Below are 576,716 nucleotides of genomic sequence, written 5' to 3'. Positions count from 1 at the left end.
TAGTTTCAGAGTCCATTCTCAGTTTTGCTGAAGACAGGCTTGAGAGCTTACCTTAACCTCTGTGTTAACCTTCTTTGACCAGGGAATGATAATGATTTCCAGCAGCTGAGTTGTTAGGACCCTCAGAAATAATGAGTGCTGCAGATCCAACTGGAGGAGGGCTTCAATCAGTGTTAAACAGTCCTTATATCCAGTTCGGTTTTGGAATTTAAATGGACCATTGATAAAAACAGACCTAGCTAAATCAATAGACAGTGAAGCATATTAAAAAAAGAAGACATTGTCAGTTGTTTTATGTTCAAGATAGTGTGCTAGTCAATTCAGTTGCTTTTCATTTAGGTTAAAAAGTTGGTTAAGAAAAAAACAAAGACAATGCCTGTCTATGTATATTTTATTCAGGAACTAGAGACTGTTCTAACGTGTGGTGTGTGTGTGTGTGTGGTGCGTGCCTGTGTAGTTTACTGAAGGAAATCATAGCACTGAGATACAGTAAGCAAAAACCATTCCAACTCTAGGTTAAGTGAGTAAACAAATAACCCTGGGCTGGAGGAGCACATCGACTTAGGTGTTTTTCCTCTAGGAATTATCTGAGCGCCACAGGTAGAGCCTTTACATTCATCCCTCTGTGATCTGAAGTGACTTTGATGTCCATATCCTGTTCTTTGAGAGGAACATCCATGTTAGGCTGAAGGGACAGAAAAATCTTTTGTTCGATATAAAAATGTAACGGGAATGTTCAGTTCATAGCACAATCTTTTATGCTTTTCTAAAGTAACTTATTTTATATTTTGAGATTATAATTACATCATCTCTCCCTCCCCTTTCCTCCCTCCACATCCTCCCATGTGCCTCTCCACCTTGCTTTCTTTTAAGGTCATGACCTTTTCCCTTATGTTGTTGTTGTTGTGCGTGTGCGTGTGTGTGTGTGTGTGTGTGTGTGTGTGTAGTCCTAAGTACATGAGTACAGTCTGTTCAGTCTGTATAGTATTATTTGTGTTTGTACTCATGGGAGTTACATAATCAGTAGGTTCTTCCCTGGGGGAGACTCTTTCTTCTGCTCTCAGCATCCCTTAGTTACCTGTGGTTCTTCATCTAGGGTTGAGGCTTCATGAGTTTCCCCTGACCACGTTGACGTGTTTATTGATGTTGTCTTTGCTCAGCTAGTGTTTAGGTCACTGTAGTGGTGAGATATCCAATGTTTAGCTTCCAGCATTTCTAGGGGAAGCAATCTCATAGCAAACCCCTGTCCCTCAGGCTCTTACAATCTGCCTACCCCTATCTGCTGTGATCCTTGAGTGAAGGAGTTGTGTTGTAGATGTATTGGTTGGGGTTGGGCTTCACAACTCTGACTTTCATTGGTTGTGTGTGTGTGTGTGTGTGTGTGTGTGTATGTGTGTGTGTGATGGTCTGTGTTTGTGCGCTAAGATCAGTTTCCTTGCTGAAGGTGGAGGACCACACTTGCCCAGTTAGACTCCGAGGAGGGTGTACTGTGAACCTTTTATGTTTACTAAACTTCACCTACCTTCTATGTATACCATCAGTTGTGAGTAAAGACCTAAGCCTCAACAAATGGATTGTTAGTTATTCATTATTTCTTAAGGATAATTTTGCCCAGAAAGCTGTTGATTGACAGCTAGCCCCCTCCTCCTGAAGTATGCTATTTCACTGCTAGTGGCCTTCAATGTTTTTTTTTTTTTTTTTGGTTTTTCCAGACAGGGTTTCTCTGTGTAGCCCTGGCTGTCCTGGAACTCACTCTGTAGACCAGGCTGTCCTGGAACTCAAATCCGCCTGCCTCTGCCTCCCAAGTGCTGGGATTAAAGGTGCGCGCCGCCACCACCACCCGGTGCCTTCAATGTTTTACATGAGGAATCAGCTTTTAACCGTACTGAGGCTCTCTGCTATATAATATGTCTCCTTGCTTGCTTTCAAAAATTCCCTTCTTGTTTTTGACATTGGGCATTTTGATTGCAGTGTATTTAGGCAAGGGTCTCACTGGATTTGTACCAACGGCGACTTACTGAACTTGCCATTTATGTAGAGTAAAGTAGGCCATCAATTTTCTCATTTTTTTCTCCAAGCATCTTGTCTGTCTCTCCCTCTGGTTCTGCTATAATGCATATGTGGGTATGCCCAGGAGAGCCCCACAGGCCTCTGAGTGCTAATTTTGCTTTGTTTTTCTTTCTCTATTAAAGAAAAAGCCTTTTATTGCATTTTTGCCTCCAGAATGTTTGGTTTTCCATCGTAGCATCGATCTCTTTCTCAATATTCTCTCTTTGATGAGACAACATCTCATTTTTTTTTCTCTAGTTTTTTCCATATAAGCTCCTAGTTCTTTGGACATATTTAATCCAGGAAATCATGAGTTCAAGGCTAGTCTGGGTTACATAGTAAGACATCTTTTCAAAATGTTAGCAAAATAGTTGATTGCACCTTTGTTTGTGAGGCTGGTGGGAGAGGTCATTGGCTAACACTTGCTGCTAAGACTGACACACTGAGGGTGATCCCAGAACCTTCGTGGTCGAAGGAAAAAACTGAGCTTTGAAATTATTCTCTGACCTCATGTACACTGTAAGCACACACGCACACACACACACACACACACACACACACACGTGTGTGTGTGTGTGTGCTTGTAATTATAAAAAGAAAAGAACAAAAATTATTTTGTCTAGTACGTCCAATCACTGCACTCCCGTAAGAACCAGTCCTACTGAGCATGCTCCTCCTGTGTGAGTCGAACCTAATTTCTTTTCTTGTCGATAGCTGTCTGTTGAAACCTGGACTTTCGGGATTATGCATGTCACCGCAGGTATCAGAGCCGGCTCATTTCTCCGCGTGTGGTTGCTATAGGCTTGTTTAGTGACTTTCTAAACTAGATCTATATAGGGTATTGAGTAGTTTTTCCCTTTGTTTTTGTTCTTGTCACTGCCTGCTACTGCTTGGGGCTGACCTCCCAGTTTCTGTCAAGGGACTTTGTGTGCATCATGAAGCCAGCTCTCTCCATTCACCCAACTAAGATTTTGTCTTGAAGTTTACCTACCTCCTGCTTCCTCAGATCTTCCCTTATTCCTTCCCTCTTCCCACCCTCCCTCCCTCCCTCCCTCCCTCCCTCCCTCCCTCCCTCCCTCCCTCCCTTCCTTTGAGATAGGGCCTTACTGTGTATCTCTGGCAGTCCTGGAACTCACTGATGATTCTTCTGGCTTTAAACTCACAGAGACCCACCTGACTCTGCCTCCTGAGTGCTGTGATTAGAAGTGTGTGCCCACTCTGCCCAGTTCTCTGCTCCATCTCTTGAAAGTACTGCCATGTGCATATGAATATTTAAAAAGCATCTCTGATTATCTTCAGCAAAAAGTTCTGGAGCAGGACCATTTTACCAAGCCAGGGCTCTGTAAGACCACGGAAGAATAAACCCTGTGAGATGAGATGCACAGGGCACCACCATGTGAATTGAATAGTCACAGTTTTCTGGGAATGGGGAATTTGGGAGGCTTTAAACCTGCTCTTCCCCTCCAGTGGTTGTTATGCTGCTGTTTTTATTTGAAAGGGGCTGTTGGTTTTCATGGTTACTGCACAGCTGGAGCGAGGGGCTTGGGAATAAGCCCACTTACTGTGACATAACGGTATCTGAAATAAGCTGTTTTCCCTCAAATAAATAAATATATCTTGATTGTTACAGGTTTCTGGCTCATCCCCAGAGTGGATAGTATCTGTGTCGGTTTTTGTTTTTGTTTTTTTTTTTTTTTTTTATTAATTTATTCATTCACTTTACATCCTGATCTCAGCCCCTCCCTCCTCTTCTCCTAGTCCCACCCTCCTATGTCCTCTTCCCTCCTCTTATTACCCCTTCCCCTTTTCCTCAGAGAAAGGGAGTCCCCACCACTCTCCCTGCCCCCCAACCTTCTCTGGTACATTAAGTCTCATCAGGACTAGGCTTATCCTCTCCCTCTGATGCCAGACAAGGTAGCCTAGCTAGGGGGAAGGCAGTCCAAAGGCAGGCAACAGAGTCTGTGTCAGAGACAGCCTCTGCTCCAATTGCTAGAGGACCCACATGAAGACCAAGCTGCACATCTGCTACATATGTGTTGGGTACAGACTATGCACACTCTTTGGTTGGTGGTTCAGTCTCTAGGAGCCTCTATGGGTCCAGGTTAGTTGGGTCTGTAGGTCTTCTTGTGGGGTCCTTGACCCCTCTGGCTCCCTCAGTCCTTCCCCTGACTCTTCCACAAGACTCCCTGAGCTCTGCCTGATGTTTGGCTGTGGGTCTCTGCATCTGTTCCCATCAGCTCATAAATGAAGCCTCTCTGATGACAGTTGTGCTCTGTCCACTGTGTCAGTTATTCAGGGAGCAGACATTCGGATGTCCTTACTCTACAGTGCCTGGTGGTATCCCAGCATGCCTTGTAAGGTCATGTCTGTGTATGCCAGCAGCTCACTCATTTTCGTGAATGGAATTCCACTGTGTGGACACACAGCTTGTCTATCCACTCCCCATCTGACGGCAAGATTGTTACCGGTTTTTCAGTCTTAGGAATAATGGGAGTCTTATGTCCATGCTTCCGCTTTCCCTGAGTAAGCACTTTGGAGTTGAATGGACAAGGCAGATAAAAATTTTCACGTTTAACTCTTTTAGAGACTGTTATTTCTGGAAATGGCCAGGCTGGTTTCTTCCTCCACCCAGTTCTATGAGTATTCATCTTTCTATATCTTTCCCATCTGCTTCTTTCTTATTGTAGTTACAGGAGTGGCCACAAGTCAGATCTGCTCATTCTTCATTAGTGTGAAGGTAACAACACTGAAAAAATGTTTCTAAAACTTGCATTTTATATTACCTGCTGGGTGTCTAGTAGTTAGGAGTAACATCAGGGGTTGTAAAGTAGGTTTGGTAATTTAACCGGCCATACTTGGTTCCCAGGTGGCCTTGTTGGAGGAGGTGTGTCACTAGAGTTTTCAAAAGACCACCCCTGTTGCCCTTCTCAGTTAAGCTGCCTCCTCATGGTGGTTGTGTCTCAAGGTCTGAACTCTCAGCTACTGTTCCAGGGCCGTGCTCCCTGCTGTGATGGTCATGCACTCAAACCCTCAAACTATAAGCTCCAAATAAACACTTTATTTTATAAATTGCCTTGGTCATAGTGTCTTATTACAGTAACAGGAAAGTAATTCAGAAGAAAAAACAAACCATGCAAACTGTAAAGACTGGCACCAGCAATCACATCATTATTTATCTTTTGCCCTGTCATTTGTTCTGGAAATACTTATTTTTTTGGTGCACATAATACGCACTGGTTAGTTTCAGATTGCTGTGAATTAACTAATGTAATGCTATACATTAGTTAAATTATTTTTCCATATTGGTATTGAACCCAGGGCCTCATGTATGCCAGGCCAGCACTGTGAAGGTTTGTATATGCTTGGCCCAGGGGCTGGCCTATTAGGAGGTGTGGCCTTGTTGGAGTAGGTGTGTCACTGTTGGTGTGACCTTAGCTTTAATACCCTACTCCTAGCTGCCTGGAAGCCAGTCTTCTCCTAGTGGCCTTCAGATGAAGATATAGAACTTTCAGCTCCTCCTGTACCATGTCTGCCTGGACGCTCCCATGCTCCTGTCTTGATGATAATGGACTGAATCTCTGAACCTGTAAGCCAGTCTCAGGTAAATGATATCCTTACAAGAGTTGCCTTGGCTATGGTGTCTGTTCACAGCAGGAAAACCCTAACTAAGACAAGCACTATACCACTGTGTTAGACATTTAGCCTCTTTTTAAATTTTTAAAATTGATTTGTATTTATTTGTATGTATGTCCAGCTTTGTGTATGGGTTTATGTGCACTGTGTATTGTGCAGATGCTTGTGGAGGTAGAAAATGACATTGGATGCCCTGAAACGTTCCCAGCTGTTCTCTGTGTGCTGGGAATAGAACCTGATCCTGTGCAGGAAGAGTAAGTGATCTTAACCGTTGAGCCATGTCTCCCTTCCTCTTTGTGAAAATCTAAGATAAGATCTCAAGTAAACTGCCTAGGATGGCCTTGAAATTGCGATTTTTTTTTTTCTGTCTTAGTTGCCTAAATAACTAGTATTATGTGCCACTAGGTTGGGTTGGCTACAATTAATTTTTATCTTTATGGAAGTTATATCTTAGCCAAGAGACATATATAATAATTGGAAAAAGGTAAATGGAATATAATACGTGAGTTAAAGACAAGTCCTACGCAAAATATTTAAGCAGAGGAGGGGGTTAGGGGATGGTCGTGCTGGAGGTGGGGGGAGGAGCCTGCACTTGAAAAAGCATGCTCAAAAGGTAACTTTGCACAAAGGAGATGAAGAAAGATATCTGATGGAGGGACTGAGACATCGGGCTTAGGAGCAGTGCTGGGGTGAGAGCAAAGTGCCAGGCAGACCCAGCCATATGGCTGACAGGGACAAACTTCCTCTTCAGAGAAGACAGCAAGGAGAACTTGGAGTGAACAACTTTGAGTGGTTCTGCTGGGCACAGAACAGAGAAGTGTGAGGCGTGAGTGTTAGCAAGTTTCTTTCAAGAATGTGGATATCTGTTTCACAGTGGAAATATGGACAAGCCGTCCTGATGTGATCAGGCTCTCCAGCTGAGGGCATTAGTGGCCAAGATGGTGGCGGTGCATTGAATGGGCAATCAGAACAGTTTGCAGCCATAGTAGTGAATGTGTACATTGTACGCCAGGGTCTGTGGTCAGCATATTCACATTCAAGCCCTCAGCAAACCCTCACCGAGGCATGATCTTCACTATCTACATAGATGGTGAAACAGGAACCAGACAGGTCAGATAACTTGCCAAGATCGAATGCTGCAGCCAGGGCTGGGTTGAATACATTTGATCCCAGACCTCTGCTCATATAAGCACATAATACCAAGTCTCATGAAATTAAAGAACATATGGAAAAGGCCTCAACAGGTTTACCACTAAATAGAACTGGTTAAACTGTCCATTATAGACGAGCTAAGTGGACTCGGAATGCTTAAAAGTCACACAGCCTATGACACAGAAGCGGCTCATTATTTTGAAAAGTATTCTCAAGTGCATAGTGTGTTTGTGTGTGTGTGTGTGTGTGTGTGTGTGTGTGTGTGTCTGTGTGTTAGGATACACAGATCAAAGAACAGTGTCCTAACAAGTGCTTTAGATGATTCCTGGAGGATGTTACCAAGTCGCCTTCATGGCCAACCGGACCTTGTGGGCATAGTTCCAGGTGGGACCTTGAGATGGACAAGTTTACTTACTCAGTGGCTCAGGGTGTCTCTAACCCTTAAACGAGGAAGAAAGAGGATGTGGCTGTGGGAACAGAAGGTAAAAGCATAGGCCCACAGGTCAAGAACTGCAGACATTGGAAGATGTCAGAGACAGGCTCTCCTGTGCAGCTTTCAGTAGGAACTTGGCTCTCAGAACTCCTGAATTTAAGCCCAGAAAAAATTCATGGTGGATTTCCGTTCTCTAAAGTGAACATTACATTGGCAGCTGCTTGTTATATACAACTGTAATAAGAAACTAATACAGAGACATGAACACTGACCTATAAGCTGTGGCTAATGGATAGAAAACTCTTCAGTAAGCTCTGCCCTTCACTCGCAAGCATCTCCTTAGATCCCATAGATAGTCTTGTACTGTGTGGTTTACTTACTTCTCTTGTTACTGTGTCCAAGTAACCAAGAGGAATTTACTTGGGGAGGAAAGCATATTCTGGCTTACAGTTCTAAGGGGACATAGTCCATCACAACTGGGAAGAGTACACACTGGGAATACACAGTGGCAGGAACAGGAGGCCGGTTGGTTACATTGTATCAACACTGGAAGCACAGTGACAGGAGCAGGAGGCCAGCTGGGCACATTGTATCCACACAGGAAGCTGAGTGTGAAAACGAAGTGGGGCTGGGTTATAAAACCCCTGGGCCTGCCCTCTCCTACTTCCTTCAGTGAGAATTCACCTCCTGAAGCTTGCTCTGCCTCCTAAACAGTGCCACCAACTGGGGGAATCCAGTTTTAAAATACATGAGCCTGTGAGGGACATATACATTCAAACCCACTCCATGTTAAGGCCAGGATTAAGGACTGAAGCTAAGCTCAATTAGCACGAACTGCTGAGACTAAGTTCGCAAAAGGCAAGACCATGCAATATAAAATATCAGTATGTTTTAGAGATTATTGAGCTTGCTAATTAATAAGGGGATCCACAAGACATTGAGTCCATTTCAAAGTCCATTCCAGAAACTGCATGGTTGGACAGCTCAGGATAAATATGTTAGATAAGATTGCTGACTGTGACACAAACCACATTCACATACAGCACAGCCACTAACAGTTTGGTGGTCATGTTTTCCTCTTGTAGTCTTTTTTTCTGTTGGAAAATCTATATATTTACACATAATATATCTATATATCATATCTATATATCTCTTTCGCAAATCTGCAATTTTTACTCAATAGCAGACATTTAAAATCACTCCATGGGCCCCTAACACTTCTGAAAAGGGAGGAAAAGGTTAGGAAGTTCACGTTTTGCTTAGTGTCTGAATTTTCAAGACCACCCCCCCCTTTTAAGGCCAAGTTTCAGGTAGCCCAGGCTGTTCTTATATAGCTAAAGATATCTTTGAACTCTCAATTCTTCACCTCCTGAAGGTTGAGATTACAAGTGTGCGTCGTAATGCCTGTTTTACGAGGTGCTTGGGATAGAACCAGGGTCTTCATTCATGCTAATCGAGCCAGATGCTAAGAGCTACATCCTCAGCCCTTGAGTACCTGTTCTCAATATTGATCACTCACCCTGGTGACTTTCAGACCACCATGCTGTTGAGAACACAGAGAAGCAATCAGAGTCTTGTGCTGGTACAAGACAAACATCCCTACGAGCTCCCCCGACAGTCTAGAAACTGGGCAATAATTACAGGGGAGACCCTGAGCAAGCAGAATTTTAGATGAGACTGTTAGTACTGCCATTGGTGTCCTCTGTAGAAGCAGGACTGGGAAATAACTTAAAGATGTAATTTATAGTCTAAAAGAACCAGGAAGCTGAAGACTTAAGTAGAAAGAATGTCAGTGACAAGTGGATTAACTTCGCAGAGAGTCCCTGAACATCTGTCATGTTTTACAAATTATCCCGTCTATGTAACTTTTGGTAGGATAGCAGGATGGTAGCTACCATCTAGCTCAAGAAAGGATTAATGGAAAAACGTTTTCTTTGTAAAGCGTATCCAGGTAAACTTTTCTAAAAATTCATTAAGAGATAAGTAAGAGAGGAGCAGTAAATCCAGGAAATATCTCCTAATAATTTGTAAAATAATTCATTTAGGGCAGGTGAGTCATAGATCAGTATGCACACTCTCCGGTATAATTCTAAAAAAAAAAAAAAATTATCCCTGGAATACTTCGTCTTTAGGTAAAACGTGTCTGCTCTTGCATTAGCCCCCAGATACTGCAAAAGTTTAGAAAAGTCAGAGTGAAATTGTGTAAGATATACAGCTACTATTAATGAGAAATTTGTGGTTTTGAGTATATATTTTGTCTATATATTTAGTGATTATGTATTTATGGTTTAACTATATGTTTATTGTGTTCTTTACAGAACTCCAACCTGAGGGAGGGTCTGTGATCTAATCACAAGATGCGTGCGGTGCGGTTGTGTCAAATCCTCACGGAGACCAGAACGAGTCGGCAGTTCTGAACTGCGTCATTAGGTGGAGCTGCTATGCTTTGGAAACGCAAAGACAACGCCTACTGCAAGGGGGTGAAAGTGGAAGCCGCCTTGCAGCCAGTGCCTGTGACACAGAACTGTAGCATAGAGATGTGAGAACACAAACAGGACCAGGTATTAAGTGATCCTGAGCGGGGCAAGAAAACACTAAATCACAAAGTTAGAAAACCCAGACGGTCAGAATGATAGTATATTGACTTATTTTTTCCATACAGCTTTTTAGAAAGGCAGGGCGGATGTCACCCCAGAGCTAGAAGCCAGACTACTTGCCTCAGCCCTCTTGCTCTTATGCCTCGGCTTTATTTTGGTTGTTCCGATTCCCCACAGCTTTGTTTTGAGTTTCTGGGTTTTGTGGAACCTCATGCATATACTTCCACGAGTTCTATAATCATCCGCTTAATGGTGCTGTCTTACCACGGGGCTGCGGCTGCTTTCCTAAGCAGGCAAGAACCATGGTACCATTCATTCGAAGAAAGATCCAGGTCTAGCCTCTTGGGGTTTTAAGTTTTAAAATCCAAATGATTGTTGAGGAAGGTGAAAGCAAACAAACAAACAAAACCTCAGGTTTATTTATCAATATTCAGAGGCAGGATCAGAAGGGGATGAGCCTCTCCTAACTACAAAACAGGATTACATGCCTAGCAACAATAGCTTTTAATTGGATCGTGAATTCTTTTAGAAAAGGCTGTCTCCCCAGCTCTTTAAACAAGGCAGATGACAGAGTTAGGTGGAAAAGTATATATTACCATTAATATCTCTGAGCAAAACACATTTCAGAAAAAGCTGGACAATATCTGAAGAAGGCTTAAAACACTTTCGCTTTTATTTTTTCTCCTTTAATGTACCAAAGTAATATATTAAATACATCTTCCTCTAATGAGGCTTAAACGGTCTCTTTCAAGAATTGCTTATAAGTGACAAGTGGGTTTTAGATAGGAGGATTTTTTTTTTCTCATGCAATGTTACAGTTTATTATTAATGACATTTAAAACCATCTTAAACAGAGAGCGCTTGTAACAAGTTTATCCTTCCGATGGCAGCAGAGGGTGTAGTGGCTAAATTTACCAGCTTTAATGTAAGATTGAGAGTCAGCACTGTTTCTGTGGTGCTTAACCTATGGTGCTTAGTGTTTCTACCTGTGAGGGAAAGGTGGTGTCTTCCTCTGTAGGAGATGAACTACGGACCTCAGCACAGTTTTGAGCATATGGTATACGACCATGCAGTGTTACTGGCTCAGTGATCATTAGACGTTACTGACAGGGCGCACCATGAGAAGTCATCATGCCTTCCGAAGAGATCTAGTTCCTGCTTCACTCTGTGCATAGCTGTACACAAAAACCATGTTACTTGCTCTGGGGGGAAATGGCCCAGTGTTTAAAGTGCTTTTTGTGTAACCATGTTGCCCTGAGTTCACATCTCCAGTACCGCATAAGTGATGGGTGGGCATGAGAGTCCCCACGGCCCACCTGAAATCCCAGCCCCTGGGAGATGGATGTGGGGATCCCCAGGGCAAGATGGCTGGCTAGGCTGGCTAAACTGTCAAACTGTGGGTTCAAGTGAGAAAGTCCGCCCCAGTTTGTAAGGAGGGTAGTGATTGAGGAAGAGGCCGGCGTCGGCTTCTGACTTCTACACGTAGCTGCACACCCGCGAACATAGGCATGCCTTGCAAAAAGGGGCAAGGGAGGGGCATCCTGAAGACTTATTCTGAGAACAACTCTTAGGGCCGTGGCCTTTACAAGTGTTTAGTACACAGGATTAAATCTGGGCCGAGCTGGGAAAGAATGGCTAACTGATTTGCTCTTTTCTTGAACCATTTGGAGGAGGTCATTGGGTTTCCAGTTTGCTGCTTGTATTCGCTGTGAGGGATGCAGACTCCAGCTTGGCTCTTTGAGCCCAGAATGTAGATGAGAAACTCAGGGGCTCATTGAAGTCTCACTTCAGGGGTCCCCTGTTCAGCTACCACGGCCTCCTCTGATAGAGTAGGCTGCAGGGTGAGAAGAAACTTTGGAAATGACTGAACTCAGACATCAGCTGCTTCAGGAGATAGCCACCTCCACCTCCACCTGCCTTTTCACATTCATCTCGCTAGGATCTTAAGATCCTCTGCCCCACTTTCGTCTCGGGTCTCAGAGATGGTTGCTTCCTTTCTTCAGGCGTGCATTACTCCATCACTTTGACTTTTGCATCTAAATTTCACCTACCCACAGTTGAAGGTTAAGATTCATTATGCAAAGTCAAGCAAAACTCATGCTGACACCGATGTAAATCAGCCTTGTTTACCGCCATTTACATAAACACATGCATTAGCTGTGCAAAGTGCTGATCTCCCTGTAGTGGTCCTGATGATATTTGTGGGCTAATTTACTTCCCAGAAGTTTCTCTTAGCTTGATGACTGTTGGGGGAATGGCAGATTTTCGATGATGCCTTCATTCGACGCAGCGCAGAACCGAGTGAGGGCAGACAGTGGGCCAGAGGACAAGCGTGGCTGGAGGTCAGACCATTTCCTGTGGTTTACTAAGTAGCTGGATCGCCGCTGCCGCCTTCCATTCTTTCTCTTCTCCCAGTCAAGTTCTCATCTACTCCATGCTGCTTCCAATCTCACTGTGTAGCCCTGGCTGGCCTTGAACTACTGTGCTCCTGCCTCCGCCTCCCAGATGCCGAGATTATACAGGTATAAACAACCATGCTTTGGAGTGCAGGAATTATAGGCATAAGCCACCATGCCTGGCTATAACTATCTTAATCTTGGCTAAATTATTCAGCTTTTCCAAGTCTTCAGATCCTTCAAATGGAAGTGACATTATCTATACAGCAAGATTTCTTTCTACTCTTTCTTTTTCCCTCCTGCCTAAGGGATACACCTCTACTCACATAGCTTCTTTAGTCTCATGGACTCTTCAGAGATAAAAGCTGGTTTAAGGAGAATGAGTTGTAGCTGGTACAGGGCAGGGGTTGGTATTCTCTTGGAGGTTAGCCTCACCGAGCTTTGTCAACAGCCACTGGCTGTTGAATTATACTGGTTTTTTTTTTTTGCCATTATGTCAGAGATTTACAGATAAAGTAGAGGTACTGAGACACCTCTCTTCCCTCAGTTACTGCCAGAAAGTGCCATTTTGTTTTCTGATCTCTGCGGGGTGAATCCTATGCTGGCTACATCAGTTGGCCTTATGTGACTGACTTTCTATCCTTTTTGAAAGGAACTGAGATTATAATAATGCCATTTGAATTGTGAGCATAAGCAACCCACGGTGCTTTGTATGTAGACCTACTGTGTTCTCACTGGATTTCCTTTCTTCTTTGCGTCTGTGATGTAATGCACATTGGGAAGACAAAGCAAACATAAAATTGAACACATGCACCAGAGCCTCTTCTGGAATTCCCAGGTCGAGTAGCTATTTCTACTCAAACATGGCAGAGGTCTCCAGTGAAGGGTGGAGCCTTGCTTGGCAAGGGTACCTGCCGTGTATGCAGAGAGTGTTTGGATTGGCAGACTCACTGGAGCTGGCCCAGAGAGTTAAGTGAGGGACAGGATAGAGGAAGACATGGGAGTGCGTGCGTTTGACATCTCAAGGAGGGTGAAGACTGCTGAACATGGGCATAGAGTCATCAGACTGTAATGGGGGTGGGGGTGTAAAGTATCTGGGTATGTAGCCCAGGCTAGCTTCAAGCCATCCTGCTACCTTAGCCTCCCGAGTACTGGGATGCATGAACGCATACCAGCTTTTGAGATTGTAATTTAAAGGTGATCGGGCAGTGATGACAAGTTCCTGTGTGGCATTGGAAACCTAGGAACCAGAGGGACTTTATTATAGATAAAAGAGCAGTCATTTATCGAGAATGAGCTGGAAGTCATTGTCACCACAGCTGACACAGAAAACTGTGTCATGATGTGGTTGTACAGTATTTGCCTACAGTTATTAAATCTGGACCCGAAAACTTTCATCCCAAGACCAAAAGTAAAGGTAACAAACAAGCTTTCCTAAGTAAAGATGGATGTGGGGGAGGGGGACAGAGCTGTGGGGGAGGGGAACAGAGCTGTGGGGGAGGGGGAGAGAGCTGTGGGGAAGGGGGAGAGAGCTGTGGGGGAGGGGGAGAGAGCTGTGGGGGAGGGGGAGAGAGCTGTGGGGGAGGGGGACAGAGCTGTGGGGGAGGGGGACAGAGCTGTGGGGGGAGGGGGACAGAGCTGCGGGGGAGGGGGACAGAGCTGCGGGGGAGGGGGACAGAGCTGTGGGGGAGAAATGTGTGGACAGAATGTGTCCTTCATTGCTAAGAATAGGTGTTCACATAGGTGCTTTGGATGTTAGAACAAACACAAGCAAGTTACTGATGACCAGTGAGTCATGGCCGTGTTTGGGGTGGAGTGTGGGGCCACCTGTGTTCAGTAAGCATTCTTCCACAGCCAGCCCACAGCTCACAGCAGATTTACTGTTAAGAATTTATACACTAATAGGCAGTTTTGTAATCATCTAATCTATATACTGATTGTATATCAGATGATGAAATGCATTTTCTCTGTACTGTAGACTGTTCACTATTTAAAGTAAAACAAATCTTGAAAAACATCTTTTTTTTTTTTAAAGATAAATATGGTCTGGAGATAACATTATGGTGTTTGTGGGAAAATTGGGGTGACTGGAGATAGTAAGTGAGACGATCCGAACTCAAAAGAACAAAGAGCAAGTTCTCTCATTTGTGTATGTTAAATTTTATATAAAGCACACACACACATACACAACATACATACACAGACAGACACACAGAGACACAACATACACACAAACACACACAGACAGACACAGACACACACATACACAACATACATACACAGACAGACACACAGAGACACAACATACACACAAACACACACAGACAGACACAGACACACAACATACACACAGACACACACAGATGCACAGAAAGACACACACAGAGACACAACATACACACAAACACACACAGACAGACACAGACACATGCACAGAAAGACATATACATACAAACACACACACAGAAAGACACATACAGACACACACACAGACACACATACAGATATATGACATATACACAAACACACATACAGACACATGGCATACACACAGAAACACATATACAGGCACACATAGACACATGGCATACACACAAACACACATAGACGCACACATATAACATACACACAGACACATAACACACACAGTAAATACACATACACAACATACAAGTAGAAAAGAGGGTGTTAAGGAATGGAGGAGGACTAACACGAAGGACAAGGGGAAGGGAGAGAGAAGAGGGTATAGGGAGATGAAAGCATGTGACACAGTTCAATGAAAACATCTTGGTAAAACCCATCATACTCATGCCCATTGCATATGTGCCCATCACATACATGTTTGTCACATACATGCCAGTCACATACATGTTCATCACATACATGTCCATGACATACATGTTAGTCACATACATGTCCATCACATACATGCCCATCACATACATGCCCATCACATACATGCCTATCATATACATGCCTATCATATCACATACATGCCGATCACATACATGCCATTGCATATATGTATAATGAATATATGGGAAGACTCTATTTTTACTTCATCTGTTATTATCTGGGTAGATACAAAAGAGTCACTGGGTTCTACTTTTTTTTAAAAAAGCATTTTGTACTCAAAATAATTTACTCATAGTATAATTTGATGCGGTTGGGTTTCAATGTTGGCTTTCCCTTCCCATCCCATTTTGTTTCCCTGTAAAAATTGATGTTTGGCTTTTGCTTCCTCTGACTGTCCTCATCAAGGTCTTTCTCTCTGGTTCATAAGGCAGTGTGATGAGGATATATTTTAGAGGTAAGAATCAAACATAAGAGTATGAATATGCCCTCCCGAAAAGATGCACTAGTTTTCCAAGCTGACAAAGTCTCCCTCTACAGTTTCCTCTCAGACAAATGTTTTATGAACACAGGCTTTGCCTTTAGGGATTTATAGCACCCTGTTTATGAACTTCTCTTCTTCAGAAGTCACCTCTCTCAGACTCTGTCCATCATAGTGACCTTTATACTCCTTCCCCAACTTGACACTCAGAAGAGTTACCTCATTGCTAACTCTGTATTTTCAGCCTTTTAAGGTGCCAGACAGAGATTAACATGGCTTTCCTTTGAGGTCTTTTTTGATATAGTAGAAAGACACTTGATGATTATGTCCCCACACAGTGGGAGATAAGCATTGAGCACTGGTTTGGTTTGCTTTACCTTGCTATTCTTTGCCAGCGACACACATGTATTGGTTAGCTTTACATACCATTGTTGAGCTCAACTGGTGGTAAGGCCACCACTGAGAGAAACTCACCAAAGAGTTGCTCCTGAGGTTCCTGTGGCCTTACTTCATACCAGTTGGCAAATCTTATGGTTTCTTTAGGATTGAACTACAGCTGCTGGTTCACGCCTGGTGTCCGCCTGCTGAAAGGACTGGGATGTAGCTGCCGAGTCATATTTGGTGTTTGCTACAGGACTGAACTGCCGAGAAAGAAGATTGAGTTCACCTGCACAGAACTGTTGCTGAACAGGTCTGCTTCCCATATCCTAGTAACTTCTCTCTTCCACCACCTCTGCTGGATGGTGGGCTAGAGGAGGGCTTCAACCCTTATTACAAGTAGGTTGCAAAAAATTTATGTCTATAGATCTTAAAAGAGGACACCTCCTCCTTGAATCTCAATCTGCCCTCTGTCATTTCTTCTTATGCTCACCCTCCAGGTCTAAGGAGCGCTACTGTGCTGTGCTGTCTCCATTCTGATTCAATCTCTATGGACCTGTCTTCATTTGCCTCTTGGACCTGATGTTGGGTCATTGTCTGCCTCTTCCTTGAAGCAACTGCCTTAGACCTTGGGTCTTCTCCTTAGGACATCTGGCCCTGAAAAACCTCGAACGGGCAGTTGCTGGGGGTGAGATGGCCATCTGGCCGAGGGAAGATGGATGATGAGAAAGGCCGGAAGATGTGTCTTGGTGCCGGATTTCTATGCAAGAAAGTTGATTTGACTCACACTGTGAGTCATGAACATAAAAGCAAACTTTCTTAAGATGTTCTTGCTCATGTAACGTAACATTGAGTAGATTTTAACTCACTCAACAGATTATTATTATCATTATGCTTTGGGGAGCTTGACTTAGAATGGCTGGTTAGATAATAAAGGCGCAGTGTCTTCTTGCTCTAACACACAAGACTCCTTGCTGCTCAAAGCTATACTAGGAAGAAATGGGGGAATCTGTGAAAAACACACACAGCATTGGCATAGCCAAGAGGTGACACTCGTGCTGTATCTGAAGGGCTGTATCACCCTGCTCTGCCTCCTACAAAGGCTTGCTGCAGTGAAGGCAATTGTTCAATTATACATACACTTCATGGGCTTTAAAGCAACCATACACTATTACCTGGGATGCATTTCTAATGCATTTACTCTAAGCATAGTATTTATAGTCAGACTCTGTCTGAGAAGGAAGGGGTTGACTGACTCTCACTTGGGTAGCAGTATTGAAGGCATAGTATAAATACTTATTCCCTATAAGAATACACCCAGGAGCAGAATCAGTCTGTGTCTTCAAGTGCTCAATGAGGGGAGAGAGGCTGAGCTGTGAATAGAAAGAAACCTTGTCTATGGTCACTCACCTGCTCACCACTTTTAATTCATTTACACATTTGCATATCAACTGTGTGCTGTTTTCCAGACCCAGGATGAGGCTCGGTAGACAGAAAAGCCAGTTTCTCTTCTTGAGAAGCTCACAGACTGAAGGATACTAACATCCAACACACAGTAGAGGAACAGGGAAAGAGAAAGCATGACAGCTGAGCTCCCAGTGGGCAGACCACAGGATAGTAAGAGAAGAGCTTGTTCAGGGATGCCTGCAAGAACCAGGTATTCCTCCAAGCTGTGGGTTCTCACTGCATCTTCACACGATCCCTAGGATGTAGTACCATTGTTTGTTTCTTTTATAATCAAGGAAACCAAGATACCTGTGACTTAGTGGTTTGCAGTCTTGGGAATGCAAATTCAAGTGGCCTGGCTGCAGAGTCTGTGTATCTGTGATCATCCTCTGCTGTCCCGAGAGGTAGAAAGAGGAATCCGCAGAGTGAGATTCCATGTGATATCGCAGAAGACAGGCCGAGGGCGACACAGTGGGGATCTGACCATGGGGAGGAGTGGGGGACAGGACTGAGAAGGTGCAGCAATGACAGCAGTGACTGATTTGATGAGAATACCTGGAGTCCCTAAAAACATTTCCTCCCCTTGTTCTCCTCTTCTCTGTCAGCTGTGCAAGAAGATGAAGTCGGGATCCTGGCACAGGTGCCTCTGGGGCTCTTTTGGGAGGACTGTCTCTGCCTCATACTTTTCCCAGACAGGTCCACACTTCATCGAATCCCTTATGTTTGTGCACACTCACATCGTCCTTGTGTCTGTACCCAGTGCAAGACAGTTTAAGAACTTTCTCATATCTGGCTAACTGCTACTCTGTTTCCCACCTCCAGATACACAGTCTGCTCCTCTAAGTTGGGGAAAGAACACATGGGGTTCTTGTGAGCAAAGAAAACCAGGGGTGACACTGGTATCTCTTTGGCTCTCTGGAAGCTTCTGGGTTTATAAATTCCTTTGAGTAAATATCCTTTGAGGAAATTCCGTGAGTAAACACGGGTGAAATAAATAGATGTGTCTTGAAGCCTGAGCATTCCAGGTTTTAATCTCAACCCTAAGACCTTAAAGGGAACTCATTAGTGTGTGTGTGTGTGTGTGTGTGTGTGTGTGTATTCTTGGTTACTGTATGTAGACAAGTGGTGTATAGATTCTGCACAGGGAGTAGATCTATAAGAAACATTAGAATAAAAGGTGGACGGTCCAGGGTTGTTTTGTTTATTATTACCCTGCTTGCTTAGCTAGGTAGCAGACAGAGTAGATGTTTCAAACGCACTCATGAATATCCGGATGCAGACGAGGAATTGCATGGGCAGGGGAGCAGCAGCCATGCTTGCCTAGGAGGATTTATGTGGATCAGATGGGAGACAGTGTAAGAGCAGATAACACAGCAGGAGAAAAGCTGGCTGTGGAAGTGCAGCCCTGTAATCCTGGCACTTGGGAGGTGAATGGAGGAGGATCAGGAGTTCAAGGCTAGCCTCCCCTTTAGAGGTTAACACCCGCTTACACTACATGAATCCCAGTCTCAAAAGGAACTCACCTATTAACCAGCCAATCAATCAAACAAAAGGTATTGCAATTTAATGTCTCAGTAGATCAGAAGCCATGGTAGATATTTGGTAATTTGCTGTATTTAGTCAAGAAAGTAAGAGTGGAATGATTTCATTACTAAGTTGATTTTTCATAGTTTTGGGATTCAAAGTTAGACCCACAACACTCAGGGAGATTTCCTAACAAATTTTAAAGATACCTGAAAAGTGGGTTCCTAAGTCTGCCCTTCTGCTGTAATTAGGCTCACATATTTGTAGGGTTTTCTTCCCGTGTGTGCCTGTCTCACGATTGTTTCCTACTTTGTAAATATGGGTGTTTTGAAGTTATATGGAAAGACAGATTCAGGGTCTTTAGGTTTGTTCGCTGACGGAGTAACAGAGATAGTGTGGTTTAGAAATTGTGGGAATGAGCTAGAACACGCAATTACAAGAACCTGAGATGTTGGCAGAATGAGCTGGCCAAAGTTTTCCTTTTCCTTTCTGAGTTTTAACTTTTTCTTTGATGAGAATGTTCTGCTTCTTATTTAGTATCCATCCCCATTTCAAAGAAATCTCCAGTAATGTGTCTGAATTCGCTTATCATATTTTATGCCAAAATATTATTTGATGCATTTTCAAAGATATTGACTATTCTTCAAGTAAAAGCATTGCCCCGTTTATGTTTTCCCACCATAGGAGCCAGTAAGTACCTGTTTTTCTCCTCTTTAAACTAGCTGACACTCATGGATTCTCAGGTGTCAGTGACTGTTGCAAAATTAAGCTTAGTAGATTGAAAGCAGATCGATTATAGATGTAAGGAGATATAGATTATAGATGTGAAGACCAGTTCCAAGGTTCCTTCAAAATGAAGCATCGGTGGTGGGAGATGATTATTTTGGCAGAGAGAGTCCTTAAAATAACACTTGGAGCTGCAAACCGAAGACCGTCAACAGGATAATCCATACACGGGCTCATTTCCTCCTTGCTGGTTATTAGCCAGGAATACAGTTCAGCATATGGCTTCTTATGCTGCTAGCTGGGAGAGAGCAGAATGTGATCCAGAGATGAATGAGTGTTTTCTCATCCAGTGCTCAGCCCACCTACCTTTCCAGGAACTGGGGGTTGGCCTGTCATTCTGCTGTGAGTCTAAGGTACCTATAGGGTGGGGACAGACTGCACCCATGGGGCATCATCATTGCAGGTGTGACATAAGCTTGAAACAAGCTTCAGTCTTTATCGTGTATGTTCTAGGGCATGTAAGGGGCAATGTGGTTCTGGTTGACATGGTTTTGGGGACATAGAAGTGCTCTGTTTTTTTTTTTTTTTCTGTTTTGTTCACTAAAAATTCTGGGCATTGGGTATGAGACAGAAGGAGACCCAGTAACGTAGATGGAGACAGACAGCTAGGACCTTCAGGACCTGGGGACCACCAAGGTGTCAGGGAATTCTATATGGTCCTTCCAGCAGATATGAAGGGCTCATTCTGCTCTGGGAGTAAACTGAGACTGAGTGGGCAGCCTCTGCTTCTATTTGGACATCTCAGTAGCAAGGGGACATCTTCTTTTGATGCTCATTTTTATGTGTCATCTTTGAGCTCTATATCTTTTGACTGACCTCTGTTGATGTGTTCAGATGACTTTTTATCTTGTGGCGAAAAACTGTGAGCTCATCTGTGACACCATTCCTTCCCCACCCCCCCCAGGAGAGGTCGATCTTATTATCATCTTTGAGTTAGAGTCTAGCCCTTTGTGTTTAGTTTAACATCTGGGCATGGAGGTGCTTAATACATGCAAGTTGGATTCTCTTGAGAGCCGTTGAGATTATAAAAGGTGCTCCAGCACTGGGGGTTAACTTGGGAGACAGGTCTCACAGAGATACTGCCAGACACTTGCAAGTGCTCTATTAGTAGGGTTGAAACCTGCCTTAGGGTGGAAGGGGAAGATGTGACAGACAGTATAGTCCCAGTGTCTCCAAGGCCCAGAAACTTTGTTCCCTAGTTACCTGTTGGGCCTTGGAGGTAACTCCATTTAACCTGTTATTTTCAGTCACGTGGGACAGGTAGAGGGCATGATTAACAAGTCTCTACCTCCAGAGATTTAAATATTAATGAATTATCAAAAGGCCAGGGGCGTAGCTAATTAAGTTATTCCCTCCCCTTTCTCTCTTCCCTATAAGACTGGTCTCCCCTGGCCTTTGGGGGGGGGGGGGAAGCGCACAACGCCTGCATCCATTCACCATGTCATGAACAATAAAAGCTTTGGAAAACCGGACTCCACGTGTCCATGGTCTCTCCGCCTGATTCCCAGCTTTGGAACCCTGGAACCTTGCTGATGCAGCCGCCGGCCCGCCCACCGACAGCTGCATGAATGTGGGATCTTCCGCTGGGGCGCAGGAAGCCCTGGTGCCGGACCGCCCTGAGACTCTGTCGCCGGACTCCCTCCCTTCCCCCCGCCGGCGAGATTTCTGCCCCACAGTTACCTACAGAGGTCAGGGAATGACTCTGAGATCAAGCTAGCGAGGAGATGGTGGATGAATCAGATAGAACATTGACTAATTTATATCAAAAAAAAGCACTAAAGGATGGCTATCAACCCTGCTGGGGGAGGACTGTGGAGAGCCATGTTTTAAAGGAGGACTCTACTGTCGCTGAGTACTCAGGGAGAGACTCACCTCACCTAAAGTCTCCAGTTTCGATGTAGAGAAGTTTCTACTCTGAGGACCAGAACATACTATTAATATTCAATCAAGTTCTTCTCTGTGGAAAAAAGAATGTGACTGGGGCTAGAGTTTGACTCAAATTTCATCCCTGAGCTCCTGGACAAATAGTGTCACTGTCATATGTTTTCAGTTTTTTCCCCTTCTACCTGTGAAGTGGAACTCTAATCAAGCTGCTGCAAGATTCTGTGAACAAAGGATACATGACAGCATCCAGCACGGTGGCTGCTACCTAAATCAGCCCCACCCTTCATCTCCCAATGCCGAACTATTCTTTATGCTCAATATAGGGAACTGTAAGTGTTCTTAAATAATAAGCCACATCTTGTGATGACGATGCATGATCTCTTAGGGCGGGCAGTTCCTTCTACAGACAACTGGGCTTATTGATCACAAACTCTTCTTTATAAATCCCATCAGGGAAAGTAGTTTCTCACTTCAAGTTCACCTTTCAGGAAGACTCACTGTTGATCACATGACCTGCTTACAGATATGCATATTTGAAATAGGTAATGAATGATAATGTGTTTTATACCAACTTGTCTTTATTGCAATGAATATATATACATATATATGTGTGTATACACACACACACACACACACACACACACACACACACATATATATATATATATATATATATATATATATGTATGTATATATATATATATATATATATATATATATATAAAGCAAAAGCAGAAAAGCCCTGCCTGGAGGATGATTCATAGTCTAAACAGAGATGTGTTCTCTTTCAGCTTACTCCTATGGCTTTTATTAAGATGCTTTTTTTTTCTTTTTGGCATGAGGTCAGCTCACTCTTTTCCTCAGGTATTTATCTCCATGGCTTGTCTCTTGTACAGCTTCTTTTTGCAAAAGCCCAGAGATAAGATAGATGACTCTCTGAGGTACAAGTAACCACCCCCAGGGGAAACCAGGACATCTAATAAATTAAGTGACTATGGTAGCTGAGTGCCTACAATCTATTAACTAACTTGTATCCAACAGCACCTGCAAGGGGACAGGCTGTTCATTGTAGTGAGGGATAGGGTTCAACTTTGCTCACTCAGTTTGAATCCTGGAAAGAACATTGGCTTTGCATAGACTTGTGCTGGAATCTTGGCTTTGACATTTACAGCTCTGATGCTTTGGAAACTACTTATTTTCAGAAACTCAGTTTCCTTGTGAAAATATTTAAAGTGGTTGATTTGTTGACTCTTACCATGTGTGGTGGTTAATTTTAACTATGAGCTCTAGAATTACCTGGGCAACAAGCCTCTGGGCATTGGTCACTTGAAGCAGGAAGACTAACCCACTGTTGGTGGCACCATTCCCTGGGCTAGGATTCTGGAGAGAGTGAGCTGAATTCAAGTATTTATCATTCTCTGCTTCCTAACTTCAGATACAATGTAACCAACTCCCTCAAATTCCTGCCTCCATGGCTTCCCTTCTATGATGGACTGTATCCTTGAACTGTGAGCTGAAACAAACCCCTTCTTCCTTAAGTTTCACTTATCAGGATATTTCATCAGAGCAACAGGAAGAGTTGCTAAGAGACTAAGTATTGCTAAGAGACTACATGCAAGAACTGTATAAGCTATATAATTTACATGCATATCACACCAAGTGCCCATAAATTCCACATAGGATTGTGATGGATATAGTTTATATCTTTTAGTTGAGGAATCCAAAACCTGGAAAGGTTAACTATCTGGTTCAATGTCTCCCTGCTAGTAGATTTTAGAAGCACAATGGAATTGGGTCCTACTGGCTTTTAAAACTCAATTTCCCTAAGACTTCACTGATGGCTCAGTGGTTAAGGGGATTTGCTGCCCTCTAGAGGACTTAAGTTCAGCTCCTGGCTCACGGCCTCCTGTAACTTCAGCTTTAATGGATTTGATGTCTCCTGATGTTGACCTCTGGGATTTACATACACAGGTACACATACATACAAGCATGCACACTTACACCCTAACAAGTTTGTACATTACACACACACACACACACACACATGCACACACACACAGACCCATCGACACACATACCATGCACAGACACAAAATATATAATACATTTGCAGATCATAAAATTTTACCACATCGATTTTCCAAATTATCTTCTCCCCTTTTATTCGTAAAAAAAAAAAAAAAAAAAAGAGAGCCTAGGGGCTTCAAGTATCACAGGCAAAGCACATTATGTAGTGAGAACCACAGTCTGTTCCGATGATTCCAGAGCCAGGTTTGTTTGCATTTTTGTCCACACTTTATCTTTATCCTTTCTAAAGAGAGTGTCTAGCTCCACAGTGAGTCTGAGTTTGAGGAGGACTGTGTGGAGCCCTGTCTGAGGCAGCATCCTCAATGACAGCAGCTAAGAAATCAGCCCAGCTTCAGAGATTATTGAACAGGAAATGAAACTCTCCAGCCGAGAAATGAGCTCACTCATCTCCAGGAACAAATGCTCCAGACAAACATTTGAGAGGCAGCAAAAACTCGGGAGTCACATGGAGAATCTTGTTAGAAAGATTGATTTTGGCTTTCTCCTGTTTTATTCTTTACAGTCAAATAATCTCTTCATTCATATCTATATATGGTAAAATCTTGACCCAGCTATCCATCTTGTAAACCCTGAATGGGTTCCAGAAGTCGTTCTGGGAGTCACATAGAGCCCTGGTCTCAAATTCATGTTGTTGTCCCTTTAGCCACCACATTCTCCCAGTATTTGGAGGGGATGCTGAGCTGAAATATCCGGAGCCTACCAGTTTTCATCGGGAGTTTTACTTGAGGATGTTACCTCCCTTTTTGGTCTTCAAGTCTTCTGACATCTTCCTGTGCCTCTTCATTCAGAACTCCCCAGGCTACTCCCCATGGTCCCTTTGGGTCCCCAGGGTCTCCTGCCCCGCTTAGTTTTTATTTATGGCTTCAAGTGAAGCTTCCAGCTCTCCTCTGTCCTGAGTCACTCCCAAATGAAAGATTCCTTCTTTCTTTCTCTTAGAGAAAACCACTGACAGAGCACAAAGATGCATAACCTAACAAAGTTTGACATTTGCTCTTCTATCTACAAGGGCCAGGACCCCATCCGCCCCACTCTCTGCTCTCAATCTTTAGAGTCTATCCAGCTTTGTTTATGTGGAAACATGAAATTGCGTATTTTTAACTCTCCTTTCCCTGGAAATCTGGCTGTTTCATATGATGAGAACTTTATTCGTATTTTATGAATCTAACCCTCTTTGATGTTCGGTCCACCTGCTCCAATTCCTACCTCTTTTTTTGTTATTGAGTGACAGACTTTTCCTGGGGAGACCTGAACAAAGGTCTACTCACCCCAGATTGGGAACCAATGATAGGCCAAAGAAATTGTACCATCAAAGCTCAATATGGTGAACCAATCAGTTTTATTGGGATTACATACAGGAATATGGATGCTGGGAGGGGGGTGTACTTACAGGAGTAGAAATGACTCCAAGATACCTAGCTGTACCACCAAACCTTAACTCATTGGGGGTGACAGGTCACAAAAGCTGTAGAGTGGTAACTCCCTGCACAGCCTGCAGGCAGCTCAGAAAGTTGGAGCGTGTTCCTTCCAGGCGTCTCAGCTTGTCTGTACTTCCAGGCAGCTCAGACTTCATTCCTTCTAGGCTCCTCTCTGCTTCTTTCAGGATGCTTGGCTGGGTTCTTAGAGTGACTGTCGGTAGTGTTTTCTGTTTATAGACTCTTGGGGATGGAGGAGTCTCATGAATCCAGTCAGGTTCAGAGACTTCCTGTAGTTTGTTTGTTTGTTTGTTTTGAATTGTTTACTTCTTGTCTACAGGAGCATTCCATCCCTGCAGCATTTCATCTTCCCCACAAATACCGCACTTTAAGATGTTTCTCTCTAAGAAGGAAGGCTTTGATCTGGGAGGAAACTGTGACACAACACCACCTTTCTTCATCCTTTTCATTTCTGTTTCCTTTCTCTCTCTCTCTCTCTTTCTTTCTTTCTTTCTTTCTTTCTTTCTTTCTTTCTTTCTTTCTTTCTTTCTTTCTTCTTCTTCTTCTTCTTCTTCTTCTTCTTCTTCTTCTTCTTCTTCTTCTTCTTCTTCTCCTTCTCCTTCTCCTTCTCCTTCTCCTTCTCCTTCTCCTTCTCCTTCTCCTTCTCCTTCTCCTTCTCCTTCTCCTTCTCCTTCTCCTTCTCCTTCTCCTTCTCCTTCTCCTTCTCCTTCTCCTTCTCCTCCTCCTCCTCCTCCTCCTCCTCCTCCTCCTCCTCCTCCTCCTCCTCCTTCTTCTTTTTTTGAGACAGGGTTTCTTTGTATAGTCCTGGCAGTCCTGGAACTCACTCTGTAGACCAGGCTAGCCTCGAACTCAGAAATCTGCTTGCCTCCCAAGTGCTGGGATTAAAGGCATGCGCCATCACTGCCCAGCTTCATTCCTGTTTCTTAAAGAGGAAGCTTGCACATGTTGAATTGGAAGGCTGTATAAGGCGAGGTCGAGACATAGAGAACGGTAGTCATGTTAGTCAGCACTTAGTCTGTTGTGTCAAAACACCACAAGGATCCATTAAGAGGAGAAGAAAGAGTTTATCTTGTGCCAGTCCCAGGGCCTCAGTGCATGGGCTGCTGACTCTTGTTTCTGGGCTATGTAGAGGCAGGGTATCATTGCAGGAACCCCTGATGGAGCTACACTATACACATCATGACGTTGGGGGTGAGGAATGCTTAGAAAAGGAAGAGGGTGGGAGGGGGGTAGAACACCCGGGGCTGGTTTCAAAGTATACCCTTCAAAGCTGTGTCCACAGTGTTCTCCAGCTAGGGCCACCTCACCTAGAGTTTTCACTGCTTCCCAAGGGTACCATCAGTTGGGGACCAAGCTTGCAAACCATGTGAGCTCTTGGAGAAATTTAAGTTCTAAACCACAGCAATGGTATCCCTACAAAAGCTGCCTTGTAAAGATGTTTTCCAGTATCTGGATAAAGCAAGCAAGCGGTTTTGGCAAGTCCCGTGAACATCAGTCAGATTGACCCAATGCTGAACCAGTACAAGATCTTCATTAAAGCTCTGGGAGATTAAGTGACTGCAGGTCAAGTGTCTAACTGTTGTGCGTCGGCTGGAATAGCAAATGACTGATCCCCATCATTCTTTTATTCAATATTTTGGAAAGCGAAAGAAATTGCTAATTATTGATTTCCCCTGAAATTTTACTGATCAACGGAAAGCTGAGCTCTGTCCAGGGCTGACTCATTTGCTGTCATCCATTTTTACAAGCGGATGAACTACATCCTGATGCTTCAAACAGAAAACAATGGCCTTAAGTGAGAGAGTGTTGGGAGTCACACCTGTTTGTACAGATCCAGGGGAAATGGAGGTCCCATCTGTTCTCTGGGAGTCACACGGTTAGAGGTGCCCCATGGTCTGTAGAGAACAAGAAAGTAAAAATAAAAAAAACCGGAGACATGCTCAGAGGTCAAGGGTGTGCACTGCTCTTGCAGAGGATTCAGATTCAGTTCCCAGTACCTACATCAGGTGGCTCGAAAACACCTGTAGCTCCTGCCTCAGAGCATCCAAAGTCTCCCTCTGGCTACTGCGGACACTTCACTCATGTATGCACACCTACCCTCCCCTTCTACCCATAGACATGTAATTACAAAAAAAGGTCCAACTCAGCCATCAGTGAAAGTGCCCTGACATTCTGAGAGCTAACTTGTTGAAATTAAAACCTAAGTCTCAGAATATTTCACTGTTACAAGAACGATAGTGTAAGCCGGGCATGACAGTTCACGCCTGTAATCCCAGCATTCAGAAGGCAGAGTCAGGAGGGTTTCTTTGAATTCAAGCTTACCCTGGGCTGGGCAAGTAACTCTGAGACCGGCCTGGGCCAAGATTGAGATTCTGTGTCCCGAACCAAAACAGACTAAATGACAAGCAGACATGATTTAGGAAAAATTTTTAGAGATATGAGCCCTGAATTTAGTTAATCTTCTATATAATGGGATACATACATATTTAAAAGACAGCACCATTTACCTGTCTTTTATTCCAAAACTGGGGAAAAATAAATGAAGGAAGAGAGGCTGGTCCAGGCTTGTTGCCACAGGCCTGTGGCATCCAGGAGACTAAGACTGTGAACTGAAGGTTACTCTGGGCAACTAGAGAGGAAGAAAGAAAGGAAGAGGAAGAAGAAAAGGAAATAAATTTCACGAAGCTCTCGGGACAGCATCCTGAAACTTGGTACACCGTAGTCCTTTATGCATGAATTTTAGAGCACTTGAATTTGCAGTGTAGTTGACTGCTTTGATGATTACAGTGGTTTTATTTAGGAAAAGCAACCAACATAAACAGGCTTCCTTTCTGCTCATTTCCTGCACGAACACTATTAACCTCCAGTGATGCCTCTGTTAATCACTTCCCAGAATTTCTTCCTCAGCCACTCCCCCAACTCCTTCTGAAGGATTTCCTGCCACACTGTGTGCAGCCTTGGGGAGATGGCAGCAGAGGTGCTCTTCTCCTTGGCTGAAGCTGAAGTGCCCTGGTCTTTTCTAATCTCAGCCAGCTAGAGTAGAGTTAGCACTTAGTGCTCACTCAGCTGCAAGGTAGCAGCTCACAGATGCAAGAAACCCTTGCAATGGACCACTGCTAGAAAATACACAGCTCTTACATCAAAGGACGTAAGAGACAGTTTATTTTGGAGCCAAATCTGAGTGACCATGGCCTGGTCATTACCTAATTTTCCATGTTCTAACATAGTAACAGTTTCATGAATGCTTTCATAGTAACAGCAAAGAAAACCATAAATTCTTAAAACACACTGAGAGAAACATGGGGTAGGTGGGCTACAGCAAAGCCAGGGGATCTCTACAGTAGGCCTCAGAGTCTGTCTGATGAGATGACATTGCTAGCTTTAGTGCTGGTGGGAGTCAGGGCTCTGTTTGTACATTACAAAAGGGTTTTACTTGGTAGTCACAAGGGCATTAGAACAAATGCAGAGGTGTCAAGAAATGGCTATTTAGGGGCTGAGATAGCATATAATTGGGCTCTGAGTCTATTCAAAGTCTTTGCCATTCTCAGAAGTCAGATAGCCTTGTAGGATGTTTAAGATAAGTGCAAAACCCTCTAACACTGGAAACCTCAGTTAACCGTTCTCACGCTAGTCTGTGCGTCATGCTGGACGGTTTATTTGTTACTCGGGAATGTCATTTCCTTAGAAGGCTGTGGGTTTCCTTATCCTCATATATTCTATGAGCTCTCAGTACTCTGATAATAAATGCTTTATGCACAAGTTAGTCTGAGTCAATTTCTGTTGTTTATCTAATTAAATTAATTATTAAATGTTATCATTTTGAGACCGGGTATCACGTAGCCCAGGCTGGTCTGGTTCTTACTGTAACCTGGAATGGCCTTCAATTCTTGTTCCTCCTGCCTTAACTTCCCAAGGGCAGGAATTCTAGGCACACATGCCTCTCCCCCCAGCTTTCCTGCTTTGGTTCAAGGACTGCTGTCTGCCTGTGAAACTGCAACAGAAGATCCTGACACCCTGGTACCCAGGGCTTGATGGAGAAATGAGAGAAGATGTGGACTGTTCTGCACAAAGGCTGGACTCAAGTCTTACATCTGTCATATAATAAATGTGGTCTCAGTGTTTTTAAATCTGATTTCAAATTATATATTTTTATTAATTTACATATTTATTTAGTGTGCTTGTATATGTGCAGGTCAGAGGACAGCCTGCAGGAACTGGATCTCTCTGTCCACAATCTGCTTCTGGGGATGAAACTCAGGTTGTCAGGATTGGGATTCACGCTCTGAACCATCTTGCCAACTCTGATTTTTCTCGGCATCCTTTAAAGCTTTATTTCAGAAATTATATTTGGGTGGCTAATAACTCTTTTTAGCCAAGTCATTAGAAACTCAGAACAGACTGTGCATCAGGGAGAGTGTTGGGGTGTGAAGTGCTGCCACCAGGCCTCCTGTCAAACCAGACCTGGCCTGCTGACCACCTCTTCAGCTCTCCTGGGCATCAACGTAACAGATTCCCACACATCTTCTCTGTGACAGCATCTATTCCAGGCAATAACAACACCCAGAAAGGAAGGGTAGAGCCTCTTCTTCCCAAAGGTGAAAGAAAGCCCACAGGAGATGGCAACACCATACCTGGACATGTGATTCCCTGCAACTGGTACAAACTGGTCAGGCAGCACAGTCTTTGGAGTAGCCTGGAGGGAAGCATTATTTATTGCTCTTAAGGAAGTTAAAAAGTCCCTGAGCTTCCAGCTCCATGACTAGATGCTGATTAAGTGGATGACAGACATGGACGTCCTGGGCACTAGGGCACCTGACACACAGCGTGCATGGTCCTGTTAACAGAGATGCTGTAGTACTTAAAATGTTTATGATCTACCAATTGACATTTATGGCAGAACCTGTAGGAGCTTGGGGTTTCCGGGGTGTTGACAGCCTCAATAGCACCTGGAGCCCGACTCCATGGTCTGAGGGAGGCACAGACCCGGAATAAGAACCCAGTGGTCAAAGTTCTCTCATGCTTCTTCCTTCTCTGTCATCACCCTTCTCTTCTCTTGGCTGTAGACGCTGTGCTCAATTCCTTAGGGAAGGTGCATGTCCCTTGTAGAACGTGGGCTGCTGAGCCTCGGGAACGAGATCGGTTTCTTCCCTGGAGTTGTTGCTATCGGGCCCCTAGGAGGAAGAGATGTGTTCACACACATGCTTGCTGTCAGGAAAGATTGTTTTCATGCTGAGAATTCAATCAAACCGGATTCTACTGCAACAGCACCAGCAAACCAACAAACAGGCTGTGGGTTAGTAGTGATTGCAATACATGAGGTGGAGAAGGCAGGGGAGGCCCAGAAAAGGAAGGAAGGAAGGGAGGGAGGGAGGGAGGGAGGGAGGGAGGGAGGGAGGGAGTTAGGAAGGGAGGAAGGAAGAAGCCTCATAGGAATACGGGAACTAGCACCTTCAGTTTTCTATCTGCTTTTCTTCTTCATTTTTCCATTTACTTTCACTGGGGTCATTCTATTTACCCTCTAGGAATTGGCAGGCGAGTGCCAGGCACAGAATCCTAAGCACGGTTGAGAGTTTGATTTGAGAAGGAGAATGTTGGCTTTCTAGAGAGGACCCTATATCTTACCGGAGCTGGGCCTGACTTAAGTGTCAGTCTACACTGAGGGTCCCTCAGTGTCTCAGTTATCTTGTTGATGTGAAAATGTACCTAGCAGTCCTGTTCATTGAGTACAGATGCTATGATAGTTGATATTTATGACCTACCAATGTAATGACTGCGTGAAAACATAAATTGAAAAATGAAGTATTTCACAGTTGCTGTGGGACATCGGGGCCCACGGGGACTTCTCTAGCACAGTGTCTCCCAGGTTAGAATTCCATTAGATTTGGTTTCTCTTATTTACTCACCTGTTTTAGTTTTTATGCTTAACTTTTTTTGTCAGAGCAAGTAGAAAAATATTCATTGACAAGATATAATGCCACCAGATATGTTTTAGCTTTTGCTTACATGCTGTTTGTTTTGTTGTGGGGATTAGTAAATTATAGCCCACCAGTCAAATCCAAGTCACCACCCATTTTTTTTATATATGTTTTAAATGGTTGAAAAAAATGCAATAAAAAATTATTTCTGATACCTGAAAATAACATAAACATCAAGCTCTAGTGTATTTAAAGTTTTATTGAAGTGCTGTGCTTTGTTTACTCAGGGATCATAGAGTTGCTTTGAGGCTCCAGAGGCAGAGTTCATGACATGTCCAGGGCCTCTTGATGTCTGGCATTTCTACACTAAGTCAGACCTGAGGTGGGATCTAATAAGATGTGTTACAACTGACGGTGAATTCTGAGTGAGGAGCAAAATATCCTGAGGGCTGTAGAATTTATTTTTTTTCATTTTCTATTACATTTTAAAATATTTTAAATATTTTCATAGATTTACATATATTAAATATTTTTATTAATACATTTTATATTTGTTCGATTCTTCTTTTTACAGTCCAGCTGTTATCCCCCTCCAGGTCCGCCCTCTGATTGTTCCTTATCCCATTCCTCCTCTCTGGTCTCCACTCCCCCATCCCCACCCCACCAGACCTTCCTACTCGCTGGGGCCTCAAGTCTCTTGAGAGTTAGGTGGGTCTTTTCTCACTGAAGCATAGATTATATTTTGATCATATTTGTTACCCTCTTCCCAAGTCCTCCCAGATCCTCTCTACCCCCACCCCCCAATTTCATGTTCTTTCTCACAATTTCTCAAAACCAAACCCTTAGTCAAAAACCCCAAACCATGAAATCAAAATAAAAAAGCCCAAAAGACAAAAAAATGAAATCATAACAATGAAAAAAAAAAAACTACACACACATAGAAAAGCATGGAGTCCATTTTTTGTTGGCCAACTATGTATGAGCATGCCATCCGCCCTGGAGTGTGGCTGCGATACCCAGTATAACTTCATGGTAGAAAACTGATTTTCCCAGCAGATATTAACCGAAAATAGATTTTTGGTTAGGAGTGGGACTTTTTGTCTCCTTGCCTTTCTCCGTGCTGGAATTTTGTGTGGTTTAAACTTCTGCAGGTCCTGTGCATGCTGCCACAGTCTATGTGGGTTCATATGTGCACGAGTCCTGTTGTGTCTGAAAGACACTGCTTCCTAGAGTCTTCCATCACCTCTGGCTCCTACAATCTTTCCACATCTTCTTTTACATAGATCCCTAACTCTTGAGAGGAGAGATTTGACAAAGACATTGCATTTATGGCTAAATGCTCCAAGGTCTCTGGATATTGCAGAGTTGTAAGTCTCTGTGCTAGTTCCCATCTCCTGCAAGAAGAAGCTTCTCTGATGAGAGCTGAGACAGGCACTGATCTATGGGTATAGCAAAATGTCATTAGGAGTAAGTTTATTTATTTTTTTTCCTTAGCAGAATAATAGTAAGAGCTTTCCCCTAGGCCCACGACCTGTCTGTCCTCAGGTCCCATTTGGCCACTTTGGCAGTGTGAGGTATGGGATTCATCTCATGGAATGAACCTTAACTCCAAACAAACAAACAATGGTTGGTTCCTCCCATTTGCACCACAACTGGACTAGTGTATCTTGCAGGCAGGTTGCTGTTGTAGGTCATAGCTGGGTTTATAGCTGGGTTTAGAGATTGGTGATTACCATTCTCTTCCAGGAGTATGTGCAGCTCCTTTCCTAGCTGTGAACACTAACAAGTATGGGTGAAATCCTAGTTGGGCAGCATCCTGGTTTCTTAGTGTTGGATGACTTAGGTAAGTGGTGAACTCAGCAACAGAGCCTTACCGTTAGCTGGTGAATTTATAGTTTGTGAGACATGAATTATATGAAGCCTCTGCTCACTTTATTATTTTATCATCATTAAGCAAGCTCACTTCAGGAAACTATCTGAATCCATCACATGTTACTGCATCAGGAGTATAACTGTACCTGTTGCTAATTTCGTAATGTGGTTTGAAAGAAGACTGGAGAAGTTCACAGAAGGTGGACCTGATCCTGAGCAGGGAAACAAACAAATAGGAACAGAGGGTGTTACAAGTATATAGGAACCAAGAGTGTCTTCTTCAAAGCAACAGAACTAAACACTGTCCATTTTACTTTAAAATTCCTTGAGTAATTGACCATGCTCTCTGGCTGCCTGTGGTGGGAGAGACCCAACAAGCATCTTTGGAACTGAAGAGCTAAGATCATGATTGGAGGCTTAGCTAATGGTTTGTGTTAATATTGGTTTTCCTGAGTCTAGCAAACTATAATAGTTTGGAGGGTATCAATGTTTTTAAGAAAAAGAATCTGAAGTGGTTAGTATGGATGATCAACTTACAGGATCTAGAATCGGAAGAAAAACACCTGGGCTTGTTCTCAATGGAGTTTCTAGGCTACATTGATTGAAATGGGAAGACCCACCCTGGCTGTGTACAGCACTATCCTGCGCTACGGAATCTGAGGCTTAATATAAAGGAGAAAGCAAAGTGAATACCTGCATTCATCTCTGTGCTTCCTGACAGTGCATGCAGCGTGTGGAGCTGACCATCTAACACACGACTTCTCTGCCATGATGAATTATGCCCTCAAACCATAAACCAGAAAAAAAATCCATCTTCCTTAAGCAGTTTTTGTCAGGGAGCTTGCCATCAAAATGAGAAAAGCAAGCACTACATATACCTAAGTTGAATGACAGGGGCAGGGGTGAGGGAGGCAAGAAATTAGAAGTAAAGTGATGGGGACAGGTGGGTTGTTACAATTGTTCTCTAAGTTTGCTTGTTTTGTAAATACAAATACAAGTTTGCTTGTTTTGTAAATACAAATGAAAATAGAGCACTCTCTACAGTAATTTTGTTTCCATGAGTTATTCTAAGGAAGCCATTATTGAGTTACAGAAAGGTGTTTGTGAAGGTGTGTGTTCTTACTCTTGTTTGTAGTAGGGTGACACAGGATGATCTGAACTTCTAGCAGTAGGGGATTAGCATCAGTGATGGACTTGTAAAAATTACTTTAAAGAATGTTTTTATAGGACAGGGAAATATTTATCATATTTTTTTTCTGAGAACAAAACAGTTGGCAAAACCACATGGTTTTGTTTGGCAAGGTGGTGCAGCAGGTGCTTGCCGTCCAGTCTGATAACCTGAGTTCCATTCCTAGGACACACACAGTAGGAGGAGAAAACTGACTCTTGAAAGTTGTCCTCTGCCTGTGCTTCCACCAAAGGCCAAGAGGAGATGACCATGGTCGGTGTTGCAGCCTGAAGCCATGTTGATGCTCATGGGATGTGCTGCCACGAGGGGCCATACTGATCGAAGTGGTCTGTACTGTTATCTAAGGCCATGGTAATGTCCTACCTGTAATGCCTCTGAGGGCAATGTCTGAGTCCAAGATCTTATTGGCCATGTCTGCATTGATGTTCATGGCCTGTGTTGCCACTGAAGGCTGGGCAGATGTTCATGGTCTGTGCTGTGGCTTGAAGCCATGTTGATATTTGTAATCCAAGCTGCATCAGAGGGCCTTGTCTGGGTCTGTGGCCCACTGCAAATAGGAGCCTTGTTTATGGTCTGTGCTGTTGCCAGAAACCATGTGCAAACCCATGATCCATGTTCCCATAGACTATAAAGAGCAAATAAGCTATTTCACAGTGATATGGATGACTGTCACAGTTGAGAAAGAGGGACATGGAAGACTTCTTTGACAACCCTTAACTCTACTGCCTACTCAATATTAACAGCCTAGACAGGAAGCAATCTGAGAGAACTCTTAAAACCCGTGATAGGATGCTGAAGTGTAGCTCTCCATATTGGTGGCTCCCAGCAGGGAGGTAGGAGGGGAAGAACTCAGTTCTGTTTAAGGAGCAGGCCACTGAAAGTTTGACCAAACTCTAGTAAGTAAGTTGGACATTTTTTTTTTTTTTTTTTTTTTTGTGGTGGGAGTGGAGAAGTCAAAGGGCAGTGTGGGTGGGGATGGAAGGACTGGGAGGCAAATAGGATAGGTGTGTGGATGTGAAGTTCCCAAAGGATCAATAAAAATAATATGCTGGATACAAAAAGCTGTCCTCTTACTTCCACATGTGCACTTAGGTGTGTATGTATGCACACAATTAGATTAAATAAAAGCGTATTTGAATTAAAAAGGTGTGAGTTGGGTTGGGGAGTAGTCAATGGTTAAGAGCACTGGATGTTTCTTGAGAGCTTTTGGTGCAGCTTCTAGGAATTTAGCATTTGTCACTGGGCTTGAACAAGGAAGTAGGCGCAGGTAAGAATATTAGAAACAGTGACCACGGGGCTTTGTTTACTGCTTAGTTACTACCTTGTGTGATCTCTTTGCTTACTACTTTACTTAATTATTACTCTGTGTGTTCCTTTTGCTTACTACTTTACTTAATTACTATCTTGTGTGATCTCCTTGTTTTATAATTTTGCTTGATTACTTTGTCTTTGATCTAAGAACTGACCATGTTTTTTGGATGTACCTAGAATGACATAAAAGCAGACTGGGAAAGAATAAAGCTGCTTCAGCCTCAGTACTGGCTGGAGTCATGTTATAATTTTGTCTAATTGTTTTTCTTCTTTTTCAATCCTCACTCCCTCCCTTGAGACCCTGTTGACTGACTGAGCTGGCTTGGTCAGATGCTCTTGTAGAATACCCATGTTTGGTTTCTAGCACCCACATGCTAGCTCACAACTGTCTGTGTTGTTGCAGAGGCTCTGATGCCCTCATCTAGCTTCCATGGACATCAGGCATATACATCACACACACACACACACACACACACACACACACACACACACACACACACACACACAAGCAAACTCTTATATGCCAAGGACCAGCCTCAGCTTGGTTGGGGGTCCTGAAGAAGGGGTGTTTGGGAGTCAATTCTGGGTTCAAGCTGAAAGTCTTGTGTTCTACTTGAGACAGCTCTCCAGAGATCTCCAGACAGCTCAGCTCTTGTAGACCAAAGTTCCCTCTTTCATTTGCATATCAATTCAGTTGTCTACCCCAGGTTCTTTTTTGATTATTCCATGAATCTATATTTTATGACCTTAGCCCCTTGATTCTTAGAAAAGACAGCAAGTAGCTGTAATGAATTCAGAGATGTAATAAATTCAGAGATCCATCTTCCTTTGTAAGCACAGACAATAAAGCTAGCTGGTTAGGATCTGGCTCTGAGATTAAGATTCTTAACCTTTCTGGCCCTAAAGTAGCCTGAACTCAGGAGTTTACCTGCCTTTGTAAGCACAAACAATAAACTTAGCTGGGTGGGATCTTGCCCCATAATTGCCACTTCCTAAATCTCTTTATCTCCTTCCTTGATATCTTTCTGACAAACTGGTTCATAGTATAGCTGCCTCCGTTCTTTTAGGTCCATAAAGACCCTCGTACAATTCATATTGCATTCTTATATTTTGCATAATTGAGAAGTTATACATTCTTGAACTCATGTTTTTAGAGTTCTTTCCCACAGTCCTAAGAGTGGTCCTGAAGGTCATAGCACTTACCACTTTGTTGAGATACACCCTCACCTCCCAGAGTCATGCTGCTTCTAATTATCATGGAGTCGTTAACCTTGACAAAGAGAGCATTCCTGATAACTTTGTTGGGAAGAACATTTCCTGAAGGAGGAACATATAGTAAATAATGTATATTATTATACAAACATGCCCCATGCCCACAGCAACTGTCAACACTTGTGGAGACCCATACCCTCCTGTCTCTGCTCCAGGGGCAGGAACTGTGTCATGCTGTCTCTTCCATAGAGGCTATGCAGGACTTAGCATTCATACCCATTAAATCAAATAAATACATCTTTAAAAGAAACTTAAAAAAACTCACTTGGCATATAGTTATACATATATACATATACAAATACACATATAGTTATATTTCTAAAATACCAGTGTATGTAATCACACATATTCACAAACACTTAAAATATAAGAAAAGTGCACAGTGAAATGTTATTTTTTTTCTGAGGTTGAGATTTTTAGGGGGAAGTAGGTTTCTATGCCTATTGTACTTTGGATGCTGAAGATATTAATAGTGACTGAACTCTGTTAACTGTGATTGACATTTTTTTCTATGTCATACCCAACATCTTTCAATTGTAAAGACTTTGATTTCTTTGTTGCTTGGGAATGTTATTGTTTGTTGTCAAACCTCCTCAGGTTTTAAGGAAGCTTTGGGCTGTTTACTCGCTTTGCTCACATGGTGTTTTCTGGAGGCCTCTGCTGCTCTTTGAGACTCAGGGAAGTGAATGTTGACACTAAGCTTTAGGATATGAAGGCATGTCAGTAGCTAGCCACCTGATGCTCATCTGCTTGGGGCCTTAGCACTCAGCAGGGAGAATGAGACAAGAGAGGCCCTACTTGCTACAGGAACATTGCCCAGAGTATGAATGATTCCTGGTGTTTGATCAGCCGGTTCCAGGTGGAGCGCCGTGGAATGCTGTCTTCTGGGCAGAACATGGCTGTGGTACCCTTGAGCTCTCAGCAGCTCTTATGACCTGCAGAGGAAGAGGCTCTGTCAACATCACATCATAGAACAGGGAGGGGCTTTTGAGGCCCTTAGCAGCTAATGGTTGCTGAGGAGGAACAAACATTTTTTTTTTTCCCCAGTGATGTCTCCCTTCACTGGTAAAATGATCATGCTCTTGTCAATACCTCCACACCCATGTTACTGTAAGAAAACCTAATGAAACTCATTGTGGCACACACACACACACACACACATACACACACACACACACACACAGACACACACACACACACACACACAGAGACAGACAGACACAGAGACAGACAGACAGACAGACACACACACAGACACACACACAGACACACACAGACACACACAGACACACACACACACAGAGACAGACACACACAGAGACACACACAAAGACACACACATAGACACACACACACACACACACACAGACAGACAGACACAGAGACAGACAGACAGACACACACACAGACACACACACAGACACACACAGACACACACAGACACACACACAGACACACACACACACAGAGAGACAGACACACACAGAGACATACACAGACACACACACAGACACACACACACACACACACACACACACACACACACACACACGAGAAACAAGCAGAAATAGGCCTTACTTAGAAGAGGAAGGGAATCATCAGGGGAGCTAGACAAAGGCTAACAGAGTGAATGTGATTGAAATACATTATATAGATGCATGAAAATATCATGATGAAACCCATTATTACACATAATTAATATATGCTAATAAAAACCTTTAAAAGGGGCTGCTAAGAGACCTTTCTGAAATCTGAGGTTTATGAAGACTCTGCCTGCAGCTTTCATGCCTCAAGCAGAAAATCTGGAAAAATAATTACCCAGCCCAGATTACATGTGGTGTTGGTGGTATTAGGTGAGAGGAAGGAATCAGGAACTCCTGCCACTGTATCAGCCTTAGGTCTTCCATTAGGAAAAGGGAGTATCAAACAGCACAGACTTCACATCCCTTGTTGTTTCATCTGCACAGGTCGCAGGGAAAGTGAACTGTCATCTCTAAGAGGAGACTGTTATTCCCTGCCTGGATCTTCAGGGGGAAGTGTTTCTGCTAATTTCTTTTGGAGGAAGCACCAGGCTCGCAAATAAAAGACCAGAATTTCAAGCTACTGACTGATGCACTTACAGAAGTCTGGAAGTGTGGCTCAGTTGACTATCCCTCCATGCCCCATTCTAGCTGCCCTTCATGTATGGCCTGCAGGCCATGCTCTCTGTGTCTATGGTGACTGAACATGAGGATGACTACATGTGTGAGCAGGCCTTCTCACTGAGCATCATTCTGAGTACTGGCTCAAGTTTTTCTCTGACAGAAATCACTCTCTGCATTGTTCCTACTTTCTATTGGGTCATCTTCAAAACGGATGATTGAAATCTCAGACTGGGAAAGAGAGGCCACTTAAGTGTTGCTAAAGGAGGGTTAGGAGATACCTTGGTTGGTAAAGTGCTTATTTTACAAGTATGTGGACCTGAACCCATGCAAGAAACCCAGGTGTAGTAGAATGTGCTTGCAATGCTACCCCTGGGGAGGCAGAGCCAGAAGGATCCTGGGGTTTGCTGAAAGGTACCAGACTAAGCTACTGGTGAGTCTGTGGTGGTTTGAATATGCTTGGCCCAGGGAATGGCACTATTAAGAGGTGTGGCCTTGTTGGAGGAAGTGTGGGGGAGGGCAATGATACCCTCCTCTTAACCATGTGAGGAAGCCACATGGTAGGCGCAGGGTGGGGGAGCCAATCTTCTCCTAGCAGCCTTCAGATGAAGATGTAGAACTCTCAGCTCTTCCTGTACCATGCCTGCCTGGATGCTATAGTGCTCCATCTTGATGATAATGGACTGAACCTCTGAACTTGTAGGCCAGCTCCAATTAAATGCTGTCCTTATAAGAGTTCCTTGGTTATTGTGTTTGTTCGCAGCTGTAAAGCCCTAATGAAGACAGAGTTCCAGGTCCCAGTAAAAGAACCTGTCTCAAGAAAAGATGGAAAGCATCTGGGAAAGTGACACAAGAAGTTGACCTCTGGTCTCCACAAGGGCATGCAAACCCACCCCTATTGTCACCCCTCCACATGCCATATTGACTGAATGAATAAGACCTTCTTTGATTAATATTGAACACAAAACATCTGTGTACATTTAACTCCAGTCCCAATAACTAAACAGTACTAGATATAGTCTTGTATCTTTTTAATTATTGTGGTAATATATACACAACACAATTTATCTCCTCTCTCCCCCATTTTTAAGTGCTCAGGATCTAGCTACCTTTTAGCCATTTGTAGAAGCACAGTTCTCTAATAGTAAGGCCATTTTCCTGTTATGAAGCCATCACTACCACCATCTCTGCAGATTTTCATCCTTCTTGGCGCTATGTACCAATCAAACAGTAGCTTCCCACTCCTTATGACTGGCTTGCTTCATGTACTGCAAAGCCCTTGAGGTTACTCCATACTCCAGCAAGCTGTGGAGTTCCATCCCTTCTTAAGGTTGAACAGTATTTTCTGGTTCATTTGCTTATTTGTGCATCTGTGTATGGACTTTGGGGTTGCTTCTATACTGGCTGTTGTGAGGACTGTTGTTGTGAACAGTTGAGTGAGTCTGCTCAGGAACCTCTTTCTGTTCTTTCAGGCAGGAACCCAGAAATGAGATTGGTGAGTCATTTGGTAATTTGATGTTTTTTTCTGGGGAACTGCCATATTGTTTTCCACAATGGACACCCACTTTTCTTCCCACATTTTCATTTGCATATTGGTCTCAGTGCCTACACATCCTCATTAACATTTGCCATAAATGTGCATTTTTGTTTCGAGGGATGACAGCTATCTTAATAGATATGAAGTAGCACTTTAATGTTAAAGTCTCTTAAGGAGTGGTATGTTAAAATACTCATGCTTCTGAGAGGAGTAAATTCCTGATCTGGTGCTCATGAACTCATATAAGGAATAGGAGTGGGGATCAAGAGTGGGGTGATGGGTTGGGGAACGGAGGGCAAATATCTAAGAAGCCAATGAGCAATTGGGACCGGTGGGTTTGTGCAACTCTGGATGCTTCTTAGACTGCCCAGGTGTAATGCACTCCCTTGTGCATGAGTAGGAGGGATCACATTTTGAATGGAGTTCTGAATGGTTGTCCTGCTAGAGATGCTAGCCAGGCCAGTCAAGGGGTAGTGAGAGAGCTAGGGAGGGGCCAAAGTGAGTCATGTACTTGATACAGAAGCATGAGGATATGAGATGGGACCCCTAGCATCCATATAGAAGCCAGGTGTGGCAGTGGATGTCTATAACCCCACTTGGGGTTGCAATGGGAGTTGCTAGGGCTGACGAATCCTTAGGGCTTGATGCCTATCCTGTCTAGTCTAATTGGTAAGCTCTGAGCTCAGTGAGAGATCCTGACTTAAGAAATAATGTAGACTGCGAAGGGGCCTCTGCATGTGCACAGTTGGGTACTTGAACACACATGCACACATGTTCATATACACATACACAATTTTTAAAAGTGTTGTTGCAAAAAGAGACAGAGTGGGGCAGTCCTGGTCCCAAGACTCTGTCATGGTTTCCTGCAGGCAAGGTCATGCAAGGCAGTGTGAGCAGGCTGGAGAATGGTCGTCAGTGATCAGTGAGCCCTGGGCTTGTCTCTAGTTGTCTTGGATTTGGATCTAGGGGAATGTTTTCTCCTCAAGACTGCTAGACAGACAAGGGTGGTTTGGAAGTTGGGGTGGGCTTGCTGATAGGCACATGAACATTGGCATTTTTTCCCCTCTACTTTATTAGGTTCTTATATCTCTACCTCCCTTCTAACCTTTACTCCACCCTAATCCCTTTCAACCTCCCATCACTAAATAGGAGAGAAAGAAGATTAGCAGGGAAAGAGGGCATAGACCTCTTTAGACTACTTCCTGCTGATTAGGAACTTTGAATTTTTGGGGGCCAGTCCAACCTTTGTTAGGATATCTCCAACAACTTTTTATCAAACCAAAATATCAGTAACCAGGAGCAGCAGATGGAGCAATAGCCACCACAGACCCTCTCAGAGCTCTTCCGTTTATACCCTCTCTAGAGTCTCCCTGAATTAAACTACCTGCAGCTGGTCACAATCACACCCCTTCTAGTGCAGGGGGCAAATCATAACCACCTGCTGTGAAGCAGTCTGGAATTAAAACAAAAACATATTCATATAACATAACTGAGTTTTTTAAGAAACCAAAATTCTCACTATATACAAAAGACAATCACACAGGAGTGTTTTCTGGCTCTAGAAATTATCTGTGCCTGGGAGGCACAGTCTTTCTCTGTCTTCTAGGCCCAAAGACATCCAAGCATCAAGCCATACAGAAAACAACTAATACAGTCTTACATATATTTTTAAACGTAATTCAGCCTGAAAACTCTGAAGTGTTTTTACTGTTTTGTCATCACTAAAGGAGGTGGGAACCTTTAGTGACAAACTTGTATATCGCTCACTGTCACTGTTTTTCACTAAAAATTTCTGGAGAAAACCACGCATGCCAGGTACACCCGTAGATGTCAGAAAACAACTTGCAAGAGCTGGCCTCTCCTCCTATGTGAGTGCCCAGGTATTAGACTTGTGTCGTCAGGCTCTTCAGCAAGTTCCTATCCCTGTGGTACCATCTGACAAGCACCTAATTTTTAATTTCAATGTAGATGCATTTAGGAGTATTTTCTATTAATGTCTGTGTTTTTCTGTGTCTAATTTAACAAATTACTTTCCATTGGGATATTTAAATGATTTGTGTATTCCCCCTCCGTACCGCCCCCCCCCCCCATTTTGGTTTTACTTAAGACACGGCACAGTTTTAGCGAAACTGTACCTTTATGTGGGATTGTATTCTATACATCTTCAGATAGAGAAGCAGAATTTCTAGTTCCATTTGGGAATGATTTGTCATTATTTTGTTATTTTTAAGCTTCTTTTTTTGAGACATGGTCTGGCCTGGAACTTGCTATGGAGAGCAGGCTGGCCTTGAACTCAGAGCGGTTAACTTGATTTAGCAATTACTCTCTGTGATATTTACCCAACATGAATCAAAATTTCTCTCCAGAAAAGTCTGTACCATAACGTTCATAAGTTCATAACTATAGGACAAATGGATAAACAACCTATAGTGATCTAAACTGTGGAATATCACCAAGCAGTGAAAAGAAGATCTCAAATCATGAGAAGACATGAGGGCAGGTTATATACGAATTACAAGTGAAAAGCAAATAGGAAAGGCTGCAGTGTGACCTCAACTACATGACCTTTCGGAGGTGGCAGCTGACAGGAACAGTAAGGGAAATGGTGGCTGTCGGTGTTAAAGTAGGAGAGTGGAGCAGAGGACTGGAGATTCAGGACCGTGACGCTCATCTGTGCAGTGCTGTAATGATGGACTCACATCACTGTGCTTGAGACACATATGGTGCACATCAGTAGTTAGCTCCAGTGTCGCCTTTGAGTCATAACCGTATATCCTCACAGATTGGTCAGTTGTAACCGATGTGACCCTCTGGTGTGGGATGTGCATGTGTGGGATGAGGGGGATGAGAATTTTTGATGCTTTCCATTCAGTTTTTCTGTGAACTCCAAACCTCTGAAAATAGTATATTAAAGATCTATAATTATGTGAGCTATTTGATCCTTTACTTCACTCATGTGATAATTACTGAAGCTGGTATTTTTATTCAAAGGCGCTTTTTGTGCACTGTCACGTAATTACCTCAGGACTCTGTTTCCTTAAAGAATATTTATTAGTTCCCCTCAGAGAACAATCATAAAATTAGCTTGTTTATTTCTTTGCTCCAATCCCACAATCACCTATTTCATAGTTATTAATATTACTATTCATGGCTTTGTCTAGTACTTTTATGCATGTTTATACTTTAATTACCTTATTAGCTTTAAGCCATATTTTAAAACTCCCAGCTATTTTGGATTAAACATTCAATGAATTTAATTCCAAGCTTCCTCCTCTTTTATTTCTGTTACCTTTTAAATTGAACTTCCCCCTCCCCCCCACCTCTGCGGGGAAGCTTAGCATATGTACCGCAGGCTCTTACCCTAATCTGCTTACGTTGCTGTCCTATGCTTAAACAGCAGCAGACAGAGTTTTTTAAATAGCTGCTAATTCTGTAATTTAGCTGTCTGAGATCAATCCTGTATTGATATTCTGAGAAGAATGCTAGGTGTCCAGAAGCCATTCTTTTTGAATTGCAACACTCTCAGAAGGTCAGGGAGCAAAGGGAACTTAGAAGGCTTCAGAAACGTATGGACTAGCTGGCTCTGGAAGTACAGGGCATCATTACAAGACCCCCAGGACCCTCATCAGGTTCTAGAAACACTAATAGTTGCCTTGGCAGAAACTCTCTGGCAGAATTGCCTGCAAAGTGAGCAGGGAACTCCAGAGATACAGATTTTTCTAGAGTCATCCCTGTATTGGCAGAGGCTTCTCAATGATTCTGCTGCCTTTGAGTCACCCATTCTCCTGCATATAACCCTAATAAACTCACTAGTCCATTAGATTGGACTTAGAATCATTTATTTGGTCTGTCATTAGGGACGTCTCTAGGTTGAAAGCATGCTTGTTTATATCTCCCCAGAAAAAACTTACACAACAACAGGGAATGGTGTTCTGGATCTCTGGTGTATTTATTATTCTTTGTCATTTTCAGAATCTGATAAATGAAAGCTGGTGGCCACAGGGACCGATCTAGTGATTGACATAAGCATGTCTCTTGCTTTATCTGACCAGCACACGAGTCACACACATGAGCTGCCATGTCCCTGTTAGAAACATTTGTATACACACTGGCAAGTCAGGGATACAGGGGTTCCCTTCTATTTGCCATTGCCTCCACCCCCAGGCAGGATGTGTGTGTTATCCTTTGCCATGAACTGAGGCTGTTCTCTCTTCTCCTTTGTTACTGCTGTGTGACTATTCCCCTAAACCAGAGGCTTTCAGCAGCTTGCACACACAATTTGTAGTCTGTGGGTTGTATCTGCTTCCTTCTTTCACTGAAAAGACTAGTTTGCAAAATGGCTTTGGTTCTCTTTATTGCTTTTTATTTCCTTCTGGTTTCAGGAAGAGAAAGGGAGCATACTGTCTTCCGAGGCTTGGCAAACACCGAGAGGCTCATTCTTTATTGTCCCTATACTATAGAACTGCATTTCTGTAAGTGTGAAATCTAACATTATTAACGAAGTGATATGTGTCTGTTTTGTTTCTTGCATATTAGTAGGATTACTTGAGGAATTATTTTATGAAGCACAACCTGCTTTTTCATAAAAGGCTTGAAAGCCACATGCTTGAGGGATTGTTGGGCCTCCTGTCTGGCCATTCTTTGCACCTCAAGAGGAAACGTACTACCTTTAGGTAAGATCAAGAGTAATGTGTGGGTAGGTATATTATAGAAAGGAAAAGCCAAAGGTGAAGGGACAGTGGGTCATGAGGTTTACACTCTGAGTGGGTGGATTGCTATCCACTTCTGTCTTTACCTGTCCAAGTCAGTGTCATACTGCAGCATTGAAGTTTCTGTCCACACTCCTCTCCATTTGCTACTACTCAGAAAACTCAGGAGAGAGAATTATGCTTAGGATCATAGCATTATCATGAAGATTCAGGCCAGGAACAGTCTAGAAAAGAGACATGGAGCCCCAAACCTGGGAGAGTCCCCAGCTGCCCATCTCTTTTGTGTCTTCCTTGGGGTTCAGAGGGAACTTCAGCCCCCTAGCATGTCAGTGTGTCCCTCACCTATGAAGCTGCCCTCAGCCATAACGTCCAAGGATTTTACCAGGGTTTTTATTGATCAAATAAACCAATGGCTGTTGGCTTGACTCTTTCTTTCCTGGAGGTCAGACAACAAAAAACCCCAAAGCTAGTTATATTCCTGGACTTCCTGATCACCAACCCTCATCTTGAAGTTGTGTGGCAGAAACCAAACATCTCTAGTAGCATAACAAGGATCCTCTAAGGGTTATTGAGCTCTGTGCTTTCAACTGGGGACAAATTCCAGATACATTTTTACTTTATCACAGAGCTTTTGGGGTTTGCTGTTTGGAGTATTGTTAGAACACCCAGAGCTTTTGGGCCCCAAGGAAAGAAAGTTTTGAGCAGGGCAGGGAAACACATGTTACCTACCACCTGCTCAAGACATCTTCACCATGGTCTTGTCTTGCAGGCCACACGTTAGCCAAGCTCCACTCTCTATCCAAGGAAAGAGAAACTTTTGTCACTTAGCTTAAGTCATATGTGGCCATCTCCCCTACCTCTCTTAAACTGTATGCTGACTATGTATGTATGTATGTATGTATGTATGTATGTATGTCAAATTGATGTAAGCTAAAGTTATCTGGGAAGAGGGAACCTCAAACTGAGAAAATACCTCCAACAGATTGGCTCGGAGGCCAGCTTATAGGGACATTTTCTTGATCAATGAGTGATGTAAGAGGGCCCAGTTCACTGTGGGTGATGCCACTCCTGGGTGGTAGTTCTGGGTTGTATAAAAAGTAAACTGAACAAGCCAGTAGGTACTTTCCTCTATGTTCTTTGTTTCAGTTCCTGCCTGGGCTTCTTTTTCTGATGGACTGTGATCAGGACACATAAGTTCAATAAACAATTTCCTTCCTAACCTGCTTTTGTCATGGTGTTTAACCCACTAATAGAAAGCATGCTAGGGAAAATAGCATAGGTCACCTATTAACTAAGCCTGTATCCTCACCATACAACACAGGATCTCCTTTTCCTTGGGACCCTTAAGAGAAGATACTTCATTTTGTGGGGACTGAAGCTGTGACTTCAGCACTAAAAAAGCTGGTGCCTGAAGGACAATTCAGCTTAGTACCTTTCTCTCATCTCTTTTTACTCCAGAAAATAAAATTGAACAATTCTGATTTGGGGGGGTCTCCTCTCATCGGCTTCTTGATGACATGTGGGATCTGGGCTTGCTTCTGATTGGAGGAGTCACTGGCCTTCTGTGCATTCCTTAGATGGCCAAGTGGTGAAAGTTCATGGGAAGAAGCCTGTGGGAGGAGGCTTATTTTCACCTGTCTTTTCTATAGATCTGGCAAACACAGTTTTTAATTCCTCGGGTAGTTCTTCTTTGCTCATGGTATGGGAGAGCAGAGAATGGATCCTCATGTGAATTTGTACTTCATTTGTGCCCACTGGGGTCAGGGGGCTGCCATAGGACTTGGGCTATGTGCACACGAGAGGCCAGTTTTCTCCTTCTTTCTGGTTGTTGCATCCTTCCCAATGGCTTCATTTCACACAGATTGCTCCATCTGTCTCCATTTCCACCGTATATAATTTTCCCATCCCAGTACTTGCCTTTGTCAGATTGCGCTTCTCCTCCATGCTTCTTCCCGAGATCTTTGAAAATTTCAAATAAGAGCACACGCATTTATGTGGAGTGAATAATGCATGGGCCTGCTCTTTTCAATGCATGAAACTGCACTCGGTTAAAAAAAAAAAAGCTCATGAATCTGTGTGGCAAAAACAGTGGAGAGAAGGTCATCGCTGTGGTTAAAGATAATTAGCAATTGATTAGCACCCAAGAAACTAAATGAAAAGACACATTTCTCCCCAGGTGGCTTGATTTGATAAAAGCAAGTATTCTTATTTAAGGGTAGTCATGGATTTTGGGTATGTGATAAAGAGAAATCTTCATGTTAATATGAGCATGATTCACAACAAACATTTATTTGGGAAAGAGACAGAAGTCATTTTTCAGTGCTCAGTGCCGTGTTTTTAGTTAAGGAGTGTCTACCACCAGCAATCCAAGTCTTGCAAACATCTTCTGGCAAGTGTTTGTAGGGCTGGCACTGTAACCCCAATTATGCCTACTGTTCCCCCCGGCTATCCTGTGTTGGAAAGGGGGAGGTTTCGCGTCCTTTCCTCTCCCAGATGGATTTATCGAGACTCAGCTCTGAGTGGAAATCGTGCTGCTTAGTGTTGACAGGACCACTGATGGCTGAGACAAAGGGGCACCCTCCTGAGGCTGCAGGAGTAGACGTGGAGGGCCTATGCTGATCCCATCTGGTTTTGCAGGACCTGGACTCACATGGATCTGAACATTAAAGAAGTGGATGCCAATAATGCAATTATTGATTCAAAAAAGTTTAGGGATTGTGTCAGTACTGACAATGGATAGCTTTAATTTTCCTGTCCCTTCACCCTCGGCAATACAGCAGAAGACTATTTATATAGCATCTGCCATGCCTCAGGGATGATAAGTGAGTTAGAGGTGATTTAAGCATATGGAAATATTTATGTAGAATAGATGCAAATAGTAATCCTGTAATTCATTTGTTTGAGATGGTGTTAATTTGAGTCAGATAATGTGAAACACAATTCTGCATGTGTCTGAGGGGATTTTGAGAAGACATCAGTTTTAGTTGGTGGACTGGGTTAACATTTTCTGTCACTCATGTGTTTGGGCCTCTTCCAATCCACTAAGGGCTCAAATACAATAAGAAGAGGGAGGAAAAATTCCCACCCACTGCTTGAGCTGAGATGTCTACTCTCCCTGTACATAGGCATCAGCGAACCCAGTTTTTAGCCTTGAGATTTGGAGTCACACATAAACTTGCCCTCCCTGGTTCGGTGGCCTTTGGGTTTGTATTACACTGCGATATCTGCTCTCTTGGCCTCTAGCTGGGACTTGACTCTTTCCTAGCCCAGGCTCAATCATAACATTCGCCAGTCTCTCAGAGCAGGTCTCTTTCTGACCACTCTTTGTCATGTGGTTTTGTTTCTCAGGAGAACCCTGACTGATTCGAGAACAATCGTCACATTTTATTTTGTGTTTTAATTTGCAATAGTTTGGATGAAGGAGCTCGGGGTGTCAAAGCAGCCAGTCCCTTTAGGCTCTAAGCAAAGAATGCAGGGAGCAGGGCCCAGTGTCAGCATCCAACCCAAGCAGGAACAGGGTGGGAAAATATCCCTCCCCTCCTGCTTGAGGTCAGAAGCCCCTTGAATTATAGTCATAAAAGGATCAATGGTAATTTCTTATTGAGGGTGTCTATGATTCTCAGCATGTAGACCAAGTTACATATTCCCCAGAGTCCTATGTCCCTGTGGTGTGGGACCTCCCCCAACCCTTGGGAATCTCCAAGAGCCCCAGTGCATGTGAGCTCCTAACATTAATAACAACCTGTCATCTGAACAAAGAAGTTCTGCCGTTGCACCTCTTTCACCTTTAAATCTTTCCCCAATTTATCTAACACTAAATACATTGTGGACATTCTGAGAGCACCAAGTCATTGTTAAAGTGTAGAGTGGGTTAAAAGAAACTTAGTTAATGACATGGTTCCTGTCTTAACTCATGAGAAATGAGAGAGACATCTGTAGCATGCTTACATACACATATTAGGAAAGTGGTGAAGACTGCATTTTGTAAGGCCAGTGGGAGATCAGGGCTTCCTGGAGTCCCACTGATACTTTATGTACCCACGGCTGATGCTGGACATCCATTCCTTGATTGAAATTGGTTTCCACAGCATGTAGCTCTGATACTCATGGTGCAGGGACAGGAGAGACTGAGCCCACATATTGAGGTCGTCTTGCCACAGTGACAAACTAAAGGAAAGCCAGGATGGGTGATATGGTCCGGTGAGTTCAGAGGCCACTCTTCCTGCATTACAAGGCCTCCTCCCTCCCTGGGGGCAACCCTTTACTTGTTTTCCTTTCCAAATAAATAAAGCAAGTCTGAGCATGGGAAAGTGATCATACCAAGCTTGGTGGGAAAACACAGCCCTGTTAGAACAATTGATTTTTTCTGTGTCTTGTACAAAGTTAAGATTTTGTCCCTAAGAGATATCTGTATTCTGCTTGCTTTTGTCTTTGAATTCACTCTGTTGTCTTAGACTAAGAAGTTAGCAGTGAGCTTCTGTCGCCGTCTCATGAATTCCAAACACCCTGGGAAACATCTAGTAGATTTGAATCAAAGCGAACGAAACAGTTCATTAGAAGATGTCACAAAATGCTAGTTCTAAGTGCTGCTCAGCTGTGTCCTTTTCTCCTTTTAGATTTTTTTTCCTTTTAAGCAGGACAATGGCTTTCAACTTACGGTGAGTTTCGGCAAAACACTGTGGGCATGATGGCTGATTTCAGCATGGAGAAGTGGCAGAGTGGGAAGCTTTGGTGAGAACAGAGAGGTGACAACACTGAGCACAGGCACGTGACACACTCACCTGCCACCAAGTCCTAGTACAGTACGTATCAACAATACACATTTGACACAATGCTGTTAAACAAGCTAACAAACGCAGGCCCATACCATCACAATATCAGCACGTGTCCTGTGGGCTCTTCTCTCCTCTGCTTCTCTGGGGTTGACCAGATAGACGTTTCATAATCTGGTCCTGGGAATGGCCTTCCTGCCATCAGATCTTTGGGATGTTAAGAACTGCTGTCTTTTTCTTCTGTGGGAGAATCCAGGGAAGTTTCTGAAGATTTTCTGTCAAAGTCATTCTGGTTGTCTATTTTTCTGTCACATCGCACCTCAAAAACTTACCGGCTTAATGATTTTATCATGAGCACAGGCTGTCTTGGTAATTCTTGTTCTCCAGATAGATGGTCTGTCATTCCTTCTATATGTGGTGGGAGAACAGGTTTGAAAGCCCCATGTGCCTTTCTTTTCATACCTGCTGCCTTGGTGCTGATAGAGGGGAGGCCGGTACCAGCTAGGACAGAAGGAAGAGCTTTTACCATGTCTTTCAAGCATCTTGTCCTCCAGTGAGTAGAGGACAAAACCATCATTTAAAAGTCTGAAGGATAATAATTTTGCTTTGTTCTACTAGTCAAATGGCTAGGGAACTCAGCTATATCGCAGGGCAGACAACGTCAAACCTGCCATTGGATGGAAGGGGTATTAAATAAATTGCTCTCTTCTCTTCTCTTCTCTTCTCTTCTCTTCTCTTCTCTTCTCTTCTCCCTTCCTTTCCTTTCCTTTTCTCCTTTTCTTCCACTGTCACCACCACTGCCTCCACTACCACCACCACCTCCTCATCCTTCTTCCCTTTTTCTTCTTTTTTTCCCTTATTCTTCGTTTTAGTGTGGTACTTGGAACAGAACTTAGAGCCTTGGGCATCAAGCTTGGGTATTGAGCTATAGTTCCAGACCTGTTTTTACTTAGTCAAAGAGAATATCAAATTGAAAGTATGATACAATAGTTAAAAGGTAAAATCAATCTAAGTATTCACACATAGGTAGTGGATAGACAAATCAGGGTGTGTCCATAAAAAGGAATATTATTCAACCTTCAAAGGAGGTGAATTCTGGCAAATATTATGATTTGGGTGAAACTTGAGGGCTATATGCAAATTGAAACAAGCTAATCTCAAGAAGACAGACATGTAGAATTCTAGTTATATGAGGTATCTGGTATGTTCAAATTTCTAGAGATAAGGTAGGGTTGGATTTGTTGGGGTCTGAGGGATGGGGCATGGGGAGTCAGTATTTAATGGGTACAGATTTTGACTTTTGCCAAATGAAAAAATTTCTGAGATAGATGATGAATACGGTTATGCAACCAGAATGTTCTAGTTGCCTTTGTGCTATGCTCCCAAATGTGGTTAAGATGGTATAATTCACATAGTATATAATTTTCAATAGAACAGAATAATTGATATTGTATTAAGACAAAGAAAAGCTAATGGCTTTTTTGAACTTTATCAGTCATCTGGATTTCCAAGAGTTTTTCTGGACTTTTAAAAGGCCTCACCTCCTTTTTCTTCCATAGGGGTTTGGTACCCAACTGCCTCCTTTTCTTTTTTTTCTGGGGTTTGGTACTCAACCAAGTCACAGGAATAAGTAGAAGTTTTTAGCATCAGGCAGGGAAATGATTGGGAGACTCACATTTAAAAATTAAAGCCATCCCAGACTTTCTCGTCCTCAGGAAAATTTGTTCCTGAATTATTAATTCTGTTCTGCTCCCTTATTAAAATAAAGATAACAGAGTGAAATTGAGGTGCTTCAACTCACCTGTCAGCATCTTTCAACAGAATCAACAAGTTTTAGCTCTCTAAACTCACCTCCGGTTTCTATGCAGAGTTTTAAAATTTGCCTTTGCTTTGTAACTTGTTTTGCAGTGGATTGTGTGGGTTCAGGAAGCATTGTGAGAGTGTCTTGAACTGAGGACAATTCCTTGTCCTCCTCCTCCTCTTCTTCTTCTTTTTTGTTATTTAGAAACATCCATATAACCTCACATTCTTCAAAAACATGTTCATTGATAATTTTATTAAAAACTGAAGTAGAGCACATACTCATGAAAAATACACACTATAAAATAAAGTTTGCTGTACTAAAAATAAATCTTTTTGGGATTGCAGAGGCTCCTCCAGTCCTCTCATCCCCCCCACCCTGGGATGGGCTCTCTCTAGGGCTTGTAACACCATGCTTTTTTAGCCTTTTCTAAGTAGAAACATGGGAGCTATTCACTGTTGGCTTCTTGGACTCAACTGTGCTTGAACGATTAGCCCATGTGCTGCCTGGATGTGTACTCTTGCTTTTCTTTTCATGGAAATACACTGTGGTTTCTTCCCCTCTTCTGCTGCTGTGCATTCGTTGTTTCTGGTTTTTGATGAAGATCAACAGTGTTGCTTATGAATGTTTCCACAGAAATGTCTGACATGGACACACTTGTCCTCTCAGTTCCTCTCACTCCGTTCTTCCAAGGGAGGTGAATTCCTGCCACAGGGTAGATACATGATGGTGCTGATGTTCATATAGACACCAAACATCCCCGCCCCAAACCAGCTGTTTGTAAACTATAACCAAACCCCTGGACTCAGAGTTGGCAGTATTTTCTTACCATAAACCCTGGTGAGTGGGTAGGGGGTGACATTATGCTGTTTCTTTGCTATTTATAGAAGTGTTTTTGTGGCATGCCTGTTCAACTGCCATATCCAAAGATGAGGCTGCCTGCTTTCTTCTTGGTGGTTCACGGATATTTTAAACATAGATCTTCTGAATGGAAACACTTTATTGGATTGCAAATATGTGGCTATTTAACTTTATTCTCTTAAAAAGATTTATTTGTATGGTTTTTAATCACGTGTATGTGCCTGTGATTCCTATGACAACGAGAGGCATCTCATTACATTATTTAAGACTGGGTTTAATATATGATGCGCATAAAGCCACTAAGGCTTACCATAAGAGCAAAGTGACTTTTATTTTTAAAAAACATTTATTATTATTATAAGTTAATTACAGATCCAAAGTATTATTGTGTATTGTGTTTAATTTAGGTACCAACTTCAAGGGGAATTTGGATGCTATTAACCTTTAATTGAGAAGGAGACTCTGAATAAAGCGGTTGTCCACTAGAATGTGGGTGAGAGTCATCTAAGTCAAGGGCTCAAACAGAACAAGCTGTGTCTCTGAGCAGGAGGGTGCCCCTCCATGGCCAGTCTGTGGGCTTGTCTGCACCATTGAGAGAGGTCTCTAGGCTGGCAGTCCACACTGCAGTAGTCACTCGCCTGTTTCCACAGAGTGGTTGCCAACTCCAGTGGTATACCCTTTTTCAACTCTGTGTGACCTGTCACTCTGGAGTACCGTCATTTATGTACTGTCACAAACTGAAGTTAGGGCACAGTGTTCATGGTTGGAGCCCTGGGGCTCTTTGAGAACTGAGTTTCCAGTCATTGTGCTCTTTTCTGGAGATGTAGCATTTAAAACCTGAACTGGCCATCTTCTTAGGCCTTCCAGGCAACTTAGAGTCTCTGGAGCTCAGAAAGGGGCTTCTGAAAGCTGGGCTGGCTTGTCACAGCACACAAATCAGCTGGGAGCTGAGCCAGGGCATAGACTCTGGAACCATAGTGAGGGACACAGAAGAAAGGAAACAGCAGTAAGAACATGAGAAGAAGAAGGCAAGCACTGGAGGAGAAGCCGAGAGTTACATTGGATGCAGCAACAGGGTAAGGGAGTTCCCAGCGATGTCCCGAGTGAGCCACGTGTGGAGCCCAGTCAGTGTGCTGAGAGCTACATTAAGGCCGTCTTACGTGACCCTCCAACATTCCCTGTTCCGAATGTTGATGAGGCGTCTCAGCCTACTATGTCTGTTTTTGTCTGATAGTCTTTACTCACTATAGAGGAAAGAATCCAGGGGGAAAGGTGGTTGTTTCTGAGATATAATCTTATCCAAACAGTCATAAGCTGAGGGGAGAGACTGAGGAGGAGACTTTCAGAGTCCCTTATGCTCCTCCTTGGTATTTAATTACGTGCAAGCCTGCCCTTTAGAGTCCATAGGAGCCCCAGGGAAAATGTTATGTCAGGTAATGAATTTTTATTACTTGTACTTGAGCACCGTGTTGAGTCTACTTATTACCAGATTCACACGGCCTTTTCCCAATCTATTGACCTCAGGGCTGGAGGAAGGACCCTCACATGGTACATATTTTAACAGATTCAGATCTGTAATGAACACCAGGATTTTGGAGGGTCTAATTCAGCCATGGAATATAGATTTGTTTATGCAGGATCCGGTGAAATTTTCTGTATTGTATGCATTCCATTTCCTGAAAGTTAAGGTCCTTGTCAGGGGAGGATGTTAGTCAGGCATTCTTTGAATAAATTCTCCCCCTCCCGCTTTCTTGCATAAGTAACCCAGTGTTTGATTAAGATGATGATAACTGTCTAATTAAATTATTTAAGACTGAATGTATGATGTGCATTAAGACACAGGAAAGGTACATTTCTTTTTTGGTTATATGACAGGTGATACTCAATATATATATCTTTAATTGAATGAGCCAATAAAATCAAGAAAATTATTTTTTTTAAAATAAAATGTTTCATTTAAACTCTGCACCCATCCCCACCCCCTATGTGTTTTAAGCCCTGGCAGAATGACCTCTGCATTAGTTTCTTTTATGTAATTAAGAAAGACAACTTTATTTGGGATTGTAGTTACAGAGGGATATGTATCTATCTTGGTCGGGAGGCATGGCAACAGAGCAAGAAAGCAAAATGGCCTGAGTAGGAAGCTGAATATCTGATCCAGAAGCATGGAGCATAGAGGCTGAAGTAGAGATAGGATGAGGTTACCTAATCTTGAAACCTGCTCACCATTATGTACTTCCTGCAGCAAGTTCATACCTCCCAAACCACTCCAAACAGTACCACCAGTTTGCAATTAAGTGTTCAATACCTGAGACTATCAGGGACTTTTCATTCAGACCACCAGACCTGCTTTTTGGATGTCAAGTCCCTTGTGTCTGCATTCTACCACTGTGGGTAGTCCATTTGCAGTTTTTCCGTTGCATGACATTGACATTTTTTTCACCCAAAAGAAAGTTATTCAGCTATTATTATATCTATCAAAATGCACAGGTAACAACCAACTAAACAACCAACCAAGCATCCAGCTACTCAGCCAACAAACCTTTCTATTATGAATATAACAAAATGTCAGTGTTACATAAAATCCCATGTAAAGGCACTCAGACTCATTACTATGAAAGTCCTTTTCCTCTGAGCCCACATCTCTGGCAGATATAGCCAACTGCCCTTTATTGTATGTTCTGTTTTTCTGCATTACTTCAGTAGGGTACCAAAGGGCAGCCAGATCTGCAGAGTAAGCTATCAACTTTCAGATGCTTCTGCAGTCTCCTCAGGTCCAAGCAAGAAACAGAAAGAGAAGGGTATTGAGGACAACAGGGAAATTGTGTACAACAGCATGCAAGTTGACTACCAGAGATAGTCTTCCTTTTGTCTCTTAGTGATTCTTCCTGATTGTGTGAGAAAATATGCTGGAGTAAAGCATGGCATACTTGAAGGTAGACATGGGACGAAGAGGCAGAGGGCGAAGGAACTGACTGGGGGTGAGCTGCCCAGAAGCCACAAAGTCTGTACAGAGGTATTAATGAAATGACAATCTAAGCTTGGAGTTTGCAGAAGTTACTACATACAGATCCAGGCAAGGAAATCTAGAAAGCATATGTGATAGATATTATCAATCAGGGTTTTCTATACCTAGTGTGTGTGTTTGTGTGTGTATGTTACATATATATGTATATATAATGTATACATATGCAGAGAGGGAGAGAGAATGTATGTATGTACATATAAAGAGACAGAAGGGAGAAGATGGATACAAGATAGATGATCAATCGATAGATAGATGATGGATGATAGATAAATAGATAGATAGATAGATCTATTGATAGATACTCTGTGGTTCAGATACATGACTACATGTAGATGCTGAGCTGGAGACTGGGACCTGACCCTTCACTTGCAGTTAAGGTTTAAGATTGTCCATTGGAGCATTCCTTCTTGCCTGAGAAGGCCTTGTTGTTTTGTGTATTCAGTTTTCTGATGGAATACAGACAACTTACATTGTTAAAGGCACTCTGCTTTATCCAAAGCCCATCAGTTTAACTGTTCAGAAAACACTCTTTTTTTCCAACATTTTTTTAAATTTATTTTTTATTGGATATTTTATTTATATTTCAGATGCCATCCCCTTTCCCCATTTCCCTTCCCTAGAAAACCCCTATCCTATGCCCCCTTTTCCTTTTTGCTTTTATACAATTTTTAAAAAAAATGTTAATCAAAGGCTTTATAAGTTTGGTAATGCTCAATCAGAAGTGTAACCCAATACCCAACCTAGATATATCAACTATCTTTGACTGGTGGAGACACATGAACATCTGCCTCCATGTCCCCCCCTCTCTTTCTCTCTCTCATCACCTAGCTTTTCTTCTCCTTCTTCTCCTCCTCTCCTTACTCCTTTTTTTCCTCTCAGTACTCCTCCCATCTTAGCTCCTCCTACATATCACCCTTCCTGTTACAATAAAACTTTTCTCTCAAAATACAATTAGAGCATAATTATACCAATTTGTACCAGTGAGGTACAAGATAGTCCTAATACCCAGTCCATCATTTTGTTGACTAACCAGAACCTCTGTCATCTCTCCTAACTAAAACACTTAGTTCTGAACCTGGCTTTTTTTCTTGGCTTTAGAATGAATGTCAACAATAAAAGACCTTCTGGGGGAATCACCATCCCTGACCTCAAACTGTACTACAGAGCAGTAGTGATAAAAACTGCATGGTATTGGTACAAAGACAGGCAGGAAGATCAATGGAATAGAATTGAAGACCCAGAAATGAACCCACACACTTATGGTCACTTGATCTTTGACAAAGGAGCTAAAAGCATCCAGTGGAAAAAGGTCAGCATTTTCAACAAATGGTGCTGGTTCAACTGGAGGTCAGCATGTAGAAGAATGCAAATCAATCCATTCTTATCCCCTTGTGCAATGCTCAAGTCCAAGTGGATAAAGGACCTTCACATAAAACCAGTTACACTAAAACTAATAGAAGAAAAGGTGGGGAAGACCCTTGAATACCTAGGCACAGGGAAAAAGTTCCTGAACAGAACACCAATGGCTTATGCTCTAAGATCAAGAATTGACAAATGGGACCTGATCAAATTGCAAAGCTTCTGTAAGGCAAAGGACGCTGTCAATAAGACAATAACGGCAACCAACAGATTGGGAAAAGATCATTACCAATCCTACATCTGATAGAGGGCTAATATCCAATATATACAAAGAACTCAAGAAATTAGACGCCAAACAACAAAATAACCCCATTAAAAATAGGATACAGAGCTAAACAAAGAATTCTCAACTGAGAAAACTCGAATGGCCGAGAAGCACCTTAAGAAATGCTCAGCATCCTTAGTCATCAGGGAAATGCAAATCAAAACAACCCTGAGATACCACCTTACAATAGTCAGAATGGCTAAGATCAAAAACTCAGGTGATAGTAGATGCTGGTGAGGATGTGGAGAAAGAGGAACACTCTTCCATTGTTGGTGGGGTTGCAAGCTGGTACAACCACTCTGGAAATCAGTCTGGCAGTTCCTCAGAAAATTAGACATAGCACTACCTGAGGACACAGCTATACCACTCCTGGGCATATACCCAGAAAATGCTCCAACATATAACAAGGACAAATGCTCCACTATGTTCATAGCAGCCTTATTTATAATAGCCAGACACTGGAAAGAACCCAGATGTTCTTCAACAGAGGAATGGATACAAAAAATGTGGTACTTTTACACAATGGAATATTACTCAGCTATTAAAATAATGAATTCAAAAAATTCTTAGGTAAATGGATGGAACTAGAAAATATCATCCCGAGTGAGATAACCCAATCACAAAAGAACACACATGGTATTTACTCACTGATAAGCGGATATTAGCCCAAAAGTTTGAAACAACAAAGATTCAACTAACAGACCACATGAAGCTCATGAAGAAAGAAGAACAAGTATAGATGCCTAGGTCTTACTTAGAAGGAGTAACAAAATACCCAAGGGAGCAAATATGGAGACAAAGTGTGTGACAGAAACTGAAGGAGAGGTTGTCTGGAGACCATTCCACCTGAGTATTCATCCCATGTGCAGTCACCAAAAATAGATGCTGATATGGATGACAGGAAGTGCATGCTGACAGCAGCCTGATACGGCTGTCTCCTTAGAGGTCCCCCAGAGTCTGACATATTCAGAGGCAGAGACTCACAGCTAACCATTGATCTGATCAAGGGTTCCCAATGGAGAAGTTAGAGAGAAGACTGAAGGAGCTGAAAGGGTTGGTGGCCCCATGAGGAGAGCAACAATATCAACCAACCAGAGCACCCCCCCCCCACCGGGTCTAAACCAGACAACACTCTTACAGAGTCATCCAGGATAATCTTTGTTTGGTTATTTGGGTACTGCAGTCAAGCCAAGTTGACTCACATAAAAAGAATCACCATATAGGACCAGGCAGGTCGGATACTGTGGAAGATGGAGCCCTCTTTCCGCAGCTGGGCTTCCTTTCAGGCTACATTCTGATCAGAAGCCCCACGTGACTGTGGCTCTGACTGTGTTAGAAATGCACAGAGGGAGAAGCAGGAGGGAGCACACCACTCTCCATGCCCCTGGGGATATGGTGTCCCCAGCATGTTGGTCACAGGAAACTCAGGATGAGGGCATATTGATTTTCCATGGCCTCTTGTGGTTTAAACAGGAAATGTCTCTCCAGAAAATCTTCACATTCAGGTGGTGGCAATGTTTTAGAAGGTTCTGAGAGCTTTAAGAAGTGGAACCCAGATAGAGTTTGTCAGTGGGGGTGAGGGGATTCTATGGTGCATCTTGTCCCTGGTACTTTCCTCTTTCTCTACTTCCTGTCTACCACAGAGTGCACAGCTGTCCCCCACCACATATTTTTTTTAATGTTCTGCTCACATGCGTGGGGCCAAGTGACCGATCCAGTGTGGATTGTGAGACGAAATAAACATTGTCTCTCCTTAAGTGTTCTGTTGGGTATTTTGGTCACAGCCATGTAAAATAACTAATTTGCTCCCTTTGTTGAAGTAGAACACCTGGGAGGAAGATTCTTCGATTCTTTGTGGTGTTTCTGTGGTATAAAACATTAGGAAAACAAGAAACACTGAGAAAGATAGAAAAGCTATTATCCCCATTGAGAATGGAATTCTATTCCTTGGGAGGGTTTAATTCAGTCATAACCTCAACCTAGGCAAAGTCTTGGGCTGTAGCTGCATCCTGGATTACAGCCTTGCCTGTCCCCCCTGCTGTAAAAGGGATCTCTCTCTCTCTCTCTCTCTCTCTCTCTCTCTCTCTCTCTCTCTCTCTCTCTTTCACCTCAGGAGAGAACAAGGAATGCAGGCCCCACTTGTCCTGGGCTTCTCAGATTGATCCAGACTCACAGCTGCTGGCCTACATCAAAGCAAGCCTGTTACAGGGAAGCTGAGGAGGATCAGAAGCTGGCACTTAGCATCTTTCTTTTATTTTAGCATGATTACTCTTCTTTCTGCCCCTGGAGATGGGCTCATTTCAGCATCCTCAGAGGCTGGCTTCTGAAAAAAAAAATCACTCACATTTGCCCAGGACAGAAGCAAATGGAAATGAACACCCCAGCTCTGACACAGACCCAGACACATTTTTATGACCATTCAATTTTCTGACTATACCAGAATCATTATGAGGAACTATAGAAGAAAGAAGATAACAGAAAACAATCTAGCATTCAATCAATTCAGAACATCTGTCAGGACCAGATACTTCAGTTGAACTGACTACTAGGATATAAGCATCTCCCTCCCCCAACCTCAGAAGGATCTATATATGCAGATGTCTACATGGCATTCTCTCTGATTCTCTTCCTCATATATATTTCATATATAAAAATTCTGTTAACAGAATGTCTGTGTGTACACATGATTTATATTCAAAACTGGAGAACATTTATTTTTGTATAGCTCTAGACATTGATTTTCTGCTTAAAATGATTTGAGAATATTTTCCCATGTCATTACTAGAGAGCTACACCACTCATTTAATTCTTTTAAAAATTACTATTAGTTTTCAAATTAAAAATAAATTTAATTTTTTACTTATATTTGTCTATTTTGTATGTACACACACACACACACACACACACACACATACACACACACGTTTTGATGATATATACCCAGCTCTCCTTTCCCACTTCCCTTGGATCTTCCTGATAGCTTCTCATTTTGTTTTTCTTTTTAAAACTCACTGGATCCAATTAGCACTGTCTGAGCATGGGCACTCCATCAGCAGCCATGTCCCCCAGCACACATTGATCACCAATAGTTCCTCAGCTAGGGTACAGTCTCACCACTCATTTAAATCTTATTGTTACATATGCAGGTTGATGTTGTTTTTGCTGTTATAAAGATTGCCAGGGCCATTCTGGCATATGCACTGTGCTATTTGGTAGGGCAAGTTCTTGGAACATTGATAGATTAGAGCACAGATCATGGATCTTGTCACAGTTTTGTACATGATTACCCCATAGCTTTTGCAGAAGTATCCATGAGGGAAGGAACTTTCTTAACACATGGCATTCTTAATTTCACACTCCAGTATTGGATGTTATATATATATATATATATATATATATATATATATATATATATATCAGCATATGGTGGTGCATAACTTTAATCCCAGTACTGGGGAAGCAGAGACAAGGGTATATCTGAGTTCAAAGTAGCCTGGTTCAGCCTGGTCTACAGAGCAAGTTCTGGGACAGCTAGGAATACACAGAGAAACCCTATCTTGGAAAAAACAAACAAAAAATCACATATAGAACAGGCAAAGAGTAGTGGAACATTGTAGGCTGAAGTGGGAATATCTGGTTTCTTTGGTGACTCAGTTGTGTCATATTTTTCTAGAAACTGTCTTATGAGAGGATGCTTTTGCTGAAGCAGACACATGATGTATTTTTGGAAGCAGCCTAGAAAAAGGGCATGTGATGGCTTGCTAGCGTGAATGCTTGAGAGAACATGTGATGTTTGGAAAGGATATAAGTATAACACAGTAGACAGTGGACGATTCTGTATAGTATTGGTTTGCCTTGCCATTCTTTGCTAGTCATTGCTGGGCTTTGCTGACGCTGGTCTTTGCTGACCACACTTTTTGTTATTGGGACAAATATCTAGAATATAGTTAGGGATTATGCTGGTTTAGAAAAATGCGGGTCATAAGTTCTTCACGGTCCATGACTGTTTCCTGTGTCCTGAACTACTCACCACTCAACCCCAACTGCTCTTGGGGGTTGGAGATGAGGTGGCCCAGAGTCAACAACATGGACTCTGGGGAGCAGGTGAGAAACACCACAGCAAGCTCCCTGAATACTGCTGCAAGCTCCTTTAATACCCTCCACCCATGCCACATTGGTCCCAAGAAAGCATCTCTTTTAAACAGCAGTTCCTGATTGGCTGGCATTGTCTGCACCAGCAATCCTTGCTCTCTCAGGCAGTTCTCAATTAGGTCTTCCTGCAGGAGATGCTTTTGCAGCTGCGTGAGCCCCCAGTGTTTAGATAGAGGCGAGCCCACTGTTTCTGCTGCACATGACTTTAGTAGCCTTGGCTAGTTGACTGGATTTCTGGCACCAGTCATGATTTCCCTCTTGTTTAGAGGGTCTTATGTCTAATTAGAAGGTTATTACTGTTGATGTATATGTGTCAGTACTGTACCCTTAGGTGACATGCTGTTCATTGATGCAATTCATAGGTGTCATAGCTGGGTAAGACTGTTGGTTGTTCAATGTTTAGTTTGGAAGCTTGCATAGAGACGTCTGGTACCACACAGCTAGTACTCAGGGAAGAGGCTTTCAGGCCACTTCCACTTGGGGGCCTTTGGACTCCAGGTCTGAAGTGCATAGTGCCTTCAGCAATAGACTTCCCTTAGGCAGCAACCGATGGCAACAGCAATCGCCTATTATGTTTGGGAGTCTTTTGAATAACTCTGGCCAACAACTCAAAAGAGGGCTTGTCAAGCTTGGTGTTGGATGTTGTGTTAGGTGGTCTTTGTCTCTTGGAGGGAGTGTTGTCAGCCCAGATGGGAAACTCACAACTGAACTATATATGTATAGATGCCAAGTCATATGTATTCTAGGCATTTTAGGGATGATTATGATTCCTTCTGACCTTTTCAGACATCCTACTGTTATCTTAGACTCCTCCCCTTTTCTTCCGTATTTACCGTCCTCTCCTCCATAATTAGAGTCCCCCCTTTACTCACAAATTTCCCCATCAGATCACTTACACCTTGTTATTCTTATTTCTATTGTTCCCCTGCCACACACACCCCTACCTCTTTCTACTTTTCTTGTTTTTGAAGTGACCCCATTATTTGGATGTTGAGTCCCATTTCATCCCTGGTTTGGGCCTTGAGGACAAACCTGAGCCTGGCCCGAGTTTTGAGACCTGTCTTAGTCATTTCTGTCCCAGAGTGACTCAACAGGCCCCTTTTATCCCTGCCTCTGTTCAGCTGTTGCTGATGTAGAGCTTTGCCATTGGCCCTGTCAGTCACCCCATACCCTCCGTCACCCTTCCCAACCCCCATGTCATCTCACCCTTCCAAAACCCCTCCTCCCTATGCTCCAAGTTTATATAAACAAGATGTTTTTACATTAAAGTTGAGTTCCTGCTAGACAAGACTCCTGGCTGGGTGTTTCTTTGGGCCATCGACACTTACCATCCTGCTCATCTCTGGAGAGATCTGGCTGGACCGGGACCTCTCTCTCCCCTTGCCTGGACCTGCTGGCTGCAAGGAGCTGGCATTTGTACCTGAAGATTTAGAGCTGGGAGCTTTTTAGAAGAAAAAAAGTGTCTAAGAAATATCTAAGAAAAAAAGTTCATTGTCTATAGCAATTAGAGGAATAGAAATCAATACAACTCTTGAAATTTTTATCTTATTCCAGTCAGGGTGGCAAAGATAATGATCACCTGACAACAGATGCTGGAGGGATCTGCTTCCGCTACAACTGGTCCAGCCATTGTAGAAGTCAGCATGGAGAATTCTCAACAAGCTAAAAATAAGTCTACCATATGGCCTAGGTATACCAATCCTTGGCATGTGCCCACAGGACTGCATCCTACTCCACAGATACTTGCTAGACCATGTTCAGTTCTACTTTATTCACCATATGTAGGAACCCAAATGTCCTACAACTGAGGAATGGGTCATGAAAATGATACCTGTACATGATGGAATACTATTCACTGTAAAGGAAAATTAAGTCATAGACTTTGCAGGTAAGTAGATGGAACTAGTAAAGATCATAGTTTATTACGTAACCCAGATGCACAAAGACACATGTCCCAGGTTTTCTCAGCACCACCCCCTTCTTTAATGGCTAGCTCAAATTCTCCTTTCTTCTTACATTTGTCCTTTTCACCCTCAGCAAAGATACAAGCTCATGTATTTCCTTAGCATGGGCTTTCTAACCAGCACCGATGCTCCTCTTGATGACTTTAAACCCTTATGCTCATCTCTCAGTTGACTGTTACCTACGTCTACCTGGACTATGGTTATTCACATTCACAGCCCTCCTCTCTGATGAAATATAGACTTCTTTACAGCTGAGGCCCAGGACCTATCCATCTTTGTCTCTTTTGCATTACCAAGCGCAGAAGCATGCGCCCCACTGGTATTTGATACTTTTATTCTTTTCAACAGAAAAAAAAAAGCACAAGTGGGAGATGGCCATGATGAATGTTTTATATGGGTACACACCAGCCACTAATGAGTTGACAAAAGAAACAGAGCACTGTCCTCGGTCCAAATGTGTTTGAATCCTTCCCAGCGAGGCCTGGGGAGAAGCCAGAAATGCATCAATTGCAGATTGCATCCAAGGATTCGTCACGCCTAATGATGTTTCATATAATTTGATCGCCCAAGGCACACTTTCCTGACCAGTACACATCTCTTCTATATTCACCGTCTTTTTCACAGTTCTGTTCTCACAACCTGGAATAAATAGAAAGACAGAATCGTGGGCTGAGAAATCAATCATGATGCTCTTGAGCGTAGACATGAAACAGCAGCAAGGGACATGGAAGACGGTGAAAATTTATAATTACAATAGTTTGTTTTGCTGTCAATAAAATATTGTTAGTCTAACTTGTTTCAAAATACTAAAAATGTTTTGTACATATAAAAGCCTTCATTTTTTGGGGCTCAATATTATAGTATTCCTATTCTGCAGCCTTTATTCACTATGGCATTTTATTATTTTATTTTATTTACCTAGGCACAGGAAATCTGTTGTTTGTAAACCCTAAAGTGATTGATTATCTACACAAAAGTATTTTTTAAGTAATAGCACTTAAAAAAATCACAATATAAATTGGAATCTGTGTCCCCTGCTTGCAGTTCATGGGTTGAGATTTTATCCCAAGGTGATAAAATTAGAGGAGGATACCTTGGTGGGAGGATCAGGTCATGAAGACGGAACCTTGTAGTTGACATTAGTCTCCTTAAGAAAAGAAACAAAGGGCTCATGTTGCTCTCTTCTACAAAGTGACAATTTGTGGGTGTGTACATCCTCACAGAAAATGGAGTCAGCCAACAACTTGCTCTCATGAGAACTAGTCTCCTGTTCTGTGAGAAGTGGCATTTCATGCTTGAACCTTCTGGTCTGGGGCATTCTGTTGTGATGATCACATGCATGTCACCAGGACACACATACTTGTCAGTGTCAATGTGATGTGTCCCCTTTTCTTTTTCTTTTTTTCTTTTTTTTTTGGTTTTTCGAGACAGGGTTTCTCTGTGTAGCCCTGGCTGTCCTGGAACTCACTCTGTAGACCAGGCTGGCCTTGAACTCAGAAATCCGCCTGCCTCTGCCTCCCAAGTGCTGGGATTAAAGGCGTACGCCACCACCGCCCGGCTCCCTTTTTTTGTATGGTCATTATTTTGTGAAATCTCATCTTCTCTCTCTCTCTCTCTCTCTCTCTCTCTCTCTCTCTCTCTCTCTCCTCTCTGTGTAAGTGTGTAAGTGTGTGTGTGCTTGTAGATGGACATCTCAGTTTTAGGTGTCTATATTGTTGCTTTTCTTTTTGGAGGTGATGGTGGTGGTTTACATATTTTAAAGTTGAAATATCAAACTGGATTATATAGTCTATTCTTGTTCAATGAATGGCTATCATTCCCTTTACCCAATAACAAATATTTCTACCACCAGGACAGACATATTAATAGATATTTCCCACCTGGGAGTTACAAGAAATGACTACGAATCAATCTGAGGGAGTTCAGCAACACAGGAACAGCCCCATTGTCAGTTTCAGAGATATAACTACAAACTTTACATACAGGCAAGGAATACATATGGAGATGAAGCAACAGTGTTTGTACATATTGCCACCCCCCAACCTTACCAGCATTGTGGTTTAATCTTCCTTTAAAGAACTCTCAAGACAATGTCTCTCCTCTTTGCCATCTGGGGTAGCCTTCCAAGAGCAGAATAAGAAAAGAAAAGAAAAGAAAAGAAAAGAAAAGAAAAGAAAAGAAAAGAAAAAAAAGAAATACAAGAACCATACTTAACATGCGCAGTGTCTCCAGAAACAATTGACTTTGTTACTGTGAGACTTACCAAAAGCAGAAGGGATTTAATATCTCCAAATCAATTTGTACCCTGCCCCTAGAGGCATTGTAGGTGTGACTACTATGTCACTTGTATGTCAGTAGGTGGCAGAGAGAAGAGAGCTTGCGTTCTGCCCCATGTTCTGATCTGTGAACATCTGAATGATAAGTAGCCTAACAGTCCCTGAAACACGTGAGCCTGAGATGACCACCAGTCTGGCATGAGGTATCTGGGACTGGAAGGTAGCCTGAGACAACCACCAGTCATGTTGATAAAGGCTTCCAGGACTGAGAGCAAGATAGAAACTAGAAGAACCCTGCAAGGGACCATGGGACTCTAGCAAAAGTGAGCCCAAGACAGGCAACTCTTGTAAGGGGCCACTTGAGTGGGCTGGGTAAGAAGCTTATACCCCTTTGCTCTCCTGACCAAGCCAGCTCAGTCAGTCAACCGGGTTTCAAGGGAGGGAGTGAGGATTGAAAAGACAAAGATAATTAGACAAGATTATAACATGACTCCAGCCAGTACTGAGGCTGAAGCAGCTTTTTTTTTTTCTCCAGCCTGCTTTTATATCATTCTAGGTACATCAAAAACAAAAACAAAACACAAAACACAAAAAACCCCCCAAAACCAAAACCAAAACCAAACAAACAAACAAAAAAAAAACTCCACAAAAAACAAACAAACAAAAAAACCCCCAAACCAAACCAAAACAAAAAACAAATAAACAAACACACAAAAACGAAACTGTGGCCAGTTCTTAGATCAAAGACAAAGAAATCCAGTGAAGTAGTAAACAAAAAGATCACATGAGATAGTAATCAAGCAAAGTAGCATTCCAAGAGATCACACAAGATAATAATCAAGCATAGTAAACAAAGAGATCACATAAGGTAGTAATTAAGCAAAGCAGTAAACAAAGCCCCATGGTCACTGTTTCTAATATTCTTACGAGAGCCTACTTTGTTGTCCTAGCCCAGTGACAAATGTCAAATTCTTAAAAGCAGCACCAAAAGCTCTCAACAGTCTCCCAAATGCTGCAGCTGGTGAGAGACAGGACCAGTTCTCCTGCTCTCACCCAGGGCCAGGACTCCAGCCTGCCACAGGTGGTGAGGAACAAAGGAGAGAGAAGGGTATTTCACCCTTGTCCATGCCACCACACCAGAGACACGTGGTAGGGTCAGCTACCAAGGGTCAAGCAAGAGGGTGCCATGGACTGCAGACATGGAGCTAGCCTGAGATGACCACCAGTCCAGTGCTACGAAGCCCAAGGGGAACAGACCATGCCCAAGCTGAATCCTGCCTGGTGCCATAATGCACTAGTGGGGGCATAGCACTCCTGAGACCACTCCTGAGATGACTCCAGACACTCCAAGATGCTACTCTAGATGCCACTGAGAGAAGCAAGTAAGTAGTAGAGAAATGATGAGAAAAAGATACAGAGGAATGCGGGCACAACGAATAGAGGCAGAACTGGAGACTGCTAGTTGGTGATAACTCCTGGCATCATGGTGAAGTCCTGGCCTGTGCTGCCATCTGCGGGGGGCAGGGGTTGGGGGTACTATCTGGGTTTGTGGCCCTGTAGCACAGGGGTCTGTTACCACCAAAGGCCAGGGGGACATCTCTGGTCTGGGCTAGTGCCTGGAGTCATATTGATGGCTGAGGGCTATGCAGAACTAGTCTCACCCCTTACCTGAGAGTTCCAAGAGAGCAGGCTGTAGGGGTAGGAATTCAGGAGAGCTTACTCTGCCTGCCCCTAGGTAGCTGCAGTATTCAGGAGAGCAGGCCCCTCACACTGTGGGAGTTGTGGGTGAGCCTAGGATACGAGCACGAGAGAGCTGACCCACTTGTCTCTGCTGTGGTAGCATGGATGAGGTTGAAATACTCTTCTCTCCACTTCATCCTTTACCATCACTGGCAGGCTGGAGACCTGGCCCTGAAGTTATGAGAGCAGAAGAGCTGACCCTGTCTCTCACCAACTGCAGTACTTGGGAGAGCAGGCCATGCACCTCACCTGGGCAGCATAGTAGAGCTGACTCTGATGGGATGGCATGAGTACAAGTCAGCTGGGGCCTGAGGGTGAGAGCCAGCCCTGAGGGTGTAAGCATGTGAGAGCTGGCCCTGCAACTCATCTGTCATGTAGTGACATGGACAGGAAGAAATGGCCTCCCACACTCTCACCCCTTGCCTTAGGTAGGTGAGTTGGCCCTGGGGTCATGCTAATGGGAGATCTGGCCATGTCCCAGTTCTGCAATACTCAGGAGAGCGGGCCCTGTACCTTCCCTGGGCAGCAGGGTAGAGGTGGCCCTGGTTGCCTGAGTTGCTGGTGAGCTGGTCCCAAGGGCACGAAAGCAGGAGAGATGGCAGGCTGAGCAGCTCAGATACCTCTCAGGCCCAGATCAAGGGTTTTAAATTGGCCCACACCAACATCTACCCCATCAATGAAATGCTGGAGTGCATTCAGGGGTTGGTCCTACAGATCCAAAAACTACAGGATCTCCATAACACAGGGCAACAACAGGACATCTGAGAAGAGTCCCAGTGTGTTTTCTGTATTGATAGAGTAGCAGAAGCCAGAGGCCACGTACCAGACCAATGAGTCACTACAATGAACATTTGCAAGCCAAGAAGTGTGGACAAAATGGTATACTGTGGGACACCCTGTGACACACTGCGGCGTCCATGAAGAACTTTTTTCTCTGTGGGGGAGGGAGGAGGTTGTAAGGGTAAAGGGTGGGTATGAGGGGAGAGAGAGACGAGTGAGATTGGGGTGCACAATGTGAAATTCACAAAGAACCAGAACCAATCAAAAGTTTAAAAAAATTAATTTGTAATGTTAAATTCAATACAGTTCATTTAACTTAAGCAACTCAAATGCGTAAATTGGAAGCGGGACCTGCACAGAAGCACAGGCATGCAACAGTTATTTTTAGATCATAAGAGGTTAGTGTTCAGCTCTTTGTATTTTCTTTAACCTTGAGAAATATATCACAGTAAAGAATGCTTTTTTCTTCTTTGATGAAGTATGGAGCAAAACTATCTAAAATAATTTCACATGTACTCTTTACAAATGGAAAGTAACTGGAAAATATTGTCTTCTTAACCTTTTGCTCAACTCTGGGCTTCAGTTAGATTGGTGTCTAGTGTGGTGTAGCTCTCCACACACACTGAGTGACAACTGAAAGGCCGGGACTTCTGGTTTCTTTCAGAGCTGGGTTTGTAGCCCTTAGGCATCATGTGCAGTACAGATCTTCCCAACCCCCCGCCCCCTGCTGGAATGGCTTCTGTGGCTGTGAGAGAGGCCACTACTTCATCCTGAAGAACCTTCAATGGGGAGTTACATTCTCTCTGCCTCACTGTTTTGTGCATGGAAAAAAGTAGGTGCTGAGGCTGAGGCTGAGGATGGAGACACTGGTGAAGGGGCCAAGGGTATCTGCCTTTCTTGGAACAAACTCAATGTGTTGATCTGCAAGCACTGCCTGGAATAATGGCTGGACATAAGCTAATACTCTAAGAGCTGAGTGGTGAGGACCTGGCTTAGGGTCCCATCAATCATACAGAAATGAGAACGTTTATTCACTTCTTTGAGCCTCAGCGTCTTCCACAGCACGTGCAGTGTAGCACTTGCAGTGTTGACTTGTGCTGACTGTTAGGTGATCTTGTATGTGTAAACTCCTGACAATAACCCCAAACACTGGAGATTTCCACACCCATCAGTGAGGACTTTCTTGAGTTTGCTCTCTGTTGGTCACTCCAAGTTCCACAGCTCCGGCCTCCCCTGTAAAGCAAATATGGCATATGCTAAATTGGACCTTTGCCTTCATTGATAGCAATTTTAAGCAGGGAAGTTTAAGACGAGAAATGACAAGAGTTCTATAGGTTAAATAAAAGCTCTGATGGTCTACAGCTTCATTTTACTACAGAGGCATTGAAGCTCAAAGAAGAGAAGAAACGGTCTCAGGTTCATGGGATTGGTTGGATCCCAACCCAAGTTCTCACTACTCAGCTCTGGGCTCTTAATGAGAACACTCATTCCTGTGTTCACTTGTGTCCAGCCATTATTCTAGTTGATCTTTGTAGATAAACGCCATTGAGGGGTTTCCAGCATCCTAGGAAGTTGGGTACCATTATCATCCTCATCCTGTTTCTCATACTCCTCATTTTGGTCACCACCACTACCACCACCACCAATCAGCACTACCTCTGCCACTACCACCATCACCACCAACCACCTCCATCATTCACATCACTGCCGACTACCCCCTTTTCAAAAATAAGATGACCACGAAAAGGAAATTTAAATAATCACTCAAGGTCCCTTGGGACTAAATGGTTGAAGTGGAAAGGCTCCCAGACCCGCACATGATTCACGGTGCACAATTACTGCTCAGTACGTGGGCACATTGTTAGTGCATGCTGGTTTGTATGTGTCCTGCTAGAGATCCCAGTGGTCTCGTTTAGTCCAGGCTGTGTAGCAGAGCATCATAGAGACTGCATGGCTCAAACAGGGGACTATTTCTTTGACAGTTCTCGATGCTGGAGGTCAGGATCAGAAATCAGGGCAGCCCATGGTCAAATCTGGTGAGCAACCTACCTGGTTGTCTTCCCATAGTGTCTTCATGTGGAAAAGGAAGGGAGAAGGAAGAAGAAAGGAGGGAAAAGCTCTATTTCTAAAAGTAAATACTCCTTAGAAGAAGCATTTTGCACTGACCTGCTGGAGGGGGTGCTTATGACAATAGGATTTCATACCCTCTCCCTTTCCTAATCTTGCTGAAACTATAAGCCATGCCTTCTGAGGCAGTCTGTGTGTGTTGTGTGTATATGTGTGTGCTATGTGCATTTGTATGTGCTTTGTGTGTGTTGTGTGTGTGTGTTCATGATGTTTATGTGCTATGGTGTATATGGGTATATGAGTTTGTGAGTGCATGTGAATATTTGTGTATGCATTTGTATGTCCAAGAAAAGCTGAGCAAGCTGCATTCTGTGTGGCTTCTTGAGGATGCTTCTTTGTTGTATTATATAGCTCTTCTCCAAGGCCGGGAGGCTGGAGGGAAATATGTGCATCATTGTCCATATCTACGCTCTAACAGGGACCTGCTCTTCCTCATCAAGGAGGTCCTGGATGCCTACGTGCTTCTGTATAATCTCTTTGCCAGGGCACAAAGGACCCCATAGGTAATGTTTCATTTTCCTCCAATCAACCCCTAGAAGGATACATTCTTATTTTCTACAATGGCAATAAACATTTTTGAAAAAATCTGATAGGGAAAAGAAAAATTAATGCCATCTGGAATCCCCACAGTGTCTGGCCCACTCTGCTATTTTTCATAGACCCGAGCAGTAATCTGACAGGACCTAAGTTCCTAATGGATATTTGCAGGTCTCCCTGGTGTTTGCGATCCTTCAGTTTCTATAGGAAGAGGCTCAGTATGTCACCCCTCCCGTGACCTCCACTGAAGTGGACCTGTCTGTCATTTTCTGTGCTCCTTCTGCCTGTGGCCTGACCTGGTTCTCCACAATGCCTCAGGACTTGAGCAGATCCACAGCTTGTCAGTCTGGGCAGTGCTGACCCAGAGGCGGGTTTTAAATGGAGTCAAGCAGCTCAGTCTGGCCACTGAGTCATCTTGCCTGGGGACTGTCTGTCACATTTGTGTAAAGGTGAGATGGTGACCTGGTGACTATGACAGTAAAAATTGAATATGAAAGGAGTGACTTTAGAATAAGCAGTTTGTGGGGACCACAGCTTGGTGACATGTTCATTACTCATTAGGTATCTGTATTTATTTTCTGTCTGTATAGATGTGGCCAGTCTCAATTATTTTATAACAATGAATCCCAATGTTTATTTTCTTAGTCCATGTCTATTGGCCAGATGGTTTTGGTTGGCACTAGTGGGTCTGGTTATGTTAGAGTGCATGGCACACTAACAAATGAAGTGAAGGGTTCTTCAGTGTGGTGAGAAGTGGTTGTGTATCTCAGGGGTGAGCTGCCGCTGACAAATGGGGTGCCGAGAGGCGCCAGAGCAAAGTGTTTCCTTATAGTGAACGTGTAATCTAATTTCCCATTAGTCTCATGCTTCTGGTGTTCTCTCAAGTCCCTCTGTGTGAAACCCTGCTAGGAACTTGTGTCAAATATGGTGCTAGCACAGGAAGCCAGAACAACGAGCGATAACAACATACAATGGCAAGGGCTAAATGGGGCCCAGCTGCTTTCATTATCTTTGCATGTACTCAGTTTGCCAATTGTTTTTTGTTTTTTTTTTGTTTTTTTTTTTTTTTCCCGGGGATCCTTCCAGCAGGGCTTTGCAGGGCTTTGGTAATACACAGATCATGCCAATCTGGCAACCAAATCTCTGTGAACACACTTTTGGAAGACATGATGAGAATCATCACAAAGTATTATAGATAGCTATGGGAAGAGGACGTGTCCATGTCAGAGATTGGAGAGTGGCCACTGTGGGTGCGCGTGCGCACGAGTGCTTGTGCATGCATGCATACACACAACTTGTCTGTATGTGTCTGTGTGTATGCTGTGTGTGCATGCTGTATGTGTACTATGTGTATATATGTGTTATATCTGTATAGGTGTATGTGTGTGTTGTGTATATGTGTTACATGTTTGTCATTTATATGTGTGCTGTGTGTTATGTCTTTGTGTGTTGTGTGTGTTATGTATGTGTGTGGTGTGTGTACATGTCTGTTATATCTGTATAGGTATATACATATTCTATATGTATATGTATGTGATGCATACTTGTTGTATATTTATGTGCCACATGCTATGTCTATGTGCATTGTGTGTATGTGTGTGTTATGTGCATTTGTATGTGCTTTGTTTATATATGTGTGCATGTGTGTGCAAGGTGTTTATGAGTTATATGTACATAGATGTATGAGTTTGTGAGTGCATGTTTGTATGCATTTGTATATATATGCATGCGCATATGTTGTCATGAACACAAATAACGTGTGTTAACACTGATGTGTTATCAGAATTGATGGTGTTATGATTTTATATGACATATTCTCCCCAAAGGCTCATATACTAAAGGTTTGATGTCTAGCTATTGATGCTGTTTTGGAAGCTCTTGGAAGCCTTAATGACACAGGATCAAGCTCCTCTTAGGCCACCAGGGCAAGGCCATGGTGGATTATGAGCTTGTCATGTAGAACATGTGACAATCCCTGGACAGACTAGTGATTCTCCTATTGTGTGAGAGAATACACATTGGGCATGTGGACTCTTTACTGCCTCAACCTGTGATATGTTAAACAATTATTAATCCCAATAAATAAAGATACCTCCCAGTCTCTACCCAATTCCTGTTTTAAGACCCGCCCCCAAGTCCATGGGATGGGACAGGATAGGGCAGTTTTCACCCCTTGGAGCCCATCCCACAGCCAAATTTATTTTTTTTTTAAATTTTGGTTAATAAACCTTATTTTTTCTGTTTGCTCCCTGTCCACATTTCCTTGTTACTGTGCATTTGAGACAACAAACTCAGAAACTACTGGCTCATAGTGGTTTTGGTTTCCGGGGCTCTGCACACTCAGAGAACCCTCCAGTTGGAAGTGGGGCCTGGTCAAAGGCCATAGGTTGCTGAGGCTGGGTCCTGGGAGGGTATTCCCCATCTCTGCTTTGTGTCCACCATGACTGGAGTGGCCTATACCACATGCTTCTTCTTCTGTTGTGTTTTGCCTCTCCAAGGGCCCAGAATAAACAGAGGCGAGAAGTATGGGCAGAAGCCTCCGAGACCGTGGACCAAAACCAGCAGTTCCTCCCCCCCCCCATATTATTATGCTCTGATGTTTGTCACAGCAATGGAACAGCATGATGACACACTTGGACACCATGACTGTATTTTCTGAATCCCGATATCAGAATGCACGAATTTCATCTGAATGAAACTGGCCCTGTAGTCACGAGTCCTGGGAAATGGCTATTATCTGTCTGAGTCTCATGCCTTTTCCCTCTTGTTTATACCACCTGTGGAGGTGGAGAATCACAGCGTAGAAATGTAAGGAATGTTCCAGTTTGTGTTTGCCAGTGCTGGCTCCTTATATAGTACACATCCTGTATGCAGCAGAAAGAACAGGCTCCTGTGCGAGCAAACTGCTTACCCCAGGGACATATGGGCTCCCAAGAATGTACAAGTGCAATGGTCAATATTTTATATCTCACTGTAATTAATTTCCTATCAGCTTCCCAGTATAAATGGAATTATATTACTCCAGTCCCTTTTCCACCTTGCTGGGTTCATGATGTATGAGTATGTGGTTGTGGATGATAAGCACACCCATGTACACATGCAGACACCAGAGGAGGATGTCGGATGTCCTGTCCTATCATTTTCAACTTTATTCCCTTGAGACAGCATCTTTCACTCACCTGGAACTAGGCTGGTGGCTAGAAAGCCCCTGTACCCTCTTGTCTCCACCCTATAGCCCTGGGCTACAGATTGTGTGTGTGTGTGTGTGTGTGTATGTGTGTGTATGTATATGTGTATGTGTGTATGTATATGTGTATGTGTGTATGTATGTGTGTTTATGTGTGTGTATGTGTCTGTATGTGTGTATATGTATGTATGTGTGTATGTGTGTGTATGTGTGTGTGTAAATGTGTGTGTGTGTCTGTATGTATATGTGTGTGTATGTATGTGTGTGTATGTATATGTCTGTATGTATGTGTGTATGTGTGTGTTCATGCTCAGGTTTTTGTGGGCCCTTATGCATCAAGTGCTCTCACACAGTGAGTTCTTTCCACAACCCTAAAATTATATTACTTTTAGTGTATAAATCACCTTGACTTAGTCTCATTTGCTGGCCTAGGATCGTAATGGCCAGAGTCCTCAGGGCTGTCAACGATGTAGCAGGTTGGCTCAGCTTCTGCTCCCTGAGGATGTTTTGCTAACCTTTACAGACAGATGTCTAGGCCTTGTTTATTTTGCATATGTTTTTAGAGAATGTCTTATCCTAATGAGATTATAGCACTGGTTCACCACATCAGACTGATCCCTGGTGGGGATTGACCACGTGGGTCAATGGCCCTTCTTGGATTTGGGTGCTTGATGAAATAACCTGTCTTGTTTTGGTTTCTCCTTCCTCATTTTGTAAACACATCCAGGTTTAGCCCAAACAAAGGCCCTCGTGAATGTCCACTCAGGCTCCTGTATTCCTGGAAAACTGTTGTGCTTACCTGCCAGTCTCCACTCATATTCCTTTATGAGATGTGGTACTTTGTGGATCATTACTGTTTCCAGTTTAGCAGAAGGGAAGTCTCAGCTCAGAAATGCCTCATGACTTAGTGGAGGTCCAACAACTAACACAAAGCAAGTAGCCTTTCACCTCTGGGGTTCTGACTGTAAACTGGCATTCTTGTGGCTTGAGGTTGACCTCTGAGCCAGGCTGGGCAGCATTTGGAACTACACAGGCCTCCTGGAACTTGGCAGTCACATCAAACAGATGTTACCTCTTTTGTTATTTTAGTAGTTCAGCCCCTGACATGGGAAGTGGCAGGTGGTGTTTAAAATAATAAACAGTACCCAACATGGAAACAAATCTGCCTTCACAATATATATAGTGGTAAAGATGTTATGCAAGCATGCAAGGACAGTGCAGTCGGGTAAACTTAATATTATCAAAATAAGAGCCCAATTGTCATCATATACCTGACCCCTAATGTCGTTCTCTGATGCTGGCTATCAGGAACTCTCCTATTCTGCTGGTGCTGTGTTCTGAGAGAGGAGGATGGGTTGGGTGGAGGATGCATTCCTGTGTGATTTCCACACAAATGTGTCCTCATTGTAAGAACAGTGATTCCCCACTCCATTTGGGAAACCTCTGCTGAAATCCCATGTGTCTCTTTCAACTTCGTCGATTGTCTTTACACAGGGCATGTATAATACACTGATATTTATCTGTGCAAATATTGAAAAAGACAAAAAAAAAGCCAACAGGCATTTTAGGAAAGGTATAAAGCAATTTCTGTTATAGGACCTACTAGATAAAGAACAGATTCCAACTGGAGAGAAAAAGGCAAGTTGAGCTGTTATCTGAGCTCCCAAATTAGGTGAAAAAAAAAATGTGTTTTCATGTGAACTGGGCTAGAAAATACGTATGGTCCTGTTTCCTTCCCAGAGCAGTTATAGCAGCATCATATGCTCTGTTGTACATGGAGGCACACTGATAATTAAGATTCAAGCTCATCTTAATTTTCTTTGCTTTCACTTCCTTTATATTTTTTTTGAAATAAGTCACCAGTTTTTTGTCTTTGATGTATGAAAGGAAGAAAATTAAGTTCTTTCAGCATTAAGTGACACAAAGACAATATACATGTAGTGAGATAGTCAGGTCTTTCTCAATTACATGCTGCAAGTAATTAGGTGGTCACATGAACAGGAAAAGAATATAATCAACTGGGAGTCATTTGTGTTGCATAATGTAGATCCACAGAAAGACTGAGGGAGTAGCAGACTTGGATACTTCTGATACTGTGACATACTGAGAATCTGTGCCACAGGCATTCTATAGTGGATAATAATGCCTGAGCAATGATTAGCTTTCACTGTCAACCTGGCAACCTAGAATTACCTGGGAAGTCTCAGTGAGAACTGTGGGCATGTCTATGGGAGACTGTCTTAAGTCAATTGGCATGGGATGGCCCAGCCAACTGTGGGTGGTACCATTCCCTAGGCAGGGGGTTCCTGAATTGTATGATCTGACTAGTAAGTGAGCAAGCGAGTGAACACACGCATGCATTCATTTCTCTCTATTCTTGATTATGGATGTCATGTGACCAGCTGTTTGAACTTCCAGTGTTGACTTTCCCACAGTGATGAAGAGTAACCTGAAATTGTAAGAATAAATACAGCTCTTTCTCCCCTAGTTGTGTTTTTTTTTTTTTTTTTTTTTTGTTACAGCAGCAGGAATGAAAGTAGGCCTGCTGGCTTGCTGCTTTGCTTTGGTTGACTGACACTGTGCTATGTAAACAGGTATATGTATTCATGCCATTACTAAGCAGGGGGCTTCAGGAAGATCAGAGCATGAGGCCTTGCACAAGCATGTAAAACAAACAGATATGGCATAGATAAAACACACTGCGCAGCGTATCAGGGGCAGGTGAGGAAAGATAAGTAAATTGGCTGATGATGGGCAGCAACTGGTTGTCAGGGCAGCGACTCGTGTGTGTACCTCCTCCTTGTATGCACAACGTGGCACTGATTTCTGCTTCTCTGGGGCTCATTCAAGCATCCAGCAAGTGAGGTACCAGTGAGCTGGAACATCTTCCTTCAGCAGATATCTAAGCAAATTGTTCCTGGCTGCCACTGTCAGTGGATTGTCTAACTTGGTAAACAGCTCAGATGCCTGTAGGACCTGTTATTTTTATACCCTGTTTTGATTTAGGCCTAGGTGAATTACCATATTGGGTATAGACAAACCCCTAAAAAGTGTAGCTTTCCATGTGTCTGCCTCATAGGGAGGTAGTTCATCGGATGGTGTAGCTGACTCTGTCCAGACACTGCAGGCTTCTCCCTAAAGGGTAGATGGAATAGAAGCCACTTCCTGCTCCTAAGCAAGAAACTTGTACTGCCATGAGGAACTATATTAAGGGACACCATCAAGTTGCTTAGCTATAAAAATCACCCTATTCATTCTAGTCATTCTTTTTAAGTTATGATTGTGTGTGTGTTTGTGTGTAAAGTATATATATATATATATATATATATATATATATACTATATGTATATATATTTACAAACATATTGAAAATTTTATATTGAGAAATTTATTCATCTATATAATTTATTTTGATCAAACCCAGTCCCAGTCTCTCCACTCCACCTCCTCTTGGATCTTTGCCATCTGATCTCCCAATTTAAGAGCACTTTTATCTAATTAGAGTTTGCCTGATGCTGCTGGTATATGCAGAAGTTTAAGGACACTCACTGGAACATGGACAGCCTCTTAGGAGTCACATCCCTGAAGAAAACTCTCTTGACCCCAGGAGCCATCCAAAGCCAATAGCTCTTCAGCCAGGAGTAAGTGTTGAGAGCTCCTTCCCCGTCCATGTTGGGATTTGAGCTGGCTTGACTTTGTTCAGGTTTTGAGCATGAAGCCACAGCTGGTATGATCTTATGTGTGCAATGGTCCTGTTATGTCCAGGCAACACTGTGTGGTACCAATCTCAGCTGAATCCTTGCATGGCTCTATGGATTCATCTAATTGGATGCCAAGGGAATGAAGAAACAAGACAGACACAGAAGAGCTGGCATGGGATAGATTGGGATCTCTGATGGAGAAGGCCCAGCATCCAGAAGCTCAGTGTGTTTATTATATATGGAGGTGGCCTGTTGCACACAGTTGAACAAGGAGGCAGGCTCATTACATACAGATAAACAAGGAGGAGGGTTTAGCTAATCATGGAAGGATGCTACAGAGGATACTTTCTGCACACACTGTCAACATGCACACTTACACCAGAGGAGTCTTGGTCATCCTTCTGAGCCTTACCTGGGGAAGGCTTTGCCATTTCCACGATGATGAAACTTTGGTCCTTTACATGGCTGTGGCCATATCAGCAAAACACAGCCACACAGGACTATGTTTACAGTAAATGTGCAAAGCAAAGGCATCCCTGGCTCTTCCTAGTCCTTTGAAAACCCTAACTCTTACAGTCTTCCCACCTTCTCTCCACTGCTGAACCCTGAACCACCAGGGGTCAGGTATGACAAACTGTCTTCAAGTGTTCAACTAGACATGCCTTCTAGATGGAATTATGTGTTGTTATTTTACATGTATGAATCTTAGGGCCACTGCAAAGTGACAATGGTTAGGGAAGATGATATGAAACCCCTGGTTAAAACTGGGAGTGGAAATCAGATTGATATTGAATTTAATTTTTTTTTGTTTTAAAAGCTCATTTGCTTATTATTTAAGAAATACTTCTCTCTCTCTCTCTCTCTCTCTCTCTCTCTCTCTCTCTCTCTCTCTGGGTTTATGTGTGTATTAGCAGGTATACAGCATGACATACAAGGGCAAATTCTGAGAATCAGATTTTTCCTTCTACCATGTGAGTCCCAAGAATTAAACTCAAGTTATCAAGCTTGGTGACAAGCATCATTGCCCACTGGTCCATTTCACTGGCTCTTTTTATTTTTATTTTAGATGTCTTGTTTCTAATGGCATATAAAGGACTTGCTTTCACCAGGCAGATTAGTACCTAAAATGACGGTGAATGTATAAGTCCAGATTTCTTATGTGCCCCAGCCCTTCCTTCAGCTTTAAATTACAGAATGGAAGTCTGGCTTACTATTCTTACCTGCTTTCCGGTGGCTTTCATTTCTCTGCGATACAGTGGTTAGGAGATGGTCTGGTCACTATTTTTCTGAGTCCCAAACATCAAAAGATAGAAACAAGCTTTTCCATGATTGGATACTTACACATTTTCAGGCTGCGACTTGAAAAACATTAACAGTAAAATATACTTTTACTCATGTTTAAATTCGTTGATGCTGTTCATTATTTTTGTGCCATTTATCATGCCAAATTAAAGAAAATATATTTTAGGAGACCCAGGATTATTCCACTGCCAGTCTTACTTTAACTTAAAGGAAAAATAAAACAAAATACCAAACCAACAAAATCATCGCACAGTGTCTCCAGAATGATACTTGTGCAAGTTTCTCAAACACGGTTTTAAAAATATTTTTGGAGGTCCAGTTATGTACATAAGAAGAATATTAGTCACTGAGAGGTAGTGACTATGCTGGAATATAGTTTATTCAGTGAATACATGGTCAGAGGTGACAGATACCACACAACTTAAATAGAAAAGATATATCTCTACTTGTGAAATTAAAACTGGGACATGTGGTATTGGTGATGAGTCTCAGGTGCAGCTAGATCCAGGAACTCCAACATATCCTTGGCCCCAAGGCTCTCGCTGGTTTTGTCTTGGCTGTTTCTTTCATGTAGTCTCATTCCATATTGCTCTCTTATGATGGGAAAGAAGACTCCGATGCTGAGAGTCACATATTTGCTTGGAAAGACAGAGAAAACTGGGTCCCTCTCCCAGAGTACACAAAGCAAATCACAAAATGTTCTTCTTCCCTCTGCTGAAGTTGTGCATTCATTCCTGACAAGGGGATAAAGTATCATGGGGCTTGCTTATATCCTGTGCCCATCACGCTAGATGTGTTTGAACATAAACATGAAGACAGGCTTGGATTTGGAGGGGTACTTTTATCAATGGAATCACTGATGGTCAAATCATCACCACACCCACTATGGAAAGTCATTCCATAGGTGGCAATAAATTTGTGTCTCTTGGGGAGACAGCTTAAGTGTAGGACTTGTAGACATTTGATGGTTTAACATCAATGGGCTTATTTATTTCCAGTTCTAGCTATTTTCTTGAAAACACAGTGGGCATGGATTGAGTGTGCAACATCCCATATAGGCTCATGTGGGTGTACACTTGGTCCCTAGCTAGTGACAATATTTTATAAGGTTATGAAACTTTTAAGAGGTGGAACCTTTCAGGAAAAAGTGGATTACTGGGAGGAGGGCCTTGATGCTTTATAGCTTGGTACAACTCAACTACTGCCTGTCATTTTTCTGTTTCCTGACAATGTCCACTCCAGAATCTACTCCATCAAGGAGCAGATGGAAGATGTGGAGGAGCTGGCCCTGCAGAACCAGAGGTCATTACTAAGTAGGACCCGTCCTAGGGCCACTGGTCAGTTCCCAACATGGAACCATTGTGGTTGCAGTCCCTATTGCTTCCCCAATGGGAGATGGGTAGTGTAAGGAAGTGGTGCTAACTGAAAACTACAAGCAAAAAGCAGAGCCCGGTAAGCATTGAGGCAGCCAACATGGAGTGCAGGGAGGTACACAGCAGTCTGGAACTTGCATGGAACCTTCTCCTGGTTGCTCTATCTAGCTGCATGCATGATCACCATGACTCTGGGCCACAGCAGGATATCCTAGACAAATCTCAACAATGGTTCAGTATTTATGGTTTGTCAGAAACAGAAACTTTGAAGTAGACCAATGACTCATTGCAATGAATATTTGCATGTAAAGCTGTTTTGGGCAAAACATATAGTGTTTGACACACTGCAGTTTCCAATGCTACTACAAAGGACAAAGATGTGATGGAGAGGTGGAAGAGATGGAGGAATGGAGTGAAATATTTGTGCTGTGCTGGAGGTGTAACTAGAGACATGACAATGGTGACGGATGTGAATGAAGGCTGTGGTTGGTGGAGGTACATGATGTTGCCCAGTAGGGTCAGCAGAGTGGTGTGCAGCAGCCTGGAGCTTGCAAAGACTCAGCCTATAAACAAGATGCCCAGCCACATGATCGTCCTGGCTCTGAGCAATGACAAAATGACAAATTCATTTTCTGGATTGGTCCTTCTCAGATGTCCTCCATGGTCAGTACTTTTTCTGGAGGCCATATTGGTATCTGTGGTCTGTGCTGCTTCCCCAGATCAAGATAAAGCCTGAGGTCCATGTGGCTATCTGTGGTTCATGCTTCCATCAGGGACTATATCTGGGTGCATGGTTATGACGTGGCTGGGGGATGTGTTGACGTTTGTGGCCCATGTTACTACCTATGGGTGTGGGGATGTCAGTGGTTTGTGTTGCCACCAGGGGCCATGTCGATGTTAGTGATGTTTTTGTAGTCTGTGCTGCCACCTGAGGCCAGGTTGATGTCCATGGACTACGCTGCTACTGAAGGTTATAATGTTGTCTGTGGTCCTAGTTATCCCAGAGGCTATGTTGATGTGTATAGCCTGTGCTACCGCTGAAGGCTATGATAATGTCCATGGCCCATGTTTTGGGAGAGGGACAAGTTGACATTCATGGTATGTACTACTACCGAAGACTATGTGGAGTTCCTTGGCACATGGTGATGCTGGAGACCATGTGAATGTTCATGATGAGTCCTGTTGCCAGAAACCATGTAGAAGCCCGTGATCTCTGCTCCCACTGATGAAAAGGGCAAGAAGGCTACTTTTGCAGTAGCATCAATGACTGTAGACATGCAGCTGAGAAAGAGGGACACAGAAGGTATCTGTGACAACCCTTACTTCCAACCTAATCCCATCCCTAAAGTAACAGTCTAAAAAGGAACCCTGTTACCAGACACTGAGGCTGTGGAATTTCACTAAAGTAACCTTGTCAAGAGTGTTACTTCAACTGGAGTCTCAAGGACAGACAAGTAAGTCAAAGGTCAGGTTTAGGCACAAAATTCTCAGAGGAGCTTGACTTAAGATTGATCAAGGAGAGACCTTGGCATCAGAGCAAGTTGCTACAGAGCAAGGCCACCCACTGATGTGGCTAATTTCTACACAGTGAACATTTCTGTAGGTCTCCTTCATTGTTTATTTCTGTTGGTATCTGCTTTTAAGCTCCCGCTTTCTTGGGAACTGTGCTGTGGTGGGGCAGATGAAGGCCAGAGAGGACTCTTTGCTTTATCATTCATTTCTTACGCCACTTAGACTAGGAAGAGCTGCTGTTGCTGGTGAAGGTCTGGTTCTGTCTGAGCTGCAGCTATGATTCCTCTGCTAGGAAAGAACACACAGGAGCTTGCAACCTCTTTCAAGTTACTTACAAAGAAAAGGACCAACCCCTTAGTAGTCATGTGTTAAATTTCCCATGGGGACTGTCAAGGCTCAGGAGCTGCTCTTAGGACTAGCACTTTGATATTCTTTCTTTGCTCTGCTATCATGTGCATGTGTAAGAATCTACCACCAAATATTCACTTTGAATGTAGATTCATTTTTGCACAATTCGTCTTTTCTTTGTATTTAAATCATGTGGGTCTATGTCCCCTCTCTCAGTATTGATTTTTTGTTCTATGTGTCTATTGAGATGCTTTGCTTGCAGCGTGTATGAGGTGGTCTCCACCCAGCTTTCTCTCTCTCCTGCTTGTGGCTATACGTTGTAGGCATTGCTTTGTCTATGGAAGTATAAACTCAGAATGTGAGATAAGTGTAGCATAAATAGGAGAATCAGCTCATGTTATGGAACGGTAGGGGAAATTGCCGTGTATGGTTAGGAGAAGAGGAGTGCAGCTGGATCCTGTGCCCTTGGATGTAAGGGAGCAGACACGTAAAGCCAGCCTTCCTCTGTTACCCTGATTTCCAGGTACCTCTTCTCCACATGGTTTCTGAGGAGACCACATCACTGTGAATTTATGTCAGACTGATATTAACTGCTGCAAAAAGAAAATGCACCTCTTCTTGATAATGCCAGAAAGGTTTCAGAGATGTCTTCTGTTTCAGGCTATGCCCTGTGCTCCTCTGAGGACCTGGGATATTCTTAGTGGCCAAATTGGGGTCACTGTGGAGTCATAAAATGGTTTACTGTCTGGGCCTTGAATGTAGTGCTAGTGGAGGGAAGGTAAAGTAGATTTTAAAATAACCATCAGATTCCTGGAGTCTTCATTTAAACTTTGTAGCCCTGCCCCCTGAATCTTCACAGAAGTCATCCTTCAAAGATAGAGTGTAATTCAGTGTTTTACTTGATGATAGGTATTTAAGACAAACTATTTTGTAGAAAATGTATTTGATGATTGGCATTTAAGATAACCTTTCATGGTAAAATTTCTGTTAGTTTTATTTATTTATTTATTTATTTATTTTTGTTTTTTTGTTTGTTTGTTTTTTTTTTTGTTGTTTTTTTGTTTTTTTGAGACAGGGTTTCTCTGTGTAGCCCTGGCTGTCCTGGAAGTCACTCTGTAGACCAGGCTGGCCTCGAACTCAGAAATCCGCCTGCCTCTGCCTCCCAAGTGCTGGGATTAAAGGCGTGCGTCACCACCGCCCGGCAGGTTTTTTTTTTTTTTTTTTTTTTTTAAATTCTGGGCATTTTTGGTGTGCAAAGATTGTAACTATTTTCTAGGCTAGATGGTGACAGACTGAATTAGTGAACTATCAGTATGTGATAGTCCAACTCGCCAATGGTTTATTTTCTGTCCTGCTAAGCCTGCCACACCTGGAAAAAAATGGTAGTGCTTTTCATCTTTGAGAAGATTGACAAGGTGTGTAGTACCAGGACCTTTTAAGTCTTGCACTGTGTGATGGCTTGGTGATCTGAGGGCTGAAGAGAGAGAGAGAGAGAGAGAGAGAGAGAGAGAGAGAGAGAGAGAGAGAGAGAGAGAGAATAGGTGTTGGAGGTTCAGGTTATAAAGGAATACAAACATTGTCCCTGCCCAGAAGGAAATTACCTTCTGTTCCAGAAATCCAAGTGAGACTGACACTTAGAACAGACTCCAGAGCTGGAACAAACTTGTGTCTCAGGCTTGTGTCCTTGTGATCATGTGAATGACAGAAATGTCACTAAACCCAACAGTCTGCATCCAGAAGAAGTGATGGCTTGGAGACCCCCTTGTGTCTATACTTCCTTGAGTCTATATGGAAGCTGTGACTCCTCGTCCTCTTCCTGTGGTCCCCAGAATATCATCTTTGTAGTTATCCTGTGAGTCTGATACTTGGTAAGACAAAAAGACACTCTGTCACTTTGCATGCGGCTGTTGAGTTTTCCAAGCTGTCACATTCTCCTGTCAACTCAACTTCCTGCTCTGAGTGGTTGTTGGCTTCTCAGTGGTAGGCCCCTTTTCCTTTCTGTGGCATGTCTCCATGTTACCTCTTTGCTCCCAGGCTTCCTGACTGTTAGAAAAACTTCTTACTCTATTCCCTGAGTTGTGCTATAGGGAAATGCCCGGAGCTGATGTTATAAGTAAAGGTTTAACCAACTGAAGCGCACAGGGTACAGGCTGTCAGGAAAGAATATAATTATCAAAGCAAACATGTGCACACAGGTCGAGCCTCAAGTCATCCTGTGGCATTTGGTCCTTTCTCTGAGAACATTAGCAGAAATCCTTTCTAGAAATTTCTCTGTGGTGCACATCGATAGCAGTAGAGGCAGGATGTCATCACCAGTTAACATTAGTCTGCGCATATTGATTGGTGGGTTGTAACAAAATTAATTAGTTGCTGAGGCATAGGCTTGTCAAATCATGTTAAATGATTTTATCTCCAATACAGAGAGCTAAATGTATTCATTGGATTTGAGATGCAATCCCATAATTAGTAATATTAAATTAAGGCTTTATGTCAAAGCAGGGGTTGCTATATCTCTTTTGAAGTACTTCTTTTTTCCCCCAAGAGAATGTCTGGAAACAAATATAGCTTTGGTGCATATGCATTTATGTCTCCATGTCAGAGATTTCTAAAAGTCAACTGATTAGAAAAGAAATCAAGAGACAGTGTAATTGTGTCCTTGAGTTTGTTTCTGAGGGGTTCAAGCCATTAGACGGGAAGTCCAAAAGTGGTCTGGAAGTGCAGTGTCTCTCTTCAGAGGATGAAGGCCTCTCAGTTTCATCCATTGGAGATAATACCATCCATGTGAACTCTGTGAAAGAGGTCCAGGAGTGAGGAAAAGCCACACAGCCAGGTCAGGACTGAAGCTCCCAGTCTCTGGTGGTGTGGGGTCTCAGGCAAGCTGGCAGCACAGCCTTGGAGTCCATAATTGTAGCGCACATGTGTGTGCATGTGTATATCTCTGTGTTTATCTCCTCTCTCTCTCTCTCTCTCTCTCTCTCTCTCTCTCTCTCTCTCTGTGTGTGTGTAAATGTGTGTGTGTGTGTGTGTGTGTGTGTGTATTGGAAGAAAACCTTAGATGTAATTTTTCAAAAGCAATCACCTTGGGGAATTTATTTTGAGAGGTCAGAGAAACAGGGTTTTTTACTGGTCTGGGTTTAGTCAAATAGGCAGGCTGAGTGGCCAGGAAGTCTCAACACACACACACACACACACACACACACACACACACACACACACGTCTGCATGCACACAATACATACAGATGCACATATACACAGACTATATAGTAATGATGGTGATGATGATGATGTACACACATGAACATGTAGGAGGTCCCACAGCATGCCATCACTGAACTGGACACACAGCATACCCAGCAGTGTGACGCAGTTCAACTCCAGAGGTTAAAGACCTATGGGAGTGAACAGTCTACAACCCAGGCACAAGAGATCTGAAGGTGAGAATCTCCTGTATCTGAGAGCAAGGGAATATGATGACTGAGTATCATCAGTGTCATCGTAATCATCATCACCACGACCATCATCGTCATCATCATCATCGTCATCATCATCGTCATCATCCTCATCATCATTCCTATATTTCTTTGAGGACAGGGAGTAGTAGCAGGTGTGAATGGATGAGTAGTGAAGATGTTGAGACGTTGACAATGGTTTGGGGGAAAGGTCATGCCCTTCTAGAAGGACTGTGGCCAGGCTAATGATTCTTAAGTCCAAGAATAATTGTGTGAGTTCTCTCCTTTCCCTTCTCATAGGTTCTAGACTCCGAGACTCAGAAATGCTGCTGCCTGGGATGGAAACCCTAATCATCCCTTGCTCAGGGGACAAAGCTAGAGTACTGACGCATGAGGTCAGAGGTTACCATTGGATGGTCAATGAGCCCAAGTGCTCAAGAGATGTTACATGGCTCCCTTTTCCACACCTCTGAATTTTATTCTTTCACAGATGATCTTCACTCACAGGTACCACACGGCTCTCCCAGAGGAGAGACTGTTTCTGTCCCAGTGTCACTGGAATCTCAGGTTTACTGCCATTTATCAGCTTTTTTCAAACTGGAAGCAGCTAGCAGGGGCGTTGCAGTCAAACCACGTTCATCCACAGCAAGGGAGAGGAGAGTCAGGGATGGGATGGTTAACATACCCCATTTGTCTTAGCCAAGGGATGCTCAGATACTGTTGCTAGGATACCTGTGAGGGTGATTCTTATACCTAGGAAGGTAGCACCCAAAGAGCTTGAGTTGGGATAGTCATCTTCTGTTGCAATGTGGAAGATGGTCGAGTGTGCTCTGACTGAACTGGTGGAGTCAGAAGTCACCTTCCCTCACTCTCAGAAATAGAAGAGTCTCACTTTTGGATCTCTAGCCTCTGAGATGTAGACTGTTGATTCCCATAGATCTTAAGCTTTTGGACTCAAACTGTGTCATACTGCTGGGTGTGCAGTGTGTCTAGCTATGATGACAACGCTGTGGGACCTCCTAACCTCTACTATCTCATGAGCCGAGTCTCATATGATGTCGTGTGTGTTTGCATGTAGACAAAGGATTCTGTTTCTCTGGAGAGCCCTGACCAATAGAGGGTTTTTTTTCCCAGAAAGTGATACAAGGACATAAAGGAGCATAAGTGTCACCACTACCTGAAAACTGTAGGCATGCGTGTGGAAACATAGCCACAGAAATGATTACAAATACATACTACAGGAAGGCGGAGGGAGAAAGCACGATATTTCTAAGTTATCACTGATTAATTCTAATTGCCTAGATACAAAAAGGGAAGACAAATAGGGCAGGCAGGGTGATCTTTAAGTACTTGAACTAGAAATCCATCTCATGTGAGTTAGCAGAATCACCAAGAACAGTAGCGTTGTGGAGGCACTTTGAGAGAAAGGGGAGTGTAATTGCTAACACAGAATGAAGAGTTTTCATTCTGGTTAAACAGCAAGCACTGCTGTTTGGATGTTATGACTGCAACCTTAGCAACTGGCATCCATGAGCTCCCTGCCCTGCCCCCTGTATCAATGGCAACCTCTTTGTTTGAAATGGTAACACACTTGGCCCTGGATACCTCTAATAATGAAGCATGAACTGGTGGCTACAGATGCTACAATTTTCAGTAGGTTGCTATCCTTGCATGGAAATCTGAAGACTTCATTCGAGACACATTTTTGGATCCCCGCAGGAAGGTGGCTAAGACTGCAGATGCCCTGATTTTACGTTGGCTCCCACTCCAGCTCCTTCCTGCTCCTTTCTTCTCCACACCGCCCAGAGCGCAGTTTTTCTCCAACATCAATCCAATCACCGTTTCCCTGCTTCAAATCACCTGATGGCTCAGAGTAAAGTCTGGAATCCTAAGTGGGAGGAGTTAGCAGCTTTCTTTTCTTGGCTCTGGTTTCCCCTACTCCTACCTTTATTGCAGGCACAAGGTTGCCTTCTGCATCCCTGCCAGTTCACCCACATATGCCTTTGAGCTTTGTTGGTGCTGTTCCTCTACCCTATATGTCCCTTCCCCATCGTTTGTATCTTCACCAGCCCTGGTTGGGTTGGGGACCCTGGTTCTCTTAAAGCCGTCTAGTACCTCATCAGAATCCATTTGTGTCACTTTGTGCTCCTGAAGGGCTGGTTTACCTCCTACGCAACTGTGAGCTCTTTCTACCGACTTTTAAGAGATGATGTATTTATGATTATTTTATGAGTATGAATGTTTGCCTGCATGTAGGCCATGCGTATGCCTGCTGCCTGAAGTGAATTGGACAGGATGTCAGATTCCCTTGAAGCTAGATTTAGAGATGGTTCTGAGCTGCCATGTATATGCTGGGAGTTCAACCCTGGCTTTCTGAAGAGCATCCCGTGCTCTGAAGCTGCTGAGCCACCTTTCCCATCTCTGCACTGACAATCATGTCTCAGTTGCTGGCACAATACCAGGCATCTACTGGCCACTCAATGCATTCACAGGACTCACGAACTCAAGGAAAACCAACAACGCAAAACCCGAGTTCTATGCATGCCAAGCAGTTGGTCAGAGATAATTTGAAACACAGAAGTTGTTACTGTAGAAGCATGGACATGAAAGGGTAGTTCTAGAGCCTGGGGTTTATCTGTTGGAACCACTTTTACCTAAGAAAGGACAGTATTACTGGATTCCACCATCTTTAGGACATGTGATTTTTTATAGGTTGCAAACTGAGGAGAGAACTCTGAATTAAACACCTGTCAAAAGGCCTGAAGCCTGTGCCTATGATCCCAGCCTTGGGAATCTGAGTCAAGATGATTGTCCTGTGTTTCTGGGCAGCCTGGGTTACATGGCAAGACCCTGTCTTAAAACAAAGGAAAAGCCACCAACCAGATTCAGAATGCCATCCCATTGTTTCTGCCCAGGCTCCTCTTCTGTGAGACTCTAACTGTGTGATTCTTTTCACACATTTACACAGTAGCCGAGTTGCTCAATGCTTGAACCCTTTAGAAGGTAAACAAAGGTGTGAACTGAAAGGGAGTTACGGAATCTTCCAGAAGCACTGCGGTTACCAAGTAATCTCTTTAAGTTCCGACTGTGTGCTGCCCTGATGATATCATTCTGCACACATATGATGCAGGGCTCCTCTGTGGCCTGTGATGGCTTCTGTCTGTTACTGAGGTTGCTGGGCTGTCTGGGCTGAAAGCATTGCATTCCTTGCTAGAAGCTCAGGCGTGACCTGCTGCTTTCTGCTTTCTAAAAACAGATTGTTAGCCTGTTATTTGCCCTTAGGTGTAGTGAGGGATGGGGCGAAGTTTAGAACTTCATGGGAAGGGCATGGAGCACCCAAGAGTATGGACTGTGATGGTTTTTAGGGGAGAGATTCCTAGAAAAAAATGAACCACCAAGGCATTTTTAACTCTCGAGTCTCTGGGAAGTCAAGGCTTGCACATTTTTCCCTTCAATGGAACTACTGGGAGATTACAACTAGAGGTGGGAACTTTTTTTTTTTTTTTTTTTTTTTTTTTTTTTTTTTTTTTTTTTTTTAGAACCAGCTGATATGATCTTGGATGAGATTTTCTCTGAAAACATTAAACACAAAGTACTTCAGAAGGTTGGTACCATCTCTCAGTTTTCCAGAGAACTCTAGTAAGAACTTCTAGGTTTAAGCTTGGAGTATTTAGAATAATTTGATATCATCTGGACAGTGTGTGGGCATGAATTGGTTTGCACTGGTAAGGTTGTATGAATTCAAAGCAAAGTCACTGTGAAAGCTAAAGGAAGGGACAGTCACCTGTCTTTGCAGATGATAGTGTCATGATAATAGACATTTTGGAGTGTCAGGTGGACATTTAGTCTGGTCAGTGGCTTTGGTGGTGGAGGAAGATTTTCATACTGACTGCTCTTACGCCATTACCATTTCAACACACAGAGTGAGCAAACAAGATGGCCATAATTCTTGCATTTCTCTCAAGCAAATAACTCTGCTGCTATATGTCCTTTAGATAGATGTAATAAGGTCATCAGAGGGTGCTGGTCACCCTGTTAAGGGCCACTGCACATTCTGTGCCTTTGGTTAAGTGCTTTACCTGTCTCTTCAGCTTCAAGCCTTAGGGACAGTCTCTGGCTATGGCTTGTCAACATTGTTAGATGAATTAAGATATGCAAACTTTTAAAGTAGCTCTCGGCCCATAGTAAGCACTAAATGTTTGAAATAATTATTCCAGGACTCTGAAGTTCAGCTACTCCTTCACATGTCAACCAGTGACTAGGAAAGGACAGTAAAAGCCAGCCTTGTTTTTCTCCCATATAGACAGGAAAGAGTTGGAGTCACTCTGTAGGCTCACAGGAGATGGTGCATGCTGTAGCAGAGCTGGTGTGGGCAGAAAGACTCTCAGTTGCTGTGTGTTGTGTGATATGGCTTCTGGATGGAAACATTCCTTCTGAGAGGGAGGTCAGAGGCTTGTACAACTTAAAGGACCAACAAGGCTCTTCTCTAAGCTCTGGGGAGGGAGGACTTTTCAGTGGAGCTGCCTGTGGAGTTGTGCAGAGAACTCCAGGGGTGGAGATTTTGTGAGTTGTCACTCATGCTGGGGGTGGGCTCTTGAGTGTTGTAGCTTCTGGAAAGTTTTTCATGTTCCTGCAGGGAATCCCTTCACACATACTGCTGCACGTGATTCCCATAAACTCTCATCCATCAAACTAGATCTAGATGGAATTGGTCTGTTATCAATGTTCTGTCTGGCGTGAGTAGATATGTTGTATTGTACAAAGTTATACAACAGTGTGAAAAATAATTCCATATGGACTCAGTAACGGAGAACAGAAAACTTACCTGTGCCAAACTACCCCTTAATTGATATATTTTATTTTAAATGATAGCTCTGCCTAATTACAAGGGAAATGGACATCTACGGTAGATACGTTGGGGAACACAGAAAAGCATATTAAAATGCCAAATCATACATGTTAATCTCAAATCTGAGCTATGGCTTTTCAGTAAACAGATGTGTTTCATACATTCAAATGTATGTGTGCCTTTTCCTGTCCATCTATATTATGCCTACGTGGGAAGGGCTCAAGTCCTGGTGTTCCATTCTTCATGACTTCTTATTTCTCACAAGGGTGTAACAAAATGGCTAAAGAGGAAATCTGTTTCACCCTGCCCCAAATATGGTCACTTTATGTAGAACCTGAACTTAGAGGATGTGGGATGGGGGCTGGTAACTGATCCAAGGCTTAAAGGGAACCTCTCCTTTTGAAAGGCACAACCGCTCTACTATATTCACACTGGTCTGGACATCCTGGACTGAGCCTTCTGCATAGATACAGAAAACACCAGAGACAAGACACACCCAGTTAAAAGTCTGTGGTGATACAGAGTGAGTCAGCTAGCCAAGCCCAGAGCAAGGAAAGCAAGTGAGCTCACCATTCAGGCCACTGGCTGGCATATTAATAAAACCTTGAGGGTCTAGATGAACACCCCACCAACTGCTACTCTTTTTTCATAATGAGAGAAAAATTCTTGGGACACTTCACTCCTTGTTGTAGAAGGAAGTAGAAAGGAGGCTTCTTTTTCAGCAAGCCTGCTTGTCACATTATGGATGTTCTAATATATAATATGATTTGTTCTTGACAGTCTTGCCTAGTTCACAGAGCAGCTTGGGAGAGGACTGGACTCGGAGTTCTCGGTAAGAAGCCTCACAATTGCTATGCCCCAGGGTGGACCATCGATAGAGTGAGGCTACATAGCTTATGGCATTTACTTGTCTTTTTTAGACAGTGAGAAGAAAAAACCCTGTATTTTACCGCATTGATGTTCTAGAACCTTCTAAAATCATAGAAACTTAACTTATACCCTGAATATTATGAGGTGCTCTGTAGAGTCAGTGGCCTTTGAACTGAAGAGCTATAGAGAGCATCACTAGGGTGACTTGAGAAGATATAAAAAAAACACAAAAAGATGAATTGTGGGGCATCACTACTGTAATATCAACATTGAAAACCATCTGTGCTCAGAATAGAACATAAATGCTTTAAAAATTCCCTACAATGATAGTTCTATTCACGCCACTGCTCCTCAAGGGGGTAAATGCCTTCATTAGTTTCTGAAGAGAAAAATGTCCCTCCTGGGTATTACCTTGCTATGAGACCTACTTCTCTTCCTGGTAATTGAAGAAGTCACAGCATGTTCCAAAAAGATGAAAGCTTGTGTAGGAAGAAATTATGTTTTATTCTCTCTCTCTCTCTCTCTCTCTCTCTCTCTCTCTCTCTCTCTGTGTGTGTGTGTGTGTGTAGGTAATATTGAGGTATTCCATGCAGATTTCTTTACTAGGGAACAGAACCTTTACTATCTCATAAACTTTTAATCTTTAATTTTTAGTAATTAAATTTATTCCTGGACAATTTCACACATGTGTATAATGCATTCTGATAGCTTTCAACTCCATCTCAGTCTTGTCACCCACCAACTCTCCCTGTAAGACACTTACCTCCATTTATGTCTATTTATTTTGTTTTATGACCTACTGAACCTAGCCAGAACTGTCTGTGTGTCCACAAGTTTGGATGTTTCCATGAAACCTGACGGGTTCAGCAGTCGGTGTACGACTGAAGACATAGACTCCCCTTATCTAGAATCTGTCAATAGCCTACAATTCACCAGGGAAGAGGCCCCATGAGCCCCTCCATGATCCATGACTGACCGTTGACATGGCCAGTCTTGTGCATACATGTGCAGGTAACTGCTGTACTGTGAGTTCCTAATATAAATGGCTATGCCTTGTCCAGATGGCATTTCACAATCTTCCTCCATATCTTCAACTCTTGTGTTCTTTCCGATGTTTCCTGAGCCTTAGAAGGGACATATGTAGATATTGTTTAGGGCTGAGCATTCAGTCACCATTTATCCTAGGCATGTTGAACAGCTGTGACTCTCTGTATTCACTGTTGTTTACTGTGAAGAGATACTTCTAACTTCGATGAGAGCAGCAATTGGCTGTGGACCTAAACATAGTTAGAAAGCATCCGACACCATGTTAAGTTAGCTAAACAAGAGTCGGTCCCTTCTAGGACCTATGACTTTCCCACTGTGAGCTTTGGTTCTGGTTCACAGTCATGGATTTCCTCTTGTAGAAAGGACCTCACATCCAATCAGAGAGCACTTGGTTCCTCCCCCAGCAATCATGCTATTGACAAACATGCTTAAGTAGCCTCTTGGATGGAGTTTAGAGGAACCCTTGATTTGGGGTGCTTGTTGGTCAGATGTTTTATTAATTTTAGTGTACAGTATTTAATATTTCTGGGTCTATGAGAATCAATGCAGATAAGTATTAATAACTTGTAATAACTTGTAATAAGTTGGAGTTTCTTAGACAATGTACTGGTTACAGAGGCTGAGGGCCAGCTTTTATATGGATAAAATTATACAACTCAGTCCTTCCTTAAGTGAGTTTGGTTGGTGCTTATATTACGGCACCTGGAGAGGAACTGGAATAGTAGATATTTCCAGTCAAAGCATCCACATTTACTAAACATCACATACAAAGACTTTTCTCTCATCTGGTTCTTGGTATGGTGACAGTCTGTTCAGAATGACTTCAGGCTAAGTTATACATGGTGGCTCTGGCCCAAGTGATCTGTAGCAAGGATGTTATAGAAGCTTACATTGAGAAGTCTTTGAGAAGAGCCAAGGCCAACACCCAGTCTAGCTAGAATGCTGCTGCAACCCAGTAGGTAGTTTGTCGTGCTTACAGGGATGCAGTAGCTTCTTACTATTTGGTTACTGTCCACAGATAATGCACTTAACCTGGTACAGGTGAGATTAACCCTGGTAAAACCAGTATTTAACAAAATGTTTTATGGGTGCCTTGGCTCATTATTTTTTTCTGTTCTCTGTACTACAGGGAACATTAGCTTTCTGACTAGGTCATTTTGCAAAGGTTTGTTTTTTTTTTTTTTTTTTTTTTTTTTTTGTGATAGGACCAGAGCTTTATTGATTGTCTCTGGTGACACCAGCTATTGCACTCTCCATTTGGAAATTAAGCTGCCTGTGGGTTTATATCCACTTCATAGAATTCTAGGATGAGGAAGAAACTCTGCCTAATGGGAAGAACTCGGTGCAAGGAGCTACTTCTATAAGCAGGTCACTTGGAAAGCTGCTTATTGATCGGATGGTTAGTTACGGTCACATAAAACCTGTCTGTGGTAAGCATTCTCTCTTTCTGTCATTTGAGCACCTGCAGGAAGAAGAATATTTGGTATGTTGAAAGAAATGTGTACGTTATCTTCAAGGGAACAAGAGGAAAATAGTGAAAACAGTATTGATTATGCCCCATAACTTTCCCACACTCTCAGAGAATGTTTCACAGGTCATTAACTGAGTTAGCTTCTGGTGATTGATGGGGGGAATCATCTAGGTCAGAGGTGGAAGTTTCATTTTCTAGATCAAAGGTCAACTTTACTAGGTGGTAAAAGGAAATATGATTAACCTGTTGTTTCATAAAGAAAATAACATATGCCAAAATTGAAACATTTCTGACTCCTGCTTTGGTGTGATTGGTGAGAGCAGGCTGACCCCTTCCTCAGCTTCTTTTACAAAATGATTTCATTCTCAGGTGTAATATATATATGCTTCAAAATGATAGCTATTCATATATGCCCTTAGACAAATACACATCAGTAAACCTTTGCAGTCACACATATCTCATGAAAAGAGAACTCTGTGATATTGGTAATTTCAGAAACTCAGGGTTGTACCTATAAAAGTGATTTCTTGGGATAAAATTTCCAGAGGGTGCAAAACTGGGCGTGTGTTCTAAGCTAAAGGCAGCTTCCCCCACCCCCTTTAAAAGGTAATTTCAACCTTACTGTGGTAGTTCACTACTGCAATCTCAGCACTTAGAAATTGGAGGCAGGAGGATTAGTGTGAGTTGTATGCCAGCATGGACTGTAGACTGAGATGTTGTTGCAATGCTCTACCCTAACCAACAGTTCCTTTTTAAAAGTCAGCACTAAGTGTAATTCTTTCTGCTTCTTTGTATAATACATAGAGCAATAAGAGTGTAAGTGTCTCTTTTTCTTAGCAAAATTCCCAGGGGATATTTAGCAAAATTTCCCCAAATTTGATTTCCTGAATCCCTTAACTTCCAATGAAGCTTTCCATTCCTTGACATTCTTCTTCACTTCTGGGCTGGGAACACCATCTTTCTGTTATTCAGGCTGAAAATCTCCACAGCCACTCCCTTCTTTTCCCTCCACACCTACATCTAGCCTCTCACCCTACTTCCCTTAACCACCACCCATCTAAAACAGCCGGGAGTCCCCATGCTTTTATTCCCACAGGGTGGCACTGGTCTTCTGCTGAGCACCTTCTGCCCATGTCTGCCCCACTTGAAGTCCAGGCCAGATTCTGCTCACGGGTTGTAATGTTTTCCAGTGACTCAGTGAAAACTAGAGTCCTTACTGTGTAAGAAAGGGCAAGTACCTTGCAAGCTCAATCTTCCCCAAAGTCTCTGACTCTGTCTCCTCCTTTTCCCTTCTTGGATCATTTTCTTGTACCGCAGTGTCTCTGTTGTTCTGTAAAGAACCCAGATGGCTTTCTACCCCAGGACCTTTGTTGCCTGGTCCTTCTTTGATATCCACCCACTGTCATCCTCTTCAGATTGCTGCTCAAAGGCTACCCTCTATAGAGATCTTCTATGACCATTTTGCCTCTCCCTCTCCATCTTTCTTCTCCACACAATCTATTCTAGGACATGGTCTCTTGCTTGTCTCTCTTACTTTAAACTGTAAACCTTGTAAGGGCTGCAGACTTATCTGTTTTGTCCACTCCTGTAGATCAGGGCCTGAAATAAGTAGGTGCTCCATCACCCCTATTACTGTTACACCTATCAATGTCTCTAGAATTCAGGGGAACCCTGGGACAGTTGCATAGGAAGTGGACATTTCAGGTTCCAGAGATAAGCTTGGGTGGTGGAGGAGGAGAGTGTTAAGAGCATCCACCAAACTTGATTGTACCAGTCACAGCTCTCTGCTTCCTTGGATTCAACACAAAGTTTTCTCAACACTAAGCCTCAACATTTTGTCCACTTTAGGTATTCAGATAGTGGAGGAGGATAGAGTCCTAGCCAATAATTCAAAACTTCTTTATGACAATGCACATGTGTCTGCCTACCCACATTTGCCATGGGCTTACTCTCACCCCGATCTAGAACCTGATGGGATAGCTCTTTTATCTCTATTAACACTTTGGTGACAACCTAGTTTTTAGCTGCAGCATCTGGATGTTTTGTGATGTCTGAATGATTTGTCTCTCATTTATTTTTGAAGCAATGAAGATGCTTGCTAATGACAGCTTCACTATGTGCCCATCTTTCAATATCAAAGACCATTAAGTGACTATTGAACTCTGAGCTGATATCAGAGGTTCAGGACACATGGCTGGCTTCTCACTTAGAGTCTCTTTCTTGAAACCTGGAAATATCATTTATAATTTAAATCAAATACTAAAATGCTGTAGTAGTTTCAATCTCAGACAAAGGAAAACAAAATATTAAAAGAGCGAACACACCTGCATAAGAAGAGAATATGAAGAACACAGAGAGACAAGCTAAAGGATGCCATATACAAGAGTTCATTACCCCAGGGCCCATCTCTGTTGTCTCTGAAGATGCTCATGTGATTAAGAAAAGATTTGGGAAGATTTGAAAGAGGTTTCATGGGAAAGAAAAACACAATTTGCCAGATGCTCAATGAGAATTTTTTTTCTTGTCATAAACCCTTGTAATTAAACTTGCAATTTACTCGTATTTTATCTCTTTAATTTTTTGATGTGTTAGACGATATAGGTAATTATCTGTGAGTAGTCAATCAAAATTCTGGATTATGCTTTCAGGGAAAAGTGGCAAATGAAAACGTTGTCACAGAGTTTCAAAATACTGCACAGTGCTCCTTAGTGACAGCCCGAGCCTTTGCAAACATGTATCTTATACCAGGAACAAAAGTAAATCTTTTCCTTGAATCAAAGATTGTGGTTGATCTGGAGGGATAGGTCAATATACATATAACAAGCCCCTTTAGTGTTGCTCGTATGTTTGTATGTTTAGAACTGACTGGTTGAGATTGAGTAACCTATCATGGACAATGTCCAGGATCAGTAACCTATCCTGGACAAGACTGAGTCTCTTCTTTTCAACAACCATTAATTCTTCATCACAGAAGAGGTCTTGGGAGATCCCCTAGATCATGTTGCCAAAATTATTTGGTAGCATCATCACACAGGCAGCTGTATTTTTGAGGTTTCCTTGTCATAATATACTAGACACAGTAGATCCTCTGGCTTTCCTTAAATGTGAAGGTTGTGTGTAAATGCATCAATTGTGGCTGGACAACTCATGGCTAGTTGTTCTCTGCATTTTGAACAGCTGTTTTTGGAGTAGAGTTAAGAATGCTCAGGGATTGTGAATGTGTGTCCTTGTATCAGTGCCAGGGTCAAGGGGCTTGGGATGGGTCCTAACTGGTTCTAAAAGGTGCTCTGATGGAACCCACTTTACAGGCTCTTGAATTTCTTTTTAAAACATTCTTGCACTTATAAAATAAAAGGTGTAGGATTCCTACAGACACTGACTACAATGAAATACCTTACTGGAAATAATACTTGGTCATGTTTAGAAGTTGTATTTATGAACATAATAAGGAAGAACATAATGTATAAATATAAACATTTAATGAAAATATGAAAGAATATTTTGCAAATATAATTATAGTTCATGAAGTGCCATTTAATGAAAGTGGTTGTAAAAATTTAGAAATGAATTTTCATATGCTTCTGGATTAACACAGTAAATAATGAGGTGCAGAAGTCCAGCTCAAAGCTGATTTTCAGGTAGAGATTAGGGAGCAGGATGTGTGGCAACCACACAGGAGCTCTAGACAGCTGGGTGTTCTCGAAGTGTGAACAGTGGGTGCAGCTCCAGTGCTTGCCCTCTGACTTTGTTTACCTTGGAAGGGTTGCTAGATTTCAAACAGCATGGCGATCTGATGAAGGTAGCTTATCCATATCTAGACTCACTGGTTCTGCCCCGAACTGAGATCCACTGGAGTCTGTGGTTTGGAGCTGGCTGAGAGCAGCAGGAAGGGATGATGGGTCCCACTGATGGGTATAGATGTCCCCTTGCCTGTTTGTGCAGAATAATCATGAGCTTCAGAGTTAGAGCAGGAAAGCCAAGGACTCTGGTCCTTCACTGCATTTGTTTCTCCTTGTCCTGCCTCTACTTGCTCCTCGACTAGAGAGGAGAGCTTGAGCTCCAGCTAGAGCAAGCCAGTTGATGAGCATTTGTGTTCCTCACTCATATTTTTGCAGGAAGCAATATCCTTCCATTCTCATGGCTGCAGTGCATTTTCTCAGAAATTCAGGGGGTGGATGAGACAGGCATGACAGTTCATGCAAACTTTAGAATTCTATGAGCTCTTTTTTTGTATCTTAAATCAAAGGTAGTCATCAATCCTTGTCTTCATGCATAAATAGGTGGAATGAAATAGGATGAACCATGTGTCATGTGTTTTTGGTTGTGTTCTATTTATCATTATTTAAGAGACCAGCCATAACCAACAATACACAATGCCATCATTTTTAACTGACAAACACATTAAGTGAGGGGCCTGGGAGATGGCTTAGCTGGGAAGAGCACTTCCCTCACAAGTCATATGACATCAGTTAAATCTGTGGAACTCATGTAAAAAGCTGAATGTGGTAGCACATTCTGTAATCATAGCATCCCTAATGTCATATGGGAGACACAGACAGTAGAATCATCTGGAAGCTCATAGGCTGGCTAACTTGAAGTATTCTGTGCAGGATCAGAACCAAGAGAATCTGTACTTCTAAACAAGGTGGAAGGCAAAAGCTAATTCCCAAAAGGTACACACACACACACACACACACACACACACACACACACACACACACTTAATGTCCACTCTAGCCCCTTCTCTCTCTTCCCCTTCTCTCTATCCACTTCCTTCTCATTTCTCTATCTCCCCTCTCCTGTCTCTCTCATGAATACACAAAAACACAATGTTTAAATTGCATGGTACCCAGGAATTGCTCTTCTTCATGGCATTGTTCCTCTGGAAGAAATCCCACATCTCTAGTGTTGTATGGTTCCTCTTAAGGTCTATTTCTAGTTTTCATGCAACCATTACCTTTGGAAGTCAATATTCCTTAACAGCTTCTAATGTGTTTTCCATCTACAGTTAAATGGTTTTGTGTTAATTCACATCTGTGTTGAATCGTGGATCTTCTGTGTATCCAGTCTAAATTTGCAACCCTTAATTGTGTTGAACAATCTGATCAAGGTCATCATTACTTTATGTAGCAGAATCTTAGTTTTAGTGTGAGGAGTGAGGAAAAAAGCAGTACCTAAGATTTCAATCAGAACAGAAGCATTCGTGCTGGAAGCGCTATGCACACAGAGGAAGAAGCACACAGAATACTTGGTTCTCTCAGTGAGCCTGCGATCTTCTGGTTAGGAGGACATAGAGCCTGTCATTTTCAAGCAATTATGGTTCTGTCATTATTGAAACACAGATGTGCTAAGCATGCGGGAACATTCTGCATATGCACAGAATAGCAAATTTCATTGTTACATTCTACAGAGACGTTCAAAGAAGCATGGTGGAAATAGATTCTTGTTTCCCTGCAGGTCTAGGATGGAGAACTCCAGAGCTTGGCTGAGGGTCTGTGGCAGGAACTACTTGGAAGTGGAAACTGATAGATTTTCAGGGACAATGCACTTGCTGAGAGTTTGTCTTTTCTGCCTTGCTTGAAGCCACCTCTCTCTCTTCTCTTGAGGGATCCAGCATCCTCCAGCGCCCTCTTGGTTTCCATGTTTAAAGGTCAGGAGATAGATCTGTGCTGTCTGAGCTGAGCTGGTGGAATTTTGCTCTTAGGATCCAAAGATTTTCAGCAAGACCTGAAATGAAGTGGGCATGGCATAATGCTAAGACTCAGAATGGGCTGTCAGTCATCTTTAGATGTGAGAAGCAAGCGCATGTGATTGCATGTTCTATGTTTCATATTATATCACTTTCCCTTATCCTTTATCCCTCCAAGCCATCCCCATCCCTATACCCATCCTTGCTTACTTTCAAATTTATGTTCTCTTTTGGTTGATGATTACATGCATATATGTGTTATGTATACACACACACACACATACACACACACACACACACACACACACACACACACACACACACACAAACACACACTTCTAAATATAACCTGCTCAGTCTGCATAATGTTACTGCATGCGTGTGTTTTCAGGGATGACCACATTTGCTGTATGATAACCAGTTGGTGTACTCTTTCCTGGAGAAGGCATAACCCCACCCCAACCGCCAGAGTATGTATTATTAAGAAAAATTCAGTGTTCTCACTTTTTCCTCACACTGATATTTTTCTCTACTATGATTTTCCGCAGGAAATAGAAACATTGGAATACTTGTGAAATTGAAAGCAATGTTAATTTTTTAAAATTGGATATTTTATTTATTTACATTTCCAGTGTTATCCCCTTTCCCAGTTCCCCTCCAGAAATCCCGTATCCCATCTCCCTCCCCCTGCTTCTGTGAGGTTGCTCTCCCAACACCCACTCACTCACTCCTGCCTCCCCACTCTGGTATTACCCTACACTGGGTCATCAAGCCTTCCCAGGACATCCCAAGGATGTATCCTCCCATTGATGCCTGACAAAACCAAATCTATGTCATTATTTTGTAAAGTATTGAATAATTGAAAAAAAATGTCTGAATGTAGTTTGGAAAACATTTGTTTTCTTATAGATTTAGTGTTGTACATTTTTATTTGAGGTCTATTCTGGTTTTCATGTGATTTACCTTCAAATAGGGTTGACCATTCATGCACACATATGCATTGTTTTGACTCTACATGTATGTATCAAGCTGGTTGTTTTGTGAAGCCTGATATTCATACCCAAGTGTGGTTTAAGGTACCAAAAAGGAAACACACAGGCTTCAGTGTGGGTCTGAAGAAAGGATAACCCCAGGCCTTATGCTGATAAAGGTCGCATTCCTTGTATCCTTTTCACTCAGCCATCAAAGATGTCATCAACACATGGGAACTCCTTTCCTCAGCCCAGCCAGCTCTTCAACTGGGTTCTGAGGGTGACACTTTGCTTTGAAGTGGACCCAGTGCCTTGTACTGTGTTGACCTATTTGGACACAGACTTCTTGAGAGATACAACTGAAGTTTTTGTCTACCTTCAGTAGGAGAGAAGGACTTGACCTGGGTAATTGACTACTCAGAGATTCTCCTGTTGTCAGAGTTCACCTATCCATCATCCATCCACTCATTCATAATCTATCCATGATTCATCCATGATCCATCCATCCACCTATCCACCCACCCATCCATGATCATCTAGCCATCTATCATCAATCCATCCATCATCTATGCCTATTTTTTACAGCTAGTATAACAAAAGGCAACTAGCAAGGGAACTATCAACAGACCTATGTTATCTAACAGTTCTGAAGGATGAAAGTCTAAGGTCATAGTATCCTTAGGGCTGGCTCATTATTAGGACTCTGAGGGAGAATCTGCCCTAGGACTTCCCTGGCCTTTGGTAGCATGTTGTCCATTTTACTTCTTCCTCTTCCTCCTCTTCCTCCTCTTCCTCCTCTTTCTCCTCCTCCTCTTCCTCCTCTTCCTCCTCCTCCTCCTCTTCCTCTTCTTCCTCTTCTTCTTTTTCCTCTTCATCATCATCATCTCTCTCTCTCTCTCTCTCTGCACATATGCATGAGTGTGGATATATATATATATATGAAATATATATATATATGTATATATATATATATATATACATATATATATATATTTCAGTCTATTACTAAACTGGAAACTTTATAGTTTGACTGGACTGGCTGGCCAGCAAGTCCCAGGATTTCCCCTGTTTGCACCTCCTCAGTGCGAACAGTGACATTTGCATGCTACAGAGTCCAGATGTTTATTAATATGGGTTCTAGAGAGTCAAACTCAGGTCCTCATGTTTGTGCTGCAAGTATTTTACTGACTGAGCTATCTCCTTCATCTCTTCCTTTGTGTCTCTGTCTTTACATGGTCAGTTTCTTATAAAGATATTGTTAATAGATAGACACTCTGCCTCCTCCCTTTTCTGTTAACACCGAATACACAAGTAAAACAACAGGACCTGAAGCCCACTCTACTCCAGCATGATCTCATCGAGCCTGTTTCCTCATAACGTTACATCCTGGGGGTTGGAGGAGGGTTGGTCAGGGCTTTTTGAATGATTAATAATGCAATCCATCCACATAGTTTTGTACTTTGGAGGAGCTTTCTGCATCATCAGTGGGAAGGGGACACATGAAAAACACACCTTCTACCGGGAGCCAGGCCTGTTTACTGCTTCTTCCCATAAGAGTCCTTGGATTTTCAAAATGAAAAATCAAGGACAGCCACTGAAAACCCCAGCCTAGGAAGGAAGGGAGGCCAGAGGTGCCCAGCTGTACATTGAGTGGCTGAAATAACATTGTTCCTTTCTCTCTCTCTTTCTCTGTCTCTCTCTCTGTCTCTCTCTCTCTTTTCTTATTTATGCATATGATTCAATGCATATGGTTCAAAAGCAAAATAAACACAAATCAGTTCTATAGTCACGCCAAGGCCACTGGAGTGTGTTTTCTTCCTTGGCTTATGCTTGTGAGTTGTTCGAGCCACAATCCTCTCTCTCTTTCAAATGCACTGTGAGTCGCTACCTTGTGGGAGGACTTTTGGTTTTGCTGTTATGTTTGTGCAATGTATTCATTACCTTGGTCCACAAGCCATGTCTATTGATTGCCTAACACATGAAATATCAGTTATGAATTTTCCTTTTGAACCAAACTCTATTGAGTCACTATGCTACCTTTGGAAGAAAAAAAAACAATTTGAAAATCAAGCATAAAATATATTAAGCAATGCTACTTTGCATCCCCTTCATGGTGGCAGGTGATGTAGGCAGCCTGTATCAACCCAAGTGATCACAGACAGAACCCAGGTTCAAATCTATATATTTCAACATCCTCACATTTTTTTTTTCTCTAAAAGGAGATAGGATTACAGATTGGGGAATGTTCTGTGCTTACAATTAAGTGAATTACTTGCTGGCTCATCTTTAACTTTAATTACTTTCTCTTCCTCAACTTTGCAATTAGCTGATGTTGCTACAAATTTTTGTCACACACTTAATCTTTATATAGCGTTTTTGGCCAGAGTGCAGTCTGTAAGCTACTCTGATGTATGTAAGCCTCTGATCCAGAGGTGAGACTGCCGAGGCTTGGTCTCTAGAGAGTCTCTCTCTCTCTCTCTCTCTCTCTCTCTCTCTCTCTCTCTCTCTCTCTCTCTCTCTCTCTCTCGTTGCCCACTTTGCACATCAACAGCAAGCTCTGTGTCCATTGCTCCCCTAGCAAGCTCTGTGTCCATTGCTCCCCTCTCTTGTATCAAGCTGGTACATGGTGCTGGCAGAAATGCACATTCTTCTCCCGAGCCCTCTATGTTGTTTCTCTTCTATGTAAGATTGAGTTTGCACCAGGAACCCTTGGACATTAGGTTTTATACTCCTTTGCATATTCTACCCAGTCATCAGTTAGTGTGATGGAGAAAGAAAACAGGACTCAGTTGGAAGAGCCAGGGCTTTATTCCTGTGCTGCCTTTCCCCAACCTTTGCTTTCCATTATGTCTAATGCTGGTCATTACTCTGCCATGCTCACCAGTCATCACTGGGAGGAGGGAGGAAATTCATACATTTAAGGAAGATACATGATAAGCCAGGGGTCTGTGTTAGCCAGACCTGAACCAAGCTTTGTATTTACTGTATTACTTAATTCTCACACTTGTCTTATACGGTGGACATTGTTCTAATTCTACTTCATTCGTGAGACAAATGGGCGAGTTTATGAATTAATCCCAGACATGTATACAGCTGTTTTACTACCACACTGGGTTTTAGGGCCATTATTTCTTAATTTTCTGGTAATGTTGATGGGCTCTTTTTTGGCTTTTAATTCTTTTTTTTGTTTGTTTGTTTGTTTTTTTTTGTTTGTTTTGTTTTTTGAGACAGGGTTTCTCTGTGTAGCCCTGGCTGTCCTGGAACTCACTCTGAAGACCAAGCTGGCCTCGAACTCAGAAATCCGCCTGTCTCTGCCTCCCAAGTGCTGGGATTAAAGACATGCACCACCACTGCCCGGCTTGGCTTTTAATTCACTGATTAAACTCATTTTCCTGTCTTCTTGTTTGAGGGGCTACAGGAGACCCTGTGTCACATCATGCCTTCTGACATTGCTCAGGTAGGTGGCCCTTCTTGAGCATCTAATCACTGCAGGCCTGAGAAATGGATTTCCTCAAGGAGGAGACTCAGAGCCGCTTTCTGTAAAGAAGAACAAACCAGGGCTTCTTGACTTTGGTTCAGTGCCCTGTGCCCTGCTTCCTGAGGTTGTCATTGCTCCTTGACAGGCTGCCATGAACGAACATGTGGAGCCCTGGAGCCCCCAGAACTTACTGCTCTTTGCCCTTTGCCCTGAGAACATGCAGACAGTGATGCATGAGAACCACCCCTGGTGAACACAGTCCAGCCTTCTGGGAAAAAGGAGAGAAAAAAAAAACTTCCAAACAGGGGAAAAGGCTCCTCTCTTTCTCTCTGGGGTTTGAATATGAGGTCCTATCTTTCCATCTTATTTTGTGGGGTGGGAACATTTTGGGTTATAAGTGTACCAACCCTGTGAACCCATGAAAATGCGAATATCTGCTTGTCTTCATCTACTTATGCTTCTATGGTGAAACTATGCTGCTAGGACGGATCATTTCTAAGCAGCAAATGCTCTTGGTTGCATTCTGGAGGGTGAGTAGTCCAAGTCAAAGCGCCAACAAAAGTCTTGTCTGCTGAGAGCCTTCCTGGTGCATCCTCATGTGGAGGACAGAGCCAGGCAGCTGCAGGGGGCATCTTTTAGAATAACATTAATCCCAGGGATCACTAAGCCCCACAACTCTTCTTACCTTGTATGTGGCATCTCCATGGGGCATGACTCTGAGTGATGGATGCATCAAACTATATTCATGTCTGAAAGAGCTGTAGGCTATGAGTCGTGCCTGGGTTGGATAAAGAGCTGGTTCCTGGTGATGGAATAGCTGGGCTCAGACAAGATAGGATGGGAGTCAGAGCATGTCCCAGCATTGTCCCAGCATTGATTGATTAGGGTTATAGCATCTTTTTCTTAAACATCATTGGCTTTGTGAGATAGATATTTAAGATAGTCTTCTTAACTACATAGAAATAAAAACCTTCTGTGCACATGAACAGATGCAAGAATTTGAATGCAAGCTCAGGTAGCCAAAGTTGTAATCCTTGTGTTGTGACTGGTGGCTACTGAGGGCTCCTCCACACTGGGAAATAACTTGTTTCAGATTTTAAATCATCAATTCAAAAGCATCCACCCATCTTTTATCTTTGCAAAGTCCCCACAATTGTTTCCCACCGTGGTGGCACTAAATGAGGCTTACTGAGAAGAGAACAAGTCATGAGGATTTGGTGATCTTTGGGATTAATTTTTTTTTCCTAAAAGATGTTTCCTGGAGCTGCCTGGCTCTGTCTTTTCCCTCAGGAGGATTCACCAGGAAAGGGTTATGCCTATAAGAGTCTTCTTACCTTAGATCTGCTCTGCTCAAGAAAATCACCGAATGTTTCAGCAGGCATCCAACAAGGTTTTGTCCATATCCACATCGTCTTGAATATCATACAAGGGGAAACTAGCATCTATTGGGAACGGATGATACATTAGGTATATGAGCAACATCTGTAGCTCTTCCCTTTAGATTTCACAACTATTTTGGAGATAATGCTAATCTACCTGCTTCAAGGATGGAGCAACTGTGGCCAAGAAGAGTGACTAATTCATCCAATGTAAAGCAGCTGGTGAGATGTTCTGCTGGTCCATGGCAGGAGAGGGAGCCAGGGTCAAGTGGAAGACCCTCAGTGGTGGTTAGGTACTAGTAGTTGCAGTGGGGTGGATGGCTGTGGGATGTTGTTTGAGCAACAAAGGTTTCTTTTTCTCCCATCTCTGCCTTGTGTTCATCTTCCATTGATACATTAGGACTTACCTTCTGGCAAGAAGCAGGTCTTAGCACAGTGGGCCTCTTCACCTCTAGTTTTTTCCCTCTTGGTCAGTTCCTGGGAACCTCAGCTGACTCCAGGCCAGTCTATTCTTGCAGACCCATCACCAGAAGCATTGTCATGCCACTGATGATGACCTGCCATTCTGAGCATATTAGCCTTCATAGAGGAACCTGGATGAAGCCAGAAGATGTTCCAGAACACTGCTTGGCTCCTGGTGGGACCTTCCTTCCGGTCTCATGGAATCCTTTTTGCTATGTTTCCACATAGCAGAGTGACGTCCAGCCCCTCTTCAAGGAGGCCAATCCCATCAGAGGAAGTCAACCTCCAGACCTCAGTCAACCTAATCACCTTTCTAAGAATCCATCTTCAAAGACCATCATCTTGGTGTAGGGTTTGGATTGGATACTCAGATTAGGATCAGGATACCCTCTTTTTTTGCATATCCCAAACACTGTCATCTTAATAGGCTTCCCTCTGACTGTGAATGAAGACAAGGTCCAAGTCTGTGAAAGAGCTGCAGATCCCTGACTGTAAGTGGAAGGGTGACAATAAAGTCACATATTTGTGTTCGAGTCAGTAAAGAGAGAGAGCACTTGCGTTGAATGTCAGCTCTATTCAGTTTGATTACGCAACCATAAATAGTTTCAGTGAAACATTCCCAGTGACCCCTTGCCAAGGAAATGGCTTTTTAAGCTCGTGAACCACATATCTACATGACACTTTTCCTCTTCCCTCTCTTCATTTCCATGTAAAATATTCCGGATGACATTAAGTGTTCCCTGAAATCAGCATGGGGGGGGGGGAAGCACGAGCGAATAGATGTATCTGCATATTCGAAAGTTGTTTGCCAAGTAATAACACACACGAGTGAGTAAATCACGTGGAAGAAGAAAAGGTTACATCCCAATTTTATGAACTGTGGCTGCAAAAGAGAAAAATCAATATTGCAAAACACGGCTGGATTCTGAAGGTGTCAGAGTGGAGGTTCCAGCTAAAGGTTTTTGGCAGCACCCCAGGATCCACTTGTCCATATGTAGATCTGCTCGTTCTCTTTTTCCTTTAGTTTTTTGGGGACATAAAATTTCCAGATTTGTTTTTCTAGCTCAGGGCATGATGGGGAGGTTGAGGCCTATCCTGCAGACTGGTGGCCAGTGATATCTGGGGCAGGATTCAAATGACCAACCTCAATGTCTCAATAGGAGTCAAAGTCCTTTCTCTTTCACATCAAAGTATGGAGCGAGGCAGTGTAAGGAAGACCGGCTTCAGGAAGTGTGGCTCCTAGCTCATATGTGCTGTGACCTGAATGTGTTGGTCACACCTGCTCCAGTGTGGCAACTGAGCCACAGCTGTCCACACCTAAGCCACAGCTAAGGGTGAGGAGAGGGCATAAGAGGTAAAGGACATGCAGTAGGCTCTCCACTTCAAGGCCACTGAACTGGTAAGAAATATCTCTCAAATATCATTCAGTTTATTTTGTGTTGGCAGTTTACTTCTGGACATGGGGTCTGCCCTTGAATGTGGTTTATACACCTAGCAAGACTACATTGGAGAAAACTGTTTTTCCTTTGCTAGCCATTGTCAATTGGAGATAGCTTCTTTGTTTGGGGATGGGAGCTCATATGCTCTTCCCTTTTTCAACACTAGGATGTCATCTGGCTTGGACCTGTGTGGGTCCCATGTATGATGTCATAGTCTGTGAGTTTATGTGTATATCAGTCCTGCTGAGTCTAGAAGACTCTGGTTCCCTGGTATCAGTAATGCCCCTGACTCTTACAGTCTTCCCACTTCCTCTTCCACAGAGTTTCCCGAGACCTGAGGGTAGGGGTTTGATGACATCCCATTAAGATGGAGAGGATGCTTAGAGCAAGCTGGGTAGGTAGACTGTCATATGTTTGTAAGCTCCAGATTCAAGTGATACCATCATACAAACATGTATACATACAAAAATCAACCCAGTGACATCAAGGGAAGTAAGGATATGCACCTTCTGTAAATGGGAATCTCAGAAAACTTTAAAATATTAGAAGCTTTATTCTCAAAGAAGATAGCAGAAAGAAAATTTAAGTTTGATTGTTTTTCCTATAGGAATATGTGAATGTTTCTGTCAGGATCTGCTGACAGGTAGGAGAGTGATGGTGGTCGTGGGAGTAGTGTTGTTCATGGTGGAACTTTACTTTTCAGTTCTTCCGTCCTTGGATTCTATGTGAAAACACATTGCACATGGACAGGGGCTGCAGGGGCTGCAGGGGCTGCAGGGGCTAAAGGGGAACATATAATTTGAGTTGAGTCCCCTCTCTAATACATCCTCAATCCTTGTGTTTTTCTTTAATTGAAAGTAGATCCTCTCCTTATGTAATGTATCCTTATTATAATTTCCCCTCCCTTCTCATTCCTCCCAGTTTCTCCCCATCGCCCTTTTCTCCCAGTCCCATCCCATTTCTGTCTCTCATTATAAAGAATGGGTTTCTAAGAGATAGCCGAACATGACAAAATAAAACATAATAAGATGAAGTAAAAGCTATAATATAAAAGTTGGACACAGAAACCCAACAGGAGGAAAAAAGTCCTAAGAGCAGGCACAGGAGTCAGAGTCCCACTTGTTCTTACAGTCAGGAGTCCCATAAAAATACTAAACTAATGGCTATAGTATTTATGCAGAGGACCTGGTGCAGACCCATGTAGGCCCCATGCTTCTTGCTGCTTCAGTCTCTGTGAGCTCATATGTACCTTGTTTAGTGACAGCTCATGCTGGAGAAAGTGAAGAACAAGGGGACAACTCCTCCATTGTGGTGGGAGTACGCATTTGTACAGTCACTATGGAAATTAATGTGATGGTTTCTTGGAAATTTGGAGATTGCTCTCCCTCAAGATCCCGCTGTACCACTCTTGAGTATATACCCAACGGTGCTCCTTCCTATCACAAGGACACTTGGTCAAATATGTTCATTGTGGTTTTATTAATAATAGCCATAAACCGGAAACAATTTAGATGTCCCTCAATAGAAGAATGGATTTTTACACAATGGAGTATTACTCAGTTATTAAAAAACGACATCATGAAATTTGCAGACAAATAGATGAAATTAGAAAAATCAACTGGGGTTAGATAACCCAGACCCAGAAAGACATACATATTCACTTATAAGTAGATATTAGCTATTAAGTAAATGATAAACAAACTACAATCCATACACTCAGAGAGTTAGGTAAAGAGAAGGGCTCGAGGTGGATGCAGAGATCTTCCTAGGAGGAGGAAATAGAATAGATTTTATGGGAAGACTGGGGACAAATGAGGATGGGAGTAGAAAGTAGGTGGGGGGACATGTGGGGGTAAAGTGTGGGGAGAGATGGCTGCAATTAGGGGACTTTTGGAAGGTGGGGTGAAAACACAGTGGAAACTTCCTAGAATGAATGAAGGTGATCCTAATGAGAACTCATAGGAATGGGGGACACAGAGTCTCAACTTGGCCATCTCTTGTAGCCAGGTGAGGCTCCCAGTGGTGGGACTGGGTTTGCATTCAATCGAGTTGTTGGCCAAGGGGGTTCCATGGAAATCCCCAAACAGTGGGGCCCCATTGCTATGGACTACACCCACCTGACTCATTAAATATGGAGGAGTCTAGCTGGTGCCCACATGCAGCCCTTACTCCTATCTTTTAGTCTCTTTGGTACAGGAAGTTATCTTGCAGGCTACTGGAAGAAAGGCACGGACACAAATCCAGCCACAAAACCTACAATCTGTCCTGCCTGAATGATATACTATGGCATTGGAAGTAGCCAACAAATGTATGATTTGACTTGAGGCCAACTCCACAGGAAGGAATCCATACCTAACATAACGTGGGTAACCAAGAGCCAGAGCCTAGGTAGCTCAGAGACCTAGGGCAAAACCAAACACAAATGGTCTTAAAAAAATAAATAAAGTGATTCCTCATGATATTCTGCTATATCAGTGCCTAGTCACCTCACAGAGCCTTCTTCCAGCAGTAGTTGAAAACAGATGTGCAGACCCACAGTCAGAGGAAGGAAGGGAGGGAAGGAGAGAGAGAGAGAGAGAGAGAGAGAGAGAGAGAGAGAGAGAGAGAGAGAGAGAGAGAGAGAGAGAGAAGAGAGAGAGAGAATGAATAAATTGGATGTCTCCTGAGACCCAGAGGGGATGGAGGACACCAGGAGAACCAGGCTCTCTGACGATCCTAAGCAGGCTCAATCCTTGTTCTTCAACTCCACCAACTGTCCTTTATTGAAGTTTCATATAAAACACTGAACTTCAAATTCACTTTCTGAAAATGCTGTAATTTCACAGCCTTCTATTTAGCATGGCTTTTAAAAAATTATTATGACTCATTCCTGTTGTTTACATCTCAAATGATATTCCACTTCCCAGTTACTCCTCCATAATCTCCCAATCCCACCTGCCCTCTCCCTCGTCCACTTTGCCTCTATGAGGGTGCTCCCCCAACCCGCCCACCTACTCCTGCCTCACCACTTCAGCATCCCCCTACGCTGGGGTATCAAACCTCCACAGGACCAAGGGCCTTCCCTCCCATTGATGTCAGACAAGGCCATCCTCTGCTACATATATATTTGGAGCCATGGCTCACTCCCTGTACACTCCTTGGTTGGTGGTCCAGTTCCTGGAAACACTGGGTGATCTGGCCAGCCAGTATTGTTCTTTCTATGGGATTACAATCCCCTTCAGCTCCTTCAATCCTTCCCCTAGCTTTTTCAATGGGGTACCTGGGCTCAGTCTAATGGTTGGCTGTGAGTATCTACATTCGTATTGGTCAAATGCTGGTAAAAACCTCCCAGGTTCCTGTCAGCAAGCACCTCTTGGCAACAGCAGCAGTGTTGAGGTTTGGTGTCTGCAGACAGGATGGATCCCCAGATGGCGTGGTCCCAGAATGGCCTTTCCTTCAGTTTCTGCTCCAATTTGTCCATGTCTTTCCTTTGGACAGGAACATTTCTGGGTTAAAAACTTAGAGATGTGTGGGTGGCCCCATTCCTTGACTGGAGGCTGATAGCACATCTGTTTAAAGCTGTATTCTCAGAAGTCATAGGGAAACTCTTTCCCCCTTATGTAATACACAGTACCTTCTCAGCCTCCCATCGATAGCCCCGACTGTTCCTCCATACTCTCTTACCATTAATGCTCCTGGTGAGTATAATGGGCAAACTTTAAAAGAACCCTCAGCAGTCACAGGCTTCTACAGTTTATGAAGTTCTTGAAGCAATACTCATGGACAGTTTCTTTCTGACAGCCTCACAAAGGACAAGTGCATCACATTCTCAAAGGCCTTTCTGCTCTTAACATTCATTTCAGTAACAACAAAACCTTTTGCTTCTATGGTGGGGTGTTGTCCCCCAAAGTTGAAATTTTTCTCTGTTTTTTTTTTTTTTTGATCAGTGGCATCACAGTAATAAGTGATTGACTACAAAATTAGACTTTTTGTTTTAAAAGAGATATTCCTGCATAAATGTGTGTCAGAAGAGAAGTTTTCTTTAGAAACAGAGGGAAATAAATTCAAACTATATCTTATGCATAACTGGGATGGGATCAGTATAGTCACATCACTTAATTCTTTCACCATGCTGATACCTGGTACTGATTCTTATTAGTGTGGATTATTAATATATCCCATTAATATAAGAAGTCTAATTTCTTTAGGTGATTAAACCATTATAAAAAGTTAAAATGTAATATTGCCTCCATTTATCAAGTGTAGTATTTGATTCATATTAGATAGTCAATAATTATAGGCAGAATCAAGTGCTGTTCATCTGTGAAGCATGTCAGAGAAACAGTTGCCAGTAGAAGCCCCAAGAGTGTGCTGGGTTTTGTCTTTTATGAGACTCTTTAAAAAAAATCACATAGGTGAAGCTGGAGATATGGCTCAGCAGTTCAGTGCAGTGTTCCAGAGGACTTGGATTGAATTACCAGCACCCACATGGCTGATACAGCCATTTGTATGTTCAGTCCCAGGGAACACATGGTGCACACTCATACATGTCAGCAAAATACCAAGACTCACAGCATTGGGGACATGAAACCTGAAGAGGCCACCTCCTATAGCTACATAGGGACCCCAGAGGAGCCATAGGGACACCAACTCATCCACAAAACTTCTAACTCAAAATTTATCCTATCTACAAGAAATTCAGGGATGGGGGATGGAGCAGAGACTGAAGGAATGGCTAACCATCCTGACTAGAGACCCATCCCATGGGCATGCACCAATCTCTGACACTATTAATGATATCCTGTTATGTTTGCAGACCGGAGCATGTTGTCCTCTGAGAGGCTCCACCAAGCAGCTTAATCAGACAGATGTAGACACCCACAGCCAAACAGTGAATGGATCTTGGAGACTCTTATTGGAAAAATAGGAGGAAGGATTGTGGGTCCTGAAGTGGGTAGGAACTCCACTGGAAGACCAACAGAGTCAATTAATCAGTCAGAGACTGACTCACCAACTAAAGAACGTACATGGGGTAGACCTAGGCCTCTCTGCACACTTGGAGCAGATGTGGAACTTGATTTTCATGCGGGTCCAGAACAACTGGAGTGTGGGGGGCTATCCCACAAGCTGTTGCCTGTCTGTTAGTTAGGGTTTCCATGGCTGTGAAGAGACACCATGACAAAAGCAACTCTTTTAAAGGAAAGCATTTAATTGGAGATGAGTTACAGGTTCTGTGGTTCAGTTTAGTATTTAGTATCATCATGGTGGGAAGCATAGCAGCATCCAAACAGGAATGGCACTGGAGAAGTTGAGAGTTCTACATCTTCATCTAAAGGAAGCCAAGAGCTGACTGTTTCCTGGCAGCTAGGAGGAGGGTCTCAAAGCCCACCCCCACAGTGATACGCTTCCTATAACAAGGCCACACCTCCTAATACTTCCATTCCCTGGGCCAGGCATAGTCAAACCACCACAGCAGCCTGTCTGGCCTCAGTGGGAGAGGCTGTGCCTAGCCTTGCAGAGACCTGATGTGCCAGGGTGGGGGATAATTAGGGGGTGCTCCATCCTATCAGAGGAGAATGGGAGGGGGAGGGGGAAAAAGGATTGTGGTAGGGGGTGACCGAGAGTGGGGCCGTTAGTGGGATGTAAAGTAAATAAGTAAAATCAAAAAGCCGCATAACCACATGACCACACTCCTCATCTTTGAAATGGTAATTTGATATCAGTTTTGAAGAGAAAGGGAAAGGAGGGAAAATGGGTCTCACTGATACAAGATGGCTGACTTCTCTAAGGTCTCTAGGGTCTGCTGTACAACATGTGTCTTCAATAGACAGTGTATTGTACCTTTAAAAATGTCTTTACCTTATAGCTCTCCAGCTAGGAATTTTATCACAATAAATGAAAAAAAAATAGCATTAAATTGAGTCACGTAACTGCTTGCAAATTACAAACCCTTAAGCTAGGCTGCATATTAGAATCGACTCATAGTTCCTACGCTGTAAATGGAAAAACAGGTTAATAGGAAAGGTTGGACAAGAAATCTTACATTTTTATTGGAATCATCACAAATGGGCCTTGATGACATTTTTGCTTCTTATTTTATAGCATTTTTCCCCAGCTTCTTTAGACTTCAAGTGATTAATAGGAACAGGGGTAAGTATTAATATCTTAAGCACAGATGTGCTCAGCTAACATTCTATGTTATCACCCGAGTGGGCATCTAGGGACCTTTCGGTTCAGTGTTTCTTTTCCTTTGGAATGGATCAGCTGCATCTTTTAGTTTATTTATGTGTCAACGCCTTGGATGCACAACGCCTTGGCTGTATAAAATCTTAAATAGCACCTAACTGTGACTTGGAAAATGAAACAGGTCCTATGTGACCTCTAGAAATATAGGCACTAAAACGTGGGCATTAAACCACCATTGTAGTAATGTCTAAACATTTGGCTATAGAGAGGTAGGGCCTTAAACTCACCAGATATAAAGGTTTTCACATAAACGTGTCTACCTGAGTTGTGTGGGTGTTTTTGTTTAGTTGCTCACTGGGTGGCCCAGTCTGGTTGTGATGGTGTGAAGTGAGTCAGCTTGCCCATGCAGTCTGGTTTGGGAGCCACTAAGGATGTTGATTATGTGTTGGATATGAAGCTATTTCTGAGTGAAATACCAGAATACATTTGCATTTTATCTTCTGGAGATTTGCTCTCTTTGGTCATGTTCTTGACAGTCATTACAAAGTAGTTAATAGCAGGTGGAGAGGTGGCTTAGGGCTTAAGAGTGCTTGCTGCTCTTCCAGAGGACCTGAGTTTGGTTCCTGGCCCTCACTTCCAGTGACTCATAGTCATTTGTAACACCAGTTCCAGGGGATCTGATGCCCTCTTCTGGCTCCTGTGGGTACTACACAGATGGTACACATACACATAAAACCATCTTCAGTAGAAATTAGTTATTATCAAAGTACTATCCGTTACCAAAAGTTAAGATCTCACATTGACAAGGGTGTTTCATGATGGAAATAATTTTGAAGCAGTAGTATCACGCTCAAAACTAACTTTCATTAATTTTATGTGTTGGGCATTTATGAAAGCTAAGTTTGATTTGCTTGATTATATAATCTAGAGAGAGAGCTAAATCTTATTAAACCACAATGAACCATTTTACAATGTTTTTTAAATTACATTTCAGTTAACTCAGAAATTTAAGTACATCTGTGCCATTTTATTAGAAATTTTTTCTCTCTCAGGGTGAGCTTGCTTGTGTTTAATTTTAAATGTATTTAGTTATAGCTTTGGGGTATGAATAATTAGGAGTGAGTGTACCAGGGTTCATTAGTCCTGCTAAAAGAAGTTGTGCAACACATTAAGAATGTACAGAAAACCTGCTTCCAACTTTCTACAGTGTAATTAACAAGAGTACACAATGCCGTAGTCTTACAGCCGTGCCATGCGATTTATCCTATGGTCACAAATAGCTCATAAAGTATAAATCTTATTGATCATATTTATATTTAAAACCAAGACACGCAGAACGCACCCATAGGAGCCTGTGTGTTGCAGGTGACACTGTGTCCTTGATAAAATGGGGAAACATACTTTCCAAGCTGTCTTTGTGAGAGAAAATCAAGGTGGAATGAAATAAAGCAGGTTCTCAAGTCTGATTAAGTGACCTTTCATGCCCAGGCTACATGTTCACCAAGGCTTGCTCTAATCCTGAGCGAGTAGTTTGGTTTCTCCTGGCCTCAGTTTCCCTACCTGTGATATAGAGTTCCATCTCTGAGGACCCTTCTGTCTTCTATGTGATATTTATTTCCAATCTTTCCTCTTCTTTTTCTTTTTTTTCTTTCTTGGATTTTTCAGAACTGGATTTCTCTCTGTAGTTCTGACAGTCGTGGACTTGTTCTGTAAACCAGAACTCAGAGATCTGCTGTCTTTGTCTCCTAAGAGTTTGGATCAAAGTTGTGCACAACTATTCCAGGCTTCTTTCTTGTTTTCTAAGGGATATGTTTAGAGACCAAAAAAAATAATGTTTACTTAAATATGTCAAACGCAGACAATACAGGAAATAAGAAAAGCTATTGAACACTCCATGCATACATTCAAGCTTACACGTGTTAGCACTGTGTCATATTGCCTACAACTCTTTAGAGAAATGAGATGTGCTGTGTACAATTGAACAACCCCATTCTCCAGCCTCAACCTGGTGACAGTTTTGGTTTGACCTGGCCTGTGCTGTTTCTCTCCAGGCATTCTGTTCTGCATGCTCAAGCTGTGTCCAGCCCTTTCTGCTTCAGGTCTCAGTTCCCAGAGTTCTGCCTGGCCAGCAATCCTTCTACCCCAGCTTTGCCCTGATCTTGTGGACCACAGTGTGTTCTCTCACCTGCACTCAGGGTGACCTTCCCAGGTCCCCACTTGCCTATGATTGATTCCCCTCCCCTCTCCTTCCCTAGTTAAATTCTCAAAGTACTATCACCTGCTATATCATCTGTGTGGCCCTCTGTGGATTATACTGTTCATCTTCCATAAGTCAAAAGGAAACCTCCACAGAACCTTCACATGGCTGTGGCTGTAGATTCCTAATGTCTAGGGAATGTCCCCACTCTGGCAGGGAGGACTTGACAGTTTCAGATGGACTTTTTAAATCAAAATTTAAATATCTATCTATCTATCTATCTATCTATCTATCTATCTATCTATCTATCTATCCATCCATCCATCCATCCATCCATCCATCCATCCATCCATCTATCCATCTATCTATCTATCTATCTATCTATCTATCTATCTATCTATCTATCTATCTATCTATCTATCTATCTTGGTGTGTGTGTGTTTATGTGCATGCAGTGGTGTATGGGGGAAAGAGAGAAGATAACCAATGGGAGTTGGTCCTTTCCTCCAGTGTGTGGATCCCAGGGGTTGAATGCAAGTCTTGAGCCTTGGGAGCAAGAGTCTTTACCTCCTAAGCCACTTGAACAGCTGTGGACACAATCTCCCCCTTCCCTCTCTCTTGTGGGAGCTTAATGTTTATTGTACCTAGGTAACTTTCTCTAAGGGAAACAGCAGTCACAAAGATTCAAACAAAAGAAACGACAATAAAACTGAGAAGGAAACCTTGACTAATTGTTTGGAACAAAAGTGGCATAAAACACAGGCTTCAAACTTTAAGAGGCTGAGAGATTCGGACATCACACAACATGTAAAGGCTATACACCATCAAAGCCCACTATTACCTGGTAGTGCTTTTTGTATAATTTATGGTTCCTATTATGATAATGGTTTTGCAGTGCAATTCTGATAAATGAGCTGTATCTTGGTTACTTTTCTCACTATGGTGACAAAATGCCAGACACAAGCAACTTAGGGGAGGGAGGTTTATTTCTGCTCATGGTTCAGGTGGGTGCAGTCATCCCCAGAGGGAAGGCATGGTGGAGGGCTCCATGGCTGTTGGAGCTAACCTCTGTACACCATACCTGGCAGACAGCAAGTCCCCTTGTCCGGGTCAGGTTGGAAGCAGGGCTGGGCTGTATCCCTCCTCCATAGCCAGGCACCACAACCTTCCCCAACAATGCTGTCTACTGGGAACCCAGTGTGGAGGACATCTATCTAAGCCATAGCAGAGAGGTGTATTTTTCCTACCACAGTTGATCAAATTTGTATATTGTAATCATTAGTTCATGTTTCTTTTTGCTTCATGATTTGAAATCATGTAATGAAAAGTTTTCTGTTTGTTTTTAAAGATTTGTGTGTGTGTGTGTGTGTGTTCATGCCACATGTGCAGAGGTGCCCACTGTGGCCCGACTAGAGTGTCAGATTTCCCTGTTCACTTTGGCATGTCTGTTGTTCTTACTCAATTCATGTTTGGGCAATTGTGTTTATGAGACTTTACAGGTATAGCTTCAGACAATCCCAGGAGACACAATCTCACAGAAAACTCCCTGATCCTCTCTGGTTCTTAGAATCCTTTTAACCTCTCTTCTGCAATGTCCCCTGAGCCTTAGGTGTAGTATGTTTTGTAGATGTGTTCTTTGAGACTGGTGGGACTCAACTCCAGAACTTTGCATTTTGATTGTGATTTTTTTTGTAATGGCCTCTCTCTTTTGCAAAGAGAAGTTTCCTTGTTAAGGAGCGAAGACTACCATTATTGGTGGTGCCCTAGAATATACACTGAAATGTACTTCCTCTATTCCTAATGTCTCAATGTTTTCCTCATGGAGCAATGTTGGATTTTATTAAGATTTTTTTCCTTTTCTTGCAACTGTTGAGATTATCATCTGATTTTTGTCATCAAGTCCATATGTGATGGACTACATGTATGGACTTATGTGTGCAAAACCACACCTGCATCTCTGGAATGAAGCCAACTTGATCACAATCTTTTTGATGTAATTTGGTCATAAATTTGGTTTACAAATATTTTAGTGAAAAAATTAAGTGTCTATGTTCCTCAGAGGACCTGATCTGTAATTTTCTTTGTGTGAGTGTGTGTGTCTGTGTGTTTATCTGGTTTGAGTATCAGGATAGTGGCTTCATAAGAAGAATTTGGAAGCCCTCTTTTACCCCCCTCCCCTTTTGTAGTTGAGAGACTTAAATTATATTGCTTTCTTCTCACCCACACACTTCTCGGTTCCTATGTGCATACATGCATGGCATGCATATGACGGTGAGAGGAATATTTGTAGGAATCAGTTCTCTCCATCTGCCAAGTGGTTCAGGGATGGAGCTCAGGCTGTCAGGCTCAATGGCAAGTACTTTTCCCTGCTAAGCCATCTTGCTGGCCCTCAGCTAAGAGACATTTTACTGCTAATAGCTGCCTCAACCTCATTTCTGGCTATAGCTCTGTTTAGATGGCTTATTTAATGCTTACTATGTCATGCATCTACAAATGCATGTGTTTTCTTGGATTTTCCTTTTTAGTGGAATACAAGTTTTTAAAGTATATCCTTATGGTTTTTGGATGTCATTAAAACATATTGTTATAGATAATGGGTATTTTGTCATTGGTTCACTGGGGCCATCCACGATAAGGGACAGGTGCTTGTTCACAGCACCTATTGAAAGGCTCTGAGAACTAGGACTCTAACCCAGGTAAGGCCTCTGTGGTGGTTTGAATAAGAATTGGTTTATATGTTTTAATGATTAGTCATCAGGGACTAGTACTACTTGAGTAGGATTAGGAGGTGTGGCCTTGTTGGAGTGGGTGTGACCTCTTTGAAAGAAATATGTCACAGGGAGTAGGCTTTGAGGTTTCAAAAGTGAGTCATAATCAAACAAAGCTGAAAGAAGTTGGAGATCTGAAGAGTGCTTTGACATCAGACATGGAGATGCAGTTTGGAGTATATACAGCTGGTTTTTATTCTTGCTTTGGTCCAATATGTCATTCCTTTGCTCCTTTTCCTCCCATTTGGAATAGTAATATAAATTCCGTGCCATTGTATGTTGGAAGTATGTGTTCTGGTTTTTTTGTGCATATAATTTTTCATTCGATAATTTATTTATTTACATTTCAGATGTTATCCTCTTCCCCCATTCCCTCCCCCTCTCCATCAATCCCCTATCTCATCCCTCCTCCTCCTTTTTTGCCTTTAAACTGTTTAAATTACATGCAAGTATTAAGGTCAGTTCTAGGTTGAGGAACTAGCAGTACAATAGATGCAAATTGTCAAGGAACAAGCAAGACAATAAACCCAGATAGTCAAAGAACGGGCACAACAGTAAACAGAGTCCCATGATCACTCCTGTGATAACAATTTCTAAGGGCTTATCAGGATGACCAAGATATCTGAGCCTACATCCCTATCTTAGCCCAAAGTCATTTTCATGCTTGAAGCCTACTTTTTTGTTCTAGCTTAAGGTTTAGATTTCTGCCTATAATTACTTCTTTGTTCTAGTCTAAGATTTAGGTTCCTGCCTGAAATTTCTTCTTTGTTCTGGCCTAGGATTTAGAATTCTACCTGAAATTACTTTTTTGTTCCAGCCTAATGTCAGATTCCTTCCAAGCAGCCTATTTCTTTGTCCTTGGCCATTGTCAAATTCCTTCCAGGCAGCTTCAAAAGCTCTCCACATCTCCCCCTTTTTTATTGCATAAACCAGACTGAGCCTGTCTTAGGTCATTCTGATAAGAAAGCCTTCCTTACCCTTTGTTGAATGTGCATTATCATAAGCAATGCACTTCTGTCTTAGGTTGGTAAGGTTCTGTGCAGAATCTTACCCATCCTTGGCTTGCCAGCCTATTAAATTAATAACTCTGGCTGGGGGTCCATTTTCAGTTTCAAGTCATGTGCTTTGGCTGCCAGGCTGTTGGTGTAGTTAGAGACAAGCTTTAACACAATGGTCAGGAATAAAAGTATTCCCAGGACAAGAAGGACTAGCATGATCAAGCTATATATGCCATTCCTGAGGTTTGACCAAAATGAAAATACTGACCTCAGGCCATGGATAATTTTATCGGCATTATCTGCAGCATCAAAGCTCAACAGAGCAGCATAATCTCTTTAAATTTTTTAAATTCATAACCTCACTATGCAAAGTTAAAACACCCAGAGAGTTATTAGGATTATGCCAAATACCCTACAGATGTCTTTGAACTTTTTTCTAATTATAATGAGAATCATTGTAAATTTTTGAAGTACCATTACTCCAAAGATATTTGTCATGACACTTGAGATGGTTCCTGATTATTGAACCCTGAACCTCCTTCAGATAATTTGAATAGGATATAGAGCATCAATTCGTTGTTCCAGACACCTATATAAATCTGTATACTTAATACATTAGTAACCTTTTTTTTTTTTTGCTAGGTGATTAACAAAAATAGCTGTTTTAACTCCTTGCATCAAAGCTATCGCAGAAGCAGTGGTGCTAGCAATTAATGAAATTAAAGCTGTTATACCAGCAATAATCAAGCCCACTACCTCTTGCTTCTGCTTAAAGCCTAACACTTCTTCCAGCACTTTGAAGCTTTGATTTTACCATGGTTAAAAGATTGCTTTGAGCCTCAGAAGAGATGTTGAACTTTGGACTTTTAAATAGTGTTGAGACTCCAACTTTTGGAGTTAAATTGAATAATTTTTGCATTATGGTAGGGATATAAACCTATGGGGGGCCACAGTGGACTATGGTGCATTGAATAAGAATGGCCCTCATTGGCTCATTTATTTGAATGCTTGTTGATTAAAAAGTGGTGCTACTTTAAAAGGAGCAAGGTGTGATGTTGGAAGAAATGTGTCATGGTGTTGGCTCTTGAGGTTTCAAAAGTACAGTCCAGGTCCTGTGGCTTTCTCTTTTCCTGCTGTCTGTGAATCCTGATACAGAACTCTCAACTGCTTCTTCAGCACCGTATTTGCCTGCATGTTGCTGTGCTCTCCACCGTGATCATAATGAACCTTAGTCAATTTCAGAGGCTTATCTCTCAAACTGTAGGCAAGTTCCAATTTAATTTTTTCCTTTACAAGAGTTGTCATGGTCATATTATCTCTTCACAGCAATAGAATACTAAGTTAGCCTTCATTGTTACCTGTGAGGATGAGTAGATTCTATTTACTGGCTCTAAACATCTGACTGGTTAAGATTAATAAGTCAATGACTAGTTGGTGGCTAAATTTTTAGCCTATATTTTCTTTCTTCTCTGCCTAGCACAGTTCATAGGAGAGTTACTCCATCATCTGTATTACTGGGAACCTGGGGCGGGGGGGATATCCTACTCAGGCTCTTTGATGACTCCCATGCAGACCCTCCAGAGGAAATCCATAAGGGAAAAGGAAGGGGTGCATCTGTGTCCTATTCTATCTGAGTCACATGAGCAGGTGACTGAAACTTGTCTTTTCTTTCCCATCTTATATTTATATAGAGTGTACTGATTTTTTTTTTGCCAAAGAAATAGATTGAATAGAAACTTTACAAATTAATTGTTACAGTTTTACAAAGGTAACTAGGAAAATTGCAGCACCCTTTTATAAAAACACTGTGCATGGAAGTCTATCATAGGTAAACAGGTAATGAAAGGAGCTGGACAGTTTCACGGGTACCCAGGGTTAGTATCTAGAGTGATCCATATGTTGTTTGTATTACTTAGAGATTTCAGAGATGAGCGACTAACCTGAGAAATTAGATTCTTGAGAAAGACCAAGATGCTTATTAAATCTTTCCTTAGTCACTCTTGATTACAACCATCCATTTATCCCTATGGAATAAATTGCTACTGGGAAAGCTGTAATTCAACCACGACACAGCTAGCCTTAATTTCAGATGATTAGAGAAACCACCATCATTGTCAAATATGCAAAAAGGGTATCTGCATTTAATTAATGAGTTAGGAATGGAGATTGGAATTGCAAGAAGATGTAAACTATTCCATAAAGTGACACATTACCCAATAGAGGTAACAGCCACATTAAATAATGACAGGTATTTGTTTAGTGTTTACTGTGTGGCCGACACTGTTGGGGATAACATGGACACAGGCCAAATAATGGATATTCTATTCTGTAGCAGGTTTTCATATGTAGGCATGAGACAGAAATGTTTATAAAACGTATCACATCTGAGATGTGGGGAAAGAAAGATTAAGAGCAAGAATGAGAGAGAGAGAGAGAGAGAGAGAGAGAGAGAGAGAGAGAGAGAGAGAATGATACATGAAGGGAGTCCTGTGTATGGATGACTGTGTTTGTACCTTGAGTATTGAGTACAGTCACCCAGTGTCCAGTGAGTATTGTCTGGGTATTGGAACAGTGTCATGGAAGATGGTATGATAGGAGAAGGGAGGTCAGTTGATGAGAGTCTTTGAAGGCAAAATCCTTGGGTTTTGTTTTAGGTGGAATATACAGTTGTAGATAAGATTTGAACAGAGCAGTAATATGAAGGGTTGGGAACACCGATGCTTTCTATATCCAGACTGTGAATTTAGAAACAAGGTAACAGAGTGTTTGGCTGTGATTGAGACAGGAACAAGTGATCTCTGAGCTAAAAGGGAGACCGACTACCAAACCCATCAGGAGGGGAAGCCCCAGGACCAATCAGGACCCTGAGTGAGATTAATGAAGTGACTGGACTCACACCCAGTTAACTGTCCAGAAGACATGCCATTAGTAGACAGTGACATGATGTAGTAATATGGCCTTGGTAGGTATAATTCCCACCCAAGTGCTCCAGGAAGGCTCCTGTCCTCTATAGACTCCCTTTGGCCAGTGTGGAGACTGTTGATACCAGAACCCTGAGATACTCTGACTCAAAGCCACTGAGAAATCTGAACCTGCATGAACCCCATTATGATTCTCTTTCTCTGGATCTCCGAATAACATGCAATTTCTCTTTGAGAAGGCCACTGTTCATCTAATGGCATCCTTAGCTAATCTGTACCAACATCCAGAAGAAGGTATATGCTTTTTAGCAAAATCCATTTAATATCTCAATGGGAATAGTGCCAGATTTATGTCATCAGAGCAAATATGCCTACTCCCGGAGAGAGTTTGTTATGAGTTTTTCCAGTCTGGGGAAATGAATTAGTCCCAGTGGTAAAATTTTTCTAAAACATTTAGATATTTCAGAAAAGAAAATGAACTGTAGCTTTCCCGTACAGTAACAAACCAGAGTGGAGACACTCATTTCTACCTGCCCCTCATGCAGAACCCAAGCTTCTATCTCCTTGTTAAGGAACTAAAAATGTCCAACACATGGGCACCTATCAAGCCAGATGTGGCTGAGATGGAGAGAAAGGAGGGATTTTGGAACAGATGGGTTTCATCTTTTGTGGGGTGTTCAACCTGCAGTCAGAGCTGTCAGACAAGGAAGCGAGGGTAGAATAATATGGAACAAAACAATGTTTTCTAACTCTGTGTCTTTCTGAGTTCATCAGCACTGAGTGTTAAGCACCTGTTTCTGATTACCATGGTCTGAGAGCAAAATGAGTGTGGGTGGGGATCAACCAGAGGAGTCCCTTCACAGCCCCAAGTCGTGCAGGTCTGACTAGAACAGCTTCCACAGAGATCAGCCACAAAACAGCATGCATTTGTCTTAGGAGAAATAGATGCTTTTGACTTTCCAAATTATTTAATTCACTAAATTCCAACAAAAACTCCAGTTCTTTCTTCTTTAAGCCTGTGCTCTCAACAGACCCTCTCTTTATGAACCTAAAGAAATACTGGTTAGATTTTCAATTTTTGAGTGGTTTTGTTCACATGTACAGATGAGTTGCAAGAAGAGTATGAGATCTCCCTACCCTTTACCCCTAGGAGAGTGGTGGAAATGGTATCTTCTGCCCTGAAAGTATATAGACCATCCTAACAACAAGAGTATCCTTCTAAAAAACCCAAGCAAGTCTATCAAAGCTGGGAAACTGATACAGATTACACTGTCATGTAATCCAAAATTCCAATTTTAATTTCATCCACTGTCTTCAAATTTCCCTCCTGTGTTACTGCTCCACCCAGCCCAGACATCTTCTTATGATCGAGACTAGAATCTGTGTTGCACACACCTGGAAGCCGCTATGTTTTTCTGTCTGTACTGCTTCTTCATGTTTTCTCTTGTGATAGAGGGAACATTAGTGCTTCTCTCATGGGAACTTCAGTAGGATCTGGGCCTGTTTTATATAAGAGAGTTTACTTCAGAGGGCACCATTAAAATGTTAGCACATCACACACAACACACATGCTATCTGAATGTTAGCAGTTTTTATAAAGTTGGCTTTTACTATAGGATGGGAGATGGGATTACCTTTTATGATTTTTATCCTCTAAAAAGCAAAACAACACCATCTTTCATGAGGGTGTCAGGATCCTAATGCAGGGTTCTGATACTACAAGTGTGGTCTGAAGATCATAACTGTCATCGCAACCACTACCACCCCACCCCCGTTATCATTGTCATCGTCGTCATCATCATCGTCATCATCATCATCGTTGTCATCACCATCGCCATCATCTGAGAGCTTGTTGAGAATGTAGATTCTCAGGGCTTGAGAGATGGTTTGCTGGTTACGGACATGTGTTGCTCTTGCAGAGGATACAAGTTCTATTTCTAGCATCTGTGTCAGGTGACTCTTAACTGTCTGTAACTCCAGCTCCAGAGGGATCTGATCCTTCTGATCTCTGGGGGCATCCGCACTCATATGCATGTATTGAGATATAGACATATATAAATAATACAAAAAAACCCCAAATGACTATGAACTTTCAGATTCTTCCCAGTCCTGCTAGACCAAATCTCCAGAGGGGTTCAATGATCTGTTTCACAGCCTCTGCATGATCAGCGTGCCCAGGTTCTACCTAGACACACAGCCACTGGGTACGGACACTTCACCAGACATGATTCATGCTCACCCTTGCTTTGTCCCTTGGCTGAAACCCTTCTAACCTGGCCAGCATTTCCCCCACTGTGCTATAAATACAGTGCTTCTCTTACTCCCACTTAGGATGTTTGAATTTCTAGGGAGAAAGATCATAAACACTGTCTTGAGAGCAATTTCCCCCAGTGTGCCTGATAGGATTATTAACTGATCTAATAAATTTCGAAACATTTCAAAACCTATTAGATGCTTTTCCCGATCTTCAAAACATATTAGAGCACTAACTAGAACTCTCATATACAGGGGTAGTTTATCCATTCTCAACAGGAAGAATATGTTGCATATAGCCTTACCCAAACTTATTTGAATTCAAAGTTGTAGTCTAGAAGGAAGGACCTTGGTTCTTGGGATATATTTTCAGAAACACTAGCCTGGAGTACAGGACAAGAATGAGTTATGTTTGAAAGGGTTCTTAAATTTCATGTTCAAGATGCTCGGTTCTCAGGAGAGGCCATTATGGGATGATCAAATGCAGACTCCATTCAACAAAGCCTATAAAACTGAAATAAAGACATCCACCAAAGGACGATTTTGCTCCTCTTCCATTTTACCCAAGATAAATTTTAGCAGAATATAATAGTTTTTGATCAATGCAGATAGCATTTTATGTCACCCCTCAAAAATCTTTTAAATCACATCACACACCTCAATACGTATATAATATAAAGATAGATATGAATTCAAGTCTTCTCTTTAAAAAAAGTGGCCACGTCTATAACAGAGGAAGAGCCGGGAGCCAGACAGTGTATGATCCTGCGTCTGCTACTTCAGAGCTATGTGACTGGTCAAGGGTTCAATTAATTGTTCAGCATGACATCTTTGATGAATAATCAAAGAGCCCCTTTGGTGCCGTTCTCGTGGTATGTGTGCACTTTCCTGTGTGCGCATGTGTAGAGGCCCATGATTGACTGTGTGTCATCCTCAACCATGTTCCTTAAGTTTTTTGAGGCAGGATCCATCACTGCATCTGGAGCTGTCTTTATGGCTGGAGTGACCAATCAGGGAGCTCTGGGATGCAGTATTACTTGAAGTGGTACTTCTATGTGTCTACCTTTGGCAGTGCAGTTACAAATACATTCTGTGACACCCATCTTTTAGGTGGGTGCTATGGATCCAACCCCAGTACTCACACTTATGAACCAAAGGCATCATTCAAAGAACCATCCCCTCATCTCTGCTTTTGGGTTTTCTTTGCAAAACAACAGCAGTGATAACACGTACTCAAAAGTGTTGTTTTGAATTGAATGTTTGTAATAAAATTGCAATTTAGAGATTCTGGATTCTTCTTCTTCTTTTTTTCCTGCAGACAACTTTCTTAGTTGAGGTGCTGAGTCACATAGTGGGAGCAATTGGAATTCAGAATGTTGCCTCTGATTATTTCCCCTAATATGCTCATGCTGAGATTTTATTCTTCTAAGATGACTCATCCACCACAAACAGAGAATGTAGTTCTGTTGCTTTCCTTAGAAAACCACTGGAGTGAATACAGGCATTTAATGTCAATTTCCCAAGTAAAGAGAGGTACCATTGTTACATAGACTCTGATTCTGCATAACTCTGTTTTGAAAAAGATATCATGGCCACTATGGCTTGATACAACCATAAGCAACGCGCCCCCCCCCATACACTTGGCATAAAACAAAAATGGAGGTCACTTGGTGTTCCATAGATTTAATTCCAGTCAAGGTAAAATTTCAATTATTAAACCTGTAAGGGACAGCATGTTCTGGCAGACAAGGGGAAAATTGATGGGCCTATGAAAGGAAATGAGACAAGGGCTTCTCCTCTAGGCTTATTGAACTTTATGGAGCCACATATAAAAGCCCACTGAAAAGGCTGAAGGCTTTCTAGCCACCATGCTGTTTATTTTAGTCATTCCATACCTCCCCTTTCTCATTGTTCCCAGTTTCAAGTATTGTTTTGTCACTTTAAGTGCTTCTGCAACTCTCAGCTACATCTTCTAGTGTGTCGTGTCACGTTGCTGAGATCCTGTCATATCTATATACTTTCCTGACTTCCTCCATCAGGTTAGCAAACAAGTGCTGGTCTGTTACTTACTATCTGTTAGTTACTTCACTCCAAACCAATGAATAAAACAGCTGCAGATTCCTGGGAGTGGCTTTCTGAAGGGGAGACAGATAATAAACAATGGTCATAATCCAAAGAGAATTGCATAGAATGACCCAGGCAAAGAGCCTGGGGTTTAGTTCTTGGAGTAACTCCTTTGAGGCATTTGAGATTGGGTAAGGGTAGAAGGGAGTGGGTGAAGCTTAGAGTACAGTGTACAAGAATATTGATAGTGCTAGGGTTCTAGAACTCTGATAAAAGAATTTGAGGTAAAAAAGTCTTTTTAAGCTTATCTAGAAGAGACATGGATGATGGCTACTATGAATAAATGTATCATGATGAGATGAGGAAAACCATCCCCTCCAATTATTATTATTAAATTATTAAATTATTCCACCATGTAAACACATGGTGGCAGTGCGGGGAACCCCTGTTCAAGTGATGGAACAGATGGTCCTGTTGTGTAATAAAGACAGTGATCTAGGTAAGAGCTGATGGCTAGTGGACCAGGGGTGATGGGGAGGGGGAGAAGCAAGGTTCTGGATGTTTGATAGAGAGCCAGTAAGCTTGCTGCTAGAATGGATGGGAAAGCTGGGGAGATAGACGTCTCGGAGGAGTTACCCCAAGAACTAAAACTACAGCTTCCATCTTGTTCAGGATGACTGGAAGATCACTGAGAGAGTTTTTGATATGAGGTCTCTAGTAGACAGTCAGAAATCTTCAGGAAGCAGCTGGATACAGGAATCAGGAACCTGAGCAAGGTCTCTAGGCTGGGATGCCAATGTGGATATAATACGTGAATAAATGATTCTTAAAGGGCTGAGAGTAGATGATCACATTGATGGGCAAGTGCAGACAGAACAACATCCAATGGAAGTAAAAAAAAAAAAATAGCATGAACGCTGAAGAATGAAGCTTGGAGAAAAGTTGTAGAGTGGCGACTTGAGAGTCTCCTACAGAGAGAACGTTTGATGGGACCAGGTATGTATTGTGTGGGTGAGCTCTACACTAGAATTAGCCAGATTTAATTGGTCTGATCTTTCCCTTTTTAGTATAAATATAACTAGACCATGCCCTGGAATGCGTGTGTTAAATGAGGATAATACGCTAAGTTTTTCATTTGTAAAGCACAGCAACTTTATGGCAATTTTATTGCACACGGAGCCCCATATCGTCATCTATACACCAAAATCATTGCTCAGCTGCACTCACAAATTTGTTTACCTCATGGTACCCAACAAGTTATATTCTCTAATGAGAGTCATTACCCAAGTAATGTTATTGAAGACTAGCTGATTTAGCTGGAAGATTCACCAAAAAAAAATCATGTGTAAATTATTCCACTTATTGGATCAGTAATTTATTCTAAATAAATTGGCTCCACCGCCATCTGTTTTAGCTGTTGGTATAGAGAAACCTGTTCACTCCTATCCCCACAAACTTATGTTCACATCACAAATATAGAGCTATGAAAATTAGATGTGTGCTTCTTAGTGATGTGTCATCCTGTGCAGATACCTCAGTTCCTCCTACTTCTTGTCCCAGAAGTAGATTGCAGAACAGAAGATGATGGGCTGGGGAGATGAAGGCTCCAAAGAGGTTCCAAACAAGATGACTGAGCCAGCTCAAAAATCATCGAAAGGCAGCTCCACTGGGGAATCAGGGAGTAAGACTCCATTAACCATGGTGACAGAGTTATAAGCACATAGCACAGTAAGACCAGGGATATCGACATTGGAGTGCTTTCATTTCTGAAGCCCATGGAATAATGTGATGGATCAGAACATGCTGTTCAGACAGGAGGTGTGTCATAGTTGAGATACTTAGGACTAAGCACCATTTGTAAAATATGCACCAAGCAGTGTCCTTCCTGCCCAACACAGGGAAGACAGTGGCAGGTGTAGCTGCTTTGTCTCCTCTTCTGACTGTGTCAACTGGTTTATAACCACCAGTGGGGTCTTTGGGTCACATACTCCCTGAGGACATGCATGGGTGCCTTTCTCCCCCCAAAAACTTGTGTTTCTTGATTTCTACAAGCTCTCACCTGAGCCTGAACTTTGACACTGTTATGCCCCACTGTTTCCCTCTAGGATCCACACTGATGAGTTAGGCCACAGTTCACTACATTTATGTCCTACCACATTTGAGTGACATAGAACAGAGAATCTGGGTGGTGGGACAAAGTCAACAAGCAACCTAACTTCAGGTGTTTCCACTGGATTCTGGGTGTAGCTGGATGAGGGAACCGAAGGTACCAGCAGGTATCACTCAGGCCACCCTTCAGCTTCTGTTGTACACGACATACAATGTTTCCTCCCAGAGGATGTTTGGGTGATGATATAAGTGTCAGGATACACTCTGAACCAGTTATTACCTGTTAGGATCTATTGCTTACTGCAGTCTAGAGCTTGTACTGTCTCATTGCCTGAGATGAGATACATTTCAAAGTACGTTCCTGAACAGTGTCTCTAGAACGTCTGCTCAGATATGTACTGGAGCTGATGTTCTGGTGTCAAAATGTCAAGATAGACAAATGTAAGAAGGGACAACTGTGAAACTCTTTTTTTGTGTATATGGCATGGTCATTGAGCCTGTCATCAGTAGGGGAGGGGGCTCAGGAGGCCCTGTGTGTAGCTGAGGAGCCATTGGCAGCTAATATTACTGGGGAGGTTGGTATCACCTTCAGTGGTGTTGCCACTGGCAAGTTGCCCTTGCTTCAGTTAATAACTACATACTCAGCCGCATGCAAGCAACCCTAATGAAACCATGTAGGTCACCAAAGACACCAAAATAGGAAGGGACAGGGGAGCAAAAGGGAGCCTGAGAGATTAATGACAATGACTATTATCAAAACATATTATATACATGAGGGGAATTGTCAAGGAATAAACACAAGTCCTTTAGAATAATATCCTCACAGAAATATACAGAAAAATGTTTGAATAGAATCAGGGTACTGTGACCCAGTCAAACTGACCCATAGCATTAGCCATCCCGTGCTCAGGTAAATTCATAGAAAATAATAAGTAGATTATACTTTACCAAGAGCTGGAGGGGAGGGAGAGGTGGGTCCCATAGTTTTTATGTGATGCTACAATTTCAAACAAATAAAGAGATAAATAAGAAAAATAGCAGACCCCCCACATTTATACACATCTCATCCAGAACAAAACCTCAGGAATATTTGTGACAATGAAGGAGGAGCTGCACTGCCTGTATCTCTGCAGTGCCCAGACTGACAGCCTAATTCACCTGGTAATAATCCCCTTGTCAGCCTTCAGCTTCCTGCATACAGCCATTGTCCCGAGAGCATTGACCAATATTCCTGCCGTCTGCAAGACATCAATGAAGCTGTGGACTCCTCCTCTGAAATTGTGCTGCCTTCGATGTAGAGTGAGGGAGAGAACCAGAATCAGATTTGATGACCCATTGTCCATTTGCTGTCTAGAGAACCAACATGCTGACTGTCACACTGAAATCACAGAAACACCCCCATCCTACAAATCCAGACAGATGATACAGGGGAACATAACAGGGATGCCTAGTTAGCTACAACCTCTATTCTTCCTTGTCTTGTACTGTTTATAGATAGAGTCAGGCCATTGGATTCACTGGATTTGTTCACCAGGAGAGCCTGGTTAAATGGTGATTTAGGCTCTTTTTTCCTATGGGGCCATGTATTTTTCCCACTGCTCCTTCATTGGGGCAGAAAGCCTATATTCTTTCCTTAGAGACAGAGAAATCTCAGCCAGACTCATTCTTTCCTCTCAAAGCAGGGCCCAGGAATAGTGCCTGGGAGTCAGTAAGGTAATAGAGACCTTTAACATAGATGTTGCTCTAACTTCTTGATCCCTGGGGTAGAGAGAGGTTCAGAAAGAAGTTTTGGCCACAGTATTGTGACTTGCTGCCTGTGGCAGTGGAGGTGGGTGCAGGGCTTTGTTTGAAAGATGGGCTCAATTTCTGCAGCTCACTGGTCTCTTCCTTGAGAACATCTTATGGTAATAGTTATATCATAGTGGCTGGATTTCCTTGGGAGAGAATGGCTTGTATTCTGACTGTTTTTGTTTTCTCTCTCTTACTTTAGAGACCGTGAGAGCTTTTAGGCTTTCATTTCTTTGTATTGTAGGCATCTTTTGGCCTTGTGTCATAATAGTCTTTTTCTCAGGGTCCCTTGTGAATAGCAGAGGGTGTGATATTTGCAAGGGTGGTCAGCTGAGGCAAAAGACTATTCTAATTTCTGTTTTCATAGCTATTCGTTTTTCCAGCATACTTCATGAGATTTTATTTACCAAGGGTAAAGCTTCTGCATAAATCCTGAGTTGTCATTAGAACTGAAATTCAAAGTAGAATTGTTTCAGGGCATCATTTTGTCCTCACAGAATAATCTGTGTTATCTTGGAGTGTGGGGCCCACTGGTGAGTGGAACCAGATTCTTGGTCTGACAAAATAATGGTATTTACTATAGTGTCACCCTTGTTAGAAAAACATCCTCATTCCATATGGCAGAAGATGTCAAAGGGTGACCAAACCACAAAGGTGACAACTGAATGAGCAAGCAGCCATCTTGCTTCTACTTCCTTGGTACCAAGAGTAGACAGTGGAACTCAGTCATCAGAGTGACTCAGCAGACTACTCATTACAGTGGGCAGTTTACATGTCAACACACTGTGCAGGATCTCTGACCATCTGGTGGCAGGCTAGGCTTACCAGGTATTCCTAGTGGGTTGTGCTACGGTGTAGGAATCCTCAGCCAATGTTACAATACCTTTTATAGAAGCAGAAATTCATTTATTTGGCTGCACTGGTGATGGGTAGTTGTGAATGCTCACCCTGTGGTTGTCTCGGCATGCCTACAGGGCAAACGAAGAGAAAAATCTCAAGGTCAGAGCTATCTCAGTGTACGATGAAGTTTGTCCAGGGGATCAAGGCCCAGAGTGAACTACCCCATGTAGGATAAAGTTTTTGCAAACCAATACAACTCCACTAGGCATGAATGAATGAGTCAGGTGAACTCATTCATGGGGATATGGGGAAAAAGTAGAATGTTAGACACCCCAAAAGCAAACTTGGTAGAAATTCATCACAGTCCTTTTCTATCTCTACAACTTTGTATCTTCCACTTAAACCATCCATTAGCTCTTCTCATCCTCAGGGGCTAACTGTCTCACTTCCTGGCTCTCACAACATGACCACATTACAGTCTCCTCTTCTTCTAGGAAGAATAATGGATGTCTCTTATACAGTCTCATCCCCACCTCCATGAACCAGTACAAATATTCATCCCCATGAAAACAGAAAGGGTGTGGGCTGGAGAGATGTCTCAGTGATTAAGATCACTTATTACTTTTCCAGAGGACCAGGATTCCATCCCTAGAACCCATACAGTGGCTCAGAACCACTTGTAACTTCAGACTCAGGAGATCTAGTGTCCTCTTCTGGCCCCCATAGGGACTGCACATTCTTGCAAAGGCATATTATATGTCTAGCAAAACACCTATACACATAAAATTAAAAGAAAAAATCAGAAAGAGTATTATAAATAGCAAAGGACTTTTGCCTGGTATAAAAGTATTTTTGATGAAAGCTGACTACAAAAAATTCGGGCAACAAATTTATTTCTGTGCTTTGGATCAGTTGGATGGGTGGTCCAGGGACAGTAGTCTCCCTGCCTTTGGCTCTCCTCTTAACATCAGGTGCAACAGACAGACATGATTGCTACTCAGCTTCAAATTTGGCATGGTGTGGACATCTCTGGGTGAATAAGGGGCCAATAAATTAAGCCACTCATGTATCATGCCATGAATTTGGACTGGTATCTAGGTCCCTGTGCCTTTATGAAAAGTAATGCCCACCTCAGTGTATTGTTTATGGATTGGGGTTGAAGTGCTCTGTTCTTCCTCTCAGACTGTGGTCCTATTTACAGCAGTTCCTCCACACTTCATCCTTCCTCCCAAGGAAGACCCAGAAACTCAGACTTGCTTTGACCTCTCTAACTTAGAGGAGGGCAGAGCTGACCTCCTCTGTCATGTCTACTCTTTCTCACTGACACACCAAAACAACCTGTCTCTACTGACCAGTCTTCTGTTCTTTCCCTCAGCTCTGGGAACAGACAGGTGTGGCAGTGTTGAGCTGTTGGAGGATCAGACAACTTCGGTGAGTGATGGCATTGCTGTTTGTTGTTTGTGATTATAGGTGCTATAGGACAGGAAGAACAGCACAGTGTATTGTCCTATACATGCTGTTCTGTTTTATACATTCTCAGCATAGGGCCATCCACCTTCTGTAATCTGATTATCAGAAGCAGAAATGCTTATATTAACCTATCTTGAAGATGGGTTAATACAGACGTTGACAGCATGCCAGCAGCGACATTTCTTGCTTAACCTCTGTCTAAGCCTCTTTCACCCCCTTTGAATATTTGAGAACTCTCTATGTAAGTACAATGTATTTGGATCATCTCCACTCCTCCCTCTACTTGCTCTAAATCCTCCTGTACCCTGTCTCTCACTCATAACTTTCTCTTCTGTAAGTATTGTTGTACATATGCACACCACGCATACCACACACACACTCAATGCTCATTTGTTATCTTTCCTCTGGTTAATTTTAAAAACATCATCAATGACGTGTAGAATTGTGACGAAGATCAAATTTAAATATATTCATTGGTATATAAAATGGAATGTGCAAAAATACAGCCTCAAATATGTAAATATGTCTAGGAACATAATAGTAGTCAGGTGAGGATAGAATTGTGTACTTTGTATTCATTGATAGTTTCATACATAGATACAGTTGCTTTGTTGTTTTCCCCCATTCTATTACTGCTCTAGGAGAACTGGACATTTATAAGGTTGTGGTACAAACTGCAGCCTTTGATTCTGTTTATAAAGGAGGGAATCTTTCTCTACTTCAACCATTGTACACGTGCATCTAGGATTAAAGAAAAATTAAAATTAGAAAGTAAGCTTAAAGGAAGGCTGTAGGAAATGGATGGGGGAGGAGGTATGAGGAATCGGAGAGGCAAAACTTGTGTTGCAGGCTAGTCCGACAAGCCATTGGATGATGGACAGCACAAAGTCCCCAGGACACCCTGGGTCCACCTTAGAGGTAGATCAGAGGCTGACATAATGACACCTGTTTTATAGGTTTCTCCTGTATATAAAATTCAATGCCAGTACTATGAAATCTTATAAATCACGATTTTATGACTACAGCCCGTCCTGGTTAGCCTTTAACTCTCCCACAACCTAGAATTATCTGGGAAGAGAGCCTCAGCTGAGGGATTGTTCAGATCATTTTGTCCTGTGGGCATCTCTGTGAAGCCTTGTCTTGCTTGGTAATTTGTGTAGAAGGGCGCTGCTCACTGTGGGTGGTACCATTCCTGAGGCAGGTCACTTGGAACTGTGTGAGAAAGCTAGCTGAGCATAAGCCTGCAAGCCAGCAAGGAAGCAGCATCCACCATGTTTCCCGACAGACTTCTTGGTGTGAGGTGAGTTCCTTGGTCAGAGGTGATGCTGGGTGGAGCATCGAGCTATCCTGCCTTCAGGTGCCTTCCTCCAGTCCTTGCCTTGATGTTTTTTATGACAGACTGAGACCTGGAATTTTAAGCCAAATAAACCCTTTCTACCCCAAAGTTGGTTTTGGTCAGGATATTTTCTTTATTATCACAGTGAGATAAGTGAAGCTATGTTGCAGCCCGTACTGCCCGTTCCGGTCCGAGGGTCAGGGTCTATCGAGAGAGAGAGTGGGGATAAAGGGGAAGAGACTCGAAGAATGGAGACAAGACAGAGATTCTGATCAAGTCTCGTTTATTGAAGGGAATTCTGAGCTATTTATAGGCTTTTGCCACGTGCCTTGTAGGCGCGTGGATACCACGTGCCTTGCAGGTGTTGATATGACGTAAGCCTTACAGGCATCTATAGCGTGGACAGCACGTGCACCGCAATGCCTTGCAGGCGTGGATAGCACGTGCGCCTTATAAGCATGTATGGTGTAGATAGCACTTGGACAGCACGTGAACTGCATGCCTTGCAGGCGTGACTACCATGTGCACCTTGCAGCTGGGGGCAGTAAACAGCAACACAAAATATGTGGGATATCAGAGTGTGCTTCCGCTGTTGTAGGCTATTGAAAACCAAATCTTTCGTCAGGGTATATGGTTCCAGATGGCTGCAAAGTTGATCTAGCAGCTTTCTGCTAAAGTCGGCTCCCAACAAAGCTAGATATGGCCAATCCCGTCAAAAACCCTTATTTTGAAAATGTCAACAGAACCTAAAACAATTGGCACAGTAGCACTAGCACTGCATGTGAATTTTGAGTTGGCTGATGGATGGTTTCACCTGTGGGGAATCCCATGTGGCTGCCAACTGCAGCAGCAACAAATCACAGTTTATAGGAATTCGAAGTCACAGAGAGATCCACACAAGGACTGGTGACCTCAGCTCAATTCATTTTCTCTGAGCCCACATTAACACAACTCACATGACCTCTGATGGTCTTCTTGTCTGGCCAATGTTTGCCCTTTTACCTATTTGTTTTGTTATGCTTACCCATTATGGTAAATATTTTATATATCATTAAAATTTATTTTATATTTCTGGGTGTTTGATCTGCATGTATGTCTGTATATCACATGTATACCCGGTGTCCATGGATGCCAAAGAGAGTGTCATATTCCTTGGTAGTAGAGTCACAGGTGGTTGTGAGCTATCATGTGGATGCTGGGAGTAGACCCTGGATACTCTCAAAGAGCATCCAGTGCTTTTAGCTGCTGAGCCATATCTCCATCCCCTACAATATATTTTTAAGTAAAGCATTTGCTTATTTTCACCACTATAGAGGGTGAAGGTTTACTTTTATTTTATCTGCTGCCTCTCACAAACACTACATTCTACACACTCAACCCGCATAAGTTTCCTGTTGTTCAGTCTTCCCAAGATGGCATTATACTTTCAATTAGATCATCATCCAGTGTCTAGGTGACTGAAACCACATACTATGCTTTCGTTGCTTTTATTTTGATTAATCTAGTCTTAGTTATATTTTTATATTGTTCATTTGGTTGGTTTTCTGTATGCCTTTTCTTTTTTTATTGGATATTTTATTTATTTACATTTCAGATGTCATCCCCTTTCCCCATTTCCCCTCCTTAGAATCCCCTATCTCATCCTCCTCCTCCTTTTTGCTTTTATACCATTTTAATTACATGCATGTATTAAGGTCAGTTCTAGGTTGAGGGTCTAGCAATACAACAGATGCAAACAGTCAAGGAACAAGCAATACAATAATACAAATAGTCAAAGAACAAGCAAGGCATTAAACCCAATTACATGAACACTCCTGTGATCACTGTTCTAAGGTGTATGCCTTTTCTTAACTCAACTCTAAACACTTTTAATTTTTCTTTCCTTTCTGTGCAGGTTTGCAAGTATATATTTTTGTGTGCATAGTACACAGATGTACGAATGTATCTGAAGGTCAGAAATTAATGTTGGTGCTTATTCCTCAAGACCTATATTTTTTGTGTAATTTTTAATTAAAATACTTGTGGTATGTGTATGGTATGTGTTCACATATGTGTATGTAGATGCATATGTGTGTGTGCATGTGTGTTTATTCCACGTTTGAAATGTTCTATCCAGTTAGAGTTCCTTTCTATGAGTCCTCGGTGCACTGCATATGGCTGAATGTTTTCAGCAGTCTTCAGAGTTGTGGCCCTACTGTGTGCTGGCTGTATTTACTTAACCTCTTCACTGATTGCATGTGTCCACATGTCAGCTCCACATATCAAACTCCAGCACAGATGTAACACCCATCTGGAAATAGTACAGTCAGGAGCTTGGTCCACCTGGAACTCCCACAGCTGTGGCCAATATTTCTTCATTTTCTGAGCTCTCAGTTCACCAAGTCTGTAACCAGAGGAGCTTCTTGCCATGATGCAAGCTCTTGCTAATACAACAAACAGGAAAATATCCTGAAAACTGTCTCTCCCAGGACCCTAGATTACTAAATTGGATGAGACATGGCAATTTCGTGGTTGTTAGATTTTCATTTACCTCTATTGACTTTTTTCTCAGCTTTCCCAGTTGTCAGGGCCTTCGTGGGGCTAATTAAGTCAGCCATGGTTAGAGCTGTTCATCATGGCTTGGCACTTTTAACATGAGATGCACGGATGTTACATTTTTAGAGATGTCAGTGATTAAACTTGTAAGTCTGTTTGGGGTAGGATGATTGGCCCCGGGCCTAACACATGAGACTGTACTCCACAGAACCACTCTGTTTTGGGAACATTTTCTGTTTTCTGGGGAATCATGATCATGCAATGAGTTTTGAATGCTCTGTCTGACACACTGCCATCTATTTATACAAAGTTATGCCCTGTGAAACTTGCCCACACACTATATTGAAATTCATGGAACTCTTGTTTTCTACCATGAGAAAGTCAAATGTGGTTCTGGCTTTGCCTGGAAACTGTCGGTTCCGAGTGTTCACATCTTGAGTGTGTTGGGTTGTAGCACACATTCAGTGAGTAATCAATCATCCATTTTATAATTGTTCACTTAATCTAATTTTGTCAGGATTGATTCTACCTCATTGATGCGGTTGCTTGAACCATCTCCCACTTTAGACAATTCAGATTTTATTAGTGTCCAATCTTATTGCATCTTTCTGTTTTATTTAATTAAGAGAACTGAATTTAAATGATTTGGAGATGAAAAAAAATCACCCTAAAATGAATTCTATTTCAGAACCCCTCATAGTCTAAGACATCACTCTGTGTCGAATGAACCAGTGAGGGTGCAGAGCGCCATGGTAGAGCCTTGCTCATTGCCATCCTGCCTTGTATAGTGTTACCTCTCACGGTCTTTGCCTCATTCCTTGTTGTTTTCTTGGCATCTCTATCTTTATTTCTAAGGGTTTATTTTATTTTGAGCCTTTGTGTTCTGCTTCAAGTCCTTACTTCAGGATCACCATAAGGTGCCCTAAGCTATCTGCCTAAGAGTCTCCACAGCCCATAAAAACCTGACTTTGGTAGGTATTAGCTATGTCACCTGAGTGCTTCTGAGCACTTCTGGCCTTGAGTAATAAATAATATGAGTCACTTCTTTCATATGTGCAAGCTGAGTTATTGAATGAGCAAATAATCCAGGTATCACTTATTTGACATGTGAACACCAGGTGCTTGTGTGCATGCCTGAGCACACAGATTCCGTATTTTAAAGTGCTTTCTGGGAAAATGCATAGAAGAACACTCTTTTCTCCCACCTAAGATCAGTAGAATTAAACCACACAAGAGGTGTTTATCTTATGAGAGTATGGCATTAAAAAAAAAAAAAAAACCTGGGTAAGTGAGATCACCATATATTCACTGATTTCATGTTCACACCAAAATGGAGTTAAACTCGAGGCTACAGATGAAGAAAATTCAAGTTGACAGTAACTAAGATTATTGTGCTGTCCCCAATGCCATGATGGAAATGAGCTTTGTATCAAGGCAGGAGCATGATTGTCCTGTTACTTACATACAACCTTTACTCAAAAGACCTCAGTCCATTTTAGTCTCAGTGTGATGGGTACCAAAACCCAGAGAAAAGAGCTTGCTTTATTTCAGGAGGTGTCTTGTCTGATGTGACATTCTCTACCAGTGAAGGGTGCCATGGTGAGTTTATGTAATGATTTAATGTTATGCAATAATATGTGGTAGTTTGTACCGCACCATATATTTCATATGCAACAATATTGCACACAGTAGGACTGTGTCTATTACATGATTCTAATCTACATTATCTTTGACATTTAAGTAGTATCAATGTGTGAATGGTTAGGGGACTATTGGGTAAATCCCACTCTGATTTTTATATAATTTGTCTCAATAGATGCTTCCAGCACCTGGTGTGCTGAAGACCTGGCTCACGTACTTGAACTGCTCAAATGCATGACATTCCGGCACACAAGAGATTTTCACTATCAGGTGAAAATTGGCAATAAGTAGAGGTTTGGTAGACAATGCTTCAAATGACTCCACACACTATTTATAGCAAACAAATTAACAGGAAGCTGATTGGTTAGAAGTAGATCTCATGACTTTTCCCCCCATGTACTCAATCGACAGATGGGAGGCCTATGGTTTCTATGTTGCAACTCTCTGCTGGGGGCAAAGTCATACATCTATGTTAAAGTGTCTCCATCAAGGAGTTCCCAGGAAAGACCGTCACACGTGGTGGTCAGCCTCATGATCACCCTGTTGCTTTGACCTGCGGTCTTTCTGGTGTGGCTATTTGGGATGACAGCTGGATGTCAGCTTCCCTGGTTCTCTGTCCCAGATGTTTATCCTCCATCCTCCCTGACACCCTGACCTTCTTCACACTGATACAGTCAGACTGGGGTCACTCTTAGAACCTACTTTCTTCCAGTGAAGGTACGAACTCTATAGCAGGCTGTTCTGGATCTGCAGCCCTGGCAACAGGAACTGAGAAAATTCTAGTGCTCACAAAATATATTCTGGCTTAGCACATCTATTTCTCCTTAAAAAAAAAAAAAAGAAGACTTTTACTTAGTTATTAGATTATTACCGGAACATCCTCTTATGTGAGCCCTTGTCCCTTGCAAGAAGGAGTTTGTTTACCTTTGGAATTGGTGATGGCTTAGCCACAGCTGTTCCCAAGTAGGGAGCCTCCTGATTGCATGTGAGCAAGGAGTGTCTTATCGGAAAGCTTTTCTCAGTTCATGCAGAGAGGACAGCAATGGAAACTGCAAAGCCGAGGATTTCTTCCTTTGTTTCTCGCCCTCTGTCTTCAGCCTTGATGCCAAGGTACCTGGAGGCCAGAGAGAAGAAACAAGTCTATGCACATGACACCCTGTAGGAGGGAGCACAACATGAATTTGTTCAACTGAAGAGCTATTTCTGTTGGGTATTCCAGTTACATAACAGGATACATTTCAAGTGAAAAAGAACAAACAAGTCTTCACCTCCAGGTCAGGGTGACCTCAGAAACAGCAATCTTATGGGTTGTCATCTCCTCCTATTTCAGAGGATGAGAGTGTAATTAGTACATTTTGTATGACTATGAGATGGGGCCGAGGCTTGCATTTGAGCTCCAGGGAGCAACTGGGTTTTCAGGCATTAATAGACTGAAACTTCAGTCCTGATAGGGGCTTCAAGACTTGACAGCAGAGGATGGGTATGAACCCTTTATGTCCTCTGGCTCCTTGTTTGGATGGAAGGTGATAGGCTGACGTGAAGGGAACCTCACTGCTGGCCATTCTCTGCCTCAGGGATGAGGTGTTTCTTTGCTACTCAGAATAAGAGCGACCTACTGAAAAGCCTGCCTTACCTCAGTTTACTGGGGAATAGCATTTGGAATTCCAGTGTTCTGGCCTTAGGCATCCTATATGATGCTGTAGATAGGTTGGGTCCACATGATCATGATGGGAAGTGAAGTGAACAGAGAGCTGTTTCCTGCCATTGTGCTGTGCCTTTCCTCCTAGCAGCACATGTAAGATACAGCACCTCCTGCTTCCTGCCCTCTGGTTCTAAATCTTGGATAGTTACTACTTGATAGTTTTGAGATTTCATATAACATAGCTTGATCGCAACCACCGCAGCTCCTACTTGTAACTACCACCATCTTTACCACATCCCCTGACCCCCGACTTTGTGTTTTTTAAAAATATAGTCCATGGACTCAAATTTGTATTGTGTACATATTCCTGACTGTGATGCTGCTCACTGGAGCATGGTCAGCTTACCAAGAGCCTACCCTTAAAATGGACCGGCCTTCCCCCAGAAGCTATCAATTGCCTGTAACTCCTCAGTTAATCTGGGAAGTCTTGAACCCCTCCATATTCCATGATAGAATCTTGATTATCTTGTAGGTCTTCTGATAGCAACTGCAGTTGTGAGTGTAGTGGTCTTGATACATCCAGAAGACAGTCCTGCCACATACCTGGATCTTTTGTGATGGTTCCTGAGCCTCTGAGAGGGTGAGCACAATACAGATGTTTTATCTACAGCTGAGCACTTCACTGACAATTAATAAATTTCACTCACACCTGATAATTACCATTTTTGCCCAGCACATTATGTGTCCCAAGACACTAGTAACTTAATGAAGGCTGCCATTCACAGAAGCCTTCCATGTATCCCTTACAAACTAATACAATTCTAGTTGGTACTTCAGATAGGCACAGTAACTTCAGAGATTGGTGAGTCATGGAGGACATCAGATGTAGGGTTCTGGAGGCTCCATGATGGAAGTTATGGTTGCCAGGCTTTCTACTCTTAGGTTAAAGAATCTAGTTCCCAAGGTTGGTTATGTTAATAATTCTTCCCTCTACCCTGCCAGTCAAAAACTTCTCTCTATGGCTATTCTGTTCTTCTCTTTCAAATAATACCAACAGGACATATTATGGGGAAGTATAAGAGATAATTTTCTATGTCCAGACTCTTAGAAGAATAAGTGTACTGGAGGAGACAGAGAAGGAGGAGGAAAAGGAAGAGGAGGGAGGGAAAGAGGGAGGGAAGAGAAGAGAAGAGAAGAGGAAGAGGAAGAGGGAGCGAGATATATAGGGAGGGAGAACAGGAGAGAAGGGAGATATCCTATGTGATTAAACATAAAGGCAGACAAGTCATAGGATTTAGTACTTTCTCAGGATTTCTTGAGAAATGGCTAAAACTCAAGGAAATGATGATGATGATGATGATGATGATGATGATGATGATGATGATTTTAAAAAGGGAGTTACAGAATCTATGTGTGGCCAGGAGGTGTCCTGAATGTTAAATTCCCACATGACTATGAGATGCCTGATGTCTTCTGTGGCAATGTCCTACATAGGCAATAGGCAAGATCTTATGGTTAGTGGTGGAACAGAAAATATAGTGGCACAATGGTATGTATTGTGGGATCTAATTATGTCACTGCCATTGACAGAAGGAGTCTTTGTGGTTTGTTGTTGATAAATTTATGCAGAACCCTTGGGTGGGGCTAGAAGACTTCAGAAATCAGGTTTTTGAAAGAGAACCGGAGGCTACTTAAACAGATGGGAAGTGGAGAAAGCTTTCTAGGCAGTAAAAAGATATGTATAAAGACCTAACTGTAGACTTATAGACTCAGTGGACTGATGCTCAGGATTGTCTTCAGGTGGAGAATTTATGGGCTAGTTGTAAAAAGTAATGGAGGATTGCTATTCCCAAGCAAGCCCATTTGTCAGTCACTTTTCTGGGTATGAAGGGGTAGGTACCCAGTTAATGCCAAACAGATGAGTGTGTGTGTGTGTGTGTGTGTGTGTGTGTGTGTGTGTGTGTAAAATAAACAGAAGGAGAAATGGATGAGTGGAGTGATGGAGGACTGAAGAATACATGAACTGATGTAAAAGTTGAACCCCATAAAGAATGTTTCAATCTGGCTCTTTTTGAATTTTTGGCATTTCTACAGGATATTTCTACAGCTCCATGCTGCAGATGAAGAGAAACAGTTTAACCCCATAAGCCTAAAACCTTCTACGAAGGGAGTCTTTTACTTCTTCATAACCCAACCTGTTTGGAGCTGCAGCTAGTGACAGACTTTCACACTCTTGTTATTAATTCCTTCAGGCATCTAGTTGTTAGCCTTACTGAATATTTCAGCAGATTGGGAGCAGTGGATGATGAGGCTTCTCAAGAGTCACCATCTCATTTTAATGAGACTCAGGGACTTTCTGTCAGACTAGAGGTAGATTGCTTCTTTGGATATCTGCTGTTGCTGTGCCCACAGAGGATCTGTGGTAGCATCCTCTGGGGCAACACTTGTGGTTTCATGTTCTTCTTGCCTCTTCATTCAGTTTGTCACCATTGCAGCATAATGTCCCATTTATGAGCCAATTTCACTCAGCTTGGATGGCCCAGCTCCTCAGGGATGGTGGCCACAGCCTATATCTCCACTGGAGTCTGGCAGATGTCCAAAGTGAATGGACGGGATTGGACACCATTTGCAAGAATCCAAGAAGAGAGACAGATTGAATCATGGTGAACACAGACAGCACTCTGCTCTTTCATGATTCAGTATGCATGTCTTTTCTACGACTGATTCTGTGGGTATGATTTGAATGCCAGCTTTTTCAAATGCTGCCTATTCTTTATAGATCAGGCGTGAAATAAAAAGTCACATAGCTATTATAATTAATTTTGCTGACCAGATCCTATTTCATTACTTAAAGGAATCCAGGGGGAGGAACAAAGATTGCGCACACATGTGGACACACACACACACACACACACACATACACACACACACACACACACACACACAGAGAGAGAGAGAGAGAGAGAGAGAGAGAGAGAGAGAGAGAGAGAGAGAGAGAGAGGCTGAAAAAACATGTAGTATTCCTGGTGGTGAGCATTAAAATGACTGAAACACTTAATGCTTAATGACATGCTCTTTGCCATGAGTGATTCTCACTATGTTTTGTGTCTTCAGCTCTGGTTTATCTATTGAACATCAGGACTGGTTGAAGATATCTTCAGCCTTAGAATCTACAGAACTGTGAATGAAGATTTCTGCTCCATTAAGTTCAGGTTATTCCAGGCACACTAATGCTGTCTGAAAACCTCTTCTGAAGGTTTTTTATTATATGCAGATTTAAAAGCATGTTAACCTAACACTGGTTTACCTTAAGTAATGCATCATCAAGACATCCAAAGATGACTTCAAGGTTCATTTTCTAAACAGCATAGCCATTCTTTGCCCTCAGAGGGAAGCAAGGGATGTTCTCTGGAGTTAATAGAAACTACAGAGTTTCTATTAACTATTAATGATAAAAAGTTTATATTAAGGGGACCAGTGCCATAATTTGACTACACTTTTATTGAAAACAACAGCAACAACAGCAACAGCAACAGCAACAGCAACAACAACAACAACAACAACAACAACAACAACAGTATATTACATACCCATGGCTGTGATAAAATCCTGACTAAAGCAACTCAAGGGAAGAAGTGGCTCACAGTTCAAGGGTTCACAGTCCATTCTTGGATCACAATTCAAGAGTGCGGTCCATTCTTGCTCAAACTTCAAGGGTTTAGTCTATTCTTGGGTCACACAGTTCAAGGATGCAGTTCATTCATCATAATGGGGCTTGCTTTGTTACTTGAAATTTTAGTAATAGGATGATGTCTTCCTAGAATATCCAGTTAGGATCCTTAGTGTCCTTTGTGAGTGTCTGTCTTTGGCTTATAACCATAAATATTGATACTGATGTAAGATAAGAATATTGAAACTCATGCAGAGCTTTGTAAAAACCCTATCACCAAGAAGTAGCATGTCATCTCAGTCCAATAGCAGTGAGGATGAAGGAATCTCTAATAAGGACACCAGTATGAAAATAGCAGGATTATTTAGGACAAGGTGAAGGTCTGTTCAATTGTTACCCCAGTACTGAAAAATCTTCTCAGCTCTTGGGGTAAGTGTTCTAAAGTTAAGTATGCCTTTCCCAGAGTAGCATCTGCAAGAATGAATCAGAGACCAGGAGAAAATGAGAGTATTTGGAGAGTCAAGGTGGGGAAAGCAGAGGGGATGAAACTGGGTTCCTTGAGGCTTTGCCCACTTGGACTTTTGTTAAAGTTGACATGAGCTTTGGCATGACTTCTACCCTCCCACTCAGTTCCTTCTTTTCCTGACAACCCTGTCTCCTACTTGTGTGTGTGTGTGTGTGTGTGTGTGTGTGTGTGTGTGCGCGCGCGCGCGTGCGTTCATCCCAATGCCTTTAATTAAGGGTGCCTGAATGAGCATACGTAGAGATGATTGACTTGAGATGGGTAACATACCAGTGGCTATGACAGAGGAAAAGAATCTCCTTTCCTAAGCAAACATTAGCTGCCTGTAGCTCCTCAGAAAGGCTTGGAGCCTCATGAGCCCATCTTTATATTAAATACAGCACTCGGCTTCAAAGCTACCAAAAGCTGCAGCAGCTCCCCAGCTCCCTAGAGAAAGCCCATTTACCACAATCTGACTGATGTATTCTCTTCCTTCAAGAGCCTTACAGAAGCTGGCCAGACAGAACTCCCATCAGCCCCTTTGTCTATGGGTCCTCACCTGGCATGCCACTTCTTCTTTGTTGCTACAAAATTCTGCATATTTTTCAAATTTTATTTTTTCTGAAAAAAAAACTTTATGATTGTCATTTGTATTGATCAGCCTCTTATGAACCTTGATAATTAAACAGCTACCCTCTGCCTTTTGACAGTCACATGCTGGTTGGCAGGTTTCCCCTTTTGATGAGGTTATGTCAGAAGGCTTTCCTTCTGTTCTAGCCCTGAGTCCACATTCTATGACTTGAATTATTTAGGGCATGTTGGTTGAATCAGTGATTGTTAGAAAGAGAGGGTCAGAAAATGTGCTAGCTAGTTGTTTTCATTCTCATGTTGCTCTCCCTCTGTTTCTATCCTTCTCCCTCTCTTCCTGACTATTTCTCTGTGTATGTGGATTGTGGATACCAGAGGTAAGTGCTGGATGTCTTCCTCCATTTATGTTTATGTTTCTATTTTCACTTCCACACTCCTGCTGCTGCTCCTCCTCCTCCTTCTCTTTCTCCTCCTTCCTCATCCTCCTCCTTCTTCTTCGTCCTCCTCTTCCTTCTCCTTCCTCCTCCTCCCTCCTTCTCCTTCCTCCTCCTCCTTCTCCTTCCTCCTTCTCCTCCTCCTTCCTCTTCCTCCTCCTTCCTCTTCCTCCTCCTTCCTCTTCCTCTTCTTTCTCCTCCTCTTCTTCCTCTTCTTCCTCCTCCCCTTCCTCCTCCTTCCTCTTCCTCTTCTTTCTCCTCCTCTTCTTCCTCTTCTTCCTCCTCCCCTTCCTCCTCCTTCCTCTTCCTCTTCTTTCTCCTTCTCCTTCCTCCTCCTTCCTTCTCCTCCTCCTCCTTCCTCTTCCTCCTCCTTCCTCTTCCTCCTCTTTCCTCTTCCTCCTCCTTCCTCTTCCTCCTCCTTCCTCTTCCTCCTCCTTCCTCTTCCTCTTCTTTCTCCTCCTTTTCTTCCTCCTCCCCTTCCTCTTCCTCCTCCTTCCTCTTCCTCTTCTTTCTCCTCCTTTTCTTCCTCCTCCCCTTCCTCTTCCTCCTCCTTCCTCTTCCTTTTCTTTCTCCTCCTTTTTCCTCCTCCTCCTCTTCCTCCTCCTCTTCCTCCTTCTCCTTCTCCTCCTCCTCCTCCTTTTTCTCCTCCTTCTATTTTGACAGTTTCTCTCATTGAACTCATAGGTTACAGATTAGCTAAACTAGTTGTCTAATCCGCTCCAGAGATCCTGACTCTGCTTGGAATTTTGTACAGAGACTGGGATTTGAACTCAGGTCCTAATGCTTGCACAGTAAGAGCTCTTACTCACTGAGTCATCTAGCCATCTTACCCAGTTCCAGAGCTTTCAATCAGTAAATAAACAAAATTTTAAATTTCTTTTGTCTCCACAACCTAGAAAAACTACCAGTGTTGGTCTCTGTCTTCTTTTCTGTTTCTCTTTCTTGAGAAACTTGTGCCCTTCGTATATAGTTACTATACATCCAGCAAGCTAGATTACAAGAGGCTCAAGAACAGAGCTGGTTGAGACAGTGGCTTTTCACCTACTATGTGTAGTAGTGTGGATTAAAGTGGAGCACAGAAAAACCGTGGAGGACACATGCTATCTGTCACTCTTATTTTCTAACATTAACTTTTTTCTAGCAAAGTGATTGGTATTCATAAATATTCAGTGGCTGACCAGAGAGATACAGTGTTGTCTAAACAAACTTCTCTTGAACTAAGAATGAGATCAGAAGTTGATTTGGGCTCTCTACTATCTCAAGTGTTAAAAGATGCAGGCATCACCCAAAGAATTCTTATTTTCCTCCCCTCTTTTTTTTCCTGGCTCTAAAGGAAACATCTTGGGGCAAAATTTAGTCAGAAGAAGTTAAAATCTTAATAAAAATAAAAACCCCAGGCAGGCATAAACTATTTAAAAGATCCTTTTACTAGCAAGCTGTCTGAACTCCATCTCTGCCCTCCTGCTGCATGCACTGATGGAGGACACATTCTCATGTAATAGCAGTGCTTGAGGCGTGCCCTGCATCGCAGGAACTGTGTGAGAAGTTTTCCTGGATTTGGTATTATGTAGAATGCACAGATTTGGGGATATCTCTGAGGTTAAACTGAGGCAGAAAGAATTCGTCTGTGTGTGAGCTGTACAGTCATGGGCTGGGTTTCTGTGAACATGAGCAGAACAGTCATGGGCTGAGTTGCTAGACAATAAGAGGGAAAAGTGAGAAACCAGGTGTTTTATCCAGTGTTTTATTGCTATAAAGAGACAACCTTTAATTGGGGACTGGCTTACAGTTTTAGAGCTTAGTCTACTACCATCATAGCATCGAGCATGGCAGCAGACAAGTCTGGTATTAAAGAAGTAGCAGAGAGAGAGAGGGGAGGCTGGCATGGGCTTTTGAAACCCCAAAGCACACTCCTATTCCACACTTCCTTCAACAAAGCCACATCTTCTAATCTTTTTATATAGTACCACTCCATGGTGATGGGTGACTAAACATTCAAATGCATGGGATTTGGGGGGCCATTCTTAGTCAAGCCACCATACCAGGTGAGGATGAGCATTCTTCTTCTGCTTCATAATCCAGATGTGAGCAGGCAGCCATATGTTCAGGTTGCCATGCCTGCCACCGCCTCAGACTGTACTGTTTCTAATGGTAAATCGAAGAATTCATCCCTCCCCTTGGGTGATTTCCTGTCAGGCATTTCATCAAAGCTTGAGGACAACTGCTAAAGCACCCAATAGATCAATTTCTAGGATCTATATAGAATTCCAGAATACAAAATTCCTAAGCAAATCATGAATCAACAAATGGCCTAATGAATTGAATAGATATTCTCAGAGAATATGAACTTTTCAACTCTGGGAGATGAAAATTACCTCTTGGGCACTGCCATGTTTTTTTGACACATAGAGGAATATTGGGTTCTACCAGTAGGAACTGAAAGGATAAACTCATTAAACTCTTCTTGTGATTGGTGAGGTTTCCTGTCATTAAATATTAAATATTAGAGATTAAATATGGGGTAGGAGGGCAGATGTCAAATTTGTACAATTTTAAAATGTTAAAATTAAAAACAATCTAGCTTTCCAGAAAGAATGAAATTCCCCAAGGAATATTTCCCAATAGATTTCCCATTAAATATTTGAGAAGATTGTACAACATCCTTTTGTAAACACAAATAGAAATTACACTTGGGGCTGGGGACATAGATCACTTGGTATAAGTGCTGGCCAAGCCTGCATAAGACCATGCATTAGGTCTCTAGCACTATGTACACCTTGTATGGTGGTGTATACCAGTAATATCAGCATTTGAGAAATAAAAACAGGAGGATCAGAAATTCAAGATCATCCTTGGTTACATAGTGAACTCGGGGCTAGACACATTTGCCCATCCTGTGTCAGTATTTCACTGTTCCTGAGCCAATACTGGAAGCCAGCTTATAACTGTGGCATGCATGGAAGATGGAATTCTAGTCAGCTATAAAGAGGAATGCAGTGTCATCTGCAGTAAATATGGATGGGATTGATTATCATTGTCAAGGTTTAAATGAAAATGGTCCCCATGGGCTCATAGAAAGTGACACTATTAGGAAGTGTAGCCTTGTAGGAAGTACATCATTAGGAACAGGCTCTGAGGTTTCAGAGCTCAGGCCAGGCCCAGTGTCACTCTCTCTGCGTGCTGCTCCCGGATCCAGATGTAGAACTTTCAGCTACCTCTCCAGCAACAAGTCTGATTCATGCCACATGCTCCCTGCCAAGATGATAATGGGCTAAAGCTCTGAATGATAAGCCAGCCCTAATGAAATATTTTCCTTTATAAGAGTTGCCATGGTCATGGTGTCTCTTCACAGTAATAAAACCCCAACTTAGACAATTATGTTAAGCAGTACAAGACAGTCTCAAAGAGACAAATATTACACACACGTTTTCTCTCAGATGGAATGAAGATTTAGGTCATATATATATTGAAACAACTATGAGAGAAGAAAACCATCAAGGAAAGGGAGAAGATAAGAGAGAAATGGCATGTGTGTAATATGAAAGCAGAAGGGGCCATTTGGGAAAACAGTAGGGACCAGCAATGGGGGATGAGGGATGATGTAGAGAGAAGATGGGCAGATGGTATGTGGGGAGGAGATGGGGCCATGTGGGAGAGAGGATGGGAGATAGTATGTGGGGAGGTGATTACATGGGACAAAAGATGGTATAGGGAGGAGATGAGGTGGTATCAGAGAGAGGATGGGAGATGATATGTGGGAAAGGGAAGAGGGATGGTGCATGAGGGAGGGGTGATGGATGGTATGAAAGACAGGATGGGAGATGGTGTGGGGGAGGGGATGGGGGATGGTATATGGTGAGAGGGTAGGGATGATGTGGAAGAGGGAATGGGGAATAACATATGGGGACTTGATGGGACATAGTATATATAGGTAATAGATGATATTGTTGGTGGGAATGGGAAATTATATTGGGCATGAATAAAGAACAAAGTACAATGGTAGATGTGTATGAATATGCCAGTGTCAAGATGAAGTCCATTACTCTATGTACCTACTAGATATCTTAGAATTTCTATTGCTGGGATAAAACATCATGACCAAAAGCAACCTGAGGGTGAAAGGGTTTATTTCATCTTTCAACTCTCAATCACACTATCACTGAGGAAAGTCAGGCAGGAACTCAAAGTGGGAACCTGGAACTAGAACCTGAAGTGGAAGCCATGGAGGAACACTTCTTACTGGCATGCTCTGCTTGCTTTCTCATACACCTCAGACCCACTTGGCCATGGGTGGCACCATGCACAAGGAACTGGACCTCTGCATAGCAGTCACTAAGACATGCTTGTCAACAGGTCACATCTTACAAGGGCACTTTCTCAATTATTCCTCTACTTAGATAACTCTTGCTTGTATCACATTGGCAAAAATATCCAATGAGAACATTAAAGAAACTAACGCAATTAGATACTACCAATAAAAATGAATAATAACCAAATAAATAGCAGATCTGTTTAAATACACCAGTGCAGTGCACAGCACTGAGGTTACTGTGCCAGGCATACTCATTTTTGTTTTCTTGGTGTTGGGACATTTAAGCTCCCCCAACCCACCATCTTGAAGCTTCTATTCCTTATCATCCTGTAATCTTTCTGGAATAAGAAAGTAGAGGTGACACTTCCCATCTGACTGCTGGGCATGTTTCCTGTCTCTGCATCACCTCACCCTTATCTTGATGTTGGGCTTGTGATCAGAGCCAGACCCTCTGGGTTCTGTCACCAGCCATCTAAGCTTGTGGCCCTATAGCATCTGTAGGAACTGTGGAAGAGCAACACTCTTCCATAGTTTTTCTTTCATATTTCTTATCACAGTGAGAGCATAGTAACAGCTGTTCATCATTAATAACAGTATGATACATAATTGTGAGATCCGGAGAGACTTTTATGTGTGAAACCAGGATACAGTTTGTCCTCACCTCTGCAGAGGCTAAGACAATTATGAGATAGTGTGATAATGTATGCATTGGGGCTGCACAGTATTTCTTGTGGCAGAAGCATGGTGGGAACAAGTGTTTCTATCTTGCATAACAGGCCATTCATCACTATATCTCTGAATTTTTAAAAATGGTATAGTTGGGGCCACTGCATTTCACTTAAGAGTGCTGTTCTCTGAGGAGAAAAGGCAAGCGCCTACCTGAATTTATTCCTTACATTTAGTGACAGCTCACTTAGCATGTCTACAGGTCAGAGAGTAAATTCAAAGAACAGAGAGATGCACAGAGAGATGTGTCCCTTTGTCTGTGCGGACTGTGGCTGGAACCCACTTCTCCTTCAGAGAGTCATTACCCAGCCCGTGAAGTGCTTTGGAATATTGTAATTGAGGTAATAAAACCCACGTCCCATGCAGGAAAGGGAGGTAGACTGTGTAACTCCCATGGTGATGGCTCCAGACAACCTTTCTGAAGTTACATTTGTGAAGACAGACCTCAAGACACCTTCAGAGACTGCACTTATGTTTCTCTTGGAGCCTTAAGTAATACACACAGATCAATACCCCTGAAGTCTAATGGATGCTTGGGGAGCAGACCGCAGTATCCAAGGGTGAGTCCTTAACAGTAAGGTCATGGAAGAATTCTTGGCTCATCCTCCAGTGACTCTTCCTATAGTCTCCAGTCAACAAGGTTGGAGACATCTGTGTTTCTCCATGGTTGCAATTGAAGTTGATGACTGGCCATGTCATACATCAGTAGTGGTCATCACTCATTATTCAAGTGCATAGTGTGACCATAATTTTGTCATATGCACATGCTCAGTTGAAGCTCCATTTAAGGCTGTTTCTTGAACATTTAACATTAAGACGATCCCATCATATCAATAAAGGACAGTTTTTCTTTATAAAGGCTACACTGGTGGACAAACTGTTGAGATTTTTTGCTGAAATTACATGAGAATTACTTTGCTGCAAAGCCCGACTAAACTCTGTTAGACAGGTTTATTATTTTTCTCTATTGATATTGTGGCTCAGCAGCTAATGACAAAGCCCCTCTGTAGGTCAGGACACTCCTCTAATGCCCCCTTGGCTATACTAGTGACAGCTGACCAGCAGCACCATAGCTCTTAGCCTTTCCACACTGTTAGAATACAGGTGCTGGACTCCAGGGTATCTGATTTTTACATATGTTGAATGTAGCCGAACTCTCTTCTTTGGACGCAGTCAATCACCCTTACATTTATGATGCTTTCTGTCTCCAAAGGCCCCTTCTGCAATTTCCAGTAGTCAACATTGTTTCTGAGAGATGGCCAAACAATCCTTAATTACATTAATTGTGTCCTGTTGTGACATATTGACCACTCCACTCTCTGTTCAGGGCAGTTTTCTGGGCCTTCTCATTCTTTCTTTCTTGTGATTTTGTGAATGCTTCTCCTGGAATCCTGCACTGAGTTTCTTTTCTCCTCTATTACTTTTCCTTCTCATCTTCAAAAAGGGATTTATTTATTTATTTATTTATTTATTTATTTATTTATTTAATATGTGTGTGAGAGTGATTGTAAATGAATATATATGCAATGTATGCATATAGAAGCTGAGAAGAGCATGTTGCATCCTCTGGAACTGTCGTTACAGATGGTTGTGAGCCACCAAGCATGTGCTGGGTCCTGAACCCATGTCATCTGCAAGAGAAGTAAGTGCTCATAACTGCTGAGCCATCTCTTCAGCTCTGATATTCATGTGTTTTTAATTTCACTTTGTGACAGCAAGATTTATTAGCACAGGCTAGGATGTGAGTTAATAAAATTTAACACCGTAAGTGCTTGAACTGGCTGAATGTTTTGTTTTTCCATTTGTGCTGAAGTCCATTCCAGTTAGATGTGCTTATGTGAATGTCCCTAGCTGTGTCTTGGGGATTCAAGATATTCTATCTTTCAATATTGTCCTTTGCAACACAGGCTCAGCACATGGTGACTTGGAGAGGGTTTCAGGTTAAGTCTAGAAATCATACATATGTCTTTCATCTGCAATCTGTTAGGATGAACTATGACCCCAATGTAACCACACTGGAGGCCTGTACAGCCTATCTAAATACCCAACACCATCTGTATTAATAAGAATTCTATAGCAAGGACCCCAGATAGGCAACATATGAAGAGACAGTTTATATTTTGTCATGGCAGGAAGGGTCCGGATCATGATTTGGCCCTGCTGTTCTTGGGTCTGTGGTATGTCAGCTTGAGGAAAATCCATTTATTTTCACTGTGAAACATGGATAGCAGGAATAAAATACCAAAGTCTCTCATTTCTCTCAGGAAGACATTCCCATGGATAACACCTCCCAGTGGGGGCCTCAGTTCTTAAAGTTTTCACCAAGTCTTTAACAGATAGGCCTTTGTAGGCATTTAAGATCTAAATGACAGCAACGCCCAAGTAGCCAATTTCAACAAAACACTGTTAAAAATATATCTTAGTTACTTTCTATTGCTGTGACAAAACACCACGACTAAAGCAACTTTAAAAAGAAAGCATTTAGTGTGGAGTTTACAGTTCCCAAGGGTTAGAGTTCATGACCATTTTGGTGGAGAGCATGACAAAAGGCAAGCATAACCCTGGAGCAGTAGCTGAGAACTTACATTCTGATCCAGAGGCACAAAGCAAAGATGGACTTTGAAAGCCCATTCCCAGTGACACACTTCTTCAGACAAAGAGTCCATCCCAAAGAATTCCAAAAACTGAAGATCAAGTATTCAGACACATGAACTTATGTGGGCCATTCTCAATTAAACCAACACAAAGTGTATGTATTCAGGAATGAGGCATTTGTGGTTGAGACAAGTGGATGAGATGAGAGGCAAAGAAGAAGGAATAGTAATGACAGCAGTAACATAGGCCAGCGTGTTTTCCTCATTGAAGGTGCTATACTGATATGATTTATATGCCTTGGCTCTGAGAAGCCTCAAAATAACTCTATGAAGGTTATGGTTATTCTATTTACAAACAGAACAGCAGAGACTCAGAGATGGACAGGGGAAATCATTCAGATAAATGACAGGTGCTGTTTTCATGACTACAATCTAGAGCTCATTCTCTTAGCCATCATTTGAATCCCTGGTATGTAAAAATGACAACCCCACTTCATTTCTGTTTATCGGTACCGCAAACCGTAACATGGGTATTTACAAATATAGGAATGAAGGAATGAATTCGGAGATGTCTTGTTCCTTGTGCCTACTCCACAGTTCCAAATATAACAAGGTACCTAGCCAATGAATAAGAATTAGTGCTGGAGTTTGACAACATGACCTCCAATGCTAGAACATCCTCCAGGACCCTTAGGTTTCTAGGTCTGTTGTCGCTCTAAGTCTTCTTCACCATCCGGAGGTCATTGCTTCTTTCAAACACAAGATGTGCCCGATGATCAATACTAATGGGGTGTAAAAGGCATCACTGGAAAAGAATGACTGGCCATGATTCAACTCTAGCTAGACTGTTCTGATGACTGCTGCTTTGAGGTAGTATTGTGCTGTGCTCTATCCAGTCCTGGTGATTTTTTGTTTGTTTGTTTGCTTGTTTCAGGACAAGTTTCTCTGTATAACTGCTCTGGCTGCCCTGCAACTCATTTTGTAGATGAAGCTATCCTGGATCTCACAAAAATCTGCCTACCTCTGCCTTCCAAGTGCTGGGATTAAAGGTGTGTGCCAGCACACCTGGCTTTAGTCCCAATGATTTTTAATGCAAAGAGCTCTCAAGTTTTACATTTCATCAAATAGTTCATCAAGTTCCCTCTTACTTCACACCATTCTGTATCTTTAGATATATCACAAGATAGGGCAAAAATTTCTTAGCAGTCTTGAACATAAAATATGCCATAGCTTGAGAGCAATTTACTTTGAAGGCCTGGCTTTATTCATGTGGAGAAGAAAAAAAGGAACTAGGACAAAACCATAAAGAAACATATTCTGAAAGGCCACATGGCATTGGGATATTCAAATTACTTTTTTATGTTGCCTAAGAAACTAGGTAACTTCAAACAACCAATTCAAAGACGAAACCTCTAAATTGAATTCTTACTATTTAGTTCAATTTTTTTCTATCAGTGACAATGAGCTAATCTGAAATCAATAAATCTACAGTTTATATAACAAGATTTTTCTTTATTCTTTTAACCCAAGAGCAGCATTGTTACAGTGGAGGACTGAACAGTGTCCGCCTCAAACTCATTGTTGGGTGACCTTGTACAGCTTTAAGTCTGTAAAGGACAGGCGTGGGATGGTAACTACCTAGTTGGGCTGTGAAATAAAGCAAACTGGATTTGAAAAGAACAAGGACCCATTCCTGACACAATGGAAAAGCTACATGGTGTTTTAAATAGAGATTTTATATCAATGATATACAGAATACCTTTACATGTAATTCATATTTATATTTCACATGGAAGATATTTTTCTTTTGTGATTAACCTGGTATAATTAGTTACTTGTCTTATCCCAGAAGGAAGGGTTACTGTGGATCACAGATTTTTTTTTGTGGAGGGGAAGGTATAGTAGCAGGTTGTATCTTGTTACATTGTATCCACAATCAGGCTACAGAGTCATGCTCACTTGTATCCAGAGAACTTTCTTCTCTTCATGTTGTCAAGTAGTCAGGGTGGTTCTTCACACCTCACTGAGCCTAGTCTAGAAGCTCCCACATATACTCAGAAATTATCTTCAAGGTGACTCTAGATCCTGTCAAGTTGACAGTTAATATAAAACACCATACTTGGTCAGATTAGAAGCAGAATTGCCAGTTAGTGACTATTACCCATATAGTTACTGGGAATAAAAAAAACCCAGAAAACAAAAAAAGTAAGTCTATTCTTTCTTTTGCTAAGCATAAGCACAGATAAAATAGACTAAATCATTACAACTTAATAATGATATATCACCCATCTTGTTCTCTTATGTAGCAAGCTCACATTAAAGTGCATAAGTGTGTGTAACAACCGTGTTTGAAAGGGACATGGGCTACAAGAGGTTGTGGAAATGTTCTTGGTTAGGAGAAGATGCTGTGAATCATGTTAGCTCTGGCACAGAGGGTGGGTGGGCCTGGCACAGGTTTAGCCAAGACACTGTTCCTCTAGTTGTCTTGACAGTGTTATTTTTCTGAGCTCCTCTTGGAAGCATGTTTTCCCTCTCATAACTATCAAGACTTACCTCATGTCCTCCTATCTTAAAGTCAAGTGATTGTTCTTATTTCCAACCTGGGCTTCTGATTGATTGTTTCAGCCTGTTGGTGAGAGAGACCTGGTGCCTGGTCTCTGACTTCTGACCCCCATGGGACCAGAGATCTCATGTGCAGTACAGTTGGACAAAGGCGAGATGGTGTCAGAACTTTTCTTGGAAAAGGCAGCATCAATGACCAAGGATGGCAGAAAAGGCATGGAACAGCCCTGTGGTAGAATGGGGGAGGGGGAAGACAACAGGGTATAAGGTTGAGTAGAAACTTAGCGAGGGAGTACTGTTCTGACAGATTGGAAGGAGAGCATGCAGGTTCTGTCTGTAGGTGGCGCTAAAGATAGAACCCAGAGTCAGTGGCACACATTCATTCAGCAGAGAGGCCTTAGGGGGCTGAGCACCAAATGGGGAAGGGCGAAGGGGTACATCATCTCACATTCTTCTGGTCACACTCCTGATGGTGGAAAGCAGGTGGTGGCAGTACTAGACAGGTCTTCCTAGCTTTCTGTGTGAACAGGAAGGTAGCTCTCTCCTGAGGCTTCAGAGTTCAGAGCTCCCTAATAGATACTCTCCAGAATGTAGGGTATATCCCTTCACACCCATGCTCTATTACCTGATTTCAGTCCTGTAATCAATATAAACCAAATGGCAACATCCTTCCTGGAGTGGATAATTCCATGCATTGTCCTTGAATTTTGTGGCATTGTAGCAGGAAGGGAAGAAGCAGAGGGTCTTTACACTCTGTTCAGACCTGTGCTCTCAAATGCACAGAGTTCAGGAAGATAATGGTGGCTCCCCTTTTCGTAGCTGTGACAGGAGCCTGTCAAGTGTTGTTTCATGATGCCATGTAATAAAGCAACTTGGAAAGTCTTAAGCTCCTTTCCATGTATACGTGGTGTGGTGTGCTGGCTGCTATTATATACACGAGAGATCTGGAGCAAATGTCTTTCTTACGTCCAAGAGAGTTGTCAAATTCTCTCAGTTATCTCAGCCATTGGCATGAGTGGACTATTCTCATACCCACTGTCAAACGCCACCTTCGAATAATTGTCACAGACTGGGAATCCCAAGAGAGAGTGTAATTAACTTTCATTTTTAGTATTATGAAAATAAAAAGCTGACAGTTGAATAAATGTCCTTCATATATCTTTGCTCTATCTCCGTATGTTCACAATCTCCAAGCACTTATATAATAGGTAGGGGTTATATATAATATGTGTATAGTCATTTTAATTTATTTTTAAGTTAAGAATCAAGGGTCCAGATGTTGAGTCCAGGCAAACCTCCAGTTTCCTTTTGGATGATGATCTTTAGGAAATATCTTGGGTCAAGCAGGAAACTGAACACTGAGTGGCTGCAGATGACATAATACAACACACATGTGAGAAACATAGCAGAAGGGGGTGCTACAGGGGTAAGAACATGAGAAACAGGTCTGAGACTAGAGTATAATCCAACCTTAGACCCAGTTTCTGAGAATGACATTGGAGACCAGTTTCTCCTATCATTGATTTTCTGCTGGCTTCAAGAATTGTTGTCTAGCTTGAGGTCATAAAGCTAGGCTGGAGGTCTAACTTTCTCTACAATAAAGTGCTGGATATTTCTGGCAAAGTTACCATAATCCAGTATGCAGTGTATCTCTCCTAGGGTTTCCTTTTATTTAACACACTTACTGTGTAACTTGTGTCCACAGAGGGTGTAAGAGGCTTGGGGTTGAGGAATCAAGAATGTTTTCCTTATATCCTTTTTCCCCTTTATTTTTATCCTTTTATGTGTGTGTCTGTGTTACTTGCATGTATCATGCAGTGCCTGTGGGGGCCAGAAGAAGGCATCAGATCTCCCTGGAAGCAGAGTTACACTTATGAGCTATCATGTGGATGCTGGGAATTGAATCTGGGTCCTTTGGAAGAACAATCTACACACACACACACACACACACACACACACCACTTATTTTTAAAATTGTCATTTAGATTTTATTATGTATTTTAAATCCATCGTTTTTAGTTAAGTAGAATTACATTATAGCCTTTCTTCATTTTCCTCACAGGCACCCTTTGTATATCTCCTACTCTCAAATTGGTGGCCTCTTTTACTATTATGGTGTATGTCAACACACACACACACACACACACACACACACACACACAGACCTGTTGAGTTCATTTTTGTTATTTGTGTATATGAACCCTTTCATCCTCTTACAAGTGGTGACAGAGATTGACCTTATGCTGTAATGAAGGCAGGAGCAGAGGGCAAGTAGGGGCAGTTGGGTGGTTCCAATAGTGATGAGACTTCAGGTGAGCCAGGCAGGGAACATAGGACATAGGTCCTTGCACTACAAAATACATACCCAACTGTCCTGTGGTGGCTTGTCATCTCCTCCACCATTCTGACATCAGTTTGTATGAGATCCCCTTAGTTTGCTATGCAGATGTGTGCCTCAAACAGGTGAAAAGGCAAAAATGTAGAAAGTATACGTCTTCTTTGTCTTTATCTATGGTTAAAGTTGTTTCCTGTCTGGTGTGAGAAGACCCAGGAAAGTTTGGTAGATGATGGAGGTCTACTGAGTCATCTGGAGTGGGGCCTGTCTGAGTCACCCAGTCCAGAAGGGGGGGACTTCATTAACCAGATGCAAATACAACAACCATGATTTCTCTAGAGAAGATAAATTGATATTCATTTGAATGTTACCCACACGAGACCTCTAGAAAGACAAAGATTGAGTTGAGGTTGCTGGCTCCTTGTGGCCTCTGTAGCATCTTTGATTTCCCTGAAGCATTTATGTCAGTTGTTTGCCCAGGTGTGGGCAACCAATGCCATGATTTGCTCATAGGCAAAGGAGAATAATGAATGCACCGAGCAGTCCTCCCGAGAGGAGTTCTCAGAACCTTTATTAATGTGGTTGGAGAGACTTTTCAGATCTTTAATCAAGCCTATTAATTTTTCCAAGCCTTTGGTTAAGAAATATTGAATTAAAGATAATGTATCCTTAAACGTTCTTATGAACTAAATGTTCTTGGCTGTTTCAGATGTGTCAGATGCTGTTGGTAATTACAGAGGCTTCTACTGAGGAGCTCTTCTATGTTCCTTTTTCATCCCTTTGTTAATGGTTTGTAATTTCTTATTGTAGAGTAGTAGAGAAGAGAAACGTATTCTACATCTAATTTAAGAGTTAAAATATATGACTCTAGCTAAACTGACTGGTATCTGCCCACCCTATAGCCATGTGTGAATGGAGGAGTGAAAATCCCCACATTGATAATCCAAGCAAATTTCAGAGTGATCATGTCAATAAATGATGCTTCCTGAATGGATGAGAGCAAATGAAGGGACACATGGCCCTGGGGACCAGTGGAGATAGTTTGAGACCATCAGAGACACACAGGTTGCTGCATGAGGAGCAGACAGGTAGTCAGGGAAGAGGCCATGTGGATCTTTCAGCCAGTGTTGAGAGTCAGGACAACTCTTACCCTGAGGCTTCCCGACTTCCTTCGGACCTTCTCATTTGGGTCAACAAAATTTCATTATCATTCAGCCAATTAGAGAAGTGTTCTCCATTTTTCACAGTGGAAAATTCCTCCCCGAGATAGAAGTTTCCATCCTGTTATTTTCAGGTGCAGATCTTTTGGGAGTTCATGACTTCCTGCAATACTATAGCATCAGGCTCCTCAAAGTTACCCAAATGTATGAGGTGATCCATTCCCACAAGACTTTGATGTGCAGGAGTCATACTATGTTTTAAGACCCAGTGTCTTCTGACTGGGAGTGCTGGCACATTTTGCAACAAACACTTTATTTGGACAAACAGAATCAGGGGGTCGGGAGTGTTATTCATTCCCTTGTAGACACATATTGCTTTTCTTATCTTTCCAGCATAATTTAACACTTCATCAAGCTATGGCTACCAGACACACCAGAACACCCTTTCCTCCTTCTGGTGAAGGTTAGCTTCCATCAGAGTGTCATGCACGATGGTATTGGAAGTGCCCAGTATCCCCAAACTCCTGGCCTGAGTTGCATCAGTTAGCAAGGACATTCTCAGCTTCACAAATTTTGGTGAGTTTTGTGCATGAGTTTCATCACTCTGAGCAAGTGTTCTGTCTTCCAATTATATATCGTTATTACTGTGCATTGGATGCTCGAGGCTGACTTATATCTTCCTGTGATTTGACTAGAACTGGATTCATCTTGCCTCCAGACTCAGATTCGTCTCATTCCTCTTTCTCTTCTGTAATCTCTCCTCACTGCCGTCTCTGCCTCTGAGCCGAGATGGTCTCTCCTCTTTGCTACATGTTAACAGATGTAGCAGTGTGGTAGAGCAAATGTTATGGAGAGTCCAACAGTAACCAAGAGAATAGACTTGCTTTTTCTATGGTCAGAAGCAAGCTATTGGGAAGTGGCCAGGCTAGTGCGTTGACTCGCTGCCTTAAAGTGGGACGTTAATCTACCTCTCCCAGCCTCTTCAACGTATTTATAGAAAAGATATGACCAAATTCTTTCTTCATGGGATTGTTGTAAAAGCAGCGAGGCACCTGTTTCCTGTATAGGGTCTGGAATAGAACAAGGTCTCAGAAAGGATAACTCACATGATAACTGACCAAATATTGCAATCTCCATCCTCCAGCTTAAGTTATATGTTTTATAGTGTAGCTTACTGTTTGAAAGTTTAGGGATGGACTGATGAAATGGCTTGGCAGGTAAAGACACCCACTGCTAAGCCTAATGACCTGAGTTTGGTCCTGGAACCCGTGCAGTGGGAGGAAAGATCTGAGTTTACCTGTAAACTGTCCTCTGACCCATGTGTGGAACTGTGTGTTTGCAACTGCCCCTTGCCAGCAAATAAATAAACATAAGAAAGTTTAAGTGAATGTAGGATAGCCAGCCTTAATTATACAAAGAAAACCATCCCTAAGTAACTGTTGCCAATAATGTCCCTTCTAGCGATCTAGAGTCTAGATGCTTCATCTGGGTAACAGTGTTTCTAGGTGTCAGATCAAAATTTTGTCTACCCCCACCTCCAGGATTCATCCTCAGCATCCAAACCCTCCAACTGCTAGACACAGACTGCTCTCTCATCTGCTGACTGTCTACTTCTTTTTTTCTGTGCCTTATCTTGATGTAGTCTTAAACTACATTCACTGAGGTAGTCTTAAACTCATCCTTAAGGCCAACTAAAAGAGGGCTTTACTGGAGAATGAGATATTTGCTGAGTATAATGTCCTTTGACATTTACTATGCATGAAAACGCCTTTCTTTTGCTGGGGCATTTGGTGTCACCTCTTTTCTCTTGCAGCAGTAATGCAGATCAGACTTCAGGGGAGGACATGAAGGCATAAGAGGTGGGCGTATCTAGAAGTAAGTGTGAAAGTGCTCAGCATCCTGCTGAGACCCAGAGTGCTCTTTCTACACAACAGGGAGAGCAAATTCTTCAGTATTCTCTTTGTACTTTTGATTCAGTTTTCCTAACATTCAGAAATGCTCAGGGATAGAGAAACTGGTGGCAAACGAGTCCTGTGTCCCTGTAGATACTGTACCTTTAAACCCCTCAAAAAATTCTAGAGAATGTGTGCTGGCAATATTCCAAGGAACATCAAACCCTTGACTGTTCTGCTGGGGGATAGATGCTTCTAGAATACCTCATTGGGATCTTGGCAGGAGATGCATGGACACAAGTCTGAACATACTCTGATCACTTCAGTAAGGAGGAGATGTTAGAGAATTGGCAGTAACCTTTATAAATGAGATCATTTCTAAATTTCAAATTAATATGAGGTCACCGTTTATTTATTTTTTAATCAGAGTGCAGGGTATAAATAGCCACTCTCTGGTGCTAGTTTTACTCACCAAGAATAATTTAATTGTTCGTTTGAGAGATGCTCATTTCTCCAGTACATGAAAGCCCCCTGCTAACCTCCTCCCTTACACCCAGCCTCTGATGTGATGGTACAGTGTGGGAAAGAGTGAGTCTGAGAAGCAGAAGGTGGCAGCTCAGAGTTAGGAAACACAGCTCCTTGGAGCTCTCCATGGTCCTGATCCCGAGGGTACGCCTGCCAAAGGTAACGTTTTCTGTTGTTATCGTGCAAGTAGGCAGAAAGGCTCTAATCAGAAGCAACATGCACATGTCGTGTGGCTAATTCAGATTTGTCTTGGTGGTTTTATAAGAGGCCTTTCCTGTGCTCTGATGCTGGGATTTGTATCATGCTGGCCAAAGGATTGGGCAATGGAGGCTGACATTGGGCATTGAGAAAAGAGGCTTATTGTAAGCAAGCCAGGGTTGGCACTTTGAGATAAATGAGGATATTTTGTGGGGTGGGGCCTTTGGCAGAGTAAGTTCATGCTTGCATCAAGGACTTGAAAGTTGTACACTGTGGTTCAAGATCTGTTGTGTGAATTTCATGTCAGAAGATGTAAAGTCCCCAGGTTAGAGTCAGTCTGACCTCTGATTCCTTAGATCCAGTACAATTCTGGATTTGTGATAGGCAATGGTTTTTTTTTTTTTTTTTTGAACAAATTTTTAGAGATAGGGTCTTACTTTGTAGCCCAAGATGGCCCAAACTATTGATCCTTCTGTCTCTGCCACCCGAGGGCTGGAAATCACAAGAGTGTACTAACATATTCTGCATGCAGTCAGTAATTAAAATATATTGTTATAGTATAATACAATTAATAAACTTGACCATTATGACCATTTCTCAATGCATGGATCAATAGCAGTGAGTTGGCCTGCTGTCAGCATGGCCACCAGAATCAAGATCTGCCCCATTTTCTTAGATGATCTCATTAAACATCAACATCATGAGAATTCTCTCCATGTGCTCTTGGCAATCCACTGTTCTACGTTCTGTCTTTATGAGTTTTTCTGTTCTCATCCTTCTTGGGGCCCTTCTTGAACTGGCTTTATTTAGCTAAATAGTTTCAAAGGCTACTTGTGCAGGGGTACACATCAAAACCTTTCTCATTTTGGAGGTCAGACACTATTGCTTTTATACATGAACCACATTTTGCTTTATAACTCCTCTCAGTGGGCACCTTGGGTACTTCCACTCCTTTGCTCTGTTGTGCACTTATCTGAATGTTAACCTACACTCTTTTAGAGAATCATAGGACATATGATTGAAATGACATTTGGAGCAAGAATGACATAGAGAGAAAGATACTTGATCTGGGGCTGGCGATAGAGTTTGATCTGACCCTGGGTACTGGTGCAGAGGTACCTGCATGCAGTGGCTCTGCCTCCCTGTACTTCCTGATTTCCCACTTTCCACCTGTCCCTCCTTTGTCTGGTGTTGCACTGCCTCGAACATCTTTCTGTTTGTATTCTGTAATCCTTCCAAGCCCACAGCAGCTCATGTATTCCCAATGGTAGATGTTTCTGCACACAGCATCCTCTGTGTACCTGGATTGTGTTCTACTGACCTGTCATGCCAGCTCAGTGCAAGACTTTCATCCCCTGACCCTGTGGCTGGGTCTGCCTGTGTGAGAAATAAGTCTGGTGAATGAATTTTAGTGTGATCTCAGTTAGCAGTCTGAGGATGAGCCAGGAAGACAGGAGGAGAAAGCAGAGCCTCAAGGTCTGTTGCAGAAAACAGTAGGGGTTTGGGGAAGCCAGCACTTAAGAAAGTTTGTATAGCTAAGCAAGCCAGAGAGGTCTTGACTGAGGGACTTAGAAACATGACTGCTGTGTATTGATTGTGTGTTTTAATGCAGAGAGGAGGCTTATGGATGGAAAAAAAAAAAAACCAACTGCCAGTGAGGACTGACTGTAAAAGAGTATGTTGGGAATGCAATTTATAGTTTAGTTCCTGGACTCCTTTGTCTTTTCTTCTGTTGGGGTCCTACTGCTCTTCAGCCTCTTCCAAGAAAGCTTACCCCTCTTTAATGCTCCACTTTTCCTTCTACCATTGAGTTGCTGTTAATTGCTTGATTCTACTCAGAAGTTAAGGACATATACTTTCTAGTACTGATATTCATAGTTACAGCCGTCTTGACAGCTGTAACACACCATGTATCACACATAGACTAGGTCATGGCTAGAGTGTGGTATCTTATTGTGTGACTCATGCCCCCCCCCCATTTCAAGCACCAAGGACGTTGTCTGATATATATTGCAGGGTATCTGCCTATTGTCTGTCTGTCTATCTATCTATCTATCTATCTATCTATCTATCTATCTATCTCAGTATATCTATTATATATATATCACCTATGTATTAATCCACCAATTATGTATCTATCATCTATATGTTTAACATCTATTAATTTGTCAATTATATATATATCTACCTATAATGTATCTATTTAACATATATTAATCTATCTATATATCTAACATCTATTGACCTATTAATTATGTAACATCTACGTATTAACCTATAAATTATTTATCTATCATTTATATAGTAAATATCTATTAATCTATCAATTACCTATCATCTGTCTTCATTACCATCATCATTATTATCATCTTTCTACCTTCTGTGACTTTTAAAATATCTGTGTGATCCTTAACAGAATACAATATAAGAACAAACAAAACCTCCACATTTTTTAGGCTGATGTTAGTACCTTATATTCCAAACTTCCTCCTGATCATATGATTTCTTAGAACTAGGGTTCTCAACCTGTGGGTAATGACCCCCTTAGAGTCAAACAACCCTTTCACAGGGATCATATATCAGATATCCTACATATCAAATATTTAGATTATGGCTCATAACAGTAGCTATTACAGTTATGAAGTAGCTACAAAATAATTTTATGGTTGGGGGTCATCACAACATGAGAAACTAGCATAAAATCATTGGAAGTTTGAGACTCACTGCCTTAGAACTTGATAAATCTGTGGACCAGGAACAGAGAACTCCAGCAGCCAAATGACCTGGACCAGCAGGTTGTTCTCCAGCAACAAGATCCAGAGAGAGAGAGAGAGAGAGAGAGAGAGAGAGAGAGAGAGAGAGAGAGAGAGAACCAGAAGATCAGAGGGTAAGGAGAATAAAACAGAGAAGAAGGTTTGGGATCAGCAGATCTTGAACAAGCTATGTTTTATGCCATGAAAGCTTCTTAAGAAGTGTAGCACCTTATATACTGTTTTCTAGTGAGAAATGGGACAGAGTCTGCCACATCTATCATACAATAGGACAGAGTCAACAGGAGGCTAATCGAGAATGTTGCACAAAGGAAACAGGCTATCTCAAGAGCATTCAGACTGAGCAGATAGTGTCTTTGCAACTTCAGTTTCTTCAGGGGAAGAAGCCAAATTCCTAGGAACCAAAGCTTTAGCTCTTCTAGTCTCAGAATGGCTTTCCCATGTCTGTTGGCAAGGACATAAAACTAGTATTCTCTTTGTCTTTTCATCAGGAACTCTGAGTGAGTGTTGTGTTTGTCCTCCTCTCAGGACTAAAAGCTAAAAGCAGAACCAAAATGCTGTGTGGATACATAGCCCAAATTCAGAAAGCAGGGGTTTGGGGGCTCTGTACTGAAGACAGAAGTCCTTGGAAAGACTGGAGAAAGCAGGGGTGTATCTGTAGAGAAACCCAGCAGTAAGTATTTCCAATTCAACTGAATGTATTCTTTGCTCAAGCTGGAGGGTGCCTGAGAATGAAGGTGTCTTGAAATGCTCTGGAGAGTCTCAGTTGCTCTCAGTCATATCAGTGCTCTTACCTGGGAAGATCTCTCTCACCCTCCCTCCTTCTCCTACCCTCTTCTTCCTCCCACACCTCCACCATCTCTCCTTCCTATATTCTTCCCCCTCTTTCCCCCTTATATCTCTACATCTATGTCCTCCCTGAACTCACCTTGGAGAGAACATAGAAGAATCCCTTTATCACTATCTCATCTCCATCCTCCTCAACATGTTTCAGAGAGATGCAGCTTCTGTGTGGCTAATTTGTGCATCTCCTTAGGAGGGACCTAACCATCTCATTCTGTCTTCAAAACAAAGCCTTGAACAAATGTGAATTCCACAGTAGGGCTCAGGAAGCTCTTCCAGGGTTAGTGAGTTATCCTAGTCCCTCAGCAGTTGAGCTGAGAGTCAAGTGTACAACACCCCATGTGCTAAGTTTTTAGTACTTCTGATGGCCGCAAGGCACCTGATCATGGCCTGTCAAAGGCTATGCATTGTCATGGAAGTGGCTGAATTGGCTCAGCTTTCTAGTTCCTCGGACAGTCTGAGTGCTCAGTGCTAAGTGCCAACTTCTGTCTTCTCTGGGCTGGGTGAATGAGCTGTTCTTACAGTAGGGAAAAAGGAGCTACTGGTAATACCAGCTTCCTCTGTGGGGGCTAGCCCTTCCCCTGTTCACCTTCTGACTTGTGTCCATTCATTCCTGCCTAGGAGATCATAGGAACTGCTAATCAGGTCTTGGCTTTTCTGATGCATTAGGCTTCTCTCATCTTAACTAGAGTTACTCAATAATTATATAGTTTATTTACTTTCAATTGCAATGCAGGCTCCTCTCCCCTTTCCATCCCACCCACGTGGATTACCCCAGTTAATAAGAATTGACTGCAATTTCTTCAGTATTTAATGATTTATTTTCCATGCTATAGTCCTTTCTTCCCACAGTGCATCCCTCCCTTCTAAACTTTTCTCTTCAGTTGAGTGTGAAGTTGTTTACAAGGATGTTTCATTTTGAATGCTGCTTCTTTGTGGTACAGGTAATACAGATGGTTGGAGGAGATATTAGAGCCTTTGAAGTTACGTGGGTTGCTGTGGTTCCTTCTAGAAGATGTCCCAGGTCAGGACCATCATGATTGTGCACCTAGATTTATTCAAGTTAATGTATGTTCTCACCATTAAAAATTTAAGGAGTTGACAAGAGCAGCCAACTAACTAACTAACTAACTAACTAACCAAACTAACGAACTAACGAACTAACGAACTAACTAACTAACTAACTAACTAACTAATTAACTAACTAACTAACAAGATTAATCCTAAAAATTAATCCTAATGTACATATCTTCATATACCAACCAACCAACCAACTAACTAAACTAACTAACTAACTAATTAACTAACTAACAAGATTAATCCTAAAGATTAATCCTAATGTACATATCTTCCAGTTTGGAGACAGGACAGCTTTTCGCTGCCTAGAAGATTCAGAAGGAAGATGATGTCACCTTACCATCACTCACAGCTTTACTCATGATGCTGTCTAGGCCAGGTCACCTCTGCAAAGGTGTCAGCAGTGTGCATGCAGTTTATGAGTAGTATGAAGTAGTAAGAAGTCCAGCTGTGTACCTCATCCCCAGTTCAGCCCTGGCCTTGTTGGAGATATTTCTTCTCTGACTCCCTAGAATGTGGCTCTTTCACCAGAGAACACCAGAGACAGTCTTATAGACACTGTGCTTATCCATTACTCTAGTGGACTAATTTATATAAGTAACTGTGGTTCTCTCCTTGAGCATGTGAGAGTTGACTGTTACAGCATTAACAGGTGATATACTTCCTGTCCCCAGCAATGAGCTATGCATAATCTTAGGATTACTTCTAATCTTGGCTTTATGATTTATTTTTCATCTCTAGATTTTCTTGCTTGTTCACTTTGAGCTTGGGTTTGTCTTGCTTACTCTTAGTAAGTCATTTTAGTTGTACTCAGTACAAGTAGCACTGTCAATGAACACACTACATTTTCACTGGAAGCAGAACATAGGGACTTCATTGCTTTTACACTTGTGGGCAAGACTATCTAACCTGAAGCTCATATACTCAAATTCCAGTACCTGTACATGTGGGTATTTTTTTGTGTGTGTGGAGGCCAGAGGTCAACCTCAGGTATTGTTTCTTAGGAGACATCCACCATGCCTGTACTGACACAGGCTCTCTCATTGGTCCAAGAGCTGGACAAGCTGGTTTGCCAGCAAGTCCCAGGAATCTCCCTGTGTCTGTCTTTCCAGTGCTGGAATTATAAGTGCATGCATCTATGCCCATTTCTTCATATGGGTGATGGGGTACACCTTAGATTCTCATGCATAACTTTACTGACTCTCCAGCCCTGTACTTCATTTTGTACACATTATTTGCATATTCTTTTTCTTTAAAGTGACCTATTCTTCAAATTTTATAAGCTTCTGGATTCCCCCCAAATCAGTATCTGACCCTAGTCTACTGACAGGAAGACTTTCAATAATATCAGGAATCATGGAACTTGTGGAAACAGAGGAGCAATGCCTGGTACCTGGTCAGGCAATTAATTCTGTCTTCATAGATTGTTGCTGAGGCTTGCTTGGCTCCCCAGATCCATAGTCATCTTAGTCTCTAGATGTTGAAATTGGACAGTGAGCTAGTGAATATGTAGCTTCAAACCTTCATGTGACAGGAAGATCATGTGACATCTGACTGGTACCATAAGAACTCACTTATTATCCCCCAAATGTGCACACATACACACAGACTTTTAGAGTCAGATTTGAAAGAATTTGTTGAATATTTAATGTTATACCATACTAGGTCCTTTTACGTTTTAACATCTGATGGTTCTACGTGTCCATCTATGCAAATGTAACCAAAATAATTCATGCTCAATAGTCTAGCATCCTCACTTAGTGTTCGTGGACTTTGCAGAGGAAGGGGGAAGCAGGAGCAGTATTTGTAAACACATCTTTTGTCTGTTTTCATTTGAAGAATGTGGCCCAAGGCAGAAACCTGATATGTTTTTAAATTGCGTGTCATGAAATGGAAAAGAGTTATGGATGATGGTTATCTATGGCTCCCTCTCTTTAAAGGAATTTGTAACCTTAAAACCTTTTTGTTTTCAATTTTGTTCAAATCAAAATTGAGCCTGGGACAGGAACAAGGTCTTGTTCCCCCAACTTCTTCTTTCCATATTGATGCACATATTACACTATTTTTATTAACTTTTTGAATTAATTTTCCCTTCCTTCTAGAAACAGTAGCAACACACACAAACACCACATTGTAAATCTATGTCAGTCAGTTTAATGACCAGGGCTTATTAAACAAACGAGGGGCTGCCTCTGTATTTATACTATCAAGCCTGTGGGTGGAGCCAAATATTGTCCAGAAGTCAGAGCAAGTTCAGATGTGGTAGCCATTTTCTTGTCACCATAATACAGAAAAAAAAAGAAAAAAAAAAAGAGCTTCCCTATAGTGGGCTATGTTGGCACTCTTCGGAGTGCAGGGTATTTAGTGTGTTTGTATCTTGAAGGAAAGGGGCCCTTCCCTACTGCTAACCCCTGCGTAGGTGATGTGACCACAGATTTGTACACCTAGGCTTTGACTTCATGGAAGCCATGTTTTCTAATTACCATGATTACTATTCTGTTCTTGGATTCGGTTTGGCTGAGAAGTACTTTCACTCCCTGCTCTCGTTTCCCTCCTTTTCTTATCTTTGTTTCTTGGTTTAGCTCTTTATTATTTGAGACACTCTTAGTGGGACTCAGTAGCTCCCTAATGGACTCGCTGGCTCTAATCTGATTCCCTTTGGGTTTATCACCTGAACAGTCCTGGCTCCCATGGGTGGCCATTAGATTGGCTTCGGTCACAACGATGTATTTCCCCAGCAGCAGACAGCAGAGTGGGCCTCTCTATATACAGCATGCTGCCTTATGTCTTTAAACATCAGTGTTGAACTTCCTCCCCTATCTAGGGCTCCTGCCATGTAGATGTCTCCTGAGAATTCACTAAGGCAGCTTAGAGGTTCCTTCTTCTTAGACACCTTCAGTTAGCTTCTCAAACCAGTGCACCATTAGAGCCACATCGCGTGTGTTCTCTTGATGAGCCATCTACAATTTAACTGCTGGTTTGTTTTTTCATCTTCATTCTGGTAATAGCCTTATTGAGATATAATTCATAGGCCAACAGTTTACTCACTTAAAGAATACAATTCAATAGCTTTTAGCATATCTGCAGAGTTATACAACCATCAAAATGGTCATTCTAGAACAATTTCATCACCCACAGTCCCAAACTGGAAACCAACCAAATGTCCATTAGCTGAAGAATGAATAAATAAAGAGCAGTATATCCACACAGCTGATCGTGATTTGGTCATAAAAGGGAAATAAGTATTAATATGTTCTACAGTGGAGCAGAATCTCAAAGTCACTCTGCTACTTGAATGAAAGAAGATAGTACACATATTATTCTATATTATTGATTTTTATGTCTTCTTAGGATTGTGTAAATATAAACGCCAGGGATAGATTTAATGCCTTTTGTAGCTCAAGATAGTGTTCAGTGTATAGTAGGAATTTAGTTAATATTTGTTGAAAAAAATAAAACAACTACATCCTAGAGATCTAACCATAGACAATGGAAGTAAATACTTGTACTGAAATATCATGCTGCATCCTACGAATATGGAGACTTACATATTAATAAAAAATTTAGTAAATATGAGGGATGATGTTGTTTGCTCAATTGTACCTTTCTTTTTGTAGTTATACTCATGTTCATTATCTGTTTATACCAAGTGCCTAGTGTGTTTAACTTATGGTCCTTGTGATGGTTGTATATGCTTGGCCCAGGGAGTGGCACTACTTGGAGGTGTGACCTTGTTGGAGAAGGTGTGTCCTTGTTGGAGTGGGTGTGTCCCTGTGGGTCTGGGCTTTAAGATCTTACTTCTAGCTGCCTGGAAGCCAGTATTCTACTAGCAGCCTTTGGATAAAGATGTAGAACTCTCAGCTTCTCCATACCTGGATGCTGCTATGGTCCTGTCTTGATGATAATGGACTGAACCTCTGAACCCGTAAGCCAGTTCCAATTAAATGTTGCCCTTATAAGAGTTGGTCCTGATATCTGTTCACAGTAGTAAAACCCTAACTAACAGAGTCCCTAAGACAAAAGGAAAGAACCAGGTAGTTATCATCCTCTACAGTCCCTTCCTATCCAGGTAGGTCATTAATAATAAGGGAGGTCATTAAAAATCCCCACACCCAATATGGCCACATCACCCTGAATGTGCCCAATTTCTTTCAAACTCCAAAGATAAGCAGGGTCAAGCCTAGTTAGTACTCAGGCGGGAGAAGTCCACATACCCCCTAGTTTAATTCAACTGTGCCTTGCTAGGCATGAGACATAGTTACCATATGAAACACACTAGCAGTAACTGCACCCACATAGCCAAGCATACAAAATCAGATCACAGAAACCATGCTTGTTGTCAAAGCCCAGGGAAGCATTTTTCTGTGGTTTATATCACTTACTAAAGAGAGTGAAAGCAAGTCTAGTCTCAGTGCTGGGGAGCCATGTTCACATGAGGAGAAAACATATTTTCTGGGAGAAGAAATGGTACAAAGAAGGCTGCTGGGATGTTGCAAAGTGAGAATTCATTTCCTGTTTCTACTGTGTGCCCTGACATGACATCCAATGGTGCCTACTGTTCTCTCTTTAGACAGCCTTGATGGCTGCTGCCAAGGTATATCCAAACACACCTTAGCAGATTCATGGGTCATACCCATTTCTGAGGCCAGAAGAAGACTATCAAATGAATTAACCACTAAGGAAAATACAGGGATTTTACAAGTTATGCCGTTCTTCACAGAAACATGAACACATGAGGGGCTATGTTTCAGTTCACACAGAGAGAAAACATCACGTGTTAGTCATAGCCACTTGTGAGGGATTTTAAATTTCTTTTTTCTGATTTCCAAGTGACCACTTAATTAACCACTTATTTTTGTTAGTGGGTGAACCACTGAAGTCTTACCAGGTGAGCTAACCGTTTTTGGGGAGAACAAAGAAAAGCCACCGTCACCAACATCAGGGAGCAGGGTGGGGAACAGTCCATGATGGAGCTAAGTTACATTAGGCTGGAGGAAGCATCCATGAGTTGAAGGGAAGACTCTTGTCTTAGTTTCCATTCTAGTTTCTGTAAACACTCTGAAAACAACATAGGAGCTAAGGGTTGATTATGGGTCACAGTTTTATATTATGGTCCACCATAGTGAGGTCATCACATTCATAACCAGGGACAGAGAGCGATGACATGCTCACACTCAGATCACCTTCTCCTCTTTGGTACAATCCAGGATCCCCCAAGCCCAGATAGTGGTGCTCACTTTTAGGTTGGGTCTTTCTACATCAACCGAAGCAACCAAAACAATCCTCTACAGACATGCCCATAGGCCAACCTGATCAAGACAATCCTTCATTGAAACTCTCTTCTTAGGTATTTCTAGATTGTGTTGAGTTGGCAGTTCAAACTCATCAACACAACTGCAGAGGAGATGGCAGCTGCATACATAGGTTGAGTGTTTCCAGGTGGAGCTAGGAGTGAGAACTTCATGGCATCTGGCTCTAAGACAGTGAGCCATGCTTACAAGATTCAAGCCCAGGAGTGAGGGGGTCTCCAAAGCTGGAACTCAGAAAGCTAATATAATGTGTACAGGTGTCCTGTTATGTCCCCTCATAAGCCAGATTGACGTTATGACCACTCTCTCCATCCTGTATTTAGGTGAAGGAAAAGGAAAGTGCTGGATTCTAGGGAGACTTAGAAGATTCATAAAAGATTCTGCATAGCTGCAAGCAGTTGGTGCCCCAGCATAAGAGGGCTGCAGCCTGGAACAGAGGGAGGGAGTGAGTGGGAAGAGCATGGTGATTCTGGGAAATGGGAAGGTCTTTGGTGTTATCCTGTTCAGCGATGTCTCCTCTCATAGGAAGTCATAAAGCCAAGATGGATATCTATAGCAATGTCTAAATCCCCAAAGGATTCAACCACAATGATACAAACCTATGATCTCCAAAGAGGCAGGGGATGTGGACCAGGTTATCGTCAGTACTCCCACTCTTCCACTGTAGGGTAGCATATCTACATGCTTCTGAAACAAACAAACAAACAAACACCAGTGGATGCCTATTCATAATCATATCTCAGGGTCCTAGGTATTAACAAAATATGGATGAGCAAAGTAGAGAAAAAAAAAAGAAACCTGGAAATGAATAATGTTAAACTCCAACCAAAGAAATAAAAATAAGGTATGATAAGGTATGGAAGTAGCAAAGCAAATTCCAACAGATGCCTCTAAGGAGGCAGTATTTAAAGACATAGTTGAAGCCCATTTTACATGTGGCCTTTTAATAGCGTTCAGATGTCTTCAAACGTTGTATATGAAGATGACAGCTACATCTCAGTGGGAAATGTGTGTTTTCAGTGGAGATCAGCTCTCTGTTTGGCATCTTGCTTCATCTTTCGGCGGTAATATGTACAGGCAGCTGACCTTGGTCTTTAGAGGCCAGGCTTTTTCACTGAGAAGAAATGACCATGTTTCAGAAGCTGGTTTCTTTTGGTTAGGTAGTGACTACCCAAACCACTCACTATATGATGAAATACGAGGCACTAAAAAACGATTCTTAGGAGCATCCATTATAGCTGTGACAGCCATTTGTGGGCCAGGACGAGAGGCATGCCTGAATCCCAGCACGGGGCAAATGTTTTCAGCGGAGTCTCTGTGGGAATTTCACGGAGTAAGATGCATGATTAAAGTGTCCTTTACAGGAGATTGTGGAGACATCAACAATAATGATACAAGGAGCTTGAGCCAAGGCAAAGGAAGCAACTAGAAGGCCCTGAAGTCTCCTGAATAAAGAAAAATCTATCAGTTTTTTCTATCAGTTAAAGTCTAAACTCTCACCCAGCACCTGCTGAGAAGGTTCTGGAAAGACTCGAAAGTATTAGCATCTCAAAAGAGGGCTGAGGAAGACGGAGGAGACCACAGACATGTAGACAGTTTCCCCCCTCTCATTTGCTAATTATTTTGTATGATCACAGATGACACTAATCATGTTTAGCTCTAGGCCAAAGTAAACAACCTGCAGGCCTGAGGAATAGAAGCACGGGATTTTCATAAATGGCTAACTGTCAACATTTTTGCATTAATCAGTAGTACTAAGTACATACTATATTGCTGGGCAGGGCATTTGAGTATTCTTTAAAATGAATAAGATGCTGGAGTTAGGTTCTAACATAATCGGATCCTTCTTAGCTGGGGAACTGTGAAAACTCTGCAGTAATCCATACTATTAGCAGTTTCTTATGTACCCAGTATTGAATCTAGTATTGTGATGTGGGTATGTGTATGCATATATGTGCACCTGCATGCCTGTGTGCGCATGCATGCCTCTTTGTGGGTGTACCTGCACATTTGTGTGTATGCATGTCTCTTTGTGAGTATGTGTATGTGTGTGCATGCATTTTTTTTAATTTGAATACTCTTTGTCATCTACGGCCATACCACCCTGAACATGCCCGATCTCGTCTGAATATTCTTTGTCTTAGTTGCAAGTAAGCACCTCAGCTCAAATATTAAAATAGAATTACCACATTTCTCAGTGAGAATGGGCAGGGGCTCCTGTGCTTTGCAACAGGGATTGTGAGCATATGTGGCCTTTTTTTATTCAAAGAACGTTAAAAACCAACAAAGTATATGTAGCCCCAGTATAAAAGTATAAGAAAGAAATATGAGAACAGACAGAATTCCGATGCAGGAAGCAGGTGCAGGCACAGGTGGGAGTGTTACCAGTGTTAGCCTTTATTTTGAATAGTAGATTTATAGTCCACCGATATATTATTTACACTAAAATTAGAGACATGCATAATGAATGCATGCTTACATATATGTATATATATATACATATAATACACACATATGAGGGCCAAGCACATAGCAATGGTAAGGTGTGATTATCCAGAGATTATGACTGTCAGAATAAATACAGCAAAGTCCAAAAGAGAAAAGAAATCCCAGGTCCCCAGGTGTTTGAGGTTTCAAGATTCTTAGCCTCCAGCTTGCTGGGAAGCCCGACTCATGTCAGCTCCTCTCCATGTGCCCACTACTCTCCGAGTTCCTATGTTTGCAGTAAGAACCTTTTCTAGAGACCATATGCAAGTACCAGAATAGCCAACAGAGCACCTGCATATGTGTGATTCATTTATTAGCAAAATCATTTTTAAATGTTAAAAATTATTTTCTAGGATTAGAGAGATAGCTCAGCGGTTAAAAGTAAGTACTACTCTTGCAGAGAAATGGGTTCAGTTTCTAGCACCCACACTGTGTGGTTCACAACCACCTGTAATTCCAGAGGGAATCTGTTCGTGCATGTTTGCACACACGCGCGCGCGCGCGCGCACGCACACACACACACACACACACAAAATTTAAAAAATATGTTTTAAAAAGTCCTTTCCCCTAGAGACGGCATTTCAGAATAGAGATGGCCTAATGGTGAGCCCATATTGTATTTAAGACAGCCACAGAGAGAAACAGTCATAAAACAGCTAAAGAATAAAAGCATTTTTTTTTTTTAAATCTCAGTGTCATTCTTTCCTGGAGTTTAATATTAAAATCACCATTTTCCTGATGTAATAACTGATTCCCACCCCCAGCTCTTTGGGGGAGAAGAAAAGCAGATAGAAATGGTAGGGAAGCCATTTTCTGTTGTTCTAATGGTTATTTCTGGCACATAAATGCTTTCAAGGACAGTTCTCTGCAGAGCTTTACCTCCTGGCTGTTGTCCGGACTTTCAGGTGAACTTAGTCCAAGCAGCTGTACTAACTTGTCGCACTGCCATTAGTTTAACATCTGAAGTTGTAAGATCTGCGGTGGGGTGGGGTGGGGGGGGCATCTTTGCCAGGACATTTCAGGGCCATCTTTACCTTTCCCTGCAGGTGGGAGGGTCTCACCTGAGTTCTCCAGTTAATGAGGCCGGGCTGTGTGCCCTGCATTAGAATGTCTTCCATCTCCCTCTGCACTCTCCTCACACAGTCTGCTGGGTCTGCCTCCACGATCTGCTCTCTGATCATCTGGTTTCTGGTTTCATTTTCTCCACAGTGACTTTTAGGAAGCCTTCCAATTTTGATCCACAGTGTCGTGGTGTTTGTAACAAGTGACGCTAGGGTTTGCTATTTCCTCTATGAGAGCCTCTTCACAGGATTTTGAAGATAGTGACCATGTTGTATATGATTTGTTTCAGTAGAAAGGAACATTTGCAGTATCTGCTCTTTGTGATGCTACTTTCAGGTCTCAGGTATCCAAGAGGGGCTACAGTGCTGCACTCAACGTAATTATGGTTTTCTGAGAATCACTCTCTGTTTCTCTGCCTCTCTCCATCTCCCCCCCTCTCTCTAGCTCTCTGTCTCTATTTCTCTGTCTCTGCCTCTCTATGTCTGCTTCTGTCTCTGTCTCTCTGTCTGTCTGTCTGTCTGTCTCTCTCTCTCTCTCTCTCTCTCTGTGTGTGTGTATAGGCCAGTAGTTGGCTAAAGCTCACTGGGTGGCCAAACTGCCTGGCCAGTGAGCCCCATGGCTTCTTCTGTCTCTCCCACTCCCAGTTTTGGATTACAAGTGTGACCTACAACCCCTGGCGTTTTATGTGGGTGGTGGGGATCCAAGCTCAGGTCCTTATGCATGTGCAACCCACACTTTACTGATTGAGCCATCCCTCCAGATCCATGGAAGTCAGGCTTCAAAATGCCTTGATGGAGGACTTGTGACAAGGTGGGACAAAATGACAAAATTCACTACTGTGTGGGTCATTTGCATGTTGTCACACTCACTGCGAGTTCATATGTGTAACTCTATAGTTGTGTCGAGAAAACACTTTTGATGGAGTGGTCTAACATTTCTGGCTCTCACTCCTTTTTCTCTTCTGCAAAGATCCTTTGAGCCTTGGGGAGAGCCATGTGATAGGCACATCCCATTCCCCGCCAAGCATTTTCAGTATCCTTGTGTGTAGACCAGTTGGAGGTCTCTGTGTGAATCACCAACAAGCTTCTCTGTTGAAGGTTGTGACATGCAGCCACTGATCACCAACAAGCTATCACGTGCTGCCTTATTTTATCTCAGGAATTTTAAAATAGTATGTAAGGATGTTGAAACACTACCCCAGATATTTTGATGAGAAATTGAATTTAATATTTACTATAATTGATTTTGTGCAAATAATCCTCTCATTTGTGATGTAGTCTTTTATTTGGCCTTAACCTACATGGGTGCCACTTACAGTTAGATTTACTGCAGGTGTTTGAAGTCAGAAAAAGATGGAGTCACACATGATGGGAGTTTATTTTTTCCCATAGAAAGTCTTAAAAGATGACAGGAGTCAGGGTAGGGAGTACTGGGGGCAGGGAGTGGGAGGGTAGCTTTCCCCAGGGTTGACAAAACTGACCTCTCTGGAAGGAGCATGGAGACAGAGCAGACCTTCTCCCCAGAGGCTTTTCCCTGAAGCCACACAGTGCCCCCTTGTTCCTGTCTCTTGGCCAGAACTTGGTTACCCTTGGGATGAGAGATCGATGGGAAGATGTTGCTGTAAATTTGCATAGTTGCATATATTTAAACTTGTACTTCCATCTATAAGGAAGAAAAGGGGAATTTTATTGGGTCAAGCTTTGCACTATCTTTAAATTAAATTCAAGGAAAGCTGAATATCCCCACCCTTTGAAAATGTGCAAATGGACCTACTGCCTGCCTGCCTTCCCTTCCTTGAGCCATCCTTCTTCCCTCCCTCCTTCCCTTCATTTTTCCTTCCTTCCTTCCTTCCTTCCTTCCTTCCTTCCTTCCTTCCTTCCTTCCTTCCTTCCCAAATGAACAATGATATAAAAGGACAGGACTCCTGGAAAGCCAGCTTTGTTATTACCACAGTATAAACCCATCTTTATTCTCCTGTGGAGTCTGGTCCTGTGAAGACAGGGAGGCTGAGCTTTTCTTTTGAGCAGCTGGTAATTTGTTATGTCAAGATGTACAAACTTTTTTCTTTCTCATTGAACCAAGTACTGGATTCCTTATCAATTCTACTGTGAGTCACAGGTAACTTTTTACATATATGTTGGTTTCTGAAAACTTTGACCATATGGTAATTGGATCTGCTTGTCTCTTTGAGTCTTATTTTTCTTGTTTAGAAGCAGTTTTGGATATGCTGGGTTTCTGTGACTCGTCCTTCACACGGCTCATTTCTACACTCATTTCATCCACTTGGTTTTCTTCTTGTTTTCTTCCTTTGGCTATTTTGGGTGTAATTTTCAAAAGTATTAGTTATACACTTTTCCAAATAATGGTTTTCAGATTTTCTAATAAGTTTTTTCCCCCTTAATTTACTTTGTCAGCTCTGACAGCTTGAAAACAATATTTTAAGTTATCAGCTATTTCAGTTTGTAGTTTGAAATAACCTCTGGTTTTCATAAAGACAACAGGATTATGCAAAGAGTTACTTCTGAGCCTCCTGAAAGGAAGCCAGAACACCGTGGGATGTCTTCCCTGTAAGCACAGGCATTTTCCTGTACAACACTAAGGCTCCATCAATATCAGAAAGCTACAGTGAAATACTAGAGTCTGACCTTCAGGCACCAAACATTCAGATTGTTTCAACAGTGACAATGATGACAGTTACGGTCTATAACCAAGATCCATTCTTGCCTGCTTGTTACGTTTGGTTGCTTTATGTCTATCTACACTTGACTTTCACCTGCAAATCTTCCTGTATCTTTTCTTACAGTCGACTCCTGTATGTTACCGTTGATTATCTTCTAGAACACTCCTCAGTTTGCATTTGTTTGACAGATTCCAGTTATGCAATTTGGGCAAGAATATCACCAAAGTGACAGTGTGTCCTTTACATGTGCTGCCCCACAATAGCAGGTTGCAGTTTGTCCTGTGTCTAAGGTTAATCTTGAGCACTTGTGAAGAGATGCTTCCTGTATCTGTACTGTAGAGTTGATACTAACAGGAGGCTGGGGTTTGCTAGACTCCCAAACTGCATTTCTTTTCAGCTTTCATTCACAAGCTTTGTCACCACTTGCTGTCTCTAGACGGACTGTTACAATGATTTATGGATTGCTTTCCACAGATGGAGGGAGACCACTGTCCTTGCCCCATTTATGCACGGCAGCAGATACCCATAGAAAAATGTATTATACAATTATTGTATAATCGTGAGGCTCGGCTGGTTGGGCCTTCACTTTAGTTTCTGTTTCCTCATTCCATGGCCTCATTGTTACTCTGAGTGTCTCCTCACAATTTTGGACAAGATGTCTCTGTTGTTCTTATTTAGAAATTATTACCCATAGGAGACAGCCAGTCAGGAAATAATAGCTGACTGTCAGAAAAATACCCCAATATGGTAAAAACAATTAGTACTGGAAACGTGTGTGTGTGTGTGTGTGTGTGTGTGTGTGTGTGTGTGTGTTTTATCTTATATCTGAATAAGCACTTATATGGCTACAGATTTCCTTTCTTATTTATTGACTTCAGACTTGACTTATTTATTTATTTATTTATTTATTTATTTATTTATTTATTCATTTCAGATAGGTCTCATTCTAATTCAGTATGGCAGTAGGGTCTGGAGCTCCAAGTAATCTTCCAGCCCCACTGACCCAAGAGTTGGAATTGCATGCATATGCCACCCAGGCTTTACATATCTCTATTTAGTAGTGGCTACCCTGTGAGTAAAGCATGGTCACCTCTATTTCTCAGCCAAGTGACAAAGACCCCGGAGAGTGGTCCAGCTACGACCAAATCTCAGTATTCCCAACTCCAAAGCTAGTGCCTTTCCATGGCTCTACCTTGCCAAAGTGTAAATTTGAGAGACTTTGGGGCCATGGCCATGTTCTCATGCTCCAGGACCCAAGGGCAGATAGGGTCAGCAGGACCAAGAAGGGTCACTGAGTTTCTCCAGAATCACCAAGGGCAGCAGTTTGGCCAGGGACTGGCCACGTCCTGAAGTTGTCGCTAGGGGGCGCAGGTAGGTCGCTGCTGAGAGTCTGGAGGCCACAGAGATGCCCTGGAGCTGCCCTTCTATATGACTGCAGCATCCTGCCTGCTGCAACAACAGCCTTGCAGAGGGACACAGCACCAGAGAGCTGCCAAGGCAATAGCACACTAGGTCCCATCTACTGTGCAGAGGCATCTTAGTGAAGGGAGAGGCTAGCTGGCTTTTTCAAGCCTGTTTGTGGCAAGTGGACAAGTCTTCATTGTTTGAGCTTCTCAAAGTATTCACAGAGTGACCCTGAACCTAAGAAGACTAGAACGGAGAAACAGAAAGCACAAAGCAGAGGGCTTTCCCTCTTTTGAAAGCCCACAACCACTGAGGGCATGAAGGTCATGTGACAAAACCTGGCCCAGAAGTGTGGGCTCTCAAAAATGTTCACACCAGCTCTCACTGATGGAACACACACAGCTGGGTGTTTCAGATACTTTAATTTTCAGAGGAGTAGTAGGGACCAGATAAGGAAACTGAAGGTCAGAATCCTGTCAGAGGTCCTGTCTGAGGGATGGAGTAGGAGTCTGCTAGGACCTTCAAATGCTGAGTCACACTTGTGGGGACTGACAGGCAGCAGCAGTCCTCTGGAGATACAGAGGGGAAACTGAAGTCTGCAGAGGGAGTGTTTCAGCATCTCTCATGTGTGACTGCTGAGTCTAGAGGACCGACTGAGTCAGTACAGGCTGTAGTGCTGGCCTCCAGCTTCTGCTCATATTCCACTCTCCTCTGTCTTCTTTGAAGAACAATCTTGGAGGCTGGATGAGGTGTCTGGCCATCAGCGCCTTCTGGCAGGTTGTTCAAATGGGACTCATTGACAGAGTATGTAAAAAGATGTCTCTAAAAATGAAACTAGGGAGCCAGCTCACGAGGCTGAGGCTTTACCCTTAGATATTGATGGTTGATGGCTCCTGGGAAGGATTGTCAGTTTTGTCTTGGGATATACCCATGCTTGAATGGCTGGACCTTACAGGCATTGGCATGGCAGTAGCACTAACTGGACTCTGAGTTATAAGAAAAAGGAAACATGAAGGTGGGGGGGGGGCGCTTAGGTGACTGGGAGGAGATGGATGCAGGAGTGGGATTATATAGAGTCAAGATATATTGTATATGTGTGTGAAACTGACAAGAATAAATACAAATATTATTTAAAATGAAGCTCTGGTGAAGTAGAACAAAAGTCAGAAAGAAGCGTCTGCTAGAGACTGTGAGAAGTGCTGGCCTGGACTCTGCTTGAAGGGAGGCTATTTAAGTGTAGGTACTAACGGATACCTTTTTTAACCCTGATGATCAGACTCTTGTAGTAGCGCCGTTGTGGAGGCCTGATCTTCTAACAGTTATGTGTAAGGTGATGGCCATGCTGGTTGAGCATAGATGAGATTGTTGATGCAGCCCATTTTACTGGAATCATCAGGAAGGGTCAGTACACCCTCAGCCCAGTTCTGTAAGGCCTCTTCACAAATGGAAGATATTCTGTCTAGTCTAAAGAATAAGGGATAGCCTGGCTCTGTACCATGTGTCCCTCAAAGAAAAGGAGGATTACAGACTCCAGGGAGGCCTGGGGAGTGCCCAGTGAGGTGATTACTGCAGGAGCAGACAAATGGTACCTCTATTGTCACCGGATCCCAGCTTCCTCATCACATAGTGTGACTTCTGTGGCTCCTGGGTGTTGGGAAAATGGTGGAGTCCCATGTCTGCCCAGCCACGAGGCTAGGGCCACTTGGGGAGGTAAGACACTGGAGTTTGACTGCACTCATCTCATGATGGCACCGGGCAGGCGTTGGGCTATGGAAAGCTGTGAGACACCACTCTGGGGTTGGGGGAGGGGGGAAATCTGAGGTCCCAGGGACAGCCGGAGCTGGTTGGGGGATCCCCGGGGCCAAAAGGTAGCCAGGGACCAGCTGGTTCTCAGGTCTTGGGTCTCTAGGTGCCACTAGAAGCCAAGGAAGAGCTGAAAACAAAGTGGGGGCCCATGGGTTGGATTGGCCCATGGCCAAAGGGGGAGAAAGGGAGAGAAGCTCGTACTGTGCCCCTCCCGCTGGGATAGTCCTTGGCTTGGTCGTGGCTTACTTGGCTTGGGTTGGTGATCGCTGAGGCTGGGAATGCAGAGAGGTCTTCTGGGGGAGATTAGCTCTGTATGCAAAGGTTTTCTTCATTGTTCCTCATGGTGGATCCTGATGAAAAGAAACAGTCCATGGTCTTAAGATGTTTATTGTCATGGTAGAGAGTAGATGAAAAACTGTACCCTCATTTCTCAGAGTGGGCCTGAGGGTAAATACCTTTTGCAAGGAGGAGGGTCTGGGTAGAAGAAGTTAATTGGCTAAGCCCTTCTGGCCTTTAGGTACCTCATTAATATGGAGATCTGTCTTGGGGCTCCTAGACCTGTAGTCATGCTCTCTACCCATAGACAGGCTAGTAGGGGCATTGCCCTTATGTGACTGAAAGATACAAATCTATGGAGGGCTGTGGCCTCGTGTTAGGAGCCTAGAGTCTGGGGTGTGGCGAAATGCCTGCAGTCCCAGGATCACCTGGGTCCCATTTGGGGCCCCTCAAAATCACCTGGGGTCTCTGGGGGTTTCTAGCCTGTGCTTGACCAGAAACGAGGCTGCCTTTCAAGGTCCAACACTGGGGACCAGTCTGTCATAACAGCAGAACTTCCACTTGCATTATGACAATGGGAGAAGACTAATTTAACAGGGAATTTAAAGTAATAATTTAAAGGAAGTGGACCTTCGTTATTGTTCTCACTATGGAAACCTAGCTCTCATCTTCACTGACTCCTGGTGGCCCCTTTGACATGACTGCCAGCCTGGCCCACTGGCTCCCCAGTTCACCACTGCCTGGGCACCATTACCTCATGGTCTTCTGAAGCACAGGTTGGAATACACTGTAGGGTGAATTCAGTTCCTTTGTCAGCTAATTAACTCTTAAAATAGACCCACCAGCTTTCATTCTGAGGAAAGTAATTACTCGTTGGGGTAGTACAACTATTTCTAATTCTGTGTCTTATTATTTTAGCTTACTGTGGAAAAAATTGCATCAAGAGCAAGACAGATTCACAAGAGGGAGGCAGAGCCACCATTATACCATTCCAGGCTAGGAGGCCATAGAGAACAGGGACCCCTGGAGGGGAGTACCAAAAAAAAAAAAAAAAAAAAAAAAAAAAAAAAAAAAAAAAAGCCTAAAGAGGCTGTAGTGAGTAGTGATGTATTTATAAAAAGATAGAGAGATAAGGAGAATATGTTCTGTGGGTGTGTGGAGAGGTATGGGGGAAGAGGATGTCTCAGCAGGCCCATGCAGAGGCATCTCTTCCCCCTGAGGGACCAGTCACAAACTGATATAGTATAGAATAGAGTTTATTCAGGGCATGGGGAGGGGAGCCAGGAGGGTAGTAGAGGCAGAGAGAGGCAGAGAGAGGCAGAGAGAGGCAGAGAGGCGAGGCGGCAAGGCGAGGTGGCAAGGAGAGGGGCGAGGGGCGAGAGGCGAGAGGCGAGAGGAGAGGCGAGGTGAAGTAGAGAAGAGGCTGGCCATGACCACATGGAAAGCGGGGGGTGGGGGAGGGAAGGGGGAGGTACAAGGGGACAGAGAGAAGCTAGAGGCAAGAGATCAAGAAAGAGAGGAGGGGGCAAGCAGCCCCTTTTATAGTGGGCCAGGCCTACCTGGCTATTGCCAGGTAACTGTGGAGGTGGAGTTTAGACAGAATACTGACAAGTAGATCCTCCTGGAAGGGAGCACCACACAGGCCCAAGGAGTTCATAGTGAGCAGGACCCTTGGAGAAGGAGCTTTTTACTTGCCAAGAACAATTCTGGCTTCCAAAAGAAACTACATATCCATAGCCTGTGTCTGAGTTTAAACCAATAGCTCAGATGTACCAGCTAGTAACAGCTGGAGACCACTGTCCACCCCCTGCAGTTTAAGCCTGTCTTCTTGAAGCAAAGTCAAGAGCCCTTAAAAAGAGTTTTACAGCTCAGGAGTGGAAGGTACAGGGTGGTTAAGTGGACGAAGCTCCAGGATAGTTTCTTTTCTTGGCCTGGCTGATTGTGCATGGCTATGTTTTATATTCTTGTCCTCCATGGCTTACCTCATTGTGGTCTCAGGATTACAGAATTCAGAGATGAATTCAGGAAGAGGTAGGAGCTGAACTGCAGTTTGATATAGATTTATTTATATATCCTGCATATATATTCTATATGCACACCCTCACATACTTGATATACATAGATAGATATACTCTCCATATATATATATATATATATATATATATATATATATATGTGTGTGTGTGTGTGTGTGTGTGTATGTATATATATATCACATACCCACATTTATATATACTAACTCCACATATATGTTACTCATAGACACATGTATATGATGTATACAGATATATGATATATATTATGGATACTCACACATACATGATATGTATCTACACATACAATACATATAAACATAAATAATATATGCATATAAATATGACAATATATGTTTATATTGGCATCATCTATCAGTCCTCTATCATCTATCTCTGTATTTATCATCTATCTGTCATCTATCTGTCATCTATCTGTCATCTATCTATCTATCTATCTATCTCTGTCTGACTCTATCTATCTATCTATCTATCTATCTATCTATCTATCTCTGTCTGACTCTATCTATCTATCTATCTCTGTCTGACTCTATCTATCTATCTATCTATCTATCTATCTATCTATCTATCTATCATTAATCTATTATCTCTGTTTCTATCTCTCTACCTACCTATCTACCTACCTACCTACCTACCTACCAGCCCATTATCTGTCTTCTATCACCTATCTATGTACCTATTTGTCATATATCTACACATCACCCATCATCATCATCTCTCTATCACTTACAGCTTAAGGTAATTCCACCACATAAATGTATTTAACCTCATTTTAAGTGACTCAGATTTGAATTTCTTAAAGGCACATGTTTAACTGCTTGAGGTGAGATCAACAGGATATTTTGGTGATCAGTGGATGTGACTTTCTTTGAACCACTGGCTTCTATTATGAGAGCTCATTTTGATGCCTCTTATGACACATGAATTTAGACAACACTATTGTCAAAGGAGCATGTATTACACATTTTCTGCTGTGAATGAGCTTACACATGTTATTTTATTAAGTTTGTGACAAAGGTGGCATTGGAACTATTTGTAATTGCTGTGCATTGAGCGGGGAAATCAATGCATGGGTGGTAGGTAAGTGAACATAATTGATGAGCAGAATGGTCAGCCTGAGCTCAAGTTTGTAAAGTTCTCTCGTAAGGCCTGTATTACATAGACCATCCTGATCTAATGACTTCACAGAAAACACTAGCAGCTGTCAGGCTAAGGCAGATGATGGCCACTGAGAAGGGTCTTTTGTGTACTAGTATGATGGATACATACTAGGTGTGACCCTGTCACCATTGGGGAAACTGTGTGTAATGCAATCTATACCATTCATTTTCTCGCAGGCCTCAGATCAAGATGTTTAAAGAATATAACTCACAAATAATCCAAATATTTTTTTTTTTAAAAAAACAACCTTGAGAAAGTTAACACCCAAGAAAAAATGAGGGATAAAATGTTTTTAGAAGGAAGCTTCTGAAACACTTGCAGAGGAGAAGAGAATGATCCAGAGGCAGTCAGTCATATTCTGCGCTGCCTTAGACCATGCCGTAGAGGGTTTCCTTCAAATCTATACATGTGCAGAAAGGAGGTCTCACCAGCTGGAGAACACTCTTAACCTATAAGAGCATGAACAAAGGAAGTCAGATGAGAAAGGGATTTGACTCTAGCATAGACCCCAGAAAGCATCCTGCTGGGGGGCTCTTTCTGCTGCCACCACCCCATTCTGGTTTGCCTCAGGGAGAGCATGTCTTCACTGGAAGCCAAAAGAGGCGCCTTCTGTCAAAGGGCACCTCCAGTCTGGCAGAGGGGAAAGTTTCTTTCCAACACAATGGCATTGTCTGACTATTGCTATTTATAATTTTGGAAATGATTTATAGCTTCACTCATCTGAGAATCAAAAGTGGAATTCAATTAAATCAAAGACATTTGAATCTAATAAAACTCATTACTTCCTTTACGAAGCTACTGAACTGCATTCTTAGAGAATCCATTGTGCGGTGGGCACACATGCCTGTATCAGGACCCCAGTCTTCTCCCTTACACACATTATTGTACCAAGCCTTACTGTTTTGTGCATTCTATACATTGTTTCAATGTGTATGTGTGTGTGTGTGTTACTGTGAAGAATGCACATGTGCCTATACATGTGGAAAGCTAATGCTGGTGTCAGGTGTCTTCCTTGATAGCTTTCCACCTTTTTTTTTTTTTTTTTTTTTTTTTTTCCAGGCAGGGTCTTATCTGTTGGCTAGACTGTCTGGCCAATGAGATGAGAGCAAGTATCCACCCCTCCCTTATTCTCCACCCTCCTTTTCCCAATGCTGGCATTTTAGACATATCCCTGCATGCTTGGCTACCATGGATGCTGGGATTTGAACTCCAGTCTTTGTGTTTGAGGAGGAGGAATCTTACAGTTGAGCTGCCTCTGCAGTTCATCCTTCTGAGACTGCTACTCTCTAGCTCTTCCTCATCTTTTGGCCCACCATTTGCCCTCTAAGTCTGCATCCTAGTCCTTTCCCACCAAGGCATCTACATAAGTCACCTCCTTCATCAAGGGCATGTGTCGTGTTTTATAAAAAAAAGGAAAAAGGAGCCAGGGATATGTTTCATAGAGGCGCAGTATGGTGAGGGAAAAGGGGGTGCCTCTGTGGGTTCATGCTGAGGCATCTCTTCCCCCTGAGGGAGCAGCCAGCCACAGGAGAAGTATAGTACAGAACAGAGTTCATTTAGGGCACGGGGAGGGGAGTTGAGGAGGTAGGAGAGAGAGAGAAAGATAGAGAGACAGAGAGACAGAGACAGACAGACACACACACACACACAGAGCAAGAGAGAGAGAGAGAGAGAGAGAGAGAGAGAGAGAGAGAGAGAGAGAGAGAGAGAGAAGAAGAAGAGGAGTAGAGGCCCGGTTATGAGCACATGGAGAAAGGGACTGGAGGGGAATGGGGAGAAAAGGGACTGAGGAGGAAGAAGGTAAGAGAGCAAGAGCACAAAGGAGCAAGAGAGTGAGGAGGGGGGCAAACAGCTCCTTTTATAGTGAATCAGGTATACCTGGCTGTTGCCAGGTAACTGTGGGGCAGAGCCTAGACGAAATGCCAACATCATCAGAGTGTTGAACCACTGAATACAAACTTTAGATCTAGGCAGCAGGTGCTCCTCACTATCTGTCAGTAAAATCTGACCCGTAATATAATTCCACTCAAGGTAGTCATCTCAAAGGCTGTGGCTGAGGGAGCAGAGAAAAGATGAAGGCAGCAGCATTCCATCCAAGAGGCCTCCGGAGCCCTGCCTGCCTTCAGCTGCTGGTGCCACTGGGATCTCAGGAGTGTGGAGTAACTGCTGCTGGCCGCTTTGTGCTCTATGGGAATTTTAATGGCAAAGGAGCACCGTCCCTGGGAAGATTGGACTCTGGTTGATAGAAGCCCTGCCTGGCTACTCGGCTGGCCAGGCACTCATTCACTGCACATTATTGTGTTAAGGGAAGTCCATTTGGGACCAGCCAGTCTTGTTTTAAAGCTATTCTTGATGTGAGGCCAAACAGTTTCATTGAACAAGCTTTTATCCTAACAAAGATATACTGGTTCTGGGTCTCTTGACTCTTTCAAAGGAACAATGACGTCACCCTGGGGCTCTGCTGTTTTAGCAAACCCAGCACTTCTAATAGAGATTTCCCCTCGCAGCGCCTTCTGTCAGACACCTGATTTGCATTTTAGAGCAATCTTCCCTTTGATTACCAGCCTGGGCTGAGAGGCAGAAGAGAGGCCTAAAGAATGTGTGAGTCACCCGTCCCAGTGTGATGTGTTAATGAAGCTGGATGCCTCCCCTCCCCGCTTCCTGTCCTGTCTGACTGAACCCATGGCTGCAGGATTGAGATTTATGGTTCAGGAAAGCTGTCCCTAAGCACTGCGCAAAATGCTGAGACCAAACCTTTTCACTGAACCGCCTGTTGCTGCTCCTGTTTCGGTGGCATCCATGGGCACGAAGCAAATCCCTGAAGGAGGAGCACACTTGGTTCCAGATTCCAATTTGTAGAAAGACTGTTGAAGTGTAAAACAAGGCACACCAGTAACTGACCCACAGAGGAACCCTAAAACTCAACGAAATACAGGAAAACGTTACTGTTATTTCCAGAAGGCTGTTTCTGGAGCGTGAGATAATATCTGCAGAAATAGAGAACAGTAATGCCTTGTAATTAGGTGGCTTCACCAGCCTATTCTAATTGACAGGAGATACCTGGTATCAGCCTCCGAATAACCTCACCATCTCTTCTTAGTTTGCATGTGTTGGGTTCCTAAAGCTATTGTTTAAGTGGCCCAAGAAGGCCACCCACACCCGTGAGTAATTTCAACATCATGGTTAGGGACCTGTACTATTTGAAGGTATCACAACAGAATACTCAAAGCTGTGGCTTGTCATGGGAACTCAGGATTGAAATTCTTTGTGCAGTATTGGTGTTTTTTAGAAGGAAGTCTTTTGTTACCCCTGGAACAGTGCCCCCTGGGTACGGTAGTCAGTGAGAGGTGCAGCTTTTGTAGGTTAAGATTTGGGCCTTGTTGGGGATTCTGCTCCAAGTACCCTAATATCTGGTGTTGGTCTTTGGGCTGGGTTAGGGCATCCTTGAGTGTTTGTTATCTCTGTTTTTGTGTCCCTTTTCCTTTCTTTTCACCTGGTGCAGTCTTTTCTAGCCAGAAGATGGGGAAGGATTGTGGGAAGGGGTGATTGGGAGGGGGCCCGTGAGAGGGATGTAAAGTGAATAAGTTAAAAAAGAAAATAAAATCAATTAAATTAAAAATTTTCCGCATCATGTGAAGGATTCTTAAAAGAGAATCATCTCCAGAGCTTGGTAAGGTCTCAGGATGGCTCACAAAGCTGTGAATGTTTAGAAGGAAAGGAAGATGACTTGGGAGAGAGGTAGAGATGGGAGCTGAGGGCTGAGCTTTGGCTGGATACGTACTTCGTTGGACGAAGGATGCCCGTTGGCAACTTTCTATCTTTACCTCTTTCCCTTTCTCCTCAGGAGCATCTACTTTTGTGTGCCTTAAGGCTTGGCTATGTAAAATCACAAAATGCTTATGCTTGGAATCTGCCTTTTTACATTTGACGACCCGAACCTGCTTTCCAGTGGGTGGGAGCTTTGTGTGCCAGGGGATACCGAGTGAGAAGATTTGGCATAAATATTTGCTCTTTTTCATATTTTCAACACCCCAAATGAAGTTCAAAGTTCCCCTTATCAGTTCATACTGATATCCGATTGCACAGTGATATTTCAGCCTGCTTGGGAAGTACATTCAATTAGCAAAATATACACACAGAAGTGCCTATAATTCTAGACAGCAGTAGTATCGCCTTTTAGTATGGAGAACCCTGGAAGCCTCAGCCTTATTTTCTCATAGTGAAATCCACTTTGGCACTGAGGTCCTAGGGCCTCCTGAGAAAAAACTGCATGTCTCCCAAAATTACTGGCTAATTCTGCTGGATCACAGGATATGTAGGTGGCAAACACGTGAGATTTGCTCTAATGGCCAAAACAACCAACCACCCCCCCTCCCCAAACAAACCCTCAAAAAATAAAAAACGAACAAACAAACCCATATAATAAAGGATTACGAAAGAAACTAATTCACTCCTTCCTTGCTGTGTTCATTTTGTGTTGAATGCTGTTCAAATTTTCTTGTATGTAGAAGTCCTAAGATGGAGCCCCGCCTCCCTCCCCCATCTTTGCTTGTCTTGTTCTCCTTGGAGATCACCATGGCTCTACACACCAGGCACGTGAGAGCAGTTGGCAAAGAGCACAGTCCCGGGGGCTACGCTGCTAGAGGGAATGGTTTGCCCGTATGAAGACAGAATACCAAGAGCCATTGTCGTTGCTCCTCATATGCATCCACATCCAAGAAAATAAGAGTGGTTAGCACGTGAGAGCCACTGGACCTCGGAGAAGTGTTTTTGGGATTTGATAAGAAACACTAAGGAAGCTGGAGGGAAGTGATAGCCTCCCAGGAAGTCCTCAGAGCTTGGCTCCGTGAAAGGAAGGAGGGTTGACTATGGCCGGAAGTGGGGCTGTGCTAACAGGAAGCCTACTAGACATGCAGCGCTAGCAGAGGGTGAAGAAAATTTGCAAGATAAAGAATCCGACACAGGAGACAGCGGCTGCTCATGCTCATCTCTCCCCATGCATGCTTCAAACACAGCGTTCCTCTGATCTCATCCGAAGTTGTTGGGAGCTCAGAGTGAGCCTGTCCCTCCTGGTTCCTTCTCTATCTAGGCATCCATGGAGTACAAAGCACTGATGGACAGCCTCTCCCCATGGCCTCAGAAGTCTCCTGTCACTTAGTGCAAGGTGTGGGGTGTGCAATGTTATTCTGGCTCCCCAGCCTGTGGGCCGGAGGACTGACACTCACACATCTGTTCAGTCATTAGAGGCATTGCTTTAGCTTCTACCTAAGGGATAATGGATCTGCTGCCTTTACTCTTTTCCTTCACTTCATTTGCATGTAGGGTTTCTCCCTTCCGTACAAACACAGACTCCATCTAGTTTCTACTTTTTAGAGAGGCATTTTATCTGGTTTCCTGCTAGTGGTGCTGCATCTGCTTCCTTACTTTCTGTTATTCTTTCAAATAGCATCTTTCATGTACCCACTTGCTCAGCAGTGTCCTGGGAACCAGGAGGAAGATAGGAAGAGACGAAAGTCTCTGAAAGCCTGAAAGTTTTTTTTTTTTTCTGTATTCCTTCTGTCTATTTCCCAGGTTATGGTCTACTATAGTTTGTCTCTTTCCACAAAACTTCCCTGGTTTATACTGTTTCCTTCTACCCCCTCCCTGGAATTTCTATTAGCTTAATTTTTTTTTTTTATTTTTGGTTTGTTAAAGACAGAATTTCACTATGTAGCCCTGACTGACCTGGAATTCTCTTTGTAGAGCAGGCTGAACTTGAACTCACAGAGATCCATCTGCTTTGGCCTCCCAAATGCTGGAATTAAAGACACGTGTCACTGTATCTGAGTACTGACTTTAATTTCTTTGTAAAATATTATTTATTATGCAATATTAAACATATACACACTGATGCTTCTAGAAATGCACATGTATATGGATATATATTATATGTGTGTGTATTAAATTATCATAAAATTAGAATTACTACTTACTTAGAATTAGTAATTACTTGTAATTACTGCTGAGTTAAGGCATAGGAGAGTGCCAACATTCAGATACTCCCCAGGAAGAGTTGCTTCCTGGAGCTTACGAAAGGATCAGGTGTTCAAAATTTCTTGCTATGAAATGATGAGGATTGGCACTTGTGTGACAAGAGAGTGTGGTCCTGGGCATACCTGTCCCAGCACTGAGGTAGGCAGAGATGGGAGGATCATTTGGCAGAGGTAGCATACTAGATCGAAAAGACAAAGAACAAACAACATAATGTGAGTTCCAGGCTCAGGAAGAGACTCTGCCTCAAAAGAACAAGGTCTTCTGGCCACCACCTACACATGCGTGTTCACAAAACACACACACACAGACACACATGGACACACAGGGACACACACACACACACACACACACACACACACACACACACACAAAAGTACATATAAAGTCCCTCTCCCGATTGGTTGTAACATCTAATGTCTTCTCCCAGAAAGAATCTGATCATTACTACATCACTACGAGAAACATTAAACACTTTTTTTTTATTATTTACAGCTTATTCTGTTTCTATTCTTAAACAGTTTACATAGGTTCTTCTTAAGTGAGAAGAGAAGAGGTAAGTTTGAGTTTGTACGATCCCAGCCCTTTCCTCTAAAGTCTTGCTGTTCCTATCTTTTAGTTGACCTCCCAGTGTTTCTGATTTTGTAAGCTTGGGGTGAAGCATGAGAATTTTAGTTCTAGCGAGTTCCGAGGTCATCTTGGCGTTATTAAGGGCACCACAGTTTGAGCACTGGTTTTGTGGTATGGTATTTTATTATGGGTACATGTGTAATTTAATACCTCAGTCCACAAAAATGTTTTTTCTTCTTCGTTTTGACTGCCATGCAGAACAAAAACTTGAACCTTGTTCCATCTGCCTCTTGTTTCCTATTTTACCTGTAATCTTGTAGGTGAATTTTGCTGGGTTACAATTCTAGAGTGAGCAGTGTTAGTGTGCCTGGACATCTTGGCAGTGTCATTCCTAGATTCCTAGGTTGGTTTTTTTTTTTTTTTTTTTTTTTTTTTTTTTTTTTTTTTTTTTTTTTTTTCTGATTTCTGTTACTGATCTCTTCTGCTTTAATATTTCTCTTCTCACTTTCACTAACAGCATGTTCACTCCTGATATATTCTTCATATATCACTTAAAATTTATTTATTTTTTTCTTCCAGTCCATTCTATAGTAAGTGACATGATTCATGGTGTTATTTCAAAGGACACCCTCTAAAGGCACCTTACAGTCTTCCCTTGTTCTTGTCCCTACACAGCTGGTAACCACGTTCCATAGTTTCTGTTAATATTTCTATGGTGTTGGGGAACTATTTTATTCCAGATGGTGCTGAGCACTTTGTAGGTTACTGATCTGCCTTCTAAATAACTTCTGAACTCAACTTTATTAACCTTCCTGTCCAAGACTTCTTCCAAGCTGTTACCACTCAATTTTCTGGGTCAGAGTGTCACGTGCACACATGTCTCTCATCTCCAGTAGTGCAGGCTTATTTCTATATGACCTCACTGATTACATGATCCTTCATTAAAGCCTTTCAGTGTTTCCCTTTGCTACCAGAGAACAAAGCTTATCCTCACACAGATAAGCTTTGTCCCCTGTGTCTCCTTTTGCTACCTATGTGAATGTCACTGGTGTGGTCAGGTGGGCATATCAACCATAATATAGCCTACTTCCCAAATGCTGGCCTTCATTTTCCCTGGAATGACCTGACTTCTGAGTTTCTATTTCCTTATCAGAGTATAGTTATCTTTAAATCTTGATCCCTGTTGTGTTAGATTACACCCTGAATCAGAAAAAAAAAAACCCTGCCCCTCCTCTGCTTCTGTGGGAGAGCAGGGCACACTTCTCACCCCCTGGAGTGTTTTATGTGATCATGTAACTAGCTTCTACAAGTGGAATGGGGGTGGCAGTGTCTCAGCATGAGTTTGCAACCAGGGCTTTGGAGGTCTGTCTGTTTCCACTCACCACTCTACAGGAGGAGAATCAACCAATGGTCTAGCATGGGGACAGCCTGTACTTGCTGTTTCCAGAGGAATGAAGACATGTGCCTTTAGTGTAGAACAGGCTTAGCCATACCCAGCTGAGTTGAGCAAACCCACCCACCCATGCCGGGTGAGTTTTGTGTCACTGTGATATTTGATGTCTAATGATCTACCTTTATCCTGCCCTTGTCCACCCATAACACTCCTGTGCTCGTATCTATATAACACCAATTATATGGTATTGTATTTTCATTATTGTATTATTGATCTCTTTCCCTCTAAATTCCTTGGGGGTAGATAATATATTGTGTTTATGTTTCTATGTCAAGGCTTATAATTGCTTCGCATGTAATAGGTGTTTAAAATGTGTATCGAAAGGAAAAAAGCGGACAACTTCCATTTCTAGCAGTGCTGACAATTAGATAACTTGAGTGACTTTCCTGATTAAAAAGAAAAATCACTAAAATGTCTAGATTCAAAATGGGGGACCATTCTAGCCAGGGAGTAAAGCCTTGGGAACTAGAAATAAGGACAAGATTGAGAACCCAGGTGTCATCGCATCAACAAAAATGCCAGATTTCTTTGGGAACCATAGTCATGTGGACAGAACCAAGCCTTTCTTTTCTTCTTCTCTTTTTTAATGCTTAAAAATATTGACAATTTCATAATGTGTGTACTGAATTTTGTTCATGATTCATGTCTCCTCCTCTTCTTTTTCCAACCTGAAGCCTCTTCCTAACAAAGCTCACCCTACTTAACAGCCTTTCTTCCTCCTCTTCTTCCTCCTCTTCCTCTTCATCCTCCTCCTCCTCCTCCTCCTCTTCTTTTTCTTCTTCTTCTTGACTTTAATTATGGTTGTTTGTGTGAGAATGAGTAAGTCCTTAGATACTGGAACCTGGGCAGTCAGAACTGTTTAGGGAATAAATCTGTGGTGCATGGTGTATATAGCTCTCCCTAGCTGAGGTGCAGTATAAAGCCATATTGCTTACCCCTGCCTTGTCTTTATCTCTAGGGTTGCGCCATAGACTAGGGCAGCAGCTGAACTCAGAGATGCTCTGGTCCTGAATTTCTTCTCTCTCAGGTTCTTAGACTCTGCTGCATGTTTACTTTGTGGGAAGGAATCAAGCCCTACTGCTACTACAAGACATTATTGAGTTGGAGGCATGGGATTAATGAGAACATAGAATGTATTTCAGTCATTGGCTGTGTTCTTGCTTCTCTGTAAGGTCTCAGTACATTCTTGCTCCTAAACTCCATAATCATTTCTCCCTGCTTTTAGCCTTCCATGATGACTTCAAGCCCCAGTTCCAGAAGCAAAGGTAGCACCCTCACATGCAGACCCACAGATCTGTAAGATGCCATCCCTGTAACCAATCTGCCCTTGCACATTGCTCCCGTGGCTCTGTTTATTTCTTCACACACTACATGGGTAAGAAAGACATTTTTTTTTTTTGCCCCTGCTTCAGCCACTTGTGGTTTAGACTTAGATTTCTTCATGGTTACTTGATGATTGTGGGTCTGACTCATTGCAGCAAAACAGATGCAACCTTGACTGTGAAGTGGCTGGAGGTGGTAGGATATTCTAGTCGCTCTTAGTCATCATGTGCCTTATACAATAAAAACTTAGTAAGCACTCGGTGAGATTTTGTTAAACAGAGTTTTGCATATTTACAGGTAAATATATTTATCACAGTATGTTACATATTAAATGTGTATATTCATATAGTAAATAATAGTATAATATATAATGTACACATATATTTATCATATTAAATTTAAGACTGATACATTAAAATCTATACATATTCACTTAATAATGAGCCCATTATTCAATAATCAAAAAATATATTTTGTAAAAGTATAAACAATGAGAATAATATATCACAAAGATGGCTTGTTTTATAGGCCTTTGCTATATAGTTTCCTTTTCTTTCTGTAAATCTCTTTCAGTACCTCTCTTAACATATATCAACTGGATTTTGTATCTGGTTCTTCATTCTTCTTTTTACTCTTTATTCACATGACCTAGGAATGTCCCACCGCCACCTTCCTCGGGAAATAAATCATATAAGCATTATAGCGTCATCATGAGAATAGTTTCCAAATTCCAGACTACTTGCCAACTGCTAGAGATGCCCAGGGCTTTCCTTTTACAAATTATGCTGAGGTCACTGGGGGTTGGCTTGGGGCTGATGTGGTGAGCTGTGGGTCTTGTCAGAGTTTCAGTAGAGAAGATGGAGTACATCTGTAGCAGTTTGCAGAGCTACCTAACCACTCTGGTGCATCAGGATCAAGAGGAGGGAGTTGAGAACAAGAAACAGGTTGGTTGGTGTAGCTGCCTCTTTGACAGAGACTGATTTGATTTTATTTGTGCTTGCTGGTGTCTGTGGAGTAGATTATGCCTCTCTTTCTAGGGACAAAAGTGGAACAAGAGATCAGGCAATTTAGAAGAATCATGGGCTATAAGGGTCTCTAGAAAATAAGGGATCCAGGTAAGTGAGAGATGGGATTATCCCAGTTAGAGTCAGAGAGCTCAACACCCAAGCACTTCTTGTTTTGTAAGATGAGTAGAACTTCCTCCTGTGAGTCTTGACACATTGATGCAGTGGAGGCTTCGCCTTTCCTTTTGTGCACTCACACATTCCAAGTGCCCCATCCCTCCCACAAAATTGCAGAGCAAATTTAGAAAATTGTCTGGTTAGATGATTTTGGTCAGGTCCTGCTGGCCACATTCTGAATGTCTGCAAGGCACTGCACTGCCTAGGCCATTTTCCTGCTCTGAAAACCCTCCCTGACTTCTTGGAGCCCACCCTTGGGTTTCAGGCAGGGGGTGGGTGGTTTCCTTCTGTAAAGCATGATGAGCTGTCCTCCTTCTGATGGCCCAAGAGCTGTATTCCTTCAGGATGTTTCTTTTTTCTGCCTGAGATCAGGAGACAGCCACTCCAATCAAGGGGTGCCTTTAGATCAGATCATCAGTGAGATTGCTCCGGAATGATTTCCCTGACAGGAAGTTGAAACCCGAGTTTGGCAGCTACCAAAAGAAAATGTCTGAAGGCAAGCTGAGACACTGTCACAGTGTCATTTCCAGAGTGTCACTATCTTGCCGTATCACATCCATAGTCTAAGAAAAGACTTAAAATTATTTTCGCTGTAAAGAAAAGTGTTTTGTCATATACCAAAATGCTCCTGTGATCCCCAGGTTTATGTTTCCTAGAGAAGAGGAGAGGAGAGGGGAGAGGGGAGAGGGGAGAGAGGAGGAGGAGGGAGAGAGAGAGAGAGAGAGAGAGAGAGAGAGAGAGAGAGAGAGAGAGAGAGAGAGAGAGAGAAAACAAAGAATATATGCCACAGGTCTTCTATTAACATAAGAGAGCTTTGTACTCACATAAAGTCTACCTACAGGTATCTTTCTGTGTATCATGACTAATAAGTTGTACATAACTGTTTCACTGTATTGTTTAGGAAATACTGATGAAGGTAAATAGTTCCCATGCTCATCTCAACCCTAATATATATATATTTCGATTCTAGGCTAGCCTCAAACTCACTGTGTAACCAAGGATGACCCTGAACTTCTGATCTTCCTATTTCTATCTCCTGAGTGCTTTACTAGGCCAGTGTGTGCCACCATGCCTAGTTCATGCTGTGCTGGAGAATCGAACCCAGGACCTTGTGTATGATGAGTTTTCAATCCAGCCACAACCATAGCCCCATCTCTTTTTCATTTCTTTCTTTCTTTTTTTTAAATTTTAATTATAGGATGGAACAAGTGTGTATGGAGAGCTGTCTTTATTCCTATATTTTCCTGTTCCAAGAAGCCATACATTCCAAATGGAAGCTGGCAAGATTAGTCACCTTCCAAAGGTTCATTGTTAGTTCATTAGGTACACATTTGTTGGGATCTTTTTATTGGGGAGAAGATGAAAACAGTAGTTGGGATCTATTTTTTTTCTCCATGAATTTGTATGCCTTTCTAACCTGTATGAGTTTGAAGGCAATCATGTGGCCATGAGTATTTGGGGTATGAAATACACGTATTCCCATGTGTACTTACATGTTATGATAGTTGCTCCATGATTCAGTTAATACCAGGAGGGAAAACTGTTCTCTCTGGACTCCAAAACTGCCTGTGAACAAAATTCTATCTCTTCTGATGCATCTTTTAGGATTTCAAATCTTTGCAACCCTTCTAGGTGGTGAATTGTGTTTCAAGAAAGGCATCAAACATGATCATTTACTTCTCAAATCTCCTTCAGAGTTATTTATTTATTGAGTGATATCTCTGACTCGTTATTTAAAAAGTCCAAGGATGAGTCTGAAGACATGTGTAAGGAGAAAATATAACATTATTTAATTTATATGATTTAGGTAATTTGTCCAGTTTCGGCAATGACATAAATTACAGAAGCGGGCTTGGGTCTTCAGAGACCCTTTCTATTTCTTGTCAAAACATTTTCTAGAATTTTTTTGAATATCAAGGATAATTTGGACTTTATTTCAGGATATTTTTCTCAACCACATGTATTCGTATTCTTCATTTTTAGTACCTAGACCATAAAATAGTCTTTCACATTTTAGAAAGTTATAGTATCAAGTTTTCCTCAATTGAAATGAAAATTAAATATACATTAACTAGTAATTCTAGTAGAATTTATTATATATTACTAATTAAAAATATTTTTATTCTTTGATAATCATATGCCATGTATCTTGATCATATTCACTCCCGATCCCTGACCTCTAACATCTCCCAAAATTTACCCCACTTTCCTACTCCCCAACCTAGAGTCGTTTGAGTTTATTCATGAGATAACTCATCCAGTCCAGTTTGTGCTGTCCATATACCTCTGGCCCTTGGGACATCCACTGGATTGTGGTCAATATCCATGGGTCACACCCTTAAAAACTGACTCCCCTTCTCCAGAAGCTGTCAACTGTCAACAGCCTCTCAGCTCTTGGTTAGGGGTGCGTCTTGTGAGCTCCTTCTCTACCCATGCTATCATGTTGACTGCCTCACTCTTCCGCAGGTGTTAAGTAGCACATACAGCTGTTGTGAGGGCAGTGACCCTGTTATGTCAAGAAGACAGTGTTTTACTTGGAGTCAGCTGACGTTTTACTCTAAAATCTTTCTGCTCTCCTTTTCATCATGGTTCCCCAAGCTCATATGGGAAGAAAACCTTTTGTCCTCCCCCTCCCCCTTTTTTGCCTGAGCAATCCACTGATACTCATTCTAGCCAGTTGTGAGGTTTTACATTCACTGACAAAAGAAACTCCTCTGATGAGTAAAATACACTAATTTATAGATAGAGAGTTATGAACTTAAAAGGCAGTTTGATACTATGCCCATTTAGCAGAATTTTAGGATGTTCTCCTCTGGGTCCTATAGGTTGTTCATCCATAGGTTCTTGGCTAGATTTCCCTTACTGAGCATGTATTCCCTTTTGTGGATCCATGCTTAAATGCAATCAGAAAGTGATTGGTTACCCTTATAACATTTATGGCATTATTGTACACATGGGCATATTTTGCCATGTTAACCATTGTAATTCACAGGATTCACATCTGGGTCAGACTGGTGGTGACTTTTCTTCCCCAGAAATTGTATTAGCAGGGAGGAAGCTCTTGTTAGTACCAACTTGATTTCTCTATGTCCTGTGACAAATGTAGATGGTGTCTTCACAATAACACCTTTCCATTAAGTTCTAGACTGTAACCAAGAGCAATGGCAGTAGCCTGTGCTGTTTGATGGTCCGTAGGACATCTCTAGCCAATAACATGAGGAGATATAGTTCACATCTGCCATTGGACTTACTATTTGGAAACTTATGTGTGGCTTCCAGGATGAGCACAATCTCCTGTATAGAGTAACCATAAACACTTTTCTTTGAACACATATGCGCACACACACACACACACACACACACACACACACTGTTTATAAAATAGTAGGTTTCCATATGGCCTTTTCAAACATCTTTAGTGTTAATTATGCTTTCTTCACCTTACATCCTCTTCTTCACTGCCCTCCCATTTCTTTCCATACTCAAACTCTCTGCCCATCATTTTCCTTTTCCTTTCATGTTACATGTGTTGTAACATATCCCCCCCCCAACTTAAGAGCTTTCTTTTTTCCTCTACACTCACCATGGATCTCTTTCTAGTTTCCTGTATTCTGAAAAAAATTAACACACATACATGAGTATCACTACTATCTTGGGATATTAATGTTCAGTCTTCCCAGTGACCTTATGATAGTAATCATCAAGTGCATGTAACTTCTTAGGTTTGACATAAGCAAGTATTTTCCATTGTATTCCTAATCTTCACAAACATTACGGTGCCTACATACAGTCCTAAAATAGATTAAAATCAGCCCATTATTTTGAATATTTACTTTCTCCAGAACTGCACGGTTATAAAAATCATATGACTATAAATATATTGGTGTTAGCAAAATTTCAGCATTTACTATTTTAGAGGAACAACTACATCAAAGGATTTATGCAGCTCAAGGATTATCTACATCGCTTCCAAAAGGCTACCAGCAGTCTAGACTTCATGTCAGCGTACATGTTCCCCACATCCCGCACTGGTAGAAAGCAGAATAGCTTTCTGTGCTTTTGTTGCCCCTTTATTTTGGAAGAACCTGATCCTGCTTGGCAATTTCATGCCTGGTAAACTTTCTTGGGTTCTATTCACACTTAGAGCTGGGGTTCAGGGCAGGTAGCCATGGGACACTCTGGTCTCAATGGACAAACGAATGACAAAGTTTATTGTTGTCTCATAAACTGTCCCATCCATTTACTGTTGGACTGATGCTTTTGATCAATATTAACCTGATGTTTAAGTGTAAGACTGTACACACACACACATACACGCACGCACACACACACACACACACATATACACACACACATATTTATACACACATACACATACACACACATATATATAATATACATATATATAGTCACACATATACACACACACATATTTATACACACATACACATACACACACATATATATAATATACATATATATAGTCACACATATACACACACACATATATATACACACACACACACACACATATATATATATACACACATACACACGTATACACACATATATACACACACATACACATACATATAATGTTTTAAGGGTGTTTAGAGGAGTAGTGGTACTAAAGGAAATCTTTTTATTAGCAGGACCATGGGCTGTATCTACAGCAATACAAGCCTTCAGTGAGAAAGCTTGAACATGAAGTAGATAAAGAGACATAATCTCCCTTTTGCAAACCTGTCATATCAATCTTTGGTGTTTCAAAACGTTGCTTGGACAGATGCAGTTTTGTAATTAGAAAGGTTTTACAATTTCAGATTTTTAATTTTACTTGCATAGAACTGCATGGATAAAAGGGATTATCAACTATCTGTACACAGATCACTCAGAATTTCAATGGTTTCAACCTTCAGGAAACTCTGAGAAATGACTGCTTCCCACCATCTCCGTAGCCTGCATCAACATTCTCCTTAGTAGCTTAAGGGGAAAAATGGTTTATGTGGCTTACGCTTTCATGTAACAGTCCATCATTCAGGGAAGTCAAAGTCGATGTTCAAGCAGGAACTTGAAGCAGAAAACATCATGAGAAACACTGCTTTCTGGCTCACTCATAGGCTCAGAGCTTAGCTGGCTTTCTTATATATCCCAAGATTACCTGCCTAGGGAATGCTGCTCACAGTGGACTAGGCCCTCCGACACCAATTGATTACTGGGAAAATCCACATAAGACAGTGGACATATCCACAGACCAAACTTATCTGGCCAATATCTAACTTGTGACTGTCTTCTTGGGCTGTGTTAATTTGACAATGCAAGCTAATTATGAAGGGTGTCTACTCAAATCAGAGTCTTGGTTTTCCTCTCCCTGTGCCTTCCGCTAGACTTGCAGGTGGTCTATGGAGACCTCTAAGACTCCATGTAAACCAATAATTACCTAGGTTATTGTCATACCACATCTAACCTGTCAACATCCCTAGACAATTTGTTGAGCCTTGTAAGAACCCAGGCAGCCATGGCCACAGACCAGGCCTGTCATGTCAGGTGGGCTCACCTTCTCTTGTGTTTCCTACCTCTTTCACAATAGAGTGTGCATACTTCCAAGGATGACATGAGCATCAAAAGTTACTTAAAAATTTAAAATCCCTTTTGAGATTAAAATATAATTTACATAAATTTTCCTCTTTTAAAATGCACATTGTTAGGTTTGTGTGTGTGTGTGTGTGTGTGTGTGTGTGTGTGTGAATGTGTGTGTGTGTATGTTTTCAGGGCTGACTATTTGGCGTTGGAAAACCAGTTGGGGAGCTCTTGCTGGAGAAGACTGTTTTTCCAGTCTCAGCATTCCTTAGCTGCCTGTAGTTTTTCAAGTGGGACTGAAGCCTTGTGAGATTTCCCTGTCCATATTAATGAGTCTGTTGGTGTCAAATTGTTAAACTCACATGTAGGCAGTCATGTTGGTGAGACTTTATGAGTGGAATTCCTGACATCTCTAGGAGATACAATCTCTCAGCAAACTCCCCTTTCCTCTGGCTCTTACAATCTTCCTGCCCTCTCTTCGGAAATGATGCCTAATTCTTAGGTGTAGGAGTTCTGTTCTAGATGTACTCATTGGGACAGGGCTCCACAAGTCAACATTTTTTGATTCTGATTATCTCTTACCATAATTTGGGAAAATAAAGGCACAAACAGTACAGCCCTTGCCTGCTGTCTCCATGACATTTACAGAGCCTAACAGAGGCTGAATGGGCAGCCTTTGGTTGTATTTCAGCATATTTTCTCATCTTACCTTCTCCCTTTCCCTTTTCCTGTTCATCCTTCTCTCTTTCTTGGGACAGTTTCATTGGTGGTTAACACCGCACTCACTTTTCTTCTTCTCTTATTCCTCCTTCCCTTCTCTTCCCAGGTCCCTTTCTTCTTTCAAGTTTTTGTTCTAAGGCAAAGCTAAGAGTGTTCATGGAAATTCTAGTTCCTCTACTCAATTAGTTGCTTGAAAAAATGCCAGCATGCAATTGCTGAGAACAGCCCATTGTAAGTTTAAGTTTTTCAATGCCTCTTTTTAATGATGGTTCTTAAATGCCTTTACCCCCCTTTTAGCCCACCACTTACCAGAGGTAGTGGAAAAGAAAGGGTGTGAGGGGGAGGGGGAAGAGGACCTGTTTAGGAATGGTTCTTTGGAGCAAATCCCATCTGAGTTGTCAGGAAATCAGCAGTTCGATTCACAGGTCAGCCGTGGCAGCTGAGATCCACTCACAAATACTTCAGAGATACACCAGCAGTTTAGTTCAGTAGAGTTTGGATAGGAAACATGAACCAGTGGCAGTGGCACTACCTAGCAGAGATAGCCAGGCCTCAGTCTTGGCATGAGTTAGCAAGAGGGACTAGGGTCAACAGGAATGCCAGGAAAAGTTCTCAGCTGTGCTTCTCTCAGTGAAGCATAGATAAGCCAAGAGGCAAGACCAACAAGCATTTAGTTATGCAAGCAATCCAGGCTCAAGCCTCCTGCACCATTTGTTCAGTCCTGTTTAAATTCCATCCAAATATCACATGTCCTCCATGGATCTTGCCTTGACCTGTGTCTTGCTTCAGCCCATGAGTTTGTCTCAGCTGAAATCACTCGGCCAATTAGCCTGAGTTTGAGAGAGCCACAAGAAGCCACAGCACACCACCAGAAGTTTTCTGGTGTGTTTTTTCTCTCTATGGAGTCCTGACAAATGGAGCTCAACTACACAATGTAAGGTGGACCAATACAAGCATGTTGTATCCTTCATTATGTGTCTTTTCATGTGCTTACTCTAGCAGAACATCCTTTCACCTGTGTTTGCTTTAGTGAAACAGTCCTTCATGTGTTTTCCCCAGCAAAACACTATCCTACACAACTGACTTTCCAAAGAACCCTTAAGTTTCCACTTTAGACCATCAACCTTGAAGTCTCACAGTAGCCTGAGAGTATGGATCTCACTGCTGCCAGGACTAAGCGGAAAGTGACATTGACTCTGCTCCTCTTTAATCACAGGTCCTTGCGAGAGCAAATGCCCGGGTGTGCACTTGTGGAGGCCTGTTTTTGATGTCTGGTATTTTTTCTGAATCTTTCTCACTTCATTTACTGAGGCCGACTCTTTCATGAACCAGGGACTCCTGGTTTGGCTAGTCTTGGTACCCAGCTTGCCAGTGCGATCCACCTCTTGTCTCTGCCTTTTGAATGCTGTCATTTACAGAGGGCTGTCATACCTGTTTGGCTTTTAAGTAGGTTCTGGGGAATCTGAATTCTCATCCTCATACTTGCACATCAAGCAACTGATCCACTGAGGCATATCACCAGCCTTTCAGGATTTATTTTGGAAAACTATTATCTGTAGATTATTCAACTCCTACCTTCCAAAGAGCTGCCCATTCATCAAGTTTATTTGTAGTAACTAACTGCTTATACAAATTTGAAGTTCCTCCTACCTTCTGGACATGAAGAAGGCTATGCACTAATTTTCTTGAGATGGTCAGTGGAATATTCTAGATGTTCTAAGCAAGTCAGCATTTCTCATCCTGTCAGCATCAATTTTCTACCCTAGTCATTGCTTCTAGAAATTGTATCATTGTTCAGTTTTTAAATTTTTTTCTTATTAAAATAAGTAACCTAAGTTTTTTCTTTTTTTTCTTTCTTTTTCCTTTTTTTATTATCAAATCATAATTTTTACTTTTTTTTTCCCCATGAGACGTGGGAGGAGACAAACGGGACTGAGCGGGATTCGAACTCGTGGGTAGAGAGAGAGCAGAGGGCTCCCGCGCCCTCTGCAGGTGGCCGCCTTACACGCTGCGCCACCGCTGGTTCACTTATAATTTTTACTTTTTAATACAAGGGTTATAAACAGAAAAATGCAGGATGTGGGGAAGGGGATGACACAGGAGCATAGGTGTTCAGGGGGAGTACGATATCTTTCAGAACAGGGTATCAACTGGGTACAGGTTCAGGGGACAGGTCACTATGACTCTGCCTATGATTCACTTGTCCTTATCTAAGTTGGTACTATCTGCCAAGGCTGCCTATTTACAAGGTCTATGACTACTCAGCCTGGTAAAGTTCCACAAAAGCTGCCTGTTTACAGTAGCTTGTTTCAGTGTTTTTCCACAGAGACCCAAGACTTTGTGTTAGCAGGCATGTATGTCAGGCCTATGGCTGATTTTAGGCTTATGGCTGATTTTAGGCCTTCAGTGCATTGTTCAGTTTTTAACTTCTGTGTATAGAATGTCTGCTCCTCACAATATAAATTCATTTGATGGCAGAGAAAATTAGTGTATTAAGAAGAATTAAGGTTGGACTGTTCCTCCAAGCCTATAAGCACATTTGTGTCATCTATATCCTCTGGAAACCCTGGCCTTCCTATGTGAGTTTACACTCCTTTAGAAGCTGACCATCTAAGACTCAGTATTATACTAGGCCTTAAGTTAATCCCTTTGGGAGAATTAATTCTCTGAGAAAGCTGAAAAAAAAAAAAAAGAAGACTAAAGGAACAGTGAGATTATTTCTCTGTTTATCTTGAGTGGAAACAAGTCTCTGGGGAGCAGGTAATTTTTCTGTATACCTTCTATTTTTTGTTGTTTGCCATCTTGTGTGCTTTAACTCTGTGATGTTAAATATTTATCATTTAATACAAGAAAGTAATAATAGAAATGGTCTCGCTTTCCCAACCCATGTTCCCTCTCCAGGGTAATTACTTTTGATGAGTGCTGGAGGGTACATCTGCCCAGGGAGAGCTATGCTGGCTGCAGAGAGAATTACTAAGATGGCTCGTGCTTTTCTGCTTGTGTCCCCAGAGCCCTTGTGGAAATAGTATATTGTAAGCAAAGACAAAATGAAATTTTAAATCACAAATCCTTTCATTAGGAGATAAGTCTGCATAGAGGGATGAGGAACGATGGAATGTCTTACACCCTTTATTGGCACACAATAAAGTGCTTGCTCCTTCAGCCAGCTAAATTTATCCACACAAGCCATGGTCTTTCTAGTAAGGCAAAGCACAGGACCTAACTCTTCATGTAAGTCATCACCAAAACTGAAACATAGGACAAGCATGCATGGGATTCATGGGTGGTGGGCAAATCCTGGGGTGATGGATTGGCTCCTCTCCACATATAAATCATGCATTTTTATTGGGGATGTAGCACAGGTGGAAAAGATGCTTAGCATATGTTATGCCCTGTATTTGACCTTAGCAACACATTAACCAAACAAGGTAGCACATGCCTGTAACTACAGTATATGGCAGAGACAGAAGCAATAAGACTAGAAGTGGAAGAATCTCAACTACATCATGAGTTCAGGGCCAGCCTGTGCTACATGAGACCTTCTTTGAAGTAAAAGCAAAGAAACAAAGAAACAAATAAATAAATGAAATACAAAATGATGGATGTTCTTTGACATGACTGTGTCTCCTAAAGCCATGTATTAGAGACTTAAATCCCACATTCTTTTTAATGGGATCTTGCCAAAGATCAGGGTAATTCCACATCAGTGAGTTTAAAATGAGCCAGGGATGCAGTGGTTTTTAATGACTTTCTAGGTGACGTGGATTCTGTTCCTCTGAGAGCAAGAAACAAAGCTTTGCTACTCTCAGTCTCTAGGCTTTGGCATATGGCCTGTGCCCACATGATTTTTTGTTATTTAACATTAATACTGGATATCTTTATCTGTGATCTTATTACTGGGAAACATGATGTGTAGTTGAACCTTTTACACTGAGACAGACAAAACACACAGGTTGTGTTTAACACTTGCTCTGTATTTACCTCTCAAGGTTGACTCCTGTATTTCATCATCTCTTACTAACAGCAACAACATTTCCAGAGTGATTACATACTATTTGCTGAGCTCTCTTATAAGTACAACACACATGTTATGTTATTTCATGTACAGAATAGTTCAAAAGGGGAGCATGCTACTTAAAGTAAGGTGGAAATAAACTTGAAAGCACACATGACATAAACAATCAGAGATTTATTCTTTGCACATGGGAGCCTCTTAGTTCTGATGTACGAGTGGCTTTTTTTTTTTTTCCGAAGAAGTAACTCAGGGATCTGGGTTCCTGCCATCTTCAAGCAGATTCAAAGTTATGATACTTGTCTCTATGGTGTGGGTGGCAGATGAGCATGGGGATCAAGTGAGTGACACCACTGCTCCTGCTCATTTTCCTTTGACCATTCTTGAGCACATGACCATGCTTAGCCAATAAGGGGGTTAGAAAATGTGTCTTAGTTACAGAAAGTTAGTTGTAGAAATTATTAAAATGTAGGCCTGGGCTTCTTCCCCACCTTTGGTTATTGAGTTTCCTGATAAACACACACAGCCTTTATATTTTTAATAAGCCTTAAGCAGCACAATAGCTGGGCAGCTGCCTATCCTCCATGCTGTTAGAATCTACTTTCCAATCAATAACCTTCAGTTATTACACATTATTTATTATGATCTACCTGGGCTGCTCTTAACTTCAATTGGGCAGCCCTCAGGGACATGCTCTCTTGACTTTTAACCCATGGTGGCTTCTCCTTTATCCTCTCCCATAGGCCATCCTTCCCCATAGGCTATGAAACTTAAACCCCACCTCTTTCTCTTCTGCCCAGCTATTGGCTGTCAGCATCTTTGTTCATTAATCAGAATTAACTTGGGTGAAGGGTCACAGGGACTATGTGAAGACTCCAGGTCTTGGGGAACACTTATTATTACAATAGACAGTAAAAGACAGACTCTCAACAGTTACATTCCCAGATAAGGGAAATTGCTAGGTATATGATGCGTGAGTGACTAGCCCAGGTATTTGTTTTCTTTTCCCATTGCTATTGAGGACTCACTAATAATTCTTTTATGCTCCAAGGCATGAGTAAAACTCAATAACAATGGTCTTTTGTGGGAAAATGACTGGACACATGTTGAGTGACCTAGCTGTCAATCTGCTTATCCTTCTTACAAGGTGGAAGGGGAATGGAAGAACAGCTCTACAGTTTGCTGTTTCCAGGTCAGGACTATAGCTCAGTTTAGTGGGTAGAGGGCACACAGAGCAGGGTTTATGGCTGGAGAAAATGGCAAAGTTTGGGGAGATTTGTCTTTTGGAAGCTGCAGAGGGGCTGATAGGATGGGCTGAGGTGGGATATAATGGATTACTATACCACATCCATACCACATCTTTGTGGTCCTTATTACCTCTCTGTTTAAACCTTCCACTCGAGCCCTCCTTGGCCTTGGGGAACTTTGCTTCCTAACCACACCTGTTTGGCTTGGGTAAGACTCAACATTTGTTACTCCCCAGCTTCCTCCATGTTCTGCCATCTCACCGGCACACACTGTCTGCCCTGCAGCACGTGGCCCCACTCCATTTTCCTGAATGCAACCCATGCTGTGTCATCTTTGAACCTTTGTTTCAAGTGCCCAGGCCTACAAACCACCTTGACCCCTTCATTCTGAGACAACCGGTACATTTATCACCTAAAACCAGTCTATCCATGGCTCCAAACAGTGGATGTTATTTAACTTGATCCAGGCTTTGATGCCAGTAAAGCTTTCTGTCATTGGTGATGGTGTGGGAGCCTAGTGTCTTTCCTCCCACGTGTGCCTCATTGAATTAACCCTTATCATAACCCATCTTATAGCTCACCATGCTTTCCTTCTTTCTCTTCAATCTGTTGAATCAGACATCCCATGTGCACTACATATTAGGAAAGAAGAGTATGTATAGGTGGGAATACTAGTATTCAATGCATAAATTAACAAGAAAATAGATATAAAATTAAGACTAGTGAATAGGGATGGTTTCTTCCCTTTTCTCAATCTCTCATGACAATTTGCTTCCCACTGCTGTGATGCACACAAGCCCAGTGATTCAGAAATCACAGTTTGATGATAGCAGAGTCACAATATGGAAAACACCCGAGTCTCTGAGTGTCCTGAATGAGAGGCATCCAACAAGGGTTGAGTTTTGACCCAACTTGTGCTTTAGCTATTCTATTTTCAAGGGTGACGGGGTGGAGCTTGTTTGTTGTAGCTTTTAATTTAAGCAGAAAATGAGTCAATGTATGTAGTGTTCAGAGAAGAGCCTAGAAAATAGTATTTGATCACCTCAGCTAGGGAATGCTTGGAATTATTACTAAAAGATGTAAGGCTTCTTAGTTAGGAGTGTTGGGTATAGTTGATTAGAACAAATATTAAAGATGGCATCAATGGATCTATTTGTATGTTACAGATATTTGAGTTTCTCAACAATATTCATAGCCTCTTTTAGTCAATTCTGAATAATTAAGCAATAGAAATTTGTAAATATTAACTAATAAGTTATGCCAATCTCTTTCACCCTTTGGACAATAGGATACTCAGTATAACCGTAGGCATACACCCTGGAATCAAGTGACCTTGCTTCCAATTGTTACACCTCCTACTTGTGGCATAAGCCGTAAGTCACTGTGCAGTTATCATCTCTTTCCCCTCCTGTTGTCTCTGCAGGGGATGATGATAGCAGCTGCTTCATCAGCCAGGTGAGAATAAATCGGATGAATTGCACAACAATGCCTGCTGCACAGCGAGACACTGCAGTCATTTGTACCCTTGTGACTCCTCCCCCATGTGACTCTTTGTTCCCCCTCACTCTGTTCTTTCCTCTGCATATCTCCTTAATCCTTCTCTCTCATGTTGGTCTTCTTTTCTTATACCTCCACCACTTTCCTCTTTGGAACTTTTGTGAGCAAGTTGTAACAGGGCCTCCTCATTGCTGCACCATGTCTTGCTGTGGAGACAGATTTGAGACAGTTAAGGACTTCAGTCCACTAGTTCAATCTTAAAAATTGATACTCAAGTCTTGACATGTAGTGAAGGCTTTGGTTTTTCACAGCACCACAGGTGTGAAAGTTTAAACAGCGTCCTATGAAACATTAGCAAAGATCACAGTGATGCTGCAGCTTCTTGTCCCCAGACACCAACTTTGTTTCCAAGAGATTTGTAGGCACAATTCCCATTCCATTTGAATTTTTTGGAGTGCAATGTGCCCCGTGACCTTGGAGACACACCCCATCGCCATTTCATTTAGTGATGAGGCTCTTTGAACAGGAGTGGGCATGCATCTGTAGGAGTCCGGAAAGAAAGGATTGCCCTCATGGAGAGCTTTATCTGGTAGCATGATTACTTTCTTGTCCTAGCAGATACACAAGGTAAGGTGACAATGGACTAACTCACACCCTGTGGGCTGGGAAGTGTCTTCCAAGTGTCCAGACACCAAGCAGCTCCAAGAGTCTTTCTGACAAATATTTTCCAGACCTGGTAATGTACCGCACACTTCTCAGTCATTCATATTTCACTTCACTTTCATGTGTCACCATTAAATTCGTAACAAGTAGCAGACTTATTGTATCTATGAATTGTAATGATTGGAAATGTGTTTCCTCTAAAGCCGGCATCTTGAAACTGTAAGGCCAATGTGAAGGGATTAAAATGTTGGCTTTCAGGGGCATTGAGCTCCTGAGGACTCCTTCCCATGTGTGGAGATGGGCCCTTATAAACAAGGGATCTTTTAGCATCTACCCCTTTCTTTGGCCTCTTCTTCTACCCCTTGGTGACTCTGCATTCTTTCCATTTAAAGGATGCAGCAAGAAGGCTCCATCTTAGAAATGAGAAAGACTCTGACCCTGGTAGTGCCTTGATGGTGAACTGGCATCAAAAACTGTGGAAGATGCAGTTCTGTTCTTGACCCACACACATCTAGTAGTTTTAAAACAGCAGCGCACAGACTGAGGTATACATATTGTACTTTTAGGAAGTGGGAGGGACATGCTTCAGCTCCCCAAAGTTGGCCCTGTAATCTTTGAGTATCCATGACATGTCATTTACATACTTCCACTGTCCTACTCCAGCCCCTCATTTTTGTGAGGTTGTGTATCAGGGATGAACAGCTTTCTTTTGTTCCTCAGGGTTCACCATGGTGCCAGGATCAGACAGGGGCATGGTATCTGTCAGTGATGGACATATAGAAAGGCTTGTCTTCCCACTGGGGCTCAGAAAATCTGCGTTCACAAAATCCTCGAGAGTGATGGAAATGAAGTATTAGAAAAAGAAAATGTTTGATGACAGGAATTCACAAACTGAAATGGATGGCGTGACTCTAAATGGCATTAGTTGTGGCCAGGCATTAATTGTCTTTTATTCTTTTGTACTTTTTTATGTTTTTATGTTTTTTTTTTTGAGGTTGTGAGAGCTAAGAAGAACAAAGGAGCACTTTAAAAAATTACAGTGTTGGTTTTATGTTATGCAAGTAAATCATCAACGCTTAAAATACTGAATTATTTTAGTTAAATAATTGGCAACTATATCACATAAACCCATACAGCATAACTAGAATGAGTGATTCCGTAATTATTGTTGGATTGAGACATTCTTTAATTATTAAGTCAAGTGAATTCATTCTCCGAGCTCAGTCATTTACTTTTTTTGATTACTGAAGTGGAAAAATAATTATTTTATTTCCCTGTCCTGATTTGGTTCATTTTTTTTTAAAGGCTGAAAGTAGTGAGTCATGAATGAGAATAAATATTTAAAATATCTTACTTAAGTTATAACTTAAAGGGTTTAAAATTGGGAAAAATCTGACTCATATCTGGTATCTTCCATGTGATGAACTCAGAATCCCAAGAACTGGGCAGCAGTACCCCATTTGGTGAATGCACTCATGCATTTTGCTGACACTGCACATTCCCAGTGTTCAGGAAGCATAGGTTCTCAAGCAACACATAAAAGTCCTTTAAAAAATATTTTTTGATTTATTCTTTGAGGATTTCATATATTTTGATCATATCAGCTCCCCATTTCCCAATAACTCCTACCAGAACCTCCGCATTTCATTCCCAACTTCATGATCTTTTCCCCCTAACCCACTGAATCTGCTTAGTGCTGCCATGAGGTACTTGCATGTCAGGCTGTCTGTTGGAACATGAGCAACCTACCAGAAACTCCATCCCTGATAAAGTGACTCTCCCTTCCCAGTTCCCCATGGCCAGAAACTTCTCAGCAAAGGTTGGAGTTTCATAAGTCACACAGCCCCAACACTGGGGTTTCTCATTTGACTGGTCAGATCTTGTATAGACTTTGACCATACAACCATAGCTGTTGAGGAGAGCTTTGGTAGACTGGCTCAGATCCCCTAGCTGCTGCTTTACTTGTCCTGGGCCCCTTCCTAAAGTTGTGTTCAATACTGAGATGCTACTTACAGAGCATGGTCAAGTATGACATCTGGCACCTGACACTTCCAAACTTGGATCCTATGAGCACCACAGTATGCACTCCCCCATCCATTCCTCTTTAGTGGTAGGTGGAGACTCTGAAGACCCATAGGAGTGGACACCTCTGAGTAGGAGAGACATAGCTCTCAGAAACTGGATCGAACACCTCTGCTGATCTTCATGTGGCAAGAAAGATATAGATATAAGGCTACCTTTGTAACATTTGTTTCTAGTCATGATCTATTTTCCCTGAGGCAGCAGATAATTCCAGTTTTTCTTTTTTTTTAACCTATCTTTTCAAATAATTTTGCATATATGTTAGTTTACATATATGCCTTTTTAAATTTTGTATACTAGTAGCACAGTTCATAAACATTTGGAGTTTCCATTTGCAACATATTTTGACAGATGTTCTAGGGAAGTCACTCCAGCCTGCCTGGTACACGTGGATTCCAGTTTCACTATAGTCCATGAAAATAGACTCAGATAGTGATTCTCTACTGGTTATGATATTTCAAAAGAAAATTCTAGCCCATATGTTAGGAGCCAACTATTTCTGCACTTAAATTTCTAGAAATTAAAGTAGGTATACTTATTTAGTATTGCTATATAACCATCCATCACAAAACTTGATGGCCACAAGTAAACATGTTTATCCTTCATGATCCACACTGAAATCTCCAGATTAGCTAAGCATTTTCTAAAGACTTGGAGAAAGGTCATAAATCAGCTGTTGACTTGGTCTGGCTAGTTCAAGAGGGTCTCAGTCTTGTATCTGCTGGTTGGACAACCTCAGGGTGGAAAAAATTTAAGTAACCAGGTAGTTGTACTGTCCCCTGCCAGTGAGCTACTCTGGGCTTGTTCGTGAAGAAAATGCACATCCTCACTCTGGGTTATCACCGGGCATTGTACTTGCAAAGATAGTGTAAGGGTTAACATTATCAATTTGATAGGATCTAGACTCTCCTGGAGGCATATGTGGACTTATCTGTGAGGGAGTTTTTCAATTGGGTTAATTAAGATGGGGACACTCACACTCACTGTATGTGGCACTATTCCATGGGAGACATAATTGGACTAAAAAGAAGAAGCCTTTATCTGTCAATGTTTCCTGACTGCATGCAATGTGACTGACCACTTCATGGTCTCCATGAACTGTGCCCACAAACTATGTGCCACAACAAACCTTCCATTCCTAATTTGCCTTTGCCAGGTGTTTTGTGACAGCAACAAGACAAGTGACTAATACACTTAGTCACAGGACCCATCTAGACTCAAGGGGAAGTGAGGTACTGTTCGACTTTAACAGCAACCTGTATAGTGATTGTCTTGAGTTCATGGAGTGTCTCTCTTCAGTTCACAGTCACAGGGAATTCTGGGGCATCCTAGGCCATCTTTTCAAGGTACTTCAGAGTCTAAATCACTCATCTTGAGACCCCACCCCACTGATTTATGTTACTGTTAGTGTTTGTTTTCTGGGGCTCTTTTTTGTGGCAGTTATGGTAACAGAGAGTGCTAGCAAATTTTTTGAGTTTTTGCTAATTTGGTAAGGACATACTCCTGGTTTAATTTTAATTATTTGTTCCTATTATTTTGAGTGGCACTGCTGTTGTTTCCTTTTCTGTGAATGATATATCCGAGCACTTTTATCTCAGAGATAAAATTCATGCAGAATGAAGTATGGACTGAAAGGGGACCACGAAAGGAGGGGAAAAGTAAGGGCACAGAGCACATGGGGAGGAGGAAGGGGCCTGACCTATGTCTGCCAGTTAAACAGGTCTGGATTTCAAAAAGCAGAGAGAAAACATAGAGTCTTGATGTTGGAAGAATGGCACAATTTGAGCTGTGCTGTGTTCTACAAAATACACACTGGGGTCATAAGGGTAGATGATGGCCACAGAGGTCTGGATGTGGAAGCCGCAGGCCTGCAGTGAGTCTTGTGAGGTTTGTACCAGGCAAGGGCAAGTGCAGAGTGGCCATTAACTCAGAGTACAGGTTGAGTGTAGTATACAGCTGACTAGGGGAGGGCGAGCAGCTTTTGTGCATCCTGGTACATTTTGTGTGCTTCTGCGCCTCTGCAGGGACATTTCCAGCAGCCTGCTTAATGTCTGAGCATGCATCTCAGGATCAAGGTCAGGCCTGGAAATAGAACTTTGAGAGTCATCTATATAAAGGTGATAAAGTCACGGATAGTGTTCAGTGAATCAAGGACCCAGGACAGAGACTCGAGAAAGACGTATTTTTAAGTGATAGATATATAGCAAGGAAACAATAAAAGGGCTGGGAAATAGCAGTCATGACTGCCAAGGTTCTTGGCAGCTGTAAAATCCAGCGACTCGCTAGACACATGAATCCATCAGTCTATTCCATGTGCAGCTTTTGCCATGGAGTGCTCTCTTCTGAAGCAAGCCATCTCTTGTCTCCCAGTTCTCTTACTGGTCTAGCTGGGGTTCTTTATTCGAGCAGTCAGCTCCAGAGGCATATGTTTTGTGTCAGCAATTTGTCCCACTTGTATTTTGTGTGATAGGGAAACAGCTCCAGGCAGCAAATTGCAGCAAAGTGCAGTACTGTGGCTCCCAGGCTGATTGTCCTCCAGCCCCATATTGAGACTGAATTGTCTTTGGATTTGCTGATAAATTTGGCTCTTGGGGAACTCTGTCAAAATGGTCTGTAAACTGAGTACACTATAACCTGCTAGTCGGAATTCCACAATTCAGGATCTATGGATACTTTGTTAGTCTGATTTCCAGTGCTGAGTGAGCCAAGCCATTCTCCCTGTTCTCCTGAAATTCCTTGTCTTAATGTAATTCCTTGGTCTTATTTTTATTAATTATTTTAATTAACATCAATAGAGACTAAATTAATTTGGAAGGCACAAACTGCTATCTGGCAATAAATAATTCGTATTCACAAATATATTTTGATTTGGGGACTGGTTCCAAAGTATTATGTATTGACTTACCATGGGAATTGCTTGGTTACTTTAAAAATATTCACAGATGACAATTGGATTAAATCAAACCTCCACTTAAAGTCCACTTAAAACTAAATGCTGATTAAGATGTTGGGGAGAAGATAAAGAGTTACAAGCATTTCTCCTTTTCTGAAAACCTTTGTTTTAAAAGTGGATTTATACCTATTTTTCATGTATAATGATGTGATGTTTTGAAATGTATAGTACATGGTGGAATGGTTAAATCTAGCTAATTAATATACACAGTACCTCAAAAGCTATTCTGTTGTGAGGATATATAAACTTAGCTTTCTCAGCAGTTTTCAGGAGTATAATTCACTGCTAACTGCAGTTATGATGGTTACCACAAACCTCTTGAATATATTCTTCCCATTTAACTGAAAATTAAAAATTAATTTCTCTCTCTGTCTCTGCCTCTCTGTTTCTCTCTGTCTCTGTCCCTCTTTGTCTGTCTGTCTGTCTGTCTGTCTGTCTGTCTGTCTTCTGTCTCTCTCTCTCTCTCTCTCTCTCTCTCTCTCTCTCTCTCTGTATGTGTGTGCGTGTTTGTATAGACATGCATGTGCCATGGTTCATGTATAGAAGCCAGAGGACAGCCTTAGAATCTGTCTTTCATTTCCATTTGTTGAGACAGGATCCCCTTTCTGCTGCTTGTTGCTGTGTTAGTCAGGTTAGGTGACTTATAAGCTTCTGGGAATTCTCCCATTTCTGTATCCTGTCACATTATAGGAATTCCGGTATTATAGGCATGGGATACTTTGCCCAGCTTTATTCAGATTATGGTGATTTGAACTCATGTCGTTCCATGTATGTAGTAAGCACTTTGTCCACTGAGACATCTCTTTAGCTTTTATTTAAAAACTGTATACACTTTATTCAATTCTCCCTTATGCTGTTTAAGTATAAATGTTAACTTGCAACAAACCTGAGCCACCCAAGGAAAAGTGTCTTAGTGGAGGAATTATCTGGATCAAGTTGGCTTGTGGGCTTCTCTGTGGAAGACTGTCTTTATTGTTAATTGATCCACCCCACTGTGGGCATTACTATCCCCTAGGTGGGACCTTAAATCCATAAAAATGAAGAAAATAGCTGAGTGAGCCTGCAACATGGATGTGTTTGTTCTTCTCTGCTCTTGACTATGGATATTGTGGGTTGGTGTTCCAGTTCTTGAATCAATTTTCCCACAGTGATGGGCTGAAACCCAAAACTGTACGTCAATAAGCTTTTCCTCTTCTATGTTGATTTTTGTCAGGACATGTTATCACGGCAACAAGAAATGGAAGTTGAATATCCTCATGAGTATTTCTGACTTAAAAACTAAATTGTAATTTAAATTTCTTCATATGAGCAAAGATACTTTAAATATAAGATTGAACAGGTGTGGGAAAAGCTGTGAGTTCTTACATCAGAGGGTTCTGAATCCTCCACCTCCGGTAGGAGAGCTGAAGAGAGGCAATGTGAATTGAGGACCATGTGAATTGCTCAAGGCTACACCATAGCTTTCCAAATTCTAAGTCAGGGTTGGATTCAGCTGAGGTCTTTGTATGAGGCGTAGGAGGATTGCCATCTAACTGGGCAGTAGTATAAATTCTCCAGTGTCAACTGAGTGTCTACTGCATCAGAATCCTTAGCAGAGAGACCCTATAAGGTGTGTTTCAACCAGAACCAGAAAGTTCTGATACAAACATGATTTGTCCCTTACTGTTGATCTGGATCCTGCTGTCTTTCTCCTCTGGCAATGACCATACACTGTATTCTTCAGGCCTTATCACATTATAGATTATACAGATGCATTCTCAGATGACATTCATATTAGCTGATCAATCAATTCCAATGATTCCAATCAACGTGTCTCTTTAAACTGTCCTCCAGGTTTTTTTTTTCTCAGAGCACAATGATGGGTCATTTCCCCTGAACTATGAACTGATGATATTTAAACACACATGAGCCATGGTTCTCTCTGAGTGAGATTGGAATGCTATGGTCAGCCCAAAATTCATGGCTTTTGCTGAAGGCCAGTTTTGAGTTTCTGTAGAAGAGAACATCTAGGTGTCTTACCTCCCTGAAGTCCTAAACAGCTGCCCACTTATGCATTTATGATCCATATTTCAGGAGCACAGCTGCTAAGTGTCTTCATAAATATATTGAGAAGAATAAATCTTGACAGTGTAACTCTTTATGCATACTTATTGTAGTGTGTTACCAATAAAATAATAGAATATATGGTTGGGGTACTTAAAAATCCTCCTGGTTAACGTGAAAAAAATCACCTAAGCCAGTATCATAATTTTCATGTTTTAGGATCAGAATATTTAATATGTAAGTTGCTCTTCTTAATCCAAAAACCATAGTTCCATGGACCAATTTCTCAGAACTTGTCTCTAAGCTGATGTTGGATTTGCTGATTTTGAGAAGTCACTCACTGGACTGCATTTTTCTCACTTGTGTTGGAGATTTCTCTCTTTGTTGATTCACTGAGCTCATCTGTGTCAGTCACTGAAGGGATCAAGTTCTGAGGCTTGGATGGACACACGTAACACTAACACTGGTACAGTGCTTGGGGAGATCAATCAGTAAATCCTGTCTGGTGGCCCCCAGCTTCTCTTTCCACAGTGATCCACGGCAAACTGTGTTCTGAAAACCCTAACTAGAACTCAGTGCAAACAAATGTCTCCTAGGCTATGAGTCAACTTTCCTTGAAATATTTGGTTATGATTATTCATAGTTCTTAGTTATTTCTATTCATCTTTGCCTGGATCCAGCTGTTCAAATTTTATAGTATGACTTTCTCAGGGCTGGGAGTTATGAACTATAACAACTCTCAACAGCCTATAAACAAGAGGGTCTGTCTTCTACCTTGGCAACTGAAGAAACAAATCAACCGATTAGTGCTTTTTCCCTGAAATCTAGGGAAATAAGAGTTCAATCTTGCTTGGAATTGTCTACTGTTTTGATAATTGCTGCCAGATTCCATATTAGAGTGTAACAGTTTAGGGTTTCTGTAGAAAACCTTTCTTGCTTGTCCTAAACATTAATTTTATAAACCATAGGCTCCAGCTTCCTTGAGGGTGGGACATCACTAGGTGTCTGCACTGGGTTTTGCAGTGATCCAATTTTGTAGTACATTTAACCTCACACTGCTCAGATGACAAGCGATAGTACACAAACATACCTACTGGCAGGCTTACCTCTAATTTGCACATGGCTGCCACATGTAGCCGTTTATAAGGTCTAAATTAGATGCTGAACCAAAAGATGTGCTTGTGTATAGTTCATATCTACAGTAGATGCAAGAAGATAACCACAGCAACCGGGGGAAGAAGCTGGGCTGCCACGATGATCAGTAATTGCTCTTGGCTTGGTTGTTGCCCTGCAGCTGGGTGGGTGAAGGGACTTTCCTCAGTCCAGACAGAAACAGAGTGAGGGCTGTTCACCTCCTGCCTTGAAAAACCTCAGGCTCTTTTAGGATTTACAGGTTGGAACTTGTTTTAGATAATTTCATCTTAACAGATATGAAGCATCCACTATATGCCTGGTGCTGTTCAAAGTCCTATGGGGAAGGGAATGAAATGGCCACATGTCCTGCCTTGGTATCTCTCAGCAAGGGACTAGAAAGAAAGTTCTTATAACACAAAGGTGGTGAAAGGTCATTTGGTTAGAAGCATTTAAAGGGGGCAAAATAGTATAGTGCTTTCAATTCCAGAATCATAGACAATATTTCAATTTTTGAATTTTCCAGTTGTTATTAGTAAGAACTTGAATAATTCCTTCAACACATCATCTCCGTCTGGCTTTTAAAATGGTTCCATGGGCTCATTTACTCATAATCCAAACACTTAGGGCACTAAGATAGGAATATTGCAAGTTCAGAGTGTGGACTGGATAGCAAAATCCTATCTCATAAAACATAACGAGAAGCAACCAAACCAAACCAACCAACCAAACACTTGCCAGAAGGTTATTATACAGAAAAACTAGTATTGCAAATGTAAAAATCCTTCTATAATGCTTAACTTATAGACACAGAATGTGGGAAATATGAACCCTGGGGGGATTGGCATGAGTCCCAAAGGTCTCTGAGTCTTTTCTTCTTGAAGGATGGATGAGGAAGTGATAAAACTGTATCACACAAGGAACCACATGAACTTCATGAAGCACCTAAAGTGTGGTGTGGCTGGACCCCGGATGCGACAGGTTAGAATACCCCAAAGAACCTTGAATCCCCTCAAAGCTAAAGAGCCAGAGCTTTGCAGTCTGATATGTGGGGTGGGGGGCATAATGGAAAAGAGGTAGGGAAAAATGAGGGAAATAATTGATGTGGAGAAAGGGATGAGGCTGTACAGTTACAGAACCTACCCCTTGGTGCAGTAGACCTCGGTGGGAAGACTCTGATACAAGAGTCTGTGTTCAGATCCCACATTAAGTGCATGTTATGGCATCCATGGGGTGCTGGCTCCTGAGTCATGGCATTTTCATGCTGGATGTACCACCCACCTGGCTGTAGTCAGAGATCGTCACACATTATGTTGTATTCAAGATGATGGGTGAGCCAGTGAGTCAACAGTATATCCACAAGTAGAGAAGAGGACGCAATAAGACTGCCACTCCAACAAACACTGTGCCACTACTGGTCACTCTGCTCATCTAAAATCAGCTGAGCATCATGATGTAAAAGGGGAAAGTCATATTGTTGATGAAAGGAAAGCGAATGACTGGAACTCATGCCGCACAGTTTCAGATAGGAAATGTTTCTGTTTAGTCCTGTACAGAAGCACAGAGAAGACATGATGTGCCTGTGAGCACAGGGGGCTGGTGGGCTGGGAGCCTAGGGTTTGGGTCTCCTGATTTCTCCTTCAAGCTTCTTATTACTATAGGACCTCTCACTGGTAGAAACTCGACATACACATGGATAGGAATGTGTACTGTGTGTGCATTTGGTAACTTGTGTTCATTTTATGTTCAATTCTATGGGTGCCAGCAGAATGGTTTTTCCATGTAGCATGTGAGATATATTAGTCCAAGATCTATATCACAGGGTTGAGTTTTACAGTTGAACACCTTGTAATATTTATGGTGCTGGGGAAATTGTGACATTTTTATTGCTCAGAGGTAATGTTCTATGTAGATTGAAGACTTTTTGACTTTGTAATATGTAATGCTAGGAAGTAACCCTATCTGAACAGTGATGGGTTTGAGTAGGAGCTGAGAATGAGTGAGACTTTATTTTATTTTATTATTTTTTTTTGGAAATAACTTTTCAGCAGAGTGACTTTTTATTTACTATGAAATTATGTTACCCTTACCTTAAGGGCCATAAAACACGAGCCAGCCTAAGGGCTATGCAAATTTATCCTGGGAACATAGAATAGTAAAGACAGTGATTTCAGGAGGTCACATCAATGTAAAAAGTGGAGAGGAAACTTGCCTGAACTAATTACCATGCTCTTGCTTTTAAGATCAGGGAGGCGTAGTCTCTTTTCCTCTTTCTTTCTCACATGCTTTAAGGTTTCCTTGATTGAAAGAAACTTCACAAGGCAAGCTCAACAGGAAAGCAGCACTCCTAGGTAGAACAGTAAATTTTGATGTCATAGCCACTGGGGGTGCCTGTGAGAATTTACCCAAGTAAGAGGACTGGTTCCTGAGACTTCCACCTCTGCTGCTAACACTACAATGGGCATTGAATTTTACCTCATTAGAGATCCATGTTGTTGTTTTGAATGACTTAAAAGTACATATTTTGATATAACATGATATAGTATTGAATGGTAGTATGATAACTTAGAAGGGCAGCAATAACAGAATACAGACATTTAGTGCATAACAAGCAAACACTTGGTAGAAAACCTATTCCTTTTGGCAGTGACAATCAGCCCATGTGTGGATTCTTCTCCCCAGAGGTGTGGCATCCACAACTTAACAGAGCATTTTCGCGTTGGACATATGTGATAATGTCTGTCTGTCACTTACCAGATTGTGCAATTTAAGACGTTTGAAAATGCCACCCCTTTTCAGACTAGATAACAGTATGCTACAATCAGGGAAGGCTGGTGTTTCTACTGCAAGGAAAATAGAGAGTTATCGAGTATCTGTATGCCAGAAATTCCTGCTGACTTTGAAGATAAACCATATATCATCTTGGGGTTTGTAGGTGAGCAGGTGTGATTGGCTGAGAAGTGGTCCCTGTGACATGCAGGGGCTCATTCCTAGGGACCTGTGTGTTACCTGTGCATTATATGGGAAAAAAAAACCTTTGTAGATACAGAGTTAGGGTCTTGTAACGGCCTACTATTCGGAAGTGACTAGACAGCCCTCTAAACGTGACCACATGCAGTACTCTAGGTGGGAGATGGGGAGCTTCTAGAACAGAACAGAACAGAACAGAACAGAACAGAACAGAACAGAACAGGACATGCTACAGTAGAAACAGAAGTTGGGGTTAAGGGACCAGGAGCCAAGGGGTGCAATTCTGTAGGTTTGGAAGTTGGCAGGGTGAGGAACAGACCTCTCTTGGAGCCTGTCAAGTGGGCAAAGTTCTTCTTCCAACACTGCCCACCTTGGGTAAGTAACTGATACTGAGAACCTTTGAATGACCAAACTTATTCGAGATTTCACAGAGATTTAAAATACTTTCCTGGAGACTTTTGCATTAAGATTTACTGACATGTGAAGCTGGAGAGACAGAGTATCTTCCCAAGTATGTTACTTACTTTTCTGTTGCTATGATAAATACCATGACCAAAAATAACTTGAGTAGGGAGGAGGTTTTATTTTCTCTCATTTTCCAGAAGGGTAGATGTCTGTTATGGTGGGGAAGGCAGGAAGCTGAGAGACCACATCTCAACTCTACTCAGAAAACAAGCAAGAACAGGAAGTGGGACAAGGCTATACTCCTGAAGCCCGCCTTCAGTGATATACTTACTTTAGAGAGGCTGCCCATCCAAAGATTGCATAACCCCAAACAGCACCTCCAACTGGAGACCAACTGTTCAAATCTTGAACCTGTGAGAACACTTCTCACTTAAACCACTACTCATCGGTATGAGATGCCATGGGCTTCTTCCAAGGATATGAGACAGTGAGAGTCTTCTTGGGGTATGATGAAGTGATCATCTTCCATGGCTATGAGACACTTGACATCTTCCAGTGACATGAGACTCCATGTGTGTGTCCCAACAGTATGAGACAGGAAATGTTTCCGAGTGGCACTCTGGATCCCATCCAATGAGTCCTTTGGCTATGGAGCCAGCAGCTGGAGTTCATAGTCTCATAGAGTCCATAGCAGACTGCTAGGGAAGTGCACATAGAGGAAGCAGGCACCTCAGTCAGTTATGGCTCCTGAGGAATACAGCTGCATCTAGATTGGCTGTGGTATTAAGGATCAGATGCTAGAGTCGGGCTTTGAAAGATAAACAGAAGAACCGTAGAGGATGGAGTAGTTTTTGATAAATGTTTTCTCAGGCTTGGTTCCCCTGCCCTTTTGCCATGTTCTCATCTGGCATGCCTACTCAGCACAGCAGCCTCAGTTTCCCTTTGAACCATGTATAAGGATGAGTCAGCAGGTAGACCTGGCCCTTCCACCAGGCAGCAAGCATCCTGGGAAGAAATCCACTAGCACCTAGGAGAGCTCCTGGCTGGCAATAGATGGTTATGCCTACTTGCAGCTTGAATATGTGGATAATGAAAAATCGGTATTTTTATTTTTCTCTTCTCTGCGAATATACATATAATATCAGATACTTATACACAGATACAGTGCGATCATCAACAACAACAGTCCCTTAGAAGACGCACCTCCATGGCATCCCAGAAGCTGTCGGTGGGTGAAGGTTGCAGGCCTTCCTCTTCCTTTTGAATAGCTAAGCATTTGAAAAGTGTCAGAGCCAGCAAAAGCCTTCAGCGGGAATTTTCTACCCCACTTGATAGAAATATTTCCTCCACAGACATATAAGATGTTCTTTAAACCCCCCTTTAATGTGAACTTACTCCCCCCATTTTTGATATGTAACTTCCGTGTTGAACTGGTTCTGCTGGGCTCCCACAGGCAGACTCCATACCTGTCCCTCTTTCACCGATACCCCATCCCCTTTATAAGGGCCCTCCCTTGCTCTTTGCCTAAACTGACTTTTAGCTGCAGGGTTTCTGTGACTCCCCTCCCTCCCTGGAATGTTCTCTGTGTCTCAGGAACTCAAAGTGCACCTGTACCCAGCTCACCTGCCTCACCTGATTACCTCCAGTTTTCCTGTCTGCCAAGCACAGCTAAAGCATCTGTCAGAGATGAAAGACTGAGATGCATCAAACCGCCAGCATGGTAGCAGGGCCGGTTCCTCTTACCCTCTTCTCTATGGGGCTGAGCACAGTGTGGTGCTGAATAAATGGGGTTTGATCATCTGGTTTCAAGTGAGAGACTCTTATGGAGTTTGTGGAGTAGGAAGCCAGAGAGACTGTCACCATTCACTTTAAGGGAAAAATTTTTATTTTCTCTCTTTCATATCCAGTCCAGGATATGGAGGGTCATTTTGTCCTTTTTTTTTTTTTCTTTAGGAGAGAAGTGTTTTAGAAAAGGCATGGACGACTGATTATAGTCATATGAAATGGACTGGCAGAATTCTGTTCTAAGTAAGCACGGCAATTTTAAAGGCTCTTAGAAGCAGAGGGTCAACTAGCCAGTTAACTAACCATATGCACTTTGTGCAAATCAGGCCCCCACTGGGGACACCGGGAAGGAAAGGGGACACTGAGGTCTAAGCAGGTGAAGCTTGAGAGGCTGTTTTGGTGGCTTTACCATCTGCACTGTCTACACCTCTGAGTTTCCTCTGTCATGCTGCATGTCACATGCATACGTGCACGTGCACACATAGACACGGACACAGACACACACACACAGATACACACATACATATACACAGACACACACAGAGATACACAATACACACATACACACAGCACACACACATACACACACACACACACACACACACACACACACACACACACACACACACACACATTCTTACACCAGGAAGATTTTTACAGCATTCACCTTGTCAGTGCAGGTGCAGGAATACATTATAACCACCAGATGGCACTGCATGAACCATGGTGGAAGTCTGGAGCCTCAGCTCCTGCCAGTAGCTGTCACTGTGGACTATGGTGGAAGTCTGGATCCTTAGCACCTGCCAGTCTATATCATTGTGCCACTTTCCAGATGACCTTTAATGAAAACAGAACTGCCAAAGTAGCCTGGCAGCAAATTTTATTAGTAACAGAAAATCCGTCATGAGGCTCACTATAGAATTGCACCGATTAGTTTCTCTTATCTGAGCCGGTCACAGAAAAAGAGCCAAAAAAAGGACTCAAAAGTCTCCCACTCTATAGGACTTCTGTGGATTGATGGGGAAGGGTCATTTGAAATGGCCTCTAGTCTTGCTGTGCAGAAACACATTGGTAAGGGTGGTTATTTCAGTCCGAGAGATTTTCTTCCACTAAAACCAGAGAGCCATGCAGATTACGTGCTCTGTCCCAGAGCACAGGTGTCCCTGGGTCAGGGTCAGGGTCACCTAAGAAGGTCTGTGCACATCTGGCTTGATGGTATCAGCTCCTGCAGCTGACATATTTAAGGAGCCTTACAGATGCATCCTTGTGCCAGTGGGTCTTCAACAGAGCAAATCTGCAGCAAAATGACCTGTAGTGTGGTGTTGGTATACACCCGTGGACTCACCCGTGGACTCCAGGTCTAGATTTCCCATGTGTGGTGAAGCCCGAACATGTCAAAAACCTCCATTTCACTGAAATGGCTTCAGAACTAATGTCTGTTCCTCTCTGGACAGATGTACTAAGAAAAGGCACGGATGACTGATTATAATCATACGGGATGGGTTGGCAGAATTCTGTCCTAAGTAAGCATGGTAATTCTAAAGGTTCTTTGGAGCAGAGAGTCAACTAGCCAGTTAACTAACGGTATTCCCATATTCACTTTGTACAAATCAGGCCCCCACTGGGGACATGGGGAAAGAAAAATAACTTCTTAGAGTTATTAACACTTCCAGTGTAAGAATGAACTGATATTGGAGTTTTTTGACTGGGCACTACTGAGTCAGCCTTTGGCCTTATGAGTCAGAAGAGTTATTGAGGCAATTCTGGATAGGCTCTGGGCCTGGGCTGATGTCACAGGAAGGACATATGGGTGGGGCCTACTGGTACCAGAGCTGTGATGTGTCTATTGCCACTGGACCCTGCAAGGCCTCTGCCCTCATTTTCCCCTCGGCCAGTCCTCTGTCATCTTGTTCCTTCAGCCACTCATCCATTTAGAATCAGAGTCCTGTGGGAGAGCATCCTACTGTTTGAGGAAAGGCCATTCTTCTGATGTCTAGTCAGAAAAAGCCTTGACTGTATTACATGCAGGAGGCCAGGAGCTTCCACAGGGGCACGTGACCAAAGCTGGAGAAGTACTTGAGGGGTGGTCAACTCAAAGCCTTGGGCATCCTCACAGGCTGAGGTGATGAGGTATGCATCTAGGACCACTATGAGGCAGGGCCAGAGAAGGTGAACTTGAGGTGTATGTAAAGTGCGAATGCTGGCTAAAGATGGCTGGGGTGATGATGTGTTTGCTCTGAGCTATAGTGTTATAGACTGTTTCAAGTGTCTGGCCCTGTTCCTTGTGATTACAATGTGTATGCTTATACAGTGCTCACAGAAACCTTGGCTTTAAATGGGCATGATGCTTTGGAAGGTGTATCTGAGTGCGGTGGCTGGGCTCCCCCAGGGTGCGTACTCTTGTAGCTATTCTCCCTCCTGCTGGGCTGTGTGCCCAGACCTGCTCCTAGCACACCTGTCCTTCTTCCAGGCTCAGATGTTTGACCTACCACCCAGCATCTTTCACAGGATTCCTGGCATGGTCACCTTTGAGAGCTCCAAGGTGCTGTCTGGCAATGGGCACTTCCACGTGGAGCTTGGGTACTCTCCCACCTAATAAATCAGAGTCACTGAGCCCAGCTTAATGTCCAGAACTTTTACAAACTCCTCCAAGTGTTTGCTGAGCTGAGAACTCTGGTGGAGATGCCTCACGGATGACTGTGTTTGATATGAAGCAACCCAGTGCCTCTCAGACTCCCCTTGCCATGCTGGACACAGTTTCTACCTGTGAGTCTGGAGTAGGGCTGCTTCCTGTATGAGTGCCAGCCTGACAGGTCTCAGCCATCCGCATCCAAACTCAGCTGGCTCAGCCTGTGTTGTTCTCTTAGGAGACCTGTGTCATACCTAACTTAATTTTACTGCTTAATCCCATCCTTCCCCTTAACTCCAATCACCCTTCACTCTATAAGCACCAAAGTTGGGTGAGATGCACACATCTTCATCCCAAGCTGCTCAGAGAAGCCCTTGTCCATCAGCAGCCTGAAGCATTTATTTATGCTTCACTTCTCAGCAATCGAACTGTAGGATTTTTGAGGCTGGAAACAGTGGTTTATAACCCATGCTGGACTTTTTCTTTTTTACACCCCTGTGCTTAGCTCAATATATACTCAATGGTTTTTAAATCATTTATGGTTATGGTCTGCATTGAAACTCAAGGCACCTCTCAACAGAAGTATACCGCTCATAAGACACTTAAAGGAACATGACACTTCTTTTGTGATTGTTTTTGTTAACAAGGCACAGGTGTTGAACAAATAATAAAAACAATAACAACAAAAATCAAATGATGGTGTATAGACAGTTGTGTCCAGGGGAGATGCGGAGAATGTTCCATTGCTGTCTGTAGAAACCATAGTGACAGTTTAGTGAGTTCTTCTATGGGTTTGGAGCTGTGTGTTATGTAGAATGTGTGTAAGATTCTCTCAGAACTTCCTCAACTGTAGATGAAAACAAGAGGTAAGCGATGATAGCAACCAATCATGGAGAATTTTTGGCAGAATTAATTACCAGGTTGCCCTCAATTCTTCCTTGTCTCCTGTGTGTACATGTGGGAATTTGAATCAATTTCTCTGGGTAAAAGTAGGTGAGAACCAAGATCCTAAGGTGTGGAACAGGTTGGAGATGACGGTATGGAAAGACAGACAAGAGGGGGTGAATTTGCACACGGCAACCTCAATTCTGCCGAGAGAGCTGGTTCTGTGAACATGGGTGATTATTTTAAAGCCAGTCCCTGTGATTGGCTGCTGTCCACCTTTCCCTCTTCAAGGGATGTGGATGGGGCAGGCACTGTCTTTTCCATCTGAGTGGCCTCCCATGTCATGCTTATCCATAAATGTGCCCCTTGAAGAAGGTAGATTGATTCTCACCTGGACCTCTGTGAGGCTACATCCCCAGAAAGCTATGAGAAGCTGTCTGGAAACATACATTTCCAAACTCCAGAGAGGGAAGTGAGTGATGGGAACCAAGAGGCTCGCCACCAGCTCATCTCATCTCTTTTGTCTCATCTCACAGGGATGCTGCTGGAACGGGAGGAGATAATGGCTCATTTCTGTGCTCCAGTCCAGATAATAACTCCCACTTCTTAATGACTTCCTTCTGGCCACTGAGGGCTCAAATGCAATATGATTTTGTTAGTGGGTGGATGGTGTTTCAGTTAGATGTGAAATGGTTTTATCCAATCTGAGCATAGCTGGCAGGGCTTTGCCTGCAACCAAACGCAGAGGTGCGTGGGATGTATTCCAAAATTGTAGGTAGTATTAGAACATAGGCCTATGATGGCCACAGGCACCAGAGACCTCATCTTCCTGTTTCTGTAATTGATTAATATGTCTTGATTCTTGGATGCAGGCTTCATCTCAGAGGCTTATGGTCAGGAAAACATGGTCTTGACCCCAAAAACTGGTACTGGGAAGAACCTTGGCCTCAGAGGCTGATGATGGGCTTGGTCTTGTCCTTACCTCCAGAGATTTGGATTCATGTCTGGATCTCTTTCTCTCTGGCTGCATGACCTTTACCAAGTCTCTTAACTTCTCAGGAAATTGGCCATTTCTTTGGCAAATCAGTTACACAAGAGTCAAGTACCTTTGTACTCCAAAATCTTCGGCTTTCTCCTTTGCCAACAACACATCTAATAGTTGAAAGGATCAAAACATAAGATCGGGAGGAAAATTGGAAGTCCGAATGTCAGAGCCCAGATGGCAGAGTTCAGAGGGAACAGGATCACGGCAGATGAACTACTCTGTGGGTGAATTTTAGCTTCAGCTGTTCCCTAACTGAGTCTACAACTGAGTCCTTGGAGGGAAAATGTTCCTCACTCTGACAGATAACAGCAGAGAGAGAGAGAGAGAGAGAGAGAGAGAGAGAGAGAGAGAGAGAGAGAGAGAGAGAGAACATAAGCAAGCTGGAGTTAGCCCCCTTCGGTCAGCCTTCAGAATGCAAAGACTTTGTCACTTGCTAGAGAGTTTGGTTTGTTCTGTCCCTTGTCTCTGTCTTCAGACTGTTCCAGAGATGACAAAAAAAAAAAATACAAAAAACCCCTCAGCTGTTATATAAACTATATAGAGTTACCTGAAATAAGGAGAAATGGGAATGAATTTGGTCTATTTACATACTTGTGGTGGATAATGTGTTTGCCACACCCACTCACGTAGACATTAACCTATTCTGAAGATAGAAAGCAGTTCAACCAAGTTCACACAATAATTATCCAAAGTTATCTGCCCGGAGTTATGAGAAGTTAGTTAAATGTGCTCTCGAGTCTGTCTGTATTTTTAATGATCATTTCATTTCCCTCATTAAGCTTTTAGATTGCTCACTTGAAACCCCCGAAAAAAGATAAAATTCATCTTGTCTTTATGTGGTTTTGATGTCCTCATGAAAGGTCTGAAAGTCACAGCAATGGTTCCAGAATGTTCCAGTTGGCAGCAGGCTTGGGTCATCTTCCCAGTACAGGAGTGACTCCTATACACTTAACAGTGTGCCTGTTTGCTCACACTCCCTTTCTGAGCTCCCTCCTGAGGAAATTAGGGGAGAGGAATAAAGCTACAAAGCCCCACTTTGCTGAGACAGAAGAGAGAGATATTGCACAGCAGTGGACTGTCTTCCCAAGTTCATGCATGAAGCCTCAGATGTGACTGTTCTGCCCCTCAGAGACTTTAATGAGGGTTGAAGAGTCTGGGGAAATGCCCCAGTCACTACAGTACTTGCTACACAAGGGTTAGGACCTGAGACAGATCTCCAGCACTTAAGTAGAAAGCCATGTGTGTCAGCATATGCTTGTAATCCTAGGGCTAAGGAGGTAAGGATGGACAGCCCTGTGTTCACTGACCATCCAGCCTACCCTAGTTAGCAAGCTCCAGGCCCCGGTGAGACATTACATCAAAAACCAATTGTATAGCTCTGGAGGAACAATATCTAAGATTGACCCCTGGCATCCACATGCATGCCCACACGTTCACCCAAGTACACTGATTATATACACACATATGATTAGGGTCAAATTAGATCATACAGTAACCAGTCTGATTTGTTTCCTTATTAGAAGAGAAAGCCATTCATATGAGGGAGGATAGGTCATCTGCAACCTAAAGAGAGAGCCCAGGAGAATTGAGGCTGGCCACTTGGTGTCCATGAACCTCGCAGCCTCCTCCTGGGAGAGGCAGTTCTACCTAATCTATTCAGTCTTCAGCATGTCTTCATGAAATGGTGACAGCCTGTAGGAGGAACAGTGGTGGCTACCTCTATGCAAATGCCGGGAGGCTGTGCAGCCACAAAGGCATCTCTTGCAGGAGGACCTAATTGAAGACTGCTTGAGACCAAGGATTGCTGACACAGACAATGCTAGCCAATCAGGAACTGCTGTTTAGAAGAGAGGTTTTCTCTGGACCAGTGGGGCATGGGCAGAGGGTATTAAAGGAGCTTGCAGCAGCGTTTAGATGAGCTTGTTGTGGGCATTTTTCCCCTGCTCCCAGAGTCTGTGTCATTGATTCTGTGCCACCTCATCTCCAACCACCAGGTCAGGGCAGGAAGTAGTCCAGGACACAGGCAGCAACAGCTCAACACCAATTGCAGGATATGGCTCTGTATAAACAGGGAACCAACACAGTCTCCTGAAATGGCTCCGAGATCCATTTCTACCTTCAGTAGAGGGCATATTTGCTTTTGTAGGTGAATGACAGATTCCTCACTGTATACAGAACAAAATCAGAATTACTCAATGTGGATCTCAAACACTTGCTAGTAGGAGCTGCAATCGGCCAACCACACAGATGATCCTGTTTAGCACTGGCTAGACATGGAGCATCAGGCCACCAGGACCTTCTGCATGGCTTTTGTGTTCCTGTCCCTGTCAGGCCTTCTCATCAGCCAAAATTGGGCTGAAGGAAGCCTTTTCGCGTTTGCACATCTCCAGTTGGTATCTGTGTGCATCTTCTGTTCTCAGTAGCCCACCTTCAGTTTCTGAAAGGCTTGATTTTCTGTTGTGGAACAGCATAGTCTGGGGGGGAGGCAGTACTCAAAGGAGAGTGCTGGCTAAGAAAATCTCATCTTTTTTTTCCCCCTGCAATTTATACTTAAAGCTAGCTTTATCTGTTGTATGGCAAAAGTGACTTATTTGTGCCCTTTGGCCTTATTTATGTGGTAAAGTCACGGGCCTCAGAACACATCTCATCTTTCATTGTGCATAGAGGCTTGTGGTCAGCTGATAGTGGATGGCCAGTTACTAACATCACTGGAAGAGACAGAGGGGCTCCTCACTGAGAGTTTACTTTGAGGATTTCTGGGACAGAATGGGGAAATAAAAGAAAATAGACAAGGAGGGCTGAGAACTGACCATGTGCTGACTGGTTTTTGTGTCAATTTGTCGCAAGCTAGAGTCATCGGAGAGAAAGGAGCCTCAGCTGGGGATCTCATGGGGCCACCATGAGATCCAGCTATAAGGAATGTTCTCAATTAGTGATCATTGAAGGCGGGCTCAGACCATTGTGGGTGATGTCATCCCTGGACTGGTGGTCCTGGGTTCTGTAAGAAAGCAATGAGCAAGCCATGTGAATCAAGACAGTAAGCAGCATCCCTTCATGGCTTCTGCATTAGCTCCTCTCTCCAGGATTCTGTCCTGTCTGAGTTTGTATGTTGCCTTCCTTCAATAATAAACAGCAAAATGGAAGTGTAAGCCAACTAAACCCTTTCCTCCTCAACTTGATTTTTTTTGCCATGGTGTTTTTGTTGCAACAATAGAAGCCTTGACTACAACAGACCACCAGTAAATAAAGATGCCTTACAAGGAGGAAACTCTACTCGTTCTGGTATCTAGAGCAAGGAATGTCTTCCTCTATTACAGAGAAGAAGAGGTGTGTGTGTGTGTGTGTGTGTGTGTGTGTGTGTGTGTGTGTGTGTGTAGGCAGTGCCGAATGATGTCCTGTGCTTAACATGTGTGTGGCCTTGTTCCAGAACCCTTACTTTGAGACATTATAAAGCAACAATGGGCACTTGAGTATCACAGCCATCTGGCCTGCTCTAACGGGACAAGCCTGTGGTGGGTATCATAGGTGTCAGGGTCTAGGTATCTCTGAGAAAGCCCTGCATCCTGACTGTGGGCTAGTTATCAACACTCTGTGAATCTTGATCCCCAGTGGAGAGGTTTGGTGGTGTTCTATCATTTCCTAGTTTTGTGGCTTTAGAGAGTAGTCTCTTATGTCAACTAGCGCATTAAAGAAACTTCAGAGAAGACACAAACATATGTCAGTGTCATACTAAGGCAAGAAAGAGTTTTTTCATTGTGTATTAGTTTAACCAAGAGGAAGCCACAGTTTGAATTCTGTACTTTGCTTACTGTGTCTTCAGTAGCTGTGGTTACCAGTCTGATCTATCTGTCCTCACTACCTGTGTTTTGTCTGTCTACTTTGCATCTGTGCTGGTGTAATCTGCCCCCTAACAAAAGACTTTGCTCTGTATTTACTGAATATTACAGAAAGCATGGAATGGGAAAAGAAAAAAGGGAATTTATACAGAAATTGTTAAAGGAATTTTGTAATAGGAGACTTTTTTTCTGACCACATTGATCCATATTAGCACACAGAACCCCTCACAAATGTTATCAAACCATATCCACATGTTTCCGACATTTATGGGATATTTGTTGTTCAAAGTAGCTTTTAGCCTGTTGACTGCCTTTAGCAATGATTACTACTATCACACACACACACACACACACACACACACACACACACACACGCACACACACTGGGTCTGGATTGGAGACATGGAGGAACATATAATTTAAGATTACAATTTATATTTTAAGCTGATTAGAAGGAAAATCTAAGGCATAGTAAGCTTGGTTTCATTGTTCTGCTGAAGGCCAGTTAAACTTAAGCACACAGTGGGACAGCAGGCCAAGCACAGAGTTTTAAGTAGTCTCAAGTCATATTATTACCTTGGTTGCAAGGTTCAGCAAAAGTTCAATGTCTGTGGTGTTAAAAATTATTTTCACAGCGAACCGGTGGTAGAGCAGTGGCTAAGGTGGCAGCCTGCAGAAGGCGCGGGCCCTCTGCGCTCTCTCTCTCTCTCTCTCTCTCTCTCTCTCTCTCTCTCTCTCTCTCTGCCTGTTAGAATCCTGCTCTGTCCCGTTTGTCTCTGCCCGAGTCTCATGGGAAAAAAAATTATTTTCACACAAAGGTATTACCACTGATATATTTGTGACTCAGTTGCTAGGCAAAGTTGGGGTGGCACCAGCCACCATCCAGCTTAGCTTCAATATCCCCTACAAGTGATGCATATTAGTTTTTAGACATAGCCAGGAGCACAGGACAGATGCAGCTCTGTCCACATCCTGATGTTCTGGTAGCACCCTACCAGGTCTACACAGCAGTCAGTGATGATGCTGTCGGAAAGTCAGCCGAAGCTTATTCCATGCTGGCAGTCCCCCAGCATACAAGTGGCACTCCATGTGTCACCTGGATTTCTCTCTTGACTGTCTTCATTCCACACTGAAGAAGCTGAGGGCAAGAGGTTGAGCTGCCTGACAGTGCTGTGCTGCCAGGGAAATGTGGCCTGACTCAACCTACCTCAGTTTCCTGCTGTATAACAGGAAATGGAGATTCTAATTAATTTTTTAGTGCCCTCCCCCACAGCTGATGATTTAGATAACTGATTCTAGGTTAATCTCCTGATTGCATTTTGTTGTTGTTGCTGTTCTAAATTCTTTCCTCTTCTTCTCCCCCTCCCCCTCTTCTTTTCTTGAGACAAAGACTCACTTCATAACCCTTGTTGTCTTGGGGCTTGCTATGTAGACCAGGCTGGCCTCAAACTAAGCAGAGATATGCCTGACTCTGCCTCCCAAGTGCTGGGATTAAAGGTATAACCATTATTCCCAGCCTAAACATTTCTCTTGTCAGTAAGAGTAGACCAGAATGTTTCCATAAACACAGATATGGGGTTTGAATGCTCCAGCAGATATGGGATTTGATGTGTATTTAGATGTGTATTATGCACATTAATTACCTATCATTGTCTATCTACATACATGCACACACTAGCCATCTATCTATACTATTCTATTGCTTACATCTATTATCTCTATCACCTATTTACCTAACATCTGTCTATATAGTTATGTATCCATCTAATCTATCACTATTACCTTCCTATTTATCTTCCCACTATCTAGCATCTGTCTGTCTATGTAACCACCATCGATCTAACTTTAGGAAGAAGTGTTGTCAGTTTCCTCAAGTATACAGATTTGATACAGAGATGGAGGGGAAGTTAACGTAAGTTCTAAAATGGTCCCTGAATGTATGAGTCGGTTCATCCCTTCTGTGAGGGCAGCAAGAGCTCAGGGAAGAGAAGGTAGAGCCCATAGTCCACACCGCTGTGTTCTGTTCTTGTCTGAAGTGTAGCTCTAGAGCTCAGGAGGGGAGCTCACCAGTTCTGGCTGGTGAACATTCACCATGATGCTTTCCAGGTTCTTACAAAGTGAGAAATAGGGAACCATATGTCCTGATACCCCAGAAAAACCTTGGCAGAGGGGACTCCATGAGGTGTCCACCTCGAGGCTCAAAGATGTGACACAAGGCTCATGAATAGCAGCTGCTAGCCATGTGGACAATTGGAATGGAACCCAGGAGGGAACGCTGTGCACATAGAATTCACTTTATACTCGATATTTCATGTGCAGCCGAAGTACATAAAGTTCCAAACATTCCGTTTACATTATTTAAAAGTCTCCAAAATCAACCAAAATACAAGCAAACTCTGCTACACGTATGCACATGGGTATACATTCACATACTATCACAGAAGAAAACATCACAGGAAAAAGAAGACTGAACTGTGTTTTTCTTCATATTTTAACATTCAACACAGTAATAAAAATTGTTTAAAATTTTGAATAAAAAACAAAATGTAGGCGTAAACAACGCTTAAACAAACAAACAAACAAAACCAAAAACAAAAAAGAAATGAAGGCAGCTTTAATTCACTGCCAGTGGCACCTTCTTAACTAGCATTTAAATCCAATTAGCAACCAGGAAGGAGAAAAAAAAATTTGATCATGGGAACTTGTTCAAAAGGAAAAACTGTCTGATGGAGGAAGCGGATGGCTCATGGCCCAGGTACTTTCCGGAGGCTGCACATGTCCAACACCACAAAGCAGCTGCTACCCTCGGAAATGAATATCAGATGGGTGCAGAAGACACCTAACTTACAGAGAACCAGTGTGCAGTAGTGCTGGAGTCTAGAAGCAGTGTTCTGGAACATTCCTAGTCTAGTGGAACAAAAGTGCTTACTCTGCACACTGTAGAGACTGCAACCTGAGATCCAGTGTGTTGAGCTGTGAAGGCATCCCTACTGCCCCTGTGATGACAGGGGCCTCCTTTGCTCTGAAATACACAGAGATGTCTGTCAAGGAAAGGGCTGTAAAGCCTGGAAGTTGAGATTTGTTCAGCTTAACTCTGGAGGGCAGGTCCGCTCAGTTAAATGGGCTCTTCATCCTAAATTCTCTCCCCACCTTTCTCTCCTATCAGCTCTCTCTCCCTCCCCTGTCCCTGTCTCTGTCTCTGTCTCTGTCTCTGTCTCTCTCTCTCTTTCTCTCTCGCACACTTGCTCGCTCTCTCCCTCCCTGTCTCTGTCTCTCTGTCTCTCTGTCTCTCTCTGTCTCTGTCTCTGTCTCTCTCTCTCTCTCTCTCTCTCTCTCTCTCTCTCTCTCACACACACACACACACACACACACATTAAGGCCTACTCAGCTACGTTAACTCACAATTAAAATGAGCTGTGGGTCTTAGCTGTTTAATAAACCCACTGCCATGAGCCAGTGGTTTACGGCAGGAAGTGATTTTATTCCACGGATGTGTATAGAGTCCCTAACAATACAGCTGGGACATTAACTCAGATTTAAAAAAAATAATTGAATAGGGTCGCAACGCTTGATAAAGAGGAGAGATAAGCAACTCACAGAAGTTGAATCATAAAAAATTAGAGGCGAAGGCTGGGAATAAAGGTTGCCATACCAACCCCTGAACCCACCTTTCCCCCTCAACCCCTGCCACAGTGACAGTCAAGGTCAGAATGGGTCCCTGGTCTTACTTGGCACTTCTGGAATTGAAGAAGTCAGGTGTGTAGAAATTGTCTCCCAGAGAGCTGCTGGGGTCCTTAAGCTGTAGCTCTGTCTTTAATCTTCTCTTCCTTTCAGCCTCTTGTCATCCTCATTCCCACACTACCTGCCATCCTGCCTCATCTTTTGAGGGAGTTTTATTCTTTTGCTCTTAAATGCAATTGAGTTTTCCACTGTATCATGACTTGGGAGTCTGAGAGCAACACATGCATTTTAAAATGACAGATATCAAACTGAAACCCAAAGAGGTGTAGATCTCTTCAGAAGGTTCTCTGGGGACAAGTTCAGAAGCAGGAGGGAAGGCCAGAAGAATCTTCTCCCAGGTCAGAAGAATCTTCCTGCTGGAAAGAAATGAGAATTTAATCTTTTCCCCTCGCTCTTGAAGTCACAAGAGATGTGTGTGTGTGTGTGTGTGTGTGTGTGTGTGTGTGTTTGTGTGTGTGTATTTGGGGGGTGTTATAGCTCACTTCAGTCTCAGATCCTGAAGAGCTATTATTTGTCATCAGCAACAGCTTGACTTGGGCCAGCACCTTACGAGGTTAAAATTGATGGGGACTTTGGGCAGGAGAGTATAATTACTCTGTTCCCAATTAGCTCTGCTGCTGGAAAGAGGCATGGGGATACAGTGTTTATAGGAAAATAAGGAGCCTTGATTTCTTCATCTGGCCATGTCTTTAATTCTCCTGCCAGGATGCTGGGGAAAGCACAGGGATGCAGTTGCCAGTTAGCCTTGGATACACACGAGGATGCTGAAATCCCTCCCTTCCTTTCATCCTCCTGACAAACTTCAAGAGTTCTCATTTCTTATACATGTCATGTGGGAAGCTGACAAGTTATGTTCCCATCAGCCATATAGTTGTAGTCATATTGTCTTGAAGAAGCCTGTAGCCCAGCTTGCCATGGGCACACGCTCTTCAGCTGCCCAGATGAAGAAGGGAACAAAGCCATTGTAACTAGAGTATGACCGGCAGTAGAAACACAGCAAGATGATCTAAGAGCAAGAATCAGAGAAAGACAAGTGACTGTTTCCTTTTTATCAGTTTTCTATGTGGAGAGTTCAGTCTTCATCGCAGAAATAAGGATGCCTGGATGACTTCCCATGAATCATTTTAACCTGCCTCATCTATGGTTCCCATAATAGGATGTTCTGGAACTGCATGATTCTCGGGGCCAGGGACTCTTGCTTATCTTTAGTCAGTGTGGAGGTTTTAAAATACCAAAGCGTATTTTTGTTTGAAAATGTATACCCTGATTTACAAAGTAAAAATAAACCTAAGAAGTAAGGCAGGGGTTAGTGGTCTGGGTCAGTGGGAAAGGTACTTGCTATATAATCTATGGAAATGTGGAAGAAGAAGACAGACATCACGGAGCTGACCTTCACACATGTGCCAGAGCACATGAACATACAATCTTAAAAAAGAAAAATAGATCTACAAACCATATGGCCCAATTATTACCACTCCTGGATATTCACCCCAAAGACTCCAAGCCAACATATAACATATTACCACACTATTTTTAATTCTTATTGTATAGAACAAACCTAGATATTCATAAATAGAGGAAATAACATGTGATTCGTATGCTAATGTAATTTTCTAAGCCACAAAGAGAAAGAAGTTATGGCCCCTGTAGAAAACAGAAACAACTGAAGACTGTCATAGTAAGTGAGCAGTCAAGTCTCAGAAAGACCATATCATGTATTTTCTCTCATACATGGTTCCTAGATTTTATATAGATATGAAAATACATAAGAATCCCTGTATGCACCCATGAAGAAAAATCTATAGATTATTATGTCCTCAAATATGCAGATTATATTAATGACTGCACCATCTCTGGTCTTCCAGTTATAAGAAGCCTGATGTCTGACACTGAGTCAGTAGGTCTTGGGGTCCTAACCATTCTTCAAAGGTACAGTGAGGCCTGGTGAAGATTGTCTATACATCATATATCATTTACCCAGAGGTTCACTTTGAGAGTTTCTCTTTTACTTTATTATTTCTTTAAAGAGTGAAACTTATTGTGTGCCTCAGCATAAAGGACTAGGCAAGGATTCTTTTACTTCCAGCAGTGTCTATTTGTCTTTATTCTCTGTTGACTACATGTGTTCTCAGGTGAATAACGCTTTTACCCGAGTATTTTAATTATAGAAATCTCACCAAACTGAGAGTACTTAGTACTTTCAAGGCTGTTCTGATTTTCAAATCTCATGAGGACTATTTTCTGACTGCTCCCTGGTGCTTCTTGACCCAAGAACTCTAAACAGCTCATCTCTCTTCCAACTTTCCATGATGATGAGACACTTTCCAGCAGCATCTTCCCAGGATAGCACAATTGGCCTTTACCACAGAGGAGCAACCTTGTCAAGGCTTACAGATCTGTGGTTCTGTAATTGTGGGGAAACTGAAGCCTAAGGAGCTTGCAGAAGATAGGGAGCTGACACTGTGCTTATAAATCTGATGCCATCATGAGAGGAAGCAGCGTGGCTCTCCACCATTGTGAGGGCTGAGATTGCTCTGGACCTCACCACTGGTTACTGTTGGGATGAGCCACAGGTTTTATTCCAAGTTCATAACTTACTCAAGATACATCTGATTTACTGCTGAAGACAGCTCTCTGAGGGCAATTCAAATGCGATCACATCTTCTCTCAGCTATTTGGGATCTCCTAAGTGTTGCTGGTGGGGTTAGTGCTTGAACATTGCTGCAATTGGGTGCTTGCTTTTACCAAGGATTATTATACATCACCGGTAATAATAAAATTGTCTCTTTTCAGAATACAACCAGACATACACAGTGGCACCCAAGAGAGTCTTAATGAATTCACGTAAGAGATGGTTGAGGGTGGAGTTACAGGAAAATCAAGGAGTCAATTTGATTACAACCATAGAAAGTAATCTCTGGATGCATCTTTGAGGGATGGTATTGATGAGTTTAATTGAGAAAGGGAGATCCACCCTAACTGTGGGCAGCAGGGTTCCGTAACTGTGGTCCTCTACTGAAGGAGGAGAAATAAAGTTGAATACCAGCATCAAGTTCATTAAGTTGCTTTTCCAGTTATTCTGTTATATCTGTAGGACAAGGCGCCAACACACCTTCCATCCCTGGACACTCCACAACTTATTTTCATTCACAGCCAAGCCCTTGGATATAAGATCGAGTTTGATTATCTTTCAAATGTTTTATGTGACAGTTATTCTGAACTTGACCCAGAAGGGATGTATGTGACAGGCTCACATTCACTATAATTACACTTGAAGTTTCCATTGGACTGGAATTAGAAGGGAAGTGAGAGAGATATTGAAGCGTTTTGCACGAACACACGGCCCAGCAATGAAAAGCAGATTCTCCTGTTGCTGTCCGTGGCAAATATGGGAAACTTGTCAAATTGTCTGTGGCGATGTCAAATACAATGTGATATGATCCACTTCTCCGTGATTTTCATAAACTTTGTTTTTGTTCTTTAAGGATAAGTTATTATTCTGTGGCCCAGACAGACTCTAAAATTACTCTGTAACCTGGGTGGCCTCACTTTGAGGTGATCCTCATGTCTCTGCCTCTTGAGTGATGATTACGGGTGTGAGCCACCAGATGAGGCTTACTTTGATTTACTTTGTTTTTCTTTTCTTTTTTCTTTTTATTCTTTTTCTTTCATTTACTTTAATCTCATCTATATTCTCTACTTCTTTATGTATAACTTTCCACACTCAAGGAAGCATGAATTCCATTAAAAAAAGTTATTCTAGATCTAATGCATCTGAGTTAGTAGATAAGATACACAGTGACATATTTATATAAATGCTGTAAAGTGAAACATTTCTCGAGTTGATGACTATGCTTTGCTGTGTAGACTGTCACAAAAGGTAATTTCTTTCCTACTATAGATTACAGAGAGTAAGCAGCCAGGGCTTGCTTTAATTAACTGAAATCCATACGTGGCATTAGCTGGGATAACATGGCTACAGTAACAGTAATTACAATTAGGCATTTACTCTTCTGTGTGAGACAACAGTATAGGTATGTTCATTTATTGTGTGTGTGTGTGTGTGTGTGTGTGTGTGTGTGTGTGTGTGTGTGTGTTTTAAGACATGGCTTCTGTGTGAAGCCCTGGCTGTTCTGAGACTTAATTTATAGACCAGAGTAACCTTAAATTCAGGGATCTGTGTAGCTCTGTCTCCCGAGTGCTGGTATTAAAGACATATGCCACCACACCTGGCCTAGGAATGCGTCTTTATTTATCTGTTTAAAAGCACCTGGAGAAGCCTAGTACCTATGACATTGTTGTAGATGCTGGTAGATGATGAGGACAGCAAGGCTGCAAGGCATAGTCATAGAGATGGCCAGGAGGAGTGTGGGACCAGCCCTCCTGCAGTCTTGGACTTACCTCTTTGAGTAACAGTCTAGAAACAAGAGAGAATTGTGGACTGACAGGTAGGTGGTAGTTTCAGGAGATGCGTGCGCGTGTGCATGTGCGTGTGTATCCTCATGTGTGGCAATGGAAGTTGGCCAGTCTGCAGGAATCAAGTGCAGATTAGGAGAGTCTCCATCAAAAGAACGTTACAGTAGACAAATGTTCCAGTGGAGAGTTGGACCCAGGCATTTGGGCAACTGAGCAACTGAGCATTGGTACACAGAAGAAGCAGCGCTTAGGGATAATGGTGTGGGTGTAATACTGGATTCAGTAATTGTGGGTCTCTCCTCTGTTTTGGTGGAACTGTATTCTGTTCCCTTTATGTCTGAAATGCGTAGCTTTGGGCTAGCCTTTGCCAATGAAATTGAATTTTCTTTAAGAGGAAAAGTGTGTGTGTAAACATTCTCTCCATCCCCATCTTTCTCTTTCTTTAAAGTTAGAAACTGATGGAGTTTCAAAAGGCAAGTTATTCTTCAGCTTGTGTCTAGCTAATGAGGATGAAGTAAGTTTGGAATTATCTGTTAATGATCACACCTTGACCCATCCTGACTGGCACACAGGCCACTGTCCTCTGCAAGGGAAACTTCAGCCCAAGGAGGGGCTGCCAGAGGTTTTTATGTCTGATGCTGTAGCTTGTGTTCCAGTGTGAGGGAAGAGCTGGGATCAAAGGTTCTCAATTCTGATGCAGCCACTTCAGGGTCCCATCAATGCTTCAACCATCTGGAACTCACAGAAACCAAGAGTCAGGATGTCAGTCAGTCAGTCTTTCTGACAAGAAAGTGGGACCTGTTTTGTGAGATGATTTAAGAACTCTTTGCCTAAGAGTGTTTTGTCTAATTTCTCAAGTTTTGGGTTGGGAAGTTTGCTAGATTTCTCTATCTCTGAAGGAAGAGAGATGTTGCCTTATGATACAGTGAAGAGTGGACTAAACCCTGCTCATCAGGCTGGGTCCAGTGTCACTTTATGGGGGCCACCAGGGCTCAGTCAATCTCCTGTGGCTGTGGCTCTGTCAATGCCTGGGATCAGTTGAAAGTCATCCTGGCAGGCCATGTATTCAGATGGCTTAGATTGCAAGAATGCGTTTCAGGCTTTCTGATGCTTAGGTTCTTGTTCCTGCTGTCAAGCAATGGGACTAGTCAGTCTCATTGGCTACAGTGGAGGGTCTGTCTCAGGCTCTTCTAAGATGAACATATAAGATTTACTTATAGGAACATTAAAGTGTGTGTGTGTGTGTGTGTGTGTGTGTGTGTGTGTGTGACCTTCTCAACTGGGTTTCTATTACCTGGAGTTATGTGTGAGTGGCAGCCAATGGGTACCTGGAACAATTTACACTCAAGACTCTGTGATCACCCCTTTGTTACATTGTATAATCATTACTCTGACATGAAGGCCACGGAGAAACACAGGAAGACGGTGAAAAGCAGAGGTATTTTACCTTGAAGGTACCTGGCTTTTGCCTGTTGGCAGATATAGGAAGAAAAGAAGAGACCCATGTCTGTAGCAGTTCTCTCATTTGTATGACCAACAGAGTGGACATGTCACAGCTAAAAACATGTGGGGCTGTTAGCTCGAGTGTGGGTCCTGTTGGGCAGAGTTGTGGTTCCTGCAGCTCCGCAGAACAGAAGCGCAGGAATTTGACTGAGTTCACTCCACCCAGGGCTCCGCTCAGGTGAGAAGACAGAGAGCAGGGCTTCTCAGAGAGGGTCTTCAGGCTGACAGCTGACCTGGAGGCTGGTGGTCTCTGTCTTTGGGCCCCCAGATGCTGCTGAGAGCCGGAAGAACAGAGGCTAGGGGCATATGGGCAGGCCCACCCGCAGCAGAGAGGAACAAGGGGGATGGAAGCCCCAACAACATCCAGTGGGTAGAGACTCTTTGTTACAGGCACTCACTTGGCTGGATCAAGGCTGGCTTGCTTGAGTTGGCATGGCTCCGCCATGGGAAATGTAGAGAGGTCTTCTGGTGGGAGATTAAGCAGCTGCTCAGTAGTCAAAGGCCTTCTCCATTGTTCCCCACCATGGTGCCCCCAAAACACAAGGAAGTCCATGGTTTTAAAGGGTTTATTGTCATGGTAGAAGGTGGATGAATCTGGCTGTACCCCCATCCCTAAACTCAGGGCAGACCTGAGTTAAATAGGGAGGGAGGATGGAGGAGGGTCTGGGAAGGAATGCTCAATTGGCTATGTCCTCTGGCCTTTAAGTATCTCATAAGTATGTAGATCTCTTAGTAGTCACACCCTCTACCTATGCTAGGTGACACAAACCTCTCTTTGGGAGGGACTGTAGGAGCATTGCCCTACGTGACTGAAAGGCTCAGATCAATGGAGGTCTTTGGCTGAGTGTCAGGAGCCTGGAGTCTGGGAGTGTTCCATCCCTTGCAGGGTCTCTGGTCATCTTTAGCCAGTGCTCCACCAGACCAAGCTATGTTTTTCATGGTCCCACAGAAACAGATGGGTCAGAGTTGAGGAACTTTGCACCCCATCTCTGGAGACCAAAGTAGATACTCTTCTCCTTGTGTTCTTTTTGGCATCGAGCTTTTCACTGAGTACTCAGGAAAGGTTGACCCTTGAATGTTGGTTGAGTGGTTTACTGTAAACACATGAGTGGATGCTTGAATAAGTGATGTTGTGTGGCCATATGCTGCTGACTCAGGAAAGAGGAATCTTAGCCCTTGATGAAGGTCTAGGCTGGAGAGAGCATCCAGGTTCACATGGAGACAAATGGCAGGAGCTGACAAGAGCTCAGACACTGGAAGCAGGGTGTGCACAGATGTGCATCCTGGCTCCAAAAAGGGGAGGCCCGCCTTTTTAGTTGAATGTGCTGGCTGCTATTTGCTGTGGCTGATGAAGGTACTTGATCGTTTGATTTTTAAAACATCACTTAGTTTTTGATTCGTTGCCTGATCACCCTCTGAGGCAGAAACTTGAAATTGTAAATACAGATTCAACCCTTGATTTTTACCGAGTTTTCAGGCAAGGAGAATAATGAACACTTAAGGCATATAACTATGATTGCCTGGAATTGAAGTGGCTGTTTATTTTTTAAGTCTCCCATCACTTCATCAGGCAGTTTTTCCTTCCCTTTAATGCCTGTTTCTCTCCCGTAGAGAGTCTGAGGGAATAATGCACCTCAGTGGGTCACAGGGATGCTGCTTCTCTCTCCCATTCAAAGCTTTGGCTGTTCATATTTGAAAATCAGTTCAGATGGATATTGCAATTTGCTAGGATCAATGTAATTAGAGAAAAGTTTTTTGATGTACCAGGAAGAAGACAATGCAAAGATTATTGGGCATAACTGAAATGTTGGTGCGTGAGGCACCCCTTGTCAGGTGGGCTAGGTAATTTTTGTCAGAGACTGGGGTGAAGCCAGAGTGAGACCTGGACTTTGGCAAGGGAAACTGTACTGTGTATCTCATCCCTTTAAAGTGAATAGATACTAGAGGCTAGAGAAATTTCAATGTGATGTGATGTGGTGTGTGTACATGTGTGTATGTGCTTGTGTATGTGCAGTCAGAGGAGAAGTCCTGGCGAACCATATACATGACAGTGATTAAAGATAATTATAATATTCCTTGTTATTTGAGAAGGCTAAAAGAAAAGATTTTATTTTCCTTATGATGACATGGTAAATATTCGACAGGTGGGTGTGTCTATCTTGATTTAAGTAGCATACACAGCACAAAGGAATAGAAACACCAAAGAGTACCCAACAATTATCTACAAAAGTCCACCAACAACTCTGTTCTTCCAAACTCCTACACATCCCTGCAGAGTGAGGCTCCAGGGACTCTGCGTCAGGAGCCATGTCTCTTCTGCTGTGTGATCCACACTGAACACATTGGCATCTAGTCTTCCCATCATTAATGTCCACTCCAGTGGTTAATGCTGGGTGTAAAACTCCTTAGCCTGTAAAGGGTTGGTTCTCTTAGTGGCTGGACTCTTCTAGAAGATCATTGAGTACACTTTGTAGATTAGCTGATTCTTATCTCTGGCTACAGCTTGGACTGGAGCCCAAGGTGTGTAGTTTATTGGAAACTTTGGTTTCTTCTCATTGAAACAAATTGTACATTCAAGATATACTATTCTTATAGTATCTAGCTATAGAGCCTGCATCTGGTAAGGGCTAAGAATTTAGGCTTTAGGCATTGATGGTTGATGGAGCCTCTTGTTCATGAAGCCTCCCCATCAGCAACAAGGGCTAAAAATGTACAATCAGTGGACACCACTGCCATGCAGAGGTGACATTAGTGACCTCCCCAAGACTCCACAGAGTTCACAGGGCCAATCAGGGTTGTTAAGGGACAAGGCATCTAAAGAAGAAACAACAGTTAGAGATAGAGTCTAATGACAGAGGGTTTTCTTTTTAGATTGATTTTATTGTATGTGTACTGTATATATTGTCAGTTAAACATAGACCATTTCAAGGGTATGATGGACTTTGAGTACATCCATTCTCATCCTGTCTCTGTTTAGCCCCGCTTTCTCTTTCTCCTCCTGGTAGCCTCCTTCCTTCTCCTCATCTCCATTCTTTTTCACGACCTGTATACACACAGCAATGGTTCTGTGTATCTGTCTATAAAATTCTACAGGGCCCCTAAATGAAAGAAGCCCTGTAGTGTTTGACTTTTCGTATCTGACTTATTTCTCTAAGTATAATGATCTCTAGTTGCATCCACTTTCCAGAAAATGACATAATTTTATTCTTTTTGGGGGGGATGAAGATTTCCTTTATATGGAAGCTCATCAATTGATGGACAGCAAGGTTGATTCCATAAATTGGTGTCTGTGAGTACTGCTACAGCATACATAGGTGTGTAGGGAGCTGTGGTGTGCTGCTTTAGAGTGCTTCAGGTACATGTTCAGATGTGATATAGCTGAGAGAGGAAGAAGGAGGAGGAGGAGGAAGAAGGGGAGAAGATATGGAGGTGGGGGTGAGGGGGAGAGAACATGCACAGGATTTTAGTCCCATGCCAGGGGAGTCACATGCTAGGCAAAGTTGAGTGACTGTAACTGTGAATTGACTTTGTCTTGCAGGAGTCAAGGAGGGAACATGCTGCCTCATTATTATGTGTCTTCTCTATCTCTCTGGTCTTCTTGATATGATATATCATTAAACTGTGGAATCTACAAACCAGATACTGGATTTTGTAGAACCCTTTAAGTTTGCTGACACTGGGACATCAACCCAATCTACAGGGTTCTATGAGTGCAGCCTGAACTGCCCAAGCCCATGGTGACACAATAAGAGAGGTTGCTCAACAGTCTCCCCAGTGGTACCCAACACAGTGTGAAGATTATTGTAAGAGCTTAACAATTCTGCCCACATGAACACATGAATGGTGAGAGAGGAAGAGCAGCAGCTCTGACCTAAGCTTCTTCACACTTTAAAGGTATCAGATTGTCTTTGGTACCTCAGATTTAGCAGATGTTGTCATCTCTATTGAGTCTTTCAGACCTCAGAGGGAGTCTGATTGCCTGGGTACCTTGGAAGCCTGTACTCCTTCAGAGGACAGCACAGCTATAGAGAGCCACTCGATCTGGATCTGCTTCTTTCAGGTAGTCACATGACTTGACTGATAGAGGGAGATGTTGACTCTGGGCATCTGTCCATGTGCTAAGCTCTGCATGGACATGGCTTCACAGGGCCCATTTCATAGCTTCACCTTAATTCTGTTCCTCCTTTCATTGTCCTCTTCCTCTCTCAGTAATCTCCAGGCTCTCAGTAATCTCCAGGCATGCCACTGGGCTCATAGTCACAGAAGGCCATCCCACAGTGCCATGTGGCCAACTAGGGGTAGGTAGATGACTTTCTTTATCCTCATCTCAGACTTTATGCACAACATCCACCAAATTGCTCTCAGTTGAGTGAGCTCAAGGAACAAGAAAGGGTACTTAATGTTGTAGCAGTGAGCCCTTACAAGAATGCATTATCAATTAAGTGTGACTGATGTGCCATTACTTATAAATATAATATAGAAAATCCAACTGAAGCAGGTTGTAGAGAAGTGCCAATGCCTACAAACAACAGGGTGCCTTCCTCTAGTGCATCTGGGATTGCATGTAGTAAGACTCTCCTGTGATTGTTTACTGAGGTATGGTATCTCCTCATACTTTTCTTGGTATAATTTCCCTCCCAGAACCCAAAGCTGCTATTAACTGCTATAAGAACTGGATGGGTTATATTGCTTTCGGCTTGGTGACACTGGGTTCTCAGCTTAGCATTATTCTATGTTCAAGCACAACAAAATGAATAGATGAGGGTGTGGGCTTTCAGTGTAACCTAATCTGTTTTTCCAATGGCAGGGATAAGATCGGTTGTGTCTCCTTCTACACTTTGTTCTATTTCTAAACAGAGCCCCTGCCTCTTGCCCTCTTGCCATGCTCTATGATTCTCTGCTCAAACTGTGCCCAAGGGACCATGGGGGCCAGGTGATATGTATCCTTCAAAGGAATCCGTGTCCTGTTCTGGCCGTGGGGACACCAGAGAGTAGTAATGGATGGTGCTTCCATAAGGGAACATCAAGCTTGTCGCAGTGATCACAGAGGGCCATTTACTTACCTCAGAGGTCTTTGCTAAGCCTTTCCTTCCTACCCTGGTGGGAAGAGGGAGAAAGCGGTCCTCAAGGCCACTGTAATACCTGTTGCTCCACCGATTTGAGTGACAGTGAGCTCACATTCCAAAACAGATATAAAACAAAGGAGGAAAAGGTGACAGAGGAATCCAAAGGAGAGAAATGTAAAGAGAGGAAAATGTGGGAGGAGAAGAGGAAACGCTTAGTAAAGAGAAAGGGGGAAGGCAGAAGAGGGGAGGGGAGGGGAGGGGAGGCAGGGGAAGGGAGAGGAAGGGAGGGGAAGGGAGGGGAGCAAGCTGAAGGATGAGATGCCTGGTGGTTTTAGTGCTGGCTTCCATGAGCCTCTTTGTGACTCAGAAAAAGGCCTCCTCCTTGAGAGCTGCATGCCAGGTTTGCCCATGGCTCTCCATTGTCATCACCCTGACGTGCGTTAGGAAATGACATTTCATTTAGTCTGGGGATTCTCAGCTTCAGCACCTTAGCTTTTGGTTCATATCAGTCTGTGATGAGGGTTATCCTGTGTGGATGTCTCGCTGCAGCATCTAATATCTAATGTCTAGCCTCTAATGTCTGGGTGTCAGTATGTGCTGGCTAGTTTTATGCCAACTTGATATAAGCTAAAGTCATTTGAGGGCAGGGAATCTCAATTAAGAAAATGTCTCCATGAGATCAGGCTGCATGCAAAACCATAGGGCATTTTCTTAATTAGTAATTGATGACAGAGGACCCAGGCCATTGTGGGTGGTGCCATCCCTGGGCTGGTGGTCCTGGGTTCTATGAGAAAGCCACAGAAATAAGTAAGCAGCATCCCTCCATGGTCTTTGTATCAGCTCCCGCCTTCATGTTTCTGGCCCTGTTGAACAGCATATGGAAGTGAAAGGTAAATAAGCCATTTCTCCCCTAGTTGGTCATGGTATTTTGTTGCAGCAATAGTTACTTTAGCTGAGACACTGATATCACCTTTTGTTATGTGATAGTCAAGACTGTGCTGAGACATTGGCACATGTCCTTCTTGGAGCAGCCAAGCATCTGTGAGAACCATTGGGTAGATGTATGTATGTATGTATGTATGTATGTATGTATGTATGTATGTATTTATGTATGTATGGGCAAGGTTGCCAGTTTGGACGATTGTGGGGGAGTTAACACAGTCTTCTACCCAGCTCTCCTTGCTCTCTTGGTAAGGAATGGGTATAGCTGTACAGCTGATCCTACAAGCACCCTGAACAATCCCTCTTACTCCTGTGCTCTGGCTGAGTTTCTCGCTGACTTTTCTCAGTTGCCTCCAAATCCTCATAATGGGTGTGCCCTTTGTGCCTTGTCTGGTTTGTTTACTTTTATTTGTAAGCAAATAGGTGCCCTGTCTTCTTATCCTGGCACGTTTGTGGAGCATCAAAGGCTTCCAAGTTTTCACTGTCTGTGTGAGAAGGAACAGTTGCGCTCTCCCCTTTGAAACATTAATAGTATGAAATTGGCCCTGAAGGCATCTTGCCTGTCCACCCCCATAGTCTCTTCTTACAAGGGCTTTCCTTCTTCCCTCTGAACTCTGGGTTTTGGATAAAACGCATCCTAGATATCACCCAACACATCAGCTTTCTTACAGGTGTCTGGTGGCACTGTTCCCTTTATCAGGACCATTTGATCCATGGTCCTGATAAATGATAAATGATAAATGATAAATGATAAATGACAAATGATAAAGCTGAGACATAGACTAGCCATTCTCACCCCTTGAAAAGAATAAAATTAGAGCACACAAGAAAAGGAAACCACAAAGAGGATTCTTGCCAATTAATAGAAAATCATATTTATTTTTGTATGATTTTTCTCTAATCAGGGCTGATATTCTATAAACTCAAAAAAGGTGTCATTAACAACATGACATCAAAATGAAAGAGTTTTGTGAGCCATAGTGATTTTTTTAATTGTTGTATATTATAGAACAGATTGATGAAGCTCACTGTCCCTTGTAAGATCTGTAGGGAGGCTTCCTGGTGAAAAGTCCAAGTTCCTATGAGTGCACATGCTCTTCTTTCTACTATATGGACCGAGGACACTATGCCCATGATTACAGGTTGGGTGGTGGCTCTGTAAAGCAGGTTGAAGATCTCGTCAATCATGAACTTAGAGTTACAGAGAATTTTCCCAGTGGAGCAAAATTGCCAACACAGAGGACTGTGGATGTGAACAGGTTGTGGTCAGAAATCCGCTGAGCACATGTCTGGAAGCTGCAAGCCACATCTTCCTGCTCACCCGAATACCTTCTTTGTTTGTTCGGCTGTAGCAGCGGGATGTTGCTGGGGAGGATGCCTTGTGCTGAGCCTTCACTTGTGCTTCACAAAGTCACTGTCATCTGCAGCCACATCAGTTTCCTCTCTAGACCAGTCTGACCCTTCTTACATCCCAGAGTTGGAACCTGTCTCATTCCTTGCTCTCTGTGTGGCATGGTGTGTGTATTCTTAACTCTTTCCTCTAGAGTCACTCTTTCTACAGAGGGCATTGTGAACTGGCTTCTTGGGGTTTCATCTGTTCTCTGGTCCTCCTGCCTTTACTTTCTTCGTAGACTTTTGCAATCAGGAAGTGGCCTTGCTTCAAGTTTGCATGCTGTTGCACACCCTCCCCTAGAAAGTGAAACCCACACGTTAGGGATGGGTTGTGGGTACCTGGAACACAGTAGGTTCTCAATGTCATTCTAAGTGATTTCTTCCTCTCTCTACCCTGACAATATATTAGTCTATAAATATATTTAGATTTTAGTCTCTTATCAGCATTCTTTGGGTTGAAAACTCATTTTAGATGGAGAATATTAATTTTTACTTCTCTCTGGAAAAAATATCAGGTGGTTTTTCAAATAGTACAGTTTGAAAACTTTGAAAGTTTTGTAAGATGGTTGTATTATATTCTTTAAAACATATTTTATGACTTTCAATTTGCGGTCTGAAGTTAAAAAGACAATCCATTTATTAAAAACTCAATTTTCACATAATTAATATTGGTTTTTTAAAAATATTTTTCACTGTTTATTATAATGTATTACACTTTGTATGAATTTTTTTCTCAATCTGTGTAAGTTCAGATTCCATGTTCACATGGAAGTTCTGTTTACAGTGTCTCTCAAATATGTTGAAATCTTTTGAGAAACATTTAGTTAATTTAATATGTGTGTGTGTGTTTGCCTGAGTATGTCTGTGTAGCACATGTGTGCAGGAGCCTGGTGAGTTCAGAGGAGAGGTCAGATCCCCTGAAACTGGAGTTTCAGGTGATTGTAAGCTACCATTTGGATGCTAGGAATTGATTCTCCATGGAAGAGCAGTAAGTTCTGTTAAATACTCAGTCATCTTTCTAGCCCCTCATATGGTGACAGCTCCACTCCTGATGTGACTTAACAGCAGACCTTTATGAAGATACTCGTGACCCTACCATAACCATCATGAGAGGCAGGGCCTTTAAGATAACATTGATTTAGGAGGAACTATGTCCCCAAGTTCCTATGCCATTGTCCCAGGAGTGACATTTTGGGAGTGGGTTTGTTATGAAGGTGAGTCTGTCTGTCTATCTGTCTGTGTGTCTGTCATCTGTGTGTCTATCTCCATCTCTCTTTTCTTCCCCCCTCATTACTTCTCTTTTCCTCTCCTTTCCTACCCTGCTACCCTCTTCCCCCCTTCCCTCCTCCCCTCCTCCCTCTTCTCCTCTGCTTTTACTCTGGATTACATATAAGAAGGCTTTTGTCCAGTATCAACCTATTGTTCTTGGATTTTTCTACCTCCAGAACTACAGCAGATAAATCTGTTCCTGTTAAGTTACTGAGTTTATGGATTCTATGATGGTAGCAGCCATATGAAAGCCAAGGAAAGAGGCCTCACAGGATCTCAACTATTAGCATCCAGAACTATGAAAAGATAAGTGTTAGTCACATATGCTGCCTAGTCTGTGGTATTTTCTTAGTGCTACCCAAACAGATCAACACAGCAATGCAAATGCCATTTTTGAACTTCAGGGTTTGGCTTATTATTTTCTCAACGTTACTTTTCTTTATTTTAATGAAAGAACTTTGAACAATCCATCTACCTTAATCTGAAGGCAATCTATAAAAAGATTAACCATTGAATGTAAACCATAAGAGCTAATTGGACAAGATACATTGTATATAGTCAACAAAAATTAACTTGATTCAGACAGCAAATGTGTAACTTTCAGGAATGTAACAATTAAGAAGTTGACAGCAGACTTTCATGAAAACTGTAATTAATGCGGTACCCAGAGCTCCTGACATGTGTACAAGAAATCATTCCATTGCTTTTCCCAATGAAATGAAATTCAATTTAATTGACAGCATCTGATGGGGTCAACGTTGTCAAATTGTCTCCTCGATGTTAAGACGTTTTGATGGCATAGTCTTCTGTGGTTGAGTGTTCCCTGGGAAGTTTCATCTACAAGTTTCATCCATCTTTACTGTTGCAAATAGGAGGATGAAATAATTTGATGAGCAACTTCTGAGGCCCAAGAAGCAGCCACATCCAGCTATAGGAAGAGATTTCTCTAGCTTTAGCTATGCTGGGCTCAGGGGTGGTAAGGCCAGCAGGATATGAGCGAGCAAGTTGGGCAGTGCTGTCTACAAGGGCAAGATGGCTGGTCACCCACAAGTGCTGCATAAGGAACCATATGTGTGACACTCATCTCTAGTTTGCGACCTTCAGACATTTAAAAGAAGTTCTCACTTGTATTGTGTTAAACAGTTACATTATTTTTATTTTATTTTCAGGACATTCTGTGGCAGCAGAAAGAAATAAATTGGAGGGGAAACAGGGAAATTGAGACCAGGGAGTTCACACCCTCTCTAGGTTCCCGTTGTGAGTGACTCCTTCAGCTGGCACTTCCTCCATATTGTTTTTTTGGGTTCTAGTGACTTCTTCTTTCCCTTTCCTGGGATTGTGTGTGGGAAGAAGACATTCAGTGCCTGTCCACCCTGTAGACAAACGAAAGCTTCTCTCTGATAAAGAATGTAGAATTTTCCATTTGTCTCCTGCTGATCTGAAGTCTGATGTTAAGATGAAGAGCCTGGAGGAAGTAGCTGTCTGTGTGAAGATGTTCATAGTGATATCATGTGCTCTGGCCACTGCCTGTCTGCATTACAAAATTCTGTTTGGACCTTGATGGGAACAAACCCTGTCCATCAAATGGTGACCTTGAGCCTCATGGGAGTTGCCCTGGATGTTTCGGAGTGTCAATGTCATTTGGAGGTTGGGTGGGGGGTGGGGGTCTTTCTTTCTAGAGAGACTCATGGCTACTCTTAGTTGTAACTTGTCACAGCTGGGGAGAGGAATCCTCAGGTGAGAAATTGAGTCTTTTACATTGGCTGGAAACCATGTCTATGGCATATTGTCTTCATTATTAATGGAAGTAGGAGGGCCCAGCCCACTAGAGGTGGTTTCATCTCTTAGGTAGGTATGCCTGGACTATATACAGAAGGTAACTGGATTTGAGCTTAGGGTCAAGCCAGCAAGCAGTGTTCCTCCATGGTCTCTTCTTCAGTTTCTACCTCCAGGTTCCTGCTTCTGCCACAACATCCTTCAAAATGTGGTCCATGACCTGAAAGTGTAAGATGAAATAAACCCTGTTTTCCATCATGTTGCCATTGGGTCAGGATGTTTCTCACAAAGGCAAACCAAGAGAGTGGGAAGATGATGGAAGAGGAGACCACTGAGCCTGACTTTGAGATACTGTTGTTGGGAATGAGTGATGTCTCAGGAGGCTTTGAAAAATAAACTTTTCTTCTGTTTTTAAAACTCATTTCTTAGAGCAGGGTGGAGAATGCTTAAGTATCATTTGTTGTTGTTGTTTAGATATTTGAAACTGGTGCTATCAAACTCTGAAAACTGGAAAACCATCCTACTTGCACCGTCTGGACACATAGAGGGGCCTTTTTCTCATCTATTGACATTTTGCAGCTGTGCACTACTCTGATGTAGAATGGAAAAGGAATTCTCAGCCATGGTTTAATGGTGATTTAAAGTTTCATGCTAAATTTTCTGGTAGTGTTCAGAAAATATATTACTGACCTTTAGAGCATTTTAAGGGGGAAAACCATATCATTTTATTTTCTCTTTTATCTTTTAACCTTGAAGTTTCTTCTCTCTATATTTAAAGCCAAACCACCTCTGTTGCTTTTCTAAATATGAGGAATAAAGGAGTTTAGCCTGGAAGACTCGGGGAAGACTTTGAGATAATTGCAGATCTATCTAAGTAGCTGCTCTAAGGGACAGAAAATTAAATCAGGTGTTGTTATTTTTCTATGTTATTCTTCTATGAATCCTAATCTATCTGTTTGTCTGTCTGACTGCCATATCTATCTATCTATCCATCATCTATCTATCTATCTATCTATCTATCTATCTATCTATCTATTGTCTATCTGTCTTGATGTGGGGAGACCAGTAGCAAGTACTGGTGCAGGCAGAGAGGACAACCCCAGTTATTGTTTCTCACTCACTTTGTATTTTAAGGCAGAGTCCTTCTTTGGTCTGGAACTTACCAAGTAGATAGACCCACTGGCCAGTGAGCCCAGGGATCTTCCGGTCTTTATCTCATCAGTACAAGAATTACAAGCATGTGGCAGTGCACCTGGGTTTTTTAGGTCATATCTAGGGTGTGGAAGTCAGAGTGTTATGTTTGCAAACCCAGCACTTTATCGATTGCTTTATTGCTCCAGCCCTTTGGTCTACCATGTTAAGTTCCACTGAGGGATGAGGGGAAGCAGACAGGAAGCTGGCTCCCACCTAGGCTCTGCTGTACTACTCTGAAGCTTTCCAGCATCCGGTCACTCAGCACAGGAGAACTGTCTGTGCTGCAGTCATTTTTTGAGATGCCAGGCTGCCTTACTATTATTTTATGACTTTGTAGCATGAAAACACTTTCAAATAATGGCGCAAAGAGACATGTGTGCATTGTGCTTATGATGCAGGCTATTTTGTCCGTCCTTCCAACTTCAACTGAACACTTACCCCAGAATTCTGCACTGGAATAGGAAGAGCCCATGTGCAGCTCGCAGGGGTCTGCCAGCCTATGCCGTGAGCAGGTTGAACAGAATGAGCATGATCCCGGATGGCTGCCTGCCTCTAACTGGCTCAGAATGGGAAATGGAACTTGGTTCTGTCGGTAATCTGGCTGTTGTAGGCAGGGCTGTGACCTCCTGGGATGGCAACATGCCAGTGTCATTTTCACTCCCCAGGCTCTTGTCACCATGGTATCTGTGACCGCTGCAGGTGAGCATGAGGCAAGCTGTATTCCCAACAGAAGAGGGACAACTTCAAAGGGTCGCTGCTGGCTCATCTTGGCAAGGAGGATGCACGGGATGTTACTTCCTAATCACATCTGTCTGCGAGGGGAGATTTATCCCTAGACCAGCACATCTTCATCTATTTTTCGGCTTTGTCTCTTCTTATCTTTACAGCAATCAGCACCATTGCTTATCTTTACCTCTTAAAAGTAGAGTTTCTGTCATTTTTACTTGTACTGTCCGACACCCTCCCCAATACATTGTATTTTTAGACCTTCCTTGGAGATAGTTTGTAAGATTGTTTTGTTGTCTTCATAAACACAGGCATTCCCTTGAAAGATGGGGGTAATGTTTGCATTAGTGTTTTATGTTTTTTATAGTAGTTAGCAAACTATGAGGATAGCTTCGTTTGTTTTGGGATATCCAAGAGTCTGACCATCTTAAGTACCAGTGGCCTGGCCCTTTAGTAAGTGGATTCACTGACTCCTCATGTTTCTTGATGCCTGAATTTTCTGATCTTGCCTTCCTTACCTCCTCCTCCTCCTCCTCCTCCTCCTCCTCCTCCTCTCTCTTCTCTCTTCTCTTCTTCTTCTTCTTCTTCTTCTTCTTCTTCTTCTTCTTCTTCTTCTTCTTCTTCTTCTTCTTCTTCTTCTTCTTCTTCTTCTTCTTCTTCTTCTTTCCTTCTCCTTCTTTCCTTCTCCTTCTTTCCTTCTCCTTCTCCTCCTCCTCCTCTTCCTCCTCCTCCTCTCTCCTTCTCCTCCTTCTTTTCTTCTCCTTCTCCTTCCTTTCCTCCTCCTCCTCCTCTTCTCCTCCTCCTTCTTTTCTTCTCCTTCTCCTTCCTTTCCTCCTCCTCCTCCTCTTCTCCTCCTCCTCTTCTTCTTCTTCTTCTTCTTCTTCTTCTTCTTCTTCTTCTTCTTCTTCTTCTTCTTCTTCTTCTTCTTCTTCTTCCTCTTCCTCTTCCTCTTCCTCTTCCTCTTCCTCTTCCTCTTCCTCTTCCTCTTCCTCTTCTTCTTCTTCTTCTTCTTCTTCTTCTTCTTCTTCTTCGAGATGTTGCTTTCAAAATACTTGTGCTGGCTCCCATCTTCTCTGTTGGAATGCAGACTGAATCCTAGGTCTTGGAGGCTGTGCATGACTCTTCCCTGAGCTGGGTCTTTGCTGACATGTACTTGTGCTTGACTCCAAAGTTTGGTCTGTAAGAGGCTTCTGGTTCTGAAGCCCCATGCCAAGAGCCTCCAAACCATCTCTGCAATCCTTTGCTCTACCTGAAGATGTCTTTCTCTAGTGATGTTTCCAGGGACAGATGGGCCATTTCAAAGTTTCGAGTTGCTTCTCTACATTAATTCCCAACAATGTGGCCTTCTATAAGATTCATGGATACTTATTTATTTTTAAGTTTCAAAAAGCTATATATTATACCTTGGACCTTTCTTCCTCTCAGCTCTGTCCTCTCTACTCCTCCACTTAGTCCTCTCTCCCTCGAAAGTTTCATTTCCCCTTTCATATCACATATGCACATATAATTTTATATATCTATAACACCTAGGAACCATATATGAAATGAAACTTCACATTTGCCTGTCTGAGACTGGCTTAATCCACTTAATGTAGAGGTCCCATATAGCATCCTTTTACCTGCAAACTACATTTTGGGTGTGTCTTCTTTGAGACAAGTTATTAGTAGACATAAAAATCATATGCAAACAAAATACAGATTCCAGCAGGAAAGGCAGAAATCCAAGAAGAAATCAGAAGGCAAGATTGTGTTGCCCTAAGATTAATACGTTGCTGACCTCAGCATGTCACGCAGCCACTGGCCAGAGAATATGATTTCATCTTTTTAGCTCACACACAGACACTTGGGAAGGGATTTGTTTTAAAGCTTGGGCAGCAACATAAAATTGCTGTCATTTTAAGCAACACCATTGATTTTCCATCTGAGATCTCATTCAGGTACTGAAAGTATTGCTATGTTCACCTGCTGATGACTGAAGAAGTATTTCTTATATGCAGAACCCTGTCTGCAATTACAGAGGGGAAGGAAGAGGTGTGATGCTTTCTTTCTTTCTAACCTCTGGCTTGAACATTAGAGTACAGTCCCTAAAGCAGGGGATGATGACCACAGTATGCACTGGCATGGCTCTTCAATGGTACCAGTATGCATGTTGTAAGCACTATGGATGCAAATTCTGTGGTGTCCATAGTACAATATCATGCATGGCAGCAAAAAGCAGAACATGCCATTCTTTAGATGGCACAGTGTACACACACACAGACACACACACACACACACACACACACACACACAGACACACAGACACACACACACACACACACACACACACACACACACACACACGTACATATGTGAGCCTGCTATAAACCGTAGTTAACGGAGTCTGGGCAAGCAAAACAATGTTTTTGCATATTCTCTTTGCATTAATTGGAAATTTATCACTAGACACAAGACAGATGAGTTTCTTTTTAATACCTAGTTTGTGTAATCACTGGCCTGCAGACATCTTCCCCCAGATATCAAACCTAGATCCCTTCAACTTATAAACACCATCTTGGGAAAAGCACCTCTGTCCATGTGATGGCATCAGAGGGTCTTGAGATGGGGCTGGATAATTCAAGCGAGCTCTAAATGGCATTAGGAATGACTTGAGAGAGAGGCAGCAAGAGAAGTCTCAACACATGCGTACACACACACACACACACACACACACACACACACACACATGCTGGAGCATGATGGTGTGAGATGGAGTGCAGAGATGGTGGTACTGCTGACTTGGAGGCTGGAGAGACTGGACTTGTGGTCATTAGATTTGGGAAGTGGTGAGAGATTCATTTTGCCTTGAGCCTCCAGGGTAAGCATAGCACTTTGCATTCTTGACTTCTCCCTTCTGTGACCTTGACCTTAGCCCAGTGATGTTGACTTTATATCTCTATCCCTCAGTAATATTCACATAAGAAACTGCACCTCTGCCATTTTGAGTGACTACATTCCTGGCAGTTTGTTACAGCAAATATAGAGAAGTTAATACAAGCATCCATTATACTGCCTTCTTCTGCCTTTGAGGCCTTAAACATGCCTAAGATGGGAGATTTGAGGCCCTAGTTTCTCCTTTGTTGCTAATGGTTATCTTTTATATCCTTCCAATGATCTATTTCTCATAAGAGAGCTGAGATCCAGACAACTTAGAGATCTTGCCGTAATTCTTTTTATAGCCAGATTCTTTTCTTCCCTCCCCTGCCTTCTTCCTGTATCACCTCGCCTTAGAGAAGAAAGAAAATTTGTTCTTATTGTTCTCTAGAATATAATGTTAAGCATTATTGCTTGAACTGTCATATTCTTACTTTATAGAAAAGACATTGTCATGGTGCACTAGTTCCATCCTCCAACTTCAGTTCTGTTCAGGACTGCCTGGTCTACAGAGACCCTGGAAAACAACCACTGGGATTAAGTTACCATGTGGGGTTGCCTTGATCCTCCTTCATAAAGACCCAGAATGATGGTGCCTTTGGAGTTGTTGGGAGTGTCCTACAGAGAGAAATACTCTCAAGGGCTCAGGAGGCACCGACCTATTTCACAGCTTAAAAAGCAGCTTTGTTTCAAAATAGAAAATCTTGCTTTCTTATAAAAAGAAGAGGCTGGGGTGACCCAGTGGTGGAATGCTTGCCTATCAAGTGCAGACCTTAGCTTCTACCTCTAGAACTGCAAAAATGAAAATAAAAATATAATGTGCCGTGCACAGAGATCAAATATAGTGAAGAAGCCACATCTTTACTTAGAATAGAAGACAGCAGTAATATCCGAGCCAGCCTTCCGAGTCTTTTGGGTTCTTATTGATTCTTCTGCATTGTCCTGTGTGATTGCTCAGGAGAGGCAGTAAAACTAGCCCATGTTCTTAACAACATGGAGTCATTTTGTTTTTATGGCACTGTAGCCCACAATAAAAGAGAAATGACAACAATTTTGAACACAGTAGGTAGATGTGGAGGACTCTAGGTGGAAAGGGCCACTCCTGGATATTGACAACCAGGAAACACCTATGGCGGGACTCATGTGCTATATGAGAACTGAACTTAGGGTTGGTTCTATGTGAACTTCCTTTGACTAAGGCACTCCAAAGGACATGATTAAAATCTTCCTGTGTTAGATGATTTTGGTTCATTCCACATGATTACTGAGGTCCTTTTGTGGATGGGACAAATACTTCAGTTACTATGGAAATGGTTTCCATTTTAATAATGGCTTCATATTAGCTCATGGATAATTTAAAACCTCCTGTTAAGAACATTTAAAAAAAGCATCAAAAGTGATAACATATGCTTTTATTACAGGAGTACCACCAGAGTAGAAGGCCTATAGCTAGGTAGTTCTCCTTATTCTGTCCTATGCCTAAAAGTAACTTACTATATACTGTCTGAGGATATATAATTTCCCAACCATACTTCACTGCTATAACTAAGTGTAACTATATTGAGTCATTACAGTTTGAATGAAAAATGTCTCTCCCATGGCCCAGGTGTCAAAGGTGTCCAGCTGGTGGTGCTGTTTGAAATTAGAAGAAACTTGGAGATATTGGAGTCAGCAGGGTTGGGACCTTAGAGGACATGACATACCTATTCCTAAACCCCTTCCTTCGCTCTGTGTCCACTCTGTCTTGAACTGAATAAAGATTTGCCTCCATGTCTTACTCCCAGTTTTCTGCTGTTCTGCCCCAAAACATGTGGCCAACTGGCTGAAATCTGGAGTCAAAACAGATCCTTCCATTAATAAGATGGATAAACACATTAATGAAATGATTTAGTTCTATTTCGGGTAGGGTGTTATGATGATAGTTTTGGTTTCCATTTTATCTTTATGAGTTTGTTTTGAATTTATGGAAATGGTCGAGTTTATAAGGATTAAAAAATTAGACATTCATGTTTGAATACCTTTAAATAGACAGACCACTCTACCTTTCTGAGTATTTGTCAGTTTGAATCATTTAATTAATGCCTAACTAGTAAAAGCCTGTGACTGACTTTGCTACATGGGCCATACGTTGAACTTCGATTGCCCATCTTGAAGTCCAGGTTATTTTATATTCTACTACTTCTCATTTTTCTTCACTATATATTATCTTCATCAAATCCCTTATATATATGCAAAACACACAGCACATTACTTATACAACAATGGAAAGCTTTAAACACTGATTAACTCTCTTGAAGTTACCACTCAGATTTCTGTTTGAGTCACTTTGTGAAGATTTTTCTAACAGAAGATGCATCTCCAAAGCTCTTGGTCCTGAAGTCATACATCTATGCATGAGCTCCTCATCAGCTGATCTCCAGGCTTAGATGTTAGGCCAGTGTTTAGATTTCCATTTCGTATGTTGATGGATGCCATATGCTCTTGCAGAGATATTACCCCATCTATCAAGAGGGACAGCACTGCTGATAGAGAATCATTTGCTAGTTCATCAAGCTATAGTATTGGATAAAGTTTTCTCCAACAGTGTACCTCTCTTAGTACTCGTATCAGCAATGTTTGCCAAAGCAAACATTTCAATGAAAACGGCAGGGGATGGTAGTTCAAACTAAATGTGAAAGTTAAAAATTAAATTCATTGAAAATATAATCAAGATGAAATTGTCCCCCTGGGAACTGCAAGGAAAATCACCTCATATCTTTAGAATAAATTACTCTTTTTAGAGGCAGAGAAATGACATGTTCTTAGAAAGGAGGGGACAGAGGGATGTGGTTAAATATATAGATTTTAGTAGTCTGTTTAAAGACAAAATTAAACGAGAGTTGGGGACCATCATCAAATAAATATTTAACCAGCCACTCTAGGTCTTCTGGGATGCCTTAGTGTTTATGAGACAACAGCGATGGATAATTTCCAAGTTAACAGAAAGGAATTAACTGAGGGTATAATATATCTCAGGGTTTCATTGTTAGTGGGCTTTGGATAGAGATTGTAGTGTATTAAATTAGTTTCACTGCCTTACTGATTCTGATGGATATGTGGCTACAGAGTCCCATTAATGTGTGTGGCTAACAGATGTGTCTCAAGCTGTCTGTGGGACAGGCACAGATGGGCTTGATATGTGGCCTGACAATGAGACAATAGATGGATTTTTGTCTTGAAGACTCTATTCTCACTGACTGGAGAAGTACAATCAGCCAACATTTGCCTGAAAATATCTAACAGGGAAGACTGAAGGTCAAGTGGGAAGGACTTATTTAACAGATATTGCTGAACACCTGTGAAGGGGCTGGCACTGTGTGGAACACATTAATGAGCCCTGTATGTGAATTATAGAGTTATAAGCCTGTGAGCACAACTCGGAATAAATGCTGACACCCCCCCCCCCGAGATAAGGGCAACATCCATCTAGGAGGAGGAGGCCCAATTTGCATGGCAGGCTTTATAGAGGTAAATGGATCTGAATGGGTGTGTGGTGGGAGGTAGGCAGGAAAGCCCAGTGACTTCATTCTAGGAACTGGTGGATGGAGAAGCCCAGGCAAGGTGGTTCTGTTTTAAAAAAAAAAAAAAAAAACATGTGTGTCCCTATTTCTCATAGCCGGGATTATGAGCCTTCACCATCATGCCCAGCCTTTTAAAAATTTAAAGAAGATTTTAAGAATTGAACTCAGGTCCTTGCATTCTCCAGGCATCTTCTCAGCCCCTTAGAAACATTTTTACAACCAAGTATCTTGATACCCAAGTTCTCAACCAATTACTTGGCCAGAGGCAAGTGTAACTATCTCCTTTTTATTGTGGATTTTTACAGTCAGACACTTTATTATAATCATTCTCATTGGTTTTAGAATTGAAACATCCAACCAAATCATCATTTGAAGGATTATGAGAATTGAAATAATGGCGTAAAACCAAGAAAAATAAATAATTGATGGATTTTGTGTATTCTTTTCTCATACACATTTTGTAGCAGGCTTATGACTTGAACTTAGAATCAAAGATGGATAGTGCTGTAGGGTGTTTATTGAATTTTTGAGGGAGAAAATACGATTCTCAAAGGCATCATGAAATGACATCTAATTTCCCACCCACAAGTCTGTGTTGATTGAATAGTCACGAAGGTTCAGCTGCAAGCTCTTGAGAGTAAAGCAGGAGAGGAGATGTAAATACTCGAGGTTCATTGTTGGTAGGTAACTTGGAGAAAAACAATATTGTTTTCCAGGTAACATTTAACTTAGAGAAATTCTGATGCAAACCCAAAAACTCCAGAGGTATAAACCCAGTAGGCAAAATGAAAGGCTAGAGCTATGTGTCTCATGTGGGACCCAGACTAGGGATGGTGACAGAATAAAGAAAGAACTGACACTCAGACACATGCACAGAAAGCTGGGGCCAAGCAGGCTGCACAGAAACTATGTAACAACCCAGAATGTCAGTGCATTTATTATGCACATACAGCATAGGACAAGGGGATAGCTAGTCTGGGAAGATCTCTGTAGATGTCCAGTCTCAGTCCATAAACTTACAGGACTCATGAAGAAGCAGCAGACGCTAGTTTTTGCACACACTATTCCCTGAGGAAGGCTTTCAAAATCCTTCTAAGCCTCATCCCAACAACGTTCAGGGTTCAAGAGCAGGAATGCAGCACGCTACAAGTTAGTGTAGAAGTTTTGTTCTGAATAATCATCCAGAAGAATGGAAATTGGCAGAAAAGCAAGAGTAAGAAAGAATAAATCCAAGACATATTGGTAAACAAACTTTCCAAAGAACCTGTGACAAGAAAAAAATGAGAGAAGAAATGGTCCTGCAAATCCCCCATGGGATTGTCTTGATTGTTAAGTGATGTAGACAAGCAAAGCCCATTGTGGATAGCACCATCCCTGGTGGCCAATTCTAGGCTATATAAGAATACCAGCTAAACATGAGCTCAAAAGTGAGCCAGCAAACAGCATTCTTTCATGGTTTCTGTTTCGAGTTCTTATTCTAATTTCCCTCAGTGATGGATTATGATTTGGAGGTATAAACCAAATGAATCTTCCTTCTCCTAAGTTGCTTTTAGTTATTTTGGTCAATAGAAAGGAAACTAGAACACCAACCAGCAAGCAAAATGACAGTACTTCTTTAACAGTGACATAATGAATTCAAAGCAGTCTGTTGGGCTCTTCTCCAAGTCTGTGTAGCAGGACCATTTCTTATTCTCAGTTTTGTCTTGTCACAGGTTCTTTGGAAAGCTTGGTTACTGGTATGTCTTGTGTCTCTTCTGTCTTACTCTTGTTTTTCTTCCAACTTCCATTTTTCTGGATGATTCTTCAGCATAGAAGCTTTACACGGACTTGAACCCCTAATGTCATTCAATCCAGAGTCATTTCTTAATGTCTCCTGAATCAGTGCTGTTTTCCTACCCACTCTCTGTCTAACTTGATCTTCCCTACATATCAGGAGTACTGTCCCTCATCTCCTTGAAAGCCGTCTGCCTTATGCCACGTGCATTCTTTCCTGCCCCAAGGGCTCTGCCAGCTTCACCTATGTCTGTGGAATGCTCTGTGCACCTGTCATGAATTATCCATCCTTAAAATTAGCTTAGTTGTCATTAACAGGCCAAAGTCATCTCAAAGATTTCTGTTGCTACAGCAGGATCTTTGAAGACCCTGCCTTACTTGCAAGTGCAGAGATCCACAGTTCTTGCTAGGATTACCCACAGTAATCTTTCTAGGATTCTGAGTTTAGTAGCTGATAATCAGTGTTGAGATCTATCTCAGGTTTTAAGATATCAGGGCAGGATAGTAGTTATCTTATCTTCAGGAAGGTTTTGGGTTAAATGTAATCAGTATTGAAAGTGACAGTTGGATCCTGCAATTCACAGAGTATAAAGAAAAAAATGGAAAAAGTGGTGTGTTGTGATGGTTAGTTTCATTTGTCAACTTGACACAATCTTGAATCACATGGGAATGGAGTCCATTGAGGGATTATTTAGATTAGGATGTTCTGTGGGCATGTCTATGGGGAATTATTTTGATTTTAGGGCATACATACTCACTGTGGATGGCACTGTTCCCTGGGAAGAGGATCTTAGACTATATAATAGTGGAGAAAGTAAGCTGGGTATTAGCATTCATTATTCATTCACTCATTCACTCACTCACCCATTCATTCATTCTTCTCTGACTGACTCTTGACTGTGGATATAATGTGGTGAACTATTTTAAGTTTCTGCTACCCAGATTTCCCCACAGAGATGGACTGTGGCAGAGAATTATGAACCCAATAAACACTTTCTCTCTTAATTTGCTTTTGCCAGGATGTTTTATCACAGGACCAGGAAATGAAACTGAGAAAATTAGTACTCAGCCCTCCAAACTGTTGGTAAGAGATAATAAAAACAATCAAGGGAAATGTCTGGAAGGTGTCTGTTCAGACTCTTCCCTGAAGACTTGTCAAGGTCCTGGAACTTCAAAGTTTTGTAGAGGAATTTTAATCTATCAACTTGGCTGCTCTAGCAAGGGATCACATCCAAAGACCTTATGGCTAGACCACACCTTTATGACCTAGCTAGAACGACATACCTTTAATTCCTCTGGCTTAAATACAGATACACCCTAGTACACACCTTTAATCCCAAACAATGTAGGTAAGGTTAGTTATTATAGAAGATAGCAGTCATGTTAGGAAGTGACATCTAATTGAGGGGCAGACAAAATGATGAATCAGAGAAAGATTTGACAGAATAGGATATGCTCAACTCAGGAGAACAGACAGGAAAGAAGGGTGATGAAGGGGCAGGGTAGAAAGAGGGAGAGAAGAGAAAAGAGAGGAGGTAGTTTTACTGGGATGGTTTTACAGAGACAAACACAGGTGAAGACAGAATTAGCAAGAGAATGAGGAGCCAGAAGATTAGTACAGACTGCCAAAGTTAGTTTGAGGCCAAGCAGAGTAATATGTAGAGAAGCCACTTTGAGTCAATCAGCTTGGAGAGGAGTTTGGATCAGAACAGCTGAGTTGAACCAGCCAGCCAGAGTTTAGAAAGAAGTAAGTAGAAAGGGTGAACTTATTCTGCAGTAAGCCTCTGAGATAACAATTATATCTGTAAAAGCTATTTTTACAAGTTTTTCTTTTATTGAAAATAGTTTTTCATACAATATATTCTGATTGCAAACAAACTAAGAGAAAACATGAGAAACATATAGATGTAGAGATACATATGTTCATACACAAAGAATTTTTTAGAAACACAAAATGAGAAGTCATAATATATGTACAAAAGACCTGTAAAGTTAAAAAATGTCCTGAAAAAATAACTCTGGATGTCCCTAGCTGGAGAGAACTCCCCAGCCTCTTACCAAAATTCTGAATTTATAAGATACTTTATAATTTAATCCTGCATCCAATGACTCAATAGATGCTTACAGTACCCACAGGGAATGGACCACTAGAGCAATAGCAAACTCCAGCAGGTAGAAGGACTTGGGGAGAATGCTATCAGATGATGTACCCACAAGTACCTAGAAATACAACAAACCAAAGGAAACAGTAGCATCCAAGGAACCATGAAGCCTCGGGTTACACTGAACAAGAAGGAGAGTGATAAATGTATTTGTGTGGAAAGACAGGGAGGACACAGAGGGTGGAATAGGGCATGGAGAGCTGGTACCCAAAGGCTATGATATCAGGTCCAGCTCTAAAGTAATGAAGACAGCAATTTTATCTGCCTGAAAGAAAAACACAGGCTGTAATCCCCTTTGCTTCTTGCCTCATCTACAACTTTATGCAATCAATTTGTGCTCCAGAGGCAACTGGTACATCTTCCATCTCACATTCATTAAGAGATCTCTGATTGGCCAGGCCTTCAGGGTCTCCATGGGCTTCAGCATCCCTCTTCTGGGCCATTATGCTTTTCTTCCTGGGTGAAGATTTTCCTCGTGGGCATTTCTCAAAGTCTAAATGCATCTCAGCTCTCTAGCAACAAAATAAAATGTGTGCATTGGAGTAATGGAAGTTTGGAGCTGCCTCTGGGCACTTTTAATACTCAAGATGATACATTTCTGTCTTTGCTCTGTAGTCTTAAGAAGTTCAGCTGGGCAGGCAGATTCCAAACAGGTCTAAATGTGGTTTGAGAAACGGAAATATAAGTGAGCATGGGTGCTCATGAAGGGATACTGCAAAAACAAACAACTTTGGGGTTAGTGTCAGGTGTGCTCCATGTGGCTATGGGGTCTCCTAGCTATGTGTCACCACTTCAACCACTAACCACAATGCATGGTAGATAAAGGACCAACAGTGCCTGCTGCACACAGGTTCCTCTGAGCCTTTATGGGGGTCAAAACAGAATGGAATCATTGGATGCAGGATTAAATTACAATGTATCTTATACATTCAGGATGTTGGTCAGATTATACAGCTCTTAGGATGAGTGCAGAATGTGTAGATTTCTAGGCAACCATAATATTCCCTCAAATAAGGTGGAGATGGAGTAAACAGGCTTCATCTGGAATGCAGAATTTTAAAAGTACAGTGAGTCTCATGGTTATTAAAAATTAGAATATTGGAGATGAAAAGACAGCTCAGCAGTTAAGAATAGTTGTTGTTCTGATAGAGGACCTAGCTTTGGTTCCCAGCATCTACATGGCATCTTCAGTTTCAGTTGTCACTGATTCTACTCCCTCTCCTGACCTCTGTAGGCATCGAACACACAGAGACATGCATGCAGACACACAAAATAAAATGAATGTAAAGATTATATTTTAAATAGGAGTTTTCTCCAAAGGAACAGAGTTCACAAGAATGCATGCATGTATGTGTACGTTTCACACATACACAGGCACACACATACACTCACAAGCACATGCACATACATGCACACACGCACACACGCACACACGCACACACTTTTCCTAGGTGAAGGGAACTTAGGAGAGTAACTTATCAGATGTAGTGAGGATCCATCAATGACTGTCTCACACTGGAAAGACCCAGAATCCAGTTGCTCCTGCTCAGTGCACAAGACTGATATCTCTGCAGTCTCAGTCTCGTGCTGAAGGCCTGGAGGACTTCTGGAGAGCTGTTGGTCTTCAGTCTGTGTAGTAAGCGCGATGACATTGGCGAAGCAGTGCAGTACCAACAGGATAAGTGGATTCCCCTGGGAGACTGCGAGCAAGCAGGCCAGAAGGAAATGTCCTTCTGTCAAGTGCTGTCTGGGCTGCCACTAAATTGTTCTGCCCAGTTAGGGTGGCTCTTCCTGTTTCAAATGCTCTGACTGTGAAAACCCCTCACAGGGGAGCCCAGGTGCTTGCATTTTTAGTTGACTCCAGATATACTCACCTTGACAACCGAGATTAGCTATCACAGAAAGCGCTATATTTCCCCAGAATGTTAGCTATGCCTTCAGCAATATAAAGGTAGAAAAGAATGACTAGAAAATCCAGTTGTATCATAGGGTAGACAAGAGAGCCTCACCAGTACACAACAGTGGGGAGATTGCCCCCCTTTCCCAAAATCATATAACTCTTTAGAGAAAAATCTCAAAATGGAATGGACATTAATGCCAAGAACTCTGTTACTCACATTTTATAAATTACCTTTTTTTCTTGTGATGGCCCAATGTATCTGTCCTTGTGTCTGTCCCCATGTCCCTAAGCTTCACCTGCTTTCCATCTCTGCTTCTAAGTATCTAAAAACAAAACAAATGAACAAAAACCCAAAACAAAAACAAACAAAACCCAAACCCAAAATACCCAGGGCCCTGGGAATGTGGGGTGGATGTGCTGGACACTTTGAGCATTTTCTTGAAAGGATCTGAGTCTAAGGTCTCTGTTATTACTACACTGATTGTCACAGGCAGCCTTCTGTGTGATAATTCATATTAAGGTGACATAATTTTTTAGACCCATGTAGCCCAGGATGTCTCTAAACTTACCATGTAATTGCATATGACCCAGAACTCCTGGTTGTCCTGAGAAAAGAGAAGGAGTCACAGTAGTGTATGGCTATGCCCTGTTTATGCAGTTCTGGGTATGAGCGTAGAGTTCCGTGAATGCTAGTTAAGTGTTGGACCCTTTGAGCTGGGCCCCAGATCTTCAGACTCACTGCTCCGACTTCAGCTTCTTCCTCACCTAGGCAGAAACAGTCTCAAGGCCAGGCATCTAGGCTCTGTTCCGTTGGTTAATTTCATCCAGGAGGCTGCTCTATGACTGGGAGGCTGAGGGCTCCTGGCTCACCTTCTGTGGGATTCACACCTTCTCCCTGAGTGGCAGCCCCTTGGAGGCTGGACCCAGGCTCCTCTGAAAGTTTTGAAAGCTGTAACTCCACACACACTTCTTCTAGCAATTTTTCTTCATTTGCATTTTCTTTCTTATACACTAAAAGGAAACTTTTTATTCCTCTATAAAACGATCCTTGCCGGGTACTTAATTTGCATAAACTAACGTGGCAGATATACTTTGTGTAGCTGCCCTTGTAGTCTGGAGTCTCCTTTCTGTGGTGATTTCTAGAGGCCTGGACCCTGTCCAAGTCAGAAGCAGAAGAAAAATGGGCAAGAATAGATCTGTCTGGTAGGAGACAGTACAAGTTCACAGGATGGCTGTTTCTCTTGCATCTTTGAGGGTTGGAGCAAGGTGAGGGCACCAGGTCACTGTGAAATCACCCATACTCAGGGCTAAGGTCAATGCTGACAAGAACATTAACACATTGTATACCAGGCACTGTGAATCCAAACTGGGCCCATACTTCACTGATTTTTCTTTTTAAATGAAGAATCATTTTAAAAACAAATCTTATAAACCATGCAAGTCATTTTGCTCTCCTTTTACATGCTCAGGAGAGGCACGACATTGCATATAAGTTGTAAGTGTTGGCTCTGTCAGGTCCTAGGAATAGGCTGGGTTACAGCCCTATAAATTCTCCCTATAGTACGTCATGGTTAGTTTCTGGGAACCACGCCCCCCCACCCCGCTATGGATTTTCTAAATTGAGAACCTTTCAATATTACCTGTTTTTTCACAGATACAGCCAAGTTAGGAAGCTTTAGGAAGCCAGGTGAACTTTGTCCTATCTCTGTGATATATGCTGTCGACTGAAAGGGATGGACGGCTTCCTAGCAAGAGGCCAACCAGAGAGGCCACCTGAGGTTCACAATTGTATCCCTGAGTGAAACTGCCCACTGTGCTCTGGGCCATTAAGCCCCTTCAGTGAGCTTTGGAGCTTGTTTATGGCACACCATCAAATGCCCATCTGATGATCTGAATCATAGCCAGCATTGAGTGTCCACCTGGGATTAGCCGAGTCTCGGGGTAATTGAAAGGCAGCACCTGTCCACAGCAGAGCCCCTGGATCCCACCTTAAATCCATGGTCATTTTATTCAATTTTTGTTTCCAACAATGGAAACATTTTCCTCCTATTTGTTCCTTTTCATTAGGGTCTCTTGAGCGGAAAGCGTTCACAGGATGAATAGCAGCTACTTCAGTATACTTGGAACTGTGAAAGTACAGGAAAAAAAACCAAGTGTAAATATTTCCCCTCACTGTTTCACATTTTAAAATTTGATTATGAGGCTTAGTATAATTATATATTATATTATATTATATATAATATGTACATAATATGTATGCACATATAATATATAGTTATATACTATATAATACACAATATAATATATAATATGCATGTTTTATATAATCTGTATATAATATGTATTTTTTGTATCTTATTTTTAATAAATATTTTATTGATTTAGTTTAAGATATTTTAGTTATAGGTGTGTGTGTCTTTTCTTCAGAGATTTGTACATATATGTGCAGTACTGGGGGAGGCCAGAGGAGGACAATGGATATTCTGGACCAGGAACACTTCCTATTTCAGAGAAAACGGGGGGGGGAGAGAGAGAGAGAGAGAGAGAGAGAGAGAGAGAGAGAGAGAGAGAGAGAGGAGCAAAGAGAGACACAGAGACACACACAGAGAGACAGAGAGAATATGACTATGCCTGGACACTAAGTCGTTAGTCAGACCTGGGACTGGGAACACTGATCGCTGATCCTACCTCACCTCCTGGACCTGAGGCTGAGGTATGTGGCAATGCCAGGAGACTTGGAGACCCAGGAACGAATTTTGGCCACATGCTTTTAGTGTTGACATTAGAAGTCTGGTGAACATTTGGTTCATACCTATTACTTAATTTTATTTTTACCCATGAAGATAGTATCCTAGTCTGCTTCTCTGCTGATGTAATAAAACACTGACCAAGAGACTCTATTTCAACTTAAAAGTTACAGTCCATTGGGGTGGAGGGGGGCACATCTAGGTGGGAGGAACTCCAGGCTGTCCCGGCCCAAGCTGCCCCACCCTTGGGGGCCAAAATGTCCTGGACTGCTCTGCTGCTCTGGTCTGCGGGTCAGGGTCTAGCAAGAGAGAGAGTGGGGGGAAGAAGGGGAAGAGACACGAAGAATGGAGACAAAACAGGGTGTGTAGTCAAGTCTTGTTTACTGTCTCCCATTGCCTCCCTTGCAATAAAATCCTGGGTATTTATAAGCACAAGCAGGGGAACACAGCTGAAGACACTTTACCACGTGCACCATGCAGCTGGGGTCACTAAACAGCAAAGCAAGATATGTGGGATAAACAAGATGTTTATCAGAGTGTGCTTCAGCTGTTGTAGGCTGTTGAAAACAAGTCTCTAGTCAGGGTATATGGCTCAAGATGGCTGCAAAGATGATCTAGCCGCTTTCTGCTAAAAGTCGGCTCCCAACACAGGCAGGAACCAGGAGGCAGCAACTGAAGTAGAGATTGTGGGGTAATGGCTTGCTCTCTGAGGCTTTCTTAGCTTGCTTTTTAAACAGCCCAAGATCACCTGCTCAGGGCGGTACAGTTGCAGTGGGCTGGGAAACTTTCATGCCCAACGTTTATCAAGAAAATATCCCACAGACAAGCCCACAGGCCGATCCAATGAAAGCAGTTCCTCAGCAAAGTTCCATGTTGCCAGATAGCGCTAGTTTATGTCAAGTTGACAAGAAGTAAGCAGCACAGGTAGCAAAAGTTCCCAAGCCCCATTAGGAAGTGACCTTTCTGTATCGTGTATTACATATCAAGTTCACAAGCATGTGGCGTTCCAGTTCCCTTTGTCTACTTTCCATAAAGTTTCCCTCTTTTGTTAGTATAGCTTTCAGGTTAGTTTATAGTGTCTTAGAAGGCAAATCTCACATTACATGGTACAGCTAGAGAATACTGATGACATGCAATTCAGAGATAATATACTTGCCACAGCAGAGTGTGTGTATATATGTGTGTGTGTGTGTGTGTGTGTGTGTGTAAGAGAGAGAGAGAAAGAGAGAGAGAGAGAGAGAGAGAGAGAGAGAGAGAGAGAGAGAGAGAGAACTGTGCACATCTTTAGCATAGCCTGATAGCACACAGCTCTGTCACAGGTAAGGGGTGTTCATCTGCAAAGAAGAACTTCATCTCATGGCTAAGGACTGTCCTCTCTTTCTCCAATTTGAAGAGGTGTGAATGTAGCCTAGAGTCCTGTTTTGTTATTGTCTTTAACTGTTACAGGATGTCTTAAAATGTTTGATAAACAAACTGTTTTAAACATTTCATAGATTCTTTTTTAAAACTTTTATCTACACTTTATTTTGTTATATGGGAAATGATACAATCTGACTAAGAAACTTCTTAGGTCTTAAATCTATGAAATTACACAAGTAAGTACTAGAATTAGTTATATAATCATATAGGTTCCGTATAAATCCATATCTTATATGCATAATTTCTGTACAGATCACAAACTGATGTTTAAGACAGTGGTGACACTTTCTTTTTTCCTATTTATTTACTTTATATCCTGATTGCTGCCCCCCTCCCCTCAGTCCCCCCAGGCCCTCCCTCTTTCATCCTTCCCTTCTCCACTGAGAGGGTGGATATCCACTTATCCCCTAACCCTGGCATATCAAGTGTCTACAGGGCTAGGTGCATCCTTTCCCACTGATGCCAGACAATGCAGCTCAGTTAGGGGAACAGATTCCACAGAGAGGCAACAGCTTTAGGGACAGCCCCTGCTCCAGTCGTTGGGAGATCCACATGAAGACTGAACTGCACATCTGCAACATACATGCTGGGAGCCTAGGTCTAGGCTGTGTATGCTCTTTGGCATGGAGGAGAATGTGAGCCAAGGGGAAATGAAACTGTTGCACCATGCCTTCCCCATACATTTACTTCAGCATTCAACTGTAGGTATCCATGAACTTAAATCAGCTAAATACAAAGTCTGTCTTAATTTTCTTTTCTAAGTTAACATAGAAGACCAAACAATTTCTTGGTTACAAATAGCTTAAGCCGAATGTGGAGAAGCAGAAATTCTAAGCCTAGGAATGGAGGGAAATTCATGGATTATGAGGATGGTTGACTACAGATTGGGGTGGAAGGAAAGAGTGCATATGTGGATGATGAAGGAGCTATCAAAGTGCCAACAGCTCCTGTAGAAACACAAATGACTGAGGCAAGGATAAAACAGAGTGAATGCTGGTGCTGGAGAGGTGGCTCAGCAATTCAGGGAGTGTACTGCTCTTGCAGACGACCTGAGTTTGGTTTCCAGCACCCATGTTAGATGGCTCACAACTGAGCTAAGTCCATCTCCATATCTAATGCCCTCTGAACTCAGTGGATACTTGCATCCACACACACACACACACACACACACACACACACGCACATACAAAACAATAAATCTTAAATAAAACCAGAGTGCATATTTGCTTACCATATTACGGGTGCCCTGATTTCTTGCCCTGATTTCTTACCCTGATTTCTTACCCTGATTGCATCTCCCCTGTATTCTTTTATGTTTCCACAGATCCTGCCTTTAGGGTTTAGTTAGATCCCCTGACAAAACAATTTCATACCTATGCTACCAGCCAAATTTTGAGGCAGCAGCACTGCATAGTGGATCCCAGAGCTATCGGGGATGGGAAGACACACCAAACCAAGACAAGTCACAGAGCAGCCATGTTTGAAGCAAGGTGGAAACAATTCACTCTCTAATTGGGAATCTGGTTGCCACAGGAGGAATGCAGATGTCCAGGGAGTTATATGTCTACAGAACAGACACTGATGACTTTCATATGAAAACTTCCCTAGACAATGTAATGTAACAACTTTGATATAGCATTCACATTGTTCTTGCTATAATCTAGAGATGATTTAAAGCTAGTGAGAATCTTATCTAAATATCTATCTAAATACTATTAGATTTTTTTAGAGGGACTTTAAATAAGAGGCTTGGGCACCTAGCACTGGTAGGACACTGCCTTCCCTTTGTTCACATGTTAATGAGGCAACACAAATACCCAGCTTTGACAATTTGACAAATTTCATTAAATATAAACTTCAATACAAGAGTAAACTCTTGTATTGTTCCTGGTGGTGGTTCAATGTTAAATGCTCAGGTTTGAATAAAACCAATGTGGTTCCTGAGCTGATGAAACTCATGGCTTAGTGAGTAGATTAATTCAAGCATGCACTAGCACATACCAGCACACACTTGCTGTGACCATGATAAGAAAGAACCCAGGGTCATTGACAAATGCTCAGATTATACACATCATAGATTAACTCTGAGCTACCAGCAATGCATTAGTGTCACATTATGGAAAGACATAAAAGCACTTCCCCCTGGAGTCATTTAACCAAGAGCAAGTCTAGATTTGAATTCTCTATTTCATGCTCCCTATGTCTTCCATCTTCTGCTTGTCTGTTTTGTGAGTATGAATCTATGCTTGCATTTGTGTCCATGTCTGTCTGGTCTGTTTGTGTGTGTGTGTCTGTGTGACTGTGTGCATCTCCCTAACAAAACTCTATATTTATTGAACAGCATGAAATCATTGCATGGGGGAAGGAATAATGACTTTACAGAAATCTTTAACAGAGTTCAATAAGGGTTTAAGTCACTTGCTTCAATTGATTCCAATGAACCCAGGTAACAAACACCATTGCTCATCAACCAATATATACAAATGGTTGCTTTCAACTTTTATGGTAGATAAAGTTAAGCAGGTAAGGACCATTGCCTGCAGCTTCTATATTTGTTGCTTTCAGCAAATGACACACATGTATTATCTAGGGGAATGGGATAGTATATAACTTAAGAATTATACATTATACTTATGTTGAAAAAGTTGACTATATGAAAAGTCAAAGGTAAATAAGGTTGGTTGTGAAATCATTCTCTTAAATCAGTTTAAACAAACAGTTCGAATATACAGTAGACTATTATCTTAAGTGACTTCTAGGTATATGAGCGTCCAGCCAAAGTTATACTCTCTTAGATTGTAGAAGATATTTTTAGAATATTGCATTGCCACGAACAAAGTCATGGGCCCAGAGGGTAAACTTTTATGGAAGGTTTGACACAGACTGGAAGGTTTGTGCTCAGAGTGAGGCAAAGACTTTGATAGAATGAAGAAGTTCAGAGGAGTTTAGTCACTAAACAAAAGCACTGTGTATGAAAGAACATCATGTTCAACTGGAGAGACTCCAAAGATGCTTGACCTCAAGGGAGGCTGGTCAGACTGAAATTCTCAGCAGAAGGCATAGATAGGTTCATGCATGCTGATGGTAGCATGTCTACAGGAAGTGGGGACCACACAGAGCCGAGAGATTGGTGTGCATGTTAGAGCTATTTAGGATCTAAGAGAAGTCAGGCTAAGGAGATGGAGTATGGATCCTTCAGACCTACCCAATTAACTTAAAAAACTCAAAATATGCCAGTTGGACAGAAATGTGCTTGTCCAACAGTGAAAGTGAGTAAAAGAGTCTAGTTAGTGCTTTAAAGATGAATCATATCATGGCACAGAAACTACCAAATACAAGAACAGTGGCATTCTTCTTAATGCCCCAAAAGGCAAAACAATTCTTTTAACTTAAGTTTTGTGAAGCAAGAAATGTCTGCATAGTTTGCAGAAGGATACCAAGAAAGTTGAACCTATTTTGATGCTTCTAACAATGACAAAGTCTATTCTCTGTTGCCATTTTTATTTTGGGATTTAATTAATTATAAACATAGATGCTAGATGGATCTTAGGTAGACAGCTTAAGAAATAATACATGACAAGAAGGATAGGACATTACAATTATGATCTCTCCCAAAGCACTCAGAGGATGAGAGTCAAGAGATTTTTGTCTCTGGAGCTTTGAAAACCCAACTTCAAGCAAGGCATTTAGAAATTTTCATCCTAACTAATCTAAGGTAGAGAAATATTCAGAATACTTATTTCCATGATTCAAAATATGGAAAACCATAATATAAGGATATAGGTGCATACAGAATTTGGAAAATAACATACCACAACATGCATAATTGCATTGAGATCAGCAGTTACCTCTGCGCAGACAGGCTGTGATAGGCTCTGTCTTTAGTTTGCTTGTCCACAATACAAATAATAGGTGAGACTTGTGGATTCATGTTAACAACTGGTAAATCCAAGATTTTAAGAACATAATAAGATAGTGCCTATTTTGACTCTTTTCAACATGCCTTTACCTTTAATGTAATTTAAATGCCTTACATTTAAATGCTTACAACTATAAAGATGAGATTTTTCCCCACTTTTTTCTCTGCCTTTAAAATTTATTTAATTTTTTTATTAATCATTCAATTCATTTACATCTCAAATGACATCCCATTTCCCAGTTACCCCCTTCACCAACGCCCATCCCATAATATCCCACTTCCCAGTTACCCCTCCACCACCCCTTATCCTACATCTGCCCTCCCCCTTCTTTTTGTCTCTATGAGGGTGCTTCCCCCACCCACCCACACTCTCCCTCCTCACCTCTCCAGCATCTTCCTACTCTGGGGCATCAAACCTCCATGGTACCAAGGGCCTCCCCTCTTGTTGCTGTTGGATCAGACCATCCTCTGCTATCTGGGGCCAAAGATCCCTTTAGGTACATTCCTTGGTTGGTGGTCTAGTCTCTGGGAGAACTGGGTGGTCAGGCCAGCCTATGTTGCTCTTCCAATTGGGTTGCAATCCCCCTCTGCTCCTCCAAACCTTCTGCCAGGTCCCCCACCAGGTTCCCTGAGTTCAGCCTGATGGTTGGCTTCAAGTATCCTCCTCTGCATTGGTCAATTGCTGGGCCGACCTCCCCAGGAACTGCAACACTTGGTTCCTCTCCACAAGCACCTCTTGACCACAGCAACAATGTTGGGTTTGGTGTCTGCAGACATAATATATCCACACGTGGGGCCATTTGCCTGTTGGCCCTTCCTTCAGTCTCTGTTCCAGTTTTTTTTTCTGTTCTTCCTTTGGACAGGAACATTTCTGTGTTAAGAAAGCTTTGAGATGGGTAGGTGGCTCCATCCCTCTACCAGGGGCCATGCCTATCTACTGGAGGTGGTCTCCACAGGTTCTATCTCCTCCTCCTCCTCCTCTGTGCTTTATGGCTAAAGTCAATCCCATTGGGACCTGGGAACCTCACATTTCTCTGGTGTCTGGGATCCTCCAGTGGCTATCCCCAGTTCCTCATTCCCCCCTACCTATTTTTATTCGATTTCCTGACCCTCTGTACCTCTCTCATGTTTCCTCCAGATTCTGATACTGCCACCTTTATTTCCTCCTCCTCCTTTCTCCCTCCCTTGTTCCTCTCTCCTTTCATCTCCCACAGTTCCCCCCTCAGTGCAGGACTGAAGCATCCACCCCCCCCCACCCCGATCTTCCTTCCTTCTACACTCCATATGGTCTGTAGGTTGTATCATATGCATTGTGAGCTTTCGGATTAGTATCCACTTATTACTGAGTACATACCATGTGTGTTCTTTTGTGTCTGGGTTACCTCACACAGGATAATATTTTCTAGTTCCATCCATTTGCCTGTAAATTTCATGAAGTCCTTGTTTTTAATCGCTGTGAAGTACTCTGTCTCGTGTCTTGGGAAAGTCAGAAATCTCTTCAGATCCTGTTTTCTATCCTATGGTTTTCAGAACTTAAAGTGTTTTGGTCTTCATCTTGAACTTCCTGTTCACAAATGATGTGTGGAGGCTCAAGAAATATGATTCTTGGTAGTACATGCTGCTGGAAAGTAAGTGGAAAATGTGCAGAGACTATGATTAGTGATAAGAATAAGCCGTAGCACTTAATACCCAGAGGTTGTCTCTGGTATGTTCAAGTGGATAGCAGTGGAGTATTGTGTGGAAGGAAAATGGCTGAGGTTTAAAGCCAGAAGCATGTTAACAGTTTTCTCTTTAATAAAAGTTCATTCCATTAATGTAGCACATCAAGCGACTTAGATTGGGCTTATTTTCTCCTAGTTGTTAAGAAGACTAAAAGCAAGTATTCTTTATGTTATATCCTGTTTGTGTGTGTGTGTTTCATTCTAACTGTATTTTCTTAAAATTTCCAGTACAATACTACACAACAGATTTTTATTGTTAATTTTTTGACAGTTTTGCATCCATATATAACTACGAGTACTTTCTCTCACTCCTTGTTATCTCCTGCCCTTTCTATTAACTCCTTTGTGCCCTGAGCAGAACCCACCCATTCCTTGACCAGATTCATGACTTTCGGTTTTGTTTTTTGATCTCTTTAGCTTAACCAGGGCCATCTGGCTCTTGAGTTCTTTTTTCTCATCTTTTGAAATATTCTCCAACTGATACAGAGGTGACAAACCTCTCCTTTAGAGCTGAGCCCTCATTCATCAGCCTCTTGCGCAGGCGCGAGTTTCTACTTTCACCACCGGTCGCTAGAAAGGGTCTTCTCTGATTAAGGCTGAGACGAGAGTCTTCACATTGTAGATTTTTACTGTACATTTTTTAAACCAAATCTTAGAGATGATGAATGATGAAACAGAGGATGATGTCGTCAGGCACAGGGCATTCCAAAGGTAGAGAATTGCTTTAGAATGTCACTTCCGTTGTGACAGCGGACTGACTGAAAGCTTAGGCTCTCTCTAGTCTAAGCCCACCCTTTCCTTTGCAGGCTCACCACTCTGTGAGGCTAGTCAGTCAGCTCTGATACTGATTTGATTTCTGGTGCTTCAGACATCCTTGAGGAGTTATTCTTTGTGTTTTGCTGTAAACACTCTTTAGTAGACAGGTGAAGGTTTAATTGGCTGCTTTCTGAAGTTTAAAGGCCAAGTTAACTTTGAGTGTAAGATTCAAGTTAATTTACTTAAGGAAAAAGAGAAAGAAAGGCTCAAAGGAAGCTTTATCGACACATTTTCCTTCTCTCAGCAAAATACCTCAGTGAGTTCCTTGATTCTTTTCCATTCTACTTTCTCGTGTAGGGAAGAAGCTGGAGTAACAACTATCTTGGGTGAGATAAAATCACTTTATTGTAATTTTTGGTATCTTATGAAATTAGGTAAAGGGTATCTTTGCTAATGGTTTGCATATATGATCTGACTCAATTTTCTTTTTGCTTTCTGAGGGTCTTGTGAGGTTTCTTGCTACCAATTTCTTCTGAGTTTTTACATCAAGGAAAACTATCTAGCCTGAGTTTAACCAGAAAATATGTAGCCAATCTTTATTGTGATTTATGAAAAATGTTCATATTCTTTTAGCTCTTTGTGTATGTTGACAAATCTATAACAAGGTAGGGGCTACTTAGGCAGCTCTTTACCCCTGACTTGGGTGAGAACAGGGTGAGTTTTAATCCTGACTGACTGTTATAGTTGAAATGAAAAATGTACCCTTCCTTACTGACTCATGTATTTGAACACCTAGTCCTCAGTAAGTGGCGCTGTTTGGGAGGGATATGGGGCCTTCGGAAAGTAGAATCTCACTGGAGGAAGTATGTCGCTGGGATTGAGGTTTGAGGGTTGATAGCCTTGTTCTTTTCTGTTTGTGATTCTGCTTCCTGTGTGTGAATGTAATGTGATCAGTGAGCTCCCTGCTCCTGCCACCATGTCACACCTTCCTGCCAGGAGGACTGTATCTCTTTGGTATAGTGATCTAAATAAAGCCTTTTTTCCTTAAGTGACTTTTGGCTGTGTTCTGTCACAGCAGCAGAAAAGAAACTAATACACTGTTAGAGAGCAGAGCAACTGATGATTTTATGGTTATTGAAAGGGTCTCTTCTTTACATATCAAGGCCCATTTGAATTTCTGTTTAATGTCCAACATGGACATTAATATCTCACCCATTGACTTCATGCCATGGGTAGTGCTGGGAATGCTTCAGAATCTTTCTGCTCTTACTGGGCCTTCACTCTTCACAAGTCCCTGCGGAGATTTTGTGAGGGTTGAGCAGTTTGAGGATGAAGGCACAGGGCAATTCCAGTGCTGGGAGATATGGCATCCCAGCTTCCTGAGGTAATGGGGATTTGGGGTGGCTGTGGGAGAATCTCTAGTTAACACTTCTTTGAACTTTATCTTTGCAGTCTAAGTACCCTCCCAGTGCATGGTAATTAGTAGGTGCTCAATAGAAACTTATTGAATAAGTGTGTAAAGGTTCATGGAAAGATAATTGCATCATTATATTGAAGAATTTAATATACAGCTGTTATTTTGTGCAATTGAAAAACAGGGATTTGTTAGACATAATTTGTGTCTTGGGTTGTGTGTTGCTTTTGCAAGCAATTACTTCCCAGAAATCCCAAGGTGTACTTTATGGGATCCAAGAGACAGAATTCTTTCAATTCTAGATGCCCTGTGAATTCCTATTTTCCTTTGCATATATTAAAATCCCTTTTAACTCTCCAATATAATAAAAATTTACACAATGAAAGTTCTGTGGGAGTTAACATTTATTTTGATAATTTAAAATGTGGTTTGCTATTAAGACTATTTCATGGCTTTTTAAAATGCCAATTATTATTTTTTATTCGGTTTGCACATCAATTTCATTGAAAAGTCAGTGTTGTTAAAAATCTTAGGATGGAAATTAGAAACCACTTGTGAAGTCCCTCCTTCATCCCCATGTGGTCAGCAGAGGTTGATTATTTTTGCTTTTCATTAATTAGATTTTTAATACTATTTCCTACTGATTTAAAACTGATCATTGTTTATTGTTTTGCTCCTATGGTGGACACAAATCTCTTACACATTCTGTGAATGCAGGCCTTCCCATGCTAGGATGGCACCACATTCTGTAAAATGATAGCCAACATTTCAGCCATGTTCTGGTGGAGCAATGTGAGCAACCCTTACCTGTTTTTGTTTATCTGTCAGTCTAGAGTTGCATCAGTATGACATAGATCATTGTCTTCTCTCTCCTCTTTCGTCCTTTGCTGGCTCTTTTGCTATTCCTTTCAAGTGCATGCCTTTGATTCTAGCACATTCCACACATCCTTTGACCTTCAATATGTTAAACAGAAGCATCCAGTTAGATGGTAAGGGGATCTAACTTCCCCTTCTGAGGTTCAGATTTCAGCACCAGATCAGTTTCTAGTTCTGATCTTTCCCTTTGGACTGACTACTCTGCCTCTTAGCTTCTCAGATGTCTTTAGAAACACATTTCAGGGATTGGATTTAGAGTGTTCTCCTGAGAAGACACTGGAAGACCCTTATCTAACCTTTCTTCACTTCCATCATCTGTGACATTAGACATGACTACTTTAAAATACACTCCTTGAAATTGACCCAGTGGGAGCAGGCTTTCTCACTAGGGCAAGAGAAGCAGCAGCACATAGCTCATTAATGGAAGATGGAAGAAGGTGATTAAGCAGTGCCTGGAACTGAGTGGACACTAGGTGTATGTAATTACAGGGTCTCAGTCCCACAGGTGAAAAGGGAGAAGGAGAAGAAAGACGCTTATATTATCTTCACGCATGCTCTGTCCTCTGCTTAGTGTTTTCCAGAGCACTTGATGTCTCTTCCAGTGGGAAGAATGTAGGTGGATTGGACAGCAGTTTCATAACTTGTCAAAAGGGGAATTCAGTCTTGCTAGCCTGAACAATTTACTAGCGGTGATAACGCCACTCTTGACTGAGTTAAGGAACCCCAGCCTGTGAGCAATTTAGAGGGCTAAGGACTTCCAGAAATTTCTTTCCTTTTTGTTTACAGTCTGTGAACATATGGCCAGAGGCAATTTGTTCAGTTGGCTAAATCACCATGCTAATGAGGCGGAGAGGCCCTGGATGAGTTATTTTGCTTGTAGCTGGAAGAAACACCGTTTTCCTTCCATAAATGACACTCCTGAAGGAGGAAAGCACTATCCTCACTTGGGTGGAGGCTGCTGGGCTGTGTCAGCTCTGGGTTAGACGAGTGTCAAGAAAAGAGGCCCTTAGCTAATGAGGACAAGAGGTGGTGTGTCCTCAGAAGAGCACCCACGACTGATCTGTGGATCCTCTCCAAGACTACTTATTCCCTGGGACAGATCTGCAACAGCATGAAGTGGGACTGGCTGCGAGCTACAGTGTGCATGGCTGGGTCTTCCCACCCTTTGATATCGAAAGCAGTATGGACTCTTCATGAGGCTGGCTGCAGGAAAATCTGTCAGTTAACACACTAAAGACAACCTTGGAAGCTCCAACATATCTCGGTGTGGCATTAAGGAATGAAAGGAAACCACGTTCCCTAGTATTTGTTTGAGCAAGAGTGAGCCCAAATTTGAATTCTCCACCTCTCTCTGGGTGTTCTTTCTTTCTAGAGCCCATGATGTCTGACCGGTTTCTGTCCATTGTATCTTTCTGATGCCTAACTGTGACTCCATGCCTATCCTGAGTCTGCCTCTAACAATGGGTTTTCTTTGTATTTATTGAACAGAAACCATCATGTGAGAAAGGGAAATGGTTTTCCTTACACAGAAACCTTTAGCAAAGTTTTATATGGTACCATCTCATCTACTCCAGATGACCCAGAAGCACTCACTACTGCAAGCATATATTAGCAAGCTTTATCCACAGATTGATTCCAACATTTACTGTGAACATTTGTTGTCGAAAATTGCTTTAAACCATTGGCTATTTTCATCAGCATACACATACACAAAAATGTTATTTTAGGTCAGAGACATAGAATAGTTCATAACTTAAAAGTAAAGCTATTCATTAAGTTATGTTGTAAAAAGCTGATTGCTTTGGGAAATCCAAGACATGTAAGGTTAGTTACATTGGTCCCTTAAAGGCCGATTAAAATTAAGCAGGCAGAGCACACAGTGGGACAGCAGGTTAAGTCTAGGGTCTTACATGATCTAAATGGGTGTTACAAATGTTGCCATGAAGTCTGGAGGAAGTTGTCTCTTTGAGGTCAAGATGTATTTTCACAAAAATATGTCACTACAAAGTCTGCTATACTTTGTCTTTTGTCATAGATTAATGAAATGCTTTCACATCTCACCGAAACTTGCAAATCTTTTTGAGGTTAATGGTCTTAGATATAGTCCCATTTTCCTAATTTGGAACTCAGACTAAAACTAAAAACTAATCAACAAGCCAAACCAAAAAATCCCCAAACCCAACTTTCCAGAGTTCACTTTACAAGATTTGACATTTCACCAGTTACCTGTGCATCTGTATCAGAGCATATATAATTTTATGCTAGTCCCTGGTGTGGGCTACCTTCCTTCTGCAATATCACCTTCTCTCTGTGTCTTTGTTTCAAGGAAAGGGACATGGGAGTTCTCTGGATCTCTTGTTAATGGGACTGATACATTTACAGGATTTGACCTCTATAAACTAGTCATTGTCTAGATACTATCATATCGAGAGTTTGGATGCAATGTGTCTGTTCATTATATTAAGAGCACTGGCTGTTCCTGCAGAGGACCCAGGTTCAATTCTTAACACCAACATGGTGGCTCACAACCATCTATAACTCTAATTCCAGGGAATCTGACCACATCTTCTGGCCTCTGCAGGCAGCAGGCATATTCGTGAGGCCCAGACACACATACATAGAAAAAATAAAAATAAAACATATACTATACAGAGATCTAAAGATGACGGGGCCTAAAGGGTAAAATAAGATGTCTTTCCTTTAACACCAGCAGGTAGTTGACTATAAGCAAGAACAAGGGAGGAAAGATAATTGCCATGAGAAAAATGGTGGTTGGAGATGGAGGGAGGCCAGAGCAGCCCTTCATTTCAGAGAGCAGCCTTCATCTCTGAACCAAATCCCTCTGCAGTCTCCTTGAGTAGTTTTAGACCAGTATCTAAAACAAAAGAAATGTCTAGCTTTTATAACCTTTTACGGATTGCTGCAAGTTTCATATTGCATGATTTAGTTCAATATAGCATAACTAACAAAGAGCTTGGAGAAGCCAGGTACCAAAAAGTAACTGAGAGCTGTCAACTCACATCACAGGATGCTTTTTAACTCTATCCCAGAGAGAGCCTCAGGAATGCATGGCCAGATTCAAACTATAGGATCAGAACTGAAGGAATAACTTGTGTTCAAACAGAGGGAATAAAAAATTCAGTTTATAACACAGTCCTAAACTTCATATCCTATAGATTTTATACAATAATGTCCTCAACTGTTGTTATTACATCCAGTGTAACAACACAGCCATCACTAAATTTTCCCTGATGCAACTAATAAATTGACTAAAGGATTTGCCTTTTATGTAGGTGAAATTTACTGATTTTTACTATTTATAAGTCAGTATTTCTTTGCTTAAGAACAAGGCTATTAAAATCACTGTTCTACATAGTGTAAAACAGTGTAAGAACAAAATAAAATGTGAATTATGCATTTCAAAAATTCCTCAACAGAACAATTTAAGATGCTTAGTTGAAAAATAAAACAATTCTTTATATTTATCAGTGCGCTAGTCACCAGGCAGAGATATAGCTCTGTGGAATTTTAGGGAAATGCTGTCAAGGGTCATTTCATAAAAACACACAGAGAAGTGTAGTTTTTCCAGGACACAGACTTGGTCATGATCAGCAGAGGGAAACTTGAGTATCTTCTTTGAGAGTCTTCCATGACTTGCTGTCCATCTAGACTCTGGAAGCCATATAGCCTTATTCCTCCTGCACACACTGAAGCAAGCAAGTGCAAGGACATGTGGGTCATGATAGCATAGTCTCAGGTCCCTCAGATCACCAACATGTCCAACCCACCACCGATCACCTACATGTCCAACCCACCACTGTGCATCCTGTTTACACCTTGAACCCCACTAGGACTTTCTGTGACTTCACAGGACCTACTCGAGGACACAAGTAAGGGTTACTTTGAATCCATCAAGTTTTCATCTGTAGTTTTAACAATTTAATTATGAAACTAAATGTCTAGGCTTAGTACAGCAAATCTAGGTGATGGGTTCTGTCCCTGAGGACCACCGCTGCTCTCAGACACAAATCATGAGCCACATGTTCTTTCTTTTTTTTTTAATGGCTATTTTATTTACATTTCAGATGTTATCCCCTTACCCCATTTCTTGCCCCACCCCCACCCAGGAACCCCCTATCCCATCCCCCTCCTCCTGCTTCTATGAGGATGTGCCCCCACCTACCCCCCACTCCCACCTCCCCACTCTCGAATTCCTCCACACTCAGCGTCTAGCCTTCATGGGACCAAGGATCTCCTTTCCTACCTATGCTTGACAAGGCCATCCTCCCCTGTGTGTACAGCTGGAGCCATGGATCCATCCCTATGTGCTCCCAGGCTGGTGGTTTAGACCCTGGGGAGCTCTGGTTGGTTGGTATTGTTTCTCTCTTCATGGGGCCACCAACCCTTTTAACTCCTTCAGTCTTCTCTCTAACTCTTCCATTGGGAACTCCTTGATCAGTTCAATGATTAGCTGTGAGCACAGGCTCTGGCAGACCTCTAAGGAGACAGCTATATCAGTCTCTTGTCAGCATACACTTCCTGATATCAACATCAGTGTCTACCTTTGGTGACTGTACATGGGATGGATACCCAGGTGGAATGCTTTCCAGACAGAGCCTCATGTTCTTATTATTGACCAATTAGCTATAAATATGAAGATGAAAAGCAATCTTTATCTTTGAAAATTTCCTTGAACAGTTCCCAGAACTGAGGAGATCTCACATTCATTAGTTCATTGTGAAGGATGCAACTCAGGAAAAAAATCACACCAGTGAGCTCCCATGCTCTCTGCAAAGGTGCTACCAGTACCACAATGTGGTTATCAGCCTGCAATCTTCCAAATTCATTTGTTTTGGAGATTTTACGGAAGTTTCACTAAGTAGACATGACTAACTCAATCTCCAGTTCTTCCCTCCTCATAGAGAGTTTAAGAGAAGGGCTGAAAGTTGCATGCTTGTAGGCAAAACTTCTGCTCTCTGGCAACCTCTCCCCATACTAATGCTGCTAAGGAGTCACTAAAGATTGTCTCATGGGAAGAGATAGTCCAGCCACCCTCATGACTCAGATGCCAGCAGTTAAGAATAAAGACTAGCTACCTTCTATGGAGCCACAGATTATGTGCTTGCAGTGAACAAAGGGCATGTTCTGGGGTCAGCAATCAGGCAATAGAATGAAGGGCAGAATATTTTCTCATTTCGTTTTCTCTGCAATTTGATGTCACAACAAGGCAGCATCAGACAATCAGCCTGTCTGGAATTGTTCATCCAGGGTGGATGCCATTTCCTGCTTGGGGATGCCTGTCTACAACATCTGCCTTCCTCCAACCTGCAATGTTACCCTTCTTTCTGGTCCTGCCCCCTCCTATGACAGATCTTTTGGTTGTTGCTCAAGCTGTGTTTTCTGGTGAACTTGGGCTTAGGCATTGAAGCAACAACTTCAGCAAAATTCCAATTTTATCATATATTTCTTTCTTCCATAAGGAAACCACCAAGTATTTACTCAGACCAGGCTAACTTGCTCTCTTCTTTGAGATTAGAGTCTGAGTACAGGGCATAAGGACCTGGGTGGCTTCATTTCCTGCATTCAGCTTGATATCTTACATCAGTACAATTTCAGTTTTGTATGTGTGTGTGTTCCATTGCAGTAATGCATTCAAATACACACACATTTGAAAGAGAGATATGACACAGAGAACAGAAATAAATTACCTTACGTTAACTACCATAATTGAAGGATGAATAGTAGTCCAGAGGGCATCTGTATGTGGGGGCATGCATACTCATCTTATATGCAAGCACTTCCCCTTTTCTAGCTAATCAACTGAGCCTCAGCCAATCACAGCAAAGGCAAACCTGTCAGTCAATCCAGACCATCAGACTACGCCCATAATGACTAATGGAAGAGGATTAATATAGCTTGCAAAAGAGATTTTTGATTGGGTTACAAACTTTCAGGAAAATGCTGTTTATAAAAAAATACACTGTTTAGTCATACAAAAAATTTGACATGAATAAGTAAAACATAGATACTTTAGGAAACATTATTGCTGATGTGCAGAGCGATATAAAGTTAAAACAGACTTTTAAGGTCAAGGGTTTACGTGAATGAAGAATGGCCTTATCTGAAAGTATAGGAAATAGTCTATCAGAGGAACTTGTTACCTCTAAGTAAGTAACATCATCTGTAAATACAGAACTATTTATTCTGTTGCTAATGTTCTGGCATTGAACTTAGAGACTCACACAGGCCTGGTTAAGTTTCACTGCTGAGATGCATAATCAGCCTGCATATATATATTTTAATTTTTTTCTGAGAAAGAATATCAGTAAGTTTTGCAGGCTAGTGTTGAATATATGATCCTCCTGTCTCAGATTCCTGAGTAGCTGTGATTCTAGGTACTCAATACTAGGTCTGGCCAATGGGGTGAGTTTCATATTGTTTTATTCATAAAAAATGCTTCCTGGGTCCCAGACATAGCCTTGGCAGGGTCAATACCTCTGGGTCTTTGCAAAGTATTGGTGTTCTTTGTTGCCAAGTTCCATGAGGTAGGCAGTCAGGACAGATAGAGGAGTCCTGGTTATCTGAGGAATACTTCCTAAGAGCAAGTAGAATATGTACAAGAAATGTCATCTTCCATTTCTGTCTAGGCTGCTTCTGATTTCTTTTCTATGGGGCTCTACTTCAGTGTCCCTTGGTTACCAGCTACCACAAAGCTGCAAGCTTAGAAACATAAATGTGGTCCTCTCTATTCATGGAGTGTTCCTGCAGTTTCCCTGGACAGAGATGGAGTATCTACTGGGCTGGTGGCAGCCTCTGGTGGCTGCTGGTGTTTCTTGGCCTGGCCATATCCTCCAGTCTGCCTCTACATGTGTCATGTTTCCTCCCATTAATTATTCTCATCAAACCTACTTCTGTACTTGCTTGTGCAGACACCAGGACCCCTGGGGAGCCCATCTTCAATCCTCCTTTCTGGTTCCTTAGTGCTACCTCTCCATGGACCTTTATTTTATTATTTTATTTCATTTCATTTTTCTTTGAATGACTAGCTCTAGAGGGAACACATGCATATTCTGCAGATACTGCTGGTTTGGAGTTACCTGGCAATATTAATTAAAACAAAGTTGTTCACTGATACACACTTATCAGCTCTTCTCCCTCAGGTGTCCCTCTGACCTCATTCCTAATTATTCCTGTGAAATCACAGCCCAGATGAGTGACTTGTGCCTACCTCTTTGTCCTGGGATGTGCTTCAGAGGAGAAACAAGATTCCCAAGCTAACAAAAATCATGGGAAGTGATTAGAATACCTTTTTCAGTGATTGACAAGCCAACCAGAAAAATGTTTAATAAAGATAGTGGATACTCATATAATTCAATAAACTGGATTTCATTTGTTTGTATATTATAGTAGTGAACTCTTCCACGTCTAATACATGGTGGGTAAAAGTTATACTGAGCACAGAAAGGTGAGGAAACCCACCACACAATATCTCACAAATGGTAAGAGAGGTGGAATTCATGTACCCAATGATTATGATATGAATAGCAATTTCAGAACACACTGGGCATCTTTAAGGACTTATTTTTCTACTAAGCCTAAATAATTATGTTACATATATTTTATACATAAAATATTAAAAATGTGTCCTTGAGCTTGATGACAGTATCAGATCACAAACAGAAATCCCCAAAACTCCAACGCCTTAGTTACACACATAAGAAAAAACATCTTGCTTTTCATTCACACATGCCACCGTACATAACTAGGTATCCAAAACTGAATGATAATGAGACCCATGCATCCCAACTACTGTAACAAGGCAAAGACAAACTGCCTTGGTTTAGAAATGTAATCTTTTAGGTTTTTTTTTTTAATAAGGACACCAAGGCAGCAAGGGGGGAGTTCTGTTTCCCAGAAGAAAGAATTGGAGACAAAGAGAGCATCAGAGGAGGTGGACAGACGTGTTAATACTGATGTGACAACCAATATGCCACCTGGAAGAATATACTCATTAAAGGAAGTGAGGAGAGCTGCCTTCATCTTTCATGTCCTGTATTGGTCAATCTGGGGCTTCAGAAAAAGGAAGAGTGAGGTGTGTTCTGTTGCCAGTAAGGAGGACATCAGAGCTAGGCAATATATCCAAGTCTGTCACTGAAGCAGTGGGAAAGGCTCACAGAAAGCAGGTGGTTTTCCCTAAGGCTTCAGGATCTATGCACAGAGCTCTGGAACCATCACACAGAGCTGAATTGGCTGCTAAGGGAAAGCCTGGTAGCTATGGAGCCAAGCAACCTTGGACTTGCCAAATGTTGCCTAATTGTCTTGAGACAGCTGGGTGTGAGTGGCACCTGCAGAAGAAACCAGACTGAGCCACCAGACACCATGGAGAAGCCTGTCTTCTCTCCTGCATTTCCAACGGAGAGAAGAACAGGGCATTCAAATTGATTTTTATATATTTAATATGGCTACAGTTAATGGCTTATAGATTTTTGTGGCATTAGGTGCAGTTAGAACTGTTGATTTTGAGCCATAATTTCAGGATACTTGGAAGAGTGCTTAGTTATTTATTTGGATCAGACTAAGAAACCTCTCTGTAGGTTATTTTAGTTTCTATATAGTCTTAATAGCCAGTGTTCATCGAAGTCCTAAGCTTTGTGCTTTACTTAGCCTGACAATAACGTCTTGTGTTATTTGCAGAAGGGATGTTAGGAACCGTTTCATTCTTGCTTTGAAAATGTCCCTGTTCTCTGATCATGTGACACAGTATCTTTTTAAGATAGCGTGTTTGCATTAGAAAGGCTTGTTAGTGTGTGATGATTGTACTTTCTCTCTATACCACACCAGCTTGTAACTCCCTCCCTTTGTTGTTTGGGATAACTGACTCTGGATCTACAAGCACAGACTCCAGTGTTCCAGCATCTCTGCAGACAAACTTTAGAGGAAAGAGATTTGAGGTTTTGTCAACTGAGGCAGGCAAGTGGATCTTACAGTGCTGCTTTTTACTCAGGAAAACTCCAAAGAAAGCTCAAGAAGAGAGATGCATTTTTAATCCAAATTGTATAAAACTGAAAATACAGGATGAGAAGTGAAATGGTATATATCTAGATATTGTCTGGATATGGAAGAAAACCTAAATTTTAAAAAAATGTATATACTGGCTAGGATAGGATTATATTTGCCACTTAAGACTCAATAGTGTTCAAGTCAGAGCCTTGCTGAGGATCGAGGGATGAACTGAAGTATTAGGAAATACACAAAAGAACCCTTTGCTTATAGTTCTGCAAAGTACACATGCGCACCTACACACATGTACATGCATATGTATGCATTCATACAGGTATAGATATGACCACGGCTGTAACACAGGCACATCAAGCATAGCTCAGATTGCAAGGGGGCATCTGTCTTCCTGAAATGTTTCTTTGTTTCTTTCTACTTATTACCCAGGTTTCTCACAATTTTTGTCACTATGGAGTAGCACTCAGTTGTTGTGATTTCACAGAATTCTGTGTACTTCTGTGTCTGGATAAAGATGTTGTAAGCATCCTTGCTTTATCTGTGTATGCTTCCAGGGGCTCTGAGCACACAGTGGAGGCTTCCTGTTTGTAACTCCTGAGGTAGAGTGAGTGAATGTGTGTGTGTGTTGTGTGTGTGTGTGTGTGTATAAATACACATGAATATGCAGTAAGTCTTGTAAAATGTGTCCTTTGTTGTTTTGTAACACAACTCATAGGGAGTAACATGCATAAACATTAGAATATATTCCAATGATTTCTGTACTTCTGTATACCTTCATGTAATCACTTCAGACTGGATTTAAGATGTCCACTTAGGCAAGTTTCCTGGATTTTTAATATATTATTATTATTATTTATTACAGCAAATACTAAGTTTTAAGATTAGGACTTTCTTTACTTGCAACTGCTTGTTGTCTTTAATCCTTCACTCTGGTACCCATGTCCTCTTCTCTCTATGCTTTATAATGTCTGGGGAAGCCACAGTAGGCATGTAAAAGCCATCTGAGGCTCCAGTTCTAATTACAATCATTATATATATATATTTGGTTTTTCGAGACAGGGTTTCTCTGTGTAGTCCTGACTGTCCTGGAACTCACTCTGTAGACCAGGCTGGCCTTGAACTCAGAAATCCACCTGCCTCTGTCTCCCAAGTGCTAGGATTAAAGGCGTGCGCCCCCATTGCCGGGCTTCACATTTTATAAAGTCAAGTCATTTCAAGAATATATTACTACATTTAAAAACTTATCATTCCTACAATTTAAAATTCAAAGACTTAAAAAACTTTTAAAACGTAATTTTACTTCTAATTCACAAATATTAATTGCACCTCTTTGTGGATACAGTCTGGTGATCCGTGACTATGACACAGAGCTTTCTATAACAACCCTTATTTAATTTCAGCACATGGGTTTTATCTTAAGAGCAAACCTGGTACTTGCTGGTAATCACTTTGCATGCTGACCTCATGTGGCCCCCAATCTACTCTCTGCAAGGAAGTCATTTGGTTATTAGTTACATATATATTCATTTTATATCTTAGGGATTTTCATAAAGGAACTTATTTGATAAAACCTTTTTATTCATATTATTTCACGCAGCCACAGCGTTTTAAAGGCTCACCGTGTTGTAATATTTATTGTTTATAGTTAAATAGTATTTCCTTGTATAGATAGGCAGTTCATTTTCTTGCCAGTGATGGGTTATTTCTATCTTTTTATTACTACTATGAAAAATTCTCCTGCGGACATTTGTGCTCAAAGTTATTTGTGGATATATAATTCTGGTTCTTTGTTATCCGTATCTAGGAGTGGAATTGCTAGATAATACGGCAATTTTCTAGGAGTAATTGTCAAATTGATTTCCAAAAGAGTTATAGGCCTCCACTCTCCAGGTAGTTTGGTGGGAGACTTTCCACATCCTCAGTCTTTTTATCACTCTGGTTAAATGCACCTCCTTTTTTCCAATAACCATCAGGGTGGGCATGTGGTAAAGGTCACTGCATTCTCCATTTACATTTTTGGAATGATAAGTAATGCTGAATATATTTTCATGCTTGCCCCACTGATATTTCTCATTAGAATTGTCTGTTTAGAATCTTTCTGCATTTTTCTTGCGATCGAGTTATACAAATTTGAAATATAGGTTTAAGTAAACACCTGCAAATTACATATGCATGTTAATAAATGCAGGTTGTAGGCATGCATGTATGTATCTACACACATATACACAAATAACAGCTCCTTAGTAAAACATTCATAGAAGTCCTTTTATGGAAGTAGGATTTCCTGACATTTTGTTTTTGAAATGTCTTATTCTATTTTTACCTTCTTGATTATAGGCTCTTCAGAGTAAGTGTGTTTGTAGTTGATGCTCAATTTATCTATGTTTTCTTTTTAATGGTGCTTTTAATGTCTTATTCTTGAAGCCATTATCTGATCCAAGGTTATTGGAGCTGTGCGCCTTCATTTTAATCTATTTTGTAGCTCTTGTTCTTAGATTTAATTATTTGTTCTGTTCTAAGTAAATTCTCTTCTATGATGAGTGACAACAGCCTCACTCCCTCCACTTATCTGGGTAGATATCTGCTTATCTCACGCCATTTGAAGAAACAGTGATATCTCCAACAGAAATATCATATTGCTCTTTTTGAAAATCAGTCATGAATTTAAGGCTTTTTTGGTCACTTAGTTATTAGTTACATATATGTTCATAATTTTATTTCTCTTTGCTGATTTGTTGAATTGCTCTATTGTAATAAAGTGGTACTCATATCCTTGATTTATAATTAATGATGTCAGATGTCAGTGCAGCCATGGCGGTTGTCCTATGGCTATTGGTTTTGTGTAATTTTGTGTATGTGTAAGTCATGTGTGTGGATACCGTGTATCTACAGGTACACTTGTACAGGTGCACTTGTGTGTACATGACAGAGGTCAATGTCACATGTTTTCATTAATCTTCTTTTGAGATAGAGTCTCTCATTAAATTCAGAGCTCACCAATTGGCTAAACTATTTGGCCTGTGAACTCTGGGATACTGTTGTCTCTTCACAGGCCAAACAAACCACCCACCATGGCTGGCATTCTACGGGGGCATTGGGATATGAACTCATGCCCTTATGCTTGTGAGGCAGGCACTGTATCAATGGAGCCATGTTTCTAGCCATACTGAGTGCAGTTTTGAACTTTTTACTTTCTAAACAACATCTGCCTTTAAATCTAAATTGTGACTCTTTTGCAAATATCTAGTTGGGTTACATATTCATGAATCAGTTCGACAATTCCTGTTTTTTTTTTTGTTGTTGTTTAATTTATTTATAGTTTGTCATTAATGATAAAGCAAGATTGACATCTACTTTTCTTTTTTGACTGTGGCCTGTACCACTTAAACCTGTTTTATTCTATTATATTCTCCACTGTTATATTCCCTTGTGTTAAATAAGTATTTAATGTGCTGTTTCAATTTTCTTGTCCCTTTTAGGCTATATTCTTTCTTGAGTATGATCCATAATAGTTTCTGTTGGGCTTATACTTATCACGTTTGTTTAAAACAATCTCTATCAAATTAATTCTAGTTTAAGTTAAATATTATACAAAACTTTTCTGTAGACAGCTCTATCTTTTTCCTCCCTTGCTTGTGCTAGCATGGGTTTTATATCTTAATTAAATAATCACAAACCCCATTTAGTGAGTATGATTTTGGATAGCTTAAATAAAAACAGAAAACACAAATGCAGTAGATAGGAAACCACATTCATATGTTTCTTTACATTTGTGTATTGGACTCTTCAGTGGGGGTTATTTTAACTGCTTCTGATAGTATGCCCTCAGTGTAGAAATGATGGGTTTCCTCACGGCATTTGGAGACTCATGGGAGCTTTAATTCTCTCCATGTGGTTCCTTAGTCTTTCTCAGAGAATGCCATCTGCATACACTGATGTCCTAAAAGCTGTCCATTCTCATCATGAAATAGCATGTTAGCTTCCAGTGTGTGCTGCCCCTGACATGTTTAATTAGTGTGCATCCACTATATTCCTGGTGAGACTCATTGCTCACCAGCTATGTGGTGTTCATGTTCATGGTCACATACATGCCTACTGCATGCAGTTTGTTCTGTTTCCAGAGACAAAGTTGCTTGATAGACATGCTAATAGCTTGAAATGAGACTTGTAAACAGGGTATGTGGTAGAGATGCATTTTATCATGTAATCATGTTTTAAGTAGCAATGAAAAGATTAAAGTGATTTTTAAATTTATATTTATTGGTGTGAGTGTGTGTATGTGTTTATGCATGTGGGTACACACTTTCTGGTCAGCTCATGCCACGGTGAAAATGAGAAGGTCATAAGACAACTTGCAGGAATTCTTCTCTTTCTTCTTCCATGTTAGTTCTCAGAATCAAAGTTAGATGATTAGGTTTGGCAAGCAAGCGCTGTCACATTATGCTTGTCGTAGTTGGAGAATTATATCTGTCAAGAAAAATACGTATTTTTGTAGCAATTAAAAAATCTTCTACAGTTAATTGGTTGTAGGTGTTTCATCTGCATTCATGTCTGTGTGCTGTATGAATGTCTAGTGCTCACAGAGGCCAGAAGATCAAGTCAGATCCCTTGAGACTTAAGTTTCAGATGGTTGTGAGATATCATATGGATAGTGGAAATCAAACCCCATCCTCTCGAAGAACAGCCAGTGTTCTTTACCACCAAGCCATCTCTTAGCAATTCTTTTAAAATTTAGAAATGTGCTTTTCTTTCTTCCTATCTGAAGGTTAATTTTACTAGGTGTAGTATTCTTGGTTACCAGTCTTCTTGTTCCATGGCACTAGAACATGTCATAGCACCACATCCCGATAAGAAATGGCTGCTCATCTTTTGACAGTCTCTTGTGCAGAATGAGTCTTCTCCACAACTCTTTTCCCCAAAGGTTTCTTAGTCTTTGTTTCTCAGTAGTTTGATTCTTACATATGTGAGTGTTAATATCTTCAATATTTGCATGTGTAGATAAGTGTTTATTACACATAGTTTGTGGGCATGTAGGTATTATTTTGTGAAGCATTTATTTTGTCCCCTTCTTGTCTTGCATTTCCTTGGAGGCACAGTGAGGAATCTATTAGTTTACCTGACATGCATGCTCCATAGTTCTCAGAGACATTGGACAATGTTCCCTTACATCCTTTGGTTCTGGTCCACAGATTGGCCAATCTCAGTTACCATATCTCCATGTTCCTGGATTCTTCTGCCTGCCAAAATCTGATTGTGAATCCTCTGAAGAATTTTTCATTCTGGTTACTGTGATTTTCTTTATTCCTTGATTTCTTTTTCATGACACTCCTGTTAGCACAGCCTGGGCCAGTGACAGTTTATGATGATGCTTTTTAAATTAAAAACAAAACCAACAACAACAAAAAAGGCTGCCCCTTAGGGGCATTGTAAGTGTGGCTGCTGTGTCTTACTGTAACAGTAGGTGGCAGAGAAGAGAAAAGCTATGTCTGACCTGTAAACATCTGAATAATTAGTAGACTAACATTCCGCCGCCCCCCCCCCCCCCACCCCCCAAAAAAGCAAGCCTGAGACAACTACCAGTTCATGGCCAGGGGCCTGGACAGGAAGCTAGGCGATGACCACCATTCCATTACTCACCATATGAAGGCCTGGTTGAGCTCCTAGAAGAGGGAACAAGCTAGAGACTAGAAGAATCCCTGCTTGGACCACGGGCTCTGGGTAAGAGTGAGCCTAAGACAGATGACTCTTTCATGGGGCCACTTGGGTGGGTCCAGGTGAGGAGCCAGTCAGAGATGACCACAAGATCATGCCAAAGATGTCCCCTGCACAGTGCCATAATACACAAGTGGGGCATAGCACTCCTGATACCACTCCAGAGATGAACCTAGACACTCAGAGACACTGGGTGCCACTAAAATGAGCAAGTAAGTGGTAGAGAAATGGAAGAGAAAGAGAAACAGAAGGGTGTGGGCACAATGAAGAGAGGCAGAACTGGAGACTCTGGGGTAATGAGAAACAGCCTCAAGTAGCCTGTGGACCGCATCTGGGTCCCTAGGCCCATGGCTAACCCTGGTGGCAGGAGCATGGACAGTTGGCCATAAAGGTGTGAGTATTTGCCAGATGGTCCTGTCACTTGTTTTCCTGCATCAGGAAGGATCCCCTCCCCTCCCTTTTGCTCTGGACTCAGGCAGTGGGCTGGAGTGCTAGCCTCAAGGGACTAGGAGAGCAGGAGATCTGGTCCTACCCCTCACCTACTGCAGCACTTGGGAGAGCAGGTCCTGTACCTCACCTGGGCTGCACAGTAAAGCTGACCCCAATGGCAGGGTCATGGATGAGTAGTCTGGAGGGCAGGAGAGTTGGAGAGTTGGTATGCTGGGCAACTCAGATACCTCTCAGATGCAGATCCAGGGCTTTGAGTTGGCCCACCTAAATATCTACCCCATCAATGAACTGCTAGCGGAGTACATAAAGAGGCCAGTCCTACTGGATCTTAAACGACAGGATCTCCATGACACAGGGCAACAACAGGACACCCCAGAGGATCCCCAGTGAGGTTCCAATATTGATAGAGTAGCAGAAGCCAGAGGTCTTGCACCAGACCAATGACCCACTGCAATGAACATTAGCAAGCAAAGTGTGGACAAACAGGTATAATGTGGGACACCCTGTGACACACGATAGCTTCCACAACGAGATATTTTTCTTTCTTTCTATTGGCAGAGAGGTTGCAAGGGTGGAGAGCAGGTATGAGGGAAGGGGGAGGTAAGTGGGATTGGGGTACATGATGTGAAATTCACAAAGAACCAATGAAAAGTTAGAAAGCAACAAAAATCGTTTTTTAATAAGAATTAGTTTTTTTGAGTATGTTTTGATGCCCTCCTGCCTCCTGTGGGGTGTGTGTGTGTGTGTGTGTGTGTGTGTGTGTGTGTGTGTAGACGAGAGGTCAACATTAAATGTCTTTCTCAATTGTTATTCACCTTATTGCTTGAAACAATAGGATCTCTCCTCGATCATGAAGCTCACGGAGTAGAGTAGTTTGGCAGGCACTCTACACCTGACTGCACCCTTCTCCACAGAGGTGAGGTTATAAGTGGACTACAGTGCCTGCCTTTCATATGGGTGCTAGAGTTTGAACTCAGGTCTTATACTCTTGCGGAAAGCACCTAACCGACTGGGCTGTCTCCTCAGCCCTGGAAGGTTAGGTTGAAGGGCTTTTGTCCATTACAGGACAAATCCTAATTCCGAGCTGATGGTGTTTGCTGTCCTAATCCACTACAGTTAAAGTCCTGTCAGTGTCCACAAATTATCGGACTTGAACAATGACTCGATGTTTCAGGTAGATTTGCTAACTATTTTGTCTGAATAAATACTAAGTGGAGGGAACAGCATTTCAAATGTACACCAGTTACAAGTTGCTCAGTAAGTCTTTCTTAACTGTATCTTAAAGCTCTGGCAGCTTAGATGCTGTTTTTCTTTTTGATTTATTTATCTTATGTATGTGAGTACACTGTCGCTGTCTTCAGACACACCAGAAGAGGGCATTGGATCTTATTACAGATGGTTGTGAGCCACCATGTGGTTGCTGGGAATTGAACTCAGGACCTCTGGAAGAGCAGTCCGTGCTCTTAACCACTGAGCCATCTCTCCAGCCCTGATGCTGTTTTTCTTGCCTAGGAAGTTCATTGTCTTCTCATCCAATTGTTCTGTATAAATATCAGTTTTTATGAGTTCTTTCTTTTTTGTCCATACACGATTTGGGTCGGCTGCATTGCCCCATGTTTGAGCAAACACTGTTGGGCTTCTCTCTAAGCCTGAAAGCAAAGGCTTGTTTCTCAGATGTGATCTGAAAATACACAAGAGTGCATGTAAAATTTGAGGAGTGCCTGAGCAATACCGCTGCTATCTCCTTGGTTTAATTCCAAGCTCCACGTCCTTTTATCATGCCATCTAATCTCTTTCCTGTACAGTTGTGCCCTTCCCCCAGGCCTGAGCAGGCCTGCAAGTCATTTACCACAACAGACCAAGCAACAGTAGGACCTAGGAGAGGCATTGCATTACCAGCCTTGGCACCTTGGAGCCTGCTACCTGAGCTAAGAAGAACGGACTGCCTGCTGAGCTAGCCTTGACACCTTCAGGACTGCTATCTCCTTCCCCAGCCCCTGGGCTGAACTGAGAAGAGACTGGGGGTGGGGGTGGGGGGCTTCCCCTTTATATGTGAAAGCAAATGATTAAACTTCCGGCCTTGATCAGAATACTTTGTCTTGGCCCCACGTTTCTCTCGCCCTCCATTCCCGTTCATTCCCAGGCTTCCTCTCAGGAGAACCTGGTTACTCGTGGCTGCAGGCAGCTACATACAGTTACAATAGAAGCCAAATGCCTCTTGTATTTTTCAGGTCTTAGTGTCAACGCGATCCTCAGAAGTCACAAGGTAGTGTGATTGAGTTTCAGAAAATGTCTTCCTTCTTTTCAGTCTCAGGTACAGTGACTTTACTGTCTCGTCCTAGCATGTGGTGGAAACTTTTTACAGATCTCGTTCTTTCTGCTCTGTTGGAAAATACACAAAATCTATTCCCACATTTCATTTTCATGTGTCTACATCTGGATACCTTTCCCCAAGCCTATCCTCTTAATACATGTGCCTTGTTATTAACCTTCTTGGGGCTTCTGAATCTCCGAAGCTGAAGTAATGATAGCTCTCATGAGATTTTTTTTTAAAGAGAATGAATGAGATAAGGGATTTAAAAGTGCACTTGATAGGGTGAAGTTCTGTCTCCTCTTATTTTCAACAGAATTTGAAAAATTGAAATCATGCTTATCATTTTCAATCATATTTAATAGCATGTCATTTTATACCTGTCTCCTCAGAAATGTCAGTTGCCTCAGTCTCAGAATGGATTCTCCCTGTGTTAATCTCCTACAGCTGTCTGCTGTATGTCATACAGGGGATGCTGGCTTATTTTGTAGCTACTCAGTAATCTTAATTATTTTGTCACAATCAGGAAGTAATTTGAGACGAAGCCACCAGTGTCCAGTGTTTGCTACCTAGTTATCCCCTATTAGCTCTACAGTAGACAAGTAGGTTGCATCTTTACAGATTTAACTTCTCGGGGTTATAGATGTTTTGGTAGTTCTTTTATGAGATTTTTTTCCCTATTTGTTCAAGAGGGAGCATGATTATTTTACAGTTCTTTAAAAGAATAGTCACCTTGAAATGAAATCAAGGGTTACAGTCTACAGCCCAGAGTATCCTAGCTCAAGCCATTGAGCTTTCCTTATTTATTTATTTATTTATTTATTTATTTATTTATTTAGGTCAAGAACAAAAATCACAAAATTTTAAAAACAGGCTTTTCATATTACAAGAGAATAATTCTTTGATAATTTTCTCATAGATAAACAAACCATAATAACTAAAATTTTAGTTTATAGTAAAAATTTAAAAGCAGGATTTTCATACTCCAAAAGAATAATTCTTTGATAATTTTCTCATACAGAAACAACCCATAATAATTATATGAACATTAGATATTTACATAGTTTCTCCTAGTTTTAAAAATACTTTCATATGTTTTAATCATTTGGACATATGAAATGACTTTGTTGGTTCTGAGAGCTTGACAAAGTTTTTTTTTTAATTGGATTTTCTTAAGTATGAGCATTATTGTTGAAAAAACTTTTTAGTTACATGATTCAAATGTTCCATAAATTTTAGCATCACATGAACATTTTAGTTTAATGAGTTATAATAATCTTTCAGTATGTGTTTATTGCAAATGAAACATTTTGTAGATATTCAGGTCTGGTTTTGTGTGTTAGGCTATCAAACTCAGTCACACATGATGTCTCTTTATTACTTTTAATTATGGTAAGTTCCTTAATGTGGGTTATACTCTGCTGACACAGTTTAAGTGCACACTGCGATATCACCCATGGGCAGAGTTGTGCTATACAGAGGATCTCTAGAGGTGTGTGTGGCTTGTGTGGAAAGTGACAATGGTCACTTTCTCTTTGTTCAGCAGCTTCTCTTTCCTCTGCCCGGATACCTGTCATAACTAGTTCACTCTGCTCCCATGACTCTGTTGATTTTAGACAGAGTTCCAAAGTCTTTGTGGACCATAGTCTGTGACTGTTTTAATTCTTTTTGCATCCTACCCACAGGATTCATCCATGTTCAGTGAGATAAAGTCTGGGTTCCAAGAGATGTCTGCATTGACATGCCCATTACACTGCAACTGCTGACTTAAGCATCTATTTGCAGACAACATGGATAAAGAAAATGTGCTATTTACATACAGTGGAGTTGCTCAGGCTCAAAAGCAGAAACATTCCAGATTTTTTTTTATACACTGGTGAATTTCCTATAGTTACATATATATGCTTTTGTCCTTAAAATATTTTGAGGCAGTTTACATGAATACATATGGTATAACATATGTCATAGGAGATTGGCAAAGTAGATCATTGCATGTGAAAAGAATCCACAGTGCCTCCTATGGTGGAATAATATTCTTTTGTATGTGTGTGTTACATTTTTTTTATTTGTCTACTCGTTGATGGCTGTTTAGGAGATCTGTGCAAGACTAGTGTAGCAGCTTTTGTTAATATTGGATTCAGTGGCTGGTGATGCCATTTCCTAATGACCCAATAATGCAGAATCAGCAACACCACAATTTAAAAGTTGTGTCCTTCATCGTTACCAATTGGATATACCTTCTACAATAAGTCACCCTCATGAACTTTAATCCTTTATTCTATATACTAAATATTTATTCAAGCCAAATAAAACAAAATAATCAAATAAGCAAAACCCCGAAAAAGTTCCACGATGAATGCAAAATAATTTTGTTTATGTGTTTCCCATTCAATTGACAAATCAAATTAGATGTTTCTTCTTTGTCTGTTATCTGCTTTTGGAGACACTCTGGCATGCTTTCTTTTTACTGTTTATCATCTTTACTTTAAGATCATTCCGGAGTTGCTTGCGATAGTTGTAGAGTATTCCACTATGAGAGACTTACAATGTTAGAGTCACCTACTAGAATGCATTGGACAAACAACAAAAAGACTCTAATCTCCTGATACTACAACAGGGCTGGAGTGGTTGTTACTCTACATTGACCGTTTCCCACTGTCATATTAGGCACTCTTGTGTTGCTTTGATGAAACACCACACCCAGAAGTGACTTATAGAAGAGTTTCTCTTGGCTTATCGTTCAGATAAATAAGAGTGCATCATGGCATGGAGGGCATGGCAAAGGGGGCAAGAACCTGAGAGATAATATCTCCAACCACACCCACAGCCAAGAAGTAGAGAGTGTGTGAAAGAGAGTGAGAGTGAGAGAGAGAGCATAGGAGGTGAAGGAGAAGAATGAGGAGAACGAGAATGAAAATGAGAACGAGAACAAGAACCAGAAGTGAGGCATGGCTCTGACCTTTCCCAACCTACCTGCAGGAATGCACTTCTTCCATCAGAGATCCATGGGTCTATGGCTCCATGCATTCAAGTCCCACGACCTACCCAAGTTTCTCCCAGTGTCCTATATCTAGAACCAATGGCTTTCGCCATCTAGTTGGTGGACAACCAAGAACAATTCCAAGAACCTTTTTTTTTTTTTGTAGTGGTGGGGGGCACCTCTCTGTCTCACGGAGAAGTATCTGGTCTCTGGCACTCAGATTTAATAATCGGCATCTTCTGGGAGATGCAGTGTCTACCTGTGGAGACTACTCTTATTCAAACTTTATTGTTCTAGTTTGCTTACAAACCAGTAGACTTCTATAAGGCTTTTTCATAATCCTTCCTTTTATTTATCTCATCTCTTACCTTCTAATCTTGAGCTGGTTCCCTTTTTCTGAAAGAAATAGATTTATATATCAGAGAAATATGTGAAAGCTAAAAGAAGCAGTCAAGAGCACAGAGAGTTCCTTCTGAACCAAAGCTTTCCAGAAATGCCATCCTTTACTTACTGTTTTAATAAATTGATGGCTGTAAAAATAAAAGAAGGTAGGGTCTTGTGCACATACTCGTCCTTTGGTGGGAGGGCAGTGTGCTCCCCCTGCCAAGGTACTGGAGAGTCCTGCAATTATACACATGATGCTTTCCACCCACATCTATAAGGAAGCAGAATATCTGTGAGGTGATGATGTCCTTTTTCTGTGGCAATCTGTTCTGAGGTGTGAAGTAATTCCCACTCTCACACGCTGCCTGGCATTTGCATGGAATGTAATTTTTCTCCTTGGGAGGCTAATTCCTCCCTTGAGAATAATTTCAGTAATCTCTTTGAGCTCAGCAGAGAAGACCAGCATGAGCTCCTGAAGATACAATATGTGCTTTGGACTTCCAAGTCTCATCTGGGATGCAGGAGCTTTCTCTGGCACAGAGCAGGGGAAGAGATTCAACAGGATTGCCAGTTGGCCAGCCCTACTCCAAGTCATTATCACCAAACCTGGAAGAAAAAGACGAATCTGTTTTGGAAGTAAGAGGCAAATCTGTTTTCCTAAAACTCCACCACATGCAATTGTTATCGCTCCAGATTGTATGCGTACCTCGCTGCAGCTGGAATATTAATTGGCTATGCTAGTTTTGTGGCAGCTGGGGAAAGTTCTGTTCTTTTTGCAGCAGTTCCACCTACCCCAAGTCTACTATAGATCTGCTGGTTTTGTCATTGTGCCAAACAGTTGCACTGTGAACTTTTCATTTACCAGGAGGTCTCCCCTCAGGGGCCACTGGGGAAACTAGGGAAAAGGACCTGGCTGCAGGGACATGGTTTTAAACCAAAGTTGAACAAAACTGCACTCAAGCCATGGGGAAGGATGTCTTTATAGAGGTAGATGAAGGCAGGACTTGGCCTGTTCACTTAAAGGTCTCATGGGAGCTAATTATTAGAAGAGAAGATATTATAGCGGGTGCCACCTTCTGCCTGGCAGTAGAAGGCGAGGTAAAGCCCAAATGCATTTAATTGCCTCATCCTCGTCTTGCTTGAGCCTGTGTGCAGGGCTCATTTTCTTGAAATCAATTGGATGTCAAGCCTTAGCACTCCTAGTGAAGCATAGGCAGCCAGAGAGACAGGGGCAACTATGGATGCTGGCATAGCCCTCAGGTGGGTTGTGCTTTGCGGTTCTGGGTTGGCTGGGAATTCCCTGTGCAGGAAACAGGGAATTAATCTTCAAGGTCTAATCTCCATGCTTGTCCCAAGGGTTTCAGGAATTCATTTTCCCACAAGACCCCAGATCCTCTGATTCTGCATCTGCCAAGACCTCTTTAAGATTCCCCAGTTCTTTCACTAGAAGTTTCCTTGGCTTCTTGTGGTTTGCCTCATCAGCATTTAAATTCAGCCCCTAGGTCAGTGCAGTGGGCTAGCCCTTCTACCTCCTGCTTCCAATGCAAAAATCCTGTGGTCATTTGTCCCCAGTGTTGGAATAACCCAATCAGTAGGTGTTTTTGAAAATATTTTGAATTTTAGGGTCAGAGAAAGTAGAAGCCCTGTGCATCATTGGTCTGATTTTGTTTTGATCAGCACTTGTCAAGAAATTTATTTTAAAAACTTGACACTTTCATTAATGCTCAAATATTTTTACAGATGTATTAAATGAGCACTAAAATATTTTTTAAGATTTATTTTTATTTTCAACTATGTGCCTGTGTACCTTAAAGGTTTGAATTAGTTTCATGTCTTTCTTAGTTGATTGCTTGCTTTCACTGAAATGCATCGACTTTCCTTTCTTTTTTGATCTCTAAGAAGTAGGTTTTGTCTATTATAATTTGAAATAGATTTCACTTGCTTTTAAAAGATGTCTATAGTTTGATATATAATAGAGAAATAAAACTAGGGTTTGTTATTAAAACAAATTATGCAAGCCAGCTTTGATGGTGTTGGAGAGAACAGTTTATCATTTGCAAAAAGTAACCAGCAATTTTACATCACAATTAATAGAGAAGAGAGTTTAAGAGTTCAGAAATGTGGGGGAGAAAGGGATTGTGAAGGAACTTTACTGTGGGAGTTAGATAATGTCTTAGTTTGGGTTTCATTGCTGTGAAGAGACACCATGACCATGGTAACTCTTATAAAGGACAACATTTAATTTGGGCTTAATTACAGGTTTAGAGGTTCAGTCCATTATCATCATGGTAAAAGCATGGAAGCATCTAGGCAGGCATGGCACTGGAGGAGCTGAGAGTTCTACCTTTTGTTCTGAAGGAGCTAGGAGAAGACCACTGTCTATGCAGGCAGCTAGGAAGAGGGTCTTAAAGCCCATGCCCACAGTGACATACTTCCAAATAGTGCCACTCCCTGGGCCAAGCATATTCAAACCACCAAAGACGGGGTCATCTCAGCCCTGTTAGTAAGCCTTCGGAATACAATCAGCAGCACCTGAATGGGCATTCAAAACTCTTCTCATTGCCTTCTGTTTGGAGAATGAATAAACAGCTCATTGATACATGAAAGAAAAATTAGTTGTAATATTATAAAGACTAATAAAAGAAGCAATTACTGAGCTATAAATAAAAAAAGCAGAGAGAGTGTAACAGAATAAGGAATGAGCTGCGACTCCCCATGGCTGTGGAGTCTCCAGTTGCCAGAGTGACATCCAGATTGCTCGGCAGTGGCAGTGCCTTGCTGAAACACTTATTGAACCTCCTCTCTTCAGTGTCGTAAATTTTAAAAATGAGCATATTCACCACAATTATTTTTCTCATGGACTTGTAATTAAGTAAGTCATTAGAAAAAACATTCTTACAGTAGTTATCTGGCATGTGGCAAAAATTCAGCTAGATTTCACAAGAGTAGATGGTGAATATCTTCTAAATTAGCAGAACACTAGATTCCAAGATGTAATTTTAGACCAGTCAGTTGACTCTTTTTTTTTTTTAAATTAGGAACAGTCCTTTTAGAAATAGAAACAGAAACTCTGGCTGACATAGGATGGGTTTTGATTATTCAGAAGTCAAGCATTTATCACCGTGGCATTATTAGATTGTAATAATCTCCCTGGAAGCATCACAGATGCTTTCCTAGCATCTGAAGTGCTAGGAAATAGCCACCATCGATCCTTTACTTCTCTTGAATAGAGTCAGGGAATGATACAGAGCTGGTGTCGTCCTGTGTTAGCAAGCACAACAGCAAACTTGCTGGGTAGACACTGAAGCTAAGTTGGTGAGCTCCAGGATCACTGTGTCAAAAATAAGAAAGACACCTGACAGTGATCTCCTGCTTCCACATGCACCTTTACATGTGTACACACAAATCAGAACATACATGTGCACACATGGAATACGTGAACTTGTATATACATACACAGAAAGACACGGGCACAAACAGCAGTGAGACAAATTATAGCAAAGACAGCTTTATCTGACAAAAGGATAAAGTGGCAAAAGTAAATTATGAGCACCATTTAATAGATGTCGGTGGTTCTGGTGCCTGGATCATTTCAAAGGGCAAAGAGTTAGTTATACTAAGCCATGTGATAAATTTAATAAGAAAAGTCTGATGTGCAAAGAAAGCTTCCTGCTTCTACTTTTCCAGAACTCTAGAGTCTTTCCAACGTTCCTTTTCCTTTTCCTCTTTGGCTGAACATCCTGGATCACTTTTGAGATGCTGATGAGAGAGAGACTTCTCCCTGCAAAGATTCACATAGGCAGAATCCAGAATGGTGTTCATCTTCAGAAACCCTTCTACACATCTTCAAGGCCTTCTCTGCATCTCAAGTGGCAGCTCTTGATCCTCCAGCAGGTGCTAAGTTTGTCCTTTGCATAGGTTCATCCCTTGGATATGGTTTCTGGGCTGTCTTCCAAGCTTCTGTATTTCCTGGCCTTTTGCCAACAGCATCCTCACTGCTGTGCACAATTTCCTTATAAGAACGGGCAATAAACAAATGCCAAAGCACCAGGCAGAGCAAAAGCCCTCTTTACTTCATTTTCACAAGATCTCTCCCTGTCCTCAGGAAACAAACCTGACTCTAAGAGCTGTTCGGAGCCCTGGTGAAGGGACACACAGAAAGAAACCCATACTTTGGCCCTTGTGCTCAGATTTTGCATCCTGAACCCATGTGGATGACGGCAGTAGAGAGTCTTGCTGCTCGCCAAGGTTTGGATTAGTTAACCCACCGAGGAGGCATCACTCATACCCTGCTTCCCACAGGCAGCACACCAAGCAAAGCAGCTTAGATTATAGATCTTCCATAAAAGTCCAAGTAAGAGAGTAGTCTCACAGGACACCAAGGTTAAGGCCCTGATGATCCCAAGCTGGGTGGGTTATGGGAATGAACATTTATTGGGCATGAGGTACATGCTATCAATCCTCACTTCATGGTTCTCAGGAACTCTGTGAGGTAGAGGTAGTTATTTCCAGTTTCAGAAGGGAGCCTATTAATACAGCTGGGTTTAATTTAGAACATACAGTGTCACCACACACAAGGCTAGCTTTGACTTGTTATTCAAGATGCTGCAGCTTAGGTGCCCCATGAGGCATGACTGCAATAGCAGGGAGTATTCTGTTCTAACTCTCCAGTGTCCACCGGATTCAGATAGACATGAAGCCCATAGTGACTGTTCACAGAGCTTCAGATAGCAGTAAAGGTCCTGCTAAAATTTAGACTACAAGCCATCCATACCACATTCTGGAGAAAAAAAAAATCTGGACACCTTATTTCCCCATGTCCTGAAATTTTGAGTGAGGCAGAATATGAGTGTGGTAGGCTAACTTCAGCACAGCGTAGCAGTCACACCGTGGAACGGTTCCTCCTTGCTGCTTTTAGCAAGGTTTACAGTGAAGACTGTGAGGGAGAAAAAAAGCAGGAGAGACAGAAAATTTGCAGATGGCCAGGCAGAGAGTGAGTGTGGACCAAGTAGCTGTGATCATTGAAGATACGATTAGGGTTCACTCATGTGCCCTTTTGTGATGTTCTCAAGGGTTTTTCATTGATTTTTCAGTGGTTTGCCTGGTGTTTTAGCTTCTCTGTGCCTTCCTTTCTCTCACAGACTAGGGTAGGAATCATTCTAGCTGATTCCAAGGGTCTTCTGACCTAGTTTCCACTGTAGCAGAGAATTGAAGTGGAAGTTCTCAACAGACCCAAGATGATTACACGTTTTGAGGGAGAAGAACTTTGTCTTTGAAACCACTTAGATTTAGGGGCATTTGTCACCTGATTGCAGCCAAACTGATACTATGTGATGAGTCTTCTTCTCCTGGCGTTAATGTAGAGCACACAGCTTCCTGTCTTGCTCATGTCACTGGCCTGTTATTCTCCCCTTAACAACATGGGCATTGACAGTGTCTTTTGGCCCTGCAACCTGAATCAGCACTTGACTAATACTATGTCTCACAGTGGGAGTTTCTGAGAAGAATATGAACCTGCACCATTCCTGTGTTTTAATGGAGTACTTTCTTCACTTTTTTTCCAGCCTTCCTCAATGCGTGAGCCTTTTGGCAGCATGAGGAAGATAGGCTGCTATGACAGTCATATACCCTAGGGGTTTCTTTTCTCCTCCAGATAGTGTCTGGCCCTGTCTTGGGATGCTTTCTTCACCTGGGAGGACTGCGCTCTTGCTACTATGTGTGCTGTAATCAAAGTTGGAAGATGTTCACTGCATAGATTATGGAGGGATAAGGCTGTTCTCTAGGAAATGACTGTGTCAGTATAAAAGAGAAGAAGGAAACAGAATGTGGGATGGAGCAGAGTGTCCCTTACCATCATATGTCACATGATTCCTGAGTACCTCAAAAGCTCATAAAAATGAGTACCTTGACTTATAAAACTTCATGAGCAGAAGAATGAAGCAGTTGGGCCCTAAACAATAAGCTAGTGAGTGCTGGCATTGGCTGCTGACAGTGGTTGACAGTTGCTGACAGTGATCAGAGAATAGCTATGGCATGCCCACGAAATGGACACAGGTCCTCCTCATATGGGATTCCAAATTCCTGGAGCTCCCTTTTCATCTTAGTCTCTCTAAACTGCTTCTACAGTTCCAGCTCTACATAACTGTTTTGATCCCTGGCACCGCCACATCTGTTCTTCTTTATCTTCAATATTAAGGAATTCCTTTTGATTTTGTCCTATGTTTGGCAGAGGAATGCTGGGCCATCCAGATGCTCAGGGAGTGCCAAATGCAGACCTTTTGGTTTACTTGTGTTTTGATTTCCTTGCAGAGTTACGGGTATGAAGGCGGGTCTGAGACTAAGGGTGGGGGTGAAGTGAGTGTGGGGTTCAAGTGTGAGATGAAGTTTAAGCATGAAAGGCAAGGTGAGGGTGAATGAGGAGGTCAGGTAGTGGTGGAGAGGCATGCAAGTCGGAGGGCCGCAGCTCCAGGGCACTAAGCAGTTGTGAGAATTCTTCCTGATACCTCTCTTCTATGCTATTTACACTGTGGAACCTGTCATTCCTTCAGTGCTATAAAGAAAAACATTAGTATTCTTCTGCTTTGTTTGTGTGTATCTCCTTCCTCTACATTTCCTTTTGTCTCTTCCATTCAAGTACAGCCTCCATTGTTCTGCATCTGTATTTGTCCATTGTCCATTCTTTTCTGGATAGGGATGGTTGGTTTTCTTCACTCTCAACAGTTTTAATCACCTTGGCTATGTTGCTATTTTTGGCCTTGAAATCTCTGATGTCTTTGTATTTCTAAGTGCTTAGAAGTTATTTCTTCTATTCTCTTGATATGTTTCAGGAAAAACGGGTTATTGTCAGGCAGTGAGGACTGCCAACAATAGGAGAAATCCCTTAATATTGAAAATGAAGAAAATGGATGTGATGGTACCAAGACTCAAACCAGCCTGAAAACTGGAACTATGGGAGCAGGTTAGAGAGACTAAGATGACATGCACAGGAAGGAGCTCAAGGCCACCTATGGGGTAATAAATTAAGAGACACTGCAGCCCCAAACAGCCTAGTTCTCCATCCTGAGAGAAAGTGATCACATGCGCGCGCGCGCGCGCACACACACACACACACACACACACACACACACACACACACCTGCAGAGATTGGAACTATATTCTTATAAATAGACATATAAACGTGCATCTTAAAATATCCTGGAAAAATTTTCATGAAAATAATAAGAGGATATCCTTTCTCTGAGGCATGCTGTTAGAAAAGAGATTGGTACATAGGGATTTTGTTTATTTATTTTTGCTTCTCTCTCTCTCTCTCTCTCTCTCTCTCTCTCTCTCTCTCTCTCTCTGTGTGTGTGTGTGTGTGTGTGTGTGATTGTTAGCATATGGTGGGCAAATGTGTGTTATGCTTGTGGAGGCCTGAGGTCAGCACTGGGATTCTCCCCCAGTTTCTTTCCACCATTTGTCTAAGGTAAGGCTTCACCTAGACTTTACCAATATGGCTTCTCTGGTAAGTCATCCTGCTGGTGAGACCCCTGACTGCCCCTGCAGCTCTGGAATTACTGGTAGTTGCACACCTACCTGATTTATAAGTAGGCGCCAGTATTAACTACTGAGTCATCTCCACAGCCCTGAAATTTTGTTTCCAGGTGTGTATTTCTGTATGTATTATTCCATACTGTATTAGCAAAACATTAATGTAGTATTTGTTTAAAACCCAAGAAACTGTGATTATCCATTAATCTGTGTCATGAGCAGGTCGTGGCGAGGTTTTAGTATCCTTGTGGGGAGAGGAGTGACAGATCCTTCTCCACTCAGGGATTATATGCTGGATTGACTGTAAGATTATCAGCTCTGTGAGAGGGAAGAGAGTACACCCGAGATGGAGGGTTTGACATTCAATTGCTCTTTAATGATGCACAGCAAACAATATATTATCACCAATGTTAAGGCTATTACTACAACAAGGTATTACCACATTTCTTGTTCATTCCATGCATCGTCTCTATCAAACACAAATAATAAATTGCTAATTACCAAAGAAATAAGAATAGCAACAAGTACATCATTCATTCATGGGTTTTACAACCTGAGTCCTTTTGATGATTTCAGTTTCCAATCCAGAGTCTGGGAAGATGGTTGCTGACTGCAGCTTCCAGCTAATTTGACCTCATAGGGTGCTTGACCTCGAAGTTGGAAGCGTCACCATTGCTTTCGGTCTCTCCCTTGTCTTCGAATCTCAATGATCAGGTGTTGAGGAGGCTTGATTGGAGGATCACATTAGGTAGTCATGGCTACCAGTGTGTGATTATGTGCTCCAGTCAGGCTCCTCTTTTTATGCTCGATTTGATGTCACTGCTGACGTTGGCGGCCGATAACCATTCTCGTCTGGTTATCGCCAGGCTCTGACTTCATTACTGCAGGTTATCACACTTATTCAAAACAACTTGTTTTTGTCCACAAATATTTTGATTTATAAGGTTTCAAAACAACTTCTGGTTATCACAGCACTTCAAAACAACTTCACTTCAAAACTTGTTTTCTTTCCTATTACAAGATGGAGTCGGTCCTGTTAAAGGCCTGCTTCTTACAACCTGAAAAAAATCATAAATGTTATGAGATGAATACCCATCATCCTTAGGAGGTAGAGGTAAAAGCATTACAAGTTTCAACCTGGACAACATAGATGCTGTCCCTTGCTGCCTTCCCTCCCCCCCCCCCCCCCCCCCGCAAACACACAACAAAACAAAGTAACAGTAACAAAGTAACCTGTTCTGAGCTGGCAAAATTAGAATTCCAAGTATTAATCAACCAACATGGGGACACTAGGGTCCCCGAGGATCATGACATCATGGGACTAGAGTAACCCTGTGGCACTTAAACACAGGCTCTATGAAGGGTGTTAGGATTGAAGTCTGGGGGCTGAGCACGCAATTTTATAATTTTTTTTTTAGGATATGAAAATAAAACCACAAAGTTTTACATAGTGTAAGGAAGGAACCCAGTGATGAGCTGGTGAGATAGATATACAAGTGCTAAGTTGGTGTCCTCAGACTAAAGCAGAGCCCAGCTCTAGACTTTCTTAAGACAACATTAAGACACAAGCATTTTCAGTGGCGCAAAATGGAGAAAATGTAAATCCAGAGAAATGACTAGTTGTCATGATCTTTCATAAGTCTGTCATATCTTCATCTGTGTGGTTGTAGATTTACATCACCATCGAATGTGAGTTCTTACCATCACTGAATGGAAATCCATCTTACCAAGTTACTTAGACATATGCATGACTACTTGTTGGAAGAGAGGCCTTTGAGGCCCAGAGTTCCTCTCCCACCATAGTTTCTCAGGCCATGGGCACATGGAGAAGAAGACAGCCCAGTGTGATCCAGGAGGTGCTGCAAGCTGGAGCTATGTGCTCAACAGCATGCCCTGCCCCAGGACCTGCCATGGAGAGAAATAGATTCAGTGTGTTTCCCTGTTCAGGCTTTACTGAGAAGCTTCCGAATAGAAGGTGGGACCTGTCTCCCCCTACTTCCATATGTCACTGTCAGTGTGTGCTGACTTTTGCAGTCTGAACACTAAATCTCATCCTCGTTCCCTGGAAGACTTTCTTTCTATGTTATTTGAAACTAATAGAGTCTCTCTCTCTCTCTCTCTCTCTCTCTCTCTCTCTCTCTCTCTCTCTCTCTCTCGACAGTTTACTTAACAATAGCCCCCAGAGTTCAGGATAAATGTTTCTAATTTAATTACATTTGTTTTGAGATCCAAGAATAAATTTGCGGGTGATTTCTACTGGGAAGGTTTTTTTTTTTTTTTATAAATTGTGTGCTGATTAGAAGGAAGAACTATATAATACAAAGGAAACACTTTCCCAGCACCCTGGAGAGCTGGTGGAAATTTTCTCATGTGCTGTCACTCAAAGTGAGGCCCAATTCCCTGAGGCAAATGTTCTCAGCCATTCATCCAGCAGCAAAGGTGGAACAGAGAAATCCTCAACATGCATAGAATGGGCGAGTCTGGGATTTACACATAGACTTCTCTGTGACTGGAACGATACTACATTTGAACTCTTATAAATAGTAATTTATTAAATGAACATCGCACCACCTTGGAAGAGACTTTAGGAAATATCCCCTCAGATTTGGAGAATGAACAGGAGCCATTGGCTTCCTTTCAGAACCTGAAGTTCAAACCATAGTAGGGGTCTTTGAGGACTTGTGTCAGAGTAGAGAAGAAAGTAGAGTATGGCTCTCCTGATGCCAGCCCAATAGCCATTTCTTGTATATAGTAATTGTTAAAATAAGAAACACATCATAGTTTCATCTCTGTATCCTAACACAAAGCAGTTCAGGGGACAAAGGGTTTGTTTTAGCTTACAAATAACTTCAGGTTGCAATCAATCACTTCCAGGAAGCCACTGTGGCAGGAGCTCATATCACATCATGGTTAAGAGCAGAGAGAGGTGGAGGCATGTGAATTTACTTGTGCTCAGTCTTCTCTAGACTATGCAGTCCAGTTCTCCTGCTATGGGAATGATGCCACCCACAGTGGGCAGCATACGAATGAAGGAATACCCAATCTAGACAAACTTAACAGAGATGCCCATAGGCCAAATTGATCTAGATAAATCATCGCTAATTGAGATTCTTCCCAGGTGATTATGTATTTTGACAGATTGACAATATAAACTAATCATAACGGGATGCATATTAAAGCGTTGAAGTCTATGGTGTATAACCTGCAACTTCTGAAAAGCAGCTGTGAGCTCAGTGTATTTTAGGTATGGTTCCTCAGACCTAAAGAGTTCAGCATCTAACTCACCTAGTCCCTCAGACATCACATTTGAACAGTGGCTTTTTGTGACCTCTGTCATGTCTGGTAATCTAAGCAACTCCAAGACATGGGACAGGCAAAACATAATGAATTCTGAGGGGCCATATGGGATGCTACTATAGCTTGAATCTGAGGTGTCTCTGAAGGTTAAGGTTTTAAACAAATCTCCAGGTTATAATGCTACATTGAAGGCTGTGAAGCCTGTAGGATATATGGAAACAGGATGCTAATCAGAGAGAATTGAAGCTTGTCAGGACCCTTGGTTCCAGCCTGCTTCTCCCTTGCTCCTGTCTACACTGTGAATAAACTATAGCCCATGCTCCATGTTCTAGTCACTGTGCTGTGAACTGCTCCTGTTGCTATACCTCCCCACCATGACAGACTGACATCTTTCGTACCATGTGAGCCAGAGTAACTGTCTACTTCCTAGAGTCCTTTCTGTCAGAGATTTCGGCCCAGTGATGAGAAAAACAGCTACTACAGGTGCAAGGCTTTCTCCCCATTTATCATGAAGATTATCATCTCCTTTTCTCCATAGCTTTCCACCTGGGTGATCTCCATCTGGGCTATTTGCTTTGCAGCTTAGGTGCAGAATTTTGAGCCCGAGTGTTCTGTTTCCCTTTTACTCTGTCAGACTATTTCCATGTTTCTCATTCATTTAATTTGTAGATGTGAAATGAGATATTTCCCCATCTTAAAAAAAAAATCTCGTTTGTTTCATTGACGATACAGTTAATTGCACTCATTAGCAACCTTCCCCACTTGGCTGTGTTCACTTCTAGTTTCTATGAGGCGTGGACCACCCACGTTCATGATACTTTCTCTTCTCCAAATTAGGTAATTCGACTTATTCGTCACTGGAAATAAGGAACCCAGCAATCTTCTCATGCACAGCCATTCATGGTTTTTTTCTCCCATTTGCGTGCTCTCCAGCTTACATGGCGGCTGCCACCTTAGTTGAATTGAACAGATAAATCCCAGGGCAGGAAGTTTTGGCTCCAGGTCACATTGCCCTCACTTACAGGTGACAACAGTGCTTGGCTCAATGGTCGCCATCCTTGGATCACAAACTTGTTCTTGACAAAAAGGAATAGATTATCAAGTTTGCAGCCTACTACTGTTAATTTTTTGCTAAGAAGAAACCAAAACAACTTTGCTTTGGAAACACAATTTCTCCCCCATCATCCTATGTGTATTTCTAAAGAAACAATATTCCTTATTCTTTGAATTAAGTTTTTTCCCATATTCTTCTATTGGCTGTGAATTTTACACCACACACCCCAGTCCCACTCACTTTCCAGTCCTTCCATATCTGCTCTTCTCCCAAACCTCCCCCACCCTCCAAGAAAGGGGGGAAGATTAAATTAAAAAAAAATAAACCAACAAACAAAACAAAGCAAAATCTTACCATGGAAACTGCATGTGTCATGGTGTATCACACAGTATACCCTTTGGTCCAAACCGCGTCACTTGTAAATGTTCATTGCAGTGAGTCATTGGTCTGGTTCAAGGCCTCTGGCTTCTGCTACACCATCAATGCTGGATCCTCACCAAGACTCCTCTCAGATATCCTGTTTTTGTTCTGACTTATGGAGATTCTGTAACTTTGATTCTGTAGGACCAGTCCCTTCACATGCTCCAGCAGCTCATAGGTTGGGTGGGGGCCAGCTTAAAGCCTTGAATCTGGGCCTGGGTAGTAACTGAGTTGGTCAGCCCACCAGCTCTCCCATGCCCGTGTCATTGGAGTCAGCTCTCCAGTGCTGCCCAGGTAAAGGGTGAGGCCAGCTCTTCCATCCCCAGGTTACTAGGACATTTTGCCATTATTTGTCTTGACAGTGGTTCATGTTTGCTAATTTTTGCTTAAAATATATTCTGGGTTTAGGTACTAGAACTCAAGCTTTTAAGGAAATCTTCAATATAACCTTTGTTTACATTTCTGTCCTATTAGTTCAGAGTCATGAGCTACTGTTATTTATGCATCTGATCTTTGTGTGCATATCTGTCTGTCTGTCTGTCTGTCTGTTTTTCTCTCTCTCTTTCTCTCTGTGTGTGTTTGACTTATCTGTCTCTCTCTCTCTCTATTTCTGATTCCACACTGTAGTTTGAACATTCTGATTTCTTTCTATTATAAAATCAGCTCTTCTCAGTCATTTCTTCAGATCTTTTTTACTCAAGGGATTCTCATACATTGTACTTATCATATAGTCACTTTTGCATTGTTCTTTCAATCTAAACACCATACTACCCCCGTAGCATTAACAGTTTATCACTTTAGAGCTTAATTTAATAAATTCAAGAAGACTTTTTCTGGTTAACACATATTTGCATATAGTTATGTGCTGTAATGTGATTGGTGCTTTACCTCATGAATATACTGGTTGGTGCTTATGATAATAATCATGTCCACCCCATAGGCTTTTATCATTCATTTATGGTGAAAATATTCTAATTCTCTTATTTTTAAGTATATCCACACCACCACCCCACAGAACCCAATAACTTCCCAATGCTAAGACTCCGTGAGCTGATAGCACACTTCTCTCCACAGTCCATCAGATAGACACCGATGTCAACTTCTCATTGATCAAACCATTTGGATTCCAAATGGCTAACTGGCTCACCACCACAGGGACATAGCCCATATTCTAGAATGGAGACTCTCTCCTGTTCCTTCAGTTGAGGGTCATCCTCTGAGGTGCACTCATCTGTGAATGGCTATCTCTTCTCAGAGGTTCGCACACACTTGTCAGTGTTACCGAGAAGGTAAAAAGGAGTCAGTCAGTTCATTCAACAAGACTCCTGTTCTGAATTTACATTTATGTAGTCAAGTAATTTTTGCAGATTTGCATGTGTGGAATACTTTCTGTACTCTGCCTTTGTATCTGAGGAGGTATGTTCCTTGTTTCATGTATAAAAGATCACTTGGCTGTGTGGAGAGTTTCTGGATCACATTCATTCCCCATCAAGCTCCTTAGATGTGCTCTCCCATTTTTTTATGTCTGGGATTTGAGAGTAGGCCTCCCTTCCTTCCTTTGTAGGTATTTTTTTTTTCTGGTAGTTCTTAGATACCCCTCCTACCCCCCTGTGTTCTTGAAGTTAGGAAACTTTTCCAGGATGTGTTTGGCCAGAACTAATTTTTCATCACTTTTCCAGCAACTTGGAGTGTTTGGTATTTGATCTACCCACTCTGATCACTTTCCAGATAAGTCAGGTCACTTGAGATGTTTTGCATGGATGGAGGTTGGCTCTGGTGTCTTCAAAGGTGTCTCTGAAGTAAGTAGTTTCCCCCTTCAGCTACTGAGGACCAGCATCCCAGAATCATCCCTAATGCTGTTCTTTCTCTTTCTCACCCCTCACAGTTTGACAGTTAGCATCTCTGTCCACTGTTTCATCAGCGGGTCCAGAATCCATTCATTCTCACCCAGCTATGGCCATGTTCTGGTCTGAACTAGAATCTATCTCAGGATTCTGAGTCTTCAATGCTTTACAAAATAATGTATGCTTAATACTGTCTTAAAGTGATCTCAGGAAAGCATAAAATTCTTCTTCCTCTTGTGTGGATGGTTCTGCCCTCATCTGCCCTGGTTATATCTCAGCTCTTCTCTGTAGGGATGTCTGTGGTCCAGACCTCTCTTTGCAGTCATTTTCACACACATCCTTGCTCTTTCCATGAATATATTTCTTCTTTCAATTCTCACCCTAATGGTGCTTTCTCAGCCTCCAGATTTTTTAAAGCCTTGTTTAGATACCACTTTTTCAGTGAGCCAGCCCTCCCTAGTCCTTGGACTTACGTTCACAACTCCCCACGTGGATCCCTGCAACTCACTTTTCTAGTCCATCTTTCTCTCATGGATTCCCAACTTGAAACATGCTATGCTTACTTTTTCTCCTTGCTGTGCACCTTCCTGAAAGACTGCCAGCTCTGATCAGCAGTTCTAGTGCCCATACTGTCCATGCATTATGTCTCACACAGGCAGGATGCCCAGTGTATTTTCTAGATTAAAATGAATGGGGAGTTGTAAACTAAGCAGCAATGGACTTAGCACATCTGTTTCCTAAGGGACCAGTTTATATATGGTGGCCTGTGTCCCAGGTCTGGATTTAGGAGTCTGTGTGGAAGTTTTTCTGGGAGATTTTGCTAAAGCATATTGTGATGACCCATGAGCAGAAGGGCCTTGTGACCACTTGAATGATAAGTACCATATAGGATGTCTCACTGCCTGTAAACTCCCGTGTTCTCCCTGCTCATCCCACCTCCCCTCGGGACACTGACAAATACCCATCTCTTCAACAGCTCCCTCAATTTGTCTTTTCCAGGATGTCATTAGTCTAAATTATAGAGCCTGTAGCCTTTGAGAGCTGGTTTGTTTCATGGAGCAGAATGGAATTGTTTCTCCCATGTCTTTTCATGGCCCACTGCCCATTTCCTTACTGAATATGTCACAGTGGCCTGGACTCTTAGTGACAGTAATGTGTTCATCTATTGTCACAGTGCTCCATTCAGGTTCAGGTATGGAATGTTAATAAAGAGGATAACTGTGGGGACATGAAACAGATGGGGAATCCCTTGATTTCTGGGTCATTTTTCCTTATATCCCAAACTGCTTAGAAACTAACAAGAGGCTTAGATTTATATATTTATTTGTGATCTGTGAGATGACAGCACTTCTCTTCTGCTTCAGAGGGAATATTCTGGCCTATCCCAGAGCACCAAATCCTTCATATTTTGCGTACAAATCCAATACTTGTGTTCTAGTGGCACCTCATCATTTTTTCTGTACCAGGTCCAACTATACTGTGTTGTTGATATTTTGGATCACAATGCTCCTAGGAAGAACTTTAAGATAAACAAGGTCCTGTGAACTACGATCAGAGCAAGGCTTTAAATAGCTGGAGGACAGGGCAATCACAAAGCCATCGTTATTTCATATGGATAAGCTGCTTTGTTGTTCCCTGAGCAGAGACCCATCAGCTATGAGAGACCTACTGGTCTCTTCCAATGTGATGCTTCATATGGTCATTAACTGGCATATGGATGGGCTTAGTTAAGTTTATAAGTGTCAGCCATGATAAGAAAAGTTGTCAAATATAACCCTCTAACTTCTCTATTTTTAACATATATTTATATATTATGTATATGCTTGTACTCATGTGCATATAGGGCACACTGATACAGATCTGGAGTTCAGTAGACAACTTTTACAATCCAGGGATTGACTGCAGGTTATTGGGCTTGGCAGCCAGCACCTCTACCTGCTGAGCCATCTTCTTGACCCTTTGTAACTGTCCTCTAAGATCTGACTTCTCTCTTGGTCTCTGTTCTATTGCTGTGAAGAGACACCATGGCCAAGGCAACTTATCAAAGACAGCATTTATCTGGGAGCTTGCTTACAGTTTCGGGGGGTTACTACATGACCAACATGGGAGGAAGCATGTTAGCAGGCAGGCAAACACGCAGACAGGCATGACGCTGGAGCAATAGGCCGAGAGCTTACATCCAGATCTTCAGGTAGGAGGCAGAGTAAAAGAGACTGGGCCTGGCATGGGCTTTTGAAATCTCAAAGTCCACCTGCCAGTGACACATGTCCTTCAACAAGACCACACTTCCCAATGCTTCCTAAACACTCCACCAGTTGGGAACCAAACATTCAAATTTGTGAACCTATATGGGCCATTCACATGCGAACTACCACAGCATTCTTCTCCCTTTCTTGCTTTGATTGGTTTCTTTTTAAAACATAATTCTTTTTGTACTCCTGTATGGCTTACTTTTAAATTGTGTGTTTTTTTCCCTTTCTCGGCTGTGTCAGTCTTTAGCCATAATATTCTCTCTAAGAATAGTGAGATTGTTGCTTTTGATTCTTGGCCCCCCTGCTGCTGATGGGAGTAGACACAGTAGGCGGTCTATCCTCTCTTCTCTCAGGAGGCTTCCTTCACAGGTGTGAGATGCAGTGGAGGAGAGAGCAGAGGCCTGGAGCTCCCACCTGCTCCTCAGCAGCCTTTGCTCCTTCACTAATGAGCATCACCACAGAGAGTAAATGTCAGCACGCAGAAGGATCATCCCAGCATCCAAGCTGCCTTTTTTCTCCAAGTGAGATTCAGGTTTCCTTGGTCACCTGACATGGGAAATTAAAACTGATATCACAGAACATAACTCAAGTATCCAATGGCTCTCAGCCCTCCTCCAAACGGAGGAGGCGCCACATAGCCTCCAATCAATAGCTTGGTGTTTCTGATGGGCTTGCAGAAGCTGGCCAAAAATATCCTCTCTATGATTTGAATGGACAGATCATGTGACTTCTCTCCTCTCTGGCTCACCATGATTATTCTCCTGCTTGTGTATACTCTGAGATGTCTTCTGTTCTGGGTGTAATGTGCTCACTGCTCAGGGCATCCCTGCTCCATGTCCCCACTGTTGTTACCATGGAGGGCCTGTGCCTTCTCTACACCTACTTCATTCCTTTCTGTTAGATACCTGGCAAGAGTCAACTTAAGAAGGAGGGTGTATTTATGCTTGTAGTCTTAAGGTAGTCATGTAGGGAAGCCATGGTGGTGAGAGCTCAAGACAGCAGGCTACACTGAGTTCTTAGGAAAGAGAGAGAGAGAGAGAGAGAGAGAGAGAGAGAGAGAGAGAGAGAGAGAGAGAGACTGCGCCTTAGTTTGCTGTCTTCCAGAAAATGCTCCCAGTTGGAGTGTTGTCTTCCTGGTTTAGAAGTTCCCTCACAGGTATGTCAGAAGTTCATCTCTTGGGTGATCGCAGACCCTGTGTAGTTGACAGTCAACACTAACCACCACATCATGTATTTGAAAAGGGGCCACTGTCATGCTTTACTTTCTACTTACTTCTGAAGAGAATAATAGAGAAAGTTGATATCCATCCCCTCCCTCCTTCACTTTAGTTGCAGCTTCCTTTGCATAAGTTTCTACAAAGGTTTGCTCTGGGGGATATTCAGAATGACAGCCTCATTGCTTCTCAACCCTCTGAGCTCGAAGCCTCTTCTCTCTAGGTGTCCCAAGAGTCCTGTCCCTGTCATGCCTGACCTGTGTGCTCCACTGTGTGTGGGGATTGATTTTGGTTTCATTAGAGTATATACTCATTTATCTATAGAAAGACAAAGACAACACAAAGCAAGCTGAAGATTCTATCTCATGTTCTAGGAACAAATCTAAGGAGTAGCTAAGGTTTTTAACAGTTCCTTTGTTAGTAAGAATGATAAGGGGTACACAACTGCTCCCAATACTGTTAAAGATTTCAGGCCCTTTTGTCCCATATTTTATGTGGAGCCAGTAAAGAAAAACAAAGGTGTAAATCTCCACCCCATATGTGTAAAGCATTACCTATCCCCCTGCACTTTTTGTCTGTAAAGGAGTTTTAGATAAGACAACAGTCTCTTTCAGATAACCAGTTCAAAAATGTCACTCAATATTTTATAGTTGCCAAGATTCCAGGTACATGGGGGTTTGTTGAGCTTTGTAAACGGCCACATGTTAAAGAATATACTTCACTGGGCTGGCAAGATGGCTCCGTGATTCAGAACACTGGCTACTCTTGCTGAAGACCCAGGTTTAGTTTCCAGCACCCAAGTGGTGGCTGTAATTTCAGTTCCGTGGGATATAATACCCTCATCTGTCCATTGTGAGCACCAGGTACTCACACGGTACATATGCGTGTAAGCAAAACACTCCTACACATTAGATAAAAATAAATGCATCTTGAAATCATCAACAACAAAGCTACACTCCAGGCTTGATGTGTTTGGAAAAGAAATATTGAGATGAAGTAAAGCAACATGGTGGGGGTGAAGCCCCTTGTGTTTATAGTATGTTACCACGACAGAATGGTAGTGTGGGTGCCTGTGAGCACTGCATAGCTCACAATTCCTGCCATGGCCTTCTAAAGGTTCTGGAGAACTCTGGACTGGGCTAGGCAGAATGTTTTTCTTTGGGTTATCATTAGCTCTTCATGTCCTGTGCTATTCTGGCCTTAGGCTGTTATGTTTTATGAAGATTTGGGTTTCTGTACAGATTTTAATCATTAATTTAAAGGTGACTTTGCCTATGCATATGTTTAAGGACTGCACTGTAATTATCTGTGATAGGAATTAAAGGGGTGTTGTTTAACGGGTAGGCACTGTGTATTATCACTCTTTGGGAGAAGGCTTATGCTTAGGCCATGGGTCTACTGTAATGTACTGCATTTTTAGATCTGTCTGGTGAATTCTGTGCCCTGTGATTCCTGTCTCTCGGGTATTGGAAAAGGTCTAATGTCTCCTGGTTTTCAGTTGCAGGATAACTTTAGACCAAATGAAAGCAAAAGTCAGCAGAATAAATGAGCTCTTCAAGGCATCCTCTGTAACACTATAAACTGCTATGGCCTTAGCTTTATGCCAGGTCATGATCTCCTTGTCAATAGATCTTTATGTTTGTAGCATGCAGCTGGAACTGCATCTGGAGCATTTATTTATTTTAATGCCGCCTATGCTCTGGCATTTTTCAAAGGCTGGTGGGTAGTCTTTGTCACTTGCTTTCCCTCTCTCTCCTGGTCATTTCCTAGAACACATCCTGCTGTTATGGCTCAAGTGGGAAAAGTCCCCCACAGATTAGTGTGTCTGAACACTTGGCGTCTATACTGTTTCTGGAGGAAGCAGAACCTTCTGAAGGTGGGACCTAGATACTGGAAGTGGGTCACTAAAAGTAAGGTCTTTGGGGTTCCATCCTGTCCCAGCTTCTTGTAGATGGTCTCTCCCTTCTTCAGGTCCGTAGGCATGTTCGTAGGCAGCTTTGTGCTACTCTTGCTATAGAAAGTAGCAGCTCCTGGCACAACATGTTCCCTGCCATGATGGACTATATCCTGTGAACCAAAGTAAATCACCTTCTCACAAGTTCTCTTGTCAGGTATTTGGTTACAACAGTGTTTAAAGTGCCTACTATAGACTCTTTCAAAAGGCAGGGTCTTTTTTTTTTTTTTTGACAAATTTGGTCATCAAGTGAAGATTTTTCCATGTGTAGATGAGATTGATTGGGTTTAGAGATTTTCCTTACTATTTAGACAGTTTGCGCATGTGCTTGTTCCTGTGTGGGTGCATCTGTCACCAGAGCCTGTGTAAATGTGTGCATGAGTTTGCAGCGGTCAGTGGTTCCTGGCTGCTGTGAGGCATCCTACCTCATGGGAGCGTGGCACTTAGCTGTTAGGCTAGACTATCATACAGCAAGCCCCAGGGTTTTCCCCATACTGGAATTATAACTGTAGGACATTCTACAAGGCTACTTTTATGTGATTTCTGGGGGTTTAAAGTCAGAGACTCAAGTTTACTTGTCTTGACGACGACACATTACTGACTGAACCATCTTTTCAACTCTTTGCAACAAAATATTTCAAAGCTCAGTGGAAGATCTAATCAGAAATTATGAAAGGCTTCAAATTTTTTGAGTGGAGACTGGTTGCAGCTTACAGCATTGCATAAGCTCAGGTAACAGACTCTATTCCAGTCTAATTTACATTGCTTTAGGTGGGAGGAACCTAAGGAAAATGGGCTTCGTTTCTTGCATCTGACAGAGGGCAATGCAGGTATGTGTGTGTATGTGTGTGCATGCTCGTATGTGGTCCATGTATATCTTGGAGTCAGGCCTCAGCTGAGGCCTTTTATTCTTCCATTGTTCCTGCATCAGTCAGGAACTGATGTGGCAGGTCCTTAGTCAGATCTTCTTCTTGTCCCTTCATTCTTGTTCCTGGCTGGTTTGTGTCAGTGCAAATCCATGGGTCAACTTCTCCATCATGCATTGGGTTATTTGAAGATGGGGGTCTTTTAAGAGCAGATTAAGTTAAAAGGAGATCCCTAAAGTGCTTTATTATCTAAATGACTGGTATCTTCATAAAACTCATTAGGACATAAAACAGAAATACCAGAGACACTAGAAAGAAAGAGACATCCCTGTGAGGAGACACAGAGAAAACACCATCTACATACCCAGGAGGGAGGCCAAAGAGGGTGCTGCATGTGTCCCAAGCAGATGCATTTCTTCTTATTATTTCTTAGACAATAACAGTATCACCACTGTTTACTTAGTATGCATATTTTAGGCACTGAAAGCAACCTAGAAATGATTTAAAGTAAATAAGAGGAAGCACCTTTGTTATGTGTAAATATCAACCTGGTTTTGGTGAAGGAATTATGTATCTGTGGGTCTGAACAGATGGGTTGGTAGACACATGGTCCTGGAGTTCATTCCAAATGATGGTAAGAGATAACTATATGGGGCTCATTCCCCATGGTGTGAGGGATGACTGTGCTGGGTTTTAGCAACTGTAGCAAAGGTAAAAATTCTCTAGAGGTAGTTTCTTGGAATTTATAATTGGGTTAAAATTGATAAATTCTTTGTATTTACCTCTCATTGTCTTAATTTGGTTAGAAATGATATTTTCACCACACTGACATCCTGTTCTCTAGTCACTTTGAAGTCCTTAGGTCATCTTCTAGAACATTCTGGGTGGTTTAGCTTTCTCCCAGGAGTTGGACACATTTTAAGGTTTGTTGTTTGGCAATTTTATTTAGTTGTTTATGTGAAGAGCTTATTCCCATGCGATTTTCTGATGATTGTGTCTACTATAGAGAGAAGCTATTGGTTTCCTGTATTTTGTACCCTACATATTCAACTGACATCCCTTCTTAATCCAAATTTGCTTTCATATGTTTCTCATAAGTATTCCAATAAAATATTCCATCAACATGTTCCTTCAGAAACATGTTTAAATGCATCCAACACAAATGTTTCGTTTTCCCCTACTTTATATGAGAAGGACAAACGCTTGAGTTCATGTGCATACCCTTCAGTTTTTTCTTTTGTGATGAAGCTCTACCATGAAGCTGATGCCAGAACTCCTCTCAGCAGTGAAACTGTTTGTTCCTGTATTACCCTAGAATAGTGCCTTTCACTCTGTCTTGCTTCTGTTGGATTGCAGTCTTTCTGGCATCCTTAAAAATCACTTCCCTGCAGTGTCTCAGTGCCCCTGCGTGCAGCAGGCTCTTCGGACTGTGTTGAACTGCAGCATTGTTGCCCCGTCTGCCCTGCTCGCTGTGCTTCTATAGTCTTCTTAGCATTTGTCCTGCATCTGTTAATCTTTATTACAGAGGAAAGACTTATTCTTTAAAATAAAACAGAAAGAAACGTGCCAGCTGCAGGACTGCTAATATATTAGTGGTTGTTTTGGCCTAAATTCCATTAATGTACGAATAGTGTAAACTGAGTATTGTATGATGTCTTATAAGTTTAACTTCAAGTTAAAAAGAAAATACTAAGCTTTGTATTTGCATATCTTCTTATATGTATTTTGGGAGGCTACTTCATTACCTCTCTAGAGTGGGTTGTTAATTTTATCCCCTTTGGACTTTATTTTCACTCCAAATTATTTTTCCCAACCCGGTGACCCCCAACTTTAGTGGTTACCATTACTTCACACAACCTGTGAAGATTTTAGTGTGTGTACATGGTGATAGCTTATTTGGGGGAATGAAATCATCCCGTTTCAGAGTTTTGCTACTCAGAGAACTTTTCTCATTCTATCTAGTCTGTCTCCTCTGTTGTCTCTCTGTCTCCCCTTGACTCTTCCTTGCACCCTCAATAGCAGACCTGCCTCTACTCTATCCAGGTGCTGTCTGAAGATGTTCACTGTGAACTGAACCTGTGCGGATCCCTCTCCCAGCGTGGCTGCAATTGGTATGAAGGAAACTTGAGTTTGAATACGGCTATGTATGTGACCTGAGAAGGCTACTGCGCTTATAAAAGAGGTGCACCCACTACCTAGGGAACCCCCTTCCCACCTCCTTCCTGACCCGGTGTGGTGCCTTTCCTGACCACTCCATAAACACAGCAAGAAGGAAGCCAGCTGAAGCCAGGATGAAAACTGTCACCAGAGACCAGGTCAGCTCAAACCCTAGACTCCCAGCCTTCAAATTGTGAGAAATAGGTTTCCATTATTATTTTTTATTCATTCACTGAAGCCATCAGCTAGTGAAGTGTTGTTAAGACAGCCCAACTGGAATAATGCACTTTTTCCAGAAGATTTTCAGTTTATTTCCTTTTAAAGAGCATTTTTCAAATCTATATTTTTTAATGATCAACATCAGAAAGTAGACTTTATTGTCACTTATGAAATTCAGTGATAATTTCTTTGAAAACCCATTTGGCTTTTATTGATGGCTCTGAAATCTTTGGATAAAAGACTTGCTTTAAGTCATGAAAGTTTCTATGTTACATGTAAAGTGGAATTTGCACTGTTTTACAAATAAGTAATGGTTGCCAACTTGACAGGACCTTAAATCCACTTAGAGACAAGTCTTGTCTCTGGGAAGGTCTGTGGAAGATTTTATAGATTAGGTTAACTGAAGCAGAAAGACCCACCTTGAATGCAGATTTCACCATTTCTTGACCCAGAGGCCTGGACTGAGTAGAAAGAGGAAGCAAGCTGAGCAGAGCTGTTCATCAGTATCTTCTCCAGGACCTTGAACTCAATATGACCAGCTAGGCAGGAGAGGCTGAGTGAAGGGAAATGCTGAGGTCAGGAGAAGCTGAGGGAATGTGGAGGCTGAGAGAATAGGAGGCAGATGGAAGGGGAGGCTGAGGGCAGGAGAGGTGAAAGCAGGTGTCACTCTACAGAATCATACTTGTTGGCAGACGGCTACAGCTTCAGGTAGCTATGGCCGTAGGCAGTGTCTTTAACCAGGCATGGTATAGCAGTGATTTTTCTATTGCTGTGACAAAACACCATGAGGAAGACAAGGAAGGGTTTATTTGAACTTAGGTTTCCAGAGGGAAAGGAGCAGGGAACATGGCAGCAGCTCACATCATAAACCATAAACAGGAAGCAGCAAGTGAAGTAAAAGAAATGTCATCAGTCTTCTAAGCCCCCAGAGCTCACCTCCCAGGACATACTTCCTCCTACAAGCCATACCTCCTCAGCCTCACCAAACATCACCACCAATGGAGCACCAAGTATTCAAAGGCCCAACACTTTGGGAACATCCCATGCAAACCATCATACATGGGTATAGGCCAGAGTGGCTGCAGTCAGAACTGGCTACAGGTATGTGTAACTTCAGGTTCATGTGGCAGGTAGGCAAGTGTGGCTGCAGGCAGGCTTGACAGTGGACAGATGGGGTGGTTCCTAGGTCCTTCATGGTACTGGCCAATGGTGAGAATACACATCTCCGTCAGGAAGCTGATGAAAGATGCTGCCCTGGTCTGTAGCAGTGTGGCAAGCACTGTTGAGTGTCTGAGCATGTGTGGGCAGGGCAGTAATTTGGGCTTTTGTTCTTTAGTGCAGTCCCTCCTCTCATTTGAGAAACACTGAGTTCTTTTCCTTTACTCTTTCCTCTATTTTCATCCTTAGGAAAATAGATTGATGGATCAATAGATCCAACTTTTCCTACATCCCAGGGAAGAAGCTATGTCCTCACATGTGGAACTTCATCAGATTATAGTCCATTCCTGTCACAAGTGCAGCTTGCTTTCTTTTTGACTGAAAAGTCTGTGGACATAAGGTCACCCTTCTACATTGCAGGGGTCCCAAATCTACACCCTAGGTGTGTGGCCACCCCAGTCAAATATTGGCTATAAAACCAGTTCTCAACAAATGCCCTGGAATTCAAGAGCAAGTGTAGAACTTGACATCACTCGCTTTTCTGCTCATGACACTGGAAGGTTATCTGACATTGGAAGTAAAAATAAATCTGAATTTAATTTGATTTTCTCATTCGGAGTCATTGATCTATCCTTTTCACTTTCAAACATGAAGATTTCCTCCTTTTCTTCAAGTGTGGCACATCCACAGGCTGGGTGTTCAGTGTTCATTTAAAGCATTCTGTGAACTTCTCAGAGGTTCCTCAGTGAGTGGCAGCCATCTTTCAGTCTGGGATTTTGTTTTTCTCTCACACAGCATTCTTGCTTGTCTGTCTGGTGTCTGAGACTTTCCTGTCTTTTGAGATTGTGTTTAGTCTTCCTGGTTCACAAACATAGGCAGTTGTTCAGGCTTGGTGTTCCCTTTCCTGAATTAGTTGTCTGTAGTCTTGGTTTTCGTTCATTGCTAAATGCATGACATGTTATATTTCTGTAATTACAGCTCTATTTCTATTAAATACAGGCTCTTGACCCTTTGTTAGTCTGGGCCGATTGTGTCTTTCCTTGGCCATGTTTCTGTTCTACCTTCGCCTGCTTCACATACATTTTAGCCCCATTTGCAGTTGGAAGTGTAAAGCTACCATTCTCTGCTCTCTGCTGTATTGTGAAGTGGAAACTTCTAGTTTCTTTGGCAAGTCGGTTATTTCATATGATGGTTTGCTGGGGCACACAGGTGAAAGGATGTCTTGCTAAAACAAACAGGTGAAAGAATGTTTTCCAAAGCAGACCCAAGTGGAAGGATGTTTTGCTATAGCAAGCACGTGAAAGGACAGGTGATGTTTAGGAAGATATAAACATGACCCCATAGACAGTAGAAGCTGGAGCACTGTTTGCTTTGTTTGACTTCACTGAAGACACGCATGTATTGGTTCACCTTATATTGTGTTGTTGGGCTTTGCTTGTGGTGACATCAGAGAAAAACTTGACAAAGAACTCATGGGGTTCCTCTGGCTTCTTGCCACTTCTGCATGTTTGGCCAGTTGGCGAGCCTCATGGTTTCTTCTGGATTGAACTGCCTTTGCTGGTTCATGAGTGGTACCTGCCGAGTAGACTGGACTGAAGCTGCTGATTCGTGTTTGGTGTCTGCTAGTAGATTGGACTGAGAACAGAGAAGTTTGGAATCACCCAAAGAACTATCTCTAAACAGGACAACTTTCCCTGTATCCTGTTAATCTTTCTTTTCCACTAGCTTTGATGAGTGGTAGCCTAGAACAGAGGTTGAACTCTTATTAAAGTAGGCTGTGAAAAATATATGCATGCAATATTGTCTCTGTCTTTTTTCCTTTTAACAATTTGTTTCTTTTTATTTATTTATCTCTACTTATTCACTTTACATCCCCCTATCTATCCCCCCTCCTGGTCATCCCCTTCCACAATCCTTCCCCTACCCCCCTCCCACTCAGAGGAGAATGGGAATTCCCCAGCCTTGGTCAAGTCTCTGTGTGGCTAGGCAAATGTTCTCCCATTGAGGCCAGACAACACAGCCTAGCTAGAAGAACCTATCCCACCTACAGCTTTTGGGATTTAACTTCTTTAGCTGAGCCTTCTTCTTTTTTTTTTTTTTTTAACTTACCTATCTTTAAATCATATAAATATTGCTGGCACCCAGAGAGGGCACACCTGTCCTCAGAGGATCTCCTGCATCTGTCTTCTCCCTTTTGGTGCTTCCCTGAATTCCAGAGGCACTGGGTGTGGCCCTGGTCCTTAGCTCTTCTGAGCACAGACTCCTGCTGTGCTGAGAGCAGGACAGCAATATGTTGGCCTTGCCTTGTGATTACAAATGAAGTAAAATCTAATTGGGAAAAATAGGTAGAGTCATTTATTTGATACCTGGTTAGACTCATTTCCAGAGAAAAAGCTGCATGAGTTCCTGCTTCATTGGAAAATAATTTACTTTCAGGAAATTGTCCTGAAGTCTCTCAGGGTCACATAAAGGAATGACCTTTATGACAAATAATTAGAATACTGTGACCCTGCTACCCAGAATACAGAATCTTCACAAGTCAAAGAAAGGCAGTGTTGGTTTGCAATGTGTAAAAATTTCAGTTTAATTTTAACTGTTTTCTGTGCCTCCTATTAGAATAGTCTTATCAGAGATATATCAGAAATAAAGCTGTAACATTTAATTTTGAATTTCAGGTTAAATGATGTTTCTTTTATTATGGATATTTACCAAATATGATAGCCTGGAGTACAAGAGTATTTATCTGAAATTCAAATTTTTGCTGTGCATCATAATTTCATTTATCAAATATGACAACCTTATATCAGAAGTACTTTTAAGAGTAGCCATGTAAAATGCATCTCGTAAATAGTGTATGAAATATTTTATTATTTTTAGATTAGAACAATTAGATTTTGTTTCTTCCAATTTATTTTTTTTCTATTTTAAGGAAAGAAAATGGAATTTCTAAGAGAGAAACCCACTGACCTTTGAATTAAAGCGAGATGCTCTGCATAGCCAATGATAGTCAGCATTTTCAGTGAGCTAAACTCCAAAAAGGAATCAACTTTGCAATGAATGAGAGCTCACTTCAGTAACACCTGCATTTCTTCAAATTACTCTTTCCTTAATGCCTGTTTTCTCTCTGTAGGGTGTTTGGTTTTTGTTTGTTTGGTTTTTTTTCCCCCCTTAGAGATTAGGTTTCTCAGAGTAACCCTGGCTATCTTGGAACTTGCTCTGTAGACCAGGCTAGACTCAAATTCAGGCAACCATTTGCCTCTGCCTTTTAAATGCTAGGGTTAAAGGTGTGTACCATGACCAGAACCTAATTTTAACACACAGACTCTGTTTTCTCTTTGCTAATATCAATTTCATGACTTGACTCAAAAACTGGGGGGGGGGGGGGGGAGGCATGAGGCCATGGCATTGGCCACCTTGTTGTCTGACAGTCACTGTATCTGTGGCCCAGGATAGAAAGGGAAATTCTTCTCAATCTCTGTTCTCTAAGAACTCAGTGGACGGGGGGAAGAGAAACTTGGGCATAGATGCTTTTGGTAGGTTAGTGTCTTGCCCGTGTGCTCAGGTAGTCACATAGCCCAGAGTATATAATGCAGAATGACAAAGAACACCACAGATCCTCTTGCTCTATGGGGTGAGGTCTACAGGAGGGAAAAAGAGGTTAGGAAGCACAAATTAAGCAGGTACCATGTTACAAGAGAGAGACCATGTGTCCTCTGCCAAGACTGGCATTGAGTGTGTGTGTGTGTGTGTGTGTGTGTGTGTGTGTGTGTGTATGTGTGTGTGTGTGTGTGTATGTGTGTGTGTGTGTGTGTGTGTGAGAGGAGGCCTCTGAGGAGGGCCCTGGCGTGGACTAGGATGGAAGTAGCCAGGGCCCTCACATAGGAAGTCAGAGAACCTGGAAAGTGGGTTTGGAGTAATCAGTTGCAGTCCTGTGGGGGGACTGGAGGGCTTTCAGAAAGAGGTGCTAGTAATTGGCACTATTGTGATTCCTATTATGGCTGTGATGGCTGTTACCATCAGACACGATGTACCACATTGTGTAGATAGCTATGTTTGAGAGGGGACACACTTTTGCAGTGCATTACACGACAGGCAATAGGCTTGGGCATGGAAATGAGGGACTTATTGGTGTGGAGGAAGAAGAGAAAGCGTGTCCTAGTCCTTGGAATGGAGGGCATTTGTAAAAGTGGTAAGTCAGGAGCACCATGCAGCTCTCCAGGGTTCTTCCCTTTTACCTAATCCATTTACCTAAATGTTACTCACTGGAGTTTGACATGGCAAACTGTCATAGATACAATGATCCAAGGTTTAAACTACAGAGCTCAGAATTAGTTTGTATTAATTATTAAGTTAAATGAAGATTACCTGAATACAAGCAGTGAGTCATCATGACAGTTGATTAGATAGTGTAGACCACTAAGTGGCTCATGGGAAGGAAGTGTACAGTGTGGATACATCAGACTGAGGCAGTTTATGCCCTGTGGGAAGGAGTGGGGTTCTGTGAGGTCTCTGTCTTTCTGGGACTATACATGATTTAAAATTTGTGAGTTGAGTTGAAGAAGATAGGAATAAAGTAAGGAATTTGTAATTATTGCTCTCTCTTCTCTCTGTCTGTCTCTCTGAGTCTCTGTCTCCCTCTCTCCCTCCACTCCTCTCTCTTTTTCATTCTCTTTGTATCTACAAGGTTAAAAAAAAAACCCTGGGAGAATTTTACCACAAAAATTTCACATTCTCTGTAACTATGTAAAAATTTAAACACCTCAGGTAAAAAATTCTCCAGTACAGTGGCTCATGAGTTAAAGACAGGGGTGTCTTTCTAGGTTCTCACTACCTCATCTTCACACAGACATTCGACTGCATCGGTGAAGGTTTCCTGTAAGATAATTTCCTGTTCCTCTTCATACTGCTTGAATCAGCAAATTATGACTAGTCGTCATTAGACTAGGTGCTCACCATTCTGTGATATGAATATTAAGTGATTTTAAGGGAAGACATGTCTTCAGTTTTCTCTTTTTGCTGGGTTTCCAAGGGTAATAATTACAGAGGGTTAAGGATGTGGCCATTGGAATCCTCACCTGGTGATGAATATTATGATGTCATATAGATGAGATTACAGCTGACACTTTGAATCCACCTATTTGCTTGTTAAAATGGGTTTCCAGATCTGGGCAGCAGACTACTGCAGAAACCTTCCCACACTAGGACACACTCAACACTACAAATGAGGAAAGCAAAATAATCTGGAAAGGGGGATTGATTCTCTGAACTTGGTCTGTTATTGGCCCCAGTGACCTTGAAGAAAGAGGAGTGTGTGTGTTTTTCTGTTTGATAAGATACACAGAAACCAGACCTTAAAAGATCAATGTCACTGTAATTCTAGACAGTTCATTTACCTGAGGAAATTTGCTTTTCATGTTCACGAGAATAATGTGGGCCTTGGGTTCCCTTTGTGGTGTCTTCAGCAGTTTTTGGCAGCTAGCAAGTTAGATGAAATTATTCCTTCATTACTTATTTTCTGCAAATATTTAACATTGTTTCAAATTCGAGAGCCAAAAAGAATTTACCAGTGAACCTCTTCTGACATAAATATCTTAGTTAAAAGACTAGTGTTCTTGTTTTGTTCTTTCAAAGGTATATGTGTATGTGTGTGTACATATTACAAGGATGTGGGGTGTGTGTGTGTGTGTGTGTGTGTGTGTGTGCACATGTATGCCATTCCTTTGCTCATGCTGGAGCTCTCCTTCTACCTTATAAACTGAGGCAGGGTCTCCTGCTGAATTCAGCTCACTAAATCTTCTAGCTGGCCAGTCTGTTTAGGGGATCCCCCAACTTTGCCTCCTGCTGGCTAGGATTATGGGTGAACCATTATAACTCCCTGAGTTTTACAGGGGTGATGGGATCTGAACACCAGCCTTAGTACTCGTAAGGCAGACATTTTACTTGTTGGGCCATCTCCTTAGTCCTAGAGGTTTTATGTAATACACACACACACACACACACACACACACACACACACACACACACACACATTTGTTTTCAGTAGCAGTAGGGTTGATTCCTTTGCGTTTCTTTTAAAAAGTGTATGTTTTACCAAAATGTTCATGTTTGTTACAAAGGTTCATCTATAAGTGTTATTACAACAGCATATTATTGAGTTTCTCAGATCCATAGTCGTGCACATTATTTATCCACTATCTTTCACTTTTGGTATTCTGTACTTTGTATTTTTCCATCATTTTGATGAGAGTTTATAATTTTTATTATTTTTTGTTTTAAAGAGCAGGCACACTGGCTTTGCTGCGCTTGGAGTTTATCATCTTTGTTGTTGAGTTGGGGGGTCTTTGATGCTTCATTTTCTTAGTTTTGTTTTGGTTTATTTGCTGTCATCATTTTCAAAGTCGCAGGTCTAACATGTGTTTAAGGGTGCACATTCATTCGAATTTCCTCTTCATTGCATTCCATGTTGACTAATTTCTATTTTCATTGTATTATGTATTCTTACACTCCCAAATAGGGTTTCTCTTTGACAAAGAGCTTTTCAAAGGGCAACTTGCTACATTTCCAGGTGTTGGGTTGGTTTCTGTTACTGTTTCAACATCTTCTGTGTGATCAGAGGCATACTCTATGTGCTGGCAATGTTTTAAAGCTCTGTTAGTTTCCTTTATTTGCCCATATGTTGCTACTCTTGGTCCGGGTCCAAGTTCATCTAAAATGTGTCCTTCTGTAGTGACCAAAGACAGTGTTTTCTAGTTGCTACTTAAAAATAAATGCACTTCATATCCTTTTCAAAGTGCCTTTCTCCTCAATAATAATTCTGTCTTCTTGTTCTCTCAGCTTTTGTAAAAATTGTTCAATGGATTTAGAAAATTTGCCTCATGCATTTCAAATACACATTTTTCTTGCATAAAATGTATAATTTGCATATTGCCTGTTGGAATGGTCCCATTTTTCATTGTGAAATATTTCTCTTTATCACCAATATGCCTCTTGCCATAAATCCACTTTGGGTTATGTGACTAGTGTCCCCATTGTTCTGAATTACAATTTTATGGCCTGAATCTCTGCACTTTTGTGTGTTTAAGTTTTTTTCTAGCCTTACAAGCTGCATCATTCTCAACAGAGTTAGGTTTAAAGTTTTAATATATATTATATTTATTTAAAGGCAAATATATTTAGATTTATTCTGCTATATCATGATTTACTATTTATCAAACATTTTAAGCCTGTTGTCTTATCTCTTCTTCTACCTCTTTTGAAATAAACGAATACAAGTGTGAACATTATTTTGGGGGGCAGAGGGTCTTGTTATATAGCCCAGGCTAGCGTGAAGTTTTCTACATATCCCAAGATTTCCTGTCCTCACTGCTGAGTGCTAGGGTATGTATCTTCTGCTTACATATATTCTACACACCTGGCATAGGTTAACAAGTTCTTTAAGTATGTTACTTTATTATCTTCTCTTTTATGTCTTTGATGTATAGTGAAATTTTGACCATCTTAGTAGAAGTTGCTCATAACATGCACAGCTCCAAAGTGCCATCAATAGATGACTGGATAAAGAATATATAGTATTTGCCTCTGCTGGAAAACTACCCAGCCTTAAAGGGAAGGGCATTCTGCAAGTTTTAAAAATGTGTGTGAGTTCAGTTCCCATTTTAAAAAAAATGTTAAACAAAGCTAGGTATAGAATGCAAAGACTACAAGTTTCATTTATAGGAAAATCTTATAACAGTCACATTCAAAGAGCAAAAAGTAAAATTCTGGTACAAGACAATAGCTTTCAGTTATCTGCTGGACTCTGCAATCCCATGGTGAACATGTGCTTAAAATTTGATGAGGAGAGGCATTTGCTAAATGTTTTGTAGTAAGCAGAAAGTAGTACACAGGTGGGTGGGGACATGAGAGGATGGGGTTCTTGTGACATTTTTGTAAGCACATACTTATCACCAAAGTTACCAAATGGTTGATATTAAACATGCAACTTCTGCTTGTCAGTTATACCCAATCAAGTGGTTCCTGTAACCATTAAGGAGCCAGTGACAGATGAAAAGGGGGCGGGGGTCATATGAATGCAAATGACACAGGAGGCTGTCCAGGCTGCATGGGTTTGTGTCCCCTCTTGAATTTGAGATTTATTTATTTATTTATCTTAATCCATTCCACAAGCAGCTATGCACAGCCATCACTGCTCAAGTGATGCTTTGCTATGTATGGGTAATGAAGCTTCTCATGAGAAAGCCCAGAATCCAATAGAGAATCATCAAGGTTGAATTAGTGCCTGCATAGGCTTGGCTGTGGGTACAAAGACAAACACATGGCTGATTCTGCTTGGTTAAGGAAGGAGAATAAGAGCCCGTAACATCTTATGAGCCTTAGGTGGTTGCACGAAGATGAGTGGAAATCTTCAGGTATCAAGGAAAGGAGATGCTTTGTGCCTGAATGTGCATGCAGGGTTCTGAGGAAGGGGAGACTCGGCTGTATGCTAGGCAGTGGGGAAGTCTCTCAGTCTTGGTTTGTCTACCTTTTTAACTTACCAGTGGTTGTAAGAGAAGAATGGCTCTTTGGTGTGCCGTCTCCTATGAAATAAGGATGGTTGGGGCTCTTTCATCTTGGCAGGATCGCTAGGTGTCCAACTTTCACATCATCCCACTGACTGCTCTGTAGAGTCTGCTCCCTGACAGGAGATAGGAAAAGCACAGAAACGTCTATTAATTCAAGATTTAGATTGCCACAGAGACAACCTTTGCGGTGGGATTCCCTTATATTTTTACTTAGGTTTAATTTTATGTTTAAATTATATGTATGTGTGCCTGTATGAAGGTATGTGCCTGAGAGTGAAGATACTTTTAGAGGTCAAAGGAGGGAGTCAGATTCCCTAGAGCTAGACTCACGGGTACCCAATATAAATGCTAGGGATGGAATTCAGGTCCTCTGCAAGGTCAGCATATGCTCTTCTGCACTGAGCCATCTCTCCAGTCCTCACCTCAACTGTACTATCTTTGACACAAGGTATCCAGTTCTGTGTGACCCACACTGTGAAGACAGGTATCTGAGTGATGGGACATCAGTGAGTCATCCTTAGTTGTGTTTGGAGTCCTAGGCTATGTATGAAATGCTATTATGATCAAAAGACGGAGCTAGCGTTGTTTGACTTCTTCCTTGTATACATTCATGCCACTAAAATTACGACTTAAAATTCGTAGGGCATGAAGATCAAACATATCAATTCTCTCTGGATAGTAATCACAGGACATGAAGCCCATGCTGCTATGGTAAGTGGCAACTTCTAGAAAAACATTCTGCTGTTTTGCCTGCTAAAGACCCCACCTTAGCAATAGTACCTCAGTGGGACTATTGGCTGAAACCTCGAAAGGTAGAACTTAGTGGGGAAAAGTCTTCAATTCGCTGGGACATGCACTTGAAAGGGGCTTTGGCTTCATATTGCGAGGGGAACAGGCTTCCTCCCACACATTTTCTGTAATGTGCAGGCCGTAAACAACAGGACCTCAAGCATTCCAAAGTGAGAGATAAAGAATATCTTCCCTCCTTCTAATGGGTTAGTGCGGATATCTTGTTGTAGGAATGAAAAGCTAAGACACACTCTGTGGACTATGTGCACCATGCTAAGGACGATGCCTAGACATACAAGACCGAGGTCTAGCTTATTCTTCTGGAACTAAATGAGATCAAGTTTAGTTAATGACTGTGTTCTCTCTGAAATCATATGCCAAATCACTTGCAGAATAAGAAAACACTTGAACCAAATTGTAATTAATTTTCTACTTAATCTCAAGATTACTAATACTATGTCCATTCCTCCTGAAATTTCTCATTAAATAGCCATAATTTCCTGAATTAAAATAAAAATATTGGTGGCTAAATATTATAATCAAATAAAGAACTGCTTAATCTACTTGCAGTATCTATTAGAATTATTTGCAATTTTGGTTAATTAAGTTGACTCATAGTTATGTTTTTAATAGTGTGTGTGTGTATACTGCATTCACGTTCTTTGGGAAAGCCATAAACACTCATAACAATTGAAACATTTCTCTTCCCTCATTAATGTTTTTGAAAACAAATAGCCACTGTATCTTCAATAATAAATTTATAATTTGTTACTAAAAGGCACACCATTTCCCATGTTCATTTTACATCAGTTGGGTCTTATTCTAGAACTTGATTAATATATGAGTAGCCAACCACTCCCACTTCTACAAGCTTTATGAGTTCCCTTTAGCTGGTCTGTTGGGCAAAAACCAAAACAAATAATAATAATAATAAAAAAAACCCTCCATGAGTGGTCATTGACCCCAAGCTCTTCAGAAGTTTAAAGTCAAGTAAACAAAAGTCAGTGTCCTAAAACAGAGTAAACAATAGTCAGTGTCCTAAAAAAAATATTTTAATGCACATTTTCCTTCGATGTTGCATAGTTTTTGTAGAAGATAGGTGAATAAGATTAATCACAAGTTTGAAAACCTTGTGTACCTGCAAGGTAAACAGGACGTTTAAGATAAAACTGGCCCCACAACCACTCAGGCACACACACCCCTTGCCAGTCTAATGAACTGCTTATGCTGTGAGGCTGAAGAACAGTGCCAAGGAGTTTTGGCCCATCTAAAGGACTCGCCCTGGAGAGCTGGCATTATAATCCTGCGATCATATTTTCTCCTGCTATTAAAGGATTGTCAGGTTCTCATTATGCTTAGGGGTTCTAATTTCTGAGTTGTTGAGTCTGTTCATCTTGGCAATTGAAGAAGTACAAGCCATACCACAAATAAGTATTGGTTAAAATATTGTGCTTTGCAAACATGGCAGGGCGCTCATGGCATCAGTAACTGCCTCTTCTTGTTGTTGCTTATGTGCAGATAATAGGGCTCTCTCTCTCCCTCTCTCTTTCTCCTTCCCCCGTCAGTTTCCCTCTCCCCATCCCTTTCCCCATCTCTGCGTTTGTGAGGTGTGTTTGCGTGTGTGTGTGTGTGTGTGTGTGTGTGTGAGTGTGCGTGCGTGCGTGCGTGCGCGTGCGCGTGCGGGTGCGCGTGCGCCTGCGTGTTTGATTGAGCAGCAGGAAGCCAAGAGATGAGACGGTTAGGAGGAAAATTGTATTCCAAGGGAATGATTGACAGCTCAATTGAGACAATGCAAGGAAATTTAAATACAAACACATAGAGGATATTTATAGTATTTGCAAGGCTAGCAAAATTCAATTACTGCTACTAAAAAAATCCATATTTATTTTCTTATGAATTTTCATCTTGGTGGGTGAAATGGGATACATATCTTATATGTCATTAGCAGTGGATGCTATTTTACTTCTGCACCCTCAAGCTTCTGTTTCAGTACAGTGAAGCAACATCTACCTTCTGTGTCTGGTGTTTGGCAAACGTGTCGTTCCTGACTCTTGTTGACCTCGTTAGAGGGAATGGTTATATTCAAGGTGCTATTTTGACTTGTATTGCCAAGATCCTGTAGTTTGCTACTAAGAATTATTGGGTGTTAAGAAGGGATATAAAGAACAAAGACAAGTTAAGATGCCCCAGTGGGCACTTACCACATCTGCTGTCATCCCCTGAGACAATGCCAGAGCAAAAATGATAAATACTGGACCAGTTTCAAAGGGCTCCTAGTCCCCTGGCACCACACTATAGGGTAGCTTTAACTATCTAGACAGCTGTTAGGTTACAAATACAGCTGTCACATGGACCCTAAATTACATGTGGACAGCTTTATTAAGCAGCAGGTGAAAGCACACTGAAGATGAAGTCACTGTGACCTGACTGTAGGGAAACTGGAACCACCTACGTGGAAGCTTTGGGCCTCTGTGTGCTGGGGGCAGAGGGCTGAGCTGCTCTGCTCCAGCAGGGAGGTGAGGCTGGCATGGCAACTGGGTAGGTGTGTATTAATAAAAAGAAAAAGAAAAAAGCAAAGAAAGAGGAAACCGACGTCGCAGAGAAAAAATTTTTTTGTCTTATTTCTGAGACAGAAATTTTGGATAATAGCAGGAAGAGCAGCTTCATCCATAAGACAGTGAATTTTAATGAATGCATCACCTTTTCAAGCAAGCATCAGGAAATCAGAAAGGGAAACCACTGGGCATTTGTAGCAGAATATTCTTGTTTCCTACAGAGAAATATATGATTTGTGCTATTAGATGAGAGAAATCATACTGAACGGCACAGGGGGAGATGTGTTAACATATATAATAAGACACACACTTGCCTGTCCAGCTACCCAGTGGATTGAATGCTGATTTCTCATCTCTTGCACACAGCCCAGCTTCCCCTCCTAGGTGTGGTCACATCGAGACAGCCAGTGTCAAGGTTCCACCCACCCAATGGCTGATCATGAAGTCAATGATCTGTAGAACACAGACCCATGCCACAAAGGGGACTGGGAACTTCCCCAGGTTAGGTAGAAGTCTAGCGCAGACAAGAACCACCTCTTTGGACCATCTTACAAGCAAGAATTAATTAACTCTGTCATTTTAAGATTGAATGATTTCATGGATTTTTATATTATAGAAGGTAACATTTTCCAGCTAATATGATTCTTCAAAACAAACTGTTCCTGGGTAAATGTAATAAATAATTTAAAATTATCTAGTTCAATGGTGTTAGGAGCTATTGTCATCATCAGTTTAATCTGTATTCATTTAAACAAGATTGGGGTGTGGACATTTAAGTGAGTAGATGTTAGATCCTCAGCATCCTATTCTTGGTGATGAGCAAACAGCTTTTTCATGAAATCAGAGAAGAAAGCAGTTGCCTGCATGGACAACAGTCTCCATAGGGTTTCACAGCATTTTTTTTTTAAATAATCATTTCTTTATAATTTACAGGCGCTGTCTTCAAACATGCAGTTTATACCGATCTTCCCATTTACAGTTTGAATAAATTATTTTTTCCAAGAAGTTTCTGAAATTCATCAATACATCAATCTTGTTATGTTAAAGAAACAATAGAAATCTCAGAAAACAAGTAATGTCTAGTTGTTTGAATAAGATTAAAAAACCCACCCCCAATAGAGTCAGATATTTGAACTTGGCTCTCTGTTAGTGACACTGTTTGGTGAGGTTTAGGAGGTGTGGCCTTGCTGGAGGAAGCATGTTACTGGAGGTGTGCTTTGAGAGTTAAAGCCTCCTACCCTTTCTCTCTCTCTCTCTCTCTCTCTCTCTCTCTCTCTCTCTCTCTCTCTGTCTTCCTCTCTCTCTCTCTCTTCTCTCTGTCTCTCTCTCTGTGTGTCTATGTTTCTGTCTTCCTCTCTGTCTCTCTTCTCTCTCTCTCTTCTCTCTCTCTCTCTCTGTGTGTGTGTGTGTCTATGTCTCTGTCTTCCTCTCTGTCTCTCTTCTCTCTCTTCTCTCTCTCTCTCTCTCTCTCTCTCTCTCTCTCTCTCTCTCTGCTTGTGCAGTTGAAGGGTGGATATATTTGAAGATATGATCTCTCAGTTTCCTGCTCCTGCCATCTGCTAACATGTTTGCCTCTTGCTGCCAGGCCTCCCAACCATGATGGTCTCTTATCCCTCTATAGGCATCAGCCTGAATAAACTCTTCCTTCTGTAAGTTTCCTTGGTGATGTTTTATCACAGCAACTTATGTATTCAGATGAGAGACTGAAGGTGCTGCCATATTGTGGCAAGGAAACGTCAAAAGGGGACTCAAGTGATCGTCATTCATAACCACGGGAATGAACTGATTCTAAGGTGAACTAGCAAATGTCTATATTTGGACCCTTATGAGTCCTTCTGCTTATGAGGTTGTGAGAGACATTCATGGATTTCTATAATAGTAACTGAGGGGCGTATGCTGTTTCTGACTCTTAGATATTATGGATTAAAACAAAGTAAACAGGCTTCCCTTGAGACCATCAGTGAGTAGTTATAAGTGCCATCAACAAATTCAAGATGCTATAGTATGAACAAGACTTGTGTTTTGTTCTACAAACACATGCACCGGCGTGAAGAAAAAATGATCTGGGTCTGTGGATGGAAGAAAGATCAACACTGTTGGCATACACAACGTGTCATGCTGGAGAAGCCATCATTTCTACTGCTGGGCAGTGACGTACCACGTACCACGTGCTGGAGCTCAGTGTGGGGAGATTCCTATGATGCAATGTCACTAATGATGTAGATTTAGTTCTAAAATGAAATCACTCTGGCTGATTCTCTCAGGCAGCCATCCAAGGGGATGCACCTGCTGCTTCCCACAGGCCTCCTTTACCCCAACAAAGGCATCTCACTGTGACAAAGCTTGTTTTTGTCTGGGGTAGGCTTCTTCCTGGGGTCATGGCCTGACAGTCTTTAGGAGAGGAGATGGTGTTGCCTATTACAATTTTCATTTGCTCTCTGTGTGACTCATTTCAACCCAAACATGGCTCTATGAATCACTATAGGAAGAGGTAATTCAAGACCCAGGCTTCTCCTTCTCCAGTATGACACCGCAGAAGGCATCTATAGGAGTGATTTTTATGTATTATGAAAATGAAGTATTCTATAAGAATTTGCCAACAAATCTACTTGATTTGTGTACATTAAAACACGAAGGAAAAAAAGAAAATAAATATTTTGAGTTAGCTAAGTTCCATAAGTGAGGAAGGGAGGGGCTCAGGAGACCTGACCTGCAGTAAGGAACTGTGGTTGAAGGAGAGAGAGTCACTTTTGTTTGTGGACATGGCTGGTGGATGACCCTATACCATATGTATACATATGGACAGCAGTAATGGGAATCAGAAACCCCCATTACTCTAATAAAATTATATTAAGTAAAAGAGGATGTGAGGTTGGGAGGGAGATGGGTTGGTGGGGGGATAGATAGAACCAAAATATATTTTTTACATTTATGGAATTTTCAAATAGAAAAATTTCAAATGCTAAGAGAAAAATAGTGATATAGTTTCCACAAGTTAAATTTTTGCTTGGAATTTCCTCATTTATTAACCAAATTAATACATTTTTTTATTGCAAGACATTAAAAATATTTATATAATATGTGCTGAATTTACTAGGGGATGAAGTGATGACTGCACCTGCTAAAGGGGAGAATTCATTTTAGAAACACAGGTCTGTCTTAACAATAACTTGTATACATTTCAGAAGAGTTAATATCATATGTTTTTTTTCCTTTTTGGTTTTGTTTTAACAAAATGCTTAAGATGTAAAGTGTTTGAATACTCTTCTTATTCAGTTAATATTAGTTATCTGTCTTAACTCTTTTTTTCACTTCTGTATTTGGTGCTCATGTTTTGTGTTTTGACCCTGTGTTGGAAGCGGTATTATACTAGAAATTAAAGCTGGTTTATCATCATTGTTTGCCACCACTGCCCTTCTGTGTGAGCATCAAGAACAGGGTAGAGGCTGTGGGCAGGAGGCAGCCATCCCTCCAGGGCAGACGCTTTGTACCACTGTTCTCAGTGACGTTGCCTGTAAAATCTGCATTTGCATTTACATTTCTCATATCAGCTGTCAACACGTTGCTTAATGAAGCAAGTACTTTTGTTCTGAGAAAATGAATGTTTCCCCTTTGATTAGCTGTTATTTAAAAAGTGCTGATTAAAGCAAGTTGGGTACTTTTCAGTGGGCTGCTCTGAGGTGCTACTAACTCTTAAAGTTGAAGTATTCTCATACACTTACAGGTGTGGTGATGCCTCCTAGGGCAGCTTGTGCAAACACCAGCTGGGGGCGTGGGGCAGTTTTGGGATTCAAAATATGAATCAAGATCAAACACTTCAATAAAACGCAGGGTTCTAATAACTGTATGGTTCTAAAATCTCATTCTTAGCACCAATTTTCTTCATGGAGGGGCACAGTTTTTTCATAATTAATATTAACAAACTCTTCTCTGCTTTGAACGTGCACTCATATTGCAGCAGTGTGGGAGACTGGTCTCCAGTGTGTGAGTGATGGCTGTTGGCTTTGATACATTAAGCACTGATATTTGCTTTTCTTTCCACCTAATGATACATGTCATTTATTCTTGGAAAATATAGAGAATACTTTCTCTCTATCTCTCTCTCACTTTCTCACTTTCTTGCTCTCTTGTTCTCTCTCTCTCCTCCCCCGTATGTGTGTGTGTGTCTATGTCATACACACTTCTTTTTTATGTTTGCTTTGATACAGCATTTCTTGTAGCCCAGAATGTCCTCAAACTCCATACGTAGCTGACAATAACCTTGAACTTTTGATCCTCCTGCTTCTACCATTCAAGTGCTGGGGTCATAGATGCATGGTACCACAGCTGCATTATGGGGTGGTGGTAATCCAGTATGCCACAGAGTATGTATTTTACTACAGCTGTTTGTGGGAATTCAGGGTTGATAGGTCTTCCCCATATGTTCTGCTGCTGTATAGTCAAAGTCATGAAGGTCACCTGTGAGGATCTGGCAAATGAATCTGTCAGCTAAAGTGGGACCCCGTGAATGTCTAAACCTGAAAACCAAGAAAGGCAACTGGAACAAGATAGGGGGACAATGAGATCATGTGAAGGGCTTTGGAGGAACAGGAGTGCAGATGGTGGGTGAACCCAGCGCCATTCCTCAGCTGAGGTGCTTTAGTATTGGTTCTCATACTGGCAGGTGGGTTTCTTTTCTGTGTGTCACAGCTCTGCCAGATGCCTTGCTGTGTGAAAGGTGGAGTGTGGCTGGCGTAGGGCAGGTCTGAGGGAACAGCTCATGGGCTTTGGTAAACAGGAGAGCTGTGGGAATGAGTTCTAAGGTGCAGAGAGGTGAGTGGAAAGGGCCATATGGGGACCACGATGAGAAGGTGCGTTTGGAAGGATCATGGGACAGACAGGGATCTGAGTGTCTATAAGTATGAAAGGTCAAATTTTACCCTTCCAGGACCAAAAATCCTCAGCTTTTCATATCTGTCAACACAGTGACCTTGACTCCAACCATGGACTCTTTCTTGGACTGCTTTCTTGTTTTCAAGTAAAGATACAACCCTTTTCTATTATTTTTGTCCCCAGGCTTGTGACTTGAAATGAGGCAAGCCCAGGGGGGTTTATTTCTGTCTATTAGAATGTAAGCAAGATGCAGGTGGATTATCTGAAACCAGACGACCTTGTGACCATGCTTCTGTCCTAGCATTAAGGGTCTTCTGCCAGGTTCACTGTTTAGTATCTGAATTCACCCTATGTGCCTATGGGGATAAGCTCCTATATTCTTTATAGTTATGACCAAGGCCACACTCAACTCATTAGATGCCTACAGCTCCAGCTGCCTGGCATCCTCATATAATTCATGTTTATATAATGTCCTCCCAGCCAACCATCCTGTGTCTCTCTGAGAGAAAACAGCTCCCAAAGAGGTCAGATAGTTAAATCAAATTTTTTTTCCAGATGGATTTTTAAAAATTTATCTGCAACTAGGGTCTCATATAACTTAGATTGGCATAAGACTCCAGATCCTTCTGCCTCTACCTTCCAAAGTGCAGGGACATGAGCAAGCACCTGGGTACTCTGCTTAATGTCTTCATACTAGGGAACTTAATGTGATTTGTAAGCAGTAGATTGCCGTTTGGTTGTGTATAACAAGGGGCCAGCCAGACTCGCTGGGATTTGGGTACCTTAACATCCAGCCTTCTTGAGAACGGTTTGGCTACAGTCCATTCTGGTTCCATATTCCATGAGTTTGCTAGTTGTGTAGCTGTGAGGCCTTTATGGCAAGTGCTGTCACCTTGGCCCCAATTCCATTCCCCGAAAGCTTTAGAGAGCTTCAATAAGGCACGATCTCTAGACAGCCATAAGAAGTCTGTCTGATAAAGAAATGGATGCTGTAAAACCAGCTAAGGTAAATGGGCATGATTTATGTTAAATTTCAAAATGACACTAAATTTGTCAAAGGTACTACGGTTAATTTCCCTCATAGAGTCTTGTAAAGTTAATTAAAAAAAAAAAAATCTTCCTTAAGGTGAAATTCTGTGCTCCAATGAGAGGTACAAGGAGTTACATAGCCCTAAAACTAAACCATGTCCTTTCAATTAAATGTTCTGAATTTACTGCTATTTACAGACTCTTCTATTTTCCCATTGCCCACATATTAGCATATGTTTTACATTGTCATTGGTGTCACAGGAAATCTGGCCTTCAGAATTCCTAGAGTCTAATCTTATTGCAGTGAATGTCAAAGTTGTTACAAGACTCAAACATAGTTTCTTCTTTGTTTATTAATGAGGCCACGCTGTTTGCTACACAAAGCTGTTGTGGCAAGATAAGAGAAATCACAGAAAATTAACAGGCTTCCAATATAAGGCTGAGTTAAGTAGTCCTCTGATAGTGAAATTCCACATGGCAAGTGTTTATAAACTAAATGTATCTGTGGTGTAACTGAATTGAAATGAATTCTATACCTATATAAAACTACAAGAATAAGGATACTTTCTGCTTCCAGAGACCTTCCAGGGGCAAACTAGATTATATTATTTCATGGTTTAGATATATATTCAGTGTTTACTTACTAAAGTTTAAACTTTGTCCTCTGGAATTTAAGCCTTGCTCACTGGTCCTATCTCCTTTGTCTAAAACCTGCTTCCTTCTGCTTCTCTGAGCTTCATCCCAGGGCCATATGGTTCTAGCTTTCTGAAAAGCATGCTCCACTTGCAGGCTCAGGTGTATCTCCTCTCCCCTCCTTTCCCCTCCTTTCCCCTCCTTTCCTCTCCTCTCCCCTCCCCTTCCTTTTGGATTACTTCACACAAAATTGAGGTTCACCCAGAAGCCTGGCTGTTTGACCTGGGAAACATTCCTAGATTCTGCTGGGCACCTTCTTACTTGTTCTGCTTTCAGGAAGCTGGCTGTATTTCCACTATCCTGTTAGTTTTTGACACTGGAGGGAGAGTGTTGGAATATAGGTTGTTTTATTGGTGAGAATGTAAGTTCCCAGGGATACCAGTTACTCTGTGATCCTTCTTCTTAATCACCACTGTGTTCTTTTGATGTAAAAAAGAAAAAAGGAAAAAAAAAAGCCCTAACAGCAAAAAACATAGATGGGAATGACTCTTAAAAGTCCTCAAAACCTTATTAAATCAATGATTTCCAACTGTGGCCACATTCATTTTTCAAGCTAAATGGAACCCCATTTACCTGATTATGTGAAGAAACCTTTAGATAGAGAAAGCCTCTGTGTGTCTGAGAGACCAAATAAAGCTTGCATTTTGAAGCATGAATCTTCTTAATGCCCCTTGCAGTAGAAACAGGAAGCTATGACAGAAAGGTACAGAAGTAAAGATAACGAAAGACAGGGAGACTCTCCTGCTAGTTTTGCTTCTGTCAGAGGCTGGACACTGTAGACATGAAATGTGGGATAACACACTGACAGCTTTGCTGGAGAAAATTATAACCTGCTTATTTATTCATTTGCAAGCAAATGTGTATGTATGCTGGAACCCAGTGGGTACATAAACAGGAAACAATCACCACTTTAACAGCCAAAATGGAAAACAAACAGGGCGGAGGAAGAGTCCCCAGCAGAGAATGATCATACTGTATGGTTATTACTAAGTGGAAAGACCTTGCCATGGGGACAATATATTTCCTATTAGCACTCATGGCTAATGGCTTTATTTCTCTCAGCAGTATGAACATGTGCAAGACACTTTACTGAGTAGGTTTCCCCGCATTGCTGGCTAGTGATTGATGCCCTCTCTTTAGCCCTTCCAGATGTGCTTTTCCAGTTTCCTCTCTGCAGCTCAAGTTGCATGTCTACTATGCTAAGCATGATCGTTCTTAGACACAGAGATCATCTCAAAATCTTCAAGGAAACACTGCTCAAAGGTGCAATGTCTCAAGTTGCGGCTACATAAATGCTTTTTGGTATCCTTTGCAAGACTTTGTTTGAGAGGAAGCTGGTCACTTCAGTGTGCTGTAGTGGACATGTTCTGCTTTAAATGAATGAAAAATGCAAGTAGTGCTAGCTTCCCAAAGTTTCCAAGCAAGGAGGGATGGAGGATAAAGTTAGAAACATAGATAGATTGATCAATAGATGATAAATATGTAGATAGACAATGGATTGGTCAATATATAGATTTAGATAAATAGGTCATAAATACATACATGATTCAGAGAGATGAGACTTTTCAAGAACAAGTAATAAAATATTCACTCTTATATTGCTTTAAAGCTCCAAAAATAACAAAAAAGCTTATCAGGAACTTAAGCTAGCTATAAATGGCTTATGGTTGATAGCTATGGTAGCATTTAATCCATCACTAATGAACATTTATTTATATTGATCTTCAATTTTTTTTACTTAAGTTATTCATCTTTGTTTATGTAGTAAGTATATGTTGGCTGGATGATAACTATGGCTGGCATCAAGTGATGTGTGTGTCACATGGCCTTACTCTGTAAGCCTGGGTTCATCATTGTCGACTCAACTCCTTGGGAATCATACACTGAGAAGTAAGACAGCATGCAAGCATTTGTGAGCTCTATCCGGGCTTTGTGTATCAGTGCCTTGCCATCTGTACTGTTCATCTAGACTCATCTGGTACCCGTGGCTGCTTTGTACAGCATGCATAGGGAGTGAGAGGTTGCACAGCCACTGAGAAACTCACTGAGTTCTCTATTCACACATTTCCGCAGCCTTCCATGAGATCAAGTCTTTCTGTAGTTGGGATTAGAAGTCAAGTCTTTCGTATGGGATTTTTATTTTTATTTGTTTTAATTCCACCAAAATTTTAAAATCTGTGACTGAGCATCTAATGGAGAGATGTGTTAGTAAATGAATGGTCAAAGGTGCTCTTGTAGATCAAAGCTAAAATCAACTCAAAAATATGCTACTCGGGTACCAAGTAATTCCACCCACATGTCAGTCTTTGGCCTCCTAATTCATCATATTCAGTGAGAAGGTGTGATGCGGGTGAAATGGGACCATTCGTGTCAATGCTTTCAATTATAGATGCATGTGAAGGAGATGTCAGCATGGTAGGGCTATTTTTCTTGCAGCATTTCTCTGGGAGTCTTTTCAGATAAATTCTGGACATTGCAGCCTAATCTAACTTCACGCCAGGCTCCCAGGCGCCTGAAAGACTCTGGGGTTAGAAAATATATTGTCTTTATGTGTGTGTTGGGCCTAACTGGAGGTCTAATCTCTATTCAACCTTTACCCTTCAGGTTACACAGGTCGGAGTGATAAACAGGCCCCAGGCCCTAGAGAAATTTACATACTAATGAGGTACCTGAAGGCCAGAGGGTGGAGTCAATTGAGCATTCCTCCTCAGCCCCTCTCCCCTCTTCCCCTCCCTACTTAACTCAGGTCTGCCCTGGGTTCTAGGGGGTGTGCATCCAGATCCATCTACCATCACCATGCCAATAAACCGGTTTTGGAAACCCAAGGACTTCCTCGTGTGTTGGGGCCATGCTGTGAGGAGCTGTGGAAAGGCCTTTAGTGAGCAGCCAGGCCTAACTTTCAGCTGGAGGAACTCAGGGCATTCCCAGCCAACTGCACACAGCCTGGCGAGAGGAACCCTGCGGCTCCCCAGCAGCTTTGTACCTACATGTGTGTGATCATTTCTATTGCTTTCCACTCTTGCACATAGCTCTTCTTTTCTAAGAAGGGTGTCTGTGAAACATAACAAATTACTATTCTGGGATTTGCTTCTTTCTTTGTGTATTTTAATTGAGCGTGTTAGCTCCTAATTTTCCTATTATCACATTCACAGTTGGAATTCGTTAAGCAGATGCCGAGGACCACCCAATGCAACAGCACTCACAGGATTGAGTCAGGCACAGCCCAGACCCCAGGCAGAGTCCCAGGTATAAGTAGTCAGCTGCTCTCAGATGCAAAGACACATGTGCTGTTTTGTCTCTGGAAGAAAAGACACTTCTGTTCACCGTTGACTTCACTCTGAGTAGTGAATGCCTCACCAAGACTGAAGAGCATTTCTAGCCACCCTCATGGTTGTGTGCTTATATGTCATTCACCATATTCTTGAACTTGACCACGTGATAGCTTGAACTTACCCAGACTGACAGTTTCAGGTCCTGCTGTCCAGTACCACTGTGCACTGTGGGGAGGACTTAGGATCAGCACACTAAGTGCCTGTGACTTCCTGGGTGCTTGAACATTGGGAGTGAATGAAAGCCACAGTAGGGGTGCACAATTTCTTCATATCTGTTGTTGTAGCCCGACTATTGACTTTTTATATAGCTCTGGATTAGGTAAGAAGTATCTGGGTCAGAACAGAAAAGGTTTCATGTAAAAACAAACACAACAACAAAGACAAAACCCAAAAGATACTACTTGGTACAAGGTCATCCATCTTGCAAGTATTGAAATGCAGTGAAAGCAGAAATACTTGGGGGAATGTGGTTAGAACACAGCCAGGGCTGAGAGACCTGGGCTACTGCTGTTGCTATATGCCAACCGGAATCCATTCTTAACCCAAACAGTTCAGGATGTGGTTTCTGGCTCATTGATTATTAGTTTTCTTATTGCTGTGAATGAAAACCTGACACAAGGGAGGCTAAATGCTCTTAGAGAATATTAGAATATCATGGCTGGAATTGGCTGTGCCATGGCAGGCAACTTTTCACATGACACCAGGAAGCAGAGAGTGTGGGTCAGAAGTGATTCAGGTCAAAACCCTTAAAGACATGCCCCTAGTAATGCAACTCTGCCAGCTCTATCTCCTGCATCAAAGGGTTCATGGCCTCCCCAAACAAGCCAATAGATGAGGACCATGTATTCAAACATGGTTTATACACATATAGAAACTACTTCAGAACCAAACCGTAACAATGACATTCTGGTGAATTTGATCCTACTCCCAGGGGAGTTCTGGACACTCTGGAGGAGCATTGCAATGATGAACACTGCTACTGAAGCCACAGGATTGTGTAGAGATGGGATCTGGAGCTAAAGAAATGCAGTCTGTGAAAGAGACATCCCATGATTCCAACATGCATATCTTGCCACTCTTCCTTCATTGATAGGTTCTCTTTGTTCCCACAAAGCAGCCCGACTCTTGCACCTGGCATGCTGGTCTGTCTACATACTTTTGCTATATGTTGTGTCTATGTAAAGAAACCTGAGTGAGTCCAGGTAAGGTCTGGATGGCCTTGTCCTATGAGTCTGTCCTGTCCTACAATTTGTCCTATGAACTGTCCTGTCAGGCAGTTACAGTGCACAGGGTCTTGATCTTCCTTTGTTGTTCTTGTACTCCTGTGACAGGATGTCTGGAGCCCTTGTCTTCATTCATTTGACTATAAACACTTTCATGGAAGAAATTATTCTTGCTAAGATTTCTATGTGATGGGTATTGTACCCACTATTCATTCACTCCTGCATTCTAGAAAGATTTCTAAGAGTTTACCAGTGTGATTAAGTATGATTATGGCTACTGTGGAAGGGTTTTGAGTTTATTGTGTTTGGGATTTGGAGAGCTTCTTGATTTTTTTAAAGTTATAATGCCCTGCATCCTGGGCTGGCCTCAAACTCAGTAGGTGGTCAAGGATGACCTTGAGCTTCTGAACCCACCATCTCCATCTTCCTAGTGTTAGGAATACAGGTGTGCATTATTACACTTGGTTTTTATCTAGTTCTGGGATCAAAACCCAGAGTGTTGGGCTTTCTAGACAAGCACTCTTACCAAGTGAGCTCTCACTCCAGTCTAATGATATTTTAAAATTTTTCTCAAATCTTGGAAATATTTTGGCATTGCTTATTGAATGTTTTTCATCTCTCCTTTGTATGCACATTAGAGGGTGTGTTGTGGGTGCAGAAGTAGCTGATGACTTTTATTATTTTTTATCCTGTGTACTTCTGTACCTTACTTTTAAATCATCTTGGAGATCACGTCTTCCAGTTCACTGATCATTTGCTTAGGATCTTGACTTTTGTCGACTGCAGCCAGCAAGTTTTTCCTTCTGAGCTGTCCTTATCCACAGGTTCTGTTTTGAAACTTGTCTTCTCAGAATATTCATATTCATCTCAATATTGCGGAGCATATGGAGCTTGTGTAATTAGTGGTTTTTGTGTTCTTTGGGGGTCTCTCCTCCCTGTCATTTATAGGTCTCTTTCTATACATTGTCTTATAACTGTCAATGAGTTATATTACCCCGCATCTTTGCATGCCTCATAAATTTTGATTGGATGCCAGACAGAGAATTTTATGCTGTCTGTTCATTGGCTGTGTTTCATTAACATGCTGCCAGAGTTGACTCTGACCTGTCTTAATTGACTTAGTGCCCTCTCAAGATGTGCCTGTCAGCTTGGAGAAGGTCCACAGGAACCTCAGTCCAGGGAGAGTTTTCCTGTCCTGCTAAACTGCAAAACTGCACTCGGTGTGTTAGGATGATTCTACCACGTGCCAATATTCTTCCTTTGCAGTTGGAGTCATATTTGAGCCCTGGGAGTTGTCCAGCTTCATCCTTCTTGCTCTTCTTCATCTCTCTTACTGTTCACTGTTGGGTATCTTTTTGTTCATGTGCATGTGAGTGATCAGACTCTAGGGACTTATCTGCACAGATCTAAAGTTGTCTCTCTCAACTTTCCACTCTTTTGGACTGAAAATGTTAGCTATTCTTACATCTCATTTATTACCATATGTCTTCCAAATTCCTGGAGATTAGCTGACTCTGTTAGCCTCTGCCTTTCAACCTGAAGACACCTTCCAAATGTACAGTGGTGTGAATGTATGGTACCCCTGGTTTGTTTTCCTTCCGTATAGACCTTCATCATTTTCAAACACTGTAGGATGTTTGTTTTTGTATACTTTCCTATTTCACAAAGGAGGATAAATACTCATGGTAAGGCCTTTGTTTGGTTTAACTCAGTCTTTTATAATAACAAGACTGATCTTTTACAATAATATTTATTTATTTATATTTAATGTATGTGAGTAAAAGTTTACTTGTATGTACATGTGTGAACCAAGTGTGTGCTTGGTGCCCATGAAGTGAGAAGAGGGTGTCATACTCTCTGGAACTGGACTTACAGGTGGTAGGAAGCCACCGTGTTGGTTCTGGAAATAGAACCCATGTCCTCTTAAAAAGCAGCCAGTGCTCTCAACAACTGAAAATCTTGTGGCCCCCCATGCATCACTGATCTTTTAATTGTGTATATCAAACATATCATTAGAACATAATGTTTATATATTGCTGTGTTATATGGACTTATGATTACAACAGAAATTTCCTGTTACATACTCAACAGATAGTCTGTAAGATTTATTTATTTTTCATTTATCTAACACCTATGTGCTTTTGCTATCCACATATTGGTACATATGTCATAGAAACATGTTGGAAAATCCCTCTTTATTTTTACTAATTTTGTCTTACACATATATAAGTATATTTTATTCTTTGTATTATAATCAATCATATTTATGAGTAGTACTAATATTTTCAATTTAATTTTAAAGCTGTTGTTTTGATTCTCTTATGGAATATATTGTGTTAATAAGCCGTGTTTAATTTTAATTGTTAAAATTTACTGATAATAATGTCATGCTTATTGACATGACATTCAACGCCTTCAATGCCTTGAAGGGAGGTGGGGCTTCATGTCCCCCAACCCCCTTCCACAGTGGACTCAGGTTCCATGAGTTCATCACCCTGACACTTCTGTCTAAAACTTCGACAAGAACGTTATCCACATCAGTCTCACCATGAGAAAATAAGTGCACAGCCATCTTCATCCATCCACAAGGAATATGTATGAAATGTAAATTTATGAAGGTTAACTAAAAAAACTGAACCTTTCACCCCAAATTTAGAAAAACATCCAGAATCCTATCATTTGAGTGCACATGCAATTGTCTCTGTAGTTGATGGGTCTAGTACACTAGTTACTGTGGTTAACAGCAGTTTTCTAATCTTTTATGCCTTGCCTAATTTATTTATCTTTCCAAAAAATTATTAGGAGGATTTTAAAATATGAATGATTTAAAATTGTGAACAACTTCTTTTTTCTCTTCTCTGTCCCTGTCCCATTTACATTTCACATCTGTTTTTGCTAATTTTAATTTATCAGTACAAAAATAAAACTTCTCCAACCTTCTTAAGTGTACTGTTTCCATGCTATTGCCTTAAAATTATTTTCCTTTTAGATACTAGGCCCTTCTATAAAGTGAACACTTTTAGGGGTCATGTAATTGGGTCTTTATTTTTCATGGGTGTGAGAATCTAGGATTTTTAAGCTCACTGGTGTGCATGCAATATATGTGTGCACAGGAACAATTTGTGAAGGTGTTCATGCCCATCAATTTGGGTGTTCCTGTCTGTCTTCGTTGCCTTGTATGTTTTCCTCTATACTGTGCCTTTTAATAAACTTTATCATCAGTCATTACACTGTTGTGTCTATGATAGTAGAGGCATGCAACAATATTTCAGAAGACTCCTCAGGATAGCAGGCATCCTGACACCTGACTATAGAGATGAGAGAGCACAGTTAGTGTCACCTTGCTCCCTCACTAGTAAAGCCTTTGTTCCTCCCAACAACTCCCCTCCTCCTCTCATATATTTTTGCAACCTGTGTGCTTTCATGAGCAATAGGGAGGATTATTATTATTACTTGAGATTGAGCAGCTAGTCAATGACTATACCACTGGACAGAAATGATAGCTCTTCTCCACCAATCACTGGCTTCCAGTAGTGCCTTGAAGGGAGGTGGGGCTTCATGTCCCCCAAACCCCCTTCCACAGTGGACTCAGGTTCCATGAGTTCATCACCCTGACACTTCTGTCTAAAACTTCAACAAGAAAGTTATCCACACCAGTCTCGCCATGAGAAAATAAGTGCACAGCCATCTTCATCCATCCACAAGGAATATGTATGAAATGTGAGATTATGAAGGTTAACTAAAAAATTGAACCTTTCACCCCAAATTTAGAAAAAGATCACTCGAAGTCTGAAGGCGATGATGCAGGAGCCACCAAGGGTAAAGTATTTTATAAGCAGGGCAGTTAAACTTCTGTCACCCAGTTCAGCCTATTTCAAAGTGGACCATAAAGAGAGAAAAAGTAATTAAAGAATGGAAGTGCACATTAGCCTTTCAGGCCTTGCAATATCTTGGCCAAATATGCAGAGGAATAAAGTTGGGCAAGGAAAGTGCCTTCACATCAATTAGAAGGTACGGTCTGGTGCTAGAATAAATGAAAGCCATTGGTGTCTAGCTGGTGGGCTTGAACAAGGATGAAGTTCTTATCTCAATGAACAAAGGCCTACATCCTAACTCTTAAGGTCTTTTTTCCTGGCTACTTTCAGAAATAAAGTCAGCATATTCATGAAGTTCATTAAAGATATTAATTCATTGAGCCACTCCTACAGAGGAGGTAGTGTTGAGTGTGCTATATTTTCCTTCACTTAGAATCAACTTTGATCAAATTTGCTCTCCTAAAACCTGAAGCAGCTTCCAGAGTATAAGTTACAACACTATGTAATTTATACTAATGAAACTTATAAAGTAACGATCCATTCTTTGAACAAGACCAGCTAATTCGAAGCCAGCAGTGTGGCAGGCAGTGGGAAGAGTTATATTACTAGCCAGCATGATAAGAAGCTTAATGAGATCTGAGAGGTATGATTGGGCCCAGAGAGATAATTGGCTCAAATTATTTTCCATTTTTCTTTAATCTTTACTTAAATGTGATTGCCAACATTCTCAGAGGATCAGAACTGGAGCCTTAGACAGAAATGGAAGGTTTGAATATTGCAGAAATCAGTTTTCTCATGATAGCTTTAGGATAATTGGGACTCAGGTGAGAATAGTTTCTATGTCATTTCTGGGCCATGGTGTGGGCTGGGCTTACAGAGCCTCTTATCTGTGACACAAGCAACTGGAGACAGTGGTACCATCTGGGATCTGTATGTAGGCATCATCACCTATCTGTATGGAGGTGGCATCACCTACCCTTTAAGGATGAGCCACGGCTGACTGAATCTTTCTTTTTTCAGTATCCAGTGACTCTATGGAATTCCGCAGCAGTTCAGAGTCCAAAAGGCCCTTGTTTTCACAGTGTTTGCATTCTGCTTTCTGGAGGATCAGACTCCAGTGTCAGTCAATCAAGTCTTCACTCTGTGAAGGGTTTCCCTGTGCCTCCCATTGCTCAAGTCTGAAAACAGTCTCATTCTATAGTGTATTGGTTCCATGGCCTGCACCCTCCCGAGGGAGCCTCAGAAACAGAGAAGCAGGATCAAATCACATGGTAACAGTTGATGGAACCCGGTAGTAATAGTAATGTCTCTTTTTGTAATCTCCCCTCCCCCTTCTACAGTTATGGAAGGATACTGAACAGTTGAGTTATGAAGCTCAGACTGTGATTAACTTAGGCCTCTCCTGGTCCTTAGACACCTGCTCCACCCTACATCCACTGCCAAGCCTGAATGCACTGGGCAGTCATGGTCACATCTTCAAGTCTAAGGATAATTTCTCTGTCCTCTCCCATTTCCAGTCACAAACAAGTGGAATGTAGGAAGGGCAAATTTTCCATCAAGAAAACATAATCACATAAATGGGTAAGAGGAGCAAGCAGATGTGCATTCCTCTGCCTTGTGAACTATCCCAAGCAATGGTCTGGCTAAGGAATTTATAGGAAAATATCCCATATGCCCAGGACTAGTACTGTTTCCTGGAAAGTGTTGGTGATAGATCATAGTGTTTCCTCCACCTCCTCCTCTTCCTCTTTTTAAAAATATTTATTTTTATTATTTTTTAAAGATTTAAGATTTATTTAATTATATATACAGTGTTCTGGCTGCATGTATACCTGTTCCCCAGAAGAGGGCACCAGCTCTTATTAAAGATGGTTATAAGCCACCATGTCCTTGCTAAGAGTTGAACTCAGGACCTCTGGAAGAACAGCCAAGTGCTCTTAACCCCTGAGCCATCTCTCCTGCCCTCAGTGTTTCCTTCTTACCTTGCCCCCATTTTCTCTTTCTCTCACTTTTAATCTTTGAGAGTATTCATCCCAGTACAGTGCTGGCTTTTCAGCATTGCCTCATGATTCTTTCCCAAGGAACCTGAAGTGTTCTAGAAGGGAAGCTGCTGAAGGGAAAGAGGATGAACTGTTCATTGTCTAAAACACTACTTACAGTCAGTGGTTCTGCAGTGAAGCATGACTACCTGGATTTCTCTTTTGGGAACTTGTCAGGTTCCGAGGAAACGCCAAACTTCCCAAACTTGAAAAGGCAGTCCAGATATCCAGAAATTAGCTCAACCAGGACTATTGGAGAATTTCTGGTGTTAAGTAAGATAAAAGATAGCATTCCTCAGGAGCTTGTAACCCTGGTTACTGTCTTTCAAAAGGAGTCATTTCCTTTACCTCTGACAGAAGGGATATATGGCTAGCTATGGTGCCTATCAGTATATCAAAGCACATCCTGGCCTCTGGACTCCCTCTTTATTACAAGTACCAGGTGCCCTTTACACATCTCAAAGTCCCTGCAAGCATCCTAGACTTTCTCACCTCCTCCCTTACTCTACACTCCCTCCAGCTCACAGGCTTCCCTTCCTGCAGCTACTCATTCTCCTTCTAACCCTGATCTGGTTGATATATCCACTCCACACTCTGCTCCTGCTTCCTTTACTCTGTTCTCTCTATCCCCTCTTCTGCTAGTCTTCTCTCTCTTGCAGATAGCCCTGTTCATGCCAAGTCTGATGGCCATGTTCAGTCCACTGTTTTCTCTCTGCTTTGAACTCTTCCAGATGCCTTTTGCTGATTCTCTTTCATATTTATATTAAAATTTCCCCTTAACCATACCATGGAGTGGTCATGGTATCAGCTTATAGAATACTGAGGTGACAAGTCTTGGAGAGAATGAGTCCCTTGTAGGACATTGGGAAGTGATTGAATAATAGTGATCACAGAATCTACAGAGTGGGTTTTTTATTTGATGAACTTAAAGAATGCTGGACAGAAAATAACAAGAACAAAAACTCAGAGAGCCCTAACATTGCCTTTGAAGAAGATTTTATCCTTAAGCCCAAGGATGCGCTGTACATCAGACTCAGTGTCTGATGGAACGCATAGGATACCTGGGGAAAGGCTGAGCACACAGACATTCAAAGTCCTTCTATCAAAGTCAAGTCCTGCAGCAAGCTCCTACAGGTGATGTGCTGCTACATGAAGGATGAGCTTGGGAGATGTGAGAATCTAATTCCCTGAACCCTTTCTATTGATGGAAACAGACTTAAAATTGTCTGAAGGAAAGAGTCTTGCCTTTCCTGAAAACATTCAATGATGTCACTTAAAGGAACATCACATTGTGATATCTACTCACCTCAACTGTTGGTCTCCCTGTCAGAGAGAAGAAAGTAGGCCAAGTAACAGAGGTACTGGGAGCCTGGCTGGTTTTTGGTGGTTAACAGTACTGGGATTGGAACTCATGGGGTTGGTCACAGGGGACAGAATATGGAGGTTGCTTTGGGATAATTCAGAGGTACATGCAGTTTGAGGAAGGGTTTTCTGCGTTTACTGAATCAAGTAGAGCTGTCTTATGAACTATTGTAAGTTCTTTGGTACCTGTTACAGAAGCCTGAACTTGAACATCATCAAAGGAAAGAAAGATATGACAGGAGTTCAATGGATTGAGGAGAAAGTAAGGAATCTCAGAGCAGGGAAAATAGAAGCCAGGAGATGTTTATAATGGGAACCTGAGAACCCATTACTGACATGTTTTCCAAGGAGATGGAGGAGGCAACATTACCTTAGGGAGTTTAGAATGGGGATAGTGGAGTCTTACTCTCTTATAGAAGCTAGAGCAAAGACCCATGGGAGTGGTCTGCCCTCCTGACTCCTAAACTGCACTCCATTTGAAGACCAGCCTTCCTGTCCTAATTCTGGATCTGATTAAATTTGAGACACTAGTCTGGTAACTGAAGCTCACCATGGGAACTAGCACTATATGGGTTAGTGATCCCATGAGCCAGAATAAAGGAGAATACGGCAACTAACATTTGTCTACTTTGAGTGGTACATCCCAGATCAGACTTAAGCAGAATCATCAGGAGCCAGTACATTTCAAGTGCTTCCTCAATTCACACCTGGTGGGGGGGGTTTCCCACACCAAGTACAAGGAGGGGAGTGCTTGATGCTAGGTGATAGCTATGGTTTCATTACCTTTTTCTCCTGGGTCCTCTGAACATAGAACCACCTGGGATAAACCATAATCATACCTTCATATTCAGTTTCATACCTCTGGAGGCTAGAAGTGTAAACCCAAGGGCTCAGGAGGGCCACATTCTTCCTCATGATGTTCTTAGGGCTAAATCTTTTGTAGATCTCCAGTCTTCATTTATTTACTGCCATCCCTGACATTCCTCCTCTAGTAGACACATCAGTCTAATCCCAGCCCCAATGGTTATCCATTCCCCCATGTTTCTATGTCATCTTCCCTATGTATATAGACAGCTGTCACATTAAAATAGCACACTTTAACCTCATCCTAACAATTATGTTGGCAAAGGTTGTGTTTCCCAATATGGCTGATTTTATAAGCATTAGAGGCTGATGGGACTTTAATAGACATCTTTTGAGACACAGTTCAACTCAAAACACCTAATATGTTGTTAGACTATCTCAGATCCAGCTTCAAGGCTATCTTTATAGGCAGTAGTAAAGGGAGGTGTTCCTAGGAGGAAGGCCTTTGACTACTTCATTTTATTAGCTATTTCTACAGGGAAAAAAGGTGAATTAATACATAGACATATAGTCTTCCATAGCATCCATGAGGTTAGGGTTCCACAACTTACTATGGCTACCAAAATCTGCATGTTTAAGTATCTCATATAAAATGCTATGTTTGCATAGAATCTTCATAAGTCTTTGCACAGGATTTAAACAATCTCTAGATCACTTGTAATACCTAATACTTTCAAAATACTATAAAATAACTGTTATACTGTATTTATCAGATAGTAATAACAAGAAAGGAAATCTGTGCACATTCAGTGTACATGCAGATTCCCACCCCCCAAAATTTATCACCTTTGGATGATCCATGAATGCTAGGCAGTTGGTTTTAACTGTGAACTTGCCACATCCTAGAATCGTCTAGGAGAGGAGCCTTAATGACACATTGAATAGATCAGGTTGTATGATCTGTGGGTATGTCTCTGAGGGACTTCTTGGTGATTTGTTGATTTGGGAAGACCCAGTCCACTGTGGGTGGCACTATTCCCTAGGCATGATGTCCTGAATAGTGTAAGAGAAAAGAAAGCTAGCTGAGTACAGACAAGCAAAGACCTATGTGCTTGTTCTGTCTGAGCTCTTTACTTTGAATGTGATGCTTACAGTTCGTCTCCCAACCATGCAAATATTTCAGCAGTATTACCAGGTTCTTCTTTTCAAATAGGTTCTTCCTTCATTAGCTTTTATGCGTAGGCCCATGCCTGCACTGACTTCCTGCTTGGAAAATGGAATGTACTCTTTCCCTTCCATGTCAGGAATGGATGAAATAGTTCTGCCTGAATATGAAAATTTCCCCAAATCCCCCTCTTTACAAGACCACTTTTTCCTTTCTAATGCCATGGCAAGTGGTGGGGGTATTTAGATTAGATCTTGATAGAGCAATTATCCGCCTTTACATCACCTTTTAAGTTTTTGTTGCCAAGTCTGAGTAAATTTTAGCCTAATTTTCACTTACTAGTATCCTGGGTCCAGTCACTCGAAACTGTAGATTCTTTCCGTCTTCTTCTATTCTGGGTATCTTAAAGGTCTCTGGTTTAAAGTGGCCTACTCCCTCCCACTTTTCAGCTCTAGTCTACCCATTCTTAAACAAATATGTACTACAAAGCATTGGTCAGAGTAGACTCTTGGGACAGTCAATTAATGAAGCTGTCACAGTTCCTGCCCTTGGAAAACTTGTCAACATTGGAGGTTAACAGAGGCTTATTAGAAGTACTTAAGTGATTGGTCATGCTCAGAATCTTCTCTGTGAAGCAGGCTTCCTGTAGTGATACAGAACAGTCCCCTGGGCCAGTAAAAAGACACAGTAAGTGAAGAAATTGAGTTGTTCTTAAAAAAATAGTCTTTTCTATTTGTGTTTGTTCAAGCTGGTGAAACAGGAGAGCAGGGATGTGTGTCTTCAAGGAGGCTTATACTTCTAAGGAGAGAATATAGCCTATTCTTTCATATGTAGTGTGTGTGTGTGTGTGTGTGTGTGTGTGTGCATATGAATTTCCCTTTTTCCAGTCTCTATCTCTCCATGACACCTATCCTCTTGCCTCTTTCCAGGAACCTTGAGACATGCCTTCTTTATTTGCCATTATCTTCTGTGTCAGTGAGAGACACTTATATGTTCCACATTTTACTGACACTTATCTGACTCTGTCATCAGTGAAACTCATCTTACTCTTTGACCATCCGTGACACTTGCTAAAGCTACATTCTCCTTGTTTGCTGCAGTTGAACAAGGCATCCTCACAGAGAAAAATGTAAGTAGAGAAAGAATACGAGTATAGAGGATGAAACTAGACAGAAAACCCCAAGAGTGGAAAAGGAGGTGTTGACGTGGGGTAGGAGATAGGCAACAAGACAGGAAATCAAAAAGGAGGTAATTCGGGTGAGTGAGAGGGTACAAAGAAGTTAATGGAAACGAGGCCAAAGAACAAAGGGAAAGAGGAAGAGAACCGACCAAAACAAATTTTGATTAAAAATATGATTAAATGGAATACTCCACTTCCTAATAAAAATTATGAGAGATCAATGGGGGTGATTAGAAAAAAATACATTGTATACATTTTAAACTGATGGCATGACTGCTCCATGCTATATGGACATGAGACAGGGATGGGAGGGAGTAAGGAAAGGAGGGATGGAGAGAGACAGACAGACAGACAGACACACACACACACATACAGAGAGAGAGAGAGAGAGAGAGAGAGAGAGAGAGAGAGAGAGAGAGACTGGATATGGCCAGAGATTACAGAACAGAGAGAGCAGAGTGAGACCAGCAGGATCAGGGTCCTAGCATAGTGACAACTTCCAGATGATACAAAACGTGAGTAGCTGGAGGTGGGGCGGGAGACAGGTATGTGGGCATTAAAATGTAAAACATGGAGTTGTGTGTAGGGACTGAGGGAGCCCGGGGGGCTAGCATGGACCTCGGTTGTGCTTATAGGTGCCACAGGCATGTATTAATTGGAGAGCCATGTTCCGTTTGCTTAGGGTGAGGGAAATGACTCCTTTCAATAGCCAAGAACCAACCTCACAAGTTTGTAAGGAATGCTGACTTTTGTCTAACCTCCAGGAAGCCTCCCAGAGTCCAGCTCAAGCTCATCTCTGGATATTTGGATTTCCTTTGGAGTGGTGGGAGTTAGAGTCTCCTTTAGAACACACACACACACACACACACACACACACACACACACAGAGAGAGAGAGAGAGAGAGAGAGAGAGAGAGAGAGAGAGAACCTCCAAGAATAGATAAATAGAATAAAAATTTTAAAATTCATTGAAAAATAGGAAAGAAAGCACCTAACACACTGCAGGTGTTGGGGGCCGACTTTTAGCAGAAAGTGGCTATCAGCTTTGCAGCCATCTTGAGCCATATACCCTGACATGAGACTTGGATTACAATAGCCTACAACAGCTGAGAACACTCCGATAATCTTGGTTTAGATACCTTGAGATTAAAGGTGTGTGAGATTAAAGGTGTGTGACTTAATAGTATACTTAGAAGTATAGAGATCAGAGTTAGAGACAAGACCTAAGGGCATGATTAAAGGTGTAACTTAGAGGCATGGCTTAGAAGTGAGACATATAAAAGGCAGAGACAGAACAGATCAGAATTCAGACGATAGAAGACATTAGACAGACTATAGAAGACAAAACCAGAGATCAGAGAATATATAGACAGAGATCAGAGACGAGAGAGAGAGATTCATACACATCAGACATTAGGTAAAATCTGCCCTCACCCTCGCTCTTGCTGAACCCCCGAACTGCAGACCGAGCGGCAGCTTGTGCCGGGATACAGTGGCCCCCCAAACGTGGGTCGGCCCAGGCCTCAACATTTTGCTCAGGCCGAGACATTTTTTAGCCGCCCCAATGTGGGACTAGTGCGGTCCCCAACATTATTTTGGCGCCCAACGTGGGACTAGTGCGGTTCCCAACATGCAGGGACTCCAGCAACTTTGTTTTCACTTTGAGTGGATTATTAGGTGCTCGGGCACCCTCTGCCTCACTGGGCGTTACTTCTAAGCACTTATTCCTGTGCTTTTGTTTTCAATCAGATGATCCTATTGCTGTTCCTTGAGCAAACCAAATGAGCAAGTGTGGGCTCCACTGGCTGGCTCTGCACCTGGATCACCTCGTAACCATCCCATCCCATCGGCAGGACCCTCTTCCTGCTCCCTAAGAGCTGCATCAAATGTGACACTTGACCTTCTCAACATAATAGCACCTACCATATCCTTACACCCCTCTCTATGCCCCAAATTCCCTCAAACCACAGCACCTTGCCCACTGACCCTGCACTCGGCCCTTCATGTTAAGTTCATTGTTTTTCCTTTCCATAACAATGTAATCTCCTTAAGGGATCCCAGGAGCTTTGCTCAATGATGCTGTTTCCTTACTTATAATAATACCTGACCAAACATTTGCTGACCAAACCCAACAATAATTTACAGCGCATTTGCCTGGCTTCTCCTCATCTTGGTTTAAAGATTTAAGTTCATATTCCTGAACAGTGGAGTGGCTTTTTTTTTCTTTTTCTTTTTTCTATTTCTGTGGCCTCCAGACAGGTGCTGGGCTTCTGTGGTACTTAGGGATCCTGCAGAGATATAGAAGGAGAGTAATTATGTGCCTGGTGCACAGGGGATGACAATTCAAATCTCCTAGGCTGAAAGACAATGAGCAACCTGTACAGAACTCTGGAACAAATTAACACAAGGCTTGTTCCTCAAGAGCTCAGTGGAAATGACTTAGTGTTGGAGGTCAGAAGACCAGTTCATTGAATAAGCTTCCCAGCCCCCAGGTAGCTCCTCTCTGGATGGTGAGCAGCACATAGGAAAGTGTGAGTAAATCAAAGACTAACCTCTGCCCTCACGTGACTTCATATCTAAGCTACTGCTTGACCTGGTTGGTGGAGGGTAGTGACAACGAGGGGAAGAAGAAAGTGTACATTGTAAAGTAACAGGATTTCAATAGTTTTCTTTCCTCCAAATGTATGAAGCATGTTTGTATTTATGTGTTGGCGTGTTAAGTAGCCATCATTTCCAGCTGCAGTGCATGTGAGCTTATTCCAAATGTCTGCCAACAACTTGGTATTCCCCACTCTGCTCTCGGAGTACTTCATGACTCTGTTTACAGTACTTTTATCATCATAAAAATGTGCTGTCTATGTCTGGCTTGCCTTTCCCCCAACTAGAAATTCTATTAAAATACTGTGCTGGGTAGGTTTTTGTCAATTTGACACAAGCTAGAGTCATGAGGAAGAGGGAACCTCAACTGAGAAAATATTTCCATCAGATTGGTCTGTAGGAAAGCCTGTGGGGCCATTTATTTTTTTAAAAAAATTAGTGATTGGCATGGGGGGACCAAACTCATTGCACTGTGCATTGTGGATCTACTTTGGTTCCTGCCTTCAGTTTCCTGCCTTCAGGTTCCTGCCTTCAGGTTCCTGCCTGATCCTGCCTTGGTTACCTCAATGATGGACTGTGATTTAGAAGTATAATCCAAGTAAGACATTTTATCCCCAAGTTGGTTTTGGCCAGTGTTTTAAATCAGAGAAGCTAACTAGGACAGACGCTGAGTGTCTTCTCTGTCCCTTAACTTCATGTCTCTTCCTTTAGTCCCAGGTCTAGGGAGTATTCAGGCACCTCTAGAATCTATCTCTGTAGGTGCTGACAATGAGTGGTTCTCAGGTGAGGACCACTGTCTAGAGAGGAATATCATCAACTCGATAGTCAACTGGGAAGAGTATGCACTTGAAGATGTGGGGATCTTCAGAATGAAGTTGTATTTCTAACTGGAACTAGGGGCTTCTGTTTGTTATCTGAATTCCTGAGAAAGGTCATCCAGGGCTTACATGTCACTCATTTAGTTTGCTTCTTTTCTTGAAAGGTGGCTTTCTTTTCCAAGGTCATGAGACAGAGATGAGCAGGGCTCCAAGATTTCCTCAATAGGCTTTGACTTTGATTCAAAGAGATTGCTCAGCAGAGTGTCATTGGTCACACAGCCCCTGAGAGATGAACATTTTAACTTTCTGTCTCTGAAAACACAGAAGGGAAGGATAGGACTGGAGGTCTCGGGAGTGCACTGCCCAGGCCTGAGATATCTGCAGGTAAGGGTTTGTGGAATAGATCTCCGAGAGACTGACAGATGTCATAAGTGTGAGAAGGCACAAACTCATCCTTGCATCCAGCAAGAAGGCTGAGTGTGAGTTTGGTGGTGACCTCAGCAGCTGAGGCGTGGTCTTATTCTCGCTCTTTCTCTTTATCTCTGTGTGTTTCACTCCTGATTTAGCCAACTCTACCTGAATCCCATGGGAATTTCAGACTGTGAAGTAAAAAATTCATGAGAAAAATGTTCTTACAAAATTATATTTTACAAAGTATCATTTCTTTGGTGTCTGTTTTTCTAACACATTGTGATGCTGCAGACAATAGAGCTTTTCTCAGCCTCAGCTGCAAGATAGGCCAATGGTGGCATCTGATGCCATTTATAAACCTGCTTAGATCAACCACCCCATTGATGTCATTCTGTCTGAGGACTTCTCTCTTGTTCCAAATGATTTGATGGTCGTTATCTGTTCAAGAGAGCAGACTGGTTCAAGAAAAAATGTTAAATGTTCTCAATCTCATTCCTGCAAAACACACTGGCTCTCAGTGACTCTATGGCTTCTCAGATGACAAATTTTCCCAGGGAGTGTCCACACTGATTCACCTGCAAACTGATTGGGGTCTAATGAGACAAACCCTTGGTTTATTTGAAGTGGGGTCTACTGCTGGTGTGGTTATATCTCTCATGCACTCTGCATTTGTACCATTTCTCCAAGGTATATCTCTGAAGTCTGCATACCCAGTTGCATTTATAGCTATGTAAAATGTACCTGCACTTGAATATGTCTGCTCCCTCTGGCTGTATTTATCCCTAGATGATTTTATCTGACTAATTCTCAAGTGAATTGATATTGTATAATCCCTCTATCTCAGACTCTGATCTATAGGACACAGCCAGGATGGGTACCTGCTACATTCTACACATCTCCTCATAAGAAACAGTTGACGAAGCAGAAGACCTCAATATTAGAGAGGTTTGACTAAATTCACAACCCCAAATAGGACACACATAATAGTACTGCCTGAGTGTCAGAGGCAAAGAGGATGCAGTAACTGCAAAGGGCAATAAGGTTGGTGTTACAATCAATTAGAGTGCTATGATATGGAAGGGCATGTGATGATAATATATAGATTTTTATAGATCTTGGTGTCTTCGTAGGAAGGAGTGATTAAACATCAACCAATGATACTTGCTTAAGAGAAGGGGAGATAGATAGATAGATAGATAGATAATGTTAGACACTCAGACGGAAGGTTCTAGTTCTAGGGTTTTATCAGTTTTGAGATCTGTTGGGATCTACGCAATGAAGGATTAGCTTTGGCATTTTTTAGGAAGAATTAGAAAAGATTTCTGTAAATATATCTACCAAGTTCTTCCATTTGGCTTCAAAGAAATCTAAGGACATCTAGACAAGATATTGCAGTTCCTTAGGCTGCATCTGGTAGGGGAGGCAAGTATTCTGCTTATCTAGCAGATTAGATGCCTTGTAGGGACAATTGTGACAGAAGAATACAGACCACAAAGCTATGGAACTAATGGAAGACTTGACCCAGAAAGCTTTGTTGTGCTCACAGCTGTAGTATGAAGAATGGTCCTTGTAGAGAGCATTCCAATTGTAAAGGGAAAATATATCCCTTGATCTTGGAGGCACAGGAGTTGGCTATCTTTAAGGAATAGGCTGGGGGTGGGCTAAAAGAGGGAAATGAGGGTCTGGAAATATTACCATAAAATTATTTATATGTATCAAATTGCTAAAACATACCTAAAGGAACCAGAGAGATAGTTCAGGTGCTAAAGTCATTTGCTGTGTAAGTCTAATGATTTGGGTCCAAACTCATGAAACCTTGTACATGTGGAAGGAGAAAGGTGATTCCACAAAACTATCCTTTGATCACCATACATGTTCCATGGCATATCACACCCCCACCCATCCATTCGTCATGTGCATTCTCTCTCTCTCTCTCTCTCTCTCTCTCTCTCAACAAATAGCAAAGAAAAATATAGCAAAAGAATAGGCTGTATTACAGGAAAAGAACATGTAAAGGACCACAATGAAGAGACACACATGCTACCAGGGATGGAGTGGAGAGGGTCATGGAAAAGACACATAGGGACTTGTGCTCATAAGTGACTACTTGTCACTGAAGAGTATGCACGGATGGAGGGAAGGCAGAGAGACATGCACTGTGTGTTCATTGATATCAGGGATTTTGAAAACCGAGAAAATGCAGGTGACAGAGTGTTTAAAGACAAAACCTCCCTTCTGTTTGTTCAACATAAAACCCAATGTTTTCATTTCTTTAGACTATTAAATATTTCTGTTCCTTTGTTTGCCTAGATCTTGCATTTTAGAAGAAATTTCCGTACTCTGGACAGAACAAGGCTCACACGTTCTTTTTTTTTTTTTTTAAAAAAAATGCTGCCACAATAATATGACTTTGTATTTGAATAGTGCTCTAAAGAAGTTCTGGAAGCTTTTGTCAGATCTTTCAGCTCATGTTTTCCCATAAGCCGCTTGTAAGCAGACAGCCCTGCTCACAAGTTACAAGGAAATCTGGTACTGAATAACAAATATACTTCCCAAGCCCATGTCTAGCAAAGGACCCAGGGACTGGCCTCAGAACTCCATTCTTCTATCCCCTAAGTTGGAATCTTCCTTTATACTACCTTGTTGCTTTGAACACAATGAGATGGAACATTGTTCACACATCAGTGAAAGCCAAGAAGGCAGTGATTATAAGTCAGTATGTTCTTCTATTGACCAGAAATATGGACTTAGTTTATCTTTGCTTTATGTTGTGAAGTTGAAGGAAATGAATGGAAGGAGGATTGAGTGAAAGATCAGGTATGGTCTGCTCCTCAAGTCAACCTTCTGCATCCATAAGGGTTGAATCTAGGATGTCTGATGATACCAAATTCAGGTGGCAAGTCTCCATTTATACAATGCTATGGTCTTTGGACTTAAGCTGTGCATGTGCTCCTAATAATTTAAGTCATCTTTCTGCTTCTTAATGTAAATAATAAAGCTATCGTTACCTGACATCATTAGGAAAACATGGCAGGAAAACATGGCTTTAACTTATACAGGCTTTCTCCCTGATTTTTTTGACCTACTGTTGATGAAGTCTGAAAATGTGGAGCCAATGGATACATGGGGCTGTCTGGGTTATGTGGTAAATAGATTTCATCAAAAGAAAGTGTTAAACGAGGTCACCAGTGCTATGGCACTCTAAGCAAGGTCATCGAAGAGGAGTGTTGAGTCCAGAGATTGCAGACAGCATAAAGGATAACTGTTGCCGCAGCTGGATGCAGGGCTGTTTACTGGAGCTAAGATAAGAAGTTACTCATGGGGAAGTACTCCCTGATGGGGTGCAGACTCTCTTGTTAGAAGAAGTCTTGTTATGCAATGATCATAAAGTATAGTAGAAGAAAGATGAGTGGCACCAGGAGTGGAGATAGTGAAGAACTGAATTCGGGTGGGAGAAGAAAGTTATCACAGATAACTTATAAGATAAGTGCTTAACAGGTGAGCACTAAATTCACAATGCGCTGCAGCTGTCCTTTGTTGTTGTTGTTTTCTTTTGTTTTTCCTTGAGTTAATTTATGTTTTGGGGTAGAGGAGATGGCTCAGTCTGTAAAGTTTTCAGTGAACAAGTGTGAGAACTTTGTTTTCGACCTCTAGAATGCAAGTAAAAAGCCAGGAGTGTGGCACCCATCTGTCCTACGAAGCATGAACAAGCAAATCTCTAGAGTTCACCGGCCAGCCAGCATAGCTGAATAGGTCATTCCATGTTCATTGAGAGATCTAGCCATAAAAATTCAGGGCAAAAGTGATTGGTGAGGATTATCCATGTTCACGCAAGTGCACCCACAAGCACATGTACACTAGCACATATATAGAACACACATGCAACTCTACACACTAAACTTTCCAACACAAAAGAGTTAAGAATCTAGCTCACTGATAGAGTGCTTGTCTAGCATAGTTGAGACCCAGTGTTCAATCCCTATTAACACAAACATTTCAAGTTCCTAAGGATATGTATTTATAGTTCAATATGTATTTTAACACATGGAATCATTCTATTACACTTTGAATTATTGTTAATCATTTACATTAGGCACTGTATAATGTATTGTTCAGTTTTCTGGAATTGTGCCAAAATAAATGTGATAATTAACTCATAAATGTATCACAATGGTGTGCTTTTCTTGAGCCATAAGGTTGAATGAGCATCCTCAGAGATGTGCATTTCTATGAAGGTACATAGACGTCACAAAGTTAATCTCAACACCTGCTTTGTCTGAAAAGGACATTGTTTTAGAAGTGACCCCTATTCTATTTTATTTTTTACTTCTGTAACAAATCCTAGAACCAAAATCAATTTACGGAATAAAGCAGGCTTATTTCAGCTTACAGAATGTTCATCATTAGGAGAAGTAAGGACATGAACTCAAGCATGAACCTGAAGGAGAAACCATGGAGGAAAACTGTTTTTAGATCACTCAAACTCATAGATTGTCCGGGAAAATATCTTTGGTGAAAGCTTTCTCATAGCCCAGGACAATCTGCCCAGGGAATGGTGCCACTTAGACTGGGTTGGAGCCTTTTCTATCAAGTAACAATCAAGACAGTCCCCCACAGACATGCTTACAGGCCAATTCTGGTCTGGAAGATTCCTCTCACATGACTAGGCTGTGTTAAGGGGGGAAAACAGCATTATTACTGTGCAATGGTTGTTTATTTATTCATTTGCTAAAGGACATGCATTCTGCTAAGCTCTGAGATTTCAAGGTAAACAAAGATGAATTAGTACCTGGCATCAAGAAGTCTACAGCTTCACTCCCAAAGAAAATCAAGTATTTTAATAACATGCCCTCCCCAAATACCCTTTGAAATGTTGGACAAATACTGACATAACCAAAACCAATGGCTTCACATTTGACCAAACCCAAAATGAACACACTTAATAAATAAAAGCAAAGAAATAATTATTACCTGGAGTAAGTGAGAAGGCTTGGGAGGAGTTCTAGCTGGTTTTACTATTTGAACAGTGCTTGCTTCCAGACATTGGGTCTCCAGTTCAGATGTTGTAATTTTGTATCTGTCATCAGTCAAAAGAATTACTGATGCACTAACCGAGAAAGCTAAGTTGGTTTTGTGTGTGAGCAAAATAGGAAAAGAGCCACTGGGTTGGAGAGAATAGAAAATTTATAGATAAAAACTGGTTTGTTACAGGGAAATGTTTGCAGAAAGAGCGGAAGATCCGGGGAATCAACCTTTGCTTTAAATACCTCTTGTGTTCAGACGGAATGTGTGCACAGAGCCGGGTGTTTTCCTTTAAAATCTAAAGCAGACTCAGAGAAATAGGTCCCTTCCCTTGAGCTTTCCCCCTCGAAGTGCACATTAATAAGGTCTTTGCTTACGATCTAGGAAGGTGGATCTAAACGGAAGTTCAACAAAACCAGGCCCAGTAGAATGAGTTAAAACCCTGACTTTTATGACTTCATCGTGCACACAGTATGACCTCATTCATTCTTGCAAAACTCCTGTCAGTGGGAGCCACTGTGAGGTGGGAACAGGCTTCAGCAAGATTAATGAAAGGGACCAGACTCTGGTCCACTTCATCTCACCTTCAAGTGACAAATGTGAAGAGCACAGTACAGACAGAGAACTGGGTGGAGTGTGGGGTGCGCCATGCTTGTCAGTGGGGAAGTTTGCAGTGAGACAGGAGCAAAGGGAGCGAGCAAGTGCTGCTGAGAGCAAGGAAAACACCTTTAGGGATGGGATGGAGTGGGGGTGGGGTGGGGTCGGCATGGGATGGGGGTGGGGCTGACGAAGCCTGCACAGACCCAGCTTGGCCTGGGCACAAGTGGAGAGGAAATAATAATAATAATAATAATAATAATAATAATAATAATAATAATAATAAAGGTACTTCAGGAATCCCAGGGACTCTGGTGTTCTAGGCAGCCTCTCAACATGCGGCCCTCCAAGCCTTGTCCTTTGAGACATGTGTCTGCTAAATACAGAAGCCACATGTGCATAGCATATGAGCAAGTGGGGCCTGACAGCCCCGTGGAAGATTCAGGAAAACACCTGATATTTGTGAAGGAAGGGATATGGAAAGTAAGTTGAATTTCTTTAGCTGTCTGTTTTCTCTGCAGCTCACGGGGGATTTTCCTGCATACCTTGTGTTGTGATGGTAAGTACGTTTCACATGTTGTCTGCGACACATAGGGCGTTGCTCCCAGGGTCTCAGTCTTTCCCCTCTCTTAGGCACTTAGCCCCTCCAAAGCATCAGATTAGTTTTCAACTCAGTAATCCCAGAATTTATCCATGAAAACAAATTATAGAGTTTTGCCAATAGCAAAATAGCACAATAAAAGCCTGAGTGTGTGTGTGTGTGTGCACATGCATGGGTGCACATGTGTGCAGGCATGTGTGAGTATGTGTGTGTGTGTGAGAGAGAGAGAGAGAGAGAGAGAGAGAGAGAAGGAGAGTTTGCATCTGCGCATATGTTTGTCTGTGTATGCACGTTGGTGCCCATGAGCAAGATTGTGTGGTTTTTAGCTATTTGCAATGCCTGTGGTAGTTGCCAGGTCTTAAGCAGAGGTGGGGGTTTGTATCACACTGAAGATACAGGGATGGTTGGCCTGACAGCTGTGATGTGACTGGACAACATAGGGTCCAGGAGACAAGCTGGAAGCCCAGGAAAAGGGAGTCCATGTCATGCATCCATGTGCGAGCATTAGACACTGAGCGGTTCTTGCGTATGAGCCAGAGCCTGGGCTTTGGATCTAATTCTGTAATGTACTAGCTGGGAGACCCTGGCCGTGCCTTTCCACCTTTATCTTTCAGTCTTCCCCCGTGGACTTCAAAATGGTGGTGCAAAAACAAAATGAGATAACGATACATAAAAGCATTTCCCAAATGCTGAATGGCTCTTTAATTAAGCCTATCGCCACCGGCAGGAACTCTCAGTGAATCACATTAGGGGAAATTAGTTTAATGGGTCACATTCAGCAGTTTAAAAAAAAAGTAGAACGGAGTGAAGTGAGCAGAAGGCATATCATGTTTAGACAATGTCGGTCTAGAGATCAGAGAATGGGTCCAGAGTCCCTCTGATAGCCTGCCTTCCAGTCAGGCTACTTCGGAATGTCAGACAGCCCACGCCTTAGTGTACTTCTAGGACCCAGTTTTCTTACCTGAAAAATATATCTGGTTAAAGAAATTCATATAACACGAGGTTTTAAAATAAAATGAGGTAGTGTATCTAAAGTGTTCAGCAACATGATTGGTATGTAGATGCATATTATTAGAATAATTCTTAATGAGTATTGGGTCTGTTTTAAGATGATAAACTTAGAAAACCTGTGTACATTATAACACACCACACTAACATGTCATATTTTACTAAACTTATACCAATATCTGCTTGTGTTCTTGTGACTTGTTTTCATTTAAATTTTCCTTTTACCTCAGCCCAAGAGATGGAAACAGTCCCACATTTTATAAATTTTAAATGTTTATCTTTTTATCAATTTTATCTGAGTACTACATTCTGTGGTTACATCATTTATCCCTCCCTTTCCTCATTCTAATTTCTTCCATGTCCTCCTGACTCCTAAAATTCATGCCTTTTCATTCTTTATTTATTAGGATTGCTGCACACACACACACACACACACACACACACACACACACACACACACAGAGAGAGAGAGAGAGAGAGAGAGAGAGAGAGAGAGAGACAGACAGACAGACAGACAGACAGACAGACACATACAATTACACACTACCTGCTGAGTTCAGTGCTGTGTGTGTATGCATGGTGTGTGGTTGTGTGTGTGTGTGTGTACATGTGTGTGCCCTTAGGGATGACTGCTTGGGACTAGATAGCTTATCAGAGAACTAATCTCTGGAGCAGACTGATTCTTCTTCTCTCAATAGTCTAAGTCATTAGTTACCTTAGTTACCTCTTACCTATATCTCCTCAACTAGAGGTTGCATTTTGTGAAATCCAGCCCCCATGTTGGTCAACAACTGGTGCTGTTGTTGTGAAGGTGTTGTTTAGGTAACTGTATTATCGAGATGTCAGGGGTACAGCTGCTCTGCCATCCATAGGTGACATCATCTCACTGCAGATGTTCTCATTCTCTGGCTCCTTTGGTCTTCAGCTCCTTCTTCCACGGTGTCCCCTGAGCGTCAGACATAGATGGCATACTGTAGATGTTTCTCTTGGGACTGTCATCTGTTCTCTGCATTTTGACCAGTTGTGGATCACTGTAACTTAACTGTCTCCATCTGCTTCTTGTTTGCTGAGGGTCGAGAGCCACACTTCCCTGTTGGGATAAGGATAAGTATTTAGGATGTGGTTAGGAATCAGTACCACTTCCATCTCTTATCCCTTCTCACTGATGTTGAGATGACACAAAACAGAAAACGTCAACTTTGTGCTTTCTAGAAAACTCAGTGATGAAGCCAAATGCCCTTTCCTTGGTACCGGCTTCCCTTCCATCCTTCTTGTCCACTCAGCCAGAAGGGGCTCTTAACATTCCACTGACAGATCTCCTGAAGCCAGGTTCAGAGAGTTCAGCTTCCTAAACCTGAACTCCACCCATGCCCACAGCACCAGTTGTCGATAAGTAACATGCACTTACTTATCAGCTGGTAAGAGGGTGTGTGTGTGTGTGTGTGTGTGTGTGTGTGTGTGTGTGTGTGTGTGTGTGTATGCTGTGTTCTTTTTTAAATTGTAACTTCCAGGTTAACCAGGGGTTTATAATCATTTCTTTAGTCAACACTAATTACGGTTCACTCTCCTAACACATTGCTCAAGCATAGATTTCTCCCATCTCTTTGAGAGGTTTGAAGCTACACTCTCATTTATTTGATGGCATGCTTGAGCTTCCTGTATGTAAAAATACTTTTGAATATTTGCTTTGCTTCTTTCAGAGGGTTTCAGTGATTTTTCCACTCTGACTTGGGTTCTGAATGCAGTGAGCACGTTCTGGGTCTTTGAGGACAGTCCTGTCACTGTCATTTCTGTCTCCCACATGGGTATTTGTCCATGATGTTTCTTCTAGACTTCCTGTCAATCTCTAACACCCCTTTGAAAAGCAACTTCTTTATAAGCAAATGAATGACAAAAGTAGGAAAACAGCTGCCGTTAGCTCACTTCGGGTCCCAGCCCAGCTCAGCTCTTGAGCTCTGAAGGGCTGCAGGCAGTCTAATACCTCTGCAGATGATTAATCAACTTATTATTTCTGTTTATACTATATCAAAGCTAATGGTTATGAGCTTTGCCTTGATTGCAGCAATTAGTAACTGAAAATACTTTTGCATTCCCATCGATATGTTTACATTCCAGGAGTCTTTTCTCACAGGGGAACCCTAGACTAAAACATCTTGTAATCAAGGCCAAGGACCTAAGATACACAGTACGTCTCAGATACAGTAGTGTGGGTAATGCACACACACCCCATACTTTGTATGATTTTTTTTTTTTTTTACCTGATTCCACCATGAGTACTTCAGGGAAACTCTAGCTTAGAGAAATCTTACCATAAAGTGGAATAAATAGAAAGTGGTAGTTTCCTTTATTGAGAGAAACAAGGAATACACTTTTATTTGTGCCCCTGGAGAAACAAGAGTGTGTGTTACCAAGCAGTACTAAAAAAAAAAAAAAAAAAAAAAAAAAACCAAAAAAACAAAAACAAAAACAAAAAAACCCCACACTGTCTTAAAATCTCAGAATCCCAGGAAGTCGCCATTGATACACTGGTCTCCTCTTTATAATTCCCAGGGAATTTCTTGAGCTTCTTGCTTCCCTACATGGCAATTAACTGACCTCTACTAGGCTGCTTAAAGCTCTCTTTATACGTTTATACATTTAAAATATCATGTCCTTGTTTGAGATTATACTAGATAACAAACGTTTATACGTTGTCAGCCAGGCTAACATGCAGAGGCGTCTTGAGAGAATGTAAGCTATAACTTCTTTCCTTGTGATTATAATAACAAAGCAAACACAGAGGAGTCATTTTTCTGGCTAGAGGTGCGAGATTTCACACAGGAGTTTCTGGAGGGGTGCACTTAGAGGTCTCTGAAATCAGATGTTTTTGGAAAGTGGAAGAAGCAGGGGTGGGACTTTATTCCATGGCAACGGGAGTTTGACGTGGCCTGTTACTGGCTGGCTGCTGACTGGTTCTTGACTGATTACTAGCTGGTCTCTGGCTACTGGCTACTTATTGGCTGCTCACTGGATGGTCCTTGGCTAATCACTGGCTGCTCACTGGATGATTATGAACATGTTCTTGCCTTAGCTTATGGGTAAGAAACACTTCCTAGTACCCTGAAGTCTTTAGTCTCAGGAACCCCACTTACCTCCTTTACCAGTTAACCAGTTTCCCAAACATTCCTAAGCAATTTCCTGCATCCAGTACGTTTTGTTTTTATAAATGTTCATGCTTGTGTCTATGTTCTCTATTCTTTGCTTTATACATCTGTGATCAGCATAAAATGTGATGTACACAGTCAGGTTAGAAGGGGGTTGGATTGAATTTGGGGATGTTTCAAAGCATAAATGTGTAAGCCTTTTTACATAATTTTTATTTTTGATTATGTACATATATGTGTGTGTGTGTGTGTGTGTGTGTGTGTGTGTGTGTATGTGTGCATGAATGCTGTGCTTCTGGAGACCAGAGGAGGATGTTGGATCCCTTTGACCTGGAGTTAAGGCAGTTGTGAGCTGCCCAGTGTCAGTGCTAGAAACCTAACTTGGGTCCTGGGAAAGAATAGCAGGTGATTTTTAGCAGCTGAGCCATTTCTGTAGCCACATGTAAGTTTTTAATGAACAACAACAAAATTACTCACAATTGTATAATTATAACCAGACAGTGGTAAAATAGATATTATGTCAATATTTGAGCAATATCCTAAAATAGTATTTTACCAAGACATAGAAGTGAACATTCTTTACTTGTGTTTGTTATCTAGTATAATCTCAAACAAGGACATGATATTTTAAATGTATTGGAGAAAGACTTAAACCAACTGGAAACCCTGGTAACAAGATCTAAGTAAGATTTAAAACATATACAGCTTTTTATTTCTTTCAAATGGATAATTGTGTATTAGAGAAAACTTAATGTCTAATATTTTATAGAGTATGTATTTAAATTAATAAAGGTGACTTTTTTGTTTTGCTATTTTTTTTTGTAATCATATAACCTAGCGATCCAGCAAGGTATGCGTGCTATTTCAAGGATAGTTTTGAAAATTGTCAGTAAATGGTCATTAGGATTTATTCCTTTGGAAAAATCTCAGTGTTAGAGAACTCTGACTTAGAATTGTAGGATATCAGTGTGTGGTCTTGGCTGATTCATAGGGAGTTTAAACGAGATGCATAAATCCTACATCAGTCAGAAATAAAAATCCATATTTCTCATCTCATCTAAAAGTGAACCAAATGGATTTTACATCGCCAGAAAGAAGTGTGTGCCAACCAACATCTTCCTGCAGTGGTTGGAATTGGAGCATCCTGGGATCCCTTTAAATATGGAAAATGATTTCAACCTTTTCTTCTCTTAGTCCTTAGCCACAGGCAGCTGAAATGAGTCCCCTCAGGTATAAACTCCCACTTGTCCCAGGTAACACAGAATCTGCCAGTTTGGGAGTTTTCAACATTATCTTCTGTGATTTATATAGAGGGTGTTTGTGATAACTGCACAATCTTTCTATCAAGAATGCTTTCTTTATTAAAATAGCATCACATTTCCTGTCCTGAGATATCCTGTATATTTTGTGTGTGTGCACATTTGCGTTTGCATATGCACATGCAGGCATATGTACAGAGGGTGGAGGTTGATGTCAGGCATCTTTCTCAACTGCATGTGCTCCTTATTTATTTGTTTGTTTATATTTTAGGTAGAACTCTTTCACTGACCTCAAGCACACCAATGTCACCTAGGTCAGCTAGCCAGTAACTCCCAGAGATTTTCCCGTCTCTACCTTCCCAATAGTGGGGTTACAGACACAGGCCACTAGCTCCCTGGATTTTATGTGTGTTCTGGGGACCAAACTCAAGTCTGCATTCTAGTGTGACAAGCATTTTAACATCTGAACCATCTCTGAACCCTTCTCTATGTATATTTCTCTATGTGAGGTATACTTGCTGTTGGTGGATTTCCTGGGCTTGGTGTTCTGTAAAGACACTTGGTGTCTGGTCACTGAAAATGTAAGAATGGAATCTGCCTTGTTTTCTTTGATGCCTGAGAAAGGGAATGGGTGATTTAACTAAGTGGGTGGCATTTGCTCAGAGCAATGTGTGCTCTGGCTGGTGTGTACTGGTTGTCAATGTGACTGCAGATCTATCAATGGGCTAGTGATATCTCTTATGGTGGAAACATGGCCACGCTGCTGTTCCTCATGATTTCTCTTCTTCAAGTCATCCTTGTTGAAGCCTTTCAGCTGACTTGACTCTGCCTTCCTCAACACCCATGTCTACTTTTTAATTTAGGGACAATAGAGCTAGCAAGGACCCACATTTTGCTTTGTTCATATCATCTATAGCCATCCTGGTGTCTGGCTCACTTGTCAATCAGTAGTGCTTTGGTGTTCTCCATACTATTCTGGAACTCTGACATCTGTGTGTAGCATGTAGGTTTTGCTCTCCTGCTTTAAGCTTCAGGTAGACCACACTACCAACCTTGCCCAGGTTCCCTTGGCTCTGTGGAAGGAAGACACACACACACACACACACACACACACACACACACACACACAAAAGCTCATTTTTCAACCTGTCTTATTGGCTCAATTGCTGGGTGCTTCTAATCTCCCATGGCTAGCATGCCCTTAAAAATACTCTTAGCACCCCAAATCTGCCCTTCACTCTAGTCGCTCAGTTACCTTCTTCTTGTTCTACAACCCAAACTGTTCTCAGGTTTAGCTTCATTTCTAATCTCCTTCTTGGGGAAGCGGCTTATGGCCAATTATCCCAAGATCTCACATGGCTGGTCATCTTTTTCTCGCTCCAAAGCATGGAAAAAATCCCCTTTCTCTTTCTGCATCCCTTAGCCTACCTGTGGGACCCAGAAGTCCCACCTCTTTTCTTCCATCCAGAAATTGGCTCCTGGCATCTTTATTGATTGATCAGGAAACAATTGGGGAACAGGACTTTAGCCTCAGAACCCCCCCCCACCCGTACGTCCGTGTGTACTTACCTATTCATGTATGAGTTACGAGTGCACATGTCCTGTGGGATACATGTGAGGTCAAAGGACAATGTTGGTCCTCACATTGTTTGAGGCAGAGAGTTCCCCTGACCCCCTGTGTATGCCAGACATGGACTATTGGGGATCCTTCTGTATCATCTGCCTGCTGGAATTCTGGGATTACAGATGCCCTTATGGCATATCTAGCTTTCACACCGGTTCTAGAGATTGTCTTTACCCACTGAGCCAGCTCCCCCGTCCTGTCCTCAGCACTTTCATGTCACTTAGAAATGCAGCATTGCGATTAAGTGAGTTGGTGTATTCTGCTCTCAAATACACAAATGTGTCTTTTTTAAAAAATTAGTTTTTTTTTTTGATTCAACCCAGGAATTTGAACATGTCAAAAGCAGTTTTTCCACCCCATTCTTATTTTTTATGTATGTATTTTAATCTGCTTTTCCTGGAAAAGAATAAATTCTTTTATTTATGAAAAAAGAATTTATTTTTTCCAGTCGAAGAACATTTAGTGAGAATCACAATGCGTTAGAGAAGGAAGCACAGTGGGTGTAAAGGAAAAGCACTACTGTAATTTGTAACTAAAATCTGCATTTCGACTGTCAGACTTGTGTGTACAGAAGAGCTGCATGTAGCATCACTGTAGTAAGAGCAAATCAGAAGAAAGCCACTGAGGATACAGTCCTCGCCTATATGCATGCAAGGAGCAGTCCCTTCAGACTGCTGTGATGCAACTTAGTCTAGCTAGGGGATTCCAATGCCCAGACACCTTGCCTATTTTCTCCAACATTAAATTGAATCGTTCCACTGTGTGAGCATCACGCAGCAGCATCCAAACTCTCTTGTTTTCCAGCTCTTCTTGGTTGTAGTAACCTCATTCCCTTGTGGTCTCGTTTTAATCTTCAGTTCTGTTTCATCCCATGTTCCATTTTAGCTTCTCAGAGTGGATTCTTTTCCCCAAGATTATCGACACATTCCCATTCCCGGAACCAGTGGCTGCGAGCCTCCCCAAGCAGGCCAGCCTAAAGCTTAATCAAGGAGACAACAGTGACACAACACTTGTTTGAAATTGCTTCCCAAACACAGCCCTACCTCAGTGGAGCTCACTGCTCATTCGCTGCTGCAGAGTGGCAGCCGTGGTTTCCCAGGGCAGTACCCCTTCTGCATCTGTGGCTGCATCTTTGATCATTTTACAGATGCTGTGAAACCACAGAGGATTGCCCAGAGGAGTCCTTTCCTGAAGACAGTGCCATTGTAGAAATGATGTCTTCACTATCTGTCAATCATTAGTGCTTTGCCTCTCCCCATAATATTCTGAAACTGACATTCTTACTGCAGTTTCATAGACTGTCAAGATCTCTGCATTGTTTATAGTAAGCTTGAGAGTGGATCCATGGGCAGATGTGACATAACCACACACTTCCTCACATTCTGAGGCTGCAGTTTGAGGAGGACAATGAAGGACAGTCTCTTTGTGAGGAATTTTGTAACAAATGGGAAGGCAAGCTCTTGATGAAGGTCCCAGTTTCCTCATGGAAGTCGGTGACAAGTTTTCAAAGTCAGAGAAGGAAGTGGAATACCAGTTAGATGCTGATGTAGGTTGCTGCCTCTCTCTTTCTCTTCAGGATTCTTGGTCCCTTTTTTTAAGTGGTAACTCAGGTCAGAATCACTACCTTCGTCTGACTGACAAATCAGACAGGGCAAATGACCCTTTATCAGTCTCTATTCTTCACAAGAAAGATTTCCAGAGCTCATGTTAAGCATTCTGTCCCAGCTTGTTGGGGAAATCAGGGGTTGATTCTTTGAGTTTTAACCACATGGAGTAGGGCTCAGAGTGGAAATCTATGGAATTGGAAAGACAGGAACTCTTTCATGGATGGTTATAGGAATCACTACGTATCAAAGCCACCAAACTACAATATCCACTGTCACTTCATAGGACATAAACAGGAGCTCCTGGGGAGAGGGCAGGAGAGATGCTGCCTTCTGAGGGAAGGCATCAGGAACACAAATATCTCAGGGGCACAGATTCATCTTGTATTTGTTTAGAAAAGAGTGAATTCTATAGCTCATGGACATGGCCATTTGATGGCTTTCAAGTCTAAGAAGATACGCTGTTCTGGAGATAAAAACCCTGTATTTTTATATCATAAGGTTAGGTAAGAAGAAACATTTAGGGATTAGGCATTTGTAGTTATAAAAGTATAACTGGCTCCCTTGGCTATATGGAAAGCAACCACAATAACATCAGACCAAGTGTGCGACCAGCCTACAGATGATGGGGTAGTGTTCCCCAGTGAATCCTTTTGGTGTGGATTCAACAGTACACAGGACTGGTCTAACTCCCAGGAAGACTTGTGGAAGTAAATCTTCATTTTCAACCTGTAGAAATTGAGACTCACCTAGGAGACAAACCTTGGGATATTTTGTTTTCAGAGAGGCCAAACTGAAGAAAGAAAACCTACCCTAAATGATACTACTACATATATCCTGTGGGCCATGTCCCAGAATAAATACAAAGGAAAAACCAAGAACCAAGAGAGAGAGCTGACCTCGAGCCTTCCTCTCTGATCCACTTCCTGACCTTGGGTGCAGTTTAGCCAGCTGCCTCACCCTCTGCTCACTGTGCCTTCCTGTCATGGCAGGTTGAGTCCCCTGCTAAGAGGCTGAGCCCAAATAAATTCTCTGCTCAAGCAACTTCTGTTAGAGCAAGAAGGAAAAGTAAATAACATAAAAATCATACACAAATTAACACCCTCTTCTAAGCTTTCCATGTGATTAGAAAATGTAGATGAATTTTCAAATGATTTTTCTTAGAATATCTATAAAATATAATCAAATGTCATCTGTTTGCTTGCTGTGTACCCCCTCTTTCTTTTGACTTTTGAATTCCTTGCCCTGTGTTTGCCCTTCTAACACAACCATTCCCAGGAAAGAGCCTCACCCTGCTTCAGCTCCAATATTGAAATGTCCTAGGCCCATTTTTAGATCTCTTGATGAGTTATATATTTGGAGGGTGCCCATGTTGTTTGGAGAGGCAGCCCTGGGTGTCTTTCCTTTGTTCTTAAAGGGAGAAGGTATTGTGGTTCATATCTTTAAGTTTCTCCTAATTTCTAGGTCCTGAAGGCTTGGTCTCCAGGGTGCAGTACCGCTTGGAGAGCATTCAGAGGTTCTGAGAGTAAGTTAGGCAATTAGGGCATTATCTCAAAAACGATTTTGAGAACTCAGCACCCTTCTCTCTCTTAGAACTTTCCAGATTCCATGAGACAGGCCTCTTCTCCATCATGGCAGGTCTCTCTGTGGCATATTGCTCCTTCTGTGGGACTAAAAGTTCACAAGGTCAGAAGCTAGAGACTAGAACTTCTGTCACCAAGCCAAAAGAAATAACTTTTTTCAAAAAAAGTTTTATAAGGTGATTTTCTTAGGTTTTATATTTCAGTGATGGAAAATGGTTTAAACAGAGGCCTACTCATCTGCTCTTGTGGACCTATTTTTAGAATGACACTCTGCATTATGGAAGTTGGTCTTTTTTACCTGGGTTCATCCTGAGGAGGAAGGTCCCCAGAAGAGAATGACATAGCAAATGCTAGGAAGAGAGCTAGACACTTGAGTTTTCCCAGACCTATGAAACCTCTGAGTTTACCACCTCGATCCCTGGTGTGTGTGTTTGTGTGTGTGTGTGTTTTCTGTCATGTAATATGATATAATCTTCTTAAGGAAGTACAGTCTTTCCAATACTTGTTCAAGAAGAAGCATTTTGATTGATCATTCCAAAGCCTTCTATCAGAACTGAAGTTTCAGGGTGATGTTCAGTATTATGCCCACAAACCTCTTCTTCCCTCCTGCGGTTGCACACCTGTACATCCTTGAGAGAACTGTGTCTGTCTCTCAGGGACTCAAATGGTTTGATGAGCTATTATGATTGTCAGTGTGATGGGATTTAGAATTATCATAAGAAGTATCTTTTACATCTGTAAAAGAATTTCATATTTATGTTAACTGATGTTAGAAGACACAGTCTAAATATGACTGATACCACTTCATGGGTTGGAGTCACAGACTGACTACAAAAATGTAAGCCAGCTGATCACAAACACTAATCACTTTGCTTCCTGACTACAGACATGTGTGGCCAGCTGCCTTCTTCTGCTATAATTCCTACACCCCAACAGACTTTGTCTCTAGAAACTGTGAGCCAAAACAAACCTAACTTTCTTTCTTTTCTTCCTTCCTCCTTCCTTCTTTCCTCCTTTCCCTAAGTTGCCTTCATCAGGTATTTTGACACAGAAACAAGCCAAGTAAAAAACTTATTATATATTTATTCTTATTCATGATGTGGTCTATAAAACACAGACTTAACGAGGATGCTTTCCTGGGACATAGTTTCTCATGATAAAGTATCCTCCTGGACCTGAAGTGATGGTTAAGAGCTATTCAGGTTCCTGCAGAGGACCAGGGTTCAGGTGTCAATGCCACACTGTGGCTCTCAGCTTCCCCTTGACTCCAGTTCTAGGGTGTGATGTGATGCTCTCTTCTTGCGTCCAGGGACTGCTGTGTGCATCTGGTATATGTATACTTATTTAGGTCACACGCAAACTATAGAGTCTATATAGTATCATGCATAAATAAGGAAAATAGATTTTGTTTAGATATGTGTGCCTTGACAGAGAAAATTCTTTCCCCTAATGTGTGGAAACATGTAAACTGTGTCCTTGATAAAATAGAAACATATTTCAATAAACTATCATTTCCTGAAGCACATAGTGCAGTGTCTGCACTAATTTCCACATGAAATTTTTTATATGTAACCTGGGAAAAGGAAAACGGAGCTTGGGTCTGGGAAGTTTCTTATCTCTCTTTTTTACTTCCACCAGTAGACTTAAAAGTCAAATGATGGAGAAAATAGAAATCTGCATTGTGCTTCTACACACATTCCTAAAATAAATAAGTAAGTAAATAAAAAGTAAATAACACCTATGTGTGCATTAAGCACCAGAATGCATATTCCTTTGTGATGGATGGATTCTAGTTAGATTAAATTATTGCAATAATTATGTGAACCAGCAATACTAATGGTGACATATTTTTTTCACAGCTACATTCTCTTTTCACATTTATCTTGTATTTGAACTCTGCATATAGTTGCAGTTTCTTGAGAGGAGGCAATAAAGCAACTTGAATTGAATCCGAAGCCTGTTTGAAGACCAAAAACAAATAGATTTTTTTCTATTCTTTGGAAATTCTGTCAGGTGTCAGAATTTTTTATATTATTTTTATGTTTTAACAGGATAAATTTTTCTCATTATGCTCAAAATATTTTGTAGAGAACTAAGTGTGTGAGTTCTTATTTATTAAGAAAACTGTGTTTTCACTTAGAATGAATGCTGGTGACTCCCCTAAGTTCATAGAATGCCTATCTGTCTTTCTTGTTCATAAGTACTAGTTCTTCATGGACACCAGTCTCATTTTTATCTAAGCCACTGTTCTTTTCTCTGTTTGTACTTGGGGTCAGGAACACTTGTCTTGATCTGGTTCCTAGCTCTATCTCACATTGGTGTCAACCTCACCATGTCTTCTTTGAGCTATAATTTTTTACTTGTAGAATGAAGATGTGAGGGTACATGGTAGTCCACACACGTAACCCTATTCTTGGACAAGTATGACCAAAAAAGTCAGTCTGAGCCTTACTTGAGTTACATAGAGAACTTGAGGCTGGGATTAACTAAATAATGAGGCCCTGTCTAAGAAGCAAAGAACAAAGAAATAATTAAAACTTTAAAAAATATTCAAGAAAAAGAATGCCTGTTGGTGACATTAATTATCATTAATTATCAAGTTGACAGAGTCTAAATTCACCAAGGAGTCCATCTCTAGATACAGTTGAGAGAAACTATCTATATTGGGTTCATTGAGGTGGGAAGACCCACCCTGAATGAAGGCTGCACCATTTTATGGCACCAGGATGCCAGGGGCATGACACCAAGGGTACCAGGATGAATTACAATGAGAACTCCAGGCCTTAGCATCTGTCTGAGTACACTGATGCTTTCTCCTGCCCCTGAAAGCATTGCTTACCCACAGTGATGAACAGCACTGATGAACCTTGGGACAAAACAAACTGTCCCTTCCTTAAGTTGCTTTTGTCACTTGTTTTGTTACATGAATGAGAAAAATAATGAACACAAGAAGACATCAGCCCCACAGGTGAACATGCTATAAATAACCAGGCAAGAAGGGGGTCCCAAAACAATCACTCAATCACTGATAGAGTGACTATGACTTGTTCTGTGCCTTGTTCTATGACTGTGGAAAGAGAGAATTAGAATCTAAAAGAAGTAATGAATCCTCCAATCCATCATCCCGATTCCTACACACTATCAGAGGTCACAAAGAGACCCAATAATGGCGGTCCAAATTGCTTTGCTATATCAGTCCACATTGCTCAGTCCATTGCAGGGGACCTCCACACCCAGTCCTGATTTCAGGCCAAACCCTGCATTTCCATTTACCCCAGGAATTGTCAAAATGCCAACTGAAAAATTGACCTTTCAAAGTACTAAGCAACTTAATTATTTTCAAATTTTAATTTGGCCAGTCTGGTACCAACTCTCTACTGAATCAGATGTTTCCTGTTTCATAAAGTATAGTGTTTATAAATGCTGAGCTTACTGCTGGAAGAAGTATTGTCTAGGTGAGGAAAGGAGGTTTTCAAACCGTGCACCTTATGGCCATTCTCCGAGCTTCCACCATCTCATGCCACAGTCTCCTTTACCTCAGAGTGCATGGCTTACACTGTATAATTGTTTCTTCCTGCTTTCCAACTACAAAATATTTTAAAAAGGATATTCAGAAAATTTGCAAAATACTTGACTCGAAAGACAGCTGGATTATATTAATGATAACCACTGATCTGTGAGTTCTACATCCGTTCTTCAGGAACTCTCTGCTGTCAATGTCAGCGAATTATTTGAAAGCCATGGTTTTATCATTAATGTGTGTGGGTGTAAATGCATCTTCCACTACTGCAAACGAAATGCATTCTCAAATAAGTTCATACCTGCATGAATGTGTATTGCAGGGGCTAGAGAGATGACCCAGTAGTTAAGTATACTTTCTGCTCTTGCAGAAGACCTGGGTTTGGTTCCCAGCATTCACTTAGTAGCTCACAAGTATCTATAAGTTTAGTTTCAGGAGATGCTCTACTCTCAGCTAGCCTCTGAGGGCAACAGGCATACATGTGGTACATACAGTCACCTAAGCACACACACAAACAAATAAAAATAAATACATCGCAAAAAAGTAAACGTGCAGATGTTTTAGAGAACCTGGCCTTTGCTTGTATAATTTTAAAACTACATGGAACCCGCTTTAGAATGAGCAAGTCAAAAGATAAACATTTATCAGACAAAGGGAGGATTTGGGCCATAAATTCTAAAAATGAAAAATTACCATTGCAATCAGGGCTATCCTCCCTTCCCTGTCGGAGCATCGGTCATGACATTTGTACTCTCCTCGCCTCTGTAGCATCACATGTGTCATTAGATGTGTACACAGAGATGCCTTGTGTAAAGCTGCCCAGTGTCCAGTGTACGTCATTTCTTCCATGTGCTCTAATTCCATACTTGCCAAGTTCAGTGCTACTTCTGATGGGACTGCTTTGGAGGCATGCTAACCTCTCTATGGCTACATTCACACTGGGACTCAGTTACCCACAGCAGTACCTCACAATAGCATCTGTTTATTCTCAGTCTTCTCTCTGAAGCTTGGCTGTTTCTTTTGTGTCCTTTAGGCAGAGCTCAGTCTCTTTTTGCAGACCTGCCTGAATGGGCCATCTTGTTTCTTCTTGCTGGGGTTGGAATCAAGTCTGTGATGGACAATTCACCCTGGGAAGGCTGGGCTCCTAGAAGAGCAAGGCAATGGAGATGGGGGTTGGGGGAGTACATTGTAGGTTTTGCCTTTTGTCAAAATGTCCCACTGAGGAGGGTGTCATGTGGTGGAGGTGAAAGGCTGTAGCCTTGGGAAGCAGATTTGACTCAGGAAGTCAATGGGAGGACTGCAAGTGATGGGCAACATTCAGCTTTCCACAGTGAAGCATCCTGTGTGTAGATCTTCCCCCACTAATGTTCCAGGTAAATAGTACCAAAACCTGACTTTTAGGCTTCACTGAGCTGGTAGGAAGTAATGTGAACTCAAGAAGCATTGCTTAACTACTCTGCCCTTTGGTGGCTTCTGTTTAAAACAAGTTAGCAAGACATGGGAGAATGACTTCCATTTTCCATGGGCTGATAGCCTCAGTTTACCTCAGAACCAGTATCAGGATTCCAGTTCATGGGTACAGGGAGAACAAAAGAAAAGTTAAAGCTGGCTCATGAGACACAGAGTAATAGTTCAGGTAGCTGTTGGAAAAATAACCTTCCCCTACATCCAATGCCATGTCCTCTGATTTTGCCTTCCTCTGGCTTTCTCTGTACTAACTTTTGCTATATGCTTTTGAGGATACAAACCAGCATTCTTCCAAGAGGCACATGCCCTGTCAACACAATGGGGTCATTCTTCTGTCCTGTTAGTCAGCTGCTTAACTGTGAGTAGTGATCATGTATGTTCGTAAATTTACTCATCTTTATTCATGTTGCTGGTGTCTTCCATTTTAAGGAAGGGCATATGGCAATGTCAGAAAAACGTACCAGTTGGCACAGTCGGGTTCGTGTGGTGGACAGGAAAATGGTGCCGCTGTAGGATGCAGCAGGCATGAAGCCATTGTCACAGTGTTCACATATATACATTAATAAATGACCTCTTTAGGGGATTTCTTTAAAGGGAAAAGAGACAGGCACTAGCTCTCCAGCAGCTGATTGCTTAGTGAGTGAGCGAGCAGACATCAAATGAGCAGTACAAACAAAGAGGGTAAAGGTCATATTTGAACAAATGTGCCAATTTTAGTGAGGTCAAAGGGTGCATTTTCCAGCCTTCCAGGGTGTAGGGCTCCTCTGTTCTCTATTAACAAGACTCAATCACTGACAGAAGTGTGTATTCCCTGTCAATCAGGTTTTTCTCTTTATCTTTACTTCTTTGTGTTTTGCAGCTAGAACTCTGCCCTCTCCTCTTTATGTGCAGATGTGCTAGAATAACTATTTATTTACATGAAAACCTCACATTATGGCCCTATCTAATTTTGCATTTGAACCATCTAAAGTGTGCGCTCTCTGGCAATGGCCACAGGGCTGGCTTTCCGATCACAGCCGAGTTTCATTTGCTCCCAAACCTTTCATGTTTTGTTCAGTGCCCTTCTGGAGTTTGGCAAAATTACTTTTAATTATCTCAGTGGCTTCCTTTAATAAGTGGCTCTGAGCAGTTTCTAAGGATCTGCTCTAATCTTTCTGTGTGCGGTCATTTTTGCCTCTCTAAAATGTATTAAAAGCAGCCACCAAGTGCAGGCTGGTGCAGTGGAACTCTCCAGAATTGGGAGCTGGGCTTGCTTCGTTAAAGGTAGCACCTACACAAGACAGAACTTCTTACCTGGGAATTCAAGATTCTAGCATCTTAGAGATCAGCATAATGAGCTGACCCTCCTACTGTTGCCCTGCTTCTGTCCCCAGTGAAATGGTCTACTGTGGTCTTGGTGCAGGAAGATATGGTAACAACCTGGGATACAATGTGAATGACTTCTTCATTTATTTTGGAACATGGTCATTTTTATAGTTCTTCTGAGATATAGCCAGACCAACAGGAGAAGCTTTCAAAGGAATCACACACACACACACACACACACACACACACACACACACACACACACACACCAAATCCAACCCAACACCAAGTAGAACAAACTCTGGTGCTCAGTGTGCAGATCCTGGCAATATGCATTGGCAGCAACTTGCATGACACCTGCCCTGCGGAAATATAACTTTTGCTTTATTCTCAAGATAAAGTAGATGTCTTTGAGGGAAAAAAAGTATTTCTAGTATTGGGCTGGAAAATTTTTGTTGGTTAATAGCACTTCTTGCTCTTCCAGATGACCTGGGGTCATTTCCCAGCATCAACAAGGTAGTTCACAACTGTCTGCAACAGGGATTCAACCCTCCTCTGGCTTTTATTTAGTCTACACAGATATGCTGCACAGATATACATGCAGGCAAACCCTCCTGCACTTAATAAAATAAGAGACAAGAGTAACCAATATTCTGAATGTAGTTAGCAGCCGCTCTTTACCTGCCCTTGGGGTTGAGCAATTCACTGTGACTCGCTCAGTCCATTTGTTCCACTCTGTAGTCTCCTTGTCAGGGCGCATTGGTTTGGTTAGTAACCCACCTCTCTTCTTCTGAAAGTCCCTTCCTCCATCTGTTCTTATTTTCCCAAACCCTCACTTCCGTACTTCTATATCTTATCCTAAAAACAAGATATTTGTGAACAAATGTTTGAAACAAACTTGTTTCAAGATACAAAAGGCAGATAAGTATTCTTAGCTACCCACTCAAGTAATTTTTTTTTTCTGTGTGCTTTCCTGAAAGGGATGTTATGAGTTTATATGGCAGTTGGAGAGATGAACCAGACCTATGAAGATGGCTTTTCCCTAGGTGTGTTGTCAAGAACATTGTTTACCATAATACTTAGTATTTTTTTGAGGAGGGGGAGGAGGTCCACAGGAGAACGTAGGCATTAGTTAAAGCTTTAACAGTCGTGCTGCATCCGAGGAAGCGATTTGTTGTTATGGGCGATCTTACAGAACCAGCTCCCTTTCTACAATGACAGCTTAAAAGCACACAGCTGGGTGTGTGGCTCGCTGCACAAGCCTTGAGTGCATTCAGCAAGGAGGGCTGTGCTTCGCATGGCTCCTGCTTGTGCGGTGTGATCTTTACCCTCCTCTGACTTATTTTCAAGTCAAGAGAGAGTAGAAGCATGAACATCAGCTTTTAATTTCATTCTCCACAAAGTGAAAGGATAGTGAGGAATTGGACTTAGCCACCAGCTCTCTCACTGTCTCAGAGAAGTCTTTCTCCATCCACTCTAGAATTTCCCCCATTCTTCCCTATCCCTGCTTACTGCTTCCCCTCTTTTCTCCGTCCATCCCTTCCTCCCTCCCCCTTCCTTCTTTTCTCTCTCCTCTCTCCACTCCTCTCCATCTCCTTCTGTCCCTTCCCCCATCTCCGTTCTTTTTGCCCCTTATTTTTCATTTCTCTCTCTCTTTGTCTCCTCTTTCTCACCCTCTCCTTCCTTCCCTCACCGGACTCCCATTTTCCTTCTCCCTCTCATTTCTATCTTGTACCTGCCTGTTTTTTTCTTAAAGTTCATGCTGGCATCCTGATTTTTCTTGAGCTTGTGTCTCTGCTACTTCAGGGGGAGCAAACTGCAGATATTTCTTCTCTGCCTATCTCTTTCTTCTGTAACGCCAGTAGCACAACTCTGTAGTTTCTCAGGGTCTTCATTTGAATCCTGCTGACCCTCAGGTCTTAGTTAACAGAACTCTCAGTGTCCTGTCTGCCCTCTGAACTGCACTTTCCTGTTTCTTTCCTTCAGTGCCTTATATCTAACATACACTCTGCTGAGATTTCAGAACCCACTTTTACATTTCTATCAATTCTGCCTTATAGTTATTGAGTCTATCCCTACCCACTCTCACTTCCTTATTTAACTGGGGTTCTCATTAACTTAAACTTACATGGTTTCTGCTTTCATCTTCACTTCACTGCCAGATGAGTTATTATTGATTAATAAATAGCAGAGCAGCATTGTGAATTAGAATGGATGTGGCCACAGGAGTTAGAGGTCATTGAACCTGAGCCCTCACCCTTCCTCTGGCTTATATACCTAAATTATTTTCACAAAATAATGTTAGAGTTCTTGCATAAATCACAATTGGCTGGAGTATGCCTGGCAATAAATCCCAGGGGTCAATACAACACAAGTCTACATCTGCCCTGAGTAATACAGTCAATGTAGGACGGTTTTGCTGTTTCACAAAATTGTGCTGCTGTGTTGTTTTGAAGTGATAACTAAGGTATTTGGCTCAGAGGCCATGCAAGACATCTGTCTCTAACTTTACTGGCCAAAGAGAACAGGACTGCAATAGCACATTGTCTAAGGTTGCCTCATGAACACCTCTGGCTTTACCAACACCTGTAGACTCTTCTGTGTCCAGAGATTCCAGGTGAAAGGGAGAGAGGAGTCTACTTCTGGTGAAGCCATTCTTCCTGGTATCTTTGTGTATCCTTTTCCTCTGAGCATTGTGGAGAGGGAGGAAAGGAAGAAAGGGGAGAAAAAGAGAGGGAGGAAGAAGTAGGAAAGAAGAAAGAGGCGAGGGGAGAAGAGGGTAGAGAAGACAAGAGAAAAGGGGAGGGGAGGGGAGAGGAGGGAAATGAAGAAAAGATTTTTCTTGTTAAACTTGTCAATAGCCACCAGCCCTATCTGGTCATGCCCTGCTCTTAGGAACCTACTTAGCCTTAAGACAGTGTGTACCGATGCAGCCACACCATAGATTAAGTGTTGACACTGATTCGAACTTAGCTTTTCACAGGAGAGTTCAATCACCCTCGTGTTGTTCACTGCTGCAAATACCTTTTCTCTTTTCAGTCAGGATGGTTGGATTATTTGCTAAATCTCTAAGTTCTGGGTTCCTCTTATTTAACATGTCCTTCAGGCACTCCCTCTCTTCTCTGTTTATTAGATTCTGTTTAGAAATCTTTCAAAGTTTTGCTTAGAAATCTCAGCTATATATCCAGTTTCCATCTCCATAGTTTCTTCCTTCCACAAAACTTTGCATACAAATCTTCATCAAGTTCTTTGCCACTTCATGACAAGGACTACATTCACTGCACTTTTGACCCTTTATTTTTCACAGTCTTCCTCATGAATGACCTCTAAGAAAACAGGCTTTATCTTTGCTCAGGAGAGTCTTCCTTGCAGTCTGTATCACGACCACCAGGCCTATTCCTGCAATCTCTGGTCTCCTTTATGGTAGAAACCTCTTCCAACCTCTGGCCACTGTCCAGTTATAAGCCACCTCCCACAGTTAGCTAGTTTGCACAGCAGTTTACATAACCTTAGCGACAACTATGTGTTGCTGTTCACCTATTTAAGTACACTGCCTAGATGCAACATTATACACACTGGTGGTGAAAACTTGTGTTTTGTTTTGTTTGTTTGTTTGTTTGTTTTTCAAATTGCAGGAAGCTTAAATGTCCCAGTCAAGAGGATGCAATTGAGTGCCTGGTCATGTTTCTTTTGGACTGTCCATGACTTCCCTTTCCTTGTGTGGGGTTTCACTTAACCAGGTAGAAAGGTAGAAAGAAGAAGACAGAGAAGAAATAACACTCCCTTCTTAACATCCATAGCTACTGAATTGCAATGTGTACTCCACAAACTAACTCTTAAGAATATACTTATGTTACTATTTGTAAAACTAAGACTTGTAATAAGAAGAGATACAAGCTGTTTTAAAAAGTGGCAGAAACTATTTTATTATATATACATATATAATATTATATTAATTTATATTAAACATATAAATATATATTAAAAGTATAATTATGTAATATATGAATATATTAGAATATTCATAAGTGTACACATATCTTTTTATCTATCTCTTTTCTATCTATCTATCTATCTATCTATCTATCTATCTATGTATCATCTATCTCTCTACCCATCTATATTCTCCAAAGATGAGCCCATTTCTGATATGGTCATTTGCTTCAGCTTAGACTAGAGGGAGTGGAGTAGAGGTTCCAGAGAAAGAAGTGAACATAGGTGTGAAATAAAGTTCTCTTATTGTAAGATACTGAAATGTTTAGCTACCTGTTTACAACACAACCCACTGAGAACTATCTATTAAACTCCTGAAAGGCACTTATCGTGGGTCTGGTTTCTCTACTATAGACACAGTGAAGGGATTACAATGTGCTGGACCCTGTAAAGAATCTTCTAACAGTCACCAAGGCAATATTTCCCGATTAATCCCCCTTTCAAATGGACTTTCCTAGAATTGCAGAGGTATTTTAAATGAAAAATGTCCTCCATAGGTTCGGAGATTTGACCACTTGATTCCCAGTTGGTGGCAGTGTTTGAGAAAAATGTGGAAATTTGGGGGGATGGAGTTTTGCTTGAAGTATGCCATTGGGAGAAGAATTTGGTGTTTATAGTCCCACTTCACAAGTTTATCCTCCTTCTTTCATGTTTGTGGCAAATATGTGACCTCTCTGTTCCTTGGTCCTGACAGGATGCCTCCTCCTGCTGCCATATTTCCTGGCCATGTTGGACTAGCATCTCTCTGAAACTGAAAACCAATTTGGTTTTTTCTTAAATGAATTGCAATGGTAAATAAAATAAAATAAAATAAAATAAAACCAAAAATCAAACAGTCAGGGCAGGAGTTTATGACTCAGCAGTTAAGAGCACTTGGCTGCTCTTCCAAAGGACCTGGGTTCAATTCCTGATACCTGCTATGCCAGCACAGAACTGTCTACAACTCCAAGATTAGCCAGACAGAGATGGAGACAAAACACAAATGCACATAAAATAAAAATAAACTATTTTAAGAAAGTTTTAAAAGACATTGAACTCATAAAATAAGTTGCAATGGTCATGATGTTTTATCACAGCAACAGAAAAATAACCAAGAAATTAGTCGAGTTTTCTTAATCTCTTTCTCAGCATATTTTGTTTTGACTTAAACTATTGTTGCAAGCCAACTTATTAAACTCAGCCGTTGGATTTTATAGTAAAATTCAATAGATGTTTTAATGACATCAATTTCCTACTCTGTAATTTTCTATGTATTTCTGTAACAATAATATCCAATCTTCATCTTTAGGGACAGCTTTTCACAGCTATTCCCTTCTTCAAACTTCCGTGGTTCCCTAAGTAGGTAACAATGCTCCCTGACTCAAATTCCCATAATATTAGATTGCAATTGCATAGCAGATATAACTTTTTTCTTCATGTGGAACTTATGAATATACCCTTTCTCTTTGAAAGCATATATGAGCATGAGAATATGCCTGAAAGAGTATTCAGAAAGTTTAGAGTTTTCCATGGGCACCAAGTACAGACACAGCAATTCCATGCCAACTGCTGGATGTTAAGACAGAAACTGATAGAGGTATTATTAAAAAAAAAACAATGTTTATTTTGATTGAAAGTTTGCCTACTAAGAAGGATGCTTATAGAAATCACTTGGTCTGTGATTAGGGTTTGTTACCTTCATTTAGAATGCCTGTGAAATGAAGATAAACGGAGTAAAAACTGTAAGAAACTTAGGCACCTTCAGCTTTAATTCAGTCTTGCATTGATTGACTCTGGGTTGGATACCCATCCTTCACTGATTTTTCAAATTATGTTTTCTACTTAATGTTTCCTCATGAGCCATTAGTTCCCATTCCATCTATCCTTCTAAGGAGCTTCTTGAGAACATATCAGAGCTTTAATTTTTCTTCTTCTTCTTCTTCTTCTTCTTCTTCTTCTTCTTCTTCTTCTTCTTCTTCTTCTTCTTCTTCTTCTCTCTCTCTCTCTCTCTCTCTCTCTCTCTCTCTCTCTCTCCTCTCTCTACACTTCAGCATCTGATCTTGACTTTATAGAATTTCCCCAGGTTGTAGATACAACTTGGACTTTCATAAGCTTGAGGTCTTCAAGGTTTACTCCTTCTATTCTACTTACAGACTTTTGTATTGGTCACTTGTTCTTCATACTCACATCAGGCTCAGAGAACCATTGTTCAAAGAATGTGTTCTGGTTGATAATGAAGAATGCCTCAGCAACAGATGATAATTAAGCACAACTTGTGGAGGTGCAGTCCAGGACAGGGAGGCACTGGAACCTTGTCCATGGGACCATCATGAAATAATTAAAAACCACCACTTATGTTCTATGAGTGACTATATAGAGAGATCACACATGTGTGAAAGGGATCAATTTAGGAACACATGTAGACAAGAATTGTTCACTCTGAGGCATTAGGAAGATGTGTAGAGAAGTCCTGAAAAGCTTATAATGGTGTGGATACAAAGCTTCCACTTGGAAACACGTGACACAATATCATAATGGTGATTATATTCGCGGGTTATACAGACAAAAGAAACTGTTTTGCATAAGAGAAATATTTACTTTCAAAGTTAAAGGTTGACACTTGTCTCTTGGTGACAGAAAACATGTAGTTTAAAACTTAAGTTGCTATCAATGATACTTCAATAGGTTTGGAGAGATGGCTCATTAGGGAAGAGTGCTTGCCACACAAGCATGTGAACCTGAGATCAAGTCCCCAGCACCTTTATAAAAGCCAAGCAATGGCCATGTGTGCCTATACTATAACCTAAGCACTAGGAAGTAGAGCCAAGAAGATCCTGGAAACTTGATGGCTAGCTCATCTAGATAAAATGCTTACTTAGGTTGAGTGAGAGACCCTGTCTCATGAGTGCAAGACAAAGAGTGGTATCATAAGACATGGGTGCACACATGTATACACACACACACACACACATACACACACACACACACACACAATACAGCTATATTTTCTTTGTCTTAAAGAAACATAAAATAGTTTCTAGCATATACTGTATACTTGAAAACCACACAAATGTCCATGTTTTCCATGACTTGAAATCACAAAACACAGGAGATGACTCTGAAGGATGTATGGGAAGTCAGAAGCAAGTATGATGCACTGGTCTTCTTGGGGTTTTTGACAGTTCCCCAGAAACCTGAAGTTAGGGCAAAAGAGGCTCACTGTGGTGCAGTGATGGAGGGTGGATCCAGAGATCAAGGTGTTCATTGAATTCCTCCTACAGTCTCTATCCATGGCTTAGAGAGAGCAGAAGCCTCACAGGTCTCCCCACAGCCTTTCTTCTCCTAAGATAAGACCCTCTCTTTATAAGAATGCCAACCATCAGGTTGGATGAGGTTACACTCTGATGACTCAATCACCCTATTAATACTCTATTTGCATCCGAGGTCCTGGGAACTGCCATTTCTGTATTGGATCTGTAGAAGACACAATTCTGCCCACAACACAAAATAAGAAGAAAACTCCAAATTATCTGTATCCTTTAAAATGTCACTGAAAACAGCTCATAAGTTTTTAAAAAATCAAGTAACAGACACAATACAAGGTACCTGAACACCACAATATTACAGAATCTCGAAGGCAGTGAGGCACAGAATTAGCGATGCTAAGAGGTATATTCATGGCTTTAAATGTTTGTATTAGAAAACAAGAACACTTGACAATAAAAAAATCTAATTTTCCACCTGAAGAAGCCATTTAAAAAGAACAAAATAAACCCAATGTGCACAGAAGAAAGAAAATGATAAATATATGAGAAAATTAAGTGACAGATAAATGATAGAGAAAACCAACAAACTAAAAAGTTGAATATTTTAAAAGTTTAATAAAATTGAGACACCTTTAGAAAAAGGACACAAAGGGAAACTACAGAGATGTAATTTAATAGGAAATTGAGAGTCATCTTTTAAAAAATGATAAAAAAATCCACGGTCAGAAAGACAATAGATGCAGTGTCTGTAAACAAGTCCCCATCTATAATATATAAAGAGTGATAATGATTAAAAATTCACTTTAAAAATGGGGAAAACTCTTTGATTTTTCCAAAGTAGTAGTGTATATGAACATATGTTATATATAGTACATGCATATGTGTTATATGACTGAGAATAAATGATGATCATCAACATTGTTATTCACTGGGAAAATGAAAATTTAAACTATAGCATAATACAAATTTACACCTAATTTTATATTTTAATAACTACATTTTGGAAAAAGGCAAAACAGGTAGACTATTAATTCATATGGATTTCTGTGGTTTTAAATGTTGCAAATACCTGCAAATCTGTTTAATATTCATTATTTTCATGATATTGGTTATCTACCTTATGACCTAGGAACACTACTTCCACATATACACATATATAGTTTTACATATTAACACATATGACCATTCAATTAACACAAATGTCTTTATTATAGCTCCATTCTGAAAAGAGCACATACATTTTGACTTTAGTAGGAAAAGATGTAGATTCATCATAAGCATGTATACATGTGACGCTGAATCATGGTAAAAGGGAGTTCTTATTCTTCTCACTAAGACACAGATTTGTCATTCTGAGCAAATGATGTCATGTGTGAAAACTTTTGGGACAATTAAACTCATTTATGTCATCAGCCTGGATGCTTAACTTGTGATTCTAAACAGAGCTCACTTTGCAGGCAACTTGGTGCTAAGGATGAGAGACAGTGCACTTTCCATTGCTGGTTGACCAGCAGGCCAAAGGAATACCAGAAGACAGGAACCCCAAAGATGCCCACAGTCACGATAACCTTCTATTTCTGAAATATCTCAATTCTCAGAATCTTTATCTCTAAAGTACCTCTAGTTCCAAACAAAACTCTCAAAACTATACTAAATTAACAAGTTTTATTTGTTCTGGTCTCTAGCTCCACGTTAGATTTTCAAAATGCACCAGCAGCACAGTGTCTGGCTATTTGTTGTTTTCAGATTCAGAACACTCAATTTCTGGGGCTGGTTTAGATGTGGTAAGAATTTTTCTGTCTGAGTCTGAACACACGAGGGAGGGAACGACACCTTTCCTGGCCCATGTGGTCTCTGCTGGCCATGTCCAATGCAGGGCGTGTGTTTATGTAGGTCATTGGTAGGTTCTTGGGATTAAAGTGTGATTTATTTATAGAAAACCTATATCTACTGCTAAGTAGATAAATAAATCAATGAAGAGATCAATGCTTTGTGTTTGCTGTCTTATGCATTGTTTATTTCTTCTCTAGAGAAATTACTTGAGCTTTTCTCCTTAGAAGCACATGGGTCTCCACTAGCCAATCTGGATTGCCCTAAGGCCTGAGTACGGGCCATTTTTGTGCCAGCCTCAGTGCCATTCTTTATTGATTAAAAACCTCAGATTAAGTTCTCAGTGAGGGGAGAACCAGAGGTGGTGTTTTGTTTTATTTTTGCTTTTTATTTTTATTAATTTATTTTTTTAAGAAATTGAACTGAGAAGTATTCAAAAAGCCTTATTCTGCAGTCCAGTGGTTGCCGCAGTAGTGTCCATGGACTTTACAAAAGGAGAAGAGCCCTGAGAAGAACAGCATGGGCCACCATCCCACTTCTCTATTGCTTCCAGTGTCTGAAGTTAGACATGCTGAGAGCAAATGAAGACTGGGAGCTGATGGTTGAGATGGCTTCTAGAGAACTGTCAAGGATCAGAAAGATCCACCAAGAGAACAGAAAGGAGAGGAGTCAGGCACACACTTGTCAGAGGACATTGGGCTACACAGTAAAAATTAAAACTGCAAAGACATAAATGTATAGGGAGTAACCTAGAATCCATGATTTTTTTTCGTATCATTTGTCTAGGAAAAAAGGCTGCAAGGACAAATATTATTTGAGGTTTGGGCAAGTAGACATGGCCAACAAAGGAAAAGAAGTCACAAGTGCAAATGATCTCAAGCTAAAGCCAGCCAGGACATGGCCTACACTGTTCTGAGATATTTCAGTCTAAAGGTACCTCTGAATGGGAGCTCATGTCTTTCCAGGGTCCTGCCATTATAGGATAAGAAAGTAAAAATCCATTCAAGAGTTACTTAGATGACACAGTGTTTGGTTTTCAACTAACCATCATAGAAACCCCATTAGGCATCTTTGTTTGTGTAGTAACAGAAAAAAAAACCCCAGTAGAATAGCATACAGTGTGTGTACTTTGTAACATGTTTGGTTGTGTTGAAAGGAATTCTTTACAGCAGTTACATAAACAAATGTGTAGCGTGATTTGAATTATGAAGACAAAACCTATGTGTGAGTATGCCTGTATTTACATGAGTTCTAAGGATACCAGAAATGGGAACTCCTGGCACCCTGAGTTACAGTACAAGGTGGGGGGTGGTGCTGCCCCTGAGATATTGCTAGAAGTGTGACAATTTGAATGCAAAGTGTCCTCCATAAACCTGTGTTTCAACATGTGATCCCCAGCTGGTGGCACTGTTTGCAAAGACTGTTGAACCTCCAAGGAGTGAAGACTCACTGACAGACTTAGAGGTCATTAGAACCCAGGCTTAAGGCTTTACAACCTAAGCCTACTTCCTGTTCACTCTCTGCAATAAAGGGCGTCCATGCAATGTGACCCCAAATCTGCAGGTCCTATCATTGTGCCTTTGCCTCTGTGATGCAATACAAGTCCTCAGATTATGAAGCAGAACACACCCTACCCCCATCACTTGTTTCTTTTCAGGGTCCTTTGTCACAGTAACAAGAAAGTAGCTGCACCATGGGTATTCTGGCTGTGGTCTCAGCACAGCAGGGAAGTTTGAAGGTATTCCTGGGGCTTTGTAGCTACAGAGAATCCCCCAAAAGGGGATAAAAGGCCCATGTAATTGACTGTTTTCTTGATGAACTAAAGGAGTATGCACCAAAGTACCCAGGAATCATAGTTACAATAGGCTTTCATTCATTCTTCTACTTAGGAGCTCATTTGATTATTTTCCTTGGCAACATACAACATACAGGCTGTTTCAAAGTTGATCAATACATACTTGAGAAAAAGGTGCTTTTTCTGTTATTGAGAGATACTGCTCAACATACCTGAAATCTCCTGAACTCCTTCGGCAAGTCCCACCTCCCTCCTGTTTCGGGTCTTTTGAGTTGTTCTGCATTGGGGTGGTGGTGGGGGGATATTAATCAATATCCAGCACCTTTCTGCTTCTTATATCTTCCGTAGTTCTGTTTTATGACTGTGGATTCAGAATTATTTGTTAGATTATTTGTATAAGCATTTTATTTCTATTTACTGTGAGTTGGGCCCTTTAGTCATGTATTCTTTTGTTTTGCTCCATGGGAGCTTTGAGGCCAAGCCCCACCCCGTCTTTATAAGCATCATGTACATCTGTTCGTGCTCACCTCTGTATCTTTAGATTTGCCCAATCACTTAGTTTTTAGATATATCTCTCCTGTATGGTATAACTTATCTATGAACAGTAATCTAAGAAAAGCTTTTATTAATCACTGACTTCTACCCCTTTGTATTTACTCATTCACTATAAATTTGATGTTATACTTACTGGACTTTTAAAATCAGATTTGCAGTGCCCCATTCCCTGTGAGAATGCTTATATTTCATTTCACCATTTATTGGATTTAGGCAGCTAAGCTCGTTTGTTCAATAGTTTGCCTTTGCCATCAGACCATAGAATGGTTGTAGTCTTATTTTTCAGCTGACTGTATGCTCTGTGCTTTATCAGACTCCAGTCATTTCTTATCATTGCTTACATGGTAACCCCTGAGGGAGTGGCTTCTCATTTCTTGTCCAATGCCCAATGTTCTGTTTCTTTCCCTGTGAGACTGTGTTTGCCCTACCTCTGGGGATTCATAGCAAGATCTAGGCAGAGGATTACTGTGCAGACCTTCCTGAGTTTTTACATTTTTCAGATCTTGGCTTTTACATTCATGCTTGCAGGATAACTTGGCTAACTTTAATACTTAGGCTTTTATGAAATTCTTTCAGAACCACTTTCTGATGGTTCCTTTTGCGTTACTGCTTAGAGTCTATCTACTGATTTCACCTCCTCTGTAGGTCACTTAGTTATTTTGTCTATGTAGTGGAAATCTCTTATGTACTCTATGGGTGCAGCACCTGTCAATTAAAGCTAATTGGCTGCAGCTGAAGCAGGAAATAGAATATGGGACATCTGATAGGCAGGAAGGATTTTGTGGTAGACCCAGGGCTAGGAGGATTGAGCCCCAGACATAGAGGAAGACAGATGCATGTAACTAAGGACCAGGTAAGCACCCATGTAGCAGATTTAGAATAGAATAATGAGATTATTAATTATAATCCAGCTATAAAAGGCCTAGATGTATGGCTCAGGTTATTTCTACATGTATTTGAGTCTCAAAGTTGTTATTTCCAGGAGCTTGGGCCTGGGAAGAAAATCACACTCTTACAAAAAAACTCTTGCCTGGGAAGAAAATCACACTCTTACAAAAAAACTCTTTAAAGTCAAATAGACATGTTTAGATTATGCCTAGGAATTGAAGATCTGAGATCAATTTTATAAATACCTGCTGCCTTTTGACATTCAATGTAATGAATATTGATTTCAATAGATGCATTAAATAATAGTTTTAAATGGTTTATATTATATGTTTTACTTTGAAGACTTTAACTGTACTCATGTTATACTTTCTTTTCTTTTTAGATACTTTATTGTCTCTCTGAATTCATGGGATGTATTGTTCAATTTACTGCCTGGGGCTCTTTTTCTATTAGATTTCTCTAATTGATTCTTTATTTTAAAGACTTTTTTGGTTGATTTTTACACCCAAGTCCAAAGCATTTCTCTTTCACAACTTGTTCTGTTAAAATGCTTCACATTTCTAATTCAGACACTTTATTTCATAGCTATCTGTGGCTGCTATAGGACGATTATGGCTGGTCTAATGTGTGGTGCTTCCTCTGTTCTCCATTGTGCATATAGAGAGAGTTTTCATCAAGTTTTTTTCTGCAGCGTTTCAGTAGCTTCATAGTGAAGTTTGTTTGATGTGTGTGTGTATGTGCATATGTTTGTGTGTTATTTGAAATATTTTGAGATTTAAGTCTTTCAACATGGTTGTAGCTATGGATTTTGAGTGGAGTGAGTTTTGTGTTCAAGAGGCAAAGATCTATCATTGGAACATGAACATAATTTCTCTAGTTGCTATTCTCATTTACTCTTCTTTCCTTGCCCATGGTGATATTAAACTCTCCAAGAGTGATCTCCAAATTGCTTTTGGAGTTGTGTGTGTCTGAGGATGCCATTTGCCATTTCTGGAGCCCCTTTCTTTATCAGGATTCTCCATTCCTCTAGGGAGCAATATTCTTCTTCTTTTTTTTTTTTCATGCATGTTCAATCACTTTTAAAGTGGATATATATATATATATATATATATATATATATATATTCATTAGCTACTCATGTGGAAATGTCTACATTCAAAGAAAATTAGATGTATTATTTCAGAACTCAGTAGAAAAATTGAACCTGGGATTTATTATTTCAACTATATCAACATACCCATCGAGTTTGGTCATGAGAATGAGTGAGGTCATAGAGCCAACAAGAGAAGGTAAACAGGAAAGGAACTTAGACATTGGATTGGATGCTCCAGTGAGAAAAGTGAGGTAGGAAAGTAAAGAACATATAGTCTATATTCTATATATATGGAGTTCAAGTTGAGAATTGTTGAGCTACCTAAGTGAAAAGTAAGAGTCTAATAGTGTTTGTTGGACTCAAAGCAAAACAGGATCTTCTGGTTTGCTGTATAACAAATGAAAGTATCACATATCCTGATGCTCATGCATCTGAAAATTAGAAGCATACCAAAGCTGAGCCTCTGGAAGTGACTTTGCTTCATGTAGGCATGCCTTCTTGGTAGAGTTGAATTTTCTTCAGTGTTCCATAATTTCAGTTCTGAGATTGTCTTAGTTACCTTTCTATTCTTCTGACAAAGCACTATGACCAAGGCAACTTACAGAAGAAAGCATTTAATGAAGGCTTACAGTTTCAGAGAGTGAGTTAGTGAGGGGAAGGTGCATGGGCACAAGCTGGCAGGCATACCCTGTGAATTAAAAACCCAAACCCAACCCTCAGCCTCCTCCAACAAAGTCATACCTCCTCATTCTTCCCAAACAGTTCTACCAATGAAGAGGGCTAAGTATTCAAATATAAGAGCATAAGGGGGTCATTCTCAGTCAAATTACCAGAGATCCTGTTTGGAAGAGATAGCTCTGACTCTGTGCCTCATTTCTCATATCAATGTCAGGGTAGTTTGGCAAGTTTTACACTTACAAATAGAACGCTGACCTACTCATCCACCCATATTCTAACAGACAAACGAATGTCCAGTGGACATTGGGTAAGATCAAAGGAAAAGAAAAGAGCATGCATTCTAGCTTTGGTATTATTAATTATTTAATGCAGAATGATATGGGGGAAAACAAGAAACATCTAGAACATAGGGATACAAGCTCAATATCTGCACTGCATCTTTTAGGAAATCACAAAAGATATTAAATATGCAAACAAAAATATAAACAAATTTCATTATTACTGTACTAGGGAACAGCTAACAACCCAACCCGGCTTCCAGATGGGAAAGCAGACAAAGGGTTAGATGCAAGGAGGAAAGGAAATCTGGGGCAGAGACAGAAGTGGCTGCATATGTCAGAAAGTCTGGATGGCATCACAGTTCTCAAAGGAAGTGGCACATGCTGAGGTAGGAGGCAGATACACTCCTGCGCTGATGAGAAACCAGAACCAGATTTTGATTTTCTGATTTAGGGTTGGTTCAAAGAAGTAGAGAAGTGAAGCTAAACTAAGCCACACAGTCACTTAACAGAGTTGAAGGCAATCCATCACCATTCTGAAACTCATGCTCCTTCTTCTCTGCATGCATTGAGTGCCAGTTACTTTTTAGCAAAGTCTCACCTACAGCTTGGTTCACAGCAAACCAGCTAGGTAGTACAGCAGGCTTCCCAGTCCTTCCCCATGTGAGTCTCCTGTTGATAGTTTAATCAGGAAAACTCACTTCATTTGGGGCTGTTTAATGAAAGTGATTGTTCTATATAGCCTGGAGAATAAGCTTTGATAGCCATGCTTTTGGTTTTGAATGAGTGAGTCTATTAATTAAGAAGCAAGCCAAAGTAAGGGAATAAATACAATGAGACAGACAGACAGATAAGATAGAAAAAATATCTTCAAATTGGGTACTTAAAACATGCAGCAGACTGAGTGTGGAAGCTCATTTGAGGTTCTAGATGTTTCTATGTGAATACCCCCATCTTGTGTCATCTGGAAAAGGTTCCTACTGCACAGTGTTCTCCATTTGTCAACACGTTATTGTTAACTTCCAGATGAAGTTTTATTCTGAGGTAATTTATTCTTTTTTATGTGCAATAGTTTACCTGCTATATACTCTTAAAGATTTTTGTTTCTTTAAATTATGTATGTGTGTGTTTTCATGAGTTTGTTTATGTGAATACAGCTGTCCATTAGGTCAGATCCCCAGGAGCTGGAAATACTGGTGTTTGTGAGCCACTGGATGTGGGTACTGGGAACTGAACCTGGGTCCTCTTCAATGAGCACTCTTCGCCACTGTGCCATCTCTCCAACCCTTGGGTGATATATTTTAACAAATAATCTGTCCATGATTTTTTTTAAAAAAAATAATCTGTCTGCCTTGCTATGCAAGTCAGTAGAAAGAAAAATTGCTTGCAGAATGTTTTGATTTTTTTTTAATGTGGTTAGATATTGAACATAGCTCTATAGTTAAGTTCCCTGGGAAGTGGCAAGGATTAGGTGTGAAAGCAGAGATAACTCAGAGACATATCTTAGTGAGAGCCAAGGAGCTGTTCAGATAACAGATGCTTTTAGTAGACAGGGCCAGAATTCATCCCTGCATGTTTACGAAAGTCTTGAAACTGATGACGAGGTCAGAATACAACTTGAAGAAGTTTTAGGGCAATGGAAGGAGGCAGCTGCGGAATGCATTTAGGCTTTCAGGAGTCCTCTGTGGTTTATAAAGAAACTGCTAAGAAACTGGTGCCTATTTTCTTTAATTAAAAAGGGTTTCCCTGAGGTAAGTGTGAGAGGTTTGGTTGAAACCACTAAAACTGTGGAAACTGTTAGATGGAAATCAGAGCAAGATGTAAAGAAGGAGAATTTTAAAGAGGAATTTCCCCATTCACAGGTCCTGGAAGAAGACTGTTCAGAAACATGAAGGCAGAATAGTAGTCCATGTGGCAACCACTAAAAAGGGTCAGATATTCTCAGCCGAGGAGGTATCACATCAGCTGGCTTTGCCACACCTGGAGGAAGTATATGGTGCCATCCTCACAGACCAGAGTCCTGGGAAAAACACAGACTTGCAGAGCTAGGGGAAGAGCCGATATAGCGATATAGTCATCTTTGTGGGTGGGATGTTTTTGTAGACATTCAAGCCCAGTGTGTGTGTGTGTGTGTGTGTGTGTGTGTGTGTGTGTGTGTGTGTGTGTGAGAGAGAGAGAGAGAGAGAGAGAGAGAGAGAGAGAGAGAGAGAGAGAGAGAGAATGTGTCACTGAGGCGTAAAAGTCATTTGTATGAGGTGGTGAGACTGGGTCTTGCAAAAACTTACACTACATTCTCTAACCTGCCTTCAAATGTAACTTTTGCCAAAAGTACCAAATTAGAGAGCCCTTCAAGTTGCAATCTCAGTAGAGATAACACATTCCAAAGTTCATCTTTAATGAAGAGTGATTGACAGATAAAGCCGGCATGTGTGCTAGATGCACTGTTTTGATCTCTGTGCACACTGGGAAATGATCACCACAGTCTTGCCAATTAACACATCCACCCCGATATCAAACAACACACTTGTTAACACTCATACCAGCATTTCCTTTTTAGTAATATTAGACCATCACGATCTGGATCTTGCATTAGCTGGTTTTTAACACATTCTCTATGCAGCCTTGTTTGTTTCTCTTGGCAGATAACATTAGAAGATTAATCTGGTTTAGGTGATGTGAAAGTATTTGAACCCCATTACAATAAACATCTCCATGCTAACCTCCTTTGAAAATGCTTCAGAGAGAAAGGAGACGGCAAGGCAAATGTTCTTACTGTTTGTTCAACTATTAGGGCACAGGGAGCTATGATTGACTTGGCTTGAGTGCACAGCAGAAGTTGAATTCCTAAATCCCCCAAATAGATGAGTAAACACAGCCCTCTTTGAAATAAAGCTCTTAAACTTTATTCTTTACTGAACGTTACTGAAATTCAAATGTCTCCTTAAATGTTGCTGCAAAAGTATAGAAGTGGAAAATTCATTGTAAAAATAAGTAATTAAAAATAGGTAATTAAATTAAAAAAACAATAGAGAAGAGCAATGTAGGAAGGTCTTAAAGTCCTTGAGTTGGCACCTTGGGTAATTATAACTAGTCACTCACCCTGCCAATAGGCATGATTCAGGGAGAGTTCTCCAGATCCCCTTCTGCTTTTAGACTCATGAAGAGTGCAAAAGCTAGCAGAATCTTTATGCACAAGCTGTTTACTTTCCCAGCATGCAATCTGTTTCATGACAAGACAAGTAATGCAAAAGTGTGGGCCTTGGATTTCATAGTACATTCCAGCACTGCAGAGTCCCCTCATGTAGATGGCACAGTTGGATGGGCATAACTCTTATTGACCAATCCTCATTTCAAACTTCTCGCTTTAGAGAAAGACAGCTTTGTTAGGAGCCACCAGTAGCTAGGGGTTGTCTTAGAGGTACTGTAGCTATCTGCTTGGTAACAGGGACCCATTCTGGGAGATGTGTCATTTGGCAGTTTAGTCATTGTGTGAATGGCAACAGAAGTCCGAACCTAGATGCTGTGTATCACTCGTGCTGCTGTGATTTGAATGAGAAGTGTCCCTCACAGGCTTGTATCTGATACATGATCCATCATTAATGGCACTGTTTGGGATGGTTATGGATTCTTTAGGAGACAGAGCATTGCTGTAGGAAGTATATGTCACAGGGATAGGCTTGGAGGTTTGTTTGATTGTTCATCCAGCCTCCACTTCCTGTTCTTTTTCTCTCTTCACTTACTGTACAAAGACAAAATGTTATTACTCAGTTTCCTGACTGCCAGACCCAGCTCTTCTGCTCATTCCCACATGCCTTCCCTCCTTGATAGTCTATATCCCTTCTGGAAACAGTAACCAAAAGAAACCCTTTCTTCCTTAAGGTACATCTCTTGGAGTATTCTATCAGACCACAGAAAAGTAACCAGTTGTTTATCATACCCATTAAGCTACATGTGCTGAACCTGAGTGAGCGATGTTCTATTACTTACTGACAGGCTGCTCTGCAGACTTCTTTCCCAACATCAGCACAGACATGGACACAGTGTGTGCTGCCACCAGGAGAGTTAGCATGATGCTAGTGGTCTTTACTGAGACTTAGTTTTATTAAGGAGCAACACCAGCTCCTCTCCATGCTCTCTAGCTTCCTGTCTCCTTATGTGACTTCTTCATCTCCCTCATGCTCCTGCTGTGATGGCATTCATCACTCAGCATCTCAGCACACAGGGGAACCCTTACCATGGCAACCCCATGTTGTTTACACCAGAACTATGAGCTAAAGAAGTCTTCTTTCTTTATAAAGTAACAAGCCTTGGATATTTTGTTATAGAAATGGAAACAGACTATAACAGAGGACAAACTAGTAGAAGACATGAGAAGTCAACCTTTACTCTGGTGGCAGACGGAGGCATTCACAAGCATATGGAGGAGACAGCATTTGCCTGCCCTGATTGGTAGGGGTGATGATAACCATGTCAACTTGCACAGATATTTAATTGATCATGACTAACTTAATCTTTTTTAACTTGTTACACATTATATGGCAACAAGGCTTATTTCCTTTATTCAACAGAAAGTAGAGCTGCAGTATCCAAAATGTTAGAAGATATAACTTTGAATTCTGGGAAAAAATTCAAACCTTTCTCCTGATTGTCTAAGCAACACCTCTCCCTTAGTTTTTCTGAACAGTGTAATAAGTAGGTCATTAGACTCTAAAACAATTCTTGATGTCTCTGTCAGTTCAGAAGGACATGGACTGCTCCTTGTATAAGTTTGGTGCTTTACTCTTGCTAACTGTAGATGAGGCAGGGCTCCCTTCTTGCCTTTCCTCACTATTGCTCTGCTCCCCCACCCTGCCTCCTGTGATTAATCACCTCCTCTGTGTGCCTCCAGCTCCCTGAAAAATTAGGATGCAGCATACCATGATGCAGTGTGGTGTTTGCACAAGTGTGGCCCTCAGGGCATGGTCACAGGAGGCTGGAGTATCTTTGTCTCTCTTTCCTTTTTGTATCTTAGGATGAACTATGAGCCTTAATGTTAAGTATTTGTTTATTGTAATAGACTCTAAATTTTCTCCTGCTGAATAAGATTCCTGGGATATCTGACATTAGAAAACTCCAGAGGTGTGTATGATCATTGCTGTAGATGTGCAAATAAAAATGCAGTCGGTCATAATCTATGCAAAGTATGGCTTACATAACTTGAATTATTCATCTCAAATAGATTTTCAGTACAGTGAATGATTGTATACTTGACAATAAGTGATAAATAATAGTGATTTTGATAAATTCTCTTGGATGGATGGCTCACGGCAATGCATAAGAAGTGGGAAAGCATTCCATCTTATGCTGAGATCACTACCCCAATACAAAACAAACAGATGCTGTGACTTGGCATCTGCTGTTAACAACAAGAATCTAATATCTAAGCAAAAAGCTACAGTTAAAATTCAGGAGCAGTGCTGGGCTTTAAACAAGTTGCAGGTAGAAAGAGGCAGGATCAAAGATGAACTGGAGTTGCTGGTCTTACATTAGCCTCTCCAGTGGGAGTCATGAGGTTCCACAGCCTCCACACCACAGACGTGGCTACCTGTGCTTAACTTTGAGGAAGGAGAAATTTCAGTTCCAGGGGAGATATAGGACTGGATGTGGTGCTGATGCATTAAAACATCACAGGCTAATGAACCCATTTCTGGGGCAGCAGGATAAAACTGAAGACTGGCTTAATACTATCTCCAGTTCTGGTATCAACCACAAAGAGTCATCCACAGATCAAAGGCAATCACAATATTCCTATGCTATTTTGTTTGTGTCTATCAGCTAGACAGTAATGCAAAATCTTTAATATATATGCTAAAGAAAAGATAAAACATAGAGAAATCATTTTCAAAAATTGATATACCCAAGCCTGTAATTTTATAGGCAGCTCATTGGGATAATTTTAGTATCCTATCAATTTTTCATAAGAGAAAACTATTGAAGGTGAATTTTAAAAAGTAACTTATGACACATTTTTTCTATTCTTTACCCAAATCTCCTTTAATTCTATTCCTCTTTAGAGTCTTGTCTCCTACCTTGTACGGTTGCTCATGGCTGCCTCCCAGTGCTGTATCTATGATGTAGGTCACCTTCTGCCATATAGCATGTAGCTGAGCAACTTATCTTAGGTTCTGGGGCTCCACTTCCATGCAGAGATCGAAAGAGCATGCTCTGTTTACCTGAGGATGGGTTGTAGAACTCTGATTCTAACTGTGACCCACATAGTGAGCACTGTCACAGTCAAATGGGTGGTGTTTGCAGGTTGCATTGTCCAGCAACACTGAATTTCATCTTGATAATGGTAGATATGTAGACAAAGAGCCATATTCCTACTTAAATAGTGAGATAATTGGATACATTCCTATGTAAATAAGGCACAGAATATAAATACACTGTTAGACTTGACCTTGTCCTGTAAGTTTTAAAAATGTGCTAAGACTTGAAGGTAGAAGAAAACCGAAAGGAATATTAAAATGCAAATCATAGAAAAAAAACACCTACAAAATACTTCTGTGGTAAGATTAGTAAAATTTACAGGAACTCACCAAGATCAAGAGAGAGCTAAAGGAGAAAAAAAATCAAAATTTTAAGAGTGGTATTGGCATCACATTAAAAACCATCTACCTTGAATCATAATAATAAAATATTATAAATGAGATTATGCTAATGAAAAAATAAAACTGGCCAGTTTTATTCAAAATATTTTAATGGATTGATAAAGAGAGAGCTAGAAAAAGTGCAAGTCTATTGAATAAACTTTGTTCATGACAAAAAAAATCTCAAAGGAAGAATATTAATATGGGTAACACTATTGTAGGTAGGATCATTGTGTCAAATAATTAAGGAATGTTATCATATAGTCATTATTTAAGAATATAAAGACTATAATTTACTTTTGTACTTATATTCTGAAGCTAAAATACTCCAAAGAGTTAGCAAAATATTGCAAGGAAATAAAATTATAAGAACACACATATAATAAATTTAGACACATTATAAGTATATTATATAATATATATCATGTATATATTATACATATGTAATTATTGTATGTACAGTAGAATTATTCCAGGATTACAAGGTTGGTTGACAATTGCTTGTTGAACATTAGAAAAAAATAGGTGATAACTGAATACATTAATTGTATAAAGTAATCAGTTTTAACTCAATAAAATTATTAAAATGACAAAACTAACCCATGTATGATTTTAAAAAAACTTTGTACAGTTTAGGAACAGAAGGTAATTTTTTCAACCTTGTAAATTATACATATAAAAAAACTGTTGTACATATTACAGTTAAGACTACTTAGGGGAGAACATAGGATATGGGGGCCAGGTCGAGTCTGGAGGTTGAATACAGCTGAGGTGAATTGAAGCCAGGTGGACACAGGGTTGGACTGTCATGTAAGGTGTATGTCCTGGCTTAAAATTCAACTTGGCAGGGATAGACATGGGGATTAGAATTAAGTGGACTCACTCAGCCATATTCTGGTGAACAAAGTCAAGGATCTGGCTGGGCAGAGAAGTGAGGCCTAACGCACCTAACTGCATATCCTTAATTGCATCTTCACTTGAGAACAGTTTGTTATACTTTCTTTTCTTTCAATTAATTAATTTACTCTGCTGCACCAGAAGTTGAACACAGAGCCCTGCTCACGCTAGGCACTTTCTGCCCTCAGACTCATCACAGCCTCACTTCTTTTAATTAGTTAATAATCTTATCTTTTTTATATCTGCTATGATGATTTGTCTGTGTTGGATAGTTAATAGGATTTAGAATCACCATGCAAAGAAACATTTGCTTCTTCCCCATGTATTATTTTTCTCTGCCCTATTATTTTCCACTCATATTTATTTACATTATTGGGTGGATGTCTAACTTTATTAATATTGGAGTTTTATTCTATTGCTATTTTCTGTCTATTTTCTAGATGCTTAATATTTGGTACAAGAATAAAGTTTAGATGCATTTATTTTCATTAAGAATCAGATGAAAATGTTCTTTAACATTCATTTAGAAATATATTTCTTTTTCCCAAATGTATGACTTTAAAAATAATCCTTTGAAATATAAATGAATAAAATGATTAATAAAAATAATCCTTATATTGGCTAGTTGTCTGTTTCATTGCAGTGTTGTATGGTCAGAAAGAGAAGGATAGGTATAATTTTCACTCATTAAGATTTGTGATGGAATATTATTAAACTAGAACATCAACTCAATTTTTTAAATGTTGCAAGGCCCTGTAACAATGTGTTTTCTTCAGTGTTGCCTGAAATGTTTATGTTTTTCAGTTATAAATATGTCAATCATGTTGAGCTGATGTCTCACATATTTGTCTGCATTTGGAAAATCAAGTGATGTGGGAAATACGTGAACATCTCCCACTACAGCTTCACATTTCTGTTTACCCTTATAGACCTGTCTACATCGTGAAATATAAATGTCGAGAATCATTTTGCTTCTCTAGCTTGTAGATTTAACAGTTCAAAATGATTCTCTTTAAACAGCTTGGCTATGTCTGTTATAGCATCTATTTTGCTAAGTTAAGCTTTTTCAAACACAATGGATAGGTATATCAGGGTATTTTTTAAGAAAAATACTAACTCCATGTTTGTACATGTTCGCCAATGAATAAAGGATACCACACATACTGAATATTCCACACATCATATTACACCACAAATGAACATTCCACCACACATACCACATTCAGTCATACTTTACACACACAGACATGCTCTCAGAAACCCACCACACCACACTCCACATGTAATACCACACCAAACCCATAAACATAAACAATCTGCCCTCCATACCCATTTCTTTCTTAGGAGCCTTGGACTATCTATTTTTCATTTAGAACTCATAAGCTCACGATATCAGCAGACATTACTATTCCCTCTGCTTTAAAATCTATTTAACTGATACTAACGTTTGTTTGATATGGGCATATTTTTATCTTTAATCTCCTTATTTCCAGTGTTGTATATAGTTGTCACAATTTGTGTCTTGCAAAAACATGGGTTGGAAAAGCTACTCTCCACTGTGTCCTTTCTTGCTCTGTAGATGAAACATGTCTTTCTTCTGCATTGGTTGACGGTGCTTCAAATATAAAGAAACATTCCATACTAATAGTTGCCATGCCATAGTATCATGTGCTTTATTATAGTTTTTCTTGAGAAGTTTTTAGAGGAATTTGATTCCAGCAACATGGCTACTCTGGCAAGGGATCACATCCAAAGACAATGATGATCCACTGGGAATGTAGACATACAGTGGATTAGAGTAAGATAAGGCTGGACTACAAACATGCCCTTAGTATACACCTTTAATCCCAAACAATGAAAGTAAGGTTAGTTGGTAGAAGGAAGCAGCCATGTTTGAAAGTGATGTCAAACATGGCTAGAGGGAAGCTCAGTGAGTGTAGTTCAGTTGCATTCAGACAATGCAGCAGAATTCAGTTCAGCTGAATTCATGCTTTCCCATTCAGTTTGTGCAGTCAGTGCAGTCAGTGCAGTCAGTACAGTTCAGTTTGTGGAGATCAGAGGCACTTTGTCCAAGCAGAGAAATTTAGTGAGAAGCTGAGAGAAGCCAGTATGAATCAGTCAGCTTGGAGAGGAGTTTTGAGCCAGAACAGCTGAGTTGAAGCAGCCAGCCAGAGTTCAGAAAGAACTAGAAAGGGTGAGCTTATTTAGCCGTATGCCTCCATGACGACAATTACACTAGGCACATTTACATTTACATTAGTTTCCTCATCCTTCCTCTCCCCTATTGTCCTCTTTTGGAATGTTGCTTTTTCTGTAATTCCTAAAATAGAATTATTAATTTTATGAGCAGTTTTTGGCTCTTAACAAAAAGTAGCAAGAAAGAAGAGAATGCCCTTTCCTGACTTTCCACATGAGCACACACTCTCCCTCCATCAGTAACCTCACACCACTATATCAACATCTTCAAAATCAATGAATAAACATCCTTCCTCATGTCCCAGTTTAAAGTGGGTCCACTCGTGATGTTGTCATTCTTTCTATGTGTTTTGACAAATATGTTCTGTCTGTCTTAGACTAGTTATGTTGTCACTACAGTTCTGAGCACAGCCTGTGCCTTAACTCAGTGATAAGTAAAAGCTGCTAGCTTATCCTGAGGTTTTCACCTGTCTCTGTTCTGATCCACCACTGTGATGAGGATTTGAAGAATACATATGACAGACTCTTTGAAGAGCCACTGTGATTTTAGGATAGTCTGTCCTCATTTTTGTGAAACCATATATTGATAAATCTCAGCTCTTTTTTATTTCTGGGACTTTGAGTTCTGAACCTTTAGAACTTTCCCTAAGGCATGTGCATTTCAGCAAATATCTTTTTAAAAGAAATTATCTAGAATTGCTTCCAACAGACTTTATTCTTCTTAGAAGTGTAAATAACTATAGGACTTTAGGCTGGTAATCACTTCTTTTCATATATTGAATATATCAATCCTGTGTATTATGGCTCCTATTGTTAGAGAAATTGATTGTCACCTGAACCTTAGCTTTCCTGGAGAAGCTGTAGCCCTAATCTTAATTTTCCTTAATTTCAAAGTGAGGTGTGGGACTCATGGGCTTCTTCAATGTATTTATAGGCTCATCTACTTTAGAATATTTCCATATATTCTCTTTCAGTATTTTTCTCTTACATACATTTGATTTAGCTGCCTAGAGAATTTTTCTGATTGAGGTTATGATTCATCAATTTTCTCTTTAACTTTCTCTAAAATTGCTTTTAAGCTCATCCTTTCCATTCCTAATTCTCAAGTGTGTGTGTGTGTGTGTGTGTGTGTGTGTGTGCCTGCCTCTGTGTGTATGTGCATGTTTGTCTGTCTGTATGTCTGTTTAATCTCCATCACTTCCTCTAAGTTTTACTATGTTGTTTTAGAATATGCTCCTTCCCTCCATATTTCCAGCTTCTCTCTTTATTTATTTCAGTGTGGTGAGCATATCTTAGCAAGCATCTCTCTTTTCATGTATTTTTAGTGTTTATTGTTTCTCATTATTCTAGGACATGGATCTTGTTCTTTCAGTTATGACTGGGCAAACAGTTTTCAGTAATAATGTGAGATTGTAAAACTCAGACTTCAGTGTTGTTTCCTGCCTACTTCTCCCTGCTCAGTCGGGAAGCCATAAGCCTGAGCAGTGGTGGTCTGACTTTGTGGATTTTTAAATCTTCTAGACCCTGCATCTGATACACTGAACATGCACATTCACCCACACAAAGACTCACCCAATTCCCCTTTCCCTAACAATAAGGAGCTAAGAAAGATGGCAAGGATGGGGTCTTTATTCAAGCAGGTTGCTACATAAACCCTATGATAGGTTGGTGGATGGCCCTTAGAAAAGCTGGGAGCTACAGATGTCATGTGGGGCTTCTGCAATCCACTAGAAAGAACCAAGGAAGGAAAACATTAGGGTATTCTTTGGAGACCTGACACTAGCAAAATTGGACTCTGGAGGCAGGGGCTTCTCCTATCTACTGTTGATCCAAGTGGAAAATATCTAGGGAGTAGAGGAGCCAGGTTTTCTCACACAGAAATATAAAGAGGATAGGAAGTAGAAGATGAAGGACTGTCATCCACATGTGCCTTGGCTCACTCTCCTGTCATTCAAATGATGTGCCTCAGCTCACTCTTCTGTCATTCAGATAATGTGCCTCTGCTCATTCTCCAGCACTTGAGGCTCAGCAGGAATTTTCTGGCTCATAGAATGAAGTGGCATCAAAGTCATGACTCTTGCTAACTAGAACAGTCCTGGTTTAGAGAAACTCAGTTTCTCTCCCCGTGATAATGCAACTGTTTAGTTGCTGTTTCTATAGGAATAACAGCTGCTCTCTGCAAGGAGGGGAGCCAGCTTTACTGTTGGTTCACCTTCACTGAGTATCAATTCCGTAATTTTACCTCATCCCTTGTGATGTTGATGCTTTATACATTGAATAAACTTATTTTATTGTGCATGAGGCTCACTTGTATGTATGTGATTGTATGGTGCACACATGTTGGTTATAGACAGTGATTGGGTATGTGGAGACCAGAGGTGGATATCAGTGACTTTCTCTTTATAGGCCACTGAATCTTCAGCTCACCAATCAACTAGATTGCCCACCAATTTCTGGCAGTCCCCCCAACTCCAACTTACTCCCCCAACTCATTGCTTTATACCTGGCTTTCCTATGGGTTCTCAGGATTAGACTGAGGTCCTCTGGCTTTTGTGGCAAGCATGTTACTGACAACAGCATCAATGGTCCATTTTGCTCATGTTTCCAGTTTTCTTCATTAAGAATATTGATATAAATATGTGCTTACTTTAATAAATTATGAGAGTAATGGGCTGGAGATACAACACAGGAAAAGGGAAGTACTTGCCTAGCATACATGAGCTCTTGGTTAAATCTTTGGTATTATAGCAAATAAAAAAATAAGATAAACTGTGTCTTGACTAAGTCTTGTTTTAGTCATTAATAGAATTAACAAATGTCATCCTGATCCCTACTTTTCTCCAACAAAAATGAACAAGTTATGGAATTCATAGTGTTCTGTAAGAGAAGACGTCCATTAGAAGTTTAACAATAGAAAAAAATAAGAAGCTTTATTTTAGGGAGCCCCAAGTCTTTATTGGTATCTTTAGTTTCTTTTTCCTTTAATTAATTAATTAATTAATGGATTTTTTGATGGAAAACTAACCATCTTTAATTTCAGCATATTTTTTCTTAAATTATGTTGTTTTCAATCTTGATAATTAAGGAAAATAATGAAGAAAGTGTTAAAGTGATAAAATATAAAACTAAAGGCTAGAGACTGGGATAGCCTAGAAAAATAAAACAACCATAAAATATAGCAAAATTTCCTTTGAATTAAAATTAAATCAGACTGTCTTTCACTGAAGAATCAAACAGTCACACACCTATGTTTCTGAAGGATGAACAGGAACAGATCATGTCTGTGCCAAGAGTGGCCAGCCCTCAGCAGAAAAGGAATCACCACTAACCCAGCCTGATCATTTTCATGCCAAATAGTTCCCCAAACCCCCTTCTCACTGCCAAAGAAGATTATGAACCTTGTGAAATGAGATTCATTACATGGGAGAGAAATCCCATACCTAAAACTATACTGAAACCCATACATAAATAAGTCAACAATTAATTCAAGACATGCTATGTATATTTGCCTCAGGAACTTTGGGGAAAAGGGGCATCTTCTTTATTTTAGACCTGTTTGTAAAATGCAATGTAATTTGCTACTATACAATTTTCTGTCTATCTCTTTAAAATATCAACTTCTGGAAAAAAATGTAAGAAAGACAGTTTTTTTCAGATTGAAAATATAAAATTGGAGAAATTGATAGAACATCCACTTTTTGGTCTCTCAGCCTACTCTGCACATCTTGGTGCTTGGGTCATGGAGCCTTAGAGTTGATAGGAAAATATACTTTACTTAAATTTAACTACCCTCTTCTATCCCTAGTGACCAGTTCTGGGATACCCTGAATATTGAAGACAATGGATATGCACAGGAATTGAAGTTTGCATAAAAGCCATACCTTCTAAGTCACTTCTGGCTTACTAGTAATGGTTATCATGGCACATGCAGTATGCACATCATTGATTTTAAGGAAATAGTGGCAAAAGTCTATTTGTGTTTAACAAGAATCTATTTTCTCAAACATTTAAAGTTCCTGAGTGGTTGAATCCATGCATGTAGAGCAAAGGACAGTGTGTTAGCAGTGTGAGAGACACTCAGCATGATGAGGGACATATGCCTACAGAATCTATTTTAATCTAGGGAATCAGGAGTTTACTATCCAAAAAAAAAAAAAAAAAAAAAAAAAAAAAAAGGATGTGTATGCTTAAGTTGGATTTCAGCAAACTAGGCATGTGCCAGTTGGGCGGAGGATGTGTCATTTTTTGTGTGACTGTCAAACTGGACGGTTTGGTGCTCCCTATGATTTTTTTGTTTTTGTTTTTGTTGTTTGTTTGTTTGAATGGGAAGAAACAAATATTCTCAATGTACCCTATACATCTAGAATGCAAAATTCCAAATCTTTAGCTCTCTGAATATCTGGGACAGTTCATAATCCAGAACACTTTGAGTACTTACCAGATGCTGCAAGTGGAAAAAAAAAACAAAAAAAACACACTCTTGACTTCATGTTACAGGGTTCCATGCAACCATAGGCTCACTAAAGAGTATGAAATTACATTTGGTGCATTTCCACATAGGGTATATAAAATGATGAAATTGATGATTACACAAAGTGGTTAGTGTGTGTGTGTGTGTGTGTGTGTGTGTGTGTGTGTGCATGAGACAAGAGCATGTTCTATGAGATTAATCACTACTGGAAGGCAGATTATCAAGATATTCTACTAGTCTAAGTATCACCCATGTATACATGAAAGCCATAGCTTGTGGGGAGCCGACAGAAGGCAGCTATCATCCTTGCAGCCATCTTGAGCCATATAGCCTGACAAGAGATTTTATTACAATAGCCTACAACAGCTGAGCACACTCTGCTAACATCTTGTTTTAGATACCCAGGATTTTCCCTTGGGTGTGTGAGATTAAAGGTGTGTGACTTAAGGGAGTGACTTAGAGATCAGATTTAGAGTTAAAACCTAAGGGTGTGACTTAAGGGCGTGACTTAAGGTTGTGGCTTAGAAGTGAGACATATAAAAGGCAAGAGGCAGACAGAAAAGTTCAGTACAACTTGGAGTAGGAATTAGGCATTGAGGAAGAAGACACTTGGACTAGAGAACTCAGAAGAAAAGATTGTTATTAGGTATTAGGCACCTAGCACTTGGAGGAAGAACTTGGAATTAGACATTAGACACTTAGATTAGACATTAGGCACTTAGCACTTGGAAGAAGTAACTTGGAACTTGGAGGCACTAGGAACTAGGGACTAGGAACTCAAGACTTGGGACTTGAACTAGGAAGAGAGACTGAAGAATAAACGGGATTGAATCATACTCTGTCTGTTCTCCATTCTTCGCATCCGTCCTCACTCTCTCTCTTGCTGAACCCTGAGCTGCAGACCGGAGCTGCTTGAGGCAGTAACAAGTTAGTCCCCAAGGCTTTTGGCAGTGTGGGTCCCAACATTGACAGAACGGTCCGAGACATTTTGGCCCCCAAATGTGGGGTAGTGCAGTTCTCAACATTTCTGGCCTGGAAGCGTGGGGCAGCTCAGGCCGTAACAATAGCTAGGGAGGAAAGTCTTATCTATGGAAAAGTGAAGAGAAGGCTGCTGTGGACATGCAATTAGAAATCCTTCTGGGCAGAGAGCATCTCTGAGCAGCCACTTCCCATCTTAGCATGGTATACATTGAACAGATAACTTTCTTTCTCTGGTTTGAGAATTCTTATAAGCTCTGTCATCACTTATTTCATTACATCTATTACCTATTTATTTGTGGGTGCATATGTATGGATATGTGAGAGCTATTGTGCTTCTGTGGAAGTCAGAAGCAAACTTCTGGGAGTTGGTCCTGTCTACCAAGCATATGTATCCTCAGGGTCAAACTCAGGTTCTCAGCCTTGGGGGCAAGCACCGGTTATCCACTAAGTATCTTGCAGGGCCTCATCTTTTGATTCTTATTTGAGGTAAATGTTTTTGTGAACAAACAGAGCATTTCCAGATTAGGCCACCAAACACATTTTGAGATTTTGTTTAATTGGGACATTTTATTATAGCTTTACTAGCTGGACACAATTGCAAGTCCTACTTGAAACCACAAGAATGTGACTCATGAGGACCCCTTGGGGGGGCGATCCATGCCTTACTTGGGTATGTCATTATCTTCTGTGACTTTTCATTTCTGCCCATGCCCACACTCTCAGATGTGACTTATTTCCTTTGAGCACCTCTGTTTCTCTCAACCCTTCTGTTTAAGCATTTCTAAAACATCATTAATAAAATACCCAGCCCCGTAATACAAAAATTGGCAATTAAATATGCTAGCAATTTGTTTCTAGTTCTAAGGTTCACTGAACATAGGTATTAAAAGAGATGTAAAATTTAGAGAATTGATTAAAAATCATCCTTTTAATCTAAGTTTCCCCCTTGAAATATTATACTAAACCTTTGATCAAAAAACAGGAGTATCTGAATTTTGATAAATTTAACATGAATGTATGGTAAATTGGAGGTGTATGAATGGCAAGTATCCTGTAAGCTGATTTGTGGATTAATGCTCCCAGAAGAATCTCCGTTGAGTGTTCTTCTCTTTGACTCTGCCTCACTTATTTGTTTAATCACTTAATTTAAAAGATGGCATCGACTATTCATCGAATAATTTTAATGATGATTTTATACATGCTGCAATTTACTGAGACCTGGCCCTTTGATGATGAATAAGAACAGACTGTAGAGCTCAAACATTTCCAGTTATTAGATTGATTAGAGTTGAGGAAAGCAGACATGTATGTGCTAGGAAGAATAATCCACCATGAATTCTCACAGAACTCATCACTGGTAGCAGTGTGAGGAGTGCAGATCCAAGTCAGATTGTTTGTCAACTGTCATTGCCTGCACCTTCTTATTTCAGCAGCATTATAGTACAAGGAAGCATCTCATTAAACATATTCCTGCATCTTTTATTTTAGCATCATAGGACAAGGTGGCATCTCATTAAAGGGATTCCAAGAGCACAAACATATGAGAACTTTCATTTGGAGAAAGGTTTCAGCGTTTTCTTGAAAGTTCACTGGGTCAAAGTAAATTGTGCCTTTTCCAAGACCACAATGAACTCTACAACAGCATTCTGCCTCTCTGTAGTGTTTTCTTCTTTCCCTATTCCTGGGTGTAGATTCAGTATAGCTCAGGTATGCTAATAACCCTGATCTGAGAAAGAGAGGGTGGTGGCAGTGGAGAATGATTACAGGAATGAGGATTTAAAAGCTTATTTAGTTTTTATTTGAGCATCAAAAATGAATTTCTAAGACAGATTTCATCGAATGCTGGAGTCCTTGCTTTGTATCATAGTCATATCACATTTTATTCCAAAACTTTACTGAGCACAACTCTTCAAGTGTTCTTCCTGCCTGAGTCAGGAGAAGGGAGAACAGATGATGCTACTCTGAGTGACAGGTTGTCAGTATCTGCACAACTAGGCTCTTTCCAGGAGCTGTATCACCATCCCAAGCCACTCTGGTGGATCTGAAAGTGATTAGCAGTACACATCCCTCCCCACAGTGTCTGTATGTCTTTATCTGTCCCATGACAGCTGTCTGTAAGGGAAACATTAGATTGTCAAAGATTAACCTGATACGGCTTAGAAAAGGTTGAAGGACATGGAGCTTCCGTTGGGGCATTAACATATCCTTTTCCTCAGAATAAACACATTTAAGTCATCTGCCCTCCTCTCCACCCCCATGACTCCTTGCTCTTATTGTTAGCAGTGTGCCAATCTCTCACCTGTACGTGGGCCGGGCAGTGTGGGTGTGCTGCTGGCCCCATGTGACAACGCACTCACTTCCTCACTGAATATTCTTCAGAGAATAGTCTGATTTTTCCACCTTAAAATGTCAGGTGCTCTCTCTCCAGGTCTGATTAAAAAATAAAGTCCCAGTGGTTAGGGAAAGAAATAAGACAAGGTCCAATGCTTTGATTTTTATGCGAGGGAATGAATCTTTGTCTCTAAGTGACCCCTTGCCTTCTGGTCACCTGGAGGAGGCAAGGGGCGGGAGCAACTTCTCCTGAGAGCAGGGCAAAAGTTACTGTGGTGGGTGGAACTTTTGATGAAAAGAGTGATCACTCACCCTGTGACTACATGCTCAGACCTAGTCTTTTCTGCCTGTTGGCCTGATCCTGGATACTTTGAAATTTTGTTATTCACATATTTAACACTTAAGAAAGTGCTCTTGCACACTTTCCCAAGACAGGGTGATGTTAGGATTTAAGCAACTTTTAAGGTTAAGACCTGAAGCTCTGTGTTTCTGAATGGGATATGTTGGCTGCTCCCATGGGTCCAGTAGAGTATCTTTTCTGACATCTACATGTTTGGGATTCCTCTATCCATTTGGTTGCTGGCTGTGATGGTTGTTCATTGTGTCACTGGTTGGGCTGAGGGATGTCCAGGTCAAGATGCATTTCTGCATGTGATAGAATGTTTCTGTCAGAGGCGGTAGTCCTCACACCTGTGAGTGGCTCCAGTAGCCCTCTCTGAGACAGACCACCCATCTTTTCTCTCCATTGCATGTAGTTTTGTTGGTACTTAGACTTTTGAATTGGTCTCAATATTATTTAAAGCTCTCATGGTTCTGCAGACCCTGGTGTGGATCCCTGTTGATTTTCCTTCTTTAGGGAACCCTAACTGATACAGTGTGAGAGTGTAGCCCACTCACAGCCCAATAACTCTAGAACCTTCTCCTTATTTTTACTGTGAGAGCTTTGAATTTGATGTCATCCCTTTGCTTAATTTTATGTGGAGGAGCAGTTAGGAAGAAGTGTGTAGCTCTCTGTTCCCTCTGTACATCATCTATGTGCGTGTGTACATCCACACTTATACTAACACTGTTATGCAGTTGTGTGTTAATTACAGGATCCTTCTGTGTCAATTACAGGGTTCTTCTTTGTTTCCTGGAAATAAACTATAATTTTTATCATCGTATGAATTTGAGCCCACAATGGTGAATTCAGTCTCATTTGTTTCTCTTTAAAGTTGTACAATCCTAAGTACAATGGCCTGTTAATAAGATTACTCGAATTTACTAAATTATAATTTTAAGACTCTTATTGGAGATTACTCAGTGGTTTCTAGGTGAAGGGAGTTACTGTTGTCTTCTCAGAAGCTGTATGAATATCTGATTTCTGCCATGGAGATACATGTATTGAAGTTCATGGACAGGTGTGATGGTAGGCGCTAGAGAAGAGCCTGGAAGTCTTTAAGTAACTCTTTCATCTTTGACTAAGATATTGGAAACCAAAAGGAAAAAAATACATCCTGTGAAAAAGAGATATATTTCTGTAGAACCTATTGTTTAACATGCAAGAGGTGAAAAAGTCATGTTTTGACAAATATACAATGTTATTAATATAAACCATATAAAAAGGAGACTAGTCTAACTGACTAATAAACACAAAAAACAGGTCCACACAGCCAAGAATTTACCCATCACACACAGACACAGACACACACACACACACACACACACACACACACACACACACACACTACATGTAGCACAGACATAGACTGCTCCAGCATGCAAATGGACGTACCCACGTCTCACACTTAATTTTTGATTGGATGCTGTTCAGTGCATTCATGGCGTTTCTCTAGATATGTCCATGATGTGGTGAGCTTGACTCCGATCATTGCTGTGAGCCCAGTCCGCACCTTCCCTTTCCCTCTAGTGCTGGTCTGGACTCAGTGAACTCTGAACCTGTCAGTCAAGATCCACATCTACCATCTGCTGTATATCACACCAATAGCAGGTTGCAGTTTAATTAAACTCTAAAAGCTCCAACCAGGGACAATTATGGTCCTTCATCTCTTTCAGACTTATTCTCATGGATCCTTCTTTTACTTCCAATCAGCAGGTCAGATGTGGACTTGTGGAATCCTGTCTCAGTTTTATATAGAATTCTTGTGTTTCATAACTGATAACCAAGCTGTAACTCCCTTCTTGCCTGTATCCTCATGTTTCTTTTCTTCTTTATTGGCCCTGGTGAGTACCTTGGGCTCACCCTTGTATTCAGTGATAACCTTTCTGTTTTAAAGGAGCCAGTTTTCATTCCATTTGCAATGTCCCTCTTATCATGTAGTATAATATATTTACAGGTATGATATGTGGGGGCCCAATTTCTGTCTACCATAATCTTTAATTATTTCTATAAAACTAAACAACCACCATAAACTAAAAATTCACAATAGACCAAAATAAAACAGGGGCCCTAATGGACACATTCATATCTATCTGATAAATCCATGGTTAAGTTCCTTTGGCTTGTTGTAGCCAGACTTATAGACTGTGATCTGCACTTCCTGCCCCCTCTACTCATGCATCTCTCCCTTTCTCTTATCCCTCTCTGCCCATTGCCACAGTGTTGGATAATCACACTGTGTGGTACACCTCTGTGCTCAAGGACTCCTTTCACAAAAGAGCAAATGCAGCTCATACTCTCTGCTTTTGTAGCCTGCTCTGATCCATGTCCCAGAGTAGAAACTCTGTAATGACTGCTGCAAGTTTGCTCTGTCTCGACTAAGCTGGACAAGAAGACCAGAGAACTGAATGATGAAAGATGGAAAGACAAAATCCTGGAAGACTAGACAGGGGCCCCATTGCTCTTATTGTATTTGAGGAACAGAAGTGAAGTGTGTCCTTCAGGAGAATTCTTGGGTCCTGCCATCTACTAGATAGGAGACTACCCTGGGGCTGCTTCTGCCAGTCCATTTGACAACGGAACACATGACGATATGAGACAGATCCTAAAGATAATTCACTCTTAAGTTCAATAGAAGTGTACATGAAAAACCTCTGTCTCTTTCCCCAGTGGCAGTGCTATATCCTGACAGAGATACTTGCCCGGGATATGTCTAAGTGCTTCTACCCTGGCTTATCTCTCCCAACTTTGTACTGGGATTGGCTGGAGCACTACCTATGCTCTGAGATCGGTAGGAGCACCTCCAGAGTCCTCTGCTTGCTAAGCTTATTTCCTTGTCCTAGTTCAAATGCATTCTGTGGCATGTACAAAATAAAATATCATCAAGCGAGTATTCCCTTAAGTGGTCCATAGCTCTTCACATTTTCAAGTTCTCACGAATACAGTGCAAACCATTAGACTGTTAAAGGCAGAGCTGGAGGTAGACAGAGGATTAAAAATAAATTATCTCTGCCCTTTCGTCTTTGTTAGCAGGGGAGCCATAGAGAACACAGGGCTCAGAGGACTGGAACCCTGACTGATAAGCCTGCTGATGGGATTCTGGCCTAGACAACATATCACTTTCTTTCGAGGTCTCTAGTGAATGCTGTCAAATTAGCAGGAGCCACTGCAACATATCAGCTGGCAGGTGAATCTTTGTTCCGAAGAGTGACAGCTTCAAGAAGCCACTCTGACTTCTCTCACACCCCACGAATGGGTGTTGACACCCTGTTGTCAGTGCAGGGGGAGATGCTCTGTTCCAGCGTGACCACTTTTGTAGCAAGTAGGAAAGCGAGGGGCAGACAATGGAGGGTCTCTACTTCTCTGCACCAAACCTTCTGCAGCAGAGATGCATGGAGTGTTTAGCTAGGGCTGTGTGACTATGATGGTGAGGACCAGGCCACTGAGAAAACTGAATGCAAGGTGTGTGTACCTGAGCACACATATGTGTTTGATGTATACAGTAAGGCTCTACTGGCCAGCTGGCTTCAAGGTTCTATGTCTCTCTGCCTCAGCAAGTGCTGCAGTTACAGCCACATGCTACTATTCCTGGCTTTGTTTGGGTGCCAAGGATCTGAACTCAGCAGGCACATTAGCTGGGGAGCCATCTCCCCTCTCCCTACCTTTTAAAGCTTTTAGAGATGCACTTTCTGTTATATCTCTTCCGCTGGGGAGAGAGCTCCCCGATGGGAAGTTTCCCTTCTTCCCTGACAGCTGGCAACCTCCCAGGTTTTGTTGCTCACTGTACCTACTTCATTTCTCAGTGGGAAGCACATGGGCTAGGCTTTTGCTTTTTAATGTGTCTGTATTTTCTTTAAATCTGCATCATCTGCCTTCAGCTGACTTGTTAGCCCAGAGAAGGCCATCAAAACATTTGCTGAGTGAATTCAACATGTGTCAAACAATGCTATACATATTTGTACAGTTCCATGAGTTTAAAGAGTATGATAGTTTTTCTTTTTATCCACCATTTCAGTCCTTGCCTTTAGATAAACACTGTAACAGCAAGAATATGACAAGCTTTTCCACGCATATTTTTTTTGAGATAGGGTCACATATAGCCCAAGCCTGTACTTACTTTGTAACTGAGTGTGGCCCTGGATTCCTGATCCCCTTGCTCATCCTCCACCAGTCTGGGATTATGGGTGTTAGACAACAACACACCCAGCCATAAGAATAGTTTATATTAAACATTCACAAAGGTTAGTCTCCATATGAGATGATTGTAAAGAAAATACATATAATCCTGGTCCCAGAATGGGGCCTTATTCTGACACGCCCCCTCTCCGTTGTTGAAATGCTTGCTATTTGAAAGTGTGTAGGATACTTCTGAGCTTTTGCCTACCATAAATCTAGAAGTACTGTCTGTTTCCCCTCCGGCCTGTCACCGCTACTGCAGGTCTGTCTAAGAGCTTCCTCTTTGTAATTTTGGAGTTATAATGTTTCCTGGTCTCCTGCTAGTGAAAATCTTCTATGGACATGTATTGTAGTATTGTACCACTATTAACTGATGAATGAGGAGGGCTCCTGCTTTGCCAGAAGGAGGACATGGGAACATGGGGCAGCCTATCCTCTGGGGTGTTGGGAATTAACATGTCATTTTCTACTTCTGTGTGATGTACGAACCAACACATACTCTGTGTGTTCCAGAGCCTTTCTGCTCAGCATCAGTACTTAAACCTAAGAAAACATAACCAATTGGTGCATGATTAGAAGTGATTATCCAATCATATGGTAGAGGTGAGTAGCCAAATACTGGTCTAGTGGGAGAGTTGAATCCTTCCATGTTGACAGACCTTGGCAGGCTACTTTGTAGTCTTTAGCCTGCCTTTATTACAGTGGTGGCTCTTTGCATTGCTACCCCCTCTCACTGTAACCACAGTGACCTCTAAGTGAAAGCCACCAAAGCAAATAGAGAACATGTCCTTGTCTGAGAATGACACTAACAGTAAATACTTATCATGCATGCCAAGAACAGAACCCATGATTTTAGCTCTCCTTTCAACAGAAAGGTACGTATGATTTCTTTATGCAGAGACCTAAAAATGTGGCAGAGCTAACTCCTCACACAAGGTTACAGGCCATATGCATAGTGCAATTGGGTTTTATGTCTGAGTGCAGAGCCCTTGTGCTCTCTGCTCAACACAGACACTGTTAATTATCAAGGGTGGCACAGAGCATGTCTGGCTTCTTTCAGTGTAGCATTCCTTTGTCCATTGGAGCATGATGACTCTTTCTAGGATTGACTGTGACACTTACAATTACAGCTTCAGATTGTCCTGCCATCTTACTTAACTGTTTTTTGTTGCTCCTTCTAGCTCTTTGTCTGTGGAAGAAGGTATCAGAGAGTGAGCTGTTAGGAGGTTGAAGCAAGAGAAGGCAGAGTACCTGATTGCCTTCCTGGTCCCATGGAGGTGCTCATGAGATGAGAAGAAAAATGATCCTTTCTGAGAGAGTCACAGAATTCACTAACACTTGTGTGCTGCCAATGTGATTGTGATCTCCACTCACTCGGGGAAACCAATAAAAATCCTGCCTTCTGTGTTAGGAAACTGAGTCATGGGGGTCTTAGCAGTGTCTCCAAGGTCCTATATTTTAAATGGCAGGGATGGGATGAAGTCTGGTGATTTGAATTTGGACTGTAGAATCCATTCTATCCTCTGGAGAGACTCTCACTATGGAGCTACTGACTTGGGAACATTGGCCCTTGAGGAGTTGCCCTGGGACACTGCTGACACCACAGAGGCTTCAATTAGGGAAACTAATCCTAATGCCTCCCCTCAGTCTTCCCCAGTTTATATGAAAGAATCCTCCACAAACTAAAAATGGCAATGGGTATGATGTAGACCTGATCGCAAACAGCTACTGAAATGTTAGGTAAATGAACGAACAGCTTTATTAATGCAGAGAGACATGGAATTCAGTCATTTTTTTATGTTCCAACAGTTGTACCAACTGGAAAAAATGGAGACAACTCAGTGAGCAGAAAAGCCCTTTGTTGAAAGAGTACCAAAAGAATGAAAGTTGTTTATTCTTCTCTGAAAAAAAAAAAAAAATATCTATTCAACACTACAAATGATTGGCCATATTGGTAAATCACCTGTGGATTACCATGGTAATCAAATGTCTCTGATCTGTCTGCCTCCACTTCTGGAGTCAGGGACATGTTGGTATTTTAATATGTACTGGAATCACAAGTCCACATGCAGGCCCTGCACCATCCAGAACACCAGAGTATTTAGAGCAACAAGCACAAGAGGTGCTTAAATCCTGGGCGGATCTGCCAGCTGGCCTCACTAATGGCTCTTCCGTAGTTGCCTTTGGAGCCATGTTCAACTCCATAGGTGTCATTGTTTTGAAACATTTCAGAATCTCATGAGCACACTTATTATGCTTCATTTCTTCGCCCTTTGAAACCACAAACGTCTTACCTTCATTTTTTGCGCTACTGGAATACTAGTGAGGCTCCAAAGATTCTGGTGGTAAAGATTTGCCCCATGGTTCAAGCTGTGGTTCTTATTCGGTCTCCTGCTCTGCAACAATTGGCTCATGCTTCACATGGTCTCGACGAGAAATTTTTCATTTTAAAGTGACCGCAAGCTTCCATCTGAATTATTGACTGTTTACAAACTGCCAGCTTGTCCCTCAGGGCAAGCACTGCAGGACCCCACCGCCCATTACTCTGCCACATCTTGCCCAGAATTTCTGCGCACTTCAGAGGGCCTCTTGTGCATGCTGGGATGCCCTCATTCATTTCTTAAATGCCATCAAGATGACATTAAGAAGGGCAAGTATGAGTTCCTGTTTGGGAAATGACTTCAAGCTCTTCTCCTCAAAGCAATCGTTTGCTAGAGTACACGAATAATTCTAAGATAGTCGGGAAGTTTGCTTTGGTTTTCTTGGTAAATTTCCATTTCATTTCCATTACATCTCTTCATTTTTGGAAAAGTGTCTTCTTTGTTATGGAAACACTCTTTATCATGATCAGAAGCCCTGTGTATGCATTATACATATACTTATATTTAACTAATTATAAATGAGAACACCAATGGTGTTTGCATATAATTTTAATTTGATTGTAAGTGTGTGTGTGTGTGTGGTGTGTATGTATGTGTTATATCCAACATATATGTCACACACATGCATAGAGATTTTCAAAAATATTTTTTTGATACTGCTGATTGGATCCCCAGGTTTAGTACATGCTGAGTGTGTGTTTGTGTTCTGTGGCATGGAGCTAATTCAAGAAAGTTAGGGGAAGATGTGTGATAGAGGCTCTAAGGCTTTCAAGATAGTAAATATCATAGGAATCTGGTAGAGGAAGCCAGCCAGAGCATCATAACAGAGGGAACACCTTCTCTGACATGTGATGCGTTAGCAGCTTAGATGGGCTCTTGCGGGCAAACCATGAGGGCAGAAGGTAAAATTGCACACTCTGGGTGAGTGGGTGGTGTGTGTATGTGAAGCAGGATTCCACGTGGAGGTGGTGAGTAATGGAGTCAGGTGTGCAGTTGTACGGTTGCCGGACCTTAACTGCATCCTTAATCTGTTACAGGAAGTGCAGTTTTAAAGAGTAACAACAATAGATGGTAAGTAACGCTAAGGAACTCCAAGGTCCAACCAGGAAGAGAGGCTCTGCATCAGAACTCAGGGAGGAATTGGGAGTAAGGATAGACTTCTGAAGATGGCATGGTATAGCAAAGGCACTGTGGCAGAGTATGCATCCAGCTTAGCTGTTTAAATGCTATACCCCCCCTTTTTTTCAAGGAGAAGAACCCAAGAAGATCTTCACATTTCTAAGGTTCAGTTGCATTCAATTCACTTTGAAAAGTGTTTTCACTGGTGATAGACCTGAGCAAATGTTAATTTGAGCTGGGACATCACTAATTTCAGGAGCAGGAAGTGGTTCTTCTCGTCATACTGTTACACATTGGCTAGAATAAGTTTGAGGATAGAATCTATTATTTTATATATATAGAAGAAACTGGATTTAGCAATGAACTGTGTTCAAACTGAGAAAGCACTTAAAGGGGTCAAAGACAAACTTACTTTCTTTTTTTCATTAAACCATTCCATTCTTGAATAATGTCATCCCCCCCCCCCTTGGAGATACCGTAAACTATGAAATATTTAAAGTATATCATGTAAAGCAATTGCAAGAAACAACTGCCAGGATTCACACTGATTAGTGAATCTTTGAGTGAATACATACACTCAAATGTTTTCAGCCTAAACAGAAAGTCAGCACAGACAGCCTTCATCACTAATTTTCTTCTGGGATCCTCTAAGAAACAAGGGCTTGTCAGGCTCTGGAGGAGTGGATTCTAATTCAGTCAGTCTTCACAGTTCCTCACATAGCTCTGTCAACTTCAGTTTCTCCTTCTCAACAAAGCCACTACCCCTGCTAGGCACCTCTTCCCTCAGCTCTCAGCATCCATTGCCTCTTGGGTATCTCTATCTACTCTTTTAAGTTGGACATCTAAAAAAACCCTCACATTTCCTAAAGGGCTGTTGTTGCTTCATTTGGTTTGTTGAATTTCCACCTACTGATCTAATTTGAATACATAGTCTCAAAGGCCTTCGGAAAGTTTTCAAATAGAAAGGGTTTTAAGACAGCAAAGTTTATTTCACTTTATCTCTTTATTGTTTGCCATTAGACCTGGAGGGTCAGTGGCAGCTGGAGCCAACATTTCTTTTTAAAAAGAAATGTGCAAAATGTGTAGGAAACCATCAAGTCAAAACCTAATATTCAGATGGAAAGCAAAGCTATGTATTAGTGTTTAATTAAGAAATATCATGAACTAAGGAAGCAGAGAAATGATATGCAAGATGGAATCAAAGATATCTGAGAGAAGCCACGTGAATCACAGGGCTCCCCTTAGACAGAGGATACGGAGATGAGATTGATGGCAGGTCATATGTATGGCCTGGGCTATGGGGGAGCAGGGAGCCTTGGACCAGGGTAGGGGGATTATTAGCGAAATTTTTAATGCTGTAACAAACACCTCAGGAAACCCATTTAAAAAGAGGAAATATCTCTTTCTTATCATGATTTTGAATGTTTTAGCACAAAATTATCTGACTCAGTATTTTGCTATCCTGCACCAGAACCTTATAGGGGTGGAGCTTGTAATCAGCTAGCCTTTATTCCATTTGTGCTCTCAGCCTGTTGTAAGATGCTGCCTACCTTCAGGAGAGCTCTTCCCCAACCACAAGCTAATGCCTTCTAGAAATCCCCTCACAGACACATCTGAAACATGCTTTTGATAACAGCCCAGGCAGTTCTCAATATGATCAACTTTAGCCATCACAGAACATGAATTTTGCTGATGGTGAAACATCACTTATCATGTCTCATTACGTAGAAGCCAGATCCAATGGGTAGGACTTTGAGGAATCTGAATCTGCACAACAAAATTATGGTTGTTTCTGCATTGATGTGACTTGCTAATTTAATGGCATTCTTATTGAGAGTTCGTAGGTGGATGACGATGTTTGAAGCCAAGAACATGGAATAGGTACACTAGCTGGTAAGCTTGGTAGTGAATGAGGAAAAAGCAGAGAAAACAAGGCAGTCTTAAGGTTGACAACTTTTCTAACATATTCTGTTGCTTGATCCCATTTAAAATATATCCAAACACAACATCTGTGTCAAGGAGAAAAGGTACTTGCTTATTCAAACTAGATACTAGGTTGTAATGGGCATCCTGGCTTTGTTCAAATCCAGAGATTATCAGGTCTCAGGGAGCTTTCTAGTACAATTTTTGCAAAATCTGTTTTATCTTTTAACTCTCGTGTATCTGTGTTCATGGGGGTGTAGATGGGTCTGTGCACATATGAGTGTATGTCCCAGTGGAGTCCAGCAAAGGGATTGTGTTCCCTGAAGCTAGAGTTACAGGGTATCATGGGCTGCATAATATAGGTGCTAAGAACTGAACTTGAATCTTCTGCAATGTTCTTAGCACTGTGTGATCTCTCAGGTCCCCAATAGAGGCTTTGTCTACTGCAATATATGCCCAAGCATTTCAACTCAAATGTTCCCACTATTGCTTTATAATTTCTTCTTGAAAGTGTTCAGTAAAGAACAGCCACTGAACCAACCTATTCAGGATGTTATTTCCTATTCATTAAACATCTTTCAACCTCTCCTTTTCTTTTTTTCTATCTTTATTCCAGTTTGGGTTTGAAAGTTACATAGAACAATTTTAAACACTTACTTACATGCTTAATGACTTTTATGTATTTGCGAAGAATCTTCAAGTTAGACACGGCCTTTATATTCCACAGAAAGTGTGTGTGTCCTCCTTTGTCTCTGAAAACATCCACATGCACTATGATACATGCCTTCCTGTTTTCTCTAGGGAAACTTTTCCAGAAAACATTTTAGTGCAGTTTTCATTTTGTGAACTTAAGGAACAATACTCAAGTGTCCCAGAACATCCCACTGTCACTGGCCTAGTTTCCAGGAGGGAGACTAGGTGTGATACAGATACACAACAATTTGAAGATGCCTTTGATATACCTTAGGGGAAGGGAGAACTAATCAAGAGCTAATCAAATGGCTCTGCAACTCGGAATTGCAGAGGCAGGTTATGTTGCCCCTACACTTTCTATCTCTTGTCTGGCATCACAGGGTAGTTTCAGGATTGCTCCAGAGGCTGCTGGAGAAGAATAGGGGAGGAGAAGAGAAGAGCAGGGTGGAGGCAGAAGTATCTTAGAAGGAATAAGTTGGAATTGCCCTTGACATGACACAGGTGCAGAGTGTTGTTATGAGAAGAGAGAAGATCCAAGAACTTGGATATCAGGTTTAAAGGAAAAGTCCAATTTCCCAAACTCCAAAGGACAGTTCAACTATCCACAAATGAGCTCCACCTGGTCTATGGGAGGATTTCTAGTTAGATAAAAGCCTGCATTGCTTAGGAACTCCTAAAATTGGTTTCCATGTACCAACCACTCTCATTTACCTTACTTCTGGCAGAAGGGGCAGATGGCTACCTGTGGTGCCTATTAGCATATCAAAGGCTGATGCTGGTCTGCTTGCTCCTTCAGCATCACAAGTACCTGTTGCATATTTCAAAGTCCTTGCTGGCATCTTAGCATTTCTTACATGCTTCTCTACCATAAACTCCCTTCTGTTCATGGGATTTTGGGGGGCTTCTTCCCAACAGCTTTAGACTCCTTATAACCCTGCTATTTTGGCTATTCTCTCTCTCCCTCCCTCCCTCCCTCCCTCCCTCCGTCCCTCCCTCCTTCCTTTCCTCTGTCTCTCTCTCTGTCTCTGTCTCTGTCTCTGTCTCTGTCTCTCTCTCTCTCTCTCTCTCTCTCTCTCTCTCTCTCTCTCTGTCTCTCTCTCATACATACACACATCCTCTTTCTCTCTCTTGCTTTTTCTCACTCTCTCTTTCATTCCTCTCTGGCTCTGCTCTGCTGCTCCTGTTTCTCTCACTATGCTTTCTCTATTCTCTATCCTTACTGTTTTCTCTGTTCTCTGATGCTGGGGAGCCTCCCTGGCCAGCCCAAAAGGGATCCTGAGACAATGTTAGCAATCAGGTACTGTCCTAGCCAACCCCCAAGGGACTCGGTGTGACAACAAGACATATCAGCTACCCAGAAACGACACATTTCCATTGTCACCCCTGTTGAGTGTCTCCTGTGCATGCTCCATGGCCCAATAAAAGGCTGTGTTTCTTCTCCCCCTATCTCTTCTCCTTCCTCCCCAGGCAGCCTCTGTGCTTCTGCCTTTTAATCAACCTCCCACATAAGACTTGTTGCATTGTATGATTTTGTTGGAACCCACTTAGTTCCATCAGTGGTACCATGACTTGGATTTGCAGTCCTGCTGCCTGCAACCAGCTACATGAGGTCAGGTCATAGGCTGGGACTCTATCCAGACAAGTCTGCTTGCCACACAGGCTCCTGAAGCATTCTTTTGGACCTGAGAGATCAACTATTGAGCATCTGGCACTCCTCTGATGTCCTTGGGACAGAGGACCCCTAGCTATGGTTGGTCCTTCTTGCTGACCCCCTACCATAGGACAACTATCCTTGGCTGAGATTTCTTTCTTTCTGAGGCACAGTCCTTCCTTTTCCTCTCCCAAATCCTGGTACCAGGTGGCCTGTGCTGTTTCAGCATCTGCCATTGATCCCTGGCTGTCACATGATGATGTGTTCAGCCAGTTTGTACCACACATGTTCTGTTATTATTTTCCCTATCATTGGGATGCTGTAAGTGATAGGAAATTATAACTGTTTTTCCTTGCCCATGGGAATTACATCCGAATCCATACCTCTGGCCTTCCCACAAGGATACCTCCTGAAAAACCAAACCTCTAAAACTAGCACTTGATTTGAAGGCTCCTAGACTCATACACTTTTGCAGTCAGACTTGGCCCCAGTACCCACTAGGTAACAACTCTGAATGGTGACCTAACAGCACTTTTGATCACGTTATTATGAGGGGTCTCTACAACATCTGCCAGTGATCCAGAAAATGGAAGGTTTCCTACGCGTAGGCTCATCCCTACCTTTACTCCAAACCTTCTCTTTAATCTGCCTGTTCCCGACTCAGCTCTTCATAGCCATGCAACCTTAACCAGAGGAAACTTCCACTCTCCTTCATCTACTTAAGGAGCCCCCTCCTTACTGTCCCTGACAGGCTTCTTTAGTCTTATCTGCTCCACTGGCTTCTTCACCTTCGTATACCTTCTCAGCCTCTTCAGCTTCCTCTCCTTGCCCAACGTCTCCAGACTCTTCCCTTCCATTGTTAGCTACAGGCCTCTCCATCTTAGTACCTACTTTAATCCCACCCACAGCTCTTAGTCCTTCCACTGCTACCTCTTGCTCTACAGCTAAACCTCCCTCTTTTCTGCCTCCCAGCCTAAGCCAGTCGTAGTACTTCCTTTTTGATAAGTGAATTTTCTCAAATAGAAAAAAGACTAGGATTCTATACATCTAACTCCTCTATCTTTATTTCAAGAATTTCAGTATATCACTCAATCTTATCATCTGATATATATATATATATATATATATATATATATATATATATATATATATTTCCCTCACTAATGATCTAGTCTCTGAGGAGTGCAGGTGAGTTTGGAAGCAGGCTAGAACACATGTAGATTAAATACACCAAACCAACACAGCACACCCCAGGACAAACAGGAAAACCCATCTCATTTTTTAGAGCTTCTTACAAAGGCCCTCTTACAATATACTAATCTAGACCCTGTAAACCCAGAAGATAAACAGCTTTTGATAGCCTATTAATTTTCCTAAAGCTACCCCAGTATTAGGGCCAAGCTTAAATACTTGGAGAGAAGACCCCTAACTCCACAGGGAAAAGTCTTAGCACTGGCCTTTAAGATTTACTGTGGAAAAATAAAAGTGCCTGCAAACAAAAAATATTATAGACTGAGCAAGGTTGTTCATCCAGCTCTGGCAACTTTCTGTACACTCTTACCTCCTGAGACTCGGGAATCACCAGGTCCCTGCTACAAATGTGGTCAACAGGGTTACTGGTCATGGGCCTGCTCTAATCCCTACAAGCCATAAGGACCATGTCTAAAGTGCCATCAAGAGGGATATTGGATTACTGATTCCCCTTGTGTCACTATTGATGTAGAGGCATCACTTCCAGGTGCCCCACAGCCAATCTCTTAGGCCTGGGCATGAATGAATGAAGGGGCCCCCCAACTTCCTTGACCTGACCACTACCATCACTAACAGGGAGTCCTGGGTAATTATTATGGTATCAGGGTGATACCATAATCAGGTGTCCCATTCTTGCACTGAAATCTTAGAGGAACTATGACCCATCCCTCACATATACAGGAGGGCACATTGCCGGAGGCCACCTATACCTGGTATATAGATGGCAGTTCATTTTTACATAAAGGAGTCCGATGAGCTGGCTATGCAATAATGTCAGATATAGTCAGATACAGAGGTGGTTGAGGCATGGGCCTTCTCTGCCCACACACTAATCAATAGGCTGAACTAAAAGTTTTTACCCATTTCTTTCAATTGGCACAGAAACAATCCCTAAACATCTATACAGACTCTAAATATGACTTCCATATCCTCCTGTCCCACACTGCTATCTGGAAAAAAGCATGGGCTACTTACAACAAAAGGAGTATTAATAACAGCTGCAGAGCAAATTATGGCCATGCTAACAGCCTCCCATCTCCCTGCAGATATTGGAATTGTTCACTGCCAATCCCACCAAGTGGCTGGCTCTCATTTCTAAGGGTAACAAGTGGGCTGACAAGGCAGCTAGAGCTGTGGCCCTTAGGGTCCTTGTCGCGAGCACTTATTCCCCTAGACTGCCAGTTGGTTCTGACAGGAGGTGCCCTTGGGGTAGACAATAAGGCAACGAGCAGCCATCAGACTGGTTTTCTAATGCTTTAATTCCACACTCGGGGTCACACACAATTGTTGTGGTTGAGGAGCGGACCTCCTCTTCCACTATCACACACAGACAAAAGAATGTAACTGCTGTGGCTAGTATTCCTAACAGAAGGATAGATAACATGTCATTACAAGACCTGACCAGCGCGTCTCAGGCTCGGGCTCCGACGTCTCGGGATCACCTCTTTGCATTCAGCGAGTCTTGCTCCGATGGCTCGGGTCAGTTCTCTGGGCCCACTGATGATCAGTTGGTGGTCTGTATCTCGTTCATTCACTCGTCGGGCTGAGTGGAGTCCAGACCGGCGTGGAGTTCACAGGCAGGTCATTTTGGACCGACTTTCCTTCTCTGGTCAGGGTTCTTATACTCTATCCTACCCTTATCCATCCTTAACACTTTACTGCAAATGTCACACTCCTTAATCTATACGCAGGGCTCCTCTGCTGGTTATCTCCTCCCAGCGTTGGCTGGTCTGGTCTTATCTTTTATCCTGGATGTCAGCTGCTTCTCCTAGCCTGGCTGTCAGTAGCTGCCTTCCATGTTCACTACAGTCCTAGACTCATCTCACCCACTACAGGACATTCTCACAGGACAACCTACTTCCCTCCATCAGCCCCTTACACTTACTCTGTCGTATATACAACAGCTTTTTAAATTAACAGCCAAGCCATATCTTACTTTGTTAAAACCCACCTACAGCCCACCCTTGAAGACTTGCATTTCTTAAAATTTATCACTACCTCTTGCAAAATCTGTCAGATGTCAGACCTCAGCTCCAAGTGTCATAGACCCCCCCCCCCCCCGTTCCTACCCACCAGACTAAGGGGTTCCTCCTTGGGACTGACTAGCAACTTGACTTTACCCACATGTACACTTTCAAATATGAAGTATCTCCTAATTTTGATGGTCACCATTTCAGAGTGAGTGGAGGCATTCCCCACCACCAATCAACAAAAGAGTTCAGGCACTCTCTGATCTCTGTAAGATCATTTTTCAATCTGAAATCCCAGCCTCCCTCCAGTCAGATAGTGGTCCTGAATTCATCTCTCAAGTTCTCAAACCTCATCTAAACCCCTCAACATCCCTTGTTCTTTTTATATTCCATTCCACAGACAGTCCTCAGGAAAGATAGAATGGACTAACCGTTCCTTACAGAACACCTTTGTCAAACTGTGACAAAAACTTCACTTTGGGTAAAACTACTTCTGGCTCTTTTCAGGCTGTGTGCTCACACCAAGTGACCTCTTTTCTTCTCACCCTTTGAGCTCATGCATGGACAAACTGGTTCTGAGTCCTGGTCTTTCATCCAAGTCCTCTCCCATCCCTATCCACCTATTTACCCCTTTACTCTGTCATCTCTGTTCCATCCTATGTAACTTTACTAACTACCATCTACCATTGGCTATTCTCTGCACTACTATCTCCTGTCCACTTCTTATGAACACTGAACATCAAGTCCTTCTCTCCCCTCTGGACCATTATCCCTCACTCTTTCTTCCTAAATGAATAGGCCCCTTTAAGATAAATCTTGTGACCTCCACAGCTGCTAAGTTTCCGAGAGAGTCTTCCATTGGATTCATCCGTATCACCTCAACCCTTTACTACTCCACCTCAGAATAACTGCTCTTCTTACACATGACCCCTACAGGACCCTGCTCTGTTAAGCTTCAGAGGACATGAGGACCAACCACCGATCCCAAGTGGGAAACGGTTGTTGTTGGTAAACTCTACTGCACCAACAAATCTGGGCTCTCGATAAGCATGATTCATATCCAGAGAAAATATACCCCAATTATCCAACCTCTGCAAATAAGAGAATTAGAAGTAATTAATAACTCCTCCAAGGCCATTACTTCTTTGACATCCCCTCTTGTAAATAATATTAACCTATCACTTCACCTTCTGCTCCAGACTCTGACTTTAACCTATCAGCTCTGTAATGTCACCCAAGCTGGCACTATGAAGCTTGCTGGCTGTGTGTGCCCCTTGAAACTGGCTCACAGCTGCTACTTACAGCTTCTCCAGTGATCCTGCAAACAGTATTGCTTTGCCTTTCACCAACTGCCCTGACCCTTGGAGTTGCCACAACACCCTACCTTTTTTATATTACCCTTTTTGTCATGACAGACTGCTTTAAGCCATCCAGTACCCATTCTGTAGGAATGTTAAGTTCCTTAGACTGTAACAAAACCATAACTTTCAATACCTCACCTCTACCATGGTGCCCTACAATCTACAGCGTGTTGATTCTTTGTGGTACTCACGTATATCATTGTCTGCCTGCGAGCTTGTCAGGAGTTTGTACACTGGTGTTTCTTTCTCCTAAATTAGATGTGATGCATAGATAGCAGCCCCTACAAATCTCTGTTTCGGAGAGCTGCCCATCATTGTAAAAGGGAAATTCAAATCCTGCCCCTCCTGGCTGTTGCAGAATAACTGAAGGTGTTACCTCTAAAACAGCTGGGCTGGCCACCTCCCTAACCTTGTACAATCACTTCTCTTGCCAGTTCATCCAAGATCATAAACAAACCATACTTATCTCCAAGACTGTGTTTTTCCTTCCGCTATCCCTTCTTCCTTTCCTCCTCATCCCTCTCCCCAGAGGCAGTCTTTGTGCCTCTTTCTTTTAATAAACCTCCATGTGAGACCTGTTGCTTGGTGTGACTTTGTTCTCTATGCCCTGCTCTTCTACACTCTCTCCTACACCCATTCGGCTGGCCATGGTCAGGCTACCCTTTTCTCTTTCTTCTCTGGAGTCTTCCAGATGCCTCTGACTGTTGTCTCTCTTACATCTACAATAAAAACCTTCCCCTCAGTCACACTATCAGTCACTTCATAAGTCTATACAGTGGAAGGGATCCTTGCCTATATCTTGAAGAGCAAAAATTTAATAATATCTGAAAGCACAAAAACAGAGGCTTCCATGTTTCTAGGGAAGAGAATACTTGCAGGACTCTAGCAAAGAAAGCGGAACTCAGAGATCTAGCTGAGTAGTGCTTGGGGGTCAGGGTATGCAGCTATGAGTGTTATGTTCACTTTAGGAGGTTCCCAAGGAGAGGAACGGCATTAAGATGTTGATGTTTTAATGTGTTGCTCTGAATAGGCTCTAAAATGGCAGAGGCAAGGAAGGCAGCAGGAAGAACCTTAGGGGAATCTCCTGGTGAGCTTTTTCCTTGACTAGAGATTAGTCATGGCATTTTCAGAAACAAGTGCATGCCATGTATGTATTTTCCCAAGTATACATTTTGAAAAAATATCTTAGGCAAGAATATTATGATATATAAATAGATCCATTTGTATATTAGCTGTTAATTTTCTGCTGGATGCGTTTCGACTATGTCTCCTGTGCATGCTCATATTTGCATAAAACATGTTGGCGAGTCTTAGCCACAGTGTACTGACAACAAACCATTTCTACTCATCACCTGAGAACAAAGACTGCTGCCTTTGTGACTTTAACATTTATACTCAAATACTGGGCCACAGTCAGCACTGTTTGTATAGAAATGTCTGACATTCAACTCATATTCATGTATTTTAATAACTGTATTTTATGGCTTACTTCCATGGTGGTTAATGTTGATTGTCATTTTAACAGGGCCTAGGATCACCCATGATACAAGCCCCTGTGCACCGTTGTGAGGGATCACTAGATTACATTTGCCTTTGGGTGTGCCTTTGTGGATTTTCTTCATTGTGTTATTAAGTGGGAAGAGACGTTGTGCGTATGGGTAGCACCTTCAGGTGGTGGTCTCAGTATAAAGAAGTCTCAAGGAAAGGCCTTATGATTTTGCCAGCTTGCCTTTTTGTTCCTTGCAAGTTTCTTTCTTCTGTTGATGCTTCCTTCACTGTTCTGGAGAACAGTGGTTCTCCAGAAAACCCTCCAGGCCTTCATTGTCAGACTGCTGAGCCATCCAGCCTCTTACACCAAAAACATTCCATTGTCAGAATCAACTGTGTGAAGACAGCTACTGCTGGGCCACTCAGACCATACTGTAAGGCAGTCTTCACATTCATTCTTTCCATCTGTTCTCTTCTGAACAATACAATTTTTATTAGATGATGTTTTTTTTTTATGTGTGCAATATAGCAGAAAGGTCTCCAAACATCACCCATCTTCTCTGATTACACGTTTATTCTTGTGGTCAAGGCACTGCAACCTGTGAAATTATAGAAACAGCCCTTGGCCCTTCATTGCAGAGTTGTAGCTGACAGGACTTGCAGAAGGATTTGCTATGAGGAAAAAGGAGAAAATAAGCCTATAGTGGAGTGCCAAGGTGTTTGGCCTGAGCCACACAAGATAAATGGATTTGCTGTTTCCGATTAGATGTTAAGAGTCCAGGAAGGATGCTGAGATGGAGATTGGGTATAGAAATTTTGTCGGTCTTTGTAGAAAGCCAGTAAGATGAGATCACCATGAAAGGAGAAAATGTTCAGGGCCAAGGCTTATGGAACTGCCAATTTAAAAGGTCAGATAAATGAATCAACTGAAAACAAAAGAATATATCTGTCCCCAAAGTTAAGGATAGAGGCACCCTGTATAGACAGGAAGAAGGTAGAGTGTGTAAGTCCTGACTGTCCTGAATGTACAAAGAGCCACCCTAAATCCAATAAAAAATATTTAATCAGACCAAACTAGGGAAACAAAAGAAGCTTCAGATTTGAAGACTGATTAGTGACAAAAGAAAACACTAGAAACCAAATCCAACTTAGTGAGGAAGAAATAGATGTGAAGGGATCTTTCCACCAAGGAGAGAGCTGATAGAGTCTGAAAAGTCTTTAAATACTCAACAAAATTAATTCAACAGAGAAGATGTATATCCGACAAATGTTTTCAAGAAGTGTATGATATTTACTCTTTTTCATCAGCTTGACAGAATATGGTACCAAGATTATTGTTCAGGCAATAGTCTAGACATTTCTGTCATGGTATTTTAAAGATCAATTTATTCAAGCTTCTGAATGTAGTTTCCAATGAAAGAGGCAGTTTGTCTCTATCATGCTCTATAATCTACCATTTTATGACCTAGTATGTGTGTGCACATACATGTATGTACATTGTGTTGAATCCTTTCACTGGAAGCAGTAAGAAATGGGAAATTGGTTCACACAGGCATTTCCTTTATATATAAATAACAATATGGGGTCACTGCCAGTACCAGAAACTTAGAGATGTGTGACAAGATGAAAGATCTATCAGCTGATAGCATCGAAGACTGAGCAATATATTACGCTTTCTTCTGATCTATCCTTTATGTGACCTAAGAGCTATCATCAACTTATGTGTTTGTCTTTATCGTATGCACCTCATTGATGTGGCATAGATTAGTTTGAAGAGAGTTAAAGTCTGCCCAAGTAACACTAGAGATGAAGGCTCAAATCATGCTCTCTGCAGTCTAAGAGAGGGGAGGAGAAAGTTGTGGGGAAAACAGCAAACAGTTGGCAGCATGAAACATTAGGTCTTGGAAGTGATGACGTCTTGCTGGAGTTGAGATATAAACAGCAATTAGATCACGGTTAGAGCAAATGGTGAGACTACAGTACAAAAGAATATGAAGGACTTGAAGAATTTATGAATGGTAAGCACCAGGGCATGTCCACAGGATTAGATGACTTAAAAAATGTGCCCCCGCCTCAAGCCATGATAATGAGAGTATAGCATTCAGGGACAGAGTAAGATGAAGTGGAAATTTCTGGTTTCTTTGGAGACTCAGTTGTGTCATGTGATGTTTTTCTGGAAACTGTCTTATGAGAGGATGTTTTGCTGAAGCAGATACATGAAGGGATGCTTTACTTAGAACAGGCATGTGGTGTGTCTGGAAGGAGCCTGGAAAAATTACATATTATGTTTCTCTATAGCAGTGTTTGAGAGGACATGTGATGATTGGAAAGAGCGTAACTGTAACCCAACAGACAGTGGATGACACTGTATGGTATTGGTTTACCTCGCCATTTTTACTAGTTATCATTGGGTGTTGCTGAAGCTGGTCTTTGCTGATAACACAGTGGCACTGTTTTACCTTACCTTCTTTTCGACAGTCATTTGTCATGACTTCATAGAGAGAAAGCCACCAAAAAACTTTTTGTGATATTCTAGTGGCTCCTTCTTACTGCTTCCATGGACTAGGGCCAATTGACTTAGCCTAATGGTTTCTTCTGGATTGAACCACTGTTGCTGATTTTTGAATAGTGTTGGCAAGTGGTTGTGAGCTACTGCAGCTGATTTGTGTGAACTGAATTGCTGATATCCTGATAACAAAGCTTGGAATTGTCCCAAAGAGTTATTTCTAAACAGGTCCACTTAATTCTTTGCCCTATTAACCTTTACTTTCCACTACCTCTGGTGGGTAGTGGGCTAGAAAGAAGGCTAAAGCATTTAAGAAACCTTATTAAAGCAGGTTTTGAAAAACCTAAGCCTACAGTAGAGAGAGACTTAAAGGAGTGTGGTCATGATTCAGGGCTAATGTCGTCAGGATATAAAGAAGGAAGATCTAGACATTGGTAGTTGATTCACTATATTGCTCATACTTACTGCAATGCCAGAAAGGTTTAGGAAGAAAGAAAGGGAATAATTTCATATTAGCCACGAAGAGTGAGACACCATTGACAGGTGATGGAAGCTTCTTACAACAGTAGTTTCATCTTAAAATCCAATACTTGTTTCTCTGTGTCATGGAGAGGAATTTAAAGGAATGATAAAGATTAGATTTTCTTGGATGAGCTTTGATGAATAATACTTATGAAACTGGAAGGGTCTTCAACATTGAAGGTCATTTCTTGACTTTTGCTAGAGGGAGATGTGAGACTACATAGAGAGTAGTCAGGGATCTCCAATGCTACCAGCTTTGAAGATGGATGAAAGAGCCCATATGCCCAGGGGTGAAGCTGTGAAAATATTTGGGAATGACCTTCAGCTCACAGAAAGCAAAGATATGGCAACCTGGATTCTATAATCAATCTCTGGTGACAGAATTTTCCATAGAATCCATGTAAAGAAGTCTGAACTTGCAAAAGGTACCTTTAAGCCATAAGTACCCATATCAGCAATAGAAAACAAATACATAATTATACTTGCTCCACTAGTGATTACATTAGTGTCTAAACTAGACAGAAGTTATAAAAGAATGTTCTAGAAAAGGGGAAAAATTACCAAATATTGTTTGCTTTCTTCCTTCCCCTTCTTTCAAAATTCAATTGCAAGCCATTGGAAAAAATATTAACAGAGAAGAAATCAATGAATGATGCCCAAATTGCTGAAAGGAGAGTGGAGGGAGAGGTGGAGGTATGTGTAAAGATACCCATAGTGGAAAATAAACCACACACCATTTGAAAAGATGTGAAGTTCACTGTATCACCCTTTTGTTCTTATTCTTGGAGCTTGAGTTATTCTCAGGATCACCACAGGAGGATCTGTGTGTGACTTTCTAAACAAATACTAGTGTTCTGAGAATACAGCCTTGGCACTGAAATCTCCAGAGAGCATTGGAAAGAGTATCTATGCATCCTCAATTTTATTTTGAGGGGGAACACTTTGGAGTGTTCCCTAATATCACTAATAACATACAAAATTATGTGATGGAAAGGAAGAAACTGGGAGTCATATGTTAATGCTTTTCTTAAAATTATTTAAAATTGCTCTGCTGAACTGATGACATTTATCTCTAATTTATACTGGAGATAATAGTTCTCAATCATCTCTGTCCATCTTTATTGCTGTCTACCTCCCTCTACTCTCCTTTCAGAAATTAGGGCACCATTCACTGATTCCTTCTCGTTATTATTTTTTTCCAATGGCTTGCAATTGAATTTTGAAAGAAAAGGAAGAAAGAAAGCAAACAATATTTGGTAATTTCTCCCCTCTTATAGAACATCCTTTTATGACCTCTGTCTAGTTTATACTTATATTTTAGATATAATGCATCATAGATATAGATTACCTAAATAGGACAATTAATTCATGTTCTATGTGCTAGTAACTCCATTTCACTATAAAACATATATCAGTGCTGTAATTTATAAGGTAGTTTATAATCCTAAAAGACACAATACTTCAGGGTGTTACTGCTTGGAAACTGATATTATGTGCTTCAAATTTGTGGACTATATGAATGTAAAAAAGATGCATTTCCACACATCTGGAACAATGTACAAGAATTGTACTATTTCAAGTCATAGAAAAATTTCTAAGAGAGCAGGAACTTATAGCCAATGAATATGGATGTATTCTATTAGGGAATCATGTCCTAAAGAATAAACACTGCCACCCATTGCATTTTTGCATGTAAGTCACCAGCCAATACAGTTGCCTAGTTCTTATGGGCCACCTATGTGTGGTTATACATAGCCCATCTCTCTAATACACTTGCCCATTGCAAAGAGTTTTATTTATAGTGTTTTAATTTATTTTTTTCAGTTTTTTTTCCAATTAGGTTGTTGTGGTGGTTTGATAAAAGTAGCTCTCATAGGCTTGCTATTTTGATGATTAGGGAGTGACATTAGGAGGGATTGTTGAAAGAACTCTGTCACTGAGGGACAGGCTTTGAGATTTGAGGAGCCCAAGGTTGGTCCAGTGTCTCTCTATGTACCTGTTGCCTTTGTGTTGGATGTAGAACTCTCAGCTACCTCTCTAGCACCATGTCTACCTTTGTGCCGCTAGGCTTCCTGCCATGATAATAATGGACTAAAGCTCAGAAACTCTAAATCAGCCCCTATTAAATGTTTTTCTTTATAAGAGTTGTAGTGGTCATGGTGTCTCTTGATAGCAAGAGAGCAATGACTAGACAGTTGGTAATATTTTTCTTCAATTTGCTGTTGTATGCCTTCCATATTCTCATTACTTCTGCTAACAGAGTTATAAGTGGCATAACCATCTCAGACAGTTCTAATGCATTTTGTGCATTCTTTTTAAAAAATTAGCTTTGCAGATGTTCAACATTACAGGTCAATGTTTTGTCTCAGCATCATGTGTGTATGTAAAATAATTTAAACCTTCTCCCTGTAGGTGTAGTGTTTTGTATGAAAGAAATACAACCACTGGATTAGTTCACTGTTTACATTTATATTTAAAATAATTCTTCAGCAAATGGTGCCTAATGTGGGGTGCCATTTTGTTTAACTTTAGGCCTGGTTCTTCGTTCCAACCCCATGCTCCCAGAAATAACACTCAGACTCAACATGTATTTACAAATATTTTGGGCATATAGCTAGGCTATTCTATCACTAGATATAACTTAACATAGTCCATTTATTCTAGCTTACATTCTGCCATGTGCCTGGGTACCTATGCTTAGGTGTCTGTCTTGTTATATCTTTCAATCAAATCTTCCTGACATCTTTTCTTTTCTCCTCTCTATCCTCTTTCTTTCTTAAATGAAGGATATGGGGTTAAAAACTAAAGGGAGAGGGGAACTTAGAAATAGGACATTAGACAAATGACAGTACATTATTGAATCTACACCTCTTAAACTAAAAAATACAGCATTTAAATAATTTGATTAGATTATTCAAATCTTTACCAATCTTACATTGGTAAAGATCTTTATATTTTATGTAAAATTGAGGTTATATTTTCTTAGATTGGTATATAATTTTATATATTGATACAGAAATAAGGTTATTTTGATACATTGATATAGGTTATTGTATATTTATACAAATTTAAGGTTATTTTGATACACATAATATATTTATGTTTTTAATGTTTGAGACATTATACTTTTATAAATTGTAATAATGCAAAATAAAGTTCCAGTCCCTTTGGAAATGGCTATTAAAAAGTGATGAGATAATAAAAATTACAAATTACAAATTATTAAGGATGATTAAGAAATAGAAGTTAATAGTCAGATAGTAAAACTCATGGTCATATTAGATACTAGTTTAGTTAATTAGAAAAAAAATGTTTTCAGTGTTATTCAGATAGTAAATAACTAGAACAAACAATATTTTCCAATTAAGATATACTATAAATAGATAGTTGGTCTTCAAAATCCTTAGAGAATCACAGAAAATGGTATTTAAAATTATTTCATTATTAAAATATCTCCTGACTGTGGGATAGGTCTGCTTCTGACAGTACCCCAACTCCACTTCAAAGAAGATGATAAATATTAATAACCTCCATGTGGACTTGCTTCAACTGTGGCAAGCTAGGCACTGGGCAAATAAACTACCCATGTTTCAACTACAGATAAGTCTGTCTAGAAAGGACCAACAAATGCAGGGAAGTTTACAACCAAGCTCTGCCAAGACAGAGTAAGCAATTCTTTCATAATTCCTACTTCATAAAAGGTCTGTCAGATACACTGTGCCTCAGGGTTAAAGATAGATGCTCCAATGTTACAGACACAATATTGGAGCCTGTCCAGGTGGTCACCTGTCTCTGTCATTTCTATAATTTTTGGAAGCTGTATACCAGCACTTCCTGTATAGTCAGGTTATATTTATTCCTTCTCAGCTCTCTGATGGTGTTGAAGATTAGATAATTATAGTCTCACAATTAAACTTAAGTTGTCTAGGATTTAAGAAGATTTTCTAGGCCTAAAAAGATGTTTTTAGGATAGTAATACAAGTTAAGATAGAATGTGATTTAGATACAGAACTGTAAATTCACTAAGAAGGGATGGATAATGGAACACTTCATCTAAAATACCTTTTAAACACACTTTGCCAAAAATAATAAACTGAACATGGTGAAAGTAACACTTATTTAATACTTTTCATAATTGTTTCGTATTTTTCTTACTGTATGTTAGTATTATAAGAACAAAGAGCCTTTTCTCTGAAAAAAAGGAGAAATGTAGACATAATGATTTGTTTGTTGTGTGAATCTTACCCCTGGATTATTCAAATGCTGATTTCTCTGCCCTCATATCTTGTTTCAATCCAGACATGACATTGTAATGCTTATATCATAATTCTCCTGTCTCTAGTTTGTGTAAACAGTTCTTACGATTTATTCTCTGCCTTGTCAATAAGTGTTGAACACCCAGGGGCTGGGCAAAATAGAGAATAGAGGATATCTGCTAGCAAAAGGGAAGGGAGAAGGAGAGCTGATGGGCTGGGGGGATGGAGGAATTGGAGCCATGAAAAAGAGGTCTGAAGAACCAGATCAGTAAAAATATGTAAGTATCAAGGGATGGGGCTGAGAGGTAGCCAGATTAGCATAGAAGATAAAGATAAATCATTTAATTGCTCAGCTACTGAGGTGCAGTTTTAAATAAATCTTGTTTCTCTGTGCAGTTATTGGAGGCTAACATAAGGTAAAGAAATACCAGATTAATTCACTGTTTAAATTTATACTAAGAAAAATTTATTAATACCTCTCTAAACAGAGAGGCAGCTTATATCTATATCTACACTTATAGAAAATAAAACTTCCTGTGCACCTGGCTCTTTGTCTGACTGTGGGTGCAGTGATGCTCCATTGTGGTTTTTTGAAGGATCTCATCAAAAGCCTTAGCTATCCCATCATAGTTATAATTGGTATGTGACAGCACTGTGCTCAGTGTTATGTTTTTACATCTTGCTTTTTGATCTACTTTTTTTTCAAAGGTTAATTTATAAGTGTATGTGTACACATGGGTATATGTGTGTGCACATTTTTTTACAGTTTTTGTGATGTTTCTCTCTCTCTCTCTCTCTCTCTCTCTGTGTGTGTGTAGGTCAGAGAACAACTTGTAGGAGTTGGTTCTTTTCTCTCACCATGTGGATTTTATGGATCAAAATTAATTGGCCACATTTGGTGACAAATGTCTTTATCCACTGAGCCATCTTGCAGACTGATCTATTTCTTACAAAAAGTAGTTAATCCAGTTATCTCATATATGTTCCAATGTCATATAGAGGGTTTATGGTTGCTGACATAAAAATGGAATCATTACTGTAATTTATAAAGTGATCCATGAAATATTTGCTGATGATTTTTACATGTATTTCTCATATAAATTGTCTTTGTAAAAATATAAGTACATACTCTGTAAAGAATTTAAAGCTGTCTTCCAAAAGTTATATTTCAAAGATGTTTGTGTCTAAAGGATTTAAACTTACTGGCTTTCAGCAGTTGGGAATATAGTATTTGAGATTCTTTTGTGATTATAACCTGGATCTGTGGCACTGTATTTGCACCTACTTGATTAGATGTGATTAACATCCTGCCTCCTCCTCCTTGAGGCTTTGTTATCTAAATACAGTGTTTCTTCTGTCTCCACTCTCAATGGGTCAGCATAGTGCTCAGACACTTGAGGTTCTAATCTTTGAATGAGTGACAGACTGAGTGCTCCCAAGAAGGTTTGTGCTCAGCTTCAGAACTGATGCAACTACAGTTGTGTGCCAACAAAGCCAGGTAGCACTCAGGTTCCTCATGGAAATCTCATGGCCACTCATAACTAGGACATTGGGACATGGACCAACAACATCTCGACTCTTTAATGAGTATTGGGTTGTGGTAAACTAATAACAGTATTGACAATCTGAAAACTATTAATCACTTCGATGACCTGGGCATATGAATGGAAGTTCTTGTAGGTGTAACATAAAAAGAGATAGCCAGGAATGATCCTACCCGTGTTTCCATATTTTAGGACTAATACTTTGTGACTAAACAATAAATTTGTTTAAACCAATGCTGGGAGTCTTTGTGAGTATTGAATTTATCAGCCTTATCTCTGCTCAGAACTGGCTGGAGGCAATATCTACTGCCCACTATGCAGGGCCTGCATGGAGCCCTGTTAGTTGTATATGAAAGACTCTGTAGAGACTAACATTCTAAACTAAAATCTTCTGTCACTGGCCTTTTCCAATTATTTGAACATATGCTCTCTTCTTTCCCATTTTGATTGAAAATTTTATGGTTATAAGTCACTGAATTAGGAGAATATTTGTGGGGGATTAGTGTCTTAACTCAGAAAGCATGAAGTAGAGAGATGTGAAGACATTTGTACAACGCATGGAAACAGTTCTGAGGTATGACAGGCTCTAGAGGAGAAACTGTGGGTGATGATGATTATAAGAAATAGCTACTGTCTGTCTGTCACCTGCTGGCTTTGTCACATGATTATCCCACTGTTGTGCTTTGAAGATATCTCTCCAGATTCCTGTGTTGGAAACTGAAAACCCAAAGCAGTAGTGAGGAGAGGCAAGGTGAGATATACAATCTCTGTTCTTATAGATGAATTTATCTTGATGTCAGGCTATAACTCCTTTAAAAGGAGGGGTTCAGTGCTTGCTCTTACGTTTGTCCATCTGGTACACCCCTCCCCCAAAGACAGCAGGAAAGCCAACATTGATTGTCAGTGCCCATCTGGGATTCTCTGTTCTAGAAATGTAAGGGGAAAAAACTGCTTTACATCAAAGTCTCTGGTCTCAGGTATTCTCTTATAGTAGCATAGAGTAGACCAAGTTATTCCTCAGAAAACCAGTTGAGGGCAGAAAATAAAACCCTAGAAGTGTTTAGTTAAATCTCCAGGGCCTTGTAAGCTAATACATGTTTAGAAATATCATGTTCAGTTATCTTTCTTTATTCCTGCCTTTCACCCAAATCAAATTATCCTATCATTCAAGTTAATCCTGATTTTTTCAAAACAATCTAGTTAGAAGTTAAGAAAGAAGTAAGAAGGATAAATATGATATTTATTTTGGGAACAAAAACAAATAGTATTGCCACTGAGGACACTATTTGGAATGATTATTTCATTTCCTTGGAACAAGAAAAATCCTCCTGCCTTGCTCTGGAGAATACTCTGTGGTAGAGTCTGTAGAGTTCAGGAGGGGTAAAAAAGATAAAAAGGCAATCATATAAAACAGGCTTATCCTCACTGAAATAGGAGGTCTCAGGAATGTGTGCTTTTATTAAACTGAACATAGGGTTAAGTGTCTGGAGCATGCAATTTCTAGAAAGCAAGAATGCATGTGTATGGCCAGCCAAGAGATTAGTTAACCCTAGGTCTTCCCTACATGCAACATAATTCAGTAAGATATACAGTTCTCTTGCCTTCCCTGGCATCTCGCTTTGGCAACCCAGGCATGTCTTCTATAAGCCCTCTCAGATTTTGCCCTCATCGGCATTTGTAGTAGCTAATACTTCAATAGGTTATAATCTAAGCTTAAAAGGAACACATCTGAAATGGGTAAGTGTGACTAGTTAGATGACTCATGATTAAACCATAGGCCTTCCTGCTGTAATTTGCTACAACTTGGGAGTCTTCAAAAGAGAATTGAGATCTCCAGAATTACCATTGACTTACTAGAACTTTGAAATGGGCAAGTGTTTGTCGGCCATTCGAGTTTCCTCAGTTGAGAATTTCTTGTTTAGCTCTGTACCCCAGTTTTTAATAGGGTTATTTGGTTGTCTGGAGTATAATTTCTTGAGATTTTTGTATATATTGGATATTAGTCCTTTATTGGATGTAGGATTGGTAATGATCTTTTCCCAATCTAATGGTTGCCATTTTGTCCTATTGACAGTGTCCTTTGCCTTACAGAAGCTTTGCAATTTTATGAGGTCCCATTTGTCAATTCTCAGTCTTAGAGCAAAAGCCATTGTCATTCTGTTCAACTTTTTTTCTTCTGTGCCCATGTGTTCGAGGCTCTTCCCCACCTTCTCTTCTATTAGTTTCAGTGTACTTGGTTTTATGTGGAGGTCCTTGATCAACTTGGACTTGAGTTTTGTACAAGGGGATAAGAATGGATTGATTTGCATTCTTCTACATGCTGACCTTCAGTTGAACCAGCATTATTTGTTGAAAATGCTGCCCTTTTCCCACTGTATGGTGTTAGCTCCTTTGTCAAATATGAAGTGACCATAGGTATGTGGGTTCATTTCTGGATCTTCAATTGTATTCCATTGATCTTCCTGCCTGTCTCTGTACCAATATCATGCAGTTTTTATCACTATTGCTCTGTAGTACAGTTTGCTGTCAGGAATGGTTATTCCCCCAGAAGTTCTTCTATTGTTGAGAATAATTCTCACTAATCTGGGTTTTTTTTTGTTATTCCAAAAGAAATTGCAAATTGCTCTTTCTGTCTCTATGAAGAATTGATTTGGAATTTTGATGGGGATTGCATTGAATCTGTAGATTGCTTTTGGCAAGATGGCCATTTTTCCTAAATTAATCCTGCCAATCCATGAGCATGGGAGATCTTTACATCTTCTGAGACCTTCTTTGATTTCTTTCTTCAGAGACTTGAAGTTCTTGTCATACAGATCCTTCACTTGGTTGGTTAGATTCACTCTAAGATAGTTTATATTATTTGCTCAACATCCTTAGTCATCAGGGAAATGCAAATCAAAACAACCCTGAGATACCACCTCACACCAGTCAGAATGGCTAAGATCAAAAACTCAGGTAATAGTAGACGCTGTCGGGGATATGGAGAAAGAGGAACACTCTTCCATTGTTGGTGGGTTTGCAAGCTGGTACAACCACTCTGGAAATCAGTCTGACAGTTCCTCAGAAAATTGGACATAGCATTACCTGAGGACCCAGCTATACCACTCCTGGGCATATACCCAAAGATGCTCCAACATATAACAAGAACATCTGCTCCACTATGTTCATAGAAGCCTTATTTATAATGGCCAGAAGCTGGAAAGAGCCCAGATGTCCTTCAACAGAGGAATGGATACAGAAAATGTGGTACATTTACACAATGGAATACTACTCAGCTTTAAAAAAAATGACTTTATGAAATTCTTAGGCAAATGGATAGAATATCATCCTGAGTGAGGTAACCCAATTACAAAAGAACACACATGGTATCTACTCACTGATTGGTGGATATTAGCCCAAAAGCTTGAAATAGCCAAGATTCAACTCACAGACCACATGAAGCTCATGAAGAAGGAAGACCAAGTGTGGGTGGCTCGGTCCTACTTAGAAGGAGTAACAAAATACTCAAGGGAGCAAATATGGAGACAAAGTGTGGGACAGAAACTGAAGGAGGAGCTGTCTGGAGACCATTGCACCTGGGTATCCATCCCATGTGCAGTCACTAAAGGTAGACATGCATGGTGATTAGAGCCTGATATAGCTGTCTCCTTAGAGGTCTGCCAGAGTCTGACATATTCAGAGGCGGATGCTCACAGCTAATCATTGAACTGATCAAGGGGTTCCCAGTGGAGGAGTTAGAGAGAAGACAGAAGGAGCTGAAGGGGTTTGTGGGCCCATGAGGAGAGCAACAATACCAACCAACCAAAGCTTTCCAGGGTCTAAACCACCAGCCTGGGAGCACATAGGGAGGGACCCATGACTACATCTGTATATGTAGGGGAGGATGGCCTTGTCAGGCATAGGTGAGAGAGGAGATCCTTGGTCCTATGAAGGCTAGACACTGAGTGGGGGGGGGAATTCAAGGGTGGGGAGGTGGGAGTGGGAGGGTAGGTGGAGGCACATCTTCATAGAAGCAGGAGGAGGGGGATAGGATGGGGGCTCCTGGGTGGGGGGGATGGAGTAAGGGGATAAAATCTGAAATGTAAATATAATATCCAATTAAAAATATTGAAAAAAAGTACCCTGGTGGAAAACAGATGAGCTTGTGAGTTTATTCCTGTTGTGGCATGCCAGGCTCTTTGGAAAATCCATGGACAATTTTCCTACAGATGCAAGCAACACTTACTAACATGTCCCTTTAAAATGGTTATGATATTCTGAGTCCTTTAATCCTATATTAAGTAGAAATGGCCTATGATTGTGGTGCTATAATTATTAAAGGAAAATCTCACTCCATGAAATAATAATAAAATCTTACACATCAAAAATAAAAGCGAGATTCTTAACTCTTAAAATTCACTCCATTTTGGATGAACTTGTTCTCTTTGCTTTATAGTTTTTGTTTTTGTTTTCTGTTGTTGATTTTAAACAGGAACAAAGTTGCCTACCTCATTTTTAGACTCACATCAAATAGGTGCTAATAGGTCCCCACCACTGTCTGGAGTGATCTTACTATTGGCAACATCTGCCTATCTTCCCTTTCTTCAAGTTGTCTCATTCAAGTGTGTATTCCCCTAAATAGGCTTGCTTTCCACTCCAGTGGGAAAATATGGCCTTCCCAAGGAAGTATTAGTCTATAAATTTTCCAATATCATTAGCTCAGAAGTCAGTTGAAAACTTGAAAACTTTGAAAATAAATCATTCCATATGCTGTCTGTTATCTTAGGAATGAAAAAATGTTAGTATTGGAAAATTTTTATTACATTATTGAATGGAATAATATTTTTTAGTGTTTTCTGGTAAAGGTAAATGAACAAGTCCTGAAACACATTTTTATGGACGCATGATATCCACAGATCTCTAAACTCCCTCCAATTTTCAATGAGAATTCTTTCATAATTTAAGATCTGGCTTGTAACATGTCATGGCTGTAGATGAGATTGTAACGTGCAGATGAGAGTCACAGAGCATGAGATCCCTGAGTTTAGATTCTTTAGCTTGTTTGCATTCAAAGCTCTTCCATATAGGGTCAGGGATTTGTACTGGTGGCATGGGTACAGTGACAACCCCGATGCCCAAACACATTCTACTGACATGATAACTCACCTACCTGCCTTGTGTGCACTGCTTGAGAATGAAAATACTCCCAGCTGGGACTGTTTAGTGGAGAATACTGGGAAGAACAGTGATTATCCCATCCCTCTTATAAGATCATTATAGACATTAGTGGGGGATGTGGAGCTAGGGTCCATCCTTGAGCTCCAGTTTCAGCTCAACTCTTTCTGAATCACACCAATAATGACTGTGAGATGGCAAATAGTCATCAGAAAGGCCTCACCTGCTTGCAAAAAGTACATACAAAGGGAAACCCTCTAGGGCATTTCCAAGTATACTTCCCCCTCAGATATCTGAAGTGCCATTATCATGGCCAAGAATATAATATTAGCAGCTTTCAAACCTATTTTCCTCTGTGAATAAGCACATGTACTTAAGTTATGCACCCTCCGTATGCCATAATCCCAAATAAAGGGCTGTCAGCAGAAAAGGAAGCATTATTTTACTCGAGAGCTAAGGCCCCATATACCCTTTTCTTTTTTTTTTCTTTTTCTTTCTTTCTTTTTTTTTTTTTTTGCAAAAAAAAAAAAAATAAATGGGTATTCTCTCAAGGATAGTTTGGAAAATCACTGCAATTTCAAGGCAACTGTAATTCCTGTGCATAAAGCTTGAATTATTTTGCTATTCAGTTTCCATGCTAAAGCTGACATCCAGGAAGTGACACAGAAAGTTTAAAGACACTCCAGAGTGACCTTCTGTATTTTAACTTTTTTAGTGTATTGTTTCTGATTGATGAATTTGTTTGAGTGAGGTGTGTATGTCCATGTGTATGTGTGTTTGTGTGCAGATGTGTATGCACATGCGTGTGTGTACATGTAGATGTGGAGGCCATGGGGCCATGTCACATGTCTTCCTAAATCAATTTCTGCCCTTTCATTCGAAACAGAAACTCTCATTGATCCTGAACCTCACTGAGTATTTTAGATTGGCTACCCAGGGAACTTCAGAAATCAGGCCATCTCCACAGTCCCACAGTACGACAATTACAGAATCATACCATCATGCCTGGCAGACTTCTTATGTGGATACTGAAAGTCCAAACTCAGGTCATCTTGCTTGCTCAATAGATACTCTACTGAGCCATCTTTCTAATGATTGTTATTTTAAGATGTTCATTTATAAACCCTTTTTAATTCAAATAAATCAAATTTGAAGTAATAAACATAGAAGAGTGGAACACACACATACATTGTGTTTGGTGATGTTTTATAAAAATAATGAAAGCAGGAGTTTATGTTACTATCTAAAGGTGTATGTCTGAGATACTGTTGTGTCTCAGAATGTATCACTTGTTATATTTTTATGGTTTACATTATTATGTAAATTTATCTTCCTTCTATTACTAGAAAATTATTGTTAAGTATAAATTGTTTAAAATTGATTCCAAATGGATAGAGAAAATTTCAAACCTTTAAGAGTAGTTTTTAGTTATCTTGTGTTGTTAGCTCCTTTCTAGGTCATCTTAAGATGATTATCCTAAGAGGTATAAGGAGTTGAACTAGTCTATGTATAAAGACACTCTAGGGAAGTCTATTATATATTCTAATAGGCAAAATAGCTTTGCTGTATATAGATAAGAAGGTGAACTCCTTAGATTGTAGATTCATTTGGTGAGGTAGATGGTACTCTTGTTGTCAGTCCAATGAGACAACAAGGATTGTCTGATAGAATATAAAATTGCTTGTATGAGTGCAGGTTGGTCGAGAGAAAGTGGAAACAGTCACCTAGGTTCTTATCTGTAACATGGAAATTGGGGGAATATTGTTGCAGTCATCTGTTTTGCTGTAATGCAAAAGGCAGGATTTATCACAGACAAGAAGACCTAAGTCAGTCAGCCACAGTCTTTAATATATGCATTATGTCTAATTGTGGTTGGGAAAGACTCTCAAAGCATGGTTTTCAATCTTCTAAGAGTCTATGTAATTTCCCAATACAGCGTATGTCGCAGTTCATTACTTGTATGTTCTGTAACCAGCTCCCCACTCAGAACATGTGTGATCAGACATAGAAGAAATCCTATATGGACACCAAGCAATCATCAAGGACACAGGTTCATCTCTAACCAATCACATATGGCAGTAGAATGACCATCCCTATACAGATTCTGGTGGGAACTTACCCCTGTTTGCAGGGAGATAAGGTGAAATGTGCAGCACAATGTGAGTGCATTTCCTTTTTGATTTTATGTGTTTTACAGTCTTGAACTCCTCCCTATTTAGGTGTCTATTTAGAGTCTGTTTAGAATCACGCATGAAAGGACATAGAACAAGAAAGTAACATCCCTTCTGGGTATCGGTGAATTCTGAGTCTTCCACAAAGAAGTAAGGAATGAGCTATACCTGGCTGATGAACATTTGTCTAACCCACGAGTACTTAAAGTATGAGAATGTCATCTTTGAAGCCAGTAGAATCCAGACAAGTGAGCATAAGGCCTAAATGGCCAATTATACACTGCAGTGACTGTACTGGTAAACCGTTAAGTGTCTTGAAAGTGTTTAGAGAGATTTAAGGGGAAATTTGGAGGAAAAGAACCGCTCACATTCCCAGGGTGAACACAGCTAGATAAACGATCCAATGATCCCACATAAAAATCAAGAGGGTGTATCTGTCGTCAAAGGGAAAGTATCTTAATCTCAGTTATGACTAAGCTAAGGATGCCAAATCCATTCATGTAGAGCCACTTTTTTTAGGAGAAAGGTGGCTTCTGGGTGTCTCTTTATTATTTGAATAAAAACCCAAGCTTTTCAAGAAAAGTGGGGCATTTTGTCAGAAAGAACTACATTTTTGACAAGAGAAGATCGTTTAGACTAAAGTCTCCCTAGTACACCCTGTTAATTCTTGCATGTAAAATTGAATAATACACACATCTTTCTTCCTTTGAACAGCTGTGTGTAAGGTGTAAGGTTACAGGAATGAACCAGATAGGGTGTCTTCTTCAAATAGTCTATCCTAGTGTAGAAGATGGGAGGCTGTTGTCTCTGATTCTGACTTCACGGCCTGTTCTAGATTCATTTCTGTTGCTGTGATATCTTGACAGAAAAACAGCACAGGGGATGAAGGGTTTATTTGGCTTCCAACTCCAAGTTACAGTCCATCCCTGAACTCCCACACCATGAGCTTAAGAAACTGTTCACATCAAGTCAGGAGCAGAGGGAAACCGATGTGTCCATGCATGGTGGCGTTTCTCTTACGAAGTTCAAGACCTAGCCCATGAACTAGCACCTTCCATATTCAAGGTGTATCTTCCATCCCTCATCACTTAAGGAAATCAAGACAGTCCCATGCATACTAACATCACCTAGATAGTTTCTCAATTGAAAAGTCTCTCCCTGAAAAATGCTGTATTGTGTCAAGCGGAGAGTTAAAAACTAACCATCAAGCTGAAGGCATCAGGCTAGTCACAACTCCTGGATATTTTCCATGTAGCTGGGAGCCTTTATCTTCCCTTCTTTCTTTTCTTTTCTTTTCTTTTTTTTTTTAACATTTTTTTTAACCCAAGGCTTTAGAGCAAAGAAAAATGTAGACTCAAAAATTTTAATAATGGCTGGTATAGTGTATCTCAGAATAAAACCTAAATATTTTATCAAAATATATTACGTGGAAACATTAGGGATGGTGATGCGGCTCAGTGGGTTAACACATTTGTCACTGAGCCTGACAACCTGAATCAATGCTCTGGACTCATATACTCTTGGAACTAGTCCTCTGACTTCAGAACGCCCATACCATTGCACATGTACCCCCTACATGTCAATTAGACAAATGAAAACAAAATGAATATGTATATAAAGGAGTCATCTTAATCTTTAAAATATCCAGTTCTTCATCCGTTATCCAAATGCAGCTAAAATTTATTATTATGAGAAGGGAATGGAGATCATCTTTTCCAGCCTTAGATTTAGCTGTTAGTCACTCATTAATGTGTCAGAAAATGAATGAACAGGCAGGAGAAGTCCTAGACCTGGATCGATATGTTTGTTTGTCTATTTGTTTGTTAGAACATAGACAAATACCCAGCAGATCACAAGGTACTCGACTCACTGAGTGGCCAAGTGAATAAAGGATGAGTATCTGTTAGCCAGTGCCTAGATAGAAGGAGTCGGGCAGCACACTTATATGGCGTGAGCAACTGTGAGCCTTTTAAGAACAGCATGGAAAGCCCCTAGGTCTGGTAATTTCAGAGTGGCTGTTTAGAACTCAGGGGGTGATTCCTGAAGGCCTTTGTTGAATCTTCTTTCTGTGTTGGCTAACTCAAGAGCCTGAGGAGAAACACATGTCTTCTGGTCAATAACACAGGTGACATCTTCCTAACAATGTCACTTCTCACTGTGTAGAAGGATGGAAAGATTGGTCTCCTTAGGAGAAACAAGCATTAGGTCCCTTTAATAAGTGAGAATAAATTTGTTCATTAACATTTATTGTTGCTTCAGGAATGGATTAAAAATAATTAGAAATTATGTCTGGCCTCAGAGAAACATAAAAGTAAACACCATTACCAAATAAAAACCAGAAAGGCAGGCTTGGTTCTGTCCAAATGATCACCTACAGTCAATGTCCTGTGACATCAAAGTGATGGTTTGGTTCATGACATGGAAGTGAAGGGGTAACCCTCATCAGTCAGGAAGGACAAGTGGAAAAAAAATAACAACAGAATCGTTCCTCTACCCCAGGAACAATGTATATGTTGACATGAAAGCCCAAGTGTGTTGAAGATCATGAAAGATAGGAATATTTTGTAATAGACAAAGACAAACCCTGCTTGTGTCCTTTCATACTTATGAGACTTGATGGCAGAACAGTTCCTAAGGACTGGTCAGAGCATTATCTGGAACTGAATGTGAAAAGGAGGGGTGGTGCTGGCATGCTGTTTGGGGAGTCTGGGTAGGCAGCTGGCTGCACAGCAGCACTCCAGAAGCAGTGAGTCTGATCAGAAGTGGCAGCTGGTAACCTGGAGCCTTTGAACATGGGAACCCTGGGGACTCATGAGGGAGGGAAGAAGACTTGAAGGAAATCAGATTTTTCAATTGCAGTTCTCTGAAAAGTACAACTCATATTGGAGATCTGAACTCTAAGTTTTCTCTCTCTCTTCCTCCCTCCCTTCTTTCCCACCCTCTTTCTCTTCCCTGTATTGATCTCTGTGTCATTTCAATCACTCTCATGAAGTAATCTGTGTCTAGTGGCTCTTTGTAATATAAGGAGTCACACAGTAAACAAAATCCATTAAAAGTATGCCCACACGCTGTCCTAAACACTACAACCCGGCTATTGCTTTTTTACATCATCTTTTTTTTTTTTTAAATCAATGAAATTTTTGTGTTGTGTGTTTCACTGTCCAAGCATGCAGTGTCTATTTTTGGAATGTTAGTATGGGGCCTGTAGTCTCTGAGGCTAGAGGTGGGGAAGAGGAGCTAAGAGCTATCTTCATCGGGAGGGGTGTAAAGCTGAGTATATGAAGTTAGATGAGGAAGTGGTGATGGATAAGGAAGCAGTCACAAAGGAAAAGGACAAATATTCTGTGTATGTATGTGCTCATGTGTTTGTGTGCCTGTGTGTACATGTCTGTGAGCCTGACTGTATATATGTTTGTGTGCTTGTGTGTACACGTGTGCATGTACCTCTGTGTATATATATTTGTATGTGGCCATATGTGTTTGCAACTTTTTCTGGGCTGTGCCCAGCTTGCTCAGCTGCCTGCCAGGTGTGGGCCAACATGGCATATAAAAGGGACTGCTTGGCTACTCTGTCTCTCTTTTCCTTCTCTCCTTCTCTCCCTCTCTCCATCTCTCCCTCTCTTCCTCTCTTTCTCTTCTCTACCTGTTCCTGGCTGGCCTCTTCTCTCTTCTCCCTCTTTTTGTCCTTCTTTGCCCCCTTTCTCAGCCTCTACCCTTTTCAGGTCCTCTCTCTGCTTCCTGGGTCCTTTCCCCAAATAAAATTCCTTTTATACTAGGCCTGTTGTATGGCCGATTCCTCAGGGAGAAAGCCTTGGCAAGGGCCCGCCTCAGTACTCCCTCCCGTCCTCACTTAATAAAATACAACAATGTATACATGTGTGGGCCTGTGTGTATGTGTTTCTGTGTGTACATGTGTGTGTCTCTGTAAGTAAACATGTGTGTGCACATACAAAACTCAGGTAGCTGTAGAGTTGGCAAGTTCCATGAATTTTTGTATAGCAAAAAGGAATGATTATTTTGGACATTCTATGTTGTTTAACATCTAAGTGTATAGGCTGAGTGGCTGTGAAGCCTGTTAGAGATAAAGTCCTTACAAAGCAAGATGAACAGCACACAGGGATAGGGCTTGCTCTTGCTCTTTACAACTGCAGAAAGAGACTGGTGGAAATCAGGTTCCATGGACAGCAAGAAGTGTGGATAATGGTCATAGTGGAGGTGACACAGGAAACCCATCAGGAATCTTCAGTGCCTCAGAATTTCTGCATCTGGGCTTCTGTCTTTCAGGCTTGTTGTTACAGCTCAGCAGTAAAACACTGCAAGGTTGGAGACTGTAAATTAATGCTGCTATCATGTCTTCCCACACTTTGGTTAATGTTGAAGATTTAAAGAGAAACAGGCATCAAACTTCTGTCAATGAAAGGAAATCAAGGTTGCGATAGCAAGCCAGAAAAGGTGAATAAAATTAAATTCCCATGAAGTCTACAAAGTGAAGGTAGTCCCTTTTCAGGAGCTCTTTATAAGGGCAACGTAGAGGCAGAGGATGGGCTTGGCACTTACGAACCTGTTGCAAGACTAGAGAGGTGATGTTTGGTGCAAGGTGGCTCCCAGCTCTGCCTGTCAGGGAGGTTCTGTTTCTAGCATTCCCAGAACCTAATGGTACATACACAAGCATCATGCAGTGGCACCTGGTAAACACTGATAATCTGCCATTGCTGTTTCAGCAGACCATGCTTGTGTAATGAAGCACTTTCTTCCTTGGATCTAACCCACATAACTGTCATCAAGTATGTTGTGATGCAGGCAGCACAAGGTTCTTGCTGACATCTGTAAAGCCTTGTGTGTGCTCAGAGGTCACAGCAGATCTAGATTCCAAGAAGGCACATATGGTGACTCTTCTTTATTGGGCCATTTCACAGCTACATTCTTGGAAAGTCATGATCAAATGCAACAAATGTCTTGTACCACAATCCCATGGGTTAAAAACAGATTTGTTTAAGATTTTCTTTATAATATAAAATGAAACACATATGTTTTAATGCAATAGTTAATTTTACAGTGGCCCCAACATTACAGAAGTTCTGTTGTCATTCTTTTGAAGAGGATTCTGGAATGATACTACTGTTGGGATGAAACTCTTACACCTTGTGTTCTCACCTTTGTGGATAGAAGTGGGAAGACAGAGGAGCAGTTTGGAAGAATGAACATTGGTCAAGATCCTACCTCTGTCACTCCCTTCAACTTCCAATTCTGCAGCCAAAAAGCAATTATTGAACAGAAGAAGAATCCTGATTTTGTTCTGTGTGTAACAGTGGAAACCATGTACCACCTGCACGTGGGTGGAAGAGAATCATCACAGTTGGTACAGAAGCATCCCTGTGGTGAACTGAAGATCCTTCACATGCAATCAAGACCAAAAAGAGCCACATACACAGATGCCATTGCTTGCACCCCTCTTGTCTTACTAGGGAACCTGTCATCTACGCGACTTTGGGGGAGCTGAGTGTCAGCTAATTGCATCTGTAGACAGAGGTGGAAGATATTTTCTGGCTTGGGTTCATCTGATTTGCATACTCCAGGTGCCCCTGTCATAGGTACACTGTTTATAACACTGCTTCCTTGAACTTTCTGAAGTTAAGAACAACATGGGGTAGATAATATGCATCTTTCCTGGGCTCCTTCTGAGACACAGTGACAGAAAGCCTCCAGGGAAAGAGTAAAGGGGTTGAAGCTACACATTTTGCAAACTTCCTAGTTACCAGACTTGGGCAGGTGTAAAAAGCAAGCTTTCAAGAGACAATTGCAGATCGCTATCTGCAATCACATATTGAAAGAATGTCTATTTGTTTCTAGAAGTGACAGGTGAAACCCTGTGGCTCTGTGACTTGCAAGCCCGTGATATACTCACCCTTTTATAGAAATCTCTACAATATATCTTCATGACTTCTTTTTCATCAGTATGGCAGGAATGTTACAAACATCAACCAAGGAACAGCTCTCGCCTCAGGTGATTTATTTTGGAGCCACAAATGAGTGACCACAACACAAAAAACACCAGCACCGGTTGTCCCAATCACCATGTTCCAATGAGGTAGCAATTTCACGAAGTTCTTATAAGAACAGAACAAAGCAGATCATAAATCAACATGCTTTACAAATACAAGTCCAGAGGGACCATCAGCCAGCATAGCAGGAAAATCTCTATTATAGACCTCAGATAGAAATGGCATTCTTAGCCATTGGCTAGTAGGACTAAAAGGTATGACAGTCATACTCATTGAGGAAGGTGAGTGCTCTGCCCAGGTAGAGGGCATTTCTGAATCATTTGAAACATTCCAAAGGATTTACAGGTTTGCCACAAGGATGTTAGGTCATATAGAGAGGAGGGTAATAAGTGCTTATTAAGAGAACTAAAGATGTCCCAAGATAATTTGACTTTGGGTTTACAACATTCTAGCATCTCCATCATTGAAGTTCTAACGTGTGCATCAACTGGTGTAGTCACAGCTTCTTTTAAGGAATCCTTGATCATGTGGGTATCTGAAATCCAGAGGGAGGAGGAAATGGTGGTCATTTCAATTCAGCTGGCTTCCTGCAGCAGGATTCCTTCAGTTTCCCCCCTGAATCACAGTAGCTTCCCCTAGTTGTAAGCCTTCAGAGAGGGGGGCTGCATTTTGGACTAAGGAGGAGGTGCATCCTCTACCTGGGCAGAGCACCCACCTGCCTCAATGCGTATGGCTGTCATACAAAGCTGGAAGGGTGTCAGTAACAATGGAATCAGATGAATGTTAGGTATTACCTTGGGGATACGAGCACAAGATATGGAGTCTTTAGTTGCCATTGCTTTTCCCGTCTAAAACAGTTAAAACCCACTAGCATACAGGAGCTCTAAGTAACTTTACCCCTCTGCTGTCAAGCACCAGGGAACTTCTGTTTTCCGGTAAAGCCTGATACACTGAAGGATGAGATGGGCTGAAAAAAAAAAAAAAAACATGTAATATAGGATGAGGAGTCCAGTGAGATGTTTTTTGGCTTCAGGTAGAAAATTTATGCACCACATGGAGGATTGAGAGGGCTCAGCCCTTGCTAAGATTGTATCTTCATGCATTGTTATAAACTCTAGAAAACAATAAATGTGGATAAATTAATACTCTGCTGCCATTTCACAAATTCAACTGTGCACAACAGAAACTTCTATGCTGATAAGATGTAAGGTTTCTTTTATTCTAGTCAGTTTTTGGTGTTGATAAAGATCCAAATTTGTCTTCATTCTAAATCAATGATTTTTTCACTGTTAGAAACCTTAATGTTTATTCAGTGCCCATTAAAAAGGACCTATCTCTGTATAGTTGTTATTTTTCTCACCAGCTAAGCTTCAGGAGTGCCTCTTCCCTCTCCGCACTCTTCTTTCAGTGACCCTGGGCATTTCTTCCTTTCCACTGAGGTGCAAGTTTACTCACTAGCTGGCAAGGCTTCCTCCAAGTTGTCTTGTATCCTGCAGATTCTGAAAAATTTTAGACATTGAAATTTGTGTTGCTAACAGTCCAGAGAAAGAAGCCATAATAATTAGAATATCCTAAGAAAATCTCAAGAGGCCAGTGTGTATTCAGACTTAGAAATAATCATTTTTAAAATATTTATTTTATGTTGCACATGAATACGTATGCGTGAATGTGTGTACATGCATAATGTACGTTTAGAATCCCATAGAGTTCAGAGGAGCATCAAATCTCCTGGGCCTGGACTAGCAGATGGGTCTGAGCTACCATGCTCATGTTGAGAAGTAAAGCCTGACCACTGCACTAGCAATAATCTCTTTTAACCAATGAACCATTGATTCAGCTCCTAGAAATGACATATTTTAAAGGGATGGTTAGGAATCAGTACTTCCCCAAGGATGTCCTTAATCATCGCAGTCACCTTCTGCAATCAGTTTTCAGTCTCAGTTTTTGCACTCTTATTTCTCTCTCATGGGATACTCCATAGTGGGGAAGTAACTTTCCACTGTCTCACAGCACAAAGCTGACAGAAATTGGATGTAAGCACACCTCTTAGGTTGCTCTGACCACCATCATCCCATTCTCTCAAGATAGAGTTTTCTCCTAAGTTACTTTCATTCTTGTTCCTTTGTTCATATTGTAAACAGATCAGACTTTTTCCTCACAAGTGTTCTGCACCTCACAAGCTGCACGAATGGGGATATTGAGATTAGATTTATACAATATATGAGTACCCCCAAGCAAATCCATGTTCCAGGGCTTTGATCCACAGAATAAATCCTGGATGATATTCAAGTAATTACTCCATGTAGTATGAACATGATACTTCACCTGAGGCTTTGTGGATAAATCGTAGAGAAAAAGAATTCTCATTGGGCAGTTGCTGTTGGCACTGCATCAAAAGGGTAAAGTAGCACACCTCAAAAATACCCAGAAGACGACAAATTAGGATCCTAAACAGATACTAAACTGTTCCTAAATACACTAAATGTTTACTTGGTAAAATGGTGGCTGACACTTGAGGCTGAAACAGATTCTGGCCTCCTGCCAGGGAGGGGAGAGACAAAGTTTCAGTCCTTGTACAAAAGGCTACCTGTTGATACCGTGATGTTCCATGTTAGTTCTGGTGTTGTTTGTTTTAGTCCCTCTATTAGGTATGAATGGTGGTCATTCTTCCCTGACACACTCAGAGCCTTTTTATTTCTGCGTGTGTCAGTTTGAGGCTGTGTAATCTGCAGTAAAGAAAACAACTAATTTCCATGTCGATGAGCATAGTTTATGGTGATGGTGATGGATGGGCTCCCCTATAGATACATATAGAGATATGAATATTAACTTACGATATTTTCATCTTTCTTATCAATAAATCAGCGTGTAAAATCCGTCTTTATTGGCAGCTTTAGGCCAAGAATTCTTGTTGCTCTGTAATGTGTTTAGGGCAAATGTTTCTCTTGCATCTTTTTCAGACTGCCCAGTTTATAGGTAGTTAGATTCTTGTGGCAAAGGCTATGACAATAGATCCCAGTCTTCCACTAGGATGGCTTGAGAATCATCTTTATTATATATTAGCACAATGATTCTGAATAAAAGAGCTGCACTTGGAGTGGACAAGTTCATTTGCCTGTTGTGAAATAGAAGCAGAAGTACCTGGCTTATAAAATTGCAAAACCACAAAATAATGAGAATTAAGAACATGAAGGACTTGCCATCTTCCCCTGCTCCTGCTGCCCTGCAATTTCTGAGCACAGGGCATTCCTGATGGCTTTGGTGGCATCATGGCAGATGTTTCCTATGGTAAGTTAATTTTCAAAAATATGGGATAAAAATGAATGTAACTATTAAATCCTTCTCATTTGACTCTGGGGCACCAGAGAAAGCTTTATAGTTGCTGTGAGGATTTCAGAATGATGGGCTTTGCACTGCAGAGTTGGTTTAGGGAAGTATAATTTGGTGATATGTAGTATGACTGGTAGATGAGTATTTGTTATGATGTTCATCCTGAAAAGTTAGACCTACCCATTTGAATGTTTATCAGATACCAAAATTTTGGCTCGGACCACACATTCTCTGTTGGCCCTTTTGTTACAATGCTTTAGTTAAGAGGTGTCTTCAGGATGTCAGAGATATTAATGGAGGTATTATCAAATATGGTCTGGCAATTAAGAACATACTGATTAGACTTGAGTGCACTCCCACAGAGAAAGCCTGTACTCTGTGGGGAACCACAGACCCTTTGCTATTAGCTGCCAAATATTATTTTGGGCAGATTGCTGCCACAGAATCCTCTTAGAAGGTATCTTTGTAAATAGTGAAAACTACAAATGGTAATTCATTCCTTTAGTAATGATTACTTTGAACAGAATCTGGAGTACAATTTATTGTAAAGGCTGAATAATCAGCCTAGTTTATGAGACTTGGTTTTCATTGTACAAAATAATTCAGATGAAAAGATTTCTTAATTGCATGTCTTTGTTATACATGATTGAATATATTCTTCCTGAGATATAAAATATGTCTATTTGAAACTAGTTAACATGTTGACTACTGTAGAAGCAAGTTAGGGGATTGGTGTTCTAAAGGTAACTTGGGTATGTGGACCATCCCCAAATGTATGGTTTGGTTTCTAAGGTAACTTGGGTATGTGGACCATCCCCAAATGTATGGTTTGGTTTCTTCTACACATTTTGTTCTGTGGTTGGCTGTTCTCTACTGCTTAGTTTCTCGGTGATATCCCTCCATAACTCCTGATAAATAGAACCTCTATATGGCCAGAGACTCATGATGGTACTCAGTCTGTCCAGGCATGAAGCCTCCTGATTTGTCAGCATCAAAAAATGCCCCCCTCCATCTCCTCATTTCACTAAGTGGTAACTGATGTCTTCCTCTGACTTCAGTGAGATATGTGCTCTGCTCATACATGATTTTTCAGCTTTCCTTTTGCTTCTTTTAACTCCTAATTATGAGTTTGCTTAGTTCCACAGTTTAGATATGAAGCCATATGTCAGCAAAGCAACAGAGCATGGCACACACTGACCAATCATAACTCCATCTTGAGGAATTTTCTTAGCAAGTGGCCATGCATGGACATTGTTGAAGAAAACATGAAGCATTATGGGTAAGGCCAGGGAGAGAAATAATGCTGTGCTTTTATTTTTCTTTCATCCTTCCGGTCTTTGACTCAAGAGTTAGCTCGGGAGTTTTCAAAGTATCCTCTAATTTAGTAGCATGTGTTTAGGAATACCTTCACATGACTGATCCGGAAATGAGCTAGAATATTCTAACAATGTGCCCACAGACCCATTTAATTATTAAATATCTTACAATAAAAATTGAAAATAAGGAAGAACAAAAGGGAGAGAGAGGCAAAGGAAAGTATGGATAGGGAGAGGGAGGACACACATTGCCATAGCACATCTAAATAAGATGTGCAGTAAGCAGTACACACTTTCTTGTATACAATGGTCATCATTTTCCTTTTTGAGTATAATTATTACCAACTGACCATTGTAATGGGGAACAACAAGTAAAGATTCTGCTCAGTGGTAAAATTGGCCACAGGGGAACATCTTTATTTTAAGGATATTCTACATTGTGTTGAGTTTTACTGAAAATGAGTCCTAATGCTTTTTTCCAAAATGGCACTGCGAGGCAAGGCATGCCTGCCAGATCGGGCTGTCTGCACTCTAGACCTGTTTATTGGCTTTGAGAAATTCTATTGTTCTTCTCAAAATGAAAATCAGCTCAGAGATGGAGGCCAGGGTGAAATGGGGCTTACTGAAAGAAGAAAGCATCTAACAGTGGGAAGGGAAAAATCTTTTATATGTGTATGAGATGCTTTCTTCAAAGAGGAAAATCTGCTTTTCTATTTGTAAGAGTTAAGCCCTATGAGTTCTTCAGTCTACCCTGTAGAATTATCAAGAGGGCGCCCATCAATAATGACAAATCAAAATTGAGTTCCTTGGAAGGAATTTTCTTTCTTTGTATGGACCACCAAGATGGAACCTTCCAGGCACAGTTCCTCAGCTCCTGCCGAGGTTGGAATTGAAATTGCTTCTCACAATTACAGAGCTGCAGGTGAGATATCAGACTCTCACTCTATGGGCTGAAGGAAGCTGCATGACACTGGGCTTGGTATGGATTTTTCTTCAGCAAATTAAAATCCACCCCCTTTCTCAGGGCCACAGAGAAGACGTGGTCAAGTTTTGCTGTGTGTTACCAGGGCATCACTGACTCTTGCCACCTTCAAAGAGATTCTTTAAAGCTTCTCTGAAAGAATCTCTTTACAGCTTGGAGGAAATAGACCACACCAATGTATTCACCATGAATACAGAATGAGTAGTGTATCAACATCTAATTCTGAAGACATTGACTGTGACATTGGTCAGTGCTCCATGAAACAAACCAAGCAGGTGGCTCATTTTATCAATACAAATTTATGATTAGTTTCTTCTGCTCTCGTAGAATGTCTGCTGTACACAAGCTGTCATTCGCATTATCATTGGCTAGTTACAAAGGTGACTTGGTAGGATCTGCTCCACAATGTCTCAAAATCAAGTTAGTGTTGGCTCAAGGGCTCAAGAAATGGAAAAGATGACCTAATAATTGAGTGATGTGTGTTGTTTTGTTGATGGAAGAAAAAATATGAACTCCATTTCACCTCATTCTGGAAACATTTCTGTTTACTTAATAGGAAAATTAAAAGGGACTTTCTATCAGAACGTAGTCAGAAAAATGAAGCTGGTACTGGCTTGCAGTACATCTGTTCTCTGCATATGTGAACATAACACTGAGCCTCTCAGGGGTCATCTCTTCTCAGGGCCACATAGAGGTCCCTGTTGTTAGACCAGAAACACATCTTAAGGCTGGAACGATGACTTAACTTCATGTGCCCATGAAGACCCATTATGAGACAGTAACATGCATGAGACACAGATTACTCTGCCCAAGCTTTCTCAGAGACTTGAAAATAGACACAGAATGAAATCTTGTGTGGTGATGTGTGATTTCTAGCAATGTGTGTATGTTCTATCATATATTTGTTTATCATTTATTATCTATCTATCTATCTATCTATCTATCTATCTATCTATCTATCATCTATCATCTAGCTATATCTATCCACCCATCCAGTTATTTTTTTGTTATTTATTTGTCCATCATCTGTATTTCTGTAATCCATCCTCTATACATACATACATACATACATACAGACAGACATACAGACATACAGACATCTAACTATATAGTTATCGATCTAGCCTACTGTTCTAGTCTATTCCTGGTCTAGCTATTTGTCTGAGTCCCCAGAAGGAAGGACAAGTCACTTCTTGTTTTTTTTTTTTTTTTTTTAAAAAAGATCTCTACTGATCTGCCATAGTGGATCACCTCCTTCTGACAGGTTCCTTTTATAAACTTCATGAGAGAGAGTCTTTGTTTTCTTCCCTGAAACAAAATTAATCCAAGAGTTTCTGGAGTCTGTACGATTCCTACAATCATGATTCCAATCTCTTCAGGCTGGCTCTCCATCTATCCTAGAAACTGGTCCCAGTGGACTCACAGATATCAGAATGCCACCCTTTTAATTGTACACACATGTAAATTTTCTAAAAATAGATTCCATGTTTTCTCCTCATTTTCCTAATGATGTGACTTGGGGATGTAATAGACAAGGGCAATAGTGGACCAGCCTATGCTTTAGAGTGCTTTGTCTGGCACAGACAGTACACAGTGTCTTATGAAGCAGGACAGCTATAGCCTCTGTTTTATAGGTAAGGAGTCTGAGACACATAGACAGAAGAGGAGCAAGGTTATGACACTACTTGTTGAATGCTGCCTGGATGCAATGAACCTCACTGACCTGTATTGACATTTTTGTTTAGCTATTTTATTGGGTTTCATTATATACTACCATCTCAACCGTTATTCTAACCCAATCCCTTCCAACACCTCAACACTAGGTAAGAGAGAAAGAAGGTTAGAGAGAAACAGGGGTGGAGACCTCGTTAGACTAGTTCCTGTTGATTATGGGATTGGGTTCCTTGGGGCAAGTCCAGTCTCCATCATCAGAATATTTCCAACTTCTCCTCTGCTCTTTGCTCACAACCATTTGATAAACCACAACAACAGCAGCCAGGAGCAGCACAGGGAGTGGCCGCTGCCCCAGGCCCTCTCAGGGCTCTCCCATTTATACCCTCTCCAGAGTCCAAGAATTAAACTATCTGCAGCTTGCAAATATCACACCCTGCTAGTGTACATGAGGCAAATCATAGTTAAGGGCTGTCGCCAAACTGAAGCAGCCCCATATCTCATTCCTGAAATTAAAACAAAAACACATTCACATAGTACAGCATAGCATAGCCCAGCCCAGCCCAGCCCAGCGCAACGCAACACAACGCAACGCAACGCAACGCAACATATCATAACTGGGCTTTTAAAGAAGCCAAAATTCTTGCTATAGATCTGACTTGGGTTTCATGTTGTTTTCAGCCCATTTACGCTAAAAGTACATTTTCTTAAGCTTGTTAGTAGAAACAGGGGAGGGAGTATGAAGGAAGCAAGTGAGGGCCACAACAAGGCCAGTGTAGCTTTGGTTAAACACCATGAACATATAGACCTTTTGGGTTTTGCTATACTCAGTCTGACTCAGTGAGTCTGGAGAGGGCCTTGAGCCTCTGCATTTGGAGTTGGCTCTCTTGTGATGCTGACATCGCCTAAGGAGACAGGAGATAGGATCCTAGCCTGAGGATTCTGGGATGGGTTAGGATATGAACAGACGGTGTAGGCATGGACGAGAGAGTGCTTGAGAATGCTTCTGCAGACCTCAACTCTACTGATAGGCCTTGGGTGGTGAAGAATCAGAAGAGAAGAATGACTCGGACTTCTCTAGCCTGGGAAATGCTTTTGACTTTCAAAGCAACAAACTCTCCAGCCAAAACTGAGGCTTTGGGAGACATGGGGTCTGTGTTTACAGCTTAGAGTAAGGAATGCCCATGTGGAAATCTGTGTTCCCACCATAAATGTGGCCATAGTGTGACTATTGAGTAGAGAGCAGATGAAAGTAGAGTTCAAAAGTAAGACTTTGAGCTATGTTGGATTTAAACTATCACAACGGAGGATACTAGGATAACAGGTAGGAACTGAGGAGAGGTCTGGGTAGTAATTCCAAGGAAACTGTCACACACAGAGTCAACGACCATCCTCTTTTCTAGTCCATTTACTCTGTTGTATAAGGGGGTGATGTCTTCAGAGCTTCTTGATTTTGGGGTAACAGAGTGAAGAGAAGCAAAAACAATCTTGCTATTGTTCAAGATCACTGACACAGAGAGGGAAACTCTTTTACTGGGTTCTGTCAGGAAATCCAAGTTGAAATGGGTCAGAAAAGTCCATATTCTTTTTGTGTGTTTCTATGCCTGTGTGTTTGCATGCAAATGTGTGCACATGATTCCTGTGTGAGAGTGCAGATTCCGGCATGCTTGTAGAGGGCAGGGAAGACATTAGGTGCAGCCCTTCCTTGTCTTCCACCTCACTTGAGACAGTTATTGGTGGTGTCTGTTCTTTGCTATTTCAAGGCCATAGCTGGCCCCAAAGCTCCTGGGAATCCTCTTGTTTCTGCTTTTCATCTTACTGCAAGAGCAATGAGATTCCTACACCATGCTTTGATGTGGGTTCTGGGGATACAAACTTGGGACTTCATGCTTGCAGAACAGATTTTTACCCAACCAGTCATTCCAAAAGTACATCTTTTCTGACATAGCTGGGTCTCTTGTATCTCTTTTCATCAAAAAGACCACCTCTTGTCCTGCTTAATCAACATTAACATTCATTTGTCTTTTTTTGTAAATTTAAATTCAGTCAAGCACACTTGATTCAGAATCCTTGGGTTAGTTCTGGTCACAGTCTGGGTCATCAGAACTGTAGCATCAGGTGAGAAATTAAAATTCACATGTCTCTCAACTCAAGGCAAGTGCTGAGAATTGAAGACTAACTTTGATAAAAACTTGAGGCGATTTGTCTGAAAATTGATTTTTTTTTTCTGTAGCAAGCGCCCATGCTATCTGTATTTTTTGAAGTGGAAACACAGAAATTGTAAAACAAAATGTGTCCCAGGCAGTGATGGACACCACCTTAGAATCAAGAGACCAGCCCAGCTGCTTTCCCTCCCTCCCAAGCCTCATGTAAGGAGCCAGTGCTATGAAGCACTCTCCTCCATTCTGAAAGATCTTGTAGTATGACTCAGTTTCTCCAGGAAAGCAAATACATGAGGAAGTGTAGACTCTGTTGGATCAAGGAACACTGGAATAGGTAGATGAAAGTTAACAGGGAGCTCAGAGTTGGAATTTGCAAAGGTAGAGATAGGCTCCCTCTGCCAGCTTTCTGCTGGACAACTTTTTCAAGTGTTTTTATACCAGCCCTGCCTTGCCACTGCAAACCAAATATGGCAGAAGTTTATTATCTTAATACCTTTTGTTACCTACGCAGTCTATTTTCTTTCTTTCTTTTGTTAGCTCTTTTTTCTTTTTAATCTTGAGAATGGAATCAAAGGCTATCAAATGAATCTCTGCATTTAATTCCTCTGCCCTTGAACTTTCTGGTTTTTTTCTTATTCTTTGATCATATTCTTATTTACTCTCTTCCTCTTTTCTAAGAAGAATACATAAATAAACTTCCAAGAGTGCATTAAGAACATAATCAGTCTATTTTGTCTAAACCCAGAATACACAGAGTGTTTCAACATCTATGAAAAATATAGCCGAATCGCAAGTATTCATTTGATTAAGTGCATTTTCTTCTGTTTTTGTTAGGCTTACCAAATTGCTCCTATTAACGTAATGTTCTCATGCATTATGTAACAGCTGAGAGCAAAGTGTAAACTCAGAGAGCCCTGCATTGCAAGATGCTGTATCACTCCCATTGAAGGTGGGAACACAGTGGACCAAATCCCTGCAGGCTATAATGCAATGTACCTGTAATGTGGCCACAAATAGCCTAGTCTCCAACCACAGCTCATATCAAAATATTTCACTAAAGTTAATTAAATTCTCCAACATTTCTTTAGAGAAGAACAAGGTATTGTGGTTTTAAAAATAGATCTGTAAACAGAAGTAATAAAGAGTTTGGAATACCAAACTTAATGAAACAAGAAAAAGAAGAAATACATTAAGAGAAACATTATAATGAATCATAGGCCGTGGGATGTAATCTGTCTTCAGAGACTGCCTTTGTTTTAGGGGAGAGGACTGAGCTCCATTGCTGTTACGTAAGTTTAGAGAATATCATCTTGTTACACATTCCTGCTCCATGAACATAACTTTAGAACATGTTAGGCACTGGGGATGCTTCATTCATTTCTAGCCAGCTAGGGCACTCCTGGGTGCTCTGAAATGGTAATATCCCTACAGTAATCTTGAGTTCAGAGGCTATCAGACCATGTAGAGATTAAGCTGGGCCTTAGGAATTTCTCAAATTGTCCAGGACCTGGGAAGCTCAAACCTACAGTTCAGGAAACTTAATTCTAGCCTTCTACCCAGAAGTGGTTAGGCTCTGGCAAGCAGATGTATGCTAAATGATTTGCTTGTGTATTGAAAGTTGGAATATCTCTCTCTCCATCTCTCTCTCTCTCTCTCTCTCTCACTCTCTCTCTCTCTCTCTCTCTGCCTCTCTCTCTCTCTGCCTCTCTCTCTCTCTCTCTCTCTGTCTCTCTCTGTCTCTCTCTGCCTCTCTCTCTCTCTCTCTCTCTCTCTCTCTCTCTCTCTCTCTCTCTCTCTCTCTCTCTCTCTCTCTCTCTGTGTGTGTGTGTGTGTGTATGCAGTAAAACATGTGGAATTCCAAACATGAAAACCACACTGGGGAAAATGAAGATATCAGTAATTATAAGCAGCAGCATCCCTTCCTTACAGTAAGGTCCATGTAGAAATTCTAGTATTGCCCAAGACAATTCTGCTAATGTTATTGCCCTGAAGATGTCTGTATCTTCTTTCACAGAACTGAAGCTCAAATAACAAGTTGCTGGAAACTACCCACTGGGGAAGTAGAAGAATTTAACCAAGCCTTGTTGGATAGAAAATGATACAGTGGAAAGCATTCTAGTTAAGACCTTTGGGATGTGAGTTCTAATCTCTGATGAGGCAGTCTGTGCTTATATAACTCAGGGAAAGTTGAGAGATTCAGCTTGCTGATCTTTAAAGGGTAGAAGTTCACTCTGGAATACTCTTCCCAGTACTTACAGTCTCAGACTTCAAGGAAATTTCTAGACTTGTAACCCATTCTCTTGTCTCCACATCTTTTGCAGAGCCACCATGTTTATCACCACTCAGTTTATCATGCCCCTAGGATGATGGAGAGTTGAGTTAACTGTATTAGTCATGATCTCCTGGAAAGCAGATTTGAGTCACAGAGCACAATATTGATGGTATCTCTGGGGACCCAAAGCTGAAGCCTTGGGAGTGGGAAGAGCAGAGGCATAACAAATAGAAGCAGCTGTAACATATGCAATTCATTCACTCAGCAGAGGGAGAATGGTTGGAAGATAAGCAAGGAGAACATGTTCCTTAGAGCACTCCCCTCCCAGAGGGAGTCTGTCTATCTGTGTTGCATGGGACTCCCTTACATGTTTAAGTAGCATTTTCACACCACAGATTATATTAGAAATCAAATGGGCTCAGTTATTAAACCTAACACCAAATGACTCGAAGATGCCCTATTCTCTCTTTCTGGATTGAATGCTATAACATGAGTCTTGGTTTTATTTTCATCTGGAGATTAAAAAGGTCTTCTTCTTCTTTTTTTTTCTAAGATAGTGGGCTACAAATTCAAGCATGTAGATAATTCTTTCCTTCTCAGAGCTTATGGCCACTGGGAATTTCTACAGATTTTTTAATAAAGGATCTGAGAGCCAGCTGAAGTTTCTATTGCTGTGATTGGTCCAAGCTCATACATAATACCACCTTCTCTCCCCTTGACTCTTCATAAGATGCTCCTCGTTGTCCCCTTGGCCTACCTAGGTTACCAGCACAGTAAGTTGACATGGATATTGATAGCTGAGAAAACTAAATCCATAGTTTCCTCTCATTGCATGGGAGTTGATCTGTCTCCCTAGAGAGTCCCACCAATCTCTTACCACAAAGAGCTAAAAGTGGCCAAAGCTAGCTTCAGCCCTCACCATAGAAGAATCTCTATTGTTTCCTGAGGCATGATGCCTTCCTTTTAGGAAGTTAGAACACTGATCAGTACAGTCCTAGACTAGAGCAAGAAAAAATGTGAGATTGGCAGGGCTGTTTCCAGCCTACTCATTGGTACATGAATTTTAAGTCACAATGAGACATGGTGATTCTGTGTAATGCAGATTTGGGACAAATCCCCCTCTTCACCTAACTTCTCTATACCCCACATCTAACTTGTAGCTAAAGGTGTTATTTTATTCTTAGCTTTCTGAGTCTTTGAGAAGTCTGAATGGAATAGCCCAATGCATGGAGACATCAGAGAAGAATCAATGTCCTCTAAGCAAGTTTCAGAAGACTCCATGTCCATAGAATGAACACAGTCTATGTTTTCAAGGAACAAAGGCTCATGCTGGTGATTTCTGTGTCTGAGATTGTTGTCATTAGGAAGCTCTCTGCTTAGTCAGATGCTTATCTGTGTGACTCTGGAAAAATATAAGGTATGATTCATTGTCACAAGTAGGCACCAGCTGCCCACTCTACTCTTTGTATCACTGCTGAGATTACATCAGCTCTGCTCTGACAATCAAGACATCCTGTGGACTTTGCTTGTGGAAACCCTGAGATTCTTAGTAACCCAGAGTCCCAGATCTGCCACAATGTCTTTGCCACTTCTATCAGATTGTCTTTTTTTTTTTTTTTTTTTTTGTTGTTGTTGTTGCTGGGTAACTCATTTACCAGTATGTATCTATGCCTTAGTGTCCATCCTCTGGACTTTATGTATAAATCTACTCTGATCTTCCTACTTTCAGATTTCTGAACCTTCCTTCACACTGTACTTTTCTTTTACTGTATTTCATAGAGCTTCCTCAAACATTTAGTTTTAGTTTTAGGAATTCCTGACAGGGCATCAAATTCAAAGCATAGATAGATCCCCTGCATTGAAATTTCCCCAGGCCCAGTGTTCCATCTGCCCACTTTTGCCTAAATTTGTCTCAGATCACCTTTTATAAGTATATCAATCCTTCAGCGTGCCTATGCTTCCTCCCTCTGGTTTCCATACTGGTAGGATGAACCTGGGTCAAAGATAAGACTTGAGTACAGGGAGAGCCCTATCATGGAGCAGCTACTCCAAGCAGAACCACCATGTAACCTTCAGGAAAAGATAGTCTTTGTCTTCTGTCCAGGAGAAGGGTTGCTCATCTGTTCTTCAGTGGAGTGTCCAGGAGAACTTGGGAGTTAGATGCTTTAGGGTTGATCTGTCAAAATTTCTCTACCCTAATCCAGTTTGTGTTTGCTATGAATGTTTCTGAAGATGCAGATTTTCTTCCTGAGTGTACGTGTAGCTAGTCTGGCACTGAGAATGACAAGGTCTGAATTAGTTGTCTTCTTGTTGCTCCATAAATATACCTAGTGAAAAGCAGCATGAAAAAGGAGGGATTCATTCTTATTTATATTGGCAGAGATATATTTTCTGTTATAGTAAGAAGGGCATGGCAGCTGGTGTGTGCGTTGACTAGTTGACTGGCCACATTGTGTCCCCAGTTAGGGAATAGAGAAGGAATAGAAAGTGAGGAAGAAGGCTATAAACTTCAACACCTCCCTCTAGTGATACATTTCTTTAACTGAAGCTCCACCCTCAAAAGGTTCCACAAACTTTCTGAAATAGCTGGCACAGCTCAGGATGCAGAGTTCAGGCATGGGAGCTTCTAAAGTTATTTTATATTCAAAGGAAAACCAAGTCCTTTGCAAAAGATTTCCGTAAACTTCAGACTCCTGGGCCTGCTGTTTTTGACTACCCTGTCTCCTTGTTTTCAGTTTCTCTAGAGCAGACTCCTTACTTTATAGGGCCAACACTTCCCCTTGCTCTCATATTAATGGAGGATCCATGATTATGTGGTCACTGAATCAGCTTTGGTATACTCATTTCTAATGGAATGGATACTCAAATCTCCAAGCCCTTCAGCCATCAGCAATTTTCATACATGTATACAGACAAGCATTCTCAAACATGTGAGCATGTGTGCGCATGCGCATGTGCATACACACACACACACACACACACACACATACACACACACACACACCCTGCACCATTTTAGGTGTATAGCCAGAGTGTTAAAGATCTTTATATTATTACACAGTTGACTTCTAGAACACTCCTACCTTGTAGAATTTAAGTTGGCTCCTCTCTCTTTTGTCAACAGTACCTGGCAACCAAGATCTAAGCTGCTAATCCTGGTTGCTTAACATAGCTCACAAATCTGGGTTAGTGCAGCCTTTTCCTTTTTATTGGCTTATTATACTTATATTACATGGATGTCATATCAAGGCTCATCCAGGTGGTAGATTGTAAGAGGTTTTTTCTTTTACTTTCAGGACCAAATAAATGATTTAGGTGTGTGTGTGTGTGTGTGTGTGTGTGTGTGTGTGTGTGTGTGTGTGTACTACTTTGTTTAATTGAATCCACCATCTATTTAATTGGAATTAGTCACTTGGTTTGCTTGGAGTTCTTAGTTATTGTGACTCATGCTGTTTTGAAAGCAGGTATATAAACACATCTTTAAGATCTTGTCTTCAGTTGTTTAAATCATTCACCTGTATGTTGGATTCTTAGATTATATGATATAGAAATTCTCTTATTTGTTTCTTTTTTCCTTGCCTATATTGAATATTTTATATTTGTATGCAATCATTGTATGAGTTTCATAAAGAAATTTTATTCAAGAATAGCGCACACTAAAGATAGGACCCACCTCCAACTCCTCTCTTTTGTCTGATCCCTCACCTCTTTTCTCCAGCTATTCTCCTTACTTTCCCCAAATAGTCCTCTTATACCTCTCTCTCTCTCTTTCTCTCTCTCACACACACATACATACATGTGTGTGTGCATGTGTCATGTGTATACTATAAGAATCACATGTGAGAGAAATCATATATTTATTGTTCTGAAGCTTATTTTTTATTTCAAATAAAAATTATAAGAAATTATATCATATATTTTAAAAAGATAAGAAATAAGATATTTTCTTATAGTGATAATCTGAACATTTCTGTACCTGGATATTTCCCCAAGTAAGAGTTGATCATATTATAGCAAGGAATGAAATTTTGGGAGGTGTTAAAATAGAGATGAGAGCCACATGAACTGCATGAAGAGAAATCAAATGAATGATGATTACACAGCCCATAATAACTTTCATAAGGCTGCATGCTTCATGCTGAACTTGGTAATTTTTATGAAATACAAATAATGCCTTTTTCTCTCCACACAGATAGTAGTACATTGACTCTGGATGAAAATAGGGATTCTTTCAATATCGGTATCAATGAGAATGATGATATGAAAAGTCTTTGTCTTAGTTAGGGTTTTATTACTGTGACGAGAGACCATGACCTAGGCAATTCTTATGAAATCAAATATGTAATTGGGGCCAGATCACAGTTTCTGGAGTTTAGTCTATTATCATCATGGTGGGAACCATGCATCCTGCTGACAGACTTCCTGCTGGAGGAGTGGAGAGTCTTGATCCAAAGGCGGCCAGGAAGAAACTGTGTTCCACAGGGATCCAAGAGGAGAATTGCTTCCATTCTTAAAAAAGCCTGAGCATAGGCAACCTCAGAGCCCATCTCCACAGTGACACATTTCCTCCAGCAAGTCCTCACTTACTTGCACAAGGTCATATCTCCTCCTCGTGCCATTCCCTGTGGACCAAGCATTTACACACATGAATCTATGGGGCCTAAGACTACTCAAACTATAAAACTCTTTCATTCCAGAAAGTTACGGAACAACTGGTTCTGAGAAATTAGCTTGTTGGCTTCAAATCTCTGAAATAGTTGAAGAACTTCCAAATAATGGAAAAACTACGTGGGAATATAAAGAATATGCAATATAAATTAAGATATGATTGTTAAAATATAGATAGTTGATAGACAAGAGAGAGAAACAGGTGGGACGGTGGATATGTAATGGATATAGATAGTAGGCAGCTTCATATAGTAAATGACAGATGAGACTTAGAGATGGAAATAGTTATAGAAAGTAGATAAATAATAAATGATAATAGATTCATATGATAGATGGATTGATGTTAGATTATAGCTAGGCAGATAGTCATAAAGGTGATAGGTAGATATATGATAGAGCAGTAGATGGGTAAGTAGGTAGATAAATAGATGGTAAAAATACTTACATATACACAGGGTTAGAACATGGCTATCAATATCTAATATTGTTCTTTGAAAATGACCTTTGAGTTCATATAGATGGATGAACCACTTTTAACCTAGATCAAAACTTATGGAAAGGTTGATAAGTAAGAACAGACATATAATGGCCAATTATTTTTTTTCTAGTCTTGAAACTGTCTGCTTTAAATAGATTTCACAGTGTGAAAAATGTCATTAAAATGAGCAATAACAAATTAGCTAATTAATCGACGAAAAGATAGTCTCCATTTACCAAAGCAATATAAAGATTAATTTCTATGGTTTTACCTTATTTGTTCATTATTGTTACATCATATGGACTATAATAATTGCTCAGCTCACAGTTAGAATTCTCTTGTGTGTGTTCTGAGTGACAGAACTCACTGACCACTCATCTCCTACATGTTTGGAAGAGATAAGAAAATGACTAATTGTAGACTATCATACCCACTGTAGGTAGGCCTTTTACTGCTTATTCAAGGCCTATTCTGGGATGTTGTGGACTGAAATTTAAGTGTGTTGTAGAAACTCACAAACTTCAAAATCAAAACAGTACGTTTTTATAACACAGTTCAATGGCTATAAAATACATAGGACTAAAGTAATATACTCGAAAACTTGGTATTATTTGAACCTCTAACATTTTCAGAGAGCATAAGGGATAGCTGTGATGATGAACCAAGGAGGAAAGATGAGAGTGTCAAGCTGTTGATTATGTTCATGAGTGTCAAATGTTTTGATGATTGTCTCTGTTTCACAGACTGTCTCTGTTTGTCCTTGTCAAAACTTTTCTGGTCTATTCCATCAAGATTGGAAGGCCTGCCCTGCAAAGTCATGCCATTGTTGGCCCAAGTACACTTAGTATTATGCTTTAAAAAGTATCGCTATTCGTCAAGCCTCAGAGTTTGGGAACAATAGAAACAACAAGCTTAACAGTGTGGCTGTTGCTACTGGTGGTGCAGTATTTGGAAAAGCAGGGATGATTCAGAGTCATGAGGTATTCACCTTCACAACTTATGAAAGATTGGAAAGGTCATGATCACCAAAGTTGATTTTGAAAGGAAAAGTTGACAAATCTCAAATTGAAAAGGGTACTTAAATAATCACGGAGTGGTGACATTACAACTGGTGAGAGGCTTAGCAATCCACTAGCTAAACTGTCAGATGGAGTAGTTGTTCTGACAGCTGGAGAAACAAGTGCTGTTGAGGCGAAAGAAGAAAGACAGAGTTACAGAAGGCCTCACACTACAAGAACAACTTGAAGGTGTTCTTTTAGGACTGGCTGCATTCTGCTTTGGTGTATCCTGCATTGGATTCATTAAAGCCTTTTAAGGAAGATGAGAAATTTGGTTTAGAAATTATTCAAGGAGCACTCACATTTCTTGCTGTGACTACTGGTAAGAATCCAGGTGTTGAAGGATCTTTGGTTGAGAAAATTTTGCAAAGTTCCTCAGAAATTGATTATTGTACCATGCTCAGAGATTGTGTGAACACTGTAGAAAGGGAGTCATTGATCCAACAAAGGTTGTAAAAACTGCTTTATAGACTGCTGCTAGGTTGGCCTCTCTGTTAACTACAGCAGAAGCTGTAGAGACAGAAATTCCGAAGGTGGAGAAAGAATCTGGGATGTGCCCAATGAGTGGAAGAGGAGGCAGCATGTTCTAATTTGTAGAACAATGCTTTGCCTTTATCAGTGACCTGTACAGAAAGATCAAGGTAAGTCCTTTATCAAAACTTCAGAGAAGCTATTTGAAAAATAGCTGAAGAAAAGGCTGGGTGATTACTATATTTGTCTGTTTCTAGATTCAGATGACAATATGTAATGGTTTATTGCCATCATTGTCCATTGGTGGGATGTTGTTATATTTTGAATATTGTACACAGTGTCATAAAAGCACTGCTGACTTGACATCTTTTAGGTATATACTCTAGCTGAACCACGTGGTAAACCTATATTTAATTTTTCTTCAGTTATGGCTGTTTTAATGTCCATTACCACCACTGGTATATGGATATATTTTATTTTCCACATTCTTACTAACATTTTTTATAATTGTCCCTTTATGGGAATGAGCTGAAATCTCATAGTTTTAATATACCTTCCTCAGATAGCTAACAATATTGAATTTTTTAATTTATGGATCATTTTTATTTCTTTAAAAATGTTTATATCTACAATTTGCACAGTTTTAAATGTTCTTTTTGAGATGTTATGTATTTAAGAAGTAGAAAAAACATCATTTTTATAATAAACAAATGAGAGAAAGTAATTTAAGGTGGCACCAGAAACCTTTTTAAAATTTTTTTAAATCAAAATACAATTACATATTTCTCCTCTTCCGTTTCTTCCATATGAGCCCTCTAATGCCCCCTACTTACTCCCTTTCATATTCATGGCCTTTTTTCTTTAATTGCTACTTTAGACACATACGTGCGCATGCACGTGCTCGCGCATGCGCACTCGCACAAACACACGCACACACACACACACACACACACACACACACACACACACTCACCTAATGATATACCTGATGAGTCCACTTTGTGTTGCTTGTATATAAATATGATTTTAGGGGTGATCATTTTACTCTGAATAACAATTTACTGGCTCATCTCTGGAGAAAACTAATTCTCTTTCAGCATTTTTTAATTGCACATAGTTCTTTGTTTAAGAGTGAGACCCCATGAGATTTCCTCTTTCTATGTTAGTGTTCTTGTACTTTCTGTACTATTGATGTTGTGCTTGTTGAAATCTTGTTTAGGGAGCCATGTAGTTGAAGTATGATAGGTGTATCTTTTTTTTGTGGGTGACTTCTAGGAACCACAATCATACAACAGACTTTCTGGTTCTCTGACTATTAGAATCTTTCCATACCTCTTCAGCATTAATCCCTGAGCCTTCGGTACAAGAGTTAAGCTGCACACGTATTCACTGGGACTGAGCACCCAATGATCAGTTTTTCCCTGATTTGACCATTCATGGCTTCACCTCTTGTTGGTTTCAAATGAAGTTTCTGTGGTGTCAGTGAGAACAATACTCATCTGTGAGTCTAAGGATAAGTATCTAAAATGTCATTACTAATTAGGCTGGTTTAGTAAATAGTAGGTTATCCTCTTAGATCCATGATCTCCTTAGTCCTAGGTAACTGGGTAAGTCTCTACCAAGCATGACCCACCCACCACTATTGAACATGTCTTAATTCTAATTAGATATCTGTTCCTTACCACCAAGATGAGCGACATTATTGCACCTTTAGACCAGAAAACATTTTTTTTTGTTGTTCAAAAAGCCACAAAAATACACACATCTTTGTCACCTAAGCCTTTGGTTACCTTTAAACTTTCTCTTGAACTAATAGTATACTCTGAATGTTAGCTCTCTGTCATGAATAGCTGAACATATTTATTTTTTTTCTGTGATTGTCTCTTTACTGTTGACAATTTCCTTTCCTCTTTACATCTTTTACAAGTATTCTCTCACACAAACAGAAATACCTGGGTAGCTTTAGAGCATAGTTAAATCGTCTCACATCAGCATGAGACAACATGCCAAGAGCCATCTAGGAGAAGCTAAAAAATAGCAGGTTATCTTTCAGAGACGGTTCCCCCATGGATTAAAATCTATGACATGTTTGCTCACTTAGGCAAGGCTGAGAAGAATTTCATTTTAGGAAAGATTCCTGTTATTTATATGCTTTTCTTGGTATTATCAAACATATTTAACAACCACTAGGTGTTAGCCCACCCTTTTAAACAGATTTCTGCAGAACAACAAAGATATATTTTCTTGTAGTGATGCTATATAGACAAATAGATGATTTCTTAATTCTTAATGAAGATATTATAAGAATTCATAAAATTATATTAGTAATTAAGCTCTTTTTAATAGAACTGCTATTAATGTCCTTTCTGATGTCAAAAGTGCATTGAGAACTCGGACAGTCTTCAAGTGTCATGAGTTAATTTCTTCTGAGATGGTTAATAGACTCCTGCAACTTAAGAGCACATTCCCAAAGATTATAAAACCATTAACCAAAGGTCACAAAAAGGGAACTTAGGATTTACTATAAGTATGAGGATATAAAATATTGACTGGGTTTATCTATACAAAACTTCACTAATAAATTAGTCACAAAAGTTATGTTTTTTAATTCTCCATGAACATGTAGAACTGGCAACACATAATGAATGTTTAGCCAGATAATTTCTCTGAATGGATATGCATGTAAACATTCTGTATTGTAAACTTCGTATTCATGTTATGTTTGAACTTCTAATAAACTTTTGTTTTAAAAAAGGAAGCTTGGAAAAAACATGTGATCTATTCTCCTAGAAAAGGGAGAAAAGACTAGGAAAGATCACATTGAAATATATAACACTGAAAAAATTGGAGTAAGGCACTGGGACCAAGAGCATTGTTACATCAGAGCAGGAGGAAAGAGCAAGATTAGAAAGAGAATGCAGAATAGAAAAACTTAGAAGTTATATGGCAGCTTAAAAAATTAAGAGAGCAATATGCAGAATGAAGAGGAAAAGAGGTAAAAAGAAGCTGTAGAGAGAGTAGAAGGGCAGGCAGGCAGGCTTCCCCTTACCATGGGACAGAAGCAATAATAATAAGCAAGTCAGGCTTAGTCTTACTAAAGAGGACAAAACATTCTTCTTACAGACTTGGCTTTAATTCATTTAGCAATAAAAGATTAGAAGCTTTTTCTTTATATATGCAATAAAGATTGGAGCTTATTTTTCATCCACAATGAGTGAGTTCTTTCTGCATTGGCACTTGGTCATTTGCTCTATAAACATATGTAAGTATGGATGTGTAGGTGCATGTATGTAGTCATAAGATAAGTATGTAAGCTGGACCCAACTGTTTGAATGGAGATTTGTGAATGTGTGTATGTGAATCTGTATATGAACTTATGTGAGTTTAATCCGTATTTGCTTGTGTAAAGGTTTTTCCTTCTTTGAGCATGATGGTCTTCTCCTGGTTCAATAGAAGTTTATTTCTCCAAACTTCCCCCTAGCCTGACAAGTGAGAGGCATTTGGACAAGAAGGAAAAGGCTCCAGCCTTTCCTTAATCCCCTGCTGTTTTATGATGACTTGCTAATTGCCAGAGACTTGCAGTTTTTGGCCCCAAAGGAACCCACGCAGGTCAGCTACAGTAGTAAAATGACTTAGACTTAAGGTAGTTAAACAGTTTATTATTATATAGCAACCCTAAATATCTGGTAAGACCAAGTCTTACCCCTGCCAATGTTCTTCTCTTCTGCTGCCTCAAACAGAACCAACAAGAAGAAAGAACAGCAGGGGATGTCCCCACTCCCCAGTCAGATGTATCCAGAAGAAAGTAAGTTCAGTGTGGGTTGGTATTGGGTGGGTTAAAAGACATTTTCTCAGCAGCAACAACCAAGAGCTTGAAGCTTTCAAGCCAAGCAGAAAACCCTGAGTTTACAGAGACCATCCTTGCATTTGATTGACTTTCAGCTCAGAATCTCTGCTCATGGTTTATAAAAAACCTGCTTTCCCTGCACATAGGATTCTCCAAAATCTGTCCTCTGATGCATGCTGCTCTCCAGCACCCCAGACTCCTTGGTGAAGCAACTTCCCATTGATTTCTTTTGCTTTTAAGAGCTTACTTGCAACTTATGCTTTGGAACATTGTTTATTAATAGAAATGACAATCTGGGCTGCAGAGTTTCCTTAGCAGGGGAAAGGAACAATCTCACAGCTGCCTGTGCTGTGTCCTGTAAGCAAATGTGGATATATTTTGAATAGAGATTACTGAGCAAGATCCAGCAGAAAGATTTAACAAAAAGATACACTAAGATATGATTTGGCTATTTAAGTCCATTGTTTTAGGCTTAGTGGTTTCACCAAAAAATAATAAAAAGTGGGGTAAGAAAGAGGTGGAAACTTGTAATTTGTTTTGGAGTTCTTTCGACAATGTCAGCAAACATCACTTGGCCAATTCAGATCAAGTAGAAGCTTGACCTCCAAGCTGTTTGCTTCCAAGTCTGCTTCAGATTCTTGGTCACTCTGCTTGCTGTCATCATAGAGGCCTACCTTCTCTATGTTACCACTGTCCAGCCTGCTGCCTTGGGCTGAGGTTTAGAGGATAACCCTGAAAAACTCATCTAAGTCAACCAGTGTGTTTTAGTTTCAGGGTATGTAAATTTGTCAACACTGACTATAGTTCACTTGAAGGAATGACAGTGAAGAAGACCACCAGCCATGGTGCATTTGACCAAGTGCTGTAATTTACCCACAGCTAAAGGAATGCATCAGAGAACCAACTATAGGGATATCTCTGTTCATATTATAGATGGAGAGACTTAGGTGACTTTCCAATGCAATATTTGACCAGAGTAGTCTTCAGTGATGAGTGACTGAGGAATTCTGTGAACCTGAACTGAAATGTCCAATATCAAAGGCTGATAGAAACACTACAGAGGGTGCTCCATGGCCTTCTTGACAATTTCCCTTGTGCCTAACACAAGGGCCAGGCTTGGACTTAATATGCAGAGAAGAAGATAGCAGTGTTATGCCAAAGTGGAAAACTAATCCCCAAGATGTATGGACTTCCTGACAGGCAGTCTCAGACATTGGCAATCATGCTACACGGAGTATGACTGTGCTCTGGAGTGAAGGAAGGTAAAAGAAATTAAGAACCCAATGGATTGATTGCTACCTTTACTTGTTGTTTTCAGTGGGAAAGGGGAAAAGGTACAGAATAAAGCTGTTTACAATGTATATACATATTCTGGTGTTGTTGAAGAAAAAAAGCCATGTTCTCCATACCCCTTATGCAGAATGTATATTCATTATTGAAGATGTGGTCATATGAAACCTTATACAACTGCCATGCAGACACAACTGTGTTTACATTTTTGTATTATTGGGTTTTCTTACATTCATTTTTTTTTGTGCTACCGATTCTGACATACAATTTGCTCTTTCCTTTAAAAATATTGTTTGACACTTTTAGTTCAATGAATTTTAGAACAATATAATTTTAAGTTAATCTAAGAGTTTAAATGACTTGTTAAATTAGCTGTATAATAAAAAGAATCCCAGTCTGCAAAAGCATTATTTTTTAATGAAGAATTTACTACTGGACAGTTAATTTTCAGTAGAACTTACAAAGCTGCCACATTGTACATTATACATGCTAATTATTACCATTAGATTCTTAGAGGTGAAACTCAGTTCATAGAATTTTATAACCAAATTTTTTAAATGACTCTGAAATTTTGATTCCTATCAACAACATATAAATCTTTCCCTTATTTTATATCTGCTTGAGTAGTGAACATTTACCAAAATACTTGCCATGTTTATAGAGGAAAATACAGTCATATTTTACTTGAGCAGTGATTCTTTTAAGAGTTATTAAAGCTAACTCAAATTTACTGTTTCCCTAGTTTCTGAAAGAAAAGGTGACAGATTTAAAACTATCCTCACTCAACAATGACCTATAGGACATGAATTAGGGAGATGAATAGGTGTTAGTGTGTAGGTCCATGTTGGTGTCTCAGCTCCCTGGATTCTCTGCCTCCCCATTTCTTGGGCCACAGGTAGGACCTGGGAATCTCTTAATCACAGCTACTGTGGAAAGGCTTACTGAGTATGATCCCTTTGTTTAATAGCCTTTGTTAAGATTTTCTTGCAGAGTGCTGTCTGAACCGAGGAGAATAATAGCACTCAAAAGTGAAGCTTCTACACATCAGCTGAGTTTCTGAAAAGTGCCCTCCTCTTGTAAAGTCTCAAAATCAAACAGTGTGAGCCATGGCCGATTCTCAGGCACTAGGCTCATCCCCTGTACTGCTTCTGTCTGTATAGAAAAGAGTGTGGGTCAGGCTCCTGTGGACACATCAGTTCACTAAACAGCAGAGAAATGATTGGCATTAGCTCAGGGGAGGCAATGCCTCTATTGTTAGAGGCCTGCAAAGCTTCCTCAGACACTCATGGAACTGCAAGTCTGGGTTCCTGAAAATATTCTGTCATGTTTGTCTACCCTACTGAGTTCTAAGCAAATGTAATCTTGCCTGTGCTTCCATGGATTTGGCATCTTTGTAGCACCATACTCCCCGGGATTAACCAAAGGGCTTCCCTGTAGAACTGTTGAATGGCCCAGCTCAGTCTTCTCCGGAGCATGGCTTCCAAAACTTGTTGGATGTTCAAAGACTCAGGGCTGTACTCGTATTAGTTGAGTCAGGAACTTTACCATTCTGAGCCCTGCAAGAAAATCTAAGAAAGTTGGAGAGCCATTGCTGTCATTCAATATCACATCAAATCTGTGGGAAACAGAGTAGTGTTACAGATCTCAGTGCTCCTGAGAAGTGTATGATTCCTTAGCATCCATGAACATCAGGTTCACAAATCCTTTGACAGTGTTAATGTTTTTTGTTAGTTATCTAGTCCTTGGGAATTTAATACATGTATGAAATGTGATTTTCTCATATCCACCCTCCTCCTCTCACTGAAACTTTTCCTATAGCCCTTCCCATATTGCTCCCAATTACATATCATTTTTCTTTATCATCTACTGAGTTTATTTAGTGATTCCCATCCAGGGACATATGTAGGGCCTTCCACTGGACTGTGAGCAAACTGTCCATATCAAAAACCAGCCATCTCATCCTCAGCAATCAGCAAGTGCCAATAACTCTTCATATAGTGGGTGAGAACTTATGAATTCCTTCTCCATTCATGCTGAAATATTGACTGGCCTGATCTTATGCAGTCTGCTACAGCTGCTGTGAGCTTAGCACAGTTTCCTGGCCCGGTTATGTCTAGAAGATAGTTTCATCCCAGTCCTCTCCAATATGTGGCTTTTAAAACCATTCTTCCCTCTCTCCAGAGTTGTTCCCTGAGCTCTGGGGTGAAAGGTGATACAGATGTCCCATTTGTGGCTCAGAACTCTACAATTGCTTTATTCTTTGCCCTTTGATTAGTTGTGAGTCTCTGTGATACTTAACATTCTCTGTCAGGAGAAGCTTCTCTGACGGGTAAACCCTGCACTAATCTATGAGTATGAGCTGACATATCTAGAAGGCAGCTTTTACGTTATGCCCATTTAGCAAACCCAATAGTATAGTCTTTTAAATCACACATCACTATCTGTTTCCTTTACACCAAAATGAAAAATAACTAATCAGTACATAACTTCTTCAGATTGAGAATTAAAAGAAAACTCACTTTTATGGAAAGTACAGTTATCAATCAAGTTCCTTCAGAATTAGTCTAAATTTTCATTATTGATAAAAGTTATACTTTTTCTAGACAAATGTGATTGATATTAATCCCCTTATCATATCTCCAAAGGAGAGTCAGCAGTGTCCCCATTTGGGAAGGGGAGTCAGCAATGTTCCAATCTGGGGAGGGGAATTAGCAGTGGCCTCCTTAGAAGATAACCTTGACTCTCATGAGCAGTTGCCAGTCAGCTTGTAGTCACTACCAACAATGGAACTGTCTTTTCACTTTCAGCTAACTATGTAGTAATGGAAGTTGACTTTCTGTTGCTAGTTTTTTCATGTTTTTCGAAGCATTAATTTGTAATTAACTTTTGGACATGTTTTTAAGTGTATGATTTTGTTTATAGTTCATAACAAGCTGTACATAAGATTTTTTTAAGGTTGTGCTGCACTAATTTAAAATACTTCAGTAAGCTAGGTTCAAAGAGACTCACAGATTGGCAGTAACCTTTTGTCAGTTACAATGTATTTATAGAACATGTTTTTCTAACCAAGCAAGAAACTCTACCTAGTTATCTTTTCCTACATTTTCTCCACCTACATTCTCAGTGAATTAAAATATCAGTAGGTCAGCATGTGTTGATATATAAACACAACGCATAGCATATCCGCCAACAAGTTATAGAGATAGAAAGAGACAAACCAACAGATGACAGAGAGGGGGTATGTAGACTATATATGACAGATTAGATAAGTAGATTTTTGACAGATACCCACAATTCCTCAATACCTGATTGGCAGAACACACTCACTGTGTGTGTGTGTGTGTGGAGACATGTAAATAGTTTAACTCAGTTTGTAGGTTTGCATTTCTAGATTCCAATGACTGTATTAGATAAAGTTGATCTGGTTGACTTACTCCACTGGGGCTTAGTCACCTTTCCAACTGGCAAAAATTGTTAGTGCTGTTTACGTAAGCCCGAAGCTGGTGACCTGTCTGCTCATAGGAGTCTTGGTTTGGCTCTTCAGCAACACTACCGTCCTAGAGCCTCCCGTTCACATTTCTTCATACAACACTTTTATTTGAAACTTTTAACGTTAACATGAATATGATGAAGAAGGATGGATATACCACGATTTGCTCAATCCTGATCAGAATCAATTCCATACTCAGAATTTCTTTGATTCCTTTCTTCTCCTCTTCATGTGTCTACTTAATGTATCACAATTTAGTGTAGTTTGGAATTGAGTAAGGTGGGACCTTTGAACTAGAGTATCTTCTTAGCTTTCAATCATAAGACCCTGGCCAATCACCAACTGTCTTCATAGATACAATAGGGCTATTCTAAGGGTCCTGTGGGCTTGTAAGCACATGGTTCTTCTGTTATGTAGATATAACCTTGGGTGTTGAGCCTTGCAACAGGAAGGACTCATGATCCATCTGTATCCTCTACCATTAAGGATCATATATTGCTTTGTCACCCTCCAAAAGGCCATAACAATTTCTTTTTTTTACTACAATAGAGATTATTTTGATTTGGGGGTGGGCATTTTGGAACAGATTTTGTAGTAAATCTGTCAGACTGTCTTGGGCAGGGTTGGGGTTTAGAGTTTTCCCTGCAAAGAACACTAAGGCAACTTTTACCCAGATTCTTACATCATTTACATTTCCCCTAGAAGGCAGAGGAGCCTTCATTGAATTCCATTCAATCCTTTTTTTTAGAGACCATTTTCATAGGATGCCTTCCAAACCCCAGTGGAAGGTAAGAGCTCAGCATGGAGACTATGCATGAGTTCTGATTTATGCAGCATGGCAGTGCTCTCTACAAAGCAGCTCCATCCATCCCAGTGTCTGCTTTCACGCATGGCAGGGAGCTCCACTTCCAGTCCTGACAAGTCCATTTCAAACAGCTCAAACTGTGATGAAGAGAAGCTATTAAGGGGTGAGTTTGATGGGGAGACAGCTGCAACAGGTGGCCAGGTAGAACCCAGAAGTGGGCCTTGTTTATGACTCCCCATGCAGGACATTTGAATTTCAAAACATGCACACTCTGAGGCAACCTAGAAAGAGGGAATAGTTTGGTTTTTTTTTTTTTTTTTTCAAAGTAAGCAGAGAATGGAATGAAGATTTCTTAGCAATTCTACATTCCTTCCTTACCCTTCTCCCCAAGAGGTCCCTTGCCTGAAAGGCTGCTTTCCTCCAAATGCTGTGAGGTGTCAATCCACTGCAATTTCAAACGCTGGGCACTCACAGCCAGTCAGGGGAAATGGAGCTATCAGCACAGAAAATTGAGACACTTTGGTAGAAATTATATAACAAAGTAGGTGAATGTACGCCGTTCTCTTTAGGTCCACACTTGATAATGGTATTCATACCATCTTGCCTTCACACCAGCTGCAAACTCATTTTGAAAAACAATTGTCAATATGCGTAGGACTGCTGGGACTCACCCTGCAGTTAGGATTGCTGGGACTAACCCTGCTGGCAAATGCTAAGATTGACATGGAATCTTCAGAGTTCTTCCTTGAGAACCTCTCCTTTTAAAGTGCTTGTGTGTTAGAAAACTTTTCCTTCCTCTCTGCAAGCAAAGGGCATCTTGAGGTTCATGCTTTGTACTCGTGATGTTTTATCAATGGTATTATTTTGGGGTCCAAATGCATTCTATTTGCTTTTGTGAATGATGGGGTGATTGGCATCCCAGTGGTAATGGTCCAGTCATAGATGCCTTACCACCTACAGGTCAGAGTGTCTGGGACCCCAAGCTCTTTGGGCCTCTACTGTGTGCCCAGCACTGCTGTTGGTACTCTGTAACTCTTATTTTGCCTTCTGTTGTCTGTTAACCCCAGAAAGCAGATGCTTGGGGATCTCATTTAGTCAACTTGGAATTGAAAGTAGGGCCTAAAGTAGTTGTACAAAGAGCCCTAATTTCCTGGGGTAAATGGCATTCTAAAGAAACTTTGGTTGTTTATGTATCTCTGGGAAATGGTCATTTGCATTCATTTTCTCCAAGCATCTTTATTTCCCTTGGGTTTTTTTTTTTTTTTTTTTTTTTTTTTTTTTTTTTTTTTTTTTCTGCCATGCTGTCATCTCATATTGTTTTTGTAAGAATCAATTGTCTTCGACTCTCATGGCATGGAAGGGCTTTTATTTAGTTATTCTCTTTTACTTTTACTCTATTTTCTTGTTCTTAATTTTTAGATGGGGGACTCAGATAGCCTCGGCTGGGCTAGAACTCTATAGATAACTAAGTATGTTAGTCAAGGTTTTCTAGAGGGACAGCCCAATAGAATGAATACATACTAAAGAATGATTGGTTAGGTTGACTTGCACATTATAGTCTGGATAGTCTAAAAGTGGCTTTCTCATGTCAAAGAGGCTAAGCAAACAATCTGGTAGTAGTTTGATCAACAAAGCCTGATGTGTTCACAGTATCAAGGGTCTGGAGGAGTCCAAGAAATCTACTGGTCTTCTGTCCATGTTATAAACCTGAAAAATCTGGTTATAATCTCAATGAATGATTCAGCGGTGTCAGCAATGGAGTAGATTATCCTGCCAGTAAGAATGAAGGCAAGAAGGCAAAGCAAAGATTTCTTCTTCCATCTGATTTATCTTGGCCTCCAGAAGGTACTGCCCACATTGTGGGAGGGGTGAGACATCCTTCTACTTCAAATAATGTGATTAAGAATATCAGACTGATTTTGAAGTCTTGATCCTGCTCCTATGTCCCAAGTGCTGAGATTACAGGAATGGTTCACCACAGCTGCAATAAAACCTTTTATCTTAACCCACCTACTCACTCCAAGTGCATTCTGTCATAAAACATTTTATGTTCTGGCCAGAGGGAGTTGTAAAGAACTGTAAATCTTTCAGTTTTAAAGATATAATCACATGTAATGATATGCTGACCTAAATACACTGAAACAAATCTTGAGGAGAAAAACAAACAAACAAACAAACAAACAAACAAAAACTCCTTTAGGGAGTTGAGATTTCAGTGATTTTTTTTTAAAGATTTATTTTTGTGTATGGGCAGGGGTGAATGCACAACTCAATGGACTGCTTGCAGAGGCCAGAAGAGGATGTCAATGCACTGGAGCTAGTGTTCCAGATTGTTATGAGCTATCTTATTGAATGTGGGTGCTGGGAACCAGACTTTAGTACTCTGCAACAATAGCCAGTACTCTTAACCAAGGTGCCATCTTGACAAACCTGAAGTTTTAATGTTTTTTAACATCTTTTGGTGAATGAGGGTAGCAGAGACCCTTGTCACTGAATCTGAGTTCCCCAGGGACAAGAGAGGCCTGTGGAAGGCAGTTTTCTTTCTCTATTACACCTTGCTGTCTTTGGCTCTCTAATCCAGTGGAGTCTCAGCATTGCAGCTAGCCTTGCTCATATCTTTTTTGGTTTCTTTTGAAAATACTTCTTCCTGCTTTAGAATTGCCGCCATGCCTCATGTTCCCTGGGACTCTCTATCCTAGCTTCTTTCTTCCCTCTCTTCTTCTAGCCTCCAGAAACATTCAGGGATGGACCTTCACAAAGATTAATCATTTAAAGTATCTTCACTATAGGCTCTTAGGTGAGTTCACTGCTCACGTCAATGCCTTGCCTCTTCATCACATTGATCCTCTCCATTCAGGATGCTCTTCCTCTGGGCTGCTCTACAAAGATCACCTTATGCCCACTCATTGATCAAGGTTTACCCAAATCTCTCTCTCTAACATCTCTTGTAGAAGAATGAATTCCTGTCTCATCTGTTTCTATACTGACCCATGAAGCACTTCACATTCTGTATCACCTACAGAACTTAGATACTGTTTTGTATACCTCTTTGATATTTGATCCCTGAATCGAATATGACAATGCCTAATGGGCATCAATGAATTGATCTTTATGAAGTTATCACCCATCTCATGGATAGTTTAACTTATATGTAAAACTGAGAGAACTGGAAAAGGAACCAGAAAGGGATGAGCAGAAGGAAAAGCAGTGTCATGGTGGGAGAAAGGTGGAGAGAAAGAGAGAATGGGGTGAGAGGATAAAGGAGAAACAGAGAAAGAAAGAGAGTTTATGTGAGAAAGAGAAAGGGTAAGAGGGTGAGAGTATATTTATGTTAGAAAGTGTGTGTATGTGTGTATAATAGATATAGGGGGAGGGGGAGGAAGAGAGAGAGGGAAAGAGATTATACATAGGAGTGTATATGGGAGTAGGTTGCATGAGGGAGCATGATAAAAGAAAAAAAACATGTAAAATTCCATTCTACAAGACACCAGATCACAGGGTAAGGAAGACTACTGGATATTGTCTGCAAACATGTAGGTGAGGCACAGGCATGTTCCAGAGACACAAATATCAGATAAATAAATGAAAGGAAAGAGGCCAGTTTGCCGAAGAAATACACCTTGGAACTGTGATAGACTCGGGGCTGTGTGTATAATCAGAGATGTTGTGCCGCCCCACATCCCGTATCCACTTGAAAAGGAGTCTCTAGTGTTGAATGTCAGGTGAGGCCACAGAGTGATCTGTTTCTGAAGATTGTGAGAGAGCTGGGAACTATGTGAAGGCAGCAAGGGCATCATTGTAATGAGAACCTTTGCATCATAGTCACATCTGGGAACTGACTTTGGTTACCAAGAACACTAGAGCATTTGAGGTTCTATTAGATGGTTTATTAAACTGAATTTCCAATGCATTTCACATTCTAAATGCTGTTTCAGTCCCTCATTTGTTTTTATTCCTTGGGGGAGGTTGGTGCAAAATATCTTTTTAGATGACAAATAGAAGCCTCCAGGCTAGGGTCTAGTTCACCAGTAATAGCACATGTTTACCATGCATTTCAAGCAAATTTAAGAATAAGGCAATTAAGAAAAAAGCTATGTTTTGTTTCTCTTTATATTACTATACCATTCAGACATTTTAATATCCTTCCATTAATCCATTCAGAAAATAGTATAAAAACTGTTTGAAATTTCATTGCTTAAACAGAAAGAACAAAGCCCCACATGAAAGAAACTCCTCTTTACTCTGCAGGGAGTTAGGAAAGAAGGAGCCCCTGAGAGCTCTGTGTGCTAAGTTGTCCTTGGCCTTGGTTTGTGTCTGGACACCCCTAATATAAGCACTAGAGAAGGAGCCATACAGAAGGTAAAGATGTCACCATATACTTGGCCTGGGTTTGGGTTTATCACGGTAGTGGTTGGCTCTTTAGTATGTATTCTTAGCATAATAACCAAGGTACTGGTAAACATTTAACAAATACTTTTAGACTCAGCAAATAGTTACCATATAATACATGGTGCTGAGAAAGTGGTTAAAAATACCATTTAATTATCTAATTGTATACCCCATCAATACATACAAATAATGATTTGTAAAGTTATATTGAATCCTTGTGCTAGAGAAAAGTGATGTTTAAAAAGAGAATGAGGAAGTCCTAAGGGATTTTGCAATTTTCCTACAGGTATTTCAACCATGTTAGGGTTTCTTGGCAGTAGTTCTCATACATTTAGAAGATTATAAATAAGTAAAAAACCAAAGCTGTGTAAAGTAAATATGAAAGATTTCTGTTAGGTTCTTGGGTAAAAGACCTTCCCAAATTAAAAGTAGCTATATTTCCTGTGTGCTGTCCCATGCTGTTCCATAATATTTATAAACACTTTTATCTTTAGATTGTATAGAAACATTTATCTTATTATTGCTATTTTCAATATCAAAGCCACAGACCCTTTCTTACCTAACATGAAGCAAACTGAACATAGCAGTGCAGATCCATGTTTGCTGTATAATGTTTGCCAGTTAATTTTCTTTTTGCTCTAGACTTCTGCTTCTTTCTGCAGTATCATAGTACACTTACCTGTCAGTGTGCTGTCATTTTGTAATTATATTAGTAGAATTTTGGGTATTGATGGAAATGTTTACTGCACATCAAATGCACTTGTATGTTTCCGTGAGATGAGCAGGAAAATCAAAAATGGATGAATGATACCCTTTGGTGACGTCAAATATTTGAAATGCCAGACAGGGAATTCAATTTGGGAATTGATACATTATGCTAGAGCAGAGCCGAGGGAGACTACATTGAGCAACTACTGCAATTATGAATAAGTAAAGAACAGGGTCTATCCAAGAAATTTTTAGTTATCATATAAAACTCTGTATTTCACTGTTGTTTTCTTATAAGAAAGGTAGGATTTATTTTGGCTTAGGGTTTCAGGGCCCTTTCTATCAGGACCAGGAAAGCTTGCATCAGGATCAGTTTATGGCTATGTTGTGAGACACCAGAAAATTCTTGCTCACATCTCAGTCTATCAAAGAATGAGAGAACTGGATGCTCATGCTCAGCCTGTTCTCCGTTTTCTGCTTAAGTCATTTCTATGTGTACATATCACTGTGCTCAGGAACTAGCTCTTACACCGTGGAGGACGCTGAGGGCCTTTCTCATCACCAGCTGTCCATCTTAGAGTAGTGTGGCTCCAAGACAAGAGCAGAGAATAGGAATAGAGACTGTGACCCATCACCTTGACCAACCCATAGAGAAGCTATTCTTGCTTTGTAATATGTTGTCCACTTTGTTGTATTTTGATCCAATTATAAATTATTACCATTTTGATTAGGTTGCAAGTTATAGTATCAAATACCTAGGAACAATTTGTTAAAGGTGCAATGGGAAACTAAGGGATTGAGAGCTGGATTTTTTTTTTTTTTTTAAATTTCTGACTTATGTATGTCCATGTTTCCATGTGAGTCGAGAGAACAATGCCTTCCAGTGAACAGTCCTTAGGAGTAAGCAAATGTATGTCTCTATGTCTGCGGAGAGACATTTTAAAGGTACAGTAGAGGGGGGGTTACTTAACAACACAGGGAATACTGACCTTCTTTGTGGCCACCACTATCAATACATTAAAATACCCTGTCAGAAGCCCAGACAGGTGAGGTCAGAGACCCCAGGGGACTTGCTGGAGCTGCCTTGATAAACAATTGGATCATCAAAGAAAACCACTTTTTTAAAAATTTTAATTAATTACTTAAGTTTTTTAAAACTTACTTTACATCCCACTCACTGTCCCTCCCCAGGTCACCCCATCCCACAATCCTTCCCACACTCCCCTCCCCTTCTCCTTTGAGTGGGTGGTGCCCCTCTGGGTAGCTCTCATATTCTGGTACTTCTAATTTCTGTGAGGCTAGGGACTTCCTCTCCCATTGAGAGCAGACAAGGCCACTCAGCTAGTAGAACATATCCCATGCATAGGCAACAGCTTTTGGGATATCCCTGTTTCAGTTGTTCTGGAAAAACATGAAGACCAAGCTGTACATCTGCTACATATGAGCAGAAAGGCCTAGATATAGTTCCTGTATGTTCTCTGCTTGGTGGTTCAGATTCTGAGAACCCCAAGGGTCCAGGTTAGTTGACTCTGTTGGTCTTCCTATCCCCTTCAGGGCCTGTAATCCTTTCTCCTATTCTTCCATAAAATTTCTCAAGCTCCATCCACTGTTTGGCTGTGGGTGCCTGTATCTGTCTGAGTCAGCTGAGGGTAGAGCCTCTCAGAGAAAAACATGATTCTGTCTGCAGATGTAACATAATATCATTAATAATGTCAAGGCCTGGTGCTTGCCCATGGGATGGGTCTCACATGGGGCTAGTTATTAGTTGCCCATTCCCTCAGTCTCTGCTCCCTTCTCCATACCTACATTATTTGTACACAGGATAAATTTGGGGTTGAAAGTTTTATGGGTGGGTTGGTATCTCTATCATTCCATTGGAGTTTCTGTCTGGCTACAGGATTGAGGTACCCCAGACTCAAAAGGACATGCATTGTATGTACTCACTTATAAGTGGATATTAACTATAAAATACAGGATCCCAATGTTATACTTCATTAACCTAAATTAGTTAAACAAGGAGAAAGGTCCAAGTGAGGAAGCTTGAATTCAATTAGAAGGAGGAATAGAATAGTCATAAGAGGCAGATGGAGGGAGGGAACTGGGTGGGAGAAGAATAGGGAAGGGGATGTTCAGAATCAGGTGTGGGGAAAGACAGGAGAGATGGCTAAATGGCCATGAGAATGAATGGAAATCTGCAACTCATGGGGGTATGGAAGTGGGGGGCATCTCCAGAATGAGACAGAGACCTGGGATGAGGGAGGCACCCAAGAATCAATGAGGATGACCTTAGCCATATGACTCACTACACTGGGGATATGGAACCTGAGGAGGCTAACCTCCTTCTTAATGTCTATGCTGTATTCACATATTTGTGCCCCTTTCAACTCCGATCATTTTGAGTGTGTAATGGTTATTGCAGAGACTCAGAGCTGCTCAAAATGCTGAGAAGTGACTGTGAGTCCTCAGCCATAGATGGGCCATCTGTAGAAATCTCTTTGAACCAAAGCTTGGGGAACATTGTAGACAAGTAAGTAAGAAGGAAGAATGAAAGAGAATGAGAGTGATGAGGAGAGTTGCAAAATGTGTCTGCTAGACATGGCATGGTTGTTGCAAACATCACTCATATCAGTTGTATTTGTCTTTATTCACAAAATACTAAGCCAATTCAAATTTCAGCATGGATGGGGAGGGGCTCCAGAGACCCTACCTCTACTAGGGATGTTATAGGTTGGGAAAATTGATTTTTCTCTGGTGATATAGCCACTGGTAGATGGCCCCATAGCCCATCAGATGACCTCAGGCTTACTTCCATGTACTTAGAACTAATTGGACTCTAGTGGATGTTAATAATAGTAATAAAAAAAGACATAAATTCACAAGTCAGGAGGGAGGTGAGTAGGTGGGTCTTGTGGAGAGTTTGAAGGACATAATGAAGGGCAGGTATGGTCAAACTACATTGACAAGAAGAAGTACAGTGAATGAATGCATAAAAAATATACAATAGTGAAGATGTAAAAGCCAATGAGAAACACCATGGCTTCAGAATTGCTATGTGTGTAGAGCAGTTCAATATATATATATATATATATATATATATATATATATATATATATATATTGAGGGAGAGAGAGAGAGAGAGAGAGAGAGAGAGAGAGAGAGAGAGAGACTTGTGTGTGGTTGATTTGGGAGGGTGTGTTTTATTTGCAAGGTTTTTTATAATAAGGGTTATAAAATTAAAATAAGAAATGACCAGCTTTGTATGTATGAGCTAAAACATTACAGTGTACTTTATAGGGAGTCCTAATTAGTGGTGAGAATAAAACATTAGCTAAAGCAGTTTGGTGAGGGGAAGATGGGATGTTTTTTCTTGAGGGCACTTCATGAGATATTGGTATTTGGCAACCTGTGATACCAAAGCTGGTAAAAATCTTTTCAGACCAGAAATGTGCACGACTATAACTCAGCCATGTAATGATTGTGTAAATTCCATTATTTTAGGAAGAATAAAGAAATAAAAAGAACAGGATAGACAGATACTATCTTGACTCTTAGTCTCTGATTAATATGTGAAAATTGGATAAGAAACTGTATTTCCAATGTTAGAGTTATGTTTTCTGCTTGAGCATATATAGAAAAGAACTAATCTGCTGTGTTTAACATGCTAATTTGACATTTAAAATCTATCTGTGTTAATTAGCTTGGATTGGGCAAAGTGTCTGTGAGATGGACCAATTAATAAATATGACAATTAGATACAAATACTGTGTACAAAGACACGCTAGCTCATATGATAACGTGCATTAGCATAAACATTCACCCACCTCTTCTAAGTATCTCAAATAGAATAGTTTCTTTCAGTGGAATGTGTTACATTTGTCAGGTGTACTAATAAGCTGGTAATCACCCTTGAACTGTAAACCAGAATTATGTCCACATAAACTCTAAAAGGAGTAGTGGGTGGAATTAAGTAATTCTTAATATGAGTATACATTTTTGCATACTCCACATCAATCATTACAGATTTCACATTATTATTAATCAAATGCCATTATCGTTTAGTTAAGTTACAGACTCTAGGATAAGAAGTTTTCTGCTCTACATAACCCACTCTGGGTTCCTAGAGTCTAACGCAGAGAGCTTTTGTTTGTGTTCTTTCAGTGGAAAATGGGCGGGTGCTATGGGAATGGACAGTGGGAACTTCTCCGAACTTCAGGTCACACAGGTGGTATTCACTGTCTGTGAGGGGTGCCTCGCAGAGGCAGAAACCTGCTTCTGACCCTCGTTCTTGTGAGAATGAAGACTCCGTCCCATTCATCCTTTCCAGAGTCCTGTGCTTGAGCGAATTTGCAGTGAACAAAGCAGAGGTGTGTTTCACAATTAGAGAAAACAATAGCAGCAAGAGGTGCCATGTTCCGAGTACTCTAACAAGTTCATGTATAAATTAAGTTAGTCATATAAAAAAACATTGCTCCATGAAAATTAGACTAACAGTGGTTAGTCTGAAGAATATGGAAGCAAGCCTTTAGTTGTGATACTCTGGTGATGTCAGGAGCTTGCTGTGTGTTGTTGGTTTGTTTATTTTTCAGTTGAAGGTATCAATCTTGTGCTAGGCTAATGTTCTATGTCTACCCTGTCTTCCTACTTCATACATCCCAGCTCTAAACTGGGAAAGCTCCAGTTAAGAATAAGCAAAGCGTTCCTGCATGAGTCCTGGTGAAATGAGCCAGCAGGCTTCTAGCTCTTCCAATAATCTTACCTCAACCTAAGGAATTGAAGCCATGAACCCTATTTCTGTAGAATCTTCCCTGGTGTTTCCATTGAGAACTGAGAAGCACCACACAGGAAGCTATAGGAAATGCAACATGAAGGAATGCAAATAATGTAAAAAAAATGCTAGTTTTACATAGTAGAAAGACTACAAGCTCTGTTACCCACTCTGTCATGAGCACGAGGAAAGTTAAAGCATCCTCTGCAGAGTATAGGCTGGAGCTTGTTAGAACATCCTTTCCACCATACAAATACCTACTAACCTTGTTTGTCAGTGTATTTGTGATCGCCAGTAGTTACTTAGCTCAGTGACTTATTGTGTGATTCAAAGGAAATGCTTCGTAGAAGTGCAGTTAGAATAACAATGCCTTTATTATTTTCATCATTATTTCCGTTGCTAGGTATATTGTAGAATCTGCCTGTGTCGTAAGTTAAGAGATGTGTGCAAAATGACTTTTCTCATATTGAATCACTGTGCAAATGAAAAAGACCTTATTTTCTTCCTCCTCCTCCTCCTCCTCCTCCTCCTCCTCCTCCTCCTCCTCCTCCTCCTCCTCCTCCTCCTCCTCCTCCTCCTCCTCCTCTTCTTCTTCTTCTTCTTCTTCTTCTTCTTCTTCTTCTTCTTCTTCTTCTTTTTGGTGTTTTCCTTCTACATCTAAGATGATGTTAGCTTAATAGTTGTCATTTTGAACTCTATTTGGTTTATTGGCAGGGGTGTCAGTGCATCCTGTGATGAGAAGACCAAGTGTGACCTTCTATTAAGGGATGCTTAAGTGGTCAGAGAGCACTAAGAAAGAAGGCAAGGAAGTGGGGAATTACAGTATGGGCTGGCTACTTCTATGACTATTCCATGTTATTCTCTCTCTCTCTCTCTCTCTCTCTCTCTCTCTCTCTCTCTCTCTCTCTCTTACACACACAAAAGCATACATGTGCACACATATGCACACATATACATCCCTTTGCATTTCTCCATTTTGTCCTGTTTCTGATAATGCTTGATAATTGGTGCCAGCTTTAGAAATGTTCTGAGTAATTACAGGTTTTCCAGTTGCTACTACTGAGGAGCTGTGTCTACAAACACCCTTTGTAGTCACAAAAAAAGAGACCGTCTTCCCACTGGGATCTGAACTCCACAAGAGCAAACACAATTCTGCTGCTTTATCCTTTGCCACAGAGATATTCTTGGCTTAGTGGACAAGGTATGTCATTACTATCAGAGGAAAGATGAAGGCGAGGCACTGAGTCCTGCCAGGGCTTCATTTTTACTCAAAGTGATGGCATTGGCCCATTGTGTACAAAGGGAAGATCTTTCCTCCAAAAAGGAAACCTGTGCTATAGATTCTAGCGTTGCATAAGTGATAGGATTTGTACCATTCATGACACAGATGAACCTGGAATGATAAACCAGGCATAAGACAACACTTCATGATCTCGCATAAGTCTGAACCTAAAACTGTCCTATACCTAGAAGCAGGATAGAATGTCATTTACCATGGGTGACAAGGGGAGGATAAGGGAAGAATTGAGCATAAGAAACCATCCTACAGACAAGTAGGATAAAAATGTTTGGATATCTAAGGCATCACATGATTGTAGCTATGAACATGCTCCTGTGTGCTGAACATTATCCAATAAATAGAAGGACAAGATGTAGGTACATATACAAATATACATGGACACACAATATACTTATGTATACATGGATACATGCATATACATACATATACACACAATCATGTACAGATATATATACATATATTCAAATATGAATATAAATACATAAAGAAGTATATCATACACATATACAAATACACATATATAAATATAGACATATAAAAAGCATAATATACATAATTATATACAAATACATACAATCACACATATATCTGTAAGCATATACTCATAGTTACATATAAGCATGCACAAACTCACAAACATATGTACCTAAAAATACAGACAGACAGACAGACACACACACACACACCTAGGCACATATAAATACTTACATGTAAACATATTCATATACACACAGACATATTTGAACCTAAATGCATGCATACATACATATAAAACAGAATTATATACAGACATATCTACTCATTCATATACCTACATGTAAATGGGCAGACATATATGCAAAGACACATATGCACCTACATGCATATATACATATATACAATTAGCAACACAGACACATTCTTGCATATATATATATACACTGCCTATGGATACACAGACATACCCTTGAGTAGTCATGTAGGATGAACCATAAATTTTCTTTATTATAGTGATGATTTCACTATATATTATATGTAACTTTTTTTTTTAAAAAACAAACTGAAAGATCAAATCTGATAGATTTTCATGACTTCACTGGGGTGAAGGTGTGGCTAAGACCGTCATTGTTTTGCCTTATAGATGATTTCTGCTGTTCTCTACCCTGCTTTATTCTTTAGTAGTTATTTCTAGAAAGACTCTGATGCTATCTTTACATGTGACAGGTACAGGGCTCAGTCTCTAAAATGTGAAACACAGAGGCCAGTGTTTTCCAGAATCTTTAGCTCAAGTCATTTTTATTTCTGCTCCTATCTCTCTTCTTTGTGAGGAGCTCTTTCACACACATCATCTCCCTGTGTGCTGATTGCCTGGTTCAGCATTTGGCTTTGTAGCTGTTATTATGCTCAATAAAAGGAAATCTATCAATTAGGTAATATATGCTGAGGTACATTATAAGCTATAAAGACTAATAAAAGGATAGATGATAAAATCACTACATGTTTTCTCTCTCCATGAAGCAATTCGTGTATTCTAATTTTTTCTTGGTATAATACATATTTCGTTTTAGTATAGATAGCTAAAGTAAAAGACACATAAAAATCTACTCTAAATCATTGTAGAACTTCCCTCACAAAGAAATCTCACAGTGAGTTGGAAATAAACAGTATTATTCATCGGCAGACATTAAGTTTGGTGCTTCAAATCTGTGTCAATAAACCAAATAAATAAGACAAAATAGAAGGGGTTATTCCCTAAAGGCTCTGGTAGTCATAAATAGTACAACAGCTGTTTGAAATGTTTAATATTTGAATTATAATTGTATAAATGGGTACACAGTAGAGTGAGGAGGGGTAGAGAGGATGATGACAAGGAGAGAGAAAGAGCATTAGATCCTCTTTCTTCTGAGAGTTTCTGGAAAAGTAATAAATCAGATGGGGTTGTTTAAGCACATAACTTATGAGAATCCAGATTAGTATGACTGTCACTTGAGGTTTTATATTAGAAGACACAGTTGCGCCTGGAACAAGATTTCCAGGTATGTTTCGGTCACATTCGCTTCACTCATGTCTTTCTTGATGATATTCTAAAAATCCCTGCTTGGCAGTGCAATACATACACCAAGAGAACCACCCAACCATCCCCACTTCACTGACTCAACTGTTCCTCATTGGCTTTTCATTCTGGTAGCAAGATGCTCAAAATACACATCTTCATAAGGGCTTTCCCTCACATCCTTGTGGCTACCCAAGGTAAGACAGACTCAATGTTACAGGAGTCCCTCAGGTAGTATTCCTGGTAGTATCAGGGATCTTCCTTGAAATAAATGACAGTGAACTCCTGGAGATGCTCCATTTGGTTTGTAGAGGGATGCTTTGACTTTGAATTAGAAAATCCCTTCTGTTTATGTGTTCTTGCTCTTCCTCTCACCAATCCTGGTCCCTATGGTTCTTAGCTCACCATTTCCCACGAAGCAGAAGCTAGCCTCTTGGAGTAATATGGGGTATTCTCCATACCTGAACTACCTCTAAGTTTCCATCTTTTTTTTCTCCTACATGGAATGTACCATGTCACCTTGAGTGTTTTTAATGGGTCTTCTTTAGGTTTCTTCATCAGATAGATGTCGAAAATGAAATTTTGTTAGTAATCCTCACTATGTAGTTAACCATCAAAGCAGCCTCTTTGTTTTTCAATATAACTCCTAATTTTTAGAGTAATGTTTTTCAGCAAATATAAAAACAAGTGAAAAGATACTTTTCTCCTATACATAGTTGCAGAAATTATATTAATTTCTTGTTTTATTGCTATTTGTGAAATAAAAATGCAACTTGGAAAAACACCAAGAAATTGTAAATAAAGTAACAGAGATCAAAAAAGATTCTACCAAAAGAGGGCATGCTGGTTTGGAGAGATGCAGACTGAGTTCTGTCACTGGGAACTCATTAATACTGTGTTTTCCAATTAACATTTGCTGAAGACTGTCCTGTTGGCTAGTGTTAGCAGGCATCTGGTACATGGTACACACCTGCAGGGGCTCCCCAGCAAATAACTGTACAAAGTACCCAGTCACTACCTTAAGTACATAATTAAGCAAGGGCAAACAACAAATGAGAAGGGGTATTATGAAACAATCCAATCAATGGAAAAGAGTTATGACTCTCTCAAAGCTCTAAAATCTTTGTGTTTATTTTTGCTATTTACAGAACTGTGGTGGTGTTTAGATATTTCCTTCCTTTCACAAGATATTTTTTGTGATAACTACTTGCTAAAAATCAAAGAAGTATTGCGGGGCTGTAGTTCATGTGTGGCCATGGGTCCTGTTGGGCCGTGTTGTGATTCCCACATGTCTGCCATGGCTCAGGGAGGCAGAAACACTGGGAATTTGACTGAGTTTACTCCACATGGTGCAGGGTGGATGCAGGGCTCTGCCTAGGCATAGAGAGGTCTCAGTCTGAATTCCTGCAGGGGCAGAGCTTCTGAGTGGGGCGGTGGAGGGGATCTCCGGCCGAAACAGCTGATCGGGAGACTGGTGGTCTCTGTCTTTGGACTCCCAGACACTGCTGGGAGCCTGTGAAGCTCTGGCAGCGCCCAGTGGGGTGAAAAACTCTTGGTTACAGCACTCAGCACTCACTTGGCTGGGTTGCTGGCTCAGCTGGGCTAGCTTGCTTGGGTTGGTGGGCCTCCATGGCAGGAACATAGAGCAGTCTTCTGGCGAAAGATTAAGCAGCAGCTCATTAGTCAAAGGCCTTCTCCATGGTTCCCCATGGTGGGACGACAAATACACAAGGAAGTCCATGGTTTTTAAAGGCTTATTGTCATGGCAGAAAGTGGATGAGCTGTACTCCCCCGTTTCTCAGGGCGGGGCCTGACTTAAATAGAGAGGGAGGAGGGTCTGGGAAGAAATGCTTAATTGGCTATGCCCTCTGACCCTTAGGTATCTCATTAATATGGAGATCTCTCAGGCCCTGAGGCCTGTGGTCATACCCTCTACCTGTGCTAGGTGACACAAGTCTCTCTTTGGGAGGGGCTGTAGGGGCATTGCCCTACGTGACTGAAAGGCATGGATCAATGGAGTGCTTCGGCCATGTGTCAGGAGTCTGGAGTCTGGGAGTGTGGCGAAATGTATGCCATCCCTTGCAGGGTCTCCGGACATCTCTAGCCAGTGCTCCATCAGAAACCAAGCTATCCTTTCATGGTCCCACAAAGTATGCAGGAAATAAAATATTGGGTGGGTAGATAGGATGGTTTTATATATATTTGACACTTATACCTTAATACACACACACACACACACACACACACACACACACACACACACACACACACTTAAATTGAACTATACAAATAAAGAGAACTCTTCCAAGGCATCTTAAAATGGTATGATGGGTTTAAAAATCTTGGTATGGTTTACTACTAGAACAGAAAGGACGATTGATGGATCTGAATAAATAGGTTGAAATCGAGTAGTTCTGGATCCTTTTCTCCATGCCAGAATATATAGGACCCAGGCTGTAGGTGACAGATAGGAAAAGGACAGCCTTAACACAGGGATATCATGATTAATTCAGAGGCATCTTGATGACATTTCATGATTACGATGTCATTGTAGGACTGAAGAAGTCAGAGAGAGATGTTAGAAAACTAGAAGATTATCAGATGCTAATAGCATAGTAAGAGAACAATCCTCTGGGTGAGAGAAGTCTCTGTTTTGAAAAATCTTACATAAATATCTTCATAGATTTGAGGTAGAAGTACATGACAGGACTTAGGTTGGAAATTGAAGGCATTGCAAACCTGGTCACCATCTTATTTCCTGCATTCTTCTGTGATTTTAGCATATAGTCATCATATAGTTAAGGACATACCTAACATATCTATAAGCTATTGAAGTTCTGTAGATGTCAAATACAAATGGAAAGATTTTCAAGCTTTGAGACACTCTGGTATGGTTGTATGTGAGCTTGGATAACTTAGATAATGTCATTTACAAATCCTAGAATGTGGAGAAGTACAAATTGTAAACACTTTCTCTACAGAAAGATACCAGCCAAGTCCTTATTCCTTCTCACTTCCAGTGTCTTCAGGTTGGTTAGGACACCCGATTTCAGTGTAGGTATCTAGCAGAAAGTAGTCAAAACTAGATAACTTATAGTAACTTAAAATGACAAGGTGACTATGGGGACAGTCCACCTCACAAGCCAGGAGAAAAAGGCTGAGCTTTAAAAATCTGACATTTACAGAGAACACATTTTTTAAGTCAACACAGGGAAAGTATTCTTAATAAATAAGACAGATGGAGAGAGACAAAATTATGTATGTGAAATGAAGCCTGTGAGCTGAAGTTTTCCGAGTGCCCCTGTACTTATTAATAAAGCTTTTAGGTTATCACTTAGAGCTAGAAGAACAGCTGCTTCCTTAATGTCCCAAATTTATTAGGTTCCATGCTTTCTCCCAGATTTTCTTGAGAGGTACCAGGGTAAAATGCATTTAACTTTCATTATTTGGTGATATAAGGAGCTGTCATCTATGGCGTCTTTTTGTTCTGAGTTCATATATATCTGATCCTATCTCTTTAAAACTTTGAAAAAATCATGTCCTAATGAAATTAAGAATGCCCATTCACAACACAGTGTCTACATTCTTAAGATGGATTCAGAGAGCTGAAATGTCCTGGGTGAGTTTATGTCATTTGAAAAGCTCTTGGAGACAACAGAAGCTAAGGAACTGGGTAAGTTCCATGAATGGCAGCATAATTTGTTTTGGTGAGGAAATGGTTTGTCTGGAAGGATCATATATAATGTGCTTAAGTTAAGCCAGGGCTTAAGTGTGTTTGTATTTTATGTTGGATCTAGAGAAACACATGGGTGAATCCATTGTCCATGACTGGAAGAAATTAGCTACTTCCCTTTGTACCCACGATGGCTGTCCTTCCAAGCTAATTTTTGGCATGAGATTAGTCCCCACTGCCATTTCAAGAGCTGCCCCAGTGTCATATTATGCAGGGACATGGTTTATTCTAAGCTCAAAGGTTTAGAGTGGAGCCAATTCTCATCCTTTCCTGCTAACTCAGTTTGACGCTTAGTGACCTCCCTTGTAAGAAAGTTCTTTTATTTTAATCCGTGGAACCAACAGGACCTGGCAGGGGCTCTTGGTTCTTTGACGAAGAAGAGAGTCTCTTATTTCTGTAAGCGTCAGGATAACTAACAGGTAGAATGGAGTTGTAGAAAATGGTAGACTTGCAAAGTCTCTACACTTCCCCAGTGTGACTCATAGGGACCTCACAGAAATGTAACTGTTTAAAGTATGTGAAAAATAACCTGAGTTGTGTCTCAGCTGACTTCCCTATGATGGTAGAGAACCATCATCAATTTAATGTGGCTCACGGGGTGACAGTGCATCAGATTAGACTGAAAAAAAAAAAAAACCAGGAAGGATGAGAAAAAAGAAAACAAAACCAAGAATAAATGCCTCTCCACACTCACTTTAGTGTCTTTCCTTTTTAACTCCTGTTCTTTGATGTGTTTAACTCTGAGACCTCTGTCGTGGTGTACAGAAACAGTCCCATTTCTGTCAGTCTCTAGGCCGTGTGTTTTGGGAGCTGATTTTATGAAGTACTAGAATTATTTCCAAGTTGTCTTCTTGTTTTTTTGCTTTTCTCCTCTGACTACTTGTCTTAATTACAGCCATCAGGTGGAAAATGGAAATCCATCCGTACTCAGACTGCTCAGAGCCTTTCCTTGTGGGATTCAATCCACACCATGTCAGTCCATTAACATCACTTTCTCTTATTGTTTCTTTGGCTGTGAAAACTGGTTGGATTTAAATAGCTTCTAAATTACTTATTTAAAATCTCTCATTTCCCACTGAGTGGTGAGATGAACAGATTCAAGCTACAAAGCCATCATCAGACCCCTCACAACAGCCTGCTCTCTCTCAGGCTGTGGTGAGGCTTTTCCTTAATGTAGCCCACTGAAGAAACAAGCACAGGATAACTGCTCTCTGGTCAACAGCCAATGGGCATCTATATTCTGTGTTTGACAAGCTGAGAAAAGACTGTCATGACACAGTGTGCTAGTTATGGATGGTCAGTGAATTGGCACTTCATATCTCTCTTTCTCCCTCTCTCCCTCTTTTCCTCCCTCCCTCTCCCCTCAGTCTCTCCACCATCTCTTCCTCTGTCTTTTATTCTCTCTCTCTGTTTCTGTCTTTCTGCCTCTCCCCCTCTTTGTCTCTTTTTCTTCTTTCTGTCTCACTGTTTCTCGGTTTGTCTGTCTGTCTTTCTGTCTCTTTTTCCCTCTTTTCCTCCCTCCCTCTTCCCTCAGTTTTTCCATCATCTCTTCCTCTCTCTTTTACTGTCTCTCTCTGGTCCTGTTTCTTTCTTTCTTTCTTTCTGTCTCCGCCCCGCCTCCCGTGTCCCAAGATTACTATTTTGTACCTAATATCTCATTAAATTTAGCATAAACGTACTATGTGGTCTATGTCTTTTAAATGGCTTTTATTTTAGCCAAAGGAGAGACTACTCAAACAAAGTAATTAGGATGTGACAATGAGTACCTCAGGAGTAGGGAGAATGATTTATCTGGGAGGTAAGCCTAGAGAAATGGCAAAACCCTGTATTAAAATTACTGAAGAAGAGAGATGCAAAGTTAGATGGCCCAGCTACAGGGTCTTCTGGGAGCTGAATGATGAGGGGACTCTGCCTGGTCTTTTTCTGAAGTGTCCTAGAAACACTTCAGAAAACTTGGATTACACTCATGACAAAGCTGGGCTCAAGGCAAAGCTTTTATAAACACTTGGGACACATTTCTGCTGTGATTTCTCTTGAGTCTGTAGTAACTTCCATGGTGGTCAACAGATATCAGATGGTCAGCAATGCTGAGAACAAGTTTAGAAAACCTTCAGAATAAAGAGTGTATATACTGTGCCTTGGTTGTGTTCTTAAAACATATAGACAGATACCCCAAGCCCAGAAATATGGAGCCACTTAGACTAGTTCTCATGGAAACCTTCATTGCGTGAGGGAACCCAGAGCCAGAGAGACAAATGCAGAGAATTCTTTCTCCTATGTAGATCCTAGCTGCAACACTTGAGATCTGCGTGTCTGTGTTGGAGAAGCCCTAGAAACCAGGAAACTAGAGAGGGGCAGTGGAGGAGGGCAGTGAAAGAGTGTAAGAAGAGGGCTGGAGAACACAAATCCTAACAGGAAAAGTGAGTGATTGTTTTGGGGTGAAGACTCCCCACCAGTAGGAGAGCAGACTCATGGAGGAACAGCGCAAAGAGAGGAGAAGTAACATTCAGGATGCTTGAAAAAGTCACGTGTACGCCTACCATTTTATAAGCACTTCTTAACTTGTTAGTTACAGGCTTCCACAAAGTTCTAGAAATGTCTCTAGTTTTTTTTTCTGCTAATATTCCGAATAGCAGCAGTTGCCATTATTGATAAATATGGACATCTAATAGAAGCCCTATTCATACATTCAACAGTTTTATTGTAAGCATTGAAGGTAATTAGAGATACATCATGACCACAAAGCATCCAGGTATTTTGAAGGTCAAATTGTACTATCGTTTTCTCCAGGGAACTGAAACCTCACATTTCCGAAGAGTGACTTCTTCAATACATCTGTATGTTTTACAGACTATCTCTCTTGCTTCAGCCATCCATTTCTATTGTTATTTATTTTGTTTTCTTCCTATAGGAGAAATTGCTAATTTATAAGGTAAATACTATACTTCCCCCAATTATCTAAATTATATTTTATTTGTAATTAAAAGGTGAGTTTGTTCAAATATTTTATACTTTCAAAATGTCTATGTTTAAAAATTTTAGGTTTTTGTTTAAAAGCAGTTACAATTTTATCATTCAGATTATAATAGTATATGTTGAAGAATTCTTAGTTGCATAAGCTGCTGAGGGCTATGGCAGCCATGTGTCATATTCCAGGTGGCTCTGAACACCAGAAATTGATTTTCTCACATTTATGGAGGTTCAAGGTGTTAATAGGGCTGGGCCCACTCAGAAGTAGGTGCATGAATCTACCTTGTTCTGCTCCTAGTTCTTGTAGTGTTTTTGACACACAAGTATACTGCAGCTTATTTCAGCACTCCAGTCTTGAGGGTGCTCTCCCCATAACAGGTTGTTTATAGAAATAATAGCATTTCTTATAGAAATAATGCAATTCTGACACAGAAAACCCCTCTACCTGCTGATCATACACCCCTCAATGGCCTGGTTTGCAGGCAAGACGAGACTACAAGCTGAATTACTGGATATTGGAATGTAAACACATCTTTTCTAGAACTGGAAACATAATGTTTACCACATTGTCAGGATTAAACTCACAATAGTGAAATAGTGAACATAGTTAAAATGCCCAATAATTTAATGTGAATGCTAATAGATCTATTTTTAGGTTACTTACTAATTACTTTATTCCATTAAATGTACGGGAAATTAGTAAATGATATGATGATGAAGGATTCATGTCTCTTAATTTTAAAAATAGTCTGCACCATTTAGGGCAGGTATAGCATGTTTAAATGAAAGTTTTGATTTTTTAAGTTTGAATAACTGTACTACAGATAGTCAAAGATTTCTTTGAGGGTCATCTTCTGGAAGCAGTCAGCATTCTGCTCACCTTTTCAGACTGTCAACACTGGCAGAGAAGATACTTTCTTAGCTAACATCTGTAACCATAGTTGATATGTGAATTGAACTAAATATGGGCAGAAATCATTGCAGAAGGATAAATATAAAATAATTTATTTAGTTTTTATTCAAATGAACCTTACAGTTCTTGCATGAGATACTCTTGGCTCTCAAACTTCATGTCAAAGACAGCAGAAACTTTTGACACAGCTGTCAAAATCCATTGCTCCCTCAGATTAAATTGGTAAAAATATAGCACCAAGAATAGCCAGAATATGGTCTAATCCTGAATTCCTCCTCTAATGAGCACATGTGGGAAGGAATTAAGCGCAGAGAAAACTGACCAAGAGTGTAACTTTTAGGTAGGCTAGCAAAGGTTAACGTATTTTTAGCAGAGCACTTGGGTCTCTGAGATCCTTATGTATCTTGCTATAGATTCTGAGATGGTGATTGCCAAGACACAGCGAAGCTACTGATCCCAGATTTCTGAAACCTGATATGTGGACAAAGTGATAAGCCCAGAGTTGCAAGATTGTATCTGTGATCACTAGATACTCTTTCCTCTTTGTGGTTTCTCTTATCCCACGACTGGTTAAAAATTGTTGAGTAGAAAGACTGCCTGGTCTGGCCTCAATGAGAGAGGATACACCTAACCCTTGAGACAGTTGAGAGCCTGGAATGGGGATGCCTGGCAGAGTGTGGGGGGATGTGTTGGCATTGGGACATTTTTTTGGAGATGGGAGAAGAGGAATGAGATAAGGAACTGTAAGGGGCAGAACAGGAGGGGTATAACAACTAGACTGTAAAAAAAAGATTAAACATAATAATAAAAAAATTGTTGAGTACATTGCTATCATTCTAATGTAGATTGTTGAGGTCTGTCAGTCTCAAGGACTTTAGAACAATGGTTTTCAACCTATGAGTCATGACCCCCCCATAGGGTCAAATGAACTTTTCACAGAGGTCACATATGAGACGTTTATATTTCATAACAGTGGCAAAATTACAGTTATAAAGTAGCAATGAAAATTATTTTATTATTTAAATAATTATTAAATAATAATAATTTTATTATTTAAATAATTTTATTCTTGGGGGGTTATTACACATGAGGATCAGGCTGAAAGGGTCACAGCATTAGGAAGATTGAGAACCATTATTTTAGAATCTTATTTTTGAATTAGCAATTTATCAGTAAATGTCTGTACCCACTTCCCACTCGTGATGAGGTTTTTGCTGCCCCCAATGGAAAGTGCTATTGAAACTAAAAGTATAACTGAGTACACCCTAATCATTATTCAGGACAGGTTTCTGAAGTATACTTTCTTATAGCATTTCAAGTGATTCTTGTTTATAAATGGATATAATGCTTTTTCCTTATTAGGAAAAGTTTCTAGGAATAGGGAAACATGTTGGTCAATAAGGTGTTTGTCTCACATGTGTGTAGAACTGAAGCCCTGTAATCCCAGCACTGCAAAGGGGGAGTTAGGGGCAAGAGGATGACTGACAGGTTATGGGTAAACTAAACTTGGCCTAGTATTATCTCAGTGAGAGAATCTATCTCAAAAATAAAAAGAAAGAAAGAAAGAAAGAAATGAAAAGAAAAGAAAAGAAAGAGAGAAGAAGGGATCTGAGGACTATCACCGTCCCTTAATTTCAAGTCACAATTGAAGGCACTGGTGTGCACAGAGGTGCCCACTGTCCTCACAAAAGAATGGTTCCTATTTTATTTCCAAACTTAATACAGGTACATTTTTTCATTTCAAGATGGCAAGAAAGATTATACCTAATGTTTAAACCAATTAAAATCTTCATATCATTGATGATTGAGAATTCAATGGCTTTTTAAAAATTCACTGTGATGAAGCCGATACTCTTGAAATCCAGAAGCTCGACAGTTCATCATTTGACCATTTTCTGAAAACCTAGAATTAAGAAATCTACAGGGGAAAATTAAAATCTGACAAAAAGAGTTGTTTTCTATTTTTTTTCCTTCCTGCGTCTCTGGCCTTAGGCTTTACTCATTACCCCTAATTTTAAATTTTCTACCAGACTCCCTACTACAAAATCAGCTGGGTTCTAATCAAGCCATTTGCTTGCAGATTGTCCATCTTTTTGTTTCTTATTTTCCTGCAGGTTTTGGTCATTTGCTTGCTTCATTCCAGAGTCATGCCAGATCCTGAACCTAACAAGGGATGGGAAGAAGAAAATAGTTGCAGCACTTACAGATTTCACAATCTAGTGCAAGGAATAAAAGAACAAAAGTTATAAATACTACGAGATTCCCAACTCCCAGAATCATAGCTTGCAGATATATAGTAATAGATGAAGGGCGGGTGATGGTTAATGCCACCCTTCTCTGGGAAATCCTGATGTTTCCACTTGTGAGATCTATCAGAAGTGGATTAGTTTACAGGATTTAAATGCTAATGGCTCATGTGGAGGTTTGAGTCTTCAACTAAAATATCTCAAAAGTGGTCATAGGTTGTCATTGTCACAGTAGGGTAGTTCAGTTATTAAGACCATTTTCATACTTCAAACACATGTGTGTCCTAAGAATGTGGCATTTGGCCAAACAGTTTAAATGAACTGTGTGTGTAGTCATTTGAATGAGAAAGGTCCCCTATAAACTCATGTATTTGAGGACTTAGTTCCCATGACAGCAATGCTTGGAAAGGTTTGGGAAGCTTTAGGGGGCATATATCCTTGGGGGATGAAGCACATCACTGTGAGCTGGCTTTGATAGTTTATACTCTCACTGTGCCACCACAACCCCCTCTCTACTTTCTGTGTCAGATAAAATCTACTTAATCAGCATTTTCCTCTTCCTGCTGCCATGTTGTTGTCCCACCTTCCCAGCCACTAAAGACTCTCCTTATAAAGCTATCAGCCAGAATAAACTTTCTCCCTTGAGTTACTTTTGGTCATGATGGTCTTCTATTGGAGTCACATAAGGTACCTAATCCAGGCTGTCTCTTTCCACATGCCTTTGACTCTTCCCCTCTCTGCTGCTCTTCGAGAAGCTCACAGTGTACTGTGTACCCGTGCTCTGTGTACTAACAAACATTAGGCTGACAACTTTTGCAACTCGATGAGGCAACGCTTAATATTAACTATACCCAAACCCACATTAATACATAGAATTTGCAAATTAGTATCAACTATGATTTGCAAATTGAAGCTAATTAGAAAGTCCTAATACAGTGCCTCCTAAAAAGGCCAAAACACTTTGCATAGAAATAGCCAAATTAGAAGTCTCAATTTTCCAATTGCCTTTTGGTGAACAATTACCATTTCTCTAAGCTGTCTTCAGGATTGAAATGATAAACACATGTGATATTAGTGAGAGCACAGAACTTACCACAGAAATTTCTCTTCTTAGGATCAGGCATGAGCTACCCTTTTGCCATGGAGCCCACTGTTAGCCAGTGACAGAATTTAATAACTTCAAGTTTTATAGTAAATAATTCCTGAAGAGAAAGATGGATCTTGAGTAGAATTTAAGAAACAGCAAATATATGGCGATATACATACCATTGGTGTTTGAAAAAAACCTTATTTTTGAAAATTGTGCATGCATATGTGCGCACGCGCGCACACACACACACACACACACACACGACAAACACAAATGTTTGGACTGGTGCCTGCAAGGCTAAAAGAGGGCATCAGATCATTGGTTCTGGAGTTACAGGCAATTGTGTTCTTTCCATTCAACATGGGAACTGGGACCCAAAATCAGGTCCTCTACAGAGAGGTATGTGCATTGAACTGCTGAACCAGCATTCTGTTTTAATTCTTTCTTTTTGTGGAATTTTATGGTGCTAATAAAGGAAAATAAGAGTCAGTGACAAAAACAAATTCATAACTAATAAAACTTATTATTCGAAGTTAAGTTACCAAGAATAAAAATTAAAAGCTAGGGCAATTACTCAGCATTGAGAGCACTTGCTGCTCCTCCAAAGGACCTACATTGAGTTCTCACTGGGTCAGAACTCAATGGGTGGCCCACAGCCATCTGTTGCTCCAGCTCCTAAGGATTTGCCATCATCTTCTGACCTTTGTGGGCACCTGTGCTCTCATGTCACACTACTCATATAAACACACACGGAGATGCACAATAAATACACATAAACACTTAAAAGGGAATATAACTAGGTGCCTCAGCAATGAAGTAGAATCATGCACAGTAAAGTACTAAACTAAAGTAACTTACTACATTAGGACAGTAAGAATATTTGGAATAACAAGGAGGCACATGTTGGAAGAAGGAAAGGAGGCATAGGTAATACAATTGACTTTCCAATTCTTAGAAATCAAAAAAAATAAAAATAAAAGCAGAATGTTTTTAGAAATTAACAATGGTTTAGAAATTAAAGGTCAGAGAAATTTTTGTCATAGCATATAAGTGACTAAAATAAAAAATATGTAATTCATAAAATTAGACTCATTTTAATATTTCCTAAAGCAAATCAAGATTTTTTTTCTAAGATTGACGAGAATATTTAGTATCGGGGATTCCAGATAATGTCACAAGGCATAAGAATGAAATGAGGAATAAGCATATTTCAAAAATTTCAGGAGAAATTCTGACCATCATCTACAATTATTAATAAGAACATGAAGTAAAATTGATGAATCTGGAAGCATTTCCATAGACTCAGAATGGAGAGGTCAGAAAATCATCTACCAGTGGGGTAGATTTGTTTTCTTGGTGTTAAAAGGTGATTGCTAGGGCAAGAGAGCTGGTTAAGAGCACTTGTTGACTTAAAGAGAATAAATGTTTGTTTCCCAGCACCCAGTTTGGGGAGCTTGTAAACTCTGTAACTCCAACTCCAGGAAGACCTAATACCCTTTTCTGGACATCGTGGGAAGCTGCACAAACCCATACCTTGATGCACACACATACATTTTAAAAATAATAAACATAAATCTTAAAAAGCAGGTATGATTAGAGTGAACTATAGTGCAATATACCCAGTGCTTTAATGGAAACTGGGAATTTAGGCACAGTTACAATTTTTGGAGAGAAGGCATCATGGAGATACACAGGGAGAAGACAACCATGCCGCAGATGTGACACACCCATATGCCCAAAGACAACTAAGGAATCCTCTGGTCAGATTGAGGAAGGAAAGATCCTCCCTGGAGCTATCAGGAGAACATGGCTGCTGACCTTCATTCTGTACTACAATCCAAATTCTAGGAGTAAGAAACAAATTTTTGTCGCCTAGAAAACACGTGTGTGTGTGTGTGTGTGTGTGTGTGTGTGTGTGTGTGTGTGTATGCATGCATGCACATGCACACACATTTTGTTATGTCAGATCTGGGAAAATTAGACCTTCCATTAAATTGCTGTGGATATTTTAAAGTAACCCCATTGTACTAAGTATGTATGTGCTTCAGCAATACCAAAATCTCCTTCAGGGAACATACCACTAAGCCCCCTTGTGATATCAGTACAACCATACCCAACCATTATATCCGCAATAATTAACAGTTGATGACAATGTTATAGTTCATTTCATAAGTAAATTGAAAGTCCCTATATTAGGATATTATGGAGAATTAAGAAAGTCCAGTCTTTTCTATGATGATAAATATGTATATTTTTCTTGTGTGCACATTTTAATGAAGTTGTATATGTATAGAATTCATATTCTGTAAATGATTTGCCTTTGAAATAGTATTTTTCTAAGTAACATATCCTACTTAACGAATACTGTAAAAAATCCTTTAAACAAATACTGTAAAATTTTCAAATTTTTCATAGGATTGTTTCAAAGACGTTGGAAGTTTTAGTAGACTGAAACTGTGAAGTTTGATTGTTAAAAAGTAACAAAGATTTTTAAGTTTTAAAAAGGTATGGATTGGCTTAAGATTTTTTGAAAACTGTGGGAAAACACAAAGCTATGATTAATAGAAATTTTGTGTAATTTAAAGTTTCGGCAAATAATCTGCTAAGAAGTTTATGTAGAAACATAACTTTAACATGTAGACATTCAGCCTCTGTTTACCCTCAGTCATTATCACCAGAGTGATGCTCACTTCCAAAGCCTCAGCTTATCATCAGGAAGAAGGATATAATTAGACCCCCTCCTAAAAGAGGAAGCATCCTGTCATCTGAACTATCTTTTAAAGACCATGAAATACAAATGAGTTATGTTTATGGAATGCACTCTGAAGCTTAATCTCAAAATAAAAATAAAGTTTAATATCGGTTCAAAAGGTTCAAAGTTTTTCCAGACTAATTTCATCTTATTCTCTAGAGGCATGGAATCCTGCATGAGCATGCACACACTCTAATGGAGTTTTATAGGTCAACATAATTATTTACTATAGAAAAAAACAGGGTTTTCAGGAGAATAAAAAACTTGTCAATGGAATGCAACATACACACACACAAACACACACATAGACACACACACATATAAACACAGACAGACACACAAACAAAAAACAAATACATGGAAAGAAACGTGAGCCAATCAGGACATATGTTGATCCATCATTTATGAACTTACCATTTGCTGTCAAGGTACAGTCATCAATGATAAAAGTCTAATACCAAAGAAGGAATAAAAACAAGGCTTCTAACAGTCAAACAAAGATCCTTGATCTTTTTATTTTATAATAAGTAATTAAATTGGCTTTGGCTAGTCATTTAAATCCAATGTTCATCTAGAAGGATTTCAGGAGACTTGTAGGCAATTTGAATGCTCCTCTTCATCTCTGTGTCTGGGAATCTCAGCCTTCGAGGAATCTATTGTTTGATAATGGGAAGATCAGTCCTAGAAAATTATGTAGTCTGAGTCTGGTGGGAAAAACTGTGATTTCCTTCTTTTGATATTAAATTTATGTAGTGCTTTTTGATTATACCATCTGGACTCACTATGTGTTGTGAACACTGAATTAATGTCATTTTGAGCTTTATAATGACAACGACCATGATTAATGTTCAGAGTCACAATTTGAAGTGTGTTGAACCGTAAATGTTTCAAGGGCATACTAGTGAATACAGGTTCTCTAATTTCAGGTTCTGCTTTTTTACCTTTAAACCATGAGCCTGTGAACAAAGGAAGTTGGTGTCCTGAACTCGAGCAATACAGTTCATTCTCATGATTGTGAAAACCTGACTGAATATTTGAATACAAATAACTGGGGAGCCCAGTAACTTTGTTTATCGGAGGAGTTCATACTTTCTTCCATGGAGTTTGCAAAAAACAGTGGATGGGAGGATCATTATTAATGAAGTTCCTTTGAGCTGTAGATAGAGATCATCAGGCACTAGAGTACCAAAGATGATCGTGTACCAGGTACCTAAGCTGGATCTGCAGGCCATGTGGGCTTTTTATTATTTTAAGGTGTCTGTCTTCTCTCTTGGAATCTGGCACAAACATCCTTTCATATCACATGTTTGTGGAGCTCTGGAGAAAATAGTAAAAATATCTTAGGGCATTTGAGTGACTCTGTCTCTGTCCATGTCTGTCTGTCTATCTGACTGTTTCTGACTTTGTCTCTCTGTTTTTCTCCCTTGAGATGAGGAGAGGGAGGGAGAAATAGCTGGATAGTCTGCTATGAGGTTTCAATATTAGAATTTAATTTTTCTCTAACTGTAAAAGAGAAAGGGCCATTTCCTTCCAAGTCTGTATGAGTCAGATATTTCTGGCTGCCACAGTCCTCTTGACAGTTATGTTGGATCATCTCAGCATAAATTATTCTGAAATTCTTTAGACATTTGCACTTTCATATAGCTCCTGCACTTATCTCTGGAACCCAGACACAAGAAGATCCCAGATCTGGGCAGACAGCTCCAATAATCCAGGGAAGGACTGAGACCCTGCTCTCTTTCTCTGGATAGAAAGCAAGCCCCACTGTCATAAGAAGCTGCCACAGTGGTGGGATGGCAGCTCTCACAAGGCACTGTCTGACTGCGCACACTTGGAAGTCACATATCTTATCATGGGAAATCCTATCAGTAGTTATTCAGTGTGTACATAACAGGCACATACCACATTACTATATTTTTAAAAATTCCATGCAAGTTAGAGTCATACAGTGATTGGTTCAATTACTTCAAAGATGTGTTCATCCAAGAAAATAGAGTCCCAATACTGCTTTTCTAGAGACATTATATACTATTTAAATTCTAGATACTATTTGATATTTTTTCCTTTAGCATGCTAAAGAAAAGCTCTGCAGCAACCTTCATTGATGTTTTGAGTGATGCAAGATTCAGCCCTGATTTACTTATTTCAATGTGTTTAATTTATTTCTTTTTATAATAATGTGTCACAGTATTATATATGAGATGTGTTCTTAATAGAAAAAGAAGCACACAGAAGACAAGAAGAACTATTTCATCATTAATAATATAAGCTCCTGGTAACTTGATACCTCCAGTGTGTTCTATACAAGATTTCCTACAGAGTATATATTTTTCAACATACAGATACACACACAGACACACAGACACACACACACACTCCCCCCCCCACACACACACACTCCCCACACACTCCAGAAAAAATTTCTGCAGGAAAGGACCTTCAAGGTTTTGTTGCACTTAAGTTTGGAGTAGTAGTCATGCTACTTATTGGTTGTTTCAAGGTTTTATTATTTGATGGACTTTATATTATGGGAACTTAGGTTCTTTTACAACAGTCTTATTCTCCTCCAATGTGTCCATTGTATTTGTAGTTTTTGTTGAACCCATGCATTTTACTACATAGTCTCACTTGAATGTGACTTATTAGACCAATTGTTCTTGTGAGATCATTCTTAACTGGTGCTCATGGATGTCCTATTCAAACTTCCAATAAACCTTCTTCTAAAATATTCCCCATTTTAGTTATTATTGCAATGAGAGAAAGAACTTGTATAGCTATAGCATCCTCTAGTGCCTTGAGCTGATACAAAGACCATCTTTGGATGGTGCCAATTTGGCATCCCATCTAAGCAATTTATGAGTGGATTCATATAAACCCTGTTTTGTGTTGTCACAGGGACTTATCCAAACCTTTTTAGTCCAAGTGGGATGGGGGAGGGGTGGGGTGGTTGACCAGATTTCTTGTCATTTCACTGTTAATTTCCAAAGATGTTAGATATTATTAGTGATATTTATACTCATAATAAATTTATACTCATGTATTGTAATATATATCACAAAATATGAAGAAGAACATTTGGTTACAACAGTCAGTCTTAATGCCTGTTGTCAGATGGATGACTTAAACATTAAAAAGCTGCTTACAATCACCTGTCATAGCTCAGTTACTTTGATTGTGTAGCTGAACCAGGAATATGTACCACTCAGAACTAATCATTCCAAAGCCTAATATGAAGATGATTTAATAGTATCCAAAATTTCATCAAAGATATCCTTTTAAAATTCAGAAGCAGTTAAATCTCATTTTTATTTATATTTTCATTTAATAGCTTCAGTGAGTCACTTAGATTTTAGAATGTGTTTCAATCAAGGGAAAGTAACATTAGAATTTAATGACATATGTTTGGATAATTGGTATTTTTAAAATAATTTAAAGTGAAAATTTTCAAGGGAAATTATGGATGATTGTAAACATTTTAAAATTCAGGTGCAGTGTGATAGGTATATTGTATAAAATATTCAGTCTAATGTGTTCATTAGTATTTAATAAAAGTTAGATGAAGATACCAAATCACACAAGAAAATCTAAATTTCAAAATATTCCTGCAGCATCTGAATCTATTTTTTTTTGGTCAAATACTTTTCAAAATAAATTTAGCATTATGGAAATATATCCTTTCTCACTTGGTTTAAAATTTTTCACTTTTGAAGCCTGCTACCAATGCTTTAAAGGGGAAGAAACACCATAGTTAGCCAACTCCATGAATTTAAATTATTTGTTCTAGTTGCAGTTTATAGAAACCAGTGCAGTCTTTATATCACACTGATGTTATCTTCATATCAGACACCAAAGAATGTTTTTCTTTCCATAATAAAGACATACTTAAAAACAAGATAGTTTTTGTTTATTTAATTTTATTCTTCTTTGAAAAAGTGTTTTATTATATAGCTAAAACTGGCCAGCGACTTCTTCTATAACCTACACTGGCCTCCAACTCATAATTCTTTTTTCACTGGGATCACAAATCAGGGCCACCATGAGTGGAAATATTACTGATTTGACCCAAGAAAGGAGGAACTACTGTTTGATGAGACCCTTTCTGTTAGTGCACAGTCACCTGATCACTAAGTTAAGCCCACCTGAGCACTAAGTTAAGCCCACCTGTGTATTCAAAGATGTATGTGCCTATGTGTGTTGTGCATGTGTGTGCTTTACATGTGTGCATAGGTGTGTATTTTGTACAAAAACTGGTGTGAGCTCAAATACAAAAATAAAACAGTTTATTTTATTTCTTATCATTTAAAGAGACTGAGGGTCAACCAACAAAATAAAGCCGATGAAGGAACTTGCTACCATGTGAGAGAACTGAGTCCTATATCTGGAACCCACATGACAGAGGGACAGAGGAGAGAACCAACTTCTGAAATTTGTACTCTGGCTTCCACATTGTGATGTAACACATTTCCACAACAGCAACAACAACAACACAGACACACACAGAGACACAAATACACACACACACACACACACACACACACACACACACACGAATCTGAATTGATGAGAAACAAAAGTTCCACAAAGAGATTGATCCATGGCTTACTTCTTTTCTCATCAACAAAGCCAGGAATTACTTTGAACTTTTTTATTTACCAATACTAGATTTGTGGTTTTCAGCCTTTCTAATGCTGGGACCCTTTAATAGAGTTCCTTTGGTTGAAATGACCTTCAGCCATAAAATTACTTTTGTTAGTCATTCATAACTATAATTTTGCTACTGTTATTAATCATAATGTAAATATCTGTGTTTTCTGATGATCATAGGCAATACCTGTAAAGGGGTCATTTGTTTCCCCAAAGAGGTTAATGATTGATATGTTTGAGAACCACTGTATTAGGTTAAAGAAATATAAAATAATTATGAAATTATAATATATACCCGAAGTTCATTTTAGGAGATCCTAGAATAGAGGCCCTAAAGTGTGCCACAGTGGACAGAGATAAAAGGGAGATATCGATTGGCCAAGGGAAAAGCCAGAAAGATCTTTGAATGAGGTCATGATATTTGAACCCAGTCCTCTTAAAACAGTGTTTTCCAGGAAAACAAAGTACACATATATATGTATGTGCCAGGGTGTATAAGAGTGTGTGTGTATGTGTGTGTATATGTGTGTATGTGTGTGTGTGTGTGTGTGTGTGTGAAAGAGAGAGAGAGAGAGAGAGAGAGAGAGAGAGAGAGAGAGAGAGAGAGAGAGTGTTTGTAGTTGGTCCAATACTGTCCAGAACAGAGGCGGTGTACAAGGACAATAGGTTCACAACTTACCCAACAGTAGCGTAAATGTGTATATCAAATAATAAAAGCATTGCTTAAGATCACTTAAGAGTTAAATTTTCTGACATGTCAGGGTTGGGAGAATCAACTGGTTACTCATATTGGTTTAGAACTGTGATTTATGTATCATGGTTCCTTGGAGTTTCTCATGAGCACAGCATGAAGAGGGATCATGCTTCAACATATTGTTTTTTTTTTTTTTTTTTAAATTCCAGGTAGCTGGTGTTGTGAAATCTTATACACCATTTGGCCTCATTATGAATAGACTAGTTGAATGTTTTATTACAGCATTGCCTCTAGTATTCTTACAAGTTATCTTGTAACCTATTGTAAAGGTATGTGTATGCTAATCCATATGACTATGTGTTTTTTGGGAGAATACAGGCAGATAGATTCTGGTGAAGCCACCATTTGCCAATTGAAAGAATGATCTGTTTTATACCCTTGTTAATGATCAATGTTCACATGTTCATGTGTACTGATTTGTATGAAATATGTAGATGTGTTTATAGGCAGCAGAACCAGTCTTTAGTTGAAGAACTCAGGTCTATTTTAACTTCTTTCCATCCAGTTGGTCCACATCCTGCCTCAGCACCTCTGTCTCCCTTTGTAGTGAATGAATAGGTTGGTCTGTGAAACCCTGAAGGAAGTTTGACCACTGAAGATGTTGACACCTGAGAGAACTTTTCAAAATGCATTTAGTCTTGAAAAAAAATTTGACAAAATGCTAATTAGATTGACAAGTTTTTCTTGTTTAAAATAAACTTTTGAATGCATTGCAGAAACTACTTTATCTTTTGTAGTTTTTAAATACTGCATTAGAGAAAATAAATACATTCTGTGTTAGAGGTTTGCTTAATTAAACAAGGCTTCATTAAAATCTGAAGTCTGAGAACTGAACATTACTTACTAGAAAAACTGAATTTAATCAGAGAGTGCCTATACAACTCACCATTCAGTGAATTTATGTTTACAGTCCTCAAAAGTTTCTGCTTATCGTCTCTCTTTATTAACACACAATGGATTTCTTAATTATTTCTGACTACTTTTGGTTTGAAGTTGGATTTATCAGATACCATGACACTCCTATTTGTCTTCATGTCCATTTGACTAGAGCCCCTCATGCTTTTAGTCTGTATATCTTTGTTCTCCTGAGTTTCTTGCAGACAACAGCCAGCTGGATCTTATGTCTTAATCTATTCAGTCAGTCTTCATCTTTGATTGGAAGATTGGGATTAATCACAATTATATTTAAGTGATTGTTTAGTCTCACAGTTTAATTTTTCTCTTCTTTAGCTTGGTGATTTGCTGTTTATTGAGTTAGTAATTTTAACTCTCCACCCCAAATTCTCACTTGTACATTAATCATTCTAGTGAGATTTATGGTTTCTCAAGCTGTCATGATTACATCTACCTTGCATCCTTATTTTTGGGTAAAAGTATCTTCTGCAGTGCTGGCTTAGTGAACTAATTTAGTGACTGTCATGGAAGTTCTTTGTTATTACTGTGACTTTAGAGAACTTCTTATGAATACAATAATCTCAATTGGAGCAGTATTCTTTCCGGACTTCAAACAGGTAATTCAAGTGCTCTTCTGGCAGCACTGGGGTTCCTGCTGAGAATTCTGATATCATTGAAATAGTGGTGCCTTTGTGAGTGAGTTTTAGTTTCTGCCCTCCAGCTGTAGGGTTTCTTTGTTCATCTTAATTAAGATAGATGCAGAAATACCCTTCCTGGGCACATCTGTGTGCTGAATACCTTCTGTACTTGCACACATCTTTCTGTTATGAATTTGGGAGCTTTTTGCTGTCCTTTTGTTGAATAGTTTTTCTGTATGTATAGGTTATATTGTCTTTTCTCTTCAGAACTATAATTCATGTCCTCCAGGAATTTATGTTGTGGGCAAGATTGTCTCTCTTCTTTAATTTCTTCTGAATAGAATAATCTCCCAACCTAGTCTTTAGTCCCTAACATTCTTTCTTATTTCTGCTTTGCTCATTGTTTAGATTTTCAATTATACATTTTATCTTATTATATTTTTCATTTTTTATAATTTATTTTTCCCTTTGCTCCATTGCTCATCCAAATCTAGAATTCACTGCTCTGAAGTCACCAATTTCCAGAAACAGACATTTGAATTCTTCATTTCTCATTGTCTCTAGGTCAGTTTCTTTGTGTTCAGCTTTTGACATATTATGAACTTTTGGAGGTGTCATAGTGGCTTTCTTTTTCATACTTTTTTTTTTGTGTTTCTATGTTACAATATATGTTGCTTTTTGGTAATTTCTCTTCCATATTTGGGTGGAATCTTTTTAGTGAGAAGCCTTGTCTTGATGTGTAAATCCTCAGGACCACTCATAAAAGAGAAAATAAACTCACATCAGAGTAACAAAATTAAAATTAACCTAGTATAAATATGCAGTAAAAACAAAATAAAGTTGATTATTATGCCACAAAAAATAATCATATAAAAAAAAGCAGTTAACAATGTACATCTTTCTGTGAAGTCAAAAATTATTAATGTAAAAAAGAAAATAATGAAACCAATTATAAAAGCATGAAATAAAGGAGGAATGAGAAATAGGAAAAGAATGACACCATGTTAAAAGCAAAAAGGGGAAGTTATGAGAACAAGTAATATTAAACTATCCAGTTATAAATGAGAAGAAATATGAATGAAGCTAGGAAAAGAGAAAAATAACATTAAAAGAAAAAATAAAGGATATAGACTAGATAAGATTTTTAAATGTATAGAAATGGAGAAAATTGTCTCTGGGTCATGTAATACTGGAATCTGATAAGTCCTGGGGAACAGTGTGGCTGGTATTATCTGGATTCCATTATATTTCTGCTCCTACCTTACAAGTTGGTAATGTACATAGGCTGAGAGCCAAGAATACTATGGTTATTTCATCATTATTAGAACTCAATTCCTTTAGCTCTCCTTTGTACATTGACGATTTCTATGCTTATATTACCATTCGTTCATATGTATTGTCTCCTATACCATAGAGCCTATGAAATATTAATCATTACTTTAAATTTTTTGTCTGACAATATAAAAATTCATGTCATTCATATATATTTTTAAATATATTATATCTTTTTATAAAATAAATGAAAATATTTTTCTAAATCATATGTGTATATAGCTTTCATATGGTTTTTATAATCACACCTAGCCTTTGTTTCAGACTGTAAGTGAGATGTGAGAGAGCAGAGACTGAGATGATGATTCTGATAGGGTGAGATTTTTCATATATTTGAGGAGGGTGTAGCTGATGAATGCTTACTTGTTAGTAGTTGCTTCAGACATCAGACTTATATTTTGTTTTCTGTTCTCCTGTGGTCTTGAGCTTTGTGGTGAGTCTTGCTAGGGTAGAGTATTCATCTTGTCACTTTCTTTCTCCCATATAAACCAGAGATGGAAGAGAAGAGCTGCAGTATGGTGTAAGGTTTGGAATAAAGATGACTCTATGCTATTGTTTAGTCTGATTTGTGGGGACATCTATAAGTACTATCTAATTTCTTTCTCTTTGTATGTGAAGATGGAGAGGAAGAAAAACACTCTCTCCAGTTTGGAGGAATGTCTGACATTTTTTCCCCAGGAGAAGGATTTTTACAAAGAGGTCAATTTCCCCACTTCAGATATAGAGAACTAGACTCTGTTCTAATGAGAATGTAACTCATTGGTTGCCAGATTCAATGCCAAAAGTCCCTTTCTTTTAGCTCAGTTTCCTTCTTCATGGAGATCCTAGTGGCATGAGGTCGTTTGCTGCATACTGTCGTGGGAAGTGAGTGCGTTTGAAAAGAAGCCATGATCCTGGACACTATCCATTTCTTCAAGTATCTAATTATACAATCATAGGGTTGCTCTAATGTCATATTTTATCAAAACAATTTACAAATTAAATATAGCTTGTGGTATTGAAAGGTGTTACAATGTAATAGTACAAAAGTGTTAAGGTATTTATTACTTAAATACCATTTTCTTTAATAAAGACACTTACATTTTTCTTTACTTTTTCTTTTTAGAAAATTATACAAATGAATGTGTGGCCAAAGCCACTGTGGGAGTTTAAATCTCAAAGCATTTAGAAATATAATCTCATGTTCCATTGGGCTGTCCTTTCATTAATTACCTTAGCTATTTCACCTCAGTGTTTCCACAGTAAACATTTTGCTATAAATTAGACAGACTCTACTTTTGTGGAGAAATGTATAAAAATAGACCCAGAGTTTAAAAAATGAATTTACACACACACACACACACACACACACACAAATGTACATATATATATATATATATATGTGTGTGTGTGTGTGTGTATATACATACACATAGACATACACATACATATACATCTGCTGAGTCCTTTTGGGGGTATTGCTTTGTGTACAACTTCAGATCTGACCATTCTGTATTGGTAACCAATTAGGGGCTCATCTCTGGGAGAAGCTAAATCTCCCTTTCTCACTCATTAGTTGACTGTATGTTTCACTTTCTGTCATTGTTGGGTTTTTTGTTTGTTTTGTTTTTGTTTTTTTGTTTTTTGCCTGGAATGAGGCCTTGTGAGATTTTTCTCTTCTACATTAGCATAGTTATTGCTATTGTTTAGGACTTTTTTATCCACTCCTCCTCTGCTTCTCTTTGGAAACAGGATTCCCATGGACATCAACCAGCCCTGGCATACCACATTTTGGTAAGTCTAGAAGCACCTTCTCCTATTCAGGCTAGAAGAGGCAGCCCAATAAGAGGAAGGGGTCTCAAAGCAGGCAACAGTGTTAGACACAGCCCTTGCTCCTAATATTTGGAGTCCCACATGAAAACCAAACTACACAACTGTAATACATGTGCAGACCACCTAGGTCAGTCCTGTGCATGCTCCCTGGTTGGTGATTCAGTCTCTCTGAGCCCCAATAGTTGATTCTGTAGGTTTTCTTGTAGTATCCTTGGCCTATCTGGTTCCTTCAATCCTTCCTCCTTGTCTAGCAACAGGATTCTCCAAGTTCTGCCTAGTGTTTGCCTATGGGTTTCTGCATCTATTTTCATCAATTGATAGGTGAGGACTCTCTAATGACAGTTATGCTAGGCTCCTGTCAGCAAGTATAGGAGACTATCATTAATAGTGTCAGAAGTGGGCTCCCTCTCATGGCATGGGTTTTAAGATGGACGAGTCAATGGTTGGCTGCTCCATCTTTACCTCTGCACATCTTATAAGTAGGGCAAATTGTAAGTAGAAGGTTTTGTGGCTGGGTTGCTATCTCAAACCCTCTATTGTAAAGTTTACTTGGTTCCAGGAGATGACTAGTTTAGCCTCCATATTTCCCACTGCTAGGAATCTCAGCTTGGATTACCCTCAGAGATTACTGGGAGTTTCCATTGCCTTAGGTTTCTAGATCATCCCAGAGATGCCCCCCTCCCCATTACAGTTTTCTTTTCCAGTATTCTCTCCTTCCATCCTGATACTTCGTCTTTCCATTTCCATTCTCACCTCTGTCCAGTCCCCTAACCCCATCCGTCCACCACGATCTCTATTCTATTCTAATTCAGCGTCTCAGTGATATTCAAGCATCCTTACCCCACCCCACCCCACCCTCGAGCCCTCCTTATCACTAAGTTCCTTTGGGTCTGTGGACTGTAGCATGGATATCCATTACTTTACAGCTATTATCTTTTCAGGGATCATTTCTATAGTTTATTCAGGACTTTTTTTAGGCAAGCACATTGTTGAACTGTCATCAGCATAGCTTCCCTATCATTTCTACAAAATACATTCTCACAGTAGACTTCACAGAAGACATTCTCACAGAAGACCTCTGGCTCTTACAGTCTTTTCATCCCCCCTTTTTTGATGTTTCCCAAGCTTTACATTTCAGGAGTTGTGTTATAGATCTATCTGTTGGGGCTGGAATTCCCACAATCAGTTGATCATTTCATTATGACCAGTTGTGGTTTTCTGTTTGATAGATGAAGAAAGATATGCTTATCTATGGTTCTAAGGATAAGTTTTAGAATTTGATTAGGAATTATGTTGATCTAGTAAAGTAGCATTTTGTAGAGAGAATATATTGTGTATTCTATGGATGTATCACCTGTCAATCAAAGCCTGTAGCCGTGGCTAAGGCAGAAAATAGAAGGTAGGACATCCAGGAGGATAAAAAATTCTAGGATAAAGTCAGGTGCAGGAGAACCACCCAGGAAGATGTGAGGAAACAGACACATGGTACCTGAACACAGGTAACCACCTATGTGGCAGAATGTAAGTTAAAATAATTGGTTTATCTAAGTTATGATCTAGTCAGAATAGAGCCTAGCTATATAGCCAAGGTATTTGTAAATATATTTTGTGTCTGAGTCTTATTTCTGGAAGCATGTTTCTGGGAGGAAGAACCAGCCATAACTTCAGTTTTCTAAGATCTATGTCTTCACTAGCCTTGGGTAGTTGACTCTTTCTAGCACCAGCCATGATTTCTTTCCTCTTGAGTAGTCCTTAAGTCAATTAACCAGTTGTTGACTTAATGCCCAGATATCCATTTTATTTCACACTTAGTGATATTCTGCCTTGCTGGTAATTGTTGTTGTTCATATATATCATGGGTAGGCTACTGAATGCTTATCTCTCTTGGCCTCTTGCACAAAATCTACTGGTACTATGAAAACAAAAGTGCAATGATGAGACTTTCAGGTCAGAGGCAGTAAGCCTGATCAGTAGAATCCTGATCCAAAAGTTATGGTATCTTCATCAATTAGGACTTAACTTCAAAATTCTGAGGGATGACCAATAGCAACAACAATAGCCTATATTGGCTTGATCATCACTAGGACTACCAAAACCAACAACTCAAATGGAGGTGTCTCCTGCCAGGTACTGGGGCTTTTAGATATTCCATAGCTTTTGAGAGAAGCACTAACAGTCCAGATGACATAGTTCCCTTTATTATTTATCTATAAACTATTGGACTAACAGACAGAGAGACTTACATGTCTTACATGTAATCTTAGGTAGTAAATATAAATTAATATAGGGATGGGAGACAGATGTCAATACAGAAGTGGAGGGCTGGCAAAGAACCATTGGGATATTTGATTAAGCCTCAAATTATTGTATTTTTTTAATGTGCCCAGGGAGTGATGTCAGCAACATGACAGAGCTCATAGCACCTTACTTTTTTCTTGCTAGAAAAAAATATAGATGATACTGTAACTTCAGGTGGAAGGTTGAGAAAAAAAAAACCCACAGAAACTGTGGTCATCAAGTCCATTAGAACACTTGAAAATTAACAAAAGCATAGAGTTGCCAGATAAATGGAATCAAGAAAAAAGAACTGTAAAATGGGGAGGGGGGTGATGAAAATGTTGAAGTTTGTTCTGTCTAACCTCTACCAGTATGGCAGCAGGGTGGAAGGGAAACAGCTATGTATATGGACTCTTTTTCTAAGAGAGACAGCACGAACTGATCCTGTGTCTATCCACATTGGCATGATTATTAACTGCTAACTTTACTAATTCAGAACTGGGCTTAGAGGGAGGCACAGTGCCAATGCAGATATCTCATATCTCGCGCAAATGTGCACAGGTAGTCCAAAGTCTCATAAGTGTGAGGTCTCAGAAGTCCTTGGCAATGTTTTCAGAAGAAAACTGAAAGTCCTTACTATCTCACTGTTAATTATTCTTAGGCTCAGCAGAATCGTGGCTAAGTGCTGGAGACAGGAATAGATTCTATCGGAGGTTATTAATCTTGGTTCTGCTGGGTATGGGGACTCTGGAGGAATTCTTAATGGGTACAAATCCAGCTCAGAAAAACTAAGACAATTTTGACAGATGTAGATGGTGTGAGAATTTGAAGCTCTGTAAATGTGATTAACAGCACAAAAACTGGACTTTAAAAAGTCAAATTAGAAAAAACCATGTTGCACAATATTTGAGACAATATAATGTAATCGCATCATGAATATTGTTATATTCTTGCCATTTTAGCCTTATGTAAATAGTACTCCTACTCCTTGGTGATGAAAGCACAAGATGATGTTAATCACATCCTTAGTATGGTGTGCTTGTAAAACGTAGATTCATTTTACCTCTGGTATTTTTTCCATCTAACAAAGGCTCTGTCTTACCATTTTTGTTTCCACATTTCACAATAAATAATATAGTTGTGCTGGTTTTTAGGTATAAAAATTATTCCTCCCCATAAAGAAGCCAAACAATAGCAAATAAAGCATTTTATTATATGCTTTTAAGCAGAGAATAATGTTTCTAAATTTGCTTAGAATTATGGAGCATTTAAATTGTCATGATTTTTGTTTATGGAAATCAGTAAATTTGTGGTTTACAGCAACACAGAATTTCCCTTTGTGTTCCAATAAAGCAACCAATAAATCAGTATGTCTTTGGCAGACCGTATGCAGGAGACTCTGAGTGAGGCCCTATTGGGGATTAATGTTGGGTTAGAATTTATACCTTGTAAAAGCAGTTGAATAATTCCATCTGTGAATGATATTGATGACTATGATATAGTTTACAATTGACTTGTTCACACTTTTAGTAGTAGGTGTGGATTTTCCTATCTTCAGAAAACAGTGTTAAGATACCTGAGGAGTCTTACATTCATTCCTTTCTCAGAATAGATCTACTTACCTAGGTTTACTTGATGAAGCAACCACAGGGAGCCAAACATTTCATAAGTATTGATAATAGCAACCATCAAAATGATTAGAGCAGGAAACACAGTCACAGTAGCAGTAGCTTTGGAGGTAGTGTTGTGTTAGGTCCTACATGACAAAGAGTCTCAATGAAAATGACACAAGAATAAAAACTTAAGCAAGAGTCCTGGTGCTTCCATGCTTAGTTTCTAACTGGCAGATTCAGCTGAATAAAGTCTAATTAAATCCCAGTGGGCAGCCATGGGCTGTCCGATGCAAGCACCACAGGATGAGTACCACCATCTGGAAAGCTTCATGCTGCAGACATTATACCCATGCTGACAAATAAAATAAATGAAGCTTTAGTTATCTAGCAAAGTGTATACGAGTAGAGTAAGAGATTAAAGATGATTTATTAAAGGTGTAGGGGGTAGGCATGTGACTTGAACACAAGATTAGGGCATTGTACCAGTATCCCTCTGATTTGATATCTTTCAGCTGTAGCTACAGTGGTAAGTAGAGAGCCTGCCTGACTTAACGACACTAGTGGGAAAGTCTGCTAACAATGTAGCCTCATGGAAGTGGATGATAAAGAAAATCCCTTTGTTCTGCCAATTGCAGCTAACAAAGTGCTGTAAGCCAGTAAGCCTTGTTACTTCTTCTGTTGTGACAAAAGCAATTTCAAAGGAGAAAGATGTAATTGGCTTACCATTTGAGGGAGGAAAGGCACACAGCACTGTGAGGTAGCTGGTCACATTGCATCTACTCTCAGGAAGCCACAGGCAGTGAATGTTGGTCCTCTGCTCACTTTCTCCTTATACAGTCCTGGACCTCAGCCCACAGGATGGTGGCTCCCACATTCAAGATGTGTCTTCCTCTTCCTTAGACCTGTCTGGAGATATTCTCCTGGAGATACTGATTAGTATGTTTCCAGGATGACTCTAACTTTAGACAAGTTGAAGATAAACACATTAGAATATTAGGATTCCCCCCTCTCTCTTTTAGAGAATCACACAATGTTTTTTATAAGGGTACCTGTGTTCTTGCCACTATGTCACAGTCACTTGATTTAAGGAATGACATAAGGCATAAACTTTATTTCACACTTAGTCCACAGATCAATGTGTCAGTTGAAAATGTTCAATATCACATACCTCCTTTTAGGAGTTCCTGACGAAGAGCTGACCACAGGCTTGTTCATGAGTAATACTGATTATCAACATTGACCAGATCTAGACTCATATGGGAACTAATTCTCTTGGGTAGACCTATGAAGAATTCTGCAGATTAGGTTAGTGTTTGGGCATGTTTAGAAGGATTATTTGGTCAGGTTAATTGAGGTGGGAATATCCACCCTAAAGTAGTTGGAACCATTCTCTTGGAGCCTAGAGTGATAAAAAAGAGGAAACATTTATCTCTCCTTGACTGAGGACTCAATAGGATCAAGTGCTGTAAAATATTGTCACCTTGACACTCCCACTAAAATGGAGTGGACTTTAGTCTGAATAAAGCTTTAATCTTTAAAGGTATTTTGTTAGGGTATTTAAAAAAAATGTTCGTTTATTTACTCAATTTACAACTCAATATCAGCTCCTCCTTTCTTCCCAGTATTCCCTCACACAAGCTTCCTCTCATTCCACCTGCCCCTTTTGTTTGAAAAGGCGAAGTCTCACTTTTGGTTGGGGTTGTCACCACCAACCCCTCCCATCAAGTCACTACAGGAATAGGTACGCTCTCTCCCACTGGGGCCAGACAAGGTGGTCCATTTAGGGGTGCAAAACCCACAGGCAGGCATGGAACAGGCTCAGGGAAAGACCCTACTCCAGTTGTTTGGGGATGAACATGAAGATAAAGCTGCTTATCTGCTACATATGTACAGGGGTCCGAGGTCTAGCCAATGTTCATTCTCTGGAAGCCTCCAAGAATCCAGGTTAGTTGACTCTGTTTGTCTTCCTCTAGAGTCCCTGTCTCTGGGGATTCTTTCTCCCAGCTCTCCCATAAGACTCCCCAAGCTCCATCTAACGTTTGGACATGAGTCTCTGCATCTCTTTCCATTGGTTTCTGGATGGAGCCTCTCAGAGGACAGTTATGCTAGATTCCTGTCTGCAAGCAGAATGGAGTGTGAAAAGTGTCAGGAATCGGTTCTTGCCTGTGGGATGGGTCATAATTTGAAGCAGTCAGAGCAGTCACTCGTTGGCCATTTCCTTTGGTCTCCGCTCTACCTTTGTCTATTCACACCTTATAGGCAGGACACATTTTGGGTTGAAGCCTTTATGAGTGGGTTGCTGTCCTTATCCCTCTACTGGGAGTCCTATCTGGCTACTGGAAGTGGTCACTTCAGGATCTGTATCCCCCACTGCTAGGAGTCTCAGATAGAGTCACCCCCATAGACCCTCTGGGGCATCCTGCCAACCCAGGTCTCTGGCATGTTCTAGAGATTGCCCACCACCACCAATCTTTCTTCTCTCTCCCCTACTTTTCCTACATATGCTCTCTTGTCTCCTTCCTATCCTACTTCCTTCCCTATCCCTGCTTTCACCCAGTTCCCTCCTTCCATCATTAGGATGAAACAATGGCCTGTCTGTTTCTATACCAGTACCATGCAGTTTTTATTACTATTGCTCTGTAGTACAGCTTGAAATCAGGGATAGCAATATCTCCAGAAGTTTTTATTTTTGTTCAGCATCATTTTAGGTATCTTGATTTTTCTTGTTTTTCCATAAGAAGTTGAGAATTATTCTTTCAAGATCTGTAAAGAACTGTGTTGGAATATTGATGGAGATTGCATTGTATCTCCAGATTGCTTTTAGTAAGATGGTCATTTTCACTATGCTAATTCAACCAATCCATAAGCATGGGAGATCTTTTCATCTTCTGGTGTCTCCCTCAATTTCTTTCTCCAAAGATTTAAAGTTCTTGTACTACAGTATTTCACTTGTTTGGTTAGAGTTACATCAAGGCATTTTATATGATTTGTGGCAATTGTGAAGGGTACTGTCTCCCTCACTTCTTTCTCAGCCCATTTATCCCTTGTGTAGAGTAGGGCTACTGTTTTCTTTGAGTTAATTTTGTATTCACCCACTTTGCTGAAGGTGTTTATCAACTGTGGTAGTTCTCTGATAGACTTTTTTTTGGATCCCTTGAGTATACTATTTTATCATCTGTGAATAGTGACACTTCGACTTCTTTCTTTCTAATTCATATCGCCTTAATCTCCATTATTTGTCTTATTGCTCTAGCTAGAACTTCAAGTATCATATTGAAGAGATAGGGGGAGAGTGGACAACCTTATCTTTTTCCTGATTTTAGTGGAAATGTTTTAATTTTCTCACCATTTAATTTGATGTTGGCCATTTGCTTGCTATATATTGCCTTTATTATATTAAGGTAGGCACCTTGTATCCCTGTTTTCTCCAAGACTTTTAACATGAAAGGGTGTTGGATTTCTTTTGGGCATCTAGTGTGATGAACATGTGTTTTCTTTCTTTCTTTCTTTCTTTCTTTCTTTCTTTCTTTTTCTCTCAGTTTTTTTTTTTTTTTTTACATGGTGGATTTTCTTATTGTACCACCCCTGTATCCCAGGGACAAAGCCTACTTGATCATGATAGATAATGTCTTTGATGTGTTCTTGAATTTGGTTTATCAGTATTTTATTGAGTATTTTTAAATCAATGTTCATAAGGGAAATTGGTCTGAAATTCTCTTTGTTGAGTTTTTGTGTGGTTTAGGTATCAGGGTGACTGTGGCTTCTTAGAATTAGTTTGACATTGTTTTTTCTGTTTCTATTTTATAGAATATTTTGAGGAGAATTGGCATTAGCTCTTCTTTGAAGGTCTGGTAGAATTCTGCAATAAAACCATTTGGCCCTGGGCTGTTTTTTTAATTGAGAGGTTTTTAATGACTAATTTTATTCCTTTAGGGGTTGTGGAACTGTTCAGATAGTTTATATGACCTTGATTTACCTTTGGTAATTAGTATCTGTCTAGAAAGTCACCCATTTCATTTAGATTTTCCAATTTTGTGGAGTATAGGCTTTAACATAAGACCTAAGGATTCTCTGAATGTTTTCAGTGTCCATTGTCATGTCTCCCTTTTCATTTCTGATTTTGTTAATTTGGGTGCTGTCTCTCTGTCTTTTAGGTAGTTTAGCTAAGGGTTTGTCTATCTTGTTGATTTTCTCAAAGAACAAGTTCTTGGTGTCATTGATTCTTTGTATTGTTCTCTTTATTTCCAGTTGATTGATTTCAGCCCTGATTTTGATTATTTCCTGTGATCTACTCCTCCTGGGTGTGTCGTCATCTTCTCCCTCTCCCTCTCCCTCTCCCTCTCTTTCTCCTCCTCTTCCTCATCCTCCTCCTCCTTTTCCTCCTCCTCCCCCTCTTCCTCCTCCTTTTCTTCCTCCTCCTCCTCTTCCTCATCCTTCTCCTCCTCTTCCTCCTCCTCCTCCACTCACTACTCCTCTTTTTTCAGCAGAGTAGTGGAGAAGAGCTTGAGAAACTGCTGGATTCTGATTTCAACAGAGATGTGTAAGGGCATCACAGAATGCCCATAATTCACAGACTGAGAATATTCATGAAAATGCTGAAAAGTAACTGAAGTGCCAGAATATATACGAACTTCAATATGTAGATAATACTCATATGCATCCATTCAAATGTGTAGCTACTTGAAAAAATAAACATATGAAAGACTGTGTGTAAGTGTGGATGATTTTCCTATCAAATTTGTCTCCCAGTTTTTATGTTATTAAATATTTTAGAAGTATGATTCCTGTTCCATTCCATTTAATTAGATAGTTATACATTTTATACTTATTTGATCATTAGTGATTAAATCACTTCTCCATTTTCTCTACTGAGAACAGCACAGATAGCATCCTTATCTGTGTCTTTCTGTTCATGTCAAAATTATAATCTTTATCAAATTACACTTTGAAGTATTTATTCTGTATTTATGCTTAGGAAAGGGTCACCTGCTTCAAGAAATACCATTTTAACATTTTTAAAGATACGTAATATTTGACTGGCATAGAATCTATTGTAAATATAGTATGCTGTTAAACTGTGCATGTTTTAAGATTGTAATTTATAATAATCAATGGATTATTGTAATCCATAATTACATTGATGTTAATATATGTAAAGTGGTCTGTAAGCTTCTTATAAATCTGAATATCCATCTGGCAAAGTTGTTTACTTAAGAATAGTGAAGTTATATATGGCTAAAAAGAGTTAATGGTTGCATTATTCACAATAGCACTAAGCTGGAAACCCAAAAGACCATTCTGGAATCAAATAAAGAACCATGATCAATTCTTCTTGTGCATTGTTACACTGCAAAGGGACCACTACTGGTAGAACATTATGGGTGATTCTCAGAGAAAAGCAGGTAACCAGGACAGGATAAACACAAAACTGTGTTCTTTTTCTTTAATAGACTAAGAGGTCAATCTAAGCCATAGTGAGAGACATAGAAAATGATTGAACTGAGAAGCTTACTGGATGTCAATCACTCATTTAAAAACATTGATTTTGACCCAGGGATAGAATGGACATGTCAACAGAACCACACTTTTCTGTCTCCAAGAATTTTCTTTGTGTTACTCTCATGAAATGCTGGAAGAGACAACAGTTGTCAGAAAACTATCCTTTGACCTCCAGACATGCTGTGGCATATGTGTACATGTGTACACAGACACACACACACACACACACACACACAGACACACACACACACACACACACATGTAAAATAATAATAAAAAGAGAGAGTATAAATGATCAAATGGAAAATAGCATTCTTGCTAGATTTCTTCTGAGAAATGATAGATTGAATCTTTATCTACCTATCGTCAGTCTAGGTGTATTCTCTATCATTTATCCATCTCCCATTTAAATTCATCTACCTTTCCATCCACATAGACATTCCTTGGTTAGTGTGTATGTGTGTGTGTGTGTGTGTGTGTGTGTGTGTTACATGTCTGTGTATAGAGAAAGAGAAAGAGAAGGAGGTAAATGAAACATGAAGGGAGGAATGGGAGGGAGGGAAAAACAGAGAGATAGTGATAGAGATAGAGAGTCAGAGATAGTGATGGGGAAGAGGAAGAACTAATAAGAATTGGGTTGTAGAACTGAACTTCTGGGAAAACTCATAACCTTTTTTCTATAATCTTGAAGCCCAGAGTTGTTTCTTCTCACACTATAAAAGGTGAATCTTTATTAAGTCAACTGATTGAGATGCTAAACCCTTTCAAGAAGTTTCTTCTAAATTTGTCAACATGAAAGATTTCTGAGCATCCTTTGCTTTGTCAAATTGAAAAATAATAAAACAGGAAAATACAGTGAAAAGTATATTATTACTTACATAACAAAACTACACTTATACAATTTACCATCATGTTATTCACAAAAAGTAAGGGATAGTTGAATTTCAAAAAACAAGTGTAGATTAGTCATGAAAATTATCTCTTGACTGAAATAGGACTAGAAATATTTATGCAGGAGAGATTAATATTAGGATGTGTGTCTTTTCCCATTAGATTGGACATGGCATTTACTGTTTTCAAGCTGAGTGGCTATGATTCCCTGCAGAGACCATCATAAGATCAAGAATGAGCCTGTTAACATTCCCACATTTAAAGAAGCTGGAGCCACACTGGGGATATTACATAGAGCTCAGCAGGTTTCCTGAGATCCTCAGGAAGCCCTCCCAGAGGCTGTCTAAGTGGCAGAAGATTGACAAGGAAAGAAGGTGGCAATCCACTATAGTGTAGCCACTTTGAGACCCATGGGGTTGTCTTCAGTGGAACAGTGTTTCCTAAATTTCCCATGGTATGGACCAGATTCTTGAGTTTTACAGTTACCTTTATGTCATCCTGGGTACTTCCTTGTGAAATAGATTCCTCTGATGATTCTGATGAACCCTTGAATCATCAAAATGGACTTGGAGGAGTCTTCTCTTCAGTGCCTGCTCTATCTGGAGTGACTATATATTTCTTTTTGACTCCCCAGGGAAGTCAAGTTGTTCTTGTCATTGTACCACGTGACTTCTCTGAAGTACAAGGCTGAGGTTGTTTTTTGAAGATCAGTAAATGTCAGGTGGTCAGAATTATGAAGGGAATAAGGAACATCTGGAAATGAATCTTTTCTGCAAAGCCCAATCCAAACGTGTAACAACATATCACAGAAATTAAAGGTTGCCAAGACCACTAATCTAAGCTGGATCTTAGAGTAATAAATATGTCTTGGGCAGGAGAAAGACAGAAGAAACTCTGCTGTAGCCCTGATAGAAGCAAGGGACTTATTTTCAGATGAAAGTCTTAAGCATCAACCTGATTGAATAGAAAAGTGTCTCCATGAAAGACTAACTCAGGAGAAAAAACCTTGTGCCATATATAAGTGGCACCACCTCTGCGCTAGAGACCTGTGTAAAGCAAATGGGGTGAAGAGAAAAAGTCAGGGAGCTATTAAGCATCTTCTTCTCTCTCCCTGCTCCCTCTTCCTCCTCCTTCCCATCCCCCTTGGTTTCCAGACCACAGTTGAGTGATTGGCTCCCAGTCACATGATTCCTGCAGAGATGTTCTACACTGACTTGAAACCATAGAAACCACAGGCAGGAACCTCAGGAGCCAGTGTCATGTGAGGGCTGAGCAGATGGCATTGACAGTGTTTGATTTCCTGTAAATAATTTCAGTCTTTACACAATTCTAGATAACAGTTACCGTTGCATATATCATGCAGATTGCCATGCTTGGGATGAGTCTTGTGAAGCCATTCTCCTCACTGAGGTTCTATGGGCTATCAGTTGGTGCTGATGGACCAGGTAGCATTTTCTTCAGTGGTGTAGTCACAGATAAGTCGTGCCTCCCACCCCCTGTTCAATGCCCCTCAATCTTCCTGCAAACAGCTGTGATTAAACTCAGTGGATCGATCAAAAATAACAGATGTTAAAGTAGGAGAGGCTTGTTATGAGAAGGAGTGGAAAGAGGAGTGAGAAGAGGAGAGGGACAAGGGACGGGAGGAATTTCATAGAAGAAGTGGATGAGAGAGGATATTGTGGGAAGAAAATGACCAAAACTTCACTGTATATGTTTATGAATTTGTCATTTTTTAAAAAATTCAATTGGTATCAATCATTTTTATGTATATTTATTTATTTTGAAGGGTACACTTATAAAAGTTACTGTTTCTATATTATGAGAAACAAATTCTAAATTATACTCTAAATTTACATTTTTAAAAACTGTAGTTTCTGTCACCCTTTATCATTTCTGATGTATCAGCTACTAAATTCCATGGAAGGGTTGTCCCACATTTACTGAGAATATTAATTTTAGTCTGTAGCATCCAGGTTAAGAGTGTGCTAATGAGATGTGAGCATTTCAAATTTAAGATTTACTTATATTCATATTCTAAGTGTGAGTTTTTGCTTGTGTATATGTATGTATACCATGTGTGTTAAGTATCCTGAGGAGACCAGAGAAGAGTGTTAGATTCCCTGAAACAGAAGTTCCATATGGTTGTGACCTACCATATGGGTGCTGGGAACCAGTCCTAGGTCCTCTATGTGAGTAGCCAATACTCCAAACTAATAAGCCATCTCTCCAGCCTCAGTAATATTCTCTAAAAGGCGTTCACCACTGTAAATTTTACAAGTACTTTTTATTTCCACTTCTGGAAAGATTCAACAGAGCATTGATATCACGTGGCTTATAGGGTATCTATATAGTCATTTAGTTTTAAAGACCATTTAATTGTTCAAGGCCCATTAAGCCCTTAATTTAAAACAAAACACAAAGTATTTTGTGATGAGAATGTTCCCTTCTTATGGAAATACAATGAGATGTTTAGAAGCTAGGGAAATTCTTTCTTGTGAACAAGTACCATTTGGGGTCTGGCTAAAACCAACATAAATGATGCATTTTCTTGTGTAGAAATAATAAAATATGTTTAGTTCAGATATCAAACCCATGCAAACATCTTTCAGGAGAATTGGTGTCTATTATCCAATGGCTAATTGTTCTGGGTGGCAAATACAAATCATGAACAAGCTCTATGATTTGGAGGTGGTAATCATGACTCATTCAGAATTCCTTGTGCTGTTTCTAATGGAGGGTCTCCTGAATTATACCTTGCCAGAACCAAAATAGCTATTTTAAAGGTTCTAAAAAAGACTTTCTGGCCAGTTAGAACTGCTTTGTTAGTGTCACCATTGTAACATGTTGCTGTTCAAATAAAAATGCTGGTTATAAGCCTAGAATGTTAACACCTGTAGGAATGACCCATCAGAGAGTACAGTGACTGGACACATTCAGAACTACTGAATGTGTTAACTACAAGGAAACTGTGTGGATTTTGAAGGAAAGAGGTACCTCAATGAAATCTGTCGAGATCAACAGCCAAGACAACTAGAAAGTACAATAGAACCGTGTTCCTGTTCTGTGACATTGCCTTTGTACATCCCAGCAAAGGTTAGAAGTGCACTGAGGTCAGAAAGGTAAACTGCAGGTGCAACAAGAGTTCAGGCATAGACGATAGATACCCCGGGAACATGGTTCTCTGCAAAGACAGTAAGGAGACTTTCCAAGTTACACTGATGGGGTGTTGATTCATGGAAAAATGAGGCACAGAGTTGTGGGGGTGGGGGAATCATGCCTTAGACCTTTCTCCTAGCATACAAACCAGGACACTAGGTGTAAGTAGGTTCTGGCAGTCCTCAGTGAAGACACATGTTTTCTTCCTTAAGTCTAAGCCATTACTGTGTTCTGGGAGTCATGTGATAGGAATTTCCTGGCTAAAAGTCTCAGTAATCATCACAAAAATACAGTGAAGTTGTGGTTACAATCTATTTTCCAGGGCTAGAGAGACGGCTTAATAGTTAAAAGCTCTGACTACTCTTCCAGAAGTCCTGAGTTCAATTCCCATCAACCAGATGGTGGCTCACAATCACCTGTAATGAGATAAGATGCCTTCTTCTGGTGTGTCTGAAGACAGCTACAGTGTATTCATATACATGAAATAATTTTTTTTAAGTTAAGTAATAATCTGTTTTCCACAGATGAGATTAAAGAGAAAAATTCCACCAGACCCCTCCCCTTCTGGAAGAGAAAGGTCATGGAATGCTTAGGCACCCCTCCCCTCCAGAAGGCAGAGGCTAATTAACATTCCTCAGACCACAGGGGGTGGGGACTGACCCCAAGGTGGGGGTGGGGGCCCAAAGCACATGGACAATGGACCATTGGCCACACACAGACAAGGAAGGTCCTTGCCACCTCGTTCCCTAAAGACCAATCAGTTTAAAAGGTCACTGTTCTGCCAATCACATTGTGCCTAATGGCTGCTACCCCTAGAGACTGTATAAATGTCCGCTGAACAAGCTGCTCTGAGTTGCCTCTTCTTTTGGGATGCAGGATGGCCCCAGCATGCTGGAACATTAAAAATTCCTTTTGTTTTTTGCAGCAATTCTCATTTCCGAGTGGTTCACTCAAGGGTTCTCCAGTAAACTAAGGCTCTGTTCCTTAGAGTCTTAGAAGATAAGAATGTGCCCTCAGATCAGTTCATAAAAAAAATTGAACAAACCATTTTTAGGTCCTGTTCAAGAGGATCCAATGTATCTTCTGACCTGCTTCATTCAGCTCCTGCATGTTTACATGTAGGATATATGACACACATATATACACTCAGGTACTCACATGTATTCATAAATAAACACACACTCTTTAAAGTGAGACCTGCCCTAGCTATGTTAAAGGGAAAAGCATTGCTCTGAAGGATAGTAGTGCATGAGGCAGGGTGAGAGAGGCAGGACCAGAGACCACCTGACAGAAACAAGTGCCACACAGCCCACCTGCCATGCTTCTCCACTGATGAATCTACTCAGGACACATTCAACTCTGATTGAGAAGCAATGTCTACTGTTTCTCTATTTTGGAAAGCTGTAAGTGGCCTCACTGTCCACCATGCCCCTCACCAGGGTACCCTCTCCATACCATTGTCTCACTGTCTCGCAGTGAACTCTGTGTCTGGGCATGTGTACACAAGGAGTTTTCTTATGCTACACCATTTTATTTTCCAGCCTGTTCCTGGCTATTACCTTGGCTAAGCAGAATCTCTCTCTCTCTCTCTCTCTCTCTCTCTCTCTCTCTCTCTCTCTCACACACACACACACACACACACACACACACACACACACACAGTGCCCCAGTGTGTTCCTGGTTAGGCAGAGGAATAAAGCAAGAAGAGTTTTCTCATGAGAAATTCCCCCAAGAGGTGACTCTAGCCAGTTGTCTTAGAGAAACTAAGCCAAATGTCACAGCAGGATACTTGTGGTTCCATTTTCTGTTTCTTCCCTGGAACACCAGGCTGCTGGCTGCTGCCCTTAGGGTGTCTGGGTCAGCAAGATTCTGCTATGACAGTGAATTCAGGGAGATGGGAGTGGGAGTGAGTTGTGGGGATGGAGGGCGTTCACCAAGAATTTTTGGTGTTACGGTTCTTCTGTGTTACAGCTCTTTTAGGTAACATTCAGTGAAACAGCTCCCTCAGACGATATTCAGTAAAACAGCTTGTATGCACACAGTTTATTTAAGATGAATCAAGGGGTATATTCATGAACCTTGAAGAGTGAAAAGGTGTTCCTCTTGGGATAATTTCATTGACTGAGGCTTAAGGTTCTAAGGATACCTCATTTGCATTGAGAGGCATTCCAGGAAGTTGAACCTGTACTTGCACCAAGGACTATGTGACAGGCTCCCCCAATCAGGCAGAGAAGAGGAAGTTCCGCTAAGAAAAGAGAGTCCTCCATTTTGCACCCAGCTCAGGAAAGCTGTCCAGACATTGTAGGCTCCAGCTGTATTAGCAGGGAATAAACAGGTACTCTAAGATGTCTGAATAGGACAGGTGATTTCTGGGACATTTTACCAGCATGTTTTAAAAATAATTTCTCTGCTCCAACCAGGCTTCGCTACTTTACTTCTGTACTTTCAGCACTCAATTTTATAGCTTTATTTAAAACTGTACTTTTTTTTTCCCTAATTAAAACAAAAGACATGCTAGTGAAAGGGAGACTTGTGAGGACCTTGTTGCGGGGCTAACACAAGAGAGTGTGGTCCTGAGTGTCATCTTAATATACTAAATGCATGCATGAGATTTTAAGTGAATAAATTAGTTTTAAAACTACACGATTCTGGACTGTGATAAACAGCTGTGAAATATAGTGGCCATAGATGTTCTTCTGCAGAGAAAATGATAAACGGGATTTCAGAAGCAATGAAAGGAAAGAGATAAGACCTCGAAGCAAGTGAGCTGTAAGGAATCTTATCCTCTCTAAAACACTCAACTGGGAGGAGTCAGATGGTGAGTTTTACCAGCTCACTCACTGCAGCTGTGGGCAATGTCAGGCAAAGCCTGAGCCTTTCTGGTTTGAGGTTCCAGGAGCCAGTGTTTAGTCTTAGCTTAGCCACAGAAAAATGTAAGGGTGGTCCTGGCTTGGAGAACTGGGAGTTAGGGGAAAGTCCCGAGTATAAACCTCACTCCTGGGACCAGCTGCGGCCCAGAGTTCACTTATGCACAGAGACTCAGGACCAGAAAACTCCACGGAGGAGAGACAGGGACCAAGTCACTAAAGCTCTACAGGGGCATTTTATGACATGTACTTATACCTTGGTATATACTCTATACTGGTATTTTATTGTTTTAAAAAGGATTTATTTTATTTGTAATTATGTGTACATGTGCATGCTTGTGCATCTGTGCATGCATGTGAAGTTGTCTTGAAGTCCAAAAGAGGGTACGAGATACTCTGGGAAGAAAACTAAGGTCTTGTAGCAGACTACTCTACACCTTTAACCTGCTGAGTCTTCTCGCCAATCTAGTAGTGTCTTTCTTTATGTTTCCAATTATTCTTACTCAAAGATACATATTATGCGAGACTATATTAGTGCTTGCATTGCACTGAAATCCTTTGGTAATTTTTTCCTGCTCTGGTTTTGTATACTTTGTGAAATCAACAAGAAGATATTAGAGTCTAACCACCTTGGTTGTGATCCCCAGTGTCCATGGTGTGGCCATCAGTGGTTTCTGACAGATGTAAAAAAGCCTTAACCCATATTTGTTTGTTTGTTTTCCATCTGTCAAAGGTCTGTACCACATGGGCATCTGGAACCTGGCAGGCTATGGTTGGGTTCCAAATTTGAAGGTTTGTCTCTGCTGTGAACAGCCATCTCTTCTGTCTTACACATTTTTCCTTAATTCACTCATATCATCTTCTCATGTTTTAAAATTCTCCCCCTGTGTTAATGTACCCAGTCTCTTCAGAGCAGCCTGGAGGTTAATGTTATAAATAAGACTGCAAGTACAAAATAACCTTTATTTGTTCTTTATTTATTCTAAAGAGGATGCACTTTTATTTTATAGGAGCTCTTACCGTGATACTTTAAATTGCACAATCTGCTGGTAACAATTGTATGAATGTCTCTCACATTGAAAGTACTAGGGAGAGAAGTCAAATTGGTGCACACTTGCCTTATCTACTGCAGAGAGCAGGAGTGCTTAACTAGACACACTTTCAGAAAAATATCATGGCTGAACATCATGTCTTCTAAAACTCTATGGTTTTGGAGTTTTTTGGTTTTGGGGGTCTGAGAAGAACTAAAATTAGGAATAGTCATCCCTAGCTGGACCTCACAGGCTGATGGGGAGCAGTGCTGAATCCAGGCTCCCTGTCCAGAGTCAACAGGAAAGGTCACTATCAAGCATGAAGAAATAGGAAGAAAGAAAACTTTGACTGTGAGGTGACAGACATAGAGACTAGCCCTATTGTGGCCTCATTTCTCACTGTGAATGTTCCAGAATATCAAATTATACACTTGGAATCTATAATTCATTTCTCAATTATACCTCATAACACTGAAACAAACGACTATGCTAATAACAAGGGGAGAAAAGAAAGAAAAGGAAAAGAACATACAAAAATCCTGCAGGATAATACTGTCAGTGTTCAGCACAGGCACTGAGTGAGACTCAGGTAAAATTTGGCACCAACTGGTTATTTCTTTCAAACTCTTAAAAAGCCGGAGACAAGGAAACTGAGGCTCATTGGATTTAAGGAATAAAGAAATCATGTCCTATCAGGGCACAGGAGATTCAAATTATTCAACTCCATCTCACTGTTGGCTCTTTCTAACACAATACATAGTCTTTAAAATGTTTTGTTAAAAAAAAGTAAACACTTTTCATCTTAGACTGAAGGTGAAGCTTAGTGGAAGATGGCTCACCTACCATTTGCAAACCCTGGATTCTGTCTTTAGTACTGAAGAGAAACAAACAAACAAACAAACAAACAAACAAAACAAAACAGCTTTTCATTGTATAGTGCTGTGTCTTGTTCCACATTCATCTTGTTGAGCAACAGCTTTATGAATTTTCTCGTTTGTAAGATTGTACTTATTAAGGAGAATAAATTATCCTTAAAGTCCTTTTTTTCCTTGTACTGCGGTGACTTCCCTACAATTTCAAGGAGTTGAAAGGAATTGTAAGATGTCAGACAATTTCCCAGAATTTTATTTCTGGTCTTTTAATTCAGGAGAGTACAAATGCATAGTTCCCATGATCCCAGAAATGTGTTCAGTGTCCTGGTACAGCAATGTTTGTTCCTGCATGACTTGGCTATCTACATGGTGGAGAACATGGCCAATGAGGAACAAATGGGTGTAAATGAATAGTGAGCATGGGTTTAGTATGTGCAAGGCATAAAGACCCAGGTGATGAATTGTAAGGCTGAAGAGGAGTGTTTGCAAGGATACAACAGGAGACTGTCAGGCACGGGTGACCCAGTGTTTGAGTTTTTGTCACATTGAGACAAATTAGAGTCTGTGATCTACCATAGGATACTTCTCTTATCTGTGCCACAAATTCACCCACAAAAGTTCTCTTAAAATCCAAATATGATCTTACTCCATTTTCCCTTAACTAGACAAAGAAAATCAAACTGCCAACCCTATTAGTGGTGAAGATACAAACCAATAACCCATATAGATGGAGTAATGGATACTCACTTTAAAAAGTTGGAGATACATATAATAAGTTCTAGACATCTATTCATATTTTTATATTATTTGATGATAACAATATTTAGTAAAACAAACAAACAAAAATGTTACATGCACAACGTCCAGTAAGCAGTAGCTTCAAGAGATCAAACACACAGGGTATTGGTGATTAGAAACCTCCTGTGGAATGTCTGCAACTAGTGAGTCCAGCTTGGGGACCCAGTATACCAGTAGTCAAGGTCAGAATCAGGAGAAGTGCAAGGTCTCAGCAACTGTGGGATGAGCAAGTGCCTACAAATCCTGCTTCGCGGTGGCTCCAGGAGCATTGAAACCAGTGGCAACTCTTAGTGAAGCCTTCTTAGTCCTGAAAACCAGTTGCCCAGCGAGGTTTGCTGTCTTGGAGCATCAGGAGAGGGCAAGGGGGAATGTTTTCCCTCTTCCCTAGTCTTCCATAGCCTCAACTTTCCTAACCTCCTCTTCCTTAGTTCTCTTTCCCATCCCCTTCCCTTCCCTCTCCTCCTCTTCCCTTCCCTCTCCTCCTCTTCTCTTCCCTTTCCTCCTCTTTTTTTCCCTCTCCTCCTCTTCGCTCCCCTCTCCTCCTCTTCGCTCCCCTCTCCTTCTCTTTCCTCCTCTCTCCTCTTTTCTCCTCTCTGCTTCTCTTTCCTCCCCTTCTCTTCCCCCTCCTTTCTTCTTCCCTTCCTTCCCTCCCCTTCTCTTCTTTTTCCCACCCCAGCTCCAAATTTAAAGTCATTCCAAGAAGTCGTTTAAAGTTAACAGATGAACACAGATGAATGATGTGATATGTGGTGGATCCATTGAGGCCAAATGGGAAGATAAGTGCCTGGCATATAAATGAATAAATGTACATTTTCTCCTCCCACAAAGACATTGCTGTTTTGACATTCCCCCATGCACCAGCATTAGTGTAGAATAAATCAACATGTATCCTGAAGCCATTAGGTGATAGCCATGTAACAGCTAAGTAGTATTAAAAAAAGTAAATACAAAAATCAGTAACAGAGGTAATTAAACTGCTTTTCTAGAAAATTAATTCATGTTCTCTAAGTGAACAGAAGGCCTGGTTGTATAATCCGTGTTACTAATCTGTGTTCACTCTGGACAAGTGTGTCAGTAATATTCATTTTATTATTTACAGGTGTTCAGTGTATATGAAAATAAATTTGCATTTAGATGTATTTTTTCATCTATTTTGTAATGTCTTATTTTTTAAGTGTCTTATTAATACTGCCTAGTCAATAACAAGAGAGTTCTGGTCATGTAAAGCTTTCAGATTATACCGTTTTTTGTTCTTTCCTCAGGTAATTAATGTTTAATTATAACTGTCACATAGAATCTGGGAATAATTCCTAAAATATGACCCTGAAACACAGATGGTGTGCTTTTTGTTGTCATCATCGATCCTTATTTTCTAAAATGCAATGTCACTGTTAAAAGAAAAGGTACTAGCGAGGCAGTGTTGGCACACAACTTTAGTACCAGTACTGGGAGGCAGAAGCAGGCAGATCTCTATGAGTTTAATGCCATCCTGGTCTACAGAGTGAGTTCCAGGACAACCAAGTCAACACAGAGAAACTCTGTCTTGAATTTCCCCCCACCCCTGAAAAAAAGAAAGAAAAGAAGTACCCTCAGGTGAGTGAATGAATCCATTTTTATTGTTTTTGCTAGCTTTCCTTTCTCTCTATTGTTTTGTCCTTTGATATTTAAGAGGACATTGAGTTGGCTCTCACTGTTTGTATGCCTTGAAAAATAAAAGCCCACCCACTATTAAATATCCAATAGTAACTGATCTCACTGCATTACTGTTATTTATTAACATCATGGCTCTTGAAAATCCCTGGGAAGCCACTTATGCACACAGTAGTAGGTGCTCAGTGAGTGCTCTCCAGGTGAAGTAAGACAATTATGGGGGGAACTTGGAGTGCGGCCACATGGCTTTGTCTTCAATCCATTCTTAGGAATAGATAATTTACTAAATTTTGTGATATTAATGGCTACTCATGGCCATTGCCATGAGTTGACAACAGGTGGGTATAAAAATTGGAAGATATCACAGGCATGCTGCCACAAGAAAGGACAGGAGTGTTCACGTAATTGGGTGTAATGCCTTGCTTTTTCTTTGACTATTTGTGTTTATTGTATTGCTAGGCCCCCAACCTAGAACTGATCTTAATACATGCATGTAATTAAAATGGTACAAAGCAAAGAGGAAGGGGGTGGGATAAGGGCTTCTAGGGAGGGGAAATAGGGAAAGGGGATGACAATAAATAAAATAAATAAATATCCAATAAACAAATAAAATATCCAATAATAAAAAGACAAAAACAAGAAAGTAACAGGAGAAAGAAGGGAGCAATGAACTAATCAATCACCTCAGCCTCTCACATGGCTACAGCATAATAGCAGAGTGTCGGTAGCTCTCAAGCTGCAGGTGTTTACTGTGCTCTCTTCTGGAAGCTGGAAGTTTAAGGTCAGTTAGCATGAGCAGGTTGAATTCTAATGAAATCTCCCCTCTCCCTTTGGAAGCTCCTATTTCCTCTTAAACCCTCATTTCATAGTTTAGATATAAAATGTCCCCACAAGACTCATGTTTGATGTCTTAGTTCCCACCTGGCAGATCCAGCTTTCAAGAGGTGTTTGAGCATGAGGGCTGAGACCTAACCAATGGCTTAATGTATTGATGAGTTGGTAAATTTATAAGAAAGATGATGCATTACCAGAAGGAGGAGCCTCCTTGGAGGATGTGGGTCACCAGTGATGTGCTCCTGGTGCAGCCATGGCTTCCATCCCTCCTGCTGCTCTCTGTGCATCCTGGTTGCCCTGTGATACACTGCTTTATATTGCCTTACCTTCTTTGGCTCTATGTCATTTTGGTCTGAAAATAATAGTACCAGGTAACTGTGCATTAAAGCTCTGAAATCGTGAGCTCACATAAATACTGGTCCCTGAAACTGTTCTACTCAGAAGTTTGTCATGGTAACAGAAGGAAGTGCTATTAGCCATGAAATAACACGGTAGGTGAGGTTTCTGTGGCAACCCAGCAGGAGCTGTGCTCTCATGACCTAGTTGCCCCCACAACCCCACACATAAACAATTATTTATCTTAATTCTAAATATCTCTATGAGAGTGCACATGTATGTTTTATGTCCATGAAGAGTGTACAACTGTATGTGCTCATAGAGGCAAGAATGTCACATACCATGTCTTCTCCTATGGTTGTCTTCCTGTTCTTTTGAGGCAGGATTTATCTCAAAATGTGTGGCTTGTGTTTTCTCAAGTAGGCTAGAAACCAGCAAGCCCCACTGATTCTTCTTCCTCCATTACGAATATGTGGGTGAATGTTTGCATATATGAGTATGTGTGGTGGGAGAGGGTGCTTGAGTGTGTATGAGTGTGTGTGTGTGTGTGTGTGTGTATGTGGTGTGGTGTTTGTGTGGAAGGAGCACACGCATGCTACAACACACGTGTGGAGGTCAGAGGACAGCTCTGGAGAACTGGCTTCCACTGTCTGTCTTATTCCAATGGGGTCTCACTTGTGTCTGCTGCAGTGTCTGTACCGCTCCAGCTTCTGGCTGATTCTCCTCTCTTTCTTCATCTCACAGTCAGAGAACTTGTATTACATATTGTGTTTCAATATCTGCCATGTTTATGTGGATTCTAGAACTGAAATAAGGCTGACAGGATTATGCACCTAGTGCTTTAACCCTTGGAGCCATCTCCCTGCCTGATACCCCACCATCACATCTGAGAAGGTAAGGGTTTCAATGCTAGAACTTAAAGTACAGAAGCTTTGAGCCATATAAGATCCTCCAGAGACATAACTGTAACAGGGTTCTGCTCTGTTCTTAGATTTGTACCTCGAAGGTGCTGTGAACTCTTAGCTGCTAGAAAAGCTAGCTATACCCATCTTTCTGAGTGGTGTTTCCCCCACATGGGCATTTGGAGAATGCAGAGGAGCATTCAGTTTTCAAACTGGAGTAAAGCAATGTGAGAGGTACATGGGACCTTCCTTAAACATTGGGTTGTGAGATTTTTAATTCCTGAGCCATCTCTCCAGCCCATACTGGACCATTCTAAAGGACACAAGAAAGAATACCAGAGAAGCAAAGTCTATGAAACTCAAAGTTTACAGATACCCTTTTCTGGAAAAAAAAAAAAAAAAAAACTGGCTGAAAAGCAATGTAATTTAATCCAAAAGATTTTTTTTTTAATTTAAAGCCTTAAGGACACAGGAAACGTTAAATCAATTTTATACGAGTATGATGAGGTAATCAATAAAGGTTTTAAAGCATAAAATACATTAGGATAAAATGATGCAGGGTAATGGAAGAGAACTAAAATCCAATGAGGAAAAACCAACAGCCTGTAGTTTTTCACTAATAGAACAAAGAGAACTGGTTCCTATCCTAAATGGAGAGTAGTGAGTTTCAAATTGTTATGGATTTGGGTTTCTCTGTCTGTGGGCTAAGTTTATATTATATTTTGTCTTAAATTGTCAGTACTCATATTATTGGCAATTACATCCTATGTGATCATCCTAATCCATCACAAATATTTTAGACTCAAATTTAGAAGGATGAATGGACATGTCATTTTTTAAAACATCAGAGCAACAGAATTTTAAAGGCTGTCATCTCAGAGAAGAGCCTCCTTGACAATATCTAGTGCTTGTGTGATATCTGATTTCATATGACGTGCTGCCTAGCTCTGAAAACACTGACAGAGAATTTGTGTGTGGTATATGTGTGCCTGTGTGTGTATGTGCTTATATGCATCTCTCTCTCTCTCTCTCTCTCTCTCTCTCTCTCTCTCTCTCTCTCTCTGTGTGTGTGTGTGTGTGTGTTTGTGTTTATGTGCACATGCATGTGTAGTAAGGAAACAAGGAGACAGAGACAAAGGGTATATGACATGGGGAAGGGGAAAGATTAGGAAAGAATGTGACCACTGGGGTGGCTTGATACTGCCTTCTCCATGGCACATGTGTGGCTTAACACAGAGACTGTAGACCAGTACTAGCCACTAGCCACTAGCCACAAGTGGAACTTAAGTATAGATGAACTGATATTAACCATTAGTGAAATTAACCATGAGTTGAATTAAACGGTTGAAGTCCTTGTCACATTAGTTGTTTCCAAGAGTCCAACAGCCACAGCTTTGCATTCTTCCAGAGTGGGCTCAGCCCACTGTGAGAGAAGCAGGAGACCTTCCTAAGCAGTACCACGGAACAGGGAAGGGAGAAACGGATTCCACAAAGCCTTCTCCTCTCCTGCAGACTGGACCACAGTTTCTGGCACTGGTTGGATGCTGTGTCATGTGCAGAGAGGAGTCTGGAATTGAGATGGTGTGAATGTGTGGTGACTTGACAATCAGGGAAACATAAGGTGTAGACATCGAGTAGATCTGGAAGCTGTACTCCAGCTACCCTAGTCAAACTCCAAATTTTCCTCAGTCATTATCTTTATAAAATAAAATATCCTGAATAAATCACCTTTTTCTTAGAATCAGAATAAAAGCAAGCTCCAATATTTATGGTCTGTTCTTCACTACTCATGATAAAAAGTGATAATGATCTTTAAACATAATTTTTGGTTTTTATTAAATTATTTCCTTTGGCGAATTTCGTTAGGTTAGAGGTGATTCAGTATATTCTAATTAGACACAAATCATAGTAATTTACTCTCAGAAAAGATGTGAAACTCCACAAGTTATTAAGAGAATCAGATACTTGTTAATATTTAGCAGTGATGGATGTTGTGCATTTCCCTGATACTGTTTGTATTTTGGTGCTAATTCTGCTTCCTCTAGAGGGGCTGCCCCTACAACAAGGAGTGGATCATGTACTCAAATGATTTCAAGTAAACTTTCTCCTCATTTTAACTAGTCAAATAAGGCTAGAGCAGTGGAAAGGAAAGGTGGTGCTGAAAGTTTTAGAGAGGGAGAGAGAGCAAGGAGGAAGGGAGACAAGGTGACTGAGGACAGAGAGGAAGACAGACGAAGAGAAGGTGGAAGAAAGATGGAGCAGAACCACATGGCCTGAAGAAGCCACAAGTAGCAAGGGATCTTATACCCGGGGAATAGAGCAGTGTAGTGGTGAATCTGTCCAATCTAGGTGTGCAGCTTATAAATATTATAACAGAGTTGTGTGTTATTTGCATAGACTTATTGGGATTGAGATTTAATGTAACAGATACATCTCATTTAAAAAATCACAAATATGTTTAATTAAATTATGGAGTATGTTATCAGTGATTACACTGAAAAGCATTTGTAGGCCATATGATTTTAAATATAAATAATTTTAGATTTATATGTTTGAATGAGTAAAAATATCATTAAAACTTCAAAATACCAAAGATTTATGCATAAAAAGACACTCAGTGTCTATACAGAAAACAGCTATTGACTCATAGTAAGACAAATGCTTAGCTTCATTTATCCCGAAGGTCGAATATTGACTTGAAGCTATTGAGGTCACTGTTTATCTCAAGTGAAAAATAAGTCTTCATTTTTCCCATGGAGTCAAATGCCAATACATGTTGTATTATAACAAACACTAAAAATAGACTATAGCCATACTTTAATGTTTCAGTAACATAACAGCTTTCTGGGAGGGTACAACTTCTTGCTGTAGTTTTACAAGAAATAGAATTTATCAAGATAATGGATAACATTCTTCTCTGTCTTTCTTCTTTTTACCTTTATATATGTCTCTGTTCGTTATATCCTTCATGTCTCTTGAAGGTAGGCATCTACCTTACGAACACCTGGGTTCACATTCATTATTTTCCTTATGAAAGAAGAAAGCACAGATGTCTTTGTGCGTACATGTGCATTTGTGTGTGTGTGTGTGTGTGTGTGTATGTGTGAATGGTAGTATGTATTTGCATGTCTGTGTATGCTGATGAGTGTGCATGTATGTGTTTGGGCATGTGTGGTGTGTGTGTGTAAAATGCCAGGCTTGTGCTGAAATGACACAGCTGTTGTGATAGATAGATAGATGATAGATAGATAGATAGATAGATAGATAGATAGGATAGGATAGAAAAACAGAGACATATAAAAAGGTAAAAAGAAGAAAGACAAAGAAGAATGTTATCCATTATCTTGATAAATTCTATTTCTTATAAAACTACAGCAACACAGTGCTTAGCGTTGTGTTATCTGCTGTTATTTACATCACCTTTACCTAAAAGTGTGCCTTCATCACCACTCTTGGAAAGATAATCAATGGTAGAATTTTCAGGAATAACTATGAAAGTTGAGGACTGTCGGGAGCCATAATGGGACAAGCTAATAATGAGCAGATGATCATCCTGAAATGCTTGCCTCGGATTATTATATAATCTGCAACGAGTGTGCCCCATTAGCAAGGCTGTGGTGGACGTGATTTTAGGAAAGATTCCTGCTATTAATATGCTTTTCCCATTATTATTGTTATTATACATATGCTACTATCACTAAGCAATAGCACACCCCTTTGTAGCAGATCTCTGCAGATCCACGAAGATGTACTGTCTTGTAGTGATACTATATAGACAAATAGATGACTTCTTAAGTCTTAATGATGATCCTATAAGAATTCCTAAAATTATATCAGTGATTATTAAGTTCTTTTATATCGGGACTGCTATTAAGTCCCTTAGGCAGAGTCAAACTGCAATGAGAACTCTGCCAGTCTCCTGAGTGTTATCAGTTAATTGCCCCAAGAGTGATAGTAACTGGACCTTCTCCTGCTCAGAGCACATTCCAAGAGGTCATAAAACCATTAGCCTAGGTTACTAGAGGGAATCCACAATTTATTATAGGTACCAGGACAGAAGAGAAAATATTGCCTGGGTTTATCTATACAAAACTTCACTAATTTCTTAAGTTATAGTTTCTGCGAACCTGTAGAGCTAGACAGGTGATGAATGTCTAGTTAGATAATTACTCCTAATGGGTATTCATGTAAACATTCTGTGTTGTAAACTTCTATTTCAATTTATGACTTGAAATTTGGTGTGAACTTGTGATGAACCTTGTAACATGTGACCATGTGCTCTGAAAGATGTATAAGTTCTGAGGACAAAGAGATGAGAGCAGTTAGAATGGTGAGTTAGACTAGTTAGTTAGTTAGACCCCATCGCCCTTTCCTTTCCCCCTGCCTAGAATTTTTCTCCCTTAGAATTTTACTTTGTTAGAATCTTTTCTTCTTCCCCACTCAGGACCTTTCCACGTTTCCCCTCAGATAGCTTTCATAGGATACTTTTTACACTTAATAAACTCTATAGTAACTTTTCTAAAGTGTCTGTTCTTCTTGTAAGTTAGAGCCCAGCAGTTCCTGCTGAGATAGTACAAAGACCACGTTGCCTAATCCTCTGCTGTTAGGCTACAGGTGTTAATCACCCTAGCCTGCAGTCCATTTACCCTCAGAAGAAGTTTTTAGGATAGCACAGAGCTATTTACTTAACACCTTGCTGGTCTTAGGGCCAGGATGCTGACTGCAGGTCAGCTACAGTAGCATAGGGGCTGCCTCAAGAAGAACTGGACGGTGGGAGGAGGAGAAGAAAGAAGAACCAGCTGCGTTTCTCTCTCCCCCTCTCACCCCCAAAGCCGGGGCGAGGGGATCGGCTCCCGGCAGAGGACACAGCTGGGCTTGAATGTGCCTAGGCTAAAGAGATGCTTCAGCATTTCCCAGAATGCACAGCTTCTAGTGTTCAAAAGGAGGATATTACAGGAGAATCAGGTGGCATGTTGCTGTTCACCTGAGGTGCTCAAAGGACAAATCTGTTATCTAAGTTTAACTTCCTGGCACTGAGTACTGCATTCGGCAATGACTGACACAGGTTGAAGTGGGTTCCTGACTCTGCCCTGCTCACTCTAACCTGTTATACCTTCTGTCTGGTTCCCTACATGTGTATAGTCCTCTACTCAATGCAGAGTAAAAGGGAATCAAGGCAAGTCTAGTCTCAGATGGCTTAGTCCTCTCTGTGGATGGTTGCAGAGAGTGGATGGCTATGGCTTTATAAATATGCTCAGATGGGCCAGCTCCCTCAATCCTAAGCTGTGGTCCTCATGCCCATTTGTGGGTATTACCACAACAGATACCCAAGAGAACAAGGCATGGGTCCATATTTGATGTCTTAGAAGGGATTAGAAGACAGCAAGTAGGCAAGGGTGGAGCTGCTGGCACCGACTTCTGAGGTAAGTAGGTAGTATGTAGTGGGAGCCTGTTTAATTCTCATAAACATCTGGACTTTGACACTGAAAGTCCCACATCTTGGGTGTTTTTTTCAGTCCCAAGCAAATTTTGTCCCACCTGGGTATTCATGAGAAGACCTTACATAGGGAATGCTCTTAAGAGACAGGTACCCTTCACTCTGAGAATAGTCCCACTCTATCTGCTGGGCATGACTCAGAGACAGTGTAGCCTTGCAGAGTGGGGCTCAGCCTGAGCACTGTCCCAAGCCTCTCATGCATAGTCCCAATGCTATTATTGTAGAAAGTATTTACCAGTGTGACCACCAATATCCAGTGTCAGTTAGATGCTAGTCTTGAGGGGTCACATGTCAGAGGGATGAGGATGTTCACTGAACTGAAGTGCTGGCTGTGGCTCCCAAGGTTCCTGGACTTGGAATGATTTTTCTTTATTGTCTATCTTATTTCCAAAAATCTTACCAATGTTGTCACAGTATTCAGAACATTCACTTCTCCTGAGAAAACCAATATTATAGAGCAGAGTTGTGGCCACTGAGATGTAGGTGGAGAGTATTCCAGTAGCTGATGTCTTTTCAGAATAAGATGCTGTAGTATAGGACCTGATACACAGGTTACTATTCGGGCAGACCATAGGTCAGAGCAAAAGGCGAAGGTTAGAGACTTCTTCACTGGTCCTAGCAGTGAGGGTTCTTGGCCAAATAATGACCTGGTGCACAGGATGGTAGGAAGCCACCAGACTATGCTATTCCAACAGTGTCACAAACCTTCCCTGCTTCTATGATTCATGGGGAACCAGCACACTTTGCCAATACTTCTTCACAGTGACTACTACCCTCAAATACATGTCCCCTGAACTTAATTTATTTAGTTAATTTTTTTTTTGAATCACCAATAATGACTCTCATGAGGAAAAAGTCTCTCTTCCAGCTTTTGGATGTCCCTTCTGCTATGCAGATGCTGAATCTTCCACAGAACTCCTAACAAACAGGTCCTCAACCCCAAATCAAACTTGATTGGGTTACTGTTTCACTTTGGTATTGTGCAGCTTCATAGATGTGGGGGAGTCTTCTGTCTTCACCACTAGAAGTCTTTTCAGCACTGTCAGAAAGGTGCTTCAGTTGAATGACAATAAGCGGCTGAAAGCTAGTGGGAGGCGTTCTCACCTGAGGTATGTAATGTTCATTGATCCTACGTGGAGCTGTGTACACTGTCAGAAACGGAGCCAACAATGCTTCTGAAAATTTTCAGGTCTGCAACCCTCAGGCACATGCAGAGCCACGCACTCAGCATCAGTGCCTCCATATCCCCCCCAACCCCGCCTCCACCCCTGTCTTAAACTTAATGAAACAATGGGCTTGACTGGGAGAAGCAGGTTTGGGGTCCTGCCTGTTGAATGTGGATCCTGACAGTGCTTAGACAGAGCTGAAGGTAGGCATAGACTTTTTTGAAATTGTCGATAGCCCACCCCCTCATTTAGAAGTGTAGGTATGAAGGAAACAAGAAGAATCTGGGCTTCACTTGGGCCCCTGTTGTGCACTTGATACAAAGGCCTACATTCTGTATTTTCAGTCTCCATCTCTGACTGAAAAGGCAGACACAGAGGAGCCAGTCTCCAGACTGCTGGATCTCAGTGGGACTTTTATCAATGAGGCACATGGGGTAGCCCAGCATGTCATCAACTGGCTTATACTCACTCATCTAACATGGGTAAATTATTCATTTTGAAATTCCTTTTGGTACAAAAATATTCAATAAAACAAGTACTTTTTTTTGCTTAATGCACAGGTAGGAAAACGTAAACAAGCTGTTTGGCTCTGCAAGTCCCATCAATTCTGGCACACGGCCGTTCTCATGACAATATCTAATGTTCCTTGGCTGCGCCTTTGTAATTTCCTTTAAACAGTGTCCTGCTGGCTTATTGTTTGCTTATGAAGAACTGCTTTCTTATGCCTGATTTGAATTTTTTGTTAACTTTTATCTAATCCTCTGGCACAGCTATCTACCAGCTTCTCATCGAGATTATCTTGAGCAACTGTTGTGGAGCCCAGTCTAATTCTCTGAATTATTGTGCCTTCCCCAGCCACATCTCGTAGCTAGCAGTGAACTGCAGGTCCCACTGTTTTTCCTCATGGAAGAAAATGCCTTCATTATGCACTGATCAGTGTATCAGCAAAGCAACCGTTGTTGGCAGGGAAACCACCACTATCTATTGCGCCATTAATTTTCTTTTCCTCTTCTGTGGTCTACTGCTATTGGTCACAGGACTGTACCCATTTCCAAGCCCAAAAGCAACTTTTGAGAATTCCAGTGTAAAGGAAGCCTCCATCTTTTTAAGCTGCAAAGCCTCTTTGACTTGCTGAAGCAGACACATGGAAATCTCAGGATGTTGTCCAGGCAATAGCCATCACAGACAGGCCCCAGCCTGCAGTGGGAGTAGAGTTTCGTATTCTAACCCTGGATGTGCATCTCTTCCTGCCTAATCCTCATCAGTGCATTCTCTACTTCCTGTCATGGCTAGTTTCCTGACTGAGTCAGCACAGTTGGTCATGGCGATTTGAAAGTACATAGGATTACAGTTTCACACTTGGAATCAATGATCTTCTCATGTATCACATTTCCCTTTCTCTTCTAGGATAGTAACCATCCTGGGGAATTGGCAGCCTCCTTTGGGAACGTTAGTCTTGAGTCAGCTTGTTAAATTGGCCACAGGTTATGGACAATCACAGCATGTCCAATGAATATAATTAGATTAGAAGGCTGGTCACTCTGCACCACAGAAAGCTAAGGCCCTGGAAAATGAAGTGATGTAGGTCACACACTGTGTTTGAAAAGATCTAATATAAATGAAAGGGACCCTGATCCCCAGTTGTTTTTTCTTAAATAAACCCCAGGTACATCCTGAACTGATTCTGAAGGGAGCTTAAGAGGGCCACTCACCCATCTGAGTGTTTCTTATCTCTACACTCACAAACAATCCGAACATCATTTTTTAAAGTCTATTTTACATTCTGAGACTGATTCTAAATTTGTTTGAAATTTAAAAACAAAAGTTTTACTATAAGGTCACAGGGTGATTAAATAAAATCTCAGGTGATTTCAACCGTGAGCCCTCTTACATATTCAAAGGGCACAGCTTCCACGTGGTTCGTGGTTCTCACCAACTGAAGACTTTGGTGTCTGTAGAAAGTTTTCTGTGACTATGGGGAATGGGGCAGCAAAGGAAAAAAAACAAAAAACAAAAAACAAAAAACAAAAAAAAACCAGTTGGACCATTAGTAGGCCAGGCATGACTAGAGGCATACCAGCAGTAGGCCAGGCATGATTAGGGGCATCTATCATTAATATTCCTGCCTATGAAGTCAGAGTGACTTAAATGTTTGTTCTCTAGGCAGGGAACCAGAGAAAGCATAATCTGTATCTGGTTCAGAAGGGCAGCTCTTTCTATCACCATGGCTCTTAATCGACCCAAGGATTTTTTAAAAATAATTCTATCAATTAATTCTGAGAAAGCATGAAATACTGCTTACCTTGACCAATGAAATCTCGTGTCTGTACTTCACTGAGCCTTTTTCATTGTTAGCTCACGTGTAACTTTAGATTTGTACACTAATAAACATCCTCTGACTTACCATGCTATATTTTATATTGAGTGCATATTACAGCTGCATCACTAAGCTGTGACTTTTCCATTCTCAGGACTATTTCTGTTCATTTCTCATCACAGGCTGAGACCTAAGGAGGGGCATTCCTGGGTACTCATCACTTTCAAATGATTAGACACCTTACCCACTCAAGTTATAGCTGGTAGCCAAGCTTTCTTGTTCTCTTTAGAATGTCTCTTTGCCAATTTTCAGGTTCACACAGGCTATCTCAACTAAAAAGTTAGCAGAGACAGCTTCTGTTACTTTTAGTTTTTACACATTATGCTTTTTTTTAGTATAGTACTTCAAATTTATCTTTTGAGGATTTCATATGCATATACAAGATACTTTGATAATGTATATTTACTTATTTCTTCCCTTCAACATGTCTCCTTGATCTTCTCTAACGTACACACAGACACACACACACACGCGTAAACACACACGTTCATGCCTTTCAAGCTTCATGTATTCATGTATATGTATATATAACTTATTTTCTATCAATAATAGACAAAGAAAAGAACTAATGTCATTTTTCCTAAAAAAAAAAAAAAAAAAAGTAAGAAAAAAATTTGTGGGCTTTGTAAAGGTATTGAGTGTTATAATGTATGTTACTAAAGACAGGGTTGGCCCATTTTTTTCATGGATACTTACATTTATAAAACATAATTAACTATCTTTTGGAATAGGAATGTCATCTCCAAATCAAAATGATGCTTACACAGATACAGAGTTTCTGAAGAGTAGGCAGCCTTCTGTCTCTTCATACCCAATGAGCTTCACAGAAAGCAGGCTTCAAGCTCTGAGAGGAAAGAAAGGCAAGTGCTCTCTGAAATATCAGACCAAGGAACGCGATAAACACACCCATTTGATAAAGTCTTATTGCCCAAGTAAACACAGGTTTGGATTCATACTGAACAGTGACTCACCAGCAGCCTGACTGTGAGCTGTAACACTCATTGGTGGTAGGTAGTGTTGCTGTTTTATTTTATTATAGTGTAGTCTCATAGACATGCAACTGAAACTTGACCTTGACGATTAAGGGAAACCAGCCATCAAACCTAGCTGCAGAACAGATCCCAGAGAAACAGGATTATGCCTGTTTTCTCAAACAAAGCTCTGATCTTCATCTGCAGCACAAAGAAATAAAGAGCAGAAAAGACCATTGGAAACTGGACCCAGCTGGTGGGTCCTAAATACTCTCCAGGCAAGAACTACTCCACTTTCTCTATTTTTAAGGTCTTTAGGGTGTGTGTGTGTGTGTGTGTGTGTGTGTGTGTGTGTGTGTGTATACTTGCATTTGATGTTTGTGAGTGTGAGCACACATTTACCATGTTGAATGTGGAAGTCAAAAGACAGACCTTGAGAGCTAATTCACATGAATGTGGGCTCCAGAGACGGAGCTCAGGTTTGTTGGCTATCTCAGCAGATACTTTTCTTCTATCATCAGTCCAATCATTCTCTCATGATTTTTGTTTGTTTCTTTTGGATAGAGTTTCACACTATAGTTTAGGCTGCCAGAAAGTCACCGTGTAGTCCAGACTGACCTTCAACTCAGGCAATCCTCCAACCATATCCTCTCCAGTATAGAGAAGAGGGGCTCTTAAAACCCTTGGAGAGTGTACTGCACCTTGTCTCTAATGAGTGTCTCAGAAGCTCTCATACATTCTAGCTGCTTAGGGATATTTGTTTTAATTGTGAGAACACTTGAATCCATCATTATCAGAAACCCTTGAGAATGAAGTACTCTTTTCCTCCCCTTGTATCATTGATTTATTTGTATTTCTATTTTTTTTTAAATGTCTCTTCTGAGGTATGGCGCACCTCATATGCACTCACTCCAATGGAGGGCTTAGCACAGACTAGCATTTATATTCTGCAATTTTCTCCCTCCTTGTCATGAGATCTCTCAGGGGTCACTGAGATCGTCCACTGACAGTTGCCCCTGAAACAGTGCTTAGGACTCCAGGTCCACCAGCCCCACTCAATAACATGCACTGAGAAGACCCATTTGTACCTCACCCATGCCCAGCGCCTTTCCAGGTACAGGGAGAAATAGGCAGTTAGGGATCCAGGTACATGTTAGTAAGAACTTATACAGAGTGTATTTTCTAAGAGAGGATATAATTATGGTCACAGGCACTTAAGGACACCAGAACTTTCCTCTGAGACACTGTTGCATACTCCATTGCCCCATGGGATTTCACTTACAAAATAAATGAATTCATAGGTAAAGTTGCTAAGGATGCAACCTTGGTGTGTGTGCCTTAGGATCTGTGCTGTGGCAGGAATATGGTAAGTCTTCGAGCCACAAACTCTGCCGCAAGTGTTCAAGTGATGGGAACTGCTGTACGTTATTTCCCTAGGCAACACTGGGGACAGCTGAGGTGAAGGAAGATCTCAGCCCACTGGTAACACCTCCACTCCCCACTTTCCTAATTCTCAGAACCCTGGACAGTTCACAGGATCTACCCACCAGGGGGCCTCAGAATTAGAACATCCCCTAAGACTAAATTCCATTCTTGTCTGAAAACCTGGCACTTAGGACAGATGTAATTGAGTCAGAAGAATGAAGAAATGTAAGTGGCTGTCAATCAAATTCATGGCAATTACTGTGGCGATTCTCACTTCCTCTGCAGCTTGCAGTCTCAGAATTTGTATTTCAGGGACTCCATTTATAGATGCCTGTTGGTTCTCAAATGTACTAGCAAGGTACCCAAGGGCAGATATAATCTAGTTAGATTTCAAACATTTCTCCTGGCCCCAGACAGACTGGGGGCACGCCCACTTCCTTACACAAATTTTTGGAGAGGCTGCTGTGGTATGGAAAGAACTTTAAAATGCTTTTTATTTAATTTTTAAACAGGCAAAGGACAAACAAAATCTATAGCCAATTCAATTACCCAATAACAGTAAAAATTTAGCACAGTTAAATCACAAGGTTATGAAATTACCAATGACGTCACTTACTTACCTGTCCAGCTCCTGTCTTCGCTGTGATTTATCATTATTCCTCAGTTATTTGTACCCTCTCTAGCAGTTTTGATTACACACCTTTTACAGCCCAATTCCACCTGGAACATTAATGCCAGGAGTTTGAAAGGTTTACAGGAGCTTAACTTTGTTCTCCCTAATTTCTTAAAGAAATGTTGTTAAATATTATAGTGAAAATTTTTACATGCATGAAAATAAGTAAATAGATAATATACAACAGTTACTTTATAAATAGGAGGAATTTTACATATCTGAGACAAATTTGTTGAGTCTTGAATTTTAACATTACCTTCAGTTAGTCCTAGAAATTGGAATGATATGACCACTGCTGCTCTCCTCCCATCTGCTCTCAGAGTCTATGGTGCTCTTAGCCCATGTTTTTCTGTTAATCTCCCCATATACCTAAGTGTCTGCATGGCTCTGCTCTGCCTACATACCCCTCAGAATGGAACATATTTTTCTAGTATTGGTATTAAGAAAAGGAACTTCTGGCATGTTGACTCACTGATCTTCCATACCTGATGATGTACTGGCATCTCTGGAAGGACAGAGGGATTCCTCTACAGAACCTATAGCAGAGTTGTGATGTTTTGAGGAAGGTCAAGGTAAGCCAGTGGAAGTCCATGACCATGAGTTAGAACAAGGATGCTATACACACGCCATGTATTGCCTTGATATACTGTTTTCCCGTTTGAAGCTATAGTCAGGAGAGGACTTTGTCCTCTATCACACCTAGAGAATAGGTACACATAAATGATTGAAATATAATAAAGAAGCAATTAAAATGCTTATGTATTTTTAATCCCTCGCTCTCACATCTATGAACTAAAGTAGACAGGATGTTCACGTTCATTTACAGGACACTGGGTTTGTCTGCATTCTTTCTAATTTTCCAATCATCCAGATCCTTAGTGGTCAAGAGGACTGCATGGACTGAAATCTCTGTTGAGCGGCATGGCCTTCAGACGAGCTGATTGGTCTCACGCCCCCTCTGCACTGTGGACGCCACCCTTAAGGGGAGTTTTATCTTCTCTTACCCATGCTGGACAGCAGCCATGCTGCCTCAAGAAGCACGGTTCACATTACAAAAGCCCACGCTGGAACTGGTGCTGTCCATTCTACAGCCAGTGTCTTAATTATCTGCAATCATTGTGCTGAGCAGCAAGAAGATCATTTTAGGAGCTACTTCTGTTCCAGATGAACTGTGTGTACACTGTGTGGCTCTCGGTGATGAGTTTTTAAGAGTATTGACTTATCCCCAGCTGTTTTGTGAGCCCTCATCTCTCAGCGCTCTCCCTCATCACTACACCCATCATTTGCCAAAGTCTGCCTGCTTCCTCCAGATTTCTCCAGGCTCAGGGACAAGGTGACAAAACTGTTTGAAATTCACTCAAACTAGGTTTTAATGGCGCTTTCATGGCTTTTAGTGTGAGACTTGATACTTATTTTTCAGCTGAGGGTTCAGTCATTCATTCATTCCATTTTCTTGACAAAGGTACCTCCATGGCTTACTGTGAGTCAGAACCACCATATAAGTGGGTCAGTTTACATATGACACTTTCCTCGGCATCAAGATGAATATTATGGATGATTTTAAAGTTGCTAACATTGAGAAGTGCCTCTAATCTAGCATAAGGTTGCTCTCTGCACATAACTGAGGTTTTAAACACACAACATTTAATAGGAATACAATATGAACTCTGTGACATAACACTAAAAATATGGGCAATATTTACAGTCATTAATACACTGATGTTTATAAATTGTCCATTGACCAACCATAATTTTATCATACTTAAAATATATGATTTTTCTTTAAGCAATATATAAAATACTTTATATGTACTGTGTAATTTTACTTGAAATGTTATGTCATATAAAGTTACTATGCATTGACTGACAAGTATCAGACTTTTTTTTTTAAAGTGAGTTCCAAGATGGGGGCTGTTATAATATATTTAATCATATGCTAGGTATATTGGCTTTTAATGTGTTAGTTTTTGTTCTCATGTTTTCTTTGATATCATATTGTGTGATGAGTATAATATAGCATATGCACATATTTTTGTGGGCACATGTAATGTGAATGTGTATGTGGAAGGTACAGTTGACATCAGGTGTTTTTTTAAGACAGGGGCTCTCATTAAAAGTAGACATCACTGGTTAGGCTAGTCTGGTTGAATACTGTGATTAAGTGATCTGTCATCCTCCACCTTGGCCCCAGTATCGGAATGACACAACCCTCAGCTTTCATGTGGGTGCTGGAATCTGAATTCAAATCCTCATGCCAATAGGCAGGGACTTTACCCACTAAGTTTATGTCTGCAGCCTAAAGACTTTCTTTTCTGTCAGTATTCTATTTTGAGGTGAGTCCAGTCTATCTGTAGACATCAGGCAATTAAGGCATATATACTGAAAGAATTCTTCTGCTCTGGACAGGGAGGTGGGATTGCAGCTGCTCCCTTTGTGATAGCAGTGTTTCTACAGCACAAAGCAGGGCACTGGTGTAAAAGCACACTCTTCATGCATCTGGTGGGATGCTAATAAGGACTTTTATTTTCAAAACTCAAGGCGATATTTCAGAAACTATCATTGTGCAATCCAAGGGCCTGTGCTGAAAACATAATCCTCAATTGTCCAGTGATACCGATTTTCTATTTTGACCCAATTTCCAATTGGAATGTGACTGAGGGGCCAGTGAATGATTGGCAGTTGTTTTGTGAGCTGTTGGTGTTGATGATACTGCTACCTCAGGTCTGGAAAACACTAAAATATATGGATTTTCTGCTTGGTGGATTCCTTCAAGAACTGTCAGAATGATGCCGCTGATTGAGTGTGGCCCAACAAGAGGCAATAAGCACAAAAGGCTATAGGACCAAAATTATATTTTCCAACTGGCTTGCCTCATTCTTTTCTTGTGTTGTAGTTTTTACTCGAGTTTGACAGCTAATCTTTGGTGGGTGTATGGTGATTACGAGTCTCCATCTTGCAGAAGCAAGGTTTAGAATCAGACTGACAGGGGTTGTGTTTTAAGCATTTATCATTCAAGGATTCACAAATATCCAAATGGCTTTCTGTAGATGTATTGACAACCTGGAACTGAAGTGCTCTGATATGCAGTTGTTGTCATTAGACCAGCGTTACTAAACACTGAATGTGAAGAAAGAATATGCACATTCTCCTATGTTGTCTGCCACCCCAGAGATAGGGTGTGCAGTGATAAGGCTGAATATAGAAGTACAAGGACAATTAACATTGGGAAAACAGACTGAAAACTAATATGCATAAAAGGCCGATGCCATCTATTTGGAAATGGTAGCAGGTGACCGTCAATAAGACAATGCTGAAATTTGGCATTGAAACATCTCACATGGGTACTAACTATTGATAAAACCAAGAGAGCATTGTATGTGTGCAGGTTCAGAAGATGAGGAGATGGTTTTCAAACACTGACAGGAATTAAAACTGAACAAGGGGCAAGCAAATATCAGGCAGAAATGTGGTTAGAATTAATCGTGTTGAGCTACATTAAGAGGTTGGAGTGAAAGTATAGTTGCATATTTTTTTCAATATGTGGATAAATAGAAAAAAATTACATAAGTAGGCATTTGCTTGGAGGTTATTTTATAAGTCTAACATTGTTTTATTTAATAGTCTTCATACATGGTTTATTAATAAATTTCTTTCTTATTATAACTTCTCATATAAATTATATTTTCACATTTTTGTCTAAAGGAAGCAGCTAAGGCTCTAGGAAAATGAAGGAATTAACCTATGAGCACCCTGGTTTACAATTAGCCTGATGGACTACAGTCCCCCTCTTTCAGCCTAGAGCCTGTGCCTTCAACCCTAGGACTCTCTCCATCCCTGGGTGGTCATCATGCATCTGTGAGCCAGACCTTAATGGGGTTTGACCTGACCCAGTTATGGATTGAGAACTGATGGTCCTTCCTCTAGAACACTCCTGGAACAGCGGAGTTACTGTGGGAATCTCATCGTGGATAGCTCCTGTACAGACTTGGCCATTATAAGAAGTAATCTATGGGTTTTAGAATAGCTTTGAAGAAATGTCAACATTCTTAACAGGACATCAAGGGGCCATACAAGGCTGTGGTTTAAATTTACATCTCATTCCATGTGCTTGACCTTAGAGACTCTTCAGGTTAACTTCAGCTTCTCACTATCACTCCACTCAGGTTTTGTAGATAATTCCTCTATGGAGATCTGTTATATGGACCCCTCTTATTATGCTTATCCTTGGCTGCTGGGATTCAGTTCTCTGCTATCCACAGAATTATTCAAACAAGATGGATCTGTATAACTATGCAACCCAGTGAGTATCTCACTTCGTTCAGGCCACAAAGCTGACCCACAGCATAATCTGCCAGCTTACCTTGGATAAATACCTATGGAGTAGTGTCCTATGCTAAACCTGTTTAGTGTTGATATGGACTGTGCTCATTTCAGTCTGGAGACTTTATCTGTTTTCAGGTAATATATGTCCTGTTTCCTGATCCAGGATAGCATTTAACATATAGTCATGTAATCATCATAGCTCTAGAGAACCCTCCTGGCTATGACCATTTCTGTAAACTTCTATGTTTTTGATGACTTTGACTGAAAGCTATTCTCATGGCTGAACCCAGGACTTTCAACAGTCTTTTCAAGTGGTGTAATTACTATTTGTTTTTGGTTTTTTTTTTTTAATGTGTAGCAGTTTGTGGTCTGAAACCAACCAGTTGATAGGTTATTTCTGTGCCTGTGAAATAAGCCAATTCAAGCAGGATTATATTATATTAAAAGGAGGCTTATTGGGAAGCTGTTCAAGGGCAAGTTCACTGGCCCCAAGGATTGAGGACAGAGGAGTCACCATGCAGGTGGGTGGGGCACATGTACAGAGAAGGAAGAGAAAAAGAGGAGAGCAGCCTGTCTGAATTAAACAGGGAAGAGCCTTTGGGGAAGGATAGGCCAGTCTGGGGCCCAAAACCAAACAGTAGCTTCTTATATTAGCCAATTTTTTTTTTTTTTCTAACGCTAACCATTAATTCCTTTCTTTTCCTAGGTCCCATGTATTTGAAATATCCAGAAAAGTTTGTGTAGACTTACCTCAATGTAAATGAAGAACAGATGTAAAACTTTTAATAAAATATGGTATATGCAAAATTTGTGCTTTGGGGAGGTTAATCTGACATCTGTTGTGCAAAAAGAGCTCATTCTTTCAACAAATATTTATTAAGCACCCACAGAATGCCAGACAGTGTTACAGGTAGCAGGGTTACAGCAGTAAGTAAGACAGATGAAACAGACACACTCTGCTTTCCCCTAAAACAAAAAGTCTATTAAAGTGAGGCACAGCAGGTTATAATTTATACACACACACACACACACACACACACACACACACACACATATATATATATATATATATATATATATATATATATATATATATTCACACACACATGTACACACACATAATAAGTCTGATGGGAACAGTTTTCTTTAGGAAAATTAAGCAGTATATGTGGTATTGAGTTGAAATAGTTGTTGACTTTGTTTAAGACAGTAACAGATAACATTTTTAACAAACACACATTAGAAAGGCCTAAAGTTAAATGCATGTGAATATGAGGATAAAAAGTGGTGTCATTTAGAGAAGCCTGGTTCAGATAGATTTCAGCCTTATTCTTCTGTAGTATAAAGGATAGCAACTCACCTCAGCAGCACATAGCTTTAAACACCATAAGCCAGTTACACAGAGTCTTCTATACAGAGATATGTCAGCTACAGGTACCAGAATTATGACAGTAAGTAAAACAGGTGAGCCAGACATAGCCAGAGAACAAATGAGAACAACTTCTGCCTCAGGTGCAGTCATGTTCTGTTTTTGGTCCTTTGGCTATACCAAAGTAACATCAGACAAGCAGAAACTTACCAAGACTAAGTTTTCCTTTCAAACACTTAGCGTTTGAAAGCCAGCTCTTAGCTGTGCTGTAGTGCCCCCTAGTTTGTGTGTAGAACAAATTCTCTCGGCTTTCAGTCCATCCATGTCCACTTTTCTTAACAGCGGTCACTCAGTTTACCTCATGTTGATAAATGCTGGGACTCCAGAGAACCCAGGATTGTCCTAGGCAAATAAAGGAAGAGGGACAGGGTGCACAGGAGGCTAATTGTGGGAAGGAAGAGGTAAGCCTGATGGGGACTGAGGTGCAATGTAGTATGTTGGGAGCTGACCCCATCACTCCCACTTTTATTATTGTCCTTCTGTTTTCTATTGGGCCAGTAGTTTGAATTCACCCTCACGTGTTTGTAGTATAGCTTCTTTAGTCTCTGGTTCTTAAGCACCACACTACACTATCTCAATTTCTTATCTGGATTTATGGAGGGTAGCATCTTCAGGCCAAAGTGTTGAATGTTTGGTCTCAGAGTTGGACCTATAGTCAATGCTCTGTCATTTATAAGAGATGAGGATGGGGGTGGGGGCAGAGAGATGACTAAGTGGTTAAGAGCACTGGCTCTTTTTCCAGAGGTTCTGAGTTCAATTCCCAATAACTACATCCATCTCAGAACCATCTATTATAAGATCTGATTTTGTCTTCTGGTATGTAAAAATACCTGTAGACAAAGCACTTATATATATAAGTAAATAAATCTTTAAAAAAGTAAAAGAGTTGTGAATGAGAGTGGTTAGGTAGGAAAGAAGACAGTAGAAAAGGATGAACTAGGAAACTGTAAACACAGGAATAAGAAAAGAGAAGGAAAAACATCAGCTTCTCCCTATTCAGGAAAGACTCAATGTGGCCATTGTCCATGGTGTATTATGACTTGTCCATGTTCTTCAAATAGCCATGCTTATTGTCAAACAGTGGGGACCCTGTGTGTTTAGTTCTTTCTAGATGCAGGAGTGAGAAGCAGGCACAAGCATAAACCATTCGGAAAATTTAAGCTGAACATTTAGTAATTGAAATCGTGTTTTCCAGTATGAGTGCTGGGCAGTTTTCTCTTACTGTTTCTTTGTTGTGCTGGGGATTGAGCCTAGGACTTCACATACCCCACAAGCTCTCCATAGAATTCCTTGTGGGATATTTTGAATCCCAAGGTCTGTCTCAGTTTGCATGTGGATTGCAAGGCAGAACGTGATTGTTCTGAAAGTAGGGCAATGGAGACATTTTGTGGATGGCTTCTTAGACAGGTTGTTCCCCCCACCCCCTAGCTGTATGCAGACAAACCTCACTAGTTTTTCTGGCTTCTGTACCCCTGAATGGCCAGCTAGATAAGGGATCAGGAACAGCTCTGGAGCAATGCATTTCTAGTATGGGGGTGGGGCGATGAACAGAGGCTGGATGTTGGCTTGGATGAAGATGCAGGCAATATAAATGCTAATGGTGAATTAGTTCTTAGAATGAGCACCCTCTGTGAGTTTCCATAATAAACAATAAACATTGAGGGAATCAGATTAACCATTCAATGAGTTATTAGGTGCTTAGGGGAAATCCTCCTCTCACAAGATAACATGTTTTTTATAGTGGTGATGAAACATGGGGTTGTGTGGTGTATTTTGAATAATGCCACAGGATTCTAGGTGAGTGAATGTGTATCTGCCTCCTTCCCCCTCTCTATATGTATTACACACACACACACACACACACGTTAATAAATTTCTCTGTAAGTACCCTAATTCCCATTGTTAACTTTCTAACCAATTGCATTTAGTGAATATTTTGGAAAATGCCTCACTGAACAATTCTGCAGGAACTAGTAAGGCTCTTTGTTAAAAGCTGTGAATTCAGATTTCATGAGCACATCCATTGAGCAACGATTCTTGAAATCTGAATGACCAGAAGATACTGCTTACAGCAGCTTTGTGGATAGTCATGGTGAATGAATAAAAAGGTATAAACAAATGTGCAAATGAAAACAATAAATTGGCATAGTTGTAGAATGTTGTTCAAAGTATGGTGTCGCAAGATATGATGTTGAGTTGTGTGATCTGTCTATATGCTTTATGTATTTGTGTTTCATGTGATGAATTTGTATAGCATGATGTTTGTGTGTGGTATATTAAGTGCATCTATATGTAATAGTCTAGGTGTCTTTATGTGTGTTTTATAGCCTTGTGTGGTCTGCAGTATTTGTGTGATGCCATGCATGCATGTGTGAGTATGTGTGTGTGTGCGTGTGTGTCCACGTGTGTGGACTATATGGTATGTACGCCTGTGTGGTGTGTATGTATATGTGTGTATGTACATATATGTGGTATGCTGTGGTATATAATGTGTGCATATATGTGTATGCACGTATATGTGGTATGTTGTGTGTGAGATATATTATGTATTATATGTACTATTACTGAATGTGTGGTATGATGTTGAGTTTTGTGGTACATTATGTCTATATGTTATATGTATTTGTGTAATGAATTTGTGTAGCATAATGTATGTTTCTTGTGGTATATTAAGTGCATCTATATGTGATATTCTATGTGTTTGTGTGTGTGTGTTCTGTATCCCTGTGTGGTCTGCAGTATTCATGAGATGTTGTGCTGCATGTATATATTTGTGGTGTATGGTGTGTGGTATGTGCATATGTGTGTGTTTGCATGTATGTGTGTGGTGTGTGTTTGCATGTATGTGTGTGGTGTGTGTTTGCATGTATGTGTGTGGTGTGTGTTTGTATGTATGTGTGTGGTGTGTGTACGTATGTGTGTGCTATGTGTTTATCTGCATGGTGTGTATATGTATGTATATGTGTGTGTGAGGTGTGGTGATATTTGTGTGTGTGTGTGTTGTATGGTGTTTGGTGTGTGTATATGTATGTGGTGTGTTTATGAATATATGTATGCATGCATGTGGTATGTATATGTTTGTATATTGATTCAGGAAACACAGCTTCTCCAAGGATTAGAGTGGAGAAGTAACCAGTAGTTTACAGATAGTGTGACTATTGTCAGAAACATCCCTGGACTTCCATTTGCAATATTGATAATGAACAAACTATGCACTCTGAAATGAACACACTATGTGCTCTCTGAAAAGATTTCTGGAACAGCAAGGGGCAATGATAAGTGAGCATGTGCTCTGCTGGATATGCTGGGGGACAGTCTCTTTTAGAAGTGACCACATGGCTAAAATAAAGCCCACTGGCTCAGTGCATCCTTTAGTGAGTTAAAGAAATGATCTGTTTCAGTTTTTATAAAAGATATATGTGGCACTGACAAGAAGCATTTTAAAATTGAGAGGTTAGCAATCTTGTAGGTTCTCCTAATTATTTATGAACAATTTGAACAGAAAATAAAAATGAAAAGATAATAATTACAGTTAATGCTTTATAAGGTAAGTTTTTTTCTTTCAGTTTTCTACTTCCAGATTAAGAACTAATAGAAATCACAGGTATGATAATTAACAGGAAATCTGGCATTTTTAGGCCATCACTGGCTGGATATCTGTGGATAAGAAGCTGGCAATCAACACCAGAAGTGTCTGCCCCACTGACTTGCTAATGACTAGAGCTAAGAAGCTTTAGCTGATGTCAAGGATTCTCCTTTGTGTTTCAGACTTGAACCAGGTTGTCAGTGAAAAGGAAGAGAAATGTTCTGCACTCGGTTTGCACCTTAAACTCTTTCCCAAGGAGTCATTTAAATAATGTCCTTGAGAAACTGCTTAGACCTCACAGTACTCTTTCAAAGGGAAATTAAAAGCCTGTAAAAGCACATTTCCCACAAGGTTCACAATTGCAGTGGAAATCAGAACCTCAAATGCTATGCAAAATGAATGATCTGCATCCAAACCATGGAGCATGCCAATGCAAAGACATGACAAAGGCCATTTAAGTTCTGGATGCTGCAGACCACTATTAGAGAAACCAAGTATTGTAAAAAGTTGCAAAGGGGTCTAAGGAGCTTTCAATCTTATGGACACTCATCGTCTACAAATCTAGTTCGTGTTGGAAAAAACATACAAAATAAAAATTCTTAGTACATATGTAGTATGTGACATGGTTCACATGTTGTTAATATTTACTTACTATAACATAGCTGTGGAATTTTTTCCTGAATTCTGTTAGTGAAATAATGTCTGGCTTACAGGTGGATTTTTTTTTTTAACAATACATGTTCATACACTTATTCTTTTTTAAAAACTACAGAAGGCATCTCTTTGTGGTACTACGTTGTGAACACCGTATGGTACAGTTATTTGATCAACTGAGGTATAATGAATCTCTGCCTGAACTTCATTTATAATGACACATTGCCACTGAATCTATTTAAAATAGCATGGTTGTTGTAAGCTGCCATAGATGGAGCAGGGAAAGGATGAGGGCATTTAATTTGCTAACAACTCATATTTCAACTGATTTCTGAAGAACTACAGGTGTGGTAGAATGGAATGCTAAGTAAAATTGAGCTTAGATATGTTTGTTCCTTTGGGAAAATTAAAGAGAATTAAACAAATAAACATGGACAATATTACAAACTCCAATCCTACATAACCAAAGCATATGAAAAATTCTTACATATATATGCATATATGTACACATATACAATATACATATATATGTCTCTATATATACATATTTATATAATCATTAGTGAATTGTAAGTTAATACAGCAAATTACCACTTCCTACTCCTGGGTCTGCAGAAATGCACAGATTATACATGGGTCAGCAGAACTCACCCATAACAAAGGGTTTGTTTAAACACTTTCAATGTGTGTGTCTTCACCTAACCCGTCCCAGTCCTATGTGGTGTAAGAAACAACATCTAATTGTTCATTTTTAAAGGTACCTGGAGCAAACTTAAGAGTTAAAAATTGCTAGAATTCAAACTTGCCTGATAAGCTTTGAAACAAACAGGACCTGTAAGAATGTAATTTCAGGTCTCAGCTTGAACTTAAAATTAAAAGATCCTTAAGATTGAGTCAAATATTAGCTGCCCCCGAGACACATCCCAGGAAGAGCACATTCCAAAGACTCAAACAAACATTCCAGGAAGAAAGACCCAAAATAGGAGTTTATAAGCCCTTAACACAGTAAACCTGGGTAAACAGAAGCTACTTAAGCTGACCTTCTTTGTTGTAAAAAGATAAGGTGCAAATTTGAGTTACTTAGAAACCAGGCCTGGGAACAGCTGTTGGAGTTTGGCTTTTATGGTTATTGTTTAAGAGGTAATTGTATTATCCGCCAAGGCTGCCTATTTACAAGGTCTATGACTACTCAGGCTGGTAGATTTCCACAAAAGCTGCCTGTTTACAATAGTTTATAGACACCTGTTTCAGTGTTTTTCCATAGAGACCCAAGACTTTGTGTTAGCAGGCATGAATGTCAGGCCTATTGCTGATTTAGGCTTATGGCTGATTTTAGGCTTTCAGTGTATAAGCAGGGCTGCCCCTGATATCTCCTCCCTTCTCCAAGTATAGAAGGGCTGTGGCAATTTTAATCTTGCCAAGGCGGGGATAGAGGCCTGACCTCCAGTAATTAAAGGGGACCTTGTAATGGCTCCAGTCCTCCTGTCATTGTCCAGTGAGGCATGAGGGCCATACTCAAAATTAGATAAGGATAAGTGAATCATAGGCAGAGTCATAGTGACCTGACCCCTGAACCTTCATCCAGCTGATACCCTGTTCTGAAAGATATCTGTACTCCCCCTGAATACCTATGCTCCTGTGTCATCCCCTTCCCCACATCCTGCATTTTCATGTTTATAACCCCTGTGTTAAAAAGTAAAAATCATGATTTGATAATAAAAAAAGAAAAAGAAAAAAGAAAAAAAAAAGAAGTAATTGTATAACTGCCCTCGTAAATTCTGTAAAAATAGTATATAAGCTGCCCATAGCTTTAATTCGGGGTTCTTCTTGCCTGCATGCAAGAGAACCCCAGTATACTGGTAGTCATCTTGTCATCTTATCATCAATAAACCTCATGTTATTGCAGCGAATACCGTCCGTGAGTGTCTCTGGGGGAACATGTCCCCTTGTTTTGGATCTTTAGATTCCAACAGACCCAATCAAGTTTTATCAAAATGGGCAGGAACAAAAGTATTCCAAGGACAAGAAGGGCCAACATGATCAAACTGTATACGCCACTCTTGAGACTTGATCAAGATGAGAATACTGACCTTGAGCCGTGAATAATTTTATCAGCTGTATCTGCAGCATCAATACACAGTAATACAGAATTCTTTAATTCATAATCTTGGTATACAAAGTTAAAATATCCAGAGAGGTGTTAGAATTATGCTAAATATTTTGCAAGTATCTTTGAATTTCCTCCCAATTATGTGACTGTCATTGTAAATTTTAGAAGTGACAAAAATCCATTGGTATTTAGTGTGACACTTGAGATGGCTTTTTATTCTTAAACTCTGAACCTCCTCTCCAATAATTTGAATAGTATTATAAAGAACATCAATTCATTGTTCCAAATGCCTATCAAATCTTCTTAAACACACATAGCATTAGTAACATTTTTTGCTAAATGATTAACAAATGTGGATGTCTTATGTTCTTGAATCAAAGCAATTACAGAAGCAATAGTGCTAGCTATTAAGGTAATCAAAGCAGCTATACTGGCAATAATCAAACCCACTGCCCTCTTGCTTCTGCTTAAAGCCTGACTCATTGCTTTCAATATTTGTAAGCCTTTTTCAGAATACCAGGTTTCAGATAAATTTACAGAAATCATAATAAAAGCTAGTTTATATACTACTATTACAGGTAGACCATCATCCAGTACAGAAACACAATTGGACAGAAGGCAATTTAAAAAAGCAACATTGAAATCATTATCAGAGCCAATAACAAAGGTAATATTACCAATTAGTAAAAGATTAGGTGGGGTAACACAGGATGTTACATTTACCTTAACCCAGAACCTGTTTCATTTTTATCCACAGCAAACATAACATCATATAAAGCAGCTGTCAATTTCCAAATATGTCTCTGAAAATGACCAGAGCCAGCCCTCCAAATGCCCACTGTCATCTCCTTTTTTCCAATATTGAGTTGATTTCCAGACCAGTCCATGACTGTATCAGAATAACTTGTCACATTAAAGGAAAGAGAAGGATCATTGTAACAACTTCTTTATTTAATTAATTTTTTTAAAGATAGTTTCTACATTCAAGTATTCTGTCCCACAAGGTCTAAAAGCTTGAGGCAAGACAGTTTGTCCAGTCTGGAATATAGGCAAGCAAAGGTGGATCAGGAACATATACCCAATGTCGCTTCCCTGTAACCATTGTCAGGGCACTCAGCAAGCTCACAGTAAGTGTTCTTTGTCTCAGCATCAGCATGTCTCATGTCTCATCAATTCTCTGGCTATAATCATGCTCCTTCAGCATCCTGAAAAAAAAAACCCCAAATATGCCCTCTTCCCCATATTAATACCCGATTGGAACCATGCCATATGCCAGTAAGTAGATATTTTCATTTCATCTAGACATAACTATGCCAAGTTGTAGGGTGTCATAGACACTCAGCAGCAGGGAGTTTTGTGGCATTCAAGGTCAAAAAATTCAAAATAAAATTTTGTGGTGATAGAGTATGCAAATGGTGAAGGAATATACAACTCTCCCCGCTTTTGTTTCATGTAACCGATGTTGTAGAGCTCCATGAGTTCATTCCATTATTCCCTTATATAAAATTTAGTTTACAAGAGGATGTGCATTAGTATTTACCATCGTATTGACATCCATATTTTAGAAATATAGTTAACAGATGTCTCTTAGACAACAGGAGCAGACTCATACCTTTGAGACCTAGTAAAAGCTATTGGTTTGGGTTAAAAACACAAACATTTCTTCCTCAATCCAAATAGTGAAGAGAGATTTTTTTTTTCCATAATGAGAAGCATCTTTAAGTTTAAATTCAGAAGACAACCAAAGGGGCATTACAACCTTGAGATTGTGATTGAATTGTAGACTGTCAATGTTCCATTAGGTTTATATATATTTAACTATAATATTTTTTAACTAAAGTTTCTTTTGCAATATCAGAGTATAACCATAAGTTTGGAAGGCAAAACCAATTTTTAAGAGTGTAAATGATCCAGTCTCTCTAAAATCAATATCAAATGCATTATTTTCATGTTACAAAGTTTGGCTGCCAGTTCTTGTATATGGATGCATGATGGTGCAGCTTTTAATACCTCATTAAAGAAACATTATTTTAAATTCTATCTTTTAAAAGTCTAGCTTCTAGGACAGGAATTGCATAAAATATTACCCCAATTTAGAGATATCTTTAAAGACCTGTTTCCCTGGGTAGGCTCATGCCATTTGTTGTTGCCCAGAATGACTCCAATCCCCAGTTACCAGTTTTAAGCCAACTTTCTGTTACCACAGTTACAAATTTTAAACTGCAGCCAATAACTTATAAGCCAATAATCTATAACCAAGACATGCAGAACATATTTATACATTTAGTAACAGTCAGAAACAAATATGAAGTAACTACACACATTAACATATTTAGACTAGACGAACACAATTTTCTTCTTCTTTTTTTTTTTTTTAGTTATAATTTCAAGGGAGGAACACCTTGTTATGTGCTGAACCCAATAATCACAATCACAGAGATTTTTGTAGGCGACACAGCCATCAGCTTCCTGTCCAGAAAAGCTTAGAAGTAGCTGGCCCCTTTGAGAGCAGCTTCTACAGACTACCAGCCCTTTACAGGGCTTCTCCTGCAGTGTTAGACTCCTGGCTATAGGTGCAGGGCTCCAAAGGCAGTTTATCAATTGTGTCAATTCAGACTGGTTGTTGCTGTTGCTGCTGTTGTTGTTTTCCTTCTTTTAATTCTTGAAATGAGTTAAAAACTAAATCAAAGGTTAATGTCCAGCAACATTTTAAGTATTTTTTCTTTTGAATATGAAACAGAGAAACAAGCAAGCAACAAAACCAAACCACAGACATAAACTGATAGACATGAACAGACTGTTATGCCAAAGACAGGCATTAGACAGAGAGGGAAGAGAACCAGATGTCCCACCAAAGGGACCAAGAACCAGGACTAGGCATTCCTTCAATGAGATGCAGAGAAGAAGCAGGACATTTCTTGACCTCCTCTTGACTTCAGCATCTTTAAGTATATGCATGAAAATCATTCTATTATTACCCTGTCCCATTTCTACAGGGCTTACTCACTTTCCTATATTTTCCCTTGTACACAATTCCTTTTTCTATGGTATCCTTCACTGAACCCCTAATACTTGAGTCCACATATTGTGGGAATCACATGACCAAGGCTGCTCAATCAGTCAACAGTGTCTCCAGGATGGAGTGAGGATTAAAGAAAAAAAAAAAAGACAATTAGACAACATTATAGTATGACTACAGCAAGTGCTGAAGCAGCTTTAATTTCTTGCAGTCTGCTTTTATATCATTCTAGATACATGCAAAGAATATAGCCAGTTCTAAGGCATAAGCAAAATAGTCAAGTAACAAACAAGGCATAAACAAAGGTCCTGAGGTCACTGTTTCTAGGGACTTCTCAAGATTCAAGGAATACATTCCTTGGCTGTATTTTTTGTGTGCTTACTTCCTTGCCTGACCCCAATGTCAAATATTCTTGCCAGTTTCCTGGAAATGGCACCAGAAGCTCTCCACAGAAGCCCAGAGATTCAACAGAATGAATAGAGAGAAGTAGCATTAGGGGTAGAAAGTGGGGGGACCCTCTAGAAAGTAACCTGGGAGGTGAGAGATTCTAAGGACTTAATGGGAGTGACCTTACCCAAAATGTACCACATTGGGGAGAGGGAACTCAGAGTCCATCTCCAGAAGATAGACAGGACCTTAAGTGGAGGGATATGGCTATTATCCTACAGTCAAAATTTCTGACCCAGAATTGTTCCTGTCCCTAAGAACTGGAGGGACAAAAATGGAAAGGTGCGGCAATGAATGGCTCAACTTGGGATTCACCTTATGGAGGGGCACCAAGGCCTGACACTATTATTAATGATATGATATGCTTACAGATGTGAGGCTGGCATGGCTGTCCTTTGAGAGGCCCTACTAGTAGCTGACTGAGACAGAAGCAGATACTTACCCCAAGAATTGGACTGATGTCAGGGACCCCCTAGAGTTGTATTAGGGGAAAGATTGAAGAAGCGGAAGGGGCAGGAGACCCAGTAGGAAGACCAGAAGTCTCAACTAACCCAGAACTCAGGAAGCTTCCAGAGACTGAGCCACCAACCAGGAGCATACACAGGATAGTCTGAGGCCCCTGGCACAAATATAACAGAGGTCTTTCTGATCAGTGGGAGATGTGTTTAATCCTTGAGAGACTTGAGGCCCCAAAGAAGAGGGAGGTCTGGGGGAGGGGAGGATCTTCTCAGAGGCAAGGTGGGGGGGATGAGATAAGGAACTGTGGGAAGAGGCACTGAGGGGAGAGCAATGACTGGAACATAAAATAATAATAATATTTTTAAAAAAGGAAAACGAAGAGTCCTCTGTGATCCATCAGTCTGTTGCCTAAACTAGTGGGCTAATGCCAGGCATGGCAAAGCCATGACATAAGCTACCTTGCCTTCACTCCTCTGAGTCTGCAGTGCTCTCATGATGAGGACCTCTGCTTCTCCCAAATAAGATGCCTGCACAGTTCCCAGACTCACACAACTCATCTGAGCTCTCTCTGACCTCCCTTGTGAGTTAGTTTATTTGTAGATAAATTCACAAAGACTCCCCATCTAGTTGGCTCTCCATTGTCGTGACAAACACCATGGCATAGAGCAACTTCAGGAGGAGAGGGTTTATTTAATTTTATATTTCCAGTTCATAGTCCATCATTGCGAGAAACTAGGGAAAGAGCTCAAGGCAGGAAACTGAAGCAGAAACCATAAAGAACACTTCTTACAGGCTCACTCTTCAGCTCAGTCTCACTTACCTTTCTTCTATAGCCCAAGTCAATCAATCTTGGAATAGTGCCTTGTAGAGCTGGACTAGGCCCTCCTACATCAGTCATCTGACAACCTCTCACAGACACTACCACAAACCAATCTTATGGAGGTAATTTTTCAATTGAGGTTCTCTCTTCTCAGGTGACCCTGGGTTGTGTCAAGTTGACAGTAAAACTCACCAGACACTGCCCTTCAGCTCTCTCACATTCAGGATCTAAGTATTAAATTTCTGGCTCACTCTTCACTGACCAGAAACCACTGCCATCTATACTGTTTCTTGTTATTTCTGCTATGTTGACAGATTTCAGCTAGGACAGCTATGGGTTTTACTTTTTCAACCCACATACATGGTTTACCTCATCTTTCAAAAAACTCACAATTATCAAATTTCCATCATTGGATTGGGTCAGGAAGTCTTGATGATGATTATAGCAAGTGTTGTCATTGATTTCAGAAATAAACGTTTGTTACCTTGACTGTTCATGACAATGATATTGTAAAAGAGAGTAGGGACATAAATTGTAGCACTGTGTCTATGCTAGGAGGCTTAAGTAAAATGTTGATTTATATCAGGCTTGAGCAAATCAGACATACAGTATAAAGTGAGATCACTGACAGTAATAAATAATAGCTAAAGTTGATGTGACATAATAAAAATGATGGGTTCATCAGAAAGCAAGGAAAAGAGCTGTAATGGTTTGGATAGAAAATAAACACCAGACTAATTCTGAACCCTCCTGTGTAGATGGAAGCAGAATGCATCCTGACTCAAAGGGCAAGTGCTCTATAAATGCTGCTGGAGAGAAGTGATAAATATATTGAGAAGACCATTTAGAAAAGAAATCATAGAATAGAGACTTTAGACAAGTGTGCTCAGTGCCCCATTAACTTAATGAGGAGCATAGATGGAGAAAACAGGATAGGCTTTCTAGTAAGATAAAAAGTAGAGGTTGGAGAAAAGTAACTGTAAAAAAAAGAGTCTAAATTTAATTCTTTTCAGTGACCAAGGTGTTCACTCCCCTGAACAGAAAATCTGAGTCTTATTTGTTCATAATGATGTAACTCTAAGTAGGTAACAGAACTCTAAAGAAGAAAAGAATACCCATGATCAGTCTCAGGAATATTGTGAAAAATTAAAAAGAAGACGTATCAAATCTTTCTGCAGTCAAAGAAATCTCTGAAATTGAAGAAAAATTTATCCTTTAAACTTAAGTACAGTACAGCAGTGGTTCTTAACCCTCCTGACGCTGTGTTCCTTTAATACAGTTCTTCATGTTGTAGTGACCCTGCAACCAAAAAATTATTTTGTTGCTACTTCATAATTATAATTATATGATTATATATGTACAATTATAATGCAAATATCTGGTATGCAGAATATCCAATATGCTATCCCCAAAAGGTTCATGACCCACAGGTGGAGAAACACTGAAATAAAGCAAAGTTTGGAGTCACTGATCTAAGTACATGGTTAAGAACTTTAAAAAAAGAATAACACAGGAAAGCATGATGGAAGAAAAGAATTGTGAAAGTAGCAAAATAAAATTAGAAAGCAAGACAGATGTCACTGTGTATGATGGCAACTATTCAAAATCTCTAATAAACATAGATAAACTGTTGAATGAATAATAAATAATCATGAACTCATGCATAAAATTCAACATTGCAAACAGTCACTGAACATCTTGCAGACATGAGAAAGTGACGATATTTTGCTAGACATTTATAATTTTAGGACAAATTATATTAATAAGTTCCCATCATATGATTGCTAACTCAAGAAGAAATAGAAGAGCCCTGATGCTTCTTTATTTATTCAAGATACCACCGATATAACTTAAAACCTACAAAGAAAGCTCCAGATCAGATAGATGGTTTCACTACTGACTCTATGCAAATGAGTATGAAGGAATTCATACTGATTTTCCTACTGAAAGGAAAAGGAAGATGAGGTTAAAAAATAGAGGATGAAGAGGACGAAGAAAAAGGAAAAGAAGAGGAAGGGAAAAAGGAGAAGGAAGATATAATAGAAGAAAAAGGAGAGGGAAGAGAGGAGGAAATAAAAGTAGAGAAAGAATAAGAAGAGGAGGAAGTGGAGAAGGAAGAGAAGATGTTTCTAGATTCTTTAATAGAACACATAACTGATTTTCACTATCTGCCAAGAATGTAAAAAGATAAGAAAACTAAAAATTACAAGCTTATTTCTCTCATGAAAATATGTTTAAATTTTCTTTAATGGTACCAAATAAAATTGCCAGTTTAAGAAGTTCATTAATCATAATTCTAAGTATCTTCTCATGTTTTTAACAGTTAGTAATTAATTAATTTTTTCAATAAATGAAGGATGAAAGCAATAATCATATTGTCAAATGCATAAATTCATATGCTGTAGGTCAGTAGCTATGGGTAAACATACATTCATAAAGTGTGAGGAACATGGAATACTTTAGTCTTACAACTACAGTGATACAAGAAGCACTATAGCATGACTCACACTTAATAATTAAGTATAGGAAATGTTCTCCTGAGTTCTGTCTTTTAAGGATGCCCACCCCTATCCAGCATAGTATTGAAAGAAAAAGTTAGAGAAATAAAACATAGAAAGGTAAAAAGATATAGTAAGATTTGAAATAAACAAATGTGAGTTGTAGAAATTTTAAAGACTATATAGTGTAATGAAATTGTAAATGTGAGAGTTTATATAAATTTAGCACAAAATCAGTCTCAGTATTTATTGTATGTCTACATACTAATAGTGAATTTTTCAAACTGTATGCCCTTATGGAAAAATACCTGACATAGCCTGAATAAGTGAAGCTGTACTCACTACTCTCTGCTTCAGAGGGTGCACTCCATGAACTCTGGGCTGTGTTAATTGTGCCTGTGTTGAGGCTGGCCATGTCAGTGGTGTGAACATGTGTTAGGGGCTACTTACTTCAAAATGAGCAAAGAGCAGAGAGAGAGAGGGGCACTAGTAGTCAAACAGATCCTTCAAACACATGCTTCCAGTGGTGTCCTTCCTCTCACAAGGCTCCTTCTCACGTTCCATCACTTTCACAAAAGTGAATACCACCATCTGTGGACCAATGCAACACACAATTCTGCTGGGGACATTACATACTCAAATTATAGCAGCAAGCAATTAGAAAGTGTTAAGCGTACACGTGTGCTGTAAAGCAACTGGTGAGTATGAAAACATTTTAAAATGATGTGTAAGTTCAAAGAGCAGAAACTTACAAAACCCAGTTGATACAATTGGGAACAACAACAAAAAGATAAGTTCATTAAGGGACAGACAAACTTTCTGTATTTGAGGTAATAACATGTAAAATGTCTTACAAAGGACTTATGTTTCTTTCCACACTGATTGAAGCATTAGGTATGGTGCCAGTGAGAAGCTTACACGTGATTGGCATGCTCAATTGTAAACTTGTAGAATTTATTTATTGACACTGCTGTAATTATAAAACTCATGACAATTAAGGATCAAAATTAAGTAAGAACAAAACTGGGAGACTTCTGAGGCTGAAAAAGATTTGTTAGTGTTGTAAAACAAATATTTTAAAAATCCCGGACACAAGATTCCTTTCTGTCTTTGACCATTTATGTTCCCAGATAAAAGACACACACAGCCCTTCTATTTTAATATGTATTAAGGAGCACAGTAGCTGGGCAGCTGGCTACCCTCCATGCTCTCAGAATCTACTTTCCCATTGATAACTTAAATTTATCACTTACTAGCTGCTATGTTCCATCTTGGCTGTTCTTAACTACAAGTGGTTAGCCCTCTTGGCCACATTCTCTTGGCCCATTGCCCAGGGCATTCTCTTAGCTTCTCTATCCCATGCTGGCCCTTCTCTGCTCCTTCCTTGTGCTTTCTCTCTTTCACCAGAAAAACTTAAATCCCTCCTATCTCTCTTTTCCCTAGCTACTGACTAGTGGCATCTTTATTTACCAATCAGAATTAATGGAAGGTGGGGTCCCTCAGGCTGTATGTAGACCCCAAATCTTGGAAGTCAACCTTTAACATTACATTAAACTGTAAAAGACAAAAATCCCAATAAATTAGAAAGGTGGATTCATTTAAATTGTTTGTGGTATTGGCATGGGTAGAGAAGCAGAGAGAAAGGACAAGCATCCAAGTGTTATTTGATTTTGCTCATGGCAAGGACTGCACTGCAGGATAGGAGAACACAGTAATTTTCAAACAAGTAGCACTAGTCAAGTAGGGTATTAGTTGGGAACTCCTTCATGTTTTAGTAACCCATAAACATCTATTTTACAAAAGTAGTTTTGGTATGGATTTCTTAAACAAGACAATTTTTAAAAAGATTAATTTAAAGAATAATATAGGTAAATGAAATCAAACTAATACTCCTTTGTCAAAACATTATATCAAATGAGTTCAACTCGATTCTCAGCATATCAGTCGATTTCATATTTGACAATGGACAGACAGAATTTAGAATCCTCATGAGCTCTCAAAGGTGACAATCACCTGATGGAAACATGGGGTGGAGGAATGTTGACAAGTAAGAGTGCAGTGGTTACAACTGTGAACTCTGCGTGTTGTAGTGAGGGGCATTAAACCCACCAACATGAGAGCACAGGACATAGCAATTATTTACGACAACTAGAACCTCTGTGGGAGACAGATTCTCACTGCAAAAATTTTGCCATTTGTATAAATTATGTACACTTAGTTGGCCAGCATTCTAATTCTACAAGCCATATATTTTTGCATCAAAGTATTTATATATACATATATACCTATACATATATATACACACACTCGTATACCTATATGTATATAAGTATATATGTGTATACCATATACACATACACATATACATATACTTTATATACTTATACATGTCTCATCTTTGTCTTATTTTTATTGCTGTAACTAAGAAAGCTTGTATCTTAGAGAGCCTTTTCTTCTGTGGAGTCTCTAGAAGTTCCCATGACTCAACTTTAGCTTCTCTTTCCCTCTGGAGACACTTTTATATTGTTGCATACACACTTGTATACTCTGCTAGAAATAGTTCACCCTTCCAGCTGTTCTCAACGTATCTTGATTTTTGTATTGTTGTGTTTGCTGGTTTGTTTGTTTGTTTCCTGTTCTCTTTTCTTCCTGTCACAGAGATGGGGAAAAGCCCATTCACAAGACCTTAGGGTCCACTTTCAAACAAGCATCCTTGTGCAGAAACATGGAGAAGCAACCCTGCTTCCAGAATTAACTTCTCAGAAAGATCAAACAACATGTGACAATTTGTTGATCTAATATATAATATC

At 41.0% G+C, this 576,716-nt stretch overlaps 1 long non-coding RNA gene, 1 other non-coding gene and 1 pseudogene across 3 annotated transcripts; all 3 read left to right on the top strand.

Annotated features, from left to right (window-relative positions):
• Positions 1 to 65,645: 65,645 nt before the first annotated feature.
• LOC117722145 (small nucleolar RNA SNORA17) lies at positions 65,646 to 65,776 on the top strand. The gene has a single exon (XR_004608529.1). It is a non-coding gene; the product is annotated as a small nucleolar RNA SNORA17 (small nucleolar RNA).
• Positions 65,777 to 107,084: 41,308 nt separating this feature from the next.
• On the top strand, positions 107,085 to 528,324 carry LOC143434591 (uncharacterized). Of its 2 annotated transcripts, XR_013104201.1 has the most exons (4): positions 107,085 to 107,290; positions 132,809 to 132,864; positions 519,646 to 519,687; positions 528,101 to 528,324. It is a non-coding gene; the product is annotated as an uncharacterized LOC143434591 (long non-coding RNA). The 2 variants fall into 2 exon arrangements; XR_013104202.1 differs by lacking the exons at positions 519,646 to 519,687; positions 528,101 to 528,324 and adding an exon at positions 331,732 to 331,800.
• LOC117722093 (small nucleolar RNA SNORA17) lies at positions 292,133 to 292,250 on the top strand (annotated as a pseudogene).
• Positions 528,325 to 576,716: the final 48,392 nt, after the last annotated feature.

Source organism: Arvicanthis niloticus, chromosome 16 (assembly GCF_011762505.2).
Source record: "Arvicanthis niloticus isolate mArvNil1 chromosome 16, mArvNil1.pat.X, whole genome shotgun sequence".
In the NCBI taxonomy this organism is placed as follows: Eukaryota; Metazoa; Chordata; class Mammalia; order Rodentia; family Muridae; genus Arvicanthis; species Arvicanthis niloticus.
This window is presented reverse-complemented; position numbering and strand designations above follow the sequence as displayed.